Source organism: Schistocerca nitens, chromosome 5 (genome assembly GCF_023898315.1).
Source record: "Schistocerca nitens isolate TAMUIC-IGC-003100 chromosome 5, iqSchNite1.1, whole genome shotgun sequence".
Classification (NCBI taxonomy): domain Eukaryota; kingdom Metazoa; phylum Arthropoda; class Insecta; order Orthoptera; family Acrididae; genus Schistocerca; species Schistocerca nitens.
This window is the reverse complement of record NC_064618.1, coordinates 356,167,620-356,728,988: the sequence shown is the minus strand read 5'-3', so window position 1 is coordinate 356,728,988 and position 561,369 is coordinate 356,167,620. Positions and strand designations below refer to the sequence as shown.

The window sequence follows — 561,369 nt, the reverse complement described above, 5'->3', positions numbered from 1 at the left end:
CCAAAGTTGCCTTCATAACTTTAAAAATGACAATAAACTTTGTCATTTGCATCTAAGTCTTGGCTGCCATCTACAAGTACGGTCCTACATTTATAACAGCCGTGAATTGTAAGTAGTTTCTTTAATACATAACCAAACACATATCTCATGCTGTTTGCCTCTCCAAGGTCTGTTTGGACTTCCACATTTGGTAGTATGATCACTGAACTCGTGTCACTGATGTCCAACAGTGGTGAAACAAGTAATTTGGACGCTGCTTTCATACCCACTATTGTCTGACCCCAGTTGATCCCCTCACAATTGGAGGTAGTTACACTGTGTGTGTTCATTAATTTGCTTAAAGCACAATTATTAAATGCAGCACAAAACTGTCATCGTGATGGGTTGCTATAAAAACCACCTTTACGCCTTATCACTGAGAAAACGTTTTCCAGTGGATCTTGATTAATTTTGCGTGTTAATAAATATAACTTGGTTCCATCCAAAACATCATCAATAAACATGTTCAAAGCGCTTATGTTACCCAGAAATCCTTTAACACACTTAATCTTAGATGAAAAATCTTTCCCATCAACATCTACAAATTTCCATGACTCTATCCATGGCTTCAGTGTCTTTAATATTTCCAAATGTGTTGAGGCACTTTTAATGCAGTTCCTTAAGGATACCGGCCCTTTGATACTATATGCATTAAATATGTCAAAAATATAGTTTACTTTTTGACAAAAATCTGCAGTAGCAGATAATGATACGGTGCCACAAGTAACAAGTGTCTCAATGCCTGCTGCTACTGTATGACTCAACACACGAACTGCAGTGCTTACCTTTATTTTTGAAAATGCTGGCTGTTGGACAGTTCTTTTAGTGAGCTTGGGGGCCAACTTGTACTTCCTTTCACAATCACTTGAGTACAACTGACAAATGTCCTTCCATGAAGCAGTGCCACTCCATCCTTCATCTGTTGTGTGGATAATGTTATACCTGTATAAATTATTACATTTGTTTTTTATTAAGTGTAGGGTGTCATAAAAAATTAGATCTTACTCCCTTCGTGTACTAAGCATAGATTAACTGGTGTGATACCCAGTCTGTGCCTCCTCTCCACAAAATTCATGCCTTGATAGTTACACATGTTTTTACAACCAAACAAATCTCTGTGAGTTTTTTGACAATTTCAAAAAATATGCACGTCAGATGGGTGGCTCTTACTGGTCCTTTGGAGAAATAATATACTAATGGCTGTCTAAAATTTGAGAAGATGCCGTTAATCATTATAACTAATGCAGTATTGGCAACCACAGATGTACGTATGAAACCTATGTCTTCATATCCAATAAAACGATCCCTAGAGCTGTCATATATCAAATTTTCCATTAGTGACATCTCATCCATAGACAAATTAACAATTATATCAGTTTCTGGTAACTGCTGCACTTTCTGCTATAAAAGATGAAATATATTATTATTTATCCCACAGTTTAATTATATATCTTCCACATACCTTTGTAAGGTACATACTGATGGAAGGCTAAACAGTGTGATAAAAAACTGTATGCCTGAGTACTATAATACAACAAATTAAGTGCAAATAATTTAGTTTCATCTTTCCATCTCGCACCACGTTTTCCATTCAATGGTATACTGATTTGGCTTATCAATAAATCAAGAGCATCTTTTTTCAAATACCTCGAACCAATACTTTTTGAAATGATCTTCTTCTTTTGTACTTGTGTCCTGTGACGTTGTGGTTGCAGTTTTTTCTTACAATGGGCACTTTCCTTGTCACATAGTAATTTTGTATGAAGTCTAATGATTTGCACTTTTTTACATTTCACACGATTTTCCAACACGCAAATTTCACTTAATCTAAGCATTTCATCTTCAAAAGATGTCTGTGTTGCAGATTCCGTTGTTAGTGATTTTATATATGTCTCTTGTGTAGGTACACTTGTGGTAGCTGTTTCTTCTGTGTCAGGAGTCAGTTTTATTGTTTTAGCAGTAACACTTTTACGTTTGTATGGCAACTTTCTCTTCATCGTCACTAGTTGTGGCTTATTCGGCACGTCAAATGACGTACGAACTGCATTCCATACCAATCTCTCTTTTTCGCGCTCATGAACTGGTTTGATTCGAAATGTAACGCACAAAACTTCACGTTATTGTGCAAATAAAGGATATCTTTTTGCAGCAGGTCCTGTCTTCTACTATTTATTAACCATTTCTTGCTCCTAAAAATGAAAAACAAATTCAGTAATTCAATACAGTTTAGAAAAATATCGTAAATAATGAGCGCTCTAATGTGATGTTTCATACCTCCCAGGGTCCTTAGGAAACCTGAAGAACGCCAAATGTGTTGTCTTCTTCCTATTATTACTGCAACTGATTGCGCTACATACGCTGCCTTTCGTAAAAACCATGTTAAAAATGAATATAAACTATACTGTTTACATTTACTGAATACTGTATTCAGCAGCGCTGCTTCTCCACCACTTGGGACGCTGTTGTCGCGGTATATAACAAAAATCAGCGAGTATCGCGACTGTATATATTAGACTGTGGTACTAGCTTATCATGGGGAAATCTCGTTCAGCATCGCTTTCTTCATTACCACACCTGCTGGTTGTCATATCTTGTCGGCATCCTGTTGGACACGTGTAATTTCAGGTACTGCATCCTTATCTTCATGGGGCGAGGCATCTTTATTGCATCTTGTATATTGTAGAATGCAGGTTTGAGTCTGTCAGTGGATATGGTGGTAGGCACACCTTTGATATTTATCTTAAAAGTTTTCTTACTTCTAACAAGCACTTTACATGGCCCTTCATACAGCAGCTGCAACAGCTTGTGCACTTTGTCACTCCATGGAGAGGTCTTTGAATATGAATAGGTGCCATCCACCTTGCTCTCTAGGTGCTACTGGCCAGAGTTGTCGGATGTGAAATCGTAATTTGGTGACAGACTCTGACACATCAGCTGTATCATCTTTTACAGTATGTGTGAACTCCCCTGGTATGCATAGCGTTTGTCTGTACACTAATTCAGCTGCTGTAGCCTTCAGGTCGCTCTCAAATGATATACGGAGGCCAAGGAGCACAATGGATAACGTGTTAAGTGTAATGGGTTATGTGTAGCATGACACCAAAGGGCTGATTTGGCAATGAAGGTGTTATACCCTTCCATTTGCTACTGGATGACAAGCAGTAGTACAAATGCTCTTAGTGTCCAAGAAACTGGTCACTTCGGGTGAAAGACTGGCCAATGCTTTGAACAGGTACGTGTCAAACTGACGTCCATGATCTGTTCTAATGCGTACTGGTAAGCCTAATTGGGCGACCTATCCACGAAAAAACGTTTGTGCTACTATCTCGGCTGTAATGTCTTTCATAGTGAAAGCTTCAGGCCATCTTAAAAATCAGTTCACGACTGTGAGACAGTAGCTGCAGTTTTCTGATATTGGAAGAGGTTCCACAATGTCTGTATGAAGATGATCAACAGCCGTGCGGTTTTATGGGCGCCTTGTCACAGTCCATGCAGCTCCCACCCCCCTCCCCCATTGGAGGTTTGAGTCCTCCCTTGGGAATGGGTATGTGACTTCAGCAGTTTGGTCCCATAAGACCTTGCCACAAATTTCCAATTTTTCCAAAATGTTGACTTGGCGGCAGAAATTTACCTAATGGTGCCTTGACATGACGAGTTGTCTTATTTTTCTGGCATTCCATGCAATTTCTGACAAATGTTTTACAGTCTGCATTCATTCCTGGCCAGACAAAATTCTGTTCGACTAATTTCTCCATGGCTCAGGCCTGGGAAGAGCCAAGCTGTGAATTGACACAATTGCTTGTGAACGAAATTCGCGAGGTATGAACAGAAGTATTTTTGTGCCATGTCACAGTACAATACGACATTTATTTCTGGTACAGTCGTGCTTTGTAACTTTAATCCCGCTGGGTTTATCCAATAACATCCGTAGGTCATCATCATCCTGCTGGGATTGAGCTAGGAACTTGTAATCAATAGCAGTGGTTATAGCTTCAACACATGACAGAGAGTCTGCTGGCACTTTTGGCTTTCCTTGCATACAGAGCCTGTGAGTCATAAACTGGCTAATATTGCCCAAACGTCGAAGTTGTCTTGGTGATGCTTTCATATTGAAAGCATATGACAGTGGTTAGTGGTCCACGTGTATATGGTAAAGCGTTGCCTTTTAATGAGTACTGGAACTTCCTAACCATGGCATAAGCAGTGTAAAGTTTTAGATCGTAATTTGCCTAGCGTTGCTGTGACAGTGGCAGCTCGTGACTCAAGAATGTGAGCGGCTCGCAAACGATGTTGTTCTTATTGCTGAAGTACAGCGCCAATTCCTGTAGATGATGCATCTACCATGAGTGCCAGTGGGGCTTGTGATACTGGATGAGATAATCGTGTAGCCTCTGCTACCGTTGTTTTTACAGCTTGGAAAGCGGTATCCATTTCGCCTGTTCATTGCATTTTATTATTTGGCTTCAGTGCACCCTTCAGAAGTTCATTCAATGTAGCAGTTATTAGTGCATGATTGCATATAAATCGATTATAGAAATTACTGATGCCAAGAAAACGACGTAGCTCCCAAATTGCAGCAGGACGGGAACTCTTGGCTATGGCGCCCACCTTATCTTTAGGAGGTGCCGTTTTGTGTCGGTTTCAAAATGGTGAACCCAGGGTTCATCACCTGTGACAATCCAGGACAAGAAGGCCTCCCCCTCAGCTTCAAAACGTTGCAACGAATCAAGATAAATGTCTTTTCTTTGCGATTTTTGATGCACTGTTAGACACCATGGGACCCATCTTGCACACACTTTTGAACACGCAAGAGTGCAGATAATCGCATCCACACTTCCTTTGCTAAGTGACAGATGCAGTGCCAACTGCCAAGTCGTAATGCGTCTGTCCTCGCGAATGACAACTTAGCTTGCTGCATCATGTCAGGTGTGACAACCATGGATGGTCTCCACGACCGCTGCAAATCGTGGAGCTCCGCCGAACTGCCTTCTGATGACCTCACCTTCCATGCCCAGAGACTATTCGACTTCAGTCGACAGCAGATGCTCCTTAGACTTTGCACAAGCGTTTGTGAATATTCTCCACAGTTCCTTCCTTTCCAGTGAGACATTCAATGACGGCACATTGCTTGTAACGTACATCATCTCCAGACACCATTTTGTAACTGTCCTGCAGCTACGCTGTCTGTCGGAAGTGATGGAAACTTGGCGCGCCTATCCAGGAGACTTCAAATTGTAGCAATGTTTTCGGCTGAGAATTAAAAAAATGCGGTGCATTACTTTCTGGACAACCCTCGTACTTTTGTGTCACGGTCCATGACGAAATGGCAAAGTCTGCTATTGCCACGAGTGGCTGCTGCAGATATGCACTCTGCGTCATGTTTCCATTTGGATGGTGGCGTACATTTTCGTGCATCGCTGCCAAACTTCTTATGGTACCATCAGATATTTGGCGCGGCAAATTAGATTAGATTAATACTAGTTCCATGGATCATGAATAAGATATTTCGTAATGATGTGGAACGAGTCAAATTTTCCAATACATGACATAATTAAGTTATTTTAACAACATAATTAAGTTAATATAACAACTTTTTTATTTTTTATTTTTATTTTTTTATAATTTTTTTTGTCTTTTTTGTCTTTTTTTCTTAATTTATATCTAAAAATTCCTCTATGGAGTAGAAGGAGTTGTCATTCAGAAATTCTTTTAATTTCTTCTTAAACTCTTGTTGGTTATCTGTCAGACTTTTGATACTATTTGGTAAGTGACCAAAGACTATAGTGGCAGTATAATTCACCCCTTTCTGTGCCATAGTTAGATTTAATCTTGAATAGTGAAGATCATCCTTTCTCCTAGTATTGTAGTTATGCACACTGCTATTGCTTTTGAATTGGGTTTGGTTGTTAATAACAAATTTCATAAGAGAGTATATACAGGGTGAGTCACCTAACATTACCTCTGGATATATTTCGTAAACCACATCAAATACTGACGAATCGATTCCACAGACCGAACGTGAGGAGAGGGGCTAGTGTAATTGGTTAATACAAACCATAAAAAAATGCACGGAAGTATGTTTTTTAACACAAACCTACGTTTTTTTAAATGGAACCCCGTTAGTTTTGTTAGCACATCTGAACATATAAACAAACACGTAATCAGTGCCGTTTGTTGCATTGTAAAATGTTAATTACATCCAGAGATATTATAACCTAAAGTTGACGCTTGAGTACCACTCCTCCGCTGTTCGATCATGTGTATCGGAGAGCACCGAATTACGTAGGGATCCAAAGGGAACGGTGATGGACCTTAGGTACAGAAGAGACTGGAACAGCACATTACGTCTACATGCTAACACCTTTTTATTGGTCTTTTTCACTGACGCACATGTACATTACCATGAGGGGTGAGGTACACGTACACACGTGGTTTCCGTTTTCAATTACAGAGTGGAATAGAGTGTGTCCCGACATGTCAGGCCAATAGATGTTCAATGTGGTGGCCACCATTTGCTGCACACAATTGCAATCTCTGGCATAATGAATGTTGTACACGCCGTAGAACATCTGGTGTAATGTCTCCGCAGGCTGCCACAATACGTTGTTTCATATCATCCGGGGTTGTAGGCACATCACGGTACACATTCTCCTTTAACGTGCCCCACAGAAAGAAGTCCAGAGGTGTAAGATCAGGAGAACGGGCTGGCCAATTTATGCGTCCTCCACGTCCTATGAAACGCCCGTCGAACATCCTGTCAAGGGTCAGCCTAGTGTTAATTGCGGAATGTGCAGGTGCACCATCGTGCTGATACCACATACGTCGACGCGTTTCCAGTGGGACATTTTCGAGCAACGTTGGCAGATCATTCTGTAGAAACGCTATGTATGTTGCAGCTGTTTGGGCCCCTGCAATGAAGTGAGGACCAATGAGGTGGTCGCCAATGATTCCGCACCATACATTTACAGTCCACGGTCGCTGTCGCTCTACCTGTCTGAGCCAGCGAGGATTGTCCACGGACCAGTAATGCATGTTCTGTAGATTCACTGCCCCGTGGTTTGTGAAACCCACTTCATCGGGAAACAGGTAGAACTGCAACGCATTCTCTGTTAATACCCATTGACAGAATTGCACTCGATGATTAAAGTCATCACCACGTAATTGCTGATGTAGCGACACATGAAACAGGTGAAAGCGGTGACAATGCAGTATGCGCATGACACTACTTTGACTCAGTCCACCGGCTCTCGCAATGTCCCATGTACTCATGTGTGGGTTCATGGCAACAGCAGCTAACACACCAACTGCTACCGCTTCTCCTATGACGAGCCTGTTACGGACCCGTTTGCGTGCTACGACCATACCTGTTGCATACAGTTGGCGGTAGATGTTTTGCAATGTGCGGCACGTTGGATGCTCTCTGTCCGGATACTGTTCTGCATACACCCTGCAGGCTTCAGCTGCATTTCGTCGACATTCGCCATAGATGAGTATCAACTCCGCCTTTTCAGAGTTCGAATACACCATGATCACAGTTCCTACAACACTACACTATCACAGACGTCTGGTAACATGGTGTACTACAGTTGGTCTGCGTGCGGAGACGAATGCAGAATAACAATAGCAGCAAGCGCTACATGCGGACACTGCGACAGCTAGACCAAACCACAAGAGTGCACTACAGCCACACTCGTAAACACGGTCGTCATCGTAAACATGCCCCTGCAGATGCTGCTCGCCGACCGTGGCCCGTGTTTGTTACGACACGCAACTGAACGATGGAGGTTTCAAGCGTCAACTTTAAGTTACAATATCTTCGGATGTAATTAACATTTTACAATGCAACAAAAGGCACTGATTACGTATTTGTTTATATGTTCAGATGTGCTAACAAAACTAACGTGGTTCCATTTTAAAAAACGTAGGTTTGTGTTAAAAAACATACTTCCGTGCATTTTTGTATGGTTTGTATTAAACAATTACACTAGCCCCTCTCCTCACGTTCGGTCTGTGGAATCGGTTCGTCAGTATTTGATGTGGTTTACGAAATATATCCAGCGGTAACGTTAGGTGGCTCAACCTGTGTACTGAGAAGCTACTGTGAATATCCCTAGATCCTTAAATAAATGTCTGCAGGATGATCTTGGGTTGACTCCAGCTATTATTCTGATAACACGCTTTTGTACAATAAATGCTTTATTCCTCAGTGATGAATTACCCCAAAATATGATGCCATATGTAAGCAATGAGTGAAAATAGCCGTAGTAAGCTAATTTACTAAGATATTTATCACCAAAATTTGCAATGATCCTTACTGCTTAAGTAGCTGAACTCAAACGTTTCAGCAGATCATCAATGTGTTTCTTCCAATTTAATCTCTCATCAATAGACACACTTAAAAATTTTGAATATTCTACCTTAGCTATATGCTTCTGATCAAGGTCTATATTTATTAATGGCATCATACCATTTACTGTACGGAACTGTATGTACTGTGTCTCACCAAAATTCAGTGGAGTCCGTTTACAAGGAACCACTTAGTAATTTTGACATTATTGACAATTTCATCAGTTAATTCTTGTTTGTCAGGTGTGATTACTATACTTGTATCATCAGCAATTAGAACTAACCTTGCCTCTTCATGAATTTAGAATGGTAAGTCATTAATATTTATTAAGCACAACAAAGGACCCAAGACCAACCCTTGTGGAACCCCATTCTTGATAGTTCCCCAGTTTGATGAATGTTATGAGAACTGCTTATTTCAACTTTCTGCACTCTTCCAGCTAGGTACGAATTAAACCATTTGTGCACTGTCCCACTCATGCCACAATACTTGAGCTTGTCTAGCAGAATTTCATGATTTACACAATCAAAAGCCTTTGAGAGATCACAAAAAATCCCAATGGTTGGTGTTCGGTTATTCAGATCATTCAAAATTTGATTGGTGAAAGCATATATGGCATTTTCTGTTGAAAAACCTGTCTGGAAACCAAACTGACATTTTGTTAGTACTTTATTTTTACAGATATGTGAAGCTACTCTTGAATACATCACTTTCTCAAAAATTTTGGATAAAGCTGTTAGAAGGGAAATTGGACGGTAATTGCTGACATCAGATCTATCCACTTTTTTATGCAAAGGTATAACAATAGCGTATTTCAGTCTATCAGGGAAAATGCCCTGTTCCAGAGAGCTATTACACAGGTGGCTGAGAATCTTACTTATCTGTTGAGAACAAACGTTTAGTATTTTGCTGGATCGATTGCGGCTTCGCGACGATAGACGACATAGCCGACGACGAGTGTGTGTTAACATACTCGAAGACGGATACGTTTCCATTAATCTGTCTGCTGTCTGTGCTAGCGAAATCATATCACCGACGCAAACTGTTATAATTTTATGCGTATCGGAATTAGGTGTGACAACCAGATGTTTCGTAGTACATCGTCAATGACTGTATCACTCACAAGCGTTCGTAGTCGTCGTAGAAGCTGCGATCGCCGAGTTCTCCTGGTCACAGAAGTTTTTCCAAATACTTCTCCTCTGACTGAGGTAGGCATGTCACTAAAACGTTTTAAATAGACGCTTTTCGTTCTGTGTTCGGCAGTTCAGTGAGGATGTTTTGCACTTCTGCAGCTAGATCTTCATTTAGTGCTGCAGCAACATAACTTTATTTGGTTTCGTCTGACGATATCTGTGCTAACAAGAACTGGAGTTCCAGTTCAGCGAATCATAATACAGGGTTATTTGTAATTTTTTGATCCTGTAGATCATACATTGTGTGCAGACAAGCACATGATGGAATAGCACAAGTCAAAAGTGGAGATGATGCACGATTAAAATGATTATGACAGAGATATTATAATGATAAAAATGTTCATGTAATACATATGTAATGCCAAGAAACAGAAAAACATATACATGGATATCCTGTAAAAAAAATCTGAATTGTACAACATATCTAAATAAGATGACATTATTGATGGAAAGAAACATATAAGCAAATAACATGAAAATTTGAAAGTACGCTATTCATTTAAAAATTCATTACTAAACTAAACAGTAAAGGTGGTACACTTCTGTACTAAAGTGTTCAGGCTTACATACAAAGTACAGAACATGGACAGAATAAGTATAATGGAAATTCAAAGGTATACATTTAAAAAAGCAAATAACATGAAAATACAAAAGACCACATATATTTAAAAATTCATAACTAAAGTAAGACAGTAAGGTGCTCGGGCTTACATACAAAGTACAGAACAAACAACATGGAAATTCAAAAGCATATGTTAAAAATACATTACGAAGCAGGTGACTCACTTCCGTATTGCAAAGGTTAGGTTTGCATACAAATGCATAGAGCTTGGACAGAAAAAGTAACAATTTGAACAGAGTCACATTATATACAAGAAGATGAGCTTTTAAGGAGAAATTAGAGTTTTTCGCTAAGAAATGCAGTAACAGAGGAAAAACAGTGATTTAATATTTTTTTTTTTTACTTTTATTCCAATTTTCTTCAGATTACTTATAGTCATGCTCTTTGATAGGAGATGCTTGTCAAATTTTATGTCCATATTTTTAACACTGTGAGCATAAAATTTGGTGCTGTGTGCTATAATTTTTAGCTGAGATTTGTTTTTACCATGGTGTGTGTGGCAGTCTAGATTTCTGTGTAGGTTTCCTAAATGCTGAGCTACAAAACAAACCAGTTTTGTTATATAAAAGGCATAGTACTAGAAGGATTTTTAATGCTTTAAACATGACATCGTCCTTCTTCATAAATCAAGTCAATGGTGTCCAACACAGAGGGAAAATATTCAAGATCTGTTTCAGATATTGTGACTAATTTTTCATGGATGCCCGGCGGCAGCCTATCTTTCAAAAATTTTAGCACACATACATGAGAAATACGTTTGCTCCAGTATATCGTTTTATTAATATGTATGTTTTGAAATATTTTCACAATCCCTCTTGTTTACTGTTCAACAGTTGTGGGTCGAATCATTCCTGAACACTGGTAAACCAAAACCTGTCTATAAAGATTTGCTCAGATTGATATTATGTTTGAGATCATCCTGTCAGACCCACTGCTCAGAGCAAGGCATCTACTTGGACGAATCCTACCAACTAGCATATTTTCTTTTATGTGGACCAAATACGCAGCATTGCATTATGGAACGCTCTTATAAAAAACTACTGGGTAGAACTTCTTTGATTCTGTGTAAAACACCTGAAACTGCCAATGCTTTAGAATGCTTTCATTACCAATATTGATGAAAGGCAGGGTTCTGTCCACAGTGAGTGGGGTACTAACATGTGTGACAAAGGCAGTAACACATTTGGTTTGTTATCAGCCTCAGCAATTGATTATACAAGTACATGCTGAAATCTCTTTCAGCGCTGTTGTGAACCTGTGGAGGTGAAAAAATATTTTCTCTTCCATTTGCTAAGATCTACAGCGTGTTCCTGCATTAACAGTACTCGATTCGTTGAAACTAACTCTGCCAGTGTTCAGTTAAGAACGAATTCGTTGTACAGCAACTTTGATGACCATATCTGCTTTGGTAACAATTTTACTTTCCTTTTTGGACATCAATTTTTCGACTTCGTCTACATGAGTTCGGTGCTGCAGCTCAGACTTTTCTGCAAGTATGGAGTTACTGTCGAACACACCAAACTCTGAATGGTCATTCGTCTTCTGTACCTCAGTGTCAACACATTTTTGTTCCAGTTCCAGACACCTAATGTCTTCCAACAGTTATTTTCACTTCATCAGGGAGCTCGTTGCACACTGATTGTGATTCTGAAACATCTGCCTGAACTGTAGATATGGTCATAGCTAGCTCGTCATATGCAGTTTGTAAATTGTTTTCCTTTTTTTGTTTTGGTCAGCTCAACTAAACTACAAGTAGTTTTCTTTTGTACTTCGAGTAATTGTGAAAATTTCTGATCAAAATCGTTTCACATATTTGTAAATTTTTGATCAAGTTTCTGATTTAAATCTAAAAAAAAGGGTCATCTTGTTTATGTTGCCTGGCTCAGACGAAGTAGAGTTTCTTAACAGCATGATCAGTCATTCACATCGGTACCCACCACACATGTAGTCACCAGTTGTATAGATACATAAGGAAAAGCCCCGACACGGTACGATAAAAGTTATTACCAATGACAATAAACACTAGCACGGCCACTGTAAGCGTTGGCAAAGATGTATTTTGCTACGCTGGAAGGCGAATGACAAATGATGGAAACTCCATTCAGTTTTTTTAGATGGACTCTGTCTTTGTGGGGAGAAGACATATTCTTGTGAGAACTGTCTAGTAGACATTATATTACCTGAATAATAATTTTTATGAAAGCATGAAGTGTGAGAGTTCTTTTTAGTAGAAAACCACAAAAGTTTTCTTTTCTTTCTCGCATTATGCTGATGTCATATCACTGTAGCTGCCTGCATCTGAAGAGGAAGTCAGATAAAATTCAGTATTGTATTCACGGTCAAAATTGAGAAGTAATTATGGTGGAAGAAGAAGCATATAACTAAACTGCGTAAATCACAACAGCATACAAATACACGAATCGATGTAAGTTCTATAAAAATCGCACATAACAATAGTATAATTAATTTGTTTAATTATATATATATATATATATATATATATATATATATATATATATATTTGCGCAACTGGCGACCGTGACAGGACATTGAGAAAGCCATTAAACCAGCTGTATAAATTGTTCAAAATTATTTATGACATTGTATTAAATTTATTGCATGTACTAATTATTTTAAAATCTTCATGTGCAACATCATGACTGGGAGCAAAATAACCAGAACCCAAAATTTTTTATGGATAATGCAACCAATTCAAAAAGGAATCAAAAGTGAATCCAGAATTAACGGAAAATTTTGGAAATACGCTTTTTTTAACAGTGCTGCAAAGGTAGGACCCCTATGCAACTGCTTGCTTAGCTATGCTTGGCAGCATCAAATGGCCCTGAGCACTATGGTACTTAATATCTGAGGTCATCAGTCCCCTAGAACTTAGAACTACTTAAACTTAACTAACCTTAGACATCACACACATCCATGACCGAGGCAGGATTCAAACCTGCGACCGTAGCGGTCACGTGGTTCCAGACTGTAGCGCCTAGAACCGCTCGGCCCCTCCGGCCGGCTCGCGCGGTTCCAGACTAAAGCGCCTAGAACCGCTCGACCACTTTGGCTGGCATGGTAGCGTCTCCTGCGTAGTAATTAGACATCCTTTTCCTTTTCCTTAATTTCCCTTCCTAAATGTAGTGTAATGAATTTTTCAGAAATTTTATGTAATGATTAGCGAGAGAAAAGTTTGAAGTTTTTGTGTCATAACATTTCGAGCATCATAAAAGTAGCCAATTAACGCTTGATGACACGTAAATCGTATGTTCAAATTTCCAAAAATAATGTATTTCAATTTCCTGTTTTTCAAAATTTTAATTTTATTATTCAGTCGAAATGGCACAGAAATCGGTTTCCATTATTGTTGAGAATGACGATAACACAATGAGCGAAGATGGCATAAAACTGCAAGACAGAACGTCTGAAGTACCACCGCCATGTCTTCCACATTCAGAAGTATTAAGTAGTTCAGAGATGAACATAACCGAAGTAAACAGTTCTAGTGAGCTTTCACAGAGTTCTCACTTTGATGATACGTTGATGACAATAGATGAAACTACATCATGTACTCTGGAAGCAACATTCTGATTGCACAGGAAAACACGGAAAGCGAAGATAACATGATTCTTGACGACACTTTACCCCTCACACGAAATCCAAATGTTGATTTACAAAGTACAGCTGTTAACAACCAAACTACATTAGATAGCAACCAAAATAGCGCACTTACCGCAATACTTGAAAAACTCGATAGCTTGAGCACTGTAATAAGAAATACAAACACCAATAACACCAATTTGCGTGCAGACATAAATACAAAATTTGACAGTTTGTCACAAAACCTTACCATAGTCATACAAGACATAAACAACATAAAATAAGACCAGAAACAAGTTTTAAAATATTTTCAGGATACAGTCACACAACAGATCAGTGATTTGACTAAGGATTTTCATGAGGAAATGAGTGTAAAATTTAAAGACATGGAAAAACACCTAAAACAAGATGTACTTTGTGAAGTAAACAATGACATCACGGAGATAAAACAGAAATTAGACACTCTTAACGAGCAGAATGTTACAGTAGAACAGCAAATAAAAGCGATTAAAGACATATACAAAAACCTGGAAGCCACACAAACACAATTAACTTCCACAGTAAAGAACATCTCTACTGTAGTGAACAAACTGCATAAGGATTACGAAAATATACCTATAGTAATTGATGAGTTCACTTTAAAAGTAGCATCACTTGAAATCGAATCAGTCTCTGCCTAAATAGAAAGAGATAAAATTAGTGAAAATTTATCTGATTTAATTTCACAAGCTGAAGTAGGTACTTTGGACAAAACCAGGACCACAGTAGGAAAGGTAGTGAAGGAATGTAAATTAATCAATGATGTAGTTGAAAAAGTTATTCAGCAAAAGGAAAATGACATTATCGATAAAATGAACACCAATTTGCAAGCTACAGAGCACAGGATACGTAACTACTTAGGTGAAGGTGTTACAGAGACACAAGTTGTACACATAAACAAGGAGCCAGCCACAGCAAACCAAAGTAATATATTCACACAGATCATTGCAAACCCTATAAACAATGCCAGTAGTAATGACAGACTGCAGAGTGGAAGTTTACATGGCATAACACCAGAACCAGTACCTACGAGAAATGTAAATAATTATGACAGTTATGTAAACACAGCACAAAATGCAAACATCTTGTCCACTATATTTGTTGAGGAAGGTCTATTAAGACATCGTTAATTTCCAACATTTACGAGTGAAGGTAAGAATATGAATCCTGATGTATTTATTAGTGCTTTTCGACATGTGTTCCCTAGAAACTGGACAGAAGCACAAAAGATCAGGTTTGTTGTTGGGTACACGCAAGTCGATGTACTTTTGTATGCGACCGAGGTAGCTGAGCGTTGTGCCACATATTTACAATTTGAACGGGCATTTCTTGACAAATACTGGCCAGAAGCCTTACAAGAGAGACTTTGGCGAGAGGTTTTTCAGCCCCGCCCCTTTTAATAGTAAATACGCTAGCTCGCGAGGGTATTTTGAGAAGTATCTCAATAGAACACGTTAGTGGTCGAATCCTATTTCTCATGTTGATGTTTTAAAAATTTTAAAAAGTCGTTGCCATCACACATTCGTGAAAAATTTATTACTACACCTGAGCATGACACAAAACATTTTCTATCCGTTTTCGATTCAATCAGCCTAATATATGAGGAGAAAGTAAAAACAAATAGGGCGTCAGACAGCCAAACACCACAACAACATATCTTGAATGGTCAATACAAAACGCCAGACATGAATACACAGCAAGGCTGGTACGCACAACTGCAAGGATACATTAACCGTGGTAATGGACACAGGAATTGAAATGGCAAGAACAAAAGATTTAAACAAAACTTTTTATATAACAGGAATGGTTACCATCCACAAGCTAATTTGAATCCCGCCTCTCAAAACTATGCACCGCGTGTAAATAAAAACAATCAGCCACACCAATGGCTAGCGCGTGGCAACAACAATACCTTGCCATGCGCTATACCGCAGCCAGCCTTTGCGCAACACAATCACAATACGGCTACATTTCATAACAGCCATATGAACATACGATAAAGTATGTCAAGAACTGGTAATGATTCAAACTGGAAAACAGTCACACAGTACAACAGACAGAAATTGTTCCATCCACCGAAGTAGATCAGACTACACTGCAGGAAAACCCGAATTGGTTGTAGTTGAGCCCCACAGTATAGATCTTACAAGCGATGGGGGCAAATCAGATTTTCAAACATGTTTCTTACGATTCGATGAGCAAGGAGACATAAAAGACGATCTATACCAAAATGAACTAGAATCGACAAAAAATACTCTAGAAGAACAAGTTCAATCAGTAATCAGGTAAGTAGTGTCATAGTTTTATAAGTAAAAAATATTATTGTGTGCATTTTTGAATGTAATATGTATAGACTTCGGTAATTTCTTGTTTTGTAAGCAAAGACAAACATTTGAGATGAAGGAAGTGTAAAAACACAACTTTACGCAAAGCGAAATTCAAACTGGATCAGTGTACGACTCAGCTGTGTGCACTCAACAATGCATTCTTACGTCAGTACTAGGGAAGAGACACTGACCTTTCCCAAGAGCAACAGGCTAACTCATGGCACAACCAAACAGACATGCGAAGCTGCACAAATATCAAACACAATTTCAAAATAAATAATAGCAAATAACAACTATACTTATTATCAGGGAACGAATAAATATAATATTACATCAACACGCAAAGTTGTGTCAATACGAAGATATACACATTGTAATCAGAATTAAAAGAAATCATTACAATGAAACATACAGGACATGTTAGCTAACAAAAGATAAGATACCATAGGAGATGTCACAGTAGCTTTCTTTGTAGGGTAAAGGAACAAAAAGAATGAAAATGCAAGTGAATAAATATATAAACAAATAAGAATGAAATATGAAAAATATCTGTGAATGAATGTGATGACCGAGTATATGAGTGGACTATGAACTACGAAACACAATTAGTTTTTAAGTTAGTCATAAGTTTTTCTTTTACATATTGCTGCGAGTGCATCGACATGGTGCAGAAGGAGGGATTTATGATGGGTGTTATAGGTACCTAATGAAAAAACGAGCCACACCTCAAAGAAATGATATAGTTACTAGTATGTCTATGTGTATATTTTGGTCATCAAGCAAATGAAGAACAAGTATATACATCATCACAGTGTAACTACAAAACATTTACCCATACCTACTGACTACAAAGTGCACATAAACATGAAAGCATGTGACCTCCAATAATACTAATCAATTCATATCATGTCACATGTGAATATAAACGACAGTATTTCCACGTAATTGTAAAGAGACAAGTATCAGATAATGCAAAATCTTGTGCATTACAAACACAAAGCTACACATAACCAAATATAAGCAATGCTATGGTATATAGTGCCTGAGTCGTTAATATGTTTCGGTTCTATGAAAAAGGAGTTCCATGATAAGTGATTTAAGAAAGGACGAATAGCATTTCCTTAGTAATCCATAAACCAGTAGAATAGTAATTCCTTATTCCCTCTCCACCGCAGGAGGCGGCGACAAAGTGTATTTATGCCAGCTACACGTAATATACAATACTGATGTAAATGTTTTTCTCTATTACTCCCTTGGAAAATATTAAACTCTCATAATTGATGTATGCATGACTGGATAATAAAATGTGGATGCATTAAATGCATATATAATAACACAATGTAATGAAATGTAAGTAAGTTATTTGTATTTATGTGCAAAGGAATTTTTTTTTGAAGTGAACAAACAAACTATGCTAACCAGTAACAGTAACTGAAGATGGAATTTTGTAATGTTCTAGTATTTAAGAATTTTCTACGTTTGATACAAATAATGGGTGGAATGTCAGCCTTAGATGTAATCCAATATGTCTATGTGAATTTTTAAAGTATATCGACCCATATGCAAAAGATAAACTTGAAAAACTAACAAAAAAGAAAAAAACTCAAGGACTAAAACGATTCTCCCGACAAAGTGAATGACGAAATATATAGTATTATCCAAACACATGCAATAGTGCAACAAATCACTTTTGGTAATGCTATTCTATGCAACATCTGATATACTAATCAGCAAACTACAATCGTGCAAGCATCACTTTCCTTGACGTCGGGAGTTGATGTGTGGTATTCATCCCACTGCAAAGGCGGATACGACAAAGAAGATTTCTTCCCGGGCCGTATCAAAGGCGAATTATCTGCCACACGGCACTCAGTGTGAAATTGACACTAAAAGCGCGAGTGGAAGTGCGACGACCATACACAATAATACGTGGAACATTAACGGCTCTTGCACAGCCAACAAAGATATTTTGTGCACATGCACATAGACTGACAATGTTACGAAAAGAACAAGTAGCTGCTCTCGCAGCACTCTCATGTAAATAATTAATGAAATATCATGCCATATGTAAGTTATATATTTCCTGTAAGACAATGTGTAAGCAAGAAAAACTTACATCTACAACCCAATACAGAAAGAAAAATAAGCCCACAAATAAAGGTCATTGTACCCCTTTCGGCAAAATTTAAATTTAAGCTTTACGAGTGTATACAAAACACTGTCACTCCACAGTGCGGGGGAAATTGTGTAGATACATAAGGAAAAGCCCCAACATGGTACGATAAAAGTTATTACAAATGACAATAAACACTAGCACGGCCACTGTAAGTGTCGGCAAAGATGTATTTTGCTACCCCAGAAGGCGAATGACAAATGATGGAAACTCCATTCAATTTTTTTAGATGCACTCTGTCTTTAGTTCTCCTGGGGAGAAGATGTGTTCTTGTGATAACTGTGTGGTAGACATTGTGTTACCTGAATAATAAATATTATGAAAACATGAAGTGTGAGAGTTCTTTTTAGTGTAAAACAAGGAAAGTTTTCTTTTCTTCCTCGCATTATGCTAATGTCATGTCACTGTAGCTGCCTGCGTCTGAAGAGGAAGCTCGATAAAAATCAGTATTATATTCACGGTCAAAAATGAGAAGTAATTATGGCGAAAGAAGAAACATATACCAAAATTACGTAAATCTCAACAGCATAGAGAATACACAAATCAATGTAAGTTTACTCCACCACTGACTTACAATTTACGAGATTTGTGAATTAAAAGTGAAAGACAATTCATTACCTGTAAAATCTATAAAAATCAAACATGACAATAGTGTAATTAATTTTTTTAAAGTATATATATTTTTTATATATTTGCACACAGCAACCTCTCTAGTCTTCCCTGCAGTGCTGTGTACTACAGCTGCAGCAGGGTGGCGGGAGGAGGGGCTCTGTGGAAGCATCCACTGCGATACACATCGCTGATGTATGATAAATAGAATATGTGTGACTTAACTGCAGACTATAGTGCGATCTCAGCTTCCAAGCAGAACAGATGTGTAGCTTTTATAGTGTAAATATTCGCTCAAAAAAGCATTATTATTGTACAGTCCTTTGTCATACCCCATTTATGTCATATCTGCACTATACTCTCCCCACAAGTATATTTCTTATTTAGTTATGTATTATAGATTATCAGAAATATACCTGTCGAAAAGAATCGTTTTGTTATTATTGTTTTAGCGTTTATTCTTTGTAATTATTAATCAAAATTGGATTAGTTTGTGATTGTTTAGTATTCGTTTTTTATTGTTCACTTATTTGTTAATAAAATTTAATGTCTTATAGCGCTGGTGTATTGCTTATGTTATCTAATCGTACTGATGAAATTGCTATTTCAATTTCTATTGCTTCTCTATAGAATTTTCATATTTGAAATTATATTTATCACTAACATTTTATTTCTTATTTTCGGAAATAAACCTTACTCTTGAATCAAGTGTTTGGCTGCTATAACTGAAAGAGTTCCTCATTGTCCCTGGCTACCTGCAGCTATGGCTGCTCCTATTCTTGTAACTACTCTGGTTCATTCATCTACCCAAATGACTGCTGGTGTCTATTTATTAATTTATTTTAGCCTCTCACTTCATACTCTTAGTTGTGGTCGATTTTTATTATTAACTATGTGTGTTTCATTGTTTATGGCAGGTGTTAGTGTTAATTTTGAATCTGATTTTAGAAGTTACTACCCTTTCAATTTTAAAACAACTTCGTTTAGTATTAATAATTTTAGCTGTAGGCTACCCAAAGCGCTTTTTTCATTTATTTCTTCATGCAATTTTAAGGCGCCTTTATTTTCCTATGCAGGTTAAATAATTCATAATTTAACGGATTCTCAGTACATTCATTTTAAAGGGATGCTTGTTTAATTTATACAGATAACTTCTATTTGTTCTGATGTTTCTAAGTTGTTTTCATGTGGAATATAGAATCTGTCTGGTTTTTATTCAGAGAATTTAATTCTTGAGATTAATTGTTTAATATACTGTAGTGATTCAAGAATTTATGTGTAAATACTAGAACCTCTCAGCCTTCTAGCATGTCGAACAAGATATTCTGGATATGAGTGTGGGATGGTAGAATCCTACCTACTGCGCGTCATATGTTTGTGTGCAGGTGTAAAATTAGTTGCGGGAAGAAAGTCAATGCGAAGGGCAGATGGCACTGACAAGTACCTGTTGGGCAATCCATAGATGTTTTAGTGAGTGTGTAAGAAAGAACCATGGAGTTTATATGCAGCTCTGTGCTTGTTGTAACACTGACAATTGTTATTAAAACAGGAACAGTTGAAAAAATTACTCTTGTGGACTCTTGACGCAACCTTGTTAGAAGACTCATTTAATGATTCATATTAAGAAAGGTCATGGTATACAAGCCAACTTTCTTTTAACTGCAATTCAATTTGTTTCTAACGTCTGACTGTACGAGAGACTTTCAGGAAGCTACATATTCGTGTGGAAAGGGAGATTTTTATTGTCTATGGAGGTCAAATACATCGTTAGTTGACGATAAGTAAAGTTTGTATGTCTACTTATCTCATAAGTAGAAAGAGTAAAAAAATTCCTGTACCTAGCGTTATTGAACAGAGTAGAAGTCAAGAGGGTTTCCAGCAGCCAGCTATTCAGTAAAGAAGAGTGGCTGCAAGTTCCGAGTAACTACATCTACATCTATACTCCGCGAGCCACCTTACGGTGTGTGGCGGAGGGTACTTATTGTACCACTATCTGATCCCCCCTTCCCTGTTCCATTCACGAATTGTGCGTGGGAAGAACGACTGCTTGTAAGTCTCCGTATTTGCTCTAATTTCTCGGATCTTTTCGTTGTGATCATTACGCGAGATATATGTGGGCGGTAGTAATATGTTGCCCATCTCTTCCCGGAATGTGCTCTCTCGTAATTTCGATAATAAACCTCTCCGTATTGCGTAACGCCTTTCTTGAAGTGTCCGCCACTGGAGCTTGTTCAGCATCTCCGTAACGCTCTCGCGCTGACTAAATGTCCCCATGACGAATCGCGCTGCTTTTCGCTGGATCATGTCTATCTCTTCTATTAATCCAACCTGGTAAGGGTCCCATACTGATGAGCAATACTCAAGAATCGGACGAACAAGCGTTTTGTAAGCTACTTCTTTCGTCGATGAGTCACATTTTCTTAGAATTCTTCCTATGAATCTCAACCTGGCGCCTGCTTTTCCCACTATTTGTTTTATGTGATCATTCCACTTCAGATCGCTCCGGATAGTAGCTCCTAAGTATTTTACGGTCGTTACCGCTTCCAATGATTTACCACCTATGGCATAATCGTACTGGAATGGATTTCTGCCCCTATGTATGCGCATTATATTACATTTATCTACGTTTAGGGAAAGCTGCCAGCTGTCGCACCATTCATTAATCCTCTGCAGGTCTTCCTGGAGTACGTACGAGTCTTCTGATGTTGCTACTTTCTTGTAGACAACCGTGTCATCTGCAAATAGCCTCACGGAGCTACCGATGTTGTCAACTAAGTCATTTATGTATATTGTAAACAATAAAGGTCCTATCACGCTTCCTTGCGGTACTCCCGAAATTACCTCTACATCTGCAGATTTTGAACCGTTAAAAATGACATGTTGTGTTCTTTCTTCTAGGAAATCCTGAATCCAATCACAAACCTGGTCCGATATTCCGTAAGCTCGTATTTTTTCACTAAACGTAAGTGCGGAACCGTATCAAATGCCTTCCTGAAGTCCAGGAATACGGCATCAATCTGCTCGCCAGTGTCTACGGCACTGTGAATTTCTTGGACAAATAGGGCGAGCTGAGTTTCACATGATCTCTGTTTGCGGAATCCATGTTGGTTATGATGAAGGAGATTTGTATTATCTAAGAACGTCATAATACGAGAACATAAAACATGTTCCATTATTCTACGACAGATTGACGTAAGCGAAATAGGCCTATAATTATTCGCATCTGATTTATGACCCTTCTTGAAAATGGGAACGACCTGCGCTTTCTTCCAGTCGCTAGGTACTTTACGTTCTTCCAGAGATCTACGATAGAAAGGGGGCAAGTTCTTTAGCATAATCACTGTAGAATCTTACGGGTATCTCGTCTGGTCCGGATGCTTTTCCGCTACTAAGTGATAGCAGTTGTTTTTCAATTCCGATATCGTTTATTTCAATATTTTCCATTTTGGCGTCCGTGCGACGGCTGAAGTCAGGGACCGTGTTACGATTTTCCGCAGTGAAACAGTTTCGGAACACTGAATTCAGTATTTCTGCCTTTCTTCGGTCGTCCTCTGTTTCGGTGCCATCGTGGTCAACGAGTGACTGAATAGGGGATTTACATCCGCTTACCGATTTTACATATGACCAAAACTTTTTAGGGTTCTTGTTTAGATTGTTTGCCAATGTTTTATGTTCGAATTCGTTGAATGCTTCTCTCATTGCTCTCTTTACGCTCTTTTTCGCTTCGTTCAGCTTTTCCTTATCAGCTATGATTCGACTACTCTTAAACCTATGATGAAGCTTTCTTTGTTTCCGTAGTACCTTTCGTACATGATTGTTATACCACGGTGGATCTTTCCCCTCGCTTTGGACCTTAGTCGGTACGAACTTATCTAAGGCGTACTGGACGATGTTTCTGAATTTTTTCCATTTTTGTTCCACATCCTTTTCCTCAGAAATGAACGTTTGATGGTGGTCACTCAGATATTCTGCGATTTGTGCCCTATCACTCTTGTTAAGCAAATATATTTTCCTTCCTTTCTTGGCATTTCTTATTACACTTGTAGTCATTGATGCAACCACTGACTTATGATCACTGATACCCTCTTCTACATTCACGGAGTCGAAAAGTTCCGGTCTATTTGTTGCTATGAGGTCTAAAACGTTAGCTTCAAGAGTTGGTTCTCTAACTATCTGCTCGAAGTAATTCTCGGACAAGGCAGTCAGGATAATGTCACAAGAGTCTCTGTCCCTGGCTCCAGTTCTGATTGTGTGACTATCCCATTCTATACCTGGTAGATTGAAGTCTCCCCCTATTACAATAGTATGATCACGAAACTTCTTCACGACGTTCTGCAGGTTCTCTCTGAGGCGCTCAACTACTACGGTTGCTGATGCAGGTGGTCTATAGAAGCATCCGACTATCATATCTGACCCACCTTTGGTACTTAACCCAGATTACTTCACATTCGCATTCGCTAATAACTTCACTGGATATTATTGAATTCTTTACTGCTATAAATACTCCTCCACCATTGGCGTTTATCCTATCCTTGCGGTATATATTCCATTCTGTGTCTAGGATTTCGTTACTGTTCACTTCCGGTTTTAACCAACTTTCCGTTCCTAATACTATATGCGCACTATTTCCTTCAATAAGCGATACTAATTCAGGAACCTTGCCCTGGATACTCCTGCAGTTTACCAATATTACGTTAACTTTTCCTGTTTTTGGTCTCTGAGGACGGACGTTCTTTATCAACGATGCTGATGTTCTCTCTGGTAAGCCGTCAGGTATTTTATCGTTTCGCCCAAGGGGTGGTCCCTCTAACCTAAAAAACCCCCGTGTGCACGCCACACGTACTCTGCTACCCTAGTAGCTGCTTCCGGTGTGTAGTGCACGCCTGACCTGTCTAGGGGGGCCCTACAGTTCTCCACCCAATAACGGAGGTCGATGAATTTGCAACCATTATAGTCGCAGAGTCGTCTGAGCCTCTGGTTTAGACCCTCCACACGGCTCCAAACCAGAGGACCGCGATCGACTCTGGGCACTATGCTGCAGATATTAAGCTCAGCTTGCACTCCGCGTGCGATGCTGGTTGTCTTCACCAAATCAGCCAGCCGCCGGAAGGAACCAAGGATGGCCTCAGAACCCAAGCGGCAGGCGTCATTCGTTCCGACATGTGCTACTATCTGCAGCCGGTCACACCCAGTGCGTTCAATAGCTGCCGGAAGGGCCTCCTCCACATTACGGACGAGCCCCCCCGGCAAGCACACCGAGTGCACACTGGCATTCTTCCCCGACCTACCCGCTATTTTCCTGAGGGGCTCCATAATCCGCCTAACGTTGGAGCTCCCTATAACTAATAGGCCCGCCCTCTGTGACTGTCGGGACCTTGCCGGAGAATCGGCCACTGGCCCAACAGGCGAGGCATCCTGTGGTGGCTCGGAAACGATGTCATCACCACTAGGAAGCACCCCGTACCTGTTGGAAAGGGGTAAGGCAGCTGCCACGCGGCCAGATCCCACCTTCGCCTTTCGGCCAGGCACGCGCGAGCCCACCACTGTCCGCCATTCACCCTGGAGTGATGGCTGACCGGTAAGATGCTCACTGCCGGAAGACGCAGCGACATCAGGGGTTCCATGTGATTCCAAGGCCACCGAAGTAGGCATAGGTCTCACCACAGTTGCCCCAATGCCACTACGAGCCGACGCCTGCGCCTCGAGCTCGATGAGCCTAACAGACAAAGCCTCCACCTGCCCCCGAAGAGTGGCCAATTCTCCTTGCGTCCGCTCACAACAACCACAGTCCCTACACATGACTATGTTTACCCTACTCTATACGGTGACAAATTCCCAAGATAATCTTCTGATGAGCTACTCTGATAATCAGGAAACACTCACTGAAATACGAGACGCGAAAACTACGCTAGGTTTTCCCAGAAAAACTATTTAAAAGCTAAGCGCAGCAAATAAGTACAAAATAAATTTCTCTCCTAACGATCAAGAACTGTTAGTTTCTATGCAGAGCAGATAAACACAAATAGAATCCCTTCCTTAGTGGAAGGTCGTAAACAAAATGCAAAATAAACGCTTTATACAAACAGTACTCGCTGCTGCTGATGCTCTCGCTCTGGCTGTCACAAGACAACTGCTGATTCAAGTGACTAGTGGCTAACGGCCGCGAAACAAACAAAAGACGGTTTTAGGGCGCTTTCTGTTCTAAACGATCAAGAAAACACTAAGAAATCTAACACGAAAACTACGTAAAGTTTTATCAAGAACTGTTAGTTACTATGCAGAGCAGATAAACACTAATAGAATCCCTTCCTTAGTGGAAGGTCGTAAACAAAATGCAAAATAAACGCTTTATACAAACAGTACTCGCTGCTGCTGGTGCTCTCGCTCTGGCTGTCACCTCGCAAAGAAGTGGAAGGTAGTTTGGGGGAATAAGCCGCTATAGCCCAGACCCACACTCACACTTTAAGTCATCAAAATGTTAGCATACAAATTGTTTAATCTTTTATTGTTTTCTCTGCTGGTTTAATAGAAACTTTTTCTTTTCATTTCATTTGATATTCAATACCTGATGATAATATTTTTCTAGCCTATGTTTTAATGATACACACTAATACGTTCCTCTTGGTATAATTAGTTTATTATTTTTAGTGTCTCTGGAGGTAAAGTGTTATTTGCATTAACTTTTTTAACTTCAATTAATATAACAGGTTAATGGTACATTTACTAAACTTACAGATCGAAACTAACCAGTTCTAGAATGAGATTTTCACTCTGCAGCGGAGTGTGCGCTGATATGAAACTTCCTGGCAGATTAAAACTGTGTGCTCACAGCTTTACTTCCGCCAGTATCTCGTCTCCTACCTTCCAAACTTTACAGAAGCTCTTCTGCGAACCTTGCAGAACTAGCACTCCTGAAAGAAAGGATATAGCGGAGACATGGCTTAGCCACAGCCTGGGGGATGTTTCCAGAATGAGATTTTCACTCTGCAGCGGAGTGTGCGCTGATATGAAACTTCCTGGCAGATTAAAACTGTGTGCCTGACCGAGACTCGAACTCGGGACCTTTGCCTTGGCTGCGAAAGGCAAAGGTCCCGAGTTCGAGTCTCGGTCGGGCACACAGTTTTAATCCGCCAGGAAGTTTCATAACCAGTTCTTATTCAATGCAATGTAGACTGATTAATATCAATACTTTTCTAATGGAACTCAGATGTTGTATTTAAATGCAATCCTCTATTCTTCTCACTGAAGATACCCTTAATCTCATTCCCTCTTCCTGCAAGATGAATGAAAGATTTAGGTTTCTGTCAAGTAATAATGTAGTAAAAGCACCTGCTAGACCTGGAAGCAATCAAGGCAGAAGGAGTTTAATAGCCACCTTTCATACAAGCAATGGTGTTTGGTCTATGTTAACACTTTCTACTTTTATGTTAATTACTGCCATGAACGCATATTAATTACTGTTGTAATAAAATTTTCTGCACCTAAAATTGATGATCCGCCGCCTAGTGGAAAGAAAATATAGATAAATCTACTGAAATCATTCCACTCCATTACTACCACAGTGGCACTGGTACAGCAATCATAATAGATTTTTAGAACAAAATAAAACAGTCTTGTTTGCACAAGATACGTGTATGTAATCAAATAAACCTATCTTGTTCAACCAAGACTGTGCTTTATGTTCTAAAAATTTACTAAAGTCCCTCCACGAGTAATAGCACCTGCCAGTTGAAGAGAAACTGCTCATCCTATGTCAGCATTATTGTCTGCTATAGGGTATGTTAAATGTGGCTGTCAATTACCCCATTCATTTTCTCACAGTATATTTTAATTATTTATGTCTTGCAGTATTTATTTTTTATCTCTTTGAGATTCTGCAATAACAGCATTTGTTGGTGGACTGAAAGCCATGTGGGTTTCTTGTTCAACGGAGGTCAGCCACTCACATCTCAGTGCAGCACTTTGTAGTGTTACTTCAAAGCTAGATGGAGATCCATTTCCAAGGCCACATGTTGTTCTCATGGGTTTATCTTTGTTTTATGGAGTGTTGCTGAACAGTCTTTACCAAGAACAAGATGTTTGGTAAGATTAATCCAGTGTATGTTCAGCGCTTAAGTACATTTTTAATACAAAGTTAGTTGAGATTGTCTATCAGTATTGTTCCACATGCTAGTGTTCAGTTGCATGCTTACAGGCACTGAAACAGGTCTAAATATGTTGCGATCTTATAATAACTTGAAAACTGATTACTGCACCATTTATAACTTCATCTGTATTTGTGCTATTTTAAATTATTCAGTGTTAACTCCACAGACATTGCATGACTACTTTTCTACTGATGGTATTGGATTGCATGTCTGACAAAATTTTCCAGCTTTTCTATTGAGAGTGTGGCTTAGATTACTGCTATGAGATCGTAAACTGTGGCGAATGCTCTTAGAAGCTAACATATAAGTTTTTGAAATCAAGTATTGTGAACTTATTTACCAGAAACGCATTCTCCTCCACATGAAAATTGCTTGAATGTGCTACACTGCTGAGGCACCAGCCTACCTTATAGTGAAATTTGTGGATACTCTGTGCAGTCACTTTCATGAATCGACATTCAGCTAAAAAGGGCTGCTGATTAATATTATTAACAAATACATCATTCTCTTTTCATGCCAGTTAACAGTAATGCTAGTCAGTTTTCAGGGACTGACTAAGATTAGATTACATACGATTCTGCATCACTGGACACTGGTATGAAACATGTTGTAGGAATGTACCACAAAATTTGTATAATAAATTGTCTGACAGGAATTTAAGCTTCTATCAGACATTCTTTAAGTTGTTTTGTGCTGTACTGATTTAGGTACACTCAGTCAGGGAGACTGCCCCACTGCACAGCTGGATGCTGTAAACAGGAAGCTTACACACATTCACATTAACCTGTTGCTTTCGACAAATTATTCATTCATGTATCACATACTATTTAGAGATATGCTGTCCCCTTTTCTCTTTCTTTTGCGTTGTGTTTATAAAGGTGTGTGCTGTATTATTACTTAATACAAGTTTTCCAATCTGGATAGCTTCATAAAGTTATTGTTGGGGCATTATATTTTCATTCTGCATATCAGTAAAATTATAAGGGCATATTTATCACTACCTATAAGAGTAATCAATGCTTCTTTACATATTTAGATGTACACCTTTTATATGTAAGAAGTGTTAATGATGGAGGTAAAAATCAAAAACTTATATTATTTATTCGTGGAAATGCCATATCTAGTGCTCTGCTTATTAATTATATAGATCAGTTTCCAAATCAGCCAATCATAGTAGGTAATACTATAAAGGAAATTATTATAAATGTATAGGCTGAAATAATTACATCATAAACTCAGTCATCTCCAATTACATAGAAATTTTCTCCTAGCTCAATATGTGGGGGTATTGAAATTGTTTTTTCCTAATATTCCAGGCCTTGTTCCAAATAAAAAGTCTATTACACCAGTGTCCCAAACTGTTCAAGACAATCGTTTTTGTGGTAAGTATGCTTAAAGTAATAGGTGGTGGACAGGAAATCTATTTATGAGACATTTTCTCTCTTACCAAGATTAAGTCTTGTATTGAAATTAAGTCCTTAATGAAGGACATTACAAATAATGGTGAGATTAATCCAGAAGTTGGAATTATAACTGTTATTGCGAAAATAAAGTGACTTTTATGATTTAATTTTAACTCCCCATGAGTTATTTGTATAGGGTATAATTAGACAACCTACTGAATCATGTTGCAAAATATGGGATTTGGCATCACAAATTAATTTTTATCATCACAGAGATTGGCCTACAGTAGATTAATTACATAAGACGTTGCATTAGACCAAACTTTTTGAATTCAACAAATCAGTGTTGTTATTGGTTCTATAGGAGAATTATTATGGCATGCTAATGGTAAGTCCTACAAAGGTTAAGTTAGAATCCTGATACGGAGAATATTGTGAGTACAAATCTTGTCTGTTGTTAGAACATAAACTGTCAAGTAATTTTAATTGCACTACAGTTCCAAAAATAGTAACAGTGAAATAAAGGTTAGTAATGTAATAGATGACAAAATTTTGGTAGGTACAACCATTTGCCATCTATTTAATGTTAAAAAATTAATTCATTTTGAAGCTCCTATGTGTTCTGGAAATAAAAAGTAAAATGGAGCAGCTACAATTTTTGTTAATAATCTGGATCTGATTTTATTGATTTAAATTTCCTATCCTACTGGATATTGTAATTAAATAAGTGTAATTGAAAGTCATAATATTATTGATGCTGTTGCTTGAAAAATATGTTGGTTAATTTATGATTCATTTATTATAATGTTTCTATTATTTGAAAAAACTGTGATAAATGAGAAGTTGATCTCCATCCATTCTCAAAATCTTAATCCGTAGTTTAATGAAATGGAGAGGAACATTCCTATCATTAATGTTGATATGAAGAAACGTTTTGTGTAGTAGTTGGCCATTAAAAAGGAGAGAATTTATGTCTGTATAAAATGGATATAAACTCAATAGTTAAACTGCCTTATCTTTTTATAGTTTTTCATTAAGGTATATGATACACATTAATTTTTGATACTTATGGAGATAATCTCATTGTCTATTATGTAAATTTGATTGAGGTGATTTTATTTGTTTCATTTACTATACCAAGGAAATCATTTAATCAGAAACTCCATTATTTTTTATTATTTAATTTCTTAATTACATGTTTTGTTTGTAGTTTTCTCTTACAGTGGTCCAACATTTTTTTGGTAGTAAAGCACTGCAAAAATCAGAGGCAGCCATTTGGCACAGTATGCTGACATTCCACATGCGACAAAATAGCTGCTTACAGATTCTGAGATGGGCCAGGCTCAGCATCGCATTCCTGGCACTACGACAGAAAGGCGTTGCCTTGGCAGACCAAGCCAAGCAATTACCACACTTTCAGACCACAAAATTGTTGTCCTGTATGAGGCCCAAAGTGGTACAACACCATAATAAATGAGCTACTGACTTGTGTATAAACTGGCAGATTTCAGTTAGTGGAAGAGCAATCCAGCAGTGCCATTTGGGATGGGGGCATGGACCAGCTATCAATTTGGGCCTTTGCTATCATGAAGTTATCTCCTGGTACTGATCTCTCTCTTGGGATTTAGTACCATACTACTGGGGGGGGGGGGGGGCTCTTTCTGGCCCACTGCAGACTCCTGCCAAGAGAACAGTGGTTCAACTTCAGGGTGATGCCCCCTCCTACATATATTTGCTGGTGCATGTGTTGTGGTGCCTCACACTACTGTTCATTGCGATGGAACTTCTTGTGGAGAGGCTGATTTCCCCTGCAACTATTCTGGCCATCTGCAGCATCACTGATGACACTATTTTGCCATGTGTTCTGCTATACTGGGTGATATGTTGCGAAGCTGGCCTTTGATATCAGCAATCCAGGGCTCATGTCACAGCCATAGGCCATGTTTCCACTGTCAACACACTGCAAGAAGCGACTGACCATATGCTGAGAGGGGACTGGCCACTCCACCACAGTGACCATTTGTAGCTACATGATTTATAATAACGAACTTCTCATCTTATTACTGTTTCACAGAACCCTCCAGTGGTCAGTATCCTCACCTCACCTCCCAACCGCCTTCCATCCCAGCACAAGTAGTACAACACCCCAGGCCTACTTCAGTTGGAGTCAAAGTGCTGGTTTCATCTCCAGTGGAAGTCAAATGATCTGATCTGCACACAGTACTACTCTGCAAATGCAACAAGCAGTGCCATCACAGTGAGGTGAGCAAGAAGAATAATGTGGAAGAAATAGTGGTGTGGACGACAAGCACATTGTAATTTGAGAGTTAGCTTGTTCAGGACAGAAGAACCAGCTGTTGTATCGCGGTTTACCGGTAACTGTAAGGAAGGTTACTTACAGCTTATTGGATACCACAGTGTAACATTGCTAGGGCATAGCACCATGTGTCGAATCTGCGTCAGTAATATGTGTGATATGCCACCATTATGGGCACATAGTCAGGCAGTGTACGGAGTCTAAGTGGTTGATGATCAGGAATAATTTAGGAGTAGGTTCTAAATCGCAGTGTGTGAATGGTTTTCTAAGTGGGGGGTATATATTTCAATGGGAATAGTGGTTAAAGGCTTCATAATGACAGAGTCAGAGCCCCAGGGCATACCCAAATCAGAGGCAGTATGAGTGTTACTAGGTAAAATAGCGCATCTAACGGAAGATAAGTCGGATTTATAGCGACAAACTGCAGCTAAGGGTGAACAGTTAGCATCTGTCCAACTGTGATTCTTTAAATTTTTCTAATAAAAAGTATTCCATTAATTTTCAGGATTGCAGTGATATGCTCGATTCAGCAATTTTCTAGTGAATGGGTTCATTGGAGATTGCTGGTTCATATTGCTAACTTCATACCAAAATTGGCATGGAGATGCATGCACATAGGCTACAGCTACATGAGTGACCTCTGTCGACTTTTGTTCAAATGGTTCAAATGGCTCTGAGCACTATGGGACTTAACATCTATGGTCATCAGTCCCCTAGAACTTAGAACTACTTAAACCTAACTAACATAAGGACAGCACCCAACACCCAGTCATCACGAGGCAGAGAAAATCCCTGACCCCGCCGGGAATCGAACCCGGGAACCCGGGCGTGGGAAGAGAGAACGCTACCGCACAACAACGAGCTGCAGACTCGACTTTTGTGCCCCCTTCAAATATTGCTCTATCTATTGGGCGTAGGCGCACGGTATGCACGCTGTCTGTAAGAAAGTGGGCTCGCAGGGTCTAAATTCAGATGTTAGATTAATAAAAGTAACTGTTGTTGGAGGTGTCATTAGTCATAAAATGATTTCTTTCTGAAAATATTAAAGATATCACAAGGTCAAGTACCTTATGCAGTTGAAAACCTGCGAACCTGCGATCATGATTACTAAGATCTTCCATCAAACTTATTTCTACCGATTCTTTAATGACTGAATTCCAGAAGGATCTAATCAAGGCCAAGATTTCTGAGCAAAATATCCATGGTATGTCCTGTAGAGATGCAATGCTCGACTATGGCTGACTTACTGGGCTGTGAAAGGCGAGTGTGGCGATTATGTTCAACACACCTGTGAATGGTGCATTGAATATGATCAACACACTTGAACAATGTGCTTGTTATCTGACCAATGTCGGCTTTGCCACACTGGCAAGGTATTCTATAGATGCCATCTATCTGCACTCCCAGATCGTCCTTTGCTGAACCAAGAAGAGCACTTTCCGAAATATGGTGTGAACACCCTGGATTTGAACCACTCCTTCTCATCTTGATCTTGTGGCTGTTCACGTTTCTTCTTCGTTAAAACTGTGTAGTTCTGATGTGGAGACTATCCATTATCTTTGAGCAAGATTGCAGATGTTCCAGCTCCTTTGCAAGGCCCCTCCATTAGATACAATATATGCCTGGCGTACCAACATTCCAAGGACGCCCATAGTTCGAGATGGGTGTTGATAGCTAAATGTCTGAAAAATAGAGGTCTGTTTGTGTGTACGTACAATAATCAGAATGCCCCAGTGATCCATCCACTTTATGACTCACCAAAACATCCAGAAACGGCAGACGACTGCCCTTCTCCACTTCCATCGTAAATTTTATGTTCTCATGGACTGAATTCAGGTGTTGCAGAAAGCGTGACAGTTCTTCTTCACCATGGGGCTGTGTTACAAAAGTAATATCTACATATCACCAGAAGACCTTTGGTTTAAATTCTGACGAATCAAGTGTCCTTTCCTTAAAGTTTCCCCTCGGGTAACAAACTTGGATGTTCTTTTGCCGTTTCTGAATGTTTTGGTCAGTCGGAAATGGATATACCATTGGGGCATTCCGTTTACTGTAACCCCCACATACAGAACTGTATTTGCAGGTGTCTAGCTGCCGCCACCCATCACAAACTATGGGCATCCTTCAAATGTTGGTTCACCATGCACATCTTGTATCTGATGGAGACAGCCTTGAAAAGGAGCTGGAACACCTACAGTCTCTGTTCGAAGATAATGGGTACCACCTACATCAGCTTTAACAAAGAAGGAACGTGAATACCAATAAGGTCAAGAGAAGAATGAGCGGTTGAAGTCTAGAGTGTTCTACCCATATGCTGGCAATATTTCGTCGAAATTAGGCAGAATCTAAAGAAAACTTCATGTCAATGTACTCCTCCACCCACGTACAAAGACTTGTGCCCTTCTTGGTTCAGCAAAGAACCATCTGGGATTGTGGAGACCTGGACTCTACAGAATACCTTGCCAGTGTGGCAAAGCCTTCATTGGTCAGACAACACGCACAATGCGTGAAAGGTGCATTGTACCTGATTGCCACACTCGCCTTTCACAGCTGAGGAAGTCGGCCCTAGCCAGCCATTGTATGTCCACAGGACATTCCATGGATTATCCCGCAAGGAAATCTTGGCCTCGACGACACCCCATCTAGGATTCGTTTGCTAAGGAATCACTCGAAATACCTTTGGCAGAAGATCTTATTAATAATTATGGTGGCTTTCAACTGGATAAGGCGTGGGACCTGGTCATTTCTTTAATATTTTCAGAAAGAAAACATTTTATGACTATTTTGTTAATTTGACGTATGAATTTTAACTGTGAAAGCCCGCTTTCCAATAGAGAGCGTGTGTGCAGTATCGCCATTAAGCATGCACCTGCGTATCATACATGGAGTTGACAATCGACAGAGGCCACTCATGCAGCTGTTGCTTTTGCGAATGTGTCTGCAAACCAATTTTTGGTGTAAATTTAGTGCCGGCCGGTGTAGCTTAGTGGTTCTAGGCGCTTCAGTCTGGGACCGCGCGACCGCTACGGTTGCAGGTTCGAATCCTGCCTCGGGCATGGATGTGTGTGATGTCCTTAGGTTAGTTAGGTTTAAGTAGTTCTAAGTTCTAGGGGACTGATGACCTCGGATGTTAAGTCCCATAGTGCTCAAAGCCATTTGTACCATTTTGTAAATTTAATGAGGTAAAGTAAAGGTCCTTCCCCCATGAACCATGGACCTTGCCGTTGGTGGGGAGGCTTGCGTGCCTCAGCGATACAGATGGCCGTACCGTAGGTGCAACCACAACGGAGGGGTATCTGTTGAGAGGCCAGACAAACATGTGGTTCCTGAAGAGGGGCAGCAGCCTTTTCAGTAGTTGCAGGGGCAACAGTCTGGATGATTGACTGATCTGGCTTTGTAACATTAACCAAAATGGCCTTGCTGTGCTGGTACTGCGAACGGCTGAAAGCAAGGGGAAACTACAGCCGAAATTTTTCCCGAGGACATGCAGCTTTTCTGTATGATTAAATGATGATGGCGTCCTCTTGGGTAAAATATTCCAGAGGTAACATAGTCCCCCATTCGGATCTCCAGGCGGGGACTACTCAAGAGGACGTCGTTATCAGGAGAAAGAAAACTGGCATTCTACGGATCGGAGCGTGGAATGTCAGATCCCTTAATCAGGCAGGTAGGTTAGAAAATTTAAAAAGGGAAATGGATAGGTTAAAGTTAGATATAGTGAGAATTAGTGAAGTTCGGTGGCAGGAGGAACAAGACTTTTGGTCAGGTGATTACAGGGTTATAAATACAAAATCAAATAGGGGTAATGCAGGAGTAGGTTTAATAATGAATAAAAAGAATAGGAGTGCGGGTTAGCTACTACAAACAGCATAGTGAACGCATTATTGTGGCCAAGATAGACACAAAGCCCATGCCTACTACAGTAGTACAAGTTTATATGCCAACTAGCTCTGCAGATGATGAAGAAATTGATGAAATGTATGACGAGATAAAAGAAATTATTCAGGTAGTGAAGGGAGACGAAAATTTAATAGTCATGGGTGACTGGAATTCGTCAGTAGGAAAAGGGAGAGAAGGAAACGTAGTAGGTGAATATGGATTGGGGGGAAGAAATGAAAGAGGAAGCCGCCTTGTAGAATTTTGCACAGAGCATAACTTAATCATAGCTAACACTTGGTTCAAGAATCATAAAAGAAGGTTGTATACCTATAAGAATCCTGGAGATACTAATAGGTATCAGATAGATTATATAATGGTAAGAGAGAGATTTAGGAACCAGGTTTTAAATTGTAAGACATTTCCAGGGGCAGATGTGGATTCTGACCACAATCTACTGGTTATGAACTGCAGATTGAAACTGAAGAAACTGCAAAAAGGTGGGAATTTAAGGAGATGGGACCTGGATAAACTGAAAGAACCAGAGGTTGTAGAGAGTTTCAGGGAGAGCATAAGGGAACAATTGACAGGAATGGGGGAAAGAAATACAGTAGAAGAAGAATGGGTAGCTCTGAGGGATGAAGTAGTGAAGGCATCAGAGGATCAAGTAGGTAAAAAGACGAGGGCTAATAGAAATCCTTGGGTAACAGAAGAAATATTGAATTTAATTGATGAAAGGAGAAAATATAAAAATGCAGTAAATGAAGCAGGCAAAAGGGAATACAAACGTCTCAAAAATGAGATCGACAGAAAGTGCAAAATGGCTAAGCAGGGATGGCTAGAGGACAAATGTAAGGATGTAGGGGCTTGTCTCACTAGGGGTAAGATAGATACTGCCTACAGGAAAATTAAAGAGACCTTTGGAGAGAAGAGAACCACTTGTATGAATATCAAGAGCTCAGATGGCAACCCAGTTCTAAGCAAAGAAGGGAAGGCAGAAAGGTGGAAGGAGTATATAGAGGGTTTATACAAGGGCGATGTACTTGAGGACAATATTATGGAAATGGAAGAGGATGTAGATGAAATGGGAGATAAGATACTGCGTGAAGAGTTTGACAGAGCACTGAAAGACCTGAGTCGAACAAGGCCCCGGGAGTAGACAACATTCCATTAGAACTACTGATGGCCTTGGGAGAGCCATTCCTGACAATACTCTACCATCTGGTGAGCAAGATGTATGAGACAGGCGAAATACCCACAGACTTCAAGAAGAATATAATAATTCCAATACCAAAGAAAGCAGGTGTTGACAGATGTGAAAATTACCGAACTATCAGTTTAATAAGTCACAGCTGCAAAATACTAACGCGAATTCTTTACAGACGAATGGAAAAACTGGTAAAAGCGGACCTCGGGGAAGATCAGTTTGGATTCCGTAGAAATGTTGGAACACGTGAGGCAATACTAACCTTACGACTTATCTTAGAAGAAAGATTAAGAAAAGGCAAACCTACGTTTCTAGCATTTGTAGACTTAGAGTAAGCTTTTGACAACGTTAACTGGAATACTCTCTTTCAAATTCTAAAAGTGGCAGGGGTAAAATACAGGGAGTGAAAGGCTATTTACAATTTGTACAGAAACCAGATGGCAGTCATAAGAGTCGAGGGGCATGAAATGGAAGCAGTGGTTGGGAAAGGAGTGAGACAGGGTTGTAGCCTCTCCCCGATGTTATTCAATCTGTATATTGAGCAAGCAGTAAAGGAAACAAATGAAAAATTAGGAGTAGGTATTAATATTCATGGAGAAGAAGTAAAAACTTTGAGGTTCGCCGATGACATTGTAATTCTGTCAGAGACAGCAAAGGACTTGGAAGAGCAGTTGAACGGAATGGATGGTGTCTTGAAGGGAGGATATAAGATGAACATCAACAAAAGCAAAACGAGGATAATGGAATGTAGTCAAATTAAATCGGGTGATGCTGAGGGGATTAGATTAGGAAATGAGACACTTAAAGTAGTAAAGGAGTTTTGCTATTTAGGGAGTAAAATAACTGATGATGGTCGAAGTAGAGAGGATATAAAATGTAGACTGGCAATGGCAAGGAAATCGTTTCTGAAGAAGAGAAATTTGTTAACATCGAGTATAGATTTAAGTGTCAGGAAGTCGTTTCTAAAAATATTTGTATGGAGTGTAGCCATGTATGGAAGTGAAACATGGACGATAACCAGTTTGGACAAGAAGAGAATAGAAGCTTTCGAAATGTGGTGCTACAGAAGAATGCTGAAGATAAGGTGGGTAGATCACGTAACTAATGAGGAGGTATTGAATAGGATTGGGGAGAAGAGAAGTTTGTGGCACAACTTGACTAGAAGAAGGGATCGGTTGGTAGGACATGTTTTGAGGCATCAAGGGATCACAAATTTAGCATTGGAGGGCAGCGTGGAGGGTAAAAATCGTAGAGGGAGACCAAGAGATCAATACACTAAGCAGATTCAGAAGGATGTAAGTTGCAGTAGGTACTGGGAGATGAAGAAGCTTGCACAGGATAGAGTAGCATGGAGAGCTGCATCAAACCAGTCTCAGGACTGAAGACCACAACAACAACAACAACAAGTAAAGGTCATCGGCTGTAATCCTGAAACTTCCAGCTGTCTGAATCTGGCCTCTGCCACTTTGATCATCCATTTTTCTGGTAGGACAACTGATGATGTTTCCTGTTGGAGGATCTTAAGATGTTGGCAGAGGTGGATAGTTGGTCAGATAGCCAGTTGCTGCAGGTGAAAATACTGCCATTGGCAGGTGAGGCAGAAACGTTTGTTAGATATATGGAGGTGTAATAATGGAAAAACGTTTGAGCCATTGAGGTAGGGTCCCTTGAAATGCCAGGAAGCGAAAGAATGCAAGATACTTTCAAGAACAGTTCAGCACGTTTATGAATAAAAAGAGGGAAAGATAGACGAGTTTGCTAACAAAATACCTAATGTTAATATACAGACATATAAGTTTGAAAAGAATGTCGAAATGGACAAGATACTACTACAGGAAACCGAACATAGACTGCTGGATGCATTAGTGAGGGGCCCGTCACTGACAAGTCGAGGAAAAAGTGGGCAGGTACCTTAGAAGATCTGTATTATCCTGTTAGATTAGCAATAGAATTGAAGGAAACTGGTATAGAAACTGGTGTACAAGATACACACAGGGTGTTCTCCAATAATGTGAAATGCTATAAGTGTGGTCAAACAGGACACATTCAGAGGCAGTTGTCAGCAGCTTCAGTGGTATGAAAGATGGTTACCAGCAGCAAAATAATGGGAACAGCAGTAGGTGTCAACAAGGAGGTAACAGGCAAGTGTTAACCACCAAAGGGAACCCCAAGTCCACTCAGCAGCATTCCCGGTAAATTCTGATGCAGCAAATATGAATGGTGATGCTGAATGTGCTATAATAGTGAGTGTGAAGGGCATCAAACTTAAGGTTTCGTTGGACTCAGAGACATACTTGTCGACAGCGAGTAGAGACCTTGTGGACCAAAAACGATTGAACCCAGCATATTATGGTTTGTGAGGTAGGAGATAGTGATATGAGATCATCAGTTGGTTAAATTAAGTTTTGTAATCGATATGGCAAAGTTTGAAGTGGGGCCTCAGGTAGGTGACAGCTTTTGTATGATCCTAGGGATGGACTTTTTGAATGAGCGTCATAACAAAATTGACCTTCAGTGACACATAGTGGAACTCAGTGGCAGAAGATTAGTCCTAGGGAAAACTGTCATCAATGGAATAGTGTTGTAAGGATTGTGTACCTTAATGCTTTCATGGTTAAAATTTATTTTACATACATTTGAAAAGTAAAAGTTTGAAAACGTCTTCCTATGTGATAAATAATACTCTTTCTCTACAAACAAAAAAATTTAAGCTGACTAGTTTTGAAAATCGCTGAAGTCATATGCATGTGTCCCAGATCTAATTAGATCCATATTTTCTTGAGAACCTAGCATTTTCAAAGCTAAATTTTTAATTTTAGAATTATTTTATGACGATGAACAAAGTGTAGGAAAACTGTACCAAAACACATGTATTGTCTTGACAATGAAAACACGAAATATCACACGCAAGTTTTAATCATAACACTTGAAGATGGCCTTGAAATACTACACACTAATGTTTTCTACATCCTATGAAGTTTTCTGGAACATGTACATCCCACCACATACAAATTATTTATGAACCAGCAGAATTACTGAGGTGTTTAGAAATGTTTCAAAACAATGTTGATGATGAATAAGAGAACACAAAAGGCCACCTCAGACATTCTTGGAATATAGAAGATGATGTTTCGATCTGATATTCGTGAAACGAACGCAATTTCTTATCTATAAATACACGCCATCCCATTTAATCCCTCAAAGCCTTTTTTATATCCACCCCATGGCCCATATTATTTTTCTCCAAATTACAAAGGCATCTCGCTATGTGCTAACACCAGACAGATATTAGGTATAGATATCCTAACGCTCATAACTTCATATTACTTTAGTGGGAAAAAAGTGTTCCATCAACCATGAAAGGATTAAGGGAGAATCCATCTAATCCATAATGTATGCAATAGAACTATTGAAAGACTGGAGGTGTGTTAAAGCACAGCCGAGACACTGAAAAACCCCTTAACATTAAGTCTAGTTATAATATTACCAGAACTATCAGATAGAGTTTGTATTATCATGTAACAAATCCAATCAGATGTTGGAGTGTATGTTGAGCTGAGAGATCAATGGCGAGGAATGTCCAATAGCTTATGCTTCATGTCAACTGAACAAAGCAAAAAAAACCTATTCTACTATGGAAAAAGAGATGCTCAATCTGACATTGGCATTACATATTTTCGGTGTTATTTATATATGAAAAATTTTAAGGTAGATACAGATCCTGCAGCCCTAAAATGTTTACTAGGTCTCAAGAATCCAATCAGTAGGTTAACAAGGGGGACACTGTGTCTCACAAGGAGAGGCCATGACGTCTGGATCACAGATTTCATTCAAACTTTGTACATTTTAAATAGTCCATTAAGACGTTATGTGAAAGTAATAAGGCATACTTCATAAGTGATTTCGAGAAAAATCGTACTTTTTGTAGTCCCTAGGGCAACTTAATTTGCAAATAGTGGGATTTTGAAAAAATCGCAAGAGAAGTTTTACTTGTCAGTGATGTGCCAGTGCACTGTGACCCTGAGCATCAGCTGGTCGCAGTCATGGGATTAGCACTCAAGCTCCGTAATCGGTGGATCCCTGAACTGAGTCACACTTACCTTTCTTTTAAATTTACATTTTTGCAACACTAGTCTTATTATTTCCCACATATTACATTTGAAAGGTAATACATGTGTATTTACATGAACTTTTATTGAATTTCCAATGTCATTTGACTGTTTACTAACTTTTATTACTATAGTAGAAGTAGTAATAGTATATTCATCCAGCAACAATGTACATTGTATGGATTTCGTCAAAGAACATAGTATAACAGAAATAAGATAAGGGTGTAAAGTTTGCTACTTAATACAATGGTTCAGTGTACCCATCACAATATTTTTGGGCAACACAGTTTTGATTACTGTAATAATATAAAAGTATGAGAAGGATATTTTACATGAAATATATTACAAGTAAATAATTCATTTAACACTTTTTTGGGACCTTCCACATGGAATACAGTACAAGTAAATAATTGATTTAAGACTTTTGTTCAGAAAAATTAACATTTAGGCTGTGGCACACATTTGATTTATGGTACTATTAACACGTAGTAAATGAATGTAGTTACTTGCTACAATGTTACTCCAGATATTCATTTATACTATAATAGCAGCTGGTCATTAAGAATTTAAATATTGCTTCCTTGAATGTAGACAATGTTTTTATTTCTTTTACCTGAGTTGGAAGTTCGTTGTACAAAATATTACCCAGGACGTTGGCTTGTTTTTGTGTTTGAGCCTTGTTTACTATTTTTATGTGGATATAATTGCACATTCTTGTATTGTAGCAATGAAGATCTGAATTGATTTTATTATTATCAATGTGCATTTTTATATTAACAACACTTTTTTATATAGGGTATGGTAAGTGTAGAATGTTTAGGTGTTGAAATAAATGTTTGGAAGGTGTTAGCCTTGTCTGTTTGAAATTATTGTAGCAGCTCGTTTTTGTAAGGTAACGATTGTTTTCATGTTTGCCTTAATACGACCCCTAAAGGTTAGGCCATACATGATACCAGAATGGATGTAAGCAAACTAGACATTACTGCTACACTCTCTACTACACACAGTACTAACTATGCATAATTCAAAGCAAGCAGAGCTTAACTTGTTAGTGAGGTATCGAATGTGGGCTTTCCGGTCGAAATTTTCATCAATTTGCACCCCTTAGAATTTTGAGGCAGCTACCCTTTCAATTTATTTATTTTGAATTTTGAGGTACACATCATGATGAGACTTTGTTTTCCTGTAATGTATGTAATTAGTTTTCGAAATATTTAAGGTTACCCTGTTCAGTTGTACGTATTCCAAAATTCTGGTTGCACATGTTGGCAGTACCCTATTTATGCCTGTTACAACAATATTTATGTCATCAGCAAACAAAGTTATTTGAATACCACTGATTGGGATCTTGATATCATTAATATATATAAGAAAAAAGAGAGGTCCTATAACGCTGCCCTGAGGTACTCCGTTTGGTACAGTCTGCATGTCCAATCTATACACAATGCTTTGGTTTTTATAGTCTGTTGAGGTAATTTCTACTACCTGTTTTCTATTGTGGAGACATGACTGATACCATTTTAATACAACTCCTCACATACCTATAACTTCTAGTTTATCTAGCAAGATATCATGATCAACGGTATCAAATATCTTCAGTAAGTCCAAGTTTATTCCTACTGATCTGTTATTTCTGTCAAGTCCCATTACAATGTTTTCGATGAATTGGGTAATTGCTGTTTCTGTACTAATGCCTTTGCGAAAACCATGTTGATTTGCAGACATGAGATAGAATTTTTCGAACTAATTTGTAATTATATTTTTCATGACAGTCTCATGACAGATAACCAACCTATTGGTCTATAGTTTCCCGTGTCATATATATTTCCCTTTTTATACAATGGTTTCATTTTTGAAATTTTTGCTCTTTGTTGGGAACGTTCCTTCTGATAATGATATGTTTATGATACGTGAGAGTGGTTCTGCTATGACACTAGTGCATTTAATTATGACTGAACCTGGTACCTCATCAATTCCAGAGGACATTTTGTTCTTCATTGTTTTTATTATCTTAAGAACTTCTAATTTATTTGTGAGACGTAGCAATATTGAATTTCCACTTTGCTCACTTTGAACTGTGGTACTTCTATTACTAGAAAAATTTTTACTCAGATTGACTAGAATGTTTATGAAATAGTCATTTATGTAATTTGTTAGAGTACCAGTTCTGAGTAACACACCACGATCATCTTTTAATACAATGTCATCTTACTTTTTAACATTTTTGTTTGTTCCCTTTTTTACTATATTCCATATTGCTTTTGACTTGTTTTCTGTCCCTATGATTACTTTTTCATATTGCATTGTCTCGGCTGTTTTAATTACTTTCTTATAAATTTTCTTATGTCTTTGTTTTGTAAAATGTGTAGAATGTTTCATCAGCTGATGATTTTGAGTATTCATCTACCCAGGTTTCTTTTGCTAACGACTGAATAAAAATATTTTCTGGGTAGAAGTGCCTTTTATTTTCCCACTTATATTTAACCACCTGAGGTACACAAGAATTTATGCATGTTACTAGTCTGTTATTGTCTGAAAGACCTAAGTTTTCGTTTTTGCCTCAGTAACATCATTTTTGATAATTGTAAAAAATATTATCTAATAGGGACGAAGATAACTCTGTTATTCCAATGGGATCCGTTAAAGACGTGTATATTTCTATTGTTTATTGTCAAATCACAATTTATTAAAGATATTTATATTTTATTAATAGGATTAAGTAGGAATAATTAATATTTGTCATGTTGGAAATAATTGTGGTAGCAGGGAATGTCTACACCGACGTATTGTTGATATAACTTTAAAAAGGGCGGGAGAAACCGCATACGGATACATTTTAAGAAAAGAGCAGGAAAGACTGCTCATTGATACATTTTGTAATGGTAGCAGGGATTTTCTGCACCAGAAAGCATTGTTGGCAAGAGAAACGGCACTTAAGCGTTCGTAGGAGGTCAAAAGTAAGTGAGAAGTGAGGCGAGCCGGTAACAGGTCTGAAGCGAGAGGTTGAGAGGAGCGGTGTGCCTGCCAGCCACCAGCTATGATTTACAAGAGATTATAAACGGATGTACAGAGACATCAGCTAACTATTATCATAAGAGGAACTAATATTATTGAATTATTTTCTTTGCGAAACTCAAGACTACTGAAGGTATGTTTGCGCAATGCTAGTTGTAAGATTATTGTAAAAAGTGAGTCCCATTTGAATGTTTGTAAAATCATTTCATTACCAGCAGTAAATATTTGAAGAAACGTTTTCAGAATATAATTAATTTTTGCCAGCAATGTTTCATTACTGATTATAATCCATCCCAAAAACCATCAACGTAAAACTTTGCAAAAATTTTATTGTTGTCAAGAAGAAGTGTAACTATGAATTACGTAACTTCAGTCAAATTAATTAAAGAATAACGTCAGCTTTGGTAATAAATACAGCCACTTATTATGGCAGCCCACCAGCAGTTAATAGAGTATAGTAAACCAGACTAAGTATATTCATGTCGCAGTTCGATGTAGCAGTCAGATGGCGATCCAGTAACAGTAAAAAAGGTAAGGAACAATTTTGGGTTATTGCAGAAAATCACTTTTAATAAGCAGCAATTAAATTTGTATGCGAAGATAGAGAAAGAGAATAAATTTCAAAGGGAAGATTTCATTTGTTATTATTAAGCAAGAGAAAGAAATACTAAGAAAAGGTTACATAGTTTGTTGTAAAAGGGAAGGTTATCAATAACACAAGAGGTATAGAGGAGACGGGAAGGTTTCACTTGGCGACATCCAATCGGTAAGACTCTTTATTGAATCTACCGTGAAAATGAATATACTGACTCTGACAATTGTATGAATAAGCTAGTGTTAGGTAGCGCAACGCTTATACTAAACTGTATACCTTTAATTCACAGCCCATCGGCAATTCTGTTTGCTCTATTGATTCTGCATTGAAAAGTGTTTGTTCAGTGTTAAATCCGCTTTGAACAGTGATATATTTTGTTGGGTGTGTTAATTACAGAAAATGTCCCGCAGAATAATTACTCGTTCTCAAAGCGATAAAAGTGTAGAAAATAGTGACGAGGAATTCTTTTCAGGAATAGACAGAACTAATATGTGTGAAGAACGCGGTAGTGAAACATTAGGTGAACAGACATTCGAGAGCAGTAATAATATGGAATCTTTTGACGAACAATCAACTTCAGAAATGCCAACTGAAAATGAGACATTAGTGCAAAATAATTTGTTTGTAAATACAACAGACGCTCCACAGCCACAAATTACGTGTAGCAGACATAATAGTTTCAGTAACGAAACCACTATAATGCAGTCAAACAGGGTGACTCCATTACATGCCAAAACAGATTCAAACGGTACACAGATACACAATCTGCGTAGCAGATATCACAGTTTTATTGACAAAAATTCCGAAATCACGGAAGAGATGACACGATTACAATGGTGTTCAAATGAACACAGATGTACACCCTTTAACAACGAATACAAATACACACAGAAGTCAATCCGAAACGGATCCAATAATGGCATTTTTGCTACAAATGAGACAAGACATGAATCAAAACTTTAACAGAAGGGCACAAGAATCAGCAGACCTAAAAAACGAAAGCAAAGTAGTCGCTGAAAAATCAAAGAAAGAATTACACGCCAAGATTCAAGAAATAACAGATAAACAAGAAACATTCGCGGTTAGCATACGAGAAACAATGACAGAGAACTTTTGTAAACAAAACGCTCACATTGATGAACGTTTTAACAATCACACAGAAAACTGTTTGATACGTCACCGCAAACTGGTGCGATCGCAGGATAAAGAACGAAAAGAACTATTACAAACAATTAATAAAAAGCGACAGCCAGCCGGAGTGGCCGCGCGGTTCTAGACGCTACAGTCTGGAACCGAGCGACCGCTACAGTCGCAGGTTCGAATCCTGCCTTGGGCATGGATGTGTGTGATGTCCTTAGGTTAGTTAGGTTTAATTAGTTCTAAGTTCTAGGCGACTGATGACCTCAGAAGTTAAGTCGCATAGTGCTCAGAGACATTTTTGAACCAAACAGCGACAAGACGACAAAAAGAAAGTGTTTGCTCAGGGAAGAACTTACGTGGACAATTACATACACTCTATTTCAGAAGAAATCGAAACGGCTAAGGAGACAAATATTCAAATACAAGAGAGGCTCACGGAAATCCAATCACACACAATTGAGGCGAAAATTTCTACAGACACTGAAATCCAGAATATTAGGGATAAATTAACAGAAGAAGTTCTGACACTAACTGACAGAATGGAACACATAGAAATCAATCAAAACTCAGAAAATTTGAAAGCAGATTTTAAGAAAGTAACCAAAAGTAATCGTAAATTGCGAAACAAATTGACAGAAAACATCAACGAACTCACTACAAGAACAGACCTATTAGATACTACTAATGACAGTAAATCAGATGACACTACACCAGCCTCAGTTCAACAGATTTCTAATAGTAAAGATACGCAAATTACAAATGTGCAACAATCGCAGACCTAGAATCACGTAATAATTGGTTACATCTGAAAATCAATTCTTTTCATCAAAGGATAGCTGACACACAAGAAACAACTGCAAACAATCAATTCCAACAGAACACACAGCATTACGACAAGCCTCAGATGCACAATATATATAATGTCAGTAGACTTCAGAGAGTAAGAGATCTTAACCAGGTAGAAAGACACACAAATTCATATTCACAACATTACGAAAATAATTACACACAAAGACATGACGGCTTCGACCACAAGCATTTCCTTTCAGTGAGAAAGTTTAAAACATTTAGAAACGACAGGACGCAAGTACATCCACTGGACTGGATCCAACAATTCAATGCGGCACTCCCACCATCATGGCCAGTACAACATAAGCTAGAATTTATTATTAGTTTTCTTGAAGGGGAACCAGCGAGAAGAATGCGACCAATTGCTAGACAGTGTTTTTCAGTAGAAGCATTCCAGGAAGCATTTCTAGCAGCATATTGGTCAGATACCACACAGAGTAGCATTAAAGATCTGCTAATTAGTCTACCAAATTTCGAGAATTCTACTTTCCCAACAATCACACAATTTTTCAAGTATATGGTTGAACAAAACCAATACCTCAATGAGCCATACAGTCAATCTGCATTAATACAGTTGTGTATTTCAAAACTCCCCAGAGCATTGAAAGTATCATTATTAACAGTCCAGCAAAAGGACAGCATGTACACATTTAGAGACATCCTGCAATTGCTAGAGGTACACCAGGCAGATTATGCGTTTGTTAATAAGAACTTTTCACGACATAATGCAAACCAGAAAAACTACAATAATTTTGAGCAAACACGATTTGGCAATAACAAACACAATAAACGCTTTCGCAGCGAAAATGAAAACTTTAGTCGAGAATACACACAGGGATTCAATGAACAGCAGTATAATAACAATGTACATTACAATTCAAGACAACAACAAAGCCATCCAAACAACATGACACATATACAACAGGAAATGTCGAACCAGTCAAACTTTCACATGACTCATCGCCAAGAAAAGGCGACAGGTGCAAACAATTACATAGGTCAGCCACAAAATACACAAAACGAACAAAGACAGCATTTTCAGAGAAACACGCGTGCCTCGTCACATAACCACAGTTATGACGACAGAAGGAGAGAAAACGAACACCGACCACAAAGGACATTCTACAATGATAATTTTCATAGAAATTCAAACAGTGCACAACAACCAAGTTATCGTATGAATGTACCAGACACAAGATTTCATCCGCCACCTACCGCTAATAATCGAAACGATAGAACAGTGCAGCTCATAAAAAACACACAACTCTCCCCAACAGATAATGAAATGTCAGAACATTTATGACTAGAGATAGCCTGTGATGAATCTCTAAATGACGACACTATGGATAAGGACAGAGAAAAGATAACGGTAGAGAATGCCATTACATTCAACGACGTGCGAGACAGATTGTTACAAGAAAAACCAATCATGCAAAAAACTATATGCCACCTAATAATCCAGGTAAATTTAAAGTCACAAAATATTTTAGCAATAATTGATTCAGGCTCACCAAAGTTAATGGAGCATTTCCAGGAAAAATCATTGAAGTCAAAAGACAGACACAGTTAACGTTTGTTTTTGCAGGGCAAACTTTCCACAGCAATTGTTGGACAGTTCCACATTTAACAACTGATATAATATTAAGAATGAATTTTCTCGTACAGTACGACGCAAAGATTGACTTTAAATCGTCATACCTAACATTAGAGAAGGAAGACTGTGAGGTGGTAGCGAGATATCAAAACACAGTATCCTCAGAAGAACAAAATATGCACAGGATCGAGATTATTGCAGATTCTAAAGATAAGAATTGTTATCTAACACTATACATGAGTACACATAATAACGACATGGCAGAGGAACAGGAGTATAATGTATTAGAGACAATTACACGCAAGGTTGGAGACAGTATAGCAAAAGACGACACATAGCGCACAGAATTAGAAAATATTCTTGTGCAACATGAAACAGTTTTTAACAATGTTCCAGGAATGTTGACAGGATTTATGTACGAATTTCAAGTGAAACCTTCCTGTCTCCTCTATACCTCTTGTGTTATTGATAACCTTCCGTTTTACAACAAACTATGTAACCTTTTCTTAGGATTTCTTTCTCTTGCTTAATAATAACAAATGAAATCTTCCCTTTGAAATTTATTCTCTTTCTCTATCTTCGCACACAAATTTAATTGCTGCTTATTAAAAGTGATTTTCTGCAATAACCCAAAACTTTTCCTTACCTTTTTTACTGTTACTGGATCGCCATCTGACTGCTACATCGAACCGCGACATGAATATACTTAATCTGGTTTACTATACTCTATTAACTGCTGGTGGGCTGCCATAATAAGTGGCTGTATTTATTACCAAAGCTGATGTTATTCTTTAATAGCAAAGCTGACGTTATTCTTTAATTAATTTGACTGAAGTTACGTAATTCATAGTTACACTTCTTCTTGACAACAATAAAATTTTTGCAAAGTTTTACGTTGATGGTTTTTGGGATGGATTATAATCAGTAATGAAACATTGCTGGCAAAAATTAATTATATTCTGAAAAGGTTTCTTCAAATATTTACTGCTGGTAATGAAATGATTTTACAAACATTCAAATGGGACTCACTTTTTACAATAATCCTACAACTAGCATTGCGCAAACATACCTTCAGTAGTCTTGAGTTTCGCAAAGAAAATAATTCAATAATATTAGTTCCTCTTATGATAATAGTTAGCTGATGTCTCTGTACATCCGTTTATAATCTCTTGTAAATCATAGCTGGTGGCTGCGCTTACTACTGACCTCCTACGAACGCTAAAGTGCCGTTTCTCCTGCGAACAATGCTTTCTGGTGCTGACTATCCCTGCTACCCTTACAAAATGCATCAATGCGTGGTCTTTCCCGCTCTTTTCTTAAAATGTATCCGTACGCGGTTTCTCCCGCCCTTTTTAAAGTTATATCAACAATACTCCTGTGCAGACATTCCCTACTACGACAATTATTTCCAACATGACAAATATTAATTACTCCTACTTAATCCTATTAATAAAATATAAACATCATTCATAAATTGTGATTTGACAATAAACAATAGAAATATACACGTCTTACACTGTGAAGAGTGGTTTCATGTGAAAGCAGTATAGGATACTCAAAAGCTGTCTTTTTTCTTAATTTTCAATTAACAGGTTGATGTTAAAACCCCCACATAGTAATACGTTCACCTCATTGTTATATAAAATGTTTAACACTACTTCTAAATTTTTAAGAAATATGTTTGTCACCTAGAGGTCACCTGTATATTGATATGACAATTTGTTTTTTACACTTCTCCTCAGATTTTACCTCTATGGCACATGATTAAAAATGTTTCTCGATATTTAGATGGTATGTTTCAGATCTAACTTTATACTGTAGCCCATTCTCCACCATTTTTACAAACACTGCAGGAATACTGAGATGATAATTCAAAATTGCTTATATTTATAAGACTTAATTCACTGACCCTGCCCCAATGTTCTGATAGACAAATACAAGAGATATCTACAAAGTTGTTTATGGCGACTTCTAATTCTAACACTTTATTCTTGACACACTGAATGATTTGACCCATTATCTTGAATGTTTTACAATTATTTGTTATTTTATCAATACCTGGTGAAGTGCTGCTTTGTTGCTGATTTTTGACACTTACCTGCAATTTTTCAGGCTGATTTGTTACAATCTTAGTTTGGTGCCATAAAAAATCATCTTTAAGTGAAACAGCTGTACCTAGCCTTTGGCTCCTCCTCAGGCAGTGTTGATCAGTTGCTACTGTTGTTGGAAGTTAAGTGGCTGCTGCTGCTGGTGCTGTCGGTGAGGTGGTTTCACGTATAGCGACAGTATTTGCTTTTTTTACTGACCCTTTTTCCTGGAAGTGGGGCTGCTGCCGTAACTGTTGTTGGTTTTTCCTCAGCTACTGATGGTTCTTCTGCTTTTGATGTAGGTTTAGTTGTTATTGTTGTTTCTTGTGTTGTTGTTGTTGTCATTGTTTTTGATGATTTTTTTATTGGTGGCAGAGGGGGGGGTAGTACTGCTGCTGCTGTCATTGAGATTGTACTTGCTACACCTGGTTTGGTGATTTTCCTTACACTGCTGTTTGTGTTGCAGATATTTGCAGGTGCCTCTTGATTTTTTCCAGTAATTTCTGGGTCACAATTCCCTACACTGTTCACATCAGTGAATTTGATTATGAAGTTGTACATAGGTCAGGAAAGAAACATGGGATTGTAGAAGGCTTGAGCAGAAGAGAGGCGGGAATACAAACACAACGACCGGGCTTTGATGTATAGCAAGCGATGCAAAACTCTGATGCTGAATGCAAGCTATGTAGGACACAGCCATAGTTCACTATGTGTAATGGTCTGTTGTGTAAGGTAACGAGGTTCGGGCCCCGTTTGGTGGTGCTGGCTGAATTCAGAGAGGAAATGCTAAAGGAAGCTCAAAGTACATGCAGATTGTAGGGCAATCAGTCGGAGGGTAGCAGAGAGGTGTAGGTGGAGAGGTGGAAAGAAAAATGTAGATCAATATGTGAGGAATTGTGTGCAGTGCACATAGAGAGCAGGTATGAGTCATAGGGTAATGTTATTGCAGAGAAGGGGAGGGATGTGTACAGTCCTTTTAACTGGACGCCTGCAGCGAACCATTTGGTGTTGACAATTACTGGCCATTTTTCTAGACAGCTGGAAATGGGTGCAGTTCCCAACCAGCAAGCACCAACAGTGGCACCAGCCATCGTCAACAGTTGGATAATGAAGTTTGGTCCACGAGAGTCATAATTATGTACCAGGAGACAAATTTATTGTTCAGCTTAATGTAACAGTTATGTACTTTGTTATAGATTCGGAAATTACGAACAAGTACACTACACTCACAGACAAATGGTAGAACAAAGAGGTTAGATTGAGCTATTGAAAAGATGTTGAAACAAGATGTGAACTCACACCATATGACTGGAACATGTATTTTCATTTGTAGTGAGAGCAAACAACACGAAATTTCACACCAGTACAGGACTATCCCCATACTATCCCCATATCAGGTAATATATGGAGTGAAAATACTATCGCCATTTGATATGATTAAAAAAAAAGGATGTCAGTGACAGACGGGGAGTCAAAGCGTAATTTTGCAAGAACATTGGGAGAATGGCAGAGGCGAGTGCAGGAGACAAACACAAAGGTTTGTAGCACTGGAACACAAGGGAAGGTCAGCACACTTTAGGGCAGGGCAATGTCTAACGTTGTTTTACCTATATAATGCAAAGCGTAAATGAAAAGTTTGTGAGTAGATACCAAGGACTGTATCAGGTGACAAAGATTTCTATCCAGTCGAAATTAGTCTCCATTTCGCTCCACAAAGTCGTATCTCTAAGATCACAGATTGTAACTTGGCAAAAATAGAGTAAATGTCTTGTACCCACAAGTACTGCTTGTAGTTCTAGATGCAGCAGAGTACCCCTTCTCATTGGTGAATGTCTTACCTTGCTAAATAGTAGATGAACATTGAAAATTATCTCAGGTTTGCGATTGGAGGCAAATGGCAACACACTACATACATTTGGAAGCATCACAGAACATACGGATTGAATTAATTGTTGTAGATGAGTAGTGAAACAGTCAAGCTTGTGAACTTCGTGGAATTCTAGAATTCTGCTAGGTTGTGGAACATTGAAAGATGTTCAGTTGTTGTTAGACTTTGAAATATACCCGACAATCATCAAACTTATAGTTATTCAAGGTCGTGAGTTCTCTGAAATATTTTATGCGATGTGCGAATATAGTGGGAAATTGAACAACTCATGTGTTGATCAGAACCCATTTGACCTAGATGCGAATCGTATCGTGTGATTGCGTTGAGTAACTGACAAATGTAGTAACTGATAAATGTAGTAACAGATAAATGATGTGGATAGATAATGCTAACTTACGCTATTGGACAGTGGAGACTACATGACACTTCGTCCTATGCATATACATGTTACAACAAAATTGAATCAGAGGGCCTTACATAAGAACAAACTGAAAAGTAATGTTGTTGTTGTTGTGGTCTTCAGTCCTGAGACTGGTTTGATGCAGCGCTCCATGCTAATCTATACTGTGCAAGCTCCTTCATCTCCCAGTACCTACTGCAACCTACATCCTTCTGAATCTGCTTAGTGTATTCATCTCTTGGTCTCCCTCTACGATTTTTACCCTCCACGCTGCCCTCCAATGCTAAATTTGTGATCCCTTGATGCCTCAGGACATGTCCTACCAACCGATCCCTTCTTCTAGTCAAGTTGTGCCACAAACTTCCCTTCTCCCCAATCCTATTCAATACCTCCTCATTAGTTATGTGATCTATCTATCTAATCTTCAGCATTCTTCTGTAGCACCACATTTCAAAAGCTTCCATTCTCTTCTTGTCCAAACTACTTATCGTCCATGTTTCACTCCCTTACATGGCTACACTCCATAGAAATAGTTTCAGAAATAGTTTCGATGTTAACAAATTTCTCTTCTTCAGAAACGCTTTCCTTCCCATTGCCAGTCTATATTTTATATCCTCTCTACTTCGACTATCATCAGTTATTTTGCTCCCCAAATAGCAAAACTCCTTTACTACATTAAGTGTCTCAATTCCTAATCTAATTCCCTCAGCATCACCCGACTTAATTTGACTACATTCCATTATCCTCGTTTTACTTTTGTTGATGTTCATCTTATATCCTCCTTTAAAGACACTGTCCATTCCGTTCAACTGCTCTTCCAAGTCCTTTGCCGCCTCTTACAGAATTACAATGTTATCGGTGAACCTCCAAGTTTTTATTTCTTCTCCCTGGATTTTAATACCTACGCCGAATTTTTCTTTTGTTTCCTTTACTGCTTGCTCAATATACATATTGAATAACATCGGGGAGAGGCTACAACACTGTCTCTCTCCCTTCCCAACCACTGCTTCCCTTTCATGTCCCTCGACTCTTATAACTGCCATCTGGTTTCTGTACAAATTGTAAATAGCCTTTCGCTCCCTGTATTTTACCCCTGCCACCTTTAGAATTTGAAAGAGAGTATTCCAGTAAATATTGTCAAAAGCTTTCTCTAAGTCTACAAATGCTAGAAACGTAGGTTTGCCTTTCCTTAATCCTTCTTCTAAGGTAAGTCGTAAGGTCAGTATTGCCTCACGTGTTCCAACATTTCTACGGAATCCAAACTGATCTTCCCCGAGGCTGGCTTCTACTAGTTTTTCCATTCGTCTGTAAAGAATTCGTGTTAGTATTTTGCAGCTGTGGCTTATTAAACTGATTGTCCGGTAATTTTCACATCTGTCAACACCTGCTTTCTTTGGGATTGGAATTATTATATTCTTCTTGAAGTCTGAAGGTATTTCACCTGTTTCATACATCTTGCTCACCAGATGGTAGAGTTTTGTCAGGACTGGCTCTCCCAAGGCCGTCAGTAGTTCCAATGGAATGTTGTCTAATCCGGGGGCCTTGTTTCGACTCAGGTCTTTCAGTGCTCTGTCAAACTCTTCACGCAGTATCGTATCTCCCATTTCATCTACATCCTCTTCCATTTCCATAATATTGTCCTCAAGTTCATCGCCCTTGTATAGACCCTCTATATAATCCTTCCACCTTTCTGCTTTCCCCTCTTTGCTTAGAACTGGGTTTCCATCTCAGCTCTTGATATTCATATAAGTGGCTCTCTTTTCTCCAAAGGTCTCTTTAATTTTCCTCTAGGCTGTATCTATCTTACCCCTAGTGAGATAAGCCTCTAAATCCTTACATTTGTCCTCTAGCCATGCCTGCTTAGCCATTTTGCACTTTCTGTCGATCTCATTTTTGAGATGTTTGTATTCCTTTTTGCCTGCTTCATTTACTGCATTTTTATATTTTCTCCTTTCATCAATTAAATTCAGTATTTCTTCTGTTACCCAAGGATTTCTACTAGCCCTCGTGTTTTTACCTACTTGATCCTCTGATGCCTTCACTACTTCATCCCTCAGAGCTACCCATTCGTCTTCTACTGTATTTCTTTCCCCAATTCCTGTCAATTGTTCCCTTATGCTATCCCTGAAACTCTGTACAACCTCTGGTTTAGTCAGTTTATCCAGGTCCCATTTCCTTAAGTTCCCACCTTTTTGCAATTTCTTCAGTTTTAATCTACAGTTCATAACCAATAGATTGTGGTCCGAGTCCACTTCTGTCCCTGGAAATGTCCTACAATTTAAAACCTGGTTCCTGAATCTCTGTCTTACCATTATATAATCTATCTGATACCTTTTAGTATATCTAGGATTCTTCCATGTATACAACCTTCTTTTATGATTCTTGAACCAAGTGTTAGCTATGATTAAGTTATGCTCTGTGCAAAATTCTACCAGCCGGCTTCCTCTTTCATTCCTCAACCCCATTCCACATTCACCTACTACATTTTCTTCTCTTCTTTTGCCTACTGTCGAATTCCAGTCACCCATGACTATTAAATTCACTACCTGAATAATTTCTTTTATCTCATCATACATTACTTCAATTTCTTCGTCATCTGCAGAGCTAGTTGGCATATAAACTTGTACTACTGTAGTAGGCATGGGCTTCGTGTCTATCTTGGCCACTATAATACGCTCACTGTGCCGTTTGTAGTAGCTTACTCACACTCCTATTTATTTATTCATTATTAAACCTACTCCTGCATTACCCTTATTTGATTTTGTATTTATAACCCTGTATTCACCTGACCAGAAGTCTTGTTCCTCCTGCCACCAAACTTCACTAATTCCCACTATATCTAACTTTAACCTATCCATTTCCCTTTTTAAATTTTCTAACCTACCTGCCCGATTAAGGGATCTGACATTCCATGCTCCGATCCGTAGAATGCCAGTTTTCTTTCTCCTGATAATGACGTCATCCTGAGGAGTCTTTGCCTGGAGATCCGAATGGGGGACTATGTTACCTCTGAAATATTTTACCCAAGAGGACGCCATCATCATTTAACCATGCAGTAAAGCTGCATGCCCTCGGGAAAAATTACGGCTGTAGTTTCCCCTTGCTTTCAGCCGTTCGCAGTATCACAACAGCAAGGCCGTTTTGGTTAGTGTTACAAGGCCAGATCAGTCAATCATGCAGACTGTTACCCCTGCAACTACTGAAAAGGCTGCTGCCCCTCTTCAGGAACCACACGTTTGTCTGGCCTTTCAATAGATATCCCTCCGTTGTGGTTGCACCTACGGTACGGCTATCTGTATCGTTGAGGCATGCAAGCCTCCCCACCAATGGCAAGGTCCATGGTTCATTGGGGGAGGTGAAAAGTAATACATCCGAATTTTTTATCCTGTCCTCAATACTGGTTGAAGTATGAATGTCACACGTTTTATTCAGTCGACATGTTCTCTTCTCTGACGCAACATGCAACACCTGCTGCTAAAGGGCTCTGAATTACAGCATATGCCATGACAGTGTGGCACATAACTACGTTGGTGCTTGAAATACAGCATGCTGTAATCGAGTTTATAACTGCAGAGAACATGCTTCCCATTGAAATTCATAGAAGAATGATCACTGTGTACAGTGATAATTATATCAACATCAATAATATGAAATGTTGTGTTATTTATGCTGATAATGAAGAAAACTTTGGTGCGAACAGCAACATGTGTGACAGAGCATATAGTGGATGGCTACACATGGCAACCATTGAGACGTATTGGAATTACTCAAGAAATAAATATACCTAAGAGATCAGAGCAAAAGTTAGAAGAAGCAGAAAATGATGTGGCAGGAAAGAAGACACCATATAAGAAGAGAGAACTACTTGCAAAAAGAAGAATAGCAACTCATGCTCAAGGAAAGAGAATGTCAACAGGTCGAATACAGAAGTCGACCTGAAGAAAGAAACCACAACCAACGGACCAGGATTTTTTATGGGATCAGCAGTGGTTTCAGAGAAGAAGGCAGTTGAAAAAGTGAGTCATCAAGTGGATGAACAGGTATGTGACTATCATAACACAGATGATCACAGTGCATCAAAATTAAAGACATTAACTGAAACTACAACTTCAAGTACAGAGTCAAACTGCTCTCAGAGGAATACAGAGACAAACTATTTAGTTTTCTACAAGTTAACATCCATTGTATTAGAAATAAGATTTTAGAATTAGAACATTTTAACAATGAGCATGTAGATGTTATATGTGTGTCTGAGCACTGGTTAACCCAAGAACAAGTAAATGTATCTGTTCCCCAAGGGTATGTTGTGGGAGACATGATATGTAGAAAACAGAGAAAGAATGGTGGTGCTGAAATTTTGTCAAAGAAGGAATAAAGTTTTCCAGAGTTGACACATCTATGTACTCCTCAGAACTAGATGGGGAGTTTAGTTGTGTAAAACTAATGAATGAAAATGTAGTGGTAGTTAGTCTATATAGGTTGCCAGATGGTAAATTTGTTTATTGAAAATTGTGAATTAATAGGTGAAAGATATTGAAGAGTAAAACAAGAATTGCTGTATGTTGTGATTTCAACATAGAAGGCCAGTTGCTAGGACATTTTTGAATATGCTAAGATCATTAGACCTCTATTGTACAAATAACCGTGCCACACGTAAGAATGCCTGTATAGACAATATTGTTGTGAATTTCCATAGGGAAGATTTTACAGTCAGACTTGCAGGAATTGGACTTGCAGACCATGAGCCACCACTGCTTAAACTCTGTAAGAGGCAGCCAGTTAAAATGGAAGAACCTAAAGCAGTAATGGTGCAAGGACAAAAGGAAGGATACATAAGTATGTTTGTTGATAGATTAGGAAGTCCAGATTGGGACTTTATATATAATTATCAATCAGGAAAAAGGGAAGCTGAAATTGCCTTTGATAACTTCTCTAAAAAGTACACAGATTTATGGTATTCTTGTTCAACAGTAAAAAAAAAAAAATAGAGATCCAAGTGAAATTAAAAAGAAAAGTCTGAACTGGTTTACAGAAAAGCTAGCAGAAATTAGAGGAAACAAGAATATGCTGTACCAGATGCATAAGCAAGACGCTAACCAAGGAGCATAACAAAGCGTGAACATTCATAGGTCATATCTGAAATGCAAAGAATACTACAAAGCTATATTTGTTCTGGCAAAACAGCAAACAGTGGAAAACTGTATAGAAAGGGCTCCCAATTAATGCAAGGCAGTATGGCAGATAATAAAACAAGATAATACACCAAAACGTACAGAAACAGCTCTGCCTGAACCTGAGAAATTAAATCATTACTTTTTAAACTCTGTTAAAGAAATAAGTAACAGTATTACAGCAACAAATTCATCTGCAATGGACCTTGTTGGAACACGACTGCCTTTTAACCTGGTATTTCAATGGGGGGGCTGTCACACCTGGTGATGTTATAAAAGCTGTATCCAGATTTTCAGGTTCTAAAAGTATGGACTGTTATTGGTTATCAAATACGTAATTAAAAAGACAATACACTCAATCGCTAAATCATTAGGTTTTATTTTTGTTAAATGTGTAGAATTTCGAGTTTTTCCAGATACACTTAAGATATTAAAAGTTGTCGCAGTTTTTAAAAAATGGAACAAACATCTTCCCCAAAGCTACAAACCAGTCTCCATTGTTCCAATATTCTCAAAGATATTTGAGGTACTGATACACATGCAAATAAGCAGCTTCTTTGAAAAACACAATATCCTATGTAGCAATCAGTTTGGTTTGCGTAAAGGGAAAAACACAACAAGGGCCATCTTGGAAATCATTGACCAAACCTTAACAGATTTTGAAAACAATAACATGTTATCACTGCTATTATGTGACCTAAGCAAAGTTTTCTATTGCATTCCTGTTGACGTACTACTGAGGAAACTAGAGTTTTATGGGGTGAGAGGAAGCACTTTAGCAGTAATAAATTCTTATTTAAGTAACCGAAAACAATTCGTTTCAGTCAGAAATGTAAATTCTTGCGTAATGGAAATCAGCACAAGTGTACCACAAGGATCTATCCTTGGACCCTTCTTCTTCATTGTAGTTATTAATGATTTACCTAAAAACATCGCCCACCCTGTAGTGTGTTATGGTGACCATACAACACTACTTACCACACATAATAACATTTCAGATCTGAATAAACTAACAAAAGAAACACTTGTTAAGGCCCTGGACTGGTTGCAGCCAATAAGCTCCTGTGCAGTCGTGATAAAGCCCAACAACTTTTAATGGGAACATCAAATGAAGTAGGCAGTAAGTCGGTAAAACTCTTAGGTATTCACATTGACTCTAAACTCTATTTAGAGGAACATGTCAATCGCATATGTGAAAAAATATCTCAGGTGGCATATCTTATCTTGAAACTAAAGGAGGTAGTGAGCTTAGAGTATCTTAGGGTGACATACTTTGGGCTATTCCAGTAACATATTTCATATGGTCTGATTAAATGGAGGCACTCACCTCATATCAAGAACATCTTGAAATTACGAAAAAATGTCTTATGCATAATATGCAAAAGAGGTCACAGGGAGCACTGTCGTCCTCTTTTTCCAGACTCAGAATACTCACAATTATAAATTTATACATCTATGTGTCTGTACTCTGTATTAAAAATAATCTTTCAGACTTTATTGCCAGAGGGGAAATACATGAACACAACACCAGGGCTGAGGGTAATTTAGACATACTGTGCCACAGATTAGCAAAAACAGGAAATTCCCACAAAGTTAACCCACTCAAAATGTTCAATAAACTGCCAATTCATGCTCAGTCTATGGATATAATATTTTTTAAATTAAGTGGTACAGCTGGCTGTCAGATCATCCATTCTATGACATTAAAGAATTCTTTGAGGCGCCAGAGGAGGATATTAGCATTTAAAAGTTGCCCGTAGTTAAACATATTATTGTGTGCTGTGGTTAATCGTGTGTAATTTAAAGTGTATACAATAAACAATACAATAGTATATTACATTAGTTTATAGTATACTTATTGCATTAACTTTTCGAAGTTATCCTGGTGTAATTTGGTACACTTCCATGCTTGAAAAGTATTCTATAATGTACTAACATTTGTTTACTTTATTATTCTGTATTTACTGGTACATCCTGTATGACGAAGCCAATATCATAGTAAAATGGTCTATGGTGAATAAAATTCTTGATTCTTGATTGGCTTGACGAACTAATCAGAGAAAATCGTTGATAACACAGACAAAGCTCTTAGGTTAAGTGTGGCATATCATAACGCAATGTAAGACTGTCATTGCAGAACTGCAGTACAGGAAACAGTGTTCACAGTGGATGCCCTGCATGCTCACTCCTGGATTGAAACAGGGGAGACCGAACATTTGTCAATAATTTCACTGTGACAGGTGACAAAAACTGGGATCACGATTTTGACCCCAAAAACAAGAGTGCATCAATGCGACAAAGAATAAATGCCCCAAAAAAGATCAAGACTATGCCATCAACAGGAAAATTCATACTCACAGCATTCTGAAATGTTCAAGGTGTGGTGACTTTCGAATTCATGCCTAAAGGCACAACTACAGACCCTGAAAGATGTTGTGAGACCGTCAGAAAACTGAAAATAAAATTAGAAGAGTTCATACGTGGAGCAACCTCCCCATCAGCATAGCAATGCCGAGCCACACACAAGCGATGCAACATCTGCGACAATGCGATGCCTTTGGTTCACTGTCATTGGTCTTCTTCCATAAAGTTTCGACTTGGCCTGATCTGATTTCCACCTGTTTCCAAAATTTAAAGGACATCTAAAAGACTTCATTTTGATAGAGCTGAAGCAGCATAAACAGAGGTGAGATTGTAGCTGTCAACAAATTTGTTCATCACCAGGGTGACTAATTGAGAAATAAACATGTAGACATGAAGAATAAATATGTAGATTGTTAATAAAGTCTGTTATATTTAAGAAGCTTAAAGAAACTTCTCATAGAAAGCTTGGAGGCATTACTTTACAGCGTATACTTATACATCATCATGTTACTGGAAAATGTAACAAGTTAACTCATGTTACAGAAAAAATGTAGCAAATAGTTCAGTGCCACAGCAGAATTGTAACAATAGAGCAAAATTGTAATTAATTGCCCATGCTGCAGTGAAGTTGTAATTAATTGCCATGTTGCAATGAAAGTGTAACAAATTGCCCATGTTACATCAACATCTATTCTCTCCAAACCGTCGTGAAGTGCATGGCAGAGGGTACATGCCATTGTACCAGTTATTAGGGTTCTTCCTGTTCCATTCACGTATGGAGTGTGAGAAAAATGATTGTTTGAATGCCTCTGTACATGCAGTAATTATTCTAATTATATCCTCATGATCTATGTGTGAGTGATATGTAGGGGGTTGTAGTACATCCCTAGAGCAATGATTTAAAGCCAGTTCTTGAAAATTTGTTAATAGACTTCCTCGGGATAGTTTACATCTGTCTTAAAAAGTCTGGCGTTTCAGTTACTTCAGTATCTCTATGACACTCTACCATGGATTCAACACACCTGTGACAATTTGTGCTGCCCTTTTCTGTAGACGTATAAGTGTAACAAACTGACAATGATACAATGAAATTGGAAGAAATTGCTCATATTACAGTGAAATCGTAACAAATTGCATCCATATTACAGCAAAATAGTAACGAATTACCAATTTTCGGCCGAAATCAGTGACATTTGTGTCGAGTCAGTGAATTTGGAGACGAAATGAGTGAATTTCACATCAAACTCTGTATGCATAATACTTATGTTATTGGTTTTCATTTAGTTTGCCACTTTAGCAAATGAAAAATCATTAAATGTAGTGATCCCATCAGTTTTAAACATTGAAATTCAAATGTTTTAAATCAGAGAATTTGGTACAGAATCAGTGAATTTTGTGTCGAAATGAGTGAATTTTACATCGCATTCAAATGTTTTATATCAGAGAATTTGGTACAGAATCAGTGAATTTTGTGTCGAAATGAGTGAATTTTACATCGCAATCCTTTGTACAATACTTACCTTGGAATCTGTGTTTTCGATTTCCGTATAGTTTACAGTAGATTCACCACTTAATAAACAAATGATTGTCAAGTGTAGTTATTCCATTACTTTTAATCACTGAAATTTAAAAAAGGCAGGAAGTTCAAAATCTAACTGAACTTGCACAAGTCCAGTTGTGCGAAGTGTAGAAGCGGAGATGATTCATCTGGCCTCTGGAGTGTAATTCTGATTACATGTTAGGTGCAGACTTGTCCATGACAACTATCAATGCATCTGTTACCATTACGGTGATATTAATAAGTCATAATATCCGACCTAACAGTACTCGTATGATGGCAAATATGAGACAGTCATTGCAAATCTACTTGATGTTGTGGGAGGTATCGAACTGTGGATCAGTAGATACCTGCAGTAATACATGTTATGTTATTTAGTATATCTCTTTATTCCTACAACAGCATCATCTACTACACAATGCCACTTCACTGTTTGTCGGAGACATTCCTCTCTGCACCATCAGAGAGGTTCCCATTGTGGTTGAGGTAAATATCTCCACAAAACCTCTGCTGGGAACGCAGAGTAGTCAGCAAACCACTTACAAATTTTCTAACCAAAACTTTACTTTCTGCCCACGAGCAATACACAAGAAAGGTCTGCTACAGTCCCCAACAGGTATGCCATTGCAAGGATAGGAATCGCCTAGATGCATATCTACATCTACATCTTCATGGATACTCTGAAAATCACATTTAAGTGCCTGGCAGAGGGTTCATCGAACCACCTTCACAATTCTCCGTATTACAATCTCGCATAGCGCGCGAAAACAATGGATACCTATATCTTTCTGTACGAGCTCTGATTTCCCTTATTTTATCTTGGTGATCGTTCCTCCCTATGTAGGTTGGTGTCAACAAAATATTTTTGCATTCAGAGGAGAAAGTTGGTGATTGGAATTTCGTGAGAAGATTCTGTCGCAACGAAAAACGCCTGTCCTTTAATGATGTCCAGCCCAACTCCTGTATCATTTCTGTGACACTTTCTCCCATAACGTAGTGCCTTTCTTTGAACTTTTTCGATGTACTCTGTCAGTCATATCTGGTAAGGATTCTACACCGCACAGCAGTATTCTAAAAGAGGATGGACAAGCGTAGCGTAGGCAGTCTCCTTAGTAGGTCTGTTACATTTTCTAGGTGTCCTGCCAATAAAAGTCAGTCTTTGGTTAGCCTTCCCCGCAACATTTTCTGTGTGTTCCTTCCAGTTGAAGTTGTTTGTAATTGTAATATCTAGGTATTTAGTTGAATTTACGGCTTTTGGATTAGACTGATTTATCATGTAACCGAAGGTTAACGAGTTCCTTTTAGCACTCATGTGGATGACCTCAGACTTTTCATTATTCAGGGTCAACTGCCACTTTTCGCACCAGTTAGATATCTTTTCTAAATCGTTTTGCAGTTTGTTTTGATCTTCTGATGACTTTATTAGTCGATAAATGACAGTGTCATCTGCAAACAACCGAAGACGGCTGCTCAGATTGTCTCCATAATCGTTTATATAGATAAGGAACAACAAAGGGCCTATAACACTACCTTGGGGAACGCCAGAAATCACTTCTGTTTTACTCGATGACTTTCCGTCAGTTACTACGAACTATGACAGGAATTTACAAAGCCAGTCACATAACTGAGACGATATTCCATTTCACTACAGCCGCTTGTGTGGTACAGTGTCAAAATCCTTCCGGAAATCCAGAAATACGGAGTCGATCTGAAATCCCTTGTCAATAGCATGCAACACTTCATGTGAATAAAGAACTAGTTGTGTTTCACAGGAACGATGTTTTCTAAACCCTTGTTGACTGTGCGTCAATAGACAGTTTTCTTCGAGGTAATTCATAATGTTTGAACACAATATATGTTCCAAAAGCCTGATGAATATCGACGTTAACGATATGGGCCTGTAATTTAGTGGATTACTCCTACTACCTCTCTTGGATATTGGTGTGACCTGTGCAACTTTCCAGTCTTTGGGTACGGATCTTTCGTCGAGTGAACGGTTGTATATGATTGTTAAGCATGGAGCTAATGCATCAGCATACTCCGAAAGGAACCTAATTGGTGTACAGTCTGTACCAGAAGACTTGCTTTTATTATATGATTCAAGTCGTTTCACTACTCCGAGGATATTTACTTCTATGTTTCTCATGTTGGCAGCTGCTCTCGATTCGAATTTTGGAATATTTTTTCGTCTTCTTTTGTGAAGGTATTTTGGAAGGCTGTGTTAAGTAACTCTGCTTTGGTAGCACTGTCTTCGGTAGTATCTCCATTGCTATCGTGCAGAAAAGGCATTGATTGTTTCTTGCCGCTAATATACTTCACATGTGACCAGAATCTCTTTGGATTTTCTGCCAGGTTTCGAGACAAAGTTTCGTTGTGGAAACTGTTATAGGTATCTCGGAATGAAGTACGCGCTAAATTTCGAGCTTCTGTAAAAGATCGCCAATCTCGGGGATTTTGCGTCTGTTTAAATTTGGCATTTTTGTTTCGTTGTTTCTGCAACAGTGTTCTAAACCGTTTTGTGTACCAAGGAGGATGACCTCCGTCGTTTGTTAATTTATTTGGTATAAATCTGTCAATTGCTGCCGATACTATTTCTTTGAATCTAAGCCACATCTGGTCTACACTTATTTTATTAATTTGAAATGAGTAGTGATTGTCTCTCAGGAAGGAGTCAAGTGAATTTTTATCTGCTTTTTTGAATAGGTATATTTTTCGAGGATTTGGGGATTACAGTGTTCAATCTCGCTACGACAACTCTGTGTTCACTAATCCCTGAATCGGTTTTGATGCTCGTTATTAACTCAGGATTATTTGTTGTTACTACTCGCGTGGGCTCATGAACTAACTGCTCGAAATGATTTTCAGAGAATGTGTTTAGCACAATTTCGGATGATATTTTATGTGTACCTCCGGAATTAAACATGTATTTTCGCCAACATATCTAGGGTAAATTAAAGTCACCACCAACTATTATCGTATGAGTCGGGTACCTGTTTGAAATCAGACTCAAGTTTTCTTTGAACCTTTCAGCAACTGTATCATCTGAATTGGGAGGTCGGTAAAAGGATCCAATTATTATTTTATTCCGGTTGCCAACAATGACCTCTGCCCATGCTAACTCACAGGAAGTATCTACTTCAATTTCACAACAAGTTAAATTACTTCTGACAGCAACAAACACGCCACCGCCAACCGTGTTTCTCCTATCCTTTCGGAACACCGTTAGGTTCTTCGGAAACATTTCGGCTGAGCTTATATCCGGCTTTAGCCAGCTTTCAGTGCCTACAACGATTTGAGCATCAGTGCTTTCTATTAGCGCTTGGAGCTTTGGTACTTTCCCAACACAGCTACGACAATTTACAACTGTTACACCAATGGTTCCTCTATCTACGTTTTCCCTGTGTTCAGCCTGCACCCTTTGTGACTGAAGCCCTTCTTGTATTTTCCCGAAATCCTCTAACCTAAAAAACCGCTCAGTCCACTCCACACAGCCCCTGCTACCCGTGTAGCAGCTTCGTGCGTATAGTGGATACCTGACCTGTTCAGCGAAACCCAAAACCCAACCACCCTTTGGCGCAAGTCGAGGAATCTGCAGTCTACACAGTCGCAGAACCGTCTGAGCTTCTGATTCAGACCCTCCAATCGGCTCTGCACCAGAGGTCTGCAATCGGTCCTGTCAACTATGTTGCAAATGGTCAGCTCTACTTTCATCTTGCAAGCAAGACTGGCAGCCTTTACCACTTCTGTTAGCCGCTCAAAACCAGAGAGAATCTGTTCTGATCCAAACTGACACACATCATTGGTACCGATGTGAGCCACCACCTGCAGCTGGCTGCACCCTGTGCTCTTCATGGCATTCGGGAGGACCCTTTCCACATCTGGAATGACTCCACCCGGTATGCACAGAGTGCACATTGGATTTCCTACCCTTCTTGTCAGCGAAGTCCCTAAGGGGCCCCATAACACGCCTAACGTTGGAGCTCCCAACTACCAATAATCCCATCCTTTATGATTGCCCGGATCTTGCAGGCTGAGTGGTTTCCTCTGAAACAGGACAGGCGACACATCTGGCTCAGTGACAGTGTCAGCCACAGACACAGCACCTGGAACGTGTTTGTCAGACAAGCCGGGGAAGTCTTACTTGTGGCGCCAGGGAAGTCTTTCGCCACCTCCCACTCGACCACAGGTGAGGAGTCAGCGTCAGTGCGAGCAGTAACTGGGTTGGCCACCGGTGAGAGGACCGATCAGAGGACTCGGACGTGCTGGACGTCCGTTGGATCCCCACGGCCGGCCCACAACAGTGGAGTCCATTCACTGCAGCCTCGAGCTGTATAACCGAAGGCTTCACAGCCTGAAGCTGAGAGCAAAGTGTCACCAACTCAGCTCGCATCCGCACACAACAATCGCAGTCCCTATCCATACTAAAGGCCGTGGAAAACTAAACTATGCAGATAAATGGACTGTCGGCGCGTGCTGAGCAACTCTACTGTAGACCCTGAAGAAAACGCACAAACTGTGTCTAGTAATACGCAGACATTCAGAAACCTATCTACCAAAGCGCTCCGGTGAAACTAAATAATTTGCCCCTGATTAGGAACTTGTAATATGTCGGAAAATCGGTTTACTTTCCGACGCAAACGAAAACGCGAAAACTGTGGCTATTAGATATTAAATTTACACTCAGAAACATAAGAAACTGAACTATTAAAGCACACAGATGATATAATAAAATTCGCTCCTGGTTAGGAACTCGTAAATGACAAATGTGGTTACTTTCCTGTTGCTGCGTGTGTCTCGGTCGGCTACTGCTGACTGCATGACAAGACTTGTCCTGCCATCTATTGGTAAACCCAAACAACAGATGTGTGAAGCTGGAGACGAATTTAAAACGGCAGTTGATTTTATGTCGCATTTTGAATGTTCTGTAACATAAGTTGTTGTGAAACACAATTTAATATCTCACAATTTACGGCTCATTATTGAAGTTGGTATAAACGAACATTAATTTCAAATATATACGATGAGATTGTTTCATACTCGTTGTCAAATATTATACCCAAGACGATATATTTTACGGGCAATGACGTGTATGGCGAAGCTTCTATGGTGCGTGCGGCAACTACTTGTAAATTTTTGTGGGCTTCGATCGTGTTAAGATCGAAGCCGGTATTCTTGAACTGATTAATGGCAAAAGTTGTATTGTGGCAGTTCCATATTCACATTGTGTTATAGTACTGTGGTGGATGGTGATGACAAGGCATGTCGATGTGCACATGACCAGGCCCCAGGCCACAATCTAGGGTGAGGCTGGGGAGTACCTGCCCTGGACGGCAATTTCAGGGAGCACCAAATTCATATTCTTGAAGGAAAAAAAAAACTCGTTTCACATAGCGCCTAGCATCTAGCGCATGTCGGTCTATCGATTTTCAAATGATAAATGATTTTGAAACGCATCCTTGTTGATTTTTGAACATTATAAAGCTCCCTCACCGCTTCAAGAAATAAAAAACTTGCCCGCAGCCAAAAGGTGATGGGGCTAGATGAGCTGAGCGGAATAAATCAGAATGGTTGAATACTAGTTGCTGTTAGCTTATGTGGTTGACTGGGTGTGCGAATGATAAGCGTTATTATAATTGCATGCGGAATACATAGATTTAGACTTCCGGAGTGGAAATAAAAGAATAGCAGGTAAGAAAGATTACATATTATCTTCTCGGTGAATCCAGGAAAATGACATTTTGACAGAAAATTTTTGTCAGATCACTACACTACTAAGGGCCAGTTGTACAGTCCTCGGTCAGCATCGGCATAAGTTTTATTCTCCAAACAGCGCTGAAAATGCGTTGTACGAACACGTAATAACGCCTAACAGGAGAGTAAATGCTGGATGAAAAGTGATTGTGGCAGGGTTAGTGAAGTTAACCGGAGAATCAGTTTTGACAATGGCAGGAATAATTACAGAATTGGTGACGACGAAATTTTTTTGTAGAACGCGGAAGGAAGAGAAACGACGACATCACACAAATTATATGGAGGAATTTGGCGATTCCAAATTTATATAAAAATTTCGCGCTACTACCACTTTTCGATCTCTACTTGAGGAACTGTAGCTTGTGAATGAAATGTGAAACTAATTCCTAAGATAAAACTTTTTAGTTGTAGTAGGCCTAATAGGCATTCGATATTGGTACTTCGTGAATTATATTATTTCGTGTTATTTGTGTAAATGAGGTAGATAAAAATGACCATTTTGTGCCCAAACAGTATCGCTTATTTGGCGTGTGTTACAATTGCTGCAGTATTAGAAAGGCCCACTTCGTTTTATCTAGCACACAGTGACAAAGTGGACGCCACCAAATCGAGAAACCACCCCAGCCTTGGGTACTATTCGTATTAACAGCTTTTTCAGTATTAAGGCGGGTCCACACTGAGAGCGCCGCGCTGCTGCACCCCGCGCACAGCTGTAACAGAGAGGAGTGCGCCGTCTGCGCCCCGCCGAGCCGCTCCGAGGCGCGCACTGTGTTCCAGTTGGAGCGCGCGCATGGTCTGAAGATGGAGCGAGCGCAGCCACGTCTAAACTGAGCGCGCGCAAACGCGCCACTTCCTTTGATGTACCGACAACAGCCGGAAAACTGCGCGGCGCGGCACGACACGGCGCAGCACGGTTCGCCGTCCACACTGAGCGCGCAGAGCCGCGCAAGGCCGTTTTGCGCAGCACTGCGCGTCGCGGCGCGCTCAGTGTGGACCCGCCTTTAGACAGCGACATTTCGATTTTTCATGCAGCAAAACGTTTGACTGGCTTTGATGAAGTAATAGATTCTTTCGCAAAAAGGAAAGCACGCCGTGTGAAGCAGTAGCAAGATTAGAAGGGGGGGGGGGGGGGGGAAATGGTGAGACATAAGGATTCAATAAGTGTGTACTGTCTTGCTTGTCTCTTGTCTTTACTGGTTTTATGTTTCCTATATTTAATTTTATGTCACACTAAAGAGAAGGTTATTAGCTAATAGGCAAAAAAGAGTCAAAATTTTCAGAAGAGTTCTTTTCCTGAAGAGTTCTTAGTCTCCTGGTTTCAAATAATCCCACTCAGTAGGCTAGGATGACAAATTGGCCAACTGGGAGCAGGAGAGGCACCACAGGACATTTTAATTCCCACTGCCCTGGATATAAGTTTGATGGGTTCCATTACAAAATATACAAGTTTGAATTCCACCTAGTGAAATACAGTAACATGCAATAGAAGAGTGCCGTTTAAAGAGGCATGGCACTGCACTTTGGCACACTCAAGCAAATAACATGTCTTACCAAGGGCTTGGTGGGCACAGTGCATGCAAAGGAGACTGCTTTGTCATCCATAGTATGATGCAAGGAATCTGTAGCAGAATAGGGATGAGATGACTCATGCCAGTCATTCTTGTCTTCTGTCAGAACGTGCCTGCAATTGGATGTGGCTGTCATGTAGTATCCACACTGGCTTCAGGTAGGTGATGTGAATGGTCATTGGTGTATCACATAGTAGAATGTCAAAGGTCTGTGGCCCTTAGCTGATGACACTGTGCGGAATCCCGCAACATGACATAATCATACTGCGCCAGATCCTTCTGTAGAAAGACCTTTGGTGTTGAATGTGGTGTTGGCAGTGGGATGCAAACTGTGTGAATATGTTGGGGTACCCAATGAATCAGTGATGGGAGGTCTGGCTGAATGGGATCTGTAGAAGGTTGCGTGAAGTCTGTTGGCAGGATGAGAGGTGCACCATATAGTACCTCTGACAGTGACAGCTGCAAGACTTGGGACCGGGACTCACTGCAGTGCACCAGAGCTGCCTTCATGGTCCTATGCCACCTCTCCATGAGCCCATTACTTTGTGTGAGATAGGTGGTGGTGACCGTGTGTGTGTGTGTGTGTGTGTGTGTGTGTGTGTGTATGTGCGCAACATTCACGTGAGGTGGCACACAGCATTAAAGAGGCCACACTCAAACTGATGACCTGAATCAGTGGTAATGAGCTCTTGGGTCCTGAACCATGCAACTCAAAGGTTGACAAATGTGCAGACAGTAGATTCAGCCATAATGTAGGATAGATAAGCTGCTTCAACCCACTGTACGGCTCTGTTGATCACACAAAGGAGGTAGTGATAGTCATCTGGTTCGGGTAGGGGGCTGGCAGTGTCAAGATGTACATGCTTAAAGTGCACTTTTGGGATCTGATAGCATCCAAGGTGAGGCTGAGCATGGTGACCAATCTTGCTCCTCTGGCAGGGAATGCATGCCTAGTCCCATCAATGGCAATCACATTTCATATTTGGCCACATGAATCTATCTCTGACGAAGTGTACTGTCATGGAGTGATTCAAGTTATGTAGCAGGTAGAACATCTCCTTATGCATTTGCAGAGGCATCAATGGATGCAGTTTGTCTTTTGACATATCAGGTAACAATGGTTCATTAGATGAAGGGAGTAAAAGATGTTTGATGGCAAGCTCAGTGTCTGGTTGTTAAGCAGCTCTCCGATGCTCAGATCTTTCCGTTGCCACGTGTGTGATGTCGTGTTGTATAGATATAGCACTGGCCCATGAAAGATAATCTGCAATAATATTATCTGAACCATCTACTAGTGGCTTGTGATCTACTTACATGATAACTTGTTGGCCCTCAATGTCTTTGCAGACAGCAGAATAGACTGCTGGATGCTCCTGTCGAATGCAGACCATTTGGCTTCTGTGGGTGACAGTTTCTTGGAGAAAAAAATGGAGCAGCTGAGGTTCACCAGTGAGTGCCTGTTGTAGAACTGCCCCAATAGCAGAATTGCTCGTGTTGATCATGAGGGTCAATTGGCATTGGCATTGGCGTGTGCCAAGGTGCAGCATGTGCTAAGCATCGTTTGGCATGTCAAAATGAATCCGCCATCTCCGAAGCCCACTGAATTTTTTTCTTGCCATGTTTGTCAATGTCCACCAGGACCTTCGTGAGAGGCATCTGCAGTCAAGCTATACAAGGCAGGGGGCGAAGATAGAAATTTATAATCCCTAAAAAATGATGTAGGTCCTATGTTTCAGGGAGAAAAAGATTGCTCACCACAGAGGTATGCGCTGCCGTTGGCTGCATACCAGAAGCATTGAGCTTATGACCTAGGAATGGGACCTCCAGTTGATTTAATTGCTATTTGGATTCATTATTAACCACACCACCATCTTAGAGCACAGCTAGAACTAGTCCTAGATACCCAAGTGTTCATCGTGGTTTTTGGAGAAAATGAGAATGTCATCCAGCTATGTATAACTGAAGGGAAAATGGAAAAGAAGCGTTCGCTCTTGAGACCTTGAGGTATGTAGAGATATTTAAGAAGTTCAAACAGCATAGTGATTGTTGTTTTCTCTGTATCATATGGATGCTTCAGGATTTGTAAGTATGCTCGAATGTAGTCAATAGTACTAAACAATGTTGCACCACCAAGAGCACACATGAAGTCCTACATTTTATGTATCGGATAATTATCGTGCGCAGGTCTGGAGTTTGCTACCCTGTAGTCACCATTGAACCTGACTGAACTATCTTTTTTGGGCACAGGTTTAATGCAGGATGCCCTAGGGCTGTCAGACGGGTGTACAATCCGTGCTTGCAACAGTTTGTTACTAGCCAACATAGCTGTCTGTAAGACTGTGAGGCACAGGCACTGAGCTTTGTGGTGAACTGGTGGATTGTCAATGGTCACTGTACCCTGCATTGTCACATCCTGAACCGCTTATGCATGCACACAGACGTGGGAGGTGGCAGGATCAGTGACACAGTTTACTAACACTGCAGGTGGCACTGTATTGGCTTTGGGAAGATTTTTAATGTGTGGCACTGTCAACAGTGAGAGTGTGGTGCGTGTGAGCCAAGGCTGGGTGGGATGATGATGATGATGATGATGATGTTTGGTTTGTGGGGTGCTCAACTGCATGGTTATCAGCGCCTGTACAAATTCCCAACCTTTGCTCAGTCCAATCTTGCCACTTTCATGAATGATGATGAAATGATGAGGACAACACAAACACCCAGTCATCTCGAGGCAGGTGAAAATCCCTGACCCCACCGAGAATCGAACCTGGGACCCCGTGCTTGGGAAGCGAGAACGTGACCGCGAGACCACGAGCTGCGAACTGGGTGGGAGGGTGTGGGGTGGAAGCCGATGCATCGCCCACTGTCTCCTGTTGTTGACACTCCACCATGTGGAGGAGGATCAGTTGCAGTTCTGTAGTTTCATCATTGATGCGGCACTTAAGGTCTTCCTTTTCAGGGAAGAGCCACTGGGATTGAATACAACAGTCAAGGTAGTGTTTATGCGTACTCAGTATATCATCAACCAGTGCACCACACTCGTGAAATATATCGAAGTATGTGTCATTGACACATTGCTGTTTGAGTGGACGATGGGCAGATGTGAGTGGTGTAAGTATGCTGAGGTGACGAGACCCTGACTACTAGCACTAGTGAAATGATGAATGAAATCATGTGAACGATGCCTCCTGAGTACCGGTGAAAAGTCCATTCTGAGGACTGGCTTGGTGATGTCCATGGCATAGAAGGTCCAAGGACACTGGAAAGTTAGTAAAAGGTGCACATTGGGGTTGGTGTTGCTAGTAACACCGATGGTTTCAGAGTCTTTTTGCTGAAAGGTGTCATAAGGCCATTGGTGGTGTATATGTCAACCTGCTGAGTCATGGCAGGGAGCTGATGTGCAATCTTGTGTCTATAAAGAAGTAATGATGCATTGAAAGATTGGGCACATAGAGTTGCCCCTGCTTGGGCATCATTGTGGCAACACATGCCTGTGCAGTGTTTGAAAGCCATAGGTGCCTTGTCTCTTCTACATGGGCGGGTGCAACTATATTGGACCACTGGTGGTATTTTGGTAACCACAGCTTTAGTGGCACTTATGGGTGGTGGTGCTGAATCGGCTGTGAAACCAACAAGTCATAGGTCAGGGATGGGCGTGATACGTAGTGTGTTGTTACCATGTGGGGTGGGCTGTGTGGCCGAGTTGTGGTGGGTTGTCAGCCGTCGTTGAGGTGTGGCATCCTCTTCATGAACAGTTGTGACGATTCGGACGGACTCGAGTGTATGTCCAGTGCCACTGGTAGAAACATCCTTGCAATTATTAATCCTGCAGCAGTGGCAGATCACCAAAGACATACGATATGCCAGCCTGAGTCGAGGGGGGGGGGGGGTGACTCAGGGGTGATCATCACAAGTTGTAGGTCTGTTAGTAACTTCACCAACCAAAGGGTCTACAGACATGTCTGGCATAAGAGACACATCAATGGTCGCACAGAGTCGGTGCCAAAGTTGCAAAGTTGAGTCTGCCTAGAGTTGATGCTTGTACGTGGCCTTCTGAAGTTGCTGCTTTGGACTGCATGAAATTCTCTATAGTAGGGTGGCTTTCAATTCACAATACTTGTTCTTATGTGGCAGGGTCAGGACAATGTCACTAAAGAGTTTAACACGTGCTGCTACGTGGCAGAATCAGTGAACACACCTGTCAGCATCATCAGACATTCTGAAAATTTCAGAAATCCATTCCATTGTCGGGAACCATAAAGCTGGCCCAGTGGTGTTGCATGGTGGCAGTTTTAAGTGTGTGCCTGTCCACTGCGATGAGAAAGGCAGGTGAACGGTCAGTTGGTTGATGTGTTATGCAACATGCCTGCTGGTCTGCATAGCACAAAATTGGTTGTGCTTGAATGGCTTGCAGTTGCCTCAGTCCAATGCAGGGACTGGAGGATGCGAACACGGAATCATGTACATAGTTTGTGGCCACTGTTGAACAGAGGTGGAGCCAGACTTAGTATTATCCTCAAAGTCTAATAATAGGTTCAGAGAGAGCAAGCAGTCATTGTTGAGACATGACAAGGCCAGTGTTAGCAAAAGGAATGATGGATTGTTGAGCAGTGGACTTAGTTTTAATCACATAATTAGTACACAGGGAACACTGCACTTCCTGCACTGCAATTCTTGAGCTGTTGTCCACAGAAATCCATGGGGTTGCCGATTACTGTGGGATGGTCACATTGCTGCAACACAATAGTCCAGACTGGATTTTTGTGAACACCAAACAGATGCATGTTTTGTGGTAGACGTGATGTTACTAATGTAGAAGGTTCTGAACGACAGGTCAGTAGGATACCAATAATACATGGTACATTATATGGTGTAACACTCTACCATGTCTGTACGATAGCATAATCCACTACACAATGCCACTTAACTGTTTGTTGAAAACCTTCCTCTCTGCTTTGTCACAGATGTTCCAACAGTGGTTGAGGTTGATAGATCCACAAGGTGTATAGTGCTACTGCATCATGTGCTATGGCAGCGTACAGTATTCATGGGGGAAACCTCATCTGCTAAATGTGTAGGAAGAATGATTAAGTTAGGACTTTGTAAAAAAAGAAAGAAATTACTATACAGTAATCAGCTTTGAGCTTTGTTATTTATTTTGCTTACTTGGGATAGGTAACCAGAAACTCTTAGCCCTCACTGTGCCTGTAGAGAGAAAATACCCTCATCAGAATCATAAAGTTGTGTGGGAGTTGTAGATATGCCAGTAAGATGAAAGATTCATAAGTAAAAAGTAGATTTTCTCTATTAAAGCTCTGAAACTGTAGGTAATTGATTCAGATAGATGCCATAGTGTACCATTCATCTCACAGGCTGCACTGTAATGACCACACATTTTCTGGCTCTTCTAGTAATGATGTACTAAGTCAACAATAACTGAAAAATGTGTGAACTGCCAAGTTTTTCTAACGTGGCATCAACAACTGAATGTTAATGAACTGTTAAGTCTCATTCTCTCTTAAATTGCAGCAGCTGAACTTTTATTAAGTTTCATGTTATGTAAAATGCATTAAGTGCTTTTGACATAGTGACAATTGGGCTGTAATGTATCTCTCTACCTAAGTATTGTCCCATGCTTTTAGACATATATCAAGAACTGTTCAACTAGATACTGTATGGACAACTGTTAATTTTAAACTCAAGCTACAGTTCTTCTACATGCACCTGCCCATGGACAATTGTTTTAGTTACTTCTTGAGACATGACCTGATTGCCTCTTTTCTAGATTTCTGAACACATAAATCATTCTAGTTGCCATTTTTACTTTAGTAATAGTAACTACATATTTTATTAAACACAATTGTGCTTTTTTTGTCAAATGAAAAACAGTTTTGAGAGACAGACAGTATTTTATTATATTATTAACTTTTTCCAGTTAGGTAAACATAGTAGGATGCAGTCATAAGTGCAAATATGCATGTCATCCTGCAACAGTGTCTATCAGTGATGCCGATGCCTCATAAATGCAGAGCACAGAAGCACAGCATGCATCGAAATCCATGGCAAATACTCCTTATGAAGTGTTATGATGATTAAATTGTTTAAGGGCATACTAGACATTTCCATATCCATGCAATTAAGGTGCTTGTCAACTGCAAGACGTTGTGGCTGTGCGGATGCTGACTCACTTTGGCCTTTGACCTCTGGGTTGACTGCATGCATGGACAAAAGCTTGCCTACATGTGCCAAGGACAATGACTTCATCAAGATGGCAGATGACAGTGAGTAAAAAAAGAAAAAAACCACTTCGAAAACATTTTTTTGAAAAAATAAAAATGTGCTTAGTACCCCAGGTCCCCTTCTGCAGCTAATGTCAGCATCATATTAAAATAAGTCAGCCCAATCAGAATGTAGTTTCAATAAATAAATAAATAAATAGATTAAAATTTAGTTTGATCAGTTGTGCTTTGTACCCCCACTTCGTCTGCTTGTCTCGCCAGTCAGTCACAGCATAGTATTAAAATGGCACATAAATATATCATCAGTTTTAAAGCTATGCAGAAAAGAAATTATGTAATTTTGCACATGTTAATGTCAAAGATATTTGCCTCTGAATTAGGTGCAGATACACACACACACATGCATGCTTGCATGTAGGCGCACATCTTCATAACCAGTACTACTACTGCATGCTGGATGGATTTGCTGGCATGTTCCTAAATGTAGATTCCTGAAAGTAAGGGCAGTGTGCCTGGTATTCTTGTTTATTTTTACTGTTCTTTGTTGGTTCCCAACAAATATTGTATAGCAATGTAGTAACAATGTCAGTGTGTGAAAGACAAACTACACAATGCCACTTAACTGTTTGTTGAAAACCTTCCTCTCTGCTTTGTCAGAGATGTTCCAACAGTGGTTGAGATTGATAGGTCCACAAGGTGTATAGTGCTACTGCATCATGTGCTATGGCAGCGTACAGTATTCATGGGGGAAACCTCATCTGCTAAATGTGTAGGAAGAATGATTAAGTGTTGCCAAGGCGGTTTGAATCACACGCCACAGGCTACCCAGCCAATCACAAGCCGCGCGGCAGCGAGCGCAGCGGCTAAGTCCGCTTCAAGGTCACCCGCCTAGCGAGCAACCAAGACTCGCACGGCCACCAACTTATAAGTGAATATTGTTTTTAATTAAAAAAAAAAAAAAAATCTCACGGGATAGATAAGGATGGTTCTCGGGTAGGACAAACTTTATTGTCTGTAATATAACATACAGTCACCATTTATCTTTATTTTACAATTTCCATTACCAACTTTAGCCCATATAAACAGATACTCATCGGCATTTAGTTTCTTCTTCCTTCTAGTACTCAACACAAATGGCATACTGGGAACAAGTGTACCATATGGAACTTTTGCTAAGAGTCCTGTTGTCTCTGCTATACTCCATGTCTTCCATGTAAGAATATTTGCATCTGGGAAAGCTTCAAGGCCACCATAATCACAATGATTGCCCCATACTACAGCAAGTGTGAACCATGTACTACCTCCAAACATGGCTTGTACATCACATGTAAAGTTCAAACAGAGTCCAATTAATTGTTGTTTATTGAACTGTCCAGAAAGATCAATGTCTATTGCCTTCAAAGCACGATACACAGGAACACTGCGCCGCCAGCGATGACGGTAACCATGTCGTCGAGGCATTGCTGTGGCATGTTAATACAGGTAAACGTGCTGAATTCTGACATAACTGATACATTAGAAAGCAATGAGGACACTAATGACATCATCAAATGCTCTCTATGTAAGAAACATATATCACCTTCAAGGAGGAGGAGAGATGCTGAAAAGTGAGGAATTTCTGGCAAAAAGTGAGGAGTAAGTACCATAGAAAAAAGCATGTAACACAGGCCAAAGTAGAGCACCATGCACCAATGAAAAAGCTGGAAAGAAATTTTTGGCAAAAATTCAGAACTATGTGTTATAACACCATACAATGTGTCAGTACACAACCTGAGGAAAATACTGTACTACCTACAGAAGTAAAAGGAGATTGCCAATGCAGGATATGAATCTGGAAAGAAAACAGTGTGAGACTGACAGCCAGTTCCGACAGGAAACAAACACCTACTACAGAGACACAAACAATAAAACACAGATCTGAGACAGATTTAAGAAAGCATAGGGAACACGATGCAACTCACTATGCTGGAAGAACCGATGAGGCTTACTACAGTGTTGAGACATCTAGTAAGGAAAAGGTATCCAGAAGGGGAGTATTTTCTTGCTTCAGTAACTGATTTCATAGCTAGAACTTGAGAGATGTCATATTGGATTTTGGTGTTTTTAGTTGAAGCTTGTCTTTGGTATGTTTTGTATTGTAACGTATTTTCTGTGAATGTATACTGTTTCAAAACATCAGTACATTGAGCATGTCTTGAAAATGCACTAGTACTGGATTATTTTCCTGTAATAAAATGACAAAAAAGTAATATTGATACTTAAATAATTTCTACATTTGATTGTTTTCGTATTATAGCTTGCTTACTATGAGCCATTTCAAGGCCACAAGTCACTGAATATTTATCACATCATTCTTGATATGATTTTTTATAATTAAATATCATGGTTAAATCCTTCAGGAGATCTAAGACAGACGAAAGCTGTCTCAAGTTGCACATGTTCACCACGGTGTATGGTTAGAAGTGTGGAGACTATCTTCCCTCTAATATATTCATTCCATGACTTTCGTTTACAAACTGTAAACATTATAATCTTGTTTTACGTCTGTGGAAAGATTGCCTGTATTGCCTGAATGTAGTTATTAAGAATGAAGCAGTCTGTTGCAGAGGTATGTATAAGTGTGTACTGTATGTCTGACTAAAAATTCTGTGACTTCGCTCTATGTATGACTGGAAACAGATCTCACATATTGTTTTATAAATCATTGATTTTATGCATGAACCATGGACCACTGGTGGAGAGGCTTGTGTGCCTCAGCGATACAGATAGCCATACTATAAGTGCAACCAAAACATAGAGGTATCTGTTGAAAGGCCATATAAACAAGTAGTTCCTGAAGGTAGCAGCCTTTTCAGTAATTGTAGAAGCAGCATTATGGATAATTGACTGATTTGGCCTTATAACATCAATCAAAACAGCCTCGATGTGCTGGTACAATGGCTGAAAGCAAGGGGAAACCACAATATAATTTTTCCTGAGAGCATGCAGCTCTACAGTATGGTTAAATGATTATGGCATCTTGTTGGGTAAAATATTCTGGAGGTATATCATTGGGTGGGGACTGCTCAGGAGGATGTTGTCATCAGGAGAAACAAAACTGACATTCTACAGATCCCTTAATTGGGCAGGTAGGTTAGAAAATGTAAAAAGGGAAATGGATAGGTTAAAGTTAGATATAGTGGAATTAGTGAAGTTCGGTGGCAGGAGGACTGGGACTTTTGGTCAGGTGAAAATAGGGTTATAAATACAAAATCAAAAAGGTATAATGCAGGTGTAGGTTTAATAATGAATAAGGAAATAGGAATGTGGATAAGCTATTGTGAACAGCATAGTGAACACATTAGTGTAGCCAAGATAAACATGAAGCCCACACACACCACAGTAGTGCAAGTTTACATGCCAACTAGCTCCGCAGATGATAAAGAGAGTGAAGAAATGTATGACGAGATAAAACAAATTATTCTGATAGTCAAGGGAGACAAAAATTTAATAGTGGTGGGGGATTGGAATTCAACAGTAGGAAAAGGAAGAGAAGGAAAAATAGTAGATGAATATGGGCTGGGGGAAAGGAATGAAAGCAGAATCCATCTGGTAGAATTTTGCACAGACTATAATTTAATTATTGCTAGCACTTGTTTCAAGATTCATGACAGAAAGTTGTGTGTGTGGAAGGGACCTGGCTACACTCAGAGGTTTCGGATTGGTTATATAATGGTGAGAAAGAGATTTCAGAGCCTGATTTTAAATTGCAAGACATTTCCAGGGGAAGATGTGGACTCTGACCACAATTTATCGGTTATGAACTGTACATTAAATCGCAAAAATGTTGGAAATTAAGGAGATAGAACGTGGATAAAATGAAATAAGAGGTTGTTGAGAGTTTCAGGGGAAACTTTAGGGAACAATTGACAAGAACAGGGGAAAGAAATACAGTAGAGGAAGAATGGGTAGCTGTGAGCAATGAAATAGTGAAGGCAGCAGACGATCAAATAGTAAAAAGACAAAGCCTATTGGAAACCCTTGGAAGCACACGAGATACTGAATTTAATTTATGAAAGGAGAAAATATGAAAATGCAGTAAGTGAAACTGGCAAAAGGGAATATAAATGTGTAAAAGATGACATTTACCTACAGGAAAATTAAAAAGTCCTTTGGAGAAAATATCAACTGCTCAGATGGGAAACCAGTCCCAAGCGAAGAAGGAAAGCTGAAAGATAGGAGTACGTAGATGGTCTATACAGGGTAGATGTCCTTGAGGGCAGTATCATAGAAATGTTAGAGCACTAGAAGATGTATTGAATTGTATTATTTTTCTTTCTTTTCTTTTCTTATACATAAGCTAAGTGTAAACTGAATAAGATATAAACCAAAGATGCCGCCAAAAGTAAGTAACATTTTGTATTGTGGCAAGGATAATGTTTTGATACACCATTAAATATCTCTATGAAACGAAGAAAGAAATACAACAATGAAAACAATCAATTATTCATAAAATTATTTAATTGGATAGATAAAAAATCTACTCACCAAGCGGCAGCAGGACACACACATAAGACTGTTGTGATTGGCAAGCTTTTGGAGCCAGTGGCTCCTTCTTCAGGCAGAAAGGTTGAAGGGGAAGGAAGAAGGGTGAAAAAAAAGGACTGAAGAGGTCTAGGAAAAGGGGTAGATTTTGGGAAAGTCACCCAGAACCACGGGTCAGGGGAGACTTAGCGTATGGGATGAGAAGGAAAGACTGATTGTACGGGGCCTGCATCAGTCGAGATTTCAAAACCAAGTTCCCACCTGCGGAGTTCTGAGAAACTGGAGTCTGGAGGAAGAATCCAGATGGCACGTTGGTGAAACAGGTGCTGAGGTCACGAATGTCATGTTGTAGAGCGTGCTCTGCAACAGGATATTGCGAGTTGCCAGTATATACCCTCTGCCTATGCCCATTGATCCTAACTGATAACTTGGTTGTAGTGATTCCCATGTAGAAGGGTGAACAGTGTTTACATAATAGTTAGTATATGACGTATCGTTTTGCAGGTGGCTCTCCCTTTGATAGTATATGTTTTCCAAGTTACAGGGCTATTATAGGTGGTGGTAGGAGGGTGCTTAGGGCAAGTCTTGAAGTGGGGATGGTCACAGGGGTAGGAGCCATAGGTTGGGGAGATGGGTGCAGATGGAGCATAGGGTCTGACAATAATATTATGGAGATTGGGAGGGCGACGGAAAGCTATTCTAGGTGTGGTGGGCAAAATTTCAGATAAATGGATCTCATTTCAGAGCATGATTTTAGGAAGTCATGGCCATGTCAAACTAGCTGATTAACACATTACAGACCAGGATAAAGCTGAATCACCTGTGCTGTGCTCCAAACCTGTTTTGTGGAGGGATCAGCAGTAACAGGGTTGGATGTGATTTTTAACTAGGCTGGTGGTGTAGTTACATGCAGTGAAAGCTGAAGTGATAATGGTGGTTTATTGCTGTAAAGAGTCTGCAACTGAACAAATATGTTTGCCTCGTATGCCAAGGCTGTATGGGAGGGAACGTTTGACATGGGAAGGATGGCAACTGTCAAAATGTAAGTACTGTTGTTTGTTGGTAGATTTAATGTGGACAGAAGTGTATAGCTGGCCTTTGGTGAGGATGACATCAACGTCAAGGAAAGTGGCATGGGATTCAGAAAAGGACCATGTGAAATTTAATTGGGAGAAGGTATTCAAACATTGCAGGAATTTTAGAAGGGCCACCTCACCATGAGTCCAAATGATAAAGATGTCATCAATGTATCCAAACCAAACCAGTGGCTGAAGACTTATGGATCCCAGGAAAGTCCCTTCCAAGCGACCCATGAAAAGATAGGCATAGGAAGGAGCCATCCTGGTATGCATGGCCGTACCTCTGATCTGTTTGTATGTCTCCCTCCCTAAGGTGAAGTTGTTGGTGGTATGTATAAAGTTGATTAGGGTGAATAAGAAGGATGTCATTGGTTTGGAACCACATGGGCACTGACTGAGGAAATGTTCAGTAGCAGACGGACCATGTATGTCGGGATGCTGGTATAGTGAGAGGTGGCATCAATGGTGATACGCAAGGTGTGTGGTTGGAGTGGGACGGGCATGGATTTCAGATGATCTAGGAAATGTTTGGTATCTTTGATGTAGAAGGAGGGGAGGTTTGTACTACGGGTTTCAGGTGTTGATGAACTAAGGCAGATATACTTTCAGTGGGTGCTTTGAAGCCAGCAACTATAGAACGACCAGGATGATTGTGTTTCTGGATCTTAGGAACAAAGTAAAAGGTGGGGGTGCATGTTTTGGGTGGGGTGAGAAGTTCTATGGATTGAGGTGTTAGCCCTTGTGAGGGACCTGAGGTTTTAAGGAGGGACTGCAGGTCAGTTTGAATCACAGGCATGGGATCTTGATGGCAGATTAAATATGTAGAGGTGTCAGACAGCTGGCGATAATGATGGAGCTTTTTAGGAAATGTAGAGCATGGAGTTCAGCAGAGGACAGGTTAGGGTCATGTTGTAGGGACCTGAGGAAGGGTTGTGAGGCAATGTAGGATGTGAAGAATTCTTGGAAGGCTTGTAAGGGATGATTTTAAACTGGTGGTGGTGGATCAAGATGGGATCATGGTCTGAACTGTTCAAGGCAGGGTTCAATGTCAGGTTTGCTGTTTGAAAGGTTTTGGGATTGGGTTGCAAAGTGACATTTCCAATTGATATTATGTGTGAAGGAAAGGAGGTCCTTCACCAAAGCAGCATGATAAAATGCAGGTTTACGGCTGAAAGTGAGGCCCTTAGATAATACAGATAATTCAGGAGGGGAGAGCAAGTGGTATCAGAGTGATGCAGCGCATGCGCATTGGGGAGCAAGCTAGTCAACAAACCACAAGCAGGTGAGCGCCAGACAGCCACCCAAAACAAAACAACCTGATGAGCTACAGCCAGCACTAGCATTTGTAAAGCCTATCAAACAAACAAAGACAGAGAAAATTAAGAGAGAGTCTATACTAAAACTACAACTATCTACACAACACGCACACACACACACACACACACACACACACACACACACACACACACACACACACAAGCTAAGGGATTGAATACACAGGAAAGGGACGTTAAACTACAAGATATATACTTAAGATGTGTGACTATATACATTATATCTATATATTTACAATATTTACAAATTTATGTACTGAAGCCGGCTGCTGTGGCCGAGTGGTTCTAGGCACTTCAGTTCGGAACCGTGCTGCTGCTGCGGTTGCAAGTTCGAATCCTGCCTTGGGTATGGATGTGTGTGAAGTCCTTAGGTTAGTCAGGTTTTAGTAGTTTTAAGTCTAGAGGACTGATGTCCTCAGATTTTAAGTCCCATACTGCTCAGAGCCATTTGAACCATATGTATTGAAAGTTCACACACTATTCGTACTTAATATACGAGAACAGTCATGCTGAAGTTAAACAAGTGAGTTCAGTATTAGTGGCAAACTGAATAAGAGGTCGCACCACACATCTAATACATTTTATCTTTCAGATTTATAAGGTAAATAGAGACACATATGTGACATGAAATAAGTTTTGTGCTAACACGACTGCACAATGAAGTGAACGAATACGTAGTTGAATATATGAAGAAAGTATTAGTAGCCATTGAGCCACTATACATGTATCTATGAAGATTTAGTTGTAAGTTAGTATTAAGTTTTTTCTTCCAGGGAACGATACATCAACACATCCTAAAGTGAAGAAAGAGAAATGCTTGTAGAGTGTTAGGTACTATATAAACATAAGAAAGGATCGCAACACAAGTCAATATAATTGTAAGTTTATGATACGTATGAATGTAATAGTGTGAAAGTATGTGAAGAAGAGAACAGTTGCAATATGTCACATATAATGATGCTGAACTAAGGTTTAATGCTACCAAATAATCAAGGGGTTGAAACATAACTACTGTGAATGTCAGCTACCCATGAGAGTGTCAAACACCTGAATTACATAGAAATTTTTATGCACATTTGTTACTTACATAAACATTGTTTTATGCTCATTATACATAACATATAGTATTGATGATATAACTCTGTAAACCTCAGCACATGAAATAGTTATCCTATACAGAACTCTTCCATCTCATAAGCAAGATGTATGAAACGGGCGAAATAACCTCAGATTTAAAAAAGAATATAATAATTCCAATTTCAGAGAGAGCAAGTGCTGACAGGTGTGAATATTATCGAACTATTAGTTTGATAAGTCACAGTTGCAAAACACTAACACAAATTCTTTATAGATGAATGGAAAAACTGGTAGAAGACAATCTCATAAAAGATCAGTTTGTATTCCAGAGAAATATAGCAACAGATGAGGCAGTACTGATGCTACAACTTCTAATAAGAGGTTAAGGAAAGGAAAACCATCATTTATAGCATTTTTAGGCTTAAAGTAAGCTTTTGACAATGTTGACTGGAATACTTTCTTTGGAATTATGATGGTAGCAGGGGTACAGTATGGGAGCAAAAGAATATTTACAGCTCGTACTGAAATAAGATGGCAGTTATAAGAGTTGTGGGAAAGGAAAGCAGTGGTTGAGAAGGGAGTGAGACACGGTTGTAGCCTATCCCTGATGTTATTCAGTCTGTACATCAAGCAACCAGTCAAAAAAAAAAAAAAAAAGTTGCAGTAGGAATTAAATATGCCGACTAGCTCCGCAGATGATGAAGACATTGAAGATATGTATGATGAGATAAAAGAAATTATTCAGATAATGCAGGGAGATGAAGAAGAGAATAGAAGCTTTCAAAATGTGGTGCTACAGAAGAATGCTGATGATTAGATGTGTAGATTACATAACTAATGAGGAGGTACTGAATAGAATTGGGGAGAAGAGGAATTTGTGGCACAACTTGGCCAGAAGAAGGGACTGGTTGGTAGGACATGTTCTGAGGCATCAAGGGATCACCACTTTAGTATTGTAGGGCAGTGTGAAGGGTAAAAATCGTAGAGGGAGACCAAGAGATGAATACACTGAGCAGATTCAAAAGGATGGAGGGTGCAATAGTTACTTGGAGATGAAGAACTTGCACAGGATAGAGTAGCATGGAGAGCTGCATCAAACCAGTCTCTTGACTGAAGACCACAACAACAACAACAACAACAACAACAGGAATTAAAGTCCATGGAGAAGCGATAAAGACTAGAGGTTTGCCGTGTAATATTGTGCGCTGCCTGCGATGTAATAACATACTATTTTCTTTTTCTATTGGAATATTAAGGTTTATAGATATAATTTAACTACCGAGTTAGTGAACTACGCTGCAAGACAGCGAATATGTACGCCCAGAATAATGAGAGCGGCGTATAATTATCATCTGTATTTTGCTCTATATAAGAATGCGCGCTTGTCTTTTCTTTCTCTTCTTTAATTGTGTGCCTTTCCTACAGCATCTTATGCTATCAGTCTCCTGTTTTCTTTCATTTTGTTCGAATGAACTAAACTTGTATTCCTGCTGAGAATTTATTTAATCATTCTATTATTACCGCCAATTGTGAGTACTAATATGACCTTATTATGAATGCTTTATTCTTTTGCTCCAGAGTTGAGTGAAGATTATTGTAATTTCCAAGTATTTCGCTGAAATATGTCACAATTATTTGTTATGTTCAAAACTGTTATATTTCTGTACAAATTATTTACTTCATTAAATAATAATTGTTTAATTTAAAATTTCTTCTTTCATTTTGTAACAGCAGTCCCAAATTTCCAATTTATAAATGTTATAGATATTTCTTTAATACATTTTTTCCTTACGGTGCCAACGTGATACTCACGAGATTAAATCAAATTATTCTGAATTTCTCATGAGGCGAGAAGACAGTTAGAAATTTCCCTGAGATTACAAAAAAAAAAAAAATTAACTGTTTTTCAGCACGCTGCTTGCCTACTGATCTTCACTTCAAGCAAAAAAATGTAGAAAGAGTAAAATAAATTAAGGAGTGAAGTGATAATATTGTGCATTCAATAGTATTGTGTGCATTTACTGATAAAAATAATTTTTATTATAAAATCAAAAAAAGTGGCGTGTATGTGAAATATCTGATTCATGTACTTTTAATTAAGGATAAGAAGTGATACCCCTAATTATTCCATGTACTAATTGTTGTGTGTGAATGTTTAAGTATTAAAGATAACTAGTCTCATGCATATATTTAAATAACAGGAGAACAGAAAGTTTAATTGGGACACCGTATTTACTCGAATCTAAGCCACACTCTAATCTAAGCCGCACCTGAAAAATGAGACTCGAAATCAAGGAAAAAAAAATTTCCCAAATCTAAGCCGCACCTGAAATTTGAGACTCGAAATTCAAGAGGAGAGAAAAGTTTTAGACCACCCCTCCAAATAGAAACTAAGTTGGTCCATTGTAACATGAGACACAATTGAGGTCCCATGGATGAAGATACAGCTACAGTAGTTTGGTTCGAGTCGTAAGCTTAACAGTTAGCTTTACCAAGTAGCCATTGCTATGTGTCAGGCGCTCCGTCCGTATTTATACCGGTACCCTTCCTTTTTCGAGAGCTTCGTCTGGTTTGAATCAATTGCTTATTTTGCTTTGAACTGATAAGTGCCGTTCTCTTTGTTATAGGTGTTTACGTCACTCTAAGCTGAAAATGCATTATTGTACTGTGTTATGCATTGTTTGTCACATTCTGAGAATGAGTGTTTACGACCTGTCGCCGCTCGCGGCAAGGCTTGCTTTTGTGCGCGCTACCACCGCTTACAATAATAAAAAAGAGAGGAATTGTCTCATAACCGAAACAACGGCAAGAGACTGCTATTTGTTGTTACTTACACTGCTGCTTTCTTTGATAATGATCAACAAGAACCAAATAATAGACTGCGTATGATAGAATTTGTTCCGAACGAGAGCTTAGCGAAAATTTTTCTCCGTTTGGAAATCTTTGCAGACACTTTAGTACATTACATTCTGCACAGAAATTAGAGTCATCTTAGATTCGTGCTTCATTTCTGACTGTATCACTATTCAGCATAAGAATAATATGAATATAAACATGACATTATATGTATATTCTTCCGCGTTTGCTGTTGTCTCACTCTAGTTTCGGAGTTTATTAGACAGAGAGGATTTAAATGAGATAGCAGCAAACACGAAAGAATACATGGCATAATGTTTACATTCGTCTACCTTTTCTTTTAATTTATTTACTGACGCATAGGTTTTGGCGCCAGTATTTATCTTTGTGCCTGCAAAGCATGCCTGTGCTACATATATTAGACAGCAGAAGTTAGTTGTGGCGGCACCTACCAACATTTTTCAGAACTTCTGCTTACTTTGCACTCGATTCTAAGCCACACGAGGTTTTTTGGATTACAAAAACCGGAAAAAAAGTGTGGTTTAGATTCGAGTTAATACGGTACATTAAGTTTGAAGAAATTTTGCTTAACAGTCATTCAATTACTGAGATATTGCCAATATATGAATATACTGTAAGCTTAGGTTAGATCCATCGTAATTTACGCTAGCCGAAGCATAAAATTCCACAATTCCATAATAATATTCATCAATATTTATAAAATATACCATAGTCAAACAGATTCAGTATAGCTGATGACACTAATTATCTCAGAGACAGAAAAGGACTTGGAACAGCAGTTGAATGGAATGGACAGGGTATTGAAAGGAGCATATAAGTTGAACATCAACCAAAGCAAAACAAGGATAATGGAATGTAGTCAAATTAATTCAGGTGATGCTGAGCAAATTAGATTAGAAAACAAGATATTTAAGGCAGTAGACGTGTTTTGCTATTTGAGCAGCAAATTAACAGATGATGGCCGAAGTAGAGAGGATATAAAATGTAGACTAGCAATGGTGTGAAAAGCATTTCTGAAGAAGAGAAATTCGTTAACATCAAGGATAGATTTAAATATCAGGAAGTCTTTTCTGAAAGTGTATCTATGGAAATGAAACATGGATGATAAACAGTTTAGGTAAGAAGAGAATAGAAGTTTTTGATATGTAGTTCTACAGAAGAACGCTGAAGATTATTATTATTATTATTAATCTCAAATCAGAAACATACATAAAACACAGTTTATACAATTACTGACAAATCAGCACAGTTTACATAATCTTTGACCACAATTTGGCCATGTCCAGTGCATTTGTCGTTACCTGGTGAAGGTCATCCTCTGTGCAGGTTGCTGGATACAGTTGACACTGAACCATATGTTGAACAATCTGTTCTTCCCCACAGTCACATTTGGTTTTGTTTTCTTCGATGTATCCCCATTTTGCCAGGTTAGGCTGTGATCTGCCCACTCCTGACCTCACCCTACTCAAGGAGGACTTCCAGATTGGCCAATGCTTGTCAGGTGGTAGATTCTGAAAATCTTTTCTAAACAGGAGGGTGGGATGCCTTAGTCCTCTGTTGTTGCAACCTGACCTTTTCATCAGTGCTTTCTAGTTTCTCCGATCTTTTGAGGAAATTTTTGCTTTACTTTAGTCGTTGTAGGTAGGGTGGTTAATCATGCATGTGGTGTGCTTTTTCCTACTCAAGTTTCGTCCTTTTGCTGTTTGGTGCAATTTCTCTTTGAACAAGAGGTGGCACAATTCCTGCAAGGTGGTAGAGCCATTTGACTGGAGCTGACTTCAAGCAGTCTGTTACAACTCCGCGTGTGTCGTTTAGGGCAATATCCAACTGTTTGGCATGTGTTGACTTATACCAAGCAGGACAGTCATACTTTGCAGTGGAGTAGCGTAATACCATTGCAGAAGTTCACATGGTTTCAGCTTGGAAGCCCCACTGTGATCCATCCAGTTTTCTCAGTATGTTGTTCCTAGTCGAGACTTTTGATTTGAAATTCATGCAGTGTTTCTTGAACGTTAGAGATCTGTCGAGTGTTGCTCCTAGGTATTTTGGAGTGTCACAGTGTTCTAATTTAACCCCTGACCATACTATCTTTAACGTGTGTGTGTTTTCCCAATTTCACAGCTGGAAAGGACATGCTTGTGTCTTCGATGGAGTTAGTTTAAGCTAGTTCATTCTGTAGTATTTTGACAGATCTTCAAGACCAAACTTTAGTGTGATTTCTATTGAATTGAAGTTTGTGTTTTGTGTTGCCAGAGCAAGATCATCAGCATACAAGAAACTCCTGCAGTTGGGAACTATGGGTTGGTTGTTAGCATATATATTGACAGAAATGGAGCCAACACACCTCCCTGGGGAAGGCAATCTTTCTGTGGCCTCCATTGGCTGCACTGTTGTTGGAGGTCAACAAAGAATCTTTGGTTCTGTGAAAGATTGGCAATGAGCCTACTGATGCTGAAATCCTTGGTTAGGTTGTAGATCTAGTTTAATAGTGACTGGTGGTTGATGATGTGATAGGCTGTTGTCAAGTCCACGAATACCACTCCTGTCACCTTATGGGCTTAGAGCCATTTTCTATGAACTGTGTAAGACTGAGTAATTGCCTCTGCAGTTTTTGCCAGGGCAGAATCCAGCTTTCTGATGGTATGCAATTTTCATAAAATTTGGCAGGTTCACTGCACATGACAAGTAAATGTAAAATGGCAAACTTCAGAACTGTAGCACAAGCATGACAAAAGCTCTGAAAATGTATGGAGAACTCAACAAATGTTGCAGACTAAAATGGCTGTTTCAACTGTTCTAATACTGATAGATTTATGAAACAAGTAATTGTGAAAAGGGGGGACAAGCTTTCAGATGATATGCAACATGACATTTTCAAATAATATAACAACTGTTCTAATAGAGACAAAACTGTGAAAGAGGTGTTATGCGGATACTATATCATGGCAGTTTTAGGTTGGAAGTGCTTTGGACTGCCATATTTACTCGAATCTAAGCCGAACCTGAAGAATGATACTCAAAATCAAGGAAAAAAAAATTTCCCGAATCTAAGCCGCACCTGAAATTTGAGACTCGAAATTAAATGGGAGAGAAAATATTTAGACTGCACCTCCAAATCGAAACAAAGTTGGTCCATTGTAACATGAAACACAATTTACGTCGAATGGATGACAGTAGTTTGGTTTGAGTCGTAATCTTAACATTTAAGCTTTACCAAGTAGCCATTGCTACGTGTCAGGCGCTCCATCCATATTTATACAGGTACCCTTCCTTTTTCAGATGCTTCGTCTGATTTGAATCGATTGTTTATTTTGCTTTGAACTGATAAGTGCCATTCTCTTTGTTATAGGTGTTTGCGTCACTCTAAGCTGAAAATGTATAATTGTACTGTGTCATGCATTGTTTGTCGCATTCTGATAATGAGTGTTTACGACCTGTCGCTGCTCGCGGCATGGCTTGCTTTTGTGCACGCTACTGCCGCTTGCAATAAAAAAAAGAGAGGAATCGTCTCATTAGCGAAATAATGGCAAGATACTGCTATTTGTTGTTACTTACACTGCTACTTTCTTTGATAATCATCTACAACAACCAAATAATAGACTGCGTATGATAGATGATGTTCTGAACGAGAGTTTAGCGAAAATTTTTCTCCGTTTGAAAATCTTTGCAGACGCCACTTTAGTACATTACATTCTGCACAGAAATTAGAGTCATCTTAGATTTAAAAATCTAGTCAGTTGCTGTGCTTCATTTCTGGCTGTATCACTATTCAGCATACGAATAATACAAATATGACATTATATGTATATTCTTCCACGTTTGCTGTTGTCTCAGTCTAGTTTCGTAGTTTATTAGGCAGACAGGATTTAAATGAGATAGCAAACACAAAAGAATACATGGCATAATGTTTACATTCTTCTACCTTTTCTTTTAATTTATTTATTGACGGAGAGGTTTTGGCACCAGTATTTATCTTTGTGCCTGGAAAGCATGCCTGTGTAGTGGTGCATATATTCAACGGAAGAAGTTAGTTGTGGCGGCACCTACCAACATCTTTAAGAACTTCCGCTTACTTTGCACTCGATTCTAAGCCACAGGCGGTTTTTTGGATTACAAAAACCGCAAAAAATGTGCGGCTTAGATTCGAGTAAATACGGTATGGTTGCGTAAGATACTGGTAGAGGTCGGGCCTTAATACCACTGCCAACTGCCGCAAACGGTTGTGTTGTTGCCACTACCAAATCCTTTGTGGGCTACAATTTGCTTTGTTGTGGATTGCTTATTTTGAAATGAATGAAGAGACTACTGGTGCAAAAGGGATTCAAATTCAACATTCACTACAATAAAAGGAATCAGAGATCCTCATGCGGTTATGTCAGTTCTGCTTTCTTGGAAGCACAAAATGTAGAGATAGGTAGGCAGCCCTTCAAGAGGGAGGGAGGGCTTATTCCCCCACATTGCTCCTCCCTCCTTACACAGTCTAAGTTCTCATTTGTTCACAGTCATGGCCGACTGCCATGATATACTGTACGCATAATAGTTCTGAAAAAGGGGAGGGAACATGCTTTCAAATGATATGCAACATGGCCATAGCCAAACAATTCACACATCTAAAATCAGTGACCTTGATTTTTGTCACTGAATATATAAAAACATGTCACCTTCAAAATATCTGAAAAAATATATGTGCTTCAAGTTACACTGCGCAACAGACTAAAAAATCAAGTTGGGCTGACATTTGGATTAGGAGATATAAATTAATATGTACAGCTATATGATACAAAAAAGCAATACATGTTGTACACAAGCTGCAACAAAATGGTATAAAGTACTAAAAAACATGTTAACTATCAGTTTAGTCAAATGGAGGTTTTCTAATAATAAAATAGTGGAAGCTTTTCTCTCAATGGTTCTGTACATTTTTCTGGGTCGCTGAATCTGAATATGAATTTTGCTGCCTTGTAGCACCTTGGGGTCACAGTAAAAAATTTAAAAAACTTCAAAATTATCACACTTTTTTCAGTTTTGCTCTAATATCTTGAACACTGTGTGTTCTTCGAAGACAGCCACTCAATGCATATTTAAAGTAGGCAAAATTTCTGACAAAATGCTCTTGTCAGTTTTGGTTTTCTGACAAGCACTACCAGCAATGGAGCAAGCTCTAAAACAGCGATTTTTGGCCTTTTTACAAAAAAGTCAAACACATGTACTCCCATCCCCTAAAACATTAAAAACATAGACGTTAACTATAAAAAACCCAATACTGGATGAAAGTACATTAAATTTTCAAAAGAAACATCTGTAATGTTCATTTTTCTCATAAGGGGGGAGGGAGTGAAGCAAAAATTACCACAAATGTCTTCTGCACACTTCTGCAATATGACCCTGCCCATTTGGCTGTCTCCCATCAGTGCTATACTTTCGGTGTCTTGTAGTTCCTCAAGAATTTCAGGGTAAATTCTAGAGACACTCGTATTTCACCATCTCGAACACATGATATTTTAAGGATGAGTGTATGAGAGTGGAAATGTGTCTACTGCGCCACGGTTTACGTGTGTGCAGGACGGGCGTTTGTTACGAGAAGACTAAAGTTGTGGCGGTCTATCGGTGCTGACAAATGGTGGCTTTGCACACCTTGGAAGCTGTATGTCCAGTACAAGGAGTAATCAAGGGCTACTCTTTGGCAGTGAAATAGTAGTGACTGTTGGGAACAAACGAAATATGTTTTATCTAGGGACTTATATACTCTGCTGTTTGACTTGCTAGGAGCAAGAACAGTTTTGACAAGGGTTCTTACAACCAAAAGAGACTGTAATAATATATGTTAAGAACTAATGTTTTCCAGATGTGGTGGATTTATGAGACTTGAAAGCTCATGTGAAACTTGTGTAGTTGTTTTATTGTGGAGAAGAAAATATAGCGAAGTTGATGTGAAAGTATTCTGAGAGTAACAAATTATTTCCAAAGTAGAGAAGTAGTTCAGTATCATTTCCCTGTTGTAGTTGTGGTCTTCAGTCCTGAGACTGGTTTAATGCAGCTCTCTATGCTACTCTATCCTGTGCAAGCTTCTTCATCTCCCAGTACTAGCTGCAACAGACATCCTTCTGAATCTGCTTAGTGTATACATCTCTTGGTCTCCCTCTACAATTTTTACCCTCCACGCTGCCCTCCAATGCTAAATTTGTGATCCCTTGATGCCTCAGAACATGTCCTACCAACCGGTCTCTTCTTCATGTCAAGTTGTGCCACAAACTATTCAATACCTCCTCATTAGTTATGTGAGCTACCCATCTAATCTTCAGCATTCTTCTGTAGCACCACATTTCGAAAGCTTCTATTCTCTTCTTGTCCAAACTGGTTATCGTCCATGTTTCACTTCCATACATGGCTACACTCCATACAAATACTTTCAGAAACGACTTCCTGACACTTAAATCTATACTCAATGTTAACAAATTTCTCTTCTTCAGAAACGCTTTCCTTACCATTGCCAGTCTACATTTTATATCCTCTCTATTTCGACCATCATCAGTTATTTTTCTCCCTAAATAGCAAAACTCCTTTACTACTTTAAGTGTCTCATTTCCTAATCTAATTCCCTCAGCATCACCCATCTTAATTCGACTACATTCCATTATCCTCGTTTTGCTTTTGTTGACGTTCATCTTATATCATCCTTTCAAGACACTATCCATTCCGTTCAAATGCTCTTCCAAGTCCTTTGCTGTCTCTGACAGAATTACAATGTCATTGGCGAACCTCAAAGTTTTTATTTCTTCTCCATGGGTTTTAATACCTACTCCAAATTTTTCTTTTGTTTCCTTTACTGCTTGCCAAATATATAGATTGAATAACATCAGAGAGAGGCTACAACCCTGTCTCACTCCCTTCCCAACCACTGCTTTCCTTTTATGCCCCTCGACTCTTATAACCGCCATCTGGTTTCTGTACAAATTGTAAATAGCCATTCGCTCCTTGTGTTTTAACCCTGCCACCTTTAGAATTTGAAAGAGAGTATTCCAGTCAACATTGTCAAAAGCTTTCTCTAAGTCTACAAATGCTAGAAACGTAGGTTTGCCTTTCCTTAATCTTTCTTCCAAGATAAGTCGTAAGGTCAGTATTGCCCCACGTGTTCCAACATTTCTGTTGTTGTTGTTGTTGTTGTTGTTGTTGTTGTTGTGGTCTTCAGTCCTGAGACTGGTTTGATGCAGCTCTCCATGCTACCCTATCCTGTGCAAGCTTCTTCATCTACCAGTACCTACTGCAACCTACATCCTTCTGAATCTGCTTAGTGTATTGATCTCTTGGTCTCCCTCTACGATTTTTACCCTCCACGCTGCCCTCCAATGCTAAATTTGTGATCCCTTGATGCCTCAAAACATGTCCTACCAACCGATCCCTTCTTCTAGTCAAGTTGTGCCACAAACTTCTCTTCTCCCCAATCCTGTTCTATACCTCCTCATTAGTTACGTGATCTACCCACCTTATCTTCAGCATTCTTCTGTAGCACCACATTTTGAAAGCTTCTATTCTCTTCTTGTCCAAACTGGTTATTGTCCATGTTTCACTTCCATACATGGCTACACTCCATACAAATACTTTCAGAAACGACTTCCTGACACTTAAATCTATACTCAATGTTAACAAATTTCTCTTCTTCAGAAACGATTTCCTTGCCATTGCCAGTCTACATTTTATATCCTCTCTACTTCGACCATCATCAGTTATTTTACTCCCTAAATAGCAAAACTCCTTTACTACTTTAAGTGTCTCATTTCCTAATCTAATCCCCTCAGCATCACCCGATTTAATTTGACTACATTCCATTATCCTCGTTTTGCTTTTGTTGATGTTCATCTTATATCCTTCTTTCAAGACACTGTCCATTCCGTTCAACTGCTCTTCCAAGTCCTTTGCTTTCTCTGACAGAATTACAATGTCATCGGCGAACCTCAAAGTTTTTACTTCTTCTCCATGAATTTTAATACCTACTCCGAATTTTTCTTTTGTTTCCTTTACTGCTTGCTCAATATACAGATTGAATAACATCGGGGAGAGGCTACAACCCTGTCTTACTCCCTTCCCAACAACTGCTTCCCTTTCATGTCCCTTGACTCTTATAACTGCCATCTGGTTTCTGTACAAATTGCAATAGCCTTTCACTCCCTGTATTTTACCCCTGCCACCTTCAGAATTTGAAAGAGAGTATTCCAGTTAACGTTGTCAAAAGCTTTCTCTAAGTCTACAAACGCTAGAAACGTAGGTTTGCCTTTCCTTAATCTTTCTTGCAAGATAAGTCGTAAGGTCAGTATTGCTTCACGTGTTCCAACATTTCTACGGAATCCAAACTGATCTTCCCCGAGGTCGGCTTCTATCAGTTTTTCCATTCGTCTGTAAAGAATTCATGTTAGTATTTTGCAGCTGTGACTTATTAAACTGATAGTTCGGTAATTTTCACATCTGTCAACACCTGCTTTCTTTGGGATTGGAATTATTATATTTTTCTTGAAGTCTGAGGGTATTTCATCTTCATCTACATCCTCTTCCATTTCCATAATACTGTCCTCAAGTACATCGCCCTTGTATAAACCCTCTATATACTCCTTCCACCTTTCTGCCTTCCCTTCTTTGCTTAGAACTGGGTTGCCATCTGAGCTCTTGATATTCATACAAGTGGTTCTCTTCTCTCCAAAGGTCTCTTTAATTTTCCTGTAGGCAGTATCTATCTTACCCCTAGTGAGACAAGCCTCTACATCCTTACATTTGTCCTCTAGCCATCCCTGCTTAGCCATTTTGCACTTTCTGTCGATCTCATTTTTGAGACGTTTATATTCCCTTTTGCATGTTTCATTTACTGCATTTTTATATTTTCTCCTTTCATCAATTAAATTCAATATTTCTTCTGTTACCCAAGGATTTCTATTAGCCCTCGTCTTTTTACCTACTTGATCCTCTGCTGCCTTCACTACTTCATCCCTCAGAGCTACCCATTCTTCTTCTACTGTATTTCTTTCCCCCATTCCTGTCAATTGTTCCCTTATGCTCTCCCTGAAACTCTCTATAACCTCTGGTTCTTTCAGTTTATCCAGGTCCCATCTCCTTAAATTCCCACCTTTTTGCAGTTTCTTCAGTTTCAATCTGCAGTTCATAACCAGTAGATTGTGGTCAGAATCCACATCTGCCCCTGGAAATGTCTTACAATTTAAAACCTGGTTCCTAAATCTCTCTCTTACCATTATATAATCTATCTGATACCTATTAGTATCTCCAGGATTCTTATAGGTATACAACCTTCTTTTATGATTCTTGAACCAAGTGTTAGCTATGATTAAGTTATGCTCTGTGCAAAATTCTACAAGGCGGCTTCCTCTTTCATTTCTTCCCCCCAATCCATATTCACCTACTATGTTTCCTTCTCTCCCTTTTCCTACTGACGAATTCCAGTCACCCATGACTATTAAATTTTCGTCTCCCTTCACTACCTGAATAATTTCTATTATCTCGTCATACATTTTATCAATTTCTTCATCATCTGCAGAGCTAGTTGGCATATAAACTTGTACTACTGTAGTAGGCATGGGCTTTGTGTCTATCTTGGCCACAATAATGCGTTCACTATGCTGTTTGTAGTAGCTAACCCGCACTCCTATTCTTTTTATTTATTATTAAACCTACTCCTGCATTACCCCTATTTGATTTTGTATTTATAACCCTGTAATCACCTGACCAAAAGTCTTGTTCCTCCTGCCACCGAACTTCACTAATTCCCACTATATCTAACTTCAACCTATCCATTTCCCTTTTTAAATTTTCTAACCTACCTGCCCGATTAAGGGATCTGACATTCCACGCTCCGATCCGTAGAATGCCAGTTTTCTTTCTCCTGATAACGACGTCCTCTTGAGTAGTCCCCGCCCGGAGATTCGAATGGGGGACTATTTTACCTCCGGAATATTTTACCCAAGAGGACGCCATCATCATTTAATCATACAGTAAAGCTGCATGTCCTCGGGAAAAATTACGGCTGTAGTTTCCCCTTGCTTTCAGCCGTTCGCAGTACCAGCACAGCAAGGCCGTTTTGGTTAATGTTACAAGGCCAGATCAGTCAATCATCCAGACTGTTGCCCCTGCAACTACTGAAAAGGCTGCTGCCCCTCTTCAGGAACCACATGTTTGTCTGGCCTCTCAACAGATACCCCTCCGTTGTGGTTGCACCTACGGTACGGCCATCTGTATCGCTGAGGCACGCAAGCCTCCCCACCAACGGCAAGGTCCATGGTTCATTTCTACGGAATCCAAACTAATCTTCCCCGAGGTCGGCTTCTACCAGTTTTTCCATTCGTCTGTAAAGAATTTGCATTAGTATTTTGCAGCTGTGACTTATTAAACTGATAGTTCGGTAATTTTCACATCTGTCAACACCTGCTTTCTTTGCGATTGGAATTATTATATTCTTCTTGAAGTCTGAGGGTATTTTGCCTATCTCGTACATCTTGCTCACCAGATGGTAGAGTTTTGTCAGGACTGGCTCATCCCAAGTCCGCCAGTAGTTCTAATGGAATGTTGTCTACTCCCGGGGCCTTGTCTCGACTCAGGTCTTTCAGTGCTGTGTCAAACTCTTCACACAGCATCGTATCTCCCATTTCATCTTCATCTACATCCTCTTCCATTTCCATAATATTGTCCTCAAGTACATGGCCCTTGTATAGACCCTCTATATACTCCTTCCACCTTTCTGCTTTCCCTTCTTAGCTTAGAACTGGGTTTCCATCTGTGTTCTCGTTTCTCCGAAGGTCTCTTTAATTTTCCTGTAGGCACTATCTGTCTGACCCCTAGTGAGATAAGCCTCTACATCGTTACATTTGTCCTCTAGCCATGCCTGCTTAGCCATTTTGCACTTTCTGTCGATCTCATTTTTGAGACGTTTGTATTCCCTTTTGCATGCTTCATTTACTGCATTTTTATATTTTCTCCTTTCATCAATTAAATTCAATATTTATTCTGTTAGCCAAGGATTTCTGCTAGCCCTTGTCTTTTTACCTACTTGATCCTCTGCTGCCTTCACTACTTCATCCCTCAGAGCTACCCATTCTTCTTCTACTGTATTTCTTTCCCCCATTCCTGTCAATTGTTCCCTTATGCTCTCCCTGAAACGCTGTACAACCTCTGGTTTAGTCAGTTTATCGAGGTCCCATCTCCTTAAATTCCCACCTTTTTGCAGTTTCTTCAGTTTTAATCTACAGTTCATAACCAATAGATTGTGGTCAGAGTCCACATCTGCCCCTGGAAATGTCTCACAATTTAAAACCTGGGTCCTAATTCTCTGTCTTACCATTACATAATCTATCTGAAACCTGTCAGTATCTCCAGGGTTCTTCCATATATACAACCTTCTTTAGTGATTTTTGAACCAGGTGTTAGCTATGATTAAGTTATGCTCTGTGCAAAATTCTACCAGATGGCTTCCTCTTTCATTTCTTCCCCCCCAATCCATAACCACCTACTATGTTTCCTTCTCTTCCTTTTCCTACTACCGAATTCCAGTCACCTATGACTATTAAATTTTCGTCTCCCTTCACTACCTGAATAATTTCTTTTATCTCATCATACATTGCATTGATTTCTTCATCATATGCAGAGCTAGTTGGCATATAAACTTGTACAACTGTAGTAGGCATGGGCTTGGTGTCTATCTTGGCCACAATAATGCATTTGCTCTGCTGTTTGTAGTAGCTTACCCGCACTCCTATTTGTTTTATTGATTATTAAACCTACTCCTGCATTACCCCTATTTGATTTTGTATTTATAACCCTGTATTCACCTGACCAAACATCTTGTTCATCCTGCCACCGAACTTCACTAATTCCCACTATATCTAACTTTAACCTATACATTTCTCTTTTTAAATTTTCTAACCTACCTGCCCGATTAAGGGATCTGGCATTCCACACGCTGATCTGTAGAACGCCAGTTTTCTTTCTCCTGATAATGACATCCTCCTGAGTATTCCCCACCCGGAGATCCGAATGGGGGACTATTTTACCTTCGCAATATTTTACTCTTCGCCCATGAACCATGGACCTTGCCGTTGGTCGGGAGGCTTGAGTGCCTCAGCGATACAGATGGCCATACCGTAGGTGCAACCACAACGGAGGGGTATCTGTTGAGAGGCCAGACAAACATGTGGTTCCTGAAGAGGGGCAGCAGCCTTTTCAGTAGTTGCAGGGGCAACAGTCTGGATGATTGACTGATATGGCCTTGTAACATTAACCAAAACGGCCTTGCTGTGCTGGTACTGCGAACGGCTGAAAGCAAGAGGAAACTACAGCCGTAATTTTTCCCGAGGACATGCATCTTTACTGTATGATTAAATGATGATGGCGTCCTCTTGGGCAAAATATTCCGGAGGTAAAATAGTCCCCCATTCGGATCTCCGGGCGGGGACTACTCAAGAGGACGTCGTTATCAGGAGAAAGAAAACTGGCATTCTACGGATCGGAGCGTGGAATGTCAGATCCCTTAATCGGGCAGGTAGGTTAGAAAATTTAAAAAGGGAAATGGATAGGTTAAAGTTAGATATAGTGGGAATTAGTGAAGTTCGGTGGCAGGAGGAACAAGACTTTTGGTCAGGTGATTACAGGGTTATAAATACAAAATCAAATAGGGGTAATGCAGGAGTAGGTTTAATAATGAATAAAAAAATAGGAGTGCGGGTTAGCTACTACAAACAGCATAGTGAACGCATTATTGTGGCCAAGATAGACACAAAGCCCATGCCTACTACAGTAGTACAAGTTTATATGCCAACTAGCTCTGCAGATGATGAAGAAATTGATGAAATGTATGAAGAGATAAAAGAAATTATTCAGGTAGTGAAGGGAGACGAAAATTTAATAGTCATGGGTGACTGGAATTCGTCAGTAGGAAAAGGGAGAGAAGGAAACATAGTAGGTGAATATGGATTGGGGGGAAGAAATGAAAGAGGAAGCCGCCTTGTAGAATTTTGCACAGAGCATAACTTAATCATAGCTAACACTTGGTTCAAGAATCATAAAAGAAGGTTGTATACCTGGAAGAATCCTGGAGATACTAATAGGTATCAGATAGATTATATAATGGTAAGACAGAGATTTAGGAATCAGGTTTTAAATTGTAAGACATTTCCAGGGGCAGATGTGGATTCTGACCACAATCTATTGGTAATGAACTGCAGATTGAAACTGAAGAAACTGCAAAAAGGTGGGAATTTAAGGAGATGGGACCTGGATAAACTGAAAGAACGAGAGGTTGTAGAGAGTTTCAGGGAGAGCATAAGGGAACAATTGACAGGAATGGGGGAAAGAAATACAGTAGAAGAAGAATGGGTAGCTCTGAGGGATGAAGTAGTGAAGGCAGCAGAGGATCAAGTTGGTAAAAAGACGAGGGCTAATAGAAATCCTTGGGTAACAGAAGAAATACTGAATTTAATTGATGAAAGGAGAAAATATAAAAATGCAGTAAATGAAGCAGGCAAAAGGGAATACAAACGTCTCAAAAATGAGATCGACAGAAAGTGCAAAATGGCTAAGCAGGGATGGCTAGAGGACAAATGTAAGGATGTAGAGGCTTGTCTCACTAGGGGTAAGATAGATACTGCCTACAGGAAAATTAAAGAGACCTTTGGAGAGAAGAGAACCACTTGTATGAATATCAAGAGCTCAGATGGCAACCCAGTTCTAAGCAAAGAAGGGAAGGCAGAAAGGTGGAAGGAGTATATAGAGGGTTTATACAAGGGCGATGTACTTGAGGACAGTAGTATGGAAATGGAAGAGGATGTAGATGAAGATGAAATGGGAGATAAGATACTGCGTGAAGAGTTTGACAGAGCACTGAAAGACCTGAGTCGAAACAAGGCCCCGGGAGTAGACAACATTCCATTAGAACTACTGATGGCCTTGGGAGAGCCAGTCATGACAAAACTCTACCATCTGGTGAGCAAGATGTATGAGACAGGCGAAATACCCACAGACTTCAAGAAGAATATAATAATTCCAATACCAAAGAAAGCAGGTGTTGACAGATGTGAAAATTACCGAACTATCAGTTTAATAAGTCACAGCTGCAAAATACTAACGCGAATTCTTTACAGACGAATGGAAAAACTGGTAGAAGCGGACCTCGGGGAAGATCAGTTTGGATTCCGTAGAAATGTTGGAACACGTGAGGCAATACTAACCTTACGACTTATCTTAGAAGAAATATTAAGAAAAGGCAAACCTACGTTTCTAGCATTCGTAGACTTAGAGAAAGCTTTTGACAACGTTAACTGGAATACTCTCTTTCAAATTCTGAAGGTGGCAGGGGTAAAATACAGGGAGCGAAAGGCTATTTACAATTTGTACAGAAACCAGATGGCAGTTATAAGAGTCAAGGGACATGAAAGGGAAGCAGTGGTTGGGAAAGGAGTGAGACAGGGTTGTAGCCTATCCCCGATGTTATTCAATCTGTATATTGAGCAAGCAGTAAAGGAAACAAAAGAAAAATTCGGAGTAGGTATTAAAATTCATGGAGAAGAAGTAAAAACTTTGAGGTTCGCCGATGACATTGTAATTCTGTCAGAGACAGCAAAGGACTTGGAAGAGCAGTTGAACGGAATGGATAGTGTCTTGAAAGGAGGATATAAGATGAACATCAACAAAAGCAAAACGAGGATAATGGAATGTAGTCAAATTAAATCGGGTGATGCTGAGGGGATTAGATTAGGAAATGAGACACTTAAAGTAGTAAAGGAGTTTTGCTATTTAGGGAGTAAAATAACTGATGATGGTCGAAGTAGAGAGGATATAAAATGTAGACTGGCAATGGCAAGGAAATCGTTTCTGAAGAAGAGAAATTTGTTAACATTGAGTATAGATTTAAGTGTCAGGAAGTCGTTTCTGAAAGTATTTGTATGGAGTGTAGCCAAGTATGGAAGTGAAACATGGACGATAACCAGTTTGGACAAGAAGAGAATAGAAGCTTTTGAAATGTGGTGCTACAGAAGAATGCTGAAGATAAGGTGGGTAGATCACATAACTAATGAGGAGGTATTGAATAGGATTGGGGAGAAGAGAAGTTTGTGGCACAACTTGACTAGAAGAAGGGATCGGTTGGTAGGACATGTTTTGAGGCATCAAGGGATCACAAATTTAGCATTGGAGGGCAGCGTGGAGGGTAAAAATCATAGAGGGAGACCAAGAGATCAATACACTAAGCAGATTCAGAAGGATGTAGGTTGCAGTAGGTACTGGGAGATGAAGAAGCTTGCACAGGATAGAGTAGCATGGAGAGCTGCATCAAACCAGTCTCAGGACTGAAGACCACAACAACAACAACAATATTTTACCCAAGAGGATGCCATCATCATTTAACCATACAGTAAAGCTGCATGCCCTCAGGAAAAATTACGATTGTAGTTTCCCTAACTAGCATGAAATCTTCAGAGAAGGAGCAGTGTGAAGATCGATGCAGCCATCTGTCCTGAGAAGAAGATCAGCTGCACACGATACGTACATCACCCGCGAGAGACATGTGAGTCTTGCACCCCAGTACCACACATTCTCTGGTCGTCAGGAAAACGTTAGAATGTGGTGACCCAAATGACAGGACTCCACGAAAGCGGGAATTTTACGACAGAAATCGAGATAAGAAGGTATTGAGTTGCCACAGCAACTGAGAATAACAAGACAAGGCAACTGTTATGCGGAATTGGATTCTGCCTAAAAGGAAAAAAAGGTGAAAAAGTTAATAAGCACCAAACAAAGGAAGACGCTGAGAATAGTTTGTCTAAGAAGATTTGGTGTGGGGAAGTAAAGCGGTCCTCACACATACATCGATCCAGCCGATGCAGTAAACGACACCGATGCAGTAACCCGCCACCATTGCTGACTGCAACGGCTGCTGCTCGCCATTGCTGACTTCGCATCCGCTCACCGACTCCGATGTAACCAACTTTCGACGCTGCTGGCGCCTGTGCTATTCACTGGTGCCAATTCTACACCTGCTCATGCCTAAAACTTTATGCCGGGTGAGTGAAAAACAGCAATTTTTAGTAAAGTTCAGGGGACGATTGCATGATAAACCATTATTATAGTTATTGTATTCAGTGGTGAATTTTCTGTAGATGATCACTAGGTCCAAGATCCAGAAAATTATGGATCAAGAACAGCAACAAACTTCTGAGCCAGCCATGGCAATGACAGTAACAAAGGAAACGCCAAACCGGATTGAGGTAGCAAATTTAATTAAAGCACTAAGCCTTAAATTAGATAACCAGAGACAAGAACAGAGAGTAGATTCAGCTTCTTTAAGACAAGAACTAAATGATCAAAATGCTTTGTTAAGACAGGAACTGAGTGTTTTGTTAAGAAAGGAATTGAATGAAACTTAAAGTGCTAAAAGTCTTAAGTTAGATTCAGTAAATACGCAATTGAACATCAAATTAGATGCTCAGAGTGAGGTTTTAAGCAGGCAAAGTGAAATTTTAAAGAGTCAAGCAACAAATACAAGTTTGCTAAAGACTGAATTTGACACTCTGAATAATAAAGTCGAGGATCTGAAATTAGATTTAAAGAGTGAACTCACCAGTTCTTTGAATACTCGTGTTAATTAACTATTACTGAATTTAACCAGTGACAGGATGCGCAATTTCAAGATTTAACTAAAAAGTTAGAATTTGACATTGAAGATAAATGTAATAATGTAGAAACTGAACTTTTTGAAAAATCAGGATCATTTCAGAGCGTATGCAACGTTACCTTCGATGTTGTAAATCAGAGGTTGCACACCCTGAAGGATAGTATTGAGAAACAAGATAAGATGATCCCTATTGTCCAAGTGCAAACTGCAGGCATTAATATGCGAGTTGACAACATGGAAAGAAATTTTAAAGAGAAACTAGCCTCTTCAGACATAGTAAATATAAGTAATCTGGAGGAATAGGTAGCGGAGATGAAAGACAGAAAAGTTCCCGCGAGGGTAACCTCCAACTTGTCTACAACTCTCTTATGAACTCAATGACACTAAGAAAAATGTCTATGAGTTGTGGACAAAATTCAAACTTGTTCAGGACAGATTAGAACATAGAATAACTTTAGTTAATGTCGTGCTTCCTAGTAAAATGGTAGTTGTTTTGTTGTGGGGAGACTTTCACACAAAATTTAATGAGAATTATTGGTCCCTAACTAATCGAGTGAGGTTAATGTCAGATCCATGGGATCTGGGCGGAGTCACATCTGTTCCCCAGGAACATTAACATTCTGTGTTAATAGGTGGAGTGACGACGATCGATTCCTGAGTTGTTTTCGGTGTTACTTCCACATTAATTTGCCTACACTGAATTCCCTTCAAATCTTCAGCTATTCTGTAATTTATTAGTAACCTCTTAAACTATCCTATCATGTTAGTATTTAAGTGACTGAATATGACTACAACATAGTGACTAATTTAAGATAAACAGTGATCTCTAAACATAAAATGGAACAAACAGAATAATAATTTAGTGGAAAATTAGTATAATGGTACTAGGTAAGCAGAATGATATCGAGGTGATCATGGACCGAAAAAAGTATTTTATGTGGGTATAAAAGATAATATGAAGTGACGAACTAGATGACTAGTTTATATTATAGTGTATAATTTTCTACCCTCACAGACAAGTGTGACTGATTCTTCACCATTTGACATGCCATAGGGGTTGCTAAGATTCTTTCTTCAGGGACTTCGAAGGTGAAGGTGAGAATGTCCGTTCTGCAGGAGACGTTTAAAGTCATACCTCCTCTGGCTTCTCACTCAAGTACCGGTGAAGTAGGGATCCTGGGGTACGGGGGTGGGAAGGGTTTCCTGTCTTTGGGGCTATCTGCTTTCACTTCTTCAATCTTAGCAACAGTTTCTATTTTTTCCTTTGTTACTTCTCATCTGACTACTGGTGTATCTTTCCCTCTTTCCATATGCATATACTTCTATCGCTGAAGTCCTAATCATTCTCCATGGTTCCTATAACCTTCAACTTATTTCAAATAAATAGGCCCAAGAATCAGGCTGCACGAACACTCATCGACACACATCCAAAATTACACATAGACACAAACATGAAAATTATGAGCTAGAAACTTAAAGCGATGTCAGAACCGCCAAGGGTTGTAGGGGAATAAAGACATATGTACATCTGGGTAGATGCACATATTATATGGTTGGTATATGATGGTTCTGCATAGTCCCTTTTTTTTTTCTTTTGTCACTTCTTATATATTTACACTTAGGTATAAGAAAAGAGACAGTTCTATATCGGACAAGGAAGTGTGAGAAATGAAGAACTAATCAGCATAAGCCAGGGAGGAACTAATGATGATAATTATTTAGGAATATCAGTTGAATATTTGTTCTGATGATTTGTAGGACAGTAGGACAAGTCTAGAATAAAGAAAGGTATGGTATAGTGAATTATATATAAATATGAGGTCTACTGAAAGCATAGAAGCTGAAAAGTAGTGGAGGACTCTAGGGGATTGAATAAGGTACCAAGAAGCAAGAGAGAAGTGTGAAGTAGAATTGAATTTTGCCAGGTAATATTTAGCGACAGTATACATAAAGATGTATACTAGGGCAGTGAGCTATGAAGCGTACTCAGGAAGGAGGAGGAGGGTGCACCCAACATTTATTGGATGAAAAGGGCAGATAGGCAGATCCAAGAGAGGCTGACCTATACTGTGTGGGCAGGGGCATCAAGAAGGGGATTGACCTGTACCATAGTAGATTAGGAAGTTTAAAGGGGTGTACCTACCAAAATGGAAGGGGGAAGAGCATTCATAATATCAACACTTATGTAAGGTATAGATACTGTGCGTAAAAGGAAAAGGGCAGTATAGTGACAAAAGTCACACATGTAGATATATTCTGGTTAGTTTGAATTCTCTATTCCACTAGCATTGTCATGTTTTATATTTATAAGTGTCGGAAAGAACCTTTTCACTTGCCCAGAGTTCCTCCAGACTACGAGAAACGGTAGTTAATATGTACTAAAGAAAAAAACAGTACAGAGGAGTAGAGTAAAGAACAACATAATTAAGTGTCTATGACACCTGGAGTCTGTGATCAAAGAGCTATGTATTAAGTACATGATTGCTAGGAAAAAAATGTTAGAAATGTAAATTAGCGTTACGTGAATATGATCATTATGTACATAATGAGTATGTATAAAATATTGCGTGTTCGAGCTAAGGCGAGGGATATGTAGTGCCTTGAGAATTTCGGGGTAAATTCTAGAGACTCTTGTATTTCACTGTCTCGAACACACGATACTTTAAGGATGAGTGTGTGAGAGTGGAAATGTGTCTACCACACCACGGTTTATGTGTGTGCAGGACGGACATGTGTTACGAGAAGACTAAAGTTGTGGTGGTCTATTGGCGCTGACAAGTGGTGGCCACGCACGCCTTGGAAGCAGTATGTCCAGTACAAGGAGTAATCAAGGGCTCCTCTTTGGCAGTGAAATAGTAGTGACTGTTGGGAACAAACACAATATGTTTTATCTAGAGACTTACATACTCTGTTGTTTGACTTGCTAGGAGCAAGAACAGTTTTGACAAGGGTTCTTAAAACCAAAAAGAGACTGTAATGATATACATTAAGTACTAATGTTTTCCAGACCTGGTGTATTTTTTTGAGACTTGAAAGCGCATGTGAAACTTGTGTAGTTGTTTTATTGTGGAGAAGAAAATACAGCAAAGTTGATGTGAAAGTATTCTGAGAGTAAGAAATTATTTCAAAAGTAGAGAAGTAGTTCTGTATCATTTCCCTAACCAGCACAAAATCTTCAGAGAAGAAGCATTGTGAAGATTGATGCAGCCATCTGTGCTGAGAAACTGCACGCAATACGTAAATCACCCGCGAGAGACATGTGAGTCTTGCACCCTGGTACCACACAGTCTCTGTTCGTCAGGAAAATGTATTACACTTAAAAGAGGTTGAACTGATGAGACAGCATGTTTGATAAAAGCAATAACAAATCATGTTTACATGACAGAAGGATGAATACGAGATCTGTGTGTAGTAAAGCACATGTGTCATGAAATGAATGACGGTCAAGCCCATGACTGGGTCATCCGTCGGTTGTCCAACTGAAAAAGAAACATTTTTAGCAACAGACTATGAATACAAAAGTCAGATAAGTTGTATAGTGAATTATTGGTGTATGATGAAATGCTTGTACTCATGTCATGTGTGAACATTTTACTCATCTCCATTTGGCTGCTGGTTGCCAAGTGTAAAGCCCTCTCCTACCAAACATAAAAAGTATTAGATTGCCAGCTAGCTCTTTTAACAACAATGAGAGTACACCTGTTTACGTGTCAGTGCTTGTAGTTATGAGGAGTGGAATACATTTAATTAAAGAATCTGAATTCTGGTACTTATCTGTTTGGTGCGCCAATGTGTGAAAATGGCATAATTCTTACCCTGCATTCCATGACAGTGTTCTGTCACAGTTAGTTTAACACATTTTTCCGCACCACCTTCCCGAGCTGTGTTCCCTCAAGGTGCAGGTGCTTCTGTTGACTACAGGCATACAAGGCCTAACGCCAGATGTGTGGTTTGTCCTCCCTGTATCAGCACTTGGAATAATATGTGCAGTGTAGTGTAATTAGTGCAGTGAAGTGCAGTGCAGTGCATGCCAAGAATACCAGGCCATTTATTACTATTCCATCCTGGCCATTTTGACACTCCTGTTGCCACCAAACATGCCTCTGAAGTGGGTTTTCCCATGTCACCAGATCACACCAAACATAGGCTGTAAGCCATTCATCATCCTCCCTGTTCGGAGACTGCACCCTGGGCGGGGGCCTCCTTGATTACGAGGTATTATCTCATTGGATTTTACTGTAGTTGTTAGCTTTTAGGAATAGTATCTCAGAACCAGCCCACACAGCTCTTTCAGTATGGCCTGTTGTTTATTGTCATCTTCCATAATTAGTGCCCCACTTAGATATGTATGCCTCTTAGGAGTATAGAAGGGAATCTAAATCATTCCTTCACAGGTTACCCCCTTAAAACAAGAGTGCTGAGTCGCATTACTGATACATGCTGGTTTTTCTTTCTTGTTATTCAGATTAGCACACCCCACGTGGTCGCGAAATCAGTTCCTATTATATCAGCTGGATGCATCCCACTCGCACTTGCCTTCTCCTCCCTTCCTGCACCCCTCCATGCAAACCATCCCCCCACACACATCACCACTCCCCTCCTACACCCCTCCACACACACCCTCCCTTCATGCACCCCACTGCTCCCTAGCCACACCCTCCCTGCACCCCTCCATGTATGCAATCCCTCCCACATGCACCACCGTGCCCCTCCGCTTCCCTGGCACAGCTGACAGCCATGCGTTCCGACAAGCCACAGTGTTACCGTGCAGCGTACTGAATGCTCCTTCCCACAACAACACATGGCGAAGAGTGTATTGTGTGATCCATATTGTGAGAGACCCGCCTACCTGCTTCTCCGAAATATTTCCAGTACCACCTCACATACCATGAAATGCTGCCCGCACCGTTAAATCATAATGTCGCTGCCACATGTTCCCCTTACGGCAGTCACGCCGACAGGCTCCCTCTAGCCCAACGGGTTCTCTGGCCAGCAGCCCCCCCCCCCCCCCCCAATTACCTCTCCATCCACAGCATCACTTTGGAGATGCTGGAACTCACACCCTTATGGCAGCTACACTAAACTAAAAGAACACATCAGCTGCAGTTTTGCACCTTTGGAGCACAATGGGCATGTAATTTGTTATCTTTCAAGCAGTGCAAAGACATGTGCCTGTCCCTGTTGCTGGATCACATCTGAGCGCTCGCTGAACTGTAAATCTTTCCCAAAGGCCTGCACCTAAACTACTAGCTTATGCACCTTCCCAACCTCATAGAGGCTGATCAAGCCTCGCACACGCATTTATTGTTAGGTGACAGAATGGTCTAGGCTGATGAACTGTTTGAAACCCTGAAGTCCTTGCCTGCCATGGCTGCAGTGTGGAACACTGGCCACCACCCCGCGGATCTGGCTGGTTATTCACCCACCCCACCCAAAGCCACTGCATGTGCGGTGTCACTTGCACCATGTGCTGCTAAAAACCCACTGCCAGGATGCAGGCCCCAGACCTCTACAAGATTCTGAAATGCCTGAGCTCCGATATGGCAGCACTTACTGCCAACGTCACCCGCCTACACCTCATGCACCCACTGACAGGCACTGACTACCCTCATACACGAGATGATGGCCCAGGCGAAAATAGCTACCCCTGCCGGCGCAGTTCTAACTGCCCTGCTGACAATCACAGCCACCATGAACTAGGCACACCTTGCTGTTACCACCAGATATTTGGTGAGAATGCGACCAACTGCAGATCTCTGTGCTTCTGGTCCCCAAACCCCAGCAGCTACTGCCAGTAGGCACATAGGCAGATCCAGCTGCTGTACCACTTCAGAGCACCTATTCATGTGGGATTTGAATGACGCTAGTCCCCTTGCCCACTACCTCATTGACACCAGCTCCGACTTACCCATATTACCCCGCAAACTACTCCTAAATCCTATCCCTCCCATCCTCATTACCACCAACAACAACTCAGCCATCCCTATTTATGGGGTGCTTATCCGATCTCTCATTCTAGGCTTCCAGCGTGAACTTCTGTGGACCTCCATAGTTGCAGATCTTACTGACCACATTCTGGGTGCCGACTTCTTCAGTCAGTACAGTATACTGGCCGGTGTAGCGAAGTTCCGTTTAGTTGACTGCACTGCTGGTAGGACCATCCATTGTAGCTTTCACTCTGCCAAATGATTTGCCATAAAACGGCTGGCAGTTTCAGGCCCATATGCTCAGCTTTGTGCACAAATCCCCTTCCTCGTCCAGCCACCCAGCGCTCTGGAATGTTCAGCACAACATTGCAACATTTTGCATTACATTGCCATTTCCCCTGGCCAACTGGTTTTGTATTGTGCCGGCTCCCTCTTCCCTTGCAAGTGCAAAATCCAACAAAGTTAGTTTGAAGAGCTGCTGACCACTGGCGTGCTTTGCCCTTCCATAGGCCCATGGGCTTCAGCTCTTCACCTCGTCCCAAAGAAGAACGGTTCCTGGCAGTTTCAGGCCCATATGTTTAGCTCCTTGCAGAAATCCCCCTTCCTCATCAAGCCACCCAGCACCTCACAGAAAGTTAAGCGTGACACTGTGCATTACATTGCCACTACTCCTGGCCCCCCCCTCCCCTCCCGGTTTTCTGCTGTGCCCACCCGCTCCCCCCCTCACAAGCACAAAATCGCACAAAAGGAATCTGAAGAGCTGCTTGCTGCCAGTGTACTTTGCCCTTCCAAAAGCCCGCACCATCCCTGACCACTGGTCCCATTCCTCTGCACCTACAAAAAAACCATCTTAGGTGTTACTATCTTCAGGAAGATAGATTGCACTAAAGCCTACACATAAGTCCCAGTCACCCTGGAGAACATTGAGAAAACAGCCATATTCACACCTTTCGGCCTGCTCAAGAGTGCATTCATGACGTTCGGCCCCTGCAGTGCCACACAAACATGGCAGCAATTTTCGGACAATATCCTTCAGGGTGCACTAGTGTCTTTCACCTACACTCCTGGAAATGGAAAAAAGAACACATTGACACCGGTGTGTCAGACCCACCATACTTGCTCCGGACACTGCGAGAGGGCTGTACAAGCAATGATCACACGCACGGCACAGCGGACACACCAGGAACCGCGGTGTTGGCCTTCGAATGGCGCTAGCTGCGCAGCATTTGTGCACCGCTGCCGTCAGTGTCAGTCAGTTTGCCGTGGCATACGGAGCTCCATCGCAGTCTTTAACACTGGTAGCATGCCGCGACAGCGTGGACGTGAACCGTATGTGCAGTTGACGGACTTTGAGCGAGGGCGTATAGTGGGCATGCGGGAGGCCGGGTGGACGTACCGCCGAATTGCTCAACACGTGGGGCGTGAGGTCTCCACAGTACATTGATGTTGTCGCCAGTGGTTGGCGGAAGGTGCACGTGCCCGTCGACCTGGGACCGGACCGCAGCGACGCACGGATGCACGCCAAGACCGTAGGATCCTACGCAGTGCCGTAGGGGACCGCACCACCACTTCCCAGCAAATTAGGGACACTGTTGCTCCTGGGGTATCGGCGAGGACCATTCGCAACCATCTCCATGAAGCTGGGCTACGGTCCCGCACACCGTTAGGCCGTCTTCCGCTCACGCCCCAACATCGTGCAGCCCGCCTCCAGTGGTGTCGCGACAGGCGTGAATGGAGGGACGAATGGAGACGTGTCGTCTTCAGCGATGAGAGTCGCTTCTGCCTTGGTGCCAATGATGGTCATATGCGTGTTTGGCGCCGTGCAGGTGAGCGCCACAATCAGGACTGCATACGACCGAGGCACACAGGGCCAACACCCGGCATCATGGTGTGGGGAGCGATCTCCTACACTGGCCGTACACCACTGGTGATCGTCGAGGGGACACTGAATAGTGCACGGTACATCCAAACCGTCATCGAACCCATCATTCTACCATTCCTAGACCGGCAAGGGAACTTGCTGTTCCAACAGGACAATGCACGTCCGCATGTATCCCGTGCCACCCAACGTGCTCTAGAAGGTGTAAGTCAACTACCCTGGCCAGCAAGATCTCCGGATCTGTCCCCCATTGAGCATGTTTGGGACTGGATGAAGCGTCGTCTCACGCGGTCTGCACGTCCAGCATGAACGCTGGCCCAACTGAGGCGCCAGGTGGAAATGGCATGGCAAGCCGTTCCACAGGACTACATCCAGCATCTCTACGATCGTCTCCATGGGAGAATAGCAGCCTGCATTGCTGCGAAAGGTGGATATACACCGTACTAGTGCCGACATTTTGCATGCTCTGTTGCCTGTGTCTATGTGCCTGTGGTTCTGTCAGTGTGATCATGTGATGTATCTGACCCCAGGAATGTGTCAATAAAGTTTCCCCTTCCTGGGACAATGAATTCACGGTGTTCTTATTTCATAACACCGTGAATTCATTGTCCCAGGAAGGGGAAACTTTATTGACACATTCCTGGGGTCAGATACATCACATGATCACACTGACAGAACCACAGGCACATAGGCACAGGCAACAGAGCATGCACAATGTCGGCACTAGTACAGTGTATATCCACCTTTCGCAGCAATGCAGGCTGCTATTCTCCCATGGAGACGATCGTAGAGATGCTGGATGTAGTCCTGTGGAACGGCTTGCCATGCCATTTCCACCTGGCGCCTCAGTTGGACCAGCGTTCGTGCTGGACGTGCAGACCGCGTGAGACGACGCTTCATCCAGTCCCAAACATGCTCAGTGGGGGACAGATCCGGAGATCTTGCTGGCCAAGGTAGTTGACTTACACCTTCTAGAGCACGTTGGGTGGCACGGGATACATGCGGACGTGCATTGTCCTGTTGGAACAGCAAGTTCCCTTGCCGGTCTAGGAATGGTAGAACGATGGGTTCGATGACGGTTTGGATGTACCGTGCACTATTCAGTGTCCCCTCGACGATCACCAGTGGTGTACGGCCAGTGTAGGAGATCGCTCCCCACACCATGATGCCGGGTGTTGGCCCTGTGTGCCTCGGTCGTATGCAGTCCTGATTGTGGCGCTCACCTGCACGGCGCCAAACACGCATACGACCATCATTGGCACCAAGGCAGAAGCGACTCTCATCGCTGAAGACGACACGTCTCCATTCGTCCCTCCATTCACGCCTGTCGCGACACCACTGGAGGCGGGCTGCACGATGTTGGGGCGTGAGCGGAAGACGGCCTAACGGTGTGCGGGACCGTAGCCCAGCTTCATGGAGACGGTTGCGAATGGTCCTCGCCGATACCCCAGGAGCAACAGTGTCCCTAATTTGCTGGGAAGTGGCGGTGCGGTCCCCTACGGCACTGCGTAGGATCCTACGGTCTTGGCGTGCATCCGTGCGTCGCTGCGGTCCGGTCCCAGGTCGACGGGCACGTGCACCTTCTGCCGACCACTGGCGACAACATCGATGTACTGTGGAGACCTCACGCCCCACGTGTTGAGCAATTCGGCGGTACGTCCACCCGGCCTCCCGCATGCCCACTATACGCCCTCGCTCAAAGTCCGTCAACTGCACATACGGTTCACGTCCACGCTGTCGCGGCATGCTACCAGTGTTAAAGACTGCGATGGAGCTCCGTATGCCACGGCAAACTGGCTGACACTGACGGCGGCGGTGCACAAATGCTGCGCAGCTAGCGCCATTCGACGGCCAACACCGCGGTTCCTGGTGTGTCCGCTGTGCCGTGCGTGTGATCATTGCTTGTACAGCCCTCTCGCAGTGTCCGGAGCAAGTATGGTGGGTCTGACACACCGGTGTCAATGTGTTCTTTTTTCCATTTCCAGGAGTGTAGATGATTAACTCATCTACGCCAGAGATCATGCTGAACATCACTAACACCTACATGAAATTTTTTCCCACCTATGGAAAGGTCGAGTGCTTCTCAACATGGCAAAATGTGTTTTTGGGTTGAGTGAGATCGAATTACTCGGACACGTAGTCTCTGCCACTGGCCCCTATCCTCTCCTCAAGATAGTATAGGCAGTAGTGGACTTTTCATGCCCTAGGACCCTACTACCTACAAAGGCTTCCAGTGTTTTGTTCGTCAACTTTTTCCATCACCACCTTAAGGGTACCACTGCCACCCAAGAGGATGTCACTACAGCATTCCATGGCGTAAAAACAAAGGCACTTGGACCCAGGCCATGATGAGAGCTTTGAAAAAACAAAATGGCACCTCACCAGTATGGCCCTTTGCCCCCCCCCCCCCCCTCCACTCCCCCCCGAATGCCACCCTCACAATAGTGGCAGATGTGAGCCAGATAGCTATCAGGGCCATCGTACTACAATAAGAGGACATCGTTTGGCCATTTCGTGCCTTCTTTTTGTCCAAGCTCTCTGATACACCGTTGGGGCGCATATGAGCACAAGATGCTCGCAGTCCACGAAGCCGTCCGCTGTTTTCCATCTTCAGTCGAGGAATATGTCTTTATGATCTTCACAGACCACTGCCCCCTCACCTGATTTTTGCAGGAAAGTCATAGACCACATCTCACCTTGACAGTTTAAGCTACAGGAGCATATTGCACAATTCACTACTGACATCTGGCACGTTGCTGGCACTGATAACATTGTGGCAGTTTGCCTTAGTCACTCCTGTGCCCTCATCCAACTCTTTAGACTACAGTGCCCTGGCCACTGCTCAAGAGGGTGACCCAGACCTAGTTTGTACCCTGCAGAATGTGGCCTTTGGTCTCAACCTCCAGCTAAGATCTATACCAGGTTCTGACCATAAGATCTGGTGTGACATCCTTGTGGATCCTCCACAACTTGATGGTTCCAATGATTGCTCCCACCGCTTTCTCCCTCCTGCATTTGACCCCATTCAGTGCTTCACACACCCAGGCATCCACACTTCTGCTACACTCATGAAACAATGGTTCATATGGACCGGCATCCAATATGACTCAAGCTACTGGGCCCGATTCTCTGTTTTGTGCCAGTGCACCAAGGTCAGATGGCACATTCTCTCCCCTGCGACCCCGTCAACCCCCGCCCTCTCTCAACACTGGTTCACTCACATTCACCTCAACATTGTTGGTACAGTACCCTCCTCCAATGGATATCAATGTCTGCTGACAGTTACTGACAGATTTACTCACTGGTCAGAGGACAACCCTATCCCCAACATTTCAGCAGAAACTGTGGCTGTAGGTTTTGTTTGGAGCTCAGTGTCCCACTTCAGTTGTCAACACGACAGTTCCCCTTGGCCCTCTTTGGATTTTTGACAGCCACCTGAGGCTCCAATTTCCACCATACCACCAGCTACCACCCTGCAGCTAACGTCATGGTGGAGCGGTTTCACCATACACTTAAAGCTGCCCTCATGTGTTATTCTTCTGATGGTCTGCTGCCCTAGCCCTGGTACTTCTAGGCCTGCAGACTGCACACAAAACTGCTCGGGAACTTCTGCTTCCAAGCTGATATAGGGACAGCTGCTAAGTATTCTGGTGATTTTTTGGAAGCTACCCCACTCCCTCCTGATGTACCATCCCAAGTTTCATGCAGAAGCTCCAGGGCTTCATGGCCCAGCTGACCAAGACCTCCACAATGTCATGTCGTACCTTCATCAACTGTGAATTCACAGCATGCAGACGTCATACTTTGGGTAGATGCATAGCAGCTACCACTCCACACTAAGTATTCCAGCCTGCAATTTGAGTTGCAATGTGGGGACAAGATGATTTCCATTCATCTGGATGGGCTTGCAGCAACCATCTCTATAGACTGGTGCAATCCGGCCTAGGTCCTATCGTCCTTCGTCCTATCTACGTCCTATAGCGCGCCCCCCCCCCCCCCCCCCAGCCAATAAGCACAGCACCGCTGACGTGAAGTTGCCACTGCGTACCACCAGCCCAAGTTGCAGCGCCATCAACACCGTAACTGATACAATGCAGGGCAGCACCCTCCTCTCCGCTGTTCCCAATGTGCCACCAGCCGACGGCACCCCCAACACTGTGTCTGACACACCACCAGCCGACGCCGAACATTTCTGGTCTGCCACTAGCTGGCTACATGACCAACACCACCTCGCCCTCTCCCCACCTGCCTGGAACCCTGATGTCACAACCGCATACCCTTTTCGCAGCCTCCAGTCAACGCAGACAGTGCCCTGACACCGTAGGCACCCATCACTCCCAGTAGAGTATCATCACTGCAGCCACTAGCACCTGGTCCATTAAAGCAGCAACGCTACGTCACATTCTCCCAACACCATGCACAGGAGTTGCCCATTACCCTCCCTTCACCGGAAACCACAATATGAGCATAGTAGCGATAACTCATGCATGCTCCCCAGCAAGCATCCTCAATGAGCTTCAAACACTCCTCTGCATGGTTGGCACCAGTGTTTTCCTTTCGAGATGGGGGAACTGTGTGGTGACTCCTTCCATTGCCTCAATCTGTAGCACCAAATGACTGGCTGTGCGGATTGGAAACCAGCCTCCCAACACCCTAGCTGGTCACTTCTGCTGGAGGGAGCGCTTAGACGGCCATGCTTCCCAGATGCCACGCACTCTGAACCATTGGTCGAGTAGCCTCTTGTTCCACTCTGAGGATGCAATACCTCCCACCCATGCTCTCAGCAGCTCACATGTGCAATGCCACATGGTTCGCGGCATTGTCTGCCACATTTTGCCAGGGTATGTGTGAACAGCATAATTCTTACCCCACGTTCAGTGTAAGTGTTCTGTCGTAGTTCGTTTAACACGTGGAGCACTACTGCATTTTTCTGCACTGCCTTCCCAAGCTGCGTCCCTTCGAGGTGCTTCTATTGATTACAGGCATACGAAGCCAGACACCTGGCTCATCCTCCCGGTATCAGCACTTGGAATACTACATGCAGTGTACTGTAACTAGTGCAGTGAAGTGCAGTGCACACAAGGAGTACCAGGCAGGTTTATTACTCTTCCATCCCAGCTGGTTTGCCCCTTTGCTGTCAAGTGCGCCTCTGAAGCAGGTGTTACTGTGCTGCCAGATGACACTGAACAAAGGCTGTTAGTCATTTGTGGTCTGCTCTGCCCAGAGACTCCATCCCAAGTGAGGGCCCTCCTTGATTAAGAGGTATTAACTCACTGAATTTTACCATAATTGTTAGCTTTTAGGAATAGTACCTCAGTGCCAGCCTACGCGGCTCTTCCAGCCTGCCCCATTGTTTATCATCATCTTCCTTAATTAGCGCACCAGTTAGATATGTATGCCTCTAAGGAATATGAAAGGGAACCTAAATTGTTCGTTCAAGGGTTTGATTATTTACGAGCTTTCTGTAAAATCCAAAAAAGGATTTTATAATAGTTATTTTTTATTCTTGGGTATAGGGAACTTAGCAATGGTTCAATTTTGTTTCCATCTGGTGCAATTCCTTTTTCTGAACTAATGTACCCTAGAGACTCCAACTTACTCACCCCAAATCTGCACTTTTGTAACTTTAATTATTACTTTCCCCTTACACACTTCATTTATTTTACCAACTGCATCTGTGAACTAGCTTATATCACTGATGTCTCTCTCCGATCAACTGACAAAGCACTTCCCCTTTCTTTGTTCACAAAAACTGATGTTTTCTGATATACGGGAATACCACATTTACAAGTCAGTTCAACAACTTTGCTTTAATAGCTTTGATTCTTGGAATTATGCAATTGTGTGGTTAGTTGTCCTTAGTTTTTATAGTAAAGCAGATAACTGAAAACATAAGAAGTGGCATTTTTATGCCTTTAAGTAGCCTAGTCAAATCTGGATATTAATCAATCTTTCAATCAGTGTGTAATCAATGTAATTTAGAAATATAACTGCAGTTGTGCAAAAATGACTTTTTAGTTTGTATGCACCTATAAATAAAGTTATAACCCATTCTTCTTTCCTCTGAACATAAATGCAAAAATTGTAGAGAAGTTATTTTACAGAGAGATGGCATTTTTCTACTACATGATAAAATTGATTTCATTACAGTGTGTAGTATATCTCCTAGCGCTGACAAAGTCATTACTGTTTGTTTGTATACCTGATTTGGTCTAAATTTGGAAATGTAGTCATAATGTGAAGAAAATGTTGTGGTATCGTTCTCTTTCTTAATGGTAAAAGAATGTGTTCTAAGTGCTTATTTCATTATACCAAGCAATGTTTCTTGGGCACTAAAAGGTCCAGGTGTAGGTTCTTGGGCAATCAAAGGTCCAGGCAAAGGGTCAGTGACTGTGGAAGGTCCAGGAGGTGTTGCGTATTGTTGCTATTCTTCAACTGAAAAAAAATCATAATTGAATGACTAATGTCACAAGAGGGAACAACTGATTAGTAAATATGCATAATGCACAATATTGCATGAATTAACACTTTCTGTCACCTCAGCAATTTCAGATAGTGGTACTGCAAGGAGTTCATCCAGGTCATCTTCATCTTCCATATCAAAATTGTCACTGATGTTGGAGCAAAACCCTTAACATTGCTGGTACAGTTTCATGCAGAACAGTCCTGTTTGCCTACACCCACACTGACCTTGATAATCTGTCATGCATCTGAATTGGGAGTTTCAATGTGGTAATGGGAGTCAGCCCCGTTCTTTTCAGCTTCCGTCTCCTCAGCTCTGGGTACAAGTAGTTTCTGATCCGTTGCTATATCTGACAGAAATATCTGAAGGTGTGTCACTGACCTGCAGCTTCAGTGGGAAGTATGAAAGCTGTGTTCACTGATGCCTAGTAGGCTGATGTCATTGTATTGCTTACGACTCAGCTTTTTGAGTGCTGGGGTTGGATAGTTACCACCACAAAGAGCAGTCAGAAATTTCTCACCAATGGCTATTACCACCTTCAGATGAGCTGAAGGATCAGTCCATTTAGTAATGTAAGATTTGAGATCTAGGTTTTTGGAGAGGATTCTTGAGACAGTTAACCTTGGTTCAATAATGTGGATGGTAGCTACACTACTTATTGATAATTCAGTAGATAAACTTGAGGTAACAGCAAATAAGGTTTTAAATTAAACGGTGAACTGGTTCAACATTAATGGTCTTATTTTAAAATACTGTAAAACAAACTACATTCAGTTCCACAAAACATCCAAAGACAAGGAAATATTTGTAAAGATAGGTGAGCAGACAATAACCAGGGTAGATTCCTCAAAATACCTAGGCTTGCATATTGATAGCAAACTGAACTGGTCAAACCACATCGTGGATCTGTGCAAAAGACTAAGTTCAGCAACATATGCATTGCGCATTGTTTCTTCTTATAGAAATATGGAAACCATTAAGTCAGCGTATTATGGTTACTTTCATGCAATTATGGCATTTGGAATTATATTTTGGGGAAATCAGCCACTGGCTAAAAAAGTACTGTGTGTACAAAAAAAGAGCCATAAGGATCATGTGTGGAGTCCATCCTAGAGCCACATGCAGGAATCTTTTTAAGAAGCTTGAAATACTTACATCCACTGCGCAATATATATTCTCATTGATGTGCTTCATAAGGAAAGAAAAATCAATCTTTAAGTTGAATAGTGCATATCACAGTCACAATACTAGAAGGAAACATGATATGCACTATGAACAGCCAAATCTAAGTATGGTGCAGAAAGGAGTCCATTTCAGTGGCTGTAAGATTTTTAATGCCCTCTCTTCAAAAATTAAGTGTTTGGTAGATGATGATCTCTTGTTTAAAAAAACCTTAAGGCAGTTCCTATTGCAAGGATCATTTTATACATTAGAAGAGTTCCTGAACTACAGTGTTTAACATTTTTTGTATAGTAAATTGCAAATGTATGCCCAAATTTGTATTTTTAATACCGAATATTTTTATTGTAAACATATATTTTGCAATATTTATTTCTCTGTAACACTTATTATTTTGTAATCTTTATCTATCCCTAAAATGTATTTTTGTAGTGGGACCTAAATCATTGCATTTTGTCGTCAGCATAGTGATTAATCAATCCTTGTTTTTCACATTCAATAGAATATTTTCTAGTGAAACTATTGGTGTCATAGTGCTACTAAATTGCATCCTATGAACCGCATTTTGATTGACCTCCTCAAGTGCTCCACAGACTTGGTGATCTTCTGTCCACGCGTGTACCCGCCGGCACAATTATAGCTCAAACCCCCATCAATCACATATACTGTACTACTCAGATCTATGGCAGTGGGGATGGAAGTTGACAAAAAATGAGTTTTGTCCCACTACCAAGCTTAAACCTCTGGCTCCCGAGAGACTTCTTCAACTTATAACTTGCAAATGCAAGACATATTGCTAGATGGTGTTGGTGTAGGCGAGCTGGACTGTTCTGCTCAAAACTTGTAGTGCCTCGAGAATTTCAGGGTAAATTCTTGATACACTTTGTCTTCCACCATTTCGAACCCTAGATATCTTAAGTATGAGTGTGGGAGAGTGGAGATGTGTCTAATGCACCACAGGTTTTTGTGTGTGCAGGATGGACGTGTATTGGGAGAATACTGCAATTGTGGCGGTTGATCGGTGCAGACAAGTGTTTGCCACTTGTGCCATAGAAGCTGTATGTGATGTACAAGGAGCAAGCACGCGTTATTCTTTGATGCTGTAATGATTGTAATTGTTATGAACAAATGAAATATGATTTGACTAGAGACTTTTAATTTGGGTGGTAGACTTGCTGGAAGCAATAACTGTCTTTGAATTTCTGGTGGTTATTAAGACCACCACATTGTAAATATACTTAATTGTATCTGGTGGTTAAAGACAATTGATTTGCAAGAATTTGTATACTTATGTGAGACTTGTGGAAATGGAAATATACCAGAACTGAACTGAAAGTATTATGAGAGTACCTAGTTATTTCAAGAGCAGAGAGACAGAGACAGAGAGTTTTTCTTTTAATCCCTCTAACCAGCATTATTTCTTTGGAGAAGAAGTTGTGGAGATCAACGCAGCCGTGTATCCAGAGAAGAGGATCAACTGAACGTTTCAAGTAAGTCAATTGTAATAAGAGAAAAGGAGAGTGTGCAGTCCAGTTTTGCCAAACCGTTAGAACGTGGCGACCGATGTGATCAGGAGGTGAAGAAAGAGGAATTTTAAAACTAAATCAAGATAAGAAGATATTGTGAGTTGCCATAGCAACCAATAGTAACAAGATGGAGAAATTGTTTCGCAGAGTTGGATTGTGCATAAATGGCAAAAAGGGTGAAAGTTGATGAATAACAGACAAAGGAAGAAGAAAGGAAAATCTCAACTGTTTAGACTAAGAAGAGCTACGACGAGATCTATTCGATGACAAGGATTCAATATGGAGAGTAAGCAGCCTAGCCTCATACACATTGTGGGGCTGTGGACGCAGTAACCAGCAACTGACACCAACGGTGCCAACTGCTGCTCACCGGTGCTGACTACTGCCAGAGCCCATGCTGTTCACTATCACCGATTCCACACCTGCTCACTGATGGAGCCTAAGACTCTGCACCAGGTGAGTGAAAGACAATGATTATTTGAATGTAAAGTTAAGGACACTTCTCAATAATAGACTGTTAGTATAGTTATTATACTCACAGGTTAATTTTTTTTAATGATCACTAGATTGAAAAATAGAAAGAATATGGATCAAGAACAGCAACTAGCAGAACCAGCCACAGCTATTAAAGTGACTAGGGAAATGCCAGACTGGTCTGAAATAGTGAATTTAATTAAAGCCCAGCGGGCAGATTCAGCGGCTGTAAACGCCCAAATTACTACTTCAAGTAAAAATCTAGAAGCTCAGAGTTTACAATTAAATTCAAGATTAGATGCACAAAGTAAAGAATTTACTGCTCAAAATACTTCTTTAAGAAAGGAACTAAATACAACCCTAAATGCTAAAAGTCTTAAATTAGATTCAGTGAATACACAATTAAATAATAAATTGGATGTTCATAATGAGATTTTAGGATTGTTAAGTGCTAGAGTAGATTAACGAAGTAAAGAATTTAGTCAGTTATGTGAAGGCATGGGAAATTTGAAGACTGAATTTGACGCTTTAACTACTAAAGTAGAGAATTTTAAAATAGATTTGAGAGAGGAGTTATCTAGTTCTTTAAGTAGTCATGCAAACCAACTGTTCACCGACCATAGTCAGACAGAGTAACCAATCTCAGGATCTGGCAAAGAAACTAGAATTTGATATTGAAGTTAAATGTAATAGTGTAGAGTCTGAATTGAGCGAAAAACTAGGATCATTTCAAAGTGTATGTAATGTTACATTTGATGCAGTAAAACAAATATTACACACTTTAAAGGAAAGTGTTGAAAAGCAGGACAAATTAATTCCTATAGTCCAACCGCAAATTTCAGGTGTTAACACGGAAGTTGATGTGGAAAGAAATCTTAAAGAGAAACTGTCCACTTCAGATATAATAAATATCAGTAATCTGGAGGAACAGGTAGAAGAGATGATAGACAGAAAAGTTTCTGCGAGAGTAACCTCTGACAAAGTTCTCCAATCTTATCTTCCGAACTTAGTAATACCAAGAAGAATGTAGATGAACTGTGGAAGGAATTCGAACTTATGCAGGACAAAGTAGCTAATAGAGCGACTTCTCCCAATGTAGTAGTAGTGATGACAGATTCACAATGGGGAGCAAATTCGGGGTTATTTAGACAGTTCCCAAAGTCTAAGCCAGATTGGGAAGTACATCCAACCCATTTTCTGAAACGGTTTAACCAAGCCTTGCCAAAAACTGGGAAGATTAAAAAAAGATCAAATTTTTGGTAGGGTACCTTTTAGGAGAAGCTTCAGAGTGGGGCACAGTGAACATCGAACTTTTCATCTTGGGCACTCTTCCAGAAGAAGTTTAAGGAGAAGTATTGGTCAGCTAGTGCTCAGGAAAAATTGATATCTGGTTTGTGGTACCCTAAGTATCATAAGAGTATGTGGGGTATGATGAGAAAGTATTTCAACTGGCATTTAACATGTGCAAAGTACTTAGATAAGCCCATGGAGGAAGAAGGGCTAGTTCGAATTCTAATAAGACGTTTATCCATTTACACCACAAAAGATATACTGTGTAGTGGGTGGAAAACTGTAGAAGAACTGTTGTCTTTTGTAGATGCACTTGATGCCTTAAAGACCGCAACGAAAATGTACATCAAAGTGAAAATCAGAATTACAGAAGAGGCAGTAATAGTAATAGTAATTTTAAGAAACATGAGACCAACTTAGCTACAATAATAAGGTATAAAGTGGTAACGTAATACCCCGATTCAGTAACCAACCAGTGATTACCAATAATGAGAAAATGTAGTACGATCTGGATCCAGGGCCGGGTCATAGAAATACATTAGGAAGCCTAGTCCATAATAAGTATGTTATGGTTTACTCTCTTTCAAATTCTGAATGTGGCAGGGGTCAAATACAGGAAGTGACAGGCTATTTACAATTTGTACAGAAACCAAATGGCATTTATAAGAGTCGAGGGGCATGAAAGGGAAGCAGTGGTTGGGAAGAGAGTCAGACAGGGTAGTAGCCTATCCCTGATGTTATTCCATCTATATATTGAGCAAGCAGTGAAAGAAACAAAAGAAAAATTCAGAGTAGGTATTAAAATCCATGGAGGAGAAATAAAAACTTTGAGGTTTGCCGATAACATTGTAATTCTGTCAGAGACAGCAAAGGACTTGGAAGAGCAGTTGAACGGAATGGACAGTGTCTTGAAAGGAGGATATAAGATGAACATCAACAAAATCAAAACGAGGATAATGGAATGTAGTCGAATTAAGTCAGCTGATGCTGAAGGAATTAGATTAGGAAATGAGACACTTAAAATAGTAAAGGAGTTTTGCTATTTGGGGAGCAAAATAACTGATGATGGTCGAAGTAGAGAGGATATAAAATGTAGGCTGGCAATGGCAAGGAAAGCGTTTCTGAGGAAGAGAAATTTGTTAACATCGAGTATAGATTTAAGTGTCAGGAAGTCGTTTCTGTATGTATGGAGTGTAGCCACGTATGGAAGTGAAACATGGACAATAAATAGTTTGGACAAGAAGAGAATAGAAGCTTTCGAAATGTGGTGCTACAGAAGAATGCTGAACATTAGATGGGTAGATCACATAGCTAATGAGGAAGTATTGAATAGGATTGGGGAGAAGAGAAGTTTGTGGCACAACTTGACCAGAAGAAGGGATCGGTTGGTAGGACATGTTCTGAGGCATCAAGGGATCACCAATTTAGTATTGGAGGGCAGCGTGGAGGGTAAAAATCGTAGAGGGAGACCAAGAGATGAATACACTAAGCAGATTCAGAAGGCTGTAGGTTGCAGTAGGTACTGGGAGATGAAGAAGCTTGCACAGGATAGAGTAGCATGGAGGGCTGCATCAAACCAGTCTCAAGACTGAATACCACAACAAAAATTTTACGCATAAAATACCAACCAAAGAATGGTTGTTACTGGAAGAACTGAGCTTAAGTGCTTTCTTTAGCACATTACAAACTAAACATCACTTACTGCTATTACCAGTAACATGGGTGTACATACTCGGTATTACTGGAATGAAGAGCAAAGTCATAAAACACAAAACCCAGGTGAACTGCAATGTTGGGAATATCCCATTTCATCAGACGCTGTCAGTAATAGAAAATATCAATAGGGATGTGTTGTTTGGCCTAGACTGACTGTCAGAATTTAACGTCATATTGAATTTTGAGGATCATCTTCTTTATTTGGTAAATACAAATACACTCCTGGAAATTGAAATAAGAACACCGTGAATTCATTGTCCCAGGAAGGGGAAACTTTATTGACACATTCCTGGGGAGAGAATTGCCTGACGTTGAGTAAAACCCTGAAAAGATTTAGAGAAAAAGGTATTACAGTAAAATAGTCCAAATGGCACTGTGCGAGGCAGGAGGTTAATTTTTTGGAGCATATGGTAGGAGTGCAGGGAATTAAACCTGATCCAGAATGCATAAAAAGTATTAAGAAGTGTCCACCACCTAAAAACTTAAGATAAATGAAGGGATTCCTTGGATACTATAGACGATATATACGAAGTCAAGAGCTGAACAACCCGACTTTTATGTTTATCAAGGAAGGGAATACTGTGGGTTTGGGACCAAGAGGCCAGTGATGCATTTGAAAATGTAAAAAGAGCACTGGTAGAATCACCTATATTACACCATCCAGTTATGGGCGAGCCATTTAAAATATCAACAGATGCATCTGACTATGGTATAGCAGCAGAACTTTTCCAAGGAGAGGGGTGTGTGGAAAGTACAAATCACATATCTATAGCTTTTGCTAACCAGAATCTTAACAAACATGAATTAAACTACACAGCCACAGAAAAGGAACTATTAGCAGTAGTTTGGAGTTTCCAAAAATTCCAAACACTAGTACGGGGGTTAGAGATCTATGTATATGTGGATCATCAAGCTCTATCTTTTTAATGAGTAGTCGGTTATTACATAATAGATTAATGCTGTGGATGTTCTTCCTACAGGAATATGACATTAAAATACAGCATGTAAAAGGTTCTAAAAATATTGTACATGACGCTTTGTCTAGACTACCTGTAGGCATGAAGGAGTTAAAACTTACGGAAGGACCCAGCGTAATTTTTGTGGTTAATTTTATGACAGTAAAATATCTGAACAACAGGGTACAAGAAATGGCTCAAAGAATAACCGATAACATCCATCATGATTCCTACTTTACAGAAATATATGCTATGAGGGGCGTTTGAAAAGTCCGTGCAAAGTCCGAGAGATGGCATCAGCGGAGCGTAGTGAGGTGATGTTTAGTTGGTAGCATCTTTGGAAAGAATGCACACCAAGTCTCAGCCATATTGGTCTATTTCTTTGTGTTTGACATTCGTGTGAATCAAGGAAATCGAGTGATTGTCAAAAAATGGATGAAAAAGAATTTCCTGTGGCGATTAAACATTACTTTATGAAAGGCAAAACACTTCAGGAGACTAAAGAGAAGCTTGAAAAACATTACAGTGACTTTGCACCTTCGATTAGAACAGTTTATAAGTGGTTTCAAAATTTTCAGAGTGGCCATATGGGCACAAGTGATGCTGAACGTTCTGGACGCTCTCTGGAGGTTACGACTCCAGAAATCATTGATAAAATCCATGATATGGTGATGGATGACAGAAGAGATAAGGTGCGTGAGATTGCTAGTGCTGTGGGCATCTCAAATGAATGGGTAGATAATATTTTGCATAAACATTTGGACATGAGAAAGCTACCTGCGAGTTGGGTTCCGCGATTGCTCATGCTTGACCAAAAATGGAATCATGTGAAGTGTTGCAAGGATGGTTTGCAGCTGTTCAGGAAGAATCCACAGGACTTTAAGTGTCGTTTCATCACTGTGGATGAAACATGCATACATTATACTCCTGAGACCAAACAACAATCTAAACAATGGGTTTCCAAGGGAGAATCTGCACCAAAAAGGGGGAAGACCATTCCTTTGGCTGGGAAGGTTATGGCGAGTGTCTTGTGGGATTAGCAGGGGATAATCCTCATCGACTATCTGGAAAAGGGTAAAACTATTACAGGGTGCATATTATTCATCATTACTGGACTGTTTGAAAAACGAGCTGCAAGAAAAATGCTGGCGATTGGACTGCAAAAAAGTCCTTTCCCATCATGACAATACATCAGCACACACCTCAGCAGTTGTGGTCGCAAAATTAATGGAAATAGGATTCCAACTCGTTTCACGTCCCCCCTATTCTCCAGACTTTGCTCCCTCAGACTACTATTTGTTCCCCAATTTGAAGAAATGGCTGGCAGGACAAAGATTTTATTCAAACGAGGAGGTGATTGCAGCAACTTATAGCTAATTTGCAGACTTGGACAATTCCTATTATTCGAAGGTATGAACAGATTAGAACAGCAATGGATGAAGTATATTAGTCTAAAAGGAGACTATGTCGAAAAATAAAAAAAGTTTACCCCATACACGTAAGTAGTATTTATTTTTGCACGGACTTTTCAAATGCCCCTCGTATGTGTAACAAGAATTCCTTACCTCTTAATCAAGTAGGGAGGTGGAAAATTATAAGGCATAATTAATTTTGGAGAGACAGTATAATATCTCGACAGTGGCGTTTATGGATCCCAAAGTAGATGGGTGACGAAATCGTGTGGTATGTCCATACTGGATGTGAACACTTCGGAACAAAAAAGTTATAGCTCACATGAACAAGTTCTATTATTTTAAGAAATTAGGACATAAGGTAGCATCTTTAATTAGAACTTGTGAAACCTGTCAGAAAGTAAAAGAGAGTAACATTAATGTTAAATACAAAATCTATCCAATCACTCCTAAGGCATTACATGGATATTTCTTCAGACCAATTTCGAAAGGGAAGGGAGGAGTATCGTACATTTTTGTCCTCATAGAGTGTTGGTTGAAGTATGTTGAATGATATCCTATTAAGAAATCAAATACTCCAACTGTGATTCACTGTCTGCAACAATATTTTATCGAGATCGGCAAAACAAAACGATTTCTCACAAACAATGGGCCACAGTTTGTCTGTAATGAATTTAAAGACGTTTGCCAAGTACTAATATCCAACTATAATCCATCTTCCAATCCGTGTGAAACGGTTATGAAAGAGATTGGAAAATTATGCTGCACCTATTGCCATGAAAAACATACATCATGGACAATGAAAGTTAAAGACTTTGAGCTTATTTTAAATGAATTACCGCAATTATCAACTGGAGTAACACCTTTGGAAGTAATAGGCCAACCCTTTGTGGGAGAACCTCTTATTAAATGTTTTACCTGGCCGGAGCAGCCTATTGTTGATGACAAACTTAATCAAACAAAAGTTTCTAAGAACTTGGTTGAAAGGGTACGGCAACAAGTAAGTAGACATAATGAGAAAGCTAACGAACCTCAATACAAGGTCAATGATTGGTTCTAGTAAAACAGCATCTTCAGAGCTTTGCCCTGAAGAAGGAGACGCATAAATTTTTCCAAAAGTATGAAGGACCTTACCAGGTACAAGTGGTGATACATCCTAATGCCTTATAAGTAGATCCTATAACAGGATCAGAAAAAGGAAAATACAATGTTAAAGACATTAAGTTGTGTGTCTCCCAGTGGTGTTAATGTTCTGTGTTAACAGGCAGAGTGATGACCATCGGATCTCTTTTTGTTTTCAGTGTTTCTTCTGTGCTATTTTTTTCTGCACCGAATTCCCTTCAAATCTTAAACTATTCTGTAATCTATTCTTGAATTCTTACACTAGTATGTAGAAAACTGGATATGACGGTAAAGTAGAAAACTTAAAGAGAATCACAGACGAACAGACATGAAATGCAACGAATAAAATATTATTTGGGTGAAAGGTATAATATGTTGATACTATTTAAACCAAGTGATGTCTAGATGCCACAAACTGGACAGAGTATTTTATGTGTGTATAAAATATAGTGTAAAGTGATTAACTAAACAACTATTTGATTGTAGTGTATAATTTTCTATTTTTATAGAACATTTTATACCTTTTATGAGATGTTATGTAAAGGGGAGGGTTTGTACTAGTTTTGGAAGGGGTGGGTAGTGTAAATACAAACATGGCTAACATAGAACGCACACCACACCTTCCAAATGACCCTCTCAAACAAGTATGACTGATTCTTCACCATCTGCTGTACCATAGGGGTTGTTAAGATTTTCTTCGGGAACTTCAAAGATGAAGGTGAGAAAGTCTGTTCTGTACGAGACGTTTAACACTATACCTCCTCTGGCTTCTCACTCAAGTACTGGCGAAGTAAGGATCCTGGGGTAGGGTTTCCTGTCTTTAGAACTATCTTCTTTCTCTTCTTCGATCTTAGCAACAATTTCTACTTTTTCCTTTCTCACTTCTCATCTGAGTACCAGTCTATCTTTCCCTCTTCACGTATTCATATAATTCTATCGCTGAAGTCCTTCTTATTTCCTGTAGTTTCCAATAACCTTCGACTTATTTCATATAAGTAGGTCGAAGAATCAGAATACACAGACACACTTATGCATTCATACAATGAAACACGAAGACGCAAACAATGAAAGTACAAATAAAAATGATGTAAAAACCGTCAAGTACTGTAGGGGGAAAGAATGTGCACATAGAGAAATATGCACACATGGCTGTTTATTGTGACGGTTCTAAATCACCTGGTTACTTGAGAAAACTATCAAATAGATATTTATTAACACGTATATACAGGAAATATATGTATAAGAACAATGACGATTCTATATCGCATATGTACATAAGGATATAAAAACTATAAAATTTCACATCAGGGATACATAAGAAGGAAGTGTGAGTAAATACACAAGAAGGAAGTGTGAGTTGTTAAGGAGAGCGTAAGTCAAGGAGGAACTAATGAGCATAAGCCAAGGAGGAACTAATGAGCATAAGCCAGGGAGGAACTAATTGTGATAATTACTCAGGAATGTCAGTTGAACATTTGTTATGACGATTTGTAGGATAGTGGGACAAGTATAGCATAAGTAAAGGTATGATATATTGAATAATATATATGTGGTGTATATTGGAAGCATAGGAGTGGAAGTGTAATGGAGGACTCTAGGGGATTAAATGAAGTATTAAGAAGTGAGTGTGAAACAGATTTAGTTTCCAGACAGTATTTAATTATAGTGTACATAAAGATGTATACTAGGGAACTGAACCATGAGGCTTACTCGGGAAGGATAAGGAGAGTGCACCCAGCATGTATAGGACATAAAAGGGCAGGTAGGCAGACCCAAGGAAGGCTGACCAATACTGTGCGGACAGGGGCACCAAGAAGGTGTTTAACATGTACCATAGGAAAATAGGAATAGAGAGGGGTGTACCTACCGAAATGGAAGGAAGGAGTGCACTCATAGGGTCAATCCATATGTAAGGAATATGTAGTGTTCCTAGAGGGGAAAGGACAGTATCATGACAAAAGTAACAAAATTTTGTGGAAATTATTCTGGTAAGTTGGGATTCTATATACCACTAGCTTTATTGTTTTATGAGTATCGAAAATAATGCTTTCATTTTCCCAGAGTTCCTCCAGACTACAGTAGATAATGAAACTAATACGTACTAAAGAAAAAACAGTATAGAGAAGTAGAGTAAAGAATGACATAATTAAGTGTCTATGACACCTGGAGTTTGTGATTGGAAATCAAGAATGTTGTCTGCACGGTTCCTAGATATAAAAGTACTAACTCCAATAGTGGGTGAAATGCTCAGATAGTTATAATCAAAATGAAGAGCTGGATATTAAGTACACGGCTACTAGAAGAAATATAATATGTACTGATTAAGATGTGAATTAGCATTATGGGAGATATTAATGTACATAATGAATATGTATAAAATATCGTGTGTTCGAGCTAAGGGGAGGGATATGTAGTGCCTAAAGGATTTCGGGGAAAATTCTAGAGACACTCAGTCTTCCACCATCTTCAACACTAGATATTTTAAGTATGAGTGTGGGAGAGTGGAGATGTGTCTAAGGCACTGTAATGGTACTTTGACTACCGCGCCTCCGCCAATACAAAGATATAATTTACGATCGCGCACACAGAAGAGCGCTGCGCCAGCGACCGATTTTTATAAATAATTTTGTTCGTCTTTTTACTTTTTGCGTAGGTTTTTGTTTTTAACAACTAATTGATGACACTCTCTCTCTTGTCTTCATACGAAAGACGTGTATTTTTTGGCGATGTGTTGAATGTGCTTTTGGATGGAAATTAAAATTATATTACAAAGCGAGGTTGTTTCAATAGTGATTCGAGGTGGTTATCGCCAAATTTGTAAATTGATCATGACAGTGACAACTTGAAGAAGTTTTCAACAGACGGAGAAAAGTGAAAGACGGGTCGTCCTACAAGAGAAATTAGGAGGACAGCCATGAAGACTACATTGTAATTAATACTGCGTATCTAACAAGATTATAAGGTAAATTTCAATTAGTTTCTGATGCTATTTCCGTACAGTCGCTTTTTGTAGTGTTTCCGACCTGGTCTGCCATGCATGGTCAAATTACAGCACGATCTCAATCAATAATACAAAGTCCGCCTTATCTGTAACTGAAACCACCAAAATTCCAAACCCAATCAGATTTTCTATTTTATATTTTTCACGGCAGAACCCCGAGGATAAGAAAACACTACAGCGCCACCGGTTTTTGCGTGTGCAGGATGGACGTGTATTGGGAGACCACTGAAATCGTGGCGGTCGATTGGTGCAAATGAGTGTTTGCCGCTCAGGCCATAGAAGCTGTATGTGAGCAAGGAGCAAGCATGAAGAGACATTTAATTCGGGTGTTAGACTTGCTGGTGGTTATTAAACTCACCACATTGTAAATATACTTAATTGTATCTGATGGTTAAAGATACAATTGACTTGCAAGAATTTGTATACTTATGTGAGACTTGTGGAAATGGAAATATACCAGAACTGAACTGAGAGTACCCAGTTATTCAAGAGCACAGAGAGAGAGAGAGAGAGAGAGAGAGTTTTTTTTTAATTCTTCTAACCAGCATTATTTCTTTGGAGAAGAAGTTGTGGAGATAGACACTGCCGCATATCCAGAGAAGAGGATTGGCTGAACATTTCAAGTAAGTCAATTGTAAATTGTAATAAGAGGAAAGGAGAGTGCGCAATCCAGTTTTGCACAGTTGTCAAACCATTAGAAACTGTGCTAGCAATGTTAAGAGTTATGCTCCAACATCAACAACAATTTTAATCTTATGCATCTTCACTACCACATTTTTCCCTCTCATGACATTAATCAGTCAATTACATTTTTTTTCTGTTGTATAATAGCAACAACACACTGTACAGCCTGGACCTTCCACAGTCCCTGATCCTTTGCCCGGGCCTTCCATTGCTCAAGACTGTTTACCTGGAACTTCTAGCTCCAAAGAAACATTGCCTAGAGAACCAACAGCCAAATGGGGACAAGTTAAAAGTGTGCACATGGCATCAGTATAGGTATTTCTTCATCATTGATAGTTCACTATACAACCTGTCTGTCTTTTGTACCCATATTTTATCACTAAATGCCTTATTTCTTTTCCAGATGGAAAATCTACTCGAAGTGATGACCCAATTGTGGGCTCCATATTCATTCATTTCGTGATGCTTGTACTTTACTACATACAGATTTCAAATTCATCTTTCTAAGTTGCAGATATAAGTTGTTAATGTTTTCATCAAACATGCTTTCCCTTCAGTTAACTCAAAACAACCTCTTTTTAAGTGTAGTACACTGAAAGTATAGCACTGATGAGAGACAAACAAGTGAAATTTGTTTTATTCCTCTCATACTGTACAGATTTTCAGAACATGTCTGATGTACAGGAGTCATGTCAAGATTACAATTCGATTATTACAATTACAATTCGATTATTATTATTTGAAATTTTGTTCAAAGCGGTTTCAGGATTGCAGCTAGTCGTCATAAACCTCACTCCACAATATTGCAACTGGACACTTGCCAGTCATTTTCAGGTGAGCCATCAAAGACTGATGAAGGCGTTCTGTGTTCCGCCTTATATAGTGCACTGATAGTACTGCCGCACATGCGTCAGGCAGTTCCACCAGTGAGGGCACTGCCGCTGGGCGGTGTGGTGCTTCTGTCATTGTGGCTCCGACACATCAGTGCGCTATATAAGGCAGAGTGGTGAATGTCTTCATCAGTCTTCGATGGCTTACCTGAAGATGACTGCAAGTGTCCGTTGGAAATATTGTGGAATGAAGTTTACGATGACCAGCTGCAATCCCAAAACCTCTTTGAATATTTAATTTGCTGGGAAATTTTAAATTTGGTCACACTTCCTATATTACTTGGTGAAGAATTTACTTATTTAAAATTTGTCAGCTTTCCAATATTGTATACACTTTTTTTTTTTTTTTTTTTTTTTTTTTTTTTTTTTTTTTTTTTTTTTGTGGTTTTAGGGCGCACAACTACAATGGTCATTAGCGCCCAGACTAAGTTAGGAATGCACCGCGAGGCACAAGGTTAAAACAGCAACTAAAAGGGACAATACTATAAAAGACATAGACAGGCAGAGGATTAAAAAAAACAGCATAATAAAATGTCCTAAGACAGGTTTGTCAAGTTGATAAAACGAAGAACGCGAGCAGCTGCTCCTGGGTCATCCGCTAAAATGGCATCCAGAGTACACAGCAGGCCAAGATCAAAACGCAGTGTATTATATACACCATAACTAACACAAATTTTTATTCCATTTTAGGGATACAGTTCAAAGTATCACTTCATCCTTCATGAAATCTTCCACTGAGTAGCAGCATCTTTCAGTTAGAAAATCACAGAACTTGCTTTTTAAAATATTTATCTTTATATTCATTATGTCCTACTATTTTATTTTGTTGTGGATTTTCATGGCTATATACTGAGGAGTCTGAGCACACAATTTTAAGTGATATGAGGTGTCTTGTGTTGTATGGGTGCTCAATTTTTTTTTTTTTTTTTTGTTGCTGCGTAGGAAAAGAATCACCTCAAAGAGAGGACAGTTAATATGTTTAGGTCTTTAAATAATGGTCGACCTGACACCCTTGGCTGTGCGTTAAACATGTTATGAATAATTCTTTTATGTGACTTTAAAATTTCTGTAACATTTCTCAAGTTTCTCCAAAGAATTATGCCATACCTAATTACAGATTCAAAGTAGCTATTGAATAGTGGCACATGGTGGTAGGGGGAGGGGGGGGGGGGCAAAATAATGTAATGGAAACTGATTAGTAATTTAATTAGAAAGAATAATTGAACAAAATTGGAAGGTATACATCTCCTGGGTGAACTTTAACTGGCGCTAATATCAACAGACCTTCAATGTTCAATACATTTAAGATCAACATTCAACATTTAGATTTATGAACTTCTTCTCATTATCGCCATTGTGCAATGCTGATACCGGATTGCCCTTCCTCTGCTCACGCAAATTCCTCTTGTCTGCTTTGATCTTCTTGATTCAGGATTCTTGGCGCGGACAAACCAAAACGATGAACAGATGGGGTTATTTATATAAATATCCATATATAAAATTGGTCTTCCTAATAACTTGTATAACACTTTTTTAATGTACAGTTAGAATACATATTTTTGAACAATACTGACACAGTGGAACTCGCATACGTCTGCCCACTACCACTTACAGAGACAAACAGGTGAAGATACAGAAATTAATCAATTGAATGCTCTTCGAAAACATTATCTTTGCCGTAAAATTACTTATTATTTTACTGTTGGCTTTATATATATATATATATATATATATATATATATATATATATATATATATATGAAACAATGAAAGAAAAAATAATTTGATCCATTACAATTGGTCATCTTCAAAGAAACACATGAGACTTCAGTGAAAAACTGAAAAAAAATGCAAAAATTTTGATGTTTTTTGCATTTTTCATTGTTAACCTGACCTGCTATTAGGCAGCAACCTTGAAATTCATATTCGGCACCACAAAGAAACATATAGAACATTTGAGGAAAAAACTTCCACAATTTTGTTATGAAAATGTCTGTTTTTTGTAAGGCAGCAATGTGAAAAAGTCTATAGCAAGCATTTGTAATATGCGAGGCAACAGATTATGACCTGTACCTTCAATGACAAAAAAAAGTGATACAACCATTCCAGCAAAATTCCTGAGAAAGGCATGGCAAACAGGTTCAAATTTACACAAACAAAAACAATGACACATGTATCATCAGTGCTTACCATGCCTTGGTACTGGTTAGCAATATATAACAGTGTTTTTACAACTTTTGATGAAAGGATATATGTTTCACGTGTTGTTGTTCTCATATAACCCTTTTTAAGTATATCTTTCTTCTCCATGGTAAAGATGTCAGGTTTCTTGGGGTATTCAAATGAAGGTGACGGGTGATGAGGACGTAAGAAGCTAATGGAAAACACTCTGGTATCTTCATGAAAATTCAAAATGCATGTAAGCCACCTACTATCGTATATGCCTGTGATACCACGGTATTAGTCTTGTTGAGTCCAATGTTAGATATTTATTTCTTATGTCTGGTGACTTGGAGAAAACTTTTGTTTGGATATTTTTATGGTAAGTGGGTATAACACAGTGTAACTAATGGATACCTGCAACTGGACAAATATGTGCAAACCACTCTTGAAGGAGAGACTCTTCTTCATCATACTCAATGTTATTTGTATAATGAAAGTCACAAGCTGTAATATTCTTGGAACACTAATCAAACAACTGTCAGCATGACATTATGTGAGAGTTGCAGATACATTGCAGAGTGGCACAGTTATCAGTGATACAACAAGTTATACATGTACTTCGGTGTTCTATGGAAATGGGATATCGTGGAATCAACCAAGTGGCACTGGAAAAGAGGAACAACTCCAATGTCACATTTAAGGCATTTTGATGTGTTACAAAATCAAATGTGATCAGTTGCATGGGTTTCTAAATTATATAATAAAAAACAAATTGATGAATGATGGCCTGCATATTGTTCCCATGAAACCCCTGGATCTTATTATGCATGACAAATGCATAATTCTGTGCAAACTCACATATAAAAAAGCATTCATTATCACAAAGTGTCTGTCTTAGATTTTGTAGAAATTCAGGCTGTTGGATGGCTATGAAGGAGTGCAGCAGGAGCTTTTTTACTTTGTTGATGAGGCTTTCCAAGAAGTCTTCCACAGAGTTCCCTGAATAGTTGTTCTAACACACACACACACACACACACACACACACACACACACACACTTTCATGCAATCACATGGCCACTGTCTCTGGCTGCCAAGACCAAACTGTGAGCAACTGGGCATGATGGGAGAAGCAGTCTGGGTGGTGGGTTTAATGAGGAGGCTGGGGTGGGGAGGGGAAGGGATAGCAGGGTAGGAGTGAAGTATGGTAAAGTGCAGCATAAGGAATTCATAGAGGGACACAGTGGGCACACGGTAGGGCAGCTAGGTGCAGTTGGGAGGTTAGATGGACAAGGGGAGAGGGAAGTCAACAAAGGAGAGAAGTAACAAGACTGTGGCTGCATTGGTAGACTAGAAGGTTGTGCAATGCTGGAATGGAAACAGGAAAATGGACAGGTGGGTGAAGGACAGTGACTGACAAAGGTTGAGGCAAAGGGGGATTATGAGAACATAGGATATAATGCAGGGAGAATTTCCACCAGTACAGTTCAGAAAAGCTGGTGGTGCTAGGAAGTATCCAGATGGCACAGGCAGTGAAGCAGTCATTCAAGTTCAGAATGTGGTGTTGGGCGGTGTGCTCAGCAGCTGAGAGGTCCAGCTTTTTCATGACCACAGTTATTCAGTGGCGATTCATACAGACAGACAGCTTGTTGGTTGTCGTGCACATGCAGAACACAGCACAATGGTTGCAGCTTAGCCTGAACATCACGACTGCTTTCACAGGTAGCCCTGCATTTGATGGAAGAGTTGATACTTGTGACTGGACTGGAGTAGGTGGTGATGGGAGGATGTATGGGACATGTCTGGCATATTAGCCATGAGGCGAGGGGTGGGAGCAGCGTTGGAGTAGGGATGGATGAGGATATTATGTAGGTTCGGTGGATGGTGGAATATCACTATGGTAGGGGTGGGAAGGATAGTGGGTCAGACATTCCTCATTTCAGGGCATGGTGGGAGATAGTCGAAATCTCCTGGTAAAAGAATGTAATTCACTTGTTTGAGTCCGGGGTAGTACTGAATCATGAGGGGAATGCTCCTTTGTATCCAGATGATGGGACTCTGGGATGTGGTGGGTATTGGAGTGGATTGCTCATCACTACAGATGCGACAGTCACAGGCGTGTACTGAACAGACTTTTTGGTACGGAATGAGTGGCAGCTGTTGAGGTGGAGATTTTGCTAGGGGTTAGTAGGTTTGATATGGATGGTGATACTAATGTAGCCTTCTTTGAGGTGGAGACCAACATAGAGGAAGATGGTTTATTGGGCTGAGGAGGACCAGATGAAGCAGATAGGGGGAAGGTGTCAAGGCTCTGAAGAAATGGGGATAGGATGTCCTCACCCTTGATCCAGATCAGGAAGATGTCATCAGTGAATCTGAACCAGATGACGGGCTTGGGATGCTGGGTGATTAGGAAGGATTCCTCTAGGTGTCGTATGAATAGGTTGGCATAAGATGGTGCCACACGGATACCTATTGCCTTATAATGGATTTGATTGTGGCTGATTGCTTCACAGGTGAAGTAATTGTGAGTGAGGATATAGTTGGCCATGGAATCTATTGGGTGTTGGGAAGGGTAGAGTTCAATAGTGGCAAGGCCATGAGCATTAGAGATGCTAGAGTAATGGGAGGTGGCAGCAGTAGTGACAAGCAGGGCACCGTGTGGCAAGGGAAGAGGAACTGTGGAGAGTTGGTGGAGGGAATGGCTGATGTCTTTTACATAGGTTGGGGGTAATAGGCTGAAGATGCTGGTCTATGAGAGCAGAGATTCTCTCAGTGGGTGCACAGTAACTGGCCAAAATGAAGAGTGCTGGGTGGTTGGGTTTATGGTGGCAGATTGCAGTTCTTTCAGCAGATGTAAGATTAGCCAAGTTGAGGGACTTGGGGAATGATGGTGAGGCAAGGTTTGAGGTTGAGAAATTCTTGGGAGTTAACGTGTGGGCGGGGGGGGGGGGGGGGGGGAGTGAGGGGTGAGGTCTTCCCTACAGTGGAAACACTTTTTTAGCACCATCACTACCAATAAGATTCCATTCACAATCAATGTTGGACCCTATTTGACTCAGTCTATTCCTTCATCCAACTGTGATCTATCTATCCCCACTGCCCCCCAAATCACCCCATTAACTTTCCAGAATTTATTAACCTTGAACCTTGCTTCACCAACGTTAATAAGGTATTGAAATGTTTTGACAAACTTTGTAAACATCGATTACTCATCTAGGTATTGAAAACCTTCCATATATTGGGTTTTTTCATAAGAAATTTAGTCCACTTTTAGCTGCTATTTCATGGAGTTTTTCAAGGGAACTAATGACCCTCTTCTCTGTTGTTTGAAAAGATCGCTAGAGCATCTGCATAATACAAACATTGTAAATGAATTTTTCATGTAGTTTGTCAATGGTTATTCCTTTCTACTTCTTTTCCCATGTCCTAATTACTTTTTCTTGAACAAGACTGAGCAGTAATGGGGATAATCTGTCTCCCTCTCAAATCTGTGTTTTTATATCAAAAGGTTCGTACACTTCATCTTGGAATTTAGCTTTTGCAGATATCAGTTAATGTTTGTTTAATCAACCATCTTGTCTCTCTATCCACTTTAAAACTCTTCTAGTACATTAAACAGCATATGTATCTCTATTGGGTCAAATGCCTTTTCGAAGTCTACGAAAGTGATAACCACTCATCCGCCTTTGCGAATCTGTAAGATCATCTTAAGACTGAGAACTTGTTCCACACAGGATATACCTTTTCTAAAACCTCTTTGATATTAATAAATTAAATGGTCAATTTGTGCTTTACACTTTTTAAGTATGATTTTTGACAGAATTTTGTAAACAACTGGCAGCAGTGAAATCCCCCTATAGTTACAGTTTCATCTCTTTTCTCGTGTAATGGGTTGATTACAGCACACACCATTCTTCAGAGATTGTCTCCTCCAGGCATATATCTGTAAGAACTTTATAAATATTCTGCATGAAGGTTTTCACAATTCTGCTATCAACCCATTTTCACTTTGAGCCTTATTTTTTGTAAGTTCACTTATAGCATTGTCAAATTCTTCTAATGTGGGAGTTCTGATTCTGTGTATGATAAGAGTCTAGAATTCTCTTTATTACTACTTCCAGAGACTCATCTGATAGTATACAACAGACTAGGTGCCTGGTATGTTGACATTTCTTCTCTAAAAATTCTGTGTAAATTCAATGTTATTCCATTTTTTCATGAATTTCTGTTCTATTTCTGCTCACTAGCATGATGGAATTATCTGCAAAGAATGCAACTGACCCAGGCTCCCTCTACTCACTTTTCTCACTCATCAGATCCTGTGGGACCACGAATATCATGTGGGAAAGTATTGGAGCTTATAAAATCTCTTCATCCGACACAAGGGACACATTTATTTTAGCACACATGCAAACACGCCTTTTACAGCAGGCCATAACAAATAGACAATATGGGTATTTCAAAGTTTATAAGAAAGATAGTCCACATCACTGACAGGAACACTGCAATGTTGCATAATATTTGAAAATTTGTTCCCAACCCTTTCCAAAATTACATGTTTCACACTTCTGTCAGTGAAATGATAATTAAATGGACACCCTAGCTACAAACAGGCGTTGATATACTTCATCGGGGACATGTTGAAAATGTGTGCTCTGACCAGGACTCTAACCCGGGATCTCCTGCTTACATGGCAGACGCTCTATCCATCTGAGCCACCGAAGGCACACAGGATAGTGTGCCTGCAGGGACTTATCCCTTGCACGCTCCCCGTGAGACTCACACTACATTTGTAGTGCGCCTAATAGATATTTGCCCATCATACTCATTACTCGTGGCAGATTAATCTACCAAGTCCACTTAGAAGACGGCTTTTTGGTTGAAAGCTCAAATAGCAATATTTTTGCTGTACCTGTCTGCGATTCAACATCTATTCTATGTTGTAAGTAGCCTTCCATCCTTTTCATAATATGTCTTTATTTCATCCTGGATTTTCCACTGTTTGGAATGTTTGTAAGATTAAATCAGCTTTGACCATTTTATAAATTCCAAGGTCTCTGCATATGAGAGTCTTTACTTTATATCCTCCATTTCTGTTACTAATAGGACACTTTTTATGGAGTGTCCCTCTGTGTTGCTAAGTGACATAGTGAGTATATGCCAGTCTACAAATATAAAGGTCTGGTGGTTCAACTTCCAGTTGATCCTAAGATTTTTTCCTGTCATATTGTTTGGAAACCTTTGTAGACTGTAGATTCTGCTATAACAGGTATGGCAGGCCAGTTCAAGAGTCAGAGGATAGCTAATGCATACTATCTTCAGTAGGACAACTATAAGTAAAGCACTGTGATCCTCAAATAAACCTTTGGGTTGAGGATAGCTTTATTTTTCTTAATTTTTTCCACCATTTATTTTTTATTCATTTGCTGGCATTGATTTTGGCCTGCTGTCTAGATACTATAGCAGGTAATGTTGTATCTATTATTACAAATTTTTAACTGATTGCAAGTATACACTGCTCTACAAAATAAGGATACTACCCCGCTAATTTTTTCTATTTGTAAGGCACTTAGATAATACTTCAATCAGCTTAGTCATATTAACCACTTCACTGACTAGGCCAAAGTTTTCTTGAGATATTAACTGTGGGGCTCTGGGACTCATGAGGTTCTTGTTTTATCTCTCATTCCAAAGGAAGATTATGTTCCTCAGTTCCTCATTTTTTAGTTTTGTCTATGCAGTCAATCTCTTCATGATTACTAACCTGTTGGCTTCATATGACTTGTTTGTGTCTGTACCATCAAATAAGTACGTGTGAAGAGCTTGGATGTTGTTCTATACAAAATATTTATTGCTTTGGACTGTACAAGTATAAGTAGCAAGCCAAGGAATATACCAACCCTTCTACATACGGGCTTATTTTTTTAAGTTTGTTGTGTGTGACAGAAAAAAGATGATTCAGTTTCACTACATCAATTTGCCGGACATGGGGCTACCTGTAATTTTTATTGTTGAGTAAATCTGAGTGCCATTTTGGGCAATTTGAGTGAAATGAAATTGTCAGTATTTAATTACAAAGTCCAAAGAATACTTTCTGCCATTTGTGTATCTTTTTTAAAGGTTGATATAAAAAATAATGGACATCTTTGAGGTCTGTATTCAAGAGGTAATTGAAGAGCTTCCCTAAAATATTGAAGTGGTGGAAAGTGTTAAGCCACTTTGAATTTGTACATTCATTAGAGACTTAATGCAAACAAGAGACTTCTTTAAAAGAAGTATCATTTTCATATGCAGATATGAAGTGGCGGAAAGTGTTTAAAGTGGCACAGAACTTTTAGAGGCTGTTCTTGTCTGTGAAAAGCAATGAAGGTTCAGTGAGCTTAGGTGGCTATACTGATTAAGTTCACTCACTGCTGTTCACACCACAGCCACTAAGATAGAAAAAATAGAGACAACCTTTGAGAAAGAACTTTTGGAATTGGAAGAGGGAGAAAAAAAGAAGGAAAAATCTGGAAACGGAGCATAACTGCTAAGACACCAAATACTCCAAACCACCGCCATTTGCAACTTCAGTGATGTCAAGTGAGAGCTCACTGGTGGGCAGGATGGATGTCTGATGTGTTTTCTGATGAAAGCTGGTTCAGACTCAGTGCCAGTGATGGCTGTGTGTTGGTTAGGTGGTGGCTAGTTGAGAGCCTGTAACCAACCTGTCTGCTTGCAAGACACACTGGACTTACACCTAGTGATATGGTCTGAGGAGGAATTTTGTACAACAGCAGGAGCACTCTCATGGTTATCCCATGCACCTGACTGCAAATTGGTATATTAGGCTGGTGATTCGACCTGTGCTGTTATTCACGAACGGCATCCCAAGGGGTGTTCTCCAAAAGGATAACATTCACCCACATACTGCTGTTGTAACCCAACATGCTCTACAGAGTGTTGACATGTTGGCTTGGCCTGCTGTATCACCAGATCTGTCTCCAATTGAACACATATGGGACATCATCGGAAGACAAGACCAGTGTCATCCACAAACAGCATTAATGGTTCCTTTATTGTCTGACCAAGTGTAACTGACATGCCACTAAATCCCGAAAATGGATAACCGGCACCTTACCATGATGCGGGCACGTTTGCATGCTTGCATTCAACATTCTAGCGGATACAATAGTTACTAATGTACCAGAATTTCATAACTGCAATGGATTATCTTGTCATTACATTACCCTGTGATTTTGCAATGTTAATCACTTAAGTATGTTACCTAGACAAATGTATTCCTGAAATTTCATTGCTCTACATTAATTATTTTTTTGGTGTTGCAGATTTTCTCCTCTAGTGTATGTATTGCTCTACATTAATTATTTTTTTGGTGTTGCAGTTTTTCTCCTTTAGTGTATGCCAACAATATCCATCGACTTCTTTTAATATATCACATCTGTCCCATGATGCAGCTTCCCACTTCACAGTACTGGCAACTGATGGTGGCTGCAGAGCTAAAGTCTTTGTTATCTCCTGCAGGGCTCTCATCCCGACTTATACGGTCTTGTGAAATGACCATTCCATTTCCTTTGTGCATCACTATGGCATGAATATGCTTGTAAAGATTGTGACAATATTATGAAAAGTATAGGTTGCTACTCACAATACAAGTGGAGATGTCGAGTTGCGACTCAGCATCTCTGCTATATGGTGAGTCGCAATCTCCTTTTCATAATATTGTCATTATTCCATACTGGATTTTCCATTTTTTGGTCTAGCAAAGATTGTCTTTCACCACATTATCTGTGCAAGACTGTATGTAGTTTTGCACACACAGCTGAAAAAAAGATAACTAATTAATCATAAACATCTTTTAGAATAAAGCGCACATACCAGTTTCACAAACTGTAACAGGAAGTGACAGGGTTTGAAGTTATATAGGTGGAAATAATTAGATATACCTTTCATTCAGGACAGGACAGAGGACACAAGCTATCTGCAATAGCCCTAATAGTGGTTACATGATTTGAAGGCGACAGTGCCTCCCACCTTTGATCTTCAACACATGATACCATGTTGTTCTTTATTCTCAGACTAATTCTATGGCTTGCAGTTCTTTATGAAATGTGCCCTGATGTTAAATCCTTCCTTACTGAGCCTTATAACCCTCTCAAATAAAAGGTCCCCTCATTCTATCAACTCTGCAATTCACTTTTGACGCAAAATAATAATGCTTCAAAGTTCTATGAAGAGCCTCTAAGCACATATTAGTAGTGAGGCCAAGCAGCAACCTTTGGCAGAAAGCCCACATTTCTGCCCTCCCAGAAACCTGCTTTACAAAATAGACCACAAATATGTTGGTGCCTTGGCCCTCTGCACAACATCTAAGGAAAACTTTCAATAAATCTTAACTGTTGGTTGGTTGGTTTGTGGGGGTTGAAGAGACCAAATTACAAAGGCCATTGGTTCATAATCTTAACTGTGTCTACATCTTTCTGTAGTTTTAAGGTTTTAACAACTTTGAAAATACTGTATGAGGGTTGGAATTTTAACAGAGGCAACTCTTTATTTACAGCACTCGTACAAAATATATACGTGTTTCAAAGTTTTACTAACCTTCAAAGTAGTCACCAGCATTGTGTATAACCTGTTGCCAGCAATGTGGAAGTCGTAAGATACTCTTAGCAGTGCCAGTTGTGCTGACAGTTCGAGTGGCGTGGTCTACTGCCTGATGAATTTGTAGCAGTTGTGAAGCGACTGCCATGAAGTGTTTCCTTCAGCTTAGAAATGGAGTGGAACACACGAGGGCTTAAGTCAGGGTAGTGCAGTAGTTGGTATACCACTTAGCAGCCCCATCAGTCAAACAAAAATAACAGCTTGCACTATATGTGCTTGAGAATTGTCCTGCAAAATAATGGTCAGGTCCTGCAGAAAGTGTGATCACTTCTGTCTCTAAGCTGGTCGTAGATCATCATTTTGCAGTACAACGCTCAAGCACGTACAGTGCAAGCTGTTACTGATTTGTTTGACTGATGGGGCTGTTAAGTGCTATAGCACTTACTGCACTTCCCTGACTTAAGCCCTCGTGAGTTCAACTCGATTTCCAAACTGAAGGAAACACTTCACGGCATTCGCTTCAGAACTCTACAAATTCGTCGGGCAATAGACCACGCCACTTTAACTGTCAACACAACTGGCACTGCTAAGAGTATCCTACAACTTCCACATCACTGACAACAGGTTATACACAATGCTGGAGACTACTTTGAAGGTCAGTATAACTTTGAAACACGTATCTATTTTGTACGAGCTGTAAATAAATAGTTTCCACTATTAAAGTTCAAACCCTTGTACTTCAGCATATCTACTTTCACCTTATTTCTCACATTTCACCTCCATGACTGACAGACATACCCATTACTGCTCACCACGCATTTTCTGCAAACATTTAAATTGCAAGTGGAAAAGCTATTGACATCCATAGTCCATCAGTTCTGCACTGCTTTTCTTTTTACTTCTTGCTGGTCAACATATATCTACGATTAGAGTCTGGTAGACATCTTACAGGGGTACCCTCACATTCTTTGCCTGAGCTGTAGCAGCTTCCATTTGTACAAGAAGAAGATGGTGTCCCTCTTGGGGACACACATTCAAACATATATCTGGCTGGATACATGGCCCCATCACCACCCAGCGAGGCCACCAGCTTGTCCTGGTGGCATCACCTTAAAGGCATCCTTCACCAGCACCGGAAACAGTTTCTTTGCCATATGAGGCAAATTTTACGTCTGGATCTGCCATACTAGTGGGAGCAGCCTGTGTTGCCCACCTCAAAGATCAACAACAGAAGATGTAGGGCCCAGTTGAAGGTCAACATCACAGGTAATGGACACCTGCCATTACCAGAGCTTCATCACCCTCTGGGCTTGGATGATATGCACGCAGGAGGCTCCCGAGTCTACACCAGGTCTAATGTCAGAACCACAATGTTCTCCAGAAGCAACAGCATGCTGTGAGTCCACACCAGTTGCCTCTAGCTGATTTGGCATTGAACCCAGGAATTACTCTCTAACACCACCACCATCCGAAGCTGCGTCCTAGCTTTCGCAGCAGGCCGCACATACCTCGTCCTCCCCTGGATCACTGAGGACAGTTCAGTCCCTGATGACTTTGCTAGGCAAAGGACAGAAAGGTACACTAGCCGGCACCAAGTCATGTAGGAAACCACACATGGCAGATTTAATGGATGCTGTGGACTGCCACAACCTCACTTGTCGCAACTAGCCAATGTTTACAGCAAGCTATCATGTGTACCTATTGACAACAACCCTGCTCTACATGCTTGTTCCTGGACTGTGATTTTGACTTTTTTGTTACATGCTGTCGACATTTGGCTACCATGCAGACAAGCCTTTCTGCCTAATGTGGAACTGTCTGCAATCACCATTCAACTGACTTGTGTTTTCAGTGTATGAACCGACAGCATATGGCTGTTTTGAGACTGTGGTTAGTATTCCAGTACTTCCCAGTTGTACCTACAGTGTTCTCCCACAGTAACATGTGAGTTATTCAACAAACTTTCAGATTACTGTAATGGCCAAAAAGTATCCACCTCCAACAGTATTTTGTTTTCTGTATTTCTGTAATAGTCAGGAACTGTTTACTTTCTGTGATTTATCTGTACGTAATTTGTGTTTAATAAAATCCTTACTGAAGAAGCAGGCATACAGCATGTCATACTGTCACCCTATTCCAAGAATCTGTAGAGAATGTAGGCGATATGTAAAGGTCAAGATGAAGCTGTTCAAGACGTAGCTGCTGCCTGGCATTTATCAGGTATCATGAAGCCTCCCCTGAACTAGTGCCAATGTTGCATGACCCACCTGGTGTGTTATTATGTTTTTTTAATTTTTAGTGTACATAGGTACAACTAGTTCATCTTGGTAGGAAGATCAGTACACTGAGAAGTCAACCTTCCGTTTGGTGGAGTTTATCGAGCTTGTGTACATTATGGAGCATCTTCACCCTGTAGCACAACCTGCAGGGCCTGAAGATAATGACTTTGTTGGTCATCAAAATATTCACCTTGAAATGGTATCCACAACTTGGCAATGGCCAAAAGCTCACCTTTAATTAATCAAGCAGAGAAAACTTGAAGAATCACATTATATTTAATGTTTGCACACTTAGAATCTAGTTTAAGTCCTCTGGCACAATTTGTTAATGTCACCCTTTATATTCTGTGGGTCAGATACTTATCTATCCATGCAAGGGATAATATTTTAATTTTTGAAGAAACATTTTTTGATCAGCATAATTGGACATCTTAACAAGACCCATAACTGGATACCTTAATAAGACTACTGAAAATGCCAAAAGGGTATTTTTTCTAGTTTAACTCTGCAAAAATAGTATTGAGACAACATGTACATTTTTCTCTGCAATTTTCTCTGCAATAAGCACGTTGTCGTCAGAAGAGTGCTTCTCACAACATTTTGAGTATATGGGAATGGGTCTTTAGTACAGGTGACTTGTATATACCCACTTCTATAAATGGGTTTTATTGCTTCACATTTCAATCTAATGAATTTGTTGCTACACAATGTATAATGCGACCCAATAGGTTTGTTTGAGCAGCTACCAGAGAGCTACTTTCAAGCACCAGAGGACAGGTGTTACTGCATATGTGCAGCTACCATGACATAGGAACCCAGTGCTTGATGTTTTCTCTCCTCAAACACGTCTCTTTTCATTTCTGTTTGGAATTACTTGTGTACTGGAGCATCACTGACCATGTGCAGCTCTGTGTTATGTTGTTCAGTGGTGGCATACAGAGTAGTTGTCCTTAGGACAATTATTTTACCATCTCCTATCCAAATAAGAAACGCAAAATAAGGAAGCATTTCTTGGCACAAAGTGCCTACTTCAAGTAGTTAAAAAACACAGAGCCCTTCCAGGCAATGCACATTTTGCATTTTGTGTGGATTTGCATAACACTGTAAGGAGGTGAAATACAAGACAGTGGTGACTGAAGGCTACGCTGGTTATTTATAAAAGCAGAAAACTTACCTCTACTCCCATCATGCAAGATGTGTGAATTTTATGTTCGCTTTTCTCTGCTGTGATATTGCTTTATTATAAATGTTAATTAACTGCCAACATGCCCAAACAATGCAAAATTTTGACAATGTGTTATAAACCTCATGGGAAATTTTCCAAGCAGTCAATTTATTATGTCCAGCAACACTACTTTATTTCATTATTGCACTGATTCTATAAAAACTCCAAATTGCAGATCCACCAGTAACAGAACTGCAAGTAGAAGTAATAGTTCCCTGTAAATATTCTCACACTTCAAATACTGTCTCTGGAATATATTACCCATACTACAGCTTCTTGCAGAATGAAAATTATTTGAATACTGTCTACTAATTGCACTACTATGGAACACAGTAGTCTTAAAAGTTGTTGTAGAATCCTATCCTCATCTGACACACTGTGAAGGTTCACACAGTAATAGGGCACCAACACTTGTAGGTTCTAATTATTTTCCTGGTCTGAGGCTCAATTCAGGCATGTAAATAAAACTGAATTGATAATTGGACATCAATACCAATGTAGAAAGTCAGCAGTGCATTTTCAAATAGGCCTACCAGTAATTTAGAAAACCAGCAAAAATATAAGTGAACTTGTTACAGGGGAATTGGACTGGAAACAAATTATAACACAGTTATGGCAATTCATTACTTATTGTTGTTGTGGTCTTCAGTCCAGCTCTCAATGCTACTCTATCCTACGCAAGCTTCTTCATCTCCAAGTACCTACTGCAATTTACATCCTTCTGAATCTGCTCAGTGTATTCATCTCTTGGTCTCCCTCTACAACTTTTACCCTCCACACTGCCCTCCAATACTAAATTGGTGATCCCTTGATGCCTCAGAACATGTCCTACCAACCAATCCCTTCTTCTAGTCAAGTTGTGCCACAAATTCCTCTTCTCCCCAATTCTATTCAGTATCTCCTCATTAGTTACATGATGTACCCATCTAATCTTCAGCATTCTTCTGTAGCACCATATTTCGAAAGCTTTTATTCTCTTCTTGTCCAAACTATTTATCATCCGTGTTTAACATCCATACATGGCTACATTCCACACAAATACTTTTAGAAAAGTCCTCCTGACATTTAAATTTATAGTCGATGTTAACAAATTTCTCTTCTTCAGAAACGCTTTGCTTGCCATAGCCTGTCTACATTTTATATAATCTCTACTTCAACCATCGTGAGTTATTTTGCTCCCCAAATAGCAAAACTAATTCACTATGTTAAGTGTCTCATTACCTAATCTAATTCCCTCAGCATCACCTGATTTAATTCGACTACATTCTATTATTCTCATTTTGATTTTGTCTGCCCCCAGTAGCTGAGTGGTCAGTGGGACAATGTAGATCCTAAGGGCCCAGGTTCGATTCCCGGCTGGGTCAGGGATTTTCTCCAGTCAGGGACTTGGTGTTGTGTTGTCCTAATCATCATCATTTTATCCCCATTGATGCGCAAGATGCCGAAGTGGTGTCAAATCAAAAGACTTGCACCCGGCAAATTGTATACCTGACGGGAGGCCCTAGTCACACGATATTTACATTTTGCTTTTGTTGATGTTCACCATATATCCTCCTTTCAAGACACTGTCCATTCTGTTCAACTGCTCTTCTAGGCCCTTCGCTGTCTCTGACAGAATTACAATGTCATTGGCAAATCTCAAAGTTTTTATTTCTTCTCCATGGATTTTAATTGCTACTCCATTTTTTTATTTTGTTTCCTTTACTGCTAGCTCAATATATAGATGGAAAAACATCAGGGATAGGCTACTACCCTGTCTGACTCTCTTCCCAACCACTGCTTCCCTTTCATGCCCCTCGACTCTTATAAATGCCATCTGGTTTCTGTACAAATTGTAAATAGCCTGTCACTTCCTGTATTTGACCCCTGCCACCTTCAGAATTTGAAAGAGAGTATTCCAGTCAACACTGTCAAAAGTTTTCTCTAAGACAACAAATGCCGGATCAGTACTTCCTCACGTGTTCCAACATTTCTATGGAATTCAAACTGATCTTCCCTGAGGTCGGCTTCTACAAGTTTTTCCACTCGTCTGTAAAGAATTCGTGTTAGTATTTTGCAGCTGTGACTTATTAAACTGATAGTTCAGTTATTTTCATACCTGTCAACACCTGCTTTCTTTGGGATTGGAATTATTATATTCTTCTTGAAGTCTGAGGGTAGTTCACCTGTCTTGTACATCTTGCTCACCAGATGGTAGAGTTTTGTCATGGCTGTCTCTCCCAAGGCTATCAGTAGTTCTAATGGAATGCTGTCTACTCCCGAGGCCTTGAGGCAGAAATGGTACAAAGCTGTATCACTTTTCAACATAATCTCCCCCACGCTCAATGCAAGTCCTCCAGTGCTTACAAAGTGCATAAATTCCTTTAGAAAAAAATTCTTTTGGTAGTCCACGCAACCACTCATGCACCGCATGGCGCACCTCTTCATCAGAATGGAACTTCTTTCCTCCCATTGCATCTTTGAGTGCTCCAAACATATGGAAATCTCTTGGGACAAGTTCTGATGAGTATGGTGGATGAGGAAGACACTCAAAATGCAGGTTGGTTGAAGTGAACCCAGGTTTCGTCCCCAGTAACGATTCTTGCAAGGAAGCCATCACCTTCTCATTCAAAGTGCCGAAGAAGTTCTTCACAAGCATCAATACGTCATTCTCTAATTTCAGGAGTCCCAGCTGCCGTGGCACCCATCTTGCAGACGCTTTGTGAAACTGGAGCACATCATGCACAATGTGGTGTGCCGACCCATGACTAATATGTAAACAGGCTGCAATGTCATTCAGTGTCACTCGGCAGTTTTCCTTCACTATGGCTTCAACTGCTGCAATGTTCTGTGGAGTCACAACTCGTTGTGCCTGACCTGGACAAGGAGTATCTTCCACTGAAGTCACACCATTTGCGAACTTCCTACTCCATTCTTAGACTTGCTGCTGTGACAAACATGCATCACCGTACTGAACCTTCATTCGTCAATGAATTTCAATAGGTTTACACCTTCACTACACAAAAACCGAATAACGGAACGCTGTTCTTCCCTGGTGCAAATCGCACGTAGGGCGGCCATCTTTATATTGATACTGCGACGGTAAGTGTGCATCTGCACTATGCTGCCACCTACAGACCATTCTGCACGCTGCTTGTAGCAAGCTTACCAACCTACAGGATAACGGAGCGAAATTTCAATTTGTTATTACAAATTTAAGGTTTTCATTTGTATCACCCTCAAACATCGCCCTTGCATAGATCCTCTACATACTCCTTCCACCTTTCTGCTTTCCCTTCTTTGCTTAGTAATGGGTTTCCATCTGAGCTCTTGACATTCATACAAATGGTTCTTTTTTCTCCAAAGGTCTCTTTAACTTTCCTGTAGGCAGTATCTATCTTACTCCTAGTGATATGCAGCTCTACATCCTTACATTTGTCCTACAGCCATCTCTGCTTAGTCATTTTTCACTTCCTGTCAATCTCATTTTTGAGGCGTTTGTATTCCTTTTTGCCTGCTTCATTTACTGCATTTTTATATTTTCTCCTTTCATCAATAAAATTCAATATCTCGCCTGTTACACAAGGATTTCTACTAGCCCTCGTCTTTTTACCTAGTTGATCCTCTGCTGCCTTCACTGTTTCATCTCTCAAAGCTACTCATTCTTCTTCTATTGTATTTCTTTCCCTCGTTCTTGTCAATCTTCCCTAATGCTCTCTCTGAAACTCTCTGCAACCTCAGGTCCTTACAGTTTATCCAGGTCCCATCTTCTTAAATTCCCACTTTTTTGCAGTTTCTTCAGTTTTAATCTACAGTTTATAACCAACAGATTGTGGTCTTGGTCCACATCTGCCCCTGGAAAGGACTTACAATTTAAAACCTGGTTCATAAATCTCTGTGTTACCATTATATAAACTATCTGAAACCTTCCAGTGGCTCCAGCCCTCTTCCATGTATACAACCTTCTTTCATGATTACTTATTATGGGCACAAAATGAAATACATGGTTGTTGGTGAGATACTGGTAACTTTGTGATTAAAAACCTGTTCATTGGGTTTTATTTCAAGAAATAATATCTGTGAAAGTATCTTGAGGAACCATTTGTTTGTTTTCTGTGTTGTTGATAATTACCGAATTACTACGTTTCATGTGAATGCAAACCACTAGAATTTATGAGTCTTACTCTCTTATGTAATACAATGAAAATAAATTACCAGTACTCAAAATCTACACACACACACACACACACACACACACACACACACACACACACACACACACACACACACACACAACATTTATTTGTGGTAAGATATTACAATTATTCAAAATAAAGCAATGGAAAATCCAGGATGGAATCATGACACTATTATGAAAATGATAGATTGCTACTCACCTTATAGTGGAGATGGTAAGTCGTAACTGAGCTTCTCGGCTACATGGCGAGCAGCATTGTACCCTTTTCATAATATTACAGTTACACAGTGAGATATGAAGTGTAAAAACAAAAATTCTGCAAACACAGCTACTGCAGCAGCTTTGAAAATGAAACAGTAAACACAAGTCATTTGGAGATTATCTCCACTACAACTTAAAACAGCTGTGCACATGCACAAATCTTGTAGCTTGTGAGCACTAGAAGAATTTCTCCAGGCAGTTTCTGATTCCTTGCTACTTACTCATCAAATAGCTAAAAGTTACACTCCAAGTAGCCAGAATTGGGAGAAGGCACTGCTCAAATCCAACTTCAGCTCTGCGCACGAGCCCTCTAGCAGCTACTCAAATGAGTCTAATATTTTAACTAGTTGTATCTTAAGACTGCAACTCTAGAAAGACTATACTATATACAGTGCTTTGTAAATGATCATCTTCATCATCAGTATCACCTCCCTCATTATCATAACTTTTTGTAATGACAGTAAATGGACCCACAATTCAAATATTCTTCCAGAACAAAAAATCAAAAATTTAAATGTAGAATAAAAGCACTTTGTACTGAATTCGTTTAAAGTAATGCTAATCACTAGAAGGTGGCCGACCATTTGTCAGCACACTGGCACAAAATGTGACACAGACATCTACATTAAGTGAGAAAAATAAAAGTGGAAAAAAGAAAATTATTGTGTATCTTATGAATGGATAAAATATGGAAGACTAAGTAAAACACACAAAATGTGCAATTCACTTTAATTAATATTAGGAATATAAAAGATAAATATTTATCTATCACAGACAGACAAGCACAGTTCTCGATCACACACTTGTTTCTCAAAGGCAGTGTTTTGTAAACATACAGTAATAAAAATAACAGTTATTGACTGAACATGTGAAACAATTCTTGTTTCAGTTTAATCACAGATTTTATCTGGCAAAATTATCACCGTGTATACACTCATATATTTACACAAATACACTCTTCACATGTTACAAAATTATTAAAATTTTATAAAACATTGAAAGTAAAACAGCAAAGCCTTTAAATAAATAATGAAGTAAGACTAGGCACGGCCATAAAAGAAAATTATGACAAGTAACATAAATAATTACGCAAGTGTAGTGGCTAGCTATCTTTCAGATTAAGCACTGCAGTAGGAATATAATGCAGTAGCAGCACTACAGTCTCTCCATCTATTTACTTCTTTAAAATAATCACTTCCCTGTAATACTCAGGGAGAGACACACGTTATGAATATCTGAGAGCCAATATTCTTTTATGTGTACTTCTCCTGGATTCAGCAAGATTTTTGTCATTAATGGTGAGAACACCCATTTTCTCTTACATTATCACTCCAAAATCTACTTTAATAAATACCCTCAAAATTAATGCAAATAAAACAAAACATGATATATCCATAAATCTCTCATACATTAATTGTTGTTTCTATTTTATTGCCACTGTGGAGAGCCAATGGAGCACTAACACTCTTGCAAGGATCATATACACATTACAATTCACAAAAATTTGACTAAAAAGTATCATCAGTTTTACATCATTGAATGAAACATACATTATGTGAATAAAATATGTGACCCAATATAATAAAAATACACAATAATATTGCATTATGTCACCTGCATAAGATACACGCTGCTGCATGCACACACACACACACACACACACACACACACACACACACACACACACACACACACACATTAATAAAATGTTCAGAATTTGTAAAAAAGAAGTCACACATAATGTGTTACAATTTTGTAATATAAAACTAAGAGCAAGAAGGATGTAACATAAAAAAATCATAGGTATGAGGTATTTACATTGTGGTTAATTAATCTTTTTTTTACTTTAGGGGTGTGAAGAAGCTTGTTATACTCTTAACCTTTTTGGTGTCTGTTTTGTTATCCTGACTGTTTCTAACATTTCCACCCTTCTTTCTTTTATTTAGATTTATTTTGGTTTTAGGTACTTGATTTCGTATACTTGTACTAGCTACACTGGTTGCACTGTTCAGTTCTTCATGGAGTTTCTCTGCTAAATGGAAGTCTAAATGTTCAGGATACTCACTTAAAAGCACTATGCTTTTGCAGTGAGGGCATACATCACTTGCTACATTACTGGACACTACATCATGATGTTTTACATTATTAGTCTGAGAAGAAAAGCCTGATACACCAACTTCAGTGGCTAGAAAATTGCTTCCAGTCTCCTGGTTTTGTCTCATACTTTCTGTATCTGAAGAACATTGTTTTTTAACTGGCATTGCATAATCCTCAGTAAATTGCTTGTCATGCACATCTGTGTTGGTTTTTCCAGGCATTTTTGAAGTTACAGCCTTATCTTTACAGTGATTTGAACTAGAAGTATCTGCAACACATACCACATCACTATTAGAAGTTTTACAATTTGTTCCTATTGAGTGTCTTATTTTTCTTTGCATTGGTGATGGTAAAAGTGCTATTGTCTCTTCATCTGCTTCATGTAGACTTGGGAATATTTCATGAGGACTAATCCATTGTTCACTATTCTCAGCATGATTACTGTTTGATGACTCGCAACATTTATTAGAAGATTCAGTTTTACTACTCTCTTCAGTGGTCACTAATGACTGTTTCCTATTCAGCTGATCATCACCTGGCAATAATTCTGTCAGAGACTCAATGCATCTTTCTGATTTGGTGTCCACAACATGCAAGCTTCCATGTGCCTTACTCAATTTGCTTTCATGTTTCCTTTTAAAATAAGCCATAAAAAAGGACTCTCCATCTCGATGATGGCCATGCAATCTTTCAGTGTCATCTGAGTAACTGACAGAGGTGAGTGGTTCTGTTCTACCTTTCATTATATTATTAATTTCAGTATTAGCTTTAGATGTATTCTGTCCCTCGGCTTCTGTGTGTTGCTTTTTCTCACTTGATTTAAAAAATGAATTTATTGTCTTATTTTGTGTCCTGTCCTCATTGCTGAATTTCCCAGCAGATATTCCAAGGAAAGTAACAGCAGGGTCCCTGTATTAAAAAAAAAGAATTACAAATATAATTTTCAGGCACATGAAATGATGTTTTCCAAATCATGATTATCATAATAAGCAGTATTATCAACCAAACATAAGAGCAGACTGTCAAATATCACTATGCAGTCTTTGAATGTTGTCACAGATTTATTATAACGAATGAAAGGACATATGATGCATAGATGTGTGTTACTGGAGTAAATAAGTTTTAAATATATTGTGGTTATCGCCAAAGAAAATACGTAATTGTAATAAAAATACAGGTTGCCACAAGGGAGACAGACGGTTTTTAATGAAATAATACTCAGCTAACTTTAAAATTAACGCATGTTTTTTTTACACAAAATCAAAGCTCATTATTTGCCATTTTAGTTAACAAAGTTATTTGTGAAAAATAATGTCGTCGAGGTGATGTCCATCATTTCGAATGCAGGACTCAAGTCTTTTCTCAAAATCCTCCATCACACGTACTAAAATCTCTGCAGAGATGGCAGCAATTTCTTGAATGATTGCATTTCTCAACTCGTCCAAATTTCGTGGTTTGTGGTTATAGACACAGTTCTTAAGGTACCCCCACAGAAAAAAGTCACATACTGACAAGTCAGGAGTCCTGGGAGGCCAAGGAACATTGCCAAAATGTGAGATAAACCAGCCAGGAAACATGCGTCTAAGAACTGTCATTGAAGTGTTGGTGGTGTGCGATGATGCCCCATCCTGCTGCAACCAAACGCATTTTAAAGGGATTCGTCGTCTTCTTAGTTCTGGTTTCAAGAATGTTTTAAGCATACGAATGTAACGAACCGAATTAACAGTAACTGTGGCCCCGTTCTCATATATATATTATAAAAAAAAGGTCCAATAACGCCAACAGAGCCAAGAGCACACCAGGCTGTTACTTTTTCTGAGTGTAGAGGACACTAGTGGATAAGCTTCATCGCTCATCAATAAAATTTCATTTTCATTCAATCCCAAAATCACTTGCATTCTGTAAGCGAAGTCTTCTCGTACAACAAAATCAGTTTCCTTAAGTTGTTGGACAATGAGCATTTTGTAGGGATGGAATTTTAATTCTTTATGCAAAATTCGTCTAACTGATTCACGATTGATTCGTAACTCACTAGCATGATGTCTAGCTGACCGTCCTGGGCTTCTAACTGCCGCTTGCCTTACCCTTTCAACATTTTCTGGTGTCGTTACTCTGTGTCTTGGGCCAGGATGCTTCTTATCCAGTGTGTTTCCAGTTGATCTGATGCTTTCAACCCATCTGAGGATTGTGTTATAGCTCGGAACAGCTCCAAGTCGACCGACATTAAACCGCACATGAAACAATCGCTGTGTAGCAATAATAGACTCACCACTTTTTATGAAACTGTCATAGACAAACACTCAACGTTGCAAGTCCCACTGCTCCATAGTGACTGAGTAAATGAAATGGTGTCTTGTGTGGATCAGAACTATCCCCAGCACAACCATCTCCCACCACCACGCCCTCAGTTCGAATCTGTCCGTCTCTCGTGTGTCACCCTGTACAATAAAAGTTTTTCCTGTTTAATGACACTTCTTGTAGGGGTCTGATTCAATGCACTCTCCATGCTAGTGTATCCTATACAAGCCTCTTTATCTCTCCATAACTATTTCACCCTGCATCTATTTGAACCTTTTTACTGTAGCCATGCCTTGTGTTCCTCTATAATTTTGATACCTCACACTTCCCATTATTACCAAATTTACCATTCCTTTATGCCTCATGATGTGTCCTATCAAACAATCCCTTCTTTTAATAGAGCTGTGCCATAATTTTTTCTCCCGAGGTCTTCGCTTTGTATTCAATATATCCATCTAATTTAACATTCTTCTGTAGAACCACACTTCAAAACCATCTATTCTTGTTTTGACTGAACTGTTTATCATCTACGTTTCACTTCCATGCAAGGCCACACTCCAGATAAATGCCTCCATAAAATGCTTCGTAACACTTAAATTTACACGAATCATTAACATATTTCTCTTTTTTAGAAACGCTTTTGTTGCTATTGCAAATCTGTATTTTATATCATCTCTACTTCGGCCATGGTCAGTATTTTGGTGCCCATACAGCAAACCTCATACCGTACTTCCAGCACATAATTTCCTAATTTAAGTCCTTCAGAATCACCTAATTTAATTTGACATCATTTCATTACCCTGTTGTATCTTTGTACTTTTCTTCAAGATACTATCCACTTTGTGCAACTCTTGTTCCAAGGTCTTTTCCATCTATGACAGAATGACAATTTCTTCTTCTTGAGCATTAACCCTCTATTTAAATTTCTCCTTGGTCTCCTGCACTGCTTGCTCAATGTGCAGATTGAGTATCACTGTAGATAGGCTTCAAAACCAGTCTCTTTCCATTATCAACTACAGCTTACCTTTCACATTCACATACATATAGAACACTTTTTTTCTTGTATTTTATCACTGGTGCCTTCAAAGAGTGTATTCCAGTCAACACTGTCAAAAGCTTTCTCTAAATTTACTTCAAATCTGTTGTATGTTGCATACAAAAGCCGGACGTTGTGGCTGAGTGGTTCTATGAGATTCAGTCCGGAACTGCGCTGCTGCTACGGTCACAGGTTCGAATCCTGCCTCGGGCATGGATGTGTGTGATGTCCTTAGGTTAGGTTGGTTTAAGTAGTTCAAAGTCTATGGGACTGATGACCTCAGATGTTAAGTCCCATAGTGCTTAGAGCCATTTGAACCATTTGCATACAAAAAGCAACAGTATTTTCATTGTTGGTTATCACAAGTATCTAAATTACTTTGAGAGAATATCCCTGCTCCAGGTGTTTTGTTCCGAAAAAGATATTTCAGTGCTCTGTCAAAAATGAGTAACAGTATCATCTCTTCAGTCTCATTTTCATCAACTTACTATTTCATTTCTATAATATTGTCCTCAAGTTTGTTTCTTTTCTACAGCTCTTCTATACATTACTACCACCTTTCAGCATTCCCTTTATTGCTCACTAAGTTCTTGATATTCATACAGCTGCTTCTTTTCTGTACGCGCCATCCATCTTTCTCATAGCCATTCATGCTCCTACGGTTTTGCATTTCTCCTCTATCTTTATCATCTGGCAATTTTGTCAGTTTCATTTTTCAGAGGTTTGTATTCTCTTTTGCCAGCCACCTTTGATCCTTTTATATATTTTCTCCTTTAATCAATGAAATTTATTATTTTGCATGCTATCCAAGGATTTCTACTGGACTCATTTACTCCCTATTTGGCGTTCTGCTATTTTCATTATTTTGTCTCTCACATGTTCCCATTCATCTTCTACTGTATTCACTTCCCTCATTTCAGCCAGTTATTGGCGAAAACTCCCTCTGAAACTTTCATCCACCTCTGGTTCCTTCAATTTCTCCATGTTCCCCTCCCTATCTCATAAATTACCAACCTTCCTGCAATTTCTTCTGTTTTAATCTGCAGTTCATAATCTATAAATTATGGTTACAGTCCAGGACTTCTCCTCGAAAGGTGCTTCAGTTTCAAATCTGGTTGTAATAATATATAATTACCATTATAAATTAATCCAAATGTTAGCAATGATAAATTGTGCTCTGTGCAAAGTTCTACCAGGTATCTTCATCTTTCATTTCTTTTGAATGGTCTACATTCTCCTACTTCTTTTCTTTCTTGTACTGTTGAATTCAATCCTCCATACCAATTAAATTGTCTCCCTTAACGATCCAAAACATTTCTTTCATCTTATCACACATTCTTGATTTATTACTTACATGAAGTGCTGCAACTCACTGTACAGCACTGTCTACAAAATACATATAGCCATGTTTGCAAATAGCATTAATGTGTAACAGTCAGTACAACTAGCCAGTGGCCAAGATACTATTATCATTTACAGACGAAACACACAATGGAGGTTAAAAGTTAAGCAGATAAATAAAAACATGTAAGTGGGGGAAAAAAAAAAGAGCAGCAGCATAATTATTTAAATGTGAAATCTGTCTCCCCATTAAGCAAAGTGGTGGAGCCACATTCCAGGATAGATGTTCATCTGAGAACCAAAGCACACGAGACGAATAAACGTGTCAACAACAATTTACAGCTGAATTAATGATTGGTGGAAAAAAAGTAGAATGATTAGTGGAAAAAAAGTAGCATGAACTCATCCACATAAGTACAACTCCATTCTGAAGGAGAATAAACATGTGAAAATTACTAACAAAACAAAAAACCTAATTAAAAGGGAGGAAGAGATATTAAAGTTTAACATCTCATCAACGATGAAGGCCTTAGAGATGGAATACAGCCTCAGACTGTCAAAGGAGGGTGAAAAAAATTGCCCGTGTCCAAACTGAATGTACTTACATCTGGACAGTTAGATGTGTATTGAACTGCTGGCTTCCCAAATGCGAATCCAGTGTCTTAATTAATCACCTCACACAGTAAAACAGTTAGCACTGTAACAGGTTGGGAGCAGTATTTAAAAATCCAAATAAGTTATTAAACAGTGCTTGGGTAAAGATGTGTTACACTAGAAAATGTACAATCCAAAGTTTTAGCAATGTGTTTGGTGATAGGAGTGAAGTTATATATGATAAGGGAAATTAACAAGTAGCAATGAGGATGATAAACAATGTTAACAACAAAAGTGGTAAGAATTACATTTTATTTAATTATGAAGAGTCACATTAAAAAAAAAGAGTTAAGGGTTTAATGTCCTGTTGATGACAAGGTAATTGGGGACAGATCACGTGCTCAGACAAGGTACGGAAAACTGCCCTGTACTTTTGAAAGATACCACCCCAGCATTTGTCATAAACGATTAAGGGAAACCATAGAAAACATACAGGGTGGCGCACGAAATGTATTACCATTTTGTTTTTGAATATAAACTTTATTGTCAATACAATCTGAATCTCAGCACATGCTCAATATGTCCACTGTTTGACTTCCTAACTTCCTTCAAACGAACACTGAAGTTAGTGATTACCCTATGGCACATGTCTTCCGTAATTTCACTGCAAGCTTGAAGAGTAAGTCTTCTGAGCTCCATTAAATCACGTGGACGTTTTGGGAAAATTTTTTCCTTTAGGTACCCCCAAAGAAAAAAGTCACATGGAATGAGGTCTGGACTATTGGGGGGCCAATTTTGTCCATCATTGAAGCGAGCTAGAAACCTCAGTGAAATGACCCACATGTCGAAATGCTCGTGTAAAAACTCCAACACAGTGTTTGCAGTATGTGGCCTTGCTCCATCTTGCATGAACCACTGTGCGTTGAAGGGCAAGCCAGTAGCAAGAAGCTGTGGAGTGAAGCTATTGCAAAGCATGCTCAAATAATGCTCGCTATTCACAGTTTCTTCAAAGAAAAAGGGTCCAATAAGTCCGTGACTAGAAATTGCTGCCCACGCTGTAATCCTCGGAGCATAATGTTGTCATTCATGATGCACTTGTGGGTTTTCAGTGGCCCAAAAGCATACATTTTGTTTTTTAACCACACTGTCTAAATGAAAAACCTCGTCTGAAAACCAAACGTTGTTGAGAGTTTCTTCCCTATCCTCCGCCCACTGAGCAAACAGTAGTCTCTGCTGCTTGTGTTCTTCAGTGAGATTCTGTGCACAGGTCATCTTGTATGGGTACATATGAAGGTCACTTTTAAGAATGTGTTGAACGGAGCGTCTGGATATTCCCAGTTGCACTGCTGCCTTTCTACACGATTTCCCGGGACTTCTCTGCACAACAACCTGTACCGCTTCAATATTCTCCGGCAAACAAACAGGCTTACGCTGAGGTCGCTTCACTTCCAATACTGTTCTTTCCTGTACAAATTTATCATACAACCTGTGGATGTTCTTCTTGCAAGGGACCTATCGTGTGTTAAACTGTTGTCGAAAATGCCTCTGAGTCACAACAAGGCTTTTTGTTTCATGAAAAAGTAACATAATTGCCGATCGTTGCTGTGTTGTGAGTCTTCCATTGTCAGCCATTGCTGCTTACTGGTCTCCTAGTGGCAGTATCATGAATTACACATCATTTTGTAACTCATTTGTTTTTCCAAGTTCTGCTGGTACTGCTGTAGAGATCCCAGTGGGATATCTAATGTGCGTCATAAATTGTGAAAGAAACAATTGGTAACACATTTCGTGCGCCAACCTGTATATTGGGACAGCCAGATGAGAATTTGAACTGCTGATGGGAATTTGATTTCTGTCCTCCTGATTGTGAATTTAATGTCTTACCACAGTACTAGGCCACTTGGGTATGGTCAGATGTGACTCTAAACGCTGCTTTCCCATTTACAAGCCTAGTGTCTTAACCACTGTGCCACACCGCTCATATGCTGAAATATCAATGGTCTAAATGATTATTTTTATAACAGCAAAAGGAGTAAAGTTGATGGATTACAAATTCTTCAGTCACAGTGTAAAAATATCTAAGTAACCTTTTGCAGTAAACATTCCCCTGCAGAAAGTAAAATTCTTAAGAAAATTGGCAAAGTAAGATGGAGGGCAAGTTCATGAATATGACTTTAATCCAAAGTAAATAACAAAATGATTGGCGTATTATTATTTTGAGAGGTATGTGTATAGTTAGGGGTGAATATTTTGTAGTGGAGTGGTTTTTATTTGATCTGAGGGATGTAAAAGGAACTTTTCTGGCTAAATTTCAATGACTTCTTCCAAAAATAGGAAATAACATTTCAAGCTGTAGAATGTATGTATAGGATACCCCCTTGCATTTTATGTACAATATATGTAAATAACAGGCATCAAAAGACTTGTCAGGGACTTGTTTATTATCTAATGAAGGTTTATTATCTAACAAAAACTGCTGATGTAACTGGAACTGATAACTGTCTGGAAATTAGAAACATTTGACTCATTTTCATATGTCATAATCGATGTTTTTGAAAGCCTGCAGCTGTCATTCATTACTTAAATAATGAAATACTGAACTCGTTAAGTGTTTTTTCATGCTTAGCACGATGCATTTCGAGAATTTTTTCAAGTTCTCAAGTGACACAGCATCTCCGAGGTATTGATGACGTGGGGATTTTCCCGTACAACCATTTCACGAGTGTACCACGAATATCAGGAATCCAGTACAAGATCGGGTCACCGACATTTCTGCGGTTGGAAAAGGATCCTGCAAGAATGAGACCAACTACAACTGAACAGAATTGTTCAATGTGACAGAAGTGCAACCCTCCCACAAATTGCTGCAGATTTCAGTGCGGGGCCATCTACAAGAGTCAGTGTGCGAATCATTCAACAAAATATAATCGATGCGGGATTTTGGAGCACAACACAAAGCTTTACACCTCACCTGTTCCTGTCAACACCGACACTGGACTGCTGATGTCTGGAAATATTTGCCTGGTTGAGAGAGTCTTTTTTCAAATTGTATCGAGCAGATGGACGTGTACGGGTATGGAGACAACCTCATGACTCCATGGACCCCCCATGTTAGCAGGGAACTGTTCAAGCTGGTGAAGGCTCTGTAATTGTGTGGGGCGTGTGCAGCTGGAATGATATGGGACCCCTGATATGTCTAGATACAACACGTGACAGGTGACACATATGTAAGCATTCTGTCTGATCACCTGAATCCATTCATGTCCATTGTGCATTCCAACAGATTTGGGCAATTGCAGCAAGACAATGTGACACCCCACACATCCAGAATTGGTACAGAGTGGCTCCAGGAACACTCTTCTGAGTTTAAACACTTCTGCTTGCCACCAAACTCCCCAGACATGAACATTACGGAGAATGTCTGGAATGCCTTACAACATGCTGTTCAGAAGAGATCTCCAACCCCTCATACTCTTACGGATTTATGGACAGCCCTGCAGGATTCATGGTGTCAGTTACCTCCAGCACTACTTCAGACATCAGTCAAGTCCGTGCCACGTCATTTTGTGGCACTTCTATGTGCTTGCGGGGACCCTACATGATATTAGGAAGGTGTACTAGTTTCTTTGGCTCTTCTGTGTGATACTAACTGCCACTGAGAAGACCTTGTAGAATCATCATCAGTTTCTTTCACATCATTAAGTTATTACAGACAGTTCTTCATCAGCTTCGGAACTAAGGGAATTTTCTACAGCAGTTGTTTTCGTTTTGCTCCCATCTATAGTTGAATTTTAGCTCCCATCTATAGTGGAATTTTATCTTTGGCTTTCACTGTTTCCATGAGGGATGGTCAATGTTCTTCTCTTCTTTATGGCCACTCTGTTCATCTGATATCTCTCCATTTTGTGGAGGAATTATACTTCTTTTCTGAGTGAGGAAGTACTCTCCATCTACATTTGCGCATAGTACTGCATATAAAATGTATGGTACTTTGATTCCATAAAAACAGTAAGTTACTAAATAGAGACAGCAATTCTGTAATGGAACACTCAACAACCTCTGACTGAATGTCACAAACATGTTGTTGTAGACATCAGTCTGAGGAATAGTTTGATGCAGGTCTCCTCACTAGTCTCCCCTGTGAAGGCCTATTCATCTCTGAATAACTGCTGCAACCTACATTCATTTGAACGTGTTTACTGTGTTCATGCCTAGGTCTTCCTCTACAATTTTTACACCACACACTTCCCTCCATTACGAAATTGACTATTCCTCATTGACACAGGATGTGTCTTGTGAATCAGTCTATATTTTTAGTCAGGTTGTGTCATAAATTTCTTTTTTCGCCAGTTTGATTCTTACTTCCTGATAAGTTATTTGATCTATCCTTCTGATCCTCAGCATTGCTCTGTAGCACTACATTTCAAAAGTTTCTGTTCTCATCTGAACTGCTTGTCCACATTCCACTTCCAAACAAGGCTACATTATGGACAAATAACTTCAGAAAATTCTTTTTAACACTGGGATTTATATTAGATGTTAACAAGTTCCTCTTTTTCAGAAGAGCTCTTCTTGCTGTTGACAGCCCGCTTTTTATATCCTCTACTTCGGCCATCGTCAGTTATTTTGCTGCCCAAATAGCAAAATTCACCTACTACTTTTAGTGTCTCATTTTATAACCAAATCCCTCAGCATCACCTGATTTAATTTGATTAAATTCCATTAACCCAGTTTTACCTATGAAGATGTTTATGAGGTGCTATCCAAAATTTTCGGGACTGGTGCTGCCATCCGTTGAAAACCTTACCTTTGGACTAATGGTCACCATCACCCTTGAAGTAGTTCCCATCCGCATGTACACACCGGTCCAGCACTTCTGCCACTGGTCAAATGGTTTCTGGAGGTCCCGTTCTTTGATGGTGTTTATCACCACCAGCGATGCTTCTTGCATCCTCTCTAGGGTATCAAACCGAATGGTCTTTCAACTTGGGTTTTAGTTTTGGGGATAGGTGAAGTCGCAAGGTGCCAAATCTGTTGAGTACAGTGGGTGGAGTACAATTCCACAGCAGCTCTTTGTTTTTTGCCAAAAAGGTCCTGGTGAGCAAGGACATGTGGCAGGGCGTGATGTCATGATGCAACAGCAACAGCAACCCTTAATGCCAAAGTTCGGGCCATCGTCGCCACACTATTTTTACGGAGCCGTGCAAAAAGTCACAGGAGTATGTGGAATTCACTGTTTGGTTGGGTGGGACGAATTCTTTGTGCACAAATCCCTTGATATCAAAGAAAACAATGACCATGCTCTTCACTTTGCTCTTCACCTGTCTCGCTTTTTTGGATCTTGGAGATCCCGGGCTCTTCCACTGGGACAATTGTTGCTTTGTCTCCGAGTCATTCTCTGTCCCTCAAACACATGTTGAATCATTGCAAGGGTCCCCATAGCACTTTTCCTGAGATTCGCACAGAATTTGATACACACGTGCTGTTCTGTTCACGGATCCACACACCAAACACAGAGTATTACAGAAATTACTGTGGACACACAACACATCCTCCCAGCTGAATGCCACTCGCACACTGACTCATCAGATATGCAGCTCTTGCCACCGAGTGGCGCAAAGATCTACTACCCCTACTTTCCAGATGACAGCACCAGTCCTGAAAATTTTGGATTTCACCTCACATCTTACAGCCACTTTTCAAGACACTATCTATTCTATTCTACTGCTCTTCCAAGTCCTGTGCCATCTCTGACAGTATTACAATATCATTCACAAATCTAATTTTTTATTTCTTCTCCCTTACCAAACTTCTCCTTGGTTTTCTTTACTGCTTGCTTAATGTACAGATTAAACAACATTGGTTATAGGCTATGACCTTGTCTCATTCCTTTCTCAACTGTGGCTTCTGTTTTGTGTCCTTTGACTCTTAACTGCTGTCTGATTTCTGTACAAGTTGTAAATAACCTCTTTCTCCATGTATTTTATCCCTGCTTCCTTCAGGATTTGAAAGAATATAGTCCAGTCAACATTTGGAAATGTTGCCTCTAAATGTACAAATGCTATAATCATAGATTTGCCTTTCTTTAACCTACCCATAGGATCAGCATTGCCTTGTGTGTTCCTTTATTTCTCCAGAACCCAAACTGAACTTCCCCCAGATTTACTTCTCCCAGTTTTTCCATTCTTCTGTACAAACATTGTTGTCAGTGTTTTTAAACCATGGCTATTAAACTGGTGGTTTGTTTGTATTCACAGCTGTCAATACCTACCTTCTCTGGAATTGGAATTAATACATTCTTCTTGAAATTGGAGGGTATTTCACCTGATTTTGCACATCAGCTGGAATAGTGTAATAATGGCTGGCTCTTCCAGAGATCTCCATAAGTCTGAGGGAATGGCATCTACTCCAAGGGTGGTGTTTTGAATTAGGTCTTTCAGTGCTCTGTCAAATTATTCTTGCAGTATCATACCTCCCATCGCATGTTCATTTGTTTCTTCTTCCTTTTCTATAACATCCCTTGGAGTTCATTTCTCTTGTATGGTCCTTCTATATATTCCTTGAACCTCCCCCTTCTTTGCTTGCCATCTGCACTATTGATATTCCTACACCAGCATCTATCTTTCCCCTAGTTCATATTTTTGAGAGAGGTAGTATGGACCAAAACAAGAAAAAATATACAGTAAATATGGGCTCTAAAATGCGTTCCTTAAGAGCTATGTGCACTTGTGCAGTAGAAGAGTCATGTTTCACAGTACCAAAGATTTACAAAGAGCTCATAGCACTTAAGCTATGCATTTTAGACACTTTTTCCTTGTTTTTGTCCATACGACCGCCTCTGAAAGTTGCCTACCCTACATTCTTAGCAACAATAGTATCGGTATGTTTATTCTACTGTCAGAGGTATCAGAGTGATTTTTGCTTATAATTCTTGACTTCCTTCCAGACCAGGGACACTTACCTCAAGTTGAGACAGTTACCCTTCCTCATCATCCGTGAAAGTTTGTATCATCATCTCAGGATCACTCTCTATATTCGAATTATCTTGATAAAACTCCTTTTTCCATCAAAAATTTTTATAAGGCCATTTTTCCATCTTGTTTTCAGCAGTTCAGTGAAAAAACAGACTAGATCATGATGGGTATTTTATTAAAATGATCGGTTTCGGCCTATCCATCTTTAGACAGCACTGTCAGCTGAGGTCGACGATTCGTAGAACAGTCAGTTGATCTCAGTCAGTGATGATGGACAAAGGTAAATGCCTCAACTGGATGTAAGGGACCCTGGGGAAGAAACAAGTCTAGAGTTATAAGCAGCGACTGAGGTCAACTGACTGTTCTATGCATCATCAACTTCAGCTGATGTTGCTGTCTGAAGATGGCCTAAGACTAGGCCAAAACTGGTCATTTTAATAAAATAACCATCACAATCTAGACTGTTTTTTCACTGATTTTATATAGTTTACAAGACTGCTGTTTCCCAAAAATGTTACCAAAAAAGTTCAGTGAATAATGCTGAGTTGGCAGATGTTCCAAAATCTAACAATGTAAGCAAAAATGTATATACATCTCCAAAAATGTTATTTGTTAAAAAATTACCAATTTAGGTTGCTGACTGTAGTGTCCTTGAGAAGTAATTCAGAAGCTTCCTTTATCAAGTTGTACAGTATAACTCCACTTTTACAATCCCGGAATTAACGTTTTCCCGCTGCTTACAACATTTTTATCAGTCCCTCAAATTTTCTATGCCCACAATGTTAATCTGCACCTGATTTTGCATCAATATATTTATAATTTTCCTGCGGTTTACTGTTTATGGACAAAAAATGACGCTGGCATGATGTTGGCCATCCAGTAGTGTTTACAAATATTATATGGTTAAGTTTCTTGATACCAGGGCACTCTACTACGCAGGTTTGATTCGGTAAATGAGTAGAAGTTGGAACAATTTGTGCTGTATCTCCCGTCGCTGCCAAGTGCCGAGCTCTACTTGGCATGGTGGCTGATGGGAGTAACTACGTCCGTTCAAATGAAGCTATCACGAACAGTGACAACCATTTACAAACAGTCTCTACTGTGCAAACGTAGTTTTGTGATTGTTGTGATAATCGTGACACCTTTGTCAAACCGTATTTAGCATGTTTCGATGCGTGGCCACTTGGAGCATTGGTTAACACCGTCATTAACTTCGTGTCGCTCAAATATTTTTAGTTTAAACACAGCACAGGTTACGTATTTTATTCATGCTAAGCAAAACGTGTTTTGAGAATTTATTCTCGTTGTCAAGTGAAGTTTTTACGTATGTATTTTTTGTGATGTTACACAAACAAACAATGTGAGTGATTTTGTGTGTGTGTGTGTGTGTGTGTGTGTGTGTGTGTGTGTGTGTGTGTGTGGGCGCGCGCGTGCGTGCTTGCATGCACGAGTGTGTGCGCGCTGGCTATAGTACCATGTTCAAACTCACTTAAATCTAGATAACCTGCCACTGTAGCAACAGTAACAACCAAGCTAAGAACTGTGCTAGACACTTGTCTTGTATAGGCATAATCTTCTGCCTACACACACACACACACACACACACACACACACACACACACGCACACACACACACACAAACCACTTCATGTCACTGCTAATGAAGTGAAAATATTTTTCATAGTTTTCCTTGTATCTGGTTATTGTCAGTTTCATAGATTGAAGATGATTTTGGAAAAGAGTGGCAACTGTCAGAAGAAGGCTACTTACAATGCTATGATCTGAAACATGGTCATATAAATTATTAGAAACATTCATGTTCCAGTTAATGATAATGTGGATTTTAATATCTGGTCCCCATGGCAATCACTGAATAGATAATAGAAATAGTTTACTGCAGGAACATATAGTTGTTGAGTGATGATACTGTATGATGGAATACATGCAACAAAATAACATATGCATAGTAAGCCAATAACATTTGTTTATGTGGGGTGGTGTTTCTGCTTTTGTCTTGGCTATTAAAAATGAGAAAGATGGAGTAATGTTAAAGAGGGAATTCAAATTCAGGAGGACTATTGTTCTGTTCTGTATCTGTGGTTTCACTAAACTGACAAAGGTAAATACTGGGACAGTTTCTTTTAAAAAGTAAATGGCTGAAGCAATTTCATGGGTTTGCTGTAGCCGTATTATTTGAAGCACATATAGAAAAACTAATTTTTTTTGCCATTGCAATCGTTCCATATCTGCTCCTTTTCTGATTCTGCAGATATCAAATTGAAAATCAAGTTCTTCATATGTCTGGCACAGTATTTCCCTATCAATCTCTTCAAAAGCACAGTTGATGCAAGTTCTGGTAGGTTTATTGGTTTACTAAAATTTATTAAAATCATCAAAATGTTTTTACATAGATATTTTGTATAAGGTAATGTGAAAATTTAGTGCTAACACAACTTTCACACCTTAGGGGATAAACATTTATTTAAACACTATGTGTGAAAATAAAAACAGTGGACATCCTGTTCAGCCTGAGTTGCTGCTCCATCTCTAATGACCTAGTCAATTAAAGGACACTGAATGCAAAACACCTCCTCTATCAATAGCAATTTTTTTTTTTTTGCTGTTAAGTACAATTTATTCCACATGAAAGAGCAAGAACTCATAATAACATGCAGACTTGGCATTGGAGGATCTTTCTTCATAGATCACAATATCACTCTGGCACAAAAAATCACAAGGGGTTAGAATGGAAGAGTGTGGAGGCTATGACATGAGGTACTAATGGGGTACCCATATGAATTTTCTTATGTTTTACTTTTATAGGATACATGTTGTGCTAGGGGAAAGTAAAAATAGTTGCTAGACGTTTATAAATGACCAAGCATGTTTGTAGTTAATTATATTAAAAAAAAAGATTTTGAAGTTTAGATATAACAGAAGTGTGTCACTTCTTTGTATATCTCAAGTCTGTATCAGTTCAAATTTATGTTTTATATGTTACAATTTCAAACAATGGAAAATCCAGAAAGGAATAATGACAATATTATGAAAAAGATAGATTGCTACTCTCACTGCATAGTGGAGACGTTCATCGCAAACAGACACAACAAAAAGTCTACTAAACTTGTAAGTTTTTGACCAGGAGGCCTCCTTCTGAATTAGACAACAGACACACACACAGTCACGCAAATGCAGCTCATACACACATGACCACTGTCTCCGGCTGCTGAGCCCAGGCTGTGAGCAACTGGGCATGATGGGAGCAGCAGACTGGGTGATATGGGTAAGGAGGAGATTGTGGTAGGAATGGGGAGGGTTAGCAAGGTAGGGGTGTGGAGAGGGTTAGCAGGGTAGGAGTTGGGGACAGTAAACTGCTGCTTATGAAAGTTTACAGGGACATGGTGAGCAGAGAGTAGGGCAGCTAGGTGCAGCTGGTAGGTTAGACAGAGAGGAGGGGGGAGGGGATGGGTGGAAAAGGAGAGAAGTAAAAAAGACTGTGGATGTGCTAGTAGAACAGAATCTGTGTAGTGCCTAGTAGAACAGAAGCTGTGTAGTGCTGGAATGGCAACAGTGAAGGGGATAGGTGGGTGAAAGACAGGGACTAATGAAAGTTAAGGCCAGGAGGGTTACAGGAACACAGGATATATTCCAGGGAGAATTCCACCTGCACAATTCAGAAAAGCTGGTGTTGGTAGGAAGGATCCAGATGGTAGAAATGGTGAGCAGTCATTAAAATTAAAAATGTTGTGTTGGGTAGTGTGCTGAGCAACTCAATGGTCCAGCTGTTTCTTGGTCACAGTTTGTCAGCGGCCATTTATGTGGACAGACAGCTTGTTAGTTGCCATGCCCACATTGAATGAAGCACAGTGGCTGAGTGTCTGCAACTTAGCTTGTAGATCACATGACTGGTTTCCTAAGTAGCTCTGTCGTTGATAGGATGGATGATGCTTGCCTGGACTGATGCAGGTGGTGGTTGGAGGATGTATGGGACAGGTCTTGCATCTAGGTCTACTACAGGGATACGAGTCATGAGGCAAGGTGTTGGGAGCAGTGGTAGTGTAGGAATGGACAAGGATAATGTGAAGGTTTGGTGGGCAGCAGAATACCACTGTGCGAGTGTTGAGGAGGATGGCTGGTACGACAGCCCTCATTTTGGGGCATGACAAGAGGTAGTTGAAACACTGGCAGAGAATGTGATTCATTTGCTCTGAAAAACTGGCAGAGAATGTGATTCATTTGCTCCAGTCCTGGATGATACTGAGCCACAAGGGGATTGCTCCCCTATGGCCGAATGGTGGGAATGTGGGAGATGGTGGGTGACTGGAGAAATAAGGCACAGGAGATCCTGTTCCTGTACATGGTTGGAATCATATTATGGTTGGTGAAGTGCTCAGTGAGACCGTTGGCATATTTTGAGAGAGACTGCTTGTCACAACACATGTGATGACAGCTGTCGAAGTGGAGGTATTGTTGGTGGTTGGTACGTTTGATATGGATGGAGGAACAGATGTAGCCATCATTGAAGAAGGTGGCTTGTTGGGTTGAAGAGGACCAGGTGAAGTTAATGAGAGAGAAGGTGTCAAAGTTCTGGAGGAATGTGGATCGGGTGTCCTCACTCTTGATCCAGATCAGGAAGATGTCATCGACTAATCTGAACTAGGTGAAAGGTTTGGGATTCTTGGTGGTTAGGGAAGGATGATCCATGAATAGGTTGGCATAGGATGGTGCCATGCACAGGTGACCATTGCCATACCACAGATTTGTTTGTAGGCGATGCCTTAAAAAGTGAAGTAATTGTGGGTGAGGCTATATTTGGTCATACTGATCAGGAAGAAGGTTGTAGGTTTTGAATCCATCAGCAATTGGGAAAGGTAGTGTTCAATAGTAGCAAGGGCATGGGCATTAGGGATGTTAGTGTACAGGGAGGTTGCATCAGTAGTGATGAGCAGGCACCATGTGGTAAAGCAACAGGAACTGTGGAGAGACGGTGGAGGAAAAAGTAGGTATCTTTTATATAGGAGGGTAGGATGCAGGTAATTATGTTGTTATTTGTTTGAGATACTCCTTGGGCACTGGTTCGAGATCACCACCAGACATCCTGTATCACAGCAAGTTCTGCATGGAGTTACCAACACCACATGGACTACCTAGGCGGGTCTTGGAATAACAAACTACAAGAGCCATCAGTGAACCTTCAAGGCAATAATATGAAACGCTGATTTTAAAAATTTCTTAAATTCTGACTTAGTATGAATTTAGTATTTGCTAAATATACAATACTGTATGCAAGCACATAATAAATGATAATAGTTATACAAAATCACTGAAAGTAATTCTGAAAGAAAAAATAGAAGAATAAGTATTAATCAATACTTAATGAAGAAATTCATATAAAAAATTATAACAGTTTTGTCACATGAAACCTTTCAAACATCATATTTTCAATGAAATTCCAATTATAAGGTGTACAACTTTGCTTCCACCATTTGCTGATAGGTGGCAACTATGGTAAGCAGCGGTCGAAAGAAACAGATCGCAGACATCAGGCAGTTAGCTTGGACCTTGGTCAACATAATCTCATTCAAACATTAGTCAATTTGTGTCGGCATCATAAAGCTGTTTTTCATTGAAAATGTCAGTTTACGAGCTTAATTCTCGTCATTTGCGGAAGGTGTTACTGTTTTGTTTCAGTATGAAGAAAGTAGCTGCTGAGTCCCATCGAATGCTCTCAAGTACGTATCGTAAGGACGCTATTAGTGAAAAAACGTCATAAACCGGCATAGTGGTGGAAGAGAGAATGTTTTCGAAGACACAGTATTGGAGACATTGCTGAGTGAACACTCGCGTCAAACTCAAGAAGAATTGGCATGATTAGTGGGAGTGACACAGCAAGCCATTTCAAAACGTCTTAAGGCTATGGGCATGATTCAGAAAGAAGGATCTTGGGTCCCATGTGAGCTGAAACCAAGAGACGTTGAATGGTGTTTGTGTATTTGTGAACAGTTGCTTCAGAGGCAAAAACGGAAGGGATTTCTGCATCGCATTGTGACTGGGGCAACAAATGGGTTCATTACGATAACCCTAAATGCAAAAAATCGTTTGGTGGGACCAGCTTGGCATCGTGTACTATAAGGCGTTAAAACCAAGTGAAACAATCACAGGTGCTTGTTATCGAATGCAATTAATGCGTTTGAGCAGAGCATTAAAAGACAAACATCTGCATGACAACGCTCAACCCCATGTTGCAAAAGAGGTCAAAATGTACTTGGAAACGTTAAAATGGCAAGTTCTACCCCACCCGCTGTATTCTCCAGACGGAGCTCCCTCTGACTGTCACCTGTTTAGATCAATGGTGCCTGGCCTGGCTGACCAACACTTCTGATCTCATGAAGAAGTCACAAATTGGACCAATTTGTGGATCGCTTCAAAAGACGAACAATTTTTTCGACTTGTGATTTGTACACTGCCCAAAAGATAGGAGAAAGTAGTAGCCAGCAATGGAAAATACTTTGAATGATACATGTGTAACCAATTTGTTTCATTAAAGCTTCAAATGTTGGGGGAAAACAGAGGAAGCAAAGTTGTACAGCTTGTAGAATGCTTATTATATTTTAGTTTATTGTACAGTTATCCTTTTCGTAGGAACATTTGCTGAGTAACTGAGTCAGCTTGTCAATTTGTAATGGTTCGGATTCCGCATTAAACTGTAGGTCCTCTTTCCATGGTTGCATTATAGATAGTGACCTGTCTGTGTTTCAAAAAATAATTTCTTTTGGTTGTTCCACTTACATCACTAACCTCTCCACAACCACTCATCAGTTTCTCAATTTCTTGTTTAACAATTCATGATAATCATCATGGAAGTGGGGTACAGCATCACCCACACTGTTGGTTTCCAGTTGTGGCACAAGCCAATTTTCCAGCATGTCCAAGTACATGTGTAGTCCAAGTACATGTGTCCTGTATTGTCCTTTTTCAGAAGAAAAAGGGACCACAAGCTTTAAACCATGAGATTGCACAGAACATATTAGCTTTGGTGAATCTTGAATGTGTTGCTAGTGTGGGGATTCTCTGTCCCACAGATTACAAACATTGTGCTTGTCCACTGTGCCATACACAAAAAAATGTTGCTTCATCACAGAAGATGAGTTTCTCACAAAACCCATCCTCTTCCACAAGCTGTTGCACTTGTGCTGAAAAATAATGGCAGTCAGGGCTTGTAGCAATTGCAAGCAGTAAGGCAACAGCTTTAGTCATTTGCTTAAGGTTTTCAAAATAGGTGGTTGTGGTATGTTCGGTTCTCGGCTTGCTCTATTTGTTGACTTCTGTGGATCACATGCAGTCAACCATTTCTTCATTCACTGCAGATTCACCTTCCTATTTTCCAATACAGAGGCATCTTAAGGCTTTAAATTGCACATACTATTGCCGAATGGAGCTGCCAGTTTATGGATCTTTGTTGAACTATGTTCTGAAATGTTGGACGGTTATGGCAGAGTGATGCGAATGCATTTCAAGCACAACATAATCTTTCTTGGTACCTGTCGCCATCTTGCCCACCTGCTCACTGCTGCACTCTCACGGCAGAAGCCTGAAGTGCAGCTGCAACAATACAAAACTTTTTGAGTTTTTCTATATGACTGTTGAGTTTTGTGACAATATGTCAATTGAGGTAGCTGCAGTTAATTTATGAATCGCTTCAATTGCTTATAATAACCTTGAACAGAGATGAGGGTGCAGAACATTCCATACACTTACGGGAAATATCCTGAATTTAATTCGGCAAAATTCTGTACCCTAACACATGCTGCCTCTTATAAATGAGTAATTTTGCTGCCTCTTATAAATGAGTAATTTTTCTAAGTAATCTAATTCAAATGTGGAACATTACCATAATGTAAATGGATAGGTACAAAATCCTACACATACACAAAAGGATTTAACTTTTATAAGTTTCTGGAGCTAGTGGCTCCTTCTTCTGGCAGAACAGTTGAAGGGGAAGAAAGAGTGCTGAAGGAAAAGGACTGGAGAGGTTCAGGGGAAGGGGTACAGTTCAGAAAAGTCACCCAGAACCCTGAGTCAGGGGAGGCTTACCGGACGGGATGAGAAGAAAAGACTGACTGTTGGAGACTGCACTGGACGAGATTTGAAAACCTGAGAGCTTAAAGGTGGAAGACAGGGTAATATGTAAGACAGACATTAGTATGAAAACATTGTGCACGAGTTAATAATAGTGAAAAACTAAGTGCATTGTAACATAAGTGCGAGGGGGGATGGTGAAAAATAGACAAGTCAGAAACTGAAAGATGTACAAAACTAAAATGGATGGAAGAAAGGAATGGTTACAGTGAAGAAATGCTGAGACAAAAGGAATTAACATAAATTAAGGCCAGGTGGGTGGCAGTGCTAGTGCCCACCTGTAGAGTTCTGAAAAACTGGTGTCTGAGGGAAGAACCCAGATGGTGCATGTGGTGAAACAAGCACACCGAGATCATGACTGTCACACTGTACAGCATGCTCTGTGACAGGATATTGTGTGTTGCCTTATACACCCTCTGCCTATGCCCATTCATCTGACTGATAACTGGGTGGCAGTCATGCCAATGTAAAAGGCCGAACAGTGTTTACATAACAGCTGGCATATGACATGTGTCATTTCACAGGTGGCTCTCCCTTTGATAGTATTTTTTTGCAATTGCAGGGCTTGAATAGGTGGTGGTAGGAGGGGGCACAGGGCAAGTCTTGCAGCAGGGATGGTCACAGGGGTCGAAGCCATAGGGTGGGGAGATGGATGCAGAAGGAACATAGTGTATAACAAGGATACTGCAGAGATTGGGAGGGTGATGAAAAGCTGTTCTAGGTGTGGTGGCCAAATCTCAAACAGAATGGATCTCATTTCAGGGCATAACTGTAGGAAGTCGTGGCCCTGTGAAAGTAGCTGACTGATACATTCAAGGCCAAGATAATGCTAGGTGACAAGTGGTGTGCTCCGAAATTGTTCCAGTGGTACCAGGATGGGATGTGATGTGATGGCCTGGGAAATCTGCTTTTGAAATAGGCTGTTGGCATAATTACGTCCACTGAAGGCTGAAGTCAGAGTGGTAGTGTCTGTAAAGTTGCACCTGAATGAATACATTTGTCTCGGGTGCTAGGGTTGTGTGGGAGGGAACATTTGACATGGGAAGGATGGCAACTGTCAAAATGTAAGTACTGTTGTTCGTTGGAAGGTATAATGTGGATGGAAGTGTGTAGCTGGCCTTCAGTGAGGATGAGCTCAACATCAAGGAAAATGCCATGGGATTCAGAACAGGACCATGTGAAACTTAATTGGGAGAAGGTATTTAGAGATTCCAGGAATTTTAACAGGTCAGCCTCATCATGAGTCCATATTGCAAAGATGTCATCAATGTATCTAAACCAAACCAACTTCAGCATTTTTGCTCTGTTTCTGGAACCTATTTAGTTATGCACACATCAAGTAAGTATGTGTACTTTTTATATAATTATCTTTGTTATCATTATTATTATCATCCTTCTTTTCTTTCAAGATCATAGTATATGTGGACTTTAATTGAATCAGTTCAGTTAAAGTCATAACATTTCTATTTGTTCATTTGTCATTATCTTTTCATAACAAATTGCATCTTTAAGCATTGTATAAGTAACTAGAGTCTATTTTAAAGGACCTGTGACACAAAGTATGTTACAATCCTTCATTCATTATAACAGTATGTTCTACTGGCTTTTCAATCACCATACCATACTGTATTTACATAATCCATTTCTTTTACAAATTTACATGAAATATTTAATCCATGTTTAGCATTCCGTAAAAGAGAGAGCGAGAGAGAGAGAGAGAGAGAGAGAGAGAGAGAGAGAGAGAGAGAGAGGGAACAACAACAACAACAACAACAACAACATAAATAACTTGACCAGAAGTTACTTGGATATCAATCCAAAGTAGCCACTGATGTAATCCATTATTGCATTCCCTAACTAGGGCAAAATAAGAATAAGCTGATCGTCTATAATAAAGTTAGCTACACTAAAAAAAATTACACTAAGTGAACCACTCATCATTTTGAAAATTCAAAATAGAACGAATTCCCTTTCTACAAAAAGCACATCAATTAATATTACCACTGGGGTGTGGGAAAAAAAAACCACAGTACAAATTCTTAGCAGATATTATCAATTCATATATTGACTCTACAAAATCCCCATATAAAATAAACTTAATTATATTCCAGAAATCTTACTCTGGAAACACTTCATTGGATTAACATAACCATTCATTTACAGCTGTAATCTTAATCTAGAAACCCTGTCAGTGGATTGGCACAATCGCTAAATTAGAGCATGAGTTTTATTGTGGAAGATGCTTAGAGAATATTCTTTTTCTTCCAGCACTGTCAATACTAACATCACCATTTCCTCATGGGCCCTCATATATGAATGAAATTCCAACCAGAAAATTGGTACTTCCCTGCAGCAAGAAAGAAAAAAAATTGCTTCCCCGCACAGAGGATAATGGGTAATTATTACCACTAAACTGGTACATCCCCGTAGCAAGGAAAGGAAAGGTTCTTCCTTACACAGATGGCAAAGAGTACTAACAGTAACGCAATTACTAGCATACTCTCCTCAAGTACCCCCTCATTCAGTATACTTCAGTATACAGCATTGCAGGTGTACACTGCTCAAAGGCTAAAGAAAACAAGAGATGTGTAGTTGACACTAGGTAGGGGATGAGGTCAACATCAAGGAAAGTGGTGTGGGATTTGTAATAGGACCATGTGAAAGTCTCTAAATACATTCTTCCAATTAAATTTCACATGGCCCAATTCTGAATCCCATGCCACTTTCCTTGATGTTGACCTCATCCTCACCAAGGGTCAGCTACAAATTTCTGTTCCCATCAAACCTACTAACACAAGCAACAGTACTTATATTCTGACAATTGCCACAGATTCCATGTCAAACATTCCCTCCCATACAGACTTAGTGTTCCAGGCAAACGTATTTGTTCAGACGCAGCCTCTTTGCAGGAATACACCAGCATCCTTACCTTCAGCCTTCCCTACCCCACCAGCCTAGTTCAAAAGCATATATATACTACTCCACAAAACAATTTAGAAGGCAGAAGGTTCATCAAACCAGATCCACAATAACACACTCAAACAGTGTGCAGAAAAAATGAACATCTATATCTTTCCATGCGAGCTCTGATTTCCTTTATTTTATTACGATGATCGTTTCTTCCTATGTAGGATGGTATCAGCAAAATATTTTCGCATTCTGAAGAGATTCTGCTGCAGCAAAAAGCCTGTGTTTAAACGAATTCCACCTCAAATCTGTTATCATGCTCATGTCACTCTCTCCTCTATTTCTTGATAATACAAAATGTGCTGCACTGTTCTGAACTTCCTCAATGTACTTTGTCAATCTTATCTGGTACGGATCCCCCACAGTGCAGCAGTACTCCAATAAATGACAGGCAAGCATAGTGTAGACAGTCTCTTTAGTACATCCGTTACATTTTCTAAGTGTCCTGGCAATAAAATACAGTCTTTGGTTCAGCTTACCCAGAACATATCCTATGAGTTCTTTCCAACTTAAGCTGTTCTTTATTATAATTCCTAGGTACTTAGTTGAATTTATGGCCTTTAGATTTGATTGGTTTATTGTGTAAGTGAAGTGTAATGGATTCCTTTTAGTACTCATGTGGATGACCTCACTGTTTTCATTATTTAGGGTCAACTGCCAATTTTCACACCGTACACATAGCTTTTCTAAATCGTTTTGCAAGTTGTTTTGATCTTCTGATGACTTTACTAGGCAGTAAATGACCACATCATCTGCAAACAACCTAAGACAGTTTCTCAGGTTGTCTCCTAAATTGTTTATATAGAAAGGAATAGCAGACGGCCTACACCCACCACCTTGTGGAACACTAGAAATCACTTCTATTTTACTCAATGACTTTCCATCAGTTATTACAAACTGTGACCTCACTGACACGTAATCACAAATCTGTTGCGTAACTGAGACGATATTCCATAAGCATGCAATTTGATTACAAGCCACATGTGAGGTTGTGTGTCAACAGCCTTCTGGAAATATAGAAATAAGGAATCAATTTCAAATCCCTTGTCAATAGCACTCAACACTTTGTGTGAGTAAACATCTAGTTGTAGGTTACGAGAACGATGTATTCCAAATCAGTGTTGACTTTATGTCAATAGTTCGCAATCTTCGACGTAATTCATAATGTTCAAACATAAAATATGCTCTAAAATCCTGCTGCATGTCAATGATAATGATATGGGCTTGTAATTTAGTAGATTACTCCAATTTCATTTCTTGAATATTGGTGTGACCTGTGCATTGAAGTCCAGGCTAAATTTCAATTTTCTGTAAAACATCACTAATTTTGGAGATTTTGCATTCATTTAAATTTGGCATGTTTTTTTGTTGTTGTTGTTTCTGCAACAGTGTTCTGACCTGTTTCATGTACCATGAGGGATCAGCTCCAGCATTTGTTAATTTATTTGGTAGAAATCTCTCAAAGTATACCTCTCGTCATTCAATACTTTCCTGGTCTCGAATATATTTAAAATCAGCCCCTTCAACATGATTATTACTTCCTAAAATGTCTGAAATAAGGTCCATTCTGTCTGACATTTTGATTTTGCTCACAACACCTAGAATAGCTTTTCATCCCCCCCCCCCCCCCCCCCAAACTCTGCAACATCCTGGTCAGACTCTAAGCTGCTTCTTCACCCATTTCCCTACCCCATGGCTCCTACACCTGTGACTGGTCCAACTGTAAGACTTGCACTATGGACCGTCCTACCAGTGCTGTAACTGGAAAAACATATTCTATCAAAGAGAGAGCCAGTTGTGAAGTGATGCACGCTGTTATTAACACTGTTTGGCCTTCTACACTGGTGTGACTACTATCAAGTTATTAGTTAGGATGAATGGGCATACACACAGGGTGTGTATTGGCAACACACAGTATTCTGTTACAGAGAATGCTCGAAAACATGACGGTTGTGACCCCAGTGCTTGTTTCACTACACATGCCCCCACCTGGATCTCCCCCACCCCCCCTCCCTCCACTGCCCGTTTCTCAGAACTACGCAGGTTGGAACTGATGTTACAACATGTCCTTAGTTCTACCTACCTCACCTTAATTTAAGTTAATTTCTTTGGTCTCAGTATTTATTTTCAGGAACTGTTCCCTCATTCACTCCCTTTTAGTTTTCTATGTTTTACTTTCTGACTTCTGTATCTTCCCTCCTCCTCCCTTTTGCACCTCACTTCAATCACATACAATGCACTTAGCTTGCCACTCTTATTAACTTGTGCACAATGTTTTGTCAGTAATCTCCACCTTGCTTAGTACCTTTTCTTTCAACTTAAAGCTCTCGAGTTTTCATATTTCTTTTGGTGCAGTCCCAACAACCAGTCTTTCCTTCTCATTCCATCTGGTAAATCTCCCCTGAATCAGGGTTCTTGGCAACTTTTCTGTAACTCTCCCCATTTCCTAAACCTCACCAATCCTTTCCCTTCATCCCTCTTCCTTCCCCTTCAACATTCTGCCAGAAGGAGACACTGGCTCTAAAAGCTTGCACATTTCCTTAACTTTCATGTCTTTTCTCCTGCTGCCTATTGGTGAGTAACTTTTTTTTGTACATAATTATATGTTCATCATCTAGTTTACGCGACAACTCTCGTTGAGTGCATGCAAATGGTTTCGTATGTGTGTGTGTAGACATGCCACCAACATTGAAAGCATTTATGCATTTTGTTACTAAAAAATTTCATCTGTATGATCAAATCTTTTGTCTATTTTTTTTGTATATAAATGTCATAATTTTTTTTAAAAATCTTCCTTTCTTATTGCAAATGACAATCCAGTGCATAGTAAATTGCATTTTAAAGAAACAGAACAACTAGGTTTTGATACAGTGAACCCCACTTGGAGTTTTATATGTCATATCCGAAGCTCATGGGATGTGACTGAGCCCACTCACAGACTGTAGTTGCTGTGTGCTGGTTGTCTATGCGCTGGCTGCCCACATTGTGCTATCTGTTGACTGTGAACTGCAGGCTGCCAACTGCCACTGAAGTGGATGATCAGGCTCACCACGTTGTCATTGTTATGCACACCTTCTGTAATTGTTGTCAACAAGGAACTTTTTATTAACTGTTGTTTAAGGCCATTTTACATTACATGGAATCTTTTTTGTATTCAGTACTGGGTGCTGAATCTCATAGAATACTGCTTATTAGCATCTGGTCTCATTGTTGAAATATGGCTTGTTTACCACTGTTGTCAAGAAAAATTTACTCTTGTTGCTTCTTTGAAAGTATTATTGAATATTTTAAAATTGCTTCCAGTTAAAAATGTGCAATACTTAATAATGTCTTCATGTATTAAACAAGCATTTGCATCACTCCGGTTAACATTAATTTCTCATCAATATACAAGACAGGTACATGTAATTCACACCACTTGCTCACAGTAGTTCAGTATCACTTTAAAATAATCTGTTAAATCACTTTAAAGAAGAAACATAAAGTCCAGTCTCCAACTTTGTATTATGTCTGAAGCAACCACGAAGTCTTTAGTTCCTTTTATGTTGTACAATTGCCTTGGTGACTGTACTGCAGTGCACACATTATAACCAAATGATTTGCATTCATTAATTCCCTTCCAGGCAGTTCGTGTGAAAGCAGCAAATCTTTTATCTTGAGAAACCAAATCATAAATAAAATATTCTCCAATAAGCCATTTTTTCTTTTTTTAAATGTCTGTTTATTCTTAATAAGTTTCTTCTATCATTTTAATTTTCAAATTGAACGTCTTAACTTCAAATTCATTTCTCAACACAAAGTCATCACATGAAAGATTTCCAGGTGAAAAAACTGTAAAAATTCTTCATGCGCGTTTCTTTATGAAATACTGATTAATAATTATTCTTCTACTATTACTTTTTCAGAAAGATTTTCAGCAATTTCATATAACTATTAACATTTCTTATACATTTGCATACAGAGTTGTATATCGAGCAGATACTAAGCATGCACTGCAGCACCTGCTGTTTGTTACCTAAGGAGTAGCCACATGAAATAACAACACATTATAACAACAAATATTTGAACTAAGACAGAGTATCAAGCACATAGAAATGACAACTTTCTGTGATATTTAAACATAATTACCTTTGTAATAAAACTGATTAGAGACACGCATACTCATTTATAAATGATGAGGGTACAGAACACTTTGTGCACCTCTAACGCTTACGGGAAAAGTTCTAAATTTTATTCAACAAAATCCTTACATTCACAATATTACAAAATCATATTTGAAAAAATTGAAAAGCAGATGCCAAATAAGTTTATTTCATCATACAAAAATCAGGCTGAAGCAGAGTTTGACACCCTGAAATTTCAAGAAGAAGGTGACAAGTACAAACTTAGTTTAAATATCCACATTGACTCGGGCATCTACCAGCAGTGTAACTGTCCATGTCAAAAGGCCAGAACTGTGCCACATTGCTTTGAGGAGCATGGCAGAGAACTCACATTGATTGATGTCTTGACCACCACACTCCTCTGATCTCAACCCAGTGGAACACATCTGGGACACTGTTGGCCACCAGCACCATGTCCACAAAGCACCAGCCCATGATTTACAGAATAATGTAGTTGCAGATAGCATTGTAGCAAATTATTAGACGAAAGAAAAATGCCTTTGAACTACACCATGAATCTGAATAATTTACAAAAAAACTGCAGGAAGGGGAAATTTTAGAAAGCAGAGCATACAATTTTGGATCCACACTTCACCTTTGGAACACAATACAGCACATCCCCACGGCACAGATTCGTCAAGCCTTTGTAGTTTTCTGGAGGAACGTGGCACCAAATGTCTACACACAGGCTACATAATTCTGTAAATCACGAGCTGGTGCTTTGTGGATGTGGTGTTGGTGGCCAATAGTGTCCCAGATGTGTTCCACCGGACTGAGATTAGAGGAATAAGGTAGTCAAGACATCAATCAATTTGAGTTCTCCACCATGCTGCTCAAAGCAGTGTGGCACAATTCTGGCCATTTGACATGGACAGTTATACGGCTGGTAGATGCCAGTGCCAATGTGGATGAAATCTTGCATGAAGTGATGCAAATAGTCCGCAATACCATTCATGCTTTCCGTAGCTCTCATGGTGACTTCAATTGTTACTACAGGTGCCATGGAAATGTAGCTGAATGTCCTGCATAGGATAATATTGCCCCACTGGCCTGCATTGCATTTGTGGTGCAACAGGCAGCTGTTTAGCTGGATGGTGCCATACCCAGACACAACAGTCGACTGGTGTGACACGAAATGTGGGTAATCAGATGGGATTTCCATTGGTCCTCAGTCCAATTTCTATGTTACCACGCTCACTGCAATCAGAACTGTGATGTCATTGAGTCAACATGGGATCATGTTGGAGGCATCTGCTATGGAGCTCAATGTTGAACAATGCATGCTGAGTGGTGCACTCTGAAACATATGTGCCTGCAGCAGCATTTTATTCTGTCGCCAGACCTGCCACATATCACTTTCCTACTTTACAGAGACCTCCACACTCTGTGATGAGGTGTGTAAATACAATACTCTGTCATTCTGCTCAAGGTTTCACTGTTCTTCAACAACTTTCCTTAGATACTAACAACAGCAGCATCCAAGTTGCTTGTGTCAGTGGCTTTCTCCATTTGCAGCCCGTATCATCACTAGAATGATTATTCATTCATAACTGCTCTGCTTACTTTTTCTACCGCATCACAAGCCTGCAGTACCACCACACAGCATTCAGTCTCACGGTGAACAGTGATCATCATGTTTTGGTACACCAGTCTATGTGAATGAACTTCCACATAACATACATCAAGCTGTGATAGTAACTTTCACAGAGGATGTAAGTGTTCACATTAATCATGTAAAAGACAAGACACTTACAGGCAAATAGTCAACAATATGTATAAAAAGACAGAAATTTCCATTCTGTAGCATAAATCTAGTGACACCAATGATAAATGTAGCACATGGACAGAAGTCAATGAATATGATCCTATGAACAGGAGTCTGTGAAAAGGGTGGATGTTTCAAATATTTTAAAGTACATGTTTATGAATATCTGAAACAGAAAAAATATATATATTTGAGATTTTTGAAGTTCAGAAACTTTTGATATTTGCATTACTGAACATTTATACTAAATGGTATTTATTCAAAGTGGTTTGGGTAATATGTCACTTACGAATATAGTAATGTGAGTGGTGTTTACATACAGTTATAAAAACTGTTGTAAGCGTACACTAGAGTTTCTTCTAATACAGAAACATTGCAATGAGCAGCTACAAAAATCTTTGACATTTTGTACAATAATATACTCTGTCTGACAAATAACAATGCAAATTTTAGCTCTAAACTGCATTTTATTTCCTCCTGACAACTACCTCTATTCTACTGATTGATTTTAATTCACATTAATTATTACATTGATTTTAAGCCAAATAAAATCTAGTACCTTGTGCAGAATAAAGTAAAAACCTTACTTTAGTTTTTTAGTTTAATTTTGTTCCCTCTGTAATATCGATAGTGGTAAAGTCGAATATACACACCTTATGTTGTTAAATTTAAGCTACTGTGATATTCAGCAACCTGTAAATGGCCAGCATGCTGATGTTCATGCATACAAATCATGTGTAGGTATTTCGTAAATCATTTTCAACGGGGTCCACCATCAGTGGGTGGAAATGAGGTGTGTGTGTGTGTGTGTGTGTGTGTGTGAGCGAGGAATGAGGGTTGGTGGGGGGGGGGGGTCTCCAATGCAAGTTTAGGGGACACTGACTGCCACTTCTCACCCTCCCATCCCAGGCAATACTTGCAAAAGCTTTGCTCACACAAGTAGGTGTGATAATCTACGATTTTTGCGGCCAAATAAACAAAGCTTACATTATATGAATCTGCAGTGGTTTTTGGCAAGATCACAATTTAATAATAATAATAATAATAGTTATTATTATAAAAAATTTCATTTGATATGAATTCATTTACTTTTCTTTTGGCTCCTTTACAGCCCAATTGTAGGTTTATCGGCAAGGACTTTAAATACCTAACGGTCCTAAGGAAACCACATCAAATTATTGCTCAAGATTTTGTACAGTTTTCTACACTGGCATTGCTTTCTTGTATTCTAGTACCTAAGTTTCTGAATTCCTATTTGTGATAACCAGCACCTATTCTCAAAAACACATATTTTGAAGTATATCCTATTTGGATGGGACTTCAGGAAGTGTTGCGCCAAAAGTTGAAGTAATAGCTCCATAACCATATAATATGTTGGAAAAAAAAAGAAACACACTATTGCTGACTGGCATTTTGTACTCCACAAATCTGCCTTATTGTGCTAAATTTGGTATATGCACTTGAATATATAATTATATCGTCCAAAAAAAGCACACAAGAGAAATATTGTCCTCAAAGTGCCAAGATTTTTTTATATTATGTCTGTGTTTGAAAACTGTAATAACAAGACAAATCAAAATTTTATTTATGTTTACATGTTGTTGTTGTGGTCTTCAGTCCAGAGACTGGTTTGATGCAGCTCTCCATGCTACTCTATCCTGTGCAAGCTTCATCATCTCCCCGTACCTACTGCAACCTACATCCTTCTGAATCTGTTTAGTGTATTCATCTCTTGGTCTCCCTCTACGATATTCACCCCCCACGCTGCCCTCCGATACTACGTTGGTGATCCCTTTATGCCTCAGAATATGCCCTAGCAACTGATCCCTTCCTCTAGTCAAGTTGTACCACAAATTTCTCTTCTCTCCAATTCTATTAAATACCTTCTCATTATTTATGTGAACTACCCATATAATCTTCAGCATTCTTCTGTAGCACCACATTTCGAAAGCTTCTATTCTCTTCTTGTCTAAACTATTTATCATCCACGTTTCACTTCCATACATGGCTAAACTCCATACAAATACTTTCAGAAACATCTTCCTGACACTTAAATCTATACTCGATGTTAACAAATTCCTCTTCTTCAGAAACGCTTTCCTTGCCGTTGCCAGTCTACATTTTATATCCTCTCTAATTTGACCATCATCAGTTATTTTGCTCACCAAATAGCAAAACTCATTTACTACTTTAAGCGTCTCATTTCCTAATCTAATTCCCGCGGCATCACCCGATTTAATTAGACTACATTCCATTATCCTCGTTTTGCTTTTGTTGATGTACATTTTATATCCTCCTTTCAAGACACTGTCCATTCAGTTCAGCTGCCCTTCCACGCCCTTTACTGTCTCTGACAGAATTATAATGTAACTGGCGAACCACAAAGTTTTTATTTCTTTTCCATGGATTTTAATTCCTACTCCAAATTTTTCTTTTGTTTCCTTTACTACTTGCCCAATATACAGATTGAATAACATTGGGGATAGGCAACAACCCTGTCTCACTCCATTCCCAACCACTGCTTCCCTTTCATGCCCCTCGACTCTTATAACTGCCATCTGGTTTCTGTATAAATTGTAAATAGCCTTTCGCTGCCTGTATTTTACCCCTGCCACTTTTAGAATTTGAAAGAGAGTATTCCAGTCAACATTGTCAAAAGCTTTCTCTAAGTCTACAAATGCTAGAAATTTAGGTTTGCCTTTCCTTAATCTATTTTCTAAGATAAGTTGTATGGTCAGTATTGCCTCACGTGTTCCGACATTTCTACGGAATCCAAACTGATCTTCCCCGAGGTTGGCTTCTACCAGTTTTCCCATTCGTCTGTAAAGAATTCATGTTAGTATTTTGCAGCTGTGGCTTATTAAACTGATAGTTCGGTAATTTTCACATCTGTCAACACCTGCTTTCTTTGGGATTGGGATTATTATGTCTGAGGGTATTTCGCCTGTCTCACACTTCTTGCTCACCAGATGGTAGAGTTTTGTCAGGGCTGGCTCTCCCAAGGCTATCAGTAGTTCTAATGGAATGTTGTCAACTCCTGGGGCCTTATTTCGACTTAGGTCTTTCAGTGCTCTGTCAAACTCTTCACGCAGTATCATATCTCCTATTTCATCTTCATCTACATCCTCTTCCATTTCCATGATATTGTCCTCAAGTACATCGCCCTTGTATAGACCCTCTATACACTCCTTCCACCTTTCTGCTTTCCCTTCTTTGCTTGTAACTGGGTTTCCATATTAGCTCTTGATATTCATGCAAAAGGTTCTCTTTTCTCCAAAGGTCTCTTTAATTTTCCTGTAGGCTGTATCTATCTTACCCCTAGTGATATGTGCCTCTACATCCTTACGTTTGTCCTCTTGCCATCCCTGCTTAGCTATTTTGCACTTCCTGTCGATCTCATTTTTGAGACGTTTGTATTCCTTTTTGCCTGCTTCATTTACTGCATTTTATTATTTTCTCCTCTCATCAATTAAATTCAATATCTCTTCTGTCACCTAGGATTTCTATTAGCCCTCATCTTTTTACCTACTTGATCCTCTGTTACCTTCACAATTTCATCTTTCAATGCTACCCATTCTTCTTCTACTGTATTTCTTTCCCCCATTCTTGTCAATCGTTCACTAATGCTCTCCCAGAAGCTCTCTACAAACTCTGATTCTTTCAGTTTATCCAGGTTCCATCTCCTCAAATTCCCACCTTTTTTCTTCAGTTTTAATCTACTGGTCATAACCAACAGATTGTGGTTGGAGTCCACATCTGCCCCTGGAAATGTCTTACAATTTAAAACCTGGTTCCTAAATCTCTGTCTTACCATTATATAATCTATCTGATACCTTCCAGTATCTCCAGGCTTCTTCCATGTACACAACCTTCTTTTATGATTCTCGAACCAAGTGTTAGCTATGATTAAGTTATGCTCTGTGCAAAATTCTACCAGGCGGCTTCCACTTTCATTCCTTACTCCCATTCCATATTCACCTACTACGTTTCCTTCTCTTCCTTTTCCTACTATCAAGTTCCAGTCACCCATGACTATTAAATTTTCGTCTCCCTTCACTATCTGAATAATTTCTTTTATTTCATCATTCATTTCTTCAATCTCTTCGTCATCTGCGGAGCTAGTTGGCATATAAACTTGTACTACTGTGGTAGGTGTGGGCTTCGTGTCTATCTTAGTCACAATAATGCCTTCACTATGCTGTTTGTAGTAGCTTACCTGCTTTCCTATTTTCCTATTCGTTATTAAACCTACTCCTGCATTACCCCTATTTGATTTTGTATTTATAACCCTGTATTCACCTGACCAGAAGTCTTGTTCCTCCTGCCACTGAACTTCACTAATTCCCACTATATCTAACTTTAACCTATCCATTTCCCTTTTAAAATTTTCTAACCTACCTGCCCGATTAAGAAATCTGACATTCCCCGCTCTGATCTGTATAACGCCAGTTTTCTTTCTCCTGATAATGACGTCCTCTTGAGTAGTCCCCGCCGGAGATCCGAATGGGGTCTATTTTACCTCCGGAATATTTTACCCAAGAGGACGTCATCATCATTTAACCATACAGTAAAGCTGCATGCCATTGGGAAAAATTATGGCTGTAGTTTCCCTTTGCTTTCAGCCGTTCACAGTACCAGCACAGCAAGGCCATTTTGGTTAGTGTTACAAGGCCAGATCAGTCAATCATCCAGACTGTTGCCCCTGCAACTACTGAAAAGGCTGCTGCCCCTCTTCAGGAGCATTTTGCAGACATTTGGTAGCAAAAAACCTTAGCAATCACCTTCATAGTTCTTTATAGTTCATAATTGCTGCAGTTAACAAGGTTTCAACTGTCTGCTCCTACACACGGAGGTTCACTGGTTGTCATAGTGTACCTGACTAAAAGGTTTTACAGCTTCTGCTACAGTTTTTACGTTTTTTGAAAACAAAGATCATTTGTTGAGGGTTAATTGACTGAAATTTAAGGGTCATATACGATATTTTACTGATTTGAACAGTAAATGTAATGAAATGAATCTACAGATGCAAGGAGATGACTTGAATTTAATCAAAACAAAGGCAACTGTTTCTTCTTTTGTGTCAAAACTTGCCTTGCACAGATACAATTTAGGTTTAAAACGATTTCATCAGTTTCCAAATGTCTCTTCTGTGAAAACAAATGATGAAGACCACTTACTATTTTGTCAGCACATGGAGCCATTTAAAGATTTTACAAACAGATTTGAGGATGATGTTCAAATGACTATTCCAGATTGGGTACTGGAACCTTTTATCCACATATATCAAAATTATCCTTGCAGGAAGAGCTGATAGAACTTTCAAAACATGAAGAGTTAAAATTAAAATTCAACGATGCATGTTAAGAATTATGGCTAAAAAGATAAATTCCTATATTGTATCCAGCTTTATGGGCTGCAGCAAAGAGGTATTTCATCGCTTACCCATCTTCATATAAGACGATTTAGCATGGTTAGCAAGATAGTTACCAAGAACAGAAACAGACTGTCAATCTTAGAGTGCAGCAATTTGAGATTGTTGATGACAAACATGACACTAAATATTGAATAATTATTGTCATTATACCAAGTTCAGCTCTCTCATTAAAATGTTGTAAAATTTTAAAATATATATTTGCTACTCAACCTCTGAGAATGACACCAATATTGTTAATACTTTTTAATAAAAGTAATTTTGGAAAATGTAAACCAGCTGGAATCGGAACACAGATGCCTGCTTATTTAAAACAGTGCTCTTAGAAATTCAGCAGGTGGATCACAACTCTGACAGTTCACACTTCAATCTTCCACTACTTATCTTCATATCTTTTCCGAATTCTGTATCACAATATTCTTGGATTAACACTTTTCTCCAAAAAGGGAGCATTGGGTCGGAAAAGGCTGAGAACCTATGCTGTAAACTGACCCATGACAATTCTGATAAAAATTGTGCAAATAATCATGACACGTGGTATGAACTAAGTAATTAACCTAACTAACTCACTCAGCAGTGGTAGTACGGAACTCAAAGCACTTCACCTCAAAGCATTTATACATCAGGTAAGTGGATTATACACTGTCCAGTCACACTGATGTGACCATCTGTCAAAAGCCTGAATAACCAACATTTGCAGTGCAGACCACTGTGAAATGTGCAGGACGAGTGTCAATGAAGTTCAGGAAGGTACCAACCTGGATATGAAGGCATGACGACTCCAGTACCATGACCAGCTGTACTAGATTTTTCAGTTGAGGATCCACGAAGCCTATAGCCCGACTTAGATGGTCCCTTAGATTCTCGATTGGGTTCAAATCCGGGAAGTTTGGTGGCCAGGGAAGTATGGTAAACTCATCCTGCTGCTCTTCAAGTCACACATGTAAACTGCGAGCTGTGTGACAGGTAGCACTATCCTTCCGGTATATGCCATCGTGCCAAAAACAAACTGCATGTATGGGTGGACAAGGTTCCCATGGGTAGATGGACACTTGGGTTGATACACTGTGCGTTCCGGAATGACAAGATCACCCAAAGAATGTCACAAAACATTCCCCAGGCCAGAACGCTCTCTCCTCTGGCCTGGATGACAAATGACTGCATGTATTCCGCATCCTCTTGACACACTTTTTATATCCTCCACTGCTAGTACTTCCACCTGCCATCTATGGGTGGTTATTGCATATTGACATCAAACATAGGTGGTAGTCACATTGATGTGACTGGAACATGTACTTTATCCAAAAACTGCAAGAAATTATCATCAGTGAACTATACAACCATATCAAACAGAAATAAACTTATCTGATTTGATGTTTCAGCAGAATGTGAATTTATTGGATCTTTTTTATGACATAGCAAAATATGTTTTCCCCCTTTCTTTCTACCATGTACCTCAGTCAGACTAAAACTGAACCTGACCATCCTTATCACCATAATCCATTCATATGTAGAATCATTTTTATGCCTCCCTGATGGCTCATTTTCCTGATCTATGTAACAGTCAAGAAATTTTGAAGACCTTAATACAAAAACAGCAATTTTGGATGCATGTATGTTTTAAAAACCGGAAATGTGATGGATCTAAGCAATCTTATGTGGTTTTTGTCTCCCTGGTGTAGGATTACCATTCTTTACTCTGCAGATGATAACTTGACAAGTGAGGCAAGATTTGGTATCAGCCGAAGCAATGCTTTAACAGTTTTTCTGATACTCTGACCCTACAGACACACACATAAAAATCCACACTAGGTTGCCTGTGTTGTAGCTCCCATGTCAGTGTTTGGTGTCACTGCATTAACGGCCTTTATCCTGGGCATCCAAGGTCTGTATGTGTGCCAGCTGTCTTGCTTTGTCAGTTCTGTTGATGTAACATTGGGCATCATCAAGCTGAAATGGAAACAAAGCATCCATTGCTGTTGCAGCCTCTCAATTGTGAATCAGGAAAACCTGTGAGAAACCTACAGTGCAATGTTGTCCATGAATATCATGATCCCACTTTCTTGTCAATGTACATGGAGAGCATGTCTGCCAATATCTTATTAAAATATTCCATTTGTGAATGGTAGACAGTAGTCATCCTGTGGATGATGCTCAATTGTGTAATTACTTCTCATACTAGTCTCAACTGACACACTTTTCCACAGTCAGAGCTCTTTATATGTGGTGTCTCATGCTTCAAAATTATATCTTTGACAAGAAACCCAGAAATTTCTGAAATTGATACATCCTTTGTAACAATGTAGCAGGTGAAATAGTCAGTGCACATTTTTATCCATTTGCAGTATTGCTATGTGTAAACTTGAAAAAATCTCCTCAAGAGACTAATTCCAATTCACTGCATTAGAACAACTGCTGGAGGAATTGGTACTATATGTCCTAGAGTGACTAAGGCACATGTTTCCACCATTAGCATTCCCTACAAAGGATAAACATATTGCCTGAGAGATCACTAGAAAAATGGCCAGTGATACATGCTTCTGATTCCATCACGGGTACTTACAGATTCAATATGATCTGATGCTGGCATGTCATGAGAATACTTCAGTATGGCTGTCTGTAAAAGAGCTGAAATCAGAAGCAACTGGGTCATAATTAGTTTAATACAATGTTCCATCCATTAATGGTCCCCAACAGCTGAGTGGTGCAACAGGCTGTCATGCCAAAGGGCCCGGGTTCAATTCCCAGCTGGGTCGGAGATTTTCTCTGCTCGCTCAGGGACTGGGTGTTGTGTTGTCTTCAACGAGGTGCTGACAAGAAGGGCATCAGGCCTCCTCTTAAATTAAACATGCCAAATCCGACCTTAACCATGGTGACCCTGCGTAAATGCGGGACAAAGGCACAAGTAAATGTTCCATCTATTAATGTGAATTTTTACAGCTTCTTCCATCTCTAAGGCTTCTACAGTATTCAGTACTGCTGATTTCCATTTGTTCTGTTGTAATGTTTATTAGTTGAGCAGTGACTGGAACGTCACCAGCACTGTTATAATCCTCCAACGGATTTTGTGAAAAAGAGTTGGCAGTTGGTATCGTTGTGTTTGCATCCATTTTTGTATACAACAATAATGTCCTATTCCCATGGCTTCAGAGTCCTTCTCGCCAATTGTGCTGATGGATCCTTCAGGCTCGTCAGCCAGTATAAAGAATGACAGTCAGTCACAACAGTGAATGATCTGCTACACAAAAAGGGTTGGAGCTTAATGACTGCACAAACAACCGCAAGGCACTCTTTCCCAGTTGTAGAGAAGTACTTTCTGAACTTGGAGAAAACTATGGAGGCATAAGCAACCACTCTTCCAGTTTTTTCGTTGAGTTGCACTAGAAATGTACCTCTCCCATGACCAGTAGAGTAGACATGTTGTTCCATCTCAGCATTCTTGTAAAAAGTGCCAGGACTGGTAGAGATGACAGTACATCTTTAAAGGGTACAGGAAGATCTTTCTTGCTCCCTGATCCAAGAAAAATCGGTGTCTTTCTGCTACAATTCTTGTAGTGGCCACATCTGACAACTGAATTCTTCATGAAGTGTCTACAGTAGGACCACATTCGGAGGAAACCTCTCAAAATCACGCATGTGTTCAGAAATCAAGAAATCTGTTACGGCTCTTATATTTTCTGGACCAGAACAGACACTTTCTGTTGTCTACATACTCAAAAAATTTTATTTCCTGTGCGATGAAGAGGCAAACTCTTGCAATTGGATGAAGACTTGGCTCACGGACACATTTCAGCACTGCTGACAAGTGTCTTTGACACTCTACAAATGTATTCAAGAAACAACAGTTGACCAAGTACCTACAACATTCATCCATTTAAGATGCTAAAGCAGGTTGCCCAAAATGCTTTCAAGGTTGGCTGAAGTGATGCACAAACCAAACAGCATAACTTAGAACTTGTGTGTTATGAGAGCAATGTTTTCCTCATCAGTCTCTGCCAGTAGTCTGTCATTATACCTGTAGTAGAGAAAGACTTTACTCCATTTAGTTAGTTCAAAGCATCATTGATTCATGAAATGAGTTCACATTTGTTTTAGTGATTTTGTTCAGTCAGTTGCAATTTATGATGGAATGCCATTTGTCATCTTTCTTCTCATGAGGACTACAGGAAAGGACTAAGGACACACTGACATCTTGCAGTACCTTCTCTGCTTCCTGCTGATTTATCTATTGTTCAGTGGGACACACACAATATTATGATTATTGGCAGGGGGATGATCCCAAATGTTCATATGGAGTTATACATTGAATCATCTGATCTACGTTATCTCCATTCTGGATTGGAACATGACCAATAAAATTGAAGCAGGATGACCAATCACCGACACTGTTCCTTATTCCTGCTGGGACCTATTGATGGTTGGATAATAGATTCTTCTGAGGGGGAATTCTGTACCAATGGCATTTAGCTGATATTCATGGACAGCCTCCCCTTCCCATACCTCAATAGGTATGGGAAGGAGAGGCTGGTGAAGCTTATAGGTGACAGTGTAGTGGGTGGTAGTGGGATCACTCATGGAAAAATTCCTGTAGTAGTTGGTGTTACAGCTGCACCTTTTTTTAGATTGAAGTCAGCTGATAGGCATAACTGCTTAAAGGAAGTCACCTTCAGAGGATGTTATGTTCCGAGTAGAGAAGGAATTAGCAGATTTCATCAAAATATAAAATTTAGAGATAAAGTTAGTGAACTGCTTATAGATGTTGACTCTGAAATTATTGATATATTGGAGCACCACTTAAATAATATGACAATTCAGAGGCTTCCTTTACCAGTACACAGATTATTTGGCTGTTTTTCAAGGAGTTCCTTGCGGGGTTGGGGAGTGGCTATGTTCGTACAAAACCGTATTCCATTTGAGTCCATAGATGTATCGTGACACTGCACTGAACAGATATTTGAATGTTGTGCAGGGGCAATTGAATTTAGTGAAAGTAAACTTCTAATTGTTGTTGTTTAGCATTTTAATTTCACAGAATGGGCATATGATTAGTGTAACTGAACAGTCAAATTTCTAGGTGTTCAGATAGATAGTAAACTGTCATGGAAAGCCCATTTCAGGATCTTGTTCAAAGACTTAGTGCTCCCATTTTTACTATTCGAACTGTATCTGAAGTGAGTGATCATTCAAAACAAAAATTAGTATACTTTGCTTTTTTCATTCGCTTATGTCGTATGGTATTATATTTTGGGGTAACTCTTCCCATTCTAAAAGGATATTTTTGGCTTAGAAAAGGGCGATAAGGACAATAAGTGCTGTAAGTTCACAAACCTCTTTTTCTACCCCTGTTCACTAGTCTGTGTATTTTGACATTGGCCTCTCAATATATATATTCCTTACTGTTATTTCTTGTTACCAATATTAGCTTATTCCCAAGAATAAGCAGTTTTCACTCAGTTAATACTCGGCAGAAATCAACCATGCATTTGGATTAGACTTCCGTAACTCTTGTGCAGAAAGGTGTGCAGTATACTGCTGCATCCATTTTCAATAAGCTACCACTCGAATTCAAAAATCTTAGCAGTAATCCACGCGCTTTCAAATCGAAACAGAAGAGTTTTCCTCATGGGTCAATCCTTCTATTCTTTCGAGGAGTTCTTTAAAAAATTAAGCTGATTCTTGTTGTATTGTTGAGTGCATTTACTTAAACTTACAGATTGACTTTTTTTTGGGTTCATACATATTTTATTTTTATCTGTTATTACTTTTATGTTGTAATTTTATGTACTGACATGCTCCATGACCTTGGAGATTTGCTCTTCAATTTAGTCCTACGGAACTTGACGTGTAATAAATAAATGAAATGATCGTATGGCATTTATTGGCCGGGATATCCCCTTTGGGGTTTGGCTGCCGTATTGCAAGTCTTTTTAGTTGACACAACTTTGGCGACTTGTGTGTCAATGATGATGAATATGATGAAGGACACACAACACCCAGTACCCTGCCGGGAATCGAACCCAGGCCCCCTTGTGTGGTAGGCGGTCACGCTACTGCTGCACTACGGAGGTAGATAAATAAATAAATAAACATAGAGTTCTGCTAGTTCACTTGTGATGGTTATGACTGTTGCTGGAATATAGATTTGTTTTGTGAGGCTGAGTATCTTTTTGCATTTGGTTTGAAATTCACAGTTAAACTAAGCATTCAAACTGTTGACTAGAACACATTGAATTGATGGCAGTGAGGAAGTCAGTATTCAACTGTAAACAACAGCTCAGAACAATTGTTTCTGTATGAACTTTTTGGGATAGCTTCATCAATCTGGAGCTCCAATCTCCCGAAGTCTATGACTGCTTGTGAAAACTGCAAGAAGTTTAATCCAGGAAACAATCACAGCTACAATCTGGTAACATGGCAAATTTCACTTTAAGTTTTCTCACAATGCGTGTTCATATCAGATTGGCACATATTTTGTCTTTGCAACCTTCAATGCAATGGCCTTTGAATTTTGGAACACAATTTTCTTCAGTTTGTTATGTCATTGATGACGACATCCATGTGACTCCCCAATACCTCTTCTGGGGCTCATCTCCGCAAATGGTCCCTCATTAGTTTGGTAATGGGTTTCATCCTTCAGTTTGGTTGGAGACATCAGCATCTGCCTGGTGTGTATGGAATTGCCCTGTTGTTTGATGTCTTCAGAAGTAATAATCGATGAACACTATTCTTTTTCTTACTACATACTGTAATATTTGTTTATTTGTGTGTGGTATTTTGGTGACAATGCTGCCAGTTCTATTTTTAACTAGGCTGTGAGACAGAGCAGGATTTTCATTACTTTATGGAGTAATGAAATAATTAGGCCATAAAGTTAAAAAAAAAGGGGAAAACTGGCATCTGAGTAGCAGCAAGTTTGGAGAGGCAGCTTTAAATTTAAATTTTTATAGTACGAAAGTAAACTATGTCATTGAAATTTTGGTGTCATTAATATAATGTTAATATAAGGATTATCCTGTTGAATTATTTGTGTATTTAAGAGCTGAGTACCAGTTTTGAGATGTAAAATACTGTACAAATGTAGAACTGGAAAGGGTCAATTAGATTTGGGCTAACAGCAGGTTACAACACAACAGCTTTGAGGGAGGTCATGTGTAGAGAGGAACAACCAGAGTGTGGTGTTGGCCAGGTGGGTGTGATGCAATGTTGTGTCTAAGGGCTTACATTAAAAAATGTCTGATGGCATAAATAGGCTCCAAGGACTGTTGGCTGGTCATGAAATTTTACAAAGTCACCAACATTGAGAGCCACACCACATATAATTTTGTAATGCTGTGTCAAGAAAAAGAGTTGGTGGCAGCAGACTGGGAATCATTACAAACAGACTGACTGCCATCTGTTTATGTAAATAGCCATTGAACCCGGACTTTACACTGAAAATAATACACAGTGTAAAATCCTAGTTCTAGTGCTTAACAATATCTATTGGCAACTGAAACACACATCAATCGCATTGTTGGTATTCTGTGAGTTCGTCTCAATAACTTAAGAGTCCTGACATCATCACCAGCAAGTGTGATCCTACTCTTGTGTTCACAAAAGTAACAGGGTAATTGTGTTTCCCACTGGTATTGTTCTTCAGCTATGTGGACCTCTTGCTAATTCTCTCTGCGTGTTTTCCCAAATTCTGCCTGAAATTTATTCAAGTTCTTGAACATCTCATCATTGGTCTTAAATCACTGCTCATCTGTATCATCCAAATAAAAGCAGACATGGCATAAACACATATCATGCCATCCCAACTATTGTATTTAGTGACACGGTTGAATCCCTTTAACCATTTGAATATATCCTGGCCAGCATGTCCCGAAATCAGTGCTGGTTGCTTGATTTGAATCTGATCCACTGATGTTTCAGTACCTTTACAATGTGGACCATAGAAGTAATGTGCTGTCTGTATTTGGGTTCCTGACTGCAAAAGTGACAGCTTTTCTGAAGCCTTATTGAGGCAATAATGATGGTGCTGGGAAAACCCAAAACAACTTTGTGTCACTCTCAAAATATGCTATGTAGAATTAAAAATTGAGCACCAGCAGAGAGCTGTGTTAGCAAAAGAACTAAAACATCTCAATGAATGCAAGTTTACTGAGCACACATAAGAGTACAGACAGAGAATGCTTCTATTTTTACACACATGCTACAACAAACTACTGTACTCTTAAAATAAATTAGTCCCAGAAGCTGCCAAAAATAATGTATTTTACATAACAGTTAATGGCAAGAGGCAGCAACAGAAGATTTCTTATTATAACTGAACTGCATGCAATTAATGCAGGTAAATAACTGTTGTCTGAAACAGATGGAAAACAAATACACCCCCCCTGCACACACACACACACAGCAGTACCATAATTTTTAAACGTGTGTTACAACATATAGAATGTAGTAGAGTGTGTCATCTTTTGGGCAAGCATTCTTTTGATATTTTGGATAATAACTATTCAGACATCTTCAAGATGAGCAGGTGACTGAATTAAAACCACTTGACTCAATATTGTGGAGTAAATGCCTCTATGTCACAGATAGCACACTCAGAAACAAGAGTGTCAGTCATAGACAAAAATTTATATATCTGAGAATAAAACATAGCCTGTACCAAATCAGCAAATCCATAGTGCTTACGAATTATGTGATTAACTATTAAAAATGGGTGGAATGTTTTGGAATGCCAGGTAGCGGAGACTCAGAACAATAATTCCTCTGAGACAATAAATGGGTGGCTTCCATTTGCCCAAGCTCTCAAAGGAATTATTGTTCTGGGTCTGGCAGTCCAAACATGCTATCCATTTTAATAATTAACCACATAATTTATAAGCACTGTGGATTTGTTGACTTGGTGGTTGCTTACACACATTCAGTTTTATTTATGACTGATGCTGTCCTAGATGCACACCCAAAAGGCAATGGAATATTCTATACAATGGGTAAACCTAAAAGAAATACAAAATGTGATGTGTCTAACATTAAATTCTTATAAACAAAACATACCATTTATCATCAGCTGGTGGACATGTATTACTGCTTTTAAGTAACTCATACGCTTCTTTTGCCATGTTATTCACATCATATGAAGACAGTGGTCCACAACGCGATGAAATAGATTTGGGATTATTTTTCTGCCTGTATGACACTGTAATCATTTTTGCACGTCGCTTATTCTGCAAACAAGAACATATTTTTTAGCTTCTTCCACAGTAATGAGTCAATTTACATAACTGAGTGATGTTTGAATGGAGTGGTAGAGTTCACACACTGATGTGAAGATCTGGCCACTGAATGATGCACAAGCTCTGGACAAGGGATTCGGTGAAATATGCAAATATAACAGAGAAGAATGTGTGTATATGGTACTCAAACATCGTCCCTCCATCAGTGATATAATATGTAGCAAGTTTTCTATTGAAATATTTCTGGTAAGAGGTTACCTTTTCTGCTATTTGCCACAAGCAATCTATCAGACCAAAACAACATCTACATACATACTCTGCTAGCCACCATATGGTGCATGGTGGAAGGTACCTTGAGCCACTACTAGCCATTTACTTACCTGTTCTACTTGCAAATAGAGTGAGGAAGCAACAACAACCTACATGCCTCCATATGATTCCTAATTTCTCTTATTTATCTTTGTGGACCTTATGCAAAATGTACACTGGCAGCAGTAGAATCATTCTGCAGTCAGCTTCAAATACCGGCTCTCTAAATTTTCTCAATAGTGTATTACAAAATGTTGCCTTCCCTCCAGGGATTCCAATTTGAGGTCGTGAAGTATCTCCGTAATACCTGTGTGTTGATGAACCCACCATTAACAAATCTAGCAGCTTGCCACTGAACTGCTTCAATGTCTTCCTTTGATGAGACCTGGCTGGGTTCCCAAACTCGAGAGTGGGTCATACTAATCTCCCTTTATAGGTGACAGCAATATATGGGCACTTTGAGCACAGTCACTTTTTTTTTTATTTTCCACTTCACCTGTTGGCTAGTGTCAGAGTGCACTAAATTTGTTGGATTTTTGTTTGTTAGTTAACCAAATATTTATATTAAGTCTGAACATGGAAAAAGCAACTAGGGCTGCGCACAGCATGTCCATATACTATTTTCCCAACAAGTCATTACACTATTTTCCCAGGATTTTTTCCGGATACGCTAAGTGCAAGCGAAGGTTGCTTAAGCCGGCGCGCCATGCAGTAATTTGTTTGGAGTAGACCATTTGAGCTAGATGTCCTTCAAGTTTTCTGTTGTCTTTTTCAACATGACATGATTGGAAGCTGTAACTTACCCATTTCCTGTTTTATTTTCAGTTTCGAGTGCAAGCGAAACTTGCTTAGGTCTGCAACTGCACAATAGAATTTTTGGAGGTTTTTTTATTAGTGGTAAATTTATTTGGAGGATTTTTTTTTACATTCAAAAATTTTCGTGTGCAAATCATGTGCCCACTTACTATGAACTGAATGAATCAAATTTTTTAATAAGGAAAAATAAATTCATTCTCGAAAACAGTAAAACCTTCAGCACTGTTTGAAGGAAAACCTTCCAGTTTTTTTTAGTGGTACTCCTTTATTTCAAATATCCAGAGGGCTCTTAATGGCAATTATAATGGATTGATTTAGTTAAAAATGTAATTGATGAATATAATAATATGAAACATTCAACAATACAAATGAAGCCACAAGATGTAAGCAAAGAAAATGAAAAAAGAAAAATGTTAGTGCAAACTGTTCATGTAATGAATTTGGTAGGTACTGATGCTAAATATAAAATGGGTCACAAAGTAAAAATTAATAAATTAAAAAGCATCTTTGAGAAAGGATACACAATCAATTGGTCAACAGAAATATTTGAAACTGAAGACGTTATTCATTCTAACCAAATCAATATAAGTTAAGAGCTTAGACAGAGAAGAATTGAAAGGAAATTTTTATGAGCTCGACCTGCAGGAAACAAATTATACAGACATCTATCTTGTGAAAAAGTTTTGAGGCAGAAAGGTGATGAAGTGCATGTTATATGGTTAGGATTCAATATTTCGCACATCAGTTGGATGGATAAAACTAAAATTGTCTTATAAAAATTCTTTCATATAAATGAAACTCATAACTGAAAATTTAAACATGTTCAGTATTAAATACAACATTAATTCTGCTAATTGTTTTGTTACAGGTGACAGAGGGCATTTTGATATTAAAATAAAGGTTGACAAAAATGATTTAAGGTTGGAATTAATTGAAGTTTTTAAATCTGAGTTAACTGAATCAAATTGTTGTAATGAATTCCGTTTATTAGATGCATATACAAATCGTTACGAGTGTCGTATAAAATTTAAATATGAAAAAAGCAGATGGATTTTCACTTTCATTGTTCAACAAATGAAATTTTTTTTCTGTATAAATGGAATCACAACTGTCGAAGCAGCCTTCAGATTGCATCAAATCCAAATTCTGTAAATACTGTTATACTGAGAAGCAAATTGATGATTTTATTCTACAGAAATACACAAAAGATGGATATAGAAAAATAGGTAGACAATTTGTGACTGAATATAAAATTAGAATTTCTTGTTTTCGCGGGAAAAAAACATTTCTGTATATTAGTATAAAAATCCCTTACAGCGAATTCTGAGTCAAGAAAACTCAAAAATATTATTGTCAATGAAGAAAGATGAAAAATAACAAAATGCCACAGCAGCAGTTGAAGCAGCTTCAGTGCTGCGCACAACAACAAAAAAGTATTGTTTGTAAAGAAGTTAAAAGTCTACATTGCTTTTATTCAAACCCATCAGACAAAGATATATACACTAACATGTGTAAAAAAAAGGTATTTTAGAGTACATGAAAAGTAAAAAATTTAATGCTCTCAATTTGTTTTTATTTTAAATTATGACAAGTGGTGCAAATTTCCACTCGCACAACTTCGTGATTATTGCACAAGAAATAATTTAACTAATTACAGTAGGTTAAGAATAGATGATTTAATTAATTTAATTACTTCAATAATTTACCTACACTGCTGGCCACCGTAAATGCAACACCAAGAAAGACAAGAGGTAGCACAACAAAATTTATTTTGTAGATAACATGTTGACCAAGTATCAAATGATTACGTTTACAGACGTCTGTGACATGTGGTTCCTGCCAGAATCAGTAGCCAGAGTAGCCGCCATTGTTGGAGATCACCGCTGCTACACGTCTCGGCATTGAGTCAAAGAGACGTTGGATGTGTTCCTGGGGTACAGCAGCCCAAGCAGCTTCCACACGTTGCCAAAGATCATCTGGTGTGGCAGCTGAGGATGTAATCTGGGTCACTCGTTGAGCAACCATGGACCACATGTTTTCTATCGGCGAAAGATCCAGAAAGCGAGCCGGCCAGGGAAGCAATTCAATCTGGTTATTGACGAAGAACCTTTGGACAATGCGTGCCATGTGTGGTCGCACATTATCCTGTTGAAATATGGCAGTGGCCGAGCCCTGAAGGTAAGGAAGGACAACTGGCTCCAGCACCTCGGATATGTAGCGCCGGCTATTTAAAGTACCGGCAATGCATACTAGAGGCGTGCGAGAGTAATATCCAATACCGCCCCATACCATAATACCCGGTGCAAGACCAGTGTGGCGGTGCATAATGCAGCTGTCCAACATCCTCTCTCCACGGTGTCTCCACACTCGAATCCGACCATCGTGGTGCTGCAGACAGAAGCGTGCCTCGTCAGTAAAGACAACGTCATTCCATTCTGCCGTCCACATCCGTCTGTCATCACACCATTGGCGACGGAGACGTCTGTGGTTCTGCGGCAATGGTAGACGAAGCAATGGACGTCTTGCGGTCAGACCACTCTGCTGTAAATGGCGTCGAATGGTACGTGCAGACACTGGATGACACGTTACAGACGCAATGTGCTGTGCTATGGTTCGGGATGTCACTGAGCGATCCATCACTGCCATGCGCACAATTTGCCTATCAGCACGTGCAGTGGTGCACCGAGGTGAATGCGATCGACCACGTCGGTCCGTCGTACCCTCCTGCATCCAACGGTCACATATCCGCATTACAGTTGTTTGGTTTCGTCCAACACGACACAATCTCGGTAAGCCACTATCCTTCCTCTGTTAAACTCGGATACTTGATCAAAAGATGTTCGCTGTTGTCTACGAGGCATAACTGATCATCTTGTGAAACAACCACAAGGTAAACACACGTGCCGAACGTACACTCGTTGAAATCGCCAAGCGTTAAATGGTGCTATGAGGTGGCGCCACAGGCACGCGTGATGTGTGTCTGCGCTGAAATTCTAATCAGTTGCATATCTCATCGCTGCAAACTCATGGTGTAAATTTCACTTGATTCGGATGCTTCCTTCAGGGTGTTGCATTTACGGTGGCCAGCAGTGTATTTCAACAAGAAATATTAATAACTTCAAGGAAAAAAAAATTGTTACAAGAATTTCTGTTTCACCAAGATTTATTTGGAAGACTAGATCAGAATTAATTAATTCAAATTTGCTACAAGAATTCCCATTTAAGTGATGATTATATGAAAAGACAAGAGCAAGAGCATAACGTGCTGATGAATCTATCAATATAGAAGATAATACATTTCATATTGAAATGTTAGCAATTCTAAGATGTGGTAGAGGAAAAAAAGTAAAAAGTGTAACCAATGGTTAAAAATGATGACAACTATGTTGTCCAATAGCGATAATAGTCACATTAACATATCACACAAATTTTATTTTAGATGGAGAACTAAGTGCTCCTGGAAGTAAGAAAATTAGGAAAGGTGATAAATATAAATTACAATAAGAACTACTAGCTGATAAATATAAATTACAATAAGAACTACTGAAATTTTATGTTATCAGTTAGGTGAATACAACAAAAAAAGAATTTCCTCTAGATGATATTAAAAAAGTTGAGCCATTATTGGATATTCAAACAAATGTGTGCCCCAAAAATTTCAATTTGGTTGTATATTGCGGGGATGTGAAAGAAATAAAAATATATCTGTATAAAACTCACAACTATTTTGATGTAATTAACAGCATGACAGCTTTCTTAGGATCATCATATTTCTATGAGAAATGCAATAAGTCATGTAACAACAAAACAAAACGTGAATGAAAAATAAAAGAAAAAGTATGTATATTATGCAAACGACCTGAACACAAAACAGTTTAAAATAAAATATATTGTGAAAACTGTAGTTGATTTTGTTATAATGATGAAAATCAGCTAAGAGTTTGTAATACAACATATAAATGTGAACAAGGTAAAAAGATTTGTTTGAGATTGGAAGAACATGAAAAGTAGGAATTAAAAATTATAAAAGTCACATGCAATGCAAACTGCAAAAATGTGGTATTTGTGAGAGAAGCCGGCCGTGGTGGCCAAGCGGTTCTAGGCGCTTCAGTCTGGAACCGCGCGACTACTATGGTCGCAGGTTCGAATCCTGCCTCGGGCATGGATGTGTGTGATGTCCTTAGGTTAGTTAGGTTTAAGTAGTTCTAAGTTCTAGGGGACTGATGACCTCACAAGTTTAGTCTCATAGTGCTCAGAGACATTTGAACCATTTTTATTAGTGAGAGAGACTTTAATGAAGAAACTATAAAAGACTATAAAGTCAAAGTTGCCCAAAATTTTGCAAAAACAGTTGTTATGTTAAAAGAGAATTTAAAAATTATTATGTGCCCCAGTGTTTCAACTGCAACAGAATAATTAAACAAAAAGTGTATGAATCTCGTGCAGAAGAAAAACCGATGTAACTTCCTTGTACATATACCAAGAAATATATGTTTTTTTGATTACTAAGCTCAACAAGAAACAGGAATACATATTCTGAATCTCAAAATTGTTCACAATTTAAATGGTGATCTTGTTTATAAATTTAAAACTAATGACAAATTCTGTAAGTGGCTGATATCTGAAGAAAACAAAAATTAGACATTCGTAGCACACTAGACTCAAGGTTATGATTCACAAGTCATTCGGAAGCACTTTGTTGAAAATACAATAAAACCTTGTAATATCTACCCAGGAACTAAATTAATGCTACTGGAGATCAGAAAATTAGGTCTAAAAATTATAGATAGTATCAATTTTGTACAAGCAAAACTTAGCAAATTCCCAAAAATATCCCATCTCAAATAACTGAAGAAAGGTTACTTCCCACATTTGTTCCATGCAAAAGAAAATGAAAATACATAGGGCCTGCAAAAGAAAATGAAAATACACAGAGCCCCAATTTCCAATATCTAATATTATTGTGCCGAAACAATGAAACCCAAAGATAGAGAAGAATTTCTTGAATGACATAGTCAAAAAGTTTAAGAAAATTATGTATTCAGTATGAAAAAGAAACTGCCAAATATTGTAATTCTGATGTAGATATTTTGAGAAGTGGTAGTTAGAATTAAGAAAACAATTGCTAGAAATAGCAAATAGTGACCCATTCTGTTATTTAACAATTGCTCGAGTTTGTATGTAAATGTACATATCCAAATATTTGCCTTAAAACACAATTGCCATATTGGCTAAAGAACACTGTCAGATCATTTGTGTGTACAGAAAATAAGAGTGGTCCTACAACACTTCTCTGGGGCACTCCTGATGATACACTGATCTCTCATTAACACTCGCCGTCAAGGAAAACGTACTGGGTTCTATTACATAAGAAGTCTTCAAGCCACTCACATTTCCAGGAACTTAGCCCATAAGCCCAGACTTTAGTCAACAGTCTACAATGGGGCACCATGTGAAATACTTTCAAAGTCTAGGAGTATGGAACTGTCTTTTTGCCCTTCATCCATGGTCCTTAAAATATCATGTGAGCAAAGAGAAAGCTGAGTTTCATATGAGTTATGCTTTCTAAACCCAAGCTCATTTGTGGACAGAAGTCTTTCCATCTCAAGGAAATTTATTATACTGCAACTCAGACCATGCTCACGAACTCTGCCACAAAACATACAAGGGTTGGACAAAAATATGGAAACATCAAAAACAGAACACATTACCATGCCTAATATGGCGTAGGAAAGCCATTTGCATTCAAAACGGCTTCCAGTCCCAGGTCCTGTATGGTTTTCGAGGGAATCTTATATCATTCTTCCTGAAAAATTGTTGAGAGTTTGGGTAACGATGAAGGAGGTAAATGCTGAGCACGCACTCTTCTCTCCAAGTAAACTGCAAAGGTTCAATAATATTGAGATCTGGTGACTGCGGTGGCCAGGAGAGATGCAACAAATCATCCGCGCATTCTCGGAAACAGTCCTGGATGGTGCAAGCTGTGTGAACACAGGCCCTGTCATCTTGGAAGACAGCATCACCATAGGGAAGCAAACACTGTATTATGAGATGGGACTTGATCAGCGAAAATGGTTGCATAATCCATGGCTGTAACGTGACCTTGGAGACTAACCATGGGGCCTATGGAATACCATAGGTGCCCACATCATCATCATGATCATCATCATCATCACCACTGAATCCCTGCCATGTTTTACTCTTGGTAGCAACAATCTGCACCATAGGCTTTGGATGATGTATGCCAATCATAAACTCTGTCAAAAGTTGGAAACAGTGTCAAACAAGACTCGTCCAACTAAATGACTTTCTTCCATTACTACACAATCCAGGTTTTATGGCTTTGGCACCCTTCTTTCCTGTTGCAGCCATTTTCGTCACTGATCAGTGGTTCTTGAATTCTAGCTCAGCCTGTAGTTCCATGCTTATTGAGCTCCCTTCCTGTTGTTTTGGTGCTGACAAGGCTCACAAGTGCAACATTAAGTACTGCTGTGACTTTTTCATACTATCTTCTTCAATCACCATCTGTCCTGGTCACTCAACACACACTTTCATGCACATTGTCACTTAGCAGATAATGTTTTTCCACCTTCCCTGTATAAGGCATAAATCTTCTATATTGTGCCTCTTGGAAGACCTAACACTTCAGCTCCCTTAGTTAAGGAAGCAACCACCATAAGAGAACTGACAATCAATTTCCCTCTGCTCAAATTCACTTAGCTCTGACATGATGTACTCATGGCTACACATAATGCTGTTTTGACCATGATTGACATCTGAACATATAAAGAATATTGCACAGGTACCATTTGTGGTCAGATACAACAATGCAACCAGCCGGCTTCGCTAGATCAGCAGTTATGTTGAAGCATGCATTTCTCTCAGTTTTTCCACATTTTTGTCCAACCCCAATGACTAGTAGTGCTTTCACCAGGACTTTTTTATTTCTGAGTAAATTCTCCTGAAAGAGTTAACTTAGTTACAGTTGAATCAGTAGAAAAAGTAAATAACTACAGTTTGGACAATACCCACGGATAAAAAATCTACTATCAAAATATAAGGACCTTGTGATCATTTGTGTTTGCTATTTACATGGCAGTCGCATTCGGGTCGGACGTGCCAGTGGTAGCGATCATATATGCATGAGGTGTACTTGCTTGTGTGTTTGTGTGTGTATTATCTCTGCTGAAGAAGGCTTTGACTGAAAGCTATAATGTGTAATAGCCTTTTCATTTTGCCAGCCGGTAACTCAACGAGTCATCTTTACAGTGAGTGACAATTTATCCTTTTCCTGATGTTGATTGATTCAATAATTTTCTTGGATAGATAAAAAATCTACTCACCAAATGGCAGCAGGAGAACACATATTATATAAACATATTTAAATTTGCAAGCTTTCAGAGCCAGTGGCTCCTTCTTCTGGCACAGGGGTTGAAGGAGAAGGAAGAGAGCTAAAGGAAAAGGGCTGGTGAAGTTTAGGAAATGGGGAGAATTCAGAAAAGTTGCCCAGAACCCCAGGTTTACCACACGGGATGAGAAGAATGGATTGATTGTTGGGGACTGCAGCAGATGAAATTTGAAAACCTGAGAGCTAAAAAGGTGGAAGACAGAGTAATACACAAGACAGAGATTACTACCAAAGCAACAAAACATTGTGCACAAATTACTAAGAGCAGAAAGATAAGTGGATTGTATGTGATGATAGAGATATTTGGGTGGGGGGGGGGGGGCAGGGGGGGGGGCAATAGACAGGTCAGAAAATGAAAGATATACAAAACTTAAAGGGAATGAAGAAAGGAATAGTTACTGTGAAGAAATGCTGAGAGCAAAGAAATTAATGCAAATCAAGGCCAAATGGGTGGCAAGAACCAAATGTGGTGAGGCTAGTTCCCACAAGCGGAATACTGAGAAACTGGTGCCTGGGGAAAGAATCCAGATGGCATGTGTGGTGAAGAAGGCATCGAGCTCACAAATGTCATGTTGTAGAGCATCCTCTGCAACAGGATATTGTGTGTTGCCAGTAAACACCCTCTACCTATATCCATTTTCGTAACTAATAACTATGTGGTACTCATGCTGATGTAAGAGGCCAAACAGTACTTATGTAAAAGTTGGTATATTACTTGAGTCATTTCACAGGTAGCTCTCCCTTCAATAGTGTATGTTTTGCCATTACAGGTCTCACATAAGTGATGGTAGAAGGGTGCGTAGGGCAAGTCATGCACCGGTGACGGTCACAGGAGTACGAACCATAGGGCATGAAAATGGATGCAGAAGGAGCATAGGGTCTAACAAGAATACTGCTTGCGGATCTATACCAACATTCTCCATGTATATGGTCAGTCTGCTGCTGAACATATCCTCGGTCAGCACCCACCTGATTCCAAACCTAAGACATCCTTTCTGCTCACCTTACTCAGCTTTATACTTACCAAAAACGACTTTATCTTTGAGGAGCAAACATACAAACAGATCAGATGCACGGCCATGGGAACGAGAATATCTCCTTCCTATGCCAAATTTTTCATGGGTCACTTGGAGGAGATTTTCCTGTGATCCATAAGCCTTCAACCCCTGGTTTGGTTGAGATTAAGTGATAAAACCTTTGCCCTATGGACTCATGGTGAGGGTGACCTGTTAAAATTGCTAGCATCTCCAAATACTTTCTCCCAATTAAATTTCACATGGTCCTATTCTGAATCCCAGGCCACTTTTCTTGATGTTGATTTCATCCTCACCGACAGCCAGCTACACATTTCTGTCCTCATTAAACCTACTAACAAACAACAGTACTTACTTTTTCACAGTTGCCATCCTTTCCCTGTCGAACATTCCCTCCCACACAGCCTTGGCACTGAAGACAAACATATTTGTTCAACGCAGACTCTTTCCAGCAATACAAAACCATTCTCACATCAGCCTTCACTGGATTTATTACCACACCAGACTAGTTCAAAACCAGATTTCTCTGGCCATCAAATACAATCGTGGTAGTGTTGAAACATCCAAAAAACGACTTAGGAGTACATCTCTTGTCACTCAATACTTTTCTGGTTTTAATATATTTTGTGTGGGATCTAAAATTTAAAAACCTCTCTCACACCAGCCTGATTTAGCTTCACTGATCAGGATAGTAAAAACATGCATATGTTAAGGGAATTTTCATTCACAAAGCAGGCTTATCACATTCACACAGTGCAATACTGTTCTATCCTGATTAAATTGAGCTTAACTTAAATTCCATAAGGCAGTGAAGCCATTTCGAAGTCTCGGTGCGACGAAAATTGTCAGTCGATCTCCTGAAAACATTTGTAATAATTATTAACTTTCGGTGATCACATGGGGAAGACCGGAGATCTGCTGGTAAGACCGTGTTAGCCTATTTATTTGAAGTAACTGGATATCTTGAGCATACAAAACGGCAGGTTCGTCCAGTGTAAATCAGACGTTCCCCACTGATCCCGTGCAACACAGCGTAGTAAGCAGACACTGTCAATAATAATCAGTTAAATAATACGCGAACACACTTACTTTAGTTTAGTTCATGTATTAAATTCCTTCTCATACAGAATCTCATCAAGATGGCGACTAGCTCAACAATACATACATATACATCCTTCTTTCACGACTAATCGGCAAGAAGTCCCCTATTCTTTTCATAAGAGAAAACATTGATAGCAGAGAAGCTATTCCATGGAGTAAATGGACGCTCCAAGGAATAATTGGGCTTGAAACTACTTTGCATTGATAATCGGTAAGATAAGAAGAGATATTTCGAGATATGTACTGAGTTATATAATTTATAAAATTTCTGAAAATATCGTGGAGAGACTGCTGTAAGAGACATTACATCGCCCCTCGCAGCGAGCAAAGTTGATATGTATCCACTTTGCGAGCTAACTATTGGCTTAGCTAACTCGTTAGAATTTTGTGGAACATATGTTCCTATAAATTTTAAGAAGTTAGTAAGAATTTTTTGATTACAAGAATTGAAAGTGATTTGGTATCTTCGTTACCTAGATACCTAGTTGTTGCTTTCACGTGTACTGGGGCATACCCGCATCCCACGTACACAACCAGGGAAGATGGACTTATATGGTTGTTAATCAGGTCTACCTATTCAGGAACTGGCCTTCACAGGGAAACCCCGGAAAACCTGGAGGCTTAGACCCCAACTAGTATCACAGATGATAGGAAAGACAGAATAATTTAGAAATTTGAGAGTTATCTAGAATTCATAGGAAAGATAAAATCTGCCTCATAGCCAAAAAAAAAAAAAAATATTTACACATGCAAATTTTTTACAATCTTCTGAAAAATTTTCTTCATCGATGTCTTGCTGAACTGCGGTGAAACTGATCGAACAGGAACATGGGACACGGCACGGAGGACAGGCGTCGCATTGGCGTACCGGACAGAAGACGTAACGGATTTGAGAGACCAGAAGGAAGCTCAGGAACAGGTACTCAGGATTGTGGCATGAAACAATCGAAACTCGTCTAAGGAATGGTCAACTAGTAAAGATTCCTGGAAGAGAAGGGTTAGTCGAATTTATCCAGATTCATTTTGAACTCAAATATGGACCTGATCCATCCTATCTTCCATCTGAGGAATGGGAAAATCCATTCGTCTTATACTTTCCACACCTCGTGTGTCTTAATCGATACTGTAGTTGCACAATATCACAACTCCAGATCGGAAAACAATTTTTGAAAACATGGATAATTTCATCCATCTTCTTGAGTAAGCCGAAAGGTTCTAATCCTGGTTTTAATTATTTATTTATTTAATTTGTCTTTTCGTTGGCTTTTCCAGGTGGAAGTAGATCTGAATCTTTCCTAATTTGGTTTCAAGTACGAATGTGGATAGCATGTCAGAATATTAAAAACTTTATTATTTGAGACAATTTCCAAAAAAAATTATATCTTACTCATACATGATTAAAATGAAATTTTGCTGAAAGAGAACGTTTAATTAAGTCTTGCTGCATGATCTCTCCAGCTGAAATTAATCTTTGTTAGTATTTATTGATGATCAAATTTTTCTCTTTTATACTCCAAATGCCGCATTTTCTCATGAACATATATGAATGCAATATAACAATAAACAAATCCAACTGGAAAATGACACATTATTACAAATTCAATGAAGAACTTTCTTATTAACTCTAATTTTATAAACACACACTAAGCTGGTTAATTAAATTCTCTTGAATAGAATTTAGCTCGCGCAAAAAAAAAAAAAAAAAAAAAAAAAAAACCAACCAGCGAGTCTTTATATCTGTGGATAGTAGCAATCGATTCTAATTTCCTAACGTGGTTCATTTGTTCTCCTGTGAACTGTCAGTTTACAAACACTAACTTCACACGCAAGCGCCGTATTCGATCATATAGTTTCAGTAAACTTATTCTCACTGGAGATTAACACTCCCTGAATGTATATTATTTCACACGCACAAGCTTCTTTGGTGATCATCGTTTAGACAGATAATCCGTAAGTCTTCACAGCAGCAATAGCTACAGTTCCACTTACTTTTCTAAATATTCCTATACTATCACAGAAGCAATCGCTTACTGTTCATTAAACTATCACAGATGCTTGGCATGCTGTCATTTAACCTATCACAGTAGCTGAGGCATACTGTCCTTCGCACTTCAATTTTTTTTTAACACTCAATTACTTCATACAGACTTTTCATTTAATTTGAAACACTTTCCTTAAAAGTACCTCTTTAGGTCTACATGGGGAAATAATCCTTTTATTCTTCCAGAATCCGGATATGCTAATAAATACGCACCAGGATTCGGTATATCAACTATTATATATGGACCTGTATAAATTAGATTCCATTTTCTGATGGTCTTCTTCAACCTTGATGACTTGATGTGTCTTCTTAAAAGAATTTTTTGTCCGAGATTGAAAGTCTGAATCCGTTTGATGTTTCTGTCATGGATTTCCTTTCGCTGTCTTGCTTTCTCCGTAATATTAATGAGAGCATTACGAATTTTTTCTTCCCATGACATTTTGGTGTCCTCGAGTTGAGGCAAGTTATCTACCCAAAAGTTTCTTTCGTTATCTCTGAACATCAGTTCATTCGGGGTAAAGTTTGTAGAACTATGAGGTAAATTATTATAAATCTGCTCAAACTCAGTCAAATAGTTTATCCAGGTAGTTTGTTTATCATGACAGTACGTTCTCATGAATCTGTTTAGTGCTCGAAAAACCCGTTCAATTAAATTCCCTTGTGGATGATAGCAAGATGTAAATATCTGTTTTATTCCTAGTTGTGATACTAATTTTCTCCATAAATATCCAGTAAATATCTTCGCATTGTCAGAGATTATAGATTTTGGAATCCCTGCATGAGGAATGTAGTCATTTACAAACTTTACTGCGGCAGCTCTTGCAGTTGCTGATTTTATAGGATATAGTTTAACATATTTTGTAAACACATCACAGAATCCAATAATGTACTTAACCCCACCTCTGGCTCTAGGAAGTGGTCCACAAATATCACATGATATAAGTGAGCTTGATGCTTCAGGTATTATTGAGTGAAGTGCAATTTTATTTCCCTTGTTGTCCGGCTTAGCCTTTTGACAGAGAATACATTTCTGTATGACTTTGTGCACTTTTCGCCTTATATTTGGGAAGTAACAATAATATCTAATCTTATTAGCACACTTTACAACACCAACATGACCCCAGGTCAAATGTGTAAACCAAATTAATCGTTCTTCATATTCTTCGGGTATGCAGACACAGCACTTTGGATTCTCAGCCTTCCCAGATTTAAAAAAATAAAATATTATTCACAAGCCGGTAGTATTCCAAATTGACCATAGGATTTTGTTGATTGAATTGTCGTATTATAGCATTCCATCGTCGATCCTTCTTCTGAAGCTGAGCCATTGTCTTACATAAATGAATATAATATAACTTGTAATTATTTTCTTGAAGAAGAAGCACTGGAAATTCTGCCTTATTATTTACATCCAGTTCAGGTGTTATTCCTTCTGGAGATCTTGACAACGCATCAGCTATAATATTTTCTTTTCCGGCTACATGAATAATTTGAAACTGATATTCTTGGAGTGCCAGCGTCCACCTTGACAAGCAAGGATGCAGCAACTTACAAGTTTGTAAAAAGGCTAGTGATTGGTGGTCACAATAAACGGCTATCCTTGAGCCATATACATAATAATTAAACCTTTTCAAAGACCAAATAACTGCTAAAGCTTCCAATTCCATAGTGGTATATGCTCTTTCACAGGTGGATAAAACTCTGCTAGCAAATGCAATTGGACAAAAGGTTTCTACACCACCGATGTACCTAATTTGAAATAAACAAGATCCTAATCCGACATCTGATGAATCAGTGGCTAAACAGAATCCGACATTCATATCAGGATGGTATAATAACGGAGCATTTATCAGTTGATCCTTAATTTCACAAAAAGCCTTTTCACAATCATTAGACCATTGCCATGATACATCTTTCCTCAGGAGCCGGTTTAGTGCTTCAGAGTTCATTGCTTGAGTTTTAATAAATCGACGAAAAAATGAAGCTAAGCCTATAAAGCCTTTCAGTTGTCTTCTGTTTTTTGGTGTTGGAAAATTTTTCATCGCACTAATCTTCGCTTCTGTTGGAAGAATGCCTTTTGCATTAATCATATGTCCTAAGAATTTAATTCTCTGTAGAGAAAATTGGGATTTTTTTTTTTAGATTTGCAGTTATACCAGTTTGTTTGAACACAGCAAAAATCCTCCTAATAAGTTGTACATGTTCCTCCTAAGTTTTAGAGGCAATTAATAGATCGTCCACAAAAATTGTTATTCGACTACGTAGTTCTGGTCCTAGGGCATAGTCCAACGCAGAAATAAAAACTCCAGAGCTGATATTGAGACCAAACGGAACGACCTTGAACTGATAGCTTCTTCCTCCATATATAAAAGCAGTATATTTTCTTGAGTCCTTGTCTAACTGGACTTGCCAGAACGAACTTCTCAAATCAATACCGGTTAAATAGGATACATCTTGAAATTTCTGTATTAACTCATTGATGTTCTCCGGATGTGTGCGCACAGGTACTATAATTTTGTTAATTTCCCTTGCATCTAATACCAATCGATCTTTTCCTCCTGGCTTTGGTACAACAAGCAACGGAGAACAATATGGGCTGTTCGACGGTTCAATAAGATTCCAGTTTAACATTTTTTGTATCTCTTCCTGAACTGGTTGTTTTAATCGCCAGGGAATGGGATAGTGTGTGCGGCAAAATGTCTTATGGGGCTTAATCTGTAATGTACAAACATATCCTCTAATAATTCCGGGCTTTTCATCGAAAACTGACTCATATTCTGTTAATATATTGAATAATTGTTCCCTCTGACTACCCGTTAGGCAATCTGACTCAGCAATCTTCTGTTCGACTGTTTGTCTGAAATCCTCTTCTTGAAATAACTTGATCGGTAGTCGGCACATAATATTATTTTCAGCACAAATCAACTGCACAGCAGCACCACAGAAATATCGCTCATACACTGCCTCCTTTCTCAGTAATATCAGTGTAACAAATTGATCTTCCATTTTAAAATGCACCTTTCCTTCTACCAAGTCCAACTTGCAACTGCAGGCTTGCAAAGTTTCAGTGCCAAGAATACAATCTACTAACAACTTTTCCACTACAAGGAATGTGCATTGTTTAGCTACATTTCCCAATTTTATCTCTATAAGCATTTGTATCTTGACGTTCCGGGATTTTGCTCCCACTGCACCTATAACTCGGCAATTTTGTACTGGTAGGACAGGGATTTTCTTAATTTTACTAATTCTGTGAAACAAAGTTCCGGATACTACGTCTGTGGATGAAGCTGTGTCCAATACAACATTGGTTAAAATTCCTCCCACTTCTGTGTTGATCTCAGACACAGGAACCCTTTTATCTTCGACTACACAGGCCTCTAAGTCTCTCGTCGATTCATCTGTCATTAATTCACCTTCATTATATCTCAACATTGCCACGGAATTAATTTCGTTTAAAACAGGTTTGCCCCTTTTGTATTCCCCGGCCGACTTTACGGAGCATAAAGCGGCCCTCTTCAGTTTAAATGTCGATTATTATTTCCTCTTGAATCATCTACTACTTCTGTTATGACTGGTTGTTGTTGATGACTGGTTGTGTTATTTGCTTCAAATCGAGGGTCAGAATTTCTGTATGCATTATTATTATTTGAAGACTGCTGGTTCTGATAATCTCTTGCATTTCCAAACATTGGGTTGTATCTGCGACCTGTTCGACTGTCTCTGAATCTGCCCCTCGCAGCACAGTTATTGAAATTTCCATTTCCGTTGCAATTGTTTCCGTTGAATCTCTGATTATTCCTAGTATAATAATTATTAAAGCCGTTTGCGTTCCGGTTTGCGTTTGGCACCTCAATCGCTCTCCTCTGCATAACCGGTTGTCTTGGCCGATGTTCATCTTCCTCGATCGTATCTATAGTGTCAAGCGTAGTCATGAAAGAGTCAAGGTCATGCTCATTAATATACAGCATTATATTTCTGATGCTGGCCGGAAGTTGAGATTTTAATATGCCAATCACGTCTTGTAGAGGCATAGGCTTATCCCAATACCACGATTTGTTTATATATTTCTCAAAGTATTTCTTTAAAGACCCACGTGAAAAGGAAAAAGGTTCCGGGTATAATACCTCCTGCCTTAAACGTTCTTGTACTCCTTTGGACCAGTATTTGGATAAAAATGCTCGTTCAAAATCTTCATATGTGTCCCAAGTTGATATCATATCAGATGCCCATAAAGCTCCTGACCCATGAATATAACCGGTCACGAAACTAACCTTTTGCCACTCACTCCAATTTTTTGGCAATACTCCCCTAAAACTTCTTATAAACACTACGGGATGAACATTTTTCTTGTCTGGGTTGTAGATCTGGAATTGACGTTGTTTCAGCATTTTCTCCTCAGTATTGCTTTTACAATTACAGGCATTATGACTACCCTCATAGTGTTGTGATTGATGTTGATTGCAAAAACGAACGTGTGCATTAATGTCCCTGTCTGTACTTGATCGGGTAAATAATGTAGCTTCATTGATAGATCTTGTCATGGGTTCATTTCCTTGCGTGGTACACAAATCTTCTCGAGATAGATTTAAAGATCTCTCAATGTTTTCTTTCCGTTGTTTAAGTTCTTCACCTAGTTGTTCTTTGGCTTCTTGAAAACCTTTATTAAATAAATTTTCTTCAGAACTCTCAGTCATAGATTGTATAGCTGCTCTGACCGTATGTTCAATATTGTCTGAAGAAATGCTTTGCCTTTCTAAACTTAACTGCGAGAATTTTCCCGCGAGAATGTTTACCTTATGATCAACCTCGTCTTGTCTCTCCTTTATGTTATTTATGGATTTATCCAAATTTTGGATGTCCTTCGGGATCTTGTCTTGTGATTGTCTCAAATCCTGCATATCTGCTGACATCTCGTTTACTTGTTGCTTTAATTCATCTTGAACTTCAACTAATACCGGAATTACCGCCATAGAACATTGCATCTGTTCTTGTGCTTGAACTATCTGTGGGACTGACTCGACCTGCTCTTTAATAGTATCAAGCTTAGGAGCAACATACTCAGTTAGCTCTAGGCGTAACTTCTTCGCATTTTCATTACACTGCTGAGTGACTTGCTCAATTTGAGCAGCTAATTTTAATTCTGTCTTTTTATTCTGAATTTTCAATTCTTCTGCAGTTTTATTTAATTTATCATCAAGTTTCTGAAAACTCTCTACTAATTAATTATTTAATTCCACTTGATTAGCTTCTAATTGCTCCTGACCTTTCACTTGATTGGCTGCTAATTGTTCATTCATTTCCCTTTTAATCTCTATTTGCGCTTTAGTTAATTCCCTTTTAGTCTCTATTTGCGCTTTAGTTAATTCCCTCTTAGTCTCTATTTGCGCTTTAGTTAAGTCTGTTACATTTTTGGCTAACAGTGTTAACTGCTGCATGATTACAGTCAATGGGTTTATTTCGCCCTGCTCAGATGACATCGAAACACTTAAGCTTTGTTGTGGGGCCTGACTAATGCTGCCGCTAGGCACTACTTCAGTTAAGCTAGCGTCTAATGTTTCACTAACCTCAGAAACAGCTGAGGGCTGTTGTGATTCGCTCTGCTGTTGCATTGCCATTTTATAAGCCGCCCTAGTAAAAACCATTAATACACAGAACAAGAAATATATAAAGTCACTCGCATCTGAGTTAATAATGTCACTGACCTAAACTTTGCATAATACTCACTTATAATAAACACTTCCTATCTAAAGTTCAACCCAATCAATCTGATTCAAACCGATAGACATTTAAACAGAAGGTAGGAGACGAGATACTGGCAGAGGTGAAGCTGTGAGGACCGGGCGTGAGTGGTGCTTCGGTAGCTCAGATGGTAGAGCACTTGCCCGCGAAAGGCAAAGGTCCCGAGTTCGAGTCTCGGTCGGGCACACAGTTTTAATCTGCCAGGAAGTTTCATATTTAAATAGTTATTATAAATTTCTATCTACAAAAATTTAATTGTATATTGTCTGGCCTGAACGACGTTCACGTAGGTTGTGGCGAAATTGTGACTTCTGGAACAGGCCTTGTGTTCTTTTCTCTCGTGCACATGCAACATAAAATTCACACAATGTTTAAGTAATGCTCAAAAATGAGTCCTGTCACGGACGCCAAATTTAATATATTTTGTGTGGGATCTAAAATTTAAAAACCTCTCTCACACCGGCCTGATTTAGCTTCACTGATCAGGATAGTAAAAACATGCATATGTTAAGGGAATTTTCATTCACAAAGCAGGCTTATCACATTCACACAGTGCAATACTGTTCTATCCTGATTAAATTGAGCTTAACTTAAATTCCATAAGGCAGTGAAGCCATTTCGAAGTCTCGGTGCGACGAAAATTGTCAGTCGATCTCCTGAAAACATTTGTAATAATTATTAACTTTCGGTGATCACATGGGGAAGACCGGAGATCTGCTGGTAAGACCGTGTTAGCCTACTTATTTGAAGTAACTGGATATCTTGAGCATACAAAACGGCAGGTTCGTCCAGTGTAAATCAGACGTTCCCCACTGATCCCGTGCAACACAGCGTAGTAAGCAGACACTGTCAATAATAATCAGTTAAATAATACGCGAACACACTTACTTTAGTTTAGTTCATGTATTAAATTCCTTCTCATACAGAATCTCATCAAGATGGTGACTAGCTCAACAATACATACACATACATCCTTCTTTCACGACTAATCGGCAAGAAGTCCCCTATTCTTTTCATAAGAGAAAACATAGATAGCAGAGAAGCTATTCCATGGAGTAAATGGACGCTCCAAGGAATAATTGGGCTTGAAACTACTTTGCATTGATAATCGGTAAGATAAGAAGAGATATTTCGAGACATGTGCTGAGTTATATAATTTATAAAATTTCTGAAAATATCGTGGAGAGACCGCTGCAAGAGACATTACATGGTCTTGAATGTATTAACCAGCTCCTTCAACAACACTACTACTTCCTAAAATGATGCCTGAAATAAGGCCCATTCTGTCCTACATTTTGCCCACCATACAAAGAATAGCTTTTCATCACTGTCCCAATCTCCACAATATCCTTGTCTGACACTAAGCTCTTTCTGCATCCATTTCCCTGCCCCATGGCTACTGCCCCTGTCACTGCCCTGCTGTAGGACTTGCTCTATGCCCCTACTACCAGTATACCAGCACTGAAACTGGCAAAACATCAAAGTGAGAGCCACCAGTGGAATGACACATGTAATATACCAGCTGTTATGTAATGACTATTGGCCTTTTGCACTGGCATGACTAGCAACAAGTTATCAGTTAGAGTGAATGGACATAAACAGAGGGTGTATACTGGCAGCGCACAATACTCTGTTACAGAGTACGTTCTACAACATGACATGTGCTATCTGCATTCTCACCCAGACATCAACATTTCCTCACAGTAACTATTCTTTTCTTCAGTCCCTTTTAGTTTTCCATACCTTTCACTTTCTGACCTGTCTATCCCCCCAATTTCCCAGTTCCACCACATACAATGCACTTAGCTTTCTGCTCTTAGTAACTCATGCATTGTGTTTTGGCAGTAATCTTTGTCTTGTGTATTGCCCTGTGTTCCACCTTTAAGCTCTCACATTTTCAAATCTCATTAGGTGCAGTCCCCAACAATCAGTCCTTCCCTCTCATCTTATCCAGAAAACTTCCCCTGTCCTGGGATTTGGGCAATTTTTCAGAATTTTCAACATTTCCTAAATCTCACCACTCCTTTTCTTTCATCCCTCTTCCTTCTCCTTCAAAACTTCTGCCAGACGAAGGAGCCACTAGCTCCAAAAGCTTGCAAATTTAAACACCTTTAGATGTGTGTTTTCCTACTGACACTTAGTGAATAGACATTTTATCTATCCAATTCCATTATATTTTCAAAAACTGATTATTTTCATTCATTTGATGATATTCAATCTCCTTCAGAAAAGAGTGTTTCCAGAATTTTGCTGTGGTCTATTTACATCAGTGAGGAACTACATAAGGTTGAGCAAATTTGATTGTTATTCCAAAAACAATGATGCTGTGCACAGCATTACTGAAGAGGCTCATCATGTGACTTACTACAGACAGAAGCAATCTGAAGCATATCAAAGAATATAGTACAATTTATTTTACATAAACATTTAAATCTGATAAATATCTGTTCCCAATGGATTCTACACAATCTAATCAAAGTTCAAACGCAGCTTCATGTAAATGGTATACGAAAAAGCTCCAAAAATTTAATCAAGGAGATGCAAAATCCATGAACAACATCACAACAGCATATGATACCAGGGTATATTTATACAAGTGTTCCAAGGACAGTGATTTTCACAACCTCAAGAATCTCGTGAATCATTCCAAAACTGTCCTTATAAAGTATTAACATTGAAGCAGAAAAAGATAATTATTTCGAGAATATTTTTAAATGCATACAAAAGTGTATTTAACTTAAAAGTCAATATTCTAAGAAGCAATAAAATGTTTTGCTTAAAAAAATATTTTTCTTTCGTTGATTTAGTAAAAACTTAAAATGTAGCCCTTGAATTATCCTTATTAAAATATGGCGTAGAAGCTGTCATAATTGGACAGGTACACCTAGGAAGAGATAACCTAATATCATACTATTACAGAATCTTCTACCCACATCAAACATACAAACCACCAACAGTACCTGCATTATGGCAGATGTCACCTATTCCCCACCACAATTTGATACCATTTAGACCGGCTACCTGTGGCTGGTAAATCTCCAGTGATGATTAATCCCTTTCTCACTATGCTGAAGGTGTTGCAAAGGCCTTTATAGTTAGGCATTATCCCCCTAACCTATCCTGAATACAGATTTCCCCTAATCCTTACACCACCTGTAAGAACCAGCTGCAAAGGAGTGCCCCCTTTGTCATCTAATATCACCCCGGACTGGATCAGCTGAACAATGTCTTTCACCAGTGCCTTAACTATCTACCATCATGCCTGCCAATGAAGGAAATCTTGTTCGTGATTCTTCCCACTTCTGCTTTGGTGGTATGTTGATGCCCACTCAACCTACGTGGCATCATGGTCCATTCCTATGCTGCTCCTACTCAAACTACTTATCACTTGGATCACGTCTCTGTGGAAGGCCTAGGTGCAAGGAAGGCCTGCCCAATTCATCCACCCATCACATTTTATTCCAGTCTTGTCACAGTCTTATCCTATCCCATCAGAGGCAGGACTACTTGTGAAAGAAGCACTCTCATATACCAGCTCTGTTGCAATTTTTCCACAACGTTTTATATGAGCATGACCTCCAACCAGCTGTGGCCATGAATAGATTTGACCAACCAGTGATGGAGCAAGCTGCTAAGCACAACATGCTCAAGTTCAATGCCTGCTTCAGAACACGTGACATTTGTCTCCATCCCGTAAGCATCTGTTTTTCTGAATTATGCACATGAGGGTTATATGTGCAACACATCTTTCAATCTTGTAGTTCTCCTAGCCTCAATCTTCACTACCCCCCTTCATTTACACTCTCTAACCAACTGTCTTCCCTTCCTCTGGCCTGTCACTCCTTCCCAATCCGTCCTTTCACATCGTAACTATTGTTCGCCACACAAAATTAATGGCTCCAGTGCCAGTGTTTTTGTTTCCCATCCCACACACCTCCTGCTCTCTGAACTACCAGCTAACCTTCCCCAACTCATCCTCTCTCTTCCTGCCTCTATCTCCCTCTACCTATCCCATCCAACACAAACCCCCATCCCAGGCAAACAACCACCCCAGCATTGTGTGTTCATGTGAGTATGTGTATGTGAGTGTAGGAGCAATTGCAAGCATACATATATGTTCTCTAGATTGTTGAACAACACCTCTACTATTCAATGAGGGGTCTGCTTTACTCCTAAATTATTTACATTCTACCACAACTTTATTTACTGATAAAGAACAGCTAGATTGGATGCATAGTTTTGGATTAGTAGTAACTTCACCAATGAAAAATGGAGGACTGAATGCAATAGCTGTTGATAATTTGTTTAAGAGTCAACCATCTCCGAAGGTTTCACATAAAAATGACAGTAAACTGTTTATCTAATCATAACAGAGGAATGCTGGCAACATCAAAAGATAACCAGTAGGTTTAGTCCATAAATGAGTAATACTGAGTAACAGAATCACAACCAGTGACTCAGTCGTGGTGCTTAAAGTGAAAACTTAAGGGAAGAACAGTGAGAATGTGAAGCAGGAAGAGTGCATAAGAAAAAATTAATGCCACCTCAATGATACTGATACATTGGTTTGAAAATAGCTTTCCTCTAAAATAAAAAAGAGTAAAATAGAACACAAGCAAGTACAAGGGATGGACTACACATGGAATTACAGTTTATTGTGCCAGAAAGAGAAAACTCTGACAAATTCATAGGAAAACTAGTTGGTTGGTTGGTTGGTTTGAGGATTAAAGGGACCAAACTGCAGAGGTCATCGGTCCCTTGTTTCATAAACACACAGAGCACAGGGAAACCATCCATTAGTCATTCGAAGCACAAGATAAAAATTCCAGGGGAAGAAAATCCCCACGGTCAGTAATAAAGAAACATGGAAAACGGAGCACAGCAACAAAAACAACACAGAGAAGAAAGGCAGAAGGAATTAAAACTGCACAGCAGAGGACTGTGGTTGGCTGATCACGAAAATAATAGGATGAGCCAGCCACTCTGCAACACGTTAAAACCTCCAGCCTAAAAGTTTAGGGTGGAGTCGAATTACAACACAAAACAAAGTAAAAGATACAGCACAAAAGAGGGTGATGTAATAAAATTAAATGGACCTATAAAAGCCGCTTGCGCGAATAAAACTTAAAACACGATCTGCCATAGAGACATTGTCACCTAAAAGAGATGATAAATCACCCTGGAGATTAAAAGCACGCCTGAGAGCGGTTAAAGGAGGACATTCCAACAATAGATGGGCCACCGTCATGGTTGCACCACAGCGACAACGAGGGGGGTCCTCTCGACGCAGCAGATGACCATGCGTCAGCCAGGAGTGACCAATGCGGAGCCTACAGAGAATAACAGAATCCCTGCGAGAGGCCCGCATGGAGGAACCCCACACGGTCGTGGTCTCCTTTACACGCCGCATCTTGTTGGGTACAGACAGAGTGCGCCATTCGTCTGCCCACATCCCAAAGACCCGACGGCATAACACCGATCGGAGATCAGTGGCCGGGAGGCCGATCTCCAACGGCAGTTTGCGGGTGGCTTCTTTAGCTAACTTGTCGGCGTGTTCGTTTCCCGCTATCCCAACGTGTCCCGGGGTCCATATGAACACCACTGAACGTCCACGCTGGTCAAGAGCATGAACGGACTCCTGGATGGCAACAACAATGGGGTGGCATGGGTAGCACTGGTCAAGAGCCTGCAGACTACTGAGAGAGTCACTGCAAATGACAAAAGACTCTCCAGTGCTGGTACGAATACGCTCAAGGGCACGAAAAATGGCCGTTAGCTCTGCGGTGTAAACACTGCAGCCCTCCGGCAAGGAGCGCTGGTCTACATAGTCCGCATGAGCATAAGCGTACCCCACACGGCCATCAACCATCGAGCCATCTGTATAGATAGCCTCCGAGTCGCGGGATGCGTCGAGGAGAGCAAGAAATTGGCGGCGCAAGACTGCAGGAGGAACTGAGAGAGCTCCAGCCGAAGCTGCGGCCGACGAATACACCAAGGTGGTGTATGTTGGTGGACCTGAAAAGCAGATGGAAGAGGCAAAGACTCGAGGTCACTAAGGAGTGACCGAACACGGATCCCAATGGGATGGCCCGATCGAGGCCGCCGGTGTGGGATATGGACTGCCGCATTGGCGAAAAGAAGACGGTAGTTAGGGTGACGAGGCGAACAACGAACGTGGGCAGCATAGTTGACTAAGAGTTGTAGACGCCGAATGTGGAGTGGAGGAACCCCAGCCTCAGCAAGTAGGCTATTAACAGGACTGGTGCGGAATGCTCCTGTTGCCTGTCGAACCCCACAGTGGTGAACGGGGGCCAGCAGTTGCAACGCTGAGGGCGACGCTGAGCCATACGCCACACTCCCATAATCCAGTCGGGACAGCACAAGGGCTTTGTAGAGCTGCAGCAGCGTGTTACGATCTGCACCCCAAGTTGTGTTGCTCAGGCAGCGGAGGGCATTCAGATGCTGCCAGCACTGATGCTTGAGCTGACGAATATGTGGAAGCCAAGTAAGCCGGGCATCGAACAGCAATCCCAGAAAACGGTAAGTGTCAACAACCCTGAGCATAGCATACTGAAGATAGAGCTCAGGGTGGGGATGGACAGTTCGACGCCGACAAAAGTGCATAACACAAGTCTTCGCAGGAGAAAACTGAAACCCATGGGCTAGGGACCACGCCTGCGCCTTGCGTATGGCTCCCTGCAACCGACGTTCTGCAACACCAATGGTGGAGGAGCAGAAAAAGATGCAGAAATTGTCAGCATATAACGTGGGTGAGACAGACGACCCTACTGCTGCTGGAAGGCCATTAATGGCCACAAGGAAAAGGGGCACGCTCAATACAGAGCCCTGTGGAACGCCGTTCTCCTGGATATGAAGTGCACTATGGGATGTGCCAATTAAAATGCGGAATGGCGAGCGTTCAAGGGAGCGACGCTGTGGTAGTGAAAGGAAGATCGGAAAATGGTCACTACCACACAAGTCCTCGTGGACTCTCCAGTGGACCGATGGTACAAGCCCTGGGCTGCACAACGACAGATCTATGGCCGAGAACGTGCCATGCGCCACACTGAAATGTGTGGCAGCGCCAGTGTTTACGAGGCAGAGGTCGAGGTGGGAGATGAGATTCTCGACCTCTCTGCCTCGGCCAGTAACCTTCGTGGGGAGCATCATTCTCCCTGCTCGCCAGACTGTGCAGTCTACCAAAGAGAGCGGAAGATACAAGAAATTAAGACCCTGGACCGTTTAACTTACCAAGAGGCAAGGAAGAAGCTAGAATTCTGAATAAAAATGGGGAGAGAGCCCCGGAGACCCCACCCGTGCAACGTGGCGAGAATATGGTGCCGCCACGTCGTGTCATATGCTCTGGAGAGGTCGAAAAAGACAGAGACGAGGTGTTGGCGCCTGGAAAAAGCAGTGCGGATTGCAGACTCAAGGAAGACCAAAGTATCGGCGGTGGAACGGCCCTGGCGGAATCCGCTCTGGCACTGAGCCAGAAGACCCCGAGACTCGAGCAGCCAACACAGCCGTCGACTCACCATACGTTCCAGTAGCTTGCACAGAGTATTCGTCAAGCTGATGGGCCGATAGCTATCCACAGTAAGCGGGTCCTTACCAGGCTTCAGCACCGGAATGATGGTACTTTCTCACCACTGCGACGGAAAGACACCATCGCCCCATACGCGGTTGAAGATGGCAAGAACACATCGCTGACAGTCCGGGGACAGGTGTTTGAGCATCTGATTGTGGACGCCATCGGGCCCAGAGGCTGTATCGGGGCACTGTGCCAGGGCGCTTTGGAGTTCCCACAAACTAAATGGGGCGTTATACGTCTCAGGGTGACGAGAAGCAAAAGAAAGCCGTTTGCCTTCCTCCCGGCGTTTAAGCGCACGAAACGCAGGCGGGTAAGTCCCCGACGCAGAGGCCCGAACATAGTGCTGTGCGAAATGCTCGGCGATTGCATCGGCATCGGTGGATACCGCACCGTTGATGGTAAGCCCTGGGACACCTGTAGAGTGCTGCACTCCAAAGATGCGCCGAATCTTCATCCACACCTGGGAGGGTGAAGTACGGGAACCAATGGTGGAAACGTACCTCTCCCAGCACTCCTGTTTCCGCCGTTTGATGAGCCACCATGCCTGAGCACGGAGACGTTTGAAGAAAATTAGGTTCTCCAAAGACGGGTGCCGCTTATGTCGCTGAAGAGCCCGCCGACGTTCTTTAATGGCGTCAGCGACCTCTGGAGACCACCAAGGCACTGACTTTCGCCGGGGGCACCCTAACGAACGAGGAATGGTACGTTCCGCAGCGGAAACAACCGCTGCAGTCAGTGTCTCAACCGCCACATCGATGGTACCATGGGGGAGAGATTCAACAGTGGCAGCAGAGGAGAACGTGTCCCAGTTTGCCTTGCTAAATGCCCATCTAGGCGAGCGTTCAAGGGAGCGACGCTGTGGTAGTGAAAGGAAGATCGGAAAATGGTCACTACCACACAAGTCCTCGTGGACTCTCCAGTGGACCGATGGTACAAGCCCTGGGCTGCACAACGACAGATCTATGGCCGAGAACGTGCCATGCGCCACACTGAAATGTGTGGCAGCGCCAGTGTTTACGAGGCAGAGGTCGAGGTGGGAGATGAGATTCTCGACCTCTCTGCCTCGGCCAGTAACCTTCGTTCCACCCCACAGGGGATTGTGGGCGTTAAAATCCCCCAGGAGAAGAAAAGGCGTGGGGAGTTGGGCGACAAGTGCAGCCAATTCGGTCAGGGAGACTGTACCACCTGGAGGGAGATAGACACTGCAGACGGTTATGTCCTGGGTAGTCCTTACGCGTAGAGCCACAGCTTCCAATGATGTTTGAAGGGGCACAGGAGCACTATATACAGAGGTAAGGACATACACGCAGGCTCCACCTGACACACAATTGTAAGTGCTACGGTTGCAGTAATAACCCCTGTATCCACGAAGGACAGGGGTCCGCATTGCCGGGAACCAGGTTTCCTGGAGGGCAATGCAGAAAGCAGGTGTCATGCTTAGAAGCTGTCGTAGCTCAGGGAGATGGCTAAAATAACCGCCACAATTCCACTGGAGGATTGTACAAAGTGTGTCCTGTAACGGCATTAAGGTACTGAAAAAGCAAATTACTTCACAGACTCACATGCTGCCACCGACTGAGTGACTGACGTCGCAACTGCCATCGTATCTGAGACGGCGAGATCGAGGTCATCAGGGGACGCAAAGAGCTCGACCTCATCCTCAGAGGCTGAGCTGACAGGAAGCGTTGGCGCGGGAACCACCGGGTCTTTAGGCTTCTTAGAGAGCTTCCTCTTCTCTCTCTTGTCTTTGGGAGGAGGGTTCGCATGCTGGGAGGGCTTTCCTGATGCACTGTCAGGAACAGAGGAAGAGCGTGAAGCCCTTCGACCAGCAGCTGGTGGCTTCCTCAGCCACTGGCTAGCGTCTTGCGAGACACTGGTAAAATCCTTGGAAGGGACTCCCCCAAGGGACCCCTTCCGAACGAGGGAGGCCTGAGGAGGCTGTTGCCTCTCCGGCTGAGCAGCCGGAGAAGGCTGTTGCTTCTCCAGCTGAGGAGCCGGAAGAGACTCTTGCCTCTCCGGCTTAGCAGTCGGAGGAGGCTGGGGCCCCTCCGGCTGAGAGGTGGGGATGGATGTCCCCAGTTGTTCGGGGTCCACTGCTCCCAAACCGGGTGTTTTGGGAGCAGTGGAAGAGAGTGTGGACCCTACTAGCGGGGGGGGGGGCAGGCGTAACTTTACCGTTCTGTGGGCCAACTGAGAAGGGAGTCTTCGCAGGAACTGGTGGCGGCAGCAGCATAACTCCTCAACATAGATGTGGGGTTGAGCCGTTCTAGCTTCTTCCTTGCCTCTTGGTAAGTTAAACGGTCCAGGGTCTTAATTTCTTGTATCTTCCGCTCTCTTTGGTAGACTGCACAGTCTGGCGAGCAGGGAGAATGATGCTCCCCACAGTTAACGCAGGTGGGAGGCGGAGCACATGGCGCATTAGGATGTGAAGGTCGTCCACAATCACGACACGTGGGGCTGGCAGTGCATCTGGAGGACATATGTCCGAACTTCCAGCACTGGAAGCATTGCATAGGGGGTGGGACATAGGGCTTGACATTGCACCGGTAGATCATGACCTTGACCTTCTCAGGCAAGCAGTCACCCTCAAAGGCCAGGATGAAGGCACCGGTAGCGACCCTATTATCCTTGGGCCCCCTAAAGACACGACGGACAAAGTGCACACCTCGTCGTGCCAGGTTCTCCCGTAGCTCGTCATCAGACTGTAGCAGAAGATCTTTATGAAATATAATCCCCTGGACCAAATTTAAGGACTTATGGGGAGTGACAGTAACGGGGATGTCACCAAGCTTCTCACAGGCGAGTAATGCCTGGGACTGTGCAGATGAAACTGCTTGTATCAAAATAGCTCCGCTCCTCATTTTGGAAACAGATGCCACTTCCCCAAACTTATCTTCAAGATGGTGAACAAAGAAGAGAGGCTTAGTCCCCAAAAACGAATCCCCATCGGTTCTGCTGCACACAAGGTATCGCGGTGAGTACGGCTCCTGTCTGTCCGCAGCCCTACGTTCCTCCCATGGCGTGGCTAGGGAAGGGAACGATTTGGGGTTATATGTCACAGCATTAAATTCTGTCTTACCGTGCTTAGAGACGTTGGCGGTCGTGCGACCACCGGATTGAGACTTCACCCGCTTCATTGCGGGGCATCCGCCCCGATGCCACCCACTCCGACCAGGGGCTCTCCCCACGGGCGCCACCCAGCCACAGCAAAGGCCACCTGGCAGGATGGCCGTTGCCAGGAGTCCTGATGCCCCAGAGAGACGAGCATCGACTCCTTGGCTTACGTGGGGAGGTGTCAGCTCAGGCATCGGCAGTACGATCCCTGTGTTGTCAGGGGGCTACAACCTAGAGGGTACATGACGACCCCACCACAACGGGCTGGCTACCGTGCTGGATTTTGGGTGCCATGGGTGGTCCATAGTGATCGTGGGTGCAGATGGTGACGCACTAAGGGCGTTATGTACACAATCCATCAGGTGGGTATGCACAAAATGACGGATGGAGGGTGCAGTGACAACGCCAAGACAATCAAGAGTGCCAAGGCCTTAGGACACAGAGGACTGATGGTGCACCACTTAAGGTGTCCTTCCCCAAAAGGCTCGTACTTCTGTGGAATTTGGAAAAATGGAGGTCAAACCCTAATGGGGACCATCACATTAAGGCCGAAACGTTTGAGACTCCTTTTAGTCGCCTCTTACGACAGGCAGGAATACCGCGGGCCTATTCTAACCCCCGAACCCGCAGCGTGGGGTGGGGGGGGGGGTGGGGGTGGGGTGGGGGTGAACTAGTGAGTTGAAGATTAAGTACATCAATCTTGCAAAATTCTGAGTTTATAAAAATACTTGCGCCGCAACAAAAACACAGAATGAACATTAATAAAACCAACAAACTGCAGGAACAGGTTCCTGACTGGAAAGGGAGGAAAGAAGGTCCTATGAACATGTGTCTGGAAATGCATCATTGACATGATAGATGCCGGTGGTGATTGAAAGTTCTTCTGACCACATGTTGTATGTGTTGAAGGTTGTGTGATTGATGCAGTGTACTGTAAGCACTAGAATGGACTGGTATTCATGTTACAAATGTTCAGGGAGGTGGCAGACGACCGGGTTCTGCCTCTTGACTGTTTGTTTCCGTCTGCTTAGCCGTACACAAACACCATCTCAGCTTGTTCCTAACATGAATACTGGACCATTCTGCTGCTTACATTATGTTGTGACAGTAACACAACCTGCAACAGACAAGGAACACATGGCACGTGGTCAGAGAAACTTTTGTTCATCAGTGCCATCTACCGTGGCAACGATGCATTTCCAGACACATTTTCATAGAACCTTTTTTCCTCCATTTTCAGTCAGGAATCTGTCCCTGCAGTTTGTCAGTTTTATTAATGTTCACCCTGTATACACCCTCCAAGAATAAAGTTAAAACAATCTGGAACATTGGTAAACAAGAAACAAATCAACTGAAAACTGAAATAAAACTAAATTGAGTTCCCAGGCAGCAAGTGGTGCAGAGCCTACAGAACATTTGAAGGCAATGACATACAGAATTCACTGGTCATAAATTTCATTGATTAAATCCTTGCAAAGGCAACAAACATCATACTAGGGTATAAACAAACATCATATTTAGGAATAAATAACCAAATACAGGTGCATTAGATTTCCTAAAGGCAGTGCATACACCACTGATGGGTTTTAGTTTAAAATATATGACAGCTATATCTGTATCAGGTATTAAAATCTTGAAATCAAAATATTAGGAGAGTACTCTAGCTGTTGCTGTGATCAGGGTATAATTCATGACAGACTTAAGTATGCTGTAGTAACATCCATCTACAAATGTCTCTAATTATGAATCCATTTCCTTCCTCCTAGGCCTGTTAAGGTGTATAAGGTGTCTCAACAGTGACATACGTTGCAAGTCACTGTGAAGGGCACGGAGATACCATGTACTTGTGTGAGACAGTGTTATCAGTGCTTGATGTAAGTTTGAAACAGGCCTCATTGTGGGTCTCCATTTGGCTGAGTTGTGTCGTGTGGTATCCATATTTATGGGGCATTTGGATGCGGCGGTGGCTTGATGCTGGACTGCATGAAAACGTGATGGCAGGCATATTCATTGTCAAGATTCTGGTTCACCATATCGGAGCAACACAAAGGAGGACAGCTGTATTGTTTGCCAAACACAATGAAACCCCTTCACATCTGTACCTGCTACCTGTGAACAAGTAATGGACTCCCTCTGATGCTCTGTGTCATCTTGTGTCATTGGCCAGAAATTAGCAGCAGCTGGAATAGGGAATTACTGCCTTATGAATAGGTCACCATCAACACAACATTCAGGGCTTTGTTCAGTGTGGTGTGATGTCTGGAAAGCATGAACTGCTAACAAACTGTGTTCAGCAATTAATCGCAGTTCTGCACAACTCTGATACCCATCATCAGTGCATTGGGGGAAGATCATACACTTCCAGTGTTTGGGAGCAGCACAGTGTGTTACTCCTGGTGTCTCTGTATGGGAAACCATCACGTATGACTTCAGGTCATTGCTCGAAGTGACGAGAACTCTGAAGGCACAATGGTATGTCACAGACATCCAGTGTCATCACGTGGGACCTCTCATGAGACAGTGCTGTGGTACCATTTTTCAACAGGACAAGTGCTCATCCACATGACAAGTATCTGCACATTGTTGAGGTACTTCCATGGCCAGCAAGATCTCGAGATATGCCCTTGATAGAAAATGTCTGGTAACAGTTGAGACGTCAACTCCATCCCAGTGCCAGTATTCAGAATATCAAGACCAGTTACAACAGTTATGGGCCAGCTTGTCTCAGGAGAGCATCCAATGTCTATATGACACCCATCCCAACCAAATCAGTGCACACATCCAGACCAGAGAGGGTGCAAAGGCATACTGATGAGTAGGTTCATCTTGGCATGTTCTTTGTAAATTTAATCGACTTTGTAATCACTGTAATAATAACACACACTCTAACAACCTGTGAAGTTTCGTTTTGTTCCTCCACCTGTTCTGGGTGTTTCAGTTTTTTTTTTCCCAAGCTTTATATTTGGCTATGAATTCTTTTGCAACAGAGTCCTTGGATAAAACGTTCTTGATTCACCTGCTGCATCCAATTCGGATAAAATCCCAAGCTCCATAATCATCATCAGTGTCTAACTTTGTCATGAATCACTGGCTGGAATATGTCGTGGAGAGGGTGCATGTTGAAGTGGTGCCCTCTGCATATGTATATTACATTTACGTTTGCTGTCCAGAGTTGCTTGCAGTGCTACACATACATCAGGCAGTAAACTGACAGAAGTCTTCCTCTCTATTCTTTATTTATCATGTTCATGCTTCCATAAAGACTCCGGCTACATGCTTGTCAATACATTGATGTAAGCACTTGCTAAAGAAAAAGCACAGATGATAACTTCCCGTAATTTACTGTTTGATGTACGTTTGGCACTGCAAATGTAATAGACACAGAAGACACCACTGACCATGTGCCATCTCTGTGACATAATCCATGCAATCAGACGCTGTTCTCTGGGTATAAAAGTACGAGCCTCGCCAGATTCCCTATAGTCAGACTTGGCCCTGACAGTGACAACGGAGCCAATCATCAAAAGTTTGAGATTTTATCCAAATTTGATATGTTAAGTAAACTGAGAACTTTTCATCCGTGGTAGTGTACTTTTACTCACATATGAAGTCTTAACAGAGTCAAATAAGGAAAAAATACCCAGTTGGTATATTCTGTAACCTTTCCAAGGACTGGACTGTATGGACTATAAAATTCTACTTGGCAGACTAAAACATTAAGTCATTAATGGTCTCTCTCTATGATGGATGAAGTCTTATTTTCAAATCAGAAAGCAGACAGTTTGACATTATGTCCACACCTGTCCTTAACCTACATACATGATCTTTTGGTGAACTGAAAGAAGTGATAAGAAAATGAAATATTTGTTGATGCCATATGCATTCTAATTAAGAGTGAAGATTCAGCCACTTCAGACACAGCATAAATGAGATCTGAACAGACTTAAATCTTAACTTTCTTACACAGAAATTGCATTAAATATTTACAGAGCAAAAGTGAGCAGTACGAATATTGTGCAAAGCATATGATATAAAAATAATAAAAGAATAATAATGTTTATTTACTAATAATAGGAATACACTCATGGGCATGTTTTTTAAGTAAATTCACATTGATAAAATACCAAAAACAGCACATCGAACACTAAAGTTCTGGCCTCTTTTAGGAAATGTTTGCTGCTAATATACTGGAACTGGATATAGACAATAATATGAAAAACTACACAGTTCAGAAAGCTTTAACTTTGTACACCTTTTACCTAACAAATGTTTTACTGGAGATGCTTTATATAGCTTTGCAACGTGGCTTGGCTCTGAGCACTATGGGACTTAACATCTGAGGTCATCAGTCCCCCAGAACTTAGAACTACTTAAACCTAACTAACCTAAGGACATCACACACATCCATGCCCGAGGCAGGATTCGAACCTGCGACTGTAGCGGTCATGCGGTTCCAAACTGAAGCACCTAGAACTGCACGGCCACTCTGGCCGGCCCTTTGCAACCTGTTTAAGAAATATCTTCCCAGGAGAAAATGATTAGTTCCCTGTTTTCACAGTGTCACATGATAATCATCTCCAGTCAGCGTAAAGATGACTGTATCTATTTGTTGTTGTCGTTGTTGTTGTTGTTGCTGTTATGGTATGTTATGCTTTATACTCTGCTTTACAAATATACATGTCTTAAGAACATACAACGAGTAAACAATAAATTATATTTTATGAAGTCATTACAGGTCTGATGTTTACTTACGTTAGCAATTATTGTAACTGCTCTCTTCCGCATCCTGAATATTCTACCCAAGAAGATTGTAGGTCCGGAATAATTTCAATTCCATATTGGAGATATGACCAGATTAATTATTGGTAAATTTCTTTTACAAAAACAGGAGTATGTATGGCTGGGAGAATTTTACAAATTTTACATTGCAGACAATCTTTTTACAGATGTAGCTGATATGCTGTTTCCATGCTAGACTGTCATCCCCAAGGAATACCCCCCAAAATCACGTTTGTCAGTTGTTTCAGATGAAAACTGATTTGGCATTTATGTTCACTTGAGTTGGATTATAATTTAACAAAATGCCCACCATAAGAGTCACACATATTTGATATTCAGCAGTTCAACCAATGCTTTTCTTCACTGTTCTGCATTCCTGACTTCTCAGTGCAGCCCCATATAATTCGCTGAGGATCTTATATGAAGAGCTCATTGTTACAATCTGTTCTGCATTTTTGTAATATGGTTTCATATATTGTAATTTGTAATACAAGGAAGAAATTAAAAACATAATGTTACTCTTCTTGTATCCTAAGTTTCTAATTTTAATAAGAGTACTGAATGATTGACATAAAGTCCTTACACAAATCTAGAGTAGTCACACAACCTTTTTCTTTCATTGATTTCGTTCAACACTTAAAGGGAAAAAAGTTGCTACTGATTAGAATTGTAAAGAGGCCTTATCAAAAGCCATGGTAGGAGCTGTCTGGGTGGTTATATTTACAGACGAAAGAATCCATTTCATAATGACTTACTGTTACAAATAAGAAGACAAACTCTGAGGTCAATGATTTTTAGGAGCTGTCTGGGTGGTTATATTTACAGAAGAAAGAATCCATTTCATTATGACTTACTGTTACAAATAAGAAGACAAACTCTGAGTCAATGATTTTAACTGTGATTATTTGCCAGTAACTGCTCCATTTTTACACACACATTGTGCCCGAGTGATTTCTAACAGGTCTGTTACTAATTACATATGTTAATGTTTTTATTAATTCATCTCTGCATTGAAATGCTATGTTATCCCATTCAGTGTATCATTTTATTTTAAGCTTCGAAATAATTTTTAGGGTTTCACACTGTGAGATATTAATCAGGAATAATGGATTATTCACTTTATGTGGGTTTACTGCAGGTGCTGAACCATCTGTTTATATCCTCCATGTCTTTTCACATTATTTTATTAATCTCTCACACACAATCTATAGTCTGCTTTCTCTTGTTATATTTCTTCAGCCCATGTTCCATATTTATTGTATTCCATTCTGTTTTACTAGCATGTCTTCGTTCACTTATCTAACTGACATAATAATAAGCATTTAGCTTCTTAAGGGAGTCCCCGTATGTATTTCTGAAGGTTTTATATTTTGTTAAGAAGTACTGTGGTTTGGCGTGTCTAATATATTCCCAATTTTCATTAGAATCATCAGTCTTTTTATACTTGCTGCCATTTTGTGTATGTGCTAGGGCCTCCTTAAATTTATTACAGTTTATTTTTCATTTATAATAGTGTAGCTCACTATGCATTATGATTTCTATTAACCTACATCTGCCAGAAACCTCTGCCTCTTGGACTCTCTCATGTACCAGTATATTTACTTCTCATAAATATATGTTGTCGGCAATGATAATTAATAGTTCCAGTGGTTTACACAACAACAATAAACAAAATCATCGCCATCATTAAATGTACCAAGATAACAGCACCACCACAAACCACTGTCTCACCATTAGGAAAAGAGGTCCCAGAAACATCTGCCCTATCGTACCAAATATAAGCAAACCAATAACTCGAATATGGTTTCTGTGTTTATGATTATGATCATTTTATTACATGCTCAAACTGTTGACCTTGAGCACTGACACAAGATGTAACATGAGTATGGACAGACAATACTGTATGCTGAACTTCATCTGGACTTATCAAAGCATAGGAGTGTATTATACTGCATTTCACAACTTTGGAAGTCATCTGTGTTTCCCTGAAGACCTCCTGTTTTAATTGTTTTGCACAGATAAAGATCCAGAAATGTTAAGTTTGGGAAGTTAGTGGCCATTTTGTGTTTCTCAAAAGACCTATACGATGATCTCCAAACGTTCTTTTCAGATAAGTGTAATTATCTGTGCACAAGGTGCAGCACATCAGCCATGCTAGTACCATATGGGTTGCCTTATAGCTACTGGAATGCCTTCCAATAACTGCAGCAGGATGCCTGTTAAAAACTGTGGATAACAGTCACTATTTATGAGTCCCATCAATAGAACCGGGACCAATGATCCAATTCTTGAAAAGCTCATACTACACATCAACTAATCAAGATCATGGTTTATCCACTTCTTTGAGGAAGAGTGGAGTTTCAACTGACCAAAAGTGCATTATGTGAAGACAGATTTGTTCACAGTTTGTAACCAATGCTTCAACCATAAACAAAATCTTGCTCAGAACGGTTGCAATACTTTGTAATTTTTGTAAATACCACTCAGGAGAACTGTAATAGATCTTAAAAGTCTTTGCTATGTGAAGCTGTTGATGGGAGAAAATGTGAAAGGGTGAAATGCATTGGATTGCTGTATTCATTAAACAGACTGCTGACGGATTCCACTTGCACATTCAAGATTTCTTGTAGAAAAGTGTATATTGTGAGTTGCTGCTACTAAAATTCTCATCAACAGCTGTTCTTTATGGCTGGCACATTTTATTTCCCACACTTCTAGTTTCTTTGAATTTTGTTTTCAATCACAGAATGCATGCTTTCACAGTCAGTGTTTTTATTACTGCTCATATAACTTTTGTCAGTAAATTGTAAAATTTGTCACATTGTTGTGTTGTTCATCAGACAGACAGAAGAGATGACTGATTTGTGACAGTTTCAATGTAAATTTCAAGGACTCTGACAGGAAATGTGATGTGGCTATTTTATTATGCACATACCTTTTAGTGTCAGTTATAAATTGCCCTAAATGAGTAGCTCAAGATTCTGCCACACTGATAGACAATGTATTCATGTAACAAGCTGAAACTAAAGAAACATGTGCATACTTTGTGATAAATGGAAAAATGGAATGTCAGATCATGATGCACAGCTGCTCACATTACATAACTTAGCTACTTGTACATCCTAGAAATGCTCATCAAACACAGAGTGAGTAATAAAGAGGTAAGACAAAAAATGTTGACCAGGGCTAGGTTTACAATGAACCAATGTCAGCTTTATATTCACCATATTTCTTAATAAGATTTGAGCCATGCTATATTTTTCATTTTCTAAAAATTTTTAGTTATTTATTATTTTTTTAATAAAGAGTAACAAGTTTGCCAGGCAATGGGAAATGCGCCATGGTTTTATGCCACTGCAGAATTATATTCATAATACCTCCTAATAATACCTTCATTTGTTCTACAAGATGATGAGAGTCATTGGAACAATGAACTTTAAAAGAATTTGAGTTAGTGCATTGCGGTCAAACTTGGCTGATGTGGTTGTCAATAAATCAGTGTTCACCTTATATGGTGTCATTTCTTACAACTTAAAGAAGTTAATACTCACTGCTGAAGGGAAGTGCATTCCTAATGCAAATGGAATTATTAATGCATAACCTGTCTATGTATTGGACACAGTTTTTAGGGGATTATGATGTAGTGATCCAAACTCAATTACTTTGGTATTATTGGACGACTTCAACCTCAGGGAGATACTTGATGGATCTAGAGTCAAGGTACAAATTAACAAAAGAGAAACAACTAATAGAAACTATGTTTTTACATCGTATCAACAATAAAGTACTTCTACATTGATGTATGCAACCTGTACAAAAATGGGCTAAATTTAAATAGTAAAATTAGTAGCATGAAGCAGAGTAATAATGATTTATTGTTCACTGAATATACAAATATCGTTTCTAACTGTCCCTTGAAGACTTCATGGACTAAATCTTATCAGTGATTATATCTACATCTACATTTACACTTGGCAAACCACTCGGAATGGTTATCAGGATTTCTTCCCATCCCATTCACATATGTTTCATGGGAAGAATGATTGCTTAAATGTCCTCACGTGTGCTGCAATCACTTTACTCTTGCCTTTGCGATCCCTATGGGAGCGATACGAATGGGGTTGTAATATTTTGCTAGATTTGACACTTGAAGTTGGTTCTAAGAACTTTCAACACAGGTTTTCATGGAATAGTTTGAGTCTACCTTCAAGAGTCTGCCAATTCAGTTCTTGCCGCATCTTTGTGAGACTCTCCCATGGGCCAAACAAGACTGTGTCCATTCGTGCAGCCCTTCTATGTATCCATTCAATATTTCCTGTTGGTCATATTTGTTACGTATCACACACACCTGCACAGCATTCTAGGATGGGTCGCACGAGTTTTTTTTTTTTTTTTTATGGAGTCTCCTATGTAAATAGATTGCATTTCCCTATTATTCTACTAATGAACTGCAGTCTGCCACCTACTTCATCTATGAATGAGACTATGCGAGCCTTCCATTGCATATCCCAATACATTGCTAGACCCAGGTATTTGTATGAATTGACTGATTCCAACTGTGACTCACTGGTATTATAGTCATAGTACATTATTTTGTTTTGTTTTGTGATGCACACAATTTTACATTTCTGAACATTTAAAGCAAATTGCCAATCTTTGCACTACTTTGAAATCTTACCAAAATCTGACTGAATCCAACAATGGAAAATCCAGGATGGATTAATGAGAATACAACAAGAAGGATAGATTGCTAGTCACCATATAGCAGAGGTGCTGAGTCACAGATAGGCAAAATACAAAGAAAGTCTTTTTGTTGTGCCTATCTGTGACTCAGCATCTACACTATATGGTGAGTAGTAATCTATCTTTTTCCAAATATTGTCAAAATCTGACTGAAATTTCTGCAATGTCTTTCAGACGGTACTTCATTATACATAACTGCATCATCTGCAGAAACTCTGAGGTTACTGTTAATATTTTCTGCAGGATCATTAATGTAAAACAAAATAATTTGCTTAGTCCTCCTGACCAAAAATTCCTCAATCCAAACACAAATTTTACTTGATACCCCATATGATCACTCTTTTGATACTGAGTGTATGTGTGGTACTGGGTCAAATGCTTTTGGGATGTCAAGAAACATTGCATTTACCTGACTGTCTTGATCCATAGCTTTTAGTATGTCATATCACAAAAGTGCGAGTTGGGTTTCCAGAACCAATGCTTGCTTGCAAGAAAGAGAGCATTCTGTTCGAGATACCTCATTATGTTTGAGCTCAGAATACGATCTAAGATTCACCAACAAATGTATGTCAATGATACTGGACAGCAGTTTTGTGGGTCACTTCTGCTACCATTCTCGTAGATGGATGTGACTAAACGCTTTTCGTTTAACATCTTCTTATCTGTCGCTCTGCACTTTGTTTTACGCTTATTATGGAGTAGTGTCTGTTTTTTTGAAGTTTCTCTACAATGACTAATCACAGAGGGTCCCACCCATTACGAACTGTTCTATTGGGTACATACCCATCAAGTGCATGGTTTACTAATATTTAAACTTGAGGCATAGCTCCCCTACATGCTCCTCTACTGAGCTAAACATTTCTGATTCCACACCGAGATTTGAAATTACTGGTTTTTTATGTAGTTTGCTGGACATAAAAATCTTTCTACTTGTCTTATTTGTCCTTCATAATTTGGTAATCACGGCTGCTACAGATGTCTCATGGTCACTGAATCCATTTCAATGTGGACATCCTCAAAGGGGTCAGGCATATTTGTTGCCATTATATCTAATATATTTCCATCATGGGTGGAGACCTGAACTATTTGTTACAGATAGTTTTCAGAGAAGGCATTCAGTAATTTCACAGGGTGTCTTGTCATGTACATTACGACAAAACTGTAACTATCCAAGTTGATTGTTGGATGATTAAGGTCTTGAAATATGCTCACTATTTTTATATACTGTATTTAGCATATTTCGTGACAGTACCTTTTCCGTGAAATGTTTACAAGACGATATTTGTCTTGGCTTCAGTCGTCTAGTGGAAGTATGATTCCACAATGCAGTTTCGTCGGCTGCAGAAATGACCTGGTTCAATGCGTTTGCCTCATTTTTGGTGCTTCAAATACCATTTCTTAGAATGTGGTTTCTTCTTAAAGTTTATATAAAAAAAGTAGTAACATAATTCATTTTTCTTGTTCACTAGCAAATTATTTATAATGGCGATCTGCACATTGTTCCACCGTCAACACACACCGAGAGTTCTCTGCCGACAGACTACAGTCAAAGACGACTCCAGCATCAAAGACATTTTACACAACACACAAGCTTCCACTTGTAACCAGTCTCTTTGGTATTCTTTGTCACATTTACTAATAGTAATCAATATGCTGTCACTCTCAAAAATATAAGTAAATTAGCATAAAATAAGGCAAATTACAATTCACAAACAAATATTCTGACAAAAATATAAGAAAACATTTACAATTTGGTATCGACAAATCCGGTAGAAAATAACACCTCTCCCACATCCATTACAGTCTCCACCGATGATTATGATATCACTGGAGAAATTATGTTCTGGCAAACTGAGGTTTTCTCTAAAGCAGGTTTTTCTGAAATTTTTTGTTACATTAGGAGGTGAGTCTGGTGGCTGATAGAAGGACCCAATTGTAATTTTAAGCCCACCTCTGATACTGAGTCTTGCGCAAAATATCTCGCATTCAGCTCCTGCTTCTATTTTGATGGATTTGAGTTTCTCGTCTGCTTCAATAAAACCACCTCCATATCACATTAACCTATCCTTTCAATATGTGCTCAAATAATCCCCAAAAATATCACTGCTGTCAACTTTGGGTTTTAACAAACTTTCTGAACCTAGTATTAGGTGACAAACTGTTTATTATTTCAAAAGTAATTACCATAACTGTTAATACATTTATCCCACTGCGAGGTGAGACGGGTAATGATTCCGTGGGAAAATGTTTGTGGGTGCCTGTTGAATCATGACTGTACCAAGGCATGCACCTCTTAGTCTGAAGCAAATTGGCACTGGCCCACAAGTTGGCAAGGTTGTTTTGTCTATGCTGCAGAAGTTTTGATGGGAAGCATCTACGCATCATCCATACAGTCCCGATCTCTCCCCATGCAACTTCAATGCGTTTGGAGCCCTGAAGTAAGACATTTGTGACCTTTTTGACTGATTTACTTCGGACAGAGAGGTGAATGCCAGGTACAATCATGATACCATAGGCAACTGCAAACACTTCTCCATGAAGGCACTGGCCACCTCGTCTTTTTTACAGTGGGAAAAACAGTTATGGCAATTACTTTTGAAATAATGAACAGTTAACATACTTTTTTCCAGGCGTCTTGTTTTCATTTGTCTGTCACTCACGATTATCTCATCTGTTGGAGGCATTTCTTTGAATCTCATGCTGATACTTCCCAGTCTCCTACAGATATTGTTATCAGGAGTGGCTGGAGAGTCAACTAAAAAAATTAAAAATAAATAAATAAATACTTCAACATTTGTGGTGCCACGCACAGAGTCAGCTACTTGGGTAGCAGCCTCTTGTGTGTAATGCACATCTGATCCATTTAGGGCCACCCTACAGTTCTCAGCCCTATGGCACAAGTCCATGAAGTCACAGCCTAGCCTTTCACAGAGACTTCGAAGTCTCTGGTCCATGGGCTCTCACTTACCTCAGAATCCGAGGGCCACAATCTATTCTAGAGACAATATTACAGATTGTGACTTTTGCCAAAACTCCAAGAGCAAGGAAGCATTCCTAACATTTTCTGCCAGTCCAGATATAATGTAAACCCAGAGCTTTCAATGACTAACACCATCCTTATCACCAATGGAAAAAAAAAAAAAAAAAAACAATCAGATTTAACCCTAATGAAGATAATATTGGTAAAAATGGTTTACCCACAGAGTATGATGACAATGATAATAACAGAAAAATGGAGTTGTACATATGATTTGTTTTTCCTTAGGTAATGAGATGCCTTTATCTGTGAACTTTATTAGACAAGGAATTCCTAAACTTGTCAGTTTCCACACAAGCTATTTCTCTGCTTTTTGTCTTATAATAACATTGTTCAACTCAAGTGTAAAGAAATAATAATCTGAACTTTGTGTAGAGGATATCTTTTTATTCCCATACGAACTCATCACGGGTAAATACAAAATGTAATCCACCATAACAGCAAAGAAAAATTTCTTTAAACAAACTGCAGAAACTAAATGTTTCAAGGACAAATGTAAGTTACAGTGTTCATCATTTTTCAATGCATTAAGCATAGATTCTCATATCAATTTGGCAAGTTGTTCATTTAAACTTCAATTTAAAGCTACTTTCCGAATGGTCAAAGATTTGAACACAGTTTATTACATTTTGCTTTTTTATAAACTTTTCTAGATTACGAAATGCTTTCTAAACAGACACTAGAACTTAGAGTAAACAAAATTATAATGTTCAGTACCTGATCATAATCTTTGGCCAGTCGTTCCATGACCTCTGTAGACAGTACTTCAAGCCACTGTTTTACCTGATCACAGGAAATAACTTCATAAGTATATGACACTGAACAGACTTTAATAATTGATACTCGAGCTAAAGGTACTAACTTAGTCAAATGAAGACAGAAAACAATGACCACTGCTGTCATCACACTTCAAAATTCATTGTTCATAAATGACCAAGAGAGTCTGCAATAGCAGATTAAGCATTACATAATAAAACTTCCAAGGTTATAGTTTTTTTTAAATGAGATAATGCTTCTTTTGAAGTTTTTTTTTTTAAAAAAAAGAAAGGTCTAAGTTAGCAAAATTGATTATAGAGAATGGAAAGTCTCCAGATAACAACTAGTAAAACAGGAATGGAAAATCCGTACACTACAAGCCTGCAAAAGACTTCTATCATAAGTTGAAATGCAACAATTTTCAAGACAGCTATCAATCCGAAGTTGGGTTGAAGTGTATGAGGAAACCAATGTAAATTTGAAATTCTTGAAGTCTTCAATATTATTCAAACTGAATTTTGAAAAGACATTTTAAAACTACCTACATCAGTAGGAATGTCTCAAAAAACAATCGGATAAGAGCAGGTTTTAAATAGTACTCACAGAACCTAATGCACTTCAGTTCAATGATAAAGATGCATAGTGAGTCATAGCTCTTAAATTTTTATCACAGATACAAAAAGTTTTACAGAAAGTATTGATTACTTTAAAAATTTCACTTAGTGATAAAATAATATGTAAAGCAGAAAATAAAAGCAAAGCAATCTGGGATGTCATACAAGAGGAAACAGGTGGAGACAAACAAAAGGATAACAACATACAAACAATGGCAACAGATAAAGAAATAGATGACCTGTGCTGGCTGGCAAACTTTGTGAATGAACCATTTTACAAGTATTGCAGTGAAACCACATCAAAATTTCCCAAAAGCAGATATAATACCTCTAAATAATTACACACTAAGTACAATAATAATACTGCCAACCAGAGAGAATGAAGTCAGTAAAACTCTAAAAATGAAGAGGAACCAGGTTTTCATGAGGTAGCAATTCGTATGCTGAAACAATGCGTACAGAGCACACAAGCTCCTTTACAGTAAATAATAATGAGCAGAAACCTGAAAATGTAGTATCTATTTTTGGCAAAATCTGCATATTTTTTTGTAAATGATTAGACGTACAAATTTTAAGGTTGTCATGCTGTGTGCGTGAAGACAAAGCCTTAGAGCTATGAAACTGACAGTAAAAAAAAAAAAATAAATAAATAAATAAATAAATAACTGAGTGGATCTATGATTTAAGAAGTTTCTCGTCATAATTTTTCTCTTTTGGCCAGTTCAATAATTGAAAAATCTGCAGAATATTAATTTCGACCTTTTGTGGGCATTCATAAACCTTCAACTCATACTTACAATGCTACAGATAAAACCATTAAGGCACTTAGCACTGAAGTACAAATGAAAATAACTTTATCCGCGTGTTAAGGGAAAAATTTTGGTGGGGTCAAAATACTCTGACAGATTTTGTTTTCTAGTCACTACAGTTCAAAGTGTGAACACTATAAACTGTCAGTCAGCTGAGAACCTAAAATATAAAATATACTCTGATTAAAACTACTTTGTGAGTAACATTTCAGTGAGCTGAGTGGTAGGGTCCAGTCACCGAACAATTGTTAGTTATTGCTCATGGGCCACATGCTCGCTGTACTGCCAGTTTTGTAGGTACTTACAGAGCCTTGCCTAGCATGGGCCTTGCTTGCTGCATGCCAGCAACACTTTCCACTACCACTGCAGTCTGTCAATTACAAAGATATTTTAATCAGAATATAATCAAAATTTTGACTGACAGAGGGAGAGCAATGATGTGGAGAAACAAGCTCTGCCTCCCTCTCACACCCATGTCCTATATTTCTATGAAAGGAGAAATGACACATGATCACAGTGACAGCTGATCTTCTGGTGGTGAGATGGTCATAATAGAAATCAGGGCATGACAATACACAATCAAAGTCCTGACGAAGGATGTGTTTAAGTCATCCAAACCTGACTGGTACAGGGTGACCAAGGGGGCACTCCTTTGTAGCTGATTCTTCATTGTGGTGGGAGGATTCCCTATACCACATCCCCACACACCCCCAATCCCCACACCACCTCCACGAAACAGCTACAAAGAAATGCCCCCTTCATCAATCAATACCACTTTGGACTGGAACAACTGAACCATATCCTTTGTCAGAGCTTTGATTACCTATCATCATGCCCTGAAATGGGGGACATCCTACCCAAAATCCTTGCCACCTCTCCTAAAGTGGTGTCTCATCATTCACCCAACTTCCACAACATCCTAGTCCATTCCTGTGTCTCTCCCAATCTCAACCCCTTGTCATTGGGATCACCTCCCTGGGTAAGACCCAGGTGCAAGAAACATCCAATCCATCCACCCAGTGCTTCCTCATCAAGTTCAGTCACAGGCTTATCCTATCCTCCCCATCTGTGAAAGCAGCCATGTCATATAGCAGCTCTGCTGCAATAACTGCACAGCTTTTTGCATTGGTATGACTATCAACCTGAGGAGTGGCCATGCTGTCTGGGGCACCATGTCACAGAGCGTGCGGCCCCTCCCAGTGGAGGTTCGAGTCCTCCCTCAGGCATGGGTGTGTGTGTTGTTCTTAGCATAAGTTAGTTTAAGCAGAGTGTAAGTCTAGGGACTGATGACCTCTGCAGATTGGTCCCTTAGGAATTCACATGCATTTGAACATTTGACTATCAACCAGCTGTCCACCAGGACGAATGGATACTGCCAAACTGAGGCTAAGAGAAAAGTAGACCATCTTGTGGCACAACATGCAGTTTGTACATAACATGCTTGATTTCAATGGTTTGATTTCAATGGTTGCTTCACTACCCAAGCCATTTGAACTCTCCCCTGAACCACCAGTTTTCCTGAACTGCACAAATGGGAGTTATCCTTATGGCACATTCTCCACTCCCAAAATTACGCCAGCCCAATCTATGGTAACCCACTGTCCCCACACACTCCACTGAAGTTTCCACCGCCCCTGTCCTATCACTTCCACCCATTTCATGTCCCCTCATCCACATTGGGTGCCGCTCTCACCCCCCTGTCTCCTCCCCCTCCCCCACCACCCAATACTGTGCCTGGCAGCCTTGTCCTGCTGCCATCTAGTACCTGCAACCCCCCCACCCCCACCCACCCGCCTGTAACCTGCTATCCCTTCCTCTTTCCCGCCACACTGCTGCTTTCATTCAAAATGACAGTTGCATTCTGGCTCAAGCCACTGGAGATAGGGATCATGTGTGGGTGAGCTGTGCTGGCTTGTGTGAATGTGTGTCTGTGTGTGTTTTCTTTTCCGAGGAAGGCTTTGGTTGAAAGCTCGATGTGTAACAGTCTTTTCGATTGTGCTTGTCTGCAATTCAATGAGTCATCTTAACGGAGAGTATCAATCTAACCCTTTCATAATATTGTAGACAGCTTAATGAATTAACTGAATATATTCAAACTTTTAAGTGCACCACAGGTTTGGTGCTGAAGGGTAGATTACAGAAGTGGCCATAGCAGAATTTACAAATTTGGTACCTGACACTCTTGACAAGGAGGAGTGTGTGCCTTTTGATACTGCTGACCATAAAATACTACTAAATAAGCTAGAATCATTATGAATAAGAGATGTAGCTAATGATTGATTCTGATCAAACAGAATAGCACATAAAGAGTAGATATATCACAATCATCAGGTAAGTTGAACCGTTAATGGAACACTTATCAGTCACTAAATACAATAAAAGAATCATGAAAGAAGGTTGTATACATGGAAGAACCCTGGAGATACTAAAAGGTATCAGATAGATTATATAATGGTAAGACAGAGATTTAGGAACCAGGTTTTAAATTGTAAGACGTTTCCAGGGGCAGATGTGGACTCCGACCACAATCTATTGGTTATGGCCTGTAGATTAAAACTGAAGAAACTGCAAAAAGGTGGGAACTTAAGGAGATGGGACCTGGCTAAACTGAAAGAACCAGAGGTTGTACAGAGTTTCAGGGAGAGCATAAGGGAACAATTGACAGGAATGGGGGAAAGAAATACAGTAGAAGAAGAATGGGTAGCTTTGAGGGATGAAGTAGTGAAGGCAGCAGAGGATCAAGTAGGTAAAAAGACGAGGGCTAGTAGAAATCCTTGGGTAACAGAAGAAATATTGAATTTAATTGATGAAAGGAGAAAATATAAAAATGCTGTAAATGAAGCAGGCAAAAAGGAATACAAACGTCTCAAAAATGAGATCGACAGGAAGTGCAAAATGGCTAAGCAGGGATAGCTAGAGGACAAATGTAAGGATGTAGACGCTTATCTCACTAGGGGTAAGATAGATACTGCCTACAGGAAAATTAAAGAGACCTTGGGAGAAAAGAGAACCACTTGCATGAATATCAAGAGCTCAGATGGAAACCCAGTTCTAAGCAAAGAAGGGAAAGCAGAAAGGTGGAAGGAGTATATAGAGGGTCTATACAAGGGCGATGTACTTGAGGACAATATTATGGAAATGGAAGAGGATGTAGATTGAAGATGAAGATGAAATGGGAGATACGATACTGCGTGAGGAGCTTGACAGAGCACCAGAAGACCTAAGTCGTAACAACGCCCCGGGATTGGACAACATTCCATTAGAACTTCTGACAGCCTTGGGAGAGCCAGTCCTGACAAAACTCTACCATCTGGTGAGCAAAATGTAGGAGACAGGCGAAATATCCTCAGACTTCAAGAAGAATATAATAATTCCAAACCCAAAGAAAGCAGGTGTTGATAGATGTGAAAATTACCTAACAATCAGTTTAATAAGTCACAGCTGCAAAATACTAACGCGAATTCTTTATAGACGAATGGAAAAAAACTGGTAGAAGCCAACCTCGGGGAAGATCAGTTTGGATTCCGTAGAAATGTTGGAACACGTGAGGCAATACTGACCTTACCACTTATCTTAGAAGAAAGATTAAGGAAAGGCAAACCTACATTTCTAGCATTTGTAGACTTAGAGAAAGCTTTTGACAATGTTGACTGGAATACTCTCTTTCAAATTCTAAAGGTGGCAGGTGTAAAATACAGGGAGCGAAAGGCTATTTACAATATGTACAGAAACCAGATGGCAGTTATAAGAGTTGAAGGGCATGAAAGGGAAGCAGTGGTTGGGAGGGGAGTGAGACACGGTTGTAACCTCTCCCCGATTTTATTCAATCTGTATATTGAGCAAGCAGTAAAGGAAACAAAAGAAAAATTCGGAGTAGGTATTAAAATCCATGGAGAAGAAATAAAAACTTTGAGGTTCGCTGATGACATTGTAATTGTGTCAGAGACAGGAAAGAACTTGAAAGAGCAGTTGAATTGAATGGACAGTGTCTTGAAAGGAGGATATAAGATGAACATCAACAAAAGTAAAACGAGGATAATGGAACGTAGTCGAATTAAGTCGGGTGATGCCGAGGGGATTAGATTAGGAAATGAGATGCTTAAAGTAGTAAATAAGTTTTGCTATTTGGGGAGCAAAATAAATTATGATGGTCAAAGTAGAGAGGATATAAAATGTAGACTGGCAAAGGCAAGGAAAGCGTTTCTGAAGAAGAGGAATTTGTCAACATCAAATATAGATTTAAGTGTCAGGAAGTCGTTTCTGAAAGTATTTGTATGGAGTGTAGCCATGTATGGAAGTGAAACATAGACAATAAATAGTTTGGACAGGAAGAGAATAGAAGCTTTTGAAATGTGGTGCTACAGAAGAATGCTGAAGATTAGACTGGTAGATCAAGTAACTAATGAGGAGGTATTGAATAGAATTGGGGAGAAGAGGAGTTTGTGGCACAACTTGACAAGAACAAGGGACCAGTTGGTGGGGCATGTTCTGAGGCATAAAGGGATCACAAATTTAGCTTTGGAGGGCAGTGTGGAGGGTAAAAATCGTAGAGGGAAACCAAGAGATGAATACACTAAGCGGATTCAGAAGGATGTAGGCTGCAGTAGGCACTGGGAGATGAAGAAGCTTGCACAGGATAGAGTAGCATGGAGAGCTGCATCAAACCAGTCTCAGGACTGAAGACCACAACAACAACAACAACAACAACAACAACAAATACATTAACATAGGATTTCCTCAGGATAGCATATTACGACCATTAGAGTTCAACCATTTTACCAATAATGTTAGCCATGGGGAAAAATCCTCTCTGCTCTGGATAATATTATAGTCACTGAAAAAAAAGGGAACTCCTTGAACAGAGAGAAGATGAAATCCTTGAATAAGTTTACGACTGGCCAATATGAAATAAAGTTACAATGAACACAAAGAAAATAAAAAAAACCATGAAATTCATCTTGCAGTGAGAAAAATGAAGTAGCAGATGTTTTAATAAGCAATTTCCTGTAATATCTTCTTCCAACTATGCTAATGCCCTATCACCAAAGGCCTCAGTGTCAATTAGATGTTTGCTAACTTTCTGGTTAAGTCATCTACATTTCTTTTTTAATTTAATTTGTTTTGTGATTCCCCTTATTTCTGTTTATTGTATATTATCTACTTCAGAAATATTGACTATTTACTTATTTTTCAAAAATGCTACATCATCTAAGGTTCTTAAATTTATTTCCCTGATTTGATCTCTCTTTCTAAATAACTGTCACTCTTTCTAAACCCTAAATGCTGATTTTCTTTTCCATTCATGTTATGTCCCTTACAGTTCTCTATGCCTATTCATTTCTTTTCCATTTCATTTGCTGGTATGAGGGCACAAATTTGTGCATATACATTATGATGCAAATGCCACCACATTATGATGCCAGAATAATGTGTAAACGAGTGTGGCCTGACGCAAAGATGTTCAGAGTTATTGTGATTAATTACATGTAGGATGATTTTCTGTTAAAACGGTTACTGCTGGTAGTTTGTTTGGATAATGTTTCAGTTGTCCCTGGGCATTGGAGTAGTGACAGTGTGCCATTAAGGAAGAAGTGACAGGCAGGCATACAATTACTGCAGCTTCTTAACACTGGACCAGTGGGCTACCATCTATGGATACAACACTGAAGCACCAAAGAAAATGGTATAGGCTTATGTATTCAGATACAGGTATATGTGAACAGGCAAATATGGCGCTGCAGTTGGCAGCTTTTATATGAGACAACAAGTATCTGTTGGCTTTTATATACGACAATAAGTATCTGCTGCAGTTGTTGATTGGATACTGCTCTACAATGGCACATTATCAAGATTTAAATGAGTTTGAATGTAGTGTCATGGTCGGCGCACGAGTGATAGGACACAGTATCTCCGAGGTAGCAATGAAGGGGGAATTTTGCCATATGACCATTTCATGAGTGTACCGTGAATACCAGGACTCTGGTAAAACATCAAATCTGCCACATCGCTGCGACTGGAAAAATATCCTACAAGAACATGACAGAAGTGAACCCTTGTACAATTTGCTGCAGATTTCAGTGCTAGGTCATCATGAAGTGTCAGTGTGTGAACAATTCGATGAAATGTCATCGATATAACTTTCGGAGCAGAAGGCCCACTCGTGTACTGTCTGTTTGGGGGCTAGTGACTGTCTGTAAAGCTCTTGTCAGATCTTCAGCATGGAGGGCAAGGGAGTTCACAACACTACAGATAAGACATCCACAGATGGCCAGGCAGTAAGGTACTGATTTTTTGGTGTGGAAGGAATGATAGCTGTCAAAATGTAGGTACCGTTAGTGGTTAGTGGGTTTAATATAGACAGTGGTATAAATGGAGTCATCAGAAAGGTGGAGGTCAACAACCAGAAGGTGGCAAACTGGATTGAGGAGGAGCAGGTGAAACAGATTGGGCAACTTGAACACAATCAAATACCCTCATGTCAGGAACTGTGTTATTGATCTCTGCACAATTTCTTCTGATTTTTTATTCCCCAAACTCACATTTTGCTATCCACTTCCCGTCACATTAACATATCACTTTCATTCATCCATTTTCTGCATCATTTCACATGTATGTAACATCATCCTAGCCCAAATGAGGCCCTGCTCCATCTATTTGCATCAGCTCAGAAAAGTACACCTTTCCCTAGCTATATCCTAGTCCCCATATCTTGTTCCTTAAACACTGCCTAAGTAATGGAATGCCCTCCACCTCTTCCTCTCTCATCCTGCACAATTACCTAACCATGAAATTTCCCTCTTCTGGTTCCTATCTCTCATTTCACAATGATTTTTATCAATTCAGATCCTGCCTGTCCCTACCTCTCTCTAGCCTAGTACTGCAGAAACACATCTCCATGACAGAGGCATCCCAGAAGCACAACTGTTCTCTCCATAAGATATTCTTACAGTGCAATCCTTAATACAAGAACCACATCTCCAAAAGTGAAACCCTTGCTCTCCAGCACCTGGAAGGGCATTCCATACATCGTCTCCACGAACTGTCCAACCTGTTGATATCCTACTCCCACCTTGGAGCACTATTACCCATAAAAACCTATCCTACCCACAATGAATCTCCTTCTCAACCCATCATAGTACCCAGATCATGCCTAGCTGACCTTTTAGATTTGCCATATCCTCCAAAACTCCCTCCCAACACTCCATGAAATCCAGACAACAAAGAAACCCAAAACACTGTTGTTAACCATTCCACCAATAATGTCAACACTATACAAGTTTCATTCATATCCAATGGCCACGCCAAAGTTTAACCATGTTGGACTTCTTACCTCCAACTTGGCCTCAACATCCTTCCCCAGATCCCTCCCTAAGAACACTAACCTCTCAGCAAAAGAAAGGACAGCCACCCTCAACCTCACAACAGATTCTGACTTAATTATCCTCCTGCAGACAAAGGTTCCGCCACTGTTGTTATGAATCACAGTGACTTCCTGGAGGAAGGCTTCTGCCACCAATTACCTAACTACTCCCCCTAAAACTATCCCAGAGTGATCCCATCCAGAAGTTCAACATTATCTCCAACACCTGCTAAAATCCTTAGGCACATTCAAGAATCTCTTCCCTGAGCCATCTCCATTCTCAACCCAACAACACCCTGCACATCAACGTTACACATACTTCGCAAAATCCACAGATGCAACAATCCTGGATGTCCTATTGTAGCCAATTATTGTGCCCCTATTGAAAGAACTGCCACTGTGGTTAACCAGTACCTCCAACTAACTGCCCGAAACCTAACCTTTCATATCAAAGATATTAACAATTTCCTTCACTGACACTCCACCATTCTCACCTCTTTACCTCTTGGACACCTACTCTACACTATTAATGTCATCTTCCTACATACCACATCCCTCATGCCCATGGCCTTGATGTTATCAAACAACACATTTCCTAACATCCTTCAGACTCCAAATCCACTATGTCAATCCTCATACACCTTACCACTACATCATTACCCACAACTACATCTCTTTTGAGGGAAAGTTATATAAACAAGTAGTTTTACCAGGTACTCCGTTTAAAGTGGATTGTCACTGTTTCGAATATCTCCAGCTTATGTATACAGATATGCTACTGTGTACTGTGTTTTTGTGATGTAACAATCATCTGTGAGCGATATGTACACTGCTACTGTGTACTGTGTTTTTGTGATGTAACAAGCATCTGTGAGCGATATATACACTGAAGCGCCAAAGAAACTGGTTCAGGTATGCGTATCCAAATACAGTGATATGTACACAGGCAGAATACGGCGCTGCGATCAGAAACACCTATATACACAACAAGGGCCTGGCATAGTTGTTAGATTGGTTACTGCTGCTACAATGCCAGGTTATCAAAATTTAAACGAGTTTGTATGTAGTGTTATAGTCGGCGCATGAGTGATGGGACACAGCATCTCCGAGGTAGTGATGAAGTGAGGATTTTCCCGTATGAGCATTTCATGAATGTACTGAGAATATCAGGAATCCAGTAAAACATCAAATCTCCTACTTCGCTGTGGCCGGAAAAAGACCCAGCAAGAACGGGACAATGATGACTGAAGAGACTCATTCAACATGACAGAAGTGCAACCCTTCAGCAAACTGCTGTAGATTTCAATGCTGGGCCATCAACAAGTGTCAGCGTGTGAACCATTCAACGAAACATCATCGATATGGGATTTTGGAGCCGAAGGCCCACTTATTTACCCTTCATGACTGTGTGGTGCAAAGCTTTACGTCTCACCTGCGCCCGTCACCACTGACACTGGACTGTTGAAGACTGGAAACATGTTGCCTGCTCGGACGAGTATCATTTCAAACTTTATCAAGTGGATGGACATGTACAGGTATGGAGACAACTTCATGAATCCATGGACCCTGCATGTCAGCAGGGGACAGTTCAAGCTGGTGGAGATTCTGTAATGCTGTGAGGCGTGTGCGGTTTGAGTGATACGGGACCCCTGATATGTCTAGATATGACTCTGAGAGGTGACACGTACATAAGCATCCTGTCTGATCACATACATCCATTCATGTCCATCATGCATTCCAACGGACTTGGGCAATTCCAGCAGGACAATGCGACACACCACATACCCAGAATTGCTACAGAGTGGCTCCAGGAACACTCTTCTGAGTTTAAACACGTCCGCTGGCCACCAAACTCCCCAGACATGAACATTATTGAGCATACCTGGGATGCCTTGTAACTTGCTACTCAGAACAGATCTTCAGCCCCCCCCCCCCGCCCCCCCCCCCCCCCCCCCCCCCGTATTCTTATGGATAGCCCTGTAGGATTCATGGTGTCAGTTCCCTCCAGCAATACTTCAGACATTAGTTGAGTCCATGTCATGTCATATTGCAGCATTTCTGCATGGTCACAGGGGTCCTACATGACATTAGGCAAGTGTACCAGTTTCGCTGGCTCTTCAGTGTATATGGATGTGGCCATTTGTGTAGGGGTGCTATATGTTTTTTAAAAATGTTGGTTATGACAAACCTTTTGTAATGTGTTATTTTTTTTATCCACATGAGAACCTGGTGTGAGATCCAAACTAAAATGATACATTTCATAACAAAAAGATTTTTTTAAGACCTGAAAATGACAGCAAAGTCTATCAAAACTGTTTGTTTTAAATAAAGAAATATTTATGCGGTGTTGGTTGCTGAATTTTTTACCTACATAAACAAATCCATGGCAGAGCCCCGGGCAAATGCATGGCACCCTTCTACACCAATCTTTTCATGGGCCATCTTGAGAAACCTTCCTAGCTTCAAAACATCCAAAACCCCCTTGTCTGGTTCAGTTTCACTGCTGATACCATCATTATCTCAACTTAGGGCCAAGACATCCTATCTTCATTTCTCCAAAACCTCAACACCTTCTACCGTCTGTTTCATTGGTCCTCCTCAGCCCAATATTCCATATTCCCAGATGTTAAACTCCGCCTTTCTGAGGACCCCATCCACACCTCTGTACACATTAAACTCACTAACCACCAACAGTAACTACATTTCAACAGTTTACACCCCTTCCACACCAAAAAATTGCTGCCATAAAGTCTAGTCACCTGTGGATGACTGCCCCTTACCCTGTACACTGAAGGACTCAGAGGACCTTCACAAACAGGCACTAACCCTCCCAAACCCAGTCCACAAACAGATTTTCCATGTCATATCCTCTCCCATCCCCAATTCCCCCACTACCTCCAAAATTTCCACAGGAATGCCCCGCCCCTTCATCACCTAGTATCAACCTGGAGTGGAACAAGTGAATAATGTGCTTCTATCATCATGCCTGGAAATGAGGGACATCTTACCCAAGATCCTTCCCACCCCTCCTAAAGCAGTATTCCATCACCTCTGCATCCTACACAACGTTCTGGTCCATCCCTATGTCACTGATCCCCCCTACCCCCCCACCCCCCCCCCCCCACCCCTCCCTACACCACCTTGCCAAAGTGAACATATCTAAGTAGAAGATCCATGTGAAATACCTTCCCAATCCACTCACCCAACACTTCCTACTAGAGTCCTGTCATAGGCCTCCATCAGAGGCAGGGCAACCTGTGAAAGCAGCTGTGTTAAACACCAGCTCAGCTGCTATTTTTGCACCGCATTTTATCTGGACGTGTGAACGTGACTTCCAAGCAGCTGACTAATGGAATGAGCTGAGCACAACATGCTCGAGTTCAATGGCTGCTTCACAAGCCTTCACCACCATTTTCTCTAGATGGGAGTTATCCTTGCAACACATCCATCACTCCTGTAATCCTCCTGGCCTCAATCTCCATTAACCCCCTGTCCCACACCTGCTGCACAACAGTCTCTCCTTCCTTTGTCCTGTCACTCCCTCCCAAACTACATCCCTATGTTACCGATGCTGCACCCCACCAGCTCCAGTACTTGCGTCATTTGCCCTGCCTGTACACCTGCCATCCGTCCCTCCAACGTTACTAACCAGCAAACCTGCTCCCTCCCTCGAAGCCGCTAACTACCGTATTTACTCGAATGTAAGCCGCATTCGAATCTAAGCCGCACCTGAAAAATGAGACTCGAAATAAAGGAAAAAAAAAAATTTCCCGAATCTAAGCCGCACCTGAAATTTGAGACTCGAAATTCAAGGGGAGAGAAAAGTTTTAGGCTGCACCTCCAAATCGAAACAATGTTGGTCCATTGTAATATGAGACACAATTTAGGTCGAATGAAAGACAATACAGCTACAGTAGTTTGGTTCGAGTCTTAAGCTTAGCAGTTAGGCTTTACCAGGTAGCCATTGCTATGCGTCAGGCGCTCCGTCTGTATTTATACGGGTACCCTTCCTTTTTCACGTGCTTCGTCTGGTTTGAATCGATTGCTTATTTTGCTTTGATCTGATAAGTGCCGTTTTCTTTGTTATAGGTGTTTGTCACTCTAAGCTGAAAATGCATTACTGTACTGTGTCATGCATTGTTTGTCGCATTTTGATAGTGCGTGTTTACGGCCTGTCGCCACTCGCGGCATGACTTGCTTTTGTGCGTGCTACCGCCGCTTAAAAAAAAGAGGAATCGTCTCATTAGTGAAACAATGGCAAGAGACTGCTATTTGTTGTTACTTACACTGCTGCTTTCTTTGATAATGATCAACAAGAACCAAATAATAGACTGCGTATGATAGAACATGTTCTGAACGAGAGTTTAGCGAAAATTTTTCTCCGTTTGCAAATCTTTGCGGCCGCTTCTTTAGTACATCAAATTCTGCACAGAAATTAGTCATCTTACATTTAAAATCTAGTCAGTTGCCGTGCTTCATTTCTGACTGTATCAATATTAGGCATAAGAATAATACGAATATAAACATGACACGATACGATTATTCTTCCGCGTTTGCTGTTGTCTCACTCTAGTTTCGTAGTTTATTAGGCAGACAGGATTTAAATGAGATAGCAGCAAACACAAAAGAATACATGGCAAAATGTTTATATTCGTATTATTCTTATGGTGAAGAGAATAGTGCATGTGATTCACATTTCATCAGGTTCCTATTAGCAACCATCTCTTCTCACAGGTAGGAAAAAACTCGGAACGTAGAGTTGGCCATATTGACAAACATCCCTAACAGTCTTGCCAGTCGGATTTTCGTAGTACACTGAAATTCTGCTACATTCGAAGATGAACAATACGGAATTTGTATTTACTTCGTTGGATAATGTATGAAAATGCAGTGGTCGAAACTCGGGGCGGAGAAAAAAAAAAGCTCGTCTTCTACCTTTTTTTAAATTTATTTACTGATGCAGAGGTTTTGGCGCCAGTATTTATCTTTGTGCCCACAAAGCATGCTTGTGTAGAGCTACATATATTCGACGGCAGAAGTTAGTTGTTGCGGCACCTACCAACATTTTTCAGAACTTCCGCTTGCTTTGCACTCGATTCTACGCCGCAGGCGGTTTTTTGGATTACAAAAACCGGAAAAAAAGTGTGGCTTAGATTCGAGTAAATACGGTACTCACCGACAACCCCTCTTCCTGCTTCTCTCCCCCCTACCCTGCGCCCAACATGACACAACATCTGCCCCACCCTTGACCACCTGCTAAAATGGTATACTGGCCAATCTGAAGATATCTTGTATTAGGTGAAACGTGCAGCATGAATAAATACAGCAATATTATGCTACTTCGAAGATGGCACACTTACATGTAACAAGGGGATTCACATTCCATAAGGAGAATAGTTTCAGAGCATTTTTCTAAATTTCTGACCAACAGCATTTTCCATAAATCAAAATCCAACCTAGTCAACTTTGTAAAGCATGATGTAGTTTTCAAAATAACTATTTGTTCTTACACCTGTCTGTAAGTAGTTGGTTGTCACTCAAAATTAGCAGTTTGCGATTTAAAAGCTCATGCGTAAGACCTATGCTAGGTGCATTCCCAGTGTTGACTCACACCATTGCTATGCACACTCAGTATGCAAAATTGTGCTCACTAAAATCTGTGAAACTCAAGAACTTTTATCTTTAAAAACTTTCGAGTGATTTCTGTAGCCCAAGGTAAGGAATGTTTTAATTGAACTATGTTATGATTAACAAGCGCATGGAAGGTTACTGTCACTGAGACTAGTGGTTGTAGGACAAGGTGAATCTAATTATGGACTAAAATGATGTGACTTACCAAACGAAAGTGCTGGCAGGTCGATAGACACACAAACAAACACAAACATACACACAAAATTCTAGCTTTCGCAACCAACGGTTGCTTCGTCAGGAAAGAGGGAAGGAGAGGGAAAGATGAAAGGATGTGGGTTTTAAAGGAGAGGGTAAGGAGTCATTCCAATCCCGGGAGCGGAAAGACTTACCTTGGGGGAAAAAAGGACAGGTATACACTCGCACACACACGTATATCCATCCGCACATACACAGACACAAGCAGACATTTGTAAAGGCAAAGCGTTGCCTTTACAAATGTCTGCTTGTGTCTGTGTATGTGCGGATGGATATACGTGTGTGTGCGAGTGTATACCTGTCCTTTTTTCCCCCAAGGTAAGTCTTTCCGCCTCCGGGATTGGAATGACTCCTTACCCTCTCCCTTAAAACCCACATCCTTTCATCTTTCCCTCTCCTTCCCTCTTTCCTGACGAAGCAACCATTGGTTGCGAAAGCTAGAATTTTGTGTGTATGTTTGTGTTTGTTTGTGTGTCTATCGACCTGCCAGCACTTTCGTTTGGTAAGTCACATCATTTTTGTAGATATATTTTTCCCACGTGGAATGTTTCCCTCTATTATAATTATGGACTAAATTACATGAACTACCAAAGTGTAAACCTCTCTAATAAACTACTATGGGACAGTGTTAAGTGCAAACTGTTACACAATCACTCAATATAAATGAATTAATTGTATTACTGGATTATAACAAGCTGCACCATAATACATAATGGCATATTTTTGCACATTGTTGCAAGAAAATTAAAATGTACTAGCTCTGGAATTGATCATTATAGTACATTATTGTAATGGTGTAAAAATTTACATCATATGGGGCATGTAGCCTGCAAACTTCTCACACAACTTAATGCACAGTGTTCTAGCATGTGAGCAGGACAGTGATTAACAATCATTGGTATGGTGCACCAGCCAACCTGAGTGAGGTTGTTAAGTATTTTTCTACACTTGTTCAGACAAATGCTGTGCTGGCCCCGAACTCTGCCTCAGATACAAAACGTGAGAAATTTTCAGTATTTAAATTTTACAAAAAAGGCCTCCTTTTTTGTCCACATCACTTTTTCACTGACATTACAACAAGGCATCGGCTCATGACAGAAGATGTTGAATTATCATCAGAAAAGTCACATACCAATCAAATCACACTGGAGAGTCACCTGACTTGTGAGACGGAGGTCTCTCAGAGCCGCAACCTCAAAACGCAATTCCTTTCTGTTCTCAGTGATTCTCTCGCCTCCCGCTCCCTGCCCCCATTCCTGGCAAAACTAACCAAACAATTCCCATAAGAAAATAAACTGATACAGATTCTTTTTTTCTGAACATGAGTATGTTATTTACAAGCCCACACCCCTTTCAAATACTTGCTACCCCCCACCAACCAGGTAGATGAACATAAAATAACTTTGTCAAATCATGAAAAACAGTGGACCCAAACAGGCAGAATAAACAGTAGGAGAGAGAGAAAGATGAAACACAAAATCCATGTTACTCACATCAGTTTTTGTAGAGAGTGCCTGGTTGCCTGGAAAATTCTTGCAGCATCCAATTGATTTAGACACGAGACGTGGAGTGACTTGTTCTAGGTCTATACCCCTTGCTATATTGTATAACCAAGTCCTGTAAGGAAGCAAAACATGAAAATGTGATACATACTCGTGTCTTTTAAGGGGAGAGAAGAAATGATATGAAATATATTCACACAATATTCATCTCTTGTGGTCAAAGGTGCAGTCTCAATTACACTAACACGTATGAAACTTTTGACAATATGAATGAATAATCAAAATAAATCAAATTTTCAAATGAAAATACAAACAGCTGTAACCAGTCACATTATGCCAGTTATAGGATACTTTCCACTATGCAATTAGGAGGATAATACCTCCATCACTAGGTGATTTTATGTCAAATTAAGGCATTGATAAATTGCACGTGTGACTTTCGGCTGACCTGTAGCACATCTGTACAGGGTACATAATGTGATGTAAGTACATCTGGAAACGAAGCCAGTGATCATCGATAGACAGTGTCACATGTTACTCAAAAGTTAGCCTTATTAATTGACATAAATTCACCTGATGATGGAGGACTAATCCACTGAATTGCATAATGGAGAATACTGTAGTTGGTCTAATGTGTCTGGTTACAGCAACTTGTATTCTCACTTCATATTCATAATGGTCATCGCCAAGCCTAATCTAAAATGTTTGCATTTAAAATCAAATTTTGTTCACATAAAACTTGTGCTGCTACAAAACAGAGATTAAACATACCAATATTCAACACATTGCCACATTTTTCGGAGCCTCTCCAATAATGAAATTTACAGTACACAGCATTCAGACCAGATGGAAGTCCCTGTGAGAGTGAACGGTTTCCCAGATAATCATCATACACTTTTGTCCAGGGTAATACTGGATAACAAACAACAGAGGATGCTGCTCACTTTTATCTCAACTCCTGCATACAGTCATTCATTCATCATGTTCCGTAGATCCCATCAAAAGGAGCATTTTTTAGAGATGTGGAACAAGCCAAGGTATGCATTAAAAAATATGAGCAACATACAGAAAATTAACAACAACCTCTCCCCTTATATCTTAATACTATTTGTGTTTCTTTCAGCTAAATATAAACTAGTCAATTAGAAAAAATATGTCACTTTGAAAAAAGTTGCTGCGTTCTCAGTTACATTAAATCCTCTACCAGTCATTCAACATTACAAAGTCAGTTGTATACTTGGCTATCAATGGAATTCAAGCTGGAGAAGAGTTTGTTCACTAATTGCATTCAATGTGGTGTCATGCAACTGCTAATGTTTACAATACATATAAATGATCTAGTGCATAAGGTTGGAAGCTCTGTGAGGTTGTTCACTGACAGTGCTGTTGTAATCCAGAAGACATTGCACAGCACTTACTTGCTGCAGTTATGCCTTGAAAATGGTATGGTGTACTCCTGTAAAAATATCAGAGGTCACCGATGACATCACCCGGCTGCAGTCCATAAGTTACCTGAGTGATCCTTACCTTGCTTTCCATTTTTGGTAAATTTCACTTCACTGGCTTGTTTACATCACAGTGTTATGAACAATACATATAGAGGTAATAAATAGTAGTAATAGTAGTAGTAGTTGTTGTTGTTGTAGCAGTAATAATTTATAATAATAATGATGACAATAAGGAAGGACATCTCACCCCTGCTTCTCATCAAACTTTTCTTGAAGCTTTGAAAGAGAGAACTTTGCAAGATCACTCATAACAGTGCATCCTAAAACTGTAGCTACATAATCGCCAAACTTTCCACCCAAGCTTCGAACTTTCTTGATTGGTAAAGTCTGATACAAGACTGGTACTTGTGACTGTGGTAAAATTGTTTGACGATTGGGCTTGTGAAGTCCACATGCTAATTTTGCAAGTATCTGAAACAATTTCATTACATCAAAACACACCATACAAAAACAATTATTTGCAAAATACTTATAACCCATGATCAAAGCTGTCTTATTTGATAAAACAACCATAAGCACATGGAGAACTAGTTACCAAGACTACATTCGTTTAATGTTATCCACAATAGGAATAATTAAACTGAGACTGTGGCTTAAAGTTCAGTGGTGAATAAACTGCAGATGATGTTTACAGGCACAGTATAATCTTACATTGGTTTCTGGTCACCTCTGGCCTGTTCCAAAAGTATTCTCAAGTTAATACTTTTCACATCTATTTCATATATACTTAAAACATTTGAAAGTTTAAGGCTGAAATTACAGTGATGACACACATGGCTCATATTTATAGCTATATTTTTTGCATGTTTACTTGCAGTCATATATATTAACAGATATACACCCATAGAAAACAGATGTACAATACAAAAAGATGGTATAAAGATTTTCTGTCACTATCAATTCAGAAGATCTTCAAAGAAAAAAAGAAAGAATGTCTATATGTGTTAATTTGTGTGTTATTTGCACAAAAATGTAGCTGTAATATTTAAGGTAACTGTACTTTCAGCTACGCATTCAAATATTTTTAAATAATTAACTTTATAAAATCTTCATAACAGATTCAAAAATGACCCTAAACTAACATAAGGATGTGTCCCAACTATAAGCAGCACTAAGTAATCTTATTCTGCCCAAATCAACAGAGTACCCAGGCACTTGGGAGGCAAGATGAGCACTAATGGATCAATGTAACTTGCAATGTCAGTACCTAAACAAAGTAGTAGTAAGATTTCAGCAAGGTTAGACTTGATTATGGATTCCCAACTTATCATTATGAAGAATACAACTGTTTGAGAAAGAAAATTTTGATAATTAGAATGACTTGGGGCACCAAATGGACACTCTTGTATAGAAATAAAAAGCAAACTAAGAATTATGTTTTATGTTTTCTTCCATAATGATTCAGAACAGGGAAATAATGATGATAACAAAGACTGAACTTTTTAATTTACACATATTACAAAATGATGTCCCCCACTGCATTTTTCTGTCTCAGTGTGAAAGAGAATCTTAGAAACTACTGTAGTGATTTTAATATGGTTTTCACTAATAGACAGACTGATTCACATGGAAAGCTTGTGTACATAATTTACAATTACAGTTATGATGGGTGTGTAATATATCTAGTGTTATCTGTTCCATATTTAACTGGCATCTGGAGTGATGCCTTGTGGCAATGATGCGAGCTACGAGCTGGTCAGTTACAGAGGTGGCAGTATTTGATAGTAAAAGCCGTAAAGTAAGCAGCCCCCACAACTCCAGACAGCAAAAAGCATTACAATAATCTATAAAAACCATCAGTATCATCATCTTCCTTTCAAGGATTAGGCCGTTGCCTGTTCTGAACTTAAAAACAAACAAAATCATTTCCACCTTTTTTGAGGTCTTCTGATACCTCTTGTAGTTTAGGATCTTCTGAGAAATTGTGAGCTCTGTCACTCTCACGAGATGTTGTCTACAATCTTCTTGATATTTCTGAATTTTTTTTATTCATGTTGAAAACATTTAATTATGTTTTAATATCTTAATTTATAATCATGTCTCTCCTTGCGCAGCCCTTCGTCTTCCTTAGGAATCTTATCTCTGCTGTTTGGATTGTATTTTCTTGTTTTCTTTTTTTTTTGTGGTAACTCGTCTTTCACTTACATAGGATAACAAAGGAAATGCCATAACATTATGGAATTTCATGATGGTCTATTTATGGACTATATGGTCCAAAGTTCTGCTACTGTACCACAGACAGCTTTGAATTTTTGTATTTTATCTTCAATAGCAGAGTCAAACTCAAAGCTTATAGCATAGCCTAAATAAGAGATCTGGGAAACTTGTTCTAAAACTGAAATATCCAAAACAACTTTACCGAGCGAGGTGGCGCAGTGGTTAGCACACTGGACTCGCATTCGGGAGGACAACGGTTCAATCCAGTCTCCGGCCATCCTGATTTAGGTTTTCCATGATTTCCCTAAATCGTTTCAGGCAAATGCCGGGACGGTTCCTTTGAAAGGGCACGGCCTATTTCCTTCCCAATCCTTCCCTAACGGCCTATTTCCTTCCCAATCCTTCCCTAACCCGAGCCTGCGCTCCGTCTCTAATGACCTCGTTGTCGACGGGATGTTAAACACTAACCACCACCACCACCAAAACAACTTTCAATCTGACTGCATATTTTCCTCAAAATGCCATGTTTTTCATTTTATTAGTAGAAATTGTTAAGGTGTACTTTTTGCATATATAATTTAGCTGTGTGCTTAGCTTTGGAGGGGGTCTTAATTCTTTTGAATAACAACAATGTCATCTGCAAACAAAAGTACATTCATGAATTTCTCATCAGTACCTTAATTCCTTTCTTTACTTTACATTCCCATTTATGAAGAATGAAGTCAATGTAAATATTAAGAAGGGCAGGTGACAGTCTGAACCCTTATCTAAAATACAGGTTAATAATTATTTCTTCTAATCGATTTTTACCTGCACTTATTACAATTTGTTTATTTCTGTAAAGAATTTTCACTACCTCTGTTAAGTGATAAAGATATCCACATTCAGACATAATCTTCCACAGGCTATCCTGGTTCACATGGTCAAAAGCCTTCTCAAGGTTGATAAAGGCCATCAAGGCATGAAGAATATCAGAGATCTTATTTCTGAAGAACAAATGGATTTAGCTCAGTCGTTCATGCACAGACAATGTGTTTTTAATTACAAACATTATAGAAAAACACACAGAATTTAATACAGAAACCCATCTATACAAATCTATTATTAAATGTTATAAATTGAAGTCCTCCACAACAATTTGCTGCCTGTATGTGAAAGCTGATCTCAGAAACTACTGTAGGGATTATAATGCATTTTTCGCTAATAGAACGACAGACTCACAAGGGTTTGTGTATAAAACTTATAAATATTTTGAGCAAATTGGCTGAACTATGATGAAAAGTCCTCTGTCACATTTTTCTGTCTATATATCTGGAGGAACTAATATAAGGGTTTCGATATGGTTTTCACTAACTGACATACTCATTCGTGAGGAAGGTTTGTGTATATAATTTATTACCGCTAAGTCAGATAAGTTGTCTGACCACAGATTCTAGTGCTTCCTGTCAAAGTCAGGGTGGGTTGCTAGTCTATGCATAAAAATGATTCATCATATACTTAATAACAAAATTTTACACAATGCAAACAGCTGTCCTTAACTCTTTAATACTATAAAATAAACTATACAGGTTAATAATTATTTCCTCTAATCGATTTCTACCTGCACTTATTACAATTTGTTTATTTTTGTAAAGAATTTTCACTACCTCTGTTAAGTGATAAAGATATCCACATTCAGACATAATCTTCCACAGGCTATCATAAATAATATAATAAACTAACTTTATTTTTTGGCACAAGTGTTTCAAATGGTATCTGAGAAACGAAACCAATGAATTTTCAGTAGCAGTAAAGGGAAAATAGCATCTCCAGAATGTTACTGGTAACTCTGATGTATATTTGGTCCCACATAAGTGTCAAAGAGTAATTATTGTTTGAAACACCAATTCAATGTTGAGGATGGGTATGATTGACTGACACATTGGAGGTACAATATTTTTTCTTATTTTCACACATTCATAAACTAGGCGCTCTATTGTTCACTATAGCATAAACAACTGCAATAATTACTTTGTTATGGGCAATGCCTGCAGAGCATCTGAATCCAGTCTGTTCAAAAACAGCAGCTCTCATTTCTTCAACAATGACACCACCAACTGCAAGTCTTTCTTCAGCAGGCTCACTAAGTTCTGTTTCATCAAAGCTGGATAACCATGTTGATAAACCATCAACTCTATTATCTGAAACACAATACATTGTAGCATAAAAGTATGAGTTGGATACTACAAAAACACAATGAAAAAAGAACAGCACTACTGATCTGTCCCCAAACTGTCAGTTTTTCTATTAATGATAAATGATAAGAAAGAATGTATAATATAAACAGTTTCATTTATCGTGTCTGCCTATGTTCCTGAACATCTACAATAGTAATCACTAAATTTGTTACACTTCTCAATTAATGATGATTTTTCTATTTGGTAAATGGTAATTTATTTCACTAAAGTGAAATGCCTGATTCAGTTAAGTAAACGTGATGTTTTTCATTCCATTTGAGAAACAGCTATTCCCTTTATTTGAACAAAAATAATCAATTACTGATAAAATTATTTAATTGGAAAGATAAAAAAATCTACTCACCAAGTGGCGCCAGAACACACACATAAAAGAAGGTTGTAACTGGAAAGCTTTTGGAGCCAGTGGCTCCTTCTTCAGGCAGAAGGGTTGAAGGGGAAGGAAGAGGGGTAAAGGAAATGGTCTGTAGAGGTCTAGGAAAAAGAGTAGATTTCGGGAAAGTCACCCAGAACTGCGGGTCAGGCAAGCATTACCATACAGGATGAGAAGGAAAGACTGATCGTTGGGGAATGCATCAGATGAGATTTGAAAACCTGAGAGCTTAAAGGTGGAAGACAGTGTAATATACAAACAGAGATTGCTCCTTAAAAATCATGCATGAGTTAATAACAGCGAAAAGCTAAGTGCATTGTATGTAACAAAGGTGCGAGGGGGGGGGGGGGGGGGACGAATGGTGAAAAATAGCAGGGAAAGACAATGAAAGATGTAGAAAACTAAAACAGAGTGAAGCAGAGAGTAGTTACAGTAAAGAAATGCGGTGATGAAAGAAATTAACGTAAATTAAGGCCAGGTGGGCGACAAAAACCAAGGACATGTTATAAGTAGTCAATCCAAATGAAGTGGTCCAATAAAAATTAAGTTGGTTGCTTGACCATTTTCAATTATTTTAATTTTTTTATATGTGACCACCCTATAATTGAAAGCTTCAAAACAGTGTTTTAAAAAAATTTTCCTTTCAGCTTTACTGAATGGCAGCCATTTTCGTTTGTAAGTGCGCCATGATGTTTCAGTTTAGAGATGTTAGCAAAAATATGGATATCTCTGCAATGGGTTAAGTTACAACATTGCAATTGACATAATTGTTTTTAGAAAAGTGTCCTCTACAACATCGTCTATTACACAAAATACCCTAAATTCAAAAATAACCAGTCAAAATGACCTCCTAAGTTTGGTATCCAAATTTTCAAAAATACACGTTTTAGGCCCAAAAATAACAACCAAGGAGTGATTTAAGAGTGTCTATTTTTTCCTATAGTTAAATATCATACACTCATATAGAGCAAGAACACTTAAAAACACATTCGTGACATCGGTACCTGTTTCACCACACATGCAATCTGGAATCTTCCGCCAGACATCAGTGTCTGAGAACTCTACACGTGGGAACTAGCACTAACATGTCCTTGGTTCTCGCCGCCCACGTGGTCTTAATTTATGTTAGTTTCTTCCATCTAGGGATTTCTTCACTGTAACTACTCTTCGCTTCACTCTGTTTTAGTTTTCTACATCTTTCATTGTTACACCCCCCCCCCCCCCCCCCCCCGCACCTATGTTACGTACAATGCACTTAGCTTTACACTCTTATTAACTCATGCATGATGTTTAAGCAGAAATCTCTGTCTGCATATTACCCTGCCTCCAGCTACACACTTCCGTCTAACATTAAACTCTGTCTACATTAAGCTCTCAGGTTTTCAAATCTCGTCTGATGCAGTCCCCAACAATGAGTTTTTCCTTCTCATCCTGTATAGAAAGTCTCCCCTCACCTGCAGTTCTGGGTGACTTTCCTAGATCTCTCCAGCCCTTTTCCTTCACCCCTCTTCCTTCCCCTTGAACCTTTCTACCTGAAGAAGGAGCCACTGGCTCTGAAAGCTTGCCAATTACAACCGTCTTTTATGTGTGTGTTCTGCCACCACTTGAAGAGTAGATTTTTTATCTATCCAATTAAAAAATATTCCCTTTATTTGGCTTCATACAATATTTTCATTCTCTGGGCACCTGTGTTTAGTGAGGCAATGAAAATTTAGTTCAGGCTACCAGGATCAGTACTCTCTGTAGTTTATGGTCTGTGGTATTCTGAAAGCAATAAACAGAAATCAAGATGCCTGCCTATGACACAAGATTGTAGACTGCATATGGGTGGAAGATTTTTAGAAATAAATTATTATTAAAGAACCACTAAAGTATTTTTAAAGCTACAGCTATGAAAATTGGTTTTTCACTTCTTGGTTACAAATAAAAAAAAAGTGCGCTTCAGTGCTTTTGAAAATTCAACCCCTAAGGAGGTGAAATTTGGGATGAAATTTTTTTATGAAATTATTTCATTATGCAATCATTTTTAAGCTAAACTATGAAAACTGGTATTTCACTTCCCGGTTAGAAATAAAGAAATATGTGGTGGTGGATGAAAACTTTCTACGTAAATAACTCTACAAGAACGCAAAATTCATAGGGAACAAAAGCTTTGAACTCCAGCAACTTGAATCGCTTTTTGGTCTGAAGTACATTCGGAAAAGACCATGCTTCTATGGCCTTAATTAGTGTGGAAAGCTTAGAAGATTTTACAATTTGTGAATATAAAAATTTGATTAAGGAAAAACAAACAAATCTTTGCAGACAACATAGTCTACAGAAGAGAAGCAGTGTGCGCTAAGCTAGTCAGACTATATAAAGAAAACACCTGATAACACTGATATTATTATTATTATTATTATTATTATTATTATTATTATTATTACAAATGGAATTCATTCATCCAGTAAAATGCCAAAGTGAAGGAAGACTGGAAAAATGTGGAAATACTGTTGGCTCAAAATAATTCAGCACAGTTTACGAGCAGCAGAGACTAGGATTGGCTAAGATACTGACATATCTGAGTTCATTTAAGATGAGTATGATCAGTTTGGGCAAAGTGTGAGCCAGCGGGACCATATCAGTAAATAATATGGTAAGTATTTGTAATAAACTACTAATTATCTTGATTGAACTGACAACAAGGACAATTCAGCAAAGCAGTGGTACTGTCAACTTACCATCTGATACGCCAGTTTTCAGGTGTGTTAATCCCCATCCTTCCAAAGGGAACATACAGTATGTGCCTCACTTCAAACTTATAAGTTTTTCTTACATAAATGACAAGTCATGAGACCTCAAGTGACAGCTTGTAATAAACAGACCACACTCAATGAAAAAATTGACTACATACAGTAATGACTCCCATTTTATTTCAAGAGTCCAATAAAATGCTTTTTAACTTTAAAATGCATACCATTTTTGTGGTACTGTATGTGACTATTTGAAGTGGCTACCAAAAAACTTAACAACTGAGTTTCTCTGACACTCATCAATTCCTAATAGATTGAATGACATGTCACAGACAGAAACACACCTCTATGGACAAGGTTGCTAACACACACTTGAGCACTGGCGTTCGACGTGGGGGTAAGCTGCTTCGAATCCTGGAGATGGAAAAATTTTCACTGCCAGAATCTGGCCATGAAGGGAAGGAGACATGGTGGTGTTAAGTTCCTGATCACCAGACTTTGCGCTAATGTCTTGGTTTGAATACTGAACCTCTGCACAGGGTCTCATAATGTGAGGGCATGTGACACCATTGTTGGTGATACGTCTGTCAGATGACGATGGTTAGCTTGGCAGCCCCCTTGGTGCTACTCATGAGGAGTAGGCTGCAGTCAGCACTGGGTTTCACCCTCTCCCTTCTGTCATCATCATCAGCATCATCATCATCATATCATCATCATCAAACAACACAGACACTAGACTACCCTACACTACACACACACACACACACACACACACACACACACACACACACACACACACACACACACACACACACACATGCAACTAACACACACAAGATTGCTGTCTCAGGCAACTGTGGCCACACTGCGAGCAGCATGATGGGAGTTGGTACTGGGTGGGGGTAAGGAGGAGACTGGGTTGGGAAGGGGGGAGGGGTAGTAGGGTAGGGGTGGCGGACAGAGCAGTGCTGCTGGAGAGTGTGCAGGGACAAGGTGGAGAGAGGGTAGGGCAACTATGTGCAGTCGGGAGGTTAGACGGAGAGCAGGGGAGAGGTGGGGAGTGTAGCAGAAAAGGAGAGAACCAAAAAGACTGGGTGCGATGGAGGAATGAGGGCTGTATAGTGCTGGAATGGGAACAGGGAGGCTGGAAGGGTAAGGACAATGACTAATGAAGGCTGAGGATAGGAGGGAACGTAGGATATATTGCAGTGCAAGTTACAACCTAGCCACCCGCGGTTGTCGCATCTGCAGCGACGAGCGGTCTCTCTCGAAATATACCGAGTGTCTCACTGAAGCCTTCACAGACCGTAATTATCCTCTCAACATTGTACAAAAACAAATTTCCCGTGCATATCTTTCCAGTCTCCCACCACCTCCCAAAGTCTCACCGTCCGGCCATGGAGGAGCATTCCCCGTAACTCAGTACCACCCAGGACCGGAGCAACTAAATTACATTCTCCGCCAGTGTTTCGACTACCTCTCGTCATGCCCTGAAATGAGAAATGTCCTGCCCATTGTCCTTCCCACACCTCCCACAGTGGTATTCTGCCGTCCACCCAACCTACACAATATACTTGCCCATTCCTGCACAACCCCTGCTTCCAACCCCTCACATCATCATGGCTCATACCCCTGTAATAGACCTAGATGCAAGAACTGTCCCATACATCCTCCCATCACCACCTACTCCAGTCTGGTCACAAATATCACCTGTTCCATCAAAGGGAGGGGCTACCTGTGAAACCAGTTATGTGATCTACAAGCTAAGCTGCAACCACTGTGCTGCAGTCTATGTGGGCATGACAACCAACAAGCTGTCAGTCCACTTGAACGAGCACCGACAAACTGTGGCCATGAAACAAGTGGACGACACGATTCCTGAGCACACTGCCAAAAGTGACATCCTTCATTTCAATGACTGCTTCACAGCCTGTGTCATATGGATCCTTGCACCAACACCAGCTTTTCTGAATTGTGAAGGTGGGAACTTTCCCTGCAATATATCCCATGCTCCCATAACCCTCCTGGCCTCAATCTTCGTTAGTCATTGTCCTCCCTGTTCCCATTTCAACACTATACAGTCCTCATTCCATCATCACACCCAGACTTTTACTTCTCTTCTTTTCCTCTACCCCCCCCCCCCTCTTCCCACCACAACCCTGCCCCATCTAACCTACTAACTGCACGTAGCTGCCATCCACCTCATTCCTGTGCACTCCCCAGCAGCACTGCACTGTCCGCTACCCCTACCCTACTACCTGACCCCCTCCCCCGCCCCAGGCCGCCTCCTTACCCCCACCCAGTCGCCACTCAGGGTGTATACGTGGATGAGGAAAAAAAAAATTACTGGATTTCCTGGTTAGAAATACATTTTCTCCTGAATGAAAATACACTTTTTCCATGTTAAGTGACAGTATACTTTTCCTCGGAACTATACAACTTATCAGCCTTTTGAATGGTTATGGTTTTACATGCTGGCGTAGAATTTCCTGGCACTTTAAAAAACAAAACTCAGGGAAAAACACAAGTTTTGGAAAGATGTCTGATGTTCAGCAACATGTACACCACATATTTTCACATTACGAAAGTATAATTCGAATTCCACCAAACACTGCATGTTACTTTCCGAAGCATTTGAAATTGAAACTGCGATGCACTTTTGTAAGCCAGTCACAGTCCATATCATGTCATTTTGCCAGACAATGACAGTGAATATTCAGATCATTGGACATGTGATGTAGTCAGCCAATAGCAACATGACTGTTAAGTAGCGTGAACACACAAATAGGAAAAGTTAATGGTTTAATTTAATACACACAGTGTTGCAGAAAAAAATAAACAAACAAATAACATAAATATATAAAAAAGCTTTCACATATAATATTGGTCTCTAAGATTAATAAGCTGCAAGTGAAGCTAAGCTTTCTCACATAATGTTGATCTTTTTTGGGCGTGTTACACTTCAAGATACGTCACACACATGTGCCAGAAAAATTTTTAACGACGTAAATGTCTTATCTTCTGGGCTCAAAATTATTCTAAATGCTTGTCCTCCTCAAAGAGTTGATTTTTTAAAGAGAGTCAAATGCTCTGTGATTTAAGAAATTCATTGTACATTCTCACACATACACTCCTGGAAATGGAAAAAAGAACACATTGACACCGGTGTGTCAGACCCACCATACTTGCTCCGGACACTGCGAGAGGGCTGTACAAGCAATGATCACACGCACGGCACAGCGGACACACCAGGAACCGCGGTGTTGGCCGTCGAATGGCGCTAGCTGCGCAGCATTTGTGCACCGCCGCCGTCAGTGTCAGCCAGTTTGCTGTGGCATACGGAGCTCCATCGCAGTCTTTAACACTGATAGCATGCCGCGACAGCGTGGACGTGAAACGTATGTGCAGTTGACGGACTTTGAGCGAGGGCGTATAGTGGGCATGCGGGAGGCCGAGTGCACGTACCGCCGAACTGCTCAACACGTGGGGCGTGAGGTCTCCACAGTACATCGATGTTGTCGCCAGTGGTCGGTGGAAGGTGCACGTGCCCGTCGACCTGGGACCGGACCGCAGCGACGCACGGATGCACGCCAAGACCGTAGGATCCTACGCAGTGCCGTAGGGGACCGCACCACCACTTCCCAGCAAATTAGGGACACTGTTGCTCCTGGGGTATCGGCAAGGACCATTCGCAACCGTCTCCATGAAGCTGGGCTACGGTCCCGCACACCGTTAGGCCGTCTTCCGCTCACACCCCAACATCGTGCAGCCCGCCTCCAGTGGTGTCGCGACAGGCGTGAATGGAGGGACGAATGGAGACGTGTCGTCTTCAGCGATGAGAGTCGCTTCTGCCTTGGTGCCAATGATGGTCGTATGCGTGTTTGGCGCCGTGCAGGTGAGCGCCACAATCAGGACTGCATACGACCGAGGCACACAGGGCCAACACCCGGCATCATGGTGTGGGGAGCGATCTCCTACACTGGCTGTACACCACTGGTGATCGTCGAGGGGACACTGAATAGTGCACGGTACATCCAAACCGTCATCGAACCCATCGTTCTACCATTCCTAGACCGGCAAGGGAACTTGCTGTTCCAACAGGACAATGCACGTCCGCATGTATCCCGTGCCACCCAACGTGCTCTAGAAGGTGTAAGTCAACTACCCTGGCCAGCAAGATCTCCGGATCTGTCCCCCATTGAGCATGTTTGGGACTGGATGAAGCGCGTCTCACGCGGTCTGCACGTCCAGCACGAACGCTGGTCCAACTGAGGCGCCAGGTGGAAATGGCATGGCAAGCCATTCCACAGGACTACATCCAGCATCTCTACGATCGTCTCCATGGGAGAATAGCAGCCTGCATTGCTGCGAAAGGTGGATATACACTGTACTAGTGCCGACATTGTGCATGCTCTGTTGCCTGTGTCTATGTGCCTGTGGTTCTGTCAGTGTGATCATGTGATGTATCTGACCCCAGGAATGTGTCAATAAAGTTTCCCCTTCCTGGGACAATGAATTCACGGTGTTCTTATTTCAATTTCCAGGAGTGTAGTTCATGTTGCATAAAAGGAAATTTACTTTCAAAGTAACGCTTTTCCAACAACCATTCGCAATATTTTCCTGTGACCTGTTAAAAATAGGTTAGTTTCAGTAGTTGCCAGAGAGCGCCAGTTAACAAGCGTCACGGTGTTAGCACAGCTATAATGATGCAGGAAGCCCGTAAATTTGTACGTGTAAAACATTACAAGATCTTACATTACGTCATAAAAGAAACAAGACATTAGAGGATACTCCAAGAGCATCGGAATTTTGTGAACCATACTAAAATGCATGATTCGGCTTAAAGTGCACTTTCGTATGTCCAGATTGGAATGCAGATTTTCTTGGAGTACCAATACTGTAGTATCTCATGTTTGGTTCTTTATCATGGCATAATGCTATATGTCTCTAGAATGAGATTTTCACTCTGCAGCGGAGTGTGCGCTGATATGAAACTTCCTGGCAGATTAAAACTGTGTGCCCGACCGAGACTCGAACTCGGGACCTACCGGGCGTGAGTCGTGCTTCGGTAGCTCAGTTGGTAGAGCACTTGCCCGTGAAAGGCAAAGGTCCCGAGTTCGAGTCTCGGTCGGGCACACAGTTTCAATGCTATATGTGCTACAAGATGAATATGTGCACTTAAAATGCAGCAAACAGTTGAAATTAGGCAATAGTGTGGAATTAAACCTTTTTTTTCCCCCAAATAAATTGACTGCCTCAGCAGAAAAAATTAATGAAAGCCAAATAACTGCAAGTTGATTAATGCTCGACTGTCAGAAAGGTGGAAATAAAATAAAATCTGAAAATAATAACATATTTTAGTCTTCCGTAATTATGTGAATGTATTTTAATTCACTTGATAGCTCCCAGCCATATAAATCTGTTTTGTTTTCATTTGACGTGAGAGTAACAAACGAAGAGGAAACAGCAAAATCAGTAAATGTAAACAAGGCCCACACGGAAACTACCCACCTCCCAGTAGAGCTCTATTGAGCAAAAATTTTAAAAAAGTGACTTTTCAAAAATATGTTCATTTTGTAACAAACCTCTTACTGAAGAGTCTGCTACATAAAATATATGTGTTTGAGGAAATACACTCCTGGAAATGGAAACAAGAACACATTGACACCGGTGTGTCAGACCCACCATACTTGCTCCGGACACTGCGAAAGGGCTGTACAAGCAATGATCACACGCACGGCACAGCGGACACACCAGGAACCGCGGTGTTGGCCGTCGAATGGCGCTAGCTGCGCAGCATTTGTGCACTGCCGCCGTCAGTGTCAGCCAGTTTGCCGTGGCATACGGAGCTCCATCGCAGTTTTTAACACTGGTAGCATGCCGCGACAGCGTGGATGTGAACCGTATGTGCAGTTGACGGACTTTGAGCGAGGGCGTATAGTGGGCATGCGGGAGGCCGGGTGGACGTACCGCCGAATTGCTCAACACGTGGGGCGTGAGGTCTCCACAGTACATCGATGTTGTCGCCAGTGGTCGGCGGAAGGTGCACGTGCCCGTCGACCTGGGACCGGACCGCAGCGACGCACGGATGCACGCCAAGACCGTAGGATCCTACGCAGTGCCGTAGGGGACCGCACCGCCACTTCCCAGCAAATTAGGGACACTGTTGCTCCTGGGGTATCGGCGAGGACCATTCGCAACCGTCTCCATGAAGCTGGGCTACGGTCCCGCACACCGTTAGGCCGTCTTCCGCTCACGCCCCAACATCGTGCAGCCCGCCTCCAGTGGTGTCGCGACAGGCGTGAATGGAGGGACGAATGGAGACGTGTCGTCTTCAGCAATGAGAGTCGCTTCTGCCTTGGTGCCAATGATGGTCGTATGTGTGTTTGGCGCCGTGCAGGTGAGAGCCACAATCAGGACTGCATACGACCGAGGCACACAGGGCCAACACCAGGCATCATGGTGTGGGGAGCGATCTCCTACACTGGCCGTACACCACTGGTGATCGTTGAGGGGACACTGAATAGTGCACGGTACATCCAAACCGTCATCGAACCCATCGTTCTACCATTCCTAGACCGGCAAGGGAACTTGCTGTTCCAACAGGACAATGCACGTCCGCATGTATCCCGTGCCACCCAACGTGCTCTAGAAGGTGTAAGTCAACTACCCTGGCCAGCAAGATCTCCGGATCTGTCCCCCATTGAGCATGTTTGGGACTGGATGAAGCGTCGTCTCACGCGGTCTGCACGTCCAGCACGAACGCTGGTCCAACTGAGGCGCCAGGTGGAAATGGCATGGCAAGCCGTTCCACAGGACTACATCCAGCATCTCTACGATCGTCTCCATGGGAGAATAGCAGCCTGCATTGCTGCGAAAGGTGGATATACACTGTACTAGTGCCGACATTGTGCATGCTCTGTTGCCTGTGTCTATGTGCCTGTGGTTCTGTCAGTGTGATCATGTGATGTATCTGACCCCAGGAATGTGTCAATAAAGTTTCCCCTTCCTGGGACAATGAATTCACGGTGTTCTTATTTCAATTTCCAGGAGTGTATAAGACAGGCTATTTGGTCTTAAGTGTGCCAAAGTACAGTGTCACACCTCTTCAGACAGCATTTTTCTATTCCACATCACTGTATTTTGCTCTGTGGAATTCAAATGTGTAATATTTTGTAATAAGTGTCATCAAACTATATTTAGGACAGAGGAAATTAAAATGTCCTGTGGTGCCTCTCCTGAGTCGGTCGGTTTGACATCCTTCTCTTCTTTTTTTAAAAAAACCCTCACAATTAATACTGGATGGAATTATTTGTAACTGGGAGAACAAGAACTCTTCACAAAATTTGCACTCTTTATTGCCTATCAGCTGATAACCTGCTCTTTTGTGTGACATAAAATTTATTATAGGATACATAAAACCATTAAAGTGAAGAGACAAGCAAGACAGTACACATTTCTTCAATCCTTAAGTTCTAGTATTTTTTTCCTCTCTAATCATGCTACAGCTTTACATGGCATACTTTCCTTTTGGGGAAAGAATCTATTGCCTCATCAAAGTTTGTCAAATGTTTTGCTACATGAATAAACAAAATACTGTTGTCTAATATTGAAAAAGCTGTTAATACAAATAGTACCCAAGACTGATGTGGTTTCTTGATCTGATGACATGTATTTTGTCACTGTCTACTAGATAAAATGAAATAGGCCTGCCTAATATTGCAGCAATCATAACATACACCAAATAAACGAGACTGCTTTGGCACAAATGGTCATTTTTTTGTCACACGACAGAATAAAGTTCATGAAGTACCAATATCAAATGCCTATTAGCCCCACTAAAAGCAAAAAGTTTTGTGTTAGGAAATAGATTCACATTTCATTCATACACCATAGCTTCTGAACCATGAGATTGAAAAGTAGTAGTATGAAATTTTTATATAAATTTGGAATCGCGATATTCTTACATAACGCTGTAACTATTCCTGTCAGCGACAAAACTTATTCTCCTCTTAACTTCATTAACCTTGCCACAATCACCGGTTTAGTTATCCTGGGTTTATTCTCCGGTTAGGCATTATTAAGTGTTTGTACAACGCGTTTTCCATTCAACTCCCAAAATAGAACTTTAGCAGCTGCTAGCTGGGGACTGTAAAACTGGCCCTTACTAGTGTCTGTCAAAATTTCATTTTCTTGGATATACTGAGAATAAAACATGTAATCTTTCTTACCTGTTATTCTTGTTAGTTGTTTATTTCCACTTTGGTAGTCTGAATCTATGGATTTCACTAGTAATTATAACAAAGCTAATCTTTTGCAAACACCCATTTGGCTTTATTCTGCTCAGCTCGTATTGCCCTGTCCCCCTTTGTCTGCAGGAAAGTTTATTTCTAGATGTGATGGGGATTCCCCTAGCATAGACATCACATACACTATGCTCACATTCAAAAATCAACTTATGATTCATTCAAAAATCAACTTAGAATTTGTTCAAAAACTGCGTTCCAAAATCATATGAATAATCGAAAAACCAGCATGCACTGGATGCTAGGTGCTTTGTGAAACAAGGTCTTTTTCATCAAGAATTTGAATTTGGCATCCCCCCCCCTCCCCCTTGAAATTGCTGCCCATGGCAAATAACCTGCCCCCCCCCCCCTCCCCGCCCCCTAGATCCAGGCCTGTTGCACATGCGTGAGTCTGGCAGCTTAGGCACGCCAGTAAAACTTTTCCAGGTAGCATCTGGCTGCTTGCTGCTATTGCTTATACAGTTAACTGCCACATTTCTGTAGCCAGAAGTGGGAGAAGGTACTACTCATATGTGACTCAACTGCGCATGCACATGAGCGCACTTGCAACTGCTCAAATGAATCTAATGTAAGCTCTTCAGTTGAAATTTCCGGGCTGATAGGCTATGGTCAATGTATAAAATTTCCACCTGACGCTTCGTCTCCATCTGCGGGAGATATTTTCTGAGGTCGTCCGGCCGGACGACCTCAGAAGATGTCTCCCGCAGATGGAGACGAAACGTCAGGTGGAAATTTTATACATCGACCACAGCCTCTCAGCCCGGAAGTTTCAACCAAAGAAAACGCTGGCCGTGAAAGCCTACATTGTATGACTATTGTAAGCTGTTATGACATCATGCTCATCGAAGACAATGTGTTGTTATGAAGCATTGCATAGTCCTCCTAAAGCCTTTGACACTTTTTCTGTTGCTTGTATGAGCACTGTGTTTTGTTGTTACATATGGTGCATATCTTTTGCAACTTAAGTTTTATTTTCGCCCCCCCCCCCCCCCCTCCCACCGTTCATGTTTTATTGCTACAGTATTACTCTCCAGTAGCGAGATAAAGTAATATCCTTTGTTAGAGTATTGGTTGTTACCAGTCAAAGTTACAAAAATGTAAATGGAAACTAAAACAATGAAAAATTCCCAGGTTTTTCCCAGTTTTCTCCCAGACGAAAAAATTCCTGGGTTTTTCCCGGATCTCCTGGTTGTCCCGGGCCGTTTGCATGATGCCACTCCCATCATGCACTGGTGCTGCTGGTCGCAGTGTGGCTACAGTTGCCTGAGATTGCAGTCATGTGCGTGTGAGTTGCATTTGTATGAGTATATGTGTCCGTCATCTGTTTTTGACAAAGGCATTATGGGCCAAAAGCTTTATTTGTGACAGTCTTCTTGTTGTGACTCAGTATCTACGCTTTATGGTGAGTGGCAACTTTCCTTTTTCATAATATTGTTACATTCCATCCTGGACTTTCTACTGTTTGAAAAACACAAAACAAAGCTCCAAAGTCACAGACAGACAAACCAGTCATTGACATTGTAGTTGATAAAAGATTATTCCCATCGAAATGACATCAACATGGTTTGTCCTCATGCGATGTGGCTTGTTAGGATTTTCCTGAACACTTCCTTCTGCGTGGGTGAAAATTTGATAAATACATCTCTTGAGCTATTTGCCTTCAAAATCAATCTCATAGTGGATATAACCTAATCTTGCAATGGTTCTCACTCTAATTGCATTTATTCTAACTGATTGTTTACTGAGACTGAAATTCTTAAAATAATGCACTGAATGTCATCTAATTATTTCATCTTATTGTGTATGTCAGCATGATGGACTTGGTCTATTTTGTTGCGTATGCTGTGTGCATCTGTTTAGGTGTAAATGTGGGAATTTTTCTGTCACAAAAATTGTGTTAAATTTATTTATGCTGATCTTTGTGTCCCCAATTAAAGAACACCTTTACTCCTTTGTAGGTAAAATTCTACTTGACCATTTGCTTCCCAATGATATTATTCAGTTCACTGAAGACATTTTATTCCACATACCTGATATTGTTAATATTTCAACACCTCTCCTCTCTCTCTCTCTCTCTCTCTCTCTCTCTCTCTCTCTCACACACACACACACACACACACACACTCTAAGTGCCGCACCAACTACCTCCTCTGCCTCCTCACCACCAACACTCTGCTCCGCTCTACTCTACTCCACTCCACTGTCATCCCGTACAGCTCCCATGAGTCCTCTATCAGCCATGCAGCAAGGTCATCTGCGGTGATTAATGTTGTATCGTCTATATAACAGATAACTGACTAAATCCCAACATAACGTGGCAACTCATTTATTGCAACAATGTAGAAGAATGGTCGAAGGACAGGGCTATGAGGCCTTCCAGACATGACTTTCTCGATGTTTGGATGCTTACTTTGAACTGACACAAACTGTCTCCTGTTATTTGATATGAATTAATTATTATTTCTAATACTGTATTATTCATTCATTATACTGTAGTTTGGCCGGTAAGATGTCAAAGGGGATACAGTCAAATGCCTTACTCAAATTTCATAGATCAAATAAGACCATATTTTTATTTTCAATTGTAGTTGCTGTCTGATCAACAATTTCAAGGCCTGCAGAAGTGGTATTTTTTCTTTATTAAGAACCATGTTGTCCATATAACGTAGTTATGAAGCTGTACGTGAAAAATTGCTTCAAATATTTTGGAAAAGACTGTAACAATACATACTGTTCTTAAGTGCTTAGGGAGATGCTTTTCCCCCTTTTTGTATACAGGCATAACTTTTGAAATTTTGAGCTGGACAGGGAAAACTCCAACTCCAGGAATTTATTATAATAAAAGCAATCAGTTTGCATATTAGGTGTATTGTCCTTTTTATTGCGTAGTTAGATAGTCAGTAGCAGTCCATACTATTTGAGTTAGAAAATGTTCAAACAGCATTCACTAAATCTATGGGTGTGACAAGATCCCAATGGAGTTCATGCCCTCTAGAAAGCTGATCAGCAAATATACTAGTTGCTGATGAGTTTGACTGTTTAATTTTTAATCTTAATTCATTTACTACAGTAGTAAAATATCTATTGAGGTGCTCTGATTTGTTTTATTATATCCAAGAACATTTGAGAGTTTCTGCAGTGTTGTAGAGATGCTGCAGTGGTGCTTAAGTTTGCTGTGGTCGAGAGCATTGTTACGATCTGCTGGAGTAAAAAAGATTTTAAGAATACTAGACTAGCAATTGTTAAGGAGCGAATACTGCACACACAATGCAAATTGTATGTCAATACCCACAATTTATATAACTGCTATCTCTTTCTATCTACAGCCGTCTGACCTTTCAACTGGGAATGAAATGATATGACCACAGCAGACCAAAAAACAGCTGATCTCAGCAAAACTATGGAGAAACAAACAATTAAATTTGAGAACCTAGTGCGGGAAGAAGAATGAATGTTACCCAGCAAGATAGCATACTCAGTGATCAGTTTGTCAAACAAGAATCTTTATGAAGGAACAATCTTGGCACTGAACAGAGGCGGTACGGCATCTCTCACAGAACGCTGCCAATGAGGTAGGCTCACTGCCAGTCCATATCAGCAATAACCAAGCTTCCTAAAGTCAGATATTAGAAGAACAGAAAGGAAAGGGCACTATGCTTTGTGCAGAGATGAAGATCACATTGTGCTTCCCACTGAAAGGGGAATGCCATAATCATCCTTCATACCACAGCTTATCATGATAAAGATATTACATACAAAACTATGAAATGTGATCCTGCTTTATCACTTAACAGAAAAAGGCAGAACTACTGAAGAATTCTGTCCTACCAAATAATAAGATAAAGAATCTGAGGATACAAACTCCTTGGCCACAAAGGCTACATGTTTAGCCTGAAATCCACAAAGAACGCATTCCACTGTGGCCTACTGTTGATGCTATAGAGTCTCCAGCCCACAAACTAGCAAAATATCTAACCAAGTTACTTAAGCCAACTGTTGGCTACCGTGAACATCATATTAAAAACACTCAAATGTTTGCTGACATAATTAAGCAAATCCGAATCAATTCTGATGAAATTATGGTCAGCATGGATGTGGTCTCTCTATTTACAAAAGTGGCAGTAGAAGAAACATTGAAATTACTAGAAGACCATGTCCCTGTTTTGTCATACATATGATTGAACACTTCAAAGAACACAAGTGAAAATAAACTCCTCTTCATCCATCTTGTTTCTTTTGCTATGCTGACAACACCTTTATGCTCTTTACCTTTCCATTGATGACATACCCCAATATCACTGTGATAGAAAGAGCAAGAAAATTGCCATTTTTAAATGTTCTATTTAATCAAAATCCACTGAAAAATCCAGGATGGAATATGAAAAGCATATATTTCTACCACCCATACAGAGGAGATGTTGAGTCGCAGACAGGCACACCAAAATGACTGCTATACATGTGAGCTTTCAGCCAAAAGGTTGTCTTCTGTCACAGAAAACACACACACACACACACACACACACACACACACGAGACCACTTTCCGTGGGCACTGAGGCCAGACTACGAGAAACTGTGTCTCAAGGGAGAAGCAATCTGGGTGGTGGGGGTAAGGAGGAGATGGGGTGATGATGGTGAGTGATAACAGGGTAGGAGTGGAGGAGGGTGTAATACTGCTTTTGGGAGCATGCAAGGGCATTGAGGAGACAAGGTAGGGTAGCTACGTGTGTTCAGGAGGTTGTGAGTGTGGGGAGGGGGGGAGGGGGGAGGGGGCTAGTGGATGCATTGATGGAACAGAAGGCTGTGTTGTGCAAGAGTTGGAAACAGGTAAGGGGACTAGCAAAGGTTGAGGCGAGGGGCATTATGGGATGGCACAAGATGTGTAGCAGTCATTGAAGAGAAGTACATTGTGTTGGGCAGTGTAGTCCTGCCTTTGATGGGTTATAAGTGATGCTCATGACTAACTGGAATAGGATGTGGTGTGAGGAAGTGTCGGACATCTCTTGCACCCAGGTCTATTGCAGGGATATGCACCATGAGGCAACAGGATCAGAGCAAGGATGGAGTAGGAATGGACATGAATATTGCATAGGTATGGTGGGTGGCAGAATACCACTGTGGGAGGGTTGTGAAGGATTATGAGCAGGAAATTCCTCATTTCAGGGCAAGACAAGAGGTAGTCAAAACCAGAGAGGAGTGTGTGATTCAGCTGCTGCAATCCCATGTGGTACTGAGTTACAAGGCAGTGCTCCTTTGTGTCCAGGTAGTGAGATATGGGATGGTGATAGGTGACTGGAGAGACAAGACATGAAAGATCTGTTCCTGTACAAGGTCGGGAGGGTATTTTCACTCTGTGAAGGCCTCAGTGAGACCCTTGGAACATTTGGAGAGGGACTGCTTGTCACTACAGATGCAACAGCCTTGGGTGGCTAGGCTGCGTGGAAGGGACTTTTTGACAGGGAATAGGTAGCAGCTGTCAGAGTGGAGGTATTGCTGGTCGTTGGTAGGTTTGATATTGTTGGAGGTACTGATGTAGCCATCGTTGAAGTGGAAGTCAACATCGAGGAAGTGGGCTTGTTGGGTTGAGGAGGACCAGGCGAAGCAAACGGGGTAGATGGCTCTGGGGGAATGTGGACAGTGTGTCCTTACCCAAGGTCCAGATCACGAAGATATCACCAATGTATCTGAACCAGATGAGAAGTTTGAGATTCAGTGTGGATAGGAAGTATTCCTCTACATAACACATGAATGTATTGATGTAGGATAGTGCCAAGTGGGTGCCCATTGCTATACCACAAGTTTGTTTGTAGGTGATGCCTTCAAAGGTGAAGTAATTGTGGGTGAGTATATACTTGGTCATGGTGACCAGGATGGAGGTTGTAGATTTGAAGTCAGTCGGGCATTAGGAAAGATAAGTGTTTGATAGCAGCAAAGCCACAGGTATTAGCGCTATTAACATCAAGGGAGGTAGTATCAATAGTGATGAACAGGGTGTCATGCTGTAAAGTAACACAAATTGTGGAGAGTTGATGGAGGAAATCGCTGGTGTCTTTTATATAGGAGGTAGGTTATGGTTAATAGACTGGTCAACAAGAGCAGGTATTCTCTCAGCAGGGGTACGGTAACTGCCAACAAAGGGGATCCCTGGGTGATTGGGTTTATAGACCTTAGGAAGCATGTAAAAGGTAGAAGAGCAGGGAGAGGTAGGGGGTGAGGAGCGAGACACTCAGGGAAGAGGTTCTGGAATGGGGCCAAGGATTTGAGGAAAGACAAGAGATCTTGTATTTTCTGAAATGGGATCACTGGGGCAGGGTTTGTAGGTGGATTAATCTGACAGCTGACAGAGTCTTTCCGCCAGGTAAATCCTGCGCTTCAAAACCACAATGGTGGAGCCTTTGCCAGCAAGTAGGATTAGCTTCTACTTCTACTTTGAGGGATTTTGAGAATGGCGGTGAGGCAAGGTTTGAAGTTAAGCAATTCTGGAATGTTAATAGGGGTGTGAGTGGGGATGGATCATGGTTTGATGGATAAGTGAAATGAGTCACGCAGGATTCAACATTGGCTTTGGGTTGAATTTAATTGGTAGGGTGGATGGCGGAAAAGTATTTCCACTGTAGGGACTGGGGAAAGGAAACAAGGTCTCAAGCCAAGCATGATAGAATTTGGGAGTGTGGCAAAAGGTAAGGATTTTGGAAAGGGCTCCTACTTCTATGGGACTAAAGCTTTTGGAGAAAAGGTTCATGACTGTTTCGGTTCTGTTTAGGGTCTGGATTCTGTGTGGTGGTGGGAGGAAATTTCTGAGGATGCGGTATGTACTAGGTCTGCAAGGCAGGGTATGTTGGCTGTGAGGGGATACGGGTGAGGTTTGGAAGCGGTTGTAGAGGTGGTGAACAGTGATAGTCCAAGGCATGAGTTGGTGGTGACCAGCTTGAAAAGATTTTTGAGGTGGCATTGTGCAAGCAGCTCTAGTTCCTGGAGGGCAAGAGGGTCAGCATCAGAGACTGGATACAGGAATTTGGGATCGAAGAGCAGGAGAATTTTATGGGCAGAGAGGAGGTACTGCAAGAAGGCTTGGGCCTGAGTTACATGGTTTTGCAGGGCTAAGTCGGTGACGGCCATCGACTGGAGGAATTTGAACAGATGGAGGTCATTGAGGAAAGGGGGATTGCAGGTGCAGATAGGTAATTTCATGGTAAGCAATTTCGGGTGATTCCATGAGAATGGACAGGAAAAATTCGTTTAAACGATAGCATGACGAATAACGCGAATTTGGTGGTTTTTAAGGAAATAAAGCGAATTCAGTTGTTTTGAAGGAGGTAACGCGAATTCGACGGTTTTTAAGGAAGTAAGGCAAAATCGGAGTTTTTCAACAAAATTTCTCTGTGTCCTCGTAAGAAGTGTCATATATCTAATGACGTTTAATGTTGAAATGTTCTATGTTCAACTGTCGCACTACTTTTTGCAGTCGTGGCGTAACTAGTGGCCTTCCGACTATCGACTTTTGCGAGCGCGTACAAACGACCACTGTGTGAATTTCGATTATTTATTTGTTTTGCAGTGTATGTGCCTCAGTATGCCATTTCAAAGCAATGACGCAATGAAAATCTATCACAAACACAGCACCAATGTTTATTAAATGTGGTTAATAATGCAGCAATGATATAAGGCTTGAAGAAATGTGATCATTGAGACAAGACAGTAGCCGAATGAGCAAGCCATGACATAACTGATAGTTTCGTGGTTTACGATACGAATGGATGTAAGTTTGTGTTCCACTGCATGCTAATATATATTTTTTTCTATCGCAGCATTGTCGACACAGTCTCAGTCTTTTGTTATGAATGTAATGAAAGTATTTGGAAGGAGGGTGAGTGCGAACACTGCCAACACCGTCATCAATCATTGAGCTTACAACTCTTCCACTTTTCACAGTAAAAGTAAAGGAAAAAATCCAAAAGTGTAATACAAGTATGTTCTGCAATAAATGATGCATTTACGTCTGATTAGAGACTGAAGAATGAAATAAATGTTTGGGTGTTTATTTCTGAATATGTGATGAGTTCCGAATGGTTGGTGAGGCAGGTATTTTACAGGACAGCGTTAATTTCTACGACGGAAACGAGCAGCTATAAAACTCACCTTTTTGGATTTCCAGCATGCTGGATTAATAACAGGACAGCGACTTGAGTTAATCATTTTTATGTAGAAAACAGAAAAAGTTGCAAAATTCAGTTACTTTTGTTTAATTGATGGTCGGTTTCATGTATCAGAACCCTTTCTCAAATCATCCAAACAAAGAAATGAATCTCCTGTTGACAGAAAACTAATACTAACAACATGTCTGGTTGTAACTGCTTTCCTGAAATTTCTATCTTTTTTTTAAAGAAATGGTGATACCATATATAGCAGATATTCAAAATTGCTAGATGATATCCAAGTGAAATTACGGAAACTAAAGTTGTCTTCCATATCCAGTTCTCATACATAGCTAGTTTTTCCCACCAGTTATTGTATAGTATGTTTTCACTCACCAGACACGATGACTGTATGCAAACAAAAAGATAGATTTCTTACAACTAATCCAATTTTAATGACCATTATCAACTACTACACAAACTCTCTATCAAAATGATATTGTACCTTTAAAACCAATTACAAAATTTTTGATAAATGCAACCTTATTCAGTAACCCTACGAAACCCTGAGAGATGCTTATGGCCTTCAGGTCACAGGACACAGGGTTTGCATGACCCTTCGAGTATTAATAATGCAGCAGCACATATTACAGTTTCCTCATCTCTAGACATGATGTGGCAGAAACAATGGAATAAACAGCATTGCAGCCAACATGAGTACACTCAGAAATGTTCATTGCCAGGGTGGATGGAAACAGAGACAAGAAACAAAGGCGAAAACAGATGTGATACACTGTAGGAAATAGTATTTCCTACAGAAATATGTTTCCAGTGGCAGTGTGGACACAGCTTCACACTACTTTCTGCAGTTTCGGCATCACTAGTGGACTTTCGACTATTGACTTTTCCGAGCCCTAGTCAACAACCCCTGTGTGAACTGTGTGCATTTCGATTACTCATTTCCTATGTAGTGTGTGATGTATGTGTGCAGTATATCGTTTCAAGGCAACAGTGCACTGAACGAGTATCACAAACATGTCACATTTATCATTAAGTGTCAATTAAAAAGAATCATGATGTAAGGCTTCAAGAGAGTTTATGATAACTAATGCACAATACTAAATACAGACGAGAAACCTGTAGCATAACGGAAAACATCATGGATAGCTGACTTAGAGATTATAGGTTTGCAGCTCGCTGCATGCCAATACTTTTTTTCAACTTAGTGTTGTCACATTCGTTATGATCGTAATGCAATATGTTCTACTATATTCCATGTTGTTAAACACTTCTGTCTAGTCAGAGAACAAAGTATGAAATAAATATCTGCCTGTTTATTTCAGAACGTGTGGCGATTTCTTAGTGTGTGGTTAGGCAGGAACCTAGGAGAACAGGTTAAATCACTGTAAGTGAAACTGTGTGCAGTGACATTCATATTCTTCCTTGTCACAAATATTTGACACATTGTGCAACCACAAATATATTCCTCTAAAGAGTTCTTGTTGCAACTGAGATTCTCCTGTCACTAATTTATTCATAAAAGTCAACTTGATGCTATAACGATCGACAAATTGATGGCCTCGTTTCTGGTGACCTTCACAGTGCCACCACATTATAATTACATCAGTTCCTGCAAAAAGTAGTGTCCTGTACTTGACCCACGGTAAAGTTAAGAGTTGCAAATTGTGTTGGCAATAACGATAGTGGATTATGTCAGCATTTCCTGCCTCACATCTTCCCTCTCTACAACGACCTAAAACATTCCCTTAACTCTGGCATCACCCACAGAGCAAGCTGTTTCTTTCTTTCTTTTTTTCCACTTATAACTTGTTTAGTCACTTCAAATGTGAATGTGAAGAAAATGGGATGAAGTCCAGTGAGAAGCAAAGAAAGAATATAGAATCGAGTAAATCTCATTAGGAAGAAACTTAAAAGCAGGGAATTTTTAGCATTGATCTTATGGGTTTTCCACAGGGGCTACAAATTTATTGTACAGAATCACGAAAAATGTAAAATTAGATAATGTAAAATCGAAGTTCCACTGTATTAAGTTAATCATCTCTAAGAAACAAGAACACAGAGACTCAACTATCAATAGTTATCAGAGAATAGCACTACTTTATTTCTTCAGAGTTACAACAAATACAATAAGTCGTCTTGAAAAGACAATATTATTAGTGGGCACCCAAGAAAATTAGAGAGATTTGTGCCTCATAAAAGACAACTTTGATATTGGTGTTCCTGGAATTTAAAACATATCTTGTGAATGAAGTAGCTGTTACTTTGGTCCATCATTACCTATGATTTCAGAATACTACAGAGACCACCAACATCACAGTAAATACTGTCATTTAGGAAAATCTGTTATTGCTGGAAACAGCCACATGAACAAATGTATGATTGTGTTTGATGAAAGGGGAATAACAGCCCATGTACAAGGATTTTGTCATCACAGAAGTGTTGCGGTCAGAATGTGTAACAAAAAATTTAATCACTCTACTGGCTACACCTTTGGTACTGCATGGAAATGGGCATTTAATGCTGAAAGGCAGAAAAGAAATCAGCAGAGTCATCCACCAGTTAAGGAAATCAGTATATGACCACTTTTTTTCAGTCACAGACATTGACATAATCTCTGATAGCATATAAAAGCTTCATAGGTTCGTGATGTCTCCATAACATAATCCAACAAACTACACTCCTGGAAATGGAAAAAAGAACACATTGACACCGGTGTGTCAGACCCACCATACTTGCTCCGGACACTGCGAGAGGGCTGTACAAGCAATGATCACACGCACGGCACAGCGGACACACCAGGAACCGCGGTGTTGGCCGTCGAATGGCGCTAGCTGCGCAGCATTTGTGCACCGCCGCCGTCAGTGTCAGCCAGTTTGCCGTGGCATACAGAGCTCCATCGCAGTCTTTAACACTGGTAGCATGCCGCGACAGCGTGGACGTGAACCGTATGTGCAGTTGACGGACTTTGAGCGAGGGCGTATAGTGGGCATGCGGGAGGCCGGGTGGACGTACCGCCGAATTGCTCAACACGTGGGGCGTGAGGTCTCCACAGTACATCGATGTTGTCGCCAGTGGTCGGCGGAAGGTGCACGTGCCCGTCGACCTGGGACCGGACCGCAGCGACGCACGGATGCACGCCAAGACCGTAGGATCCTACGCAGTGCCGTAGGGGACCGCACCGCCACTTCCCAGCAAATTAGGGACACTGTTGCTCCTGGGGTATCGGCAAGGACCATTCGCAACCGTCTCCATGAAGCTGCGCTACGGTCCCGCACACCGTTAGGCCGTCTTCCGCTCACGCCCCAACATCGTGCAGCCCGCCTCCAGTGGTGTCGCGACAGGCGTGAATGGAGGGACGAATGGAGACGTGTCGTCTTCAGCGATGAGAGTCGCTTCTGCCTTGGTGCCAATGATGGTCGTATGCGTGTTTGGCGCCGTGCAGGTGAGCGCCACAATCAGGACTGCATACGACCGAGGCACACAGGGCCAACACCCGGCATCATGGTGTGGGGAGCAATCTCCTACACTGGCCGTACACCACTGGTGATCGTCGAGGGGATACTGAATAGTGCACGGTACATCCAAACCGTCATCGTTCTACCATTCCTAGACCGGCAAGGGAACTTGCTGTTCCAACAGGACAATGCACGTCCGCATGTATCCCGTGCCACCCAACGTGCTCTAGAAGGTGTAAGTCAACTACCCTGGCCAGCAAGATCTCCGGATCTGTCCCCCATTGAGCATGTTTGGGACTGGATGAAGCGTCGTCTCACGCGGTCTGCACGTCCAGCACGAACGCTGGTCCAACTGAGGCGCCAGGTGGAAATGGCATGGCAAGCCGTTCCACAGGACTACATCCAGCATCTCTACGATCGTCTCCATGGGAGAATAGCAGCCTGCATTGCTGCGAAAGGTGGATATACACTGCACTAGTGCCGACATTGTACATGCTCTGTTACCTGTGTCTATGTGCCTGTGGTTCTGTCAGTGTGATCATGTGATGTATCTGACCCCAGGAATGTGTCAATGAAGTTTCCCCTTCCTGGGACAATGAATTCACGGTGTTCTTATTTCAATTTCCAGGAGTGTATATAAAGTACCTAAGGGCCTACGGAAATTTCCTGATGATAATGGTGGAAGTCATCAACAGCTCAAGCCTGAAAAAGGGATCACCCTTGCACATGTAGTAGCAGGAGGTTGACTTTAACAGGATGCAGCAAAAATAGCAATTCCATTGGTTTCCTACTATGGAACAGCCCAACATGGTTTGGTCCAGATATTGATGTAGCTCCATAAGGACTAAGATGAAGGGTTAACTTCATTTTCATAAAAGTCTCACTGATCATCTTTGTCATTTGAGTCTTGAATGTTGGAACCAGTCACTTTGGTTCCCCACTACTTTCAGGTTGGAAACGACTCAAAGCTCAGCTGAGATACACTATGTGATCGAAAGCATCTGGAAACCCCAAAAACATACGTTTTTCATATTAGGTGCATTGTGCTGCCACCTACGGCCATGTTCTCCATATCAGCAACCTCAGTAGTCATTAGACATCGTGAGAGAGCAGAATGGGGCGCTCCACGGAACTTACGCACTTCGAACGTGGTCAGATGATCGGGTGTCACTTGTGTCATACGTTTGTATGTGAGATTTCCACACTCCTAAACATTCCTAGTGCCACTGTTTCCAATGTGACAGTGAAGTGGAGACGCAAGGGGACACATACAGCACAAAAGTGTACAGGCTGACCACGTCTGTTGACTGGCAGAGACCACCGACAGTGAAGAGTGTCGTAATGTGGAATTCCAAACTGCATCAGGATTCACTGCAAGTACTATGACAGTTAGGTGGGAGGTGAGAAAACTTGGATTTTATGGTCGAACGGCTGCTCATAAGCCACACATCACGCCGGTAAATGCCAAACAACACCTTGCGTGGTGTAAGGAGTGTAAACATTGGACAGTTAAACATTTGAAATACATTGTGTGGAGTGACGAATCATGGTACACAATGTGGCGATGCGATGGGAGGGTGTGGGTATGGCAAATGCCCGGTGAACGTCATCTGCCAGCATGTGTAGTGCCAACAGTAAAATTCGGAGGCAGTGGTGTTATGGTATGGTCATGTTTTCAACGAGGGGGCTTGTACCCCTTGTGGTTTTGCATGGTACTATCACAGCACAAGTCTACATTGATGTTTTAGCGCCTCCTTCTTCCCACTGTTGAAGAACAATTCGGGAATGGCGACTGCATCTTTCAACACGATTGAGCACCAGTTCATAATGAACGGCCTGTGGTGGAGTGATTACACGACAATGGCATTCCTGTAATGGACTGGCCTGCAAAGAGTCCTGACCTGAATGCTACATAACACCTTTGGAATGAGTTGGAACGTCCACTTTGTGCCAGGCCTCACTGACCAACATCAATACCTCTCCTCAGTGCAGCACTCCGTGAAGAATGGGCTGCCATTCCCCAAGAAACCGTCCAGTACCTGACTGAACATATGCCTTCAGGAGTGGAAGCTGTCATCAAGGCTAAGGATGGGCCAACACCATACTGAATTCCAGCATTACCGATGGAGGGCGCCATGAACTAGTGAATCATTTTCAGCCAGGTGTCCAGATACTTTTGATCACATAGTGTATATAATTCTATTAGTGGAAAGCTTGAAACAGCTGTAGTGTAAACTAAGGTCTATTGCTGAATAGGACTGATTGAGGGAGCACCTTGAGTGCAAAGATTTTGGATAAGTGAGCCTCAGAGAATGACAATACAGTAATATAGCAGAGATTTGCCATGTGAATGATCACAGTGAGTCCAAAGAATAACTTAAGGCAGAACTGGCAAAGTGCAGAAGTGTTCACTATTCAATCAAGATGAAAGCTGGTAGGAATTTTCATGAAAGAAAGAGATCAAGTGAATGAGTGAGTGTGTGATAACTGGCACGGGTTATTCACTGTCCAGGTAAGACACCATTATAGCTAACTGTGGAACACATATGACAAATTTAGTGCACCTTCATGCTCAGCTGTACTTTGTAGTGTGATGGCATCTACTCCAGCTAGATAGTTTCAGTCGGTTAATCACCTAAATTAACATCCACAGGTATTGCCCACAGATCATTTGAAACTAAAGACATGTTTATGTTGGCCATTTATTTCTGTTTAAGAGTTTGCAGTGTAACAGGGTGTTGCAGGGGTATAAAACCTCCCTTACATAAATTGATTTTATATCCATGTTAGGTGGCTTCAAATAAATAACAAGCAGAATGAATTGAGAGTTAGATTGTTTCTTGTTAAGGAGATAATTATCTTCTTATAATTTTTAGAATTGTTTTGTTTTCATAGTCTGCAGTTGTATTCTTGTCTGAGATATTCCTTTCAAGTAGGTGCAGCGCTGAGAGCAGTTGAGCTGCTTGTGACGTCATTGCAAGTAGCCTGCCCAGCTCCCAAGGTATACAAAAGACTGGAATGTCAATGGGAAATTCAATTGTTTCTGGTGTGAGACCAAGATTTGTCAGTCCTGCTTGTCTGTATTCGTCTACGTTTATGAAGAAATAATAAACTGTCAATCTGTATTTGAGGAATGGTGCTACTCTGTTAGCAGAGTAGTGCAATACAAAACAAAAAATGGATTTTGTCAAGAGTCAGGTGACATTTGCTTGACTGAAGACTCAAGACAGTCTACGACCCTCAGAGCATTTTATCACATGCAGTGAATATTTGTTAAAAGTGTATAAGCAAGGAGCAGAAACTGTACGTCCCAGTCTGTGTTTGTACAGAGGGTGCATGTGCCATAACAACAAGGGCAGCGGCAAGCAGTCATGTGATGCACAGCATTCATTTTCTCTACGATGCTATATGTATGCTTTGGCACTCCGAGTTGGCGGTGTCACAGATGGCTTGGAGTAAGACGGCCACCATCAATGTAAATGGGACCGAAAAACAAACTCTCATATTAAAAGGAACTCTGATGTATGGCCCATGGGTCAAACATAAGGTATCAGTTACTTTTGAATACATTATGGGCACAGCAGTGATCAATGTCTTATAAATAATTATTATTAAAAACAGTCTTGATCACGATTTATTTAACAAGGTGGTTTCAACCACTACTGTGGTCATCTTCAGACCTATAAGTTGTATACAAAGCTCTAATTAGAGGGCTACATACATTAAACAAAATACATAAAGTTATAAAGCTATAAAACGTTGAATTACCATTGAGTAGGAACCTCTTTCTGTTGAAGAATCACTACTGGAGAAACCAGTGCACGTCTTACTATATATAATGGAGGCTCCACCCACTTCTGACTGCATGATGTCATTATTAACCAATGAGTTATAAGTCGAATTACAATTTAAAATTTCTTAGTTAAAAGAACATTGTCAAGAATTAGAAATAAATACACACACTAAACTTAGCTTATTAAACAGCTATTGTCAATTAAGAAGCATTAAAAATATTTAAATATGTAGGAAAATGAACTTCGGTTTGGCAACCACTAGTTCGACTATCGACCTTACAATAACTTCAGTGAAAAAAGCATGCTGCTTCATCTTTGCAACGGCATCTAACTTCACCATAGCAACCAGTGGTTCCAAATGGTTCACCGACAGGCCTTGAGAGGGCAACCCATGTACTGCCAAACCGAAGTTCATTTTCCTACATATTTAAATATTTTTAACGCTTCTTAATTGACAATAGCTGTTTAATAAGCTAAGTTTAGTGTGTGTATTTATTTCTAATTCTTGACAATGTTCTTTTAACTAAGAAATTTTAAATTGTAATTCGACTTATAACTCATTGGTTAATAATGACATCATGCAGTCAGAAGTGGGTGGAGCCTCCATTATATATAGTAAGACGTGCACTGGTTTCTCCAGTAGTGATTCTTCAACAGAAAGAGGTTCCTACTCAATGGTAATTCAACGTTTTATAGCTTTATAACTTTATGTATTTTGTTTAATGTATGTAGCCCTCTAATTAGAGCTTTGTATACAACTTATAGGTCTGAAGATGACCACAGTAGTGGTTGAAACCGGTCACCTTGTTAAATAAATCGTGATCAAGACTGTTTTTAATAGTAATTATTTATAAGGTATCAGAATGTGTTAATGTTTGGTTAAACTATTTTGAGTTAAAAATCATTGGGATCTATCATTGTGAGACTTGAAGACTTTAACTACAGAGAAGTGCAAATGAGAGTTCGGAGTTTATTTAGTAGCTCAAAGTAGTTGTCATAATCTAACATTTCAGCATCACCCAACAAATATTAAAGTCCAAAAGAAAAGGAAGTTTGTACATAGTGGTGGGATGGAGTAGCTGGATCAGCAGAAAAATTTCTAAAGGTGACTATTCATCAGCAAGATTTATACAGGCAATTGGCAAATTCAACATGGTGAAACCTTACCAAGTGCAGACAGCACCTGAAGTACACCACTGAAAACCCATATTCTGCACCCGAAATTACTGTCAGGTTAAGAAGGATTTTCAAGGAGAAGCAATGAGCATTTGAGAATAATATTGCTATCTGTCATACATTTTTGTTTTTCTAGTGGATTGCAAAAAGTTCTTTTTTTCCCTCTTTCTGCAACATCCAGTACCACTTTCCAAAAAATATCTGCAGAACATGGAGCAACAAGAAACATAGGATAACCTATCCAGTACTAAGTGGTTTTGCTGTTTTTTTCCTTCTGATGTCTCATGCTCGAAATGATAGAAATTATGTGAAAGCAGACGGGACAACAGCCTACAGAGATGAAACAAAAGGCGGAGCTACCTACTGTCACAATACAACATGACACGACAACAGTGCTGCACTAAGTGTAGTAGTCGAAATACTTTGAGTAACATTAGACTATTGACCAAACTTAAATATCAATGGAGAAGAAGTAACTGTTTAATTTTTAAATATTGTAATACACAAATGTATTAAAGAAAAAAAGAATCTTGTTATTGTGTTTAAAAGAAACATTAATTTTGTAAAAAAATTTGGTAAAATGTTTCGATATGATTGTATTATAGCAACAGTGCTGAGACAATTGCTCTCCCATTTTACTGTTACATCTGTGATGTAAAGAGTGTGTTTATTAGCACATACAAATTACTGTAATTGTTGTGGTCATACTCTTTGTAAGTTGAGCTTTATTTTGAAAAGTAGTTGTTCATATTTGTTTAAAGTAATTTTATGTGAAGAGAGATGTGATATTTAATACACTGATGTGAGCTAGTGTTGCTGATTTCGGGCATATATTGAAGTCCTAGTTTCGCTTAAGTTGAAACGGATATTAAAACGATCAGTTTGTATCACATTAGAAGTAAGAGCAGTTATCACCATTATGATGCCACAGATACAAAGGCCAGAAATACTGCAGGAACAAGTGCAAAAGTGCTACAGCATTGTTACACTGAGATGTATATTTATTTCATAACTTAGGCAAAGGTAAGTACCTAAAGCTTCATTTACACATATAGTTTTTATCTCATACTAAGAAAAATACAAGTATCAGTCCTGAATGGGACAAATAATACAAACTATTCAACATTATGCTACTGTTTTTGCAATACACACAAAACTTTACAGTAATTTTCTGAATTACATACAATCTATTATTTTATAGTCAATCACATGAGACAAACAACATGAAAGAGATGAAAAGGAATAATGGAAATTTAAAGTAACTCACCTTCATCATTTGAATCTACATTAGAAAAACCAACAACAAATGTATTTGGTAACTGTTTTGGTGTAACTTTCCCTTTTCCCAGTAAACACATTCTTTCTTCAACAGCTTTGGTGATGTCCAAATAAGCCTCATCAACACTTGCTCTTTCCACACAATCAGTGAACTGGCAAAATACTGCAGCTACTTCCCGCCCTGCATCGCGATATCTGCACAGCATAAGAGAGTGACATCAGTTGCTGCTAACCAAACACAGTTGTGGTTTGGCTAGCCGACAATTATGAAAAAGCCTAATCAAGGGATGATTAAAGTACTAATTTATCAAGATCTTCAATTCCTCTACATTCACTGGAGGCATATTGCTGCTTGCAATTCTCCTCCCATGATCCCTGCAATACTGACAGCACCACCCAAAGAACACTGTAATTGATTTCCTACTCTACCCATAGAAAAACCCTTTAATACACTTTATTGCTGCACATGGGAATCACATTCTGTACTGAAATTATTTGCATTATATTGATTTTGCACATTTCAACTGTATTCCAGTTTCAATTATAGACGTGTTTCATGCTATAAAAACGATACCATTACTGAAACTTTTAGTACTGAATAACCTCTCATCTACCCTTACTTGATTTATAGTAAAAAAGTACTTAAAGTTATTATTGTTAAAGCCTATTTTAAATTTTTGAAGGCACAAAACAGTATTTACAAAAATGTAAAAGGTGTTATACAATCAACAACAAAAGTTTATGACAAGTAATAAAAACAGGAATGCAAGATTACAACTATAGTTATCTGATTTATGTGATGAAGTGAATGCAATCAAGCTCAAGGTGCAAAACTTTACAAATACTGAATAGTCTTTACTTTCTGTACACCACAGGTACTTCATCTGTGTGTTCACCAGAAGTTAATCAAACCCTGTACACAACAAACAGGGCATCACACAAAAAATGATATGTTATACATTAGAAGATAACAGTAAGCATTTCGAGCATTCTGACCAGACTGACTACAGATTTTATATTAAATACAACAGCTTTGCTGCATTATTTTCTGATGAGCAGGTGCAATGTAAATGATTAAGATGTTTGTGTATGAGTCTCTGCATGTCACCACCTTTTAGTGCAAATATCCATGCAGACGAAATACTGAAGTACGTATGTGGTGCTCTACTTGATAGAATCTTCAAATTTCAGAATAATGTTCAATCTTGTGTATTATGCATATCACAAATTCTTCAAAACAGCCAACAGTGCTGTAAAAATGAGACAAGTTTTTCAACATAAATACTGTAAAATCAATGTTAGATCCCATTAAAGTAAAATAGTTCTGGTTCATTACAACTGTGATGAATACAAATACAGCCTTCAGTCTCTGAAGCTTCAACTCTGACAACTTGTGGAGGTAAGGCAAGAAGAGGAGCAGTAAATCATAGACTTGCTTGGAAACAAACGTTTTCACTGGAATCTTCACAATTTGTTTCATGCAGTTTATAGCCTACATCTACAAGGTTAGTCTGCAATTCACAATTAAGTGCCTGGCAGAGGGTTCATCGAAACATATTTAAGCCACTTCTCTAACATCCCATTCTCAAATAGCATGCAGGAAAAACAAATACTTAAATCTTTTCATACGAGCTCTGATTTATCTTATTTTAATACGATAATCATTTATCCCTATGTAGGTGGGCACCAACAAAATATTTTCACACTCTGAGGAGAAAGTTGGGGATTGAAATTTCATAAGAAGGTCCTGTCACCACGAAAAACATCTTTATTTCAATTATTGTCACCCTAATCCTTGGCACTCTCTCACCTATTTTGCAATAATATAAAACAAGCTGTTCTTCTTTGATCTTTTCCGATGTCTTCTGTCAATCCTATTTGATGTGGATCCCATACTGTACAGCACTACTCTAGAAGAGGATTGGTAAGTGTAGTGTGTGTAATCTCTTCAGTAGACCTGTTGCATTTTCTAAGTGTTCTGCCAATAAATCACAGTCTTTAGTTCACTTTTGTTACAACATTATCCATGTGATCCTTCCACTTTAAGTTGTTCATAATTGCAATCCCTAAGTACTTAGTTGAATTTACAGTCTTTAGATTTGTATGATTTATTATTTAACTGAAATTTAGCTACTCCTTTTAGTATTCATGTAGATGACTTCACACTTTTAATTGTTTAGAGTCAATTGCCACTCTTTGCACCATACAGATATTTTGTCTAAATAATTTTGCAATCTGGTTTGAACATTTTATCACTTTACACGATGGTAAATGACTGCATTATCTGCGAACAATCTAAGAGGACTGCTCAGATTGTATCCTAAATCATTTATGAAGATCAGGAACACCAGAGGGCCAATAAGACTTCTTTGAGGAACACCAGATATTACTTCTGTTTTACTCCATCTTTCCATCAGTAATTACAAACTGTGACCTTTCTGACAGCAAATCACAAATCCAGTCACTCAACTGAGGCAATACTCCTTAGGTACACAATTTCATTACAAATCGGTATGAGGAATGGTGTCAAAAGCCTTCCGAGAATCTAGAAATATGGAATCAATTTGACGGCTGCTGATAGCAGTCATTACTTCGTGAGAATAAAGAGCCAGTTGTGTTTCACAAGACTGATATTTTCTGAATCTCTGTTGGCTATTTGACAATAAATCATTTTCTTCGAGGTGATTCACAATGTTTGAGCACAGTATATGTTCCAAAATCCTACTGCATATTGGTGATTTGGGCCCATAATTCAGCAGGTTACTCCCATTTCTTTTCTGTGGTATTTGTGTGATTTGTGCAACTTTCCAGTCTCTGTATATAGATCTTTCAATGAGTGAACAGTTGTAGATAATTGCTAAGTATGGAGCTATTTTATCAATATACTCTGAAAGGAACCTGATTGGTATAAAATCCGGACTAGAAGTCTTGCCTTTCTTAAGTGTTTCAAGTTTCTTTGCTACACCAAGCATACAGTCGCCAGTCAATTCAAAGCAAGAGAAGTCAAATGGTGTTCAGAATAAAAACACTTCGACTGTCACAATTTTATCAGTAAGCCATAGAAGTACTTGTAATGAAGTTCTCGAATTTACTGCCTTCCAGGAAAGTTCTCGCTCTCAAGTTTTTTCCCGGGACTGAGAACTCGCTGAAACCTGAGGTGGAAAGCTCTGAGATATTTACCAAGTTGTGGAATGTATATCGGTAAGACAGTTTAGAGGCCATAAGAGGGGGAGTTTTCATTGAAGTTGACAAACATACTGTCTCTCTTGAGGTTGAAGTTGAAGTTGAGTGTGACAGTGAAGTTGTCTGGTCGCATATAACCAGTGTAGGTGAAACTAAGTTAATTGTTGGATGTTTTTACTGGCCACCCGATTCCGCTGTGGCAGTTCTAGTGTCATTCAAACAAAGTCTATGGTCAATAGCATGTAAATACTCAGATCATGCAATACTAGTTGAAGGTGACTTTAAACTGCTAAATAATGAGTGGGATGCCCATGGATTCATTGCGGGGGTACAGACAGACAGTCATGCGAAATACTTTTGAGCACATTTTCTGAAAATTGTCTTGAATAGCTACATGCAGTGGAAATAGATCTTGTAGCTACAAATAGGCTGGACCTTATCGATGGCATCAGTGTGGAAATGAGTATTAACGATCGTGATGTCATTATAACAACTATGATTCTTCTTTCTCTGTGGCACTACAGTCCAGGATGAACCTTGGCCTTCCCAACAAGCTTCTGCAATCCATCAATCCATCATGGTCATGTGCTGTCTTCCTTCAGTTTCTGCACCTGAACTTCCATAGGTCTTCTTCCACTCCATCCAGCCATCTTGCTCGAGGTTGACCTCGTCCTCTTTGTTCTCCTGGATTACCAAAGAGAATCTTCTTTATCACCTCCGACTCCTCCATTCTCGCCACATGACCTGCCCATATTATCCTTCCTGATCGTATGATTTTTGTTACAGCAGCATCGGCATATATATACAGCATAATTCTGAATTGTACCTTTTCCTCCATTGTTCTCTGTCGTACACAGGGCCAATTATTCTCCTCAAAACTTATCTCTCAAATCTGTCGAGCAGCCTCGAATCGGTTTTCGTCAAGGGCAATGTTTCTGAAGCATAAGTGAGAACTGGGCTAACAAGGGTTTTATAAATAGTGAATTTTGTTGGGCGGCTGAGGAGTCTTGACTGGAATAAATTACTCAAGGCGAAATATGCCTTATTTGCTGATACCAGTGTAATCTTATTTTTATTTGAGATGTCATTAAAGCAAGTGACTGTGGAACCAAGATACTTGAAGCTATCAACTCTTTCAAATGTGTATCCATTCACACTGAAAGTTGACAGCATGTTGGGTTGATATGCTTTCCCACAGGCCATGTATTTAGTTTTATCTTCATTTATCATACGACCCATCTTCTTACATGCTTGTCTTAAGGCTGTAAAAGCTTCTTTCAGTGCTGGTACTGTCCGTGCTATGATGTCTACGTCATCTGGTTATGCTAAAATCTGCACTGACTTGTAGAAGATGGTGTCCCTGGTCTGTAGGCCTGCTTCCCTAATCACCTTCTCTAGTGCTGCATTAAATAATACACATGCTAATGCATCTCCTTGATGTAGTTCATTTTTTATTTCCAGGGGGTTTGAGTAATTTCCTCAAACTCGAATGCAGCTTCTTATATCAGACATCATCATTTTAACCATTCTCAGGAGCTTTCCAAGTATCATCCCCTGTAAGGCATGAATAACTGGTTTCTATTGATACTGTCGTATGCAGCCTTCAAGTCGATAAAGAGATGATGTGTTCCAATTCTTTATTCAACAGTTTTCTCCAAAATTTGGCGCAGGTTGAAAATCTGGTCTATTGTTGATCTTCCTCATCGAAATCCACTTTGGTATATTCCAATTTCTTTATCCACCTGTGGGAGTAGCCGATCAAAAATAATATTAGATTAATTAGATATGGAGAGAAAATCAATAAGGCTCACATGGTTTGATGAATAGTGCAAGAGAGTGCGTGAAGAAAAGAACAGTGCATACCAAAAGACATTACAGACGAACTGCACAAGAAGTTTGTTGGAGGATTATTGAGAGAAAAGGAAGGTCGAAAAGATGAAACATTGCCAAAGAAAAAGGAATGGACTAAGGCTGAAATAGAATGTATGGAATTGTCCAAGAAGAAGAATGAAACAAGGAAGTTCTTACAAAAGAAAAAATGCTAGAAGACAATTTGCTCCAATAACCAGCTTGATTAGAGATGAAGAAAGAAACATAATAAGTGAGAGTAAACTGACTCTGGAAAGATGGCAAAGATACTTTACTGATCTGCTGAATCGAGAGACAGAGCCAGCACAGAATATCTCTAATGATTGTGAGCAAGGATTGAATGATGAACACCACTGGATGGCCTAGGGTTAGAGGACGTTAAAAAAACTTAAAGGAAACTGAAGCAACTATGATTACGAAAGGTAATAAATCAGTCAAGAAGGCTAGAAAGTGTTTCTGCTAGACAGATAAGATAAGTAGTTATTAACATCTTACTTAGACAGTGAATTGGCGTCATTTAGTACCAGTAAGATGGATGTAGAAGAATTATGGGCAGAGTTTAAGCAGATTGTAAATCATGGTCTGGAGAGTTATGTGCTGTGGATGAAGGGTGGAAAAGACCCACCATAGTTTAGTAACAAAATTCATAAGATGTTGAGGAAGCAGAGGCTATTGCACTCTATGTTCACAGGGGGACGCACAAATAACGACAAGTAGAGGTTAGAACAGACTCTTGCATCTGTGTAAAGATCTATGCGTGAAGCATACAACTACCACCATCACACCTTAGCAAAAGATACGGCAGACAACCCAAGAAAATTCTGGTCGTCCGTAAAATCACCAAGCGAGTCTAAGGCTTCCATTCAGTCCCTTGTTGACTAGTCTGGTGTGGCAGCTATAGATAGCAAAACGAAACTGAAGTTTTAAATTTCATGTTCAAGAAATTGTCCATACAGAATTGCACAAACATACCGTCATTTGATCATTGGACAGACAACATAGAAAGAAGCATACTTGGCATAGAGAAGCAACCTAAAAGATTTGAAAGCAAGTAAATCATCAGTTCCAGATGGAATCCTAGTTCAATTTTACGAAGAGTACTCTACGGCATTGGCCTCTTACCTAGCTTGCGTTAATCGTGAATCTCTCACCCAGCACAAGTCCCAAGTGACTGGAAAAAGCATATGTCACTCCAGTGTATAAGAAAGGTAAAAGAAGGGGCCCAAAAATTACAGACCAATATCCATATCTTCTGTTTTCTGGAGAATCCGTGAACACATTCTCATTTCAAATGTAATAAACTTTCTTGAGGCTAAGCAGTTTATGCCCACAAATCAGCATGGTTTCAGAACACTCGAACAAAACTCAGCTTGACATACTGAGAAGTTTGGATGAAGGGCAACAGGCAGACTCCATATTTCTAGGTTTCTGGAAAGCATTTGACACGGTGCTTCATTTCAGGCTGTTAACAAAAGCACAAGCATATGGAATAAGTTCCAAAGATATGTAAGAGGCTCGAAGACTTCTTAAATAATAGAACCCAGTACATTGTCCTCGAGGGCAAATGTTCATCAGAGACAAGGATATCGTCAGGAGTGCCCCTGGGAAGCGTGATAGGACTGCTGTTGTTCTCTATATACATAAACAATTTGGTGGACAGCATTCTGTGGCTGTTTGCTGACGATGCCATGGTGTATTGTGAGGTGTTGAAGTTGAGTGACTGTAGGAAGATACAATCAAACAATGGAAAATCTAGGATGGAATGTAACAATACCAGAGAAGGAAAGTTGCTACTCACCATATAGCGGAGGTGCTGAGTCGCGATAGGCACGATAAAAAGATTCACACACTCTTAGCTTTCGGCCATTAAGGCCTTAAAAACACACACACACACACACACACACACACACACACACACACACACACACACACACACACACAAACGCAACTTGCACAGTGGTGGTAAGGAGGAGGCTGGGTCGGGGAGGGGGAGGGATAGTATGGTGGGAGTGGCGGACAGTGAAGTGTTGCAATTTAGACGGAGGGCAGGACAGAAGATGCGGAGGGAGAGGGGGTAAGTAGCGGAGAGGAGAGAAATAAAAATAAAAATAAATTAAAAGACTAGAGTGTGGCGATGAAATGACTGCTGTGTAGTGCTGGAATGGGAACAGGGAGGGGGTTGGATGGGTGAGGACAGTGACTAACGAAGTTTGAGGCCAGGAGTGTTACGGGAACATAGGATGTATTTTAGGGATAGGTCCCATCTGCAAAATTCAGAAAAGCTGATGTTGGTGGGAAGGATCCATATGGCACAGGCTGTGAAGCAATCATTGAAATGAAGGATGTCACGTTCGGCAGCGTGTTCAGCAATAGGGTGGTCCACTTGTTTTTTGGCCACAGTTTGTCGGTGGCCATTCATGCGGACAGACAGCTTGTTTGTTGTCATGCCTACATAGAATGCAGCACAGTGGTTGTAGCTTAGCTTGGAAATCACATGAATGGTTTCACAGGTAGCCCTGCCTTTGATGGGATAGGTGATGTTAGTGACTGGACTGGAGTAGGTGGTGGTAGGAGGATGTATGGGACAGGTCTTGCATCTAGGTCTATTACAGGGGTATGAGCCATGAGGTAAGGGATTGGGAGCAGGGGTTGTTTAAGGATGGACAAGTATATTGTGTATGTTCGGTGGATGGCGGAATACCACGGTAGGAGGGGTGGGAAGGATAGTGGGTAGGACATTTCTCATTTCAGGGCACAATGAGAGGTAATTGAAACCCTGGCAGAGAATGTAATTCAGTTGCTCCAGTCCCGGATGGTACTAAGTTACGAGGGGAATGCTCCTCTGTGACCAGACTGTGGGACTTCGGGAAGTGGTAGGAGACTGGAAAAATAAGGCATGGGAGATTTGTTTTTGTACAAGGATGGGAGGATAATTACAGTCAGTACCCTGTTGCTGAACATGATGCCAAACATGATACCCCTCATCTCAATGGCTGCTTCACAGCCTGTGCCATATGGATCCTTCCCACCAACACCAGCTTTTCTGAATTGCGCAGCTGGGAACTTTCCCTGCAATACATCCTACGTTCCCGTAACCCTCCTGGCCTCAACCTTCGTTAGTCACTGTCCTCACCCATCCAGCCCCCTCCCTGTTCCCATTCCAGCATTACACAGCCGTCATTTCACCACCACACTCAGTCTTTTAATTTATTTTTATTTCTCTCCTTTCCGCTACTTACCCCCTCCCCCCTCCGCACCTTCTCTCATGCCCTCCGTCTAAACTGCGACACTTCACTGTCCGCCCCTCCCACCATACTATCCCTCCCCCTCCCTGCCACAGCCCCCTCCTTACCCCCACCCTGTCACCACTCCCTTTATACACTGGTGCTGCTGCTCACAGTGTAGTTTCAGCTCTCTGAGACTGCAGACGTGTGTGCAAGTTGCGTTTGCGCGCGCGCGCTTGTGTGTGTGTGTGTGTGTGTGTGTGTGTGTGTGTGTGTGTGTCTACTTCTGACAAAGGCCTTAATGGCCGAAAGCTAAGAATGTGTGAATTTTTTATTGTGCCTATCGCAACTCAGCATCTCCACTATATGGTGTGTAGGAAGATACAAGATGACTTAGGAAAATTTCCAGTTGGTATGATGAATGGCAACTAGCCCTAAATGTGGAAAAATGTAAGTTAATGCAGATGAGTAAGAAGAACAAACATGTAATTTTGATACAGTATCACTAGTGTTCAGCTTTACACAGTCAAGTCATTTAAATATCTGGACATAATGTTGCAAAGTGATATGAGGTGGAACGAGCATTTGAAAACTTTTGTAGGGAAGGCAAATGGTCAACCTGGGTTTATTGGGAAAACCTTAGGAAAGAGTGGTTCACCTGTAAAGGAGACCACGTATAGGACACTGGCATGACCTATTCTTAAGTACTGCCGAGTGTTTAGGATCCATATCACGTCAGAATGAAGGAAGATTTTGAAGCAGTTCAGAGGAGGGCTATTAGATTTATTACTGGTAGGTTCAAACAAAATGTAAGTGTTACAGAGATGCTTCGGGAACTCAAATGGGGATCCCTGGTGTGAAGGTAGCACTCTTTTAGGGACACACTATTAAGAAAATTCAAAGCTGAATGCTGAACGATTCTGCTCCCACCAACATATATCCCATGTAAGGACCATGATGATAGGATACGAGAAATTAGGACTCATATGGCGGCTCTATTTGTGAGTGGAACAGAAGGGGAAATGACAAGTACTGGTGGCTTGCAGAGTATCGATGTAGATGTACTTCTAAGTTACTCATGTGGCAGTTGTACTGGATTCAAATTCTGGAGCATTTACTTTGACTTCTTTTGTGAAGGAATTTTGGAATATTGTGTTTGGTAACTCTGCTTTAGTGGCACTGGCATAAATAACATCACCATTGTTACCGTCATCAATAACCTCGCCAGTTTTATAGCACAGTGAAGGTATTGATTGCGTCTTTCTACTAGTGTGTTTACATATGACAAGACTCTCACTGGGTTTTCTGTCGGATTTTGAGACAGAGTTTTGCCACAGAAACTATTGAAAGCATCTCAGATTGAAGCTCACATTATATTTCAAGCTTCTGTAAAATTTCACCGATCCTGGGGATTTTGAATTCTTTTAAATTTGGCATACTTTTTTCACTGCTTCTGCAATAATGTATTGGCCTGTTTTGTTCACCATAGAGGATCAGCAGTATCTCTTATTAATTTATTTGGTATATATCCCTTAATTGGTGTTAATACTATTTCTTTGAATTTAAACTACATCTGGTCTATGCTTAGAGTCAGATTGGAAGGACTGGAGACTCACTCTTAGGAAGGTATCAAGTGAACTTTAGCCTGCTTTTTTAAATTGATTGGGTTTGGATGTTATGGTATTCAGTCTAGTTACAACAACCTTGTTGTCACTAATCTCGGTACCTGTTATGATACCCCTTATTTGGTCAGGATTATTTACTGCTAAGAGGTCAAGAATGTTTTCACAACCATCCACACTTCGAGTGGGCTCCTGAAATGGCTGTTCAAAATAATTTTCTGAGAAGGCATTCAGTACCATTTTGGACGATGCTTTATGCCTACCACTGACTTTAAACATTTATTTTCACCAATATATCAAGGTTAGATTGAAGTCACAACTATAATGGTATGAGTGAGGTACCTGTTTGAAATGACACTCAAGCTTTCTTTGATCTGTTCAGCAGCTGTTATTCCCATTGTCAAGTATAGCCTCTACCCATACTAACTCACAGGAACTATCTACTTCAATTTTACTACAAGGTAAACTACTTCTGACAGCAATAAACAGTCCACCACCAACTGTATTTAATCTCCCTCTCCAAACACAGATAAATCCATTGTAAATATTTCAGCTGAACTTATTTCTGACTATAGTCATCTTTCTGTACTTACAACGATTTGAGACTCAGTGTTTTCTATTAGCACTTGGAGCTCTCATTGTTTTCCAACAAAGCTACAACAGTTTACAATTATAATATTGATTGTTCCTCTATCTAATCTCTTCCTGCGTTCGTCCTGTACCCTCTGAAACTGAATCCCTTTTCTACACTTTCCTCAAACCCTCTAACCTAAAAAACTGCCCTGTCCCTTCTACATAGCCCCCACTGTAGGCGTAACAGCTTCCTGTGAGTAGTGGACCATGAACCTATTAAGTGAAACTCGAGAAGCACAAGTCGAGGAACCTGCAGCTTATACAGTCACAGAACCATCCAAGCCTCTGATTCAGCCCCTTCACTGGGCACTGTACCAAAGGACCACAGTCGGTTCTGTCGACGAAGCTGCAGATGGTGAGTTTCGTCACCATCTCACAAGCAAGACTGGCAGTCTTTACTACTTCAGCTAGCTGCAGACCAGAGAGAATCTCCTCTGATCCAAAGCAATAAAAATCGTAAGTATCAACATGAGCTACCACCTGCAGTTGACTGCACCCTGTGCTCTTCGTGGCATCCAGAAGCACCTGTTCCACATCTGGAATGACTCCTCTCGGTATGGACATTGGATTCCTTCCTCTCCTTTGCAGTCATATCCCTAAGGAGCCCCATTATGCACCTAATGCTGGCACCCCCAACTACCAGTAATTCCACCCTTTGTGAATGCCTAGACATTGCAGGTCAAGAGGAACAGGGCAAGCAACTTCACCTGGCTCAGGAACCGCGTCAGCCACAGATAGCACCCAAAACCTGTTCATCAGATGAACCAGGAGGGCCCTCCGATTGGCCCCTTGGAAAGTCTTTCACTGCTGGCCACAGCTTGGCATGAGTTCTCACTTGACCACAAGTGAGGGATCAATCTCAGAGCGGGCAGTATCTGGAGCAGCCACAGTAGCAGATCAGGGGACATGTGGGTAGTGCCGGACGTCCTTTGGGTCGCCCTGTCTGCCCCCCCCCCCCCCCCCCCCCATAGTTATGCCCATTGGCAACAGCCTTAATCTGTGTGACCACAGCCAACACTGTCTGCAGCTGTCAGCAACTCAGCTCGCATCTGAACACAGCAATCACAGTTCCTATTCATACTAAAGATGGCCTGATAAATATTCAGACACACATGAGATATAGGAGCTGAAGCTAAAGAATAGTGATGAAATTTAAATTAAGTCACTTCTTATGAGAAGCTGTGTCAACTCACAGTACTCTGATGTGCTGCTGCTGCTGCTGCTGCTAGGACAGCTATCACTTGAGTGGGGGATCTAACTAGTACAAGTGGCTCTTGAAACATAAAAACAAACAAATGGTGCAATGCAAACAACAGTTCCATGCACTATATAGTAATTAAAGTGCAAAACAGTGCCCGATAAATAAATAAATATGCATGAAATAAAGGAGTCAGAGCTGTAGTACACCGACAAAATTTAAATCAGTCACTTCTTATGAGAAGCTCTGTCAACTCACAGTACTGTGATGTGCTACTCCTGCTGCTAGGACAACTATCAGTCATCAGGCTTTCCTGGCGATCTAATGACATCTTGGGTTGTCGGGTGTTGTGCCGGATATCAGCGTCGTACTTGCACGATATTTCGGTCACGTAGCTCGTAACCTTCATCAGGTGCGACCTGAGACTGCTCCTCGAGTGGACCTGGTCCAGTATTTATGCCTATGGCCTTCCCCCTCCACCAACGGCTGCAGGCGCTTCCTCTGTGGTCCGCGCCCATTCCCTGCGACCTGCTGGAGCGCTGCTGCTCCGTTTTCCGTCTGCTGCGGTTCTAGGTGTTCCCTCTGTGGTCTGCGCCCACCAACCCCGCTCCTGGGGGTTTCATCTACGGTCTGGGGTACCAAGCGTTCCCCCTGTGGTCCGCGCCCGCTCACCACGACCTGTTGGAGCGTTGCCGCTCCGTTTTTCGTCAAATTTCTCTGCAATCAGTTCTAGTGAGTCCTTCAGTGGGAGCACTAGTCTTCTTGGCCACCTTGTCTGTGGGGTGCTCTGTTGGACCTGTTCAGTCATACACTGACATCCACGTATTTCCTGTACAGAAACCAATATTACGAGCAAACTGAAGGTGTAGCTATGGGCAGCCCACTGTCCCCTGTGGTTGCCAACATGTTTATGGAGAGTTTTGAGGAGAGGGCATTGGAGACAGCCACATTTAAACCCACATGCTTCTTTAGGTATGTGGATGACACCTTCGTGATCTGGCCACATGGGATGGACAGGCTCAATGAGTTTCTTGAACATCTTAACTCATGCCACCCTAATATCAAGCTCACCATGGAACTGGAGAAGAATGGCCAGCTGCCATTTCTGGATGTACTAGTCCAGAGGAAAGCAGATGGATCAATTGGCCACAGTGTGTACCGAAAACCAACACACACTGATTTATATCTGCAGGCCAGCAGCTGTCACCACCCTGCACAGAAGAATGGGGTTCTGAAGACTTTGGTCCACAGAGCACATGCCCTGTCAGACCAAGAGAATCTACCTATAGAGATAGAACGTCTCAAAACAGTTTTCTCCAAGAATGGATACACGGACAGACAAATTGAGAGGGCACTCCAACCAGCCACCATACCACAGGTTCCTGAAGAAGACCAAGATGAAACAAAGAAGGTGGCATATCTGCCCTATGCTGGCTCTATTTCTGCCAGAATCAGTAGGATCCTCCGTAAACACAATATCAAGTGTGTTTTCTGTCCATCCAACAAGATTGGAGGACTGCTGGGGAGTGTCAAAGACGACCTGGGGTTACGAAAACCAGGGATTTACAATATACCTTGTCAATGTGGCAGGTCCTACATTGGCCAGACGACAAGAACTGTGGAGATCAGGTGCTACATCATAGGCACACTAGATTAAGACAGGTGACTAAGTCAGCCATTGCTGAACACTGTCTAGAACTAGATCATGCCATGAAGTATGAGGATACCAGGATTCTAGCACAAACACCCAGATTTTGGGACAGTGTTATAAGAGAATCGATAGAAATTAAAATGGCTGACGATCTTATGAACCGTGACACAGGGTACCAGCTAAGCAGAGCCTGGGATCCGGCTCTGGAATTGTTAAAGGAGCAACGGGGCCAGCTGCAACACTGCACAAACAGAAGAACCAGAGACATGGAGATGGAAAACGAGCCCCTGACGGACTGCCAGGAGCACCAGACCGAAGATGGAACACCCAGAAGTGGGACTGGTGGGCGCGGACCGCAGAGGGAACATCCAGAGCCGCAGTGGACGAAAAACGGAGCGGCAACGCTCCAACAGGTCGTGGTGAGCGGGCGCGGACCGCAGGGGGAACGCTTGGTACCCCAGACCATAGATGAAACCGCCAGGAGCGGGGTTGGTGGGCGCAGACCGCAGAGGGAACACCTAGAACCGCAGCGGACGGAAAACGGAGCAGCAGCGCTCCCTCAAGTGACTATTTTAAGTGTCACCCTCTTGACAAGTTGACTGATAGTTACATCTTGGGTTGTCGGGTGTTCTGCCGGATATCAGTGTCGTACTTGCACGATATTTCGGTCACGTAGCTCGTAACCTTCATCAGGTGCGACCTGAGACTGCTCCTCGAGTGGACCTGGTCCAGTATTTATGCCTATGGCCTTCCCCCTCCACCAACGGCTGCAGGCACTTCCTCTGTGGTCCGCGCCCATTCCCTGCAACCTGCTGGAGCGCTGCTGCTCCGTTTTCCGTCCGCTGCGGTTCTAGGTCTTCCCTCTGCGGTCCGCGCCCACCAACCCCGCTCCTGGGGGTTTCATCTACGGTCTGGGGTACCAAGCGTTCCCCCTGCGGTCCGCACCCGCTCACCACGACCTGTTGGAGCGTTGCCGCTCCGTTTTTCGTCCACTGCGGCTCTGGATGTTCCCTCTGCGGTCCGCGCCCACCAGTCCCACTTCTGGGTGTTCCATCTTCGGTCTGGTGCTCCTGGCAGTCCGTCAGGGGCTCGTTTTCCATCTCCATGTCTCTGGTTCTTCTGTTTGTGCAGTGTTGCAGCTGGCCCCGTTGCTCCTTTAACAATTCCAGAGCCGGATCCCAGGCTCTGCTTAGCTGGTTCCCTGTGTCACGGTTCATAAGATCGTCAGCCATTTTAATTTCTATCGATTCTCTTATAACACTGTCCCAAAATCTGGGTGTTTGTGCTAGAATCCTAGTATCCTCATACTTCATGGCATGATCTAGTTCTAGACAGTGTTCAGCAATGGCTGACTTAGTCACCTGTCTTAATCTAGTGTGCCTCTGATGTTCTTTGCACCTGATCTCCACAGTTCTTGTCGTCTGGCCAATGTAGGACCTGCCACATTGACAAGGTATATTGTAAATCCCTGGTTTTCGTAACCCCAGGTCGTCTTTGACACTCCCCAGCAGCCCCCCAATCTTGTTGGATGGACAGAAAACACACTTGATATTGTGTTTACGGAGGATCCTACTGATTCTGGCAGAAATAGAGCCAGCATAGGGCAGATATGCCACCTTCTTTGTTTCATCTTGGTCTTCTTCAGGAACCTGTGGTATGGTGGCTGGTTGGAGTGCCCTCTCAATTTGTCTGTCCGTGTATCCATTCTTGGAGAAAACTGTTTTGAGACGTTCTATCTCTATAGGTAGATTCTCTTGGTCTGACAGGGCATGTGCTCTGTGGACCAAAGTCTTCAGAACCCCATTCTTCTGTGCAGGGTGGTGACAGCTGCTGGCCTGCAGATATAAATCAGTGTGTGTTGGTTTTCGGTACACACTGTGGCCAATTGATCCATCTGCTTTCCTCTGGACTAGTACATCCAGAAATGGCAGCTGGCCATTCTTCTCCAGTTCCATGGTGAGCTTGATATTAGGGTGGCATGAGTTAAGATGTTCAAGAAACTCATTGAGCCTGTCCATCCCATGTGGCCAGATCACGAAGGTGTCATCCACATACCTAAAGAAGCATGTGGGTTTAAATGTGGCTGTCTCCAATGCCCTCTCCTCAAAACTCTCCATAAACATGTTGGCAACCACAGGGGACAGTGGGCTGCCCATAGCTACACCTTCAGTTTGCTCGTAATATTGGTTTCTGTACAGGAAATACGTGGATGTCAGTGTATGACAGAGCACCATCAAATTTCTCTGCAATCAGTTCTAGTGAGTCCTTCAGTGGGACCCTGGTGAACAGCGATACCACATCAAAACTGACCATGATGTCCGAATCTGTGATGTGCAGTTGGTTGAGGCGTTGCAGGAAATCTTCTGAGTTGCGGATGTGGTGAATACATTTGCCCACATATGGAGACAGGAGACCTTTCAAGTACTTGGCTGTTGTGTACGTAGGTGCCCCAATATTACTAATTGGACGTAGGGGCACGCCCTCCTTGTGTATTTTAGGCAGACCATACAGTCTAGGTGGCACTGGCGCTTTTTCCCGTAGTTGTCTGATGATCTTATCAGGCATCCCTGTTTCCTTCAAGAGAGCACTAGTCTTCTTGGCCACCTTGTCCGTGGGGTCACACTCCAGAATTCTGTATGCAGGGTCCTCCAGAAGTTGGCGTACTTTCTCATCATAATCCACCCGCTGCAAGATGACAGTGGAGTTCCCTTTGTCTGCTGGCAGTACCACAATGCTGTTGTCTTCCCGGAGTTTCTTGAGTGCAAGCCTCTCCTCAGTTGTGATGTTCGATTTCGGTGGCCTGGCCTTGGTGAGGGCCCTGCAGGTCTCTCGGCGGACTTCCTCTGCTACATTAGGTGGAAGTGTGGCTGCAACTTGCTCTACTGCACTGACGAAACCTGAAATGGGTACATTTCTAGGGGTCGTAGCAAAGTTGAGACCCTTGCTGAGTACCTTTAAGGTTGTATCATCAAACTGTATGCCACTCAGATTCGTCACAGTGCGTGTCTCTTCCATCTGCTGTGCTTTCTTACTCATGCGGTCAAACTTTACAGATTGGCAAGATGAGGCATTCCTTCTAGCACACTCAGCTAAAGACCAGGAGGCACGGTCTACCCAATCCCAATCTTCTCTTGTTAAGGAGGCTGCCATGTACAGATGAATGTGTAACAGCTCCCTGGCCACAACATCTAACCTGTGGCGCATATCTCGAATCCTCTCTCTCACCAGTGCCATGCTGGCTCTGCGTTTTATCTTGTTCGCCGCTCTGGAGTTGATGTGATGTTTAATTCTGGCAAATACTGGTACCACTTCTCCATCTCGACACCTCAGCAAAAAACTGAGAGAACTCAGCATCTTCCCTTTCTTCTGCTGAAGCTTGTCCAGCTTCTTGATGTTCTGATACATCTTCTCCCCGTAGAGACTTTTGATGTAACTCTTCAGGCTTTCCCGGCAATCTAATGACATCTTGGGTTGTCGGGTGTTCTGCCGGATATCAGCGTCGTACTTGCACGATATTTCGGTCACGTAGCTCGTAACCTTCATCAGGTGCGACCTGAGACTGCTCCTCGAGTGGACCTGGTCCAGTATTTATGCCTATGGCCTTCCCCCTCCACCAACGGCTGCAGGCGCTTCCTCTGTGGTCCGTGCCCATTCCCTGCAACCTCCCAAGGGGCCCCAGATACGAACATGGCTGCACATGTTGTACCTTCACATAGTTTCCTATGCTTTTATGGTATCACAGAATATCCCTATAAAAGGTTCTGTTTGTGCAGGAAAACTTTCGGTATGGCCAACTATGGTTTAGGTTATATAGATGCTTAAATAAAAAGTGGAGCACACAGGACTTCGTCATTTTTTAGTGTTGCATTGCCTCTTTTAATGGAGACTGAGATTTGAGATTTGGCAGAGGAGTGGGGGAGGGGCGGAAGTGAACCATGTTCAGGAGTGTTTATTGATTTGTGTACCTTTAAGAAATGAGATCTCTTTGTTCAGTAATATAGCAGGCCATTTCCATTGAGTATCTAATGCAACAGACTGTAATTAGAAGTTTCACATTTACAGCAATTCTGGTTATGAACTTCTTTCAACTGAATGCCACTTCGGTGACTTGTGCAACCTTAACCTGACACTACCATGGAAAGGGGACCTACAGTTTAATGTAGAAGACAAACCATTTGTCGTTTCTGGCAAAGCTTCACGTCACTGAGAGGTAAAGGCTAGTGTAAAGGCAGACTGAAAAATTTCCTTGATCTGACAGGGATTCAATCCTGTGATCTCTCTGTTTCCAGTCATGCATGTTACTACTAAACTACCAGGCCGTGAGTCATATGTATTTAGTGCTTTCAGTGGAATAGAGAATGACAGCCCAATAATGCATGGTCCTAAAGGACATGTTTCAATTAAGTTTTTAATCTGTTGTTCCATATTTTTAAAAACTTGTGTGTGATAACCAGACTGCAAATAAAAGACAAAGGGAAAAACTGAAAAATTATCATGAACTATTTATACAGACAGTAAGGACAGTAAGAGTGAGGCTCAACAAAGCTAAATAAGCCCAATAAACTTCTTTCTTACATAGCCTCTTTGTACCATGTCTTCTATGTGAATCTAATAAAGAGTATGAAGAAAATGCGGCATACAATGCTGAAATGAGTAAACCAGCAAATCCAGAGCTAGTAACAAAGGAAATGCTGGGGTTTCATAAATGTCTGGGAATGCTGTCCTTATGGTGTATTTGCTTATAACATTCTTGCAAATAAATGTATACCATGGAAAATGACCAGTTTCCTTCAGTGTCTCTACAATAAGAGCCAGAACTTTTTTCTGACAAAGCAAACATTGTAATGTAAACTGCATTGTAATTATCATTTTCAAATGTTAATTATTCTAACAAATGTAATAAAACCATTTTTTCATGTACTCTGTTTGTATGATGGTTATTCATAAATTAACCTCCAATTGGATATTAAAAATAAAAAATATTTCATTGCACTTGCGTGGTCAGAAAAGGAGAATTTGTAGGTCATGTTGTGGCTGTCAGCTCTTTGTTCAGATTCATCAGTGTGTGAGCAACAAGTGACTGAAGAGGATAGTGTTATTGAATCTCCCATCAATTGCTAGATACATTCTGTCATTCATTTCCCGCAAGCATGAGGAGTCAGGCATGTGACTATTTCATGTGTATGGGGAAGGGGTTGAGAGTAATGATGTAAGGGAGCAATGTGGAAGATGCAATGCATGACAGAAGTGGCCATGGAAAACAATCAGATGTGACTGAGTCACTTGTGCAATATGTTGACAAAACTGTTGAGTGCAAGATGACTTCAGTTCACAATATCTGAATTTTCTGAATGTGTGCCGTAGATTATAAGCACAAGCTTCCTTAACACTGTTACAAAGAGATTAGCTTATCATCTGTTTTGTGCGTAGTGGGTACCCAAATTGCCAACCAATGATCACAACACTGAAAGAATAGGTCCAGCCATGACTTTCCTTCTGCACTACCATGAGGAGGAGCAGGAATTTCTGAGCAAAATCATGACAGGGGCTGACATATGGATGCAGTTTGTGAACTCCAAAACTAAGGAACAGTCCAAACAATGGATGCACCTCATTCTCCCAGTAAGTCCAAAAACTTCAAACCACATTATCATAGCTATAGCTTTTTGGGATCACAAAGGAATTTTGACAACATATTTCATTAGGGTAACAATTGGGGTGTTAATAAATCCAACCTTTTTAGACTTTGTAAAGATCCAGTATTGTCCTTCTTGGACTATAGAGCCTGACCTATGGATTGGTAGCTGCAATGATGATATGCCTTTACTTCCACTTCATCAGTGTGGTATCAAACACACAACCAGTGCCTTTTGGATGAACACTGACAATAGCCTCCAGACTCAGTGCCTTTTGGTCAAACCCTGAATATAGCCTCCTGACTGTCACATCACAGGCTTCTTGTGAGACTCTTACAAATCTCTGAAGGTGAATCTAAAACAATCAGTACAGGTTAATCACCGAAGGAATCATTCTGCTTCATAATAATGCATGACCCCGTACTTCGAATCAAATGATGGAAAAACTCGGACTTTTTAACCGGTAGAGGTTTCAACATCCTTTGTCTCATCCACACTTGACACCAACTGACTTTTATCTCTTTCCTAAGATGAAGTACTGACTGACTGCTCAACGATTCATGACTGATGATGAGCTCAGCAATTCTGTCAACAACTGGCTGAAGCACCAGATGGCACCATTCTTTGATGAAGGGATAAAGAAGCTGTCGACAAAGTACACTAAATGTTTGAATTTGAGTGGTTACTGTGCTGAAGTAATGTCAACATGTATATACAGGCTGTATATAAAATTATTACTATTATTTTAATAAATAAAAAAAAATGACCAGACATTAATTTATGAATACACTGTTATCAAAAGATAAAGAGAAGTACATAAATGTGTTTTTCTCCCAAGTCAGAATACGATCATGGCTCACACTTTTCCTCAAGTTTAAGGGTGGAGTAAGATGCCCACCTTCCATGTCCAATCGGCAGGTCCATGAGTGTTATAAAAGATGGTGAAATAGTCATTAAGAGCAATAACTAACACCTTCAGATTAAAACACTGAGAAGCATAGAAGGATAAATGAATTTCAGGTGGGGTCAAGATAACACAACAGCCAAGAGCAGCAAGAGGTCCTCCTTAGCTGAGACTGCAGCGGGAGGAGACCAGCTACCTCCAGCCAGGGGCCAACAAGGTCATATTGTACAAGCTTTAAGTAAGGTTATATATGTCGCACTCACTCAGATAAGGTGTAAAACTAGGTCTGGTGCTTTAACCAGCTAAAAATGAGTCAGACAGCTTTAGTGTTTGCCTTATAATGATGGGCACATTATTAAAATTTGTCACACTGCAGCTTCAATAAGGTGGAGCAGGTTATTTAAAACTTTATTTTTGGGGCAGCCTAATGTGGCCAACGTGGAGTTGTCCAAGAATTGTTGACTCTTGGCAAAATTTTCTACATAAGACCTCCATGCTGCTGTTGATATTTTATGAGGAATAGCTTGTTAGTTGGCAGCTACAGCACAGCACTTCCTACTCCATGATACTACAAGTTGATAAGTGAGAATTCTTCATAAGTCAGAGTCTGGTGTATGTAATTCCAAGGTGACCTTTCTGGTAGTCCCCTTGGCCAAATGATGTGTGACTTTGGTGAAGGTAAGAGTTCAGACAAATATGATTGGTCCCTTAGTGTTTTAGAACTCAGAGAGGAGGTTCAGGTTAAGAATGGACAACACCAATAGGTGTCGGAAGTAGTCTTGAGTTATAGCGTGCAAACTGTTGAGTCACTGGACAATATCAAAGACGGTTGTGAGCAGTTGCAGATGTATCTAAAAGGACACATAACAGCTACTTTTTCTGCTCTAAAGACATAACATTTCTATATTAGGGAGTACGGTTTATTGTCACTTGTGTGAGAGAAGGTGTAGCCTGTTCAGCTATCAAACATGACTCACCAGTGTAAATGATAAGCCAACTCTGGAACACATTCATCGTTACAAAAAAACAATGATGATGTGACTTACCATACGAAAGTGCTGGCAGGTCGATAGATACACAAACAAACACATACATGCACACAAAATTCAAGCTTTCGCAAACAATGGTTGCTTCATCAGGAAAGAGGGAAGGAGAGGGAAAGATGAAAGGATGTGGGTTTTAAGGGAGAGGATAAGGAGTCATTCCAATCCCGGGAGCGGGAAGACTTACCTTAGGGGGAAAAAAGGACAGGTATACACTCGCACACACACACATATCCATCCGCACATACACAGACACAAGCAAACATTTGTAATGGCCAAATGTCTGCTTGTGTCTGTGTATGTGCGGATATGTGTGGATGGATATGTGTGTGTGTGTGTGTGTGTGTGCGCGCGCGCGAGTGTATACCCGTCCTTTTTTCCCCCTAAGGTAAGTCTTTCCGCTCCCGGGATTGGAATGACTCCTTACCCTCTCCCATAAAACCCACATCCTTTCGTCTTTCCCTCTCCTTCCCTCTTTCCTGATGAGGCAACAGTTTGTTGCGAAAGCTTGAATTTTGTGTGTATGTTTGTGTGTCTGTCGACCTGCCAGCACTTTCATTTGGTAAGTCACATCATCTTTGTTTTTAGATATATGTTTCCCGCGTGGAATGTTTCCCTCAATTTATATATATATATATATATATAAATTCCACGCGGGAAACATATATCTAAAAACAAAGATGATGTGACTTACCGAACGAAAGCGCTGGCAGGATGATAGACACACAAACAAACACAAACACACACACAAAATTCAAGCTTTCGCAACAAACTGTTGCCTCATCAGGAAAGAGGGGAAGGAGAGGGAAAGACGAAAGGAAGCGGGTTTTAAGGGAGAGGATAAGGAGTCATTCCAATCCCGGGAGTGGAAAGACTTACCTTAGGGGGAAAAAAGGACGGGTATACACTCGCACACACACACATATCCATCCACACATATACAGACATATTTAAAGACAAAGAGTTTGGGCAGAGATGTCAGTCGAGGTGGAAGTGAAGAGGCAAAGATGATGTTGAATGACAGGTGAGGTATGAGTGGCGGCAACTTGAAATTAGCGGAGATTGAGGCCTGGTGGGTAACGGGAAGAGAGGATATATTGAAGAGCAAGTTCCCATCTCCAGAGTTCGGATAGGTTGGTGTTGGTGGGAAGTATCCAAATAACCCGGACGGTGTAACACTGTGCCAAGATGTGCTGGCCGTGCACCAAGGCATGTTTAGCCATGGAGTGATCCTCATTACCAACAAACACTGTCTGCCTGTGTCCATTCATGCGAATGGACAGTTTGTTGCTGGTCATTCCCACATAGAATGCATCACAGTGTAGGCAGGTCAGTTGGTAAATCACGTGGGTGCTTTCACACGTGGCTCTGCCTTTGATCGTGTACACCTTCCGGGTTACAGGACTGGAGTAGGTGGTGGTGGGAGGGTGCATGGGACAGGTTTTACACCGGGGGCGGTTACAAGGATAGGAGCCAGGAAGGTGGTTTGGGGATTTCATAGGGATGAACTAACAGGTTACGAAGGTTAGGTGGACGGCGGAAAGACACTCTTGGTGGAGTGGGGAGGATTTCATGAAGGATGGATCTCATTTCAGGGCAGGATTTGAGGAAGTCGTATCCCTGCTGGAGAGCCACATTCAGAGTCTGGTCCAGTCCCGAAAAGTATCCTGTCACAAGTGGGGCACTTTTGTGGTTCTTCTGTGGGGGATTCTGGGTTCGAGGGGATGAGGAAGTGGCTCTGGTTATTTGCTTCTGTACCAGGTCGGGAGGGTAGTTGCGAGATGCGAAAGCTGTTGTCAGGTTGTTGGTGTAATGGTTCAGGGATTCCGGACTGGAGCAGATTCGTTTGCCACGAAGACCTAGGCTGTAGGGAAGGGACCGTTTGATGTGGAATGGGTGGCAGCTGTCGTAATGCAGGTACTGTTGCTTGTTGGTGTGTTTGATGTGGACGGACGTGTGGATCACACCAGATCTCCAGTTACTTTCCAGTCCACCTTTATCTTTCCCCATATATTTTTATTTTCAATTTCATTTCAGCCTCATGTTACACTTTCCACCTTCTAATACCATGTCACCCTCACAACACCCCCACAACGACCCCGTTAAGTTTTATTTAGATTCCCTCTGCAAACATGCCTTCGCCCTAGCCAGGTTATGCTCCCATATTCTATTTTCTCAGGCTTGTCTGACATTTGGCATTACCCCCAAAGGCCTCACACTTAAAGTTCCCATCTCTGGCTGCAACCCTTCTTTCCATCAGTCCCTATACCAGTTCCGAACTGAACAATCCTTTGCCCTCACCCACCTAATCCTTCACCTACACATCAACTCAGCCAATGAACACACACCCGTCAACTCCTATCCTTAATAAAAGTCCTTAATCTTTCCTCTCCCACATCCACACCGGCTGTTCAGAACATCCTCCTACAGGCCAACCGTAAATTAGAACAGCATGCCACCCTCCACCTCAAAAAACTATCCAATCTCCTGGTTTCCCACCTCCGGAAAGGCAACTCACTCACCTTTCACAACCTTTCCAGCAAACCTCAACCTCCTCTCATTGCACACCAACCCAGTCTCTCCCATCTACTCAGTCTCCCACTTCCAGCTTCACTCCACCCAAAACCTCAAAATTCCAATCAACACAACCTGGAACCACAACACCCTAATTCAGTAGTTAACCTTTCCTCCAAACCTCTCTCGCAATCCGAAACCTCTGTCCTATCGAAAGGCCTCACCTTCAGCCCCACTCCCAGATTCAACCAAACAGCCCTCGTCAAAGATTTACTGCCCTACACTCGTACTCTCTGCTGGAAATATCACTTTGCCATGAAGAAACATGATCCTAATCCTACTCCTAATGATCCAACTCCCCAGGAAACCATCCAAATTGAACCCTGCCAGGAACAGTTCCGTCCTCCGTCGCAGAGGGACCCACCTCCTCTTCCTCAAAATCACCCTCTCCAAACCTTCCAGGAATTTCTGACTTCCAGCCTTGCATCTCAATCCTTCTTAAAAAACCTTGATACTACTCGCAACATCACCACTGCTGAAGCCCAGGCTATCCGTGATCTGAAGGCTGACCGATCCATCGTCATTCTTCCGGCGGACAAGGGTTCCACGACCGTGGTACTTGATCCTCGGGAGTATGTGGCTGAGGGACTGCGTCAGCTTTCAGACAACACCACATACAAAGTTTGCCAAGGTAACCCCATTCCCGATGTCCAGGCGGAGCTTCAAGGAATCCTCAGAACCTTAGGCCCCCTGCAAAACCTTTCACCTGACTCCATCAACCTCCTGACCCCACCGACACCCCGCACCCCTACCTTCTACCCTCTTCCTAAAATCCACAAACCCAATCATCCCGGCCGCCCCATTGTAGCTGGTTACCAAGCCCCCACAGAACGGATCTCTGCCTACGTAGATCAACACCTTCAACCCATTACATGCAGTCTCCCATCCTTCATCAAAGACACCAACCACTTTCTCGAACGCCTGGAATCCTTACCCAATCTGTTACCCCCGGAAACCATCCTTGTAACCATTGATGCCACTTCCTTATACACAAACATTCCGCACGTCCAGGGCCTTGCTGCGATGGAGCACTTCCTTTCACACCGATCACCTGCCACCCTACCTAAAACCTCTTTCCTCATCATCTTAGCCAGCTTCATCCTGACCCACAACTTCTTCACTTTTGAAGGCCAGACATACCAACAATTAAAGGGAACAGCCATGGGTACCAGGATGGCCCCCTCGTACGCCAACCTATTCATGGGTCGCTTAGAGGAAGCCTTCTTGGTTACCCAGGCCTGCCAACCCAAAGTTTGGTACAGATTTATTGATGACATCTTCATGATCTGGACTCACAGTGATGAAGAACTTCAGAATTTCCTCTCCAACCTCAACTCCTTTGGTTCCATCAGTTTCACCTGGTCCTACTCCAAATCCCATGCCACTTTCCTTGACGTTGACCTCCACCTGTCCAATGGCCAGCTTCACACGTCCGTCCACATCAAACCCACCAACAAGCAACAGTACCTGCATTATGACAGCTGCCACCCATTCCACATCAAACGGTCCCTTCCCTACAGCCTAGGTCTACGTGGCAAACGAATCTGCTCCAGTCCGGAATCCCTGAACCATTACACCAACAACCTGACAACAGCTTTCGCATCTCGCAACTACCCTCCCAACCTGGTACAGAAGCAAATAACCAGAGCCACTTCCTCATCCCCTCGAACCCAGAATCCCCCACATAAGAACCACAAAAGTGCCCCACTTGTGACAGGATACTTTCCGGGACTGGACCAGACTCTGAATGTGGCTCTCCAGCAGGGATACGACTTCCTCAAATCCTGCCCTGAAATGAGATCCATCCTTCATGAAATCCTCCCCACTCCACCAAGAGTGTCTTTCCGCCGTCCACCTAACCTTCGTAACCTGTTAGTTCATCCCTATGAAATCCCCAAACCACCTTCCTGGCTCCTATCCTTGTAACCGCCCCCAGTGTAAAACCTGTCCCATGCACCCTCCCACCACCACCTACTCCAGTCCTGTAACCCGGAAGGTGTACACGATCAAAGGCAGAGCCACATGTGAAAGCACCCACATGATTTACCAACTGACCTGCCTACACTGTGATGCATTCTATGTGGGAATGACCGGCACCAAACTGTCCATTCGCATGAATGGACACAGGCAGACAGTGTTTGTTGGTAATGAGGATCACCCTGTGGCTAAACATGCCTTGGTGCACGGCCAGCACATCTTGGCACAGTGTTACACCGTCCGGGTTATCTGGATACTTCACACCAACACCAACCTATCCGAACTCCGGAGATGGGAACTTGCTCTTCAATATATCCTCTCTTCCCGTTACCCACCAGGCCTCAATCTCCGCTAATTTCAAGTTGCTGCCACTCATACCTCATCTGTCATTCAACATCATCTTTGCCTCTTCACTGCCGCCTCGACTGACATCTCTGCCCTAACTCTTTGTCTTTAAATATGTCTGTATATGTGTGGATGGATATGTGTGTGTGTGTGTGCGCGAGTGTATACCTGTCCTTTTTTCCCCCTAAGGTAAGTCTTTCCACTCCCGGGATTGGAATGACTCCTTACCCTCTCCCATAAAACCCACATCCTTTCGTCTTTCCCTCTCCTTCCCTCTTTCCTGATGAGGCAACAGTTTGTTGCGAAAGCTTGAATTTTGTGTGTATGTTTGTGTGTCTGTCGACCTGCCAGCACTTTCATTTGGTAAGTCACATCATCTTTGTTTTTAGATATATTTTTCCTACGTGGAATGTTTCCCAAATTGAGGGAAACATTCCACGCGGGAAACATATATCTAAAAACAAAGATGATGTGACTTACCGAACGAAAGCGCTGGCAGGTCGATAGACACACAAACAAACACAAACACACACACAAAATTCAAGCTTTCGCAACAAACTGTTGCCTCATCAGGAAAGAGGGGAAGGAGAGGGAAAGACGAAAGGATGTGGGTTTTAAGGGAGAGGGTAAGGAGTCATTCCAATCCCGGGAGCGGAAAGACTTACCTTAGGGGGAAAAAAGGACAGGTTGTGGATGGATATGTGCGTGTGTGCGAGTGTATACCTGTCTTTTTTTCCCCCTAAGGTAAATCTTTCCGCTCCCGGGATTGGAATAACTCCTTACCCTCTCCCTTACAACCCACATCCTTTCGTCTTTCCCTCTCCTTCCCCTCTTTCCTGATGAGGCAACAGTTTGTTGCGAAAGCTTGAATTTTGTGTGTGTGTTTGTGTTTGTTTGTGTGTCTGTCGACCTGTCAGCGCTTTCGTTCGGTAAGTCACATCATCTTTGTTTTTATATATATATAAAGTTGTAGAATAGATGGATTTGTTATGTCTTTCTGCCTAATGGATAGATCTTGCTGAAGTTGTAGGCATTAGGGTGATTATGAGAATGGATTCAGAAAGGTCACATGTAGTTCAGAGAGGATGGATTGTAGACTGGTTGATATCTTGACACCAGAACAAATTTATTTTGTGGAGGTTATATACTTATACCCGGATAGAGAATATTGTTATCTTGATGTTTCTTGATGATACATACATGGACAGCACAGTTAAGCAAGAGTTGGAGCTATCAAATCCATACGGGAAATAACCCATCTCTGTCAAGAGGCCATCCAAGGGCTCTTCCAAAAGACATTGGTTACATGTTTCATACCACAGTGATGAAATAGAAATAATGGCCTAGCACACAAGAGTGCCCATATGGTAGTTTGCAGGGGGGGGGGGAGGCAGCAGGAGGGTGGAGGGGTGAAGTATTTATAACATTTTGGAAAATGAATGGCGACTTACAAGTAGCCGTAAAAATTTCCAATTCCAATCCTGTTTAACACCTGCATAATACAGTCTTTTAAATTTTTTCTTGGAAGAAAACAACCTGATTACACTGTTTTTCCCTGAGATCCAGAGGAGTCGGGGGGGGGGGGGAGGGGGGGCAGTTGTGGCTACACACTTGCCCTTGGGTATGGGCAGACTTGCATCATCCTCCATAGCATCATGGTCAATCCATATCAAGTGGTCCAGCACTGGTTGCTTGACCTACTCAGAAAAATTTTATATTTGCTGGGTGAATTCCCCAATGTTTAGTAGTCACAAAAATACTTTTAAAAAAATTTATTGTTTATTATTTTGAAATGGCGGCCAAATTTGTTCCAGGCCGCATGTGTTTTCTCATATTTGCAAGCATCTATATTTTTTACAATTATTCAGTAGTGGATTGTCCTAAGCCTTTCAGATAAAATGCATTCAGTTCAATGCACTCTGGGCTACAAATTAACATCATTATCAATCGCTTAGTTGAATGTATTCTTTAATATATTTTTAATAGTTCAAAGTTATCAGCCACAAATTAAAACAACTCAATTTTTGAACAGTAGTTTTCCAAATAAAGATCAATTTCTCAGCTTTAATATTTTTTCTGCTATTACACTGTATAGTATAGTTACTTTTTTATATAGTATCAATGGTGAGCAGCTTAAACTTAAAAAAATACACTATTTTAAATTTTTTAAAATTTTTTCCATTTTGTAGCCTGCAATATCTTTGTTGGGGGACCAAATAAAAATCTGAAAATTTCACAGTTAATAGACCTTTATGATATCAAACTTCATTATAAATTTCAACTTTGAGATTAAATTGGAAGTTATGATCATATCTCCGATTACTTAACACTTTGGCTCCCGAGCTATTGCGCGCGGGTGTCCACCCTAAAGACTGGCTGATTTTAACCTATTTTAAACAACTACAACTCATGAAAGGTTTCAGTTATAGCAAATAAAATTACTCTTATTGAAAAACCTAGACTTTCTTGTTTAAAACCATATATAATACCTTTCTCTTGAATTAATACATACTTTTGACAAGCATTATTATTATAACATTGTTTTTGAAAAAAGGAAAAATTGGTCAAAGGTATATTCACTGTATTTTCTGGAAGGAATTTTTTTAATTTTACACAAAAATTGTAATTATGATGGATACAGTATGTCTTATCTAAAGTAACCTCCTGTAACTATTTTAGGATGCAATTTTGCTCTTTGTTTGGTAAATTTTGAAGCACAGCATTTTGTACAATGCTACTTTACATTCACTACACTGGTAGCTTGTGTCTTTTCGCCACACTTTTCCAGTCAGTTTTTTTCCTCTCAGAGAATACACTACACACTGTTTTTGTTTGTTTCTTACCTACTTCTGTCGCAATCTTTTACAGGAATTAATTTCCAGTTGATAGTCTTGAGAGTCCAGATGGACCAGGTCGGGGTTCAAGATCTTTGCTTTGTGCAAGATCTGCGCAGATAACTGTCATGAAGTGAGATGTTGTGAGCCGTTTTCCAGTAACCTTATTGTATAATATGCAAGAATTTACAATTGCCATTAGTATAACATGGAATGCCAACTTTCTCCAACACTTCACAGTTTGATGTTCAAATGCACCGTATGACAATCGCTGATCTGATAAGTCAACACCAAACTTGTTTTTATTGTAGTCCACTACACAGGCTGGCTTTGACTTCTCTCTTCCTCTCTGATCAGTGAAAGAGACCATCTCAGCAGTGTGCCTTGTACTTATCATATGCACATTTCTTTTGTCCTTCCAACACAGGGCTAACATATTTCCTTTACACCTGCAAATAAGTTCACCTCGCTGAAGGTTCAGATCTTTTATAGCACGAGGCAACCCCTGCCGAGATTTTCTTGTTGTTCCCACAAGAGTAGTTTTTGCAGCTTCCAGTTCTGAAGCAAGTATTGGACTTGTGTAGAATCTGTCTGTAAACAAAGTGTAGCCTTTTCCTGACAGATTTGCAAGCAATGTCTTTACCAGAGTCACTGTGTCAGGCATTTCACCCGCGTAAACAGAGAAATTCCAGATGTAACCTGTGTCAGATTCGGATAACATGTACAGTTTCATACCGTATTTATTTGGCTTTTGTGGCATGTACTGTTTGAAATACACATGGCCTCGAAATTTACACATGCCTTCATCTATTGTAATTTTTTGAGATGGTGTAAACGCACGCTGGAAATTAGCACACACATTATCTAGGAGGGGTCTCACCTTGTCCAGTGGGTCATACCCAGTTTCTCTGTTCCTCTTAGCTATGGAATTATCACTAATGTGGAAGTTTCTTAAAATAGAAAGAAATCTGTCACGGCTCAAGATGTTTGGACAGAAATTACACGACACAACAGGGTTCTTGGACCAGTGCTCTCGTATACGTGGCCACACACATATGGACTACAATTGCCAGAAACTTCCTTATTTCCATAAGTGTAACTCCTTTCCACTTTGATAATGAGCAAGTGGGTAAAAGGGAATTTGTGCTTCGTAATTTCATGATGCATTGTTGAGCATACAGATTAGTTTGTTCCTTTACATGTTTCATCATACTGTCTGTCAGGAAATATGAAAAAAATTCTAGAGGTGCACTGTTCTGGTCTAAACTGACAACATTGCATATTCCGGATTGTCCTGAGAATAGACTGATATCTAGTACACGATCAGTAGTCGTCCAACCTTCCTCAGAATCGGTGTGGCGCGCAGGTCTCGGCTTCCCCCTCGCCATCAGTCTCACACGTTCTTCAGGCACAATATCGACGGGATTACTTGCTTCTGAAGTGCTTGGACACCTGCTCCCCTCTTCTGAATCTATCGAAGAGTAGTATTTACAAATAAAATCATAATTACGTACTGAAAGTTTTTTCAGTGAAAATCTGAACAAAAATTATACATGTTATGTTGTCAGAATTCTTTACATGAACATAGTCAACATCATTATCATCAGAGTCATCTACAATATTGTGCTCTGACAAATCAACATCACTTTTTTCTAAATCACGATATAACTCGCATGCAATTTCTTCGTCCGTCAAGCCACGCTTCGCCATGTCGATGCTACTGAGACTGCGCGGGAAAAAATCGCCACTCACAAAACCCGACAAATAAAAGGGGAAGGACACACTTCCACAGCATGCCTGCACCATCTAGTGACCAATACTCGAACTACAGTCCATGCAGCGCCTCCCACACAAGTGGGAGCCGTAAGAACACACAAAAGAAGGAAGGGGAAGAATGAGAACACGCGCCCATAAAATTACGGGCGCTAGACTTTCGAGCAGGCCGCGCACAACAGTATTTTTACGGGCTTCGGCGCCTAAGCATTAATTTTTATTATTGAAAATAAGGTTACTAATTACATTATATTGTTCTTTTGTGATTTGTTTTTAGTACATCGTTCATTGAACATTTGAGAAATTTGTTCACTTAGTGTGGGTGTTAGATTATAAGTTCGCCCCTCACAGTTGTAAATACCATGGGAGACAGCTTCCTTAGTACATTTTTAAGTGGCATCCAAACTTACGATGAACAGTGGTGGATAGGCGAAGTTGATAATATTGACTGTCAAAACCGAGATGTACATGTTGTATTTTATAACCCTCCAGGATCAAGGACATCTTTTAAAAAACTTGAGAATGATCAAGTTTGGATGCCACTTAAAAATGTACTAAGGATGCTGTCTCCCATGGAATTTACAACTGTGACTGGGGGAATTTATAATCTAACACCCAAACTGAGTGAACAAAATTCTCAAACGTTCAATGAGCAATGTACAAAAAACAAATAACAAAAGAACAATATAATGTAATTAGTAGGCTTATTTTCAATAAAAAAAGTAAGTAATCATAGATATGATTAAATTATATATTTTATTCTATAAGCCTAGATATCACAGATGTTAAAAAACATATTTTTGACTCATGTTTTCAACCTTTTTTCCATAACTTCCAATTGAATCTCAAAGTTGAAATTTATAATGAAGTTTGATATCATAAAGGTCTATTAACTGTGAAATTTTTTAGATTTTTATTTGGTCCCCCAACAAAGATATTGCAGGCTACAAAATGGAAAAAATTTAAAAAAAATTTAAAATAGTGTATTTTTTTAAGTTTAAGCTGCTCACCATTGATACTCTATAAAAAGTAACTATACTATACAGTGTAATAGCAGAAAAAATATTAAAGCTGAGAAATTGATCTTTATTTGGAAAACTACTGTTCAAAAATTGAGTTGTTTTAATTTGTGGCTGATAACTTTGAACTATTAAAAATATATTAAAGAATACATTCAGTTAAGTGATTGATAATGATGTTAATTTGTAGCCCAGAGTGCATTGAACTGAATGCATTTTATCTGAAAGGCTTAGGACAATCCACTACTGAATAATTGTAAAAAATGTAGATGCTTGCAAATATGAGAAAACACATGCGGCCTGGAACAAATTTGGCCGCCATTTCAAAATAATAAACAATAAATTTTTTTAAAAATATTTTTGTGACTAATAAACATTGGGGAATTCACCCAGCTAATACAAAAATTTTTTGAGATGGTCAAGTAACCCATTATTTTTTTCTTGGACCATTTGGTATGGATTGACCCATCAATGTAGATACCAAACAATAGGTCATGCACTTGAGCTTCAGCTGGCACATAAATGAGATAGTCACGTAGATTAGCATTAAAAATGATTCATAAGAAATGGTACACTTCTAAAACCTCAGGTAATTCATAACACAAATAAAGATTCAGTGATGACAGAAGTGCATTACATATCTTTGGAAGTATTGGACTGGAAGCCATGGGTGAAGGCACAAGACTGACTATTCTGTGACACTTAAAGTATAAGAAACTGTAATAGATGCAGGAGTCTACAACATACAAGGAAGGTATGCCTCTGTAAATTCATTAATTGCTATTAGGAAAAAGGTTACACTTGGAACAGGGTCTTGTGGGATTCAGTTTTTCTGTGGATAGGGGAGGTGCACTTCAACACAGAAGGACAAGGACAAATTAGATAATATGGATAAAAACGAGGAGAGCACCTTTAAAGCCCCACTGATTACAGTAGTAACAACATGATGTTATCACTTGGTGTTATAGGTGTAATGTCTCTTGCAGCGGTCTCTCCGCGATATTTTCAGAAATTTTATAAATTATACAACTCAGTACATATCTCTAAATATCTCTTCTTATCTTACCGATTATCAATGCAAAGTAGTTTCAAGCCCACTTATTCCTTGGAGCATCCATTTACTCCATGGAATAGCTTCTCTGCTATCTATGTTTTCTCTTATGAAAAGAATGGAGGGAATACTTGCCGATTAGTCGTGAAAGAAGGAGGATGTATATGTATGTATTGTTGAGCTAGTCGCCATCTTGATGAGATTCTGTATGAGAAGGAATTTAATACATGAACTAAACTAAAGTAAGTGTGTTCGCGTATTATTTAACTGATTATTATTGACAGTGTCTGCTTACTACGCTGTGTTGCACGGGATCAGTGGGGAACATCTGATTTACACTGGACGAACCTGCCGTTTTGTATGCTCAAGATATCCAGTTACTTCAAATAAATAGGCTAACACAGTCTTACCAGCAGATCTCCGGTCTTCCCCATGTGATCACCGAAAGTTAATAATTATTACAAATGTTTTCAGACGATCGACTGACAATTTTCGTCGCACCGAGACTTCGAAATTGCTTCACTGCCTTTTGGAATTTAAGTTAAGCTCAATTTAATCAGGATAGAACAGTACTGAACTGTGTGAATGTGATAAGCCTGCTTTGTGAATGAAAATTCCCTTAACATACGCATGTTTTTACTATCCTGATCAGTGAAGCTAAATCAGGCCGGTGTGAGAGAGGTTTTTAAATTTTAGATTCCACACAAAAAAATATTAAATAGGCTTATCACAGGATGAAAAAACAGCAGTGGGAGTGAAGGCTGCTCTGATAATGGATTCCAAGTAAGTTAGGTAGTCAATTGCAGAGCTGTCCTCCCCAAATCCACACTGAAATTTGGACAGAAGTCCCTTAGGCTCGACAGTACAGATAAATTATATGTTCATCATCCATTCAAACCACTTGCAAAAACATATTGTAACTTAACAGAAAGAGCAGCAACTAGTATTGAACACAATCCATACTATCAGTGTAGCAACTGATATATCACAAGTAATTATAACAACGTGTTACTTCCATTCATATTTTGTCACATATGATTCAGAACTGTATGAGAGTGTAATTATTCAGATTTCATGACAACTATTTTTACGTAAAGTTACTATGAAGAACATTCTAGAAAAATGATAGGATCACATACAATCAGCTGAAATGCACATATGATAAAGTTATGAAACTAATTTCTTAAGCCTTCTTTATGAGATTGCATAAAAATGTTAGTAATTAAAATAATTATGTAATTGTTTTCTATGGAAAAATGGACTCTTACCAAAATTGCACTTATATTTGTGTATTCTGAAAGACTTAATGCTACATCTGACCATTTGTAAACCGATAATTTTCGATTATAAGTTACTTGCTGTAAAGGTTTCAATAATCAATTTATATCTTTACACTGTTAATATATTATACATAGTACCCATCATGAGTGGTTGTTTTACTCCAAGTTTGTTTACTTGCATATGAGTTTGTTAAAAATTACAAAAGTTCATTATGATAAAATTGTGGTAAGAAAGTTTGAATGTCATTTTTTAATTGGAATACTGGTGTTTTCCCACCAATTAAAATCAAGAATTTTGCAAGCTGCAACACGCAGATACTGAAACCTGCTGTCAATGCTGAACCGACGAGATATGTAGAATTTTATAACTTTGTATCATTTTGCTGCTGCAGTCACATAATTTGTGAGATGCTTCATTTTTTAAGTTAAAGCAATACACAAATAAAAATTATATTTGGAGTTGTACTCACGATAGTAGGACGATTACAATATGTAAGACAAGTAAGGTGAATTTCTGGTTTGAAATTTGAGATAACTGCAGCTTCACTTCCCTTGGGAAGAATGTCACCCTTATGCCTGATGTGATAAAAAATAACAAGGATATGACATTTGTATTATTTGGATAAAAGCTGTAGCATCTGGTTGGATATGTGGTCTTAGTCTGGAGGTGTGTCATGACATTGCACCTAGATACCAACAAATTTCCAGTTGACATATGGGTCACTGCAAGCTCCCGAGGATTGGGAATCAATAGACAGGTAAATTGCATTGCTAGTCATACAGCAACAATGGTGATGTCAGACTGAATGGTGTGATCTTGATAAATGCTAAGGATATTAGGGGATGACTGTTGTCATGTGTAGTGTAGTTTGTCCCATACTTGAGAGGAGATAGTATGGGGTCAAACAGTAATTACAAAACTTTATAAACATTCCTTCTGGTCTTTTTCTAATTACATACCAGGTCAGGTCTGCAGCCTTTAGGTCATAAGTGTATCGCTAGGTGGATGTTTTTTATGTTGCTGGAGTGCATGTTTGTGATTTTTAACTGCTTAGCAATTTCATGCTCCTACTGTAGCACGGGTTTCCAGTGATGGGCCACTGAAGAGAGAGGGAATGCTGCTTCTGCTGCCTGTAATATCAAAGTAGTGGTGTGTTGGTGGATAACTTCACTACTCCTTGGGCATGGAGTTCAGGATTGAGGAAGGTATATCAACTGGCGTTCTTTAAGTTCCAGTGTTGAATGACTACTGATTGTTATCAATAAGTAGGGTAAGGAAAAAAAGTTTTATTTTATGGGCAATGTCTGCGTTAGTTTTTGCAAATTTAGTGGGGTTTTTTGGTCCAATTCAGTGGTATTTTTACCAAAAAGTTATTTTTTGCCCAATATGGCAGTATTTCTTGGCAAATTTGGCGTTACTGTTTCGCCAAATTTGGTGTTTTTTTGCCAAATTAGGTGTTCTTTTTTACCAAATTTGATACTTTTCATCAAATTGGATGTTTATTTTATGCTAAATTTGGCTAAAATTGGTGTTTTTTGTCCTCAAAATTTGGTGCTATTTTCGTTGTCACATCAAAGTTTGTATAGGGGAAATGATCTATTATTTTAAGGTTATACACGAACATCAGCTTGAGGAAATCATAAGACAGAATACAATTTTAATATTCAATAATTACCATTGACAAATATTAGTAAACTGCCATCCCCAGAATTACAATATTTTTATATAGCCAAAATAAAGCTCTTGCACTATCTCTGAAAAATTGCTGATTTTTCATAATTTCACTAAGAGGCTATAATTTCGCATTATCCTTTCTTAGAAATTTTCCTGTTCCTATCTATAAGGCATAGGAAGAATGATTGGAAAATGATCACTGTCTTGTAAATCATCATAAATCTTTGAATAAATTTACAGTAGATGCTGGGGATCCAGACTGATAGTGGAGAAGGTACCATATGTTGGGTTAAAACAGGGCAGGCCAAACGCTGCACAGTGTGCAGACGTGCGGAAGTGCTGCACATGTGCGTACGTGTGCGACAGCGACATCTGTTATTAGGCATCTACATCTACATTTATACTCCGCAAGCCACCCAACGGTGTGTGGCGGAGGGCACTTTACGTGCCACTGTCATTACCTCCCTTTCCTGTTCCAGTCGCGTATGGTTCGCGGGAAGAACGACTGTCTGAAAGCCTCCGTGCGCGCTCTAATCTCCCTAATTTTACATTCGTGATCTCCTCGGGAGGTATAAGTAGGGGGAAGCAATATATTCGATACCTCATCCAGAAACGCACCCTCTCGAAACCTGGTGAGCAAGCTACACCGCGATGCAGAGCGCCTCTCTTGCAGAGTCTGCCACGTGAGTGTATTAAACATCTCCGTAACGCTATCACGGTTACCAAATAACCCTGTGACGAAACGCGCCGCTCTTCTTTGGATCTTCTCTATCTCCTCCGTCAACCCAATCTGGTACGGATCCCACACTGATGAGCAATACTCAAGTATAGGTCGAACGAGTGTTTTGTAAGCCACCTCCTTTGTTGATGGACTACATTTTCTAAGCACTCTCCCAATGAATCTCAACCTGGTACCCGCCTTACCAACAATTAATTTTATATGATCATTCCACTTCAAATCGTTCCGCACGCATACTCCCAGATATTTTACAGAAGTAACTGCTACCAGTGTTTGTTCCGCTATCATATAATCATACAATTAAGGATCCTTCTTTCTATGTATTCACAATACATTACATTTGTCTATGTTAAGGGACAGTTGCCACTCCCTGCACCAAGTGCCTATCCGCTGCAGATCTTCCTGCATTTCGCTACAATTTTCTAATGCTGCAACTTCTCTGTATACTACAGCATCATCTGCGAAAAGCCGCATGGAACTTCCGACACTATCTACTAGGTCATTTATATATATTGTGAAAAGCAATGGTCCCATAACACTCCCCTGTGGCACGCCAGAGGTTACTTTAACATCTGTAGACGTCTCTCCATTGATAACAACATGCTGTGTTCTGTTTGCTAAAAACTCTTCAATCCAGCCACACAGCTGGTCTGATATTCCGTAGGCTCTTACTTTGTTTATCAGGTGACAGTGCGGAACTGTATCGAACGCCTTCCGGAAGTCAAGAAAAATAGCATCTACCTGGGAGCCGGTATCTAATATTTTCTGGGTCTCGTGAACAAATAAAGCGAGTTGGGTCTCACACGATTTCTGTTTACGGAATCCATGTTGATTCCTACAGAGTAGATTCTGGGTTTCCAAAAACAACATGATACTCGAGCAAAAAACATGTTCTAAAATTCTACAACAGATCGACGTCAGAGATATAGGTCTACAGTTTTGCGCATCTGCTCGACGACCCTTCTTGAAGACTGGGACTACCTGCGCTCTTTTCCAATCATTTGGAACCCTCCGTTCCTCTAGAGACTTGCGGTACACGGCTGTTAGAAGGGGGGCAAGTTCTTTCGCGTACTCTGTGTAGAGTCGAATTGGTATCCCGTCAGGTCCAGTGGACTTTCCTCTGTTGAGTGATTCCAGTTGCTTTTCTATTCCTTGGACACTTATTTCGATGTCAGCCATTTTTTAGTCTGTGCGAGGATTTAGAGAAGGAACTGCAGTGCAGTCTTCCTCTGTGAAACAGCTTTGGAAAAAGGTGTTTAGTATTTCAGCTTTACGCATGTCATCCTCTGTTTCAATGCCATCATCATCCCGGAGTGTCTGGATATGCTGTTTCGAGCCACTTACTGATTTAACATAAGACCAGAACTTCCTAGGATTTTCTGTCAAGTCGGTACATAGAATTTTACTTTCGAATTCACTGTACGCTTCACGCATAGCCCTCCTTACGCTAACTTTGACATCGTTTAGCTTCTGTTTATCTGAGAGGTTTTGGCTGCGTTTAAACTTGGAGTGAAGCTCTCTTTGCTTTCGCAGTAGTTTCCTAACTTTGTTGTTGTACCACGGTGGGTTTTTCCCGTCCCTCACAGTTTTACTCGGCACGTACCTGTCTAAAACGCATTTTACGATTGCCTTGAACTTTTTCCATAAACACTCAACATTGTCAGTGTCGGAACAGAAATTTTCGTTTTGATCTGTTAGGTAGTCTGAAATCTGCCTTCTATTACTCTTGCTAAACAGATAAACCTTCCTCCCTTTTTTTGTATTCCTATTAACTTCCATATTCAGGGATGCTGAAACGGCCTTATGATCACTGATTCCCTGTTCTGCACATACAGAGTCGAAAAGTTCGGGTCTGTTTGTTATCAGTAGGTCCAAGATGTTATCTCCACGAGTCGGTTCTCTGTTTAATTGCTCGAGGTAATTTTCGGATAGTGCACTCAGTATAATGTCACTCGATGCTCTGTCCCTACCACCCATCCTAAACATCTGAGTGTCCCAGTCTATATCTGGTTAATTGAAATCTCCACCTAAGACTATAACATGCTGAGAAAATTTATGTGAAATGTATTCCAAATTTTCTCTCAGTTGTTCTGCCACTAATGCTGCTGAGTCGGGAGGTCGGTAAAAGGAGCCAATTATGAACCTAGCTCGGTTGTTGAGTGTAACCTCCACCCATAATAATTCACAGGAACTATCCACTTCTACTTCACTACAGGATAAACTACTAATAACAGCGACGAACACCCCACCACCGGTTGCATGCAATCTATCCTTTCTAAACACCATCTGTACCTTTGTAAAAATTTCGGCAGAATTTATCTCTGGCTTCAGCCAGCTTTCTGTACCTATAACGATTTCAGCTTCGGTGCTTTCTATCAGCACTTGAAGTTCCGGTACTTTACCAACGCAGCTTCGACAGTTGACAATTACAATACTGATTGCTGCTTGGTCCCCGCATGTCCTGACTTTGCCCCGCACCCGTTGAGGCTGTTGCCCTTTCTGTACTTGCCCAAGGCCATCTAACCTAAAAAACCGCCCAGCCCACGCCACACAACCCCTGCTACCCGTGTAGCCGCTTGTTGCGTGTAGTGGACTCCTGACCTATCCAGCGGAACCCGAAACCCCACCACCCTATGGCACAAGTTGAGGAGGCATGTGTCCTAAATGAACGGCGGCGGCTCCTCTTCCCTGTTTATGTGGTACAAGCAAGAGCGCAACATACCTAGTCTCGTTTACCCCTTGTGACCGTAACTTTAACAGAGAAGTACTGAGAAATGGCAGGTACTGTGAAAAAGCAAAGAACGGAAGATCTATGTTCTCAGTCGTTTTGATCAAGCATCAGTGATGAAAATCTCCCGCAACTGCTTGTGTTTGTCAATGAGCCGTGCTTTTGTGCCCGATATTAGCTATATCATTTCTCATGACCAGTGATAAACGTGTTTGGATTTATTCCTTTCCTAATTAAAAATTATTGTTTACTAACTAACTGTGCACTATTGCCTCATTCTGCTCCATGTTACATTATTATAAGGAAAATTGGTGGGATTATGTATGGGACAAGTCTTGCATCTAGATCCACTGTAGGGATGTAAGTAATGAAGCAAGGGGTTAGGAGCAGGGGTGGAGACCAATATTGCGTACGTATGGTGGTCTGCAATGTGGGAGAGGTGGGATGGATAGTGAACAGGAAATTCCTCATTTCAGGGCACGAAGAGAGGAAGCTAACAGAGAATGTGATGCATTTGCTCCACACCAGAGTGGTACTTAGTCACGAGGGGAGTGCTCATTTGTGGCCAGACAGTGGGAATGTGAGAGGTGACTGGAAACATGGCACAATATACACTCCTGGAAATTGAAATAAGAACACCGTGAATTCATTGTCCCAGGAAGGGGAAACTTTATTGACACATTCCTGGGGTCAGATACATCACATGATCACACTGACAGAACCACAGGCACATAGACACAGGCAACAGAGCATGCACAATGTCGGCACTAGTACAGTGTATATCCACCTTTCGCAGCAATGCAGGCTGCTATTCTCCCATGGAGACGATCGTAGAGATGCTGGATGTAGTCCTGTGGAACGGCTTGCCATGCCATTTCCACCTGGCGCCTCAGTTGGACCAGCGTTCATGCTGGACGTGCAGACCGCGTGAGACGACGCTTCATCCAGTCCCAAACATGCTCAATGGGGGACAGATCCGGAGATCTTGCTGGCCAGGGTAGTTGACTTACACCTTCTAGAGCACGTTGGGTGGCACGGGATACATGCGGACGTGCATTGTCCTGTTGGAACAGCAAGTTCCCTTGCCGGTCTAGGAATGGTAGAACGATGGGTTCGATGACGGTTTGGATGTACCGTGCACTATTCAGTGTCCCCTCGACGATCACCAGTGGTGTACGGCCAGTGTAGGAGATCGCTCCCCACACCATGATGCCGGGTGTTGGCCCTGTGTGCCTCGGTCGTATGCAGTCCTGATTGTGGCGCTCACCTGCACGGCGCCAAACACGCATACGACCATCATTGGCACCAAGGCAGAAGCGACTCTCATCGCTGAAGACGACACGTCTCCATTCGTCCCTCCATTCACGCCTGTCGCGACACCACTGGAGGCGGGCTGCACGATGTTGGGGCGTGAGCGGAAGACGGCCTAACGGTGTGCGGGACCGTAGCCCAGCTTCATGGAGACGGTTGCGAATGGTCCTCGCCGATACCCCAGGAGCAACAGTGTCCCTAATTTGCTGGGAAGTGGCGGTGCGGTCCCCTACGGCACTGCGTAGGATCCTACGGTCTTGGCGTGCATCCGTGCATCGCTGCGGTCCGGTCCCAGGTCGACGGGCACGTGCACCTTCCGCCGACCACTGGCGACAACATCGATGTACTGTGGAGACCTCACGCCCCACGTGTTGAGCAATTCGGCGGTACGTCCACCCGGCCTCCCGCATGCCCACTATACGCCCTCGCTCAAAGTCCGTCAACTGCACATACGGTTCACATCCACGCTGTCGCGGCATGCTACCAGTGTTAAAGACTGCGATGGAGCTCCGTATGCCACGGCAAACTGGCTGACACTGACGGCGGCGGTGCACAAATGCTGCGCAGCTAGCGCCATTCGACGGCCAACACCGCGGTTCCTAGTGTGTCCGCTGTGCCGTGCGTGTGATCATTGCTTGTACAGCCCTCTCGCAGTGTCCGGAGCAAGTATGGTGGGTCTGACACACCGGTGTCAATGTGTTCTTTTTTCCATTTCCAGGAGTGTATCTGTTTCTGCACTGTTGGCAGTATAATTTTGGTCTGTGAAGGCCTCAGTATATAAGATCTTGGTATATTTGGAGAGGGACTGCTCGTCACTACATATGTGACAGCCAGGAGTGGCTAGGCTCTATGGAAGGGACTTCTTGGTATGGAATGGGTGGGAGCTATCAAAGAGAAGGTATTGCTGGTGGTTTGTAAGTTTGATAAGGACAGAGCTACTAAGGTAGCCATCTTTCAAGTGGAGGTCAACATCAAGGAAGGTGGCTTATTGGGCTGAGGAGGACTAGCTGAAGCAAATGGGGGAGAGGGTGTTGAAGTTCTGGGGGAAATGTGGATAGTGTGTCCTCACCCACAGTCCCTATAACAAGGATGTCATCAATGAATCTGAGCCAGGTGAGAAATTTGGGATTATGGGTGATTAGGAAGGATTGCTCTAGATAACCCGTGAGTAGATTGGCATAGATTTTTTCATGGGGGTGCCTTCAAAGGTGAAGTAACTGTGGGGATATAGCTGGTCATGGTGCCCAGTAAGGAGGTGGTAGGTTTGGAGTCAGTTGGGCATTATGTAGGTAATTGTTCAACAGCAGCAAAGCCATGGAAATTAGGGATGTTAGTGTTGAGGGAGGTGGCATCAACAGTGACAAGCAGGGTGTCATGCTGTAAAGTAACAAGAAATGTTGAGAGTCACTGAAGGAAACGGCAGGTGTCTTTTATACAGAAGGGTTGGTTATGGGTAATAGACTGAAGGTGTTGATCCACAAGAGCAGAGATTGTCTCACTGGGGTCTCAGTAACCCTGGCTGGTTGGTTGGTTGGATTTATGGACTCTAGATAGCATGTATAAGGTAGGAGTGTCGTGGTGGTAGAGGTGAGGGGGGAGAGAGACTCTGGGGAGAGATTCTGGGATGGGACTAAGGATTTGAGGATAGACTGGAGATCCTGTTGGGTTTCAGGAATGATGTCATTGTGGCAGGGTTTGTAGGTAGACAAATCTGACAGCTGGTGGTGTCCTTCTGTCAGATAATCCCTGTAATCCCAGCAGTGAAGCCTTTATTTGTAGGCAGGATTATAATGTCAGGATCAGTTTTTAGCTGGTGGATTGTGGTTCTTTCTGTGGTTATAAGATTAGTTTCCATGTTGAGGGATTTTGGAAATGATGGTAAGGCAGGGTTTGAGGTTAAGAAATTATGAGATGTTAACAGGTTGATTTGGGAGCAGTGGGTGTCAATCACGGTTGGATGGAGGAACTAAATGAGTCAGGCAAGGCTAAACATTGGTATGGATTGAGTCTGTTCGGCAGGGCAGATGGCAAAAAAGTGCCTCCACCGTAGGGATTGGGAAATGGTGAGAAGGTCTTTAACAAATCCAGCGTGACTAATTTGGGAGTGGGGCAAAAGGTAAGGCCTATGGAAAGGTCTAATACTTCTATAGGAGTGAGGCTTTTGGAGGGATGTGAAGGATGGATGCCCACCCACCAAACCTATGCAATGTCCTTGTCTACCCCTGCTCCCAACCCCTTGCCTCATGGCTCAATCCCTGAAACAGACCCAAGTGCTAGAACTGTCCCATACATCCCCCCACCAGCCCTACCCCAGTCAAGCCATAGGCATCACCTATTCCATCAAAGGACATGGCTACATGTGAAGGCGGAAACATGATCTACAAACTAAGCTGCATCAACAGTGCTGCTTCCTATGAGCACATGGAAGCCAACAAGGTGTCTGTTCACATGAACAGCCACTGACAAACTGCGGCCAAGAGATGGCTGGATCAGTCAATTGCTGTACATACTGCCCAATACAATGTGATTCACTTCAATGACTGCTTCACAGCCTGCGCCATCTAGATCATTCCTACCAACACCAACTTCTTTTCTGAACTACGCAGGTGGAAGTCTCCCTGCAATATATCCTGCGTTCCAGTAACCCCCCTTGGCCTCAACCCTACCTAGTCCCTGTACTTCACCCACCTTTCCCTGCTCCCACTCCAGCATTACACAGCCTTCTATTCCACCAATATACCCACTAACCTTTATCCACTTCTCCCCCCCCCCCCTGCACCTTCCAACTACACCTAGAAGCTCTACCCTGTCCCCACTTCGTCCCTGCATGCTCCCACAAGCAGCACTACACTCCTTCCATTTCTACCCTGCTATCTCTCCCCCTTCCCAACCCGCCTCCTTCCTAACCATCACCACCCACAGAATGCTTCTCTCATCACGCACAATTGCTGTATGCAGTCTGGCCTCTGCAGCCAGAGACAGTGTTCATGTGTGTGCGAGTTGTGCTTGCAGGAATGTGTGTGTCAGTGTATGCGTGTCCTATTTTAGAAGAAGGCCTTTAAGTGAAAGGTTAAATGTAGAGTAGTTTCTTTGTTGTGTCTGCCTGTGATTCGACGTTTCCTCTTTAATTCACTTCCCCATTTACAGTTGGTCATGGGATTTGTTTTGTTTGATTGCTGTTTACTCTGTTTTAGAGTAACTTCCATCACAATGATACATTCAGTGCCTCAAATCAGACAACATCACTACTTGCTAATTTGCTTCCAATAGCTTCCATAATAATATTATCCCAACAGCTGGAAATGCATGCCAGAATCTCCATGTTGTTATATTCCATATGATGACCAATGTCAAGACAATGTTCTACAATGGCAGATTTGCTCAGCTGTTGTAAACTTGTGTTCCATTTATTCTCAGTACACCAGCCCTCCACAGTCCTGATAGTCCGATCAATATGTGACACAATACAACTGCATGGAATATGGTACATCCTCACCATTCACAAACCTAGATCATTATTTATGTAACCTAAAATGTGCCTGATCTTAAATGATGGTCGGAAAACACACTTCACATCATATTTCCACAAGATATGACCAATCCAGTTCAAAATGCACCCTGTATAAGGCAAAAAGGCCATAGATTTTGGGCCAGCTTGGAATTATCATTACTCCTGCAGTGCACAGTCGGCCGATTACGCAACACACATCTAATCTCGCATGAACCATGGACCTTGCGGTTCGTGGGGAAGCTTGTGTGCCTCAGCGATACAGATAGTCGTACCGTAGGTGCAACCATAATGGAGGGGTATCTGTTGAGAGGCCAGACAAACGTGTGGTTCCTGAAGAGGGGCAGCAGCCTTTTCAATAGTTGCAAGGACAACAGTCTGGATGATTGACTGATCTGGCCTTGTAACATTAACCAAAACGGCCTTGCTGTGCTGGTACTGCGAACGGCTGAAAGCAAGGGGAAACTATGGCCGTAATTTTTCCCGAGGGCATGCAGCTTTACTGTATGATTGAATGATGATGGCGTCCTCTTGGGTAAAATATTCCGGAGGTAAAATAGTCCCCCATTCGGATCTCCGGGCGGGGACTACTCAAGAGGACGTCGTTATCAGGAGAAAGAAAACTGGCGTTATACAGATCAGAGCGGGGAATGTCAGATTCCTTAATCGGGCAGGTAGGTTAGAAAATTTAAAAAGAGAAATGGATAGGTTAAAGTTAGATATAGTGGGAATTAGTGAAGTTCAGTGGCAGGAGGAACAAGACTTCTGGTCAGGTGACTACAGGGTTATAAACACAAAATCAAATAGGGGTAATGCAGGAGTAGGTTTAATAATGAATAGGAAAATAGGAATGCGGGTAAGCTACTACAAACAGCATAGTGAACGCATTATTGTGGCCAAGATAGATACGAAGCCCACACCTACTACAGTAGTACAAGTTTATATGCTAACTAGCTCTGCAGATGACGAAGAAATTGAAGAAATGTATGATGAAATAAAAGAAATTATTCAGATAGTGAAGGGAGACGAAAATTTAATAGCCATGGGTGGCTGGAATTCGGTAGCAGGAAAAGGGAGAGAAGGAAACTTAGTAGGTGAATATGGATTGGGGCTAAGAAATGAAACAGGAAGCCGCCTGGTAGAATTCTGCACAGAGCACAACTTAATCATAGCTAACACTTGGTTTAAGAATCATGAAAGAAGGTTGTATACATGGAAGAACCCTGGAGATACTAAAAGGTATCAGATAGATTATATAATGGTAAGACAGAGATTTAGGAACCAGGTTTTAAATTGTAAGACATTTCCAGGGGCAGATGTGGACTCCGACCACAATCTATTGGTTATCGCCTGTAGATTAAAACTGAAGAAACTGCAAAAAGGTGGGAACTTGAGGAGATGGGACCTGGCTAAACTGAAAGAACCAGAGGTTGTACAGAGTTTCAGGGAGAGCATAAGGGAACAATTGACAGGAATGGGGGAAAGAAATACAGTAGAAGAAGAATGGGTAGCTTTGAGGGATGAAGTAGTGAAGGCAGCAGAGGATCAAGTAGGTAAAAAGACGAGGGCTAGTAGAAATCCTTGGGTAACAGAAGAAATATTGAATTTAATTGACGAAAGGAGAAAATATAAAAATGCTGTAAATGAAGCAGGCAAAAAGGAATACAAACGTCTCAAAAATGAGATTGACAGGAAGTGCAAAATGGCTAAGCAGGGATAGCTAGAGGACAAATGTAAGGATGTAGACGCTTATCTCACTAGGGGTAAGATAGATACTGCCTACAGGAAAATTAAAGAGACCTTTGGAGATAAGAGAACCACTTGTATGAACATCAAGAGCTCAGATGGAAACCCAGTTCTAAGCAAAGAAGGGAAAGCAGAAAGGTGGAAGGAGTATATAGAGGGTCTATACAAGGGTGATGTACTTGAGGACAATATTATGGAAATGGAAGAGGATGTAGATGAAGATGAAATGGGAGATACGATACTGTGTGAAGAGTTTGACAGAGCACTGAAAGACCTGAGTCGAAACAAGGCCCCCGGAGTAGACAACATTCCATTGGAACTACTGACGGCCTTGGGAGAGCCAGTCCTGACAAAACTCTACCATCTGGTGAGCAAGATGTATGAAACAGGCGAAATACCCTCAGACTTCAAGAAGAATATAATAATTCCAATCCCAAAGAAAGCAGGTGTTGACAGATGTGAAAATTACCGAACTATCAGGTTAATAAGCCACAGCTGCAAAATACTAACACGAATTCTTTACAGTACAGGCGAATGGAAAAACTAGTAGAAGCCGACCTCGGGGAAGATCAGTTTGGATTCCGTAGAAATACTGGAACACGTGAGGCAATACTGACCCTACGACTTATCTTAGAAGAAAGATTAAGGAAAGGCAAACCTATGTTTCTAGCATTTGTAGACTTAGAGAAAGCTTTTGACAATGTAAACTGGAATACTCTCTTTCAAGTTCTAAACGTGGCAGGGGTAAAATACAGCCTGCGAAAGGCTATTTACAATTTGTACAGAAACCAGATGGCAGTTATAAGAGTCAAGGGACATGAAAGGGAAGCAGTTGTTGGGAAGGGAGTAAGACAGGGTTGTAGCCTATCCCCGATGTTATTCAATCTGTATATTGAGCAAGCAGTAAAGGAAACAAAAGAAAAATTCGGAGTAGGTATTAAAATTCATGGAGAAGAAGTAAAAACTTTGAGGTTCGCCGATGACATTGTAATTCTGTCAGAGACAGCAAAGGACTTGGAAGAGCAGTTGAACGGAATGGACAGTGTCTTGAAAGGAGGATATAAGATGAACATCAACAAAAGCAAAACGAGGATAATGGAATGTAGTCAAATTAAATCGGGTGATGCTGAGGGGATTAGATTAGGAAATGAGGCACTTAAAGTAGTAAAGGAGTTTTGCTATTTAGGGAGTAAAATAACTGATGATGGTCGAAGTAGAGAGGATATAAAATGTAGACTGGCAATGGCAAGGAAATCGTTTCTGAAGAAGAGAAATTTGTTAACATCGAGTATAGATTTAAGTGTCAGGAAGTCGTTTCTGAAAGTATTTGTATGGAATGTAGCCATGTATGGAAGTGAAACATGGACGATAACCAGTTTGGACAAGAAGAGAATAGAAGCTTTCGAAATGTGGTGGTACAGAAGAATGCTGAAGATAAGGTGGGTAGATCACGTAACTAATGAGGAGGTATTGAATAGGATTGGGGAGAAGAGAAGTTTGTGGCACAACTTGACTAGAAGAAGGGATCGGTTGGTAGGACATGTTTTGAGGCATAAAGGGATCACAAATTTAGCATTGGAGGGCAGCGTGGAGGGTAAAAATCGTAGAAGGAGACCAAGAGATGAATACACTAAGCAGATTCAGAAGGATGTAGGTTGCAGTAGGTACTGGGAGATGAAGAATCTTGCACACGATAGAGTAGCATGGAGAGCTGCATCAAACCAGTCTCAGGACTGAATACCACAACAACAACAACAACAACATCTAATCTGTCTTTCACTATAACTATTCTGAAGAAAGGTGACTTTTGAGATAGGCTAACTAAGCTAACAAATTCTCAGAGTCCACGGTGACAAGCCCTACAAAGCAAGGTAAGAGTAGGCTTCCTATAAACGGCATATCCCACCAATGTAACATCGACCTTCCTCTTGACCAACACATCAAGGAAGGGATTACAACCATCCATTTCCACCTCTGTCATAAAACAAATATTAGGTTAGATTGAATTCAGATGTTCTAAAAAGTCGTTGAAACTCTCACTGCCATGAGGCCAATTAACAAAAACTCCTCTGGATATCTGAAAAAACACACAGGTTTCAAAGACGCCGACTCCAAGGCATGTTTCTCAAAGTCCTCCTTAAAGAAATTGGCAATAAAAGATGACAATAGGCTTCTCATTGCAATTCGATCTGTGTGCTCATAGTATTGGTCATTGAATAAAAAATAAGTGAAAGTGAAACACACACTGAAATAGATTTGTTAATTTGGCACTAAATCTAATCTCAATCAACTGTAACAACTCAGACTGTGGAACACCAGTGAAAAGAGAGACCACATCAAAACTTACTTGAATATCAGAGTTGTTTAAATGCATTTCCTCTAATCAATGAAAGAACTCTGCCAAGTTATTAACAATTTCCAGTTCAATTTTTCCATTCACTGTATTCCCTTGAACTCCCATTTATTTTACACTAATGGAAACTTCTCAGAAATTGTCCAGCATCAGAGCTCTATAGGAGGAAAATCGTAGCATTGGACGTAGTCGAGCAGTGGATCCAACAGGGTTTCAGTGTTGCTCACAATGACCTCTATAGGACTCAACAGAGTAGCAAGGTGTTTTGTTACACAGTATGTCGGTGCTCCAATGTTAATCACAATAGGACTAAACATCACACCCAAATCCTCCGCTAAGCGATCAAATCAAAATGACCAGGCAATCTCACCTGTGGGGTCATTCTGCTCCACGACAATACAAAGCCTCATATGGCCAACACAGTCATGGCACTCTTGCAGAAATTCAAATGGGAGGTCTTCGACCACCCTCCATACAGTCCGGACCTCTTTCACTGTGATTACACCATTTTTTGTCCCCTTAAAAAGCTCTGAGGGGCAAATGATTCACCTTGGATGACAACGTCCAGCTGTACGTGCGGAACTGTTTAACATTGCAGCTCTGGGAATTTTATGAGACAGCCATTCATCGCCTTTCGTCACAGTGGGACAAGTGTCTCAACAGCCAGGGTCAATACTTCTAACACAGAGGTACTTTTTCTGTAATTATGTCTCCGGCTCGTTTATTTTTGAACACCCCTTATATCATCTAGCGTGGATCCCTAGAACAAAAAACTGTGCCCAGTAGTTGAAAGAAAGCACAGATAACATCCATCTACAACAGGGTAGTAAAAGTAATCCACAAAACTACAATTCACTATCTTTGACATCAATTAGTTGTAGACTCTTAGAACATATTCTGAGCTCAAACATGATGAGGTATCTTGAACAGAATGATCTCCTCTACGCCAACCAGCAAGGATTGCGGAAACATCTATCATGTGAAACCCAACTCGCACTTCTCTCACAAGATACTAAAAGCTTTGGACAAGGCAGTCAGGTACATGCCGTATTTCTTGATTTCCACATAAGCATTTGACTCAGTACCACACCTCCACTTATTGTCCAAGTTTGATCATATGGACCATGAAGTGAAATTTGCGACTGGTTTGAGGACTTTTTGGTAGGGAGGGCACAGCATGTTATCTTGGATGGAGAGTCCTTGTCAGATGTAGAAGTAACTTCAGGTATACCCCACGGAAGTGTGTTGGGACCCTTGCTGTTCATGTTTTCTGTTAATGACCTTGCGGTCAATATTATTAGTAACCTCAGACTTCCTGCAGATAATGCAGTTCTCTATAATGTTGTATAGTCTGAAAAAAGCTGTATAAATATTCAGTTAGCTCTTGATAAGATTTCAAAGTGGTGAAAAGATTGGCAACTTGCTTTAAATTTTCAGAAGTGTAAAACTGTGTACTTCACAAAATTAAAAAAAAAAAAAAAAGTAGTATCCTCCGATTACAATACCAGTGAGTCACAACTGGAATTGGCCAACTCATACAAATACCTGGGTGTAACGCTTTGCAGGAATATGAATGGAATGATCGCATAGGCTCAGTTGTGGGTAAAGAATGTGGTAGACTTTGGTTTATTGGTAGAATATTGGGGAAGTGCAATAAGTATACAAAGGAGACTGCTTACAAATTACTTGTGCAAACCATTCTATAATAATGCTCAACTGTGTAGAACCCATACTAAATAGAACTAACAGGGGATACTAAACATATATGGAGAAGGGCAGCAAGAAAGGTTACAGTTTTGTTTGAGCTGCAGGAGAGTGTTAGAGTAACACTGAAGAAACTGAATTGGCAGTCTCTTGAGGACAGATGTAGACTATCCTGAGGAAGTCAACTGACAAAAGTTTTAAGAACAGGCCTTAATGATGACTCCAGGAATATACTGCAACCCCTACATATCACTCACAAAGGGATCATGATGACAACATTAGAATTATTATTATTATTTTTATTCGATTAACTGGTTTAAATGTATTTTTTTTATATTTAATCCTTTGAATGTCATTTTCATCATTACACTGATTTTATAATTGCTTTAATTTTTTCTTTCTATCACTCTTTTTTTCATTTGAAAACTGCCTGTGTCACCTATAACGTGTAACCAAGTGCCAATAATGATTGCTCATCAGTTGGTATCAAGTCTGCTCTTCTATCCATGCAAGGATAGTTTCAGGTAAAGTTAGAAATTATTAGAATGAGATTTTCACTCTGCAGCGGAGTGTGCGCTGATATGAAACTTCCTGGCAGATTAAAACTGTGTGCCCGACCGAGACTCGAACTCGGGACCTTTGCCTTTCGCGGGCAAGTGCTCTACAATCTCAGCTACCGAAACACGACTCATGCCCGGTCCTCATAGCTTTACTTCTGCCAGTATCTCGCCTCCTACCTTCCAAACTTTACAGAAGCTCTCCTGCGAACCTTGCAGAACTGGCACTCCTGAAAGAAAGGATATTGCGGAGACATGGCTTAGCCACAGCCTGGGGGATGTTTCCAGAATGTTCACTTTTAGGGATGAAATTGAAATTTTTCTGTTTTGAGTTTGCTTGTAGCGGCCAGCTTCAACTGCTGTGGGCAGAGCAAGTGTGGTTAATAGTTCTGCGGCAGGTTGTTGACCACCACTTTCTCGGATACATTGCACTCCACAAGGTTGTAGTTATGTTAGGACATGAATGTAAATTCTGTGCCTCAAAACACATCATCTGCTCCAATTCAAACACTGGTCATTTAAATCCAGCAGTGGACAGAGAAACTCATGTTTCCGTCACATCTGATACCAGCCACGTTACATGTAACAACACTCCACTTCAATACTTGGGAAGTGACCTGTAATGTCTTCATGTCGTCATTAAATGGGAGGCAATCGATGCGGCAACACTGTAGCCACAAATGATAGACATCATCTAACAATTAATTTTAATCAGACTGTGGTAGTAGTAGTAGTAGTAGTAGTTCAAGTAGAAAAATTTACTATAATGAAATATTTGAAATCAAAAGAGTACCAAGTGCAATTAAAAAGCCAACCCTGCTAGTAATTGTTTGTTTTGGTGTTGACATACCTTGTTTGAAAGCCCTCATTTTCTTCTATATAAACAACATCTTATATCCTCTAGATCTTATGTATTTCAAGATACATCTTTATTTGAAATTATTGTTGTCACAATAATTCCACAATGTTCAAAATTTGAAATATAATATTTACAATGTTTCAGAGAGCCCTAAATTTTCTATATTTAAAAATTTATATTTTTGCTACAAAAAATATATTATTTAAAACCCTGAGCGCCATGTCCATAATATTATGTTGTCTTCAACGTTAGAAATAATGTCATACCCATAATATTAAGTTGTCTTCAATGTTAGAAATAATGCAACACCCAAATATTACAGGCACAACATCTTCATGAGGATAGCCATGCTCATTGCATTACTGGCTTGGAATATCTCATTAGGATGTTGTGCTTGTAGTATTACAGGTATGGCTTTATTTCCAACATTGGAACAGGTTCACAGATAAGTGAGCTGCTCGAAGACTTCTTAAGTTACAGAACCCAGTATGAGTATGTTGACCTTGATGGTGAGTGTTCATCAGAGAGAAGGGCATCATTAGAAATGCTGCACAGAAGTGTGATAGGACCACTATCATTCTCTACACTGATCAGCCAGAACATTATGACCACCAACTTAATAGCCAGTACGTCCACCTTTGACACAGGTAACAGGTGCGACAGGTCATGGCAAAGCACCAATGGGGCATTGGTGCATCACTGGAGGGAGGTGGAATCGCGTCTGCACACTCAACTCACCTAATTCCCGTAAATTCCAGGGAGGGTGTCGGTGAGCTCTGCCACATTCAATCATATCCCAGATGTGTTCGATCGGGTTCAGATCTGGTGAGTTGGGGCACCAGCTCATCAACTGGAACCTATCACTGTGTTCCTCAAATCACTCCATCACACTCCTTGCCTTGTGACATCGTGCATTATGTTGTTGAAAAATGCCACTGCCATAGGGAAACATGATCGTTCTGAAGAGCTGTACGTGGTCAGCAACCAGTGTATAATACTCCCTGGCTGTCCTGGTGTCTTGCACAAGCTCCACTGGATGCATGGATGCCTACATAAATGTTTCTCCAGAGCAAAATGGAGCTGCTGCCAGCTTGTCTCCATCCTGCGCTACATTTATCACGGAGCTGTTCCCCTGGAAGATGACGGATTTGGGGCCTCCCATCAGCACAATGGAGACGGTACTGAGATTCATCAGACCAAGCAACACTCCGCCACACCCCTTGTCCTGTTTTACCAGTCTCCCCAGCCTACGACATCCAACATATGTAACAAGGGGTGGCTGCCCAATCCCATGATGTCTGGACATTGTTTCACTTTGGTTTTGCCTCATGCTGAGGACACTTACTACAGCACTCCTTGAACACCCGACAAGTTGTGCTGTTCCCAAAATGTTCGTTCTGACCCTTCGGGTCATCATCACAATCTGCCCTCGGTCAAACTCAGATAGATTGTGCACCTTCGACATTCTACACATGGACAGCATGCTCACTGATACTACACGCACTGTCGATGGGTCTGACTAGCAGTCATTCCTTGCCCAGTGACCCTGCTATCGCCCGGACGGCTTTATACCAATAGTAGGTCAGTGGTCATAATGTTCTGGCTTATCAGTTTATGTAAGTATAAACATAATAGGCTCTGGTCCTGCATCTGTTTCCTCAGCAGCAGATAAGGCTTTCCAAATTTGACAGAGAGAATGGGCATTTAGGAGACAAGCTGCCTCTTAAGGTGTTCCAAGATCTTTGATGTGGATGTCTCTGTGGCATGGTGGCTCACACTTGTAATACGATCCACTCAGTCCTGGACAATGTTTCTATGTTCAATGTTAATTAACAGACCATACAGCATTCAGTTTGCTGTGCATTACCAACATCCTTTTGAAGTTTCTTCCCGCTGAAAACCGAATCCAAATAAGAGAAGGTTAGTGTCCTCTTTCCACTCTGCAAAATACATGCAAACAGCAAATAAATAGACAGAAAGGCGAACGGTCAAAAACAATCCTATGGCTGAGCTGAAATGTGGTGATTGACCTCTGCTATAAACTTGAATGCAACACCAGCAATGCCTCACTGTCTGGATGGAGTAAAGTTAGCCAATTTACTTAAGACCACTGCATACAATACTTAAAGAATGCACTTTGGCCATTCCTTCTAACTTAAATGGAATTATCCACTTTTCTAGGCAGAGAAAAGGAAAACTAATTTAAGCACAGCATACTTACTTGCTAATATCTGCCTTTCCTCTTACAGATGGAACCGAAACTAGAACGATATCAGGGCATTTCTTTCTGGCTTCTTTACCTCTCAAGTGACGAGTTACTCCAAAAGCTCTGGCCTCATAATTTACAGCTATTATTCTGTAAATAGCAACATATGATACAGTTCATTATTTGATTATATAAATAAAGTAAATAGTAAATTTAAACAATTTATTTGGGTGTGATTATAGACTGTATGTGCACTTAGGGTCAATTGAACTTAGCAGTATTGGACATCGGTTTTGACCCAAGGTACGATGATGATGATGATGATGATGATGATGATGATGATGTGGCGTGTTATGTCATACACATAGAAACAGAAAGAGAATATAACACTGACAATACTTGTTTCACACGTCTCAATTTTTGGAATGTAGACTGAGGTGACAGACTAATCTGTTGCGTGGCCGTAAGTCCAGCTCTAGATAAACAGTGACAGGATGGTTGTGAGGTGGCAAAGTGCAACTGAAGGTTTCAGTTAACCCTATATTTTAGTCTGGACAAGCAACCAAATGTATTGGAATGATCATACACATTTTTACATACTGTTCTGGAACTCAGACTGGATTATTAAGAAAAATATGTCCCGCAATGGTCCCATCACTTTGTCACCCAGTTTCTTCTCAAATCTATATCCATAATGCTCCTCTTCCAGCACTTCAAATTATGACAACAATGCCAATTCACGTAAATGTGAGTTCCCTTTTATCTCACGGTTATACAATGCTCTATAAACAGATTAAATGCATTTGTTTGTAGCTACACTACAATGATGGTTCACACACATTATCATACTTGTGCTGTGCAAGGTCCACAGAACATAGAAATTATGGATAAAAATTTAGGAGGAAAGTGACTGAAACAACGATGGAATCATAATGATGGATTTTTTTCTCTGTGAATGAAATAGTGAAATCTGAATTTCAGAAACAAATGGAAAAAGTGGTGCCATAATATGATAGAGTTTTACTAAAATGATTTAAGTTAGAGAAAAAATAACACACAACAGCTAGTGAAATGACTTACAGAAATCTCTGGAATTGAGAAATGTTGTGATTGTGTTACTTCTGAACACGACACACACACACACACACACACACACACACACACATACACAAAAGCAGCTATATACCCATCAGTCAATGTAAAAGACATTTTCTAAAATTGTCACCAAACACACTGTAGAAATCATACAAAAATTTTCACAAAAATGAAGAAGCTTGTTTTAGAAGTGGATACAATTCAACAGAACATTTGTAAGCAGTGAACAATACTGTACAATGGAGCAATCATTATTAATTATCTGTGCTTGGGACTAATACAGAGGGGCCAAAAAAAATGTATCCACTGTTAAAAAGTGCAAAACTTGCAAACTAATTGACGGAGTTGTCTCATTTTTGGTGAAAGTGTACCCTAAAGTCCAACTTAAAGATATCATTGTAGGTGTTCGAAATGGTCACCATTAACATCCACACACAAACGATGCCGTCGAACTGCAGCATGAACTACTGACTGCAACGTGTTCGGTTGGATATTTGTACAAGAGCGAAACATTCCACGTGGGAAAAATACATCTAAAAACAAAGATGATGTAACTTACCAAACGAAAGCATTGGTATGTTGACAGACACACAAACAAACACAAACACAAAATTCAAGCTTTCGTAACCCACGGTTGCCTCATCAGGAAAGAGGGAAGGAGGGGGAAAGACGAAAGGATGTGGGTTTTAAGGGAGAGGGTAAGGAGTCATTCCAACTCCGGGAGCAGAAAGACTTACCTTGGGGGGGGGGGGGGGAAAGGGACAGGTATACACTCGCGCACACACACACATATCCATCCGCACATATACAGACACAAGTAGACATATGTAAAGGCAAAGAGTTTGGGCAGAGATGTCAGTCGAGGCAGAAGTACAGAGGCAAAGATGTTGTTGAATGACAGGTGAGGCGTGAGCAGCGGCAACTTGAAATTAGCGGAGGTTGAGGCCTGGTGGGTAATGGGAAGAGAGAATATATTGAAGGGCAAGTTCCCATCTCCAGAGTTCTGATAGGTTGGTGTTAGTGGGAAGTATCCAGATAACCCGGACGGTGTAACACTGTGCCAAGATGTGCTGGCCGTGCACCAAGGCATGTTTAGCCATGGAGTGATCCTCATTACCAACAAACACTGTCTGCCTGTGTCCATTCATGCGAATGGACAGTTTGTTGCTGGTCATTCCCACATAGAATGCATCACAGTGTAGGCAGGTCAGTTGGTAAATCACGTGGGTGCTTTCACACTTGGCTCTGCCTTCGATCGTGTTCACCTTCCGGGTTACAGGACTGGAGTAGGTGGTGGTGGGAGGGTGCATGGGACAGGTTTTACACCGGGGGCAGTTACAAGGGTAGGAGCCAGAGGGTAGGAAAGGTGGTTTGGGGATTTCATAAGGATGAACCAAGAGGTTACGAAGGTTAGGTGGACAGCGGAAAGACACTCTTGGTGGAGTGGGGAGGATTTCATGAAGGATGGATCTCATTTCAGGGCAGGATTTGAGGAAGTTGTACCCCTGCTGGAGAGCCACATTCAGAGTCTGATCCAGTCCCGGATAGTATCCTGTCACAAGTGGGGCACTTTTGGGGTTCTTCTGTGGGAGGTTCTGGGTTTGAGGGGATGACGAAGTGGCTCTGGTTATTTGCTTCTGTACCAGGTCGGGAGGGTGGTTGCGGGATGCGAAAGTTGTTTTCAGGTTATTGGTGTAATGGTTCAGGGATTCAGGACTGGAGCAGATTCGTTTGCCACGAAGACCTAGGCTGTAGGGAAGGGACCATTTGATATGGAATGGGTGGCAGCTGTCATAATGCAGGTACTGTTGTTTGTTGGTGGGTTTGATGTGGACGGATGTGTGAAGCTGGCCACTGGACAGATGGAGGTCAACGTCAAGGAAAGTGGCATGGGATTTGGAGTAGGACCAGGTGAATCTGATGGAACCAAAGGAGTTGAGGTTGGAGAGGAAATTCTGGATTTCTTCTTCATTGTGAGTCCAGATCATGAAGATGTCATCAATAAATCTGTACCAAACTTTGGGTTGGCAGGCCTGGGTAACCAAGAAGGCTTCCTCTAAGCGACCCGTAAGTAGGTTGGCGTACGATGGGGCTATCCTGGTACCCATGGCTGTTCCCTTTAATTGTTGGTATGTCTGGCCTACGAAAGTGAAGAAGTTGTGTGTCAGGATGAAGCTGGCTAAGGTAATGAGGAAAGAGGTTTTAGGTAGGGTGGCAGGTGATCGGCGTGAAAGGAAGTGCTCCATCGAAGCGAGGCCCTGGACTTGCGGAATACCTGTGTGTAAGGAAGTGGCATCATTGGTTACAAGGATGGTTTCCGAGGGTAACAGATTGGGTAAGGATTCCAAGCGTTCGAGAAAGTGGTTGGTGTCTTTGATGAAGGATGGGACTGCATGTAATGGGTTGAAGGTGTTGATCTACGTAGGCAGAGATATGTTCTGTGGGGGCTTGGTAACCAGCTACAACGGGGCAGCCAGGATGATAGGGTTTGTGAATTTTAGGAAGTAGGTAGAAGGTAGGGGTGCGGGGTGTCGGTGGGGTCAGGAGGTTGATGGAGTCAGGTGAAAGGTTTTGCAGGGGGCCCAAGGTTCTGAGGATTCCTTGAAGCTCCACCTGGACATCAGGAATGGGGTTACCTTGGCAAACTTTGTATGTAGTGTTGTCTGAAAGCTGACGCAGTCCCTCAGCCACATACTCCCGACGATCAAGTACCATGGTCATGGACCCCTTGTCCGCCGGAAGAATGATGATGGATCGGTCATCACGGATAGCCTAGGCTTCAGCAGTGGTGATGTTGGGAGTAGGATTAAGGTTTTTCAAGAAGGACTGAAAGGCAAGGCTGGAAGTGAGAAATTCCTGGAAGGTTTGGAGAGGGTGATTTTGAGGAAGAGGAGGTGGGTCCCGCTGTGACGGAGGATGGAACTGTTCCAGGCAGGGTTCAATTTGGATAGTGTCTTGGGGAGTTGGATCATTAGGAGTAGGATTAGGATTATTTTTCTTCTTGGCAAAGTGATATTCAAAGCAGAGAGTGCGAGTGTAGGACAGTAAATCTTTGACAAGGGCTGTTTGGTTGAATCTGGGAGTAGGGCTGAAGGTGAGGCCTTTCGATAGGACAGAGGTTTCGGATTGGGAGAGAGGTTTGGACGAAAGGTTAACTACTGAATTAGGGTGATGTGGTTCCAGATAGTGTTGAATAGAATTTTGAGGTTTTGGGTGGAGTGAAGCTGGAAGTGGGAGACTGAGTAGATGGGAGAGGCTGGGTCTGTGTGCAATGAGAGGAGGATGAGGTTTGCTGGAAAGGTTGTGGAGGGTGAGTGAGTTGCCTTTCCGGAGGTGGGAAACCAGGAGATTGGATAGTTTTTTGAGGTGGAGGGTGGCATGCTGTTCTAATTTGCGGTTGGCCTGTAGGAGGATGTTCTGAACAGCCAGTGTGGATGTGGGAGAGGAAAGACTGAGGACTTTTATTAAGGATAGGAGTTGACGGGTGTGTTCATTGGCTGAGTTGATGTGTAGGTGAAGGATTAGGTGGGTGAGGGCTATGGATTGATCAGTGTGGAACTGGTATAGGGACTGATGGAAAGAAGGGTTACAGCCAGAGATGCGAACTTTAAGTGTGAGGCCTTTGGGGGTAATGCCAAATGTCAGACAAGCCTGAGTAAAACTTGCCCTTCAATATATCCTCTCTTCCCGTTACCCACCAGGCCTCAACCTCCGCTAATTTCAAGTTGCCGCCGCTCATACCTCACCTGTCATTCAACAACATCTTTGCCTCTGTACCTCTGCCTCAACTGACATCTCTGCCCAAATTCTTTGCCTTTACATATGTCTGCTTGTGTCTGTATACGGGCGGATGGATACGCGCGCGCGTGTGTGTGTGTGTGTGTGTGTGTGTGTGTGTGTGTGTGTGTGTGTGTGTGTGTGTGTATATATATATATATATATATATATATATATACCTGTCCCTTTTCCCTCCCCAAGGTAAGTCTTTCCGCTCCCGGGATAGGAATGACTCCTTACCCTCTCCCTTAAAACCCACATCCTTTCGTCTTTCCCCCTCCTTCCCTCTTTCCTGATGAGGCAACCGTGGGTTGCGAAAGCTTGAATTTTGTGTGTGTGTTTGTGTGTCTATCAACATACCAACGGTTTCGTTTGGTAAGTTACATCATCTTTGTTTTCTTTGTTTTATATATATCTGCTTGTGTCTGTATATGTGTGGATGGATATGTGTGTGTGTGTGCGTGCGCGAGTGTATACCCGTCCTTTTTTTCCCCCTAAGGTAAGTCTTTCCGCTCCCGGGATTGGAATGACTCCTTACCCTCTCCCTTAAAACCCACATCCTTTCGTCTTTCCCTCTCCTTCCCTCTTTCCTGATGAGGCAACAGTTTGTTGCGAAAGCTTGAATTTTGTGTGTATGTTTGTGTTTGTTTGTGTGTCTGTCGACCTGCCAGCGCTTTCATTTGGTAAGTCACATCATCGGAAATTGAAATAAGAACACCGTGAATTCATTGTCCCAGGAAGGGGAAACTTTATTGACACATTCCTGGGGTCAGATACATCACATGATCACACTGACAGAACCACAGGCACATAGACACAGGCAACAGAGCATGCACAATGTCGGCACTAGTACAGTGTATATCCACCTTTCGCAACAATGCAGGCTGCTATTCTCCCATGGAGACGATCGTAGAGATGCTGGATGTAGTCCTGTGGAACGGCTTGCCATGCCATTTCCACCTGGCGCCTCAGTTGGACCAGCGTTCGTGCTGGACGTGCAGACCGCGTGAGACGACGCTTCATCCAGTCCCAAACATGCTCAATGGGGGACAGATCCGGAGATCTTGCTGGCCAGGGTAGTTGACTTACACCTTCTAGAGCACGTTGGGTGGCACGGGATACATGCGGACGTGCATTGTCCTGTTGGAACAGCAAGTTCCCTTACCGGTCTAGGAATGGTAGAACGATGGGTTCGATGATGGTTTGGATGTACCGTGCATATTCAGTGTCCCCTCGACGATCACCAGTGGTGTACAGCCAGTGTAGGAGATCGCTCCCCACACCTTGATGCCGGATGTTGGCCCTGTGTGCCTCGGTCGTATGCAGTCCTGATTGTGGCGCTCACCTGCATGGCGCCAAACACGCATACGACCATCATTGGCACCAAGGCAGAAGCGACTCTCATCGCTGAAGACGACACGTCTCCATTCGTCCCTCCATTCACGCCTGTCGCGACACCACTGGAGGCGGGCTGCACGATGTTGGGGCGTGAGCGGAAGATGGCCTAACGGTGTGCGGGACCATAGCCCAGCTTCATGGAGACGGTTGTGAATGGTCCTCGCCGATACCCCAGGAGCAACAGTGTCCCTAATTTGCTGGGAAGTGGCGGTGCGGTCCCCTACGGCACTGCGTAGGATCCTACGGTCTTGGCGTGCATCCGTGCGTCGCTGCGGTCCGGTCCCAGGTCGACAGGCACGTGCACCTTCCGCTGACCACTGGTGACAACATCGATGTACTGTGGAGACCTCACGCCCCACGTGTTGAGCAATTCGGCGGTACATCCACCCGGCCTCCCGCATGCCCACTATACGCCCTCGCTCAAAGTCCGTCAACTGCACATACGGTTCACGTCCACGCTGTCGCGGCATGCTACCAGTGTTAAAGACTGCGATGGAGCTCCGTATGTCACGGCAAACTGGCTGACACTGACGGCGGCGGTGCACAAATGCTGCGCAGCTAGCGCCATTCGACGGCCAACACCGCGGTTCCTGGTGTGTCCACTGTGCAGTGCGTGTGATCATTGCTTGTACAGCCCTCTCGCAGTGTCCGGAGCAAGTATGGTGGGTCTGACACACCGGTGTCAATGTGTTCTTTTTTCCATTTCCAGGAGTGTATATATATATATATATATATATATATATATATATATATATATATATCTAAAAAGAAAGATGATGAGACTTACCAAACAAAAGCGCTGGCAGGTCGATAGACACACAAACAAACACAAATATACACACAAAATACTAGCTTTCGCAACCAACGGTTGCTTCGTCAGGAAAGAGGGAAGGAGAGGGAAAGATGAAAGGATGTGGGTTTTAAGGGAGAGGGTAAGGAGTCATTCCAATCCCGGGAGCGGAAAGACTTACCTTAGGGGGAAAAAAGGACAGGTATACACTCGCACACACACACATATCCATCCACACATACAGACACAAGCAGACATATCTGCTTGTGTCTGTATGTGTGGATGGATATGTGTGTGTGTGCGAGTGTATACCTGTCCTTTTTTCCCCCTAAGGTAAGTCTTTCCGCTCCCGGGATTGGAATGACTCCTTACCCTCTCCCTTAAAACCCACATCCTTTCATCTTTCCCTCTCCTTCCCTCTTTCCTGACGAAGCAACCGTTGGTTGCGAAAGCTAGTATTTTGTGTGTATATTTGTGTTTGTTTGTGTGTCTATCGACCTGCCAGCGCTTTTGTTTGGTAAGTCTCATCATCTTTCTTTTTAGATATATTTTTTCCACGTGGAATGTTTCCCTCTGTTTTATATATATATATATATATATATATATATATATATATATATATATATATATATATATATATATATATATTTCTTTAGTTACATAGAAAATATAGCAAAAACATTTGTAAATTATAATGATTCCTGGTATTTTAATTTAACACTATCTGTCACTTAGTTACTTGTGGAACTGCACTACAGCAATGGGTAATAGCTACAGTGTGTTGCAGTGCAACCTCATCCATGACAAGGTGATGGGCTTCATTCCACAGGTTGTCTATAACCATCTGCAGTTGGCTGGCACCAACAGAGCTGTTGTGATTGTTGACTCTGAACACTCGTCTTCTTTCTCTGCAGTAGCATACCAAGCATCTAGGCCATGCACAGTGGAAAAAATCAGTGTGCTGACCTCCTTCCTCTGAATGTCCGTTCCTCTGTGCGGTACTTTACTTGGTGGAGAAGTTGGTTGTAAATGCAGTGGTCAGATATAGGATTGTAGCTTGATAGCTGTGTTGTAAGTCCCAGTTGGCTGAATCCATTCTTCATGGCATATTCGACTGGTGGTGGAGATACAGTGTTCAAGATCGATAAACTTCTTCTTCAACATTCTGTATTATCTCCTGATGTATGGAGTCAACATTTCTGGCTCCCATAATCTGCTGTATCTTACTCTTACCACCTGGTGTATGAGAGGGGCCATGGTGATCTTCCAGAACTGCCATAGGGACTACATTTGGGAGTCAGTCACACTCTTTTATCTTATTCTTTTTTGCTGCATTTCTTCAATGCGCTGGCATCGGCTGAAGAATTACTCTGTTGTCATTTCCCCATGATGTTGGGCCCTGTTTTTCAATTGTTCTTCCACAAAGTGGACTTGCTGTCAATTGTCACCAATATTTCCTTCAGTTCAGTCTCTAATTTGTCGCAATTACTGAGCTTCCCTTCATTGTTCTGAAACCACTGCTGTGCTGTGCTATCCAAGTAAGTGTCTCTAGAAAACAGTGATGCTTGGGGCAGCTGACTTATTGCTGTTTCGGAATCCATTGGTCTCCTGAATATGCGGAGAAAAGGTCTATTGCTTGTACTCCGTTTCCTGTCCATGTAGGTGATGGCTTTTTTACATTCCCTATTTGAAGCCACAGCAACACAGATGTTTTGAATTAACTGGCATCTGCACCAAACAATGTCACATTGTAACCACAACCAAGTCCAAATACAAAAGCAGGATCACCAATGAATACAACACTTAGCACTGAAAGCATATTCTTTACAAGTAACACCCAACAGACAGAGCAGAACAACTGCCTCCTGAAAGGAGGATTGAGCCATTTATACAAGCACTAAATATTCCAGAATATCCAAACACAAAAATTTCAAGGACCTTCTATAGACGACATATACAAACTACGAAATAATTACCAGTGATCAGATTTGAACTGGCAATTTACATCATGCCAACTTGAGATGTTAACTGCAACTCCATATTGCATGCAGCACAACTTGTGGCAGTATATTGCCTAGATAGGTTACATAATAATGGTGACAATGTATTTACTGCTGTGAAGAACTCAATAATAACCTAGTTATTACAGATTCTGAATACAAAATAATTTGAGTTAAGGTAACCATCCAATGCAGGTCAATCATGTATCTCACAACAAGCCTCAGTAAATGCAATGACACAACACAACACAGAAAACTTGGAAAATATCACTCAGAAATTTCCTTATCATTCTGTTGTAATAAGGGAGACCAATATGTCATCTGTAGAGAGTTATGCAATTAAAACTTTTTCCAATGACAAAGATTTGTGCAATTAATCCTGGATTCCTTTTCTGAAAATTACTTCTTGTACAAAACTGACTCACCAAGTGGAGGAAAAAAAAAAGATTTTCCATATGCAGGCTTTCGGATCCGGTAGCTCCTTCTTCCAGCAGAAGAACTGAGGGGGAAGGAAGGGCAGTGAAGGATAAGGACTGGAGAGGTTTATAAAAAGGGGCAGAGTTCAGAAAAGTCACCGAGAGCCCCGCATCAGGGGAGACTGACCCTCCTCCCCCCCCTTTTCCTAAACCTTTCCTGGTCTTTTCCTTCAGCCCCCCCTCCTTCCCCTTCCTGCCCAAAGAAGGAGCGACCGGCTGTGAAAGCTTGCACATGTAAAACCTTTTTTTATATGTATGTTCTCCTGCCACTGCTTGGTGAGTAGATCTTTTATTCATCCAGTTACATCACGCAGTCAAAAATTGATTGTTTTCATAGTTATACTATAACTGGATAGATAAAAATCTACTCAGCAAATGGCAGCACAAGAAAACACAGATAAAGGATATGGAAATGTTCAAGCTTTTGGAGCCAGTCGCTCCTTCTTTTGGCAGAAGCATTGAAGGGAATGGAAGATGGATGAAGGAAAGCAACTGGCAAGGTTCAGGAAATGGGGAGAGAGCTGGCAAAGTCACCTGGAACCCCTGGTCATGGGAGACTTACCGGACAGAATGAGAAGGAAAGCTACTTAAGAAGAGGTAATGAGTGGGGAAAAAAAGAGGCAAGAGATTCTTACAAGAAAACTAGAATATGATAGGAAACAATTACAAGAATAAATCGCAGTTGGGGAAGTCCTCCAACCAATTATTAAATTTTCAACATCAGTTACTTCTCATACAACATTCGAGAAGCAATTCAACACCAAAAGGTAACCCTTAATGTGAAGAAAATGAACTACAAGCAATTAGAGAAGACGAATCAAAGCCAAGTTCTCCATCTTGTACTGGGTGGAAAGTGTTACAAAATGTACAAAGCACAAAACTTTCATGAATATGTTTTGAACAACACTTAAACTGGAAAAACCATGCAATTAATCTCTCCCAGAAGCTCAGTTAATCTCTCCCAGAAGCTCAGTTCTACTTGTTTTGCTCTGAAAATTACTTGTAAAGTTGCTCCATATATGGTGCTAGAATGGCTTATTTTAGTTATTTCATATCTCTTGCAGCTTATGGAGCAGTGTTCTGGGGTAAAATTAATAGTTGATTAAATGAAATTTTTACATGACATAAGAGGGCTACTCGAATCTTGTCACATAGCTTGGCTAAGGCGCATTGCATGACCCCATTAAAAAGTTGTGTTGGCTTACTGTTCCCTCCTTGTACACATACAATGTGTGTTGATGACAGCTCCTAGACTTGGTGTCTTGCTAACCAACTCTGATTACCACACTTACAATACTGACAACCCACTCATGTCCACATATAAGAAGTTAGAACAATCTGCACTCAATGACACGTGAGCCAATTTAGTGCCAGTCTTTGTAATGCACTGCTGACATACACAAACTGGTTGGAGATGGAAACAGCTTTTAGATCAGAGTTAAAATCATTTCTTATTGAAAAGTGTTTTTACAATGTAAATGCATAAGTTAGTTTATAAGATTACTATGCCCTCATTCATTAGTGGGTTCTTTGATTCTGTTAACTGATGCACCATTGGTGCTGTATTTGTCTTTGCAAAGAATGTTTCTGTTTCCTCTGTTTCAGATGCAGTGTGACACACCTCTAATGAGAAAGGATCTGGTGATAACCTAATTATGATGGCTACAGTATCGGCAGGTTTTTGTTTGCTCATGCACTAAACCCTTTAGCAGTGCTATGTAATGCACCCTTGTGTTTTATTTTTTGAGGGGTACCTATATCAATGATTGACTAATTGTGCATTTTGTACTTTTCTGCAGTGTAATGCAACTTGTTCATGTGTTTTCACTTTTTTAGTGGTGTTTTTATTTTCAAAATTCCTTGCTCATTTATTTACTTATTCTGCATGTTGCACCCACAATGATGAATTCTGTGATGCCCCTTTCAGTCATGTACTGAGTGAGTTGGTTGCTCGAGTCTTAATGTACTGGGCTCACATTCAGGACAGGAGGACTGGGGTTTGTTCCCCATCCAGCCAGCCTGACTTGGGTTTCCCATGGCTTCCCCTAGTCACCAAGTTGAATGTCGTGATGGTTCCTTTGATTAGGCCATGGTTGAATTCCTGCCCTATCCTCACCTTATCCTATCCTATTTCGTTAATGTTTTTATTTATATATATTTTCTGTGCACTTCTGACACGTCCAATAGTACTGTACAAAATGATCTATGGATGCATAAATACATAAATATAAATAATAAATCAGAGCAGTCAACATCAAAAATTCACCTTCAGCGTTAGAGATAAGGACAAAAGTACAGGACACATTTCAGACAAGTATATGTTGAGCAAAGTTTTTAGGGATGGATAAGTTCCATGATGGTTCAAAAACCACATTAAAACATTCGCAGATATAAGTGCTGGAAAATGCCTCCTTGACAAACAAAAGCTGATGGAACCCAATATCAGTGTAAGGGGAGCAGCAACAGAAGTATTCATTAAATTCAAAAGTAAAGTTTTGTTCTTATTTAAAGTCAATAAACAGATTAAAATCACCAATTCAGTTACTGTACTTAGTAAAGCTGACTGGTAGAGGGTCAAAACACTGAATCTGGACTTCACTGTGAAAAAGTCTAACATTGTTCCTCCTTTCAATCATCACACAATCACTAAAATTGCAGATGCTGAGGTAAGTGACAACTGAATATAAAATCAAGTGAAATCATTCAACAGAGGAAAGGCATCTGGGCCAGATGAAATTCTATGTAGATTATGTTTAAGAACTTGCTCCCCTTCTAATAACAACCTGTCGTAGATTGTGAGGCAAAGATTGGAAAGATCTCTATTTTCACAAAGAGTCATTCAATAGATCCACATTATAGGACCATATCACTAAAATCAATTCGTTGTAGAAATAGAGAACATACATTATGCTTACATATTATGACCACCCTGGAGAAAGAAAATACCAAAAAACATGGATTCAGTAAACAGAGATGATATGAACTTCACCTCTCTCTGTTTGTCCGTGGGATTCAAAGTACTACATGCAATGTTGTCCAAGTTCAAGTTGTTATCCTTCTGTCTTCACAGAGTTTATGGCCATCATTTCCTTAGTCGACCTGTGTGTCTCCTTTCTTTTGGAATGCAGTTCATGATTTTCTTGGGTAATCTATCCATATATTGTTTCCATTATCTCTGTATTCAGTTATCTGCTCATGTACATTCAGCTCATTTTAAACAACCCTATTATATATTAATGGATAGATAGCTACTTACCATAAAGATAACACACAAAGTTGCAGACAGGCACAATTAAAAGGCCTTCACACATAAGCTTTTGGCCACAACATTCACCAGAAAAAGAAAGAGAACCGAAGACCACTCATTCTCACAAGAAGCACACCTCAGCACACATGACCTCCAATATCATACACCAGTTGTGCTCCAATCATTACACAGCTTTTTATATTGGTATGACTACTAACCAGTTGTCCACCAGGATGAATGACCACCAACAAACTGTGATCAAGAACAAAGTTGATCACCATGTGGCACAACACGCAGCTGAACACATAACATGCTTGATTTTAACAGCTGCTTCACTACTTGAGCGATATGGATTATCCCCTCCAAACTGAACTGCAAAGATGGGACTTATTTTTACAGCACATTCTCCATTCCCCTAAATATCCTGGCTCCAACCTACAGTAACATACTCTCCCCATACCTTCCACTCCCTCTGTCCTATTACCTCCTCCTCTTTCTTGTCTCCCACCCTCTTTGTGTGCCGCCCTCTGGTAACACACTTGCCTATCTTTCCCTGCTCCTCTCCTCTTTTGGTCCATTTTCCCTACCACTCTGCCCCACAACCTCCCGACATTTTGTCTGTTGGCAATCTAGTCCCTGCACACACTGCCGGAAATCGTTGCTCTCTCTCCCCACCTGTACATTGGTATCCCTTCCCTTTTCCCAGCACCTGTAGACTGCTGCTTGCATTCCACATGACAGTTGCATTCTAGTCCGAGCTGCCGCACATAGTGGTTGTGTGTGCGGGGGTGGAGGGAGGGGGTGCTTGTTCATGTGAATGAAAGGTATATGTTTCTCATTATTTTTCTTTTTCTGATGAAGGCTGTGCCTGAAAACTTATGTGTACATGTCAATTGTGCCTGTTTGCAACTTGGAATGTCTTTACAATAAATAGCAAACTATCTTTTCCTACATTGTCGATATTTCAACCAGGGTTTTCCATTGTTCCATTCCATATTAAACCTCTTCTTGTGCAACTCTTTACTCTCCTCAAGAATCTTATCACTGTTGCTGGTATTTTGCTGCCATCTTTCTGTTTGTTTATCCAACTCTCACTTGCACACAACAGTAATTGTACTGCCATAGTTTTATAAACTGTAATATTTGTATCTTTTTAGGTTTGCAATAAAGTGTTCTGTTTATTGCCCACATATTGCTTGAAATTTGTGCAGCTTTTTACCCATATCATCTTGCTATCTCAAGGGCCTAAATGTTAAATGTAACTTCAAGTAACTTTAGACGTACTCCAAAGGAGTATTATATGACTGTTAACATTAACAATTTACACAGCCTGATCAAAGAAATGAAGCACACAGAAGGGGATGAGGACAAGAACTGAAACTTCATGGGTTGAGAAGGGGTGTGATGTAATTTCACGATTACAAAATCAAGTAAAATATATAAAGAATCTAGGAGTATACTTATCAGTATGACATTGCACCCCTTCTGGTCTGGATGTATGCTGTGATTCAGTTGGGGAAAGGTGTCTAGCCCATAACTGTTGTAACTGGTCCTTGGTATCCGGGATAATGGCACTGGAAGGGAGTTGTTGTCTGAGTTGATCTCACACATATTTTATTGGGGGACACATCTGGAGAGCTCATTGGCTACAAGGGAGAGACACATACCACGTTTGCACAAGTGTTGTCCTACTGAAATAAGGTGCCCTGAGACTGTCTCATGAGCCGTAACACATGAGGATTCAGGACATCCATGACATGAAGTCATTCTCAATGGTTCCCCCTACCATGATGCCAGGAACAGCAATAACACCACTGTGCCCCTCAAAAACACTGGAAGAATGGAACTTCTTCCAATGTCACCGACGCACTCGCTGGTAATGGTCACCCGGGGCAGGGCACAACTGTGATTCACCACTGAAGACAATGTAACACCGTTCATAAGCAGTCTATACTTCCATGTCATGGCACTATCCCAAATGCTTAGTTTGTGTTGTGTCATCTACAACCTAGCATGGGACAGTAAGTCCCTACTCAAGCAGCTTCTAGTTTCCATTCAGATGTGCATGATGACACACAATGTTGCAGAGAACTCATTACCTGTTTTCCAATGACAGACACAGATGTCAAGGGTTTCTTCGCGCAAAATACAGTGATCCTTCCTTAGGGTGATCAGATCTGGTTAACCACAAATTTGATGAGGAATCGGCCTGCCCTCATATTCCCATTTAGTCCAACATCAAGCCACTGTTACAACCAAATGCCCCACAAATCTGGATATTTCATAGTTTGACCAAACAGCCAATGGAGACCCACAATGCGGCCATTTTCAATTTCTGTCTGAGGCTGATTACACTTTCTCACCATAAGTATGCATCATTTCCATGTCCTTCACAGCGGTCACTCAATGTTAGATGCTGTTCACATCCCTTATATACCCTATCAAGTGTGGTAACAACACTAAATACGAACACTTGTGGCCTTTCTACCTGTAACAGAGAAATACAACTCTAATCATTTACAAACCGTCTCATGATTTGAAGTTACATTGACATAAGACCATGTCTTCTGGATGCTTCACTTTTTTTGTCAGCCATCGTACATAAACGATCTAGTGGGCAATGTAGGAAGCTCTGTGGTTCTCTTTGTGAGTGATGCTATTGTGTACTCAAAAGTTGTGTCACTAGAAAAATGTAGTGTACCATACTGCAGAAACACTTGCAGAGAATCAACAATTGGTGCAAAAACTTGCAGTTGACTGTCAGCGGAAATAAATACACTGTGCTGCCACTAAATAGTCAAGGAGAATGACTGCTGTTCAATTGCCCTATTGGCAATAAACTATTGGAAACATTTAACGACTGTAAAATAGCTAGGTGTAACAGTCCTCGACCACCTAAAGTGGAATGACCTTATTGAAGTCATTGTCTAAATGGGTGATGCACTCATTCAACTGATTCTTGAGTACTGCTTGTCAGTCCAAGGCAGTAAGCATATTTCGTCATGGGCTCCCTCCGAAGGTGTGAAATATTATGGAGCTGCTTGTCAAAGCCCAGTGGCAGAAGGGACATGAGATGCCATGTGCATCAGCAGGGCGGGGGGATCCTGAGAATTCTAGGTATGAGGAGCATGACAGTGCCATAAGAAGCATCTGATAAATTAAGGTAGAGTGGTGTGGGTGGAGCACTTTCGTTTCCTCTCAGTGGTTTAACTGCAGTTTATAAACATCAATAATTTATATGGAATACTATTCATATAATTAATACGCTTTGAAATATCAAGTATTTTAAAATATGTGTTGTATAAAACTCAGTAAAATCGAATTCTAATGTAAGGTTAAAAACACAGAATTGCGAGGAATTTTACGAAACTCCCAAAATTCCATGAGATTTCCCTGACTTTTCCATGCAAAAGGTAGTTCCCTGAGAATTCAAGGTTTTCCAGATGAATTGTCACCCTGATCACAGAAAAGTTAACCATTAAATTTCTGAGAGCATGTATTTCAGAAGAGTCAGGCAACATCATAACACTTCCTCTCATACACAAGTAATGGAATGATCACAAAGGGAAAAATCAGATAAATTAGTAACTGACAGTTGTTCTTCCAAAGTATTCCTATAAACTTAAACAGGAAAGAAGAGAAATGATACTGGTACCATATGTAACCTCTGCCATACACTGCATGGTGGCTTGCAGAAAATACACATAGATATACAACTAAAACTCTCAGAGCTGTACAACAAGTCAAGGTATACACCAACAAAAGACAAGTAAATTATAAAAACTTATTCAGTATACTGTATAAACAGTGAAGTATCAATATACAGCTCTTCATCCTAGATCATATTTGTGCTAATATCAACTAAATGTAGGCTAACCTAGTAAATTACCCCATTACTTTGGAAAAAATGGTGCTGCATCCTTAGTAATATTAGACAATAAGTGATTATCATTTATTGGTAGTTGAATATTTACTTGATTACATTAGCACTTTCAAAGGAAATGATTACCTACATCAGTAACAACCTCTACAACGAACACTGCTATTTGCCATGATCTAACTGAATTTTTCAAGTCTTTACTCAAGGTAATCCAATACTTTTTAATGCGCCTTTATAGTTTACTTTTAAAATGGCAAGACTTCCCAGGATCTTGTTATATGTTGGATGACAGCATGTTTAATATCTTTGTACATGAATACATAATTGTAAAGTGAACCCCGAGCAGGGAACCAAAGCCTTAAATTATTTTTGTGCCTTTTACTGGCAGATTAACTGAAGCCTTCGATACTGCTTCACTAAACTAAAACTGTCAATTTTCAACATAAACTAGGCCTCAAGCTGCAGTACAGATCAGTACTTCATAAGAATTAAGATTTTGTAATCACATTTATTGGCTTCACCATCTTGCAACCAGTCACCTTTCAACCTAACCTACAGCTTGTGCTACACTACAATCAATCTGTCAACACAACATACATTCTCATAAGATAATATAGGGACAACATATATTGTTGGTGTCCTGTTCCATTCCCGCACATGCATGTATGACATCACACACCACATCAGTACATCATCTGAGGAAAATAACATCTGGTATCAGTGTTTTCAGTTATACAATATCACAGTTCAGCTAAAACTTGATTTTTATATCAGTAACAAAAACCATTAAGGTGTAGACGTGATGAGAAATAAGTCCAAGTAATATTAAAGTGGTTAAAAAGCGCTGTTTATAAAGTGTGGCTATCTGCACAAAAATTTTAACGGTCACTTCTGCTGAGTCCTTTAAGTAAGGTATGTTGTCACAGAAAACAATCCCAATGAAAATATACAAAATATTCTTGTCAACAAAGCGACATATAGTTGTAAAATATGCTGTACGAACGTCGTTATCGGCTACTAGTTACAGCTGGCGTTATGCACCATATTAACTATTGTTGTTGCAAATATCTATAGCGTTCCTGTCAATGCCTCTGAAAATGGTAATCAAAAGAGAAAATGTGTTCTAACTGAAAAGTATTACCTTTTTCATGCAAACTTACCCCCCTCCTTGCCATTGGTTATATTGTACAACAGCCATGGGTTTTCCTTTTAAGGCTGGATTTAATCGAGTTTCAACTTGACAGTAAAAACAATCCATATCAACTAAAACAACAATACGGTCGCACATTTTTAAGATTTCCTCCGACGAATTTATATTCTTCTTTCCAAAAATCAAAACTTATCTTATTGACGGGCATTACATAACCGCAAAATATTCCATCTCAGAAACATAAATTCGCAATTAAATACGGTTTTTAGAAAAATGAGAACACCACATGTAAAGACATGACCCGTAATACGGAAAATAGGTAGAGATCGGCATAAAAAAATTGCTGCTAAACAAAACTACCCGCGCTTTGATAGCTTACAAAATATCTACTGTCAATAACCAGTCCAACCAACATGATAACATGAGGAAGTGTTTTGTCAGCTTGTTCGAATTCTTCTGCTTAAAACCCCGCAATAGGAATTAACAATATTCAAGAGTTTTACTAAGTGTTTAACAGAACTGACCGAAAGTTTTGTATATTTTTTAATCTAGTGTTTGCAAAATACATCGGCGACTTTTGTTTGTTCTACGCAAAGATATTAGATGTTGTTGTTCGTCAAAACATAAATAGTGTTCTAATCTAGGAGTCTGTTGTCTTGATATTAAAGTGCTGAGTGTATAGCGTGTACTGTGTGAAGAAGACTTAATTTACTACTGCTGCGAAGTGATACAGCAGGGGTAATGGATACAAGTGAAAGCGGAGATGATTTGGGAAATAATTTCCTTGCCGTGGAAACTCAAAATTTCATGGTTCACGGCGAAGAACTGGACGGTGAATATTATATATTCTAATGGAATAAGGGTTGCTGTATGTTTGATTAGTTATTTTCTTTAATAGTTAACAGCAAGTCTTGTAAAATATAAGTTGTGAAAATTTAATATAGGTATTTTCATATGTTCGCTGGCTGTGTTTGTGAATACTGTTAAAGTCATCCGTATCCTTGTATGCTTGAATTGTTTGTGTAACAGATTTCATATTCTAAAAGCAATCGACTACCATAAAAAAATCTGCATTTATGCTTTTGTTTGATTTGCTTGACATTAAATTGCCTTAAGTGAGTAGCTATGGATTCCAAAGTAGACGAAGCTCCTCTATGTTGAAAGAAGTAGACATAGATTTTTTTCGTAAAGTGCAGCACAGTAAGATAACTTAGTTATGAAATATTATATAATTTCATTACTAATACGAATTAAAATCAAAATAGGAATAAATCCCTGTACAGATACTCTTCAGTGGAATGGAATTTTTTCAACAAGAAATTTATTAAACTGCTCCATTCAACTCGTAATAAATTTTGTTTCTGTACTCGTGGTAAACCTTTACTCCTTACTGGGATTGTTGTAGGTCCCAATATTGAACCATGCTTTATATTACTTTCTGATAAAGAGAAATATCCGTTAATTATTATTCTCATGTCAGAGACATACATAGGTGTACCGGTACAGTTAACATTTCATATAGTCTTTGACCAAAATTTGTCCTCTTCCAGTCCATTTTTCTGTCACTTGATGGAGGTCTTCTGCAGCACAGCAGACTGGACACAATTGACACTGAAGCATGTGCTGGACAGTATGGAATTCTCTGCAGTCATAGTTAATATGAAACTTCCTGGCAGATTAAAACTGTGTGCTGGACCGAGACTCAAACTCGGGACCTTTGCATTTTGCGGGCAAGTGCTCTACCAACTGAGCTACCCAAGCACGACTCACGCCCCGTCCTCACAACTTTACTTCTGCCAGTACCTCGCCTCCTACCTTCCAAACTTTACAGAAGCTCTCCTGCGAACCTTGCAGAACTAGCACTTCTGAAAGAAAGGATATAATTAATATTGTTTTCTGTACTGTAACTCCATCTTGGCAGATTAAAACTTGATCTACCCACTCCTGATCCTCAGCTTATTCAAAGATTTCCAGGTCCTCCATTCCTTGTCATGTCCTGGAGGCAATGTTTCTGAAACTGTTTTCCATTCAGAGGGAAGGGAAGTCTTATCCCTGCACCCCAGCATTTGAACTCTGTTACGAAGTATGTTTGATGTACTAAGGAAACTCTTCCTGGACTTCAGTCACTGCGAATGAGGTTTAAGCCCATACACATGATGAGTTTGGGTTTGGTCCCCTTTCTTTTGTTCCTTATTTGCCCCAATTTCTCTTCAAATGGGAGGTGCTACCATTTTCTGCCGCGCGGTAAATCCATTAGACATGAGCAGATTTCAAACAACCTGTTGTAATTCTGCAGGTATCATCGAGAGCTACGTCTGCCTGTTCGGCATGTGATGAATTATACCGAACTGATCAAACATACTCTGTGGAGGAATAGGTTAATTCAAGTGCAAATGTTTGGATGGTTTCAGGTTGCCTGCCCTACCGTGGGAAGTACGGAAGCGTGCGATCCTGCCTGTCTGCTTTGACCCATGGCGTCACAAATATGGCGGAAACGACCATAAACCACGATTCCAACATGGCGCATATAAAGTCGTTACGTACACATTATGAGGACAAAAATACATCGAAAAACACACACACTTTCCACAAAAAGCCTAATGACACTAACGGGACAAGCGCGGGAAATTGGGTATTTTTGGGTGTCGGCAAAAAACCGACATCACAAAACTTCCCAAATACCACTAAACACAGTATCATCTGGAATCGGACACTTCCCTTGACCTATATAGCTCAACAGCAGCTCCCGATCCCATAAATTAGGATCAAACACTTCCCTTGGCCTATATAGCTCAAAAACATCTCCCGATGCCAACACCAACACACACAGCCACACATTGGGATCGAACACTTCCCTTGACCAGCGCACTGTTAATTTTATGCGTCATATCCATTCCTGAACAAAAACAACAACTGATTAATTTTACACCGAACAACACTAAATTAACCTTCACACAAAATCGTTAACTCACTGAAACGAATTCCATTACAAACACAGCTGACACTCGAACAATTCTGGATAATGAGCAAAAGTAAACTTAGCCCATTACACCACACAAACAAAAACCCTGAACATACCACAAGAGAGCACAACAAACCACAACACGTCGACATCTATAAACACGCCACACTCACAAACCAAATTCCGCGCTGTCATGACATCACACACGACAACACCCTTACGTCACGGGTGAAAGCAGACGCGTGGGATCAGACACTTCTGTCAACCCCTACTGTGATCCGAGCAATTTTCTTAACAGATTGTAACTGGTGGAAACTTTCAACTTGTGATTCATGCCATCTCTCTTGAAAGTAAGAGATCTGTCCAGCATCACTCGTAGGTAATTTGAAGTGTAGCAAATGTTATAACTCTACTCCTGACTATACTATGATCAACTTATAAGTAGCTTCCATGTTTCTCAAATGAAAAGCACACATTTGAGGCTTTGAAATGTTTGGTTTAAGTTGTGCTGTAGTATCTTGATAGATCTTGAAGGGCATTTGTGAGAATGTTCTCCACTGATTCAAAGTCTGAGTGGCAAGACTGAGGTCACCACAATGCAGGAAACTCCTGTTGTAGGGGGCTGTAGTTTGGTCATTTGTATACAGGTTGAATAGGATTGTGACAGACACACTTCCTTTGGGAAGACCATTTCTCTGTTGTCTCCATTGATTGCACTGCCATTGAAAGGCAATGAAGAACCTGTGGTTTTGAAGAATTGCTACTGTGAACTTCATTAGGCTAAAATCCATACTCATATTGTATACCTTGCCTAGCACTAGCTGGTAGTTGACAGCGATATAGGCTGCTGATAAGTCGACAAATACTGCCCCTGTCATCTTAAGAGCTTCAGGCCCATCTTCTGCGAACTGTTTAAGATTCAGCAGTTGTCCAGTGCAGCTTTTACCAGGATGAAATCTGGCTTGTTGAGGTAATAGCATGGAGTTGACTATAGCTAGGTGGTGATTAAAGAGCATTATTTCCAGCTGTTTGTATAGATGACAAAGTAATGAAATGGTCCAAAACTCTCTGGATTGTTCCCTTCTTTACTAGGTGTCAGCAAAACAATCACTTGGTTCTTCTGCCATATCTTCGGGATTTGACATTTGCTCACAGAAGTATTAGAGAGTTGCAGAATCCATTTCTTTGTTATTTTAAAGTGCTTAATTGCTTTGTTTGTATATCATCTAAGCCAGCTCATTTTCCATTCTTACTTTGTTTAATAGCTTTATCTAATTCTTCCCTGCTGAATGATGTTGTAGGCAGATTGCTCTCTTTTCTTTGCAGTATTGTCTTTTTTTGTGGGTTGCCTTCTTGTTCAGCAATAACTGATGTACTATTTTATTGGCTGTAATGACATAGTCTACAGCTGTTGTAGATGGATCATTACTTAAGTGTTTCGGGAGTCTCCAAGCTGAATGGCTGTCTCTCTTTCGATCCACGTTTTCTGTGGTTTTAATCCATTGATTCCTTTTTGTCTTTATCAAAGAAGTGATGAATTTGTTCCCTCCATCCACAGTTGCTTGACTGAAAGGATCTTCTTCAAATAAGTTCCTGTGTTCTGTGAGTATGGTGGCTTGGTCTGATGTAAGCCCAGGAATGTAAGATCTTACACGACTGCGAGGAATTGACATTCCCTAACAGCTCTTTACAGCAGTGATGAAGGTGTCAGTGTTCTGGTGCTGGTTCTGTAGAAATCACTTCGAAGTCGAACAATTCAGTAAATCTTAATTAGTCTGGTTCTCTAAAATTAAACCTTCTTCAAAAAGGTATTTTACGAGATCTATCAGCAGAAAATATTTCACATATTATTGTTCTATGCTGTGATTGGGTATTGGGGAAACAACAGATTTTACTTGTTGTTGGCTGATACTGTTGCTACTAAATATGAGGTAGGGTTTATAGCCTCGCTTCCACTTGCTGCTGTTGAATGATGCTGGTAATTTTGCATCATGAATTAAATGCGACTCATTTAATTCTGCCCATTCTTGTACTGCTGGCCTGTTCTCATCTTCATGATTGTAGCCCTGAACATTGCTATCACTGTTGAAATCACCAGTCACAATCTGCACTCTTTTATTATGAAAATTGGATGATTAATTTATAATAAATTCAGCACTGGGTGGTTTGAAAAGGGATGAAATGGTACAATTGGCTGTTTCTAAATGCTGTGGATAGGATCTGAATGTCCAGATGAATAAAAATAGCACTTCAATATTTGTTATGCGGTCTTTCAATGGTGAGGTGCATTATGTTTATTTTTGATGTGTGCATGTTGCATCTTCCATGTCTCTTGTACATACAGTACCTTCCACTGCTGTTGACTGCGCAGATCTTGGAGCAGTTCTTTGGATGCTGTTAATCCTTCTATGTTAACAGAAATAATGGGGAACTGTGGCCTTGAAAGCTCAGATTTGGATGTTTCTGGTGTGAAAGGATGAGCCATCAGATTTTTCATTTTCTGACGTTTCCAAAGATACACCCTATTGCTTTACTTTATACCTTCCTTGGCCTGATCATATGCCAATCGCAGTCTTCAAGGAGGCTCCTTTCTTGTACTCCAGTATCTGTAATGGAAATGAGTGCGGTAGTAAACTATCTGTAACGATAATAGGTAGGCCTATTATGGAAATGAGTGTGGTAGTAAACTAGCTGACAAAACTTTTTACTCTCTCTCTCTCTCTCTCTCTCTCTCTCTCTCTCTCTCTCTCTCTCCTCCTCTCTCTCCCCCTCCCTCTCCCCCCCCCTCTCTCTCTTTGTGTGTGCGTGTGTGTGTGTAACACCACATATAATCCATATAACATACATCTATCTTCCTACAATGTTATTAGTATCCCATAAAAGAAGTCCATCACTCAGTATTGTATAGACACAAGGAAAACAAACTGATTTCTTCATTATTTGAAGAACCTGCAGCTGTAATCATGTAACAGATGCAAGGCACTTTATTATGGCGGTGTGCACACAAGAAGGTGGATGGCGGGGTGAAGCACATTTACAAACAGCCATGCAATGCTTCAACTCAGTGTCATTCTTCCACATCAGTATGTAGCACGCTATTTAGTGTATGCGTAGGATGTTTAATGTTGAGGAGTTTTTGAATTTTTTCATTCTTTGGCCTGTAATATCTATTTTAGGGGACCAGATAAAAATTTGACTATTACACACTCAATAGACCTTTATGATATCAAACTTCAGTATAAATTACAAATATGAGTAAAAAATATATTTCTTAATATATGCAATATCTGGACCCATGGAATAAAGTATATGAATTATACAATTTAAACAGATGAAGAAACTTGTGAAATTAAAATAATGGATGATCATTCATTGAAACAGTGCTCTGCTGAAAGCTTCAGCAGGCTAGCAGACAGCATCTGAAAGTCTGTACAGACCCACAGACAAGCCTGTAAAAGTCTGTGTGTCTTCCCCCTTCCACCACCATTTGTTCAGCCACACTCAAGTTACTGAGCTCTTGAAGTATGTGGTTTAACAATGGAGCCTGTGTTCTACTGGTGTTCTTATTAATGAAGCATGCCATAAAAGTGTGTGAAATTAAATACTTAAATTTCACCATCTTTTTGGCCAATCTGACTTGCGCATCCTTTTAAGAAACAAAAGAAGCCTGCAACAAAAAGTCTGAGAGAAATATCGTTTGATCATTATTCTGAAAATAAAAGCCTTTTTGTTGATACAATCCCACGAAAGTCATTTTGCCCATCATGTTACTCTAAGATATTTGTCATGAACAAAGAAAGGTATTGTGGTAGTTAAGATAAAGAATTTTGTGACTCATCAGAAATTACAGAAAAAGAGGATTTAGCTTGTGAAATCCAAAGTGTTTCTCCTGCTAGAAAATTTGAAAACTAAATGAAGAAAGACCTTTCCCATTGAATGCAAAAATTGAGAAAGTGGCAACTATTGTCAAAAAGAACTGGGAAGTTTCTTTTAAAAAGGAATGTTGTATTAAACCACATTGAAGCTCTAAAAATTCTCCAACTGAATGATAGAAAAGCTAAAAGCTAAATGTCATATTTCAAACAAAGATGGCAAAGATAAGATTATCAGTCTACTACTAAATTCTTGGAGTCAAGCAAAAGAATTTAATGTGTCAGAATGTTTGGTTAAATTAACAAGGCAATTAGTGAAAGAAATGGGAATTTTACCTACATTACAAAAGGAAAAGTGCACCTAATTTCATAGGTGAAAACACAATTGAAAAGGTTATTAGGTTTTATGAAGATGATAATAACCAGCAGTTTATGCCTGGCAAAAATTATCATGTTTCTGTTAAAGAAAATGGTACTAAGGTTCAGAGACAAAAAGGTTAATATTGTGCAATTTAAATGCATTATTCATTGAATTCAAAAAATAAAATCCTGATGTTAAAATAGGAAGGTCGAAATTTTGCGACTTGAGGCCGAAATTTTGTGTTGTTGCTGGGGCATCTGCCAACCATAATATTTGCATCTGTTTGTACCACTGAATGTAAAGTACTTGACAGGTGGGGCCAGTCTTGGAGTTAAGTATAAAGACCTTTCAGAAGTTCTGCTTTGCAGTACTGACAATTACAATTGTATGATCATGGGAAAATGTCAAGACTGTCCAGGCAGACAAGCTTTACTTGACATATGTGAAGAATCGGAAGGAGATGATTTGTTGCCTGTCAATAGAAAATAGAAATGGTGACAATTACAAAACCATGAAAAGGATTTTGTGAAGTGTTGGTAGCTAACCTTGGAAAACTGAAAATGCATCATTTTGTGCCAAAGCTCACGGCAAATTTCTGAAAGTTGATGAATGCTTTAGTTCTTGCTTACTTTTCTGAAAACTATTCCTTTTTTGCTCAAGTTGAAGTACAGGGATACCACTGGGTAAACAGACAGGCCACAGTTCACCCATTTGTGTTCTATCATAAAGATCAAGTGTGCACTTTTCAATTGCAATTAACAAACTAGGTCTTTATGAACAGTACCACCGTTCCATAAACAAACTTCTCTGCTTCTCTGATGGTGCTGCAAGCCATTTTTACACACACACACACACACACACACACACACACACACACACACACACACACACTCTCGTTCACAAAGAAGTCTATGGACTTTATGCAGAATGGCATGGGAAAAATGTGTGTTTTGGTGTCTGGGGTACAACAAAGCGAGCTGTCTTAAAGGCTAGTCTTCAGCGGACCTATGAGAACTGGGTCTTGGCATCTCAATAAATCTTTAAATTCTGTAAAGAATAGGTAAAAAGGATTAGCTGTGTTTGTGTAAAATGTGAAGAAATAAAAGAACTCTACACAAAAGTCTTGGAAGGAGGATTCAACACTTGTCAGAATATCAATGGCCTCTGATCTTTTCATTGTTTTATATCTCAGTCACACAACTTGCTCAAGTGTAAGATCACATCAACATCCCCAGGTAGTGGTCGCTTGTGTTTATGGCCAACAGTGACGGATTACCGAAGTTGATAATATTGATTTTCAAAACCAAGATGTGCATGTTTCATTTTACCACCCGTCAGGACCAAGAACCTCGTTTAAAAAAGTTGAAAAGGATCAAGTCTGAATGCCTGTTAAAAATGTACTGAGGGAGCTGTCTCGCCTGGAATTTACAACTGCAGCTGGGTGAATTTTTATCTGTTGTTCAGTGAACAATGTAGTAAAAATAAATAATGTGAGAACAAGAAAATGTAATTTGTTGGCTTATTTTTTCACAAAAGTGATCATAGATATGTTTAAATTCGGTAACTGATACATTTTATCTGTTAGTCCAGATACTAAGACATGTGTTTTTAACTCACTTCGGTAATTTTTTGTGACTTTCCATTGAATCTCAAAGTTGAAATTTATACTGAAGTTTGACATCATAAAGGTCTATTAAGTGTGTAATTTTCAAATTTTTATCTGGTCCCCTGACAAAGATATTGCAGGAAAAAAATGGAAAAATTCAAAAAAATCTGTTCCTTTTTTTTGTAAAAAAATGTTTTTTTGTAACTGTAAGCTTCTCACCATTGATACTTTATGAGAAGTAACTATAATGTATATTGTAATAGCACAGAACATTAAGGCTTAGAAATTACTCCTTCTTTGGAAAAATACTGTTCAAAAATTGTCTTTTTTAAATTTGCAACCAAAAACTTTGAGCTATTTAAAATATATTAAGGAAATCATTCAGCTAGGTGATCATGGTTTTAATTTATAGTACAGTGTGTGCTGAGCTAAATGCTTCTTATTTGAAAGGTCTGGGGCAAACCATTACCAAATAATTTAAAAAATTGCAGATGATTCTGAATGCGAAAGAATGCTTGCGACCTGAAAGAAAAATGGCCATTGTATCTAAATGATAACTGATAAAAAAATTTTAAAAATATTTTTGAGTCCCTCAAAAATGAGGGAATTCACCCAGTGAATATCAATTTTTTGAGATGTCCAAATAACCAGTGCTTGGACCATTTGGTATGGATTGACCAGTTATTAAAATTTTAATGATAATCAATTTTTAAGTCCAATACATATTCTTTTAGCAAAAGAAAAAGTAATTTGTTATTGTGATACCTATATACCTATATAATTTGCAAAAAATGTAGTATTTACGTTGTTAAACCAGTCTGGTCATGGACTCTCCTTGATATTTATTGATATCATCTCCATGATCAGGACCAAGAACAACAGGTCTTAAGACATTCTCAGATGGGCAGTATTCTCAAAGCTTGACCCCAACCAGATTTTATTTGTAAGTGGTCTAGAGGTTTCTGCAGGACCATTACAGACATTGCTAAAATTTTGTGGAAAAATTCACACATTCCCAATGAACATGGGTAAAGTTTTACTTTTGTCAATATAGTGCTTAGAGAACTGCAGTCATTTGTTTGACCCCACAGTACAACTATAAAAAATGCACCCCCAAAATCGTCAGCAACTTTGAGACATATCATCACCAGCAGTTTTTTTAAAGAAACAGATCTATACCATCGTGTAAAACTTTTTGGGCTCTCTTAAGCATAAAAAGATTTCTTGGGCAATTTTCATAAGGATAATTATAAGCAAAGTCGGGCAAAAAAAAAGATGCTTGGAAAAAAGGCGACAATTAGCTTTTTATGTCTTTAAGTAATTGCAGGATAAACCTGAGACTTTGCATGTAATAACTTTCCAATACAAGGTTTTACAAAATAAAACTTCATTCTCGTGCTGCTTTCCATTAGTTTACAAATTGAGGGGAAAGTTAACAATTTTTGTAAAAATGTCAAAAATTGCTATTTTTAGCTCACTTTTACGAAAAGTCTTCTGAACTCTTTTAAACAATTTTAATTAGAAAGGCAGTCTTCTAAACACCTAAAAAAATAGCTTTGGTTTTGCAATGTGAGCACATAGGTGCTAAAAAACTAAAAGGTGGAGGTGCATTTAAAATGCACCCATATTTTGCTGGTACTAAGTTTAAATCTGACATCTTTTATTATGTTCTGCAATTGTTAAGTAATTCCTGGGGATGGTAATATCAAAAGTCTTAATGACTAAAAAATGAGATCGAGACAGAATAACTCGATAAACTGCAGAAAAATGGTGTCTTTCGTCATGACTTATCATGACATACTTCAGTCTATTTTTCTTCTGTGATAAATACAGAATCAAACAGATTATTAACATCAAAATTTAACTGTGCAACACCAAGATACTGGCCCTGATGATGACAGTAAAATTGTTGTGTTACAGTTGCAACACACATGGTATAAACAGCCTTCAAGTTTTACATCAGTGTCACATTGTGTATGTTTTGGAGATGTTCATAGCAGTGATATAATTTTCCTCATGACATTCTACACCAAGTTAATGAAACCTGCACTTTCACTTGGGAACCTGTCTTAAAGAAACCCATCAGTGGCTGCTGTTGCACAGCTATCAGGCATGGCCCTTATGGGGATGGTGAAGCTGGTTTTCTGGCTTTAAAAGAAACCAATAGTGGTTAAGCCACCATGGACCATAGCTACCCATTTACAGTTTTCACCACTTTACGTAAATCACAGAATATGCTGTACTTTAGAGAGCCCATAGCATTGCACATTAAGACACACTAAAAATTCTCTATATCGTGAACCCTTTCCAAAAAAAAAAAAGGTCAGGCAGGTTGCTATGAACTTTCCAAATCTTACAGTGTGACAATGGTGTAAAACCTGAAGAGGTGTGTGTGTGTGTGTGTGTGTGTGTGTGTGTGTGTGTGTGTGTGTGTGTGTGTGTGTGTTGCTTTGAATTATCCGTATGAAAATTGCTCAAGAAATTGTTTTTATTATTTTGCATAAGAGAGCACAAAAACTTGTGCAAGATGGTGTAGCTTTGTTTCTTTAAGGAAATTTTTTTTTTGAAAACTCAGGGGTGCACTTTTGATAGTTGTGCTGTGGGGTCAAACAAATGACTAAAAATATCTACGGAAGTGGCGAAAATAAAAATTTATCAATGTGTATTGGGAACGTATGAATATTTGCACAAAATTCCAACAAAATCTGTGATGGTCATGTGGGAACTTTTTACGAAATTAGACCACGAATTAACCATATAAGTTGTTTTGGCTGTTGCCGTCTTCAGGTCTGTTGCAGATAGTATAATGGTATTGCGACAATCTTAGTTCAATTATCTGAAGCTAAATCTACAAATAGCCAGGAATACATGACTAATAAAAAATATTAGCATGACTAACAGCCATGTGTACCAGCTATTATACCATAAAATATTCTAAGCATCAATGTCAATATCTACATAACTAGGTACATAGTAAGTGCTGGTGGTTGGCGGGGGTGTGTCCTTGAATTTCTCCAAATAACTAGCCAGTAGAGGGCACTAAACATAGGTTACAGGACTAATCAATATTGCAAATTCAGTAGGCAAAATGAGATACACACAGTCATTGATTAAAATTATTGCGTATGGCAAGGTGAGCCTCTTACAATAAAACATAAAGTGACATACAATATGTGAAAATAAAATCCATACTTAAAATCCATGTAAAACATGTAAAAGGTGACAATAGAAAGCTTGTATATGGCAAAATAAACAACACATCATTGAGTAACAATCAGAGTGAAAGATCTTAATCTAACATCCAACCTATTATTAGAAATCTTTCAGCATTGCAAAACAATTAAATATAACCATAAGTCGAAGATTATTAATGAGACAAAGACCATTTAATGAAAAGTCTCGATAGTCAATAACACATTTGGAGTGGAATTTAGGTGGCTCTGCCTTGGCCTCTCTAAAGGGAGTTTTTTGTTTTCCTGTGGCAGAGCTTACTGAAGGACACCCAATCTCCTCACCATTGGTGGTTGGTGTATGTGCCTACACACCAAGCTGCTGCAGTGTGCAACACTGCTCAAACTAGTAAATTTCTGAATACATCACAATAAGCATTCAAATGAAACTCACCCTGTTCGTCCAGCAATAATCCTGACTGCCTTTTTATAGTCCGTAAATTTCCCCCTCCTCCAATAGGTTCAATAATTGAGACGTCTAGTATTAAAATTGGCCAAGTCACCAAAGGCATATTTTTGAGTATGGATGAAAAACCTCCAAAGACAAAATGATGCTCAGACTTTTATCTTTCATAGTTACATCCTTAATTGTTCAATGTTTTAGCTACATTGTTTTATGAAATCTGATTAATAATGAACCAACATTTTTTGGTTAATTTAAGTTGTGACTTGGCCATTTTTGTTGGAATTTTATCTAATTTTACTGTTTCTTTTCTTTTTCTGTTTTTTTCTCAAATAAAACAGTAGTATTTTTAAATTACAAAATCTTGTGAAAAAAGCTATTGAATGAATAGTTTGTATTTCACTTCAACCCCGAACACAACAAAAAGAAAATAATCTGCAAATAATCAAGAATGGTAATAGAATCATTACTATAACACACCGTTAACATGTACTGACAAGGGAACCTCCCCATCGCACTCCCCTCAGATTTAGTTATAAGTTGGCACAGGGATAGGCCTTGAAAAACTGAACGCAGATCAATCGAGAAAACAGGAAGAAGTTGTGTGGAACTATGAAAAAAATAAGCAACATATACAAACTGAGTAGTCCATGTGCAAGATAGGCAACATAAAGGAGAGTGTGAGCTGACGAGCGCCGTGGTCCCGTGATTAGCGTGAGCAGCTGCGGAACGAGAGGTCCTTGGTTCAAATCTTCTCTCGGGTGAAAATTTTAATTTTTTATTTTCAGATAATTATCAAAGTTCAGGCACTCACACATAATCAACTTCGCTCTCCAAAATTCCAGGACATGTTCAGATTTGCTTGGACATATACAGAATTTGACGGTCTACGCACGGAAACATTTGAAAACGTAAAAAACATACGTTTTGACAGAGCACAGGGAAAACTGTGCGACTCTGAAACTGTTGCATTCATTTGTTGCAGTTTATGTGACAAACTCTTATGTTTTCATCACTTTTTTTGGAGTGATTATCACATCCACAAGAAAACCTAAATCGGGCAAGGTAGAAGAATCTTTTTACCCATTCGCCAAGTGTACAAGTTACGTGGGGGGACAACATATTCCTGTCATGTGACGCACATGCCGTCACCAGTGTCGTAAAGAATATATCAGACGTGTTTTCATGTGGAGGAATCGGTTGACCTATGACCTTGCGATCAAATGTTCTCGGTTCCTATTGGAGAGGTATGTCCTTTCATCTACTAATCGCACGGTTTTGCGGTGCGGTCGCAAAACACAGACACTAAACTTATTACAGTGAACAGAGACGTCAATGAATGAATGGACAGATCGTAACTTTGCGAAAATAAAGAAAGTAAAATTTTCACTCGAGGGAGGACTCGAACCAAGGACCTTCCGCTCCGCAGTTGCTGACTCTAACCACGAGACCACGGCGCTCATCAGCTATTATTGTCCTTCATGTTGCCTATCTTGCACATGGACTACTCAGTTTGTATATTTTGCTTATTTTTTCATAGTTCCACACAACTTCTTCCTGTTTTCTCAATTGATCTGTGTTCAGTTTTTCAAGACCTATCCACTGTGTCAATTTATAACCAAATCTGAGGGGGGTGCGATGGGGAGGTTCCCTTGTGAGTAATATTGTTGTTTTAAATATGCACTTTGCTGTCATTTAGATTCCAATATCAAATATTTCACAGGAACCTTTGATGCAGGCTTTGGAGACAGCGTTGTAACTCTCATTACCAACACAAACTATTTCATTAGCTAATATTATCATTTTATAAAACTGCAAAGACTGAAGGTCTTCACATTTTGGGCTACAGTGTTTCTGTAGGAGAATTTTTATGTCTTTTGTTTTACAGCCAGCCATGTTTGCCTCTTAGACTCAGTGCTTCCCAATATCAGGAACTATGCTACGTACTGAAATTCTTCTGACAGCTTTGTTATTAATGTACAAAATAGGTTTGACCTGTTGCCTCAGTCAGAAACTGGTGAGCCTCTCACAGAAGTAGATGTAGACAGGGCTCAACAAGCTTTCAGCAGCAAATTGAATAAGAATGTAGGGAAGTCTGCAAAGAGAAAGAAAGTCTTGTTGCTAGGTAGTTCGCATGCTAGGGGTGTGGGCCAACTTCTGCAGGATGAATTAGGGTCAGAATACCAGGTAACAAGTTTTTTCAAACCTAGTGCTGGACTGGGGCAGGTTACAGAGGATTTAGGTTAACTATGTAGAGGCTTTACTAAGGAAGGTACCGTGGTTATTGTGTGTGTGCCTGGCAACAGTATTGACAGAGATCCGGGGTACAGCATAGAGTGTGACCTGGCAAAGATTGCCTCAACATCAAGTCATACCGGTGTTAGGTTTGTGTCGGTTCTGGAGCGCCACGACCGACTTCATTTGAGCTCTTCTGTCAGGAGAGTTAATTTGGAGTTGGAACGGCTACTTGGATCTGGTGCAGGGTCACACATTGGTGTGGTTCCTGTTGATTCACTCTGTAGGTGGGACTATACTAGACATGGCCTACACCTCAACAAGAAAGGGAAGGGTAAACTGGCTGGGCTGATAGCAGGAAACTTAAAGGGGGGAGGAACTACATCTCATGGTGGAAACTTTTTTAGTGTAAGATCAGTGTCCAGTGGGAAACTCAGCCAGGCAAGTACTAAAGATGTTAAAAAAGTTCAAGATACTCACAAAAGTAAAGTGAAAAATAATGTTAGTATATTTCATCAAAATATTGGGGGATTGAAGGATAAAATTGATGAGCTTCTGCTTTGTTTAGAAGATATAGAAACTGGGAATGTAATAGATGTACTATGCCTGTCTGAGCATCACATTGTCACTCATATGCAAAAGGTTAGCATCAATGGGTACAAATTAGCTGCACATGTAAGTAGAGATAATATGATGAGAGGAGGAGTTGCCATATATGTCAAAAGCTTCCACAGTGTAAAAAATTTAGAAACTGAAAAATTTTGTGTATAGTCTGTCTGTAAACCCAAGAGCGAGCAGCGCTTTTGGTGGGGGAAGCGGCCTTTCCCGGAAGCACGCTGCCACCGGCCTACAGGGGCACCCAAAATGTGTTGTCCGTTACCTGTCTAGCGGTGCAGATCAGCATGCAGTGACGTATGTGGTTTCTGTTCGTGGGATCTTAGTTGCCCATGTCAGTTAACTTTGTATACTTACTAATATATTTCGATTCCAGAAGTGATGGATAATCGTCTAGCATTGCAAGAAAATGTGCAGAATACGAGGAAGAGGAGGTATTTGCGGAGTAACGAGTGTTCAATCGTCTCTAATGATATTACAGCGTGTATTAAAAGAGGCAACCCGAAAAGAACTGTTGGCTAATATTACCAGTCCCAATCAAAGGGCTGCAACTGATGCAAACGTCAACCTCGTCCAATAGGACGCACAAGGAACAAAGGGCAAATAAGCCACATGGTTTAGTGGAATCGCCACGAAGGAAAACTAATAATCTTGTGAGGAAACCGATCGTTATAGACAGTTTCAAAATCACGTAAAACCTTGGATGCTAATGGAACACTAAATCTCTATCTCTGTAATCTGTTTTTATACAAAACAAGTAATCATTGATGCTACCAAAATACATGTAACCTTTTTGACAGCTGCCGGCCGAAGTGGCCGCGCGGTTCTGGCGCTGCAGTCTGGAACCGCGAGACCGCTACGGTCGCAGGTTCGAATCCTGCCTCGGGCATGGATGTGTGTGATGTCCTTAGGTTAGTTAGGTTTAACTAGTTCTAAGTTCTAGGGGACTAATGACCTCAGCAGTTGAGTCCCATAGTGCTCAGAGCCATTTGAACCATTTGAGCCTTTTTGACAGCTGACAATATTCATAACATTGTACACATGCTTTTGAGACATGTTTACGAAGACAGTGACAAAAAAGTAGTGCAAATCGGACTAATACAGCACACAAAATTATAAATTTCAGCTTATCTGTTAAAACTCTTCGTGTTGCAAGTCCTTCAAAGAAAACTTGTACCTTTTAGTAGAAACACAAAGTAAGAACAAGCCTTAAATTCTACAGGCTGATTGCATTATATGGGGTTCGTGTTACGAATAGCAATAGAGGAACATAAAATACATTCACATAAACAGGCATTCGGTTCTGTGTTTGTAGTATAATCCCGACTTCCATTCTTATCCTAAAATTATTTACTCTATAATGTTGTGTTTCGGAAGAAGCTATGGTTTTTTGTATTCCTTATGGTCTTAATGCATTCGTCTAAAAATGAACGCAGCCGAGACGTATCTGTACACGGCATCGCCACATATTTAAAGCCTGCGCCGCGACAGGGTCGGTACTACGTTGTGAAACAGCGTGTAGAAGCGCCCTGTGACGAAGCAAGGTAGGCAGAGTGGGGACTCGCTCGCTCGCTCTCTCTTCAGTTTACCGACAGACTATAGAGCAACATATGGAAGCATGTGCCACTGAACTTAAACTAAATGATGGCACTTTCATAATTGTAACAGTGTATAGGTCCCCCTCAGGGAACTTCCAGCTATTTCTAGAAAACTTGGATGCTTTGTTGTGCTATCTGTCAGACAGGGGGAAGCAAATTATCATTTGTGGGGTTTCAGTGTTGATTCCCTGAAAGAGTGTAATAGGACGAATAACGTTGTAGTACTACTCAGTTCTTTCAATTTGAGCTCCGTCATTGATTTTCCTACTCGGATAACAAAGAACAGCAGTACATTGATAGATAATTTTTTTATAGACCAAGATAAGTTTAAGGACATAAATGCTTATCCTGTTGAGAATGGTCTTTCAGATCATGGTGCACAGCTAGTTTCAGTACATGACATAGCTCCATGCAGTATATCAAATCAGACTTTCAAAGCAGTGTGTTCAATTAACAATATAAATATTGCAAACTTTAGAGAAAGCCTACAGCAGCTAGACTGGGATGAAGTGTATAAGGAACCCGATGCAAACTTGAAATATAACTTATTTCACAATACATTTTTAGGGTATTTGAAAATTGTTTTCCCAAGAAAATAGTTAAACATAATTCCAAGAAAACATATAAAAAAACCTTGGCTAACTAAAGGAATAAGAATATCTTGCAACCGTTAGGGTTATTGCAAATTTTGGTGATAAGAATCTCAGTAAATTAGCTTACTATGACTACTTTCATTCACTGCTTTCGTATGGCATCATATTCTGGGGTAATTCATTGTTGAGTAGAAGAGTATTCATTGCTCAAAAATGTGTAATCAGAATAATTGCTGGAGCCCACCCACGGTCATCCTGCAGACATCTATTTAAGGATCTAGGGATCCTCACAGTAACCTCACCATATATATATTCACTTATGAAATTTGTTGTTAATAATCCAACCCAGTTCTAAAGTAATAGCAGTGTGCATAGCTATAACACCAGGAGAAAGGATGATCTTCACTATGCAGGGTTAAATCTGACTTTGGCACAGAAAGGGGTAAATTATGCCGCCACAGAAGTCTTTGGTCACCTACCAAACAGCATCAAAAGCCTGACAGATAGCCAACTAACATTTAAAAATAAATTAAAAGAATTTCTAGTTGACAACTCCTTCTACTCATTGGCTGAATTTTTAGATATAAATTAAGGGGGCCAAAAAAAATAAATAAATAAATAAATAAATAAATAAAAATTGTGTAATGTAATATCTTGTACAGACATCTTTTATTAACCTGACACGTTCCACATCATTAAGAAGTGTCGTATTCATGATCTACGGAACAAGTATTAATCTAATCTAATCTCACATTGTTGTGTAATCTGACAACCAGAGATTCCAGGCAAAAATGCTGTGATGTGAAAATTGTTGCTCATTCCTTGACAGTTATGAAGTCGCTGCTTATAAGACTTCACCCATTCTGTTGCACAACCAAGAATTCAGTGCTCTGTAGCACAAAGAGATGATCAATTTTTGAAACGCATTCTTGTTTCACCTGATGGTGCTGTATTTATAGAACAAATTGGTAATGTGGAGTGATTTTTGCAGCTTTTGCGATTTGGCCAGTTTTGATACTAGACACATCAGTTTTCCTTTTGATGCCTTATGCAACACTCCCATATCTTGTATAGTTCCTGCTACATGTTTTTCTTTATCCGAATGTGTTCTTATTTTGGTTGCACATATGTTCTGTAAAATAAGTCTTGAAATTCATCCCATCTGATCAATATAAAACTTCCCATTGTTTGGAAGTTGAATCTGTAGACACTGGATTCCAAATATTTGTTGCTGTTGTTGCCAACTTTATGGCATAGCCTAGAGCAAATTGTACCTTTTTGCTTGAAATCAAATTTTTACTTTAAACTTTCTGAATATTTGTGCAGTTCTGTCAGAAAGTGCACCATTGTATGATGTAACAACAAACTCTTGTCATCTGGTCTTGTTGTGCCCTTCTTGTTATCTATTTTTTACTTTGGCTTGTTATAAAGGTTCTTTAGCCAGGGCAAACAGGTACTTAGTTGTGTAAATATTGGCATTGAGACTTGTATCAGAATATTTGTATGGTATGCATGGCTGACAAGGATATCTGGAATATCAATAATACAAATAAAATGATAGATTATTGTAAGTAGCAATCTATCCTTTTGTTACAGTGTTGAACTTAGTTTGTCACGCCGCTGTTTTTCTATTTGTAAGAGACGCGAAGATAATAGTTGAAACTGGTAATTATTAATTGTACAATTTATGTGATTAGTGTGGACCTTTACTCGTATACAGACTTTGTCTTCAATTGATAAACCCAGACAGATTTCACATGCCATCTCCATTCATGGCTGCTTCACAACCAGTGTCATTTGGAGCTTTCCACCAAACTCCAGCTTAATCTGAATTATGTAAATGGGGGTTGTCCTTGCAATATATCTTTCAATCCCATAATCCTCCTGCCCTCAACTTATGCTAGCCCTTGCTGCAGTATCCTAACTTCACGGATCTAGCACTCGTGCCCACTTCCCTTTAGTTTTTCTCCCTTCTGTTTAGCCTCCCCCTTACAACCCTCTCCTCTTTACCTTCATGTACTGTGCACAACTCTCCCTGCCTGTTGCCAGAACAAGTTCACCACTACCACATTCGGTTTCCCATACCCTGATACCCCCTCCCCCTCCCAGCTGTCAGCCGTCCGTCCTTCCCCAAGCGTCCCTTCTTCTTTTTTCCCCTCACCCACATCACCCTTCTCAGTCCATCACCCCAGTTTTAAGCTATAGTCAGAAGGAGACGGGCACTACTTTTATTCTTATAGTTTCACCATCTGGAAGAAAAATTACTAAATTTGTATCTTCTGAAACTGAAATATACGGAAGTCACGAACTAAAACAAGCAGAATATGTTATATTCTTGGGAATGCCATTGGATAGAAATCTGTCATGGTCCACACAAACTGTCCGAAAAAAAAAGTAACCTGGCAGTTACTATGTCAAATGTAGCCAATGTCATTGGTACATACACAAAAGAAAACTACTGTACCTTCCCTATTTTGCAGGAACATAAGAATAGTCTCAGGGGAAATGCTAGCAATATGACAAAAATATTAACCTTTTAGAATGAATTATCAGGGATATTGCAATACAAGGCCAAGAAGATCATGTCTGCCACTGTTAAGAGGCCTAAATATACTAAGTATTTCCTCGTTGTACTCATATGAAATAATTCTCTTTACTAAGAATAACCCTGACTGTTTCTTCCAAATAACTTCCTGCACAGGTATGAAACTAAGAACAAAGGAAGTTTGATGCTTCTTACACATAAACTATCTCTTTTTGTGTAGACTCCATAAGATAAGGGAAGGAAAACACACAAGAAGCTACAGTGAACTAATTTTTGAAAGGCTAACACTGGAATGATAAAAAGAAAATTACATAGCCTTCTGATTAAAACGTGCCGTTAAGGAATTTTTCTAATAATGATCTGATCATTTGCAAGATAGTAAATTAAATTCAGATTTTGGAGTTAAATGTATCCATGTTTAAAATCAAACACTGGAATATCCAGGATGGAATAATGACAATGTTATGAAAAGGATAGATTACTACTCATTGTATAGTGTAGATGCTGAATTACAGATAAGCACAACAGAAAGACTGTCCAACAAGTAAGCTTTCAGCCAAAAAGACCTTCATCAGAATTACACACACACACACACACTTGCAAACACAACTCACACAAACATGACCTTAGCCTCTGGCTGCTGAGGCCAGCCAGAGACTGCGATCATGTGTGTAACTGTGGTGAAGCCTTGACCAGAAACTTACTTTTTTGAAAGTCTCTTTGTTCTGCCTGTCTGCAACTCGGCATCTCTGCTGTATGGTGAGTAGTAATCTATCCTTTTCATAATATTCCATGTGTAACGTGTTATGGTTATAAGCTGAAGAGTCTTCTGTACAGTAAATCACGCATTTAATTTGTATCTTATGAGACAATAAAATTCTGATTCTGATAATCATATATGTATATCAAAAACAGCAAGGGCCTATATTATTTACTGCTGACAGAGAAAAAAGATAACAAGTTCCTGCAATTTTTGTGCTGTCCCTGATCAGTTCATTATAGTTATTTTATTTTTATGATTCTTTTTGCCTACCTCCTAGTGTTATAAATGAGTAAACAACATTTAATAACAAACATGAATAATTTAGGGATAGATATTGATTGTCAATTACTATAGAATGAAAATGTGGGGATACTGGAAAGGGGAGTGTCACCAGTGTATTGTGTCCTTTGGGTTCTAACTTCAGTGTGTAACAATAAGTGTCTCACAGAGTCATAGTGTTCCATGTACACTCGGTTCTTAGCTACGGGATTCTTTTCTGAAGATCTAATGCACTAAAAATTGACACAATTATCAAACTGCAGGAAAGGACCATAAGGCTAAAATCTAAAAGTAAAAAGTCAGGCATATTGTAAGAAAATATTTTTTTATAAAACTGGTTAGTTTTAGTGCACAAAGTGGGTTCATCTACCAGTCTGTTGCACACATCAGGTAAAACAGTAGTATGTTACAAATAGTGCTATATGTGTTGTCCTACAAGAAACGCATCTCATTGATGACTATTCCCCAGTGCTTGGTGGTTATTGTGTGTACTGTCAGAACCATCCACGTCCCAAGCAGGCATCTGGAGCAGTGTGTACAGTGGTTTAGGCATCTGGAGGAGAGTGCGCAGTCAGTTGCACCAATGTTGTCAGAGAGTGGTTTCCTCTTTGTACTATGTTGGAAGCATTAGTGGTACCTGTGCAAACGTCCTTGGAAATCATCATTTGCTATGTTTACTTACCTTAAGCTTATCTAAAGCTGAACAGCTCAAACCAACCATTTCCGCCCATTTTCTCATACTTGGGGACTTCAGTGTGCACCATTCTCTGTAAGTTGTGTACCCCTTTGTCTAGGAGGGGCCTTCTACTTGCCCAGCCTCTTACCAACCATGCTATCTCTCTTCTAAATAATAGTACTCATGCCCACTTCAACATTGTCCAAGCCACCTTTTCAGCTATTGACCTAACAATCTCCTCCCCCAATTTCGTGGCTTTCCTATATTGGTTACTGTATGATGATCTTGGTGACAGTGACCACTTTCATGTGATCCTGTTGCTTCCATGATACTGTCTGATGGAGTGACTACCACAGTGGGTGCTTCAAAGAGCCAACTGGTAGTTGCGTGCCTCTGCTGTTACTTTCACCCCATCTGTCAGATTGCATCAACAAGGCTCTGCAAGATCTGATGTAATCATCCACACCACTGGAACTGGTCCTCTCCATTGCCGGCCGGTGCAGTGGTGGACAAGACAGTGCAGTAACTGTTGAGGATCACTGAAGAGCCTTGCAGTGTTAGTTTTAAGTGGCTATGTGCTGAGGCTTGCCATCTAATTACAGTGTGCTAGGAAAGCTACATCTTTTCCCTGGAAACTGTGCCTCTTCATCGCAAGGATGCACCAAGGTTCATAGTCTTCTGGGATGCCAAAGCTCCACAACTGTGCCAGGTCACTTTTTTCAGAATGATTTATGTACTGATGCGTTGGCTTTTGCTGAACACCATGTGACCCACTTTGTGACCCCCTGCAGGTCCAGGGGTTAGAATAGGCCCAAGGTATTCCTGCCTGTCGTAAGAGGTGGCTTAAAGGAGTCTCATACTTTTTGGCCCTAAGAGCTCAGGTCCCATTCTATGGTTTGACCTGCCACTTTCAAAATTCTGCAGAAGTGCGGACCATACGGGGAAGGACGCCTTACATGGTGCACGAGTTATCCATAGAGCCCTTTAGATTCAACTATTTGGGCGAGGACACTTTCCGCGATGTGTCGTCTTCTTCCGTTGTCTCCTGTCCTCTTTCACCCCCATGACAATATTGGATTTCTCTGCATCCAGTATCCAGCACGATAGCCAGTCCATTGTGGTGGGCCATCATGTACCCATTTGGTGGTAGCCCCATCACAACACAGGGATCACACTGCTGATGCCTGAGATGTAAACTCCCCACTTAAGCCAAGGAGTAGATGCCTGTCTTCCTGGGGCATCAGGTCTCCCAGCAACGGCAATCATGCCAGTTGGCCTTTGCTGTGGTTGGGTGGCCCCTGATTGGAGTGGGTGGCATCAGGGTGGACGACCTTAAATGAAGCGGACTGTCATCTCTTGCTGGTGACTGTACGGCACTAGCAGTCTCTAAGAAGGGCAAGATTGAATACAATGCCGACAGGTATGATCCTAAATTGTTTCCCTCCCGCACTACACCATGGGAAGAACGTAGGGCTGCAGAACGGAGAGAGCCATATTCGCCTCAATTTTTAATTTGTAGCAGAACTGATGGGGACTGCTTTCTACCTATGAAGCCTCAATTTTTCATTGAACACTTTGAGGATAAGTTTGGGGCAGTGACAGCACTGTCCAAGATGCGAAACGGTGCAGTCTTGATTCGGACAGGTTCCCCAGCCCAATCCCGAGCGTTACTCGCCTGTGACAAGGTAGGCGATACTCCTGTTTCTGTCACTCCCCATAAAAGCCTCAACATGGTCCAGGGGATCATTTTCCATCGCGATCTCCTCTTGCAGTCTGACTATTGAGTTCTGCACAAATTTAGAACAACGGGGTGTTCATTTCATCCGGCGTGTTTACAGAGGACCCGAAGACAACATTGCTACTGGTGCCTTCATCTTGGCCTTTGAGGGTGATTCATTGCCCGAAAAAGTCAAGGTGATGGTTTATTGCTGTGCATTAAACCATACGTCCCTCCCCCTTTGCGGTGCTTAAAGTGCTGGAAGTTCGGACACATTTCTTTCCGCTGCACTTCCAGCACCACATGTCGAGACTGCGGACATCCACTGCACCCAGATGCTCCATGTGCGCCACCTCCCACTTACATCAACTGTGGAGAGCACCACTCCCCTGCTCGCAAGACTGCCCAGTACTCCAAAAGGAGCAGAAAATCATGGAGTAAAAGACCCTGGACCGTGGACCGGTTGACTTTCACAATCTTCCTCCCGTTGCTCCCAAAGCACCTATTTTGGGAGCACCCCTCCGCCCCCCCTCCCTAACAAATGCAGTGGACATTGGTCCACTCCCCTTGCCAGAGAAGCAACAGCCTCCTCCGGCTCCTCTTGTGCGGAAGGGGTCCCTTGGAGACCTCTCTGGCAGACACTCAGCAGTGGCGCAAGGAGCCTAGAGCTGCTGGACGAAGAGCTTCATGGTCTTCCTCCCTGCCTGAAGCTGCTTCGAAGAAATTGCCCCAGCAAGCCCCTATAGAGAAGAGAGAGAGCAAGCAAACTAAGAAGTAGTCTGCTTAGAAACAGGACCCTGGTGGCCCCAACACCACCACTCCCTATAAATTTTGTACCTTAGGCTGCGGTGGAGATCTTAGCATCCCCTGCAGACCTTAATCTCACTGATGCCTCATCCACCATATAAATGGCTACAAATACTCAATCGGTAGCAGCAGATGACCCTGAGGCATAGCCTGCTTCCTTGCGCGCTTCATACCTTCCCAGCCTCACGATAATGTCATCCTCCAATGGAATTGCAGCGGTTTTCTCCACCGCCTGGCTGAGCTACGGCAACTCTTTAAACTTTACACTGCTTTCTGCATTGCCCTTCAGGAAACCTGGTTCCCAGAAATGTGGACCCCGGCCCTCCATGGCTATAGGGGATAATACAAGAACCGTTGTGATTATAATAGAGTGTCAGGTGGAGTTTGTGTCTATGTCCTGAACTCAGTATGCAGTGAACCTGTGCTCCTTCAAACCCCTCTTCAAGCTGTGGCTGTCAGGATAAGGACGCCACAGGAAATAACACTCTGCAATGTATATCTTCCTCCAGATGGTGCAGTACCCCTGAACACATTGGCTGCACAGATTGATCAACTCCATAAACCTTTCCTACTTTTGGGAGATTTTGACACTCAGAACTCCTTGTGGGGTGGCACCATGCTTACTGGCCAAGGCAGAGATGTCAAAAATTCACTGTCACAACTTGACCTCTGCCTCTTAAATACAGATGCCTCCACACATTTCAGTGTGGCACATGGCACATATTCGGCCATTGATCTCTCAGTTTGCAGTCCTGGCCTTCTCCCATCTATCCACTGGAGAGTGCAGGACGACCTGTGTGGTAGTGACCACTTCCCCATCTTCCTGTCACTGCCCCAGCATCAGGCCCACAGAAGCCTGCCCAGATGGGCTTTAAACAAGGCAGACGGGGAAGCCTTCAACTCTGCTGTCACCGTTGCATCTCCCCCACAAGGTAACATTGATGTGGTGGTTGAGCAGGTAACTACAACAATCATTTCTGCAGCGGAAAACATGATCCCTCATTCTTTAGGGTGCCCCCAGCGAAAGACAGCCCCTTGGTGGTCACTGGAAGTTGCTGAGGCAGTTAAGGAGCATCGGCGAGATCTACAGTGGCATAAGCGGCACCCTTCCCTGGAGCACCTCGTAGCCTTTAAACAGCTCCGTGCCCGCGTTCGCCAGCTTTTCAAATGGTGGAAACAGGAGTGTTGGGAGAAATACGTCTCTACCATTGGGTGCCACACTTCACTGGCAAGTCTGGGCAAAGATCAAAAGAGTTTTGGGGTAGCAGACTCCAACAGGTGTCCTTGATGTTAACATAAATGGCGTGTTATCTACTGGCACAAACATGTTTGCCGAGCACTATGCTCATGCCTCTGCATCGGAGAATTAACCCCTAGCCTTTCGCACTCTCAATCGGCAGGTGGAAGGGAAAGTCCTCTCGTTCACTACATGCGACAGTGAACCCTATAACACACCATTTACAGAGTGGGAGCTCCTCAGTGCCCTTGCACATTGCCCTGACACAGCTCCTGGGCCAGATCAAATCCACAGTCAGATGATTAAACATCTCTCATCTGACTACAAGCAACATCTCCTCATGATCTTCAACTGGATCGGGTGCGAAAGGCGTCTTTCCATTGCAGTGGCGGGAGAGCACCATCATACTAATGCTCAAACCCAGCAAAAACCCGCTTGATGTGGATAGCTATCATCCCATCAGCCTCACCAACTTTCTTTGTAAGCTACTGGAACATATGGTGTGTTGGCAGTTGGGTTGGGTCCTGGAGTCAAGTGGCCTACTGGCTCAATGCCAGGGTGGTTTCTGCCTGGGTTGCTCTACCACGGATAATCTTGCGTCCCTCGCATCTGCCATCTGAGCAGCCTTTTCCAGATGCCAACAACTTGTTGTCGTCTTTTATGATTTATGAAAAGTGTATGACACCACGTGTGGACGTCATATCCTTGCCTTTTTATATGAGTGGGGTCTCCGAGGCACGCTCCAGATTTTTATCCAGAATTTCCTGTCACTTCGTACGTTCAGTTTCCATGTAGGTGCCTCCCATAGTTTGACACCTACATCTACTCTGGAATTCACACTTAAGTGCCTGGCAGAGGGTTCATCAAACCATTTTCATACTACTTCTCTACCATTCCACTCTCAAATGGCGCCTTGGAAAAAGGAACACGTAAATCTTTCTGTTAGAGCTCTGATTTCTCTTATTTTATTATTATGATTATTTCTGCATACATAGGTGGGTGTCAACAAAATATTTCCGCATTTGGAACAGAAAGTTGGTGATTGAAATTTCTTAAATAGATCTTGCTGCAAAGAACACTGCCTTTGTTTCAGTGAGTGCCATCCCAACTCACGTATCATATCAGTGACACACTCACCCCTATTGCGCAATAACACGAAACAAGCTGCCCTTCTTTGCAGTTTTTCGATGTCCTCCGTCAATCCTACCTGGTAAGGATTTCATACCGTGCAGCAATATTTCAGCAGAGGATGGACAAGTGTAATGTAGGCTGTCTCTTTAGTGGGTTTGTCGCATCTTCTATGTGTTCTGCCAACAAAGTGTAGTCATTGTTTCGCCTTCCCCACAATATTATCTATGTGGTCTTTCCAATTTAAGTTGCTCATAATTGTAATTCCTAGGTATTTAGTCAAATTGACAGCCCTTAGATTTGTGCGATTTATCGTATACCCAAAATTTATCGGATTTCTTTTAGTACCTATGTGGATGACTTCCCACTTTTCTTTGTTTAGTGCTAATTGCCACTTTTCGCACCACACAGAAATTCTCTCTAGATCAATTTGTAATTGGAATTGGTTGTCTGGTGATTTTACTAGACAGTAAATCACAGCGTCATCTGCAAAAAATCTAAGGGGGCTGCTCGGATTGTCACCTTGCTCATTTATATAAATCAGGAACAGCAGAGGGCCTATGACACTACCTTGCGAAATGCCAGATATCACTTCTTTTCTACTCGATGATTTACCATCTATCACTATGAATTGTGACCCTTCTGAGAGGAAACCACGAATCCAGTCACACAACTGCGGCAATACTCCATATGCATGCAATTTGATTAATAGTTGCTTGTGAGGAACTGTGTCAAAAGCCTTCTGGAAATCTAGGAATACGGAATCAATCTGAGATCCTTTGTTGTCAGCACTCATTACTTCATGGGAATAAAGAGATAGCTGTGTTGCACAATAACGATATTTTCTGAATCCATGTTGGTTATGTATCAATAAGTCATTTTCTTCAATGTGATTCATAATGTTAGAGTACAGTATATGCTCCAAAATCATATTGCAAATTGAGGTCGGTGATACGAGTCTGTAATTCATTGCATTACTCCTATTTCCTTTCTTGAATATCGGTGTGATCTGTGCTACTTTCCAGTCTTCAGGAACAGACCTTTCACCAAGTGAGCAGTTGTATATGATTGCTAAGAAAGGCGCTATTGTGTCTGCATACTCTGAAAGGAACCTGATTGGTATACCATCTGGACTGGAAGACTTGCCTTTCTTAAGTGATTTGAGTTGTTTTGCAACACCTAAGATATCTACTTTTATGTCACTCATGCTAACAGCTGTTCTGGTTTCGAATTCTGGGAAATTTACTTAGTCTTCTTTCGTGAAAGAATTATGGAAAACTGTCTTTAGTAACTCTGCTTTAGTGGCACCATCATTGGTAACATTTCCATCGCAATCACGCAGTGACGGTATTGACTTTTTTGCCACTGGTGTACTTTACGTATGACCATAATCTCTTTGGGTTTTCTACCATATTTTGAGACAATGTTTCATTGTGGAAACTATTAAAAGCAACTTGCATTGACGTCCGCACTGAATTTCGAGCTTCTGTGAAACTTAGCCATTCTTGGGGATTTTGTATTCTTCTGAATTTGGCATGCTTTTTTTGTTGCTTCTGCAACAGTGTTCTGGCGTGTTTTGTGTACCATGGTGGATCGGTCCCGTCTCTTACTAACTTATGTGGTATGAATCTATATATTGCTGTCGATGCTGCATCTTTGAATTTGAACCATATCTGGTCTACACTTACATAATTAGCTTGGAAGGAATGGAGACTCGCTCTTAAGGAGGCATCAAGCAGAATTTTTATCTGCTGTTTTAAATATATATATTTCGCGTTTATTTTTACTGGTTTTTGTTGATACGGTTTTGAGCCTCGCTGCAGTGGCCTTGTGTTCACTAATCCCTGTATCCGTCTTGACACTCTATTAGATCAGGATTATTTGTGGCTAAGAGGTCAAATGTGTTTTCGCGACCATTTACAACTCTTGTGAGCTCGTGAACTAACTGTTCAAAGTAATTCTCAGAGAAAGCATTTAGTACAATTTTGGAAGATGTTTTCTGTCTTTCACCGGCTTTAAACGTGTATTTTCGGCAACAAATCGAGGGTAGATTATAACTGTATTAGTGGGGTACTTATTTGTAATGTGATTAAAGTTTTCTTTGAATCGTTCAGCTATTATTATATCATCCGAGTCGGGGGAGGGGGGGGTGTTTGGTAGGAGGAGCCAATTTTTATTTTGGTACGGCTGTTGAGTATAACCTCTACCCATAGTAATTCGCAGAAACTATCTATTTCAACTTCACTAAAAGATAAGCTACTATCAACGGGTACAAACACACCACCACCTACTTTAAATAAACTATCCTTTCTGAACACAGATTGCACTTCTGTAAAAATTTTGGCAGAATTTATCTCCGGCTTTAGCCAGCTTTCTGTTCCTATAACGATTTCAGCTTCAGTACTTTCTATCAGCACTTGAAGCTCTGGTACTTTTCCAACACAGCTGCAACAATTTACAACTACAATACCGACTGTTGCTTGGTCGATTCTCGTCGCTTCTTTGCCCTTTACCCTTTGAGACTGGAGCCCTTTTTGATCTTTCCCAAGACTGTCTAACCTAAAAAACCACCCAGTCCATGCCACACAGCCCCTGCTACCCATGTAGCCGCCTCCTGTGTGTAGTGGACACATGACCTATTTAGCGGAACCCGAAACCCCATCACCCTAGGGCACAAGCCGAGGAATCTGCAACCTACACGGTCGCAGAACCATCTGAGCCTCTGATTCAGACACTCCACTCGGCTCTGTACCAAAGGTTCGGAATCGGTCCTGTTGATGATGCTGCAGATGGTGAGCTCTGCCTTCATCTCGCTAGCAAGACTGGCAGTCTTCACCAACTCAGATAGCCACCGGAAACCAGAGAGAATCTCTTCCGATCCATAGTGACCCATATCATTAGTGCCGACATGAGCCAGCATCTGCAGTTCGCTGCACCCTGTAACCTTCATGGCATCCGGAAGGACCCTTTCCACATCTTGGAGGACTCCCCCCCCCTCAGTATGCACACGGAGTGCACATTGACTTTCTTCCCGTCCTTAGCTGCCATATCCCTAAGGTGCTCCATCAAGCACCTAACATTGTAGCTCCCAATGACAAGTAATCCCACCCTTGCGCTTGTCCAGATCTCTCAGGAAGACCGGTCTCTGCCACAACAGGCGAGGCAGCCCTTGCTGGCTCAGAAGTACTTTCAGCAGTGGGCAGCACCTCAGACCTGTCACAGAGGTGTAAGGGTACAGCCTGGTGGACAGCACCAACTTTCGCCTTCTGCCCAGGGATTCGCGACCCTGCCACGGTTCACCATTCACCATTCACCATCAGGCAAGTGTCGACCAGAAGGGATGTCTGAATCAGAGGGCACAGTGGCATCAGAGATCTCAGGGAATGCTACAGGTTCTAGAGCCGCCAAAGCGCTCACCTCGGATGTCCCAGTGTCTCCGCGGCCCAGGGCAACAGCCTGGAGCCTGTCGACCACGGCTAACACAGCTTCCAGCTGTTTAGAGACGGTGGACAGTTCCCCCTGAATCCATACACAACAGGCTCAGTCTGTATCCATCCCCAACAATTTTTTTTCCTCTCTTTTTATCTCACAAACCGTTCAAAACAAAAACAATTGACTGACGACTATGCGAATTTACACTATTCAGGTACTAAAACGCAATGCCACAACTCTCAAATACTATAATACACCCGAAATTTGTGAATTAAACTATGCAAGTACCCAAAAACACGCAAAGAAATTGAGAATTAAACTATGAAACAAGTAAGTGAGCTCAGAGTGAGACTTGCTGCTGGCTACTTGTTATCCAACGGCGGCAGGGAGCTCACCAGCTGTGACCAACTGACACTGGCCGTTCCCCCATATCCAGGAAAATGGAGTCCCACAGGGCTCTGTATTGAGTGTACCTCTATTTTTAGTGGCCATTAATGGTCTAGCAGCAGCTGTAGGGCCGTCCGTCTCATCCTCTCTGTATACAGATGACTTCTGCATTTCGTACTGCTCCATCAGTACTGATATTGCAAAGCAGCACCTACAGAGAGCCATCCAAAATGCACATTCATGGGCTCTAGACCATGGCTTCCGGTTTTCGGCTGCAAATTCGTGTATTATGCACTTCTGTCGGCATCGTAGCATTCATGCGGAACCAGAACTTTACCGTACTGATGATCCACTCACTGTAGTGGAGACATATCGATTTTTAGGACTGGTCTTCGACACCCAATTGACTTGGCTTCCTCACCTTCGTCAGCTTAAGCGGAAGTACTGGCAGTACCTCAATGCCCTGCGCTGCCTGAGCAAGACCAACTGGGGTGCAGATCACCCTACACTGCTGCAGCTGTACAGAGCCCTTGTTCGATCCTGCCTTGACTATGGGAGTCTGGTTTATGGTACGACGGCGCCCTCCGTGTTGGGGTTCACTCCACCCAGTGCACCACTGTCGTGTTCGACTAGCGACGGGAGCATTTAGGATGAGTCCAGTGACGAGTGTCCTGGCGGAGGCTGGAGTCCCTCTATTGCAGGTCAGGCGTGCACAACCGTTTGCCAGTTACGTTGCACACGTTTGTACTTCTCCTGTGCATCCAACATACTGTCTCGTTTTCCCAGCCACGGCAGTTTGTCCCCACATCGGCGGCCCAGGTCAGGGCTTCCAATTGCAATTTGTGTCTGATCCCTTCTTTCCGAACTGGTGTCCCTGTCTTTACCACCTCTACTTGAGGTCCATTGACATGTACTTCCGTGGTGTACAACATGGCCGCGGCTTCGCGTGGATCTTTCACATGACCCAAAGGACTCAGTTCAACCTGCGTCTCTCTACTGTATCTTCCTCTCAATTCTTGACATGTGCTGAGGCCATGAAGTGGTTTGCACCTGTGGCTCGATGGCTGGTGGTCATGTCGGTTTCGCATATGTCCATGGAGTACATATTGAACAGCATTCCTTGCACGATGGCTGCAGTGTTTTCACTGCAGATCTGGTGGTTTATCTCGTGTTCTTGACCACATCTGTTCATGCCCTGGGGAGTCATTTCTTCTGTGTACTGACTCCTTGAGCAGCCTACAAGCTATCAACCAGTGCTACCTCATCGCCCTTTGGTAGCGACCATCTGGGAGACCATATATGCCCTGGAACGGTCCGGTCGTTCAGTGCTGTTTGTGTGGAGCCCAGAACACGTCGGAATCCCAGGCAACAAACTTGCTGACAGGCTGGACAAACAGGCTACTCGCAAACCGTTTATGGAGATCGTCCTTCCAGTAACTGAACTGCGTTCGTTTTTACACTGCCAGGTTTTTCGGCTGTGGGAGACGGAATGGCATAGTCTCAGTAGGAGACTACGAATGTGTGGCAGTCCTCCATGTGGGCCTCTCTGAGGGACTCTGTGGTTCTCTGCTGGCTTGGCGTTGGCCATGCTTTGGCAACCCACGGCTACCTCTTGCTCCGTGATGACCCTCCTCAGTGTCAATGCAGCACCCAGTTGACAGTGGCCCATATTCTGGTGCACTGTCCCACTTTGACTGCCCTGTGATGAAATCTTTGGTTACCAGACTCGTTGCCACTAATTTTATCTGACAACGCCTCATCGGTTGATTTAGTTTTACGTTTTATTCCAGATGGTGGATCTTATCATTTGATCTAAGTTTTAGTTCATGTCCTTTGTCCCTCTGTGTCCTCCACCCTAGTTCTTTCAGGGTGGAGGTTTTAATGTGTTGCAGAGTTGCTGGCTTCTCCTTTTATTCTCATGGTCAGCCAGCTGTGGTAATCTGTTTTGTCATTTTAATCTCTTCTACCTGTTTCTTGTGTTTTTCTTCTCGCATTTTGTCCATTTAAGTGTTTGTTGCCCTTCCGTCGTTCTTGTGGTTTTTCCTTTCCCTCCGTTTTGTGTTGTCAGTCTCACTTGTTTTATTCTCACCCTTGTGGCATTGTTTTATTCGGAACAAGGGACTGATAACCTAGCACTTTTGTCCCTTCCCCCCTCCTTTTTTGAACCAACCAACCAACCAATAACTTTGCGATGGCATCAGTGTCCTTTTCTTATGTGGCTGCCTTTTGGCTGTGTAAGCAATGAATTGACGATGGCCCCCTCTCCTTCACCTCTCGGCATGCTGAATTATACAATAACCTTTTCACTTACTGAAAATTGCTTCAGGCTTTTGCCTCATCTCAGTGTGGCACTGAACTCGGATTTCATTCAGAATCAGATGATACAACATCTGTTACTCAGTGGCTCCATCTCCTCAGAGTCTTCAACTTTATTTGCCTCAGCAGTGTCTTCCCTTCAAATGGCAAAATAGGATCATAGTTCCAGTCCTTAAAACTGGCAAAAGCTCAAGATCCATCAGCTGCTGTCAGATGGGCAAACTGCTCGAAAGGACAATTGCCTACTGATGCTACTGGGTTCTCCAATCTCTGGGGCTTTTATTCCTGTTTTGATGTGGTTTCCTTGAGGGACGATACATGTCTGACCATTTGGTTAGGATGGAAACAGCAATCGGACAAGCTTTTTCTAAACACAGACACCCAGTTTAAGTCTTTTTGGACCTACATAAGGCGTACGACACTGCTTGGTGCCCTCAAATTTACTTCTGATCCATGACTGGGATTTTGAGGCTCCCCACCAATTTCTGATCATCAGTTTTTATCCCACTGGTTGTTCCGGGGTCAAGTTAATACTTCACTCAGTTCTCCACAGGTCCAAGAGAACACCGTCCCACAGGGATCCTTGGGTACTGTCTCACTCTTCTTCAATGCTACCAATGGGCTAGTGACCTCTATCTAGCCACTGGTCATCCCCATACTGTATGTCAATGACTTCTGTACTTGGTACAGCTTCCACTTTGTAGCCTTGTCTGAACAGTGACTCAAAGGCGCCATCCGATGGCTTCTGCTTGGGCTCTTCTCCATGGATTCCAGTTCTTGCCTGCAAAAACGCGGGTTGTGCATTTTTGTCATCTTACCATAGACCATACTGACCCAGAAATCTACCTGGGTACCCAGCGTTTGGATGTTGTTGTGCAGTCCTGACTTTTGGGACTCCTCTTTGACAAAAAGTTGACTTGGCTGTCCCATATTTGACAACTAAAGACTAGCTGCACATGGAAACTTAACACTTTCTGCTTCCTTGCCCACACATATTGATGTGTGGATCACATCACACTTTGTACCTCCTGGGCTCTGATCGAGTCTCACTTGGATTATGGTTTTCTTCACTTGGATTATAGTTGTCAGTTTAGTGGCTCAGGAATGCCTATGACTTTGAATTGTTAGACCCCCCAATGTGTCATCATAGAGTTAGACTGGCAACTGGCACCTTCTGGACTACTCACATAGACAGTATCCTTTCTGAAGCAAGGAACTTCCCTTTTCAGTTCGAGTGGTGCCAACTTTGCTTACCTATGCAATTGTCATTTGACAAGTTCGTGATCACCCAACACATTCAATTCTTTTGAAACAATGGAAAATCCAGCATGGAATAATGACAATATTATGAAAAGGGTGGATCACTACTAACAAAGAGTGATACTCTTCTTGTCAGGTAAAATTTATAAAGTATCTTAATTTACTGTCCATGAAAATGTGATCAAACCATAGTAGATGTGCCTGTGCCTGCACTCTCTAAATTGTTGAGACAGAGAAAAAGGTATTTTTGGTGAGGTAAGGTATTCTCATGGAGAGAAAAAAAAAAAAATGAGACCATATATTCAATTCCCTTTTAACCACTGTAGATCTTGGACAGATTAGTTAATTGCCATCTAGTCTGTGTTTTAGAATTAAGAGAGATTTTGAGTTACTTTGACTGAGACCTCAAATGATTTCAGATAACTGTTGATAACATTCCTATACTGCAAAGAAACATAAAACTGCTTGCTGTATTAAGGTGTCATCTTTGACCCCAAGAAGACTTGTAACACTTCTAGTAGCTGAAATATCACGTGGAAGCTTTATGACTTGAGTGTACATGACAACTTCATATTGTCATTCCTCTTCTAATGTTGTTTTAGATGATGATTTGTCCAATGTTGTTAGGTCTTTGTGAATAAACAGTTGCTATAATTCAGCTCAATGTTACTCTACTACTGCAGTTATTAACAAGTGACATCCATTGTAAGGAGTTATATGTTTGTAATCCCTATTCATGAACAGCTTCTTAATTTTCTGTTTCTATTTTGATCTTACTACAGCTCTTCGATAAAAAATTTTGTTTTGGGTCTTTGAAGACTAGGCAGATGCTAAAGAATTCATTCTTTTAAGCGAAGGCTGTTTGTGTTGTGTTTACTTGGTATTGTCATATTTTTGACTTCCTGAAATGGGTGAGAGACATATGCTTAAGTTTGAAAAATGAAGAGTCCACTAGAAGCTGATTTTGTTGGCATTAAAGTTGTTTAATATTAGCCCTTTTCCCAACTTCATGTAGAGGCTGTCCATCTGTTCCACAGATGCTGCTACTCCAAGCCATTGCCAAGATTCATTCAAAGCACTTGGTGTTGATAAAATTTGTTCAAAACACTTGGTGCTGATAAAAATGCTGTCCGAATTGGAGAAGTAACTCTTTTCCTGTGCACTTCCAAAATCCTAATTTGAATTTACTGGTGAAACCTAGAAAAAAATTTGAACCTGCCTTTTATCATAGTTTAAGTAATTATCACAGCTATAATATCTTACACAGGCAGGTCGAAGAAAAGGAAATGTATTGGTTGTTCTACAGTGTCAGTTTCCAACAAAATACCAAAATGACGTAATGTATGTGAGAAAACAGAACACCATAGGATTCTATCTTCCGTGCAGTCCTTTGTGTACTGCCATCAACACCATTTTATTTGAAATTCAGACCTTAGTGCATTACAAAATTTGTGTAATATTTCACTAGTTATTTAATGCAAAAGTAGATAAACTTCATAGTAAACCATGCCAAGTACATCTGCAGATTTGTTGAAGCAGTTGTCTGCTCTTTATCGGCTACTCCCAGGGATGGGCTTATTTGTGAGAAATTTTCTGGCTGTGTTATGATTGCAATTTATATGACAAAAATTATGCAAACTCTCTGTAAGTATAAGATGATGTACACCATGGAGAGATGGTTGTTACAGGTCCGTACTGCACTAACACCATTTCTACTACATATGCTGATGAAGGTGAGCCACCAATTATGCTACTTCCCACATCTGATGTCTTGAATATAGAATGCAGCCGACAGTGCAGTCTTCAATACAGGTTTTGTTTCCCATTACACTTATTTAATTATTAATTAGTGTATTAAACCAAACCAGAATGGAAGAGGGGAAATGCTAATTGCTTCTGTAGCATCCAGTGAGCTCTTGGTGCCCTCTTGGATAACGATGATAAATACTTCAGGTTCTTTAGCTAGGAAATGATCAGTACCGCAAGCCTTCCTGTATAATAAACTTTGGAAGTATTTTAGTGACCACTGTTAAGTTTGTTGATGAACCATAAAGGTTTAACAACCTGAGTCCTGAGTTTGGTAGATATAGCTTCCTCCCCCCCCCCCCTCTCTCTCTCTCTCTCTCTCTCTCTCTCTCTCTCTCTCTCTCTCTGCATGAAAACATAAAAATAAGTTTCCGTTAGTTATTACTTGACAAAGTGAACTTGTTACCCAGCAGTAGCATAAATTAACTCTTTGTCATGAGGCTAGGTACAGCCATAGGCTCCTACTCCAGTTAAAGTAGTGAAAATAGTTACCACACAGTGTTAGCAAAACTGAATTTATTGGTAATTAGAAGGAGAAAACAAAAGCAGAGCCAACTGAAAAGGTGATGCAAAGTGCAACAAGTGTGAACAGAACGCTCCTCTAAAACTGCTTGTGATAATAACTTTCCTAGTATCAAAGTTTAGTCCAAAGACTACAATCATTTCCACAAGGAGAAGATGGCATAGGAGATTATAGTAGAAGTGAAAAATTCTTCTTTTACTCAGTTTAGATCATCATGTGTTAAATTTTTTAAAACCTATCTCAGAACTAAGTGATGCTAAGCGTAAACATTGTATTGTTCTTTGAGTGGTACAACACACATTGGTTAAAGCTTTCATGGGACTGTGTTAATGCACAGCTTCAAGACTCAGGGGATTGAAGCACTAAAACTCATGGTGTCCTTACAGGTAGTATGGTCTGTAACTGTAAACTTTTTGTAAGAGGTCACTTTCATGTTCAGTTTGTCAGAAACACCCAATATGACTAAAATGGTATCCATCATATGCCAATTATTTCAATTGTATTAGGCAAAGGATAGATTGATATTCAGCGTAAAGATGAGTTGCAGGTAGGTGCAACCAAAAGACTGTTATACATTATAGCTTTCGGCCAAAGCCTTCTTCTTTACTGAAGAAGGCTATGGCCAAAGCTTCACTACTGGCCATTAAAATTACTACACCACGAAGATCACGTGCTACAGATGTAAAATTTAACCGACAGGAAGAAGATGCTGTGATATGCAAATGATTAGCTTTTCAGAGCATTCACACAAGGTTGGCGCCGATGGCGACACCTACAACGTGCTGACATGAGGAACGTTTCCAACCGACTTCTCATACACAAACAGCAGTTGACCGGCGTTGCCTGGTGAAACGTTGTTGTGATGCCTCGTGTAAGGAGGAGAAATGCGTACCATCACTTTTCCGACTTTGATAAAGGTCGGATTGTTGCCCATCACGATTGCGGTTTATGGTATCGCAACATTACTGTTCGCATTGGTTGAGATCCAATGACTGTTAGCAGACTATGGAATCGGTGGGTTCAGGAGGGAATATGGAATGCCGTGTTGGATCCCAACGGCCTCGTATTACTAGCAGTCGAGATGACATGCATCTTATCCGCGTGGCTGTAACGGATCGTGCAGCCACGTCTCGATCCCTGAGTCAACAGATGGGGAAGTTTGCAAGACACCAACCATCTGCACGAACAGTTCGACGACGTTTACAGCAGCATGGACTATCAGCTCGGAGACCATGGCTGCATCACAGACAGGAGTGCCTGCGATGGTGTACTAAATGACGAACCTGGGTGCACGAATGGCAAAACGTCAGTTTTTTGGATGAATCCAGATTCTGTTTACATCATCATGATGGTCACATCCGTGTTTGGCGACATCGTGGTGAATGCACATTGGTTGCACGTCTCGGTCACCTCTTGTTCGCATTGACGGCACTTTGAACAGTGGACGTTACATTTCAGATGTGTTATGACCTGAAACCCTACCCTTCATTCGATCCCTGCGAAACCCTACATTTCAGCAGGATAATGCACAACCGCATGTTGCAGGTCCTGTACAGGCCTTTCTGGATACAGAAATTGTTTGACTGCTGCCCTGGCCAGCACATTCTCCAGATCTCTCACCAATTGAAAACGTCTGGTCAATGGTGGCCGAGCAACTGGCTCGTCACAATAAGCCAGTCACTACTCTTGATGAACTGTGGTATCGTGTTGAAGCTGCATGGGCAGCTGTACCTGTACACGCCATCCAGGCTCTGTTTGATTCAATGCCCAGGCATATCAAGGCTGTTATTACGGCCAGAGGTGGTTGTTCTGGGTACTGATTTATCATGATCTATGCACCCAAATTGGGTGAAAATGTAATCACATGTCAGTTCTAGTATAATATATTTCCAACGAATACCCGTTTATCATCTGCATTTCATCTTTGTTTAGCAATATTAATGGCCAATAGTGTATAATGTATAAAACCTTCTCGTTGGGGTTGTTTGCAACTCAATGGGTTATCTTTATGGTATCAACTTATACTTTTCCTAATATTTACCAAGGAAATTACTAAACAGCCGTAAGTTATGAGAAGTTATTGTATCTAGACAACCAGTTTTGACAGCTCTTTAATACCACCTTCAAGCTCCTATGCACTCCACGACTGAAGAAGACATTAATGAGATGCTGAAACTGGTTGTCTAAATAAAATAATTTCTCAAAACATACAGCTGGTTGGCGATTTTTGTTGGGAAATATTTTTCAGGCCGCTGCTTGTATCCACAATGGATAAGCAGAGGTTTTCCCAATATTTTCCAACCTGGAGTTTCCATTGTTTAATTATTTCAGTTGTTTTTACTAGTCCTTCTTCTTCTTGTTCTTCTTCTTCTTTTTAAATGATTGTAGTATTGATTTTCTGTCTGATTTTCAATGTTTGCTTATTGTATTTAACTGCTCGAATTAATGAGGAAGTCTTCATGGACTTGAAGCTCTGTACTTGTGATTGGATAATTAATAAGTTCTGTGTTCTAGCAAGAATGCAAACATAATTATGTTTTTTCTAAAAGGAGGACCCTGTTAATCATAGTAAGGAAGTCACTTATCAGTGTGAATAAATGACACAAAAGGTTTATTTTATGCGAAATGGAATCACATATTAAATATGAAAAGATCTAGATTGTTTACTATTTACATTTCTGCAAAGTTTGATATACCTGAAGCCAGACACTAGAATGAATTCAAAGATTTTTGTGTGCATGTTTTGCAGGAAAGCACTCCCCCCCCCCCACCGAGCTGCATACAGTGCAGTCTTTTTCCAGCTTGTAAGGGAAAACAGCAGCTTAATGTTTCCTCACAACTTCACCAAGTTCCTCAATTTGAGTTTTCTTCTACTGGAGATGTGAACAGGTTGTAGATGTCTAATTGTCTTGTCACTTCTTGTGTGTGATATACTGTATAACCATTTACCACGGACGCTTGACAAAATAATAGCTGGCGATGGAATGATCAAGTCTTTTAACAGGTCCAATTCTGTTAATGTATGTTGAGACTACTGTTGGCTTTTCAATTGTTACTTAGCCACTGAGGATTATATGCACCTATTCAGTGTCAGCACCATGATGTTTCCCATTCTTCAGTTCATTTGAGAAAATGATGGTTCTGTGAAACTGTCCACAAATGCATGGAAAACTGAACCAAAAGAATACATCAGTTCATCACATCAGTGTAAAACAGTTCATGTTGTGAATTGCAAGTCCAGTCTCATCTGTGCTTCAGTAGTACACAGCTAACAAAAACTATGGTGCAATCAGTGAAAACAAGCACACCCAAGTACGCTAGTATTTGTGTGTTGTGAAGCCAATGAGTCCATAGAGAGCTACTATGCAGGGCTGATGGCAACATCATTACCTGGAATAATATTCCAAGAATTTTCTCTTCATGTTCAGTACAGTATTTTGTGCCTTGCTCAGGTGACTTTTGAGGCCTGTTTTGAGTGTGTAATGGATGCCTTACATAAACATCTAAAAGATTTCCCTCCATTTGAAGCACAAAAGCACATCCAAATGACCCCCGTGGAGCTCGCCGCTCTTTGGCGAGTTCGTGTTTGGCTACCACGGGACCCCAGTCTTTGCAGCATCTTATCCCTTTCGTGCTGCATGTCTGTCCTCTGGTTATTTTTTCACCTCCCTTGGGAAACATGTCTGGGGTGTTTTTGGGAATGAGTTCCACATTTTCAGTAGCTGACATAAGAACAGTCCCACCACTGTTTTTTGTTCCTTTTCTCCTTTCTTCATTTCCCATCTCTTCTCGTTCCTCCACATCAGTGTTTAAGTCTCCTCTTTATCTTCTTCCTCCCTGTGCGCTCCTGAAGGCCGGTCCACGTTGGAAGAAGGGCACCATTAGAGATGTTGGCAATCATGGTGGATTTTCTCACAATGAGCCAAACTTCATCTTTGCAGTCCACGTCTCCAGAACTGCATCACAGTTCCTTGTGGTTTCACATACTGAAGATGGTCAGTCCTTTGCAATGGTAAATCCATTTCTAATTCAGAAAGGTTTTCATGCCATTGCCAGCCCTGTGAAATCCTGGTCTCATTTATGAACGGCACTTTGCTTTTGGAGACTACTACTTATTCTCAAGCACAACAATTGCGTACTGCTTTGTATACCCATGGCTATCCTGTTCGTGTTGTAATGTTTGTGACAAGAATGTGTGAAGTTGGATTGCAACCTTCTCACTTCTTTTACAGTTGTAGACTTACTTGTTATGCACAGCCGATCTTCTTCTCTGGATAGCGGGCTACATCAGCCTCTGAAAACTTTTTCTCTGAAGAATGATGCTAGTTACAGGAATATATATGACTCTCTCTCTCTCTCTCTCTCTCTCTCTCTGTGTGTGTGTGTGTGTGTGTGTGTGTGTGTGTGTGTGTGTGTGTGTGTGAAATAATGAGGTACTCACAGAATACTTTTAAACAACTATCGGTATATTTGAACTTCAATAAAGAACAAAATTCACACCTCTCACATAAAAAATTGACTTCTTGTAAGTCACCCGTGTCGTCTCACATTAGAAACAATTAAGTTACATATACAACACAGTTGGCTTGATAACCACAACTCTGTTATACAGGAATCATACATGTCTTGCCTCTAGCAAGTTAAAAGTTACTAAAAATCTTTTTCCACTCAATTGTTCTTTCGTCACTAACAATAGTCACAGTTATAAAACAGTACAGAATAACACAAACGTTCCTTGAGTCTGCCGTGTTCTTTCATTTAACTTCCATGGCGCAACCAGCAAACACTTGTCGGTGCCATTTGACCACCATGTCTACAGTCTTCTTGCTATACACTTCGGACCTGCACACACAGACAGGTGACGCACAGTAGATAGGCTCTCTCACACTTATACAGAGTGGCACGCATAAAACCAGCCCCTGCGCTGAAAGGAATATCAATGTACATCATCACTTTCTTACATTTTTATTGTATAGTTTCATCATTAACTATGTAATTAACAATTTAAGTAACAGATTTACTTGTATTAGTTTAATATGCATATTTTAGAAAGTAATTTAAAGTCTGTGTTCAAAATGTTCACCGCCAACATCCAAGCAAAGTTGAGCATGTCAAAGCATGTTAAGGAAATTACTTTTCAGTACTCTTTGAGGAATGTTCGCAATTTCTTCATGTATGTTGTTTTTTAATGTGTCAAGTGTTCTGGGATTATTGTGGTAGACTCTAGCCTTTAGAAATCCCCAGAGGCAAAAGCCACATGGTGACAAGTCGGGAGAGCAGGGTGGCCACAAGCCCTTACTAACGGTCCTCCCTTCTGTAAAATCAGTATGTGTACGAGCTAAGGACAAATCCCACGTATTAGAAGTTGCCCCATCTTGCATATGCACAACATTTTTTGTTTAGAGTTAACAGAGCCAAAAATTCATTGTAGAGTTTCAAGTAAACATGTGTGTTGACAGTTTCATTGAAGAACAATGGTCAGATAATTCTTTTGCCAGATACACCACACCATACACCAATTTTTAAATTGTGTAACGGCTGTTGCAGTATGCCATGGGGATTCTCTGTAGCCTTGTGTTCTGTGAATTAACGTAACCCGACAGATGAAACCAAGCTTTATCCGTCGAAAAAAGGAGGAACACATCAGGATGTCCCCCAGCGACATGTTCCAGCAACCAATTACAGTAATGTGTACACTTACCCTTGTCCATTTCTTTTATTTGCTGAACAACACTCACACTGTATGGTTTCATTTTTAAGCCATGAAGGATGTGTTGACATGACCTGGGAGATATTTCACAGTGCTGTGATAATCGTCGTGTTGACTTGTAGGGACTTCTTTCAATGTGTGCCATCACGTTTCCCACAACTTCAGGTGTACCTACAGTCGGTGCCTTATTTCTCTTTGAATTAACAACACTGCCCGTCGAACGCCACTTTATCATTGATTCAGACCGCATATATTCTTCAACAATGTACACACATTCTTCAGTGGAGTAAGGCATGACAGTGAAGTACACGGTTTATAACGACTACTTTCCGTATGAACTAATCACACGCTACGGCCGTTGGAAGGTGGCAAAGAAACTGACAAGCTAGTAATGCTCTCACGCGCGTTCGCATTCCGGTTCGGGCCGGTTTTATGTGCGCCACTCTGTATTTAAAATATCATGTGTTCGAGGCGGTCGAAGGCCAAGTGCTTCAAGAATTTATGTGGAAATGCTCGTAACACTACATATCCCCCTCCTCAGATCGAACACGTGATATTTTATGCATAGTCATCAGTACACTTACATCACACCTAATAACAATTCACATTATAACAGTAAACATTGAGCGATTCTTTTTCAAGACCCGATTATTTATTAGTGATCCAGTAAGCCTGACTAGTATTTAGACAGTAAGCCTGACTAGTATTTAGAAAACATGAAACTTTATTTTTATTTTCAATCGTAAACTACAGGTGTTTGTGACACTTGAGTAATCTATCTCTGGTTCTCAACTTTTTGTACTACGTTCTCTAAGTATGTACTGTGTTCAATATTTTATGTAGTTTGGAGGAATTCTGGGTACTATGAAAGTGTTCCTTTGGACACTTGTGAACTTACATAAAACAACTGACCTGTCTACACTGTGACGCTTTCTATGTGGGAATGACCAGCAACAAACTGTCTATTCGCATGAATGGACACAGGCAGACAGTGTTTGTTGGTAATGAGGATCACCCTGTGGCTAAACATGCCTTGGTGCACGGCCAGCACATCTTGGCACAGTGTTACACCGTCGGGGTTATCTGAATACTTCCCACTAACACCAACCTGTCAGAACTCCGGAGATGGGAACTTGCCCTTCAGTATATCCTCTCTTCTCGTTATCCGCCAGGCCTCAACCTCCGCTAATTTCTAGTTGCCGCCGCTCATACCTCACCTGTCTTTCAACAACATCTTTGCCTCTGTACTTCCGTCTCGACTGAAATCTCTGCCCAAACTCTTCGCCTTTACAAATGTCTGCTTGTGTCTGTATATGTGTGGATGGATATGTGTGTGTGTGCGAGTGTATACCCGTCCTTTTTTCCCCGTAAGGTAAGTCTTTCCGCTCCCGGGATTGGAATGAGTCCTTGCCCTCTCCCTTAAAACCCACATCCTTTCGTCTTTCCCTCTCCTTCCCTCTTTCCTGATGAGGCAACAGTTTGTTACGAAAGCTTGATTTTTGTGTGTTTGTGTGTGTTAGTTTATGTGCCTATCGACCTGCCAGCGCTTCGTTTGGTAAGTCACATCATCTTTGTTTTTAGATATATTTTTCCCACGTGGAAAGACAGGAAACCCGTCCCACCTCCCCTTCCCCAGGATTCCTACCTCGCAGGTACTTGAGCGAGATGTAGGAGAAGGTTTGGTGTTAAATAATCTCGTACAGAATGGACATTCCCACTTTCACCCTTGAGGTCCCCGAAGGAAATCTTAGCAACCCTATGGAAACGGCAAATGGTGAAGAATTAGTCACACTTGTTTGCGAGGGTTGTCAGAAAGGTGCGATGTGTGTCTTGTGTTAGCCATGATTTATCAGTTGGTGTAAATCAGGCTTTACAATACCCACCCCTTTCAAAAATGATACAAACCCTCCCATTTACATCACCTTTCTTAAAGTTATAAATTGTTGTTGTGGTCTTCAGTCCTGAGACTGGTTTGATGCAGCTCTCCATGCTACTCTATCCTGTGCAAGCTTCTTCATCTCCCAGTACCTACTGCAACCTACATCCTTCTGAATCTGCTTAGTGTATTGATCTCTTGGTCTCCCTCTACGATTTTTACCCTCCACGCTGCCCTCCAATGCTAAATTTGTGATCCCTTGATGCCTCAAAACATGTCCTACCAACCGATCCCTTCTTCTAGTCAAGTTGTGCCACAAACTTCTCTTCTCCCCAATCCTATTCAATACCTCCTCATTAGTTACGTGATCTACCCACCTTATCTTCAGCATTCTTCTGTAGCACCACATTTAGAAAGCTTCTATTCTCTTCTTGTCCAAACTATTTATCGTCCATGTTTCACTTCCATACATGGCTACACTCCATACAAATACTTTCAGAAACGACTTCCTGACAATTAAATCTATACTCGATGTTAACAAATTTCTCTTTTTCAGAAACGATTTCCTTGCCATTGCCAGTCTACATTTTATATCCTCTCTAGTTTGACCATCATCAGTTATTTTGCTCCCCAAATAGCAAAAGTCCTTTACTACTTTAAGTGTCTCATTTCCTAATCTAATTCCCTCAGCATCACCCAATTTAATTCGACTACATTCCATAATCCTCGTTTTGCTTTTGTTGATGTTCATCTTATATCCTCCCTTCAAGACACTATCCATTCCGTTCAACTGCTCTTCCAAGTCCTTTGCTGTCTCTGACAGAATTACAATGCCATCGGCGAACCTCAAAGTTTTTATTTCTTCTCCATGGATTTTAATTCCTACTCCGAATTTTACTTTTGTTTCTTTTACTGCTTGCTCAATATACAGATTGAATAACATCGGGGAGAGGCTACAACCCTGTCTCACTCCTTTCCCAATCACTGCTTCCCTTTCATGCCCCTCGACTCTTATAACTGCCATCTGGTTTCTGTACAAATTGTAAATAGCCTTTCGCTCCCTGTATTTTACCCCTGCCACCTTCAGAATTTGAAAGAGAGTATTCCAGTTAACGTTGTCAAAAGCTTTCTCTAAGTCTACAAATTCTAGAAACATAGGTTTGCCTTTTCTTAATCTTTCTTCTAAGATAAGTCGTAAGGTTAGTATTGCCTCACGTGTTCCAACATTTCTACGGAATCCAAACTGATCTTCCCCGAGGTCCGCTTCTACCAGTTTTTCCATTCGTCTGTAAAGAATTCGCGTTAGTATTTTGCAGCTGTGACTTATTAAACTGATAGTTCGGTAATTTTCACATCTTTCAACACCTGCTTTCTTTGGGATTGGAATTATTATATTCTTCTTGAAGTCTGTGGGTATTTCACCTGTCTCATACATCTTGCTCATCAGATGGTAGAGTTTTGTCAGGACTGGCTCTCCCAAGGCCATCAGTAGTTCTAATGGAACGTTGTCTACTCCCGGGGCCTTGTTTCGACTCATGTCTTTCAGAGCTCTGTCAAACTCTTCACGCAGTATCTTATCTCCTATTTCATCTTCATCTACATCCTCTTCCATTTCCATAATATTGTCCTCAAGTACATCGCCCTTGTATAAACCCTCTATATATTCCTTCCACCTTTCTGCTTTCCCTTCTTTGATTAGAACTGGGTTTCCATCTGAGGTCTTGATATTCATACAAGTGGCTCTCTTTTCTCCAAAGGTCTCTTTAATTTTCCTGTAGGCAGTATCTATCTTACCCCTAGTGAGACAAGCCTCTACATCCTTACCTTTGTCCTCTAGCCATCCCTGCTTAGCCATTTTGCACTTTCTGTCGATCTCATTTTTGAGACGCTTGTATTCCCTTTTGCCTGCTTCATTTACTGCTTTTTTATATTTTCTCCTTTCATCAATTAAATTCAATATTTCTTCTGTTACCCAAGGATTTCTATTAGCCCTCGTCTTTTTACCTACTTGATCCTCTGCTGCCTTCACTACTTCATCCCTCAGAGCTACCCATTCTTCTTCTACTGTATTTCTTTCCCCCATTCCTGTCAATTGTTCCCTTATGCTCTCCCTGAAAATCTCTACAACCTCTGGTTCTTCCAGTTTATCCAGGTCCCATCTCCTTAAATTCCCACCTTTTTGCAGTTTCTTCAGTTTCAATCTGCAGTTCATAACCAATAGATTGTGGTCAGAATCCACATCTGCCCCTGGAAATGTCTTACAATTTAAAACCTGGTTCCTAAATCTCTGTCTTACCATTATATAATCTATCTGATACCTATTAGTATCTCCAGGATTCTTCCAGGTATACAACCTTCTTTTATGATTCTTGAACCAAGTGTTAGCTATGATTAAGTTATGCTCTGTGCAAAATTCTACAAGGTGGCTTCCTCTTTCATTTCTTCCCCCCAATCCATATTCACCTACTATGTTTCCTTCTCTCCCTTTTCCTACTGACGAATTCCAGTCACCCATGACTATTAAATTTTCGTCTCCCTTCACTACCTGAATAATTTCTTTTATCTCGTCATACATTTCATCAATTTCTTCATCATCTGCAGAGCTAGTTGGCATATAAACTTGTACTACTGTAGTAGGCATGGGCTTTGTGTCTATCTTGGCCACAATAATGCGTTCACTATGCTGTTTGTAGTAGCTAACCTGCACTCCTATTTTTTTTATTCATTATTAAACCTACTCCTGCATTACCCCTATTTGATTTTGTATTTATAACCCTGTAATCACCTGACCAAAAGTCTTGTTCCTCCTGCCACCGAACTTCACTAATTCCCACTATATCTAACTTCAACCTATCCATTTCCCTTTTTAAATTTTCTAACCTACCTGCCCGATTAAGGGATCTGACATTCCACGCTCCGATCCTTAGAATGCCAGTTTTCTTTCTCCTGATAACGACGTCCTCTTGAGTAGTCCCCGCCCGGAGATCCGAATGGGGGACTATTTTACCTCCGGAATATTTTACCCAAGAGGACGCCATCATCATTTAATCATACAGTAAAGCTGCATGTCCTCGGGAAAAATTACGGCTGTAGTTTCCCCTTGCTTTCAGCCGTTCGCAGTACCAGCACAGCAAGGCCGTTTTGGTTAATGTTACAAGGCCAGATCAGTCAATCATCCAGTCTGTTGCCCCTGCAACTACTGAAAAGGCTGCTGCCCCTCTTCAGGAACCACATGTTTGTCTGGCCTCTCAACAGATACCCCTCCGTTGTGGTTGCACCTACGGTACGGCCATCTGTATCGCTGAGGCACGCAAGCCTCCCCACCAACGGCAAGGTCCATGGTTCATGGGGGAAGAGTTATAAATTATTTTATAGAAAATATAAAAATCTGTACACCACTGTAAAATAATTATTTAGCTTTTCATATTATATCATATCATATCATATTTTATACACATATGAAATACTCTATTCATTTCATTTCATGCAAATATCACTTTCTTTCTTATTCTGTGATTCTCTGGGATTGTTTTTATTTTATTTTATTGTCATTACCAGTTATGTAGGTAATAAGATTATAGGATAGTTTATTTTAAAAATAGATGATAGAATAGTTTAAGATTTGGAGGGAATTTGAGGCAGGAAAACTATTATAAAAGAAACATGGAAAACGACTCTGGATCCGACAGTCGTCACTCTGCCCGTTAACTCAGAATGTTAATGTCCCTGGCAGATAGACGGCTCCGCCCAAATCCCATGGATCTGATGTTAACTTCACTTGAGCCAGTGCAAACCAGTACTTCTTGTTAAATTTTGTTTGAAATTGTCCCCATTGCAAAACAGTCACCACTTCACTAGGTAACACATCATTAGGTGAAGTTATTCTATTTTCTACTCTGTCTTGGACAAGTTTGAATTCTTTCCACAAGTCATCTACAACCTTTCAGGTATCAGGAAGTTCGGAAGAAACAATAGACGACACGTACCTGGATGTTATTCTCTCGGTGACTTTTGGATCTATAATGCCTTCAAATTGTTCCTCCAGACTACTCATATTTACTATATCAGAGTTAGCTACCCTCTTTTGGAAACTTCTTTCTACATTTTCTGTTCATGTATTAATGTCTGTAATTTGCAATTGGATTATTGGTATTAACTTATCTTGCTTTTCAACCTTATCTTTTAAAGTATGCAATCCCTGCTTTACAGTATGAAATTTAGCATTACATGCATCCTCCAATGTTCCTAACTTTTCAGTGATTTCTGAGTCTACAGTATTAAATTCTAACTTTTTTGCTACATCTTGTAATTTATCATTCTGTTTCCGACTAAAGTCAGTGAACAGCTGATTTAAGTGAGTGGGTTAATTCTTTCTTCAAGTTTAATTTTGAATGATCTACTGTACTATTCAAGATTTCAAATTCAGTCTTTAAAGCATCCATGCCTTCACATAGATTACCAAATTCTTTGCTCTGTGAGTCGACTTTGACATTTAACAATCCTAAATTCGTTGTTTGGGCATTCAGTTGGTACTTCACTGAGTCTAGTTCTCTACCTAAAGTCTCACTCCATGCATCTAGTTTAAAATTTAGGTACAGACTCTGAGCAGTTGACTGCTGACTCTGGTCAACTAACTGAGCATTTAAAGTCTTACTTTGATCATCTAATTGAGAATTCATTACACCTAATTCCTTACTTAGTCACTTTTAATTGAGTTTTAATTAGGTTAACTAACTCAAACTAGTCAGGTCTTTCTTTTGTAACTCTCGTAGCCATGACTGGTTCTGAAGTTTCTCTAACTTGCTGTTCCTGATCCATAATTTTACAAGCTTTAGCCCTTGTGAGCATAAAAAAATTAACTTTAAGTATAATAACTACGCTAAATGCTTATTCAACGGCTTATACCACTTTATTGTATTAATACAAGGTTCTGTTTTATGCTTACCCGGCATAGAATTTGGGCTACGTCATTAAGCGGATGTGTAATCAGCTCTGGTGAACGGCAACTGATGCCAGTGGCGTCAGTTGTTGGTTTCCACGTAGCCGTTGGTGAGTGGATGTGGAAGTAGGTCAGCATCGGTGAACAGCAACTGGTGCCAGCGGCGTCAGATGCTGGTTTCTCGTCTGCATACCCTCACCAGATCTTCTTTGTTGTATCGTTCTAGGCGCATCTCTTCTTAGACTAATACGTCGATATCTCTGCTCTCTGGTTTTTCTCGTCGTGGCTTTTTCACTTCTTCTCCCTTATTTACATTTACAAATTTTCTCCATCAGATATTTAGGCAGAATCCAATTCCGTGAAATGGTTCTTTTGTCTTGTTATGCTTGGTTGCTATGGCAACACTTGATAGCTTTTTCTCTTGTTTTCATCTTAAAATTCCTTTTTTCCTTCAGACCTTTCACACCGGTCACCACATTCTAATGTTTTTGTGACGATTTTTTTTTAATAGGCCATCTCTTCTAAAACTGTGCCCTTTCGGCAACACCGTCAGTACATTTGGACTCCATGCACAATAACAAATTCGCACTTTCAATATAAACATTAGACTTCTTTTAAGTCACCCATGTCGTCTCGCATTAGAAACAATTAAGTTACATTTACAACAGAGTTGGCTTGATAACCACGACTCTGTTATACAGGAATCATACACATGTCTTGCCTCTAGCAAGTTCAGTTAAGTTACTAAAAATCTTTTTCCACTCAATTGTTCTCTAGTCACTAACAATAGTCACAGTTATAAAACAATACGGAATAACACAGAAGTTCCTCGAGTTTTCCGTGTTCTTTCATTAAACTTCCATGGAGCGACCGGCAAACACTTGTTGGTGCCGTTTGACTGCCGTGTCTACAGTCTTCTTACTTCACACTTTGGACGTGCACACACAGACAGGCAATGCACAGTAGATAGGCTCTGTCACACTTATATTCAAAATATCGTGTGTTCGAGACAAAGGCCAAGTGGTTCTAGAATTTACGCGGAAATTCTCCAAACACTACAGTGTCAAGGCCCATAGAACTCTGAATTCTTCCCGTGGCCTTATTTACAATAGGCTTCTCGACGGGCTGGTTGAGGCCGAAATCCAAACGTACTTCTCTGATCAGGGTGTCGTCGTTGTCCATCGGGTGATGATAAAGGTAGATGCGTCCTTAGTGCCCACAGGCACTCTTTTTCTCACCTTCGATAGAGTGGTGGTCCGACCATACATTCCGTATCTGATGCGCTACTACCAGTGTCATCATTTCAATCGCACTCGAATGTCTTGTTGACACCTGACCAAATGTGTAACCTGTGGTAGGGATGTGCATGAGGGAAAATGTCCGCCTCCTCCTCCCCGCTGTATCAACTGCAATGGCGACTATGCTGCCTCTGCTCAAGATTGTCCCATGTATATAGATGAGCGGGCTGTCCAAGAGATCCGGGTAAAGGAAATAGTACCTTACCCAGTCATTAGCAAGTTTTTGGCGAGTCACAAACCCTGCCTTCTACCACATGGCACTTACAGTACTGTTCTTGCTACATCTTACTCCATGGAGGACATGGCCACGCAGACATGCAACCTCAAATTCAGCTTAGAGATTGTGAAACCGCCCAGTGCGATAGTAGCATCTCCATCTCCTTGTCCAGCTGTAAAATGCCACCAAACTCTCACCTCAGGGGGCGAAGTCACCAGCTACACAGCCGGCAGGCTGCAAACAGCAGAAGGAATACTCCTGTGAAGACTTCCTACATCCCTCTAGACAACCAACATCTGAGTCTTCCTCTGCCAGCCAGAAAGGCTCCAAGAAGTCAAACAAAGGCAAACAGTTTTCTCCTTTGCTGACTCGAAGATCCTCTTTGATGGTGTCACTATGTGATACCCACTCCCAGTCGGCCTCCATGTCGCCAGTGCGCACCACCAACTGTTTTTCTGCGTCGGACTCCGCAGGCCGACAGCAGAAGAAAACTTATACTTCTGTGGACCTCATGGAGCAGGATCCTCATGCCTCTGTGTGCTGTAGCAGCAATTCTTCGCAGGTTGCCACTTGTCAGTCGCCGAGGTGACAGACCTTAATTTTTTTCTAATCGTGACTGCTCAAATGGAACATTGGCAGCCTTCAGTTCAATAAAGAGGATTTATGGTTGCTCTTACAATCACAGCGTCCACTTGATCTCTACCACCAGGAAACGAAATTGTGTCCTCAGATCATTTTAAGCTCTCGCATTTCTTTCCAGTACATTTTGACCTTCCCCCCTGATGTTGGCATTCTGTCTCGTGGGGGAGTCATGCTGCTCAAACAGGGTGACACTCATAGTCAACTCATCATTCTGACTACCTGTCTTAAAGCTATTGCAGTTTACCTTTCCTTTCCTCACTTAACCATTTTTCCTTTGTACAGTTTATATCCGTCCGTTATTCGATGTCAGCTACCTCACCCTTTTCTGCTGCTCGGTGAATTTAATGCGCACCATCCCCTATGGTGTTCTCCCAGAACCTATCCGAGAGGTGCCCTCTTGGCTGACTTTCCTAATCAGCTTAACCTCTCCTGTCCTAACACAGGAGGACCCATATTCCTTTCAGGCTCCTCGCAAACGTGTTCCCATCTGGACCTATCCTGCATTGCCCAGCTTCCACATCATCTCGAGTGGTCCGTTCTCTCTGACAAATACTCGAGTGACCATTCCCCGCACACCCAAGGCTTTACTCATCTCTGGCAACCTTCAGTGAACAAGATTCCCCAGTTGTGATGACCAGGTGGAATATCTCAAACACTTTATCCTTACCACTGCAGAACATTCCATTCCTCGCACTTCCTTGGTGGACGGAGGCATGTTGTGATGCAATTCGCGCGTAGACATATGCCCTCTGCACTTTTACTGTCATCCTATGATGGCAAACTGCATTAATTATAAACAGATGCGTGCACGGTGTAGTCACATTTTTGGGATAGCAAAAAAGCTAGCTGGATTTCATTCACTAGTTTTTTTAACAGTTCCGCTCCCTCTTCCGTCCAACCTCCAACAGCTCTCTGGGACCAAGATCCATTCCCCACTTTCCGGCCTGACAGTTGCAGACGATGTTATTGTGGACCCTGTTGTTATCTCCAACACCTTGGGCCACTATTTTGTGGAGATTTCGAGCTACTCTCACAATCACCCTGCCTTCCGCCATCGGAAACGAGCAGAGGAGGCTCGAGTGATACCCTTCTCTCCTCAGAATCGCGAATGCTACAATGCTGCCTTTATTATGAGGGAGCTAGATCTTGCTCTAACTTCACCCTGATCCTCCACCCCAGGGCTACACGCTGTTAACATTCAGATGTTGCAGCACCTTTCTCCTGCAGGTAAACAATTTCTGCCTAATACATACAACTGCATCTAGGCAGATGACACGTTTCCCAGACATTGGCATGAAGCCAGTGTCATACCCTTACCTAAGCCCAGTAAGGACAAACACCTTCCTCCTAGCCACTGCCCCATTTCTCTCACCAGCTATGTTTACAAGTGATGGAACGTATGATTCATACCTGGCTGGTATGGTGGCGTGAGTTTTACCATTTACTAACCACTGCACAGTGTGGATTTCGAGCTCGCTGTTCTGCAGTTAACCATCTTGTCACTTTGTCCACCCATGACATGAATGGTTTTCTGCGCAAATCCCACACTATGGCAGAGTTTTTCAATTTGAAGAAAGCCTGCGATACATGCTGGAGGACTGGTATCCTCCGTACTCTCTACACATGGGGCTTCCATGGCCACCTGCCCCGTTTCCTCCAGGAATTTCTAAAAAGACTGAGTTTTCATGGTATGTGTGGGTTCTGCCTTGTTGGACACCTATATCCAAGAAAATGGTGTGCCTCAGGATTCCGTCCTTAGCATTGTCCTCTTTGCCATCTCCATTAACCCTATAATGGCCTCTCCCTCCCACCGTGCACCTCTGGCTCCCTTTTCGTTGACGATTTTGCCATCTGATGCAGCTCTCCAAGGACCTCTCTCATTGAGCAGTGTCTTCAGTGGTGTCTTGATCATCTTTACTCACGGAGCCTCATAAATGTCTTTTGTTTTTCCACTGACAAAACCGTTTGTGGGAATTTCTGGTGGCGCAATTGGTTTCTTCCACCATCTTTACATGATGGGCCTGTTGCTCTTCAGTTTCTTGAAACTAAAATTCCTGGGGCTCGTGCTCGATAGGAAACTTTCTGGGTCTTCCCACATATCTTACCAGGCAGCCTGCTGTATGTGATCCCTCAGCGTCCTGTGTGTCCTCATTGGTACTTTATGGAGTGCAGATTGAACCACAATCCTCCATTTGTACCAGTCCCTTGTTGTTGTTGTTGTTGTTGTGGTCTTCAGTCCTGAGACTGGTTTGATGCAGCTCTCCATGCTACTCTATCCTGTGCCAGCTTCGTCATCGCCCAGTACTTACTGCAACCTACATCCTTCTGAATCTGCTTAGTGTATTGATCTCTTGGTCTCCCTCTACGATTTTTACCCTCCACGCTGCCCTCCAATGCTAAATTTGTGATCCCTTGATGCCTCAAAACATGTCCTACCAACTGATCCCTTCTTCTAGTCAAGTTGTGCCACAAACTTCTCTTCTCCCCAATCCTATTCAATACCTCCTCATTAGTTACGTGATCTACCCACCTTATCTTCAGCATTCTTCTGTAGCACCACATTTCGAAAGCTTCTATTCTCTTCTTGTCCAAACTATTTATCGTCCATGTTTCACTTCCATACATGGCTACACTCCATACAAATACTTTCAGAAACGACTTCCTGACATTTAAATCTATACTCGATGTTAACAAATTTCTCTTTTTCAGAAACGATTTCCTTGCCATTGCCAGTCTACATTTTATATCCTCTCTGCTTCGACCATCATCAGTTATTTTACTCTGTAAATAGCAAAACTCCTTTACTACTTTAAGTGTCTCATTTCCTAATCTAATCCCCTCAGCATCACCCGATTTAATTTGACTACATTCCATTATCCTCGTTTTGCTTTTGTTGATGTTCATCTTATATCCTCCTTTCAAGACACTGTCCATTACGTTCAACTGCTCTTACAAGTCCTTTGCTGACTCTGACAGAATTACAATGTCATCGGCGAACCTCAAAGTTTTTACTTCTTCTCCATGAATTTTAATACCTACTCCGAATTTTTCTTTTGTTTTCTTTACTGCTTGCTCAATATACAGATTGAATAACATCGGGGAGAGGCTACAACCCTGTCTCACTCCTTTCCCAACCACTGCTTCCCTTTCATGCCCTTGGACTCTTATAACTGCCATCTGGTTTCTGTACAAATTGTAAATAGCCTTTCGCTCCCTGTATTTTACCCCTGCCACCTTCAGAATTTGAAAGAGAGTATTCCAGTTAACGTTGTCAAGAGCTTTCTCTAAGTCTACAAATGCTAGAAACATAGGTTTGCCTTTTCTTAATCTTTCTTCTAAGATAAGTCGTAAGGTTAGTATTGCCTCACGTGTTCCAACATTTCTACGGAATCCAAACTGATCTTCCCCGAGGTCCGCTTCTACCAGTTTTTCCATTCGTCTGTAAAGAATTCGCGTTAGTATTTTGCAGCTGTGACTTATTAAACTGATAGTTCGGTAATTTTCACATCTGTCAACACCTGCTTTCTTTGGGATTGGAATTATTATATTCTTCTTGAAGTCTGTGGGTATTTCGTCTGTCTCATACATCTTGCTCACCAGATGGTAGAGTTTTGTCATGACTGGCTCTCCCAAGGCCATCAGTAGTTCTAATGGAATGTTGTCTACTCCCGGGGCCTTGTTTCGACTCAGGTCTTTCAGTGCTCTGTCAAACTCTTCACGCAGTATCTTATCTCCCATTTCATCTTCATCTACATCCTCTTCCATTTCCATAATATTGTCCTCAAGTACATCACCCTTGTATAAACCCTCTATATACTCCTTCCACCTTTCTGCCTTCCCTTCTTTGCTTAGAACTGGGTTGCCATCTGAGCTCTTGATATTCATACAAGTGGTTCTCTTCTCTCCAAAGGTCTCTTTAATTTTCCTGTAGGCAGTATCTATCTTACCCCTAGTGAGACAAGCCTCTACATCCTTACATTTGTCCTCTAGCCATCCCTGCTTAGCCATTTTGCACTTTCTGTCGATCTCATTTTTGAGACGTTTGTATTCCCTTTTGCCTGCTTCATTTACTGCATTTTTATATTTTCTCCTTTCATCAATTAAATTCAATATTTCTTCTGTTACCCAAGGATTTCTATTAGCCCTCGTCTTTTTACCTACTTGATCCTCTGCTGCCTTCACTACTTCATCCCTCAGAGCTACCCATTCTTCTTCTACTGCATTTCTTTCCCCCATTCCTGTCAATTGTTCCCTTATGCTCTCCCTGAAACTCTCTACAACCTCTGGTTCTTTCAGTTTCTCCAGGTCCCATATCCTTAAATTCCCAGCTTTTTGCAGTTTCTTCAGTTTCAATCTGCAGTTCATAACCAATAGATTGTGGTCAGAATCCACATCTGCCCCTGGAAATGTCTTACAATTTAAAACCTGGTTCCTAAATCTCTGTCTTACCATTATATAATCTATCTGATACCTATTAGTATCTCCAGGATTCTTCCAGGTATACAACCTTCTTTTATGATTCTTGAACCAAGTGTTAGCTATGATTAAGTTATGCTCTGTGCAAAATTCTACAAGGTGGCTTCCTCTTTCATTTCTTCCCCCCAATCCATATTCACCTACTATGTTTCCTTCTCTCCCTTTTCCTACTGACGAATTCCAGTCACCCATGACTATTAAATTTTCGTCTCCCTTCACTACCTGAATAATTTCTTTTATCTCGTCATACATTTCATCAATTTCTTCATCATCTGCAGAGCTAGTTGGCATATAAACTTGTACTACTGTAGTAGGCATGGGCTTTGTGTCTATCTTGGCAACAATAATGCGTTCACTATGCTGTTTGTAGTAGCTAACCCGCACTCCTATTTTTTTATTCATTATGAAACCTACTCCTGCATTACCCCTATTTGATTTTGTATTTATAACCCTGTAATCACCTGACCAAAAGTCTTCTTCCTCCTGCCACCGAACTTCACTAATTCCCACTATATCTAACTTTAACCTATCCATTTCCCTTTTTAAATTTTCTAACCTACCTGCGCGATTAAGGGATCTGACATTCCACGCTCCGATCCGTAGAATGCCAGTTTTCTTTCTCCTGATAACGATGTCCTCTTGAGTAGTCCCCGCCCGGAGATCCGAATGGGACCATTGTGGCATCCGTTTGACCACTTACGCCTTTTACACTAGCCTGATTGAGTGTCTGCATGCAGAAGCTACTGGACTACCACTGTCATACTGCCGTGACTTTCTCCTCAGTAGATATGCATGCTGTTTGCCTGCCATGAATGGCCATCCCTACTGTGCCTCCTCCTTCAATGACTCATTTGATCGCCAGTGTGGGGTGTGTCCATCTTCTCTGTTGCCTCCTGGAATTTTCTTTTGGCTCTCGCTCCGGGGGCTTAATTTCATGCTCCCTGCAACATTCCCGGTGGGTGTGAACCCTTCACCACCTTGGCTTTGTGCAGCGGCCTGTGTTCACCTTGGCCTTCATTCGCTTCCTAAGGACACTACTCTAGCCTCGCTCTATTGCCTTCAGTTTCACGACCTTGGCACGGAACACTGATGGCTCTCGAACTGCCTTTGGCGTCAGGTGTGCGTTTGTCATTGGCACCAACATTTTTCAGTATTGGTTTACGGAACACTGCTCAGTATTTATAGCAGGACTCTTCGCCCTGTGAGACTGATGTGACCAGGAACCAACAAACACAACAGCGGTGTTTGTGGGTTCCTGGTCACATCAGTCTCACAGGAAATGAGGCTGCAGTCCTCGTATCTCAGCCTGCTAGTTCTTACATTCCTTTGGATGATCTCTATATCGCCGTCTGTCAGCAGGTGGTGTCACTTTGATATTACCACTGGCCGTCCCTTTATGGGAATAAGCTTCAGGTTGTTAAGCCTCTCCTAGCAGCTTGGGCAACCTCCTCTCGGCCCTCCCGCCAAGAGGTAATTTTAACTAGGTTGCATATTGGACACTGCCATTTTAGCCTTTGCCATTGGTTAAGTGGTGGGAGTGGAGCTGAATTATTGGCTGTTTTTAGAGAATTACGGGTGGGCTGTCAACCGCATTTTACTTTTTATCCATCATAGCAATATGGCGAAAGCCTTTTTTTTTTTTTTTTAACTCTGGACCTCAGTTTGTCTATGATGTATTTTATAGATCTTTCTCCATGTCCCTGTTCGTAGCTGTCTCATGTTCTGCCGATTGGGATTGATTTGTAATCATTTTTAACTCCTCTTTGTCGTCATGTTTTACAGTTTTCACATGGGTGCATATTACCCTAGTTATTTGTTTGCCCTAAAGAATGGGGTGGGGGTTTAGATACAAAGTCTTAGATTTGAATATAGTTCATCTGATTAAAAAGGGATGGTCACAATGATGATTTAAGCCATTTTACAAACATTCATGAGCCACCTTAACGTAGCAGTGACAAAACAGTGAAATATTAAACAGACCAGGAAATGGTTTGTGATATTAAATGGTAAAACTTTAAGAATATGATTCCATAGAATAATAATGTGATGTACAACCAAAGGCTTATTCTTGTATTCAGTTCTCACACATATTTATCGTGAATAGTGGCCTCAAATTGGTTGTTACTGAGCATGATACAGAGATACAAGAAGCCAAAACAATTAATTTTGCAGTGCATTCATAGGCAGTAACAGATGTGAGCTAAAGTCATGATGCTGTACATGAATTCACTTAAACAACATTGAAGTCTTGATGTTCAACCAGTGTGTATAAATCTTTAGACAGTAACAAATTCACCACGGTTCAAATAGTCACTCGCTATTGCCCAGAGTTCTAAAATATTTCTTAAGCCCTGAACCAGTGCACATTGAAATATTTGTAAGTCCCGAATAACTCTCAGGCACAAGTGAATCATTGGCTGCACAAAACTTTATGAAAAACAACCTCACAGCCCAAGAGACAAAGACTAAATACTTATGCATTCTGCTCTGCCTGCTTGTTTAAAAACTTGCCCGTGTAATCCACTGCCTTACTCGTCACAACAACTCACAACTTTACCACCACTCAAGAGATTAAAAACATTATAGCATTTATCTATTTTAAATGCGTACAACACACATTCTTGGTTTATTAACAACCTCACCTCACATTATTCATTTGTAAACATAGCAAAATAACATGCTTTATTCATGTTTATATACCACTAACAGAACTGCAGGATACCAAGTGAACTTGACAGCTTTATTCAGAGTTATTCTGCTTAATCAATGACAATCTTAGATACATAAGCTACCAAAATCATGTTAAAAATATAAGGATTGATAGTATAACGGCACAATCGCTTCATGCTATCGATAACCACTTGTTTAGGCATCCTTGTATGGATTACTCAATAGATAATTTATAACTATGTATTTGCTTAACAGTAATTTTGAAATATGGCCATTGCCTAGGAGACATAACTATGTGTTACATGCACTTATTGCACATATGTTTCACTTGTTAAGAACTTCACATAAAAATTTTTAGTATAAATGTTAATAAAAATTTTAAAAATATAGTAAAAATTTTAGTGAGCTCGTCTCACTACTGTGAATTCGATGCTATCATTAGATTATTTGTATCATGCATGGAAGTGTTATCAGTGAATATTTTAATAACCAGGTAGTCTGCTTTTATGCTCAGTACGTACAGCCACCTGAAAATCTTTTTAAAATTTGTTTGTCACCCTAGCCAACTTCATCCTTGCCCTTAACTACTTCACTTTTGAATGACAGATGTACAGACAAATCATGGTATCAGCTAGATAAACCAGGATGGCTGTGCCCTACGCTAATCGTTCCATGGACTGCATTGCCATTTCTCAGTACCCTGAAGCTGGTCCCCCTGGTTCTGTACAAATTTATTTCTTAGGTTTGTGATCACAGTGAAGCAGAACCCCTCTGCTCCTGCAATGACTTAACTCCTTTCCAGGTCCAAAGCCTCTTTGTTGACATTGATCTTTATTTCACAGAAGCCCAAATGCAAACCACAGTCCATATAATACCAACCAGTTTAGCAGTACCTACACTTAGACAGCTGTCACCTCTTCCATACCAAATGCTCTCTTCACTAAAGCATGGGCATCTGCAGGAAACAAATCTGACCCACCACTGAATCTCTCGACACCTTCATCAACATCCTCTCACAGTCTTTGCCTTTCTGCAACTGCCCCACAGATCTTATTCACAAGAAGATCTTCCATGCAGTATTCTCAACTCCTTCTAAGTTCAGCTTCCAAAACCCTCAGCAGCTTTCCACTTAAGACGTATTCCCACCCAGGCCTTGAATGTCTCAATACTTTAATTTGATTTTTAACAGCAGTCTTAGCTCACTATTGCCCACACTGAAACAAGGTTTATTGTGCGGTTTCACTCTTTATGATTCTAGTAAAGCCAACCAGTATCCTTAAAGAGTAATAAGAGATCCTTTACTAGTTCTTTAACAGATAGATTTCTTCAGGACTTGATGAACGAAACATTCTGTGTCTTCAGATCTCCAATGTTTCATCGTCCTCACCACACAGCCTACACACAACCTTACACATAGCCTACACACAACCTTACACATAGGGGCTTCTTTTTTTATGCCCATTGTGTGTAGGTGTTTCTTAAAGTGCCTCACCTGTCATTAGTCCTACCACGAGTTTACACTGTCTCTTGTTCCAGCCCAGTCTTACAAAACTCCCAACACAACATGGTATTGTTGTCATTAACTTGCATGTTTCTGTTTTTGGATCATAGTCCAATATCCTACATGCTGTATTCTGATCCAGTTTTGTAGTTTTGGTTTAACCACCACTTTAGTGATGGTTAGGAGAGATTCCACTCCAATAAATTGATTTGTCGCACCTGTCCTGGCCATCCTGTTAGCTTGTTCATGGCCACTGATTCCTAAGTGATGGACAGTATGTTTGAGGTTGGATGTGGTGAGTTGATGTTAGGCAAGAACATGTGTAAGATGATGAAAACACCATAATCAACACCTCAATGAATTTGAATGAGGTCATGTAATAGGGCTACGAGAAGCTTTTGTGGTATTGCAGAAAGACTTGGCAGGAATGTAGCCACTGTACATGATTGCTGGCAGCGATGTCACAAGAATATATGCTCAAGAAGGCTGGGCACCAGAAGACCACATGGTACTACCGAGAGGGAAGACAATCTTGTTCGCTGTATTGCCCGGGCACACGATACTGCATCCGCAGCAGCAATTTGAGTAGCAGTTGGCACCACAGTGACACAGTGAACTAGCACTACCGAGAGGGAAGACCACCATGTTCGATGTATTGCCCGGGCACAAGATACTGCCTGCATCTGCAGCAGCAATTTGAGCAGCAGTTGGCACCCCAGTGACACAGAGAACTGTTACATATCAGTTACTTCAAGTACAGCTCTGAGTCATTTGCCCTCTAGCACACATTCCGCTGACCCAAAACCACTGCCATTTGTGACTTCAATGGTCTCAAGTGAGAGCTCATTGGAGTGTTACGTTTTGTGTTGAAAGCTGGTTCTGCCAGTGATGGCCATGTTTTTGTTAGGAGGAGGCCAGTAGAGGGCTTGAAACCAACCCGTCTGTGAGCTAGACTCACTGTACCTACACCTGGAGGTATGGTCTGGGATGTGATAAGGACTCTTGTGGTTATTCCATGCACCCTGGCTGCAAAATTGCACGTCAGTCTGATGATTCGACCTGTTCTGCCATTCATGAACAGCACTGCAACAGGTGTTCTCCAACAGGACAGCATTCTCTGACATACTGCTGTTGTAATCCGACATGGTCTGCGTAGTGTCAACATTTTGCCTTGGTGTGCTCAATCCCCAGATCTGTCTCAAATCGAGCACATATGGGACATCACCGGACGACAACTCCAGCATCGGCATTAACTGCTCCTGTATTGACTGACCAAATTCAAAAGGCATGGAAATCCATCCCACCAACTGGAATCTGGCAACTGCATGACACAATGCATGCACGTTTGCTTGATTGCATTCTACATTTTGGCAGTTACACTGGCTAGTAATGTACCAGCATTTCACATTTGCAGTAGCTTATCTCACACTTACATTAACCTGTGATCTTGCCTTATTAATTGCGTAAATCACTTAAATATGTTACCCAGACAAATGTATTCCTGAAATTTCGTTACTTTGTGTATTATTTTTTGGTGCTTTAATTTTTTACCCATCATCATGCATTCTTTGTGAGGGGTCAATAGTAGTTTCACATCCAGGGCTACCCCTAGATGTTTCACAATCTTCATTACACATGGAGTTTCATAGAGAAGCTAAGATTCCAGTGCATGTCCTGTATGTTCTTCCTTGTAAATGGTATTACAAAGATTAGGGTTGCTCCTTAGATCCTGTGTCGTGCACCAATTTAACACAATGTTCAATGCACATTGTTCCATAGTTCTAACAGTACTAGCAGATTTGCCAAGTATTACTGTGACTTAAGTTGTCCACATATCCTTGACAAAAGCAACATTTAGTATTCAGCTCTTAAATGAGTTCATTCACCAGTAGGTTACATAGTAGAGGGGACAAAACCCTCCCTCATTGACACCCTCTGGTAGTTTTGATCACCATTTTTTCATTAGTTATGGTAGTTTCATCATTCCTTGTGGTCAGCATGGTCCTACTCTGTCTCAGTGCCATGCTCTTCTTCAGCTCTAACTATGGATTTGAAGATCATATTACTAGATATTTAGAAAGATACAGAAAGCAACTTTCTGAAAGTTTAGTGCTTTTTTTTTTTTCACCAACTCAACACATTGAAACCCCCCCCCTCCGCCTGTTGCAAGAGGCAACTAAAAGGAGTCTTACACCTTTCAGTCTTTATGTGATGGGTCTCTGTAGGGTTTGACCACCATTTTTCAAAATTTTCCCAAAGAGCGAGCCAATTCGGGAAGGGGCGCCTTACGTGGTGCATCATGTCCATCGTGCATTGATATCTTTAGCCCACTTTCTTGTCATCGCATTTCAGTCCTGCCCATTCTCCATCTCTTGGGCAAGGACACCTTCCTGGGTCTGTTTTCCACCATGCACTATGCAGTGACACTTTATGTGCCAACGATGACCATGGACTTCTTGCACCTCGTATCCAGCACGGTAGCCAGTCCGTTGTGGTGGGGCCGCTATGTACCCTGTTGGTTATAGTCCCCTGACAACACAGGGATCGTTCTGCTGATGCCTGTGCCGTAAACCCCCCACATATGCCACGGATTAGATGCCAGTCACCCTGGGGCATCGGGACTCCTGGCAGTGGCCATTTTGACAGGTGGCCTTTGCTGTGACTGGGTGACACCCATGGGGAGGGCCCCTGGCCGGAGTGGGCAGCATCAGGGCAGATGACAAGCGATGAAGCGTAGTCCATCAAATCTTGCTGGTGGTGAAACACCAGCAGTCTCTAAGCGATCACAAGCTCAATTCAACACACAGAAGTACAATCTCAAATCGTTCTCCTCCCTGGCCACACCATGGAGGAACATCAGGCTAAGGATGGCAGCGAATCTTATTCACCCCGGTACCTTGTATGTTAGAGAGCTGATGGGGAATCTTTCATGTCCATGAAGCCTCAGTTTTTTGTGGAGCATTTGGAGGACAAGTTTGGGGGGGTCGAAGGCTTCTCCAAAATGGGCTCTGGGTCAGTTTTGATAAAAACAGCATCCTCTGCCCAGGCACGGGCATTACTTGCTTGTGGCAAGTTGGGGGATGTTTCTGTAACCATCACGCCTCATAAGAGCTTAGATATTATCCAGGGTGTTATATTCCACAGGGACCTTCTTTTGCAGTCTGACGATGAGCTGCGCGCCAGTTTAGAGCGGTGAAGTGTTCATTTCATGCTGCATGTCCATCGGGGTGCAAGGGATAACCAGGTTGCCACCGGTGCCTTCATCTTCACCTTCGAGGTGATGGTCTGCCGCTGTGATGTTAAGCCATGTATCCCTCCCTCGATGCAGTGCTTTAAGTGCTGGAAGTTCGGCGATATGTCTTCCCACTGTACTTCCAGCCCCGTCTGTCGTGATTGTGGATGACCATTGCATCTCAATACTCCATGTGCCCCACCTGCCATCTGTGTCAACTGCAGAGAGCATCATTCACCTTGTTCACCAGACTGCAGGATTTTACAGAAAGAGAGGAAAATAATGGAATATAAGACCCTGGACTGACTGACCTACACTGAGGCTAAGAGGAAATTTGAGCACCTATATCCTGTGGCTATAACCTCCTCATATGCTGCCGCTATGAGAACAGTTGTCGCCCCATCAGTTCCTCAAATTCCTGTCGCCTCTCAGAACTGGGAGACTACACCTGCCCCCTTGATGGTGGGTGGCACTTCCCTCCCTGTTGCTCCCACACCACCTACTTCGGGAGCATCACCCCCCCCCCCTCCCCCAACCAACCATCGGGGAATATCAGTCCCCACTTCTGAGCCAGAGAAGTGTAAGTCTTCTTCAGCTCCTCTCGCTAGAAAGGGGTCCCTTGGGTCACTCCCTTTCCAGGTTTCTGAAGTGGGAAAGATGACACCCACCAGTGGCTGAAGAGCCCAAAAGCAGCTGGTTGTAGGGCTTCACACTCATCCTCAGTCCCGGAGACTTATTCAGTGAAGCCCTCCCAGCTAGGGAAACCCAAGGAACAGCGCGAGAATTTGAAAAAGAAGACCCCCAAGAACAAGGTACTTGCGGTGGCACCCACACCACCGCTACCTACAAGCTCTGCAGCTGAGGATGGGGTGGAGATTTTGGCGTCCGCTGAGGACCTAGATCTCGCCAGACCCTCAGACACAATGGATATAGACTGCTCAGGCAATAAATCGATGGCAGCAGGTGACTCTGAGGCGTAAACTGCCTCATTGAATGTTCCATGCCTTCCCAGTCTCACGATGTCATCCTCCAGTGGAATTGCAGCAGTTTTTTCCACCACCTTGCTGAGCTACGGCAAATGTTAAGCTTTACACCTGCTTTCTGCATTGCCCTCCTGGAAACCTGGTTCCCAGCAATGCGGACCCCTGCCCTCTGCGGCTATAAGGGATATTACAGGAACTGTAGAGACTGTAATCGAATGTCAGGTGGAGTTTGCGTTTATGTCCTAAACTCGGTCTGTAGTGAACATGTGCCCCTTCAAACCCTTATTGAAGCTGTGGCTGTCAGAATAAGGACAATGCAGGAAATAAATGTCTGCAATGTATATCTTCCTCCAGATGGTGCAGGACCCCTGAATGTATTAGCTGCACTGATTGATCAACTCCCTAAACCTTTCCAACTTCTGGGAGATTTTAATGCCCATAACCCCTTGTGGGGTGGTACCATGCTTACTGGCCGAGGAAGAGATTTCGAAACTTTACTGTTGCAATTCGATCTCTGCCTCTTAAATGCTGGGGACACCATGCATTTCATTGTGGCTCATGGTAGTTACTTGGCCATTCATTTATCAGTTTGCAGCACAGGACTTCTCCCATCTATCCACTGGAGAGCACATGACGACCTGTGTGGTAGTGACCACTTTGCCGTCTTCCTGTCACTGCCCCAGCGTCAGGCACAGAAACGCCTGCCCAGATGGGCTTTGAACACAGCGGACTGGGGAACTTTCACCTCTGCTGTCACTGCTGAATCTCCCCCACATGGTAACATCGATATGATGGTTGAGCAGGTGACTAGCACAATTGTTTCTGCGGCAGAAAATGCGATCCCTCGCTCTTTAGGGTGACCGAGGCGTAAGGCAGTCCCTTGGTGGTCGCCGGAAGTTGCGGAAGCAATTAAGGAGCGTCGGCGAGCTCTGCAGCGGCATAAGCGGCACCCTTCCCTGGAGCACCTCATAGCCTTTAAATGGCTCCGTGCCCGTGTTCGCTACCTTATCAAACAACAGGAGGAGGAGTGTTGGGAGAGGTATGTCTCCACCATTGGGTGCCACACATCACCTTCCCAAGTCTGGGCAAAGATCAAACGTCTATTCTGGTACCAGCCCCCCAACAGCTGTCCCCAGTGTTACCATAAATGGCGAGTTATCTACCGACGCAAACACAATTGCTGAGCACTTTGCTCGTGCCTCTGCATCACAGGAGTACCCCCCCAGCCTCTCGCACACTCAGACGGTGGCTGGAAGGGAACCTCCTCTCATTCACTACATGCTGCAGTGAATCCTGTAACGCCCCATTTACAGAGTGGGAGCTCCTCATAGCCCTTGCTCATTGCCCCGACACAGCTCCTGGGCCTGATCGCATCCACAGCCAGATGATTAAACATCTCTCATCTGACTATAAGTGACATCTTCTCGTCATCTTCATCCGGATCTGGTGCGATGGCGTCTTTCCATCGCAATGACGGGAGAGCACCATCATTCTGATGGTCAAACCTGCTTAAAACCCGCTTGATGTGGATAGCTATTGGCCCGTCAGCCTCACCAACACTCTTTGTAAGCTGCTGGAACATATGGTATGTCGGCGGTTGGGTTGGGTCCTTGAGCCACGTGGCTCACTGGCTCCATGTTGGGCTGCTTCCGTCAGGGTCACTCTACCACTGATAATCTTGTGTCCTTTGAGTCTGTCATCCGAACAGCCTTTTCCAGATGGCAACACCTGATTGCTGTCTTTTTTTGACTTGCATAAAGCATACGACACGACTTGGCGACATCATACCCTTGCCACATTATATGAGTGGGGTCTCCGGTGACCACTCCCGATTTTTATCCAAAACTTCCTGTCGTTCCATACTTTTCATGTCCAAGTTGGTAACTCCCATAGTTCCATCCATATCCAGGAGAATGGAGTCCCGCAGGGCTCTGTATTGAGTGTCTATTTTTAGTGGTCATTAACAATCTAGCAGCAGCTGTTGGCCCCTCCGTCTCACCTTCTCTGTATGCAGACGACTTCTGCATTTTGTACTGCTGCTTCAGTACTGTTGTTGTTAAGCGGCGCCTCCAGGGAGCCATCCACAAGGCCCAGTCATGGCCTCTAGCCCACGGCTTCCAGTTTTCAGCTGCAAAGTCGTGTGTCATGCACTTCTGTTGGCGTCGTACCATTCACCCGGAAGCCACACTTTACCTTAATGACGATCCTCTCACTGTAATGGAGACATATCAATTCCTGGGACTGGTTTTCGACGCTCGATTGACTTGGCTCCCTCATTTTTGTCAGCTTAAGCAGAAGTGCTTGGCAGCACCTCAATGCCCTCCATTGCCTGAGCAACACCAATTGGGGTGCAGATCGCTGTACACTGCTGCAGCTCTACAGAGCCCTTGTCCAATCCCGAATTGACTGTGGGAGTGTGGTTTATGGTTTGGCAGTGCCTTCAGCATTACGTTACTCGACCCTGTGCACCACTGTGGGGTTTGATTAGCGACAGGAGCTTTTAGAATGAGTCCGGTGACCAGCGTACTGGTGGAGGCTGGTTTCCCTCCACTGCAGATCAGACGTGCGCAACTGCTTGCCAATTACACAGCACACATTCATAGATACCCTGAGCATCCTAATTACCGTCTTCTTTTCCCGTCCGCGGCAGTCCATCTCCCGCAATGGCGGCCCAGATAGGTGTTAACGATTGTGGTTCGCGTGCGGTCCCTTCTCTCTGAACTGGAGTCCTTCCCTTTACCACTTCTATTTGCGGTCTGTTCACGTACGCCTCAGCCTCAGCTTCATCTGGATCTTTTTCATGGCCATAAGGACTCCATTAACCCCGCCGCTCTCCGCTGTCACTTCCTCTTGAATCTTGATGTGTTCCGGGGCTCTGAAGTGGTGTACACCGATGGTTCAATGGCTGATGGTCACATAGGCTTTTGCATATGTTCATGGAGGATATGTTGAGCAGCACTCCTTGCCAGTTGGCTGCAGTGTTTTCACTGCAGAGCTTGCGGTCATATCTCGTGCTCTTGAGTACATCCACTCATGCCCTGGCGAGTCATTTCTCATGTGTACTGACTCATTGAGCAGCCTACAAGCTATCAACCAGTGCTACCCTCGCCACCCTCTGGTAGCGTCCATTCAAGAGTCCATCTGTGCTCTGGAACAGTCCCGCCATTCCGTGGTGTTTCTGTGGATCTCGGGACACATCGGAATCCGCGGCAACAAACTTGCCGACAGGCTGGCCAAACAGGCGACGCCAAAACCGCTTCTGGAGATAGGCATCTCCGAAGCTGACCTGCGGTCTGTCTTACACCGCAGGGTTTTCCAGCTTTGGGAGACGGAATGGCATAACAGCATGGACGGCAAACTGTGTGTCATTAAGGAGACTGTGAATGTGTGGAAGTCTTCCATGCAGGCCTCTCACAGGGAATGAGTTGTCCTCTGCCGGCTCTGCATTGGCCATACATGGCTATCGCATGGTTACCTACTCCGTCGTGAGGACCCACTTCAGTGTCGCTGTGGCTCCCAAATGACAGTCGTCCACCTCTTGCTGGACTGCCCACTTTTTGCCGCTCTGTGGCAGACTTTTAACTTTCCCAGCACCCTGCCTTCGGTGTTGGGTGACAATGCCTCCACAGCAGCTTTAATTTTATGTTTTATCCATGAGACTGGGTTTTATACGTCTATCTAAGTTTTAGTGCATGTCCTTTGTCCCTCCATGTCCTCCACCATAGTGCTTTTAGGGTGAAGGTTTTAATGTGTTGCAGAGTGGCTGGCTTTCTCTTTTTATTCTCGTGGTTGACCAGCCACTGTAATCTGCTTTTACGTTTTACTCCCCTCTGTTTCTAGCATCTCTCTGTTATTTTCTTGTCCTCTTTTGTTCCTTTTAGTGTTTTCGCCTTCCCTTCGTTCTTGTGGATTTTCCTTTCTTTCCGTTTTGTGTTATGTTTCATCCGTTTTATTCTCACCCTTGAGGCATTGTTTTATTAGGAACAAGGTAATGATGACCTCGTAGTTTGGTCCCTTCTCCCGCCTTTAAACCAACCTACCTATAAGAACCCAAGATACAATTTCAGGATTTATTCCCAAATTGCCCTTAGGGCTTTTTCACCAACATCTACTACAAGGGCTTATCCTCTATCATGATACTAGTTTCCTTGAACTTCAGAGATGAGAACTTGTCCTCTAGCACATCCTTCCATCCTGGCACCCTTCCGGACTTTATCTCATCACCCTGTGTTCCATCATCCACCTAGGGGCCCCACAGTTCTTTTTGTGGGTACAAACGTGGTGGGTGCACATGGGACCCCAGGCTACTGCTGTCTTTCTGCTCTCTTGGGCTGCATCCCTTCCCCGTATCCACTCCTTCCCATCCTAGCTCCTGCCCCTCCCCCCCCCCCCCCACCCCTGCCACCACCCTCCTCCTCACTCGGTGTTCCCCTTTATGACGATGTGATTATTCCTTCAGTTCTGCTATACCTTTTTGATCTTTGTTCTGCTTTTCCATTCTCCATTTTTTTTCAGCTTGTTGTGGTCTCCCTTGGGTTTGATCTCCCTGTCTAAATTTTGTTTCCCAAGTGTGAGCTATGTTGCTTTGGGGCATTGGAAATCCCGGCAACGACAGTTGTGCCAGATGGCTCTTGCCATGGCTAGGTGGCTGTCACAGGGTGAGTCCCTGATTGGATTGTGTGGTACCAGGTTGTACAGTCTGCACATGAAGCATACTATGGTCGATACTTCTGGATACTCTTCCTCGGCTGTTTCTTCAAAAAGGAACAGTTATCTCTCTGCTTCTACTTTTGCATCCTTGGCCCTGCCCCCCCCCCCCCCCCCCCCCCCCCCCTCCGGGATAACAGCCAGGCCTGTTGGCTTGGGGTGAAACTCTTTCCTCGTTACTTGGTTTGTTCCAGGACAGGCGATTAATCTTTTGCAATTTACCAAACTTTTACAAATATAATTTTGGTGAAGTTAACTCACTCAGTAAGATACCATATGGTTCCTTACTGATTAAAATCTGTTCTACCAGACATTTGACTTCCCTCTGTGTTTGAGAGCACTTAGGAGACACCCCAGAGGGCATAAGTCCTCACCAGTCATTTAATATGATGGCATGACAGTGTTCATTTCATCCAGAGAGGTCCTAAGGACAATCGCGTTGATACCGGCACTTGCATCCTGACTCTAGAGTGAGAATACCCTTCTTGAAAAAGTTAAAGTTATGGTTTACTGCTGTGACATGAAGCACTTATATCACCACCTACACACTGCTTGTAGCACCTTATTGCAGTCCCCCCCCCCCCCCCCCCCCAAATCTGCATAAAACTCATGATACCACATGGCACCATCATATCCTTGTCACCTTAATGAGTGAGGCCTCCGTGGTCCGCTCCCAGTTTTTATCTGGAAGAGAATGGGGGTTCGCACACCTCTGGTTTGATTGTACGTCAATCAAAACTGTCTATCAGTAGTCTTGTGGTGGTTGCAGGACCTACGGTGACCCCATCTTTGTATGTTGATGATTTTTGCGCTATTTTGTGTGTCCACAATCAACATTGCTGAATGCAGTCTGCAGGGAGCAATACACCATGTGCAGTCTTAAGCTCTCACTCGTGGGTTCCATTTTTCGGCTGCCGAGACCTGCGTTTTGCGTTTTTGTTGTCGCTATACAGTACATCCCCATCCAAATCTGTAGCTTTATGGCCAGTCCCTCAATGTGGTGGACTCTCATCATTTTTGGAGAGTGATCGCTGCTGCCTGGTTGACATGGCTTCTCCCGCCTTTCTATGGCAACTTAAGTTGGTGCGCTGGTCATACCTCAGTGTTCTTTGATGCCTCAGCAACACCAACTGGGATGTGGACTGCTCTACTGATACAGCTCGACACTGCGTTGGTTTAGTCCTGTCTAGATTATTGCTGTCATTGTTGACATTACAGATGCTTTATCTGATACACCATTGTAGTGTAAAACTGGCAACTGGTTCTTCTGTACTAGCCCCATGATCATCTTCCTAGCAGAGTGATATGTTCAACGATTTCAGGCTCTGCATGAACAACAGTTGATCACTTTTGTGTTACACATCTGCTGCTCCCTGGAGCACCTGAACTACCGTTTCCTCTTTCCATATATGGAGATCCACGTCCCTCAGTGGCAGCCCAGGTCTAGTGTTATCGCCATCTGCATCTGAGACTCAGCTTATCCTGAAGCCTGAAGCCCTCCACCATCAGTTCTTCTCTATTCTTGACACATTTCGGGGTTCAGAAGTAGCTTATACTCATGGCTTTGTGGTTGCTGGTCTTGCTGGCATCTCTCGTGCTCTTTACCCCATCTGAAATGGCTAAGCAGGGATGGCTAGAGGACAAATGTAAGGAAGTAGAGGCTTATCTCAGTAGGGGTAAGATAGATACTGCCTACAGGGAAATTAAAGAAACCTTTCGAGAAAAAAGAACCACTTGTATGAATATCAAGAGCTCAGATGGAAACCCAGTTCTAAGCAAAGAAGGGAAAGCAGAAAGGTGGAAGGAGTATATAGAGGGTCTATACAAGGGCGATGTACTTGAGGACAGTATTATGGAAATGGAAGAGGATGAAGATTGAAGATGAAGATGAAATGGGAGATATGATACTGCGTGAAGAGTTTGACAGAGCACTGAAAGAACTAAGCCGAAACAAGGCCCCGGGAGTAGACAACATTCCATTAGAACTAGTGACGACCTTGGGAGAGCCGGTCCTGACAAAACTCTACCATCTGGTGAGCAAGATGTATGAGACAGGCGAAATTCCCTCAGACTTCAAGAAGAATATAATAATTCCAATCCCAAAGAAAGCAGGTGTTGACAGATGTGAAAAATACCGAACTATCAGTTTAACAAGTCAAAGCTGCAAAATACTAACGCGAATTCTTTACAGACGAATGGAAAAACTGGTAGAAGCCGACCTCAGGGAAGATCAGTTTGGATTCCGTGGAAATGTTGGAACACGTGAGGCAATACTGACCTTACAACTTATCTTAGAAGAAAGATTAAAGAAAGGCAAACCTACGTTTCTAGCATTTGTAGATTTAGAGAAAGCTTTTGAGAGTGTTGACTGGAATACTCTCTTTCAAATTCTAAAAGTGGCAGGGGTAAATACATGGAGCGAAAGGCTATTTACAATTTGTACAGAAACCAGATGGCAGTTATAAGAGTCAAGGGACATGAAAGGGAAGCAGTTGTTGGGAAGGGAGTGAGACAGGGTTGTAGCCTCTCCCCGATGTTATTCAATCTGTATATTGAGCAAGCAGTAAAAGAAACAAAAGTAAAATTCAGAGTAGGAATTAAAATCCATGGAGAAGAAATAAAAACTTTGAGGTTCGCCGATGGCATTGTAATTCTGTCAGAGACAGCAAAGGACTTGGAAGAACAGTTGAACGGAATGGATAGTGTCTTGAAAGGAGGATATAAGATGAACATCAACAAAAGCAAAACGAGGATTATGGAATGTAGCCAAATTAAATCGGGTGATGCTGAGGGAATTAGATTAGGAAATGAGACACTTAAAGTAGTAAAGGACTTTTGCTATTTAGGGAGCAAAATAACTGATGATGGTCGAACTAGAGAGGATATAAAATGTAGACTGGCAATGGCAAGGAAAGCGTTTCTGAAAAATTTGTTAACATCGAGTATAGATTTAAGTGTCAGGAAGTCATTTCTGAAAGTATGTGTATGGAGTGTAGCCATGTATGGAAGTGAAACATGGACGATAAATAGTTTGGACAAGAAGAGAATAGAAGCTTTCGAAATATGGTGCTACAGAAGAATACTGAAGATTAGTTGGGTAGATCACATAACTAATGAGGAGGTATTGAATAGAATTGGGGAGAAGAGGAGTTTGTGGCACAACTTGACAAGAAGAAGGGACCGGTTGGTAGGACTTGTTCTGAGGCATCAAGGGATCACAAATTTAGCATTGGAGGGCAGCGTGGAGGGTAAAAATCGTAGAGGGAGACCAAGAGATCAATACACTAAGCAGATTCAGAAGGATGTAGGTTGCAGTAAGTACTGGGCGATGACGAAGCTGGCACAGGATAGAGTAGCATGGAGAGCTGCATCAAACCAGTCTCAGGACTGAAGGCAACAACAACAACAACAACAACAACAACAACAACAACATAATCTGTCTTTACTTCCCACTCCATTCTTGTAATCTCTGGGCTGAAGCTAGCACAGAGCTTATCTATGCTCTAGCTCTGACCAGCTCTCTCTAACACCTCCATTTCATGTACCATCGACCTCACTGCTGGTGGTTACATCTGCTCCTGAGGTATGAGTGAGCTGCTCTTCCTTTTTAACCTTCCTCAACCCCCTCCCTCCCTCCCTCCCTCCCTCCCTCCCTCCCTCCCTCCCTCCCTCCCTCCGTCCCAGATGAAATAACTATTAGTTCTAAAAGCTAGGATGTGTATCAGTTTTACATGTGTGTATTGACCGTGCTACACCTTTCACCTCTTGATGGTAAGAAGTGCCCACAAATTGTCTCATAATTCATTAAACAAAGCATTGTTATACATTATTTAAATTGAAATAAAATTATTAAATAAGCCTTCACTTCAGATGCACCTACTGTAATTAGTAACATTTGAAAAAAATAATATTTAACTAACAATAACAACAATTTTAGACATTAAAGATTTATGAATGAATTAGGCGAATCTAAATCTAGTGAGCCACTTGTCTGTTACCAGGGTGGAATGTAAACCTACCTGCTGGTAAAGGAAAGCTCTTTTTTTTTTTTAATGAAGGTCTAGCGTGCATACTGAGGAACTTTTTTCTGGTACATTATCTCAACAGTCACAAGGGCTCATGAGGGCTGTAAATGCAAATGAAGCAGCTCTTGGCAGCTTGCAATGTGTGGCACTGTAGGAACCTTGGTGATGTATCATCTACTATAATAAAGAACTGACACACTCACACTCATTACCTCCATCCCAGTTACTGGGAGAAGTTCCCCAGTAGCGAGAAGTGAAGTGCTGAACCAAGCTGTTTCTTGAAGAAAGCCTCAAGTTCACAAGCAAATCACATTGCTACATTTTAGTACAGTTACAAACTTCCTCCTTCTGTGCTGTTGGTGGAACTTGCAGCATTTCCCTGTGTGGTTTTCCCTTAGCACCTCAACATTTGGCAGTCTTGTAGTGGAAGCTAGGGCCTGACATATACAATATTGATGTCACCAGTTGCAGTTACCATCCACCAATTCCCTAATCATCCACATTATGAGATACTTATTCATGCCAATTGACACATAGTGGGCTTCCAAATTGCTATTAGTTTAGAAATTCTTTGTAGGGACTTCCACCTCCCTCCTCTCAAATGTACCCTTTGGACAACCGTATGTGTTCACTCCCTGGTGTGTACCCATACCACAGGTCCAGTTAGAGGTATTGCAGAGACCTGAAATAGTTGCTGTCACTATAATTTTCCAATATAGATTCGTCTCAGTTCTCCACTGAACGCCGAAATGACTGTGGAGAAGCCCTCGGACGTTAGTGCACCAGGTACATATAGTCTGCGGCTGCGATCTTGGCTCCAGTTCACCACCAGCAATGGAGGGTGAAGCTTTGACAATGCCAGCCACTCGTGCTGGTGAAATGTCAATGGAATCATCAGACGAACATCAGCCGAAGAACCCGAGACAGAAGCAAATAGGCAGTTTGTCAACAAGTGGCCACGAAAGCCTTAAAAATGTTGTGTGACTCATAATGTTCGAACAAAGCATATGTTCCAAAATACTACTGGAAAACTGTGTTTTAACTCTGCTTTAGTGGCACTGTAATCAGTAACACTACCATTGCTATCATGCAGTGGAGGTATTCTCTTGCCACTGGTGTACTGTACATACAACTAGTGAGTTTGTGCACTATCTCTAACTACCTCACTGTTGTTATGAGTTAACTTTTTAAATGAGCACTGTAAACAAAGAAATATATCTTATAGTCTGTATTTCAGAAATCTTCCTTGGGATAGTTTATTTTCACTCCGTTCAGTACTCAGTTATGTTCATCCTTAGTAGTCCAGCAACAACTCGCCACACCTAAAGAGCCTCAGAAGCAAGGATTTTGTTTTCTTTTTTTATATGTCAAAACTGAAGTTTATGGTAACTGAAACAAGAGTGAGGCAGAGCAGTTCCATGCTTCCAAAACTATTCACAGCAGGTCTGGAAGTGGTCTCCAGATCTATAACATCATAGCAGAATAAAAGTCAGTATATGTTAAAGGAACTCATCTGATCCATCTCCATTTTACTTATGAAGTTGTGTAATTTGCCTCTTGTGCAGGTATCTTGAATAATGAATGAGGAAACTTACTGTATGAAGCTAGGAAATAGTTTTGAAAATCCATTATCATAAGAATAAAATAATTTGTAATTATCGTGGAAATGGGCAAAATTAGCAACAAAGGCATATAACTAGGTGTCGCTTTCGTGTTTAGGGTAGATGAGGACAGTAACTGGATGGACAGAAAAAGAAATAACCAGAAGACTACAAATGGCTTGGAGTTGTTTTGGTAAAATAGTTTTAAAAACTAAGCTACCAAAATTTTAAAATGTAAAATACACAAATTGCATGTACTATAAGTTTTTACATATAGCACTGAAACATGGGCCTCTTATGTAAAAACCATTCTAAAACTGAGAGCTGCACAGAGCTATGATGAGATGCATATTGGGAATTAGGAGGATAAATAGGATAACAAAGAAAATGAATCCAGAAACAAACTGGAGTGCACAATGTGATTATAATCACAGCGAAAATGGAAGAGGGCAGGTAGTTACGCAAGTGGATGGTAGATGGACCAAGGGAGTTCTTTGCTGGACTCCAAGAGATAAGAAAAGACTGAGACGATGAACTAAATGTGATTGTTGAGATGACAACATTTGCAACTTGATTTGTGGCGAGATTTTAAATGTTATTTTTTAAAGCTTGAATTCATCGCTTACTGTGTTTAAAAAATATGCAAAATGTCAACAGCAAATGGATATGAGGGGAATAATCCTGAATGTAAGCTAGAAATTGATAAGGTGAACATTAAGCTATCACTGCTTAGGATGGAGGAGCCAGACATCTGTTTTCGTCATGCTGTAGTGCAATTTCGATAGCTGTTATAGGTACGGAGCAACTAAATTTAACTATTTGCTCACTCAGCTGGAGACAAAATCTGTTGAAAATATATGGGATCTAGTTACAAGTGATGAGAACAAAAATATTCTCTTGTGAAAAATGAATTTTGACTGTATTTAAAGAAAGTGAAGACCAAAAACTTAAAAATCTCTTGAGTGGTTTAGAACTGGATGATACGAAGCTTAGCCTGTTATTAAGACAAATGCGGGGCTGTGCCAATACTGATGTGTCAGACAAGATCTTAAAAACATTTTGGCTTGACAAACTTCCTAGGAGCATTCAAAATATTTTGGTTATATCTGACAAAACAGTGGATAAGACTGCTCAAATGGCAGGTCATATGGTTGAAGTGCACTTTGTTGGGAGGTTCAAATTGCATCAGTTCAGTCCATTTCATCAACATCGCCAACCGTGTCAGTTCACAAGAGCTTCTTTTAGGAATTGAAGAATTGGAAACTGAGATTAAGATGCTCTGAAAGCCAAGTAGCCAATGATTGCACAGTAGAAGTAGAAACAGAACAAAATTCAACAAAAATGGTAAATATTGCTATTATCATTTTAAATTTGGCACATGGCTATAAGCCTGAAAAAAATGTATTCAGGCTTGTCAGTGACCAAATAAGCAAAACTAGAAGGTTTAGACACAACAGCGGCTGAGTGTTCTACCCCAGTACCTGCAGTGAGCTGCCGATATTGCTTACTTGTTAAAGATTGAAGTGGCGGAAGATACTTTCTGGTAGGTAGTGAAGCAGATGTGTGTGTTACACCAGCTTTAAAAGACTAGAAAGTTAAATCCTCAGACTTGAATCTTCATGCTGCAAATAGGTTGGAGATAAAAACTTGTGGTACAAAGCTTTTAGCCATTGATTTAGCACTCGAACACAATGTTAAATGGCCCTTTGTTGTAACAGATGTATCAAAAGATGTGTTGGAGGTTGATTTCTTCATCATTACTTGATGGTCTCAAAAATAAAAAGTTGATAGATAACATCACCTTATTAAACACTTCAGCAGAAAATATCTTCCACCATTTTGATCTTTAACAAATAGGCAATATTGGCAACTTAGTGTGGGTACTGGCGTAGAACACTCAGCTGGTGGTGTATCTACCCTAAAAGTTTTGCTTATTTGGCCACTGACAAGGCTGAACATATTTTTCGGGCTTACATCCATGTGCCAAATTTAAAAAATGGCAATAGCAATATTTACTGTCCTTGTCAAATTTTGCTCTGCTTCTACTTCTACTGTCAATGGTAAAAAATCAGTAAGCTCACTTTGTGCAAGATGTCTGTTTTCCAAACTTAGGGCTCTATCACCTGGGGACACCATGGCAGGTCTGCTGCCGCTCTGCTTGCAGCGCTCAGGTCTGGCAGTACGAGATGCCAGCAAAGATGCCAGAAAAGTACCTTCAGTATCTACTCAGTAGAAGAGCTGGTAGCTTTGTGTGCAAGTTCGAAATAAAAAGGGAATGCATAAAAACACATTCTGAGTACATCCCTTCATTGCTGGTTGTGACATAAACGATTTTTTTACATGCTGTATAATGGTTTAACAAATTACAGTGCTACATTTTCCAATTTCTTGAGAATGTCAGTACGTTCTTTTGGCAAGTTAGTGGAGGTCTCCCGAGTTTAACTGACGAAAAAGGGCACCGTTTTAATTAACGTCATCTCACCAGAGGAAATAGATTCTTGTGACCTGTCTAATCAGTAGGTAATAATTTGTTGTTTGCGGTGATATTTACCATTTTAGTTTTAACTGTAAAGTATACATGGAATTTTTTTCAGTTTCTGTTTGTAAAGTCTGTTGTTATAAACTGAAATTCACTCTACAAATATTTTAGACAAAATGTAGGAAACTTGTCTCATTTGTTTACGTATATTATCTCTTAAAATAATTCTAGCGTGTCTGATGCTTTGGACCCTTTAGCATCACTTTCAGCTGCAGGAGATGTATCTCTGCTGTTTCGATCTGGAATTAGGTTCTTCCATAGCCCGAATAGTAAAATATGCTTTGTCTGGTAGGAACTTCTTGTGATTGAAGTGGAGCATCAGGAACAGCCTATGAGTAAATTGAGGATCAATAATTTCCAAAAGCTCCAGCCAGCTGGAATCCTGAAGGTGCATTATTATAAGTAGTGTAAACATGATTATAACGTGGAGGGGCTTGGCTTTTGAACATGGCTTCATTTATGATGCTCATAATTCCAAAAACATTTTTTCCCAGTTTGCATTTTGAGTAGTCCTGAGATAGTGTCCCAAGTAGCTGATCTTATCCGAATCTTGCAGATAAAAGATTTGGTGTAAAAACTCTCCCTAGCACTCACATGGGCAAATAACTAGGTACGGATGAGCGGCAGGTAGCACTAGGCAGGTCTGCTGGCGTCCTGGTGCAGGAGTGGCCATAAGCAGGTGTGTGTTTAACTGGCAGTGCTGCCAGGCCTGCCAGCAGAACTGCATGATGGCCACTCTGCCCACAGAGCTGCCACACTCAGGTGTAGGTGCCAGGTGTGGGAGACTCCATTGTGTCCCAAGCTTCTGTCTGGCATCTGCCAGCAGAGCTGCTGTGGCATCCCAGTGTGGTAGGGCCCTTTAGAAGTTTCCTGAACTAACAAAGCCATACATACCAAAGGTGTTGAAGCACATAATGCAGCATTACATCACTACGTCTAGTGGTCCACCAGTGTACAGTAAGGCTCATAGATTGGACCTACATAAATTGCAAATTGCTAAAAAAGAATTTCAGTTTCTGTTAAATAATGCTATTATACATCCATCACAAGTGCTATGGGCTAGTCCACTATACCTTGTTAAGAAACAAAATGGTCAGTGGCGAGTTTGGGGAGATCGTAACAATCTGAATGACTGGACACTGTCAGACTGCTATCCCGTTCCACAAGTTGTTGATGTAAATTTTATGCTTCAAAAGAAAAAAAGCTATCCTCAAAGATTAACCTACTGAAAGAGTTTTACCAAATTCCATTAGCCAATGATTAATAAACAAAAATTGGCTATTATTGTACCTTTTGTCTTTATGCATTGAATTATATGCTCTTCAGACTTCATAATGTACCTAGCACATTTCAGAGGTTTATACGTGAAGTTTTAAGAGAATTGGATTTTTGCTTCCCATATTTGGATGATATTTTGATAGCATCAGAATGTCCAGAGCAACATGTTGAGCAACTAAATTCACTCATTAAACAGATGAATTAGCATGGTTTTGTAATAGATATTGGAAACTCAGTATTTGGTGTAGGTCTAACATTCTTGGGATATTTAGCTACACCTGCAGGAATGAAGCCATATCCAGAAAGGGTAGCAACAGTAACGAACTACAAATGATCAGAAGGAGGCACTGCTCATATGAAGTCAAGGTGATTTATTTTGAACTTAGAGCATTATTAGGGATCATCAATTTCTGTTGTCGATGTTCGAAACATACTGCTGAAAACCAAGCTTTGCTGAATGATTTACTTAAAAGGTACAATTAAAAATTGCCAAAGGCATTTTGAGTGGATGGAGGAAGTAACTACTTCTTGCCACAAATGCAAATATTTTGCAAATACAACGCTTTTGACATTCCCCGGTTCATGTAATGAACCCACGTTATTTGTGGATTCATCAGATTTTGCATTAGGTACTGCACAGCAACACTGGCAAGATAAACAGTGGAGGACAATGTGAATTTTTCCCCAAAAAAGTTCACAATGACACTAAGTAGTATCCCACATATGATAGAGAGCTGCTTAGTATATACATGGCTGTCAAATATGTCAGATACTTGTAGGAAGGAAGAGACTTCCTTATTTATACTGACCATGCTCTTGTAATGTGTGTATTTAAGCAAAAGAATGAGAAAGCAATGCCAGTCCAATTAAGTTAACTCCAGTATGTTCTTAAGTTTACTACAGATCTGCAACATATATCTGGTAAAGGAAATGTTGTTGCTGATAGCTTATAAAGGCTTGAAGAATTAGTTCCAATTAGCTATGAAGATATAACTGAAGAACAAGTAGACGACGATGACGACGACGATGATGATGATGATGATGATTTTCATCAACTACAGTCCAGTCATCATACATCGCTTGAATTAAAATACCATCGACACATGGAGATACAAATTACTCACCCTTATATGCCTGAAGCCTGTAGGTATACTGTTTAACAACACTGTTGCACTTTATGTGTATCAGTACAAAAAAGGATGTCCAAAATTAGATGAAAACATGTACTGCTTGTCAGAAAAACAAAGTATCACAACCTGTTAAAAGTGCTATTAGGAAGCTTTCCCAGTAGTGATGAATGCTTCAAAATAAATCACCCTGACTTCATATGAGCAGTGCCTCCTTCTGATGAATATATTTATGGTGTAACAAGCATCAATATAGTTACACATTGGCTAGATGTAGTATTTGTTAGAGACATAAAAGTCGAAGCAGTAGTGAGGGCATTCTTAAATTATTGAATTGAATAACTAGATTCAGAATGCCATACCAAGTATTGACTGACAATGTAAAACAGGTGCTCTTAGGTGATTTTCTCTATCCCCCCCCAAGAGTATGGCATTGTAAGGGATGCAGACTTACCTTAAAAAAAAAAAAAAAAAGTGGTTATGAAATTCAATTTCCAGCGAGATTAGTTGAAATCATAAACTCATAAACTGACTACACTACTGAGAAGGGGGTGATATGCGAACACGACAAAGTACTCTGTTTTCATTTGTATGTGTTTGTGAAGTGTGTGCCTTGATAATGTTGGCATAGTAGTGTTATTATTCTTTGGGCTTTAATAAAAAAAAGGTTGTTTCTCCATGGTTATTTCAATCTAAATTTCATTGTGTGCAAAATAAGAAAATAAAATAAATGGAAAAGTCTAAAGTGAGGCCTTACTGAACATAGTGCGCAATACAGGGTGTTACAAAACGGTACGGCCAAACTTTCAGGAAACATTCCTCACACACAAATAAAGAAAAGATGTTATGTGGACATGTGTCCGGAAATGCTTACTTTCCATGTTGGAGCTCATTTTAGTTTCGTCAGTATGTACTGTACTTCCTCGATTCACCACCAGTTGGCCCAATTGAAGGAAGGTAATTTTGACTTCGGTGCTTTACGACTCATTGCTCTACAGTACTAGCATCAAGCACATCAGTACGTAGCATCAACAGGTTAGTGTCAACACGAACGTGATTTTGCAGTCAGTGCAATGTTTACAAATGCGGAGTTGGCAGATGCCCATTTGATGTATGGATTAGCACGGGGCAATAGCCGTGGCGCGGTACGTTTGTATCGAGACAAATTTCCAGAACGAAGGTGTCCCGACAGGAAGACGTTCGAAGCAATTGATCGGCGTCTTAGGGAGCACGGAACATTCCAGCCTATGACTCGCTTCTGGGGAAGACCTAGAACGATGAGGACACCTTCAATGGATGAGGCAATTCTTCATGCAGTTGACGATAACCCTAATGTCAATGTCAGAGAAGTTGCTGCTGTACAAGGTAATGTTGACCACGTCACTGTATGGAGAGTGCTACGGGAGAACCAGTTGTTTCCGAACCATGTACAGCGTGTGCAGGCACTATCAGCAGCTGATTGGCCTCCACGGGTACACTTCTGCGAATGGTTCATCCAACAATGTGTCAATCCTCATTTCAGTGCAAATGTACTCTTTATGGATGAGGATTCATTCCAACGTGATCAAATTGTAAATTGTCACAATCAACATGTGTGGGCTGACGAGAATTGGCACGCAATTGTGCAATCACGTCATCAACACAGATTTTCTGTGAATGTTTGGGCAGGCATTGTTGGTGATGTCTTGATTGGGCCCCATATTCTTCCACCTACGCTCAACGGAGCACGTCATCATGATTTCGTACGGGATACTCTACCTGTGCTGCTAGAACATGTGCCTTTACAAGTACGACACAACATGTGGTTCATGCACGATGGAGCTCCTGCACATTTCAGTCGAAGTGTTCGTACGCTTCTCAACAACAGATTTGGTGACCGATGGATTGGTAGAGGCGGACCAATTCCATGGCCTCCACACTCCCTGACCTCAACCCTCTTGACATTTATGGGGGCATTTGAAAGCTCTTGTCCACGCAACCCCGGTACCAAATGTAGAGACTCTTCGTGCTCGCATTGTGGATGGCTGTGATACAATACGCCATTCTCCAGAGCTGCATCAACGCATCAGGGATTCCATGCGATGGAGGGTGGATGCATGTATCCTCGCTAACGGAGGACATTTTGAACATTTCCTGTAACAAAGTGTTTGAAGTCACGCTGGTACGTTCTGTTGCTGTGTGTTTCCATTCCATGATTAATGTGATTTGAAGAGAAGTAATAAAATGAGCTCTAACATGGAAAGTAAGCGTTTCCGGACACATGTCCACATAACATCTTTTCTTTATTTGTGTGTGAGGAATGTTTCCTGAAAGTTTGGCTGTACCTTTTTGTAACACCCTGTATATGATTGAATATAAGCTAAAGACCATAATCCAGTGAAAACTCTAGTGGTGCCCTTAATCAAGCAGTGGACGGCAAATAGCTAATCATCGTGGTGTATGTATACAATAATGCTCATATTTTGCTATATATAACCAACTTTTGAAACATTTAAGTGTTCATTATTTATTGACTTGACTGTCACTGTTGCTTATAATTCTTAATGGTGCTAGTTTCGGATGATTGCATTAATTTTCAAATTATTGCTTGCATTTCTAATATTTTACTGCAAAATGATTCTAATGGAACATTCGAAAGACAAGGTCACACATCAGGTAAACTTAACAAATATCCAGTGCGTACATCTGGTAAAGTTCAGTGGTTTTGGAAAGTGACCTAAGAATTTTTTTCCATCAATGTGATCTTTGGAGAGAGGGTTTTTGCCTGCAACTTGCAACTTCTGTTGTGTCCTGCCTATTCATCTTATGGGGTGTCTAGGAAACCTGCTTTATGTGAAGAATGCAGAGTTCCATCTTGCTTTGGAGTCAATATTAAATTGTAGATCCCATATAAATAGCTGGGTAAATCATTTCATTGGCTGGAAAAACTCCAGTGGAGATATGCCTAGTAAAGCACTGAGGTGTTCAAACCTGCCTTTGGGCCATGTAGTACTCTTATCAGCAGGCCACTCAATATGTAGCATTCATTAAATAAAATAAATGCGTGATAGCAGATAGAGATTTTTAATAGCTTTTGGATTTATTTTATTGCAGGTGAATAGTTACAAGTAGTTAACCTTCCATGGAGGTAGTAGCTAGAAGTTGGTAAAATAATATCTTTGGAAGTGTGAAAAGCTGCTCTTACACAGGGATACCTCATGTGAAGCAACTCCTACTTCCTCCAGACACTGTGACAAGCGTCAAATAGACACTCTTGGTACCCACACCCACAGGCAATGCAGCATTGTGAAGTTGTAGTGTGCGAAGTGGATAATTTTGCGCAAGACGAGGACCTTTACTACAATGTGTTTTTTATTTCAATTTAATGAATGCCACAAACTGAGTGACAGCAACACGATGATGAGAGCCTTGCCTCGTGAAACACAAATTGAATTGTATCGAGTCCTATTTTAAAGTAATTGAAAGCATAATTACTGATAAATTATCTTTATATAAGTACACCAAATAGGTGTAAGATCATATGTTAATCCATTGTGTTGTAGTACTTCTTTTATAAATTTAGTATTAGCTGATTAAATGTAAATGATTTTAATTATTTGATTGCATTTTCAGATGATGGTGATGCAATTCTTACAGCTGAAAATACTGATGATTCAAATCAAGGAGGTGGAGATAAACCAGGATACCCATTGAGAGAGCAGGATCGTTTCTTACCAATTGCAAACATTGCAAAAATTATGAAAAGAGGAATACCAGAACCAGGAAAGATTGCTAAAGATGCAAGAGAATGTGTGCAGGAGTGCGTTTCAGAATTTATAAGTTTTATTACAAGTGAAGCAAGTGATCGTTGTCACATGGAGAAAAGAAAGACTATTAATGGTGAAGATATACTATTTGCAATGACCACTTTAGGATTTGATAATTATGTTGAACCTCTGAAACTGTATCTGCAGAAATATAGAGAGGTAACATTTATATTAGTATCTCTGATTAAATTAGATGTACTCTCTTTCATTTCAGCATAAAGATACCAATAAACTTCAGTTTGTCTTCATTTGCTGATTGTCCGAGTGTAAATTGTAAATTAATTTTGTTGCATTATTGCACATTTGTTTAGAGTAAACAGAATTAGTCATCAGTTTTGTGACACAGGAAAACTAAAGTTATGTTGTAAAGGACACACAAAGTAATATTGCCTGATACTGCATTTATTATTTTTAAAAGTGATAACCAAAGTATGGTACATTGGTAAAAGTTAGTAAGAACACTTCTCAAAATTATTACTTTAAAAAAATCTGTTTTTGACTCAGGTAACTGTCAGCCCCCCACCCACACCACAACCACAGCAAGATTCTTAAGTTTAGGAATGAGGGGAGAAATAATGACATAACTGACGCTGTCTGGTGTAAGTAGCTCAGTCAGTAGAGCATTGTTTCCAGCCCCAGCCCAAAACACTGTTTCCATGTGTTGGAATTCCAATTTTATCCTGAATGACTTGAATCTGTACATTATCTCTATTTGTAAATGGCATTTTTGGACTGTCTTTAGTTTCTTTTTTTATGATGAAAAAGAAATAGGACTAGAAATTATAACAGACAACACACACTGAAAACATTCTGAAAATCTGAGATATATATAACTGTGTGTGCTCATAGCATCAGTTCTGTCATTATTTCTCCCCTAGTTTCCAAACTTAAGAATCTTGCTGGGGGGCTGACAGCTATCTGGAACCAATCGTAAACATCTGTCATTTAGTCATTTTGACTTTCATAAAAAACTAAAATGTTCTTGGTGCTAGATTTAGCAAGTGAAATTGATGTGAACACATTACACTGGTTTCATACTTACTGCTCAAAATAAACAGTGAATAGTGTGTAGCATTGTCGTGGAAATAATATTCATTGTTCATCAGAGTAGTCATGGATACATAACCAGGCAGCACTATTCGATAATGAGGAGGTACGTAATGTACCATACTTCCTCAGTTATGAAGAGAGGTAATTGTTTGTGAGAACCCCGGAGATAGGTTTCAGAGTTGTGACAGGGATCAAGCTTTTACTTTCCATGGAGCTGTGCTGCCTGGAGAGGTACAGCTGTTTTAGGTATAGAAAACTCATATATCGTTGCTTATCTTCATCAGAAAATTCATAGAAGAAACTTCATTCATAAGTCTCATATTTTGAAACATTGTTTAAATGATTTTAATAGAGACATATGATGTGTTCATCTATCAGATGTCTTTGTGAACATCAGTAACTTATTTACACACTTTGGTTCAATAAACATAATCTTTTTTGTTAGCAAAAGACAACTCATTTAATTTTCCTTCATGACCATTAAGAACGTGCTTGAATTGTCAAATTGTTTTGACACTTTAATTAATATTGTCATTTGTGTCAAAGTCTTCCCTTCGTGATGTCTATTTTACTTACAATATTAAATGGTTTCTTTTGGTGTTTTCTGCATTGTCAGACAATTTTAATTTCAAAAGTGAATATGAGTACAACTAATTTTAAACTCTCTTATTGATGAAGAAATATTATCATAAATTAATTTTAGTCTTACTCCAACAAAATTAATTTTATTTTTCAAAGTGTTGGGAAATCTTTTATATTTTTCATTTCCAAACCATCTTTTGTTGCAGAAAAGATTTATAAGTACATAAAACAATATTGTGAAAAGGATAGTTGCTGCTCACCATATAGTGGAAATGCCGAGTCGCAGACAGACACAATGAAAAGACTTCAGAAAGTGAGCTTTTGGCCAACTAAGGCCTTTGTCGAAAATGGACAACATACGCACATCAGCCAGAGACCCTGTGTGCGTGCATGTGTGGCTAAAAGCTTACTTTCTGAGTCTTTTTGTTGTGCCTGTCTGTGACTTAGCAACTCCACTATATGGTGAATAGCAACTATCCTTTTCATAATGTTACATTCCATCCTGGATTTTCCGTTGTTTGATAAGTACATGAAATCTATTTGTGGTTGCGAATATGAACAACCATCAGCTGTATACTGTTCATATTCACAACTGTGAATACATTTCATGTATTTCGTAAAGGCTGTCGTCGCTGAAGTGCCTGTCGCTTCAGATGTGCATGCGTGTCTGAAAGAAGCTTGCATTGTAGTCCGGAAAAACTTGGGCACTGTAATGTCATATTGTATCAGATATATAAGCATCTTTGCCAGTGAGACACCCAAGGTTCCTTCCTTCAACACATTCACCAACATAGATTGCAATTTCAGATAATCTTTTGGCTAACTGCACTCCTTATTCTGTAAACTTAATTTTAACTCCCTTAAGAAAATTTGTGAAAATGATCTCCCTGTACTACACATTAGGCTCTTTACAGTATGCAAATCAATACGATCACACTGCTATGTATGATCTCTGACTGAGAATTCAGGTTGGTATAAAACCCCAATGTGTTGCAGTCAGAGTATCTAAAAAGGTTAGGCATGTTATCTGAGAGGGTCATGATTCGCTTTCTTGAGAACCTTTTCTTCACAGTTTATATTAGTCTACAAAGAATCCACTATGCTTGTTGGGGCACTATTGTCAATAAGTTGTGAATGACTATATGCCAGACATGTTTGCTGCACTACATGTCTTCTTAAGAATATGAAGGCCAGGGAAGCAACAGTAGCCATTGTTCTTTTGAAGATGGCACCCACACTCCTAACAGTGCATGGCTGGGCATTTTCATGTTGAAATTTATCCTGTTGAAATGGCTGAAGGACAGGCAATATGTCAACTTCTAAAATTTTCCTGATGTTACAGCCATTGTTCAAATTTACTTCAGAGACTAGGTGTCTAATTTCACGTTGTGAAATAAACACACTGTGGACACAGTTGACCGTGCCACTCACGCAGTGTACTACTTTCACCCATGTAATGGCTGCTCACAGCATGATGTTACGTCACTTAGTACTGAACAGTGAAAGTGAGGATATTAAAGGACTATCATTCTTATAGAAAGTAAAAATGTAGTAACAGCATTTAGGGACCGTAAATGATGGGTGGTATAGTTCATAAATCTTCCACACTGCTTGGATCTGAATGATTATAAAAAGTGTCATTCTAACTTTTCAAAACATCCAATTTATTTGCCTGAGAAAGTGTATACAAACAGCATACAAAACAATATTTGGGAAATATGACAGACTCCATCCTGTGAGAATGACATCTTCTTACCCAGCTGCTACAACAACTGTGCTAGCCCCATCAGTTTCAAGACTTCCAGCCAGCTCGGTAAGCAGTAAGACTCCTCCTGCCCCCTTGCCCGTGGGGGGCTCTACCCAACCGGTTGCTCCTGCACCACCTACCTCAGGAGCAACCTCCTCCCACCCATCGGGGACGTCCATCCCCGCTTCTCAGCCGGAGAAGCGTCTAACTTCTTCGGCTACTCTCGCCCGTAAGAGTTCCCTTGGGACCCTCCCTTCCCAGGGTTCCACCAGCGGGAAGGATGACTGCCGACAGTGACATAAGTCCTCACCAGCAGCCGGGCGTAGGGCTTCACGATCCTCCTCTGTCCCGGAGACTGAATCGGTGAAGCCTTCCCAGCCGGTGAAACCCAAGGTTCAGCGAGAGAAGTCCAAGAGAAAGACCTCTAAGGCCAAAGAACTTGCAGTGGCACCAACCCCACCGCACCCTTCGCGCTCTGCGTCTGAGGATGAAGTCGAGATTCTAGCGTCCGCTGAGGACCTTGATCTCGCTGGTCCCTCAGACGCCATGGATGCCTCTCATACGGGTACTGAATCGGTGGCAGTGAGTGAACAAGTGGCGTAAATTGCCTTCCCAGTCCTTTCACGCCTTTCTCAGCCATGGACAATATCATCCTCCAGGGGAACTGCAGCGGTTTCTTCCACCATCTAGCTGAGCTCCGACACCTTATCAGCCTTCACCCTTTCTTCTGCATTGCTCTTCAGGAAACTTGGTTTCCAGCAATGCGAACCCCCACCCTCCGTGGCTATCGGGGTTATTATAAGAACCGGGCAGCATATGAAAGGGTGTCTGGTGGCGTCTGCCTCTATGTCCTTCACACTCTGCACAGCAAGTCTGTCCCTCTCCAAACACCTTTATAGGCTGTCGCTGTACGGGTGTGGACGCCACAGGCTGTTACCGTCTGCAGTCTTTACCTTCCACCGGATGGTAATGTCTCGCAGCATGTCCTGGCTGCACTGGTAGTCCAATTGCCGCCACCTTTCTTGCTATTGGGCGACTTCAACGCCCATAACCCTCTGTGGGGTGGGTCAGTGGCAACAGGTCGAGGTGCCATCGTTGAGCATTTATTGTCGCAGCTCGATCTCTCCCTGTTAAATGATGGTGCCTTCACACACTTCAGTGTGGCGCATGGCACATACTCCGCCATTGACCTTTCAATCTGTAGCCCTAGCCTCTTACCGTCTGTCCAATGGAGTGTGCATGACGACCTGTGTGGTAGTGGCCACTTTCCGATCTTTCTGTCTCTACCACAGCGTCACTCTTCTGGGCGCCCTAGCAGATGGGCTATGAATAAGGCTGACTGGGACTTGTTCTCCTCTACTACCGCTCTTGAGCCTCTCTCTAATGATGACATTGATGCGGTGGTTCAATCGGTCACCACCGGCATCGTTACTGCCGCTGAATCTGCCATTCCCAGTTCCTCTGGGTCCCCTCGGCGGCGGACTGTGCCTTGGTGGTCGCCTGAGATCGCTGAAGCGATTAAAGATCGCCGGCGGGCGCTACAGCGTCACAAGCGACATCCCTCCATAGCCCACCTTATCGCGTTCAAACGGCTGCGTGCGCGGGCCCGTCTCCTTATCCGCCAAGGCAAGAAGGAGTGCTGGGAGCGGTATGTGTCCACCATTGCCCTCCATGTCACTCCATCGCAGGTCTGGGCCAAGATTCGACGCGTCTACGGCTATCAGACCCCTGTCAGCGTCCCTGCGCTCTCACTGAATGGAGCAGTTTGTACTGACTCCGACGTCATTGCCACCCGCTTAGCAGAGCATTTTGCTCCGAGTTCCGCTTCTGCGAACTACCCCCAGGCCTTCCGCTCCATCAAAGAGCGGATGAAACGTCGGAGCCTTTCTTTTCACACCCACACTTCTGAATCCTACAATGCTCCATTCAGTGAGTGGGAATTTCACAGTGCCCTTGCCACTTGCCCTGATACCGCTCCCGGGCCAGATCGCATCCACTGTCAGATGCTGAAACACCTTTCAGTGGCCTGTAAGCGACGCCTCCTCGACCTTTACAACTGCATTTGGGTCGAGGGTGAGTTTCCGTCACAATGGCGAGAAAGTATTTTTATCCCCATTCTGAAACCTGGGAAGAACCCTTTGGAGGTGGACAGCTACCGCCCCATTAGCCTCACCAACGTTCTTTGCAAGCTTCTCGAACGGATGGTGAGCCGGCGCTTGAATTGGGTACTGGAGTCTCGGAGCCTTCTGGCTCCGTCTCAGGGTGGGTTCCGTAGAGGCCGCTCCGCCGCCGACAATCTGGTGAGCCTGGAGTCGGCCATCCGTACTGCCTTTGCCCGCCGTCAGCACCTGGTCGCTGTCTTTTTCGACATGCAGAAGGCGTACGATACGACATGGCGTCATCACATCCTTTCTACGCTTCATGGATGGGGTCTTCGGGGCCCTCTGCCGATCTTTATCCGCAATTTCCTGTCGTATCGTACCTTCCGCGTGCAAGTTGCAGCCTCATATAGATCCTCACACGTCCAGGAGAACGGCGTGCCACAGGGTTCTGTTTTAAGTATCTGCCTGTTTTTAATAGCCTTTAACGGGCTCACTGCGGCCGTGGGAAGTTCTGTCTCCGCTTCCCCGTATGCTGATGACTTCTGCCTTTACTACAGCTCTATTGGCATTGCAGCTGCTGAACGTCAGCTACAGGGCGCAATCCGCAAGGCGCAGTCCTGGGCTGTAGCTCATGGGTTCCAGTTTTCGGCAGCCAAGACCTGCATTATGCATTTCTGCCGGCGACGTACTGTCCACCCGGAGCCGCAGCTTTCTCTTAATGGCGAACTTCTTTCGGTGGTGGAATCACAAAGGTTTTTGGGGGTGGTTTTCGATGCCCGGTTGACTTGGCTGCCTCATATCCGGCAGCACAAACAGGCGTGTTGGCGGCATCTCAATGCTCTGTGATGTTTGAGCCACACCCGCTGGGGCGCCGACCGATCTATCCTGTTCCGGCTCTAACAGGCTTTAATCCAGTCTCGTCTGGATTATGGGAGCCTGGCTTATGGCTCAGCTTCCCCATCTGCGTTGCGGGTGCTGGACCCAATCCTCCATAGTGGGATACGCCTTGCCACTGGCAAGGAGGCAGGTATCCCTCCACTGCGGTTACGACGCCAACAATTACTGGCTGCTTATGCTGCCCATGTTTTTAGCTTGCCCGGGCATCCAAATTACTGTGTCCTGTTCCCGCAGTCAGTCGTCTATCTGCCAGACCGTCGGTCCCGGTCGGGTTGTCCGATCGCCGTACGCGTCAAGGAGCTTCTCTCCGGGCTTAGGTTTTTCCCTGTTCCACCTCCTTTCCAGGAACCTCTGCGTACACCCCCGTGGTGTGTTCCTCGCCCTTGCCTTCGGCTCGACTTGGCACAGGGCTCAAAGGACTCAGTCCCTCCAGAGGCCTTCTGCCGCCGCTTTTATTCCATCCTGGCCACGTATCAGGGCTCTGGAATTGTTTACACTGACGGTTCGATGGTTGCTGGTCGTGTCGGGTATGCGCTAACTCTAGGGGACCATTCCGAACAACGTTCCTTGCCGGATGGCTGCAGCGTTTACACTGCTGAGCTGGTTGCCATCTTTCATGCCCTAGAATATATCCGCTCCTGCTCAGGTGAGTCCTTCGTTATCTGTAGCGATTCCCTGAGCGGTTTACGAGCTCTTGACCAGTGTTTCCCTCGTTCTCGTCTGGTGATGGCTATCCATGAGTCCCTGCATACTCTTGCGTGTTGCGGCCACTTGTGGTCTTCGTGTGTCCCAGGCCATGTTGGGATACCTGGCAATGAGAATGTTGACCACCTGGCGAAAGAGGCCACTAGTAAATCATCTCTGGAGATTGGCCTCCCGGAGACTGATTTGCGGGCAGTCTTACGCCACGAAGTTCTTTCGGTTTGGGACGCTGAATGGCGCAATCTGCCCACGCCCAACAAACTCCGTCCAATCAAGGCGACGACGACTGTGTGGCTGTCGTCCATGCGGGTCTGCCGCAAGGAGTCTGTTGTCCTCTGCCGGCTGCGCATTGGGCACACTCGGCTTACGCACGGCCACTTATTGCGCCGTGAGGACGCGCCTCTATGTCGCTGTGGCTCCGTTTTCTCTGTGGTCCATATTTTATTGGAGTGTCCGCATTTAGCTGTGCTCAGGCAGTCGTTCGCACTGCCTGACACGCTCCCTGCCCTTTTAACATATGTCTCTGCTGCGGCTGACTTAGTTTTACGTTTTATTCGGGCAGGGGTTTTTTATCATTTAATCTAAGTGTTTCTGTTTTATCTTCTAGTTTTGTGTTGATTCGGGCCTTTGGCCTCCGGTTTTAAACTGATTTTTTAATGTGTTTCAAGTGGTTGGCTTTTCCTTTTTTATTTCTATGGTCGGCCAACCACCGTCACACTCTGTGTGATTTTAGTTCGTTTAGTCCGGTCTTTGTCTCAGTTTCTCTTGTTCTGTGTCGTCTGTGCTCTCTTCTGTTAATCGTTTTTATTCCCTGTGGTTGTTTTTAGTACTTGGAAAAAGGGACCGATGACCGTAGCAGTCTGGTCCCTTTAATCCCACAAACCAACCAACCAACCAACCAACCAATATTTGGGAGGCAGTACATACGAATTTTTTTACTTTATTTGTTAAGCTGCTTCTGTCTAAGTGTTAAATAAGGTGTAGGACTGTTATTGTCCATGAGCAGAGCTGATATAATATATATATATTTCTCAACTGTTGAAACAATTTTCTTAAAACTTTGGTATTTTCTATTTACATTATTTATCCACAGTGTAGGCTGTTTCTTTCTTCATGTGTATTAAAACTTACGGTTTTCTCTCTCTCTCTCTCTCTCTCTCTCTCTCTCTCTCTCTCTCTCTCTTTCTTTCTCTCTCTCTCTCTCTCTCTCCCAATTCTTGTGGGAGAATGTTCATACGAAGAATGTTGCAGTGTCTAACAAAGTAATGAAGCAAACTGTTAAACAAAGATCAAGAAGATAAAGATCCATTACTATAAGACGAGTGAGCATGAGTTAGTAGACTCCAGTGTTAGCAGTTGACACTATTGCCCCGCAGTTCTGCCTATGTTCACTCTGCACATACTCGTGATTTTAGACTTCTACACTTACCCCAGCCAGCTGAACATTGTTGTTGCATACCCACTCCCACCACAAGTAGTCGGTTCAGAAAAAAAACATTGTTTGTGTAAAACTGGCTTTAGAACAACATCCTTGTATGTAATTGAGAGAAGCTTGTATTGGGGTGTGGCTTGGGAGGGGATGGAAGCAGGTTTGGAAACCAGATTACAAGGATTGATGTGACATCAGAAGTGACAAGCCAACATCTGGGTGAAAATGACATGGGAACAGTGGAGAGGTAATGAAGAAAATAGTTGATATCATTGATTTTATAAATGAGGCCGCTGTTAATGCATTGGTGTCAGTCAAGTAGCACCATGATTGATTACGTAGGGGCACAGTAACCAGCTGCAATGGGGCGTCAAGGGTGGCTAGGTGATACAGAATATGGATGTATGGGTAGTAGGGGCATAGAGGGAGATTGATTGAGGAGACATTATCTGGCTTGGGTGTAGCGATTTGCGTAGTAATTAATGGTTATGTTGGTTTTCTGGGATGTAATCAGTGTGGTAGGGCTTATACACTAGGTGATCAAAAGTATCCGGACACCTGGCTGCAAATGGCTTAAAAGTTCATGGCGCCCTCTATCGGTAATGTTGGAATTCAATATGGTGTTCGCCCTCCCTTACCCTTGATGACAGCTTCCACTCTCACAAGCATACGTTCAGTCAGGTGCTGGAAGGTTCCTTGGGGAATGGCAGCCCATTCGTCACAGAGTGCTGCACTGAGGAGAGGTGTCGATGTTGGACGGTGAGGTCTGGCATGAAGTCGGCATTCCAAAAAATCCGAAAGGTGTTCTATAGGATTCAGGTCAGGACTCTGAGCAGGCCAGTCCATCACAGGGATGTTATTGTCATGTAACCATTCCGCCACAGGCCGTGCATTATGAACAGGTGCTCGATAGTGTTGAAAGATGCAACCGCCATCCCTAAATTTCTCTTCAACAGTGGGAAGCAAGAAGGTGCTTAAACATCAATGTAGGCCTGTACTGTGATAGTCTATGCAAAACAATAAGGGGTACAAGCCCCCCTCCATGAAAAACGCAACCACACCATAACACCACCGCCTCCAAATTTTACTGTTGGCACTACACACGCTGACAGATGTCCATACAATGTTTTACCATTGTTCAGTCGTCCAGTGTTTACACTCCTTACACCAAGTGAGGCGTCATTTGGCATTTACTGGTGTGATATGTGGCTTACGAGCAGTCGCTCGACCATGAAATCCAAGTTTTCTCACCTCCCACCTAACTGTCATAGTACTTTCAGTGGATCCTGATGCAGTTTGGAATTCCTGTGTGATGGTCTGGATGGATGTCTGCCTATTAAGCCCGTATTACACGATGTGCCTAAACCATACACCTATGCACCAACGCCCCTAACGTGCATACCTGTAACTACAGACTGGTTCACTTCCGACCTATTACACCATCCACGCCAGATATACGTAGCACGCATGCGCAGCAGCAGACTGGATGGATGTCTGCCTGTTAAGCCCGTATTACACGATGTGCCTAAACCATACACCTATGCACAAACGCCCCTAACGTGCATACCTGTAACTACAGACTGGTTCACTTCCGACCTATTACACCATCCACGCGGGATATACGTAGCACGCATGCGCAGCAGCAGACTGGACGCGCGAAAAGAATATAGATGTCTAATGTCCTAACGTCTTGCAAAGTCGTTCATTATACCGCGCGCAACTCAAGGGCGACTGTATGATATACTGAAGTGTCATACGTTCAAACTATTTGTGAACTCAAGGTTCCTATTTATAAAGAAATTGTTTTCTACCATTATGTATTAAGTAATAGTTTTTCTCTAATGTAGATTAATACTGTTCTGAATTACAGATGTAACAGTTTTGTATTACGACACTTGATTACACAGGTATATGTTTATCGAAATTTACATTTATACAGCATATTGCACATGGAGGATCCACTTGTTTTTGGAGCTATTGCCCTGGCAGTGACAGTAAATCTTCGGATTAGGGCAGAACGGCGACGAAAACGAAAAGTCAAACGTTGTTAGGTTCGACCCTGGGTGACAAGAAGGGTGGAAGGCAGGGAAATATATTCACTGTTAATGAAAGAACTGAGGCCCGAACATCCGCAAGAATTTCGGAACTTCGTTAGGATGGACATGGCCTGTTTCAAGAACCTGCTGTCTATGATAGAAGATGGAAACAGAAAGTGTGACACAGTCATGAGGGAGGCTATCTCACCTTCTAGAGAGTAAAAATTATAGGGTTTTTTTTTGTGATCATACCATCCTAGATCACTAATAAAATACCGGTGAACGCCCTGTTATGTTGCTGGCTGGTTGTAACATTACATTTCCTGGCGAATGGGGAATCTTTTAAGAGTCTGGCTTTTAGCCACAGAATGGCACAGCCCACCATTTCAAAAGTTGTTGTGGATGTATGCACTGCAATTTGCAACACATTAAATGACCAATACTTAGGTGACCTTGTGTTATTTTTCCAAGTTTGGACTATACTCAGAATTTTGCAGTCCTCGTCTGTTGCACTGGGGCAAACTGCAAGGACTTTCTCCCTTTCACTGCCAGTTTCTCTTTTCTGGCATGTTGAAATCAAGCAAGAGGTGCAATTAAATCAAACCTGAACTTTCGTAAACTAAGGCATTATGATACAATTCGAAAATCACTATATAACGTTATATGCATATTCCTCAGAAAGAAAAGATTTCCGACTACCTTATTACAATACAGTGGGTCATACATACACCTTCCCTCGCTGTATGCCTGATTTCAGACGCTTAATTCCTCCTGATCCATTTCATTTCTAGAATACGAAGCTATCAATAGAAAAAATCCTTTCACGAACAGCTAGTATATAAGTGTCTACTGCAAAAAAAAAGTTTCTTTTCTGCATTTGTGAAGCCTGTTTACTGAAAAAAATGCAGAATATCTCAACCGGAAAATCCCCAACACGAACGTCTGAAATTAGCCACTAGACGCCTAACAATAACCAAACAACAAGCAGAAAGCACCGTGGTACACCCTCCTGCGCATGCGCGAATTATCGCTGCCTACTGCGCATGCGCGGATTGACGGCAGTTTAGAACTGCTCTCTATTCCTGGGTGCAGATAATGTGTCTGTTAATTTTCGTAGTTTCACCCATTCTACCACTAGATGGCTGTCGCGATAGACCAGTACCGTTCGCGGCGGATCGTCGTGTAATACCGGCTTTACCCATGACCACCATCTTCAACTGTCGGCAGTCTCTGTCAGTCAACAGACGAAATCAGCCTGTATGCTTTTGTGCTGGACATGTCCCTTCACATTTCCACTTCACTATCACATCATAAACAGTGGACCTTGGAATGTTTAGGAGTGTGGAAATCTCGCGTACAGCTGCATGACACAAGTGACACCCAATCACCTGACCACGTTTGAAGTCCATGAGTTCCGCGGAGTACCCCATTCTGATCTCTCACTATGTCTCATGACTACTGAGGTCACTGGTATGGAGTAACTGGCAGTAGTTGGTAGCACAATGCACCTAATATGAAAAAGTATGTTTCTGGTACTATCCAGATACTTGCGGTCACATAGTGTAAGTGAAAGAGTCAGACTGCTGGCATCTTCTTTGTCAGGTAATCACTGCATTTCATCATGACAATATTACAGTAGATAAAGACTGTGAGTGTGATCAAAACGGGTACATTTTAAGGTTGTGAATGACTGCCCTTTCTTACAGTTAGAGGACTATGTCCTTGAGAAAGGAAGATGACATCTGGAAGTAATTCTGGGACGACAACCAGAGGGTGGTTGGGTGGAAGTGGGGGAGGGTCATAATTAGACGGAGATATGGTCTGGAAGAGAGAGAATTAAATGTTACTTTTCTCAGTTTTGGTGGGAGGGATAGTTAGCAACAAAGTCTTTTCATTACAGTAATCTTTGACCAGTCCAACATAGCGACTTTTGATGTGCAACTAACGATGGGGCCATAGGAAAGGACTGATGTTCCATGAGGTTGAGGTTCTTAGTGCATTTGTATTTATATAATCATGACCACCATTTAACTGTCCACGTGAATGGATATTGTCGGTGACCAAGAGCGGAGTTGACCACAGTGTGACAGGACTTGTTGCTGACCATAACATGCTCAGTTCCATTGCCTGCCTTCACAGCCCATGCTGTTGTGCACCTCTGCCACAACTAACCTCTGCCGTCGAATATATGTAGCGCGACACAGGCATGCTTTGTTGGCACAAAGATAAATACTGGCGCCAAAACCTCTGCATCAGTAAATAAATTAAAAAAAAAAGTGGAAGACGAGCTTTTTTCTCCGCCCGGAGTTTCGACCACTGCATTTTCATACATTATCCAACGAAGTAAATACAAATTCCATATTGTTCATCTTTGAATGTAGCAGAATTTCAATTTACTACGAAAATCCGTCTGGCAAGACTGTTTGGGATGTTTGTCAATATGGCCAACTCTACGTTCTCAATATTTTCCTACCCCTGAGAAGAGATGGTTGCTAATAGGAACCTGATGAAATGTGAATCACATGCAGTATTCTCTTCACCATAAGAATAATATGAATGTAAACATTTTGCCATGTATTGTTTCGTGTTTGCTGCTATCTCATTTAAATCCTGTCTGCCTAATAAACTACGAAACTAGAGTGAGGCAACAGCAAACGCGGAAGAATATACGTATGATGTCATGTTTATATTCATATTATTCTTATGCCTAATAGTGATACAGTCGGAAATGAAGCACGGCAACTGGCTAGATTTTTAAATCTAAGATGACTCTGATTTCTGTGCAGAATTTGATGTACTAAAGAAGCGGCCGCAAAGATTTTCAAACGGAGAAACATTTTCGCCTAACTCTCGTTCAGAACATGTTCTATCATACGCAGCCTATTATTTGGTTCTTGTTGATCATTATCAAAGAAAGCAGCAGTGTAAGTAACAACAAATAACAGTCTCTTGCCATTGTTTCGCTAATGAGACAATTCCTCTCTTTTTTTTTATTGTAAGCGGTGTTAGCGCGCACAATAGCAAGCCATGCCGCGAGCGGCGACAGACCGTAAACACGCACTATCAGAATGCGACGAACAGTACAGTAATGCATTTTCTACTTAGAGTGACGTAAGCACCTAGAACAAAGAAAACGGTGCTTATCAGATCAAAGCAAAATAAGCAATCAAATCAAACCAGACGAAGCACGTGAAAAAGGAAGGGTACCCGTATAAATACGGATGGAGCGCCTGACGCATAGCAATGGCTACCTGGTAAAGCTTAACTGCTAAGCTTACGACTCGAACCAAACTACTGTAGCTGTATCGTCATTCATTCGACCTAAATTGTCTCTCATAGTACAATGGACCAACTTTGTTTCGATTTGGAGGTGCGGCCTAAAACTTTTCTCTCCCCTTGAATTTCGAGTCTCAAATTTCAGGTGCGGCTTGGATTCGGGAAATTTTTTTTTTTTTTTTTTTTTTTTTTTTCCCTTTATTCGAGTCTCATTTTTCAGGTGCGGCTTAGATTCGAGTGCGGCTTAGATTCGAGTAAATACGGTACTCTCTCCTCCTCCTTCCCATCGCACTTTACTGTGTCCTAAAAAGCTGTTATAACTCTTCATTTCCTTATTCACATTTTCCAGTTTACCATTCTCATTCATTGTTATCATATTATGAGCTCCAATCCTCAGTCCAGGAATTTGTCTTCTTCTTGTTTAATCTCTTAGCACACTTTTCCTGGGATAATGCCCATCTGGAGGTCAGATTGTGGACACATTACTCTAGAATATTCATTCAGGAACAACTATTCCTTAAAGTGTTTTGTCCAGTGGGACTAGAGATACCACAACAGTCTGTAATGTGGTGGTTTCCCTGTGCCTTCCACCCCCTATACTGTAGACCTTCAATAGATTCTTCCACGTTCAGAAGTGATTTTTCATTTCAAGGGCATGAGGGTGCCCTGGACTTCTTGTTCATCCTCCTTCAGAAGAGGCTTTTGGAACATGGTGGAGGGAAACCACTTATACTGGCGGTCACTTTGTGTGTCGTCACAGTTGAACATCATGCCTGGGGATACAGTAACCCATTAAGTTAATTAGAGAAGGTGCTGACCATAAGATGCATTGCTATAGGCAGATGACACAGTGCTCATCAAAGTGCTACCACACCTGAAAATGTGCGTACCATGGTGGTAGTGCGTTGTTAAGGAGAAGCTGATTTGTATGCTTCCCCATATGCCTGACATTATCAGTTTTTATTTAGAAGGGCTGATTTACTACTACTACTACTACTACTACTACTACTACTACGTGATCAGACCCAGTGGACTGCACGCATCTACAAGTTTCCTCCTCCACTGTATTCTGTCCATTGCTGTTATCCGCTGTCAGTTCACATCTGTTGACACTTGGTTTAAATCTTCATGGAGTCCATCCCTGCAACGCTTCTTGGGTCTCCCTGGCAGTCTCTTTCCTATAGGTGTGAAATCCAGGAGCTTCCGAGGCCATCTGTGATCCTCCATCCGGGCCACATGGCCGACCCACTGCATTCGTTTGACTTTGACAGTTCCTGCTATGTTGGGCTACTGGTATAGTTCCTCAAGCTCTTGGTTGTATCTGACCCTCCATTCCCTGTATCTGCATCCAGAACCGGACTGAAGATTTTCCGAAGCACTTTTCTTTCAAAACCAGGAGCTTACGGAAGTCCTGTTTCCGGATACTCCATGTCTCACAGCCATATAGAACAACAGGCTGGATCAGGGTTTTGTACAGTCGAATCTTGAACTGTCTGGAGAGATATCTGGACCGAAGCAGTTGTGCTAGGCTGTGGTAAGATGGGTTTCCTGCTTGTATTCTGGCATTGATCTCTGCTTCACATGACGAGTTCTCAGTGAAAAGTGAAAAGTGCCCCTAGGTATTTGAATTCTTACACACTCTTGTAGGACTGGTCCCCAACCTGCAGTGATTGTACATGATCAGCAGTCTGACAATGACCACACGTCACAACGAGGTACTCTGTCTTGGCTTCGTTTATATTTAGCCCAAATTTGCTGGCAGCCTCCTTTAGTGCTTTGGTCATTTGCTCCAACTCCTCTTCTGACCTAGAGAGTAAACAGATGTCGTCTGCATAGGCTAAGTATGCCAGTCTCTTTCCTTCGAATTCAATCCCTTCGTTCTCTTGTAAGGTCTCGCGTATGATCTTCTCGGGGGCAAAGTTGAACAGAATAGGGGACAACCCATCTCCTTGCCTGAGTCCTGTCACAATTTTAACCACCTCAGTTACGCGATTTCTCATCTTCACCTTTGCACGTGTTTCGTTCAGACAGATCTTTATCAGATTGATGAGTTTCTCTGCTATGCCAAACTCTCTTAAACAGTTGAGCAGGCTCTTGCGATGTATGCAATTATAGGCCTTCTTAAAATCAACAAATAAAATATGCACATCTTTACCATATTCACCCAGTTTCTCAGTGAGCTGCCGGAGACTGAAGATGTGATCTACTGTTGACCGTCCTGGCCGGAAACCTCTTTGGTACTCGCCAATCACAGATTCTGCCACTGGCTGAATTCTGTGTATGAGGCAATTGGACAGTATCTTATAGCAGATGTTAAGCAGGGCGATTTCTCGATAGTTGTCACATTTCAGTTTGTTGCTCTTCTTATGTATTGGACAAATCAGAGCTGTTTTCCATTCTCCTGGTAGTTCTTCTTTGGTCCATATTGCCTGTATCAGTCGGTATATTTTTTCTGCTAGTTTCTCTCCTCCTGCCAGGATCATTTCACCCTGTATTCCATCTTCACCTGGACTCTTATTCTGTTTAAGGTGTCTGATTCTGGTTTTTATCTCATCCAGGGTAGGTGGGGAATAGTCTGCATTGGCTGTAATTGTGTACTGGAAATCAAACTGCAGTTCGGGTTCATCACAATTTAGCACCTGTCGAAAGTACTTTTCCCATCTCTCAGCTATGTCCGTATCTCTCATCAGGATCTTAACATGGGAATCTTCACAACCCTAGAGCCTCACATTATGTGGGTATACTTTACTGCCCACACAAAAGCAAGCTACGCCTATGAACCTTGCCTTTTTCAGATAGTCACTGTCGTCGTAGATGCGACTCAGAATTTTGGTTGCAAATGCTTTGCATTTTGGCCTGTAGTCAGACTGGAGTGCATGCAGCAGTTGCACCTTGTAGGTGTGAAGCTCCAGTCTCTTGTTAGCACCCTGTGCACTGTGGTTGGCAGTAGCTCCAACTGTTGAGAGGCCTGATGGATTGATGTACTTAGGCTCCAGATAAACTGTTGCACACATTCCACGTTCTTTGAACCGTACATAGGTCTATAACCTTCTGATGGTTGGATGTAATGGTGGTGTGCTTCTGTAACATGTTCAAAAATTCTGCGTGCTCTGTGTGTTTCCAAAACAAGGGACCGATGACCTTTGCAGTTTGGTCCCTTTAATCTTTAAACCAACCAACCTACCTACCTAAGTGTTGGATTTGATCTCTATCAACCATTCCCACATTGTGCTATCTGCTGTGGTGGCTGTTTTCGTCAGTAACCAATTGCAAAATAAATAAAAAAAGAAATACCTTAAAGTGTGGATGAACATTACATTGCAAACTGCATCTTTCTACCAATCCCCATTTCTTAAATATATGTAATAAAACTTGTAAAGATCAGTTTGGAACACCCTGTATTTCTGTTGCCTATTTGTGAGTTGTTGCCTAGTACTCTATTTGAAACTCTCATCCATCTTTTTCAAGATTCCATCTTCATTTCCTACCTTTTTTTTTTTTTTTTTTTTTTTAAAGTTCACAACCTTTTAAACAAAGTGTGTGTTGGTTTCCATTCATTTTGGAATAACCATATAATTGATTGCTGCTTCTACAGTTATATCTAAATTTCTTCTCCCTTGGCACTGTTGTTCACTGGTTTACCAGTTGAATTTTTAAGCATTTTCTTTATACATACATTCGGCAGAACTTTGGTCAAATCATGTGGGATCCACAGTAAACAGACATTTTTTTTACAACTAAATATTTATGCAAAATAAAACTTCCTTGACATGCCTAAGAATGCCTCTATCTCACTGTTATATCCTCTTCAGTCGTGTTGCACACAGCATCACTGCTTTTTGGAACAACAACTAGTTTTGTTTAACCTTCATGGAATTCGTTTCCGATGGAAGTGTGGCCGCAATAAAATTCTGAAAATGAATTTCATGTAGCCTTTTCTAAAAATGATGATGAGTAGAAGTTTAAGAAGGTGGTTAGAGGCATTGTCGGTTAATGCTTTTAAGAAAATCATCAAAAGTCGTCCAACAAAAACCTTCACATGTAATTTGCGGTTTTTGCAACTTTCCTTCTGTAATTATTCATTGTAAACAAATTACCTGTCTGATTTCTGAGCTGCAGTGAATAACTCGGATGACAAATTTTAAAACAATAATATAGTACCTTAGTAGTGCCATCTATGGTTGTTTCTAGAAACGTAAAAGCCATACCCCGTGTTAATTCAAAATGTTTAGTCTCTTTTATTTTAATTAGTTCGTCCTGTCTGCTCATAAGGTAACTAGTTGCAGTTAAAGATATCAAAATGTTGTCAACTGTTTATATATGTTACTCTTTGTTTCATCTTTAGTAGATACATATTCCTAACTTGGTGCAATTACTAGTCAGTGATTTAATTTTTTACTGGTTGTGTATTTACAACATACAGATAATTATATCATTAGTTCTGCAATCAGTGTGATTTTTAAATTTTCTTTATCTTCAAGAAATCTGGAAATAGGGAATTCTACATTTGCTATAAAAAGTTTGCCAACTTTTGGTCTTTGTTTCAGGCTACCAAGGTAGACAAGCCACTAGTAGCAGAAATGTATGAAGAGATGCCTGATGAAACATTTGGTAAGTGTTTTTCTTTCTTCCTTTTTTATTTTGTGTAGTCAGATAGAAACTAGAGAGAGAGAGAGAGAGAGAGAGAGAGAGAGAGAGAGAGAGAATTATAAGCATGAAAGGTGTGCCACTGAATGCCCCTTTTTGTGCATTAGTGAATGGATTTCTTGTTGATGCCATATTATGTAGTTAGAAACTGCTGTAGCTGAAGCATTAATTGGAAATAGTTTTAAACTGGAATTGTACTGCTAATAAAAGGAGACAGAAATAAAGGGAAAAAAACATAAAATAAAACAATGGTTTGCAAACATTCATGTTGTAAGAGGACATAAGAGTATGAGACTTCATGGCAGATTAAAACTGTGTGTCAGACCAAGACTCAAACTCAGGAGTCCGTAAGTTTCATATCAGCACACGCTCTGCTGCAGAGTAAAGATTTCATTCTGGGCTTAAGACTCTGTAATACCACAGTCTAACATATGCAGTCACGACACTTACTGCAGTGAAAGGTGATGGTTAGATAAATGCTGTTGCCCCTAGTGGCAAGAAAGCTGGCCATAAGAATGTTTGTTTTTTTATTTTTTCTGCTTAATTAACAAAGTAGTTATTATATTTTTGTATTCCAATCACTAGTAAAATAACAAGGGACATGAGCAATATTGAAATAATTGTACAAACTGCCGGGTCTTAATGATTGTGATGTGAACTAAAATTTTTCATGTAGAAATACATTTATATACAGGTATAATTGCAGCTTACTTTGCTGAAAGCAAGAGAATGTAAACAAACATTTCATGCACGAAATCATAAGTGCAGTACCCACATCTGCTTGCTTGCTACTCTGATGATGTGAACATTGCCCCTCCACCAGCTATATGCATGCAGGAGAGACAGAACAGTCATCAGATTTATCTAGTCAGAGGGTGTATCAGGTGCTGACATTATCGGGGCTTTCAATACAGTGTTCTGGTGCATAGTAGTGTGTATTGTGGAAGGAAGACGCCTAAATGGCTGACAGTGTTGCGCACTGAGGAGCAGCCTGATGTCCATTGACCTCCACTGCTGACAAGAATAATAAATAATCATGGGAGGTTGTTTTTCTGAACTGGATCTACCTTGTAATTTATTTGTGACAAGTGTAGTTGTTAAGTCTAAGAATGGTGGGTGCCAAGGAACCTAACCATAAAGCACAACTACAAATGCATTAATATCTGCCAATGATTACCCAGTCACTGCAATGCAATAGTCAAGCATTTGTAATTGTAACTAGAGGTGAAAAGTGTTTCCATCCCTATGAGACAGAATCACACCACTGGACTAGCAGTGGAAAACCAAGTGTGCCTGACTAAAAGAAGAGGTCCCCAGCGGGGCAACTGACTGTTTGAAAACATGGTTGTGGTTATGTTGATCGAGGTCCCAGATATCACACCCTTCAGCCATTCACCATAGTAGGCCCTTGTTTGCAATTTCTCATGATACTCTACAGCTGTAAAAAAAAACAATATTATACAGACTTGTTGTGTAGTGTAGTGGTTAAGGTGTAGAGTCATCACATGCAAAATGTAGCGAGTCTGAATGTTGTGAGGTGCTCTGAAATTTATTTTTAAATCTCTATTGAAATGACGTTGATCATTATTTTTATTGAGTTACTTGGTTTAAATGTACTTTTTTTTATTTCTGTTCCTTTGCCACATCATTTTAATTACCACATTAACTTTTTCATTCACTTTCTTCCTCTTTTTCTTTCTCCATTTGGAATCTTTGCTCATGTGATTATATTTATACATAAACTTCGATTTAATTTCTTCCATTTTATCATCCTATATTTTTCTCTTGGTTATGGCATTAATTATTTTTACTGCTCATTTTGCTTGAATTTGTTTTACTTATAAACTCTTCTTTCATTTGCATCATCTGCATTTTTTTTTTGGCCATAGCACAATAAGAATTGGTTTTAAATGTTTGTATTAAGATTATCATCTAAAAAACTTTGAATCCAAGTGGAAAAAGGAGGATAGGAAGGAAAAATGAGAGCACTTGAAAAAGTTAATACAGTGATTAAAATGATGTGACAAAGGAATAGAAATTTAAAAAATGACCAAAGACATTTTAATACAGATTTAAAATTAAATTTTTAATCTTCTCAGGTAATCTGAACCCTTAACCTATTGCATTTAGGAACTCTGCCTTAACCATTACTACTCTATGCAACCAGTCTGCATAACATGCTTTTTTAAGGCTGTAAAGAATCTCTTGAAATTCAAAAACATTGTTAGTGTGTCATAATGATTTGGAAATGGTCTACGTAAAAACAGTTTGTCAGCAAAGGCATGCTTAGTTCATGAGATTGGAACTTTAGAAGTTTAAATATATTCAAACTGAGAGTAAGACCAGAACGATGGAATCATAGAAGTGTTACTACTTTTGGAAAATTTAGAAATATCTTCTCCTAATTTTTAACAAAGTCATCAGATGCTCAGTGATGTCTGTGTTATAAGAAAGCGAATGACTGACTCAAAGGTAGAAAGCTAGATTTGTAATCAGTGAACGTGTACAGTTAGGTTTGAAGAAAAGATGAGTCCTCAAATATTAAGAGACTGTATTTAACAGCAATGGAGGATAGACTGCTGAAGACTGCTCATCATACCAAAGGGAAAAATAGATAATGAATGACCTAACAAAAGGATTTAGGAAACTATGAATAGGATGTAACATTACAATATTGGTAACTAACTTACAGTTCACTGATTATAAATTTAATGTTATTTAGACCATAAAATTTGTGCTTTTAAAGAAAGCTAGTCTTTTGGTTAACAAATTCGTAGATTAAGTAGATTGGCTGCAGAGGTATAGACAGTAGCTTAACATTTGTTTCCATTAAATGGAGTAGAAAGATTAGTGTCCTTTGCTAAGTGTGATTTATATGCTTTTAACAATAGGAGCACAAGTTTCATTGTGTACTATTGGAAATCGTTAACCATAAAGTTCCTGCAACTTCTTATCCACCTTTACCTTATGCAAACAAGGAAAAAAATCCATTTGATGGCAAATCTCTTTTCAAAATTATGGCTTTTATGATTCATTTGTGTACAGTGTGGAAGAAACTACATAGAACTTTCTGTTTCAGGTACCCAGACCTTACAAGGTAACATCATTACATCTGAGCAAAATGGAGCTGGAGAAACAGTGATATACACATATCCTGAACAGATCCAACAATTTCAACTCCCGTAAAGTATATTTGGCATGAGATAAATCTGTAAAAACAGATGATAAGCCTGTTGATATTTGTGAAGTCTTTTTAAGAAGGCGGACTTATATACTCCATTGTAAGGAATTTGTGAGTTGCCAAGGAGAAGCTACTTGTATTATATTGTAATAAGTGTAATAATGTTTACATATTTATATAATATGATTTTAAATAAAATTTCATTGTATTTTTAATTATAAAGAAATGTTCCACTTTATTTCATTGTTTGGTATTGAAGGTCAAATTTGTGTTTATTAATAACCTTTTCTATCTTGCCTTTATGTGCATTGTTATTTACCAGAATGTATTTTTGTAGTAAGGAAATCATAATAATGCATTTAATTAAAAAATTAAAAATATCAGATAGTTTTTATTAATAGTTGCTAAGGTTATATAATTCCATATGCCCCGTTTGTTCCTCTTTAACCTAAGCATATTGACAGTGAAAAAGTTCCTCTCATCCATAGTGTTAAGTTATTATGGTATAAACTATACTGTATCAGAACAAAGTCTCCTCAGCAGACAACCCAAAAGATAAATTCATCAGTTTTATGTAAAGATGTAAAAATTTTTTAAGAATTTAAGTAACAGAATAATTTATAATTTTCAAATGTGCCACTCTTCTAAAGCCAGGGAAAATTATTGATAGCTTGTCACATTTTTGTGTGTATGTATTAATTGCCAAGGTGTCTATTGAGTGCTGTTCTGCAATAAACAGAAGTGAATCTGGAGACCAATCAGTCTTGATGCTATAGAAAGTTTAGTTTTATTTTGTTATAATGGATCAGATTGAGTAAGATTGTCATGTTACTTATACCATTATATATTTAAACAATGGAAAATCCAGAACAGAATAATGACAGTATTATATTATTTCAATTATTTATGTGCTAAAATGGAAAACTAAAACTGTATTAGTGTAGGAGTTAAATACTGGCATTGAGTTGAGGCACTGAGTTATCAGCATCAAGCTTTTGTGATCTGCAGTGTGCCCTGCCACTGTTTGGTGATAGTCATTTGTTGTGGTGGACAAGTTGGTGGTCAGGCCCACATAAAACACTGTCCAGAACTTACAATGGACTTTGTGTATGACATGGCTACTTTCACAGGTTGATACTACTTCCACAGGTTGCCCTGTCTATGATAGGGTAAGATATGCCTGTGGCAGGACAGACATCGAATGTACTGGGTGAATGCTTCATACATGTCGTGAACATAGAACTTTCACAGGGGTGTGTAACACAGGGTTGGGGAGCAGATGCAGCAAAAGGTAGAACTAAGAGTTTCATACACTGCGTGGTGGTGGAGGAATACAACTTGCGAGTTGTGGGTAAGATGTCCCTCATTTCTGGACTTCAGTGAGCAAAACAGTGGCAAAGGTTATGGTTAAGTTGTTCCAGTATGGGGTTATATTTTGAGGATGATGGATGCTCCTTAGCAGCTTATTACAGGGGTGATCGGATAATTAGGAGCACGTGTGGATAAGGCTTGGGAATTTCATTGGAGGGGGGATCTTTTGGTACAGCTTGTCAGTGAGGGCCATAGCAGGACTTTCAGCATACTGGGCAAGGGGTTGCTCTTCAATGAAGATTCACCATGCACAGGTGACATTTATATGGGAGAAGCATTTTGTAGAGGAACAGATGGGTATGAAAATGCAAGTGCTGTTGTCGGTTATTGGATTTGATAAGGACAGGTTTTTCTGGCGTCAGCAAGGTCGCAGGTCGGGCTCAGGAGGACCAGCTAATATGGGTGGGAGGTAAGTGATAATTCAGAAGAAAAATGAAGTTTGCACTTCTGGACCACATCTTCTATTAGGCCATCTACATGCTCGCCAATGCCCAAAGTCGAGGAAAAGCTTTAGACACTGACAAAGAGCTGACTGAGGCAGCCTAGCAGACCAGGCAGGGACTAAGGTCAGCATGCAACAATCATCTACTAAACTGAATGGCACATTCTGAAGAACTTCCAAGACATGAAGAGATCAGGTTTGTGTGGGTATTGCTGAATGGACTTTGCTCATGAGTGGTTGAATTTAGAGCCAAAAAATAGTGATGCTTTCCATGTAATTCATTATTGTGTGAAGGTGAAGGTAAAATATCAATGCATCTCATGAACAGTCCATTTTGTCTGACAACATGCTCCTGTGAAGACCTATTATTTGCATGCCAAGTGCAGTTGATTTAGCCAATTTCTGGTAAAAAATTATATGTATATTCTGTCTCTGTGCTATTGTTTACTCCCAATCTAATTTGTTTTGTTCTTATACTTTCTACTGTGTACTTAGAATTCTGTTTTATGTTAGGAGTATGTTGTTTTGTCTTTTATGATGCTTATGACACCTTAATTTTTTTTTAGATGCTTATGACACCTTAATTTTTTTTATGTTATTTGTGTCCTCAATGAACCTGAATCACACAGGGTGGTTGAGATTTTGAGTGACTTGGACAGTTTGCTCTTGACAGGCCATTAACACATGAACATGGGCAGATGGCCTGCGGGTGCTCTAGGCCATGTCGGATTTGTTTGAGTATCTATCCATCAAAGGAGAAGTTGCTCTGGATAAAGACATACTGTAGCTTGTCATGTGTAGTAGGAATGAAGCGTTGGATTTGGCGTCAGTACAAATGGAGAAAGGTAGTGTTAGATAATGGCAAGTTGTTGGCATGGGAGATGGTCTGTATAGGGTAATGGTGTCAACTGCAGCGACTGGGATTCCAGGTGGGAGTGGTTGAGAGATTTTGAAGGAAGTCTGAGATGATCAGTTTGGACATCTTCAGTCCTTTCAGGCAAATACCAGCAGGGAATTGTTGTTTGTTAAGCAATAAGCAGATGCAAATTGGTTATTAAAGTCTGATATATCAGAGAGCTTGATTACAGATATTAACTTCATGCAGCCAGGTAACATTGACAGCAGCCGATATTTTGAAAGGTAGCCACCCTGGCATTTTGAAGGCAACAGATAGCACACACCAGCCACTGGCATTGTCACACAGTGGAGCTGACACTGTTTTGTTAACGAGGCTGCGGTGGCTGGCAAATGCTGTTACGCTGCTTTAGCATTCTGCTGGGGGGGGGGGGGGGGATTGACTGCTGCCTAATAGCCACAACCAGCTTTTGAGCCACTATTGTCAAAATACTGTATGAAAATCATAATGTTCCTGTTGAGGAAACATTCTTGACTACATGCTCACCGCAGTTCTGGAGAACCCATATCACAGCTTCCCACACATGCAACCAGAACCAGCCAGCCTGTAACATTCTCTAGTCAGCGCAAGATTTCCAGGTTCTACTACAAACACCATCACAGCCAGCAGAATTACTACTTTCTAGTGACCTGATGAGTTTTGTAACCTCCTTAAGGATTGTATTTTTGAAAGTAATATCTGTCTGTTCTACATACAGTGTCAGCACAAGTAAATCTAATGCATCTGCATTTGTTTATTAGTGGGAGCAATGTTAATTGCCATTCTGAGGAATTAATCATTGAATCTGGTAGTCAGTGACTTCAGAGTATGACTATAGCTTACAATACCGGTGGTGTTGGGACTTCAAAGCTCGACTATGGTTACTCTCCTGAATTAGGTAAAGCTCTCTCTTCCAAGCACAAGATACTTAAATCCCAGGTGTATCCACCCCTATTCCTTTCTTCTATTCAGGTTTCCTTTGTTTGTTTTAGGGGAAAGCAAGGCTTAATGTGATGTAGGAATATGTAAGAGTGAGTTAATTCCCCCCCTCCCCCCCATGAACACTGTCTCCGCCATAAATTTCTCCACGGCAGTCTTCCCATAATTTCTCTTAAGCACTTTGACTGGGTCAATGTTTAAAATTCAGTGATACATTACTTTTCTTATATGTCTGTGCCTAACTGACCAGTAAATTGTAATTGTTAACATTTGACCACATCGATCAGACAAACCACTGACTTAACAGTTTTACATGTAATTCATTGCAGCTTGTTGGATCTAAAAACAAATTACAAGAAGCTGTTGCACTATGCCCTTCAAATCTTGTAGTGAATTTATCACATTAATATATTCAAAATAAGGACACAATGATTACAGATGTCTTAAATCAGCACTTTATTGACAGTAAATTTCCATTAAATTCTCCACAAACAATGATTCTCCAGTTAAGTCTGCATTATTATACAAAAGCTGTTTCCATATGCTTCATGAAACAGAAGATTCTTCCTGGCTGGCCTGTAAACTGTTCCATAAGTAAGTGTGTTTTCTAATTACTGATAGAATTTTTTGCTGTTAATGGTGAACTTTCCATGCTAGATGTGTAGAGTAATTCATTAGTATCCTTACAAAACACTGATGCAAACCATCTTAGAGTTTTGATCAGGTGTGTGGAAACATTAAAAAAAACTATAAGACTAGCAGAAGAGAATGGACATACACATAGATGGGCAGCACAAATGGTCAAATGGTTTATTTGTCCGAGTAGCAGAATGGTATTGTAGAAAAGCTGAAAAACTAGCATTGGCCAACACTTGAGATGTAAATTATATGATGAAAACCTACTCCTGAAGTTTCAAGAACCAGTAAATGATCAATCTAGGAATATATTAGAGACCAATACCCATTGCTCCCATATGGACTGCAAAACAAGATTTGAATAATTGCTGCATGCACAAAGAGGTTTAAGCAGTATTTCTTCCTAGGCTCCACGAACAAAAGGAATAGGTAAAAACACTAGTGGCACAATAGGAAATAACCTCTGCAATGCCCTTCACAGTGGTTTGAGGAGTGTGAATATAGATGTAACTTTTCTGAAGTGAATCTAGAGCACATGTTTGTTTTTTGGTAGGGGCAATATTTGTTGCCACTGTGATAAGGGAATGACTGAAGTTAGTGGTAAATTATTTTTATGAATCATCATTGCTGGAATTCTTAGTGCGTAGTACATGTAGTACATATGTATATACATATTTTTGATAACAGACTATAGCATTTTCACTCTAGTCTACAACTTGTTTTCAGAATTAGAGATTTCTCATCCTGGCACAAGATCTTGTAATATTACATGTCCCTGTTTTTATTTGATCATACTCTCTCAGAAATGTTAAATTTCACTGACCCTCGCATAACCTTCAACTACACAGTGGTCAGGAGTAACAGCAGTAATACTGACGAATACAGCATCGCAGAACAGGAAGTGATTCACCATCCAAAAGTTGAAAAACCATAAGGCGTAGGCGAGGACCAGATATCAGCAGAGGTCTTAAAATAGGGTGGAAACAAGCTACATAAACATTTAACCTATTCACAATGATCTGGAAAACTGAAACATTACCTGAAGTCTGGAAAACTGCAATAATTTTCCCCATACACAAGAAAGGAAACAAAATGGAATGTGGAAATTAGAGGAATCAGTTTCCTGAACATAACTTGCAAAAGTTCTATCAATGATCATTCTCAACAAAATGAAGCCTTACACAGAAAACATTATTCAAGACTATCAGGCTGGGTTTCGACCAAACCGTTCTACAATTGATAATCTGTTTACTCTATGGCAGATATTTGAGAAATACTGGGAATTTAACAAAAACCATCCACTGCCTGTTCATTGATTTCCAGTGAGTCTATGACAGCATCCACAAAAGTAGCCTCTATAACACACTAAGGGAATTTACGATATCCAGTAAAATCATTAGGATGATACAACTGTGCATGGGTGGCTCACAGGCAGTAGTGAAGTTCAGAGGACCCATGTCACCCAACTTCCCAATCAAAACAGGCTTTCGAGGGGGAGATGACCTTTCATGTGTTCTCTTCAACCTTGCCTTAGAGAAAATGGTTCAAGAGAGTAATTTGCTGCTACGCAATGGTCTCTGATTTGAACATAGTGAAGTAAAACTCCTAGCATACACAGATGGTATAGTGTTACTCACTGAAACAGAAGGAAAGCTGAAGGACATGTACAGATCTCTCAGGGCACAGTGCCAGCAAAACGGGACTTTTGATAAACCATGAAAAAACTGACTATATATTAATAGGACGAGTCATAAACACAAATCCACTCTTTGAAATTCACCGTCATTCTAGATTCAGAAAAGTTCATCTGTTTAAATACCTTGGATTGTGCTTCAGCAGTGAAAATATCATGACTCGGGACATAAATGGTAGAATAACTTTGAGATCAAGATGTCTGTATGCTCTAAGCTGCCCACTCGGAGGCAAAGCTTTGTCAGTCATCACTAAGATGAAGAAATATACCACCACCATCTGCCCAGTAGTACTGTATGGTTCAGAGAGCTGCACGCTTACCACAAAAGAAAAAGAAAAACTGAATGTTTTCAAAAGAAAAGTGGTGAGAAAGATCTGGGAACCTGTGTTGGAGAATGGCATATGGATAGTTCAAAAGAACACTGAAATTTATCAGTTAATGAAGCAGCCCCCGATCGTGCAGAAATTAAAAAGTGGGAGAGTGCAATGGGCTGGGCATGTGGCTAGAATGGAAACCAACAGACTTCCCAAGAAGTCATTTGAAGGCACTCTCCAAGCAACAAGACCACTGGGCAGATCTCGTACATGGTGGAAAGATGACATAGAGAAGGATAGGAATCTCTGCAGCCTGGAGAGAGACAGTGAGAGGTAGAAGAAGATGGAAGCAGATTGTTGATGCAGCGTGTGGTTTATAGAGTCTGTGATCGCTGTAAAGGCAACGAAGAAGAATACCCTCCTAGTTTCTAAGGTTAAACAGGTTCAAAGCATTAAAGGAATATGTTTAAATTTTCATCAAATTGTTTGCTCTTTATAAATTTCTGGTGTTGTTATGCTGGCTGAAACAGTTGACTGTCAAGAGTGCAGTGCGAGAAACCTTCAGTCACTACTGTAACAGAGTCTCAAATTGATAGATTTCTCAGAAACCCCACAGAAATTCTGGTCATAAGTAAAGTCTGTCAGTAGTGCGAAAGTTGGTGTTTGACACACATACGATACAGAAACTGAAACTGAGGATCACAAATCAAAAGCAGAAATACTTAAATGTGTTTTTAAATGTTTCTTTACTAAGGAAGATAAAGATGTACACCAGTGAACCCTGAGAGACCTTTCATCTACTCTGATGTATGTAGTGCCCCAACCCATACACTTCTCAATGAATTATCTCTCAGTTCTGGCATCAATTTTGCATTCAGTGCCCCAATTTTAACTCTCATACATACTATAATCGATCAAAATTCTGCAGATGAACTACTTCTTGACAGAGGGACTGGTGACGTTGCTACAAAGTCCCTTAACCCCCAACAAACCAAAAGATATACAGTACCATCTTACTTCTTACAACACTAAAAAGATGAGATATCGATAAATGTGTCGGTGGCACTGAGAAACAGCTAAAATTAAAACACTGCTCCAGGGCCCAAGGGTATCCCTGACGGATTCTACACAGAATTTGCAGTTGAGCTAGCTCGCATATTAACAATAATATACTGTAGAGCCCTGAACAAAAAACTATTCCCAGAAACTGGGAAAAGCACAGGTCACACCTGCCTACAAGAAGGGTAACTGAAGTGATCCACAAAACTTTCATTTAATCTCACTGATGTCCGTCAGTTGCAGAATCTCAGAAAATACTTTCAGCTCAAACATAATGAGTTATGTCAAACTGAATGACCGCCTCCATGCCAAGCAGCATGGATTCAGAAAACACCAGTCATTGTGAAACCCAACTTGAACTTTCCTCACTTGATGACCTGAAAGCCATGGATTGAGGAAATTGGATAGATGGAGTATTTCTTGACTGAATAGCATTTGACTTGGTAACAGACAAAATTTATTTTAAAAAGTTTGGTTATAAGGGGTATCAAACAAAATTTGTGACTGAAATGATTTGTTGGTAGGGGGAACACATCACGTTACCTTTGGTGGAGAGACACTTGCTGACAGAAGTAGAAATAACTTCAGATATGGCACAGGGAATTGTTTTGGGACCCTTGTTGTTCATATTGTATATCAGTAACTTGACAGACAATATTATTACCAACCTATGACTATCATAGATGCTGTCACCTTTAATGAAGTAGGCCCTACTGTCTGGAACAAGCTGCAGAAACATTATCCCAAATCTTGTTAATATTTCACAGCTCTGCAAAAAATTGGCAACTTACTTCAGATGTACGTAAATGTTAAACTGTGCACTTCAAAAAAGGAAGAAAATAAATAGCGTCTTGTGACTACTTTACCAATGATTCTCAATTTGTATAATTCAACTCCTATAAATACCTGGGTGTAACAATCTGTAGAGGTATATGATACGGAATGGTGTAATTGAGGGGTGACCAAATGGACAGTCGGCAGTAAGGCAGGTAACAGATCTCCATTCTTTGACAAGATATTGGGAAATGCAGTCTGTCTACAAAGGAGACTGCTTACTGATCACCTGTGTGACCCATGGGATTGCCCAAGTGTGTGGCATCCATACCAAATCCAATTAATAGAGGGTATTGGACATATCGTGTACAAATAAGGATGGCATAAAGGTTCATTTGACTAACAGGAGTGTGTCATGAAAAGTTGATAAACCGGAATTGGCAGACTCTTGAAGACAGTCATAAACTATCCCATGAAAGCCTACCTAAGAAATTTCAGGAACCAGTCTCAGGAGGGTGTAGATATGGGTGGGAGCAGGGGTGGGATGGGGGATGAAGGGTCCAAAGCCCCATCCCCCTCTGCCCCCAGAGCATGATATTTTAGTTATTTTTCATTTTATTTATATAAAGTCACTCACACTGAAATGTGGTAATTATTAGTTGTAATGAGTATGATGGTAAATTTTGCCTGTTGAGTGCTTACGATGACATTTAAGTTCGGGAGGTTCGGCAGTGGCACGAAGTGGCTGTAAGTTGTCACTGCTAAGTTGAGCTTCTGCTCCATACTTGTTACTGGTACATGTTGATACACTTTGTGTCAGCTGTCTTATGCTTATGACTGCTTGCAGCTTCAGTGATCTAACAACAGTGGCACTAAAGTAGTTCAATGAATTCATGCTGTGTGTACTAACTGAAAAATAGTGTAATTGGTGTGTTTGAACATGAAAAACTATATGACGATCTTTTACACTACCTTGTTACTCCCACGTGTAATTTACATCATAGCTGCTGATTATTGTGAATACACATGCCTGAAGTGGCATCATGCTGCAGCTGATAGATAATATTCCCTCTCTTACATCCCTCCTCAACATGGTTACAAAGTTCTCCTTCCTGCTTTCTCTGCACCTTGTACTCCACTGAGGTCGAAGCTTAACTTGTTACCAACAACATTTATTTATATCTGGCATCTGCGGTCATTAAAACTGTTCATAAAAGAAACATGCCTTAAATGACATAGTCATCACCATCATGATCATCATTATCTACATCTATATTCATGGATTAGGTTTAAAGCACCTGTTCTGGCTTCAGAATCTTAGCTCCAACCCTTCCAGGGTTGACCAATGTCCTTACGCCTTTCTGTACATATTACAAAACTTTTTTAGGATCTCTATCTTATTGCATTCTGTCTACATGATGCCTTCATTTTTGCTTACATGTGTCTATTTATCTGTTACTGTAAATATTTAAGCTCATTTCTAATATATTCATTTCTTATTCTATCTTCTCGTTCACACCCTTTTACTGCTCAGAGGTATTTCATTTCTGATGTCACAATTTTATTCATGCCTTCCTTGTGCTATCCAAGCCTCAGATCCATAAAGTAACACTGGAACAGCTAGTGTTTTATAGAATTTCAGTTGTGTTTCTTCAGTTGTCTTTTCATTTAATGTGTTTTTATTGTTCCACAGATATATTGAAATTTTGCTGTTTTATTTTTTTATATCTTCATCGACCTGCCAGGTTAGCTGAGAGCGTTCATGCGCTGCTTCCTGGACTTGAGTAGGCACACTGGCTCTGGATCAAATCCGCCCGGTGGATTACAGTGAGGGCCGGTGTGCCGGCCAGCCTGGATGTGGTATTTAGGCAGTTTTCTACATCCCACTATGTGAATACCGGGCTGGTCCCCACACCCCATCTCAGTTACATGACTCACAGACATTTGAAACACATTCGCACAATTTCATGATTTACACTAGATGCAGACAGCTGGGGTACACTGTTTCTGTCCCGGGGATGGGGGGGGGGGGGTATGGGGTCGCGACAGGAAAGGCATCCGGCTACCCCTTCAATGAACCGTGCCATGCCACATCCAATCGTAACCATGTTCACCCTGCGGAAACTGTGGGACAATGGCACAAGCAAAAGAAGATTCTTTATATCTTCATCATAATCAAAAGAAATGTCTCAGCCCAGGCAGTTAAAATGACCTCCTTGTCAGTGAGTTTGTTTTCTACCACTATTTTTGAGTGCACCTATTCTTGCCCTTAGAACGCCATTATGTTTGTCTTTTCCATAGATATTTTGAAATTATAATGTCCGCCAATTTGTTTTAATTCAAGAATATTTCTTTTGAATTCTGCTTCTGAAATGGCTGTTATAGTCTGGTCGTCAACAGACATTAATGTTTTTATATAATGCTCTTTATCTAGTTTTATTCCTGTGTTCATATCATTTATATATAAGCTGGAGAAAGACTGCAACCTTTATTAACTCCTTGATTACTTAAAATACCATTCTTACTTATTTTGCTCCCTGTTTTTATTACAAATTTAGTTTCAATATATAAACTCCTTATGGTCCTTATCAAGTGTCTTGTAATTCCATTTTTGTGTAATAATTACCAGAGTTTTGTCCCACGTAATCTATGACATGCCTTGACATAGTCAATAAAAGCTATGTGAGTCTCATTATTAAATTCTCTTCTGTCATCAATATCATGAAAGTAAATATATTATCCACTGTTGTTCATCCAAATATAAATCTGCTCTGGCCTTCATTTAAAATTGTTTTAGCTATTGGTCTTAGCCTTAGGGTTAAATTTTTTGCATACACTTTATGTCCAGCTTTAAAATACTTATTCCCCTATAATTATTACAGTCTTTCTGATTTCCTTTTTTAAAAATAGAATACTCAACAGCTGTTGACCAGATTTCTGGTGTTCTCACATTCTCCCAGCAGAAATTTAGGAAATGTAAAAATATTAGTTTGAGAGTTCTCCCATATTTTAATAACTTGCTGTTAATTTCATTTATACCAGCTATCTTTCTGTTTTTAATTGCTTTTAAAGCTTCCTCTAATTCTGCTAATGTCAGTTCATCCACCCTAATACATTTCTACTTGTTACATTAACTTTTGGTCATAACACAACTTTTTTCTAATATTTTTCCCACTGCTTTTGTTGATTGTGTTAATGTTCAATGTACCTTTTTCTTGTCTATTTAAAAGTTTGATTGCTTTATAGACAATCTATAACTGTCCATGAATGTCATTTTCTTGGGTTACTTATATATCTATCCCAGCTTGCTCTGTGTCCTTCTTTCTTTCTCGTTTAGCAATTGCTCTTTTTTTTATTATATTTTGCTCTTGATTCTATCATTCTCCTTTGTCGATATTTTAGATAGGCTTCCTTTTTCTACCTTACTACTTTTTCTAATTCCTCATTCCATATTCTTAATCCCTTGTTATTATGTCTTTTAAATCTTGTTCCCTTTACTTCAAAAGCTGCCTTCTGAACACTACTATTCGTATTCTCCCATTCTTCATTAATATCTTCATTGGTGGGTCTCATTACCAGATGTCCATTTAATATCTTACTGTATAAGTTTTGTATGCTATTATCTTGTAATAAGTGTACTTTAAATGTTGTTTATTTCTGTAAGTGTTATTACTCCTTCTTGTTAAAATATTCACTTTAAAAATTTCTAAATAATGAGCAGAGTACATCTCGCTTCCTTGATATACTCTTGTATCGGTTATCAGTAATGATGCTTTTTTGTTAACTGTTACATAATCAGTTAATGACCTTTTAAATATTAGTAATTTTTAAGTTATTAAAAATTCCAAATTCTCTTAATTCATGTCGATTTTTGTTTAAAATGTCTTCCCCTTGGCTGCAAATTACGTAGGTTGGTTCTCTACTCTTGTGTTAAAGTCTCCAAGTAAAGTCATTTTTATTTTTCTTGTCTATTTCATTTTGCAAAATAGAATAAATTCTTTTGTTTTCTCCCCTTTTCCTTCTTCTAGTGCATATATAGCTACAACTATGACTGCCAAGTAGACTCTGGTTTACTTTAATCTTGTAGTCATTATTTGTTCATTAATAAAAGTATAAGAGTATACTTTAGATGCCCATTTTTTTGTCCATAAGTTTGGCCACTTTGACTTGAACTCTACTGTAAAACATCTTCACTTGATTAATTATCTTTGATCCTTTTAACTTTATCTTCATCTCAATTTCAGATAGTATATCTATTTTATTCTCTTTCATTTATTGAATTAATTCAGTTTCTTTATTCGTGAGTCTGACATTCCAAGTTTCTATCTTTAAGTTGTCCTGTATTCTATAGCCTTTGTCCTGTGCCTTTTCATGCTGTGGTCAACATCATGTTTATCCATCTTGCTATTTAACTGCTGAAGCTTGTAAGTGGTTGATGTTTTTACAGGTAGATATTTCTGGCTGCCAATGGCCTTGCCACAGAGGTAACACCAGTTTCCATCAGATCACCAAATTTAAAACCTGTCAGGTTTGACTAGCATTTGGATAGGTCTGGGTGTGTACTCAGCCCTTGCGAGGCCAATTGAGGAGTTACTTAACTCAGAAGTAGCAGCTCTGGTCACAGAAATTGACAACAGGTGGGAGATCGGTGTGCTGACCACATGCCCCTCCATATCTGCATCCAGTAACACCTGTTGGCTGTGGCTGACACTGCAGTCAGTTGTACCATTGTACATGCCAAGGCCTGTTTGAACAGAGTGTTAGAGGTTACTGGCCTCCAACTAGACCTCTATTCCTGGAGGACAGGGAACTGCTATCTCAGGTGTTCTTCTCCTAGAGAAGCTGTCTTCAGCACAGTTGATGAACCTTCTCTATCCATTGTAGACCAGTCTTAGCTTCCATTTACCTTTTCCCATACAGCAAGCTAGTGAACTAGACTTCCTCGGGACTGACATCTGGATCACTGGGTAGTGAGCCCTCCTACCAACAACGAGGCCCACAGGAGGGTAAACAACATAGGATTGGCATAAACCTGAAGGCTTTTAATGCTTTAGACTTAAGACAACGAAGCCTCAGTTTTTTGTTGAGCATTTAGAGGACAAGTTGGGGTGGTGGAGGGCTTGTCCAAAATGAGATATGGGTCAGTCTTGATCAAATCAGCATCCTCTGCTGAGTCACGGGCATTACTCGCTTGTGACAAGCTGGAGGATGTTTCTGTAACCATCACACCCCATAAGAGCTTAAATATGGCCCAGGGTATCATATTTCACAGGGTCCTTCTTTCGCAGTCTGACGATGAGCTTCGCGCCAATTTAGAGTGGTGAGGTGTACATTTCATCTGGCATGTCCACCTGGTCCGAGAGATAATCAGGTTGCCAAGGTAATAGTCTACCGCTGTAATGTAAAGCCCTATATCCCTCCCCTGATACGGTGCTTTAAGTGCTGGAAGTTCGGCCAAATGTCTCCCCACTGTACTTTCAGCGTCCCATCTGTGTCAACTGAAGAAAGCACCATTCGCCTTGCTTGCCAGACTGCAGGATTCTCCAGAAAGAAAGGAAAATCAGGGCGTACAAGACCCTGGACTGACTGACCTACACTGAGGCTAAGAGAAAATTTGAATGCCTGCATCATGTGCGTATAACAACATATTACACCGCTGCTACAACAGTTCTGGCACCATCAGCTCGCCAACCCCAGTCACCTCTCACAGCCGGAAGACTACATCTGCCCTCTTGATGGGGGGGGGGGGGGGGGCACTTCCCTCCCTGTTGCTCCCACACCAACTACTCAGAAACAACCCTCCCACCATCAGGGACGTCTGTCCTCACATCTAAGCTGGAGAAGCACAAGTGTTCTTCAGCTTCTCTCGCTAGGAATGGGTCCTTTGGGTCACTCCCTTTCCAGGTTTCTGCTAGTGGTAAAAATGACACCCACCAGTCGCTGAAGAGCCCAAAATCAGCTGGTCGTAGGGCTTCACGCTCATCCTCAGTCCTGGAGACTGAGCCAGTGAAGTCATCGCAACCAGGGAAATCCAAGGAACAGTGAGAGAAATCCAAAAAGATAACCCCCAAGACCAAGGAAATTGCGGTGGCACCCACACCACCACTACCTACAAGCTCTGCGTCTGAGGATGGGGTGGGAATTTTGGCATCCGATGAAGGCGTAGATCTCGCCAGACCATCAGACACAATGGAATAGACTGCTCATGTATGAAGTCGGTGTCAGCAGGTGACTCTGAGGCGTAAACTACCTCATTGAATTTTCCATGCCTCCCCAGTCTCACGAAGACATCATCCTCCAGTGGAATTGTGGGGGTTTTTTCCTCAGCCTGGCTGAGCTAAGGCAACTGTTAAGCTTCACACCTGCTATCTGTGTTGCCCTCCGGGAAACGTGGTTCCTGGCAATGCAGATCCCTGCCCTCCACAGCTATAAGGGATATTACAGGAGCCGTAGCAACTATAATTGAGTGTCAGTTGGAGTTTGTGTTTATGTCCTAAACTCAGTCTGTAGTGAAACTGACCCTTCAAACCCTCCTTGAAGCTGTGGCTGTTAGAATATGGATGATGCAAAAAATAACTGTCTGCAATGTAAACCTTCCTCCAGATGGTGCAGTACCCCTGAATATATTAGCTGCACTGAGTGATCAAATCCCTAAACCTTTCCTACTTTTGGGAGATTTTAACGCCCATATCCCCTTTGGGGTGGTGCTGTGCTTACTGGCCGAGACAGAGATGTCGGAAACTCTACTGTCTCAGTTCGACATCTGCCTCTTAAATACTGGGGCCGCCATGCATTTCATTGTGGCTCATGGTAGTTACTTGGCCATTGATTTATCGATTTACAGCCCAGGACTTCCCCATCTATCCACTGGGGAGCACATGACGACCTGTGTGGTAGTGACCACTTCCCCATCTTCGTGTCACTGCCCCAGAGTCAGGCCCGTGGACGCCTACCCCAATGGGCTTTAAACAAGGCAGACTGGGAAACTTTCACCTATGATGTCACCATTGAATCTCCCCACATGGTAATATCGATATGATGGTTGAGCAGGTGACTACAACAATTGTTTCTGTGGCATAAAACGTGATCCCTCGCTCTTTAGTGTGCCTGTGGCGTAAGGCAGTCCCTTGGTGTCCGCCAGAAGTCGCTGAAGTAATTAAGGAACATCAGCGAGCTCTACAGCGGTATAAGTGGCACCCTTTCCTGGAGCACCTCATGGCCTTTAAAAGGCTCCGTTCCCACTTTTGCGAACTTATCAAATGACGGAAGCAGGAGTGTTGGTAGAGACACATCTCGACCACTGGGTGCCCTACATCAGCTTCCCAAGTCTGGGCGAAGATCAAACGTCTTTTCTGTACCAGATCCCAACAGGTGTTCCTGGTGTTATGATAAATGGCGTGTTATCTACCGACGCAAACGTGATTGCCGAGCACTTTGCTTGATCCTCTGCGTCGGAGAATTACCCCCCAGCTTTCTGCACTCTCAAACGGCGGCTGGAAGGGAAGATCCTCTCATTCATTACATGCACAGTGAATCCTATAACGCCCCATTTACAGAGTGGGAGCTCCTCACTGCCCTTGCTCGTTGCCCTGACACAGCTTGTGGGGCTGATTGGATCCACAGCCAGATGATTAAACATCTCTCACCTGACTACAAATGACATCTTCTCGTCATCTTCATCCGCATCTGGTGTGATGGCGTCTTTCCATCGCAATGGCAGGAGAGCACCATCATTCCGGTGCTGAAACCCGGTAAAAACACGCTTGATGAGGATAGCTATTGGCCCATCAGCATCACCAACGTTCTTTGTAAGGTGCAGGAATTTATGGTATGTTGGCGGTTGGGTTGGATCCTTGAGCTACGTGGCCTACTGGCTCCACGTCAGGGCGGCTTCCGCCAGGGTTGCTCTACCACTGGTAATCTTGTGTCCCTCAAGTCTGCCATCCAAACAGCCTTTTCCAGACGGCAACACCTGATTGCTGTCTTTTTTGACTTATGTAAAGCATACGCCACGACCTGGCGACGTCATATCCTTGCCACATTATATGAGTGGGGTCTCCAGGGCCCACTCCCGATTTTTATCCAAAACTTCCTATCGCTCCGTACTTTCCATGTCCAAGTTGGTGCCTCCTATAGTTCCATTCATATCCAAAAGAATGGAATTCTGCAGGGCTCTGTATTGAGAGTCACTCTATTTTTAGTGGCCATTGATGGTCTAGCATCATGTGTCGGGCCCTCTGTCTCACCTTCTCTGTATGCGGACGACTTCTGCGTTTCGTACTGCTGCTCCAGTACTGGTGTTGCTGAGCATCACCTACAGGGAGCCATCCACAAGGCGCAGTCATGGGCTCTAGCCCACGGCTTCCGGTTTTCAGTATAGTGAGGACATATCGAGTCTTAGGACTGGTTTTCGACACTCGATTGACGTGGCTTCCTCATCTTCATCAGCTTAAGCAAAACTGCTGGCAGCAACTCAATGCCCTCCGTTGCCTGAGTAACAGCAATTTGGGTGCAGATCACTCTACGCTGCTGTGGCTCTACAGAGCCCTTGTCCAATCCCGAATTGACTTTGGCAGTGTGTTTATGGTTCAGCAGCACCCTCGGCGTTGCATTTACTCAACCCTGAGCACCACTGTGGGGTTCGACTAGCGACAGAAGCTTTTAGGACAAGTCTGGTGACCAGCGTACTGGTGGAGGCTGGGGTCCTTCCATTGCAGATCAGACGTACACAACGTCTCGCCAGTTACGTTGCACATGTTCGTAGTTCTTCTGAGCATCCAAATTACTATCTCCTTTTCCCACCAGCAGCAGTCCATCTCCCACATCGGCAGCCCAGGTCAGGGCTAACTATTGCAGTTCGCGTGCAGTCCATTCTCTCCAAACTGGAGTCCTACCCTTTACCACCTCTACTTGCGGTCCAGTCATGTACGCATCCATGGTGAACGTCTCAGCCGCAGCTTTGTCTGGACCTTTCACGTGGCCCTAAGGACTCCGTTAACCCTGCAGCTCTCCGCTGTCACCTCCTCTCAATTCTTGACGTGTTCTGGGGCTCTGAAGTGGTTTATACCAAAGGCTCGATGGCTGATGGTCACATAGTCCTTGTGTATGTTCATGGAGGACATATTGAACATCACTCCCTGCCATATCTCGTGTTCTTGAGCACATCCGCTCATGCCCTGGCACGTCATTTCTACTGTGTACTGACTCATTGAGCAGCCTACAAGCTATCGACCAGTGCTACCCTCGTTATCATCTGGTAGCGTCCATCCAGGAGTCTATCTATACCCTGGAACAGTCCTGTCGTTCAATAGTGTTTGTGTGGTCGTGTGGACCCCTGGACACGTTGGAATCTCAGGCAACGAACTTGCCGACAGGCTGGCCAAACAGGCGACGCCTAAACCGCTTCTGGAGATGGGCATCTCTGATGCTGACCTGCGCTGCAGAGTTTTCAGGCTTTGGGAGGTGGAATGGCATAACAGTATGCATAACAAGCTGTGTATCATTAAGGTGACTACGAATGCGTGGAAGTCTTCCATATGGTCCTCTCGCAGGGAATGAGTTGTCCTCTGCCGGCTCCGCATTGGCCATACATGGCTAATGCATGGTCACCTACTATGTCGCGAGAACCCACCTCTGTGTCGCTGTGACTCCCAAATGACAGTCGTCCCCCTCTTGCTCGACTGCCTACTTTTAGCTGCTCTGTGGCAGACTTTTAACTTTCCCAACTCCCTACCTTCGGTGTTGGGTGACGATGGCTCAGCAGCAGCTTTAGTGTTAAGTTTTATTCGAGAGAGTGGGTTTTATACTTCTATGTAGGTTTTAGCGCATGTCCTTTGTCCCTCTGTGTCCTCCACAATAGTGCTTTTAGGGTGGAAGTTTTAATGTGTTGCAGAGTGGCTGGCTTCTCCTTTTTATTCTCGTGGTCAGTCAGCCACTGTAATCTGCTTTCTTGTTTTTCTCTCTTCTGTTTCTACCGTCTCTGTTGTTTTCTTGTCCTCTTTTGTTCCTTTTAGGGTTCATTGTCTTCCCTTTGTTCTTGTGGTTTTTCCTTTCTTTCCGTTTTGTGTTACATGTATCGTCCGTTTCATTCTCACACTTGTGGCATTGTTTTATTAGGAACAAGAGACTGATGACCTCGTAGTCTGGTCCCTTCCCCCCTCTTTTAAACCAACAAACCAATTATTTCGAGCAGTTAGTTTATGAGCTTACTTGAATAGAAAAAGGTTCTGAAAACACACTTGACCTCTTGGCAACAAATAATCCTGAGTTAATAACGAGCATCAAAACGGATACAGGATTAGTGAACACAAGATTGTCGCAGACAGACTGAATACTGTAATTCCCAGATCCTCCGAAAATAAACGAGAAATATGCATATTCAAAAAAGCAGATAAAAATTCGCTTGACGCCTTCCTAAGAGACAATCGTCACTCCTTCCAAATTATCAATGTAAATGTGGCTTGAATTTAGAGAAATAGTATCGACAGCAATTGACAGATTTATAGCAAATAAATTAACAAACGATCCCCCGTAATTCACAAAATGGGTCAGAACACTGTTGCAGGCACAACGAAAAAAACATACCAAATTTAAACGAACGTAGAATCCTTAAGATTGCCGATCTTTTACAGAAACTCGCAAGTTAGTGCGAACTTCAATGCGGGATGTTTGTAACTTCGTCTCGAAATTTGGTAGAAAATCCAAATAGAGTCTGTTCGCGTGTAAAATATGCTAGCGGCAAGCGACAGCAATGGAAATACTATCGATGACAGTGCTGCCCCATGTTAGACTGTGGTGCTGATAAGGCAGTGTGACCAAACGTCCCGGAAAACCGGGATTGTCCCGGTTTTTATCCGTGTGTTCCGGTGTCCCGAAAATTTGTTTCGGGACGCTCAAAAGCAGTGTGCGATTTGCAGGGGGGATGGGAGGGATTTCCCCCCCTCTGCATAAGACCATCCCCTCCTCTGGTTTTAGTTTATGCATCCCAACCTGGGATGTTTATTTCCCACGCACTCGAGTAAAACTTTAAATACAATTTAAATTTGTGGAGCCGAACACTGAAAGCTTTTAATAAGTCTTACTATTAATGCTATTAATATGTTTCAGTTTTCTATCATCAGAAAAAGTACAGCTTTTCAGAAATGTGTCTCTACTTTTTGAATTCTCCTCGTATACCTGTATGTAGATGATTTTGTAAATAAGCTTTACCTATTATGTGCTTTTAAAGATATAACAAGGGATGGCTTTTCTGATAGTGCATATGCGTGAATAGTGAGTTTCGGCATTAACAACTATTTATAAATAGTTGTTTAACCATGCGTAACGCCACAGTCCAAGCTAGTAACATGTATAGTTCTACTAACCCCCTAAGACATCCTTCCCCCTCCCCCCCCCCCTGGTAAAAGCACAAATCGCACCCTGCTCAAAAGTCCCGGAATTCAGTTTTTAAATACATTTCGTGAAACTTTCTCAAATTTTTGGGATTTCGCTATAAGTTATTAAAGGAAATACAACACAAGAAATTAATATATTTTAGCTTATTTGTCTAAAACCTCCATTGTCCCATACTATTTTTTTTAGTAATCACAATATCAGTATTGATACACTCAGGCAATAATTTACTTTGAGCGGTACTTTGGTCAACAAGTAGTAAGTTGTATTATTGTAACAGAGCTATGAAACCGTCCGATATTGTCGCGCCACTTACACTCTCATTGTCAGAACAGTGTAGTAGTCGATGTTTTGTCAGACAAACTGCAATAGTTTTTTTCTCATATTAGTGGTATTATTGCTGCAGTACTGTGAAACGCAATGCCGAAACGTGCCTCCAAGTTCAGTGACTGTTATTCCAAGGAATGGAATTTCATTAAGAAAGGTCGTTTTGATTATGAAGCAGTGTGTTTCGTATGTAACTGTTTTATTAGTATAAGTCATAGTGGACGTTCCGACATAGTTGATCTCATCAGGTCAAAGAAACACATTAACAGATACAGTGCACCGAGCGGCAGTAAAACTCTACAAAATTATTTTATGAAACATCAGTCAAGTGAAGAGACGAAAGTTCGAGCAGCCGAGCTTACACTAGCCTACCACACGGTAAAACATAACCAAACTTATAGATCTAGTGATTGTACTAATAAGCTTAACAGCATTATGTTTGATGATTCTTCCATTGCAAAAAAGTTTATTTCAGCAAGAACTAAAGTGTCAGCCTTAGTGAAAGGAGTTATTGCTCCCCAGAATGTAAAGGAAAGCCTTGAATACATCAAAAAGTCTCTTTCTACGGGAAATGCCAGCAATCATAAGGCCACTAAAATATTTCAGTTTGTTGTTCAGTTTTTCGATGTTAATCAGGGAATTCAGACCAAACTTTTGAAGGTGAGTTCCCTACCTAATGAAACATCTGACGAAATTTCAAGATTTTGTATGAATACTATCGAAATGTTTGATCCTGAGAAAAATAAATGTGTGGCATTTTGTAGAGACACCACCAACACAAACTTTGGTGGTTTAAAGAGACAAGGCAAATGCAACGTATTTACCAAATTAAAGGCAACATTGCATGAAAACATTGAAGGCATAGGGTGCCCTGCACATGTTTTACACAATAGCGTGCAGCCATCTGCTGACAGTTTAAGCTGTTATGTTGAAACTATCGTCATGAAGGTATACTTACACTTTTACATATATACTGTTAGAACAGAGAGGCTTAAGGAGTTCTGTGATTATGTGGGAACTGAATATATGAATGTAATGTGTCACTCGAAAACTCGCTGGTTACACTGTTTCCAGCAGTTGAAAGAGTAATCCGTCTGTTTGAACCGTTAAAAGATTTTTTCCTAAATGAAGACAAAGCCCCCAAAATATTGGTTCAGTTTTTCAGTAAACCTTTAAGTGTAGCCTACTTATGGTTCATTCACAGTCAGCTTAGCACTTTCCAGCATGGGATAAAGGAAATTGAGGGAAGCACGAAAAGTGTAATAGAGGTAAATGATGTTTTGAAAAATACTCTGGAAACTGTTACTAAGAGGAGAGAACACAGTTCATTTCTTTTAATGTTAAATCTGTCCTTAAAAGAGCAGAAGTATCAGAAGCAGCGGAAAGGAGTTTTAGAGAAGTTAACAAGTTTTATGACACTTGTGTAGAATATCTCAGCAAGTGGAGCGCCTCATATTTACCCTCACCGCCGGTGTTTGGTTGGATGTTACGGAAGAGAGTGCCAAAATGGGAAAGTGTTGAAGAGACAGTTTCTTATTTGAAGAGTAAAGAGATTGAAATCGATGATTCCATTCCCTTTGATTAGTTCGGCATACTGACAAATTTTGTTGAAGAAAGTCTTTACAAGTGGAATGATGAAAAAAAAAAACCATTGGAATGTCATGAGAAGTGGGTGAGTTTTTTTAAAAGCTGTGACTGTCTTCAATTTTACTCTTTAGTTGGTAATAATTTGCAAGATATTTATTTGCAATCCTAGCCCATAATGCCAATGTGGAAAGAATATTTTCGTTCATGAATATCCAGTGGGCTGATGAAAGCAACAGAATGGAGGTGGACTCTCTTGAAGCAGTTTATTGGCGGGTCATGGCCCATCGAACATAGGCTGGTGTGAGGTGGAGGTTACACCATGAAGTTAAGTAGTGGTTTGGACTTTGTACATATGTCCTGTTTGTGTTTTCCTTTTTTTAGTTTATGAATGTATAGCTATGGTGTTCTTTTAATCATTGACAAAGGTCTTCTAAGGCCCTTGTGGGTTTTATTGTTCTGAAGAAGGTGTAGTTGTCTACCCCAAAACCTAGGTTAACGCTATGTGCTTTTTTCGCAATAGAGGCAGGTTTCTAGTTTTTTAATATATTAATACAATCCTACAGATCCTGTACAACTACAAAATGGATTGAGCCGAGCTCACTGTGTCTCAAAGAACAAAGACATGGTCGAAAAGGCTGTAGGCAATGAAAAATACCCCTTTCTCAAAGGACAGTCAATTACATCTACAAGTGCTCAGTAATATTAAAGCTCATGTTAATATTAATTGATTAAAAGTTGAATGGCTGTAAAATTTTGGAAAATCGCAATACATTTCTTTATTATTGTATACGTTTATTAACTGTCATTAATTATACAGATAATCTAGATTATATCAATCTTTTGTATCTTCTTATTAGTTATAATAATCGGGTTAACAAAATGTATGCACAAAACATTAATATTTAAAATTAAGAAACCTGGGTACATGTGGAATGAGGTGTCCATTGGCACCCGGGTGAATGTGTCCCGGTTTTAACCGAAAATAATCTGGTCACCCTATGCTAAGGCAGAGTTAACCAGAGTAGACGAAGTAAATATTTCAGAAATCGAATCAACAACGGCTGCCAACATGAGTAACTTGGAAGTAGATATCCTCTCAGCAGTACCGTAAAGCAATTTAGTCACTATGGGTTCCCATTTAAACCATTGTGTACTCACTTCCCCCCACAAGTCCTAGAAGCCTGTAACGAGACTTCCGAACATCCTGCATATTTTACCAATTAGATTCCTTTCAGAGTCTGCTGATGCAATAGCTCCATACTTAACAATCATACACAACTACTCCCGCGACGAAAGATCTGTACCGAAAGCCTGGAATGTTGCACAGTTCACTCCAATATTCAAGAAAAGTCGATAGGAGTAATCCACTACATTAAGAGTAATCCACTACATTATAGGCCCATATCATTAACGTTAATATCCAGCAGGATTTTGGTACATGTTTTCGACATTATGAATTACCTCGAAGATAACTGTTTCATAGTCAACACGGAGGGAAAATACTTATCGTCTCAGTTATGCGATCATATTCGTGTCAGAGAGGTCACAGTCCGGAGTAACTGATGGGAAGTCATCGCGTAAAACAGAAGTGGTGTTTCCCAGTGTAGTGTTATAGGCCCTATGCTATTCCTTGTCTATATTTGAACGATTTAGGAGGCAACCTGAGCAGCCGTCTTGTTTGCAGACGATTCTGTCATTTATAGTCTACAAAAGCCATCAGAAGATCAGAACAAATTACAAAACGATTTAGAAAAGATATCTGTTTGGTGCGAAAATTGGCAATTGACCCTAAACAATGAAAAGTGTGAGGTCATCCATATGAGTGCTAAAAGGAATCCGTTAAACTTCGGTTAGACGATAACTCAATCAAATCCAAAGGCCGTAAATTCAACTAAATACCTAGAAATTGTAACTACGAACAACTTAAATGGGAAAGAACACACAGAAACTGTTGTGGGGAAGGCGAATCAAAGACAGCGATTTATTGGCAATATTCTTAGAAATACTTCAGTTAAGCTGCATGTTAATATACTTACATGAAGATACTTTCTCAGTTATTATTTCCTGCCCATGGGGTACTTTGTTTATGATCATATTAAAAGTAGTGAAATCCCTTCTTTCAGGGGATATCTGCCGGAAAATAATCCACTTGTTCCGTAACAGAGGTCCAAATGAAAGGCAACGGATATGTATGCGTATGCAACAATGGATGCTATGCGTTGTAACTTAAGTAAAGATACGAAATGGAGAGTAAATCAAGCCATGAGCATGTAGTTGCTATAGTGACAACGTTGTTAATTCATCTTTGAAAACAAGTTTGGAGCAACCAATTGGAAGAGTGAAGTTCCAAACTCGTTTGACTACTTTTCGTCAATTTCGAAGGCAAGTGTGCTCCTATTTACTTAATTGTAGCATATACCTATCTAACACTAACATAGGAATAGGCGTCCGCTGAAATTTTACAGGAAATGGGGGGGGGGGGGGGGGGGCAAGACTCTAAAATTGCCTTTTTTATGTAAATGAATTCATCAGTTATCATACCACAGTAATAAATTGTATAGATGAGACAGAAACGTTGGTGTACTCGAGAGAAATGATGGTTATACACTCATTATATGAAAAAAAAAATCTCCACGTTGTACGAGGGTGCGAGGGCGGGGATGTGCCGCCTTAGCCCCCTTGCATACGCCTGTGAATTTAGCCATTATATGTGTGATCGTTTCTGCTCGTGGTTGTTTTATAATACTTCAATAAAGAGAAACTCTGTCTGCTTCACCCAACTTTTGCTTGCGTACACTTTTGCGAACAGTAACAATTATTTTCAGTTACATGCATTTCATAACACTATTGATGGAAACGTACAGACTAGTATGAATCATTTAGTTGTGAGTTCTGGTCACTAATGTACTTTTGTACTGTAATCTAGTGATCTGTAATTGCGTTGCCATACAAAAGGGAAGGTAGCGGTAGCCGATTATTTGTAATGCAAGTGACGGAATCATTTGCCGCTAAAGCAATTGTTAATTTAAAAGCATTACTACTTCACTTTGATGTTAGGATTCTCCACTATTAATCTAGATTCCGATAGTCTAGACTCTGCTGAGAGTGAAACAAAATAGAAACATATGAAACAATAGTAGGGTACAAGTTCCTGGGTACAAACAGGGCAAAGGCAAGGCATAGAGTAAAAGTGAAATTCCGAAACTGTATTCGCCTTTCAGTATTTTTCGTACAACTGGATCTCTAAAACTGTATAATGCACTCGAGGTTTCTACGATAATCAGTTAAATACGTAGTTACACAGAGTAAAGAGCTTATTTAGCAAGAAAAAGAAGTTTTCTTTGTTGTAAAAAATGAACATTCTAACACCATAAACGTACTTGCACCCAAAGTTTAGACAATATGAACGAAACTTGGCATATGCCCGAAGTGACTTAAAGAAAATATTAAGTGATGATGATCATTCCATATTTGAGTTTTGTTTCAATACCATTACTCCGAGGTGTTTTAATTATGGGACTCTCTCTCGTACAATATGTTTTCAACCTAATGCTATTCATTTTTAATATCCCACACAGAAAAAATTAAAGATTTCTCGCAATAGCACCGACTTGTAGAAACTTAAATTATTTCCACACCTTGAAGTCTGAAATAATTTGCATTATCCTTTGATATGTATTGTTTTAATTGTAACCCCATCTCTTGATTTATAAGGTGAAATAGTAATGTGGGCCCTAAGTTAGATGGTAGGTCTATACCAACGGAAAATGAATTGATTAATATACAAAAAATTCCCAGTGAAGTGTTTGCTGGAAGAATAAACGAAGAAACTACATAAATTATGCAGAACAATAGATTTGAATTGCTGGAAGTGGTTAATGACGAACATTTTCCACTCATCCTGAGGAAATACTGGCTTAGAAAGCAGAAAAACAGACGTATGGTAACAAAACTAGGTTGTACAGATGTGTAGATTAGTGGAAATAATAATCAGTCTCAAATTGAAAAGAAGCCAGTTATATTTATGAAGGTATATGCATTCTGAAAGCCCACCAGTAATGCTGTCAGCTCTATTCTTTTGGAACAAGAAAGAGAAAGGATTTTCATAGAGAAGTACGTACTGAAATATGCATCCAAAAACTTGCTCTTTATCAACCAAAAATTATCTTTGTTACATTAGCAAAGGAAATAAAAAGGGTAACAATTTTTTATACTGCTATTTAAAAAAAGAACTAAAAATGTTAATTAGTGACGTTTTTATTGTATCAAAGAATACATAAATCTTCAACATTAAAAGTAGAACAGATTATTTCCTTCATTACAATGAAATGAAGTGCATGTTTTACAAATTACTATATTTGTAAAACTATAATATAATGTATTTTACTAATTTTATGATATACTAGTATTCCTAATTGGCAAGTCAGAAGAAATCTACAAAAATAAAAAAAAAACAGCATCAATTAATTTAAAATTTAAAAATGTGCATGAGTAATCTTACACATTATGGACCCAATATTTTTGATTTGCCATATGTCAAACAGATATGTTTCAGACAGTGCTAATATATAAATGGGATAAATATGTAACTTGTCCAAAGAAACTATCAACAGTGCATAATCGTCTGAACATATTAAAAGCTACAACAGGTAAGCAGACATTGGTGCAGGCTTCTATGCACTAAGTCTCACAACTATGTAATTTTCTGGGGAAATTCTACTCAAATCATAAAATGCATTATAATTCAAAACACAGCAGTGATGATAATTTGTGTCCTTAATAAAATGGAATCTTGGAAACCTCATTTTGCTGGGCATGGCATTATAAATGTTCCATATTTGTTTATCCTTTAAACAATATTGCTCACAAGGAACTATCTCATGAAAACTGGTAAACTAATGCAGCCAAAAAAGATGTTCATAATTATACTAATAGAGGACAGTTATATATCAAGTTTCCAGGATATTACCCTATCAAAAAAGTATAATCCACTGTGGTATCACATTAAACAGTACCGTAAATCACTAGAAGAAATAGAAATTGCTCCAAAACCAGCATTTAAGAGGAAACTAGGGCACTCCTAATAAAGCATTGTTTTTATTCTGTAAAATAATTTCTAAATGTGCAAAAACATTAATTTTTTTTATCAAATGTAGACCAGCCTGCTGAACTGCGAGTGTAAGAATTTCTATATGTTTTTTTTTTTTGTTTATGTTGGATATTAAGTTATTTTGACCTGTCAAGTAACACTTGAACATCCCTTACTCTTTGCTAAAGCTGGATCAATAAAAATAGAATAAAAAACATAGTAAATGTATCACAGATGTTTGCATTCACTCCAGAAAGATTTAGATTAAGGGCAATAGTGTATTTGTAATACATTTCACTCTGAGAATATTCATCATTGGTGGTGGGGTGTGTGTGTGTGTGGGGGGGGGGGGGGGGGGGAGAGTATAGCCAATCTTGTGTCAGAGTAGTGAGGTAACAATCACTTTTAAGAAGTTGGCCTTCAATTACCAATAGTAAGCTGAGTTTGATTTAAATAACCAACTAGATTCAGCTGAAAGATTTTCAGAATTCTTTACCAAATTGAATTAAATAAACTGCAGGGAAAAGCAGAAAATCTGTGGAAAAATGAAGTTCTCATAGAATGTAAAGGAGCCAGAGTTAGAAGTGTGGAGACCCAAGGAAATGTGCTCTCTGCGTGTGCACGATGCGAAGCTTGAAGTGCGGGAGTAACTCAAGATGTGGGACAGTTTTAGTTGAAAGCAAAGTAGAGTACACATACTGCTATTAGAACCATGACAACACTTGTAGTTGTATTATTCATAGTTGTGATCTTACAACATTATTTATCTCAATAATGCTGGATATGCTAGAACATTTGTTCTGCAGAAATTCGTCCTGTCTGCAATGTTATAAGTTTGTCCAATGAGTATAATACATCAGGCTTCAAGGTGTTGCCTAGGAAAGTCAGGCTTTACACAGATATCACTTATAACAGTTTTCCAGCCAATACAATGCAGGTTGTGATACATTGATTTTGGTTGTACTGGTGATTGTAGCTGGAAGAAACTGTGCTACTGCTATAAAACAAGTTGTATAGTTTATCTATATATCACTGTTCTGTAACTCTTGTTTTGTTATGCCCTTGGATTTTCTGTTCTCATAACCAAATTTTCTGGAAAATCTTGTTTGTCTTAGAGACCATTTGATGCCCCTCTGCAAATGGTGCCAAGAGCATGATAGAGCTACTTTTAACTGGTGACGCCCACTTCTCAGGTCCCTCATTGAAAAATACTTATATTGACCTAAGTTTCCCAATGTCTCAGTAATATTTAGGGTGGGATATGCATCAGTGACAGATTTCACATTCAGGTATCAGCAATCGCAACAGAAACTGTTTTTTTTTGGACATTGACTACCGCTCCACCCTGTAGACTTTCACTACCATATGTTATTCTCTCCTCTAGTTGCTGATCAATGAATCTTCCATTAGTGCCTGTAGACACCTCGCTGCACAGTATGACTTCCTACAGACTGGAGTATTATTGCCTATGGGCATATGATGTTGTGTAACAGGCATCACTGGTTGGACCATTGGTATTAAACAAATCCTTGAATTGTAGTAGCAAGGCTTCCATCGCTTATTGATCACTATCTTGTAAGTGATCCACCTTTTTATGTAAGGCAACAGTTTCTTTCAGCTTTGGTCGACACATGATCTATCGATATCTTCTTCATCCAAACCATTTAAAGCAGAGTGTGGGAATGTGGTCCAGTGGCACACCCAAAGGCATCAGTAAGTCAGTATTGGCCGTGAATACATTTGCTTTCAGAATCTATACAATTAAAAATACCTTCGCCAGGGCTTTTACCAGTGGCAGACAGAGCAGCATGCATGTTTGGAAGTTGCTGACTTGTGAGGTTCAGCAGATGTTGAAGATGCTTGGTGGGGTTGGGGACCGCACACTTGGCAGGGACGGCATTGTGCGGGACACAGCCTGGAGGTCTGCAGGCATTCCCGCTCCAGCTGTGATGCTGGCAGCTTGGCAAACTATTCGACCAAAGTGCTCTTGTGGTCATTGTAGTTTGCGAATGCTTGGCACAGGATGATGGTGGCCATGCAGAAGTATGGCCTGGCCTTCCAACGAGATATGGCCAGGACACAAGTAGCTGCTCTTATATACAGCCAGAGGGCAGCCGAATGCACCTCTCCCAGAAGGCATGAGGTCGGCAGCTCTTGGGATCACCCTCGATTGATCTGCAATAGGTCGTCATTAAAAGGCACTCAAGTCTTCACTTCGTTGGGGCAGCGAGGATGGCAGCCGTGGCAACCCACGGTAGTGGAGTGCATCCGGCTTGTTGGCTGGTGTCATATATTTGAAGTCATCAGACAAATGATAGGCAGCACTTCATGAAACAGCTTTGATGTAAATTAATTGTAATACAAGACTCTCTTACTGTCTGATCATGTGCTTCAGAAGTCCATGTATTTATATTGGTTAGCTCATGCTTATGAAGTTACCGAGCTGTGATGATGATTGAATTTGGCCCCACTTTCTAAGCTTGTTATCTTTCTACAGTGCACCACAGTGTCCCAGCTGTTGCTTTCAGACTTCAGCTTGGGACTTTTCTGCAACATTTAGATATTGTGGAAGCACTTGCACTCAGTGCGCACATGTGTGTGTGTGTGTGTGTTATGTGGTCTTACTTCACGTTGCAGTGCTGTCAGAATGCCAATGTAGTGTGGAAACTCTGTGCTTCCTGCCCGAGTGTTGTGTGACAATGCCCAAGTGGTGTGCCTTGCTATTTTGCAGCATTAACTTTTGTTCCTGGTTTACATTCCAATTGAGACACTGAATTCAAGCTGGTCTCAGTTTGGCTCTATTCTTGAAAAACTTTAAAAAAATTCCATTGTATGAAACAACAGAAGCCCCATCAAACAATCACTCATAGAGAAGGAAGACAGCAGTCCAGATGGGAAAGAAACTACCAAAAGTAACACAGACAGCAGTATCATTTAGAAAAACTTTTCCAGATTCACTAATAACTATGCATCCAAACACACAATGTATTAAAAATAACTTTCTGAACTACAGCTAGTTACAAAGGTAGTAGTACTGAATAAATAACGTTATTTCTACATCTACAACTAACATTACATACATAGTCTGTAAGTCACTGTGTGGCATATGACAGTTGGTATCTTGTACCAATATTAGTCTTTTCTTTTCCTGCTCCGCTTGCAAATAGAAGATGGAAAATGTCTTTCTATTCTACTAGCCCTCGTCTTTTTAACTACTTGATCCTCTGCTGCCTTCACTATTTCATTCCTCAAAGATACCCATTCTTCTTCTATTGTTTTTCCTTCCCCCATTCCTGTCAATTGCTCCCTTATGCTCTCCCTGAAACTCTGTACAACCTCTGGTTCTTTCAGTTTATCCAGGTCCCATCTCCTTAAATTCCCACCTTTTTGCAGTTTCTTCAGTTTTAATCTACAATTCATAACCAATAGATTGTGATCAGAGTCCACATCTGCCCCTGGAAATGTCTTATAATTTAAAATCTGGTTACTAAATCTCTGTGTTACCATTATATAATCTATCTGAAACCTTTTAGTATCTCCAGGGTTCTTCCATGTATACAACCTTCTTTCATGATTCTTGAACCAAGTGTTAGCTATGATTAAGTTATGCTCTGTGCAAAATTCTACCAGGCAGCTTCCTCTTTCATTTCTTAGCCCCAATCCATATTCACCTACTATGTTTCCTTTTCTTCCTTTTCCTACTGTCGCGTTCCAGGCACCCATGACTATTAAATTTTCGTCTCCCTTCACTACCTGAATAATTTCTTTTATCTCATCATACATTTCATCAATTTCTTCATCATCTGCAGAGCTAGTTGGCATATAAACTTGTACTACTGTAGTAGGCGGTGGGCTTTGTGTCTATCTTGGCCACAATAATGCATTCACTATGCTGTTTGTAGTAGCTTACCCGCACTCCTATTTTTTTATTCATTATTAAACCTACTCCTGCATTACCCCTATTTGATTTTGTATTTATAACCCCGTATTCACCTGACCAAAAGTCTTGTTCCTCCTGCCACCGAACTTCACAAATTCCCACTATATCTAACTTTAACCTATCCATTTCCCTTTTTAGATTTTCTAACCTACCTGCCTGATTAAGGGATCTGACATTCCACGCTCCAATCCGTAGAATGCCAGTTTTCTTTCTGCTGATAACGACGTCTTATTGAGTAGTCCCCGCCCGGAGATCCGAATGAGGGACTATTTTACCTCCGGAATATTTTACCCAAGAGGACGCCATCATCATTTAATCATACAGTAAAGCTGCATGCCCTCGGGAAAAATTACGGCTGTAGTTTCCCCTTGCTTTCAGCCGTTCGCAATACCACAACAGCAAGGCTGTTTTCGTTAGTGTTACAGGGCCAGGTCTGTCAATTGTCCAGACTGTTGCCCCTGCAACTACTGAAAAGGCTGCTGCCCCTCTTCAGGAACCACATGTCTGTCTGGCCTGTCAACATATACCCCTCTGTTGTGGTAGCACCTACGGTACGGCTATCTGTATCGTTGAGGCACGCAAGCCTTCCCACCAACGGCAAGGTCCATGGTTGGGGGGGGGGGGGGGGTTATCAGATTATCATTCAAATATTCTGTGCCATTATCAGTGCATAGAGTGCAGATCCTTTTCCCAGCTTACCTTTCTACTAGATTTTTGATGTATCATATCAGTTATGCTACTTGATGTTTATTTCTGAGGAAATATACAAATACTTTCCTGGAGTAATCATCAGTTAGAGTAAGGAAGTATTTGGCTCCTCCAATTGATCTAGTTTGCATCGGCCCACACAAATATGAGTAAAGTAGCTCGAGAATTTCTGTCTCTCTTGAGTTACATCATGGAAAAGGAAGTCTTGTTTGTTTTCCCTCTAAGCAAATTGCACAGAGAGTATTTATTGTTCCCTTATGTGAAATTCCACTAGCCACGCCATTACAAAGTGCATCCATAGCTTCAGAAAGCATATGACCTAGTCTTTTATGCAACAAGACTGCACTATTTGCTTACAATACAGATTTTGCTTCAAAATTTCGATCATATGGTTCATCTAGTTGGTACATACCGGCTGCTAATGACGCACTAGCAACCACATTTTTGCATGTGTTGTAAATACGACAATCTTGTTTGTCAAATAAAATTAAAATACCTTTCTCTACTATTTTACTAACAGACAGTAGATTTTTGTTTAGCTGAGGCACATACAGAGTATGCTCTACTTTGATTCTAGCTTTGTTGTTACCAGTGAGAACATCTACAAATGAAGATCCTATACATTTTATGAGCAAGTTTTCATTATTTGCTATTAAATCTTGCGAGCCTGTCAATGCTTGAACACTACTTTCATTATAGGGATATTTAGACATGTGCGCTGATGCGCCTGAGTGTACATACCATTCTGTCCATGTCTGCAGCTGCTGTTGTGAGAAACGTCTGGTAGCTGGCTGTCTTGGCCGAAGTTTTTTCATTGTTTTTCTTCTTGCAGTGATAGTTTTTAGCCAGATGCCAATACTTGTTGCAGTTATAGCACCTGGGACTCTTTTGGAATATTACATCGCTCTTTTTCTTGTTGACTCACAGAGCAGCATCGCTAATTGATTGTTTATTACAAGCTTCATCGTTTATTTCTTGCAGTAATTTATTTTTTATGGAGTCTCCTCTGATCGGTACGTTTGAATTTTCTAAGCTCATAACCATTGGCTTATATTTGTAATCCTGCAAGCAGAATACACCCAACCTATTTTTCTTTAACTTCAAAATTCAAGCCATTTAATTTTTGTGAACAATTCTCCAGTCTGGTTGACAGTAACATTTTTAATAACCCTATCCTTCTGAAGAGACCAGAATCTTTGTAGACTTGCTTTAGCTTGCCCCACACTTCTTTTGCTGTAGATGTATCTTGCAAGTGAACATATATTGACGGGTGGATGGATAGTATAATTTTGGCTGTTGCTGTACAAACTTTAGTTGCATCCCATACTTCGCCACTGACACATCCCCACAATTGTTCGTTCTAAATATGTTTGCATAGCAAACTGCCAGGTATTGTAGTTTTCTCTTCCCATCAGTTTTTTCGACTGTAGGCAATGAATTGGTATTTACTGGCACCATGATTTTTGCAATTACGTCGTTCCAAATTACCGTGCGCTGCTGCTAATTTTCCTGAACCGGTGGTCTCATAATTTTTTTATAGAATATTGCGCCAATTCATAATTCTGGGCCCATAATCTGTTAGCAGAGTAATTTATGGGCGGGTTTTGATTGGAACAACTTATTAATGCATTAAGCAAGCTACATGAATTACACACATAAAGTTCAATTCACGGAATAAAATAAATTATATTGTCTGTAGTTGCCCATAGCAACACAAAAGATATTCACACACCAGGGACGCATAGATTCTAAAATTCCACACACCCTCTGTGTATTGACTAGTGAGTGTTCATTAGAGGAACTCAAACTGTTGCCTAGGCTAAAAAAAAAACACCATTTGCACACCACAAGTACTTTGCTACCCAAGTAGCTACTGCCTTTGTGTAGTGCACCCCTGATCTATCAAGGAGAGTTCAACAATTTTCCACTCCATAACACAGGTCCAGAAATCTGCAACTAAGACCTCACAGAATTGATGGAGTTTTTGTTCAGACCCTCTACATGGCTCCAAACCAAAGGAACTTGATCAGTTCTGGAACAGTGCTGCAAATTGTTAGCTCTGCTTGCAACCTTGCAAGCGAGGCCTGCAGTCTACACCAGCTGTCTGTACAAACCGAGGACAGCATCAGAATCCTAGTGACAGACATCACTGCCGATGTTAGCCACAACTTGTGGACAACTGCATCCTGCATGCCTGATAAGACATAGGCGGGGCATCCACCATGTCCTGGATACATAACATTATATTGATTATAATATTTTAAAAATAAAATGTTTTATGTGACAAAATTGAAATTTCATATCATACAACAACAATTAAAAGAAACTATTTCATGTGTGTGCGATAGAACTGTCTCTTGAGTTTCACTGTCACTGAAGCAAGCTGCAAATTGATATTTCCCTACCTCAGATCGGTGTCTGCTCAGTGTCCCTTCACTCTGCAATGTAGATACTTACAAGGTGATGAAAAAGCAGCGTTGATGAAAACAGTGCCTAATATCTACAATTACTGAGGCCGCGTAAATCTCAAATAAATCTCATTATGATTGTTCCTGTAATATTCACAATAAATTTTTGGGTGGAAAGCGGAGTGCTAATCTCCATTGAAAGTTCGAAAATTTGGTAAAAGTAGGTTTTATTTTCTTTTCTTAAACATGTGTCATCAGCCCACATTTATTATGCAGAACTGCTATTATAAATTCCCAGTTTATTTCACACGTAAAGTGGCCAGAATTCTCCTAAGTCCATTCTGAGAATGATCATACGAATATACAGTCACTTTCTACAAATAATGTTGATTTCTTACATCAGCCATTCAGTGGATTTCTCTCACAAAGATTGCTCATCAAATATATTCTGTAGTAAAACACAGAACATCACCACGCAGAATTTTCTAAGTCCAACAAGTCACACGCATATATCTCCCGAACAAAATATCCCACGATTCTCAAACTTTTACAAAATGTTCGTAGCAACAAAAGCTACCATAACAAATCCATCTGAACCCAAAGGACCAAACATTTCTTCATGGTACATATTTTACAGATGGACACATTTAACATGACCTTTGCGTCTCAAAAGCTAGTCCACGATTCTCTCAATGCCATTGCTCACAGCGCATATACTACTTGATAGAGCATGGGAAAGACTTCACTCTGATTGGTTGATCAAGTGAACAGCCAATCAGATCAATCTTTCAAGGTCATATTCGCACCTAATCTGTTCTGAGCCAATCAATCACTACATCAGATTCATTGGCGTCACTTTGTCAAGCAAATAATTACTATAATGTTTATGAACCATGGACCTTGCCATTGGTGGGAAGGCTTGCGTGCCTCAACGATACAGATAGCTGTACTGTAGATGCAACCACAACGGAGGGGTGTATGTTGAGAGACCAGACAAACGTGTGCTTCCTGAAGAGGGGCAGCAGCTTTTTCAGTAGTTGCAGGGGCAACAGTCTGGACAATTGACAGACCTGGCCCTGTAACACTAACGAAAACAGCCTTGCTGTGCTGGTACAGTGAATGGCTGAAAGCAAGGGGAAACTACAGCCGTAATTTTTCCCGAGGGCATGCAGCTTTACTGTATGATTAAATGATGATGGCGTCCTCTTGGGTAAAATATTCCGGAGGTAAAATAGTCCCCCATTCGGATCTCCGGGCGGGGACTACTCAAGAGGACGTCCTTATCAGGAGAAAGAAAATTGGCGTTCTACGGATTGGAGCGTGGAATGTCAGATCCCTTAATCAGGCAGGTAGGTTAGAAAATCTAAAAAGGGAAATGGATAGGTTAAAGTTAGATATAGTGGGAATTTGTGAAGTTCGGTGGCAGGAGGAACAAGACTTTTGGTCAGGTGAATACAGGGTTATAAATACAAAATCAAATAGGGGTAATGGAGGAGTCGGTTTAATAATGAATAAAAAAATAGGAGTGCGGGTAAGCTACTACAAACAGCATAGTGAATGCATTATTGTGGCCAAGATAGACACAAAGCCCATGCCTACTACAGTAGTACAAGTTTATATGCCAACTAGCTCTGCAGATGATGAAGAAATTGATGAAATGTATGATGAGATAAAAGAAATTATTCAGGTAGAGAAGGGAGACGAAAATTTAATAGTCATGGGTGACTGGAATTCGACATTAGGAAAAGGAAGAGAAGGAAACATAGTAGGTGAATATGGATTGGGGATAAGAAATGAAAGAGAAAGCCGCCTGGTAGAATTTTGCACAGAGCATAACTTAATCGTAGCTAACACTTGGTTCAAGAATCATGAAAGAAGGTTGTATACATGGAAGAACCCTGGAGATACTAAAAGGTTTCAGATAGATTATATAATGGTAACACAGAGGTTTAGCAAGCAGATTTTAAATTATATGACATTTCCAGGGGCAGATGTGGACTCTGATCACAATCTATTGGTTATGAACTGTAGATTAAAACTGAAGAAACTGCAAAAAGGTGGCAATTTAAGGAGATGGGACCTGGATAAACTGAAAGAACCAGAGGTTGTACAGAGTTTCAGGGAGAGCATAAGGGAACAATTGACAGGAATGGGGGAAAGAAAAACAATAGAAGAGGAATGGGTATCTTTGAGGAATGAAATAGTGAAGGCAGCAGAGGATCAAGTAGTTAAAAAGATGAGGGCTAGTAGAAATCCTTGGGTAACAGAAGAGATACTGAATTTAATTGATGAAAGGAGAAAATACAAAAATGCAGTAAGTGAAGCAGGCAAAAAGGAATACAAACATTTCGAAATGGAGGTCGATAGGAAGTGCAAAATGGCTAAGCAGGTATGGCTAGAGGACTAATGTGACGATGTAGAGGCTTATCTCATGAGGGGTAGGATAGATATCGCCTACAGGAAAATTAAAGAGACCTTTGGAGAAAAGAGAACCACTTGCATGAATATCAAGAGCTCAGATGGAAACCCAGTTCTAAGCAAAGAAGGAAAAGCAGAAAGGTGGGAGGAGTATATAGAGGGTCTATACAGGGGCGATGTTCTTGAGAACAATATTATGGAAATGGAAGAGGAGGTAGAGGAAGATGAAATGGGAGTTATGAAACTGCGTGAAGAGTTTGACAGAGCACTGAAAGACCTAAGTCGAAACAAGGCCCCGCAAGTAGACAACATTCCATTAGAACTACTGACAGCCTTGGGAGAGCCAGTCCTGACAAAACTCTACCATCTGGTGAGCAAGATATATGGGACAGGCGAAATTCCCTCAGTCTCAAGAAGAATATAATAATTCCAATCCCAAAGAAAGCAGGTGTTGACAGATGTGAAAATTACTGAACTATCAGTTTAACAAGTCACAGCTGCAAAGTACTAACGCGAATTCTTTACAGACGAATGGAAAAACTGGTAGAAGCCGACTTAGAGAAAGCTTTTGACAATGTTGACTGGAATACTCTCTTTCAAATTCTGAAGGTGGCAGGGGTAAAATACATGGAGAGAAAGGCTATTTACAATTTGTAGAGAAACCAGATGGCAGTTATAAGAGTCGAGGGGCATGAAAGGGAAGCAGTGGTTGGGAAGGGAGTGAGAAAGGGTTGTAGCCTACCCCGATGTTATTCAACCTGTATATTGAGCAAGCAGTAAAGGAAACAAAAGTAAAATTCGGAGTAGGAATTAAAATCCATAGAGAAGAAATAAAAACTTTGAGGTTCGCCGATGACATTGTAATTCTGTCAGAGACAGCAAAGGACTTGGTAGAGCAGTTGAACGGAATGGACAGTGTCTTTAAAGGAGGGTATAAGATGAACATCAACAAAAGCAAAATGAGGATAATGGAATGTAGTCGAATGAAGTCGGGTGATGCCGAAGGAATTAGATTAGGAAATGAGACACTTAAAGTAGTAAAGGAGTTTTGGTATTTGGGAAGCAAAGTAACTGATGATGGTCGAAGTAGAGAGGATATAAAATGTAGACTGTCAATGGCAAGGAAAGCGTTTCTGAAGAGGAGAAATTAGTTAACATCGGGTATAGATTTAAGTGTCAGGAAGTCGTTTCTGAAAGTATTTGTATGAAGTGTAGCCATGTATAGAAGTGAAACATGGACGATAAATAGTTTAGACAAGAAGAGAATAGAAGTTTTCGAAATGTGGTGCTACAGAAGAATGGTGTAGATTAGATGGGTAGATCATATAACTAATGAGGAGGTATTGGGGAGAAGAGGAGTTTGTGGTACAACTTGACCAGAAGAAGTGTTTGGTTGGTAGGACATGTTCTGAGCCATCAAGGGATCAACAATTTAGTACTGGAGGGCAGCATGGAGGTTAAAAATCGTAGAGGGAGACCAAGAGATGAATACACTAAGCAGATTCAGTAGGATGTAGGCTGCAGTAGGTAGTGGAAGATGAAGAAGCTTGCACAGGATAGAGTAGCATGGAGAGCTGCATCAAACCAGTCTCAGGACTGAAGACCACAACAACAACAACTGAAACCAAACAAAAATTAATCTTGAGATTACTTTAGGAAAACATTACTCTACAAATAACTATTCCGGCTGCTTTCTTACAAAAACAAGTACGCTTGGACATACACCATCAGCAATATGCGTACAAACATCTTTCCCACGCTATGATTGCGTAATGCATTACATAAAGTTAAACTTCAAATTTAACATATCTTGCACATACACACTCTCACTCATTCGCATTTACTCCCACAATGACGTAAGACATAAATGATAATTTTATCTGAATTTTATATCACGAAAATGAAAATGATAGTTTTAATATGAAAATCTTAATTAATTAATTCTGCACACTGAGAGTTTATGTTTTAAAATAATACCAAAAGATAAACTATTGTAGTTCCTAATTTAATTCCCTAGGTGTCAGTTTTTGGTATTTTAGGTAATTTTCTGTAATTTTGAAAATACCCCAGCCAGAAAGCTGAGATTTTGAAACCAACTTCTTTTTGATAGCAATAGGCTATATATTAAGTTTCATCAAAACTGAATAATATTTAGTATTAGTAATGGTTAAAAACAGTCTTGGTTGCAATTTTAATTTTTATTTTCCAACTACGTGTTTTGCCTTATTTAGGCATCTTCAGGTTATCTTAATTTGGTATTTCTTAGAAGGATCCTTTAGTCAGTGTAGCCAAAGGGCATCGTCGAATATATCAGGGCAACATCGCCCTCGTTAAACTCAGTAAAAACTTCTCTAGATGGACGCGAGTGACACCAAGATCTGCATAACGCGTTCCCGCTCACGCTCCTGTGAGCATCTACAGGGTGAGTCACTAAACATTACCACTGGCAACACCTCCCAAACTACTACGAACACTGAATAATGAATTCCACAGACCGAAAGTGAGGAGAGGCTGGTGGAATTGGTTAATACAAATCATAGAGAAATGCATGGAAGTATGATTTTCAACACTTATGTCTTTTTTTTATAATGGAAACTGTTATTATTTTTAGCACAACTGGAAATAGAAACAAATACTTAATCAATGCTGTTTGTCGCATTGTAAAATGCTAAGTACATCCAGAGTAAAGTTGATGCTTGAACTTCAGACTTTCAGTCACTTGTTGTAACAAACAAGATTTGTAGGTGTATGTTTATGAAGAGTACGATGTTTATGAGTTTGGCTGTCTCAGTGTCTGCATGTAGCACTTGCTGAATTAGTCTTTGTACTCAGAATAACTGTAGTACATTGTGTTACTGGATGCCTGTGATAGTGTACTGTCCATAAGTAAGAATAGATATATGCACAGTAGGAACGTGAGAGAGTCCCAAGTACAACAGTGTGTACAGTGTTGTATGAACTGTGAAAATGGCTTATTCTAACTCTGAAAAGGCAGAGATGATACTCATCTATGCCGAGTGTAGACAAAATGCAGCTGCAAACTGCAGGTCATATGCTGAAAGGTACGCGGAAAGAGATCATCCAACGCGCCACACATTTGAAAACATCGACAAACAATTGTGTGCAACAGGTATGGTTGTAACGTGCAAATGGGTCCATAACAAACCCATCACAGGAGAAGCAGGAGCGGTTGGTGTGTTAGCTGCTGTTGCCGTGAACCCACACATGAGTTCACTTGACATCACTAGAGGCAGTGCAATGAGTCAAAGTTGTGTAAAACGCATACTTCATCATCACAAATTTCACCTGTATCATGTGTCACTGCATCAGCAATTACATAAAGATGACTTTAATAATCAAGTAAATTCTTGTCAATGGGCATTAACAGAGAATGCGTTGCAGTTATACCTGTTTATGGATGAAGCAGGTTTCACAAACCATGGTGCAGCAAATTTATGAAACATGCATTACTGGTCCATGGACAATCCTCACTGGCTTCGACAGGTAGAGCGAAAGAGACCGTGGAATGTAAATGTATGGTGCGGAGTAATTGGCGACCATCTCATTGGCCCTCACTTCATTGAAGGCACCTAAACAGCTGCAAAATACATTGAGTTTCTACAAAATGATCTGCCTACATTGTCAGAAAATGTCCCGCTGGAGATGCATAGATGAATGTGGTATCAACATAACGGTGCTCCTGCACATTCTGCAATTAACACTAGGCTGACGCTTGACAGAATGTTCATAGGATATTGCAGATGCATAAACTGGCCAGCCCATTCTCCCAATCTTACACCTTCAGACTTCTTTCTGTGGGGTACATTAAAGGAGAACGTGTACCGTGATGTGTATAACCCCAGAGGATATGAAACATTGTATTGAGGCAGCGTGTGGCAACATTACCCCAGACGTACTGCATTGGTAAAACATTCATTATGCAGTATATTGCAAATGTATGCAGCAAATGATGGGCACTACTTTGAACATTTATTGGCCTGAAATGTCAGGACACTCTCTTTTACATTCTGTAATTGAAAACAAAAAACAAATTTGTAAGTTTAACTACATTTTCATGTTAATGTACATTTTCTTCTAACAAATCAGTGCTGTACAGTATCCTTCAGAGAAAAAGGTTAATAAAAATGTTAGCATGTGGACATAACATGCTGTTCATGTTCTCTTCTGTACCTATGTTACATCACTTTTTGTATTCCTGATTAATTTGGTTCTCTCTGATACACGTGATTGAACTGCTGAGGAGAAACTCAAGCGTCAACTTTACCTTAAAAATTACTCTGGATGTAATAAACATTTTACAATGTAAGAAATGGCATTGATTAAGTTTTTTTTTCTATTTTCAGCTGTGCTGAAAGTAAAAACAGGTTTCCTTTGGAAAAAACATAAGTATGTGTTGAAAATCATTCTTCCATGCATTTCTCAATAATTTGAATTAACCAATTACACCAGCCCCTCTCCTCACTTTTGATCTGTAGAATTCATTATTCAGTGTCTGTTGTGGTTTGGGGGGTGTTTCCAGTGGTAATTAGGTGACTCACACTGTATAGAAAGCAGACTGCATCTGTCATGAATTTGTGCCTAGTACCCTTAGGTCAGAGTGGCCATGTGTGTGTGAGTTGTGCATATATGAAAGAATGTATGTGTGTTTTCCTACACCTGGGGAAGGACTTATCCACTAGCTTAGTCTACTTTTAAATATATATTAAATGCACCTTCCTGCTGCTTACTGTCTGTTCTGCATGGTGAGTAACAATCTGTTGTATTTCATACCATCGTTTCTCCATCCTGGGATTTTCATTGTTTGATTTGCTCTAAATATAATTGTGTATAAGAAAAATATACTCTACTATGTTACAAACAACTGTATATTTAAACTCAATGCAAGAACTATAGTTTACCTGGTAAGAAATTAAAAAATTATACCAAGCCTCAAACCATATAAAAATTTACCTAGAAAGATCAAGGAAATATCTCAAATGAATCAGATAGTGTGATCAGTATCAAGTGACTGGTGGAAAACCAAACCTGTGAGAGTGTGGGACAGTGTATTTAGTTTCATCTACATCTACATGACTACTCTGCAATTCACATTTAAGTGCTTGGCAGAGGGTTCGTCGAACCACAATCATACTATCTCTCTACCATTCCACTCCCGAACAGCGCGCGGGAAAAACGAACACCTAAACCTTTCTGTTCGAGCTGATTTCTCTTATTTTATTTTGATGATCATTCCTACCTATGTAGGTTGGGCTCAACAAAATATTTTCGCATTCGGAAGAGAAAGTTGGTGACTGAAATTTCGTAAATAGATCTCGCCGCGACGAAAAACGTCTTTGCTGTAATGACTTCCATCCCAATTCGCGTATCATATCTGCCACACTCTCTCCCCTACTACGTGATAATACAAAACGAGCTGCCCTTTTTTGCACCCTTTCGATGTCCTCCGTCAATCCCACCTGGTAAGGATCCCACACCGTGCAGCAATATTCTAACAGAGGACGAACGAGTGTAGTGTAAGCTGTCTCATTAGTGGACTTGTTGCATCTTCTAAGTGTCCTGCCAATGAAAGGCAACCTTTGGCTTGCCTTCCCCACAATATTATCTATGTGGTCTTTCCAACTGAAGTTGTTCGTAATTTTAACACCCAGGTACTTAGTTGAATTGACAGCCTTGAGAATTGTACTATTTATTGAGTAATCGAATTCCAATGGATTTCTTTTGGAACTCATGTGGATCACCTCACACTTTTCGTTATTTAGCGTCACCTGCCACATGCCACACCATACAGCAATCTTTTCTAAATCGCTTTGCAACTGATACTGGTCTTCGGATGACCTTACTAGACGGTAAATTACAGCATCATCTGCGAACAACCTAAGAGAACTGCTCAGATTGTCACCCAGGTCATTTATATAGATCAGGAACAGCAGAGGTCCCAGGACACTTCCCTGGGGAACACCTGATATCACTTCAGTTTTACTCGATGATTTGCCGTCTATTACTATGAACTGTGACCCCTTCCTGACAGGAAATCATGAATCCATTCGCACAACTGAGACGATACCCCATAGGCCCGCAGCTTGATTAGAAGTCGCTTGTGAGGAACAGTGTCAAAAGCTTTCTGGAAATCTAGAAATACGGAATCAACTTGAGATCCCCTGTCGATAGCGGCCATTACTTCGTGCGAATAAAGAGCTAGCTGCGTTGCACAAGAACGATGTTTTCTGAAACCATGCTGATTACGTATCAATAGATTGTTCCCTTCGAGGTGATTCATAATGTTTGAATACAGTAAATGCTCCAAAACCCTACTGCAAACCGACGTCAATGATATAGGTCTGTAGTTAGATGGATTACTCCTACTACCCTTTTTAAACACTGGCGCGACCTGCGCAGTTTTCCAATCTGTAGGTACAGATCTATCGGTGAGCGAGCAGTTGTATACGAGTGATAAGTAGGGAGCTATTGTATCAGCGTAATCTGAAAGGAACCTAATCGGTATACAATCTGGACCTGAAGACTTGCCCGTATCAAGTGATTTGAGTTGCTTCGCAACCCCTAAGGTATCTACTTCTAAGAAACTCATGCTAGCAGCTGTTCGTGTTTCAAATTCTGGAATATTCCATTCATCTTCCCTGGTGAAGGAATTTCGGAAAACTGCGTTCAATAACTCCGCTTTAGCGGCACAGTCGTCGGTAACAGTACCATCGGCACTGCGCAGCGAAGGTATTGACTGCGTCTTGCCGCTTGTGTAGTTTACATATGACCAGAATTTCTTCGGATTTTCTACCAAATTTCGAGACAATGTTTCGTTGTGGAACCTATTAAAGGCATCTTGCATTGAAGTCCGTGCCAAATTTCGCGCGTCTGTAAATTTTAGCCAGTCTTCGGGATTTCGCGTTCTTCTGAACTTCGCATGCTTTTTCCGTTTATGTTTCTATTGTTCATTACATTTGTCCTGTATATGAACTCTTGTTCTGTAACTTATTTTTAGCAGTTTTAGGGTAGAAACAGGTGGATCCAGAAATTTAAGATTGGCTGTCACTTTTGATTTTGTTGTGTAAATATCATAATAAGTCAATCTTATTTTGTTTACATGGGTAATATGCAAATATTTCGTTATAGTGTTATCTTTATTTGTGTAAATTTTTCTCTGTTTCAGATATATACAAATATCATGGATGCAGAATCAAGACTATCTCCACAATCTAGAGACTCAGATGAATATAATCCTCTGGCTGAACGATTGTTGGAGAAAGTTCCTACAAAACCAAGGCGGTAATATTTTTGATATATTTGCATTTTAATTACATTAGTATGTTTTAATGCAACTGATGAAAGCCATCTCAGCAAATCCACATGACAGCAACAATACACTTAGGTTGACCAGACATAAAAAGCAATGGATATGGTCTGGAAATGAACATGATAGCCAATTTAAACATGGCAACAACTACAAAAAATTTTAGAACTGCTTGAATAATAATGTACGGAAATTCAAGAAAAGTCACAATAAATATTTCCAGTGATTTTTATGAGACCTTCAAGAATAAATCAAAGGCATGACAAGAACTATATATTTACTTTGCAGTTAAATAATTAGAATTGGCTTGAATAATACTGAAAATTGTGAAATACTACACATATTTTGGCAATCTACCAAATTACACAGAACTGAATTTTCAGATTTCTGTGATGATCAGTAAGAAGATACATAGGCAACCATTGAAAAAAATCACAAAAGCATTTGAAACTATGAAGAATAACAAATAGTTTTTGATCAAGTATGGAAAACAGAAAGATAACAGAAGAATGGCAATTTGTCTTAATGCACTTTCACACAAGAAAGGTTGCAAAGAAGATGTCACTAATTACAGAGGCCGAGTGATGTGGTACAGTGGCTAGCACACTGGACTTGCATTTGGGGCGACTGTGGTTCAAATCTGTGTCTGGCTATCCAGATTTAGATTTTCTGTGATTTCCATAAATTGCTCTAGGCAAATGCCAGATGGTTCCTTTGAAAGAGCACTTCCAGTTTTCTTCCCCTGCCTTGACACAATCAGAGCTTGTGCTCCCTCACCAATGGATTCATTGCCAGTGGGACGTTAAACACTAATCTTCCTTCCTGAAGTAACTCTACAGTAATTTCTCACCTACCAGTAGTTTACAAAATAAATTAGCTGCGAAAGAGAACTGAAAACCTCTAAACAGACAATTACACTAACATCAGAGCAGATGTAGGAAAGCTCCTCTTTAGAACAAATATTTAATTTGAAATTTATTATATGTCAGACAGCTGAACTCCAAAACGCCCAGTTTTAACATTTGGGGTTATCAAGAAGACATTTTTCTCTGTTGAGAGAGAACCTTGCTCAAACGAATGCAAGTTTTTGATTTTCTGTCAAAATTGGGAATGTGATCAGTGATATTCTTACATATAGTCTGAGAAGTAAAGAGGTAAATAAATTCAGGTATAAGCCATGGTGATGGCTAATCTCCTATCCTCTTTTACTGTATTTTAGAGAAATTGTAAGAATCTGGAACAAAAAATTAAAAGAATACCATCTCCAATAAATATCGGGAGAAGAAACAGTGGCTTGGAGTAAACTGCCTGATGTATTATGATGGTTTTACTGTGCTATCTGAAAATCCAGAAGATGCAAATACATATTAATTTCTTAGAACAGAGCAGACTTAAGAATCTCCGAAGAGAAAACTATTCTTTTATTAGCATAAAAAATTGGCCATGTCCAAGTAGGCCTCACACATTAAAGGTTCTGTACAAACTTAATTATCTATGTAGGCAGTTCGTCCCTTCCAAAAATCGAGGATCACAAGTTTTCCTGATATCAACATTGATGCTGGGAAGATATCGGTCCCATGGATACCAAGACTATCCAGAATATTTTAATTTCAAGTTTTGAGTTAGATAACAAATGACAAAAGATTTTTTCTTTTTTTTTTTTGATATAATTACAGATAAACAATTCTTGGATTTTTCCTTTACTTGTACAGTGAAACTTTACTTCTTACCAAATTCCATGATTCTAGGTCAACAAGAAATACTCCATAGGGTTTGATGAGTTTACGAGTATCAAAATATGTGACATAAATGGCCATATCTTTTGATTCCATTGACTTGGAAGTAAACGGATGTATATTTTGCCAAGGGTCCATAGACTTAAGTATGTGATATAAATTTCAGCTTGATGTGTCTACTCATTCCTGAGAAAAAGATGTCAGACAGAAAAACAGTCTGATAACAATTTACATTTTTGGAATAAATGATGACTCACTGACAATCTCAGCTGCCGACAGGTGTTGTTGTTACACCTCGATGTGGACAGCTGAAAATGTGTGCCCCGACTGGGACTCGAACCCGGGATCTCCTGCTTACATGGCAGACGCTCTATCCATCTGAGCCACCGAGGACACAGATGAATAGTGTGACTGCAGGGACTTATCCCTTGCACACTTCCCGTGAGACTCACATTCCCAACTGTCCACAATTCTACACATGTATTGTACCTTATAGACATTTGCCCACCCACTCATTACTCGCGCACGCATTGGCAATTCCCGCAAGAGTTTGGGCAACCTGTTGGCATTCGCACAGACGAAGGTCAATGGCTGGGTAGCCTTTAACTATATATATGAAGACAGTAACTTGTTCTCGAAAGAACAATTACTTTTGATGACTGTGCAGCTTTTCCCTGGAATAAATGATGACTAACTGACAACCTCAGCTGCCGACAGGTGTTGTTGTTACACCTCGATGTGGACAGCTGAAAATGTGTGCCCCGACCGGGACTCGAACCCGGGATCTCCTGCTTACATGGCAGACGCTCTATCCATCTGAGCCACCGAGGACACAGATGAATAGTGCGACTGCAGGGACTTATCCCTTGCACGCTTCCCGTGAGACTCACATTCCCAACTGTCCACAATTCTACATATGTATTGTACCTTATAGACATTTGCCCACCCACTCATTACTCGCGCACGCGTTGGCGATTCCTGTAAGAGTTTGGGCAACCTGTTGTTCTCGAAAGAATGAGTTACTGTCTTCATATATATAGTTAAAGGCTATCCAGCCATTGACCTTCGTCTGTGCGAATGCCAACAGGTTGCCCAAACTCTTACAGGAATCGCCAACGCGTGCGCGAGTAATGAGTGGGTGGGCAAATGTCTATAAGGTACAATACATATGTAGAATTGTGGACAGTTGGGAATGTGAGTCTCACGGGAAGCGTGCAAGGGATAAGTCCCTGCAGTCGCACTATTCATCTGTGTCCTCGGTGGCTCAGATGGATAGAGCGTCTGCCATGTAAGCAGGAGATCCCGGGTTCGAGTCCCGGTCGGGGCACACATTTTCAGCTGTCCACATCGAGGTGTAACAACAACACCTGTCGGCAGCTGAGGTTGTCAGTTAGCCATCATTTATTCCAGGGAAAAGCTGCACGGTCATCAACAGTAACTGTTCTTTCGAGAACAAGTTACTGTCTTCATATATATAATTACATTTTTTGTCTCATATAATTACAGATTGACAATGTTTGGATTTTTTTTTTTTGTTGTTTTCGATGTGAAACCTTTCTTCTTGGGAAATTTCATGTTTCTAGGTCAACAGGAAGGTCCCTGTGATTGTCAGTATCAAAATATGTGACATAAAGAGCCTTTTTTTATTACATTGGCCTAGCTCCTTCACTTCTCTAGTGCCTGTTGGTCAAATAGAAAAGGTTAAAACATTCAAGTAACCAGGAAAGATAATTTGAGAAAGTGGGTTAGAAAAACTGCCAAAAAAGAGAAAGAAAATGCAAAATTGAGAGAGAGGATATTGAACAGCTAAGAATATCCATAATAAAAGTAAATATTGAGAAATGCAAAAATAATATTCTGTAACAGGGTGGTGAATCCTGAATTGTATATGAGACTTACTAAAAGTTTTAAAGAGGAGAATTAGGAGAAAAATAATGGATCTAATGAGAAACAAAGAAGCCAGCAAATTAAGAAGTGTATAACATGGAAAAAAATGATGAAGCAATAAAGGAAAGACCACTGATTTTTTTGGAAATTTTTACAAAATGAGTAACAGTATGCTAACAAAAAGCTGGATTTGTAAATTTAAAGAAGTTGGGAAACACACAACTTAAAAACAAGAGAAAGAAAATGCTTGTCTGCTTGTGTCTGTGTATGTGCGGATGGATATGTGTGTGTGTGCGAGTGTATACCTGTCCTTTTTTCCCCCAAGGTAAGTCTTTCTGCTCCCGGGATTGGAATGACTCCTTACCCCCTCCCTTAAAACCCACATCCTTTCGCCTTTCCCTCTCCTTTCCTCTTTCCCGATGAAGCAACAGTTTGTTGCGAAAGCTTGAATTTCGTGTGTATGTTTGTGTTTGTTTGTGTGTCTGTCGACCTGCCAGCACTTTCGTTCGGTAAGTCACATCATCTTTGTTTTTAGATATAATAGTTTAGTTGGTTGTAAATAAGAAAGTCAAATGTTTTGGAGAAAATAGGAACTATTGAAACAGGCTGGTAATTTTTTTAGATCATGTTGTCATGTCTTTTGTACACTGGAATGACTTTTGATATTTTTAGTACTGTAGGAAATATTCCAAACTCTAGACACCTGTTGAAATGAAAGGCCAATGGTTCACTAATTATATGTATTGTTTTTCTTATTTTATAATTAGTCCATGCTCTTGGAGTTTGAGAACTTTGCCATTACTTTTGAATCTCAATAAGAATGATTGTCCTCCATTTAAAGCTATAGCTCCCCTATTGGTGTTGCTTAAGTAGATCAGCTGCAGTAGTACTTGTAATTTTGTTCCTAATGTGGGTTACAGAATCCATGGAAAAAAGATTAACTTTATCCAGATCAATAAGTATGTTACATTCATGATATGCGATGCTCTTGTGCACAAACATTCCATGCAGCTTTGCACTTATTAGGAGCACATTCAATATGCCTTTCATAGACTGTTCTTTGTGCCATTGTAAGCTTAGTTCTGTAGGTGCTCTTACGTACAAGATAAGCTTTGTACAATTCATCTTTCTTCACTGTTTCATATTTAGGAGAAGCTTTATACACATGGTACAAAGATAATACATTTTGCCTGATATTAATAAGTTCATCTGTGTTCCACTAAATGTCCTTCTTTGTAGTTTTACTTTCATGACTGATTTTCGTTGTTATTGTTGTTGTGGTGGTTTCAGTTAAAGATTGGTTTATTGTAGCTCCTCATGCTGTTCTATCCTGTGCAAGCCTCTTCATCTCCTAATAACTACTGCAACCTACATACTTCTCAATCTCCTTACTGTATTCATCTCTTGGTCTCCCTCTATGGTTTTTACCCTCCACACTTCTCACCGGTACTAAATTGGTGATCCCTGGATGCCTCAGAATGTGTTCTATCAATCAATCCTTCTTCTTCTTTTCAGGTTGTGCCACAAATTTCTCTTCTCCCCAATTCTACTTAGTACCTCCTCATTAGTTACATGATCTGCCCATCTACTCTTTAGCATTCTCGTGTAGCACCACTTCTCAAAACCTTCTATTCTCTTCTTGTCTAAACTGTTTATAGTGCATGGTTCACTTCCCCACATGGCTACACTCTATACAAATACTTTCAGAAAAGACTTCCTGACACTTAAATATATATTTTATGTTAAAAAAATTTATCTTCTTCAGAAACTCTTTTTGTTGCATTGCCAATCTACATTTTATGCCCTCTCTACTTCAACCATCATCTCTTATTTTGCTGCCCAAATAGCAAAACTCATCTACTACTTTAAATGTCTCATGTGCCAATATAATTCGCTCAGCATCACCTGATTTAATTCAACTACTTTCCGTTATCCTTGTTTTGCTTTTGTTGATGTTCATATTACATCCTTCTTTCCATTCCATTCGACTTCTCTTCCAAGTCGTTTGCTGTATCTGACAGAATTACAGTGTCGTCGGTAAACCTCATAGTTTTTATTTCTTCTCCCTGGTCTTTAACTGCTACTCCAAATTTTTCTTTGGTTTCCTTTACCGCTTGCTCAGTACACAGACTGAAAAGCATTGGGGATGTCTCACCCCCCTTCTCAACCACTGCTTCCCTTTCATGCCCCTTGGCTTTTATAACTGCCATCTAGTTTCTGTACAAAAAATAGCCTTTCACTCCCTGTATTTTACTCCTACCATCTTTAGATTTAGATATAGAGTATTCCACTCAACACTGTCAAAAGCTATCTCTAAGTCTACAAATGCTATAAACCTAGATTTGCCTTTCCTTAACCTATCTTCTATGAGAAGTTGCAGGGTCAGTATTGCCACACATTTTCCTAAATTTCTCCAGAATTCAAACTGATCTTCCTCGAGGTTGGCTTCTACCTGTTTTTCCATTCTTTTGTAGAGAATTTGTGTTTGTATTTTGCAACACTGACGTATTAAACTGATAGTTTTCATATCTGTCAGCACCTACTTTCATTGGAATCAGACTTCTTCTTGTAAGCTGGGGGTATTTTGCCTGTCTCATACATCTTGGTCACCAGATGGAAGAGTTTGTCATGGCTGGCTCTCCCAAGCCTTTAAGTAGGTCTAATGGAACTCTTGGGACTGTTTCTCAGCTTAGGTGTTCCAGTGCTGTGTCAAATTCTTCCCACAGTATTGTATCTCTCATCTCAATTTCATCTTAAGTCCTCTTCCATTCCATAATATTGCCTTCAACTACATCTCCCTTGTACAGACGCTCTATGTACTCCTTCCACCTTTCTTCTTTCCCTTTTTTGCTTAGGACTAGTTTTCCATCTGAGCTCTTGATATTCATATGGATGGTTCTCTTTTCTCCAAAGGTCTCGTTAATTTTCCTGTTGCATCTATCTTACCCCTAGTGATGTATGCTTCTACATCCTTACATTTGTCCTCTTGCCATTCCTGCGTAGCCATTTTGCACTGTCAATATCATTTTTTATATGTATTCCCTTTTGCCTGCTACATTTACTGCATTTTTATGTTTTTTCCTTTCATCAATTAAATTCAGTACCTCTTGTGATACCCAAGGATTTCTACTACCCTTCGTCTTTGTACCCACTTGATCTTGTGCTACCTTCACTATTTCATCTCTCAAAGCTACCCATTCTTCTTTTAGGGTATTCCTTGCTCCTCTGTTCCCTATAGCTCCCTCTGAAACTCTCTATAACCTCTGGTTCTTTCAGTTTATCCATGTCATATCTCCTGAAATTCCTATCTTTTTGCAGTTTCTTCAGTTTTAATCTACAGTTCATAATCAGTAAATCGTTGTCAGAGTCCACATCTGCTCCCAGAAATGTCTTACAATTTAAAACCTCATTCTGAAATCTCTGCCTTACCATTGTATAATCAATCTGAAACCTTCCAGTGTCTCCAGGTCTCTTCCACACATAAAATCTTCTTTCTTGATTCTTGAACCAAGTGTTAGCTATGATTAAATTATGCTCTGTGCAAAATTCTACCAGGCAGCTTCCTCTTTCATTCCTTTCCCACAGCCCATATTCACCTACAATTTTTCCTTCTCTTCCTTTTCCTGCTGTTTGATTCCAGACCCCCATCACTATTAAATCATTGTTTCTCTTAACTAATTGTCTGCAGAGCTAGTTGGCATATAAACATGTACTACTGTATTAGGTGTTGGCTTCATGTCTGTCTTGGCTATGATAATGCATTCACTATGCTGTCCAAGTAGCTAATCTGCATTCCTGTTTTCTTATTCATTATTAAACTTACTCTTGCATTACAACTGTTTCATTTTGTGTTTATAGCAATGAGTTAACCTGTCCTGAAGTCCTGTACATGCTCCCACCCAACTTCACTGATTCACACTATATCAGTCTTCAAGTTATCCGTTTATTTTTTTAAATTTTCTAACCTACCTACCGGATTAAGGGATCGTAACATTCCACGATCCGATACGTAGAATGCCAGTTTTGTTTTTTCTGATGACATCCTCCTGAGTAGTCCCCTCCCAGAGAACTGAATGGGGGACTATTTTACCTATGGTGTACTTTCCACAAAAGGATGCCATCATCATTTAACCATACAGTAGAGGTGCATGCCCTCAGGAAAATTTACAGTTGCACAGTGGAACCTCGTGTAGTGAGCATAATTTGTTCCAGAATCTTATTCATAGTGCGAAACACTCATTAAGCAAAACAGTTTATACCATATAAATTATTGTAAAATATGATAATGTGTTCCATGTGGAAAAAATACTAAAAGTTTTATCTTATTCACGCCATTTATGCAAAGAAAATTATATATATATATATATATATATATATATATATACACACAAAATTCAAGCTTTCGCAACAAACTGTTGCCTCATCAGGAAAGAGGGGAAGGAGAGGGAAAGACGAAAGGATGTGGGTTTTAAGGGAGAGGATAAGGAGTCATTCCAATCCCGGGAGCGGAAAGACTTACCTTAGGGGGAAAAAAGGACAGGTATACACTCGCACACACACACATATCCATCCACACATACAGACACAAGCAGACATATTTAAAGACAAAGAGTTTGGGCAGAGATGTCCGTCGAGGTGGAAGAGTAGAGGCAAAGAAGTTGTTGAAAGACAGGTGAGGTATGAGTGGCGGCAACTTGAAATTAGCGGAGATTGAGGCCTGGCGGATAACGAGAAGAGAGGATATACTGAAGGGCAAGTTCCCATCTCCGGAGTTCGGATAGGTTGGTGTTGGTGGGAAGTATCCAGATAACCCGGACGGTGTAACACTGTGCCAAGATGTGCTGGCTGTGCACCAAGGCATGTTTAGCCACAGGGTGATCCTCATTACCAACAAACACTGTCTGCCTGTGTCCATTCATGCGAATGGACAGTTTGTTGCTGGTCACTCCCACATAGAATGCATCACAGTGTAGGCAGGTCAGTTGGTAAATCATGTGGGTGCTTTCACACGTGGCTCTGCCTTTGATCGTGTACACCTTCCGGGTTACAGGACTGGAGTAGGTGGTGGTGGGAGGGTGCATGGGACAGGTTTTGCACCGGGGGCGGTTACAAGGATAGGAGCCAGAGGGTAGGGAAGGTGGTTTGGGGATTTCATAGGGATGAACTAACAGGTTACGAAGGTTAGGTGGACGGCGGAAAGACTCACCTGTCTTTCAACAACTTCTTTGCCTCTACTCTTCCACCTCGACGGACATCTCTGCCCAAACTCTTTGTCTTTAAATATGTCTGCTTGTGTCTGTATGTGTGGATGGATATGTGTGTGTGTGCGAGTGTATACCTGTCCTTTTTTCCCCCTAAGGTAAGTCTTTCCGCTCCCGGGATTGGAATGACTCCTTATCCTCTCCCTTAAAACCCACATCCTTTCGTCTTTCCCTCTCCTTCCCCTCTTTCCTGATGAGGCAACAGTTTGTTGCGAAAGCTTGAATTTTGTGTGTATATTTGTGTTTGTTTGTGTGTCTATCGACCTGCCAGCGCTTTTGTTTGGTAAGTCTCATCATCTTTCTTTATATATATATATATATATATATATATATATATATATATATATATATATATATATATATATATATATATATATATATATATATTATTATGTTCTTTATTATTCACAGTAGATGACATATTCTTTTTCGCTAGGAAGCTATTTATAGTCATTCATTTCTGCCAATGCTTCAACACTTGGTGAAAATGCGATACTGCATTATCATCGAATAAATTTGTAGTGTGTGTAGCCACTGCTTTATTGGGTTGATTATTTTCAAAGTACGATGCGGCCAATTCCCAAGCTTTCAGCATTCCTCTTGTTGCACCAGAAGATTGCTGTTTTGCTGTTACGAAATCCTCCTTCTCTGAAGAACTCTCCACAACTTCCTGCTGTGGAACACACTGCAACTGCATAAGCTCTTCCTTCAGCGGTAATTTCTTGGTTGTGGTCTGTCACAAGCTCATCAATATCGTTGTTATCCACTTCTAGTCCCATGCTCTTGGCCAAAGACACAATCTCATTGACTGCAGGCTCCACAGGTACTGACTCAGATGCCTCAGAGTCACAGTTAACAACGCACTCTGGCCAAAGCCAAAGTGAGGGTTTCCTTGGTAACCCCTTTCCATGCCTTTTTGATCATCTTGACACAGGCAATGATGTGTTAGTGATATTTCCAAAACTCTCTGAGAGTGAGGTTGGTAGCTTCAGTCAAATCAAAGCAATGCTTGAAGAATGCTTTAGTGTAGAGCGTCCTAACTTTAGAAATAATCTGCTGGTCCATAAGCTGGAGTAACAGAGTGGTGTTGGGAGGCAGAAATTGGAACTTGATGAATTGAAATTCTTCAAGGAGGTGGTCTAGTATTCCTGGAGAATGGGCAGGACCATTGTCCATAACAAGCAAGACATGGAATGGCATACTCATTTCGAGCAAATACTTTTTGATCGGAAGACCAAACACTTCATTGATCCAATCACAGAAAAGATCAAGTGTCACCCAAGCCTTGGTGTTGGACCTCAACATCACATTTAACCTGCTACTCTGGGCTTTACACTTCTTGAAGGCTCAAGGAGTTTCTGAATAGTAAACAAGCAGCAATTTAATTTTCAAGTCGCTGCTTGCATTGACACAGAAACACAGTGTGACACAGTCTTTTATGGCCTTTTGACTAGCAATTCATTCTCCTCTGCTGTTATAAAGGTACACTTTGGCATCTTCTTCCAAAACACACCCATCTCATCACAATTAAAAACCTGTTGCAGCAGATAGCCCTCAGAATCTATGAGCATCTTGAAGTTACTGTTGAAGTTCTCTGCTGCCTTTGTGTTGGAGCTGGCTGTTTCATCGTGCCTCACAATGATGTGGATGCCGGTTCTTCTCTTAAGCTTCTTGAACCACCCAAGGCTTCTCTTAAATACTTATTTGGCTGCTGATAATCCTGGGGCCTTCTTAACGAGGTCGGTGAAAATCATTCTTGCCTTCTCATAAATGATGTTCTAGTTAATAGTGTCATCTTGCAATTGCTTTTGATCTATGCATATAAGGAGTAAGCTTTTGACATCATGCAGGATATGAAACCATTGTTTAGATACTCTTGTCACTCCCTTTGAAGCATCTCTCTCCTTAAGCTTGTCCTTATTCTTAAGGAGAGCGCAATTAGTTGATGTAGACTGAGTGTATGTCCCTGCTGAAACAGCAATGCTCACACCATGTTCACGTTTTTCAATGATTTTATGTCTCATTTCTAAGGTCATTTTCTTTCTCATATGGTTATCTTGTTGCGACTTCATCTTTGGGGACATTTCAACGAAAGGTTATTAAAATTTGCAGACAAAAAAACACTGTTGAACACAAGTTTAGAAAACTTTATGATCACAAGCTGCTCCAAGATGGTAGCAGAAAGAGCACTAAACCCAGACTGCAGTAGATACTAAAGACATTGTTCATATGCCACTGCTGACAATGAAAGATGTTCACATTGTTGAATGTTTTCCCTACTGCGCATGAACTGCAGGTGACGTCACACTAAATTGTCGTCACTCTTTATGTGAAACATCGCTTGTTAAGTGAGTCATTTTTTACAATTTGTTTTGTTCATTACGTGAATTGTGCATTAAGCAAGGTTTCACTGCAGTTTCCCCTTGTTTTGAGCTGTTTGTAGTACCAGCACAGTAAGTCCGATTTAGCTGATGTTACAAGGCCAGATCAGCCAATCATTCAGACTGTTGCCCCTGCAATTACTAAAAAGATTGCTGCACCTCTTCAGGAACCAAACATTTGTTTGGTCCTTCAACAGATAACCCTCTATTGTATGCCTCAGCAATAAGGAAATCTGTATCACTGAGGCACACGAGGCTCCCCACCATTGGGAAGATCCATGGTTCATTTTTATGAGGAGAACAAATATACCACAAATCTAAATAAATTTTAATGAAGCTCTTAAAAGCAGTTTCAGTTTCATTTATACCTGTTTGACACTGGTAAATACTGTCTCACTTAATATTTCTAAGCTTCTGAATGAATTCGTTTACTACTTCTTCCTTCTGCCCTCTAACTCATGTCATCTTCCCGTTAGTGTTGGCTACTGCATTAGAATTTCTATACATCTTCTCAGTTCATAGGTTTTCTAACCAAAAAACTATGGATACATGCAATCTGTGAAGTTGACAAGAATTGACATGCCACCTCATTTCAAAATAAAATAATTGGCAAAGTAGAAATATTTGAATGCAGAAGGAGAAAAGGATTTGCAATAAAATGGGAGGATAAGAATGATATTGCACTTTTGTCAATTAACCACAACAGTGACTTAAAAGAGATTACATAGAATGGGAATATGTAGAATGGGGAAATTATTAAGAAAACTACAGTAGTCATTGATTACAACCACAAATGAAAGAAGTTGATATAGCTGATCGGTGGATGTCAACAAATCTGATACCATGAAAGAGAGTATGAAAATATTGCTAGTCCAATTTTTTTTTTTTTTTTTTTTTTCATTTGCTCCAGCTGGCTGCCTGAAATTCATTTGTAATTTACAATCAATCAGTTGAAGAGAAGACAAGTATGGCAGTCTTGATTGGCATCGCAGAAGAATCTCTCCAACTTCTGGGCATTCGTACACACCGTGCAAAACCTTCAGTTACCAGTGCAGCATTTCCTCAAAACAATTCCACCAAAAGACTGTGCTATGTCTGTTCCCGTGCAACAGGACTTGACAGGACATGTATAAGGAAAGAGATATAATATATTGTGAAGATTGATGCCCTTTTTTGTGTAACACATTGCTTCAGGAAACACCACACAGTAAATCCCTTGAACATGGTACATACACGAAAATAATGTAAATAAAACAAATCTCCATTGAGAAAACCAAATCTATGACAAACATTCCCTACAACAAGATAATGAAAGTAAATATGAAAAAAAATGAATGACCTAACAAATTAATCTAAAAGAACAAGACATTTCAGAGAAGGAAGCCATTAGAACAGGAATTAATAAGATGAAAACAGTGTACTACCTCACTAAGGATATATATAAAAAGAAATCAAAATCTCTAGATGCTAAACTGAGGCACTATTCTTTAGTAATTTGCCATAAGCATTTTATAATGCAGAGTGTTTAACTCTAAACAAAAAGGTGATGATGGACTAGATATCCAGAAATAAAAACTCTAAGGTAAATATTGGAACCAGTTAAAGAGCAAACACAATACAGAAAATGCCAAAATAGTGAAATAAGGCAGACAGGATTAAAAATATTACACATATGATTAGGGAAAGAAGAATAGCTTTCTATGGCTACATCCAGAGGATGAATCCCAACAGACTGACAAAAATACTGTTCAGCTATTTTGATAAAGTGTAAGGGACATAGACAAACTTGGAATTACTGCACACATTTTGAGGAACGACTGCCCCTTTGAAAAAAATTCCAATATTCAAAGGTAAAAACCCAAGAAGAAGACTAGGACCGCTTGGACAGAAGAAAGAAGAGAGATATTGAGAAATGATGAGAGAAATGTGGAAGAAATGGAAGGAAAAACAGTTGATGTAAACATAGTCCATTGTGGCTCATACATAAAAAAAAGAAGAAAACAGATGTACATTTGTAACTCCTACATGACATATTTCTGGAAAATTAGAGCAAATAAGCCAAAATTTCAACAGAAGTCAAGGAATATAATTCAATAAGGTATATCATCATGAAAAGAATTTGTAGGTTTGTGTACAGTTTTCTTTCTAAAACTGTTTGGTTAAGAGATAAAACATTTCTGTTGTCATTGCATGACTTACACCATTCATGCTACGACATCAGAAATGTGTCTTTTTCTGTGTCTTCAACCATAACTTCAAAGGAGAGCAAGATTCCAGGCAGTGAATAGGATTTCAGGTACTGCTTTTCATGTGCTTGTTCTCTTTTTGGGTTTTGTCTTTAAGTAAATTTTCTTTTCAATAATTTATTATTTTTCTCCCCTTATTTTCTGTTATCATGATAATACACTAGTCTGAAATAAAAAAAGGAACACCTTAGAATAATGATGCCATGTTGATCAGGTTTGATTTATTATGTAGGTCCTGTAGTGCCTGTCAATGTATGCAAAGTCGTGAAGTGATGGAAAAATTGTTTTGAACGTGAAGTTCCATCTTTTGCGTGACCCAAAATAGGTGAAATTCAGTATACATATGTCAACAATTTGATAGTAGAAGTATCAGATGTCACGTTCGGAGATAATCTATTGTTTCCACCTGTTTTTACAACTGGTCAGGGGATGTTGACAGTAATGCAAATTAGACCAGATACTGTTTCACTATGTCCCCATGTCCCACACGTGCTCAATGGAGTTCAAGTTGGTGATCATACTGGCCATGGGAATTGACAGTATCTTAGAAAGCACATATATATATATATATATATAGTGCATAGACATTGAAATTTTGGTGGAACACATCAGTTCAGCATTATGAAATGCCAAATAAAAGTATTGGACAATGTTCTTAAGTTACATTGTGTTGTTCATTATTCCCACAATAAATACCCAAGTTTTCATTTTAGATTATGGGCTTTGAAGGCTGTTGTTGAGGTCTCCAATCCGAAGACTGGTTTGATGCAGGTCTCCATGCTACTCTGTCCTGTGCAAGTCTTTTCATCTCCGAATAACTACTGTGACCTGCAGCCTTTGGAACATCTCTTGGTCTCCCTTTACAATTTTTACTTCGCCCCCACACACACACCCCTCCAGTACTAAAAAGGAGATCTTTATGTTTCAGAATGTGTCCTATTAACTGATTGTATCTTTTAGTCAAGTTGTGCCAGAAATTTCTTTTCTGCCCATTTCTACTCAATGCATCCTCACTAGTTACATGATCTACCATCTGTCAGCATTCTTATGTAGCACCACATTTCTAAAGTATATATTCTATTTTTCTCTGAACTGTGTACTGCTCACATTTCACTTCTATACTGGACTATGATGTTAACAAATTTCTCATCTTCAGAAATGCTTTTTTTTGTCTTTGCAAGTTTACATTTTATATCCTCTCTACTTCTGCCATTATCAGTTATTTTACTGGTCAGTTATTTTACTGCATAAGTCATTTACTACTTTTAGTGTCTCATGTCCTAATCTAATTCCCTCAGCATCACCTGACTTAATTTGACTATATTCCACTACCAATGTTTTTGCTGTAGATGATGTTCACTTATATTCTCCTTCCAAGATACTGCTCATTCCAACCCCTTTGCTGTTTCTAACAGAAATACAATGTCATTGGAAAACCTCAACATTTTTATTCTTCTTCTTGAATTGCAATTCCTTCTCCAGATATTTCTTTGGTTTCCTTTAGTAATTCCTCAGTGTATAGACAGAATAGGATTGGGGATAGGCTACTATCTAGACTGAATAGGATTGGGGATAGGCTACTACCCTATCTCACTCCCTTCTCAGCACCGAGCGAGGTGGCGCAGTGGTTAGCACACTGGACTCGCATTCGGGAGGATGACGGTTCAATCCCGTCTCCAGCCATCCTGATTGAGGTTTTCCGTGATTTCCCTAAATCGTTTCAGGCAAATGCCGGGATGGTTCCTTTGAAAGGGCATGGCCGATTTCCTTCCCAATCCTTCCCTAACCCGAGCTTGCGCTCCATCTCTAATGACCTCGTTGTCGACGGGACGTTAAACACTAACCACCACCACCACCACCACCACCCTTCTCAGCCACTGCCTCCCATTCATACCCCTCGACTCTTGTAACTGCTACTTGGTTTCTGTACAAGTTGAAATAACCTTTCTCACTCTGTATTGTATCCATGATACCTTCATAATTTCAAAGAGTGTATTCTAGTTGGCATTGTCAAAAGCTTTCTCTAAGTTGCCAAATGCTATAAATATAGTTTTGTCTTTCCTTAACCTATCTTCTAAGAGAAGTAATAGGGTCACTTTTGCCTCGTGTGTTCCTAAAAGTCCTATGTTATGGCAAATAGTAATGCTGAGATTAATATTGGTCTTCTGTCCTACTATGAAGTTTAACATTAAACAGATCGTAATGTAGATGAAACATAATTCTTACAGCTCAGCTTTTTAAAGATAAAATTTCATATATCATGGCATATGTGATCCTACCAGACTTATAACTGCAGCAACGTTCCACATCAGCAGTATACTTTGTAAAACATTGTCTTTAAATCTTTAAGTAATTGATTTTACATTTTTCAATTGAAAACCTTCATAGATTCTCTTTGTTCTCTAAACACCTTTGACCACCAGCTTTACATAATTATAATGGTAGATTCAGAGAGACTGACAAACTAAAGATGGTGTTCACTAACTTCCATTTTAGTAACACATTTTCTTTGTGAAAATCCCTGCCCCTCAGTGCCCCCACCCCCCTCCTCCCCACACACACACACATCAGCCAATTGTCCTGTACATAATCTCTAAGATCTTCAAATTTTTCACATGTGCTGCTCTACCAGGTACTGTTACTTACTTTATTTGTGGCATGATTTGTTACTGCCTAGAATTAGTCAGTTATGAACTACAATTCCATCATGAGTCAAATAAAACAATTTATGTCTCACACGTAATAAATACAATAAAAGTAAGACATGGATTACGGAAGGTATCAGGATCTCTAGTATTAGAAAGAGGGAAATGCATAAGGAAGTGAAAACCAATCATGATGCGGAATTTATTAGGTACAAAATCAAATACAATAAAATATTTCATCAGGTAGTTAAACAATCAAAACAAATGGCAAACAGTAAATACATAGCTAATGCCTCAAATAAATCAAAAGCACCATTGCAGGTTGTCACAAAAGAAACAGATACTGAAGAAACAAAAAATTTTAATTACAAACTATAAATTGGTGGGAATACTGTTACTAACACTCGGCACATCTGTGAAGAATTTAGTAAGTACTTCATAACCACAAACAAAATTCATAACTTCTTGCTTCCATAAATAAGACCTGATGCAGTACTGTAGGAATCAAGAGAGTTTAAATTTACTGCAGTATCATGTAAGGAAGTAGCTAACATCGTACAATCCCTAAAAAATCTTAAATCTGTGGGCTGGGATGAAATTCCAACAAATATCATAAAGGCAGGAAGTGCACCTCAACTCTGTAAAATAATAAACTAATCATTTGATGAGGGCTGCTTTCCAGACAGACTAAAATATGTTGAAGTTTGTCCAATCTACAAAAAGGGAAAACAATATGATTTAGTAAATTTCTGCCCAGTATCTATACTCCCAGTTTTCTCTAAAATAGTTGAATGAATAGTATGTAATCAATTTCGTACAGTAAAGAAGGTAATATTATTCTCAATAACCAAAATGGGTTTAGGAAGGGACAAAACACTTTACAAGCTGTAAATGAACTAATCTCTAAAGTAAGTAAATGCCTCGACAACAAACAAAGTGTATCTGATATTTTTTGTGACCTCTCAAAGGCGTTTGACACAGTAAACCATAAGCTACTGCTCCAAAAATTGGGTACCTATGGCTTCCATGGAAAATCTGTAAGATGGTTTTCATCTTATCTCAAAAACAGACACTCAAGGGTGGTGATACATCAAAAGGGAGAGAAAACTTGCTCTAGCTGGAGAGAAATACAAGCAGGCGTGCCTCAGGGCTCGATGTTAGGACCACTTCTGTTCTTATATTACATAAATGACATACCTAGCGAAGTAAATATGGACACAGTACTTTAGGCAGATGACTCAACTGCTGTAGTCTGCTGCAAAAGCACTGAAGAGTTAGTATGGACCATGAAACAAACTCTACAAGAACTTGAACAATGGATAAAAAATAATGCTATGAAATTAAATCTTGAAAAAACCCAAATCATACTCTTCAGGACCAAACAAAGTACTGAATATATATCGCAAATAGAATATCCAGGTAAAGAACTGACCACAGTTGATTCTGTAAAATTTCTTGGGATAACTTTAAATAAAAACTTGCAATGGACTGACCATGTGGACATTCTACTGAAGAAGATATTAAATAGTTGAGTTTATGCAATGAGGGTACTACACAAAGTAACGGATTTAACGATGAAGAAAATTGTATACCACACATATTTCATAACAGTTATAAGATATGGAATAATTTTTTGGGGTGCTGAAAAGACAAACCACCTTCGAGCTATGACAGGAACTAATAGCAGACATTCATGCAAACCACTATTCGAAAGCCTGGATTTCTTGACAATCCCTTCCATCTTCATATATGAAATACTTCTCTTTGAACAGAAAAACCCATATCTGTTTGGAGGAAATACATTCACACATGCCTATGAAACTAGACATAAATTGAAATACATGCTACCTTATTACAGACTCACATTATATGAAAATAGTCCACATTACATGGCTCTGAAGATCAGAAATAAGATAAGGTCAATATTTGGAGAATACACATTGGAGACCATTGGCACATACCTAAAAAGAAAATGTTGTTATAGTATAGAAGAATTTCTAAATGAATAAAAAGCAAATAGTTAAGAAAAACTTATAAATAGGAATAGGGAGAAAGGATACAAGTACAAATGGTATACTTTCAAAGCCATATAGATACGAAGTATACAGGTTCACTGTATATTCATGTTTATATATAGAATTATAGCTTGAATGGCCGTTTGTATTCCGTTCAGTACATCCATACTTCATATAGGTGTGTGAAGTCTACGGTAATGATTTGATGACTTACGAAAAGATTTAAAATATAATCTTGTATTTTTATTATAATAAGAGACCTATGTATTATGTATTACGTATTGTATATAAAATACTGTAACAACTTAGGTTAAAGACTGACGAGTCACTAATGTTCTCAATCAAATGATTCTATAAAAACATGTTGTTGTTGTTGTGGTCTTCAGTCCTGAGACTGGTTTGATGCAGCTCTCCATGCTACTCTATCCTGTGCAATCTTCTTCATCTCCCAGTACCTACTGCAGCCTACATCCTTCTGAATCTGCTTAGTGTATTCATCTCTTGGTCTACCTCTACGATTTTTACCCTCCACACTGCCCTCCAATGCTAAATTTGTGATCCCTTGATGCCTCAAAACATGTCCTACCAACCGATCCCTTCTTCTAGTCAAGTTGTGCCACAAACTTCTCCCCAATCCTATTCACTACCTCCTCAATAGTTACGTGATCTACCCACCTTATCTTCAGCATTCTTCTGTAGCACCACATTTCGAAAGCTTCTATTCTCTTCTTGTCCAAACTAGTTATCGTCCATGTTTCACTTCCATACATGGCTACACTCCATACAAATACTTTCAGAAACGACTTCCTGACACTTAAATCTATACCCGATGTTAACAAATTTCTCTTCTTCAGAAACGATTTCCTTGCCATTGCCAGTCTACATTTTATATCCTCTCTACTTTGACCATCATCAGTTATTCTGCTCCCTAAATAGCAAAACTCCTTTACTACTTTAAGTGTCTCATTTCCTAATCTAATTCCCTCAGCATCACCCGATTTAATTTGACTACATTCCATTATCCTCGTTTTGCTTTTGTTGATGTTCATCTTATATCCTGCTTTCAATACACTGTCCATTCCGTTCAACTGCTCTTCCAAGTCCTTTGCTGTCTCTGACAGAATTACAATGTCATCGGCAAACCTCAAAGTTTTTACTTCTTCTCCATGAATTTTAATACCTACTCCGAATTTTTCTTTTGTTTCCTTTAGTGCTTGTTCAATATACAGATTGAATAACATCGGGGAGAGGCTACAACCCTGTCTCACTCCTTTCCCAACCACTGCTTCCCTTTCATGCCCCTCGACTCTTATAACTGCCATCTGGTTTCTGTACAAATTGTAAATAGCCTTTCGCTCCCTGTATTTTACCCCTGCCACCTTCAGAATTTGAAAGAGAGTATTCCAGTTAACATTGTCAAAAGCTTTCTCTAAGTCTACAAATGCTAGAAACGTAGGTTTGCCTTTTCTTAATTTTCTTCTAAGATAAGTCGTAAGGTTAGTATTGCCTCACGGGTTCCAACATTTCTACGGAATCCAACCTGATCTTCCCCGAGGTCCGCTTCTACCAATTTTTCCATTCGTCTGTAAAGAATTCGCGATAGTATTTTGCAGCTTTGACTTATTAAACTGATAGTTCGCTAATTTTCACATCTGTCAACACCTGCTTTCTTTGGGATTGGAATTATTATTTTCTTCTTGAAGTCGGAGGGTATTTCGCCTGTCTCATACATCTTGCTCACCAGATGGTAGAGTTTTGTCATGACTGGCTCTCCCAAGGCCATCAGTAGTTCTAATGGAATGTTGTCTACTCCCGGGGCCTTGTTTCAACTCAGGTCTTTCAGTGCTCTGTCAATCTCTTCACGCAGTATCTTATCTCCCATTTCGTCTTCGTCTACATCCTCTTCCATTTCCATAATATTATCCTCAAGTACATCGCCCTTGTATAAACCCTCTATATACTCCTTCCACCTTTCTGCCTTCCGTTCTTTGCTTAGAACTGGGTTTTCATCTGAGCTCTTGATATTCATACAAGTGGTTTTCTTCTCTCCAAAGGTCTCTTTAATTTTCCTGTAGGCAGTATCTATCTTACCCCCAGTGAGACAAGCCTCTATATCCTTACATTTGTCCTCTAGCCATCACTGCTTAGCCGTTTTGCACTTCCTGTCGATCTCATTTTTGAGACGTTTGTATTTCTTTTTGCCTGCTTCATTCACTGCATTTTTATATTTTCTCCTTTCATCAATTAAATTCAATATTTCTTCTGTTACCCAAGGATTTCTATTAGCCCTCGCCTTTCTACCTACTTGATCGTCTGCTGCCTTCACTACTTCATCCCTCAAAGCTACCCATTCTTCTTCTACTGTATTTCTTTCCCTCATTCCTGTCAATTGTTCCCTTATGCTCTCCCTGAAACTCTCTACAACCTCTGGTTCTTTCAGTTTCTCCAGGTCCCATCTCCTTAAATTCCCACCTTTTTGCAGTTTCTTCAGTTTCAATCTGCAGTTCATAACCAATAGATTGTGGTCAGAATCCACATCTGCCCATGGAAATGTCTTACAATTTAAAACCTGGTTCCTAAATCTCTGTCTTACCATTATATAATCTATCTGATACCGTTTAGTATCTCCAGGATTCTTCCAGGTATACAACCTTCTTTTATGATTCTTGAACCAAGTGTTAGCTATGATTAAGTTATGCTCTGTGCAAAATTCTACAAGGCGGCTTCCTCTTCCATTTCTTCCCCCCAATCCATATTCACCTACTATGTTTCCTTCTCTCCCTTTTCCTACTGACGAATTCCAGTCCCCCGTGACTATTAAATTTTCGTCTCCCTTCACCACCTGAATAATTTCTTTTATCTCGTCATACATTTCTTCAATTTCTTCATCATCTGCAGAGCTAGTTGGCATATAAACTTGTACTACTGTAGTAGGCATGGGCTTTGTGTCTATCTTGGCCACAATAATGCGTTCACTATGCTGCTTGTAGTAGGTAACCCGCACTCCTATTTTTTTATTCATTATGAAACCTACTCCTGCATTACCCCTATTTGATTTTGTATTTATAACCCTGTATTCACCTGACCAAAAGTCTTGTTCCTCCTGCCACCGAACTTCACAAATTCCCACTATATCTAACTTTAACCTATCCATTTCCCTTTTTAAATTTTCTAACCTACCTGCCCGATTAAGGGATCTGACATTCCACGCTCCTATCCGTAGAACGCCAGTTTTCTTTCTCCTGATAATGACGTCCCCTTGAGTAGTCCCCCGCCCGGAGATCCGAATGGGGGACTATTTTACCTCCGGAATATTTTACCCAAGAGGACACCATCATCATTTAATCATACAGTAAAGCTGCATGTCCTCGGGAAAAATTACGGCTGTAGTTTCCCCTTGCTTTCAGCCATTCGCAGTACCAGCACAGCAAGGCCGTTTTGGTTAATGTTACAAGGCCAGATCAGTCAATCATCCAGACTGTTGTCCCTGCAACTACTGAAAAGGCTGCTGCCCCTCTTCAGGAACCACATGTTTGTCTGGCCTCTCAACAGATACCCCACCGTTGTGGTTGCACCTACGGTATGGCCATCTGTATCGCTGAGGCACGCAAGCCTCCCCACCGACGGCAAGGTCCATGGTTCATGGGGGGGGGGGGGGGGGGGGAAACATGTTATGTGACAATAAAGTATCTTATCTTATTTTATCTAACATCGGTAGAGAACTTGACAAGATTGGTTACCCAGTTTTCTTCTTTTTCTTGTGTCTTTGTCCTGCATTGATGCAGGTTCGACATGGTTATTAACAGATTTGTCAGAGTTAGTGTGAAGTGTGGCCAGATGCCCTTTCTATCACCACTCCATTAGTCATCTCCCGGCCCCTCCTTCATGTGCCCCCTTCCCTCCATCCCCCATGTGGGGACAGAATATGTGTACCCTAACTGTCTGCTCATGTGTAAGAGAGCAAAGTTTACGAAATTTTTGCAATTCATAAAACTGAAGTGGCACTTGAGTACAGCCCTGTATTGAGTAGGATGTGGAAACCATCGAAAAGCCACATCCAAGCTGCCCAGCCCACTTACTCTTGTTGTTAATCCGCTGGTCAGATTCAGTCTAGGGGCTGGCACACCTACCTGCCCCAGAAGCGGAACTTCAACACGCACAGCTATCCAGTTGGATCAAGACAAGTTAGCCAGGAAATCTCATTATGAATAATACTCTATACGATGACGCATAACTGAATTGTTCAACCTGAACAATATTGTAACTAACAAAAAGTATGTTTTACAGGAGAACAAGAACACTGTGCTACTCTTACCTATTTGGTCGTTCTTTATGCAGGCAATGTATGTGAGGTAAAACACCATTCTGCATTTTTTTGTAACAGTTACTACACAATTACTTATGTCTCCTTTGAAAAAATAACACTATTTTTTTCATTATCCTGGACAAATTGCGTGGTATCACTGCCATTACAATTCTGAGCTGTTTTTTGTGTGTTACTTATTGCAGAAATAGAAAACATATTTTGAGGAAGTGCAACAACAAAGGTAAAACAGTGTTTGTTTCACAAACAGTAGCAGAAGATATAGGAAAATTTAACACTATCCCTGTTGCAATTATATTAAACAAGTACAGTCAGCATTACAATTTCTGCCTTCAATCAATGTATTTTGTGAGACGGAGATGCATATCCACTATTCACATGGTAATTTCTCAAAGAAATTCCGTTTTTCAACTGGGATTTACTGCCACATGTCAAGTAAGGTTTTGTTCTTGGCTCCTTTTATAGTACAAGATAGGGAAAACTGAAATGTGGCAGATTTCCTTCCCAGTACCTCAGTTTTGAGTATTGCTTTGACAAACCCATGCTTGTCGGATGTTCTTTTTCTCTCAGTGCATCAGGGTCATCTGCAGAAATTTTTAGCTAGACATACTCATGTTTTGAAAGAGCCTGTGTGCAGCCCATGGTATAGTATGCTAAGATCCCTGAAATCCTTTGGTTTCATCTTTCAGACAGGGAATCTGTTGATCTTGGCATTAGCAAAGACTGAAATCCAATTCTCTGGGTGATACAAGGGAAACAATCTTTTGTTATTTTTATAAGAGTGAAATCTCTTCCACATGGTAGGGAAGTGTGCCCTGTACCAAGGAATTTCTTTGCTATAGCAGTGAAATATGAATGAATGACCACATTTTGGAAAGGTGTCAAAATAAATTTGAACATTTCTCACAAAATTTGCAGTCTTATGTTCGTATGAAAAATGTATGAAAAATAGGAATCATGATGAAAACATTTCAATTTTGACTAGATGTTTAACTACTACATTAGAAATCCCAACTATTTAACATGCAGCTACTACTATTTGGCTATGATAATCATGAGAACCATATTTTCCATTGCGAGTTCCAGATACAACGTTGTTCCACTCACACTGTCAGATGGCAATTTTCAAGGAAAAAGACCATTTCTCCACGAAATATAAGTGCATCCGCTACTGCTCAGTGCCTTAAATTTACATCCACTCACAAATGGTAACCGTACATTTCTTTGTTTTATTCAAGCAATTTTGCACTTCACTTGTTGTTTGCCACAACAAAGAATTTGCTGGTTTGACAGTGGTAACATGACTATCTTGAAACTCTCTGACAGTACCCCTTCAGTGAGCATTGCTTATTTCTCACCCATGGTACAACCCTGCCTTGCCACCACCAGGCGACAGCACCAGCCACTTTTGCGTGAACTGGGTCTTAGGCATGTAGTTACATAAATAACATGGTCCATTTAAAGACCAAATATGTCTGCTTGTGTCTGTATATGTGTGGATGGATAAGTGTGTGTGTGCGAGTGTATCCCCGTCCTTTTTTCCCCCTAAGGGAAGTCTTTCCGCTCCCGGGATTGGAATGACTCCTTACCCTCTCCCTTAAAACCCACATCCTTTCGTCTTTCCCTCTCCCTCCCTCTTTCCTGATGAGGCAACAGTTTGTTGCGAAAGCTTGAATTTGTGTGTATGTTTGTGTTTGTTTGTGTGTCTGTCGACCTGCCAGCACTTTCATTTGGTAAGTCACATCATCTTTGTTTTTAGATATATTTTTCCTACGTGGAATGTTTCCCTCTCTCTCTCTCTCTCTCTCTCTCTCTCTCTCTCTCTCTCTCTCTCTCTCTCTCTCTCTCTATATATATATATATATATATATATATATATATATATATATATATATATATATATAATAGAGGGAAACATTCCACGTAGGAAAAATATATCTAAAAACAAAGATGATGTGACTTACCAAATGAAAGTGCTGGCAGGTCGACAGACACACAAACAAACACAAACATACACACAAAATTCAAGCTTTCGCAACAAACTGTTGCCTCATCAGGAAAGAGGGAAGGAGAGGGAAAGACGAAAGGATGTGGGTTTTAGGGGAGAGGGTAAGGAGTCATTCCAATCCCGGGAGCAGAAAGACTTACCTTAGGGGGAAAAAAGGCTTACCTTAGGGGGAGAAAAGGATGGGTATACTATACCCGCCCTTTTTTCCCCCTAAGGTAAGGCTTTCCGCTCCCGGGATTGTAAAGGCCTTTACAAATGTCTGCTTGTGTCTGTGCGGGTGTGTGGGTGTTACCTGAGAACAGGTAAAGGTATTCTCTCAATGTTCCACAGCAACACGAAAAGAGTTAATGGAAAAGTAGTGACTTTCCGTGTTCCAGAGCAACAGAAAAAGATTTCATTGGAAAATAACAACTTTCAATGTACAAATAGTCCAGAAATTATATCTGATATGATAAGAGCTTTCCCAAAGAATATAGTGGTTAGGGAGAAAAGTAATCTGAATTGAATTGTTCAGATCTGACGTAGATATGCTAATGCACATTCAGCTGCACCAGAAATTGTAAGTCCAGAAATGCATGCACGTGTGGATGCATCCAAGTTAAGAAATGCTGAGGCAGGTCTGGAACATAGGTTGAAGATTAATTACTTTGAGTATTTGTGTAAAGCTTGATATTTACCTCGTCTCCCTAGTGATGTATGACAATGTCGGCCTTTCTATGTCAGCTATTTTCTCTTCGAATGGTCCATTTAAAAATGCATGTCCTCATTACATTGGGTTGTAGAGATTAGGATGTAGCTTGGTAGGAGAATGAAAACTTGTGACTTCTGCATATAATAACTTTTAATTGTCACAATATTGGGACAGTACAAGTACATGCGGCTTTACCACACCTGGTCAAAAGATCAACAGACACAGAGATTGGTGAAAAAATCAAGTGAGGAAAGAAATTGGTAGTATATCTTTCAGTTTTCTGTCAGCTTATGATATCATTGCCACACAGGGATGGCACAAATAAGAATCATTACAAATAATGTAATGAAAAGGACAGTTTCTACTCACCATATAGCAGAGATGCTGAGTCACAGAAAGACACACACAAAAAAAGACTGTTGTAAAGTTAGCTTTCAGCCAACAGTCGGTGTCAGAAATAGTCAGCACACACACACACACACACACACACACACACACACACACAAATGCAACTCACACACACACATGACCACAGTCTCTAGCAACCAGAGTCAGACTGCCAGGAGCTGTGGTCATGTGCATGTGAATTGCGTTTCTTTTATGTGTGTGTGTGTGTGTGTGTGTGTGTGTGTGTGTGTGCTGTCTCTTTTTCACAAAGGCTTGTTGTCCAAAAGCTAGCTTTTCCGAAAGCCTTTTTGTTGTGCCTTTCTGCAATTCAGCATGTCCACTACATGGTGAGTAGCAACTAGTCTTTTGATTATACATTATATTGTTATGTTCTATCCTACATTTTCCATTGTTTAGTCGTTAAAGATATTTATTTATATGAGTAGGCCATTTAAAGAACCAGCACAACTGCTCCCCCCCCCCCCCCCCCCCACTATATACTACTGTGATCCATATCACTGGACATCAGTGTACAGTGGTGGTGCATCACACTATTTGCTATTTGCAATTTTTTTGTACTTTAAACTCTTGGCCTTTCATGGTAATGAGACCTGTATTCGTGGCCAAGTTTACCTTCTTTACTCACAGAACGTGTCATTACATAACATATATATCTAATTTTGTTTAATGTACAGTTTAAAAGTTATTCTAATGCTATTTACAAAATTTTTTGAGGATTGCATCAACAGGCGCATTTGATTCAACGTCTGTAGTTTGATTATTGGAATTTAACTGCTGGGTCATTTCACGTGAAGTGTCCTTGGGCTCCCAGCTTGACCATCTTCAATTTTGATGAAATTTGTACAGGATGTACCTGAGGGCCCTACATGAACTTATGCAAATTTTCAGCCTCACCTGTAACTTGGTTGAGGTGCTAGAGCCATTTTTGTGAAGACCACTTTTACAGAGACGGAAAAGTCGTGAAGAAATCGTCAAGTTTGGCATTCCACTGTTCCTAATGTAAAAGAGCTAGATTTTTGCTTCTGGGTATAGTGGTACAACTTTGTGTGCTCTACATACAAATGTTGCAAGTAGAGTTCAGAAAGCAATGCATTTGGCATAATCTCAGTTCAAAGTGTGCAACAAATCATGTCACAAGAAATTTGCCCCATAGTTTAACGAGGCAAAAGTAGTGGATAAAGTGCGCTATGGACCTGGTCTTTTGCCAAACTACTGTCTGTCTGGGTGTTTAGTATATCACAAATTTTGGCTTGGCTTGTGTGTTTAATTACTGTGCTACCATCCTGTAAATTTGCTAAAAAACATGAATGTTTCAAAATATACTCGTGCTCAAAGTCACATATCTCAAAATAGGCACCTACCACATTACATTCATGAACACCATTCAACAGAGCACATTTCATTCTATTAGAAAAACTTATTTTCATTTTGGTGTCTCTTTGGGTAAGTTGCAAAAAATTCGCCTAAACTGTTGACTTGTTTTGGTAATTTGAAAAATCCTTGTCGAACTGTCGACGCTGATCGGTGGTGATAGTGGTCGGGCACCTGAAACGAGCAATCCACAAGCCAATGAAAGCCTTGGCTACCATCTAGGCAGTAATGTTAGGGAGAGGAACAGCCTCGACCCAGCGAGACAAACGGTCGATAGCTGATACGATATATCTCTGGCCCTCCGAAGGAGGAAGAGGTCCAATCAGATCAATATGTATGTGACGGAATCGCCCTGTGGGAATGTTGAACTTGCCTGGAGCAGTCCCATTTGATATTCTTCCAAACAAAACATTCTGACACAAGACATGTGGTGGCTCGAATGCCCGGGTGGGCTAGGTTATGCAGCGCGTCGGAAACTTGTCAGCGCAGCCTGGGTGGGAGCAAAGGGCGTCGGGTGCCGGTCGAAGAATCACACCAAATCTCATCGGAAACACCAGGAAATTTATCCTTTGTGAAAACAAGTGATGTTTGTGGGTCTCGTAGGAGAGCCTGAGAATCCTCGTCAGAAGCGTGGAGGGAGGCCACATCGGAAAGATCAACAATGTGGGAAACAGTACTGATCCGTGAGAAGAAATCTGCAGCAACGTTATCTGCACCCTTGATGTAATGGACGATCATTGTGAATTGAGAAACCAGATCAAAGTGACGGTAACGTCGAGGGGTTGGGTCCTCAGGTGGGTTGCAGAACGCTTCTGCCAGTGGTTTGTCCCTCGACATCGGGGCGGAAATGTTTGACTGCCTCATAAACAGCAAGGAGCTCTCTATCGAATGCAGAATATTTTCTCTGAGCCATAGGTAGTTTCTTGGAGAAGAAATGGAGGGGAGAACTGTGTCGCCCTTTTGTTGTTGCAACACTGCCCCCACCGCGATGTCGCTGGCATCAGTAGTGATGAATAACTTGGCCGAGGGGTCACAGTGGGTGAGTGTCGCAGCGTGAGCTAAAGAAGTCTTCAGAGCCTTGAAGGCCTCTAGCATCAGAGCAGTCCAAGAGATGGGTTTGATACTGGAAGTTTGTTTGCCTGATAGCGCGTCTCTCAGCGGTATCTGAACAGTGGCGGCAGAAGGCAGATGGCGTTGATAGTGATTGATGGTGCCGAGGAAATGGCATAGTTCTTTGTAAGTAGCCAGGGGTGGCAGAGACATGAGATTTGGGAGGCTGTATCCTGTCAGCAGAGACAGTGTAACCTAGGAAGGAGACTGATGCCTGGCGCAACTGAAACTTGTCTTTGTTGATCTCGACACCGTTGGAGTTCAAGGTCTGGTGGACCATTGACAGGTGATTTTCATGTTCCTCCGTTGAGCTGCTGAAAACGAGAATGTCATACAGATAAGCAAAGCAAAACTCGAACTGTCGCAAGATAGAGTCAATGAAACATTGCCACATTTGTGCTGTCTTCTTTAGACCAAATGGCATGATGTGGTATTGGAATAAACTGACCGGCGTGATAGTAGCCATCTTAGGAATGTCTTCCAGCGCCTTGTGAATCTGGTGGTAGGTGCGTTTACAGTCAATAACACTGAAAATTGTGGCGTCTGATAACATATGAGTGAATCATTGATGTTCGGCACTGAGTAATTGTCCATGACGGTACGAGCATTTAAGCATCTGTAATCATCACACATTTGAAAAGCTCTGTCGAGATGGGGACGAGATGGATTGGTGAAGACCAGTTGCTGTCTGAAGGTTGCAGAACACCTGCCGTAAAAAGTTCACTGATCTGCTGCTGGGCCGTGCACCTTGGTAGGGTTGAGGTGTTGGACCTTATGCCTAACAGGAGGGCCAGCAGTGGTAACTATCATGTGCATCATTCCATCAGTGATAGTAGAAACTGAGTACTGCACATGAGATTGGATAACGTCCTGGCACTGAGTGATCAGACGAGTAGGGCGCAATGAGGCGTAGCCGTTAGCGCGACTGCGGAAAGGTAGCATGAAAGTCACATGTCTCTTATGGGAGCGCGGTGTGTGCTTGTGTGGAAGGGGTGGGTGCATGCGTAGCACCGAGCGAAGAGTAAAGGGAGGCAACTGTCCACTGTTAATCTTGCACTGGACAACAAGTGCAGGCGAGAGTGGCACTGGCTTCACATGTGGGGCCACAATGGCCGCTGGGTCATGTGGCTGGTGAGTGAGAGAGGGGGAATGTTTATCAACATGCGTGGTAGCTGTCCGAGAGGTGGGCGTGGTCACAGTGTGTGCGCGTCTATCATTAGCAGTACTGTTTGAAACACACGGCACTGGATGTGGCGAGCGCAACGGGGGGTTGTAACGTCACACTCAAGTAAAGTTTGTGGACTAAGCTGGTGATAGTTCGAGCTAGGCTTGGCCGAGCAGTCTTGTTTAGGTGGCGGCGCTGTGGACTGCAGTTGCAGAAGCGAGGTACGAGCCGCAACGAGCTCACTGTAAGTGGATGCGATGCATTGTTTCAGCTTCTCGTTGTGCTGGTGGAGTTGCGTCGCTGAGTCATATTCTGACAGTAGGTCGGTAATGGAGGTCACAATGTTCCCCTCGAGGGCGGAGCAATCATGTATGGTATCGTATGTTGCGGTGGAAACAGAGCGTTGGACATAAGTGCGGGTGCACAGTATGTGAGTGTTTGTAGGATAGTGGAGCACTGAACCCTGTATGATGTTCGGAGATAGTTTGTAATGAGACAAAAAATCCATACCGAGTATCGATTCATTGATGTCGGCAATGTAGAACGTCCACAGAAAATGTAGGGAAGGAGATGGAGTCACCATAAACTTTACTGAGCCTGAGGCAGGTAACGTTGACATGTTGACAGCTTGTAGAAGTGACTACGTCTGTGAAGAAGCAGGTGGAGCCATCGAAGTAGGTATGATCGACACGTCAGCACCAGTGTTGACCAGAGAAGCTAGACCTGATGCAATGTCAGTCACGTAGAGATGACCACTCAGCTGGGTGGACGAGTGAACAGAGTGTAATGTAAGAGGACGTCTGTTAGGTTCCCCGCGGGACTCGGAATCTCTTAGTTCCTGCGGTCGATGTTTGAGTGTTGGCGTGGCAACCTGCACTTCTTGACGTCATCACCGAACACTTTGTGGTACCAGCAGAAAGGGAGAGGAGGAGGCGGAGACTGCAACAACGGGGCTGGCTTGTACTTGTTGATTTGTTCCGGTAAATAGACCGGTACGTAAGGTGCCTGGGTGATCCTGGAGTGCTCGGACAGCTGAGAGAGTGAACCGACGCTGCCAGGAGAAGTAGACAAGGTGACAGCAGAGCGAGCCCTGCCTTTGCCGGCTGAAGGTCGGTATGCAGTGGCGGCTGTGCCGACGAACAGTGTGGAATGAATTGGCTGATGTTGCCACAGCAGCTAATACAACTGGTCAGCAATGAGTAGGCGGGAGCCGATGGACTCGAACTAGTGTGCAAACTAGTGTGGTAACAGATAGATCTCTAGATTGGTAGGTAGTTTGGTAGACCACACAGCCCATAGCATGGTGTCAGGCATGGTATGCTCGTTCACGAGCAATCGAAGGCAACGCGAGAGTCGTGAGGGGGTGCGTTCTCCCAGGTGCTCCTCATAGAGAATCTTGACTATTAACTCTTGTGGCGAGCAGGCAAGTTGTTCCATTATAGTCTTCTTTGCAAACTTGTATTTTGGTGCAGGTGGGGGCGAGAGGAGTAGGTCACAAATCAAATCCAAATGGTCATGGAGGTGTGTGATGAGGCAGATAAACTTTGAGTTGTCGTCGTACACATGATGTAACTCGAACAGATGCTCGACGAGTGTGAACCACGATGCTGGGTTGTCCTCGTATAAGGGCGGTAGCTTCAGCAAGCGGTCAGGAGTGGGTGATGACTGTGGCTTCGGTGTCTCCTGGGGTAGCGTCTGAACCAAGTTTAAGTCAGAGGCCGGTGCGGTATGCCCAGATTTAAACCAGGCGAGCGAATCCGTAGTAGCAGCAGCTGGCATAGTTGACTGTGTATCACAAAAACATGGCGAGGCAGACATTGACGGAAACGGGCGGATGGACGGCACATGAGGGGGACCCGGTAACTGGACCATGGGGGACGAGTGCTGGATGGAAACGACCCGCTTGAGTTGTCGTCATACACATTATGTAACTCGAACAGATGCTCGACGAGTGTGAACCACGATGCTGGGTTGTCCTCATATAAGGGCGGTAGCTCCAGCAAGTGGTCAGGAGTGGGTGATGACTGAGGCTTCGGTGTCTCCTGGGGTAGCGTCTGAACCGAGTTTAAGTCAGAGGCCGGCACGGTATGCCCGGATTTAAACCAGGCGAGCGAATCCGTAGTAGCGGCAGCAGGCATAGTTGACTGTGTATCACAAAAACATGGCGAGGCAGACATTGATGGAAACAGGCGGATGGACGGCACATGAGGGGGACCCGGTAACTGGACCATGGGGTACGAGTGCTGGATGGAAACGACCCGCTACCGGAACAGGGCAAGAGACTGGAATGGCAGACACAGGCTGTGCTGTGGGAGTGGCAGGCGGTTGAGTGACCGGAAACGGGGACCCCTGCAAGTGTGGTTGGGGGTGGGGGGGAGGGTTGAGAACACCATCCACGTGGAAACTATCTGATGCATAACATGCCTGTAGTGCATGTGGCAGGCCACTGAGGTGAGGTAAGGGGTTCATGTTATGCGAAACACTGAATTGTGCATGTAAATTAGACACAACTGGAACACCACGTGCGCGGAATGGATCCGGCGCAGTTTTTAGTAATGGCGGCGATGCACGCAGCCTGACAGTAATTGATGTAGCATGCTGGTGGGTTGCTAAACACGTGTTCGAATGGAGATCACTTTGTTCTTGAAACACTCGATTTGAAGAGACACAATTCGAAATATTGTTCAGTTCACATTTCACTGTCGTATGGGCATAATCCGGTGACGTGAAGCATGAATCCATTGTTCGCTCTAATGGCGTAGTTGTCAACCATTGAAAATTAATGGGGTTAGCACACAGCATTGGTTGAGAATGCGAATCACTGTGCATAAATGATGAATACGCCGTTGGCGCAGAAACGACGAAACTTGGTGATCGGAGTTGTGCTTCCACATCTTCGAACAAGGCATTGTTTGGTGTGGTCATAGTGTAGTGCATATAACCTGTTGCATAAACACCAGCACGGAAGACGTGAAACACAAACGAACTGCGGGGTCACCACTATGGAAATGGGATCGGTAATCGGGATATAGAAAACTTAATTCCTATATATGTCATAGCTTGTATATATGTACATTTGACACTGTGTCCATACAGAATGAAGTATAACAAAGAACTGACTAAAGTAAAGTTAAGATGGAGGCTCAACAGAGCACTTAGAGTTCACAGATATTAAGTTTCATGGTCGATACGAACTATCGACGCCACACCTCTATGAGAATTGTGCCTATGTACAAGTGTTAAACAATCCTGTAAATGTACTGTAACAACACTTGGTTGGCAATCACCTCAGTCATATGGACTTGTAACATTTGGTCTGACCCCTACCATTTCGTAACACAAGACCTAAGTCCAACCTTTTTATACATTTAGCATAATGTAGCTTTTTCATACACACGTTCATACTAGCACACTCACACATAATTTTAATTTTATACATTATTTATTTTTGGTGTGTCTGTTGTGCTGTGGTACCAAACACCTAATTCACAGCATAAAATTAAAACCATATGGTCAGTTGTGAAGGAAGTGTCTGGTCAGCAGCACAAGATTGATGATATAAAGTCAGTTCACAGTAAAAATATTTCTGTTGATATATGTACTGTATTTAACAATCATTTTCTGAGCATTTCTGGTGAATTAAATAAAAATGTAGTTTCTATAGGGAATCATATAACTCTCTTGGCAAATGCCTTTCTGAGATTGATGTCTAAATACTCCTCTGTGATACAGACGAAGGGGAGATTTAGTCAATAATTAAATCACTGAATATTACAGACTCTTATGGATGTGATAGAGTACCTAGCAGAATATTGAAGTACTGTGCTGCACATGATTAGCCCTGTACTTAGCCATAGTTGTAATTTTTCCTTTAGGAATGGTCAGTTTCTTGAACGATTAAAGCACTCAGTAGTAAAGCCGCTTTATAAAAAGGGAGAAAGGGATAATTTAGACAATTTTAGACCTATTTCTATGCCATCAGTGTTTGCTAAAGTTATTGAAAAGGCTGTGTATGTAAGGATAATTTTGATCATTTTATATCACATAATTTGCTATCAAATGTACAGTTCGGATTTAGAAGTCGTTTAACAACTGAAAATGACATATTGTCTTTTCTCTATGAGGTACTGGATGGGTTAAACAAAAGGTTTTGAATGCTAGGTATATTTTTTGATTTAACTAAGGCATTTTATTGTGTTGATCACAAAATATTGCTCCAGAAGTTGGACCATTATGGAATATGGGGAGTAGCTCACAATTCATTCACCTCTTACTTTTAACAACAGACAGCAAAAGGTCATTATTCACAGTATTGAAAATGGCTGTGATCTGGGATCTGAGTGGGGTATGGTCAAATGAGGGGTGCCCCAGGGATCAGTGTTGGGGCCACTCCTGTTCCTTATTTATATAAATGATATGCCCTCTAGTATTACAGGCAACTCTAAAATATTTCTGTTTGCTGACGACACTAGCTTGGTGGTTGTGTGCAACATTGGCTTGGTTTCAAATAGTGCAGTTTATGATCTAAGTTCATGGCTTGGAGAAAACATATAATATGACATCCTTGGAGAAAACTTGGTATAGAGCAAAAACATATCTTACACTTCCTTTCCCTTGTGGATACAGTCAAGCTGTGTCAAAGAAAACTATCTCCAAGGCTCTTTTAGGCAATATGGGGTGTAGTTCAGTTAGTTTTTTGTCCTATTTGTATGCTTAGCTTTCTGACACACAGCACATTTCTGTATTACCTGCAGAATTTTTTATCTTAATTTTGGATAGTGTAATGGATCTGGGAAATGTTATTTTTTTTTTTACCTTATTTTTCGATACCGAAGTGTAAATGTTTTCTTATAGTTTTGTCAGAATTTATTATAATTTGTCTTATTACATGTTAATTTACCTCTGTTTTTGAGAGTGAAAGCATATTGTTTACTATTAGGAAATGTATCGAATAACAGCAAAGAGACTGATTACAAATGGAAACTTGTGGATTGTGTAAAGTATCTTTGACGTTAGAGTCGTGTTTGACTATAGTCAGTCGGCAGCTAACTGTTGGTGTGTGATGATGGAAGAACATTTTGAAGGTCGAAGTCCTAAATAATTTTGAATTATGTTACTATTATTTTTGTATTGACTATAAAGAAGAAACTGTATTTAAAACACCAAAATGAGAGAAACACTTTGAACCACGTCATTTCTGCAGCCGACAACGATGCATTGTGGAATCATACTTAGACAACTGAAGCCAAGACTTATATCGCCTTGCAAACATCTAATGGAAAAGGTACTGTCACGAAATATGGCAAATTTAAGTTGATTAAAAAATAGTGACCATATTTTCAACTTGTGTCTTTCCGGGAAGCCGTATTTCAACTGGGGGCTCAGTGCCGGGATATTGTGTTCACGAGATCTTCAACAGTGCTACGAGGAAGAAAATTTTTGTGTGTTAATACCAGTTTCTTCAGAATGTGTGCTACAGTGTTTGTGTTCATCGGGAAGTAAAAGTTTTGGAGAAGAAATGTTTCGGCAAAAAATATAATTTTCGACAGAAGAAAATACTTCAAGAATTTTGGTCAACAATCACATGGATGGAAAACGTGGTTTTGCAACAGTAGAAGAGTGTTCCAGATAAGTCACGAAACCCTCGTATTTTGTTAAAACAATATTTTTATCTTGTTTTGTATTGTTGTGTATAAATGTTTGTTCTTCACAATGACTTACGAGATTTTCGAGAGTATTGTGCCTAAAGTAGAAAGTAGTAATTTAATAGACTTCGAACATCAGGACAGGTCAAATAAAATAGAAAAAACCGATCAATTTGATTTGAAAAGTTTTCTTGTAAATTTCACGCAAGAAATTAGACAATCAGTTGACGACAATAAGACTTACTGGGATGAAAAAATTGATAACATTTTGTTGCAAGTCCAAGCAGTCAATACCCAAGTGGGTGATCTTTCGAACAGAGTTGGCAGTGTTGAGGAAAAAATTGAATCTGTGGAAGCAAAAGTAAATGAAATTGATGCTAAATTGAGTGGTGAAATTAATACTGTAAAAAATGAGTTACTGGCAGATAGGGAAATAAATTTAATTGATTTTAATGAGATAAAAGGGGAAATTAAAAATTTGGATGAGAATACAAAAGTTTTAGTAAAAAATGTAGAACAAAAAATTGACAATCGCTTGGTTACTCTAGAAGAAAAAGTAGAATGCAATGATTTAGAAAACAAAAAATCTGTCAAAGAACTTAGCGAAAAAATTGAAAGTTTTGACATTGAATTTCAAAGCAAGAATTACAATGTCAACACATGTAATCTTGTATCTAATATTCCAGTGAAGCACTTTTCGGCAGATGGACCCTTACATCCCGTTGATTTTATGCAGTATTGTAAGGATTGTTTTTTACCTCACTCACCAGATGAAATAAAAATTAAATTTGTGAAAAAATTCTTGGAAGGGGAAGCTTTGACTTGGGCAAACCAGATTGTAACTTTGGGGATGACCTTTTTAGAATTTGAATCAAAATTTCTGGAAAAATTTTGGGATGATCTTAAACAAACTAGAATCAAAAGTGAATTTTTGAATGGGCGAAACTATAGAGAATCAGATGGGAACATGAAACAATTTTGCAAATGTGAACTTCAAAAACTTATTCATTTAACAAAACCTTTGGATGACTTGATCAAAATTGATACCTTAAAGAGAAGATTGCCATCAACAATGCAGTTGAGTTTAGTTCATTGTCCTGATAGTAATGTAGAGCAGTTTCTCAATTATATTGAAAAGTTGGATAGGGTAACATCAAGAACACACAATGGGTTTACTCAGAAAGGTAATGGTCAAAATTGGTGAAATGACAACTTTCAAAAAAGGGAACAAAACAATTTTCATGGCGTCAGTCAAAATTCAGGGAGATATACCAATTTTGAAAAGAAGGACCATAATTTTTATCCAAAACAAGAACAACATTTTCGCGTTAATAATCAACAAAATAGAGAACACTTTGGGGATCAAAATGACAGAAATTTTGTTAGAGATCAGTACAATAGAAATTACCAACAATCAGGTAATGTTTGGCATAGGAATGGGAATAGAAATGTTGATCAGAGACATTGGCAGAACCATAATCAGCAATTCAAACAGGAACCGGAAATAAAAAACGAGTAGACGCCCCCTTGAAGGTCCGCAAGGTTGAGGCAGAAGGTGAGCATGATGAAGGGACCAATGGATGTGACTGTTATAAACTCAAACATGACAGTTCCAAACCTAAGCTATCACATGAGGTCATTAGTTGTTACTTATTGAAGAAATTTCAAGAGGAAAATAATGATGATAAAGATAACATTTTCAATACACAAGAACATACAGTAGATAAAAGTAATTGCGATTCATTTAATTTAACAGAGTTTTACACTTGGATAGAAAAGAACAACACTTTGTCAGATGATGTAATTTGTAGTAGTTCAGAGATGTGTGTGAATGAAAGAGAGAATGTATGCTGTGAGAATGAAAATGTTGGTGAAAGGGATCTGGTAACTTTAGAAAGGGGAAATAATATTTTGGGGGATAATTTGAATGTGTATGACCTGAATATGTGTAATGATAATGATGTTGTTGATAAAGTTGATAATGATGGTAATGGTATTGATGATGATGTTAAGGAAAGGTATTTCATTAGTTTAAATAGGGAGTTGGGTATACACATGGTTGAAAATGGATTAAATAGTGAGAATATTATAGAAATTCCCAGGGATGTTACCAGGATGAATAAAGCTCGTAAGCTGGGTGTATGTAAAAGTGTGAATTTAGATGTTGCTGGTAAAGAATCTGACTACACAAACAACGATGACACATGTATAACTTCTTACCTAAGTGAAACTTTTACAGATACTAATGATACACACACATTTCTTATGAATCTATGGCTGAACAGTGAAACTATTTCTTTTGACAAGAACTTTAGAAAGATGCTTATTAATGTATGTGAAACTGTATGTCCTGAGTGGTGGAAAAAGATGAGATATTTTATTTTTGAAAAGCTGAAGGATAAATACTTCAATAGTATACAATGTGATTTGGATGAAAATTCTTGGCTATTTGAGATAATAGAGAGTACTAATGACAATTTTGTATCTTGTGCAAATTTTATAACTGTGACAAATAATACATATAATGATATACCATATGATTCTGATAAGTATAGGTTTGGGGAAATTGAAAGTGATTTATTACATGAGGAGACAGGTTCTGAGAAAAGTGATCAATTTTGCAGTCCTTATATAAAAGTTCAAATTGGGTCATGGATTGGTAAATGTTTAATTGATACAGGAAGTGAGATCTCGGGAATATCTGAAAGGTTAAGCAAGAAATTGAAAGTGGGGAAAGATTATGTTGAAATGCCAGTTGTTGGGGTAAAGATAAAAGGTGCTACTGGGAAGAGCAGTAAATTGGTAAAAAGCCAGGCTTTAGTGACATTTTTAATTGAAGGCAAGTTGTTCACACATGGATGTTTTGTAATTCAGGAATTTAATGAGGATTTTCTTTTGGGTATGAATTGGATTGTAAAAGTAAATACAGCATTTGATTGGGTTGGAAGAAAACTTTTGATAGAAACTAGTGAAAGGGAATACATTCAGACAAATTTTGTGAACACACTTGGTGATCAGAGTAATGGAAATTTTGACAGTATCAATTTACTAAAAGAAAATAGATTGGAGAATATTGAAACTCATAGATTTGATACTGATGAAGTTGAATTTGGAAATTTAGTAAATTTGAAAATTTCAGAAACACAAAATTTATCTGGGGAGCAAAAACAACAGTTAGAAAATCTGCTGTGGGAATACAGTGATGTTTTCAGTGACATACCTGGTAGGGTAAAGGGTTATCAGTGTGAGCTTCAGGTAAAACCTCATGAACCATTTTTCATAAAACCATACAGTATTGCAATATCAAAAAGACCTGCTGTTGAGAAAGAGCTGAAAAAAATGGAAGGATGTCATATAATAGAAAGGAGTATCAGTGCATATAATAATCCTCTAGTTGTAGTTTCGAAAAAAGATGGTGGAGTAAGATTGGTTTTGGACTCTAGACACTTAAACAAAATTTTGTTCAGACAGACAGACCATCCTGAAAATATTGATGAGTTACTCTATAAATTTACAGATATAAAGTATATGTCAAGTTTGGATCTAACTTCGGGTTTTCATCAGGTACCACTTTCGGTTAATTCTAGAAAATATACTGCTTTCTTGTACAATGGTAAGAGTTACCATTATTGTGTTGTACCATTTGGGTTAAATTCTTCTGTTTCCGAATTTATAAGAGCTTTGGATCATGTACTGGGGCAAGAACTTGCGTCTAAACTGATAATTTATGTAGATGACATTTTGGTTACAGGGCAAAATTGGGAGGAACATTTTTCGATTTTGAAGTCAGTTTGTGAAAAACTTAGAAAAGGGGGGATGACATTGAAATTAGAGAAATGTAAGTTTACAGTTTCTGAATTAAAATTTTTGGGTCATGTTGTCACAGACAAGGGAATTTTGGCAGATCCAGAAAAAATTAAAGCAATTTCAGAAATTCCTATTCCTAAGACTAAAAAACAATTAAAGTCGTTCTTTGGGTTATGCGGTTATTACCGAAAACATATAAGTGATCAGAGTCTGAATGCACCATGTTTAAGTCAGTTACTTAAGAAAAGCACTGTTTGGGTTTGGGATAAAAGTTGTCAGGAAGAGTTTGATAAAATTAAGCAAGAGTTGAGGAAGCAACACTTATTACACAGACCTGATTTTAATTTACCATTTTGTTTGAACACTGATAGCAGTAATTATGGGCTTGGAGCAGAGTTATTTCAAGAAAGAGTAGAGAATGGAGTTAAGATACATTGTACCATAGCATTTGCAAGCAGAATGTTGCTCAAGCATGAGAAAAATTATACAGTCACAGAGAAGGAACTTTTGGCAATTCATTGGGCTTATTTAGAATTTACCTTATTGGACATAAAACCATAGTATTTTCGGATCATAAAGCTTTGAGTTACTTACAAGAGTGCAAATTATACCACAGTAGATTGACCAGATGGGCAATATTTCTGCAACAGTTTGACTTCGAAATCAAACACATTAAAGGTTCTGAGAATGTAGTAGCTGATTCACTTTCAAGGTTACCAATTGGGGGAGAAAAGGAGATTTTTGAACAAGAGGAGGAAAAGCAATTTAAAATTAGATACTTAAAAGGGGTGGAAAATGAGAAAACAATTAGAGCTATGTGTAACAAAATTAGAAAAAATCAAAATTTGGATCAGAGTTGGAAATTAATCAAAGAATGTTTAGGCAAGAAGGGGTATGAGAAACTTGATAAATTTTACAAATTACATAAGGGGATTTTATTTCGGAGAACAGATGTAGATTCTGATAATTGGAAACTGTGTTGGCCAGAGGCAGATGCTGATAAGCTGATCATTTACATACATGAAAGTTTTGGTCATTGTGGGATACAGAAGTGCATTCAAAAGATACAAGAAAATGTTTATTTTTACAATATTGGAAAGAAGGTAAGAAAAGAATTGGCAACCTGTGACAAATGTCAGAGAGTTAAAGTGAGCAATCAAAGATGTGGTGGAGAGATGCAAAACATTATTCCGGAAAAACCTTTAGATCTTATCGCAGTGGACTTATATGGAATGTTACCAAAGAGTAAAGGTGGTCACTGTTACATATTTGTTATGGTAGATGTATTTTCAAAATTAATTAAACTATATCCAGTGAAAAAAGCTACTAGTTATGAAATTATAATAAAAATTGAAAGAGATTATTTCGCACAGTTGGGTAAACCAAAAGCTATATTATCAGATAATGGTTCACAGTTTACTTCAAAAATTTGGAAACAGTTTATTGAAAGATCAAAATTGAAGCATATACTTATATCTGTTTATTCTCCGTCCACCAATCCTGCAGAAAGATATATGAGGGAAATTGGGAGACTTTGTAGAACCTACTGTAGCCATAAACATCCAACTTGGTTTGAGCACATTCGAAATTTTGAAGATATTATGAATAGCCTACAACATAGTTCCACAGGATTTTCACCGTATGAGATTATGTTTAATATTAGACCTCCAAATCTTATATCAGAACTTATTGAATTTCCTATATGTACACCTTTGACTATGCAAGAGAGAGAAGATATTGTCAGGGAAACTATGAGGAAACAAGGGGAAAAGAGGAATAAAAGACATAACAATAGGGTAAGATTAACCACTTTTAAAATTGGGGATCTTGTTCTGGTCAAATCTCATGAAAAATCAAAAATGTTAACTTCAGAAATTAAAAAATTCTTTGATATCTATATTGGGCCTTTTGAAGTCATAGAAAATCCACACCCTAATGCTTATCGTTTGGTGTATCCTAAGTCAAAGAAATTATTTAGTCTCAGGAATGTTGTCTCTTTAAAACTGTATAAACAGAAATCATAATTTCAAAAAATTTAAATAATCTATTATCATCAAAAACAAAAGTCCTCCACTGGAATATGCTTGTTAGGTCAAACTACCTGTACAACCAAGTATGTATATTTGCATGTATAAATTAATAATTTGAAGTCACATGTTAATTGAAACTGATGAAAAAACACTGATGTAACAAAGAATGAGAGAAAGATTTATTTTTACTATTTTTACAAAAAAAAAGTCTCCCTAGTGAGCATTTCTGAAATTTTTTCTAATTTTTGGAAGCTAAGTCTTCCCTGTGGGTGAAGGCATGCATGTGAGGACATGCATGCAAAGGTATAAGTTTCAAAACCAATTTTAGATAAAGCCTCATGATATATGAGCAGTTTATTGTTGTTTATACTGATGCTGTGGGGAGCAAAAGTACTCTTCATAATAATGTGACTTGTAGTAATATTGTAGTAGAGAGGAAAGTGTACATAAATAATTGCAAAAAAAAAAAAAAAAAAATTTAGATAATACTGATGTATCTTTAGCTGTACTAAAAGAAGAAAATCATAAGAAAAAAAAATACAAACAAAAAAAAAAAAACATGAGTAAAAAAAGAAAATCATAAGCAAAAAAAAAATAAACAAAAACAAAAAAACCGTGACTAATAAAAAAATAAAAATAAAAAATCAGAAGTTAAAAAAAATATATGTATGAAAAAATTAAATTAAATCTTATTCTAGCAAAGGAGTTTTACCTTTCTATTATTTTTAATCTGTATGCTGTATGTTAGAATATTTCTCATGTATGTTTTATACCATATATATTTGTCATGTCAAATAATTTCTTTACTTGAATTTTTGTGTATGGGATTGATGGGGAAGTATCATTGCAACAACAGCCAGTAACAAGTCCACAGATTCAAAGAATCCAAATTTAGAAGAGGTTATCAGACTGCATCATTAGTGTACTAATCGTGTAATACAGATCCATTACTGAGAGTGGTCGGGATTTTGTTGTATATGTCCATAACAACAAAAGCCCTGGGGAGCAGTTGTAATGGATCTGGGAAATGTTATTTTTTTTTTTACCTTATTTTTCGATACCGAAGTGTAAATGTTTTCTTATAGTTTTGTCAGAATTTATTATAATTTGTCTTATTACATGTTAATTTACCTCTGTTTTTGAGAGTGAAAGCATATTGTTTACTATTAGGAAATGTATCGAAGAACAGCAAAGAGACTGATTACAAATGGAAACTTGTGGATTGTGTAAAGTATCTTTGACGTTAGAGTCGTGTTTGACTATAGTCAGTCGGCAGCTAACTGTTGGTGTGTGATGATGGAAGAACATTTTGAAGGTCGAAGTCCTAAATAATTTTGAATTATGTTACTATTATTTTTGTATTGACTATAAAGAAGAAACTGTATTTAAAACACCAAAATGAGAGAAACACTTTGAACCACGTCATTTCTGCAGCCGACAACGATGCATTGTGGAATCATACTTAGACAACTGAAGCCAAGACTTATATCGCCTTGCAAACATCTAATGGAAAAGGTACTGTCACGAAATATGGCAAATTTAAGTTAATTAAAAAATAGTGACCATATTTTCAACTTGTGTCTTTCCGGGAAGCCGTATTTCAATAGTAACAAAATGTACTTATCTTACTAAGGGATTTGGAGATGCCATAGTCTCCCCGACCATTGTGAATGTTTAATATAAAGTCATTATGGTGGTCTTCTAGTAAACAAACACACCACAGGCTCTGCCTTGGGTGGTGTTGTTGAAACAGCACACCTTGGTAAATCATAAAAAAATTTTCAACTTGTCATCCCTGTTCTGCAACAGTTTTAGCCTTACCTTTTGCCATGTGGTATCCATCTGCTGTAGTTGCTCTGTGCTTTTACACATCCTAATGTAATATGGCTGTTGTGTTTTATCTTTCATCAGCAAATCCCTGATTTCTGAATTGTTCTCCATGAATTCCAAGAATTGGTCTAGGCCTTGTGGAAGTCTTGCTAAGGCATGAGCAATTACATTTTGATTACCTTTCATACACACAACTTCAAAATCAAATTCCTGTAAACACAGACACCACCTAGTGATCCTTCTGTGTAAGAGTCTACAAGTGAGAAGGAAGACAATGACTAATGGTCATAATACACTTTGGTATGGTTTCCCCTCAGATAATATTCAAACTTTTTGTAAGCCTTTATTACCACGAGAGCTTCCAATTCAGTTATGGAATATGCTTGTTCAGCTTCAGATAGGGTCCTGCTAGCAAAACTAATCATCTTGCGGGCAAACTCTCCATTTGTGTCAGTGATACGGAATAAAGAATCACCGAGCCCTTGGGAGGACGTGCCTGTACACAAACAAAGATCCTGGGTCATGTCAGGATGATGTACCATGTTGGCATTCATAAGAACCTCTTTAATGTTGTCATAATCAGTTCGGCATTGCTTGGTCCATAACCAGGGGTTGTTCTTCCATAGAAGACTCAATAGAGCATCACTATTTAAAATCTGCTGTGGTATAAATTTTTCAAAGAAAGATACTAATCCAAGATATCCCTTCAACTGTTTCTTATTTTGAGGTACAGAGCAGTGTCTGATAGCATTGGGCTGTTTCAGGTCTGAAAGTATGCCTTTGGGGTGATATTATGTGTCCAAGGAATCTAACCTTTTCCTTACCAAAATGTAACTTCATTAGGTTGGCTGTGAATCTGTATTCTAAAAACCAAGACAAGATTTTAGCCAAGACCTTTCAGTGTTCTCAACACTTGGGGGTAACAATCGGTAAATCATCAAATACATAGTGACTCTACTTAGCAATTCAGGTCATAAGACTTGATATAAATCAGAAATAAATAAGCCTGCACTGACATTTAAATCAAAAGGGGGAACACAGAGCTCATAGAATCTGCTCCCACATACAAAAGGCAGTGTACTTACAGCTGTTTTCATTTAGTGCAATTTGCTTGTACGAGGCTCAGAGAAATGTTATGGTGAGGCAATTAATGTTAAGGGATTTTAGAAGTTGCTCTTCCATGTTGTCAGACCATGTCCTGAGAGGCACAACAATTTTATTTATTCCTTATGTGTTGAGCACAAGGTGGACACTACCATCTGATTTGCTAATGGCCAAAATGGGACTACAATATGGAAATAAGGATGGTTATATTATTTCCCAGTGTACGTTCTATTGATCTCTTTCCTGGTAACCTTCTTCTTGGCACATGGAATGGAGTAAGATGAAAAGCAGAAGATTTCATGTGGGTACGCCTCCATTTTGTATTTGTATCCTTTGATTGTGCCAGAACTTTGTTCAAAAACATTAGCGTAACGTCTAAAAAGCTCCTGCACTCCATCCTTTTGTTCTTCCGTAAGATACACTGACTCACTCACATTGGTGTGCACGACCTCAGGGCCTATTTCGCCTTCCTCTGATTTCCCAATTCCCTGTGTGTTTACAAACATGACAGTAGGATAGAAGAATTGTATTCAAATGTCAGCTGTGTGTTTTGGTTTGCTTTCTCTGGCTTTTGACCTGACAAGGTCTACTTCCTCTTACAAATGTCAGTGTGCGCTTGGTACTTTGTAAAGGTGTCCTTGCCAATGATGAAGTTTACTGGAAGCCGTTCAACCACAAGAAAAATGCTTGGTAAAGAGAAGCTGTGAATTTGAATAGGAATTCATGCCTGCAATTTTATGCCTTTAGACTTACCTCCTTCAGCTGCTTCATTTTACAGTTTTGGACAGTATGTGTCCTCATTTTTATAATTGGTCAAACAAACCTTGCAAAATGATATTCATGGTTGCTTAAGTGCACATACCCTGGGTACCCTTAAACCAAGTATTTGTGCATTGATTGCTGGTTGTATTGTGCCTTTATTTTCATCCAAACAGTTGGTAATATCTTTCTGACACAGTTCATCTTTGATATCACCACAGTTGTCATATCTAAGAAAATGGCTTTTAACTAGTTCCATGCCCCCACTCCTATTACTGGTAATTGAATGGGGGCCTATTGAGACCGGTTCAAGTTTTCTGAACTACCCTGAGCACTGACCACCTCATTAGTGGTAACTTCAACTACGTGCACATTATGCATCTGATTTCACCAGTTAGTACCTTGTGTGGCTCCTGATTCAAAATTTTATTGTCCCTGGCCTCTATTCAAAATGTAATTTCAATTATGCTGATTATAGTCAGGCAGTGGTGGATTATTTTGTCACCTTGTTGTGTTCTGGTCTCGCCAGTTGCTGTTCAGGTCATTGCCCCAGTCGGCAGCACATTGTATGCTTATTGACTATAACTTGACTGCCCATTAAATTCTGACTGATTAAATCCTTGGTTGTTTTTATATCTTTGCTTGATTTTTTATCCCTTTCTGTTACCAAATTGCTTCCTGGTGTTATTGTTGTGAGGAGGATGTGGCTGCCAACAACATTGGTTGTTATTGCCATTCCCGCCATGTTGTTCATTTTGTGTGGGGTCTGCCTGTGTGCTGTCACTTTGTGGTTGTGCAGGTCTGCCTTTGTAGATAAGATCAATGGAATCAATAACTGAGAGGAAATTCTCTATATTGTTGTCAGGAGTAGTGATTAATTTCTCACTTATGTTAGCCAGTAGTTGGCTTTTCAAAATTTTTAGGACACCTACATGTGATATTGGGTTTGTCCAGAAGGAGTTTTATTTAGATACTACTCGATGTATCTTCTGAGCCCTGCTGAATGGTGCCGAGTTAAACACTTAATGCCCCTGTCTCTCTTGCACTATGATGCACCAGAACTTGTCTAGGAATGCCCTTTCAAACTGTTCATAAATGTGACATTTTTCCACCATATCAGATCACCTTGTGTATAACCTACCACAAAGCATATCTTCTATGCTTCATTCCAGTTCCTAGGGAAAACATTTTGGGAGGCTCTTATGAACATGACTGTGTTTGTTCACTTACCTTTAGATGAAAAAATCGGAAACTGCCTGTGTCATAATAAGCCTTCATCCACGAGCAAAGTAGAAAGACATGCAACACTGTCCATTGCCAGCGTGGCATTGTTTTGATGTATCAGATCGTATTCCAAATATGTCTGCATGACAGGGACAGAAGTTGGCAGCACCTGCTGCTAGTTATAATTGTGATCTATTTCACCTAAAATGTTAGGGTTCAAGTGGGGACAGATGTTTGGATTATCTACCTTTTCTGTTGACTCCTGACAGCTTGGTGTTGAATGTTCCCTTTCCTTTTCATGGTTACTAATGATGTTAGTCTGTTATTTTTTTCTCCACTGCTTTCAACCTCTGATATTTTTCAGCTCTTAATTCTGTCTTCTGTACTTACATAACCCTTGTGTTCCTGGACTACCTTCTGCACCAGGGTACTGCCTTGGCCTAGCATTCTGGCCTCAGCTCCATCCTTTATTTCCTTAATGTCTTTGTCTATCCTTTCTTGCTCCTTTCTCATGAACTGAGTATTTAAACTTATGCTACCTACCTGCAATGACAGGTCTTGCACCTGTTCAAGTAATCCTTTCTATGCTGTTTGTAACCCATCAATGGTACCCACAAGTTTATTTATATTCTGGCACGACTGTGTCTGCTCCTGATATGTTTTTTTGAGCCTCTTGGTAATTCCTTCACCTTTTCTGTGAACTGTTGTGTCTCGCCTACCAATGACACTTTTTGGCTTAAATTATGTGTATCTAGGGACAAATCGGTGAGCAGTTGTGTTTTTAGATCTTTCCCCATACTTACAAGTTTATCCAATCATTCATTTGAAAGATCAGCACACAAATCTTTTGCCAAGGCATTGAATTGTTGTGTTATGTTGGTTTTGAAAGCATCAAGACTTTGCTTTTGCTGTTCAAGTAATTGCTTTTGTGTACCGATACTTTGTTTGAGTGTGTCTTTGCTCTTCTTTAAACTCATACTTGAAATCATTAAATTTTTGTTTAAATAACTGCTGTAACATTTGCGTTGTGATTTGGGTTTCCGTTGTGCAGAATGTACCCTGTCCAATCACTTTTGCATTAGGTGTAAGTGTGGCAGGCAAAGAACGATTTAATAAGGCCATGCTGTCGCGTGTTACATTTTTACCAGAGGAAAAAATACTCCCTGGAGAAAATTGTGATTTTGTCTCATCTAATGTCATCATCATATCATTTTGAATGATAATGTTATTATCATCTTTGTCCATGTTAACTGAAAAGTGTAATTGGTCATCATCACTGTAATTGACATTTTGAGGTTCGATTTCATTTGTTGCAATGTCCATTTCAGCGATACCTAGTGCCTGGCTATCTGGCAACAATGTGCCTATCTTGTGCACTCATTTTTGATAGTTTTACAAAATGACAAAATAAATGAATACTTTTGAAAATGAAATATTCTGTTTGTAGTAATGAAGACAGCACTATGAAACCTATTCAGTGGTGCCTTGGTAACATGTATCAAAATACGTTGTCAGCATAACTCAATTGTATGCACACATTTCTCTCTCTGAAATTAAATTTTTGTCCAAATGTCTACGTATTTTATGAGAATGCTTCAATTCAGTAATTGGATTAGTAAAGGTACTACGATCACTATTGGCAGAGACTCTACTAAGCACAGTAATGCACACAATGGATCATGAATTTTCCTACCTTTTCATTGGCTTTTTCACTCCTTCTGGAATGAATTCTCCAATTGATTACATTTAATCTTTTGCAGATGTGTGACTTCCATGATTGTTGCAATAATATAGTATCCCATTCATGAAACAGAGAAAGACAACAATTAGTGTAATAGAAAATTTAAAAAGTTATGCAATCATTTTAAATTATTACAAACATGCTAAGTCTCTCCTGATGGTGACGTCCTAGTCTGGGCCATGAAACATAGTGCTTAGAGAGAGAGGTAATGTGAATTGTTCAGATCTTATGTAGTTAGGTAATGCATATTTAGACACACCAGAAATTGTAAGTCCAGAAACAGTCAGGTATGGATGCGTGCAGGTTAAGAAACACTGTAGCAGTTCTGCAGAATAGGTTAAGGATAATTTCCTTTGAGTTTTGGTGTAAGGCGTTGTATTTACCTCATCTCTCCAATGATGTACAACAATGCTGGCATGGCTATGTCGGCTATTCCCTCTTCATGTTGACTTCTTCTCCGAAGAGATCTATTTGAAAATGCAAGTCTTCTTCTTCTTTTTCTTCTTCTTCTTCAGTAGTGCTACAGCCCTTGGTGAGCCTTGGCTTTGTCAACGATCTTCCTCCACACTTCTTGGTTATTTGCTGCTCTATTCCACCACCAGACTCCCTTACTGGTGAGATCCATTATTATGTCGTCAATCCATCTTCTTCTAAGTCTCCCTTTTTGCCTAGCTGAACAGATCACACCTTTCATCATTGTCTTTGGAATTCTATCCTCTGCCATTCTCTCCAAGTGTCCTAGCCATCATATTCACTGCGATTTCACAAATTTTGCTATGTCCCTACCTTCTATTAACTCTTGTAATTCGGCATGTAGTGTATTCTCCAGCCTTCTCCGTCCATTATTGGCTCATAGATTTTTCAAAGTATTTTCTGCTCAATGGTTCTTTATCATGTTTTGTCAGTCCATACCTCTGACTAGTATGTGATAACTGGGCATACTAGGGAATTGTATATTATCAATTTTGTTTTTCTTGTAACAAGCCTATTTCTGAACAGTTGCCTGTTTGCAAAGTAAGCTCTGTTTCCTGCTTATATTCTTTCCCTTATAGCCTTTCCAATACTGTTTTCATTTGTTATTAGGGCTCCCAACTAGTTAAAAGAGGACCCTCCTTTGAAGCATTTCCCATTGATGTTTAAGTTTTCAGGGGTTCTTCTGGCCTCAGATTGTGACATTACTATACATTTTGTTTTGTTTTCATTTACTATGAGGCCAGTTTTTAAGGCTTCTGTATCCATTGCCTGATATGTTTCTTTGTGTGTATTGATATTTCCTCCTACTATAGCAATGTGAGGAAATTAGATTAGGAAATGAGACACTTAAAGTAGTAAAGTAGTTTTGCTGCTTGGGGAGCAAAATAACTGATTATGGTCTAAGTATAGAAGATTTAAAATGTAGACTGTGAATGGCAAGGAAAGCATTTCTGAAGAAGAGAAATTTGTTAACATCGAGTATAGATTTAAGTGTCAGGAAGTCTTTTCTGAAAGTATTTGTATGGAATATAGCCATGTATGGAAGTGAAACATAGACGATAAATAGTTTGGACAGGAAGAGAATAGAAGCTTTCAAAATGTGGTGCTACAGAAGAATGCTGAAGATTAGATGGGTAGATCACATAACTAATGAGGAAGTATTGAATAAAACTGGGGAGAAGAGGAGTTTGTGGCACAACTTGAATAGAAGAAGGGATCTGTTGGTAGGACATGTTCTGAGGCATGAAGGGATGACCAGTTTAGTATTGGAGGGCAGTGTGGAGGGTAAAAATCATAGAGGGAGACCAAGAGATGAATACACTAAGCAGATTCAGAAGGATGTAGGTTGCAGTAGGTACCTGGAGATGAAGAAGCTTGCACAGGATAGAGTAGCATGGAGAGTTGCATCAAACCAGTCTCAGGACTGAAGACCATAACAACAACAACATAGCAATGTCATCAGTGTATGCACATATTTGGCAAGTTTTCATAAATATGGTGCCTCTTTTTTTGATTTTATTTACTACAATATGCAGGGCTATATTGAATTGGACAGTGGAGAGACTGTCACCTTGCTTCACACATTTATTAAAGTCAAAGCTTTCATTTGTTCTGCTAAGGATTTTTACTTTTGCTCTTGTCTCTCTCATTGTCAATCTGATTAGTCTTATTAGTTTAGTTCTTGCCAGTTGTTGGCAAGGCTTGTTTGAAGTCGATGAATAGGTAATGCAGATCTATATCATATTCATAGAACTTTTCATCATTTGTCTTATCACAAATATTTGATCAGTTGTTCTTCTGTCTGGTCAAAAGCCACACTGGTATTCCCCTAGCATGCCTTCTGCACACTTCTGTATCCTTTCGTTTAATATACATGTCAAGATCTTATAAGCTGTGCTTAGGAGTGCTATACTTCTATAGTTTTCACATACTGTTCATCCCCTTTCTTATAAATGGGGATTATTATTCCAGTTTTTCAGTTTTCTCATTTCACTCTGTTCCTTTAACTCTTCTAGTTCTTGAAATTTCTTCTTAGTCCACTCTCTTAATTCTTTCTCTTACACAGTCTGTTAGCTCTTCTCCTTAATTCTCTGTATTGTTCCACTTTATTTCTGGTTTCTGTCTGTAGCACTTTTGTTCTTGTGCTGTTCATTTCCTCTATTGCTGACCTGCAATTTTCATCAAATCATTCCCAGGTTCTACTATTCCTTCTTATGCCTAATATATCTTCTGCAGCATCTTCCTTTCATCTACTCGTACTGCGGTCTCTTCATTGCTCAACTTTCTTCTTAGTGTTACTTGGTATTTTTTTACTTCATCAGGGATTTTCTGTTTGTCTGTATTCCATTTCATCGTCTTTGTTATTCTGCTGGCATTTGGTAGTGACAGTTGCTTTCTCAAGGCTGATTTGATCACAAAGTGGTCTGAGTCACAGTTTGGACCTCTGCAGCTCCGTACATCCGTAACTGACATGGAGTGGTGTACAATCTCTAAAATATGGTCAATCTGATTGACTACTAGATTGACTGCAGACTTCCAAGTACCCAGATGGATACTTTTGTGTGGGAAGCAGGTAGTTTTAATACTCATATTATTCCTTGCTGCGAATTGGCGTAGTAAGTCTCCATTCTTATTGTTTTCTTCATGTAGTGAATATTTTCCAGAAACTTCTTATGGATGTCCATTCCTCCCTATTTTTGCATTGAAAGCTTCTATTACTAGCATCAAGTCATATTTAGGTACTGTGCAGCATACTTTTTCCATCTCTTCATAGAACTGTTCTTTAATTACATCCTCTTTTTCCTCTGTTGGTGCATGTGCATTCACTATTGATATATTCCTAAATTTTCCTCTCAGTCTGAGTCTGCACATCCTTTCATTTATGGGTTAAAATTCTACAAGGCTTTTCCTAACTTCCCTAGTTACTATAAACCCTGTTCCAAGTTGGCCTGTTCTTTCTTCTGGTCCACTATATACCAGTGAGTACTCAGGTTTAACTATCTGCCCATTCCCTTACCCTCTTATTTCCTGTAGCCTTATGGCATCATATTTAAATTTTAAAATTTCATTTGCTGTTTCTTTCATGTTTCCAGGCTGAAGCATTGTCTTCACATTCTATGATGCTACTGTCAGACCCTTTATCCGTTTCCTTCGCTGGGGTCATAATACATGCTTTCCACCCAGTTTCCGAGGCTTCTCCTGAATTTATGTAATTTTTTTTTTACAGTATGGGGTTATTAGCCTCATGCCCAACCTCCAACCTGGAGGACCAGGATTTCTATTTGGTTTACTCCTCTAGGGAAACTGGCTTCACTACGCCTCTAGAGCCCTCCGTGCCCTATGTTGTGGGACACACTTCATCTGGTTCCTCAGTCGAGATGAATCCAGCTTGGGTGACCCTGCCAGTAGCTGCGCTATCACTAGCATAGCTCTTGACTTCAACAAAGTACGCAAACCCTCCCACCCGGCACTGAAGGTACCTACTATAAGGCTGTGTCCCCTGGGAGGGCAAGAATGCAAGTCTTTATTGCATTCCTTGTTGCATTGAGACTAGGACATAGCTTGGTAGGAGAATGCAAACTTGTGGCTTCCCCATATTATAACTTTTAATTGACACAATATTGGGAGAGTACAAGTACATATGTCTTTACACCAGCCCAAAAGACCAACAGACACAGAGATTGGTGAAAAAAACAACATAAAACATAAAAAAATTGGTAGTATATCATTCAGTTTTCTGTCAGCTTACAGAAATATCTTTGATGCATGGGGATGGTGCGAATAAGAAATAGCAAAAATATTTATTTATATGTGTAGGCCATTTAAAGAACCTACACAAGAATCAAACGGAGAGAGACGAATGCGCATGAGTGCATCACCCTTGGCTGAAGTGTTAACTTACTGTGGAGTAGATATTCACTAAAAGTCATAGTAATTATTGTAAATGTACATGTCATTCTGTACATAAATTATTCCCAAGTCGAAAATATCCCTAAAACTGAGGCCTTATTCAGAGATGGCTGTTGTTTGTCACTGCCCATCACACTAAAATTTGGACTTTAACTAACACAGATCTGTGATCCAACTACAATATTTGTCGAGGTCAAAGAAATTATGAACTTAGTTGTCTGGATTCTGATGTATACCTGTTTGCAATACTTACTACCTAAGAAAGTCAGCTGGTCACAATAAGGGTAATTCAGACACCTTTTATACTGAGTGCGTAAATACTGTATTAGAATTGCTTAATCTCAACCATTAAAATTCTGATAATTTTTCTTAGTCAAATTCTTGGTCATACTATTAACATATGTACAAGTCTCTATCCTTCCTGTTCTCTGTGATATGTCCACAATCATTACCGTGTTTTCTGAAGCATAAGACGAATCTGAATTTAAGACAACCACCATTAATTTTAAGAATTTCCTTGTCAGAACTTTATTTGTAACAGGTTTTGACCAATGAAAAATACAAACTGTTTTGTTGATACAAAGAATCTGCCTAAAAGAATAAACATTTACCTATTCTATACTTCTTCTGTTTTTGGGTGCCTAGATTTTGATAATAGTAGGAGAAATGAAACAAACAAAAAATAGTTTACATTTATCTTCACATCCTTTTGTGCCTGTCATCTGTGACATTACTATTTCTTATTATCATCATCTCTTGTATCATTATCTGGGATGATAGTATCACCTAACCAATGAGAGACAAGAAAAAAGGCAATGTATTTCTGTACACAAACTGCATTGAAATTTATAATCTTGGTTGTCACAAATATTTGGGTGTTACTTCTGAATATGTTGTGATTTCTGATTTTATGGTTATAGTGGACTCAAAACACGACTGTTTTTCCGAATATGTATCAGATTACGCATATGTATTGTTGTTAGAATATGACAATATTCCTTAGTCTCTTGATGCTTCCAGACATGTTGTCTACCTGCTGCTTTCTCATTGGCTGTGCACAACTAACAGCTGTAACATCCCCTTTCATTTCCATCAAATCTCACAGCAAGCGAGTGGTCTCATGTTTACAATACTTACAATATGCACAATTCTTAAAACAACAGACCAGCTCTTCATCAAGTCAAAAACAGTTGATAATGACTGAGCATTTTCATGGTTATTACATGATTGATTCTCTGTCCACAATAGATTACTATACTTTGAATTGTTTCTTAACTGTCCTCTGTAAATGAGCTGTCCAAATTAATGTTTGTACATGTCTTCAAAGCTGTTCATTTTTCATACCCAGCAGTGTAGTTACTGTTGCTAATTTCTCACATATAACATAAAGCATGCTCATTTACAGCTTCATGTTTTTTACATATGGATTTTTATATTGCTTGACAGGAATCCAGATGAGCTTCCATTTCACATACCCCACAAGAAATCATCGAAGAAGGTGGCACATGAAGAATTGCTATCGGCAAAACCATCAGTATCAGTGGTAAATATAACCAAAATTAATTGTAGTCTCAGTGGTGAATTATTAGCCTACTGTAAGCTGAAGAAGAATTGAATTTTAGAGAAGAGTTGAAGAAACATATAGGCATCGTAATTGGCAACTGAGAAAAACACCTGTGAGGAATAAGGGAAGAGGTGTTGAAACAGTCCTTCGCTCTGCCTCCTTACACCCCATGTCTGCTTTAGACTCCATTCTCTGTCAGAATTCAATAATTGCATAAAAGCATCAGTATTAATAAAT

General features: G+C 40.5%; 3 protein-coding genes and 1 non-coding gene across 5 annotated transcripts in view; 3 read left to right on the top strand and 1 right to left on the bottom strand.

The window, feature by feature from the left end:
* Positions 1-149,791: 149,791 nt before the first annotated feature.
* On the bottom strand, positions 149,792-360,230 carry LOC126260178 (DNA polymerase eta). The gene is made up of 9 exons (XM_049957441.1): positions 359,866-360,230; positions 342,058-342,192; positions 288,830-289,035; positions 259,348-259,517; positions 255,368-255,591; positions 253,664-253,787; positions 237,463-237,528; positions 194,852-195,021; positions 149,792-152,007 (listed from the first exon to the last, which is right to left on the bottom strand). The coding sequence occupies exons 1-9, from the start codon at positions 359,991-359,993 to the stop codon at positions 150,843-150,845; spliced, it is 2,388 nt and encodes a 795-aa protein (XP_049813398.1). The 5' UTR covers positions 359,994-360,230; the 3' UTR covers positions 149,792-150,842.
* On the top strand, positions 267,738-267,812 carry Trnas-uga (transfer RNA serine (anticodon UGA)). The gene has a single exon. It is a non-coding gene; the product is annotated as a tRNA-Ser (tRNA).
* A 214-nt stretch (positions 360,231-360,444) lies between the features above and the next one.
* On the top strand, positions 360,445-464,862 carry LOC126260099 (nuclear transcription factor Y subunit beta). Of its 2 annotated transcripts, XM_049957331.1 has the most exons (5): positions 360,445-360,687; positions 395,566-395,610; positions 442,640-442,992; positions 461,202-461,265; positions 464,381-464,862. In XM_049957331.1, the coding sequence occupies exons 1-5, from the start codon at positions 360,597-360,599 to the stop codon at positions 464,485-464,487; spliced, it is 660 nt and encodes a 219-aa protein (XP_049813288.1). In that variant the 5' UTR covers positions 360,445-360,596; the 3' UTR covers positions 464,488-464,862. The 2 variants fall into 2 exon arrangements, with proteins under 2 accessions (XP_049813288.1, XP_049813289.1); XM_049957332.1 differs by lacking the exon at positions 395,566-395,610 and having other exon boundaries at positions 360,449-360,687.
* Positions 464,863-507,660: 42,798 nt separating this feature from the next.
* LOC126260454 (dynein axonemal heavy chain 6) overlaps positions 507,661-561,369 on the top strand; it is a 1,163,459-nt gene continuing 1,109,750 nt past the window's right edge. Inside the window, exons 1-2 of the mRNA XM_049957783.1 lie at positions 507,661-507,772; positions 561,015-561,111. Coding sequence (XP_049813740.1) covers positions 507,672-507,772; positions 561,015-561,111 — 198 coding nt within the window. The 5' untranslated portion in view covers positions 507,661-507,671. The remainder of the gene's footprint in view (positions 507,773-561,014; positions 561,112-561,369) is intronic.

Excerpts from the sequence above, each read along its gene's own strand:
- LOC126260178 (XM_049957441.1), bottom strand. The coding sequence starts at position 359,993 with ATGTGCGACCGTATTGTTGTTTTAGTTGATATGGATTGTTTTTACTGT. Across the intron at positions 195,022-237,462 it reads TGGCCAAAGATTATGATCAG|AATAAGCGACGTGCAAAAAT; the intron begins GTACTGAACATT and ends TCTTGTTTGCAG. Across the intron at positions 152,008-194,851 it reads CCACCAGCTGATGATAAATG|GGACCCTGCTGTTACTTTCC; the intron begins GTATGTTTTGTT and ends TTTTTAATACAG.
- LOC126260099 (XM_049957331.1), top strand. The coding sequence starts at position 360,597 with ATGGATACAAGTGAAAGCGGAGATGATTTGGGAAATAATTTCCTTGCC. Across the intron at positions 395,611-442,639 it reads TACTACATATGCTGATGAAG|ATGATGGTGATGCAATTCTT; the intron begins GTGAGCCACCAA and ends TTGCATTTTCAG. Across the intron at positions 442,993-461,201 it reads ATCTGCAGAAATATAGAGAG|GCTACCAAGGTAGACAAGCC; the intron begins GTAACATTTATA and ends TCTTTGTTTCAG.